The following is a 576,716-nucleotide window of genomic DNA, read 5'->3' as shown; positions in this document are numbered from 1 at the left end:
CGGAGCACTGCCGTTGGACGACTCTCTGATGCAGGACTAGAAAGTCGCCAGATCGTGTCAGTGACAGGCCACCGATGCGAGGCGAGTTTGCGGTCGGGCCCTGTCTTTGTCAGAGAGGAGGGCATGGAGTGACATACTGACATCTAGAACCTCAACAAGCAAAGCCAAACATGATTTCACCTCCAAGCCTAAACCTGAAATAACCCTACCCTTTTCCATGTCTTACTTCACGATAAATGGAAATGTGGAGTTTAACATCAGTTAGTATAATGATGAGTAAAACAATCCCCTATCGAAATTTCCAACTGTTTGATTTTTTTGTTTTCATTTAATTTAATGCATTTCAATAAATGTAATGTGTCTTTATATAGTAATCGTGGTTAGAGACGCCGGTTTTATTTCACACTCTACATAATTCATTTAAATAAATGACATGATTAGTTCAAATAAAGATTGCCTTGTCACTGTCAGTGTTGCCTGTCATTCATAAATAACTGTAATAAATCCATTAAAGAATCATTAAGTTAGCTATATGCTTAAGCAACGAGGGGACTGTAGACTTTAAAGAAGAGACGCACACAGGTAACTCGCGCACACATCTCTCTCTCTCTCTCTCTCTCTCTGTTCCTTCTCTTTCAGTTCTCTGTCTCTCTCTTTTAACAATGAATTTAAATAAATGTGATAATTCATTCAACTAAAAGCAATCCGATGGCTCTACTTTATTTAAAGCGGACGGAGTGCTAGAACTAACGAGCCGTAACTTAAGAAAAGTAGGTCTGTTAAAAAATTAGTGTTTAAATCATTTTAAAGACCTCCGCTTCGCGTCGGGTGGTTCTTCGCCTCTACGGCGTGCATTAAAATCCTTTAATGCATGGCTAGCCGTGGATTATCCCTTACATATAACAGTTCTATAAGCAATAACTTTCTAACATGCCTTTCAGACCAAATCTGATTAGTTAGTATGTATATTATTTCCACGACCACTGATGAAAGAAACCACTGAGATCAATCCTGGAGTGAGAGAAAACACATTAAAAACAGCTGGTGTTTCTGCTTCACTCCGCATCGCTCTCATACTGTGATCTGAAACACTGACAATAAAACATCCCGGTGCCATAATCAATATCAGCTCTAACTCTTATTTCATATCAAATACATTATTACATATCAGTGGTGGCTGGTGATGATTATTTTTGGGGGGGTTTTGTGTGTGTGTGTGTGTGTGTGTGTGTGTGTGTGTGTGTGTGTGTGTGTGTGTGTGTGTGTGTGTGTGTGTGTGTGTGTGTGTGTGTGTGTGTAAAAAACAGCATTTTATGTAAAATTCACTTTAAAAAAGACCCATATTTCTAACGTTCATTCATGGGGATAACATGGATAATTTTACATGGTTTAGTGTAAACTTTTTGCCCATATTTTGTAAAATGTCGTTTTAAAAGTAAAAAATGATCATTTTAGCTACTAGATGGCTATAAAGCTCCACTATATGCTATTTGACTAACTGAAAGATATCTTTTCACAAGATTTTCCAGTTGGATTCATATCTAAATATGTCCTATCTCACAATTCTAACAATGAAAATGTTTTTTTTTTTTGTACTGAAATTTTGTTTTTTCAAATAATGTTACATTATGATTAGAATTAAACCTGAAAAAGATAAAAGTTGAAATTTTTGAGTTATCATGTATTTCAATCATCTTTTTTTCATATAACTGTACAAATGTGATCTACACTTCAGTTACTAGCTGTAACAGAACAGATATGTACAGTTAGATTATATATTGAGTACAAATACATGACATGAACATCAAAATGCAATGAATTGAACAGCATAACAAATGAGCAAATAAAGCCAGCCACCTCCGTTTCTCATAACAAGCGCGGGTGAAGCTCCGGGTGTAGCTTCGTCCTCTGTCACTGGCCTGCTGCTGGATCTGGAAATCGGGTTGGTCCTGTCCGAGATCCTTTATCCTTTTTTTTTCTTCCAGCGAACGCCTTGTGAAAGGTTTTTTTTTTTTTTTTAAATCAATGACAGAATTTGGTTTAACTTCTGCCATTCTCTCTACGAAAATGATCAGCCTAGCAAGGGTTTGACGGAGTCGGAGTGACGGTGTCGCCCGCGCACTCGCAGTAGTGGCACAGAGCATTGAGTTGAATGGCAGGTGACGAGAACCAATCAGATTGGATAAAATAACATGTATCCAATTCTGATTCGCCAGGGACGCAGCGACCTGCATCCGGAGGAGAATCTTTAAGAAACCAATTAGAGACCAGCTTCAGGTCACATGCTGCCCGAAAATTTAAGGACTCAGATAGACATCCATTTGTCCGGCGTCCCTCTCACATGAAACCGCATGAAACTTATTGAAAAACATAATAAAGAAAATAATTAACCGATTAAAGCCAGTGTTTATTAAATGCTGAGGCCCTTACTTCTTACATTGTATGAGTAAACTATTTTATTTTTTATTTTTATTTCATTTTTATATCATTTATATCATATACATGTATATTTCTGGAATTTTGATGGGGCGGCCCCAGCGCCCTCTATTGACAAGCCGCTACTGCTACATATAAATGTATATTTATTTTTAAAGTCTTTAGAAACTTTGCTAAACATTGTCATTGTGTTGTTTGTCCCCGTCTTCATACCAGCGCGACTCCGATCTTCAACCCGATGGAACTGGATAATATTCAGAATATTCTGATCCAATCTGACCTCTGACCTGTAATGCTGCCTGAATCATAATCATAATCATACACTGTTGGTTCGTTAGCCAGAACTGAGCGACTGAGTCTGGTTTCTCCCAAGGTTAGTGGCCTATGGTGATGTGGGGCTATTTTAACCACCAAGCTGGACTTGGACGATATTTTCTTCTAGATCTGCTGTACAGCAGAAATAAACTTTGTTGCATTATTTTCCTGTTATCACTGTAAAGCTGCTTTGAAACTATCTTTATTGTATAAATAAAGGTGACTTGACTTTGTGATCCTCCATCAGCAGCTGCAGTTTCTCTCAGCTGTATCAGTGCAGTCACTGTGACGTCTGACTGACAGAGGTTTTTGTACGACTCTTTATCACTGTGTGAACACATCACCACTGCTGTGATAACTCTGACAGTAATAATCTCCTGTATCTTCAGTCTGGACTCCACTGATGGTCAGAGTAAAATCTCGTCCAGTATTTACTGTTCCACTGCCACTGAATCTAGATGGAGTTCCAGTATAACGGTTGTTTATCAAGTAAATCAGGAGTTTAGGAGCTTCTCCAGGTTTCTGCTGATACCAGGCTAAGTAGCCGCCGTATATTCCTACATCTATATTACACTCTATTGTTGCTGTTTGACTCTGTTGGACAGTTTTAACTTCAGGTTGAGTCAGAGTCACTCCTCTGGATTCTGAAGAAGAGAAAATAAAAGAAAATATGAAAAGAAAGTCAATTAGTTTATTAATCACCTTTTAAGAAATCAATGTTTGTATATTAAAATGATCAAAACAACATAATATATTTATATTAAAAAGTAACAACCTTGAATAAGCAGTGCAATGGTCCAGATGAAGATGTTGATTGTGTTCATTGCTGTAGTTTAGTCTTGTGTGATGATGAAGAGTGTGTTCTGCTCTCAGTCATGAAGTGTTAAACTCACAGCACTATAAACACTCTCAGAGCACTGAAGCATGTGCTGACAATGCAAAGAAGTGGGCAGGATTTACAACAGCTTGTGCTGATAACAAACTCATAAACTCTACATAGAAGATTTTACTTTCAGAATAATGTTATTGAACCATTTAGTGATTAATTGTACATATTTATTAATTGTGAAATATTTGTGTTTATGTTTGTCAGGCTGATAAGACACTAGGTTTTGTCTGGAAAATCATGAATGTAGATCATTTTAAACATATGTCATACGCAGCAGTTTCTCTGAGTTCAGTTCTGTGCTACACCTTTAAAAGCATGTTAACAATGAGAAATCAAGAACTAAATAAATCAGAGTCATAATAAAAAAGTCCATTATGTTGCTCTCTGGGAAATATTTTCATGATGTCTATTTATTCCCACATTTTCCACATGTATGAAGTTCATCAGGACTCATAATCAAGTCAAGTCAAGTCAAGTCAAGTATATTTGTATAGCGCTTTTCACAATACAGATTGTATCAAAGTAGCTTCACAGTATTAAATTAAAATAATACAACAAGGTTTGTTTCTAGTGGAATTTATTGATTGATAAAATCAAATTAAATATCCCCAGAATATCCCCAACTGAGCAAGCCAAAGGCAACAGTGGCAAGGAACCGAAAAACTCCATCAAGTGACCTAATGGTGTCCTAAAACTCCATCAGGTGACCCAATGGAGAAAAAAAAAACCTTGGGAGAACCCAGGCTCAGTCGGGGGCCAGTTCTCCTCTGGCGTTTATTAACTAGAGGCCGGATTGTAATTTGAACTGTAAGATTAAAAATATTATATGAATGCCTGGCTGAAGAGATGCGACTTTAATCTAGTTTTAAACTGGGAGAGCGAGTCTGAGCAACGAACACTATCAGGAAGACTATTCCAGAGTTTTGGAGCTAAATGTGAAAATGCTCTCCCTCCTTTGGTGGATCTGGATATCCTAGGTATGACCAAAAGCCTTGAATTTAGTGATCTTAAAGAGCGCGATGGATTATAGGGCGATAGAAGATCGGTTAAATAGACTGGAGCTAAGCCGTTTAGGGCTTTATAAGTAAGTAGCAATACCTTGTAATTAATACGGAACTTTATAGGTAACCAATGCAGTGATGATAAAATCAGTGTTATATGATCATATTTTCTTGATCTAGTAAGAACTCTAGCGGCGGCATTTTGGACTAACTGTAGCTTGTTTATTGAGGATGCAGGACAACCGGCTAATAAAGCATTACAGTAATCTAGTCTCGAGGTCATGAACGCATGAACTAACTTTTCTGCATCAGAAACTGATAGCATATTACGTAGCTTAGCAATGTTTCTAAGGTGGAAAAAGGCAGTTTTTGTAACATATGAAATATGATTTTTGAAAGACAGGTTGCAGTCGAGTATAACACCCAGGTCTTTTACTGTAGAGGATAAAGTAACAGGACATCCTACGATGTTAAAGTTGTATTGCGAGAGGTTTTGTGGGCGGTTTTTTGAGCCGATGATTAGTACCTCTGTCTTGTCTGGATTTAATAAAAGAAAATTACGCGTCATCCAATCTTTTATATCTTTAACACACTCTGTCAATTTGGATAATTTAGCGTTTTCATCCGGCCGTGATGAAATATATATTTGAGTGTCATCAGCATAACAATGGAAACTAATTCCATGTTTCCTTATAATATTTCCAAGTGGCATCATATATATTGAGAATAACAGAGGGCCTAACACAGATCCCTGCGGCACTCCATAGTTTACTGGAGTTATGATCGATTTTTCTCCATTTAAATAGACAAAATGGTAGCGGTCAGATAAGTATGATCTAAACCAGCTTAATGCTTGTCCTTGAACACCAGTATAATTTTGTAGTCGATCTAAGAGTATTGTGTGATCTATAGTATCGAACGCAGCACTAAGATCAAGTAAAACTAGTATTGAGATACAGCCTTGGTCAGAAGCTAAGAGTAAATCATTTGTGATTTTAACGAGCGCAGTTTCAGTGCTATGGTGCGGCCTGAATCCAGACTGAAACTTTTCATAGATATCATTTTCTTGCAAGAAAGAACACAATTGAGCAGACACCACTTTTTCTAATATTTTAGACATAAATGGAAGATTTGAAATGGGTCTATAATTTGCCAGGTTATTATGATGTAATTGTGGTTTCTTAATGAGAGGTTTTATAACTGCCAGTTTAAATGTTCTTGGAACATGACCTAAAGATAAAGACGAGTTAATAATATTGAGGAGAGGCTCTTCCACTACAGGTAACACTTCTTTCAGTAGTTTAGTTGGTATAGGATCTAATAAACATGTTGTTGTTTTAGATGAAGTGATAAGTTTATTTAACTCTTTTTGTTCTATAGTTGTAAAGCACTGTAATTGTTCTTGCGGGGTGATAATTGAGGCTGAATTATAAGGCGCAATTGAAGATTGAACGTTTACAATTGTGGTTCTGATGCTTTCTATTTTCTCAGTGCATGAAATCATTACTACTGAACTGTAACGGGATATTTTGTTCGGGTGACGTCTGTTTATTTGTTAGTCTAGCCACGGTGTTAAATAAAAACCTTGGATTATTTTGGTTATTTTCTATTAGTTTGAAAGAAACCACTGAGATCAATCCTGGAGTGAGAAAACACATTAAAAACAGCTGGTGTTTCTGCTTCACTCCGCATCGCTCTCATACTGTGATCTGAAACACTGACAATAAAACATCCCAGTGCCATAATCAATATCAGCACTAACTCTTATTTCATATTACCACTGATAAATGTATATTTTTAAAGTCTTTAGAAACTTTGCTAAACATTGATATTGTGTAGTTTGTGATCCTCCATCAGCAGCTGCAGTTTCTCTCAGCTGTATCAGTGCAGTCACTGTGACGTCTGACTGACAGAGGTTTTTGTACGACTCTTTATCACTGTGTGAACACATACTGACTGTTGATCCAGTGTCTACTCTTACAGTAATAATCTCCTGTATCTTCAGTCTGGACTCCACTGATGGTCAGAGTAAAATCTCGTCCAGTACTTGCTGTTCCACTGCCACTGAATCTAGATGGAGTTCCTGTATAACGGCTGCTTATGTAATAAATCAGGAGTTTAGGAGCTTCTCCAGGCTTCTGCTGATACCAGTGTAACTCGTTGCTGTATATTCCTACATCTATATTACACTCTATTGTTGCTGTTTGACTCTGTTGGACAGTTTTAGCTTCAGGTTGAGTCAGAGTCACTCCTCTGGATTCTGAAAAAGAGAAAAGAAAAACTATTAGTGTTTAAAACTATTATCATCATACAGTTTTACAAAAACACCAAAACCAGAGTCAGTTTTTACATCTTACCTTGAATAAGCAGTGCAATGGTCCAGATGAAGATGTTGATTGTGTTCATTGCTGTAGTTTAGTCTTGTGTGATGATGAAGATTGTGTTCTGCTCTCAGTCATGAAGTGTTAAACTCACAGCACTATAAACACTCTCAGAGCACTGAAGCATGTGCTGACAATGCAAAGAAGTGGGCAGGATTTACAACAGCTTGTGCTGATAACAAACTCATAAACTCTACATAGAAGATTTTACTTTCAGAATAATGTTATTGAACCATTTAGTGATTAATTGTACATATTTATTAGTTATGAAGTATTTTTGTTATGTTTGTCAGGCTGATAAGACACTAGGTTTTGTCTGGAGAATCATGAATGTAGATCATTTTAAACATATGTCATACGCAGCAGTTTCTCTGAGTTCAGTTCTGTGCTACACCTTTACAAGCATGTTAACAATGAGAAATCAAGAACTAAATAAATCAGTTTTACTATATTTAGAGGAATAAAGTTGAATCAATGTTGACATGTTGCTCTCTGGGAAATATTATCATGATGTCTATTTTTCCCACATTTTCCACATGCATGAAGTTCATCAGGACTCATAATCAGGTCATTATATATTAAACAATGTGCATCTGAAATGTTCAGAATTATTGATTCATTTATTTGAAGCTGCAGGTTTTTCTGTGAATCATGATGATTGATCTGCATATGAAGAACAGAAGCATCATTATGAGAAACTCCACAACATCATCCATGATCAAAGAGGTCAAAGGTCACCTCAGAGGTCACAGCTCATCAAATATATTTCTTTAAACAGTGTTATATCAGAAAGCATTTAGTCAAATCTGAATGAGGGAGTGTTGAGAAGAGCTGAGGATCTTCTAATATCAGTGTGTTGAAGTGTTGTTTCTCTCTCTCTGCTGGAGTGTGTGTTCACTCGAGTGGAATAGAGGTTTTTGTACGAGCGTTTCATTAGATTGTATCACTGTGGTGGACATTCGGTGGAGGAACTAAACTGGTGATCGGTAAGTCTGTCTATTTAATCACCTAATAAAAAAATACAATTTAGATTTCAGAAAGTGTTTTACAGTGGAAACAAGAACAACATTTATTAATAATAATGATTATTAGATATTGTGGTGACACTTTACTTAAAGCCTTTATGTATAATGCATTATAAAGGTATCAATAGCGTATGTTATAATGTCATATATGTTTTCATAAATAACTGTAACCAAAGTTAAAATGTTTTATAATATTTGCAAATTCCTTGTTACATCTAGAATTGGTTGTTTGTCATGAGTTTTAGTGTATTATAATTTTTTGGAGGTGTAACAATGAATAGATAATATTATAATGTGTTAAAACTGTGGTTACAATTATTTATGAGATCATACATGCATTATAATGTGTAAAACAATATATAATTAATGCATTAAAAATACTTGTATTATGCAATATGTATAAAGGCTTTAAATAAAGTGTTACTGATATTTTTGTATTTAATCTAAAACAATGATATTATTATAAGAATAGCATTATTCCTTTCAACAACAAAAAAATAATACAATTCTAAACATATTTCCACACTGTGTCTCACTATGAGTTTAATCAGTTTATTACAGGTTTATTTTTCCTTCATTTATTTCTACACTGAGTTCATATTTAGTTCATCTTTTATTGTAGAAATCATACATGGAAAAAGAGATTTGACATCAGAATGTAAATGTTGCTGCTTTCTGTAGTTCAGTCAATGATACTGAATCTCTTTTGCTCATGTTGTGCTTATAATTCAGTGTTTTGTTCATTCTGTATGATTCAATTGTGTTTTAACTCTGTTTGAAATTGAGTTACATTTTCAGTTCAGGTGAATATCTCAAAATTTAAGATATTTATGTTCAGAGTGAATAATTGCTGGAATTAAAGCAGTCAGATCGGCCTGATAATAGATAATATGTGTTATAACTGCTGTTACACTTATTGATTAGATCATACATGCATTTTAATGTATATAGCAGTGCATAATTAATGCATTAAAAATGTGTGTGTGTGTGTGTGTGTGTGTGTGTGTGTGTGTGTGTGTGTGTGTGTGTGTGAATGTGTTGTGTTTGTCTCCTGCAGCTGGTCCCACAGTGAAGCCCTCAGTGTCTCTGCTGCCGCCCTCTTCTCTGCAGATCTCTGGAGACTCAGCCGCACTGCTCTGCCTGCTCAGCTCTTACGCTCCACAGGGGGCGCTGGTGAGCTGGACACTGGACGGGTCAGAGGTCACCGAGGGGGTTCTGACCAGCGCAGAGAGCCAGCAGGGCGGCCGCTACAGCCGCAGTAGCGTCCTGACCCTCAGCAAAGCACGCTGGGAAGAGGGAGAGCTGTACGTCTGCAGAGTAACACATGATGGAGCTCCTCATGAGGTCTCGTTCCACAAGAGCTCTGAGTGCTGATGTTTCTCTCCTGAAGATGAGCCGTATCTGAGTGTCCTGTGTCAGGCAGGATTCACATGAGTCTAGTGCTGCAGCTGGAGTGATTTACAACTCAATACTGAAAGAGTGTGTGAGTGTGTGTGTGTATGTGATCTTTCAATCTGCTGTGTTTGCTGCAACATTCAATAAAGCTTCTCAACAAGTTCACTTTGTGTCTGACAACATCATTCAACTAACAGATGAAGATGCAGGTGCTTTTCAGAAGGTTGATGTAGCAGTAAATGTCAAATAAAGCTCTTGGGGTTTGAACATGGTCTCTGGAGACAGAGCTGCTCTATTCTGAGAGGATCACAATCACTCCACCCTGACAATGCAAATGGGGTTTCAGTCTCACTCTCTGATTGGTTACATGATCTGGACTGGAACACTTTCACTTCTGCAAAAGCAGGTGATGGTATTTTAAATATAAAAATATAGGCAAGGCAAGGCAAGGCAAGTTTATTTATATAGCACTTTTCATACACAGTGGCAATTCAAAGTGCTTTACATAGAAGAAATTAAAATAATAAAAAGAAATAAGAATAATTAAAACAGTTTAGAAAAATAAAAAATAAAATACAGTACAGTACAAACAGTCGGACGAACATTGGCACAGTGCTCATTCATTAAATGCATAGCTAAACAGATGTGTTTTGAGTCTGGATTTGAAAGTCACTACTGTAGGAGCACATCTGATCTCTTCTGGAAGCTGGTTCCAGCTGCGGCTGGCATAATAGCTAAAAGCGGACTCGCCATGCTTAGAGTGAACCCTTGGTATTTCTAGCTGATATGATCCTAGTGATCTGAGTGATCTGTTGGGTTTATATTCAGTGAGCATATCTGCAATGTATTGAGGTCCTAGGCCATTAAATGATTTATATACCAGTAATAATACTTTAAAATCAATCCTAAATTTAACTGGGAGCCAGTGTAAAGACCTGAGGACTGGTGTGATATGTTCATATTTTCTGGTTCTGCTCAGAATCCTGGCGGCAGCGTTCTGTATGAGCTGCAACTGTCTTATGGTCTTTTTGGGAAGGCCAGTGAGGAGTCCATTACAATAATCCACCCTGCTGGTGATGAAAGCATGAACAAGTTTCTCTAAGTCTTGTCTGGAAACAAAGCATCTAATTCTTGCAATATTTTTTAGATGATAGTATGCTGATTTAGTTATTGCTTTGACATGACTACTGAAACTAAGGTCTGACTCTAGTGTCACACCAAGATTCCTGACTTGATGTTTAGTTGTTTGACCCCTAGAGTGAAGGTATGCGTTCACCTTGAGAACTTCATCTTTGTTTCCAAATGCAATGACTTCAGTTTTGTCTTTGTTTAACTGAAGAAAGTTTTGACACATCCAACTGTTGACTTCATCGATGCATTGGCACAGGGAGTCAATGGGGCTGTAATCGTTAGGCGATAGGGCTAAGTAGAGCTGTGTGTCGTCTGCATAGCTGTGGTAAGCAATTTGGTTCTTTCTCATTATTTGGCTCATTGGGAGCATATACAGGTTGAACAGGAGTGGCGCAAGAATTGAGCCTTGAGGGACTCCGCATGTCATGGATGTCCACTCAGACTTATGATCTCCTATACTCACATAATAACCTCTCCCATCTAAGTATGACCTGAACCATTTTAGGACTTTCCCAGAAAGCCCCACCCAGTTTTCCAGCCTGTCAAGAAGTATGTTATGATCGACAGTGTCAAATGCAGCACTGAGGTCGAGTAGTACCAGCACTGATAATTTGCCTGAATCAGTATTTAAGCGAATATCGTTTATTATCTTTATGAGCGCTGTCTCTGTGCTGTGGTGCGGTCGGAAACCAGATTGAAAATTGTCAAAGTATCCATTCGAGCATAAGAATTTGTTCAGCTGATTGAAGACAACTTTTTCAATGATCTTGCCTATGAAAGGAAGATTTGAGATCGGCCTATAGTTGCTTAATATGGTCTTATCCATATTGTTCTTTTTCAGGAGGGGCTTGACAACTGCAGTTTTCAGGGAGTTTGGAAAACTCCCAGAGAGAAGTGAGGCATTTACCACTTCTAGAAGATCTGCTTCTAAACTATTTAACACACTTTTGAAAAATGATGTGGGAAGTGTGTCAAGAGCACAGGTTGATGTTTTAAGGTGCTGTACGGTTTCTTCCAAAATTTTGCCATCAATTTCTTTGAAGTCAGACATAGTAACTACTTTCTCAGGTGGTTTGATGGTCTGTCTAACCCCAGGGTAACTCAAAGATGTGCTGATCGCCTTTCTGGTATTATTGATTTTCTCAGAGAAGAAAGAGGCAAACTCACTGCACTTGTTGTCTGAGAGCATTTCACTGGGAATCTGGCTTGGGGGGTTTGTCAGTCTCTCTACAGTAGCAAAAAGAGTGCGTGTGTTGTTTAAATTACTGTTTATAATATTTGAGAAGAAAGTCTGTCTAGCTTTGCCTAGTTCCATATTAAAAGCATGGATGCAGTCTTTGTAGATGTTATAATGGACTACAAGTTTTGTCTTCCGCCATATGCGCTCTACTTTTCTGCATTGTCTTTTCATATTTTGCACTGCTGTTGAGTTTCTCCAAGGTGCTTTTTGTCTGCCACTCTTCTTCCTGACTTTAACAGGAGCAATATCATCAATTACACTTTTAACTTTTGAGTTAAAGGAATCAAGGAGAAAATCAACAGAGTCTGCAGATATGCTTGGTGTTAAGGATATAGCCTTCATAAATAGTACACTAGTGTTCTCATTTAAGCATCTCTTCTTGACAGACACAGATCTAGCTTCAGTGGCAGGAGAGATCAATATATCAAAGAAAATACAGAAATGATCAGACAGTGCTACATCCTTAATAACAATCGATGAAATGTTTAGACCCTTACTGATAAGTAAATCTAGAGTGTGTCCACGATTGTGTGTGGGTCCATGAACATGCTGAGTCAGATCAAAAGTTTTTAAAACAGTATTGATTTCTTTTGCCATATTGGTTTCTGCATTATCTATGTGGATGTTTAAATCTCCAGCAATGGCAAAACAGTCAAACTCTGATGTAATTGTTGATAACAGTTCTGTAAAGTCCTCAGCAAAGGCTGGAGAGTATTTTGGAGGCCTGTAAATAATGATAAGTAAAATGCGTGGAGCACCTTTTAACACAATGCCCAGATATTCGAAAGACAAGTAATTCCCAAATGATTTTTGCTTACATTGATAGATATCTTTAAAAAGAGCAGCTAGACCCCCACCTCTCTTAACAGCTCTGCAGACACTCATAAAAGTAAAGTTCGGGGGGGCTGCTTCATTGAGGATTGTTGCACTGCAGCTGTCTTCTAGCCAGGTTTCATTTAGAAGCATAAAATCCAGATTGTTTGTGGTTATTAAGTCGTTGACTAGAAGTGATTTATTTTTAAGTGAGCGAATGTTAAGGAGTGCTAACTTAACAGACTTACTTTTCCCCACAGCAATATTAGTTTGACGTGTAAGAGGCACCAGATTAGTTAGGTTTGCTGTACGGCTATTGAAGGCCTTAGACTTTCTATCTTGTAATAGAACAGCAATAGAGGAAGATACAGGCACACTGGGTTCCCGTTTGTTCTGTAAACATTTGAGAAAGTTACTGTTATCAAAACGGGGACCCAACACATATCACTGAGAGCTGGTATCAGTTGTTTTTGGTTCACCTCGAGCAGATGGAGGAGGGTGTGGGCCCTGGCGTTGTGGCAGAGGCCGAAGAGCTCTCACAGGAGGGGGAGGGCGAGCTGGGCCCGCAGGCTTTGGTGGTAATGGTGCCTGTCTTTTTTTGGTTGGTATTTGGGGGCTTGCAGCAAAAGAGTGGGATAGTCTGGTTCCAGCATACACCAGTTCTTCCATTTTCTGTGAGAAGCACAGGAGTGGAGTTGCTGGGGAGAGGGAGAAAGTGTCTGGTGAAAGGGGCTGTTGCTCTGGTGTTATCGGAGGTTGTGATATGCTGTCCTGGATTCTCTGGCTGTTTTCCAGGAAGTCGTCCTTGGGTGGTGAATCTTGGAGCAGTTCTGATATGTCTGTCTGTGGTGAGCTGTGTGGACAGGGCTCAGCTGATATTGTGTCCGTGAGCAGAGGTTGTTGTGGCGGAGTGGTGTTATCATGTCCATTTTGCTGTTGAAGTGAAGTCCCGTGGTCATTCATACTGTGTCCAGATGTGTGTGTGCCATTCAGATTGAGTGGATTGGCACACACTGCAGAAGGATGATTGAGGGAGAAGTAGATATTGTCCTTTAACACTCTTGAACCAAGTTTGTTTGGGTGATGGCCATCCCGATGAAAAAGTTGTCTCTGACTCCAGAAAAGATTGAAATTGTCAATAAAGTTCACTCCTTTTATATTGCAGGTTTTTTGCAGCCACGTATTAAGCCCAAGCAACCGTGAAAACCGGTTTGTTCCTCTTGCTGGGAGTGGTCCACTGATGAATGTTTGCACTTTCAGTCTTTTAAGTGTTTCAAAAAGTTCATTGAAATCCTTTTTAAGGAGTTCTGACTGCTCTTTATGAATATCATTCTTCCCCACATGAATGATGAGTCGATTTGCAGTCTTATGTTTCATCAGAATGTTATGAAGTTCCCTGTTTACATCAGAAGTTGTTGCTTGTGGAAGGCAGCACGTAGTTGTATCCCTGCCGCTAATGTTTCTGATTATGGAGTCCCCCACTATCAGAGTCCTGGGCTCGGCTGCGCTCTGAGCTGAGTGCCGCTGTCTGCTCGACCTTGAGCGCCAGTTAGCATCAGTGTTAGCCACTGGCCCATTCAGTCTGTGTTCGATCACATTCATCACATTTGGGGATTCCTCATTTACATTCATTAGCACTTCAAATCTGTTCTCAAGATGTATAGGCGGTGGTAGTAGACCAGTGTTTGCAATCCTTGTCAGAGCTGTATCTGGGGTAGAGGATGCTACTGCGGCAATATGTGATGCTCGTGACACTCTGATGTCTCGAGTGCCTTTGGGTCTCCCTCCCTGTTTGTGCCATCGATTAGTAAGTCGATCGGCTTGTTTCTCTACCTGTCGAGGAGCACTAGTTTCATGGGACTCACCGGTATGCTGAGGGTGTCCATGATGAAGCTCTGTTGTGTGCTCCGTCTGGTTTGGTGGTCCCGTAAGTAACTTTGTTTCAAGAACTGCAATCCTTTGTAAAAGTCTGTGGCAGTTGGTGCAGCAAGTAGATTTCAGAAGAGGCATTTTCTCTTATCCTTGTAGGCAGTTGTGTTTTCCTTTCCCGGAATGTAAGCTGGTCGGGTAAAAGAATTCTCAGTTTTTGTAGTAATCCAAACTTTGTCGTCTGAGCACTGTGCTGATTTGCTGAAGTTAAAATTAGGTGATAAAAGGAAATAAAATAAAGGAAATAAAATATTAGAAAATAGGAGATAAAATGTAAAAGCGATAGAGCAAAGCGCGGAGCAGTAAGCGAGAGCGTCCGAACAGTAGCTGAGCAGGAAGTGAAAAAGTATATTTATATAATAAAAAATAATTTTTAAAACATGATCACAAATCATCCGTTGTGACAGTAATTGTGTAAGAATGTAAAAGTTTGTGTGTCTCAGATGGAAAGCATCACGTCCAGACAGCAGAAGTGACTGAATGCAGTCTGTTCAGTTTGATTGACAGGATCATATATTACACCTAAAACATGATGATCATATTGAAACACTGACTCATTCTCTTCATAAACACAAGAGTGATGTTGATTGTAATGATATAGTGTTATTAGTGTTTGAAAATACAATCATAAATCATTATTCAAACCTGAACTAAACACTGCCAGAGTCAAGAGGAAGATGATGCTGAAAGTCATGTTTGTTGGTTGATGAAGAAGAGCTCTTGATCATGTCATGTTCAGTTCATAGAGCTATAAACACATGCAGAGTGAAGCATGTGCTGATCATATAAAACACCCTCTGAATGTGTGACACTCACAAAATAATTTTTTTGTTGAGATTACTTTTTGTTTCTTTTCCTTCTATTGCAATCGTATTTTATTTTATTCTGAATTTTAGAATTGAATACTAATGAGAGATAACAAAGAAGCACACAACGACGTGCTGTTTCATAAAATGGACACAGGGTGGCAGCACCCTTCAGCAGCGTCACTCTGGGACCCTTAGCAATGCGCAGAGCAAGGTGAGCTCATAATCCGAATGAATGGAGAATGAGCAACTGTTGTCCTGCGTCGCTGATTTCTGTGTAATATTTCCAATATTTCCAGGTTAGTTACACACCTTTTATGTGACTACAGATGTTTATAAGCTAATGAATCCCCGGTGATGTGTGGTCTGTAAGATAAAAGTATGTCAAGTGTGTAAACAGTTAAGTCTGCCGGTATGTAGTTGAGAAAATGGCAGCCGACATCCGCATCAATTGTTTCTTTTGTTTGTTCCTTGCGGCTCCGGGGCATTTGTGGGCTGTGTGTGTATTACAATGTTCAAAGAGTAGTAAGTTAAATGCTAAAGTACTCTTGCCTCCTCATCTCTCTCTCCTCGGCCTGGCTCTCTTCAGCTCCCGACTGCAGTAATGCCGACCCTTGCCTCATCCTCATCTCTCTCTCCTCGACCTGGCTCTCTTCAGCTCCGGACTGCAGGAATGCCAACTCTTGCCTCCTCCTCATCTCTCTCTACTCGGCCTGGCTCTCTTCAGCTCCCGACTGCAATAATGCCGACCCTTGCCTCCTCATCTCTCTCTCCTCGGCCTGGCTCTCTTCAGCTCCGGACTGCAGGAATGCCAACTCTTGCCTCCTCCTCATCTCTCTCTCCTCGGCCTGGCTCTCTTCAGCTCCCGACTGCAGTAATGCCGACCTTTGACTCCTCATCTCTCTCTCCTTGGCCTGGCTCTCTTCAGCTCCCGACTGCAGGAATGCCGACTCTTGCCTCATCTCTCTCTCCTCCGCCTGGCTCTCTTCAGCTCCCGACTGCAGTAATGCCGACCCTTGACTCCTCATCTCTCTCTCCTCCGCCTGGCTCTCTTCAGCTCCCGACTGCAGTAATGCCGACCTTTGACTCCTCATCTCTCTCTCCTCCGCCTGGCTCTCTTCAGCTCCCGACTGCAGTAATGCCGACCCTTGACTCCTCATCTCTCTCTCCTTGGCCTGGCTCTCTTCAGCTCCCGACTGCAGTAATGCCGACCCTTGCCTCCTCCTCCTCATCTCTCTCTCCTCGGCCTGGCTCTCTTCAGCTCCCGACTGCAGCAATGCCGACCCTTGCCTCCTCATCTCTCTCTCCTCGGCCTGGCTCTCTTCAGCTCCTGACTGCAGTAATGCCGACCCTTGCCTCCTCATCTCTCTCTCCTTGGCCTGGCTCTCTTCAGCTCCCGACTGCAGTAATGCCGACCCTTGCCTCCTCCTCCTCATCTCTCTCTCCTCGGCCTGGCTCTCTTCAGCTCCCGACTGCAGCAATGCCGACCCTTGCCTCCTCATCTCTCTCTCCTCGGCCTGGCTCTCTTCAGCTCCTGACTGCAGTAATGCCGACCCTTGCCTCCTCATCTCTCTCTCCTCGGCCTGGCTCTCTTCAGCTCCCGACTGCAGGAATGCCAACCCTTGCCTCCTCATCTCTCTCTCCTCGGCCTGGCTCTCTTCAGCTCCCGACTGCAGGAATGCCAACTCTTGACTCCTCATCTCTCTCTCCCCGGCCTGGCTCTCTTCAGCTCCCGACTGCAGGAATGCCGACCCTTGCCTCCTCATCTCTCTCTCCTCAGCCTGGCTCTCTTCAGCTCCCGACTGCAGGAATGACAACTCTTGCCTCCTCATCTCTCTCTCTCCTCGGCCTGGCTCTCTTCAGCTCCCGACTGCAGGAATGCCGACCCTTGCCTCCTCCTCATCTCTCTCTCCTCGGCCTGGCTCTCTTCATCTCCCGACTGCAGGAATGCCAACCCTTGCCTCCTCATCTCTCTCTCCTCGGCCTGGCTCTCTTCAGCTCCCGACTGCAAGAATGCCAACTCTTGCCTCCACATCTTTCTCTCCTCGGCCTGGCTCTCTTCAGCTCCCGACTGCAGGAATGCCAACCCTTGCCTTCTCATCTCTCTCTCCTTGGCCTGGCTCTCTTCAGCTCCCGACTGCAGGAATGCCGACCCTTGCCTCCTCATCTCTCTCTCCTCGGCCTGGCTTTCGAGTTACAGCTGCATATATTTGTCACGCTGTTCTTGTCCATGTTGCAGGGTGGCCCGGTTAGCATCTTCCATGTCCCTCAGCGCATCAAGGAAGTCACAATCCTTTTTACTCTTCCCTAAGTTAGGAAACACATGACAATTAACACACAAACCCACCCTGAAAAAATAAAACTGTTTTCACTGCAAAATCTTCATTTTAAACTATTTGTGTTGAGCCATCATGCTCCATATTTTTTATCATGGGCCATTTAAGTTTGCAATAAAAAAAATTAACACAATGACCCAAAACCAGTAAGATTACAAATAGGTCAGTTTGAAGTATAATTTTTGTCAACAGACAAAGTCAAAATTAATTGACTGTTATCAATTAAAAAATGAACCAAAATCATGTTGCTCTAGTGATGGGAGATACAAAGCTTTTAGAAACCATTGAACTGACTGCTTTGCAAAATGATTCACTGTTTCGAAGCTCTGGAAACGCCACACGCTGGTGACCAGTGCTGGGGTGTGTTTCCCATACAATGACGTAACTCTCTGCTTAACTACCATAGTACGATGCATCGTTGAAGAAATCAAGTAGCTATTGCTGGACAGAATAGTGAAAACTCAGCATAAAAACACCTTTTACACACCAAATGCAAATGTTTTATTCAAAGTGTAATCTATTAAATGCAATTATCAAATCATCTAATACCATTAAATATGAAATATCTTTATAATATGTGTTAGTTTATTAAATTGTAGGGCTTTTTTTGTTTGTTTTATGGAGAGCTTGGTAATCAGACCAATTAGACACTTAGCTACAACTCCCTTTTTATTATAAAATTGTGTCAATACATACAGTATATATATATATATATATATATATATATTTGTTTTTTGTTTTTAACTGATCCGAGATCAGGTAAAAAAAAAAAAAAAAAAAAATCAAATAGACAGTGGTTCATGGGTTCACGGAGATGGCACTCGCCATTGGGCTGGATGGTAATGAACGGAGGAAAATAGCATTGCTGCTAACAGTGGCAGGACGCAGTGCACTGGATGTGTATAATACATTTGTTTTCAAGGAAGACGAAAAAGATAAGTATGAGGCTGTGATTGAGAAATTTGAGCAATACTGCACACCGAGGAAAAATGAGACCTATGAAAGGTATGTCTTCAGAAATAGACTGCAGAAAGAGTCAGAATCCATTGAACAGTATGTTACGGATTTGAGACTGAAAAGCCAGTCGTGTAATTTTGGAACGCTTTGTGACTCCATGATTCGAGATCAAATAGTAATTGGTGTCCAAGATAAAAGAGTGAAGATGCAATTGTTAAAAGAGACTGACCTCACATTAGAAAGGGTAATACAAATTTGCCAAGCGTCAGAATGGCACAGCTAAAGACTTTAAGTGATGAGAAGGAGACAGCAGAAGTGGATGCAGTTCGAAGTGCTACTGAAAGAGCTATGTCAAAGACGAAAAAGAACAAGCCAAGCCAAGAGAGCAGGGGCTGTGGAAAGTGTGGCAACAAACATGCACCGAGAAAATGCCCAGCTTTCGGAAAGTTGACAAAGCAATCCAGCGAGAGCACTATAGACTTCCAACAAAATCAGATATACAGTAACTAGTTCAATGAGTGGAGCATGTTACTTTTCTAAATTGGATGCCTCATCCGGGTTTTATCAGATAGTGCTAGACGAGGAATGCGCAAAGCTATGCACCTTTAACACGCCATTTGGAAGGCATTGTTTCCTAAGAGCGACCAGACCCTGAGGCCCCGTCCACACTACTGCATTTTCGTTTAAAAACGGAGACCTTTTGCTACGTTTGCACCTCCCGTCCACACTAAAACGCCAAAAACGGAGACCCAAAACGGAGAAGTTTAGAAACGCTGCCGACCCGTTTTTCGTTTTGAATCTCCGGAGGGCGTTTTAGTGTGGACGGGTCAAAACGGAGGACTTTAGAAACGATGACGTAGTAGAGGCTCACGCTCGGATCTATGATTGGGTGTCATCAGTCATGGCGTAGGCTATATCTTTTCTAGCAGCTGTTGTGCAAGTAAATTCTGCATTTTACAATGCTAACTGCCTACATGCGCCGGAGGCAAGCTATTATTCGAGCGATCTGTGACAATTCCCGGTAAAATAGTGACAATGTGACAATTCCCGTGTGCAACTGACAATTCCCAATAAAATAGTTTACGTTTGACAATTCCCGGTATCGACCGTGTACATGGAGCGTCGGTTTTGGGTTAACCCGGGAAGAACCAGCGCATGGTGGGATAATTTTATCAATGAAGTTGTGATTACACCGGCTCGCGCATGCCCAGTGTGGTAAATTTGGTAAATGGTCACGTGATCCGCGTTTTCAGTCGTTTTAATGTGGACGGAGATCAATTCTAATACGCAGCTAAAACGCTGGTGTGGACGGAGATCGTATTTGTTTTAATTCTCCGTTTCTAAACGAAAACGCAGTAGTGTGGACGGGGCCTGAGAGGACAAAGGACCTCCCTGGAAATTAACATTTGAACTCCTCCGTGTGCACTATCGAGACGAAAGTCTCATCTCCGACTCATCCTAATCTACATCTCTTTCCCTCTTCCCTCACCCCCTCTCTCTCATACTCAGATCACCTGAATTCACCCAAGAAAATGTATAGTTTAATGTAGGGTGACCATACGTCCTGTTTAACCAGGACATATCTGGCCAGGATTTCGAGATCGCCCAAAATGCCCGGGATTCGTCTTTTGCTTTCTACAGTCACCATTCATTATGTTTACATTATTACGTTATTTGACACTGACACGTACGTGCCAGCATTGCAGGTCATGCATTCTGATTCACACGGATCCCGATCGAGACGAAAACACAGGAATTTTCTTAGCAATGCTTACACGCACATCAACCGATCACTTGTTTAGCGTTCATGTAAACACTACATTCAGATTAACCAATCGGAATTAATTCAGTACTACTGAATCAAAAGGTGTACATGTAAACAAAATGAATGGCGACGAGAAAGCAAAAGCCGAATCACGGATATTTTGGGCGATCTCGAAATCCCGGCCGGACATGACCTGGAATATGGTCACCCTAGTTTAATGTGAACATTATCACAGAGTATTTTTCATGTTTGGTATCATTTAAAATGTCACAGTGTGACTGGTACAAATGTCTCATTTCCAAATAAGTAAAACAAAAGGTAATAAGGTTTTTAAGAGTTTAGGGATAACTGACACACAAAGGAAGGTGGTTTCTAGAAAAATGGTCTCCCTACTCCCAAAAGGTGTAACCTCTGAATGCAAATTTCCATTGTTAAAAGATTTTTCCAAGTGAAAGAGGTCCTGACTATATAATGAAATGCAGCAGGGGATTTGGGGCCTTTTCTGTACCTTAGATTAGCCCGTGAGGCTGAGAGTAAGACCTCTCAGCCTCATGTATTTCTTAATGTTGGGTTTGCATGAGTTGAGTCTCTCTATTCCAGAGCATTCGATGTTTTGTATCGATTATCTTTGAATTGATTATGAAATTGGCATGATACATTTACCTGACATCATAAATTGTTACATTTTATTATTCTAACTGACTTTGACATTATTTTCATTAAAGAATAGTCAAACATTCACTCACATTTAATGATGCACAGATATCATTATAAACTTTTTCATTTATGGAGTCAGATGAAATAATGAGAGAATACATATTCAAATGTATTCCATTTCATCAAAACATACTTTGCCTCGAGAAAAGACAGTAACATGTTAAGACCTTCCGCTGGTCGGATGCTGGCTTTGGGCCGATCGAGTGCAAGCTTACAAAAGTGGTGACCTGGTGACATGATCTCGCAACACAGGCGAGCAACGTCCTTTCCAGCAAAGTATTTGGATTTTAAAATCAACAAGAGGTTTGAACATCTCTTTCTTCTGGCATTGTGGCAAGTCAATTCTTTTTGCCTTTTAAGAAGTGCTGAGACAAAATCAGCCATTGTTGTATCGGCTTTGTTGAAACACTAGCAACACGTGATGAGAATGAGCAAACAACAGAAAGAAAATTCTAAGTTTGTAAACGATCGGAAAACATGTAATTGGATAAACGAAAAGATAAGTCGATGCATTTGTTTATGAAAAGCAAGGTTGAGAAAAATAGGATGATGTTATGCATAGGTTCATGTTGTCAATGATTCTGTTTGGATTTTCAAATTTGTAGTTTTGCTTAACACATTGTGCTCATAGAACACACTTTATAGTTGTTTGTGCTACTACATGTGCACATAGGCTAATTAAGTTTATTCTTTAAAACACAAGATTGCTTTACTGTAAGTGTTGTATGAAACGCTTAGGTAAAAGGTTGTAGATGCCATGCATGCTAGGCCACGTGTCTTGTGTAAACTGGATTTGTAAACTGGAAGTGTGTTTATGTTGAATTTGTTTGTCTCCTTGGTGGAAAACTCTGCTATTTTTGATATAGCTGCAGTAAAACCATAACAGTAGCATATGATTGCCATGTGGCTTTGTAAATTGAGTTGTGATGGACAGTGGGGACCGCTGGCCAAAGTGGTAAAAGAGACTACACCCAGGTCATACGAAGTGTTGACCAGAGGTGTAAAATACTGGAGTAATTTTACTTGATTACTGTACTTAAGTATTATTTTGGGGGATTTTTACTTTACTTGAGTACAATTAAAAATCAATACTTTTACTTTTAACTCCTTACAATTTTATTTATAGTCAAAAAGTACTTCTTTTTTGGAGAACACTTCATTTTATTTTCCCTTGCTATTACCAAACCAATTGAATTGCGCTGATGCTCAGTTTAATTTAAATGTTATTTATTCTGCCAATGAGATTCATTTTCACATTCCATGAAATTGGTCAGACATGTTCATTGGTCCTTTGGAAGTGACGTCATGTCGCATCTATTACCACAATGCACAGCATCTTGACCTGGAAATTAGAGAAATTATAACAGTCAATCAGTGGAAGAAAATGGAGGAAGAACGTGATTCAGCTGCGAACACAGTCCAAAATCAGCCACAGGATCAAGAGCACCCGTGGCCGTACCTTAGCGAATTCTTTTCTTTTAGTGGTAAGCATGTTTAGTGGATTGTTTAAAGCATGTTGCATACTGGCATTAGATAGTAGTCTTTTGAGCATTTTTGAGTACTTTTTACACCTCTGTTGTTGACAGAACATGGAAAGATAATGAGGCGGAACAGAAGACACCTGCTGAAAGTGCCTCAGAGAGACATAAGAATCAAGGAAAGTGACTCTCATGACCTGGAAATCTCAAAGTAATGTGAACAATCAAAATCGCAAGGCAAGTTATCAGAGACTGATAAAGAGAAAGACGTTGAGACTCAGACAGAACGACCAAAAAGACAAATTAAAAGACCACAAAGACTGATAGAAGAAATATGAAGATGTGTTCAGATAACAGATAAAGTGTAAACGCCCCGCCTAAAGAGCGCTGTGCGCGCGCATGACATCGTTGACTGACAGGACTGTTTGTTTGGCGCTGCTCCGGTGAAGCTAATTTTAGCTTTTAAAATATGGAGAAAAATAAACCTCCACTCGCAGTCGGGAAGAGAAAGCTTCTTACTGACTTTTTTGAGGGGTAATTGTCTCTCGCTATATATCTTTCTACTTTATATCTATCCACTCCATGTCGGGGCTTTTATATTCCTAGCATAAATTGGAAACATTTAGGCTTAAATTACAATTTTTTTCATAATTAATAGTCCTGGTTCTACAGGAGTTCTAGAGATCTCGATGAAGATGGATAACAGCTTTTTAGTAATTATAAATCCATTCAGAATTTGTATTTATTTGTATATAACTTGTTTTTCATGCTGCTAGGAGGACCAATGGCTGTATAAACACGGCAACGTTTTGGGAATTACATGCATTTATGCGGGATTCACTCTTGAAATAGCAATGATTTATTTTGATTGCCATAGTATTGTTTGTTTATGAATAAAGCAGCCTTTTTCACTGAAATGGTTGAATAGTCTGCTGACTCACTCACTCATGACAGTGCTTTACCGCCACCTACTGGACGTAACTATGTAAAAATCGTATGTGCTGAAATAGTTGAAAAATCCCCACCAACACACAGGCTGACAGCCTGTTTTGTCACAATTTATAATAAATAAGTTTCATGTATTTAATCAAGTCTTTTGGAACAAACATTATCACAGTGTCACATCAATCATCCAGTTGTTTTTAGGGTAAATACTACATTGGTAAATCAAGCTAGAATCATTCTGTTGGATGTACACTACTGTTCAAAAGTTCAAGAGTCTCTTCTGTTCACCAAGCCTGCATTGATTTGATCCAAAATACAGTAAAAACAGTAATATTATGAAATATTATTACAATGTAAAATAATAATACAATAAAATATAATTTATTTCTGTGATCAAAGCTAAATTTTCACCATCGTTACTCCAGTGTTCATCACATGATCCTTCAGAAATCCTTCTAATATGATGATTTGATGCTCAACAAACATTTATGATTAATATCAATGTTGAAAACAGTTATTTACAATATTTTTTATTTTTTTCAGTTTGATGAATAGAAAGTTTATCTGAAATATAAACTTTTGTAGCATTATACACTACCATTCAAAAGCTTGCGGTTAGTAAGAATTTATAAAAAAATGTTGGGAAAGGAATGAATACTTTTATTCAGTACGCTTGCATTAAATTGATCAAAAGTGACAGTAAAGACATGTATAATGTAACAGAAGATTCTGTTTCAAATAAATGCTGTTCTTTTGAACTTTCTATTCATCAAAAAATCCTGAAAAATAAAATGTATGACGGTTTCCACACAAATATGAACTGTTTCCAACATTAATAATCATAACTGTTTGTTGATCATCAAATCATCATATTAGAATGCTTTCTGAAGGATCATGTGACACTGAAGACTGGAGTAATGATGCTGAAAATTCAGCTTTGATCACAGGAATAAATTGCATTTTACTATATATTCACATAGAAAACATTTCACAATATTACTTTTTTTTATCAATTCAATGCAGCTTTGAGCAGAAGAGACTTCTTTTAAAAACATTTTAAAAATCTTATCGATCTCAACTTCTGAACGGTAGTGTATATTTCATTTCATTTATTTAAAAAAAATATTGAAACCAAAACATGGCATTAGTGTGCAGGTAAAGAGGACCTCCACTAAGGCAAGCACAGTCCATTCCAGTTTAGCAAAGGGCAGTGGCAGGAGCTCAGCAGAGGGCAATGGCAGGAGCTCAGTAGAGGGCAGTGGCAGGAGCTCCACAGAGGGCAGTGGCAGGAGCTCCACAGAGGGCAGTGGCAGGAGCTCCGCAGAGGGCAGTGGCAGGAGCTCAGCAGAGGGCAGTGGCAGGAGCTCAGTAGAGGGCAGTGGCAGGAGCTCCACAGAGGGCAGTGGCAGGAGCTCCACAGAGGGCAGTGGCAGGAGCTCAGCAGAGGGCAGTGGCAGGAGCTCAGCAGAGGGCAGTGGCAGGAGCTCAGTAGAGGGCAGTGGCAGGAGCTCCACAGAGGGCAGTGGCAGGAGCTCAGCAGAGGGCAGTGGCAGGAGCTCAGTAGAGGGCAGTGGCAGGAGCTCCACAGAGGGCAGTGGCAGGAGCTCAGCAGAGGGCAGTGGCAGGAGCTCAGTAGAGGGCAGTGGCAGGAGCTCCACAGAGGGCAGTGGCAGGAGCTCAGCAGAGGGCAGTGGCAGGAGCTCAGTAGAGGGCAGTGGCAGGAGCTCCACAGAGGAGCATCAGTCATGACAGGAAGAGAGAGTGGACTGATTGCAAAGTTGAGAAAAGACTTCCCTTCATTGAAGAGCATTAATTGTCTTGCACACAAGCTAGAGTTGGCAGTGCATGATGTATGCAAGTCTGTAACTGGATGTAACCACTTTGAAATCTTTATTTCAAAGTTGTATACGTTTTACCACCAATCTACAAAAAATGCCAGACTGCTCTATGATGCTACCACTCATGTTAACATCTCACTGCTGAGGATTGGGCAGATTTTCTCCATTCGCTGGGTTGCCAGCAGTTTCAGCACTGTCAGAGCTGTTTGGCAGGACTTTCCTGCACTTGCCACACAAATGCAGAAAGCTTCTGTGGATGTTTCCCGCACTGATTTGGATCGACGAAAATGCAGTGGACTATTGAGGAAACTCGGCAGCACAGGTTTTGTTAAAGACCTTGCACTGATGAAAGATGTGCTGCGTGAGTTACAGAGCCTCTCTCTGAAACTGCAGAATCGAAACACATCTCTCACTGATGCCAGTCGGTGGACTCTTTTGACTAGGGAGGTCCTGGAGGCCATGAAAACAACACCAGGAAAGTCACTCGCAAAGACAGAAGGGAGGATAACAGCATGCATGTTCAAAGGCATCACACTAGAAGCCTCCAAAGAGAATATCAACAAGGGGCTGTTCCTACAGGCTGTCATTGATAATCTCTCTGTACATCTCCCTGACTCAGAGCTTACTGAGCTTCTGACTCCACTTGAACCATCCTGTTGGCCCAAAGATCGTAATTCCCTTGTCCTGTATGGTGAAAATGAAATTCATGACCTTGCTAAGCATCTAGGAGTAAACACCAGAGCTGCTGTTGAAGAGTATAGGTTGTGGAAACTTGAAGGTGACAGTCCTGGGAAGACGATCAAGAGGCTGATAACAGCTAGCAAAACCTACCTGGCCACCTCAGCTGAATGTGAACGTGGATTTTCAGCCATGAGTGATACCGCTAACAAGAGGAGAAATTCCCTGAGGGCCAAAAGCCTTTCTTCTGTCCTGTTTCTAGACGTCAATGGCCCTCCAGTGGAGCAGTTTGACCCAAAATCATTTGTGCTCTCTTGGTTGAAAGACGGCCATCGGCTGTCAACTGCAACCAAGACAGGAAGGCAAGCACAGACAAAACCAGACAGACCACTGTGGTCGGTTCTAGGTGGAAAAGTTGTAGATTAACATTTATTCTTTCACCGACATTGCCTGTCACATGTGAACTCAGGACTTTGCTCTGCCATCTACCTTGTTTGCTTGCTTGCTTGCACTTCCCAGAGCATTAAAGAGCCACTCCTGATGCTTGTTAGTAAAGCATTTGGTGTACTTTAAAAAATACTGCCGTGGCAATCAGTCTTTGTCTGGCTTGAATGTTGTAAATACTTACTCTCTGAGCACTCATGGAAGGACATTTCGTCTTGTGTTTTCCTGGATGTTATTTGTGTCTCAGATGACTTCACCCAGATAGCAACATTGTTTCAGCCCAGATCTGGCACTTGTGGAATGCGGATCTGGCCCACATGCAGCATGGAATGACGACACTTGGGTGGCCCACTCCTGTTTGCCAGATCTGGGCCACAAGCAGGCCATAGCAATGCCACATGTCAGCCAAGAGTAAATAAATAAACCAGAACTGGACCTTATCTGAGCCACAAAATCTGTGTATATTAAATATGGAGTCATCTCAGCCTTAATAAGCCTGTTAACAAGCAGAATCACTGAAGGAAAGAAGAGAACAGAAAAAGAGACGAGCAGAAACACAAGAACTACAACTGACTTCAGTCACAGCCTCAGATGAAATCAACTGAAGAGAAAAGAAGACATTAAATCTCTGAAGATCTCAGCAGAGGAGGATTAAAACAGCAAACAGCATTACCAGCTTCACTTAATACTAACCAGACTGACTTTATTTCTGTCACATGTCTACAGAAGTTTTTATTGATAATTAACAGAGGTTTAACTGTAATGTGTTTCATGTGAAGTCACCATAACAGTGATTAGTGTTCCCATTAGTTGGGCTCTTAACTCTTATTATATCTTTTGTCTTTTTTAGCTGCTGTGACAGTGTGTTTGTCAAGCAGCAAAGAAAGCTAAAGTGAAACAAGATCAGGTGATGATGGTTACCTATTGATGGATTTATAATCATCATGAAATAGCCTGTTTCACTGATGTCTTTGGAATCTAACAATTGTTTTTCCATTAATATTTACACATCACAAACCCTGTGTTACTGCGGCATGAGATCTAGCAATATTATATTGTTGAGATTCATATGCTGATTGTTGATGTCTGTGTGTGTCATATTTAACTGACTTTTTCGTACTCATGTTTGTTAAAGTCTTCTAACTGATTGTTATACTATTGCTAGATCTCATGCTGCAGTAACAGGGTTTGTGATGTGAAAATATTAATGGAAAAACACAATTGTTCGATTCCAAAGACATCAGTGAAACAGGTTATCTCATGATGATTATAAAGCCATCAACAGGTAACCATCATCACCTGATCTCATTTCACTTAGTTTTTTTGACAAACACACTGACACAGCAGCCAAAAAAAGACAAAAGATATAATAAGAGTTAAGAGCCCAACTAATGGAAACACTAATCACTGTTATGGTGACTTCACATGAAACACATTACAGTTAAACCTCTGTTAATTATCAATAAAAACTTCTGTAGATGTGTGACAGAAATAAAGTCAGTCTGGTTAGTAATAAGTGAAGCTGGTAATGCTGTTTGCTGTTTTAATCCTCCTCTGCTGAGATCTTCAGAGATTTAATGTCTTCTTTTCTCTTCAGTTGATTTCATCTAAGGCTGTGTCTGAAGTCAGTTGTAGTTCTTGTGTTTCTGCTCGTCTCTTTTTCTGTTCTCTTCTTTCCTTCAGTGATTCTGCTTGTTAACAGGCTTATTAAGGCTGAGATGACTCCATATTTAATATACACAGATTTTGTGGCTCAGATAAGGTCCAGTTCTGGTTTATTTATTTACTCTTGGCTGACATGTGGCATTGCTATGGCCTGCTTGTGGCCCAGATCTGGCAAACAGGAGTGGGCCACCCAAGTGCCAGATGTGGGCCGGATCTGGGCTGAAACAATGTTGCTATCTGAGCAGATACGTTTTCTACATTTCTGTGTAACACATTATATATAGTTATGTTCAGTTCTCTATTTCAGTTGTGGGAAAAGAGACTGAGTTTATATATATATATATATATATATATATATATATATATATATATATATATATATATATATATATGTATGTATATATATATATATACACTAAGTATGCATTTTTGTTTGAGAGGTAATTTCTCATTTGAGATTTTCGTTATCCCTGTTTCTGAAGAAATTTGTCTTTGAAGAAAGTTTATGTCTTCACCCACTGGTTGCTGAAATTATTTTGATGTCTGTTATGGATGAATGCTGAGTTGACTTTTGAGAATCTCCTGGACATCCCTATGTTAAACTTATAAACTATTCCAAAGACTGTATCCTGTTTGCCCAGTTGTCCTGCACTATTTGCCATAGCTGCCCTTTTGGGTATTACTCTAGTAAGTAATTTAAAAGAAGAAATATATATATATATATATATATATATATATATATATATATATATATATAAATATATGAAGTCAAGCATATATTGCATATATTGCGAGACTAACCAACCCCCCGCCCAAAAAAACTTGGGGACCCCCCATAAGACTTGACTCAATTCGAGCACTTTAAATAAGTTAACCACTATGGCAATAAGCTAAGTTAACTAGTACAGGGCTATTCCTTTATGTTCCTGGGGTGCGTTCCAGTCCACTGTTAGACACACACTTGCGAACTTCCCTAAGCACTTCCCCTTGGGGGAATCCCTGCCGCCATTTTGAAGTGCGTTCCACTTCGTGAAGTGGACGAGGGAAGTTTATATGGACAGACCCTCGTTCCCTCGATTTTGACCGAGGGAGCGAGTCTGCTTCAAATGTACACTTCAGGCACCTATATGTCCCACAATGCAGTACGATTGTGACGTCACTACATAGCTCGTCTAATCACCACCACACAGACAACTCTATGATATATTAATTATAATTTTTTATTTATTTAAAACAACCCAAACACACCTATAAACATTTGGATGCTGCATTAAACAAATTATTAAAGGGAAAAAAATGTAAGTAATACATCAACTCCACAGCTGATTCCAAGTGATCAAGGGCTTAGGACGTTCCAGTTCAGACCATTGCAGTTTCCGCCAGTAGTGGGCACTTGCAATGACGTACATCCGAGTGAACGAGACGGAGGGAAGTTAGCAAGTGAAGGGCATGACAATTTTGGACTGGAACGCAGCCCTGGAGTTCAACAACCCTAATAAAACACACCTGCCTGTAATAATCAATGTAATAATCCTGAAGAGCTTGATTAGACGGTTCTGATTTGTTTGATTAAGTTGAACTGAACTCTGCTGGTCATGGCCCTCTAGGAACGAAATTGAATAGTCCTAAACTAATAGTTTGGTCTTAGTAAATGACCTATTAGCATGTGAGTATGAATAAATGTAGAGCCATACATGCATTGTAACACTTTTTGCTAATGTATGTACGAAATCTACTAAAGATTTTTAGGTTTGCTTCTAATATATTTGACATCTCAGCTGTCAATTCACTTTAATCGATTTCTATAACTGGGAAATTCTATATCTATAAAAGTTTTGTAATGTGATTCGGCAGTAAATGTAAAACCTCTGTGCAACATCAATTTATATATCTCATCCTTAAGTTATTACAGTTTTTCTCGATTGTTTACACACATTTTCTGAAAGCATGCCTCATATTCTCAAAACTCTACACACAAATCCAAAAACACACACACAATGGGCAAAACCCCTCAATGCTCCTGCAAAATGAAACTTTACATTCAAAACAATGTTTTTTCTTCTCAAAATGGTATTTTGTTTTCAAATGACACACACAAACCATCATATGAATAGACATTTATAAGAACCATTTGAACACTGATGTGCTCAATGTAAAACACTATGATGAATGGAAAACACTTCTTCTCCATTCATCATAATGATTTAGGCCTTTTTTTGTTCAGTGTTACACTTACTACAGACAGTACATACTTACAGTAAGTGTGTTGTAAAATATCTGAGAATATTGTTTTTATACTCCGAACACACAAATACACGGGAACGAATATATTTTATTTTTCCCACAAAAACAATGTACACAGTGTACATCCCAACCAACACAAAGTAGGACATACAGTGGTCTACATAGAAAACAACAGAAGAATTTACTGTATACAGTTACAGTAATAAAAATAAAAAAACACTATGCTGCATCCTCTCTTCTGTTGCGGTCTGGCCACAGCACCTCATCCACATCACAAGCAATGTTTTCCCTGGCCAAGCAGCGGGGGAAATATCGCCTAGCATGGCGATTCCAGCCATGAAAAGCATCAGCTGCTATATCTCCACATGCGTCCTCCATAGCTTGGAGAAGAGGTATACGCGTTTGTGGATTTCGGTCATACACTTTCCATCTCCAGGCAGAAAAAAATTCCTCAATAGGATTGTAGGTTGTAGGGGCCAAGGGTAGCATGGTGATGGATGACGCCGTGATGGGTAATCGCTGCACACATTGTGATGTTCCCTCCGCGCTGGCCAGGGACTTCAACAATGGCACGCTGGCCGATTATATTCCTTCCCCTCTTTCGTCTTTTTGTGAGGTTGAACCCAACCTCATCAATGAAGATGAACTGGTGCTCCACTGCAGCCACCTCTAGCTCAAGGACTCTCTGAAACACACATGACAATATCAGAAATAGACATGGAGTGGTCACTATTGTGAAGCACAATCATTATGATTACAATATTGAAATATGTATAATTTACTGTATACAGTGTTGGGAGTATGCATCAATTGTGGGACTCACTTGCACATAGTTATGTCGCAATTCTTTGACTCTTTCTGAATTGCGTTCAAATGGCACCCTGTAGACCTGCTTCATCCTGAGATGATTTCTGCGCAAGACACGGTCCAGTGTTGATAAGCTTACCCTATCAATATTTTGAAATATGTCATTGTTTTCTATTATCTTTCTTTGTATTTGCCGTAATGTTATGGCGTTGTTTTCTAGGACCATGTTAATGATTTGAGTTTCCTGTTCAGGAGACAGAACACGTTCCCGACCGCATTGTGTTGGTAATCTTTCAGTTCTGCCAAACAAATAGTAAAACACTGTAAATACAAAGTAGGTATACATTTCCTATATACATGAAGCATACTTTACAGTATTTTTACAGTCCTACAGAACAGTCCACAGGCAATACTGTACTACTGTACTCATTGAGTACTGTTTTGAGATGTAGTACTGCAATTTTCTAGTGAGAGTAGATTTCTTACCTATTCTCATTTCGGAAAGTCCGGATGATGAATGCCACAGTGTACCTGCTCAAATTTGGCTGTACTCTTTGCCCAGCCTCCCTCATTGTTAGACCATGGTTGACCACATGATCAACCAAAGTGGCTCGGATCTCATCAGAGATTACGGTCCTCCTCCTCCTCCTCCTCCTCCTCCTCCTCCTCCTCCTCCTCCTCCTCCTCCTCCTCCTCTCACTCCTCTGGCTCTGCCTCTGTTTCCAATGTTGGCATCCATTGCTCCATTGAAGAGCTCACCTGTTGCCCTTTTATGCTAAAGCTCTGATTGCTAATTGTAAAACTGTGTGACGGGTGTTTGCCCATGTGAAGAGTCAGTGTGCATATTTGAATGGCAGTGTGTTCCTTGTGAAAACAAGAAATTTTCCGCATGAAAATTGTGCCTAAAGCAGAGAATTGTGTGTAGTGTTTTGAAAAAAGTGTGTTTTAGAACTGCAGTTTGAGTGTAAAGCAGGAATTGTGCTTGTAGTTTAGCAGAATTGGCTCAGGGGGTTGGTGAATGAGTTACATGTTGTGGTCATTGTGTCTCAAGTACCAGAAAATGTGTGTAAACAATCGAGAAAAACTGTAATAACAGTTGTGGAACATATGGGCTGGTATGTGTTCTATGCCAGTGTTTCTCATGCCATGTAGCACTGCACATTTTTCTTTTATGGCACATCTATTTCAGTTTTTAGAGTACTATGTCAGGTGTGTTAAATATGGGAGACATCCAAAACAACAAACACACCTTACATAATGCTTCCTGATAAGCTCACTAGTACTCTAAAATGGATGTGGCATACAAGGGAAACATGTGCAGTGCTACAGTCAAGGACCAAGCATGAGAAGCACTGGCATAGAACATATGCCAGCCCATATTTTCCATAAGTGATATAAAGTAAGGGTGAGAGAAACATTTTAAGTTGCTGTTGCACAGAGGTTTTACATTTACCATCATATTACTTTACAGAACTGTTATAGATGCAACATTGGCCTGCTACATAACTTGATTAAACTGAATTGAATATGTCTGGCTTTGAAATGACATACGATTTTACTCGACTAATTCTTGTTCTTTCTGGTGTAGGTCAGCAGTGATAGTCTCTATTTGACTGATGATTCAAACGTTGCAATCTTTCCCAATGCTGAAGGGTCTTTCAGCTCGTTGGACTTGACGTTAAGGGCTCATTATGAAGTCCATGGTGACCCAATTGAGATGCCGCAAAACACCCCATCAACTTCAGCATTTGCTTCAACACCAGCTCAGCGACATTTCTCTTTCACAAGACCAGCATCATCTGGATCTGTTCTCACAACAACGCCCCGTGCAAGCCGAAGTTGGACAAGGTTTGAAAACCTTCTTTTTATTTATTAGTTTATATTATTGCACTTAACTGTGTGTTTTTTTTTTAACAGGGTTTATATGTAAACTAAATACTACTAGAGAGTTCATCAAATGTTAAATCTGTTTCCAAATTTCAGAGCAATAAATATTGCAGAAGTGCTAGATGGCAAACCAGTTCTCAAAAGTGTTGTGGTGGTAAGGTTTACTGAAGCTGAGGCCAGTGTTACAGGCATTGTTCAGAAACTTCAAGCTGACCTAAGGACTACAGAATCTCCTGTGTTGCTGGATTCAAACTGGAACGAAATAATGGGTTCAGAAGGAACACAAGGTAACAAAACTCTCACGATTTGTATTATATTGTATTGTCATTTCTTTAGTTATTCTGTTACTGACGTAGTGTCCTTTGTGTGTGCTGTATGTGTTAAGGTTCCCAGTATTGGAGACAAACCTCTAGAAAATTAACGCGATGCTCATTAGCCATTTTTCCAGGCTTCAACACAGACGAAAAAGGATGAGGTGATTGATATTATTTTATTGGATCTATTAAGTTTATTTTAATTTTGTTTGTTATTAATCCAGGTAAATGTTATTGGAATGTATAATTATTGATCAAATTACAAACAAGCATATCTATCTATCTATCTAAAATGAGCTGATAACCTTAAAGTAACACTAAGTAACTTTTCAACCTTCATAATATATTTCCAAAACCCTTGTGATGGTACATCGACTTAAAATAGTTTGAATGACACGTCTGCCATAGCCTGACGGGGTTTGTATAGTTTTTAATCGTACTTTTAAACTTCGGGGTTCGGGTAGTAACCCCCGCGCACAAAAAGAACTACAAAATTCGACTGCTTTACGGCATAGGCTACCTCACTTCCCCCAACACGTCCTCACATGCTGTTGGACTTGTAAGTATATTGCTTATATTGTATATCACTCGGACAAGCACCTGGCGTTCTTGTTGATGGATTAGTAGACATCTTCGGAGGCTAGCTGTGCTTGTTCGATGTCCGACGATTTGTAGCGCGTTGTGTTTATTCCCCAATCGAACTCGTGTAACTGTCTGTCACACGTTCTACCGTCCACAGCATTACTTGATAGACAAAAATAGGACAAGAATGAGCGTCAAACAGAAACAACCCGCTTACGGGGTGTTCGAGGCGCACATACAATACAGACTGCCGAAAGTTAAACAGGGCGCGCGCAGCTCTTAAAGGGGCCACACCTTATTTCCACTCGTTACAGCTTCTATCCGACTGAACGGGGACCGGTATACAGGGGGGAGGGAATCAGGCCGTGAGTGAAGAGACTGCTCTGCGTGAGTGGTATTTACGACAGTAACGTTAAATACAAGTAGTCCACAGCGACTCTAGGGGTCGTTGTTTGACCAAAACGGAAATCCTACATAGTGGGGCTTTAATCAGGTGTGTTTGAGGAGACATGCAAAATGTGCAGTGTTGGTGGGCCTCCAGGATTGTGGTTGGGAACCACTGATATATATTATGTGTGTGTAGGGAAGAAGATTCTGGATTGCAGGACATTTTGGAAAAGATTGAGGAGGTGTTGGAGGCATCTCAAGGTCTGGAGAGTGTTTCTGTCAGACTCCGGGAGCTCAACACACTGGCCACAAGGGAAAGAAACCAAGTCAACATGCAGCAGGCATCACAGCTCAAGGAGGCCTTCACCTGCCTTGTTTGTAGAGGTATGAGACACCGAGGGTCTGATGTATTAACTTCACAATTTACCACACACTTAAAGGGATAGTTCACCCAAAAATGAAAATTATCCCAAGCTTTATTCACCCGCAAGCCATCCTTGGTGTATATGACTATCTTTTAGATGAACAGAGATGTATTTAAAAATATCCTTAAGTCCTTCAAGGTTTATAATAGTTATGAATGACAGCCCAAATGTTTTAAAGGAGGATCTTTGTCTTACACAAATGCATTGATTCACTTCAGAAGGCCTTTATTATCCCCCTGGAGTCGTATGGATTAATTTTTTTATGGATGTATGCATTTTTTTTTTTTTTTTGTCTTCAAAATTTGGGCTGCGATTCACAAACATTATAAACCTTGGAGGACTAAGGATATTTTTAAATGTATGTCTGATTGCTCCACCACATCGTGCCAGAATTGTCACAGCTCGACTTCAGGAAGTCGGAGTGCCTCATATGGTATGGCCAGCAATGTCCCCTGACCTGAACCCCATAGAGCACGTTTGGGACCAGCTGAAGCAGAGACTGGATGATCGTACCCCACTCCCATGTGACCTGGCAGAACTGCGTGCAGCACTTGTGGAAGAGTGGAACGCATTGCTTCAGGACAAGTGTCGGGTCACCTTGCACAGAAATGATGGTCGTCAGTGTTGCTGGAGAAGGCGAGGTGAGTGAGACGTCGCTGTCAAGCTGTCATTGCGGCAAATGGTGGAAACACCCGCTACTGACATTGTCAATTTTTGTTATTTGGGGCTACCCTTGTTATTGTCTACATTTTTGGGGTAATAAATATTACACTAATGAAAATGGTGTTTCTTCTCATTCATTATGTAACGGTCACCAGCTGGAGTGCCCTTGAGAGCCACCAGAGGGCACTCCACATAAGACTATGATCACCCACAAACTACATTTCCCATAACTCACTGCCCGGACTCATCATCACTTATCACTGATCACATTCACCTGTTACCTCATTCACTGATTGCATTCACCTGTCTCATCCTGTTAGTCTCAGTCTATTTATACCATGTTCATTCATTCACTCACCGCGAAGTCTTGTTAAGTGTTACACTGCTATTCTGAGCGTTTCGTGATCAGTCTTTGGAGCATATTTCCCACATTACTTCTTTTATGATTTTTTGTTTATTCATTTAATTTAGATGCCTATTTCTATTTTCTCCCCTTTTTAATTATTTAATTTATAAATTAATTTTAACAAAAATGGTTCAGTGTAGTGGTTCAGTGGTTCATGTAGGTTGTCTACAAACCGTAAGGTTGGTGGTTCAATACCCGGTTCCACCTGACCAAGTGTCGAGGTGTCCATGAGCAAGACACCTAACCCCAGCTGCTCCCGACGAGATGGATGGCGCCTTGCATGGCTGACACCGCCGTCGGTGTGTGAATGGGTGAATGTGAGGCTATATGTAAAGCGCTTTGCCGGCCATAGGTCTGTGAAAGCGCTATATGCAGTCCATTTACCATTTACAATAGGTTGAATGACGCGTCTGTTTATGTAAAAAAAAAAAAGAAAAAAAGTTGAGAATGGACTGAGTTGAGAATATGAACGCAACGCGTTGAAATAACGAATGTCGAAATAACTAATTATGTCTAGATAACTACTTATTATGTCAAAATAAGATATTCTTTCTGCACACACAATATGATGTAACACTCTGCGCGTATGTTTTAATAAACATCATTTAACATAATAACTAACAATACAAATTTGCGTTGCATGTACAATCCTGTGAAAACATAGATATATATAACAAGATAGTTTTTTTGTTTTATTCACCGTGAGGTTCAGGGCTTCCATAGAATACAGCGTGGATATAATTGCTTGCAGAAATATCTATTTTTTTTGTGGTCTTATCAGGGTGTTTTGGTCTTTCTTGTGGGTGCTTATAGCACCTGCTAGACCCTCCCTATAGCCGCCCATGCTCCTATAAGGAGCTTACGAGTGAGAGACAGGTGGAGCAATTAACTGAACCAATAATCACCAAACACCAGAGGTTATATGAACGTTGTTTTTGTGGCCGACTTCATTTTGTGAAAATGTGTTTGGTAAGATGGGCAAGTAGACAATTAGGCTAGTCCAGTCATTTTAAGCCAAAATGGGGGTCAACCTTGAACAAATTGCAACAGAAGCAAACTCAACTGATTTTGTATCTTCAATATGTCCTGGGTAAGGGAGAAGAAGAAAAAAGCCCAGAAGAATCCCATTAGGGAAAAGTTTCGAAAAAGACCCAAATATAGCCTATTCATACACCTATTCATTATTTTGCCTCATTTGATTAGAGTAAAAATTTGATTCTTTTTAGAAATCACCATAAAAATTACAGAGATGATTACTTGCATAAAGATAAACAAAAAAAAATGTATTACAAGTTTTTTTTAAATTGTTTGTTAACATGGGCAAACGGAGCTGCTAATTTGCATTAATAGGGTAACATTGGGTATAGCATTGGTGAAAATGTCTTGTTGAATCTTGTTACCATATAACAGTAAAATACTTAATGTTAAGGTCTGAATGTAACCCATTTTGGCTACCCATCAGCATAGAGGCAGAAATACGTACTTTAAACCAGCCTTTATTAATAATTATTGCAGAGATGGGGTTTGGGGTTTGGGGTTTGGGGTTTGGGGTTTGGGGCTGGGGCTGTGAGACTGTTTCTGGGGTTTCACTTTTTATTTTACCCATAACTTTTGTCTTCTGCATTCTCCTTACCCTTGTTCTTCCCTCAGACTCATCCCCTAAAAACAGTCCCACGGACCCATCCCCAAATGCCATCTCTGCAATAAAAATACTGGTTTAATACACTCAATAATCAATACTGTTTTAAAGTACTTCTTCCTGCCTCTATGTATTTATGCTTATGGGTAGCCTAAATGGGTTCCATTCAGACCTTAACAATACATTAAGTCTTTTACTGTTATATGGTAAGATTCAACAAGACATTTCCACTTGGTTATATCCAATGTTTAGATTGTGCTATTTTTGCAAATTAGCACACAAGTAATTATAGATTATGCTCTTTTTGCCCATGTTAACAAACTATTTAAAAAACTTGTAATACATTTTTTGTTTGTCTTGATGCAAGTAATCAACTCATTCATTTTCATGGTGATATCTAAAGATTAATTTTGACCTTATTCACATGAAAAAATAATGAATAGACGTATGAATATAGGCTATATTGTGGTCTTTTTCTAAACTTTCCCTAATGGAATTCTTCTGGGCTTTTTTCCCTTACTCAGGACATGTATGATACAAAATCAATTGAGTTTGCTTCTGTTGCAATTTGTTCAACCTTTTTTCAAAAATGACTGGACTAAATAGACAGAGAGCACATGGCTTGTCATGTGTTTCCTGGTGCCATGTGTTCACAACAAACATGACTAAAATAAGCATATGGCTTGTGATTGTTCTTACACAAAACAAGACATGAACAGAACTATGAGAAAACTCATAGTTTGCATAACGCATGCAGCCAGCGAAAAAAATCCAGCTGCATACTACATTGTACTAGATAAAAACACACCATTAAAAAAAATGCTTGCTACACAAAACACAACATTTTGACCTCTTGGCCTGGCCAAAAAAAAAATAACCAAGTGCTCACAAAACACACAAGAACATTTTGGGTTAAATTTGGACCAACCCAACCATTGGTTTAAAATGTAATTTACAATTGTAACTCAACTGTTGGGTTTGTCCATATTTTACACCAGCATTTCTTTTTAGTTTAGCCTTGAGGTCACAGCTGATTTATGCCTTAGATATGCATAATGGTGACAGGGTGAGCGTAACCTGTTGCCACTTTTTTAGTATTATTGCAGATGTTGAATGACCATCACCTTTAATATGCTACAGACCATTGCCACACCTGCTACAAATCTTTTCAAATTTTAGGCCGTGGGTTATAAAGGTGCCACATAGTGTTTCAGTTTTATTAAGTCAGCCACTAAATTGCATGTGCAATTGTTGTAGTCATGGCAAAAACGAAAAGGGGGAAAGGGGCTGCCAGAAAGGACTTGTGGACGGCAGCTGGCGGAAAAGAGGTAATGGTTAGGTTTTTCAAGACAGCAAACATAAATCAACAAGACACAAAACAAAATGCACCCATCTGGCATACACTTTCAACAAACATATTTGGACAAAACACTCAAAACAATAGACAGTGGCTTTATGTTGTGTGGAGATACAACAGGAGGAACATTAGAGAAGGTGTTCAAAAGGATGATTATTCTACGCCCTGTCATACAAGAGCAGATAAACCAGTGAAACCTATGGTGTGTGAAGCTGAAGATGATGTGCCTCTTCCCAGTGAGCTAAGTGTACGAAGTGAAACTGATGATGATGATGATGATGATGATGTGCCTCTTCCCAGTGAGCTGAGTGTACGAAGTGAAACTGATGATGATGATGATGATGTGCCTCTTCCCAGTGAGCTGAGTGTACGAAGTGAAACTGATGATGATGTGCCTCTTCCCAGTGGAGCTGATGTGCAATCCCCATTCGAGTTTCAGAGTGGTGAAAATAAAGGTACAAAGGTTGACTTTCGGAAAATATCAACCCCCCCACCAAAAACCTTTAAATTGGTCATAGAACCAAAAATTTGGAAAAGAATATCACCTTTGAAAGGGATGAATAAACTTAGACAGCCATGGACTCACTACATGTATCAAAAGTTTCGTAAAATCACTCCTTGTTGCCCACTCAAATTTACCTACCAACACGTTCGTGTGACAGGAAGCCGAAAAAGGAACTGTCCGTACATAACTGTGCGGGCCAAATGCACCTTCCCTTCATGTTGTGCTAATTACAAGTTCATCATCACACACAAACCCTTGCAACACCAGTTCGTTCCAGTGACCGTGTACCGTTCTGGTGAAATACTTCATCGAAAATCCCATAAGCGCTTCCGACAAGCAAGTAACATCAGGCGGGGGGCTATAGCCAGAAGTGTCATTCAAGGCGTCAGCAAAGAGTACTATAACCGATTGAAAAACACCCCAGTGGAGGAGCTTGTGGCAGGAAACATAACCCATAGCCTCAATAAAAACATCCTGAAGGGAATCTCATACGAAATAAAAAAAAACCTGAAACTTCATGACAACATTTTACTGGAGACACAGCTGACACAGTCCATCATTAGGGCAACGGATACAGAATTCTACCACACACCAGGATATGTTCACAATTTTCAAGCTGACCCATTTGGGGCCCACCTTTATACTGAAACTGGGATGACTATTTTAGCAAATTGCTTAAAAAAAAAATCAGAAGTAACTCTCTATTTAGATGCAACAGGGAATGTAATCTCCAGTCTCCCAAAACAAAAGAAGAAAATCCTGTACTATGCTCTGGCTTTACCAGGAAGAGGAAGAGGTGCCCCACCTTTGCCAGTGAGTGAGATGATTTCTTCAGAGCATTCTGTCCCGCCAATAACATTCTGGCTCATGCAATTTTTGCTGAAATTATCTGCTTTTACTACTGTAAAAGTACACCGTGTAGAGACGGACTACAGCTGGTCACTAATGCAAGCGGTTCTTCTATCTTTTAACAAGGAATCAGTGCTCGCATACCTCAAAAGTGTGCATGAGATCTGCCAAAAGCAGAAAAAATGGTCAGAAATCAAATCTAAGACCATTTTGCATCTCTGTGCAGCACATGTAATTAAAGCAGTCTCTTCTGCTTTTCACAAAAAGACCAGCGATAAAGACTTGGCAATATTTGCTACATTTGTCTTTGCGAGGTTGCAAAACACGGTGTGTGTTGATGATGGGCTGCACATTTTTAAAAACCTGTGCGTTGTGCTGCTTTCAAGGCATGTCACCGAAAGTGTGTCAAGCAGTGTAGGATTCTTGCAGGAGGTGATAAATCAAGAAGTAGGCCTACCCATGCTAGAAACAATCGAAGAGTCCCCAAACTGGGAAGTTGATGAAAAAACATCAAGAACTATCACTGGTGGTTCTCCATACAGTAGACTCTTCCGAAGCATCGTCGAAGGGGTACTGGACACTTTGATGGTTGAAAAACACGAGCAGTGTGAACCAAATCCTAGTTACTGCCCAGGTATGGTCACATTTCTTTTAGAGAATTACATGCCAATATTCCCACTTTGGAGCGGCATACTGTTGGGTGACCTAAAAAGGTATTCTGTGGATTTTTCTGTGACTCTGCCACCTCCTGAAGACCTATGCCAAACAAGAGACACCAACTGTCATGCAGAAAATTGGTTTGGGATTGTGAAAAATTCCATTCTCTGCAGAAAGCATAACCTCAGACCAGCAGAGTTCATTACCTCCATGTACACCTCACTGAAGGGACGATACAGGGAATACATCTTAAATAATAGTCTTCCCCAAGATGTACTTACCCGATCTAGGAAGTCATCTAAAGATGAATCGTTTGCTGAAGAGAGGTGGTCTAAAAGATCCAGGAAAAGAGGCAGACAAACCTCTCGCTATTTCAGTGTCCCATATGAAATGGCAAAGTCAAAATGGACCTCAAGGAAACCTTCACCTCAACCCCATAAAGATGCTGCTGAAAAAGTAATTTCAGTTATCCAAATATATTAGAATGCACAAAAAATGTTGTGTTTTAACTTGTATTGTTTTTTTTTTAATCTTATTTATTTTATTTTTTTACAGGCCGCAACAGTCCAACTGCCTGCTACCAAATTACCACCCAAGCACATCGATCCATCGAAAGATGCAAATAAAACTGCTGCTCAAGAGGCAATGATAATAATAATAATAATAATAATAATACAGAATTATTTTATTCTGGGAATTAATTTAAGTTCCAACATTTTTTTCCAGATCGAAGCTGCCAAGGTTAAACTTAAGCATAAACAGAAAAAAACACAGACACCAGTGGAGTACACAGACCCAGCCACTGCGGGAGAAATGGAAGGACAAATTGCAGATGAGGTATAATAACTGTCATTTATAATAACTCTGACTGCAAATTGTGCTTAATTTAGTGTCCTGCATTATTATATAGCCACACACACACACACACACACACACACACACACACACGTGTATGTGTGCATTTTACAAAACAAAGAGTACTGTAAATGGCTGTACTGCATCGTATAGGAAATAAGAAAAAAATGTGAAAAGTAAATCCAATAATATTTACATTTTGTACAGCAAGTAGGTTTTCATTATGTAAAAAAAATAAAAAATAATTAAGCCTATGGTTCAATAATGCCAAATAATACATCTACAGGTTGAAGCCCTCTGGCGATGCAAAGCAAGCGAACAAGTTGTTGCTAAGGTAAAAGCTGTGCCTTACAAACTGACTATTGTTTTAAGGCACGCAGACCTAGTTACCCTGCGACCACACGAACTTTTAAATGGTGAAGTAAGTGCATATTTATTATTCTATGGCTTTCAGAAAGAGTAGCTTGCAGATGTATATAATTATGTTATTAATATTCTGTAGGTTATGGAGAGTTACATTCGGGCAGTCCTCAACGAACACGATAAGACTGGGAGACTGTACCAGCTTAACCACTACACCACCGGTGTCATTCTGTATGGACCGAGACACCAGGTCGCTAGACAAGGGTTGAAAAGCGTAAGTAAATTATGGAAACAGACGTGTAATGTAAGCTATACATTTAATATAGTCCTAAGTATAATATATATATATAAATATATTTTTATATAAAAAAAATCATGCTCCTGTCACATTATGCAGGTTAATTTTGAAAGCTTTGATGGTGCGATTTCGTTTGTAAATGTACGAAACAACCACTGGATGTTTGTGGTAAGTGAATAAATCTTGTTTTGTATCTGTATATTTAGGCCCTTTCTAAATTGAATAAAATGTAGGTTTTATGTTACCCAAAAGCAAAAACATTCGGCTATGGAAGGCGCACCTGTGGTGATCGCTGGGTTTCTGTCCATGGTGCTGAATTGTGCAATGCCAATATGTTGCTAAAATTCTATTTTGCCCATGGACCCAAATCATTATGTCATTATAACATGATCACACATTATAATTAAGAGATTTGTTTTGCAGTGTAGACAGCATAATTTATTGTAAAGGAAATGTATGATTAAATTCAATTTAAATTTATTTAGTGCTTTTCACAATACATATTTTTTCAAAACAGCTTTACAGAAAATGCATTTCAGAAATGTACATAGAAAACAAGTTAGTTAATTATGTTAATTTAGGGCATAACATCGCCAGCGTTGAGAATAATCTGTATGAGTGTCAGCTTTTTGAAGGGACCGCTCTTTGGCAACTTTTAGGCAATATGTAATTGAAAAATGGAATAAAATAAGCTCTATGAAATATTAATAATCAATAACGGGTTACAATTGATTGTGAATATTTAGATCAGTTAATATTTAACTTAATGTTGTAAATTAATCAATTAAAACAACTAACCTGGGCCAGGTTTCCAGATAACAATGTATCTTCTTAGCTCTTTTAAGAGCGCTCTCTACATGCAAGGTTACGAACGCTCACAGCAATTCTACGCTTTCTCAAAACATGAACGCGCGAGAACGCTTTCTACGAAGAGAAGAGTCGCTGTCCATTCGTGACGTGCTGAAATTTAAACTTATATGGAATCGTATTCTGGACGTTTAACCTAATATGTTGTGGGTTAGCAATCAAGACAAGTCTATAAAGCACTTATCAATGGCGGGGGCACTAAAATGGCTAAAAACAGCAAAAAAGATCCCTTCAAAAAGAGATCAAGAAGAAATTTATAGAGAGCGAAATCTGTTATTTTTAACAGATTTAAAGGACACCAAATAAGGAAAAACAAAACATATGGGACTGTTTGCAGTTAGTTTGGTATTTCTGCAAACAGGGGTGTTCAAAGATCAGGGAAGGAGGTCAGCAAGAAATGCCCAATACATGTTTTCGAGCACGTCAGTCAGCAAGTCAGTGACATATATGTGTATTTATATATTTTTTTCTTTCCTTTTTTAATTTCATTTATACATTCATCTAACGAGTAGTAGGTAGGCTACAATAAAGTACAATCAAAACCTTATATTATAGCTACTCACGTTCCAGTGTAGTGTTATCTAGATAAAAGTGTAATCTGCCGGTTGTCAGGTGTTAAGGGTTGTCTCATAAATCTGTCTTCTTACGATGCACTTGGGAATTTACGATTACTCCAAAGCACTCGTAGTTCTACAAATATTTTGAAAGCCTACTTAAGTTATACCGCTTTTGGGAAACAGACCATAATACTAAAATATCGTTTTTACGAATTTTGGGAAACGCAGCCCTGTTTGTCCCGATTACACTTATTAATTGTTTTTTTTTTTTAATTTATTACATTTCCGGCGCATAGGACATGTCTTTCATACTTTACAGTACTACTAAGAGCAAGTAGTCAAATATTATTTAGGACTCCAGATATGAGCTTGAGACACGGACAACTTAGAAACTTCTAGTTCAGCATCATCTTCACATCAGGATTCCATGGACTAGAGAGCTAAGAGGAATGATCTTGTGATCAGTGATTTTTAAAGCGTGAAGGTGTCACACCCTCTGGAGGGTTGTGAGCCAAAAAGAAGGTGTTTAAGAAAAGAATTCAAGATTCAAAGTTGAATTTATAATTTAATCGATTCACTTAAATCACTTAAACTCTCTCATTAACTCACTCGTGTATAAAACATGAATATGACCTTACAATATATAAAATGTTATTCTTAACTATTCTTTTTTTTAGTATCTTCATGTTCCTTCAAATTCAGTTTTTATTGTGGATCCTGCGAATGATGAACCCGATATGAAGCTCCTTACAGCTGCATCTCAAAAATTCAGGTAAAACCTTTTATTTTCAGGATTTCTGACACTCAAGTGAACACACACACATTAATATGAAATGCTTTGCACTAATTTAAATTTTCTTTTGGACACTTTAAAAACTGTGGTAATTGTTTTCACACATAGGCAGTATTTCAGGATGCGCCTGAACCAGCTGGGAAAGGAGGGATGGGTCAACATCCAATGGAATCTTGGACACATTTCCCACACGGTCCAAAATGATTCGACAAGCTGTGGAGTGTTTGTCTTGCAGGTATCGGTTTAATGAAAAGGTTAAGGTTTCAAAATTGCAATTAAATAATTTGGGTCACTTTGGATAATTGACTTCTAAAAAGTGTTAAGACCGTGTTCTGTCTCTTTTCTTTTTTATGCTGATTGTTATAATAATAATAATATATCTTTTAAAGATGGCTAAAGAAACAATAAAACAGTTTCCTGATCTCCCAAAAAGATTCGAAATTGATCCATCAACAGACAATATAGAAAACCTAAGAAAGAAAATGGCGGTGAAAATTTTCCTTGCATCAGGTTAGTTGCTCCAAACTGTGAAACAATTTTTGTGTAATGGAAAAAAGTGTAAATTTCAGTTAACTGTTAAATTATTTCCAACTATCCATTTTAGAATCAAAAGAGGACTACTGTTCGATCTGTGCTTTGAAAGACCTCCCTCAAAGGACAAGCACAGACATCATAGACTGGGTAATTGTGGATGGCACGGGTGTGAGGGCCTTTTAATTACTGCTTGCAACTTTAATATTCCTGTATATTTCTGCTTACTAATTGTTGATATCTTATTCGTTAAATTAGAATAGGCCTAAACCATGACCCAAATGCATCAGCATGTGGGATAATCCTTTTAAACGGAATAATTTACATTTTCTTTGCTTATATATGTACTTTATTAACAACTAAAAAGAGCACAGAGTTTTTCTGTCCATCAGAGGTGAAAGAGATATACATGTCTGCTAAAACTGTTCCTATTGTGCTGTAAAGAAGAGTCATTTGGTTATAAATGGACAATGGTGAATAATTTGGACAATTTGTGATTTTGGGGTTAAGTGGTATCCTAAAATGCTTATCGCACATTGTAACTTATCATAACTTGTATTATATTTTCACCAACTTTCATTCTCCTGCAGGTTCAGTGTGAAAAATGTGCACGATGGTTTCATAGTCCATGTGTTGGTTTCAATGCTACACAGACCTCGGGAATGGATTCACCATGGTTCTGTAAATTGTGCACCATTTAAAAGGTAATTGTGAAAGTCAATTCAGTCTCTCTCTCATATAAATTCATGCTGCTACATCATGTATAGATTGTATAGCCCATCTTACTGCATTTTCACATTGATTGAAATGTATAATGTCTTGTGGTTTAACATTTCCTCTTTTTTTTTTAATAGATAAGCTGAAGGTGTGTGATCTGACATCAATTATATTTTGTGCTCCGAGAAGATTTTATTTCATTCATATTTCTAAGTTGTTGGGCTGTCTGTGAGAAAACAGAATTTGATTTATAGTTATTATTATTATTATTATTATTTTATTTTTTTAATAAAAAAATTGCTACTGTTTGAAAAATGATGCTGTTTGTTCATTTTGAACTGAATTTATATTGAAAGTTTTTCAACATCTGCAGAGATTAGTAAAATCTGCATTTCCTTAACTGTTATTGCACTTTCCAATTTGCTGGGTTCTACTCATTATTAAAATACATTAAATTCTCCATGCATTTGCTATCATTAACATAATTGTGTTTTTATATATAAATATATATTATTAGAACATACTAGAGAAAACCAAGTTTGAGACAAACTTTAAGTAGGCTTGAGAAAGACAAACTTTAAGTCGGCTTGAGAAAGCCGGACCAGAGAGTTTAAGTAGTTTAAAGTTGCTAGGGTGTTCTGGGTATGTTTTTTTGAGTAGTTACTAGAGCATTTCTAGACATTGCTAGGGTGTTCAGCGTGGATTGCTAAGGTATATTTAGTGGTTGCTATGGTGTTACTAGGTAGTTGTCACAGATTGTTACTATGGAGTTTCTTAAAATCTTTAATAAAGAGTGCATTTAGTACAGTTAGCTACCTATGACCGAATCACAGCAGTGCTGATATACAGTGCTATGCATAAGTTTAGACACCCATGCTAAAGTTGACTAAAAAGAGGAATAAAAAAATCATCTTTTGGAAATTGAACTTAATGCCTTAATTTAAAAAATTAGGAAAAATCCAACCTTTAAGGACACCAATTTTCTTTGTGAATGAATAATGTATCATAAATAAATAAATGTTCTTCCTTAAAATACAGGGTGCATAAGTCTGGACATCCCTATGTTAAATTCCCATAGAGGCAGGCAGATTTTTATTTTTGAAGGCCAGTTACTTCATGGATCCAGGATACTATGCATCCTGATAAAGTTCCCTTGGCCTTTGGAATTAAAATAGCCCCACATCATCACATAGCATTCACCACACCTAGAGATTGGCATGGGGTACTTTCCATAAGATCATCTCTCAATGCAAATCAAACTAGCTATTAGGCTAACTGAAATAAAGCCATGCCAATCTTTAGGTATGGTGAAGGCTATGTGATGATGTGGGGCTATTTTAATCCCAAAGGCCAAGGGAACTTTATCAGGATGCATAGTATCCTGGATCCATGAAGTAACTGGCCTTCAAAAATAAAAATCTGCCTGCCTCTATGGGAATTTAACATAGGGGTGTCCAGACTTATGCACCCTGTATTTTAAGGAAGAACATTTATTTATTTACGATACATTATTCATTCACAAAGAAAATTGGTGTCCTTAAAGGTTGGATTTTTCCTAATTTTTTAAATTAAGGCATTAAGTTCAGTTTCCAAAAGATGATTTTTTATTCCTCTTTTTAGTCAACTTTAGTATGGGTGTCTAAACTTATGCATAGCACTGTATTTGTCCAAGCCAAATGTTCTATTTTTCTACAAATCATTTTGCCTATAATGTAATGTTTAATACTTGCATTTGTATGGAAATGGGTATTTCATGTTGCTTGAATTATAGAATGAAAAAATGTCCTTATTCAGCAACACAGATCCACATCATTCAACCTCTTTTCACAGTCAAACACGCAACATTTAAAATAGGAAGAGGGGTATTATGTTATAAAAAAGTGAATGACTCCTAAGGTGTTTATATATTGTTGTGTTATAATGCAGTTTATTCTATGCTAATTGTGCCTTCTGATATAGGCTATACTTATGTTGTATTTTACCACAATTATAACTTTGTTGAGAAAGTTTTGTATAATGTAAGACACTTATAATGGTAATCATTTATTGAAGAAAATGTTTTATGAAGGAAAACACTGTAATTGTTGTTGTAAAATCATTTAAAGATGATACAGAAAAATAATAAAATACCCCACTGATGTTGTAAGCATTTATTAAGCAAAATAGTAGAGAGAAATTGACTATGTACTGTATTAAAGCATTTACTGAATATTAAGAAAAGGATGCCAGTATTGCAGACTGATGTGTTGCAGATGAGATGCAGGAGAAAGCCTAGAATCCGAGCCAGCAGAAAAAGGAAGAAAATATTAAGAGTTTTAAATTCTAAGGGTTTAAGGGTCTTTCCAGAACTAATGACAGTTCAAGACTTCGGATTGGACAGATTGTCTGTAAAGGACTGAATGTGTGTCGAGGGAATGTCCAAATGTCAAAAATTATGATGGACTATAAAAGAACTGTATAAAGGAATGTCAAAATTAGACCCAGCCGCATCGGTGTTAGATGTATTTGCTGTTGTGAACTCTGCAGTCGAAGTTTGTAAACTGTTTATTTTTTTATTTAATGCTTTATATATATATATATATATATATATAGTGTTTCCAACAGAATTGTGTATACTTTACCTAACCTGAGAATAATTAAAATAAGGTAAAAGGTGTTTTATAATTAAGTATAGATGTTTAAATTACATTAACTTTATTTTAAAGGTGCAAAGAGCAAGTCTCTGAGTTTTTGCAGAACTATGCCCCCCTCTGGCGACAAATGAAACTGCAACACTGCAACTGAACGCGCATGACGTCACGCCCAGCCTCAGATTCCGACCCGAATCCCTCTTATTTATTTTACTGTACAGGATTATAGAGGCAATCGCAGTGATCAGAGAAGGGCTCATTCAGCCCATCAGGCAATTGTTTAAGCATGTATGGGTTAGAAAAACAGGTATTTTTAACATGAAAAGTTGCTTAATGCACCTTTAAGGTGTCTATTTTAATGTTGTTACAGTTTATATATTTAAGTATAATTAACAGCATACTTCTTATCATAGGGTTAGGGTATGGATTAGGGTTTGGTTAAGGGTTAGTTGCATGTAATTATGCATAAATTACTGTTATTACTATGGTAACTACATGTAACATGTGTAACAAGGACACTGTAAAATAAACTGTTACAAAAAAAATCTGTAATTACAACTGTTAAGGCTTCTGAGTTGTGTATGATGGACAGGAAATGCGTGTGAACAAAGTACAATAGCCGTGATGTCATCGGGTCACATGACCAGGAAGTGTAATAGCTTTGAACGGGGGAAAAAATTCTTAAAAATACAACGATTGTTCTTTTGACCATATGAGTCGTGTGTGATGGACAGGAAATGCGTGTGAACAAAGTACAATAGCCGTGATGTCATTGGGTCACATGACCAGGAAGTGTAATAGCTTTGAACGGGGGAAAAAATTCTTAAAAATACAACGATTGTTCTTTTGACCATATGAGTCGTGTATGATGGACAGGAAATGCGTGTGAACAAAGTACAATAGCCGTGATGTCATCGGGTCACATGACCAGGAAGTGTAATAGCTTTGAACGGGGGAAAAAATTCTTAAAAATACAACGATTGTTCTTTTGACCATATGAGTCGTGTATGATGGACAGGAAATGCGTGTGAACAAAGTACAATAGCCGTGATGTCATCGGGTCACATGACCAGGAAGTGTAATAGCTTTGAATGGTGGAATTTATGTGACAAAATGTTGTGATATAGCTCAAACAGTAGAGCAATGGTGCTTGCACCTTCTAGGTCATGGGTTCGAAACCCAGACAAAGCAAGAACTAATTAGAATGTACATGTGCACCCTGAAATGCAATGTAGAAAAGTCCCTATTGAAAAAATGGTCTGTTAAATAAAAATATATATGTTTAAACAAGTTGAGTAGTGGTAGCGTGTTTGCCTTTAATCGGGACACATCACAAGGACCCGAGTTCAAATCCAGCTATTAGGTCAATGTAGAATTAAAGTCCTTGCTCTTACTCTATTTCCTGTTTACAATGTCCTATAAAATAAATATTGCAAATAAAAATATATTTTTTATAAACAAAGCTATCTAAGGTTTGTAACATGTGTGTGTATCTGTGCAATGTATTTCTGTTGTTCTTGCTTAAGATACATAAAAAAAATAAAATAAAAATAAGCTTATGAGGCTTTTGTACCAAAACGCTTTTCATTCATGATTCAGACTATATTTGCATTTAACTTGTTTTATGGTGTGTAATTTTAAACACCTTTTAGCTTATTTATTTTTTTATTCTCAGGTTAGGTAAAGTCAAATCTGTCCTAAATAATAGGCATATGATTTTCCACACTTATACAATATTTAGATCACAGAAAACTTCACCATGTTTAGTTCAGCTCAATTTTTATCAAATACAGTTAACAAGTTTACATGAAAGGTACAAAGGTACAATTTTTATTATAAAATAATAATAATAATTTACAAGCTTTAAAATTCATTAGCCACAATCCAAGGCATCTTAACACAGCTCTCGGTGAATCAGTGTCTGCCTGGACGTCATTCCAACTCTGTTTTAAAGTCCATCAACTTTTTGACATCTTCAGAAATGCCCTCCTGGACTTGTTGATTAGAGCCTTTGCCTCTTCGTCCTCCTTCTTCTGGACCCTTTCTTCGTCACACATTCTGAATCTCGTCCGCAACACAGGCGGTAGGCGCTTGCATTTTTCTTCTTTCTTTGGCAAAGCTCTTTCTAATACATTTTCAATTTCTTTCTACTCTGCAATATGCCTAAAAATGCTTAGCCTATAACATTCAGTGTGGTAAGTTTTTCTTTATAAACCATTTTCTCGATAAATTATTTTACAACAATAGCAGTGTTTTTCTTTATAAAACATCTTATCAATAAATGACTTAACAACTTTTGGTGTCTTGCTGTATAAAAACACTTTCATTAGGCTATAACGTTGTTGACTCCAATACATAATTGCTTCATACACAAAAAGGAATATTGATCATAAAAAATAAATGTGCATGTACCCAAAACACATAGCCTACATGTTTTATAGCTGCAGATACTAAATACTTTTACTTGTATATTTTTTTGCTGTTTTTATCAGTTTCACACTTTAGAAACGCTCCCTAAGTTTTCAAGCCGAATGTCAAACGAATGTCCAATATAAAACCAACTTTACCGCGGTCGATACGTGGGGGTGCTAAGAAAACAATTGATTTTCATTACTTAAAGATGAACTGAACTGGAATTTTGAGTAAAGGTGATATAACAGATGTATTTTATTTATTCTCATTGGTACAATTTTTAAAGTGGCAGAATTTGTTAAAAGGGATAAAATGGTATGTTGAAAATGTTGTTGTTGCTACACGGGCGCCGCCATGTTGGATTTCAACATTCGGCAACGTCACTGGAATGGTAAGCTACTCCGTTGCTAACCAACACTAGCAGAGCAGCCATTGCATGCAGCCCCTGGATTTCGAGTCCGTAGTGAGCATTTTTTAGCGACAGACTATTTAGAGAGTTGTACTTTCAATACAACCGGTTCACTGGTGAGGGTTAGGCTAAACCTGAGGCCATTCCGTCAATGTTAAACTTTTCAGGCTGTAGTACAGGGCAGACCGATAGACCATGGCAAGTACTAACACCACCGATGCTATCTATGTTACCGCAGAGACAGGGCGCTGAAACGCGCACGTCAAGGCAGAGGACAGAGAAGTATGTTAACTGTTATCATGATAGCAAGCTAAGCAAAGGGCTGGATGTAACGTTGTCACATACACAAAACATATTGTGTTCAATATAGCCTTACAGCGTTCAACAAAACTGAGACACTCATTCATTGAAATTGAGCAACAAAATCAAGCTATATACCAAACGATCCAACCTAGGGAAAGAGCTAGCAGCTAACGTAAACACGTTGGAAGCACTTTTGTCAAACTCCACAAGCTAGCCACCACTCCGACCATATAAACCGTATAAATCATGACTCGTCTCGATAATAATGCGTTTACTAGCTGCTAATAAAACCACAGCAGGTCTGTAAACAGATTCCAATGTCCTACCCACCCTGAAGCTAGCTGATGTCCATCGTCTCAGGGCACATTGTTGATACAGAGGGAGTTCAGTTTTTTTTTTTTTTTTTTACGTTTCTTCATTCGGATCCATTTGCGATCCATTCCATTCTGAATAAACAAACAACGCAGTTTACATGCTTCATCCTTGTTGCATTATTCACTAAGATAATAATTAATAAGTGCACGCACAATTATCCGTTAACTTGATAGATGTTGCTGTCCGATATGTTTTATGCACAAACAAATGCCTTTCAACGTGCACAATTCAGAAGTAAATGAATATGCAGCAATTTGTACAAATAGAGAGTCTGTAAGCCTACTATACGTGTTGTAGCCATTAAATAAGCTCATTTAGTTTAATTAAAATATATATATTTTTTATTATTATTATTTTTTTCATCTATGTTGAATATAAAAAGTTAACAGCATGAGTAAGATAGGATGCGCAATATATTGAGAGATATGGAGCGGGTCAGACATGATTTTGACCACTTAATTAAGATTTGCATTGTAGAAAGCCTTTCTTTAAAGTGAATTTCGTTTTGTATAAATTGTATCTTAATTTTAATATTTTTTTCATCAACCATTTGCCTGTATTTAATAAGCAAATATAGCAGACATTATAATCATGGAGGCGTCCGCGCGGTCACTTGCATTGCACGTGAACTGGAGCGCATCTCATCCTAACTTAACCGAAACTCAGTGTATGCCTTACAGACATGAGAAATATAGAAAGCTTGAAATGTCTTTAAACGAAACAATTCAAAACGAAAAGAAATAGGCTACTCTCTGATTATGTAATGATGTGCATTTCTATAGGCGCGTTCACTACAGAGATTGCGATCGTCAGCTTAATCTTTGCAGCTGACACTGTTTATTAATAAAAATAAATGCATGCCCGTCACCGGATTTACAAATGCACATCTTGCTTGTTGCACGCACACATATTATGTAGGCTACATATTACGAAATAACAAGATATTATGTTGAAATAATTAGGCTAATTATTAATTATCATTATTAATAATAAATCTATAAGAATATTTGATTGAATGCTGAATGTTGCTTGTTCAATTGAATAAAATTAATAGCCTACTTTAATTGTGATAATTAAAATAATTGATTATTAAATATTAAGTGCTGTTTGCTCATTTATTAATACTATTTGTATATAATATATCTAGCACCCCCTCAGCACCTGCGTTAAAACATTCTCTGGCGCCGCCCCTGATTATAACGGCCCACGTATTAAAAAAATGGTAGGTTTAAATCGGGCTTGGGTTCATAATTACAGTTAATGTGTCGGGCCGGTCGTGTGGTGGTAGTCAGATACCTATGCCATTAAAATGACTCATTTTCGTCTGTGTATAGGACCTGCAGCTGCCTATATAGGCTACCTTCGCAGGTTCTACCATGCCGGTGACGTCATCGGAATTGCCAGCGTTCTAATACTAACAAATGCAATTTTTGTGTTGCCTAAAAAAAGAGCTATATTGATATTTTTAATTCAAATTTTTTGTGTAATTTACTTTTAATTGTCATAAACAACACATTTTCAACGTTGATTATTTCAGTTCAGTTCATCTTTAAGTTACTCTATAATATAGAGGTTCTCGTTTTTTCAATAAAAGCAGCTATGATACACAGCACTTTAACTGGATTTGGCCAAAGAATAGTCAACAAAATAACTAAGCCTAAAATTAAAAACGTTAAATAAAAAAATAAAAAACGTTATCCAATCACTGCTTAACTGCTTAAAAAATATTGACTAATATAGCCTACTGTTATATTAACTGTGCGTATACATAATATAGATTTTAATAGCTTGATGCTCTTTAAATATTTTGTTACATTATTAAAAGTTTCGGTGCATAGGACAGACCTATCCGCGATCGCTCTCCATGGTTCTGACCAAAGAAGAGAGCTTTGGAATCTCCATTACGCATCATACCTGGGCTGCATTTTCCGACAACATTGTCTCTTAGCGCGCTACGAAGACTCTTAAGGTATAGCTTAACTAAAGGTATACTACCACTAAAGGTATATCATTGCTAGGCGTCTTCAGGGCTATCATCCACTCGTGAGGCAGAGGCGCTGAGAGGCAGAGGCGAGGCGCCCTCCTAGCAACGGCGCTGTTTTTGGTAAAACATGATTTTGACCACTTCATTACGTTTTGATTTATAGAAAACTCTTTTTAAAAGATTTTCGTTTTGTATAAATTGTATCTTAATTTTGATCAATGTTTTATCAATCAATTGCCCGTATTTAATGAATAAGAATCAAATATATAGCAGACAATGTAATAAGGAGCCGGCACGATCACTTGCATTGCACGTGAACTGGAGGGCGCCGAAACTCAGCTTGTGCCTCACAGATTTGAGAAATATAGGCTATATATTACAGAAAGTTTGAAATGTCTACTTTTAAACGAAAATATTCAAACCCAAATAAATAGGCTACTCTCTGATTATGTAATCCAAATGAAATGTGCATTTCTCTCTGCCGTTCATGGCGAGTCCGCAATCTCCGCATTGTCAACTTCATCTTTGCAGCGACACAGAAAACACCAGTTTATTACTAAACAATTAAATGTCTCCTTGCTAATTTAGACACATTCATAATCATTACTTTAACCGGTTCTTTGTGGCAAGTTTTATGCGTGCGGCTTATTATCCTGTAGGCTAGCCTATTTAATTAAATTAATATAAAGGGGCGATTTGTCCACGAATGGCTTAAATGAACAACTACTAGTCGACTAGAAAAAAGAACTAGTCGGAGGTAGCCCTTATTCCACATATTTTCGAACCAACAGGCCATTCTGTGTTGGGGGAGCGACCGTGAGAGGAGCGGAATATTCAGAAATGCGCTCTCCGCTCACGAGCTCTGATCGGAACAAACCCGAACCTCACTGTGTGCTGAACTTGCGCAGAAACATCAAAATAGACATAGCCAGCTTTTTAAAATAGTTGTTAAAACTAAAAATTTAGACTATTTTAGTACAAATTATGAGCTTATTGACGATTTTTTATAATTCTTGACAAAATTAGAATTCTTTTTTTTTCCAACGACGCAACAATGAGCATTTACTAGCCTACTTTTAAAAAATGCGGGTCGGGTACAATATTTTCTTTCTTTTTTTGCGGTCCGAGTTGCTTTTATATAAGTTAACCTTGTTTATGTTACTTTACGACCTGCAACATATCATGACTGCACACATATAACGTTACTTTACTGTAAATCAAAGATTTGACGATGGATTATGAAGCCTTAGTAGGCCTACCTCTGACCGTGGCGATTATATTAAAAAACTTACTCTCAGCAATGGTGAGATCTTGCCGGATCCCTATACAATAATACCTGACGATGTTTGGATTGTGGATGACAAGAAGTGGCCAGCAATTGTATGGCCTGATATATATAATTATCTAATTCAGACACCAAGTGTGTATACAAGAGAAATGATTAGAGCGTACAAATCCCTTGATGCATACAACTACGTGCTATGTGGTCATGTGGTCATGTACAGCTCGTCAAATACTTTGATGCTGCACCGGATTTTTGCGTGTTGAGGTCAGATGTACTCCAGTACGAACTAAGAGCGCGGGTCTTTTGCCCCCTGGTTGCGTGGGCTTAACTGGGGCTACACAGATTTTTGACGGGGCTTTAGCGCCCCCTAGCCCTGGTGTAGCGCCGTGCTTGGGACTCACGGACACACAGACGCACGGACACACACGAAGCCACAGCTAGCTGAGTGATTATCATCGGTTGGAGATTAATGTGCCACTGAAGGAAGTGTTGCCAAGTCTCCTGGTGTGGCAGAATTTAAGGAAAGATGGCCTGCCCTCCTCAAACCATTCCAGTTAAGTGACTTATCATTCAGTTTTTCCTGACACTACTCACTTCTGAGAACTTTTTGGGAAATTGTGACTTGGACATGAGGTAGTAGATTCACTTTTTTGCTTTGCATAAAGTTCAAATGTTGCTAATCTTTAAACCCCCTTAAATAACAGTCAAACATTTGCTGTCTTACACTGTAAAAATAAAAGGTGCCTGGAGGAACCTTTTGGGGTTCTTCACTTTGCCACACCGGCGGAACCGTCTGTAGATCCTCTAGGCACCCTTTAAAAAGGGGCGGTTCTCTGAAGAACCACACAGGTTTCCTGAGGAACTCTTATATTAGGCACTGTGTGGAACCACTGTGGGTGCCTCCAGGAACCAAATTTCATTTTTTTTTAATATTTAATTTCATGTTGTTACTATGGTTACCTTTGACTTCTATTATAATAAACAAATTGAACCAAATACAAAATAAGAATTGTTTATTACATATTTGATATTCATTTTTATACATACACTTCCATGCACATGGGAAAAAAAGCTAACTATAGATTAATATCAATGAATACACAAAAAATAATATAATACATAAGCAACATGAATAATCAACCATGTATATACAATAGGCTATACAAGAAAAGACATCTTAACAAAATGCATGGAAACGCATATGTTCCACGAAATAAATCAATGTAAAAAAAATTACATTTTGATTAATTAAAAATGTCCATCTTTACTTAACTTTAAAACATTTGTGTTTCAGTCCGATGGTAAGTCTGACATCACTGTTTCCAAGTACAAAAGCTCTATCAGATGCCAAAAACAAACAAACAGTGCTAATATACACTCATTGTGCTGTGGCTTTTGAAAAGCTTAAATGTGTGACTTGAATCAACAGTGTTCATAAATGGTTGTTGAGTATTCTCATGAAACAAGATAGAGGAAGTAGAATTAGAGGCTTCAACCCGGAAACAGTATTCCTTATGTCACAACAAGCAGAAAACATTTTCCATTATAACAGAGTTAAGGTGCAGTAAAATCATCTGTTGTTCTGTGAATGTTCACTGGTGAATTCCAGTCATTTCAATAAGAATTTACATGGTCAGCAATTTCGTTTGTGGTCAAAAATGTCACTATGGGACCAAGTTGGTGTGAGGTACTTAAAGAGTTAGAAAAGTGAAGAGGTGCCGCAGCTTCGATTTCTGTTTGTTTTTCCTCTGTTCTGGTGGATGGTCCAGGCACTTCAGTGATTTTCAGGTCTACAGGAGGATTTTTATTCTTGTTCAAACTTGTATTTCAGCTTACCGAGATCCCTGCAAAGTACAACATTTACTGTTAGTAAGGTTATTAAACTGATAGTTGTGAAACTTAAATAATTTTCTCAGCCTTGTGACGTTCCAAACCTGTTTGACTTTCTGTCTGTGGAACCCAAAAGCAGATCTCAGGCATAATGCAACCCCAGTCACCATTCAATTTCACTGCATGAAACACAAGCAGAAAAAATTTGTGTAAATCATTCAGGAAACCATTCTTATGTACACTTGTCTAGTTCAATTCAATGCAACAATTTATGTAAAAATGGTTAAGCTCCAAAAATGTCCCAGAAAAGATCCTAAAAATAATCAATGAGTTCACAACTCATGTGTTATGGGTTGTGTTGTAAGTCTTCTGAAGCCATAATAGCTTTTTCCTTTTTTTTTTTTTTGTCGAAAAAGACTAAACTTGAAGTTATATTTCAGAATTAAAATGGGTAACACTTTATTTTGATAGTCCGTTTGTTGAGACTTTACTAGTTATTAGTAGCCATTCAGTAGCTTGTCAACAGTGCATCAGTTGACATTCAACAACACTGTTTTAACAGACAAGTAACTTACGCTCAACTGACTGCCTATAGACTATAAGGTACAATTCAAGTGTTAATCTACAGATTTTACAAAAAAGTGCCTGTTGACTGTCAGTGTTATTTTGCAACAGGTTATTAACCAATTGTCAACTAACTTTCAATTGTCAACTAACTTTCTGTAGATTGAGTACCAACAACTCAAGATCAATCTGTCAGTTAAAAGTCAACAGTCATGTCAGCATATGAAGTATATGATACTGTATATCCTACTCAAGGGGTCTCATGTGCATCAAATTAATCATTATTTTAGCTGATTTAAAACTGTTTTTAAAAAATTGTTAACCATTTGTAGGTAATCTGTTGATAGTCAACTAAAGATTAGATCTGTTGCTTGTCAACAAATAAATTGTTTATGATCAGTAGACTATTAATAGACATTCTCAACTAAGCGTTAGGCTAGTAGATATATTTTAGGACTATCTAATTAAAGTGAAAAACAGTTTATATCAGTAGAAAGTCTATAACCTATCAACAGATTAATATATTGTTTATGATCAGTTGACTATTAATAGACATTATCCACTAAGTGTTAGTAGATAAATTTTAGGACTATCTAATTAAAGTGAAAAACAGTTTATATCAGTAGAAAGTCTATAACCTATCAACAGATTGTAAACATACTTTTTTTGTACGTTTGGATAGATGCTGAAACGTATGATACAGACATGTCTGCAACGTAGAATTATTACGAATTCACAGCTACAAAACGTTTACGAATCATAAAGATATCTGTATCATTTCCCTTATACTGTTTTATAGATAAATGTAAGTTCCCTTAACCCTACTCCCAAACCTTAATATACATTACTAATTTTATACAGAATATAAAAAGAATAAAACACTTTATGGACAGAGATGTGTAGGGAAATGCCAGTTTTATTAATAGCATTAAAATATATTTCGAGCCACTAACATTAATCCTACTCCTGCCCCTAAACCTACCCATAACCATTTCTTAAAACTATGCAGGCTAAAATTATGAAGAAAAACAACAGATGTGTAATCATAATAATTTATTGCGAAAATGTAAATCGGTACCAAAAGTCGCTCAAATGACGATGTGTTGCAGTCCTCTCTGGCAGTATATATAATAGTTTTGTATAAGGGACAGATCAGAATTTAAGTTATTAATCCGTGAAAATGTTAAGCCAGCTTCCCTCTGTCTGCGTGAAGACGGCGCGCGCGCACGCGCTTCTGCATTTCAATGTTGTTTCAACTGAAACACGGCATGCTGCAATCTGTGACGAAGCAGGCGAGAGCCAATGAACGTTTGATATCACTGCCGTAAAACATGTCGTAACGCTTCTTGAGGGCGCAATTTTTGAATTTAAATTCATCACGAGCGCGGGATTTGACATGTACGGTCGCTGCTGAGAATGGAGATGGAGATCGCTGGATGTGGATGAAGGGCTGAATTTGGATCTGTTTCTTGCTTGCGTATGGATTATAAAGATTTGGATTACATCTAACGTTACGTTAGCTAATAAAAAAATATGTATTTTGTTCATTTATATTGTGTTTTGGTGTATTATGGTTCTATAGGAGAAAACGCCTTTTGTGTCTCACGTAACGTTAAATAAACTAAGTGTTACAAAATGGTTAAACGATTAAAGAAGGTATTGTTAAGGGTTTAAACTATAGTCCTGTCTGTTAATCCTCCGAAGCGAGTTTGCAGCAGGAACAGAGATTATTTCTTAAATGAGTAACTGTTATTATAACGTTAAACTGCATTTAATAAATGCGATTTTCTGTAAAACTTACTGTCATGAAAGGCTAAATGTATTAATTAATAATTATTGTTATTTGTTGTTTATAACTTTTGATCTTGGCCTCGGGCATTTGAAATGATGTAGACTATTGAGAGTTTTCTCATTTGGAATGCTCAATATAATTTTTTTCACATAATCAGATGGTTCAGATGTGATCGTGATATCCTAGTAAATAATGGGTTGTATTATTTTTTTTTATTTAATAAAAGTTTTTTTTTTTTCTTTCTCTGATGTGCTGGCCATAGTGTTTGTTCTACTTCAGTCAGGTTAGGTATGCAATCTGTTGATAGGTTATAGACTTTCTACTGATATAAACTGTTTTTCACTTTAATTAGATAGTCCTAAAAGATATCTACTAACACTTAGTGGATAATGTCTATTAATAGTCAACTGATCATAAACAATATATTAATCTGTTGATAGGTTATAGACTTTCTACTGATATAAACTCATTTTCACTTTAATTAGATAGTCCTAAAATATATCTACTAACACTTAGTTGAGAATGTCTATTAATAGTCTACTGATCATAAACAATTTCTTTGTTGACAAGCAACAAATAAGCAACTACATGTAATCTTTAGTTGACTATCAACAGATTTTAAATCAGCTAAAATAATTATTAATTTGATGCATATGAAACCCCTTGAGTAGGATATACAGTATCATATACTTCATATGCTGACATGACTGTTGACTTTTAACTGACAGATTGATCTTGAGTTGTTGGTACTCAATCTACAGAAAGTTAGTTGACAATTGAAAGTTAGTCGCCAATTGGTTAATAACCTGTTGCAAAATAACATTGACAGTCAACAGGCACTTTTTCATAAAATCTGTAGATTAACACTTGAATTGTACCTTATAGTCTATAGGCAGTCAGTTGAACGTATGTTACTTGTCTGTTAAAACAGTGTTGTTGAATGTCAACTGATGCACTGTTGACAAGCTACTGAATGGCTACTAATAACTAGTAAAGTCTCAACAAACGGACTATCAAAATAAAGTGTTACCTTAAAATGTCTTATATTCAAATGCAAATGATAAAGATCTAAGAAAAAAATGCATAGCATTATTTGTGAACCAAACCTAATATTATTTTTCTGAGTAACATGAATGAGATTTGAGAGCATGAGGGAAGTTTTTCAGAGAATAACTGATTAAAAAACACAAGTACACAGTCAAACAATACAATTTCACACAGAGAAAGTTCATAGTAATAAAGTACTTGCATGTGGTGCAGGTAATTTACTGTAATTCAATGTTGCCACTGAAATGTTCAGATTATTTTAGAAATGTAATGGCTGTTCTGGGGATACAAAAGAAAAAAAGCTGATTATTCACAACATAATATTTATTGACCAGTAAATGGCTTTAAAATAGTAACGTATTTGAGAGAATGAGGACACATGTAACTTAGTAAGTAAAGTTAGGCTAAACAATAACAGACCAAACTATATTAACCTGCTTTTGTTATTCATAACAAACGCCAATGACAGCAGGAATCAGCTAAATTATAGGCTATATCAGACTAAATCAATCTAAGACAATAAGTCAATAATTTCCATTTGTTCATTACATTAGATCAACGTAACGTTAGTTAGTAGGGGTGTAACAATATATCGTGTCACAATATATCGCAATACAAAAATGCAACAATATGTATCGTGGATAGTGACAATATGTATCGTGGATAGTTCACCCAAAATAAAAATTAACCTGTGAGAAAAAATTTAAGTTTTCAGAGTCAGTACTACATTAAACTACAATATATTATGTTGAAAATAATGTATAATAATGGGGGAATATTAGTGGGTCCTGATAATGCTTATGTTATTAGTCTTATGTTACCAGTAAAAAGTGGCCTACATTATTTTAAACATATCTAGCCAGTGGCAGAGTGCAAGCATATTCGTCTAAAATAATTCTGAATTTTCAGGTTCAGAATCATGAATATATTTATTCTGGTGTCACCATTGTCCAAGCCTATTCATTTACACCCACAATGTTATATCAAATTTAGCATTTAATCAACAGTACATTTTTTCTTAACCTTGGAGTTTTGGAGTATCGCAATAATATCGTATCGTGAGTTCAGTATCGTGATATGTATCGAATCGTGAAATTAGGGTATCGTTACACCCCTATTAGTTAGCATCGCGGCTAAAACCTTCATACCAGATACTGTGCAATAAACGAGTGGTAAACACTGTAAAAACGTAGTAATGTATAATAAATTTCATATATATGTGTGTTTGAATATATAGTGAGTAGACTCTGTATTTATATTTATTTGCGAGTTTACAAACCTTGTAACGGAGAGCCGAACAAACGGTGGAAGCTTTGATGAGAGGAGCCGTTACTTTCAAACCCGATGACGTCAGTGGATACTATTGTTGTTGCGCGCGAGCAGCGCGAGCATCACTGAAGTGACGACAGCTGAGGAATAGCAGCAGTTTCGTGACAGAATACTATGGAACGCCTTTGGGGACAATACCTATTATATGCAACGCGTGAAATTTGGACGCATTAACACGCACAGTTTGTACGCGTCTTTTTGGTCCGTGTAAACGCGAACGTTTTGTACGTCTAAACGCGAAGTTTTTTGTCATGTTATTTAAAGACACGATCGTTTGTATCGCCTTAACGCAACATTTTTGGCCGTGTATTTTTTTGTTACGTGTTTCTAGACGAACGTTTTCGTCGTGTAAACATGAAATTTTTGAACGTGTAATATTTTGAGTCTTATTTGATGTGCGACATACACATTTTTCTGTTTTAGTTAAACTGGTGATAATTAGAGTCGATGATTAAATAGCCTACATTCAATGACTGCATGAATTAACATTATATTCTTTTGTAACGTTAAAGGAATTTATCCTGTGTAAAGTGAGTGGTCTCTGTGATCCAACGACCATATTTCCCCTCTGGTTAATACATTCGAGGTGTTTATTTGGACCACTGAAAATAGCCTACTTGTTGGCAGAACTAATTACACTAGGCCAGTCTACCCTATATGTGGAAAAAGTCGCCTCTTTAGTCAGCGGTTTCTGTGGCGTAACGTGTAAAGGGAGACCGAGGTTTTATTCCCACTGACAGAGCTTTTTTTTTAATAACTGTACAGTTATTAAACGCATTTGTTTTCAATAAAAATGATTTGACTTAAAATTCATTTTAATTCATAAAAGTTACATTTAGGGTAAGGTTATGGGTAGCTCTAGGTCTTTAATATCCCAATAAGTTGCCACTGCAAAATTAATAACATTATCTGTCACTATTTATAAGTAAATAGCATCTAAATGTCTACTGTATCCACAACTGTTGCTATTTACACTTGGACTTGGACTGGCTGCCCCACAGTTTACGTGGTCCGCCTGCTGTAGTGATTCTGTAATGTTTATGTGTCGTATGATTGTGTCTGTGTTTAAATGTTGAATAAAGATTTGTAAATTGTCATAGGCTACTGGTGCTTTGTTTTCTGCTTTTGTATTTTCCTTATTGTTATATAATTGTTAAATTTGTGATTGTTACAATATATTGTTGTTATTAGATTATTATCTGACATATAGGCCTATATACATACAGTAGGATATGTGTATTATTTCCAGTCAAACTGACATCCCGACTTCAAGGAGCATTCCAGAGTCTCTCATACCAGATTGATGCTGGCCCACTCGGAGATTACTCCAGTCATTTTGAAAAAACAATAGCCACAGTATTTAGTATTTAGCCTTTGTCAACTTTATGATTCATTGTATTTATTAAAGTTGAATGATTTATGGCATTTATTGGCACTATTATTGACACCCCACCGTGGACCTCACTAATTATTAAACCCTGGCTATGGCCGTATCCAGTGTTGTATACGTTAACATATGTTATAGGCTACATATGTGTATATAGCCTGTTACATCACTTATGTCTTATATAAGTTTTAACATGGATTTTTAGATAAAATGTTTTCAACTATACACATTTTTTACAGATCTTTAATAAAAAGGGTTTTAACTTTTCATGCTTGTTCAATGAAACCATTATAATATGCACATATGTGGACAAGGCTGTGTATAAGGGAACAATTAAAGTCATGGTTATGGACCCTTCTACTTAGGCTACTTAGAAAGCAGATGAACAGCCCATAAACATCGTTCACCCTCATTAGCTTCAAAACTTATAGCTTGCTTTGAAGAGAATATTAAAAACAAGAATAAATGTGTGGGGTTTATTATTTATTTTTGCATGATATGGTGGTCAAAACTTTACAAACACCTTGCAGAATCTTAAAAAATGTTCACACAAATAAGTGTAATTTTGAAGATTTGTTTTAATTTAGTACTGCCATGAACAAATAATTTCATATTACAGGGCAAATTGCATTTTTTTTCCAATTGCAAAAAAAGATGAGGTTTAAAGTAGACGTAAGCCATAGATGGTGCTGTATAATTATTAACTGAACATTTTTTACAAAATATTTCAACAGATTATAACACCTAGTCCTATTTAGCGAATCTGTGCTGTCTGCTTGGAAAGAGAGGGTTATGTCGTAACAGTAACAGTAGCCACTAGGTGTAGCTAGATACAAATGACTAAGTGCATTCAAAAGGTGTCATTATCGATAGCGATATCAGTGAAGCCGTCATGTCGATGATGAGACGACTTGAAGCATTAAATACAAGGTTTAATGCACTGATACAAAATCGCTTAAGAAATAACACAGAAGAGGATAACAACTTTTCGCAAGGCGACGCCATTGAGAGGTTTGTTTCACGGGCCTTTAGTGTACCGGTAATTCATATTTTTGGCGCCAAATTTAAACACACGTTTTGATTAAGTCACGGTTTAATTAAGCTAAATTAAATTTTACGTTTCAGTATGAAGATCAATCCGAAGACCAGTTTGAATTCTTGAAAGGGTTTTGCTAGACTATTAACGTTATAGGCCTACTCACTTTATGTGTAGGCCTAAACACTTTATGTGGCATACATTTGGAGATAAAATGAAATGTGCTGGAACTGGCCAAGATGCATGGGGGGACTACTAGTTGTAAATATTATTCATATTTTTTGAACAATATAGATGCTGAAAATCACACTTTATTTGAAACCTTTGAAGGCTGTCTCATTTATAAAACCTTCCACTTGGGTTCTGAGAGATATGTTAAATCAACCAATGTTAAACTAACATTTTCTACAAAATTGTACAGGTCAACTTATAAATCATTATTTTAAGCTTGTTGTTGTATACCAGGGGAGGTTAGGCAGATATTAATGTATTGTTACTTGCCCACTAAGTGAATTTTGATTTATTTTACCCAAATAAGTTATAGAGTGAAGCCATAATGAGTTACTGAAAGTTGCTCTTAGATTCTTTATAAAAGTCTCCTCTTAAAAAGTCCTACTTGTAACTATAATTTTTTTACACTCAAAACTTAAGACTAGTTGTAGGAGCATTTATGAGAAGTTTTAAACATACAGACCCAGGTTATATTTTGAAGATAAAAGTCAAATTCTAAATAGATTAATCTGACTAAAGTGACTACAGTAGGAGCACATCTGATCTCTTCTGGAAGCTGGTTCCAGCATAATAGCTAAAAGCGGACTCGCCATGCTTAGAGTGAACCCTTGGTATTTCTAGCTGATATGATCCTAATGATCTGAGTGATCTCTGTTGGGTTTATATTCTGTGAGCATATTTGCAATGTATTGAGGTCCTAGGCCATTGAATGATTTATATACCAGTAATAATACTTTAAAATCAATCCTAAATTTAATTTAATAGAATCTACAACACACCTCCTTGTTTATGCTGTTATTATTATGTTATTGAGCAATTGTCTGTTTGAACTGTTTCATTAAAGACTGAGAATGTTCCGCAGCAACATCCCCAATGATACCTCAGCCACAAGTAGGCGGCAAGCTGCAAGACAGTGCATCATTAGGCTATCTTTTATTGAAAACAGCAGTGAGCATCTGCTCACAACACAGCGTAAGTGCTTAAGTGTAAAATCTTTGACATTTGTGACATTTGTATTTTTAAAGGTTAAAAAACTGTTTATCTTTAACAGGTACAGCAGTTCAAAAATAATTGTTCCCCTTTCAATGAATGAGAGGGCATTCCATCTGAAAATTAGAGAAACCTTTCCAACAATGGAGGAGGGGGAGATTGAAATCTGCAGAGTGGACAAGAGGCGAAGGATCTTACCAGTTCAGTTGAGCTCAGTTTGCCCTGCATCAATTAAAGCATGCCCAGAGTTTGGCAGGTCAGCAGTATATGTACGGTCAAAAGTAAGTATATGGAGTTACTGCATATGTTCAACATTTTGCCAATGGCGTTGTGCAGAACAGGACATGTCTGTACTGTACTGTCTGTTTTGACAGGACACATCAAGACTGACGGATATACAGCATGAGAACAATGAGGTAAACTGTAAGAGGCATACTAAAGTATCAAAATGTTTCTTTATGCATGGTTACTTATAACAATAATTTCAACATTAAACTTAAAAACACAAGCATCTCTCACAAAAGCAATATTGTTTTCTAAAAAGCAAATTATTGAAACAAATGTCAAAATATGTAAAGCTTAATTATCTGTATACTAATTCACTGTATGTTTCTTGATAGAATTCTTTCAGTGGAACCGCAGAAACAATGCCAGGCATTCCAGGAACAAGTGACAGGGTAAGCAAGAATTATTCTCCTCATCATTAAATGTATTAAGGACAATCAAAATGTTTTAGACCAATTAAATAAACAAAACTTCTAACTAAGGTTTTACTAAAAACTGCTATAAAGGGATAGTTTATAATTTTCATGAACAGAAAGATATTTAGAAGAATGTTTATAACCAGAGAGTTCTTGGACCTCATTGACTATCAAATTGCATTATACGTTTCTTTGTTCTGTTGAACACAAAAGAAGATATTTTGAAGAATGTAGGAAAGCAATTTTCCTACTATGTTAGTCAATAGGGGGCAAGAACTGTTTAGTTACAAGCATTCTTTCACATATCTTTTTCTGTGGCCAATTTATACAGATTTGGAACAACTAGAGTAATTTATGACAGAATTTACATTCCTTGGTGATTTCTTTGTATTAACCAAAAATCCTACAAAAATGGGCATGGCCCACACATATCTCATCATCATAAAGTCAGTCAGAGGTGATGTAACAAAGGTTACAAAAAAATCAACCAACAGAGATTTTTACTGTATAAAAATGGTAAATGATGAACTCCAAGATACCTGGAACAACATCTAATGCATATCATGTGCTTGTAAAGGCCCCCTCTGGAATGCTGAGACAATCCTTGATCACTGGACTAACTGGGCTAAATTTCATTATTAATATTCTTTGTTTTGGCTTATCGTTACATTCTTAAAAGTTATATTCTTTGCAGAACAATCAGTTGCTTAATACTGAATAAAACCAAGTTTAAATGTAAAAAACCTCTAAATATGTTCATTATGTTTACAGGAAAATCGGCGGCGCCAGATGGAAACCTTGGAACAAAGGCGAAGACAGGTTTTTATTAAATTTTTTTCTATTTTTACCACATTTTTTGTTACACTGACATATGTTTGTTTATTTTTAAGAAAATTACTGAAAGGATGGTGCATATAAATAATATTAGTGAGCCAGAGCAAGGCATATTACTACAGTTTCAATACCCTGATGGTTCCAGGAAAACAAGGAGATTTTTGGAGTCTCAACCAATTTAGGTATTTGATGTTGAATTATTTATGGTAAATAATGGACTTTTTCATTATCACCATATATATGGTATATATAATGAACTATATATCCGTTTGTAATGGTTGTGTAATTTTGTTTGTTGTAAAGGATCTGTTCGCATTTGCTGGTTCAGACAACATAGCCAGTGAAGTGTTCTCTGTACAGCTAGCCTGGTCATCAAACACAATACTCAGTACTGTTGATGGCAGTCTTTCCGATCATGGAATCAGTAGCCCGTCAACATTGTACGTGCTTTGGATGTCAGGTGCTCAAATAGAGGTCAGTTTCACTTTTAAAAATATTTTTTAAAAGATAAACAAAAGATCTCACCTCTGTAATTTTAATTGTAATTTAGGGATTAACTGCATCCAGTGGTGCATCTTCATATAGCCAGTCGACTGCTCCTCAAAACTTAGGAACCACCCAAGTTTCTGTCCAGTCTACAGAACAGAATATTGCCTCCTCTCCTAGCCCAGCTCCTGTTCTTCCAGTAGAAATGGTCCTTTCTTCTCCATTTCATCAAGAGCAACAGGAAACTATTGGTTCAGGGTCAACACCATCACCACCGTCGACACCATCACCACCGTCGACACCATCACCACCGCCGACACCGCCACCACCATCACCACTGCCACCACCATCACCACCGCCACCACCATCACCACCGCCACCACCATCACCACCATCACCACCATCACCACTGGCACCACCATCACCACTGCCACCACTGCCAAGGTCTCTAATGTTATCACAATCTATTTTTAATCCCTGTTCTGTTTAGTCTGAGTTAGGATATTGTTATGTTTTTTTAAGGATTGGATAGTATTGGCTAAGATTATTATATAGAATTATTGTGTTCAATGTAGATTTTGCACTTACAATAATTATTCAATTTGGTTCCCATCTAGTGAAGTTATTTCTTCAGATTCCGAGGATGAGGCCATTGTGGATATGTTAACCTCACCTTTTAATTCTGACAATGAAAGCAGTGTGAGTATACAAGAACAGTCAAGAAAGAAATGAGAGAAAAGATACTTTCCTTTGCTACTAATTTGGTTTTGCTTTCTGTAATCAATTAGGATGAAGTCAGTGCAGCAGATATCCTTAGGACATTTCAGAAGGAAAATCTTGATTTGGATGAAAGAATGGTTGTGGTGGCAAGAAGAAGAAAGATTCTGCACAGTGCATGTATTGCATTAAAAAGCAGCTACTTTGCATGGCACAAATTCCCACAAATTGAGTTTGTTGGTGAAAGTGCTGATGACTACGGGGGACCCCGAAGAGAATTTTTTAGGTAAGGTTTATATAATAAAAATACTTGTTAGCCTGTTTTTGTTTGTTTCCTAAAAATACTGTTGTTGCTACATTCATTTTGTTAATTATTGTTTTTATTTCTTCTCTTTTTCGTGTGTTAGGCTTTTAATGCAGGAAGTTCAATCTTCATTTGGAGTATTTGAGGGGAAAACAGGGCAAGTGTTTTTTACTTATGACCAGCCATCTGTGGAGGCAAGACGATACTACACTGCAGGAAAGCTGATCGCTTGGTCCCTGATGCATGGAGGACCAGGAATCAAAGCTCTGGATGCCACATTATTCCAATTAATGTGTGGCCAAAACGTCAAGGTGGAGAACTTTGACTGGCATAATCTCTCAGATGGTGATACTCAGGATAAAGTGCGGCAGGTACCCACCTTACCACAGTTTAAAGGGATAGTTCACCCAAAAAAAAATTCTGTCATCGTTTACTCACTTTTGAGTTGTTTTAAATCTGTATAAATGTCTTTGTTCTGATGAACACAGAGAAAAATATTTGGAATAATGCTTGTCACCAAATAGTTCTTGGACCCCATTGACTATTATACAGGAAAAAACAATTTTTTAAATGTCCTTATTTTGTTGAACAGAAAAGAAGATAGGACAGGAAAGAATTCCTTGGCACTTTTGACTACCATTGTCCTTTTTCCTATTAGTCAGTTGTAGCCAATAACTGTTTGGTTCACCATTTATTCTTATACCTTTCTCTGTGTTCAACCACACAAAGATTTATACAGATTTGGAACATTGAGAGAGTCAATAATGATAGAATTTTCTTTTTTGGGTGAACTATACCTTTAAGGCACTAATGTTTTCTAAGGCTAATGCCTAGAAATGTATTTTTTTTTTTAAGGTTTTTCTTTGTAAGACACAAGAAGAACTTAATGAAATCAAGGCGAACCTTGGTGACTGGATTGCTGATTGTGGAGTCCCTGGAGTTTACAGTGCAACACTTGATGACACAAGACGCATATATGGGCAGATGATAAAACATCACATTTATTTCAGGTATTGAACTAAAACTATTTTTAACAATGTTACTTAATTACAACATTTTTTATGTTTTCTAATGGCATACAATAAAATAATTTGTGGAATTTTCTCCTAAAATAGAACAGCAGACATGATTAATCAGTTCAAAGATGGCATGAACTCATGTGGGAACTTATGGAAGATTGTGGAAAAAAGCTGGAAGGTCTTCCTTCCAGTGTTTACCAATCAGCAGAGAGGACTTACTAGAGAGGATTTTAGATCCCTGTTCACAGTTTGCTGGAGTGAGGCGGGTAGCAACCTTCGAGAAAAGGAGGAAGACACAATCTTCTGCTGGGAGCTCTTTCTGAACAAAATTCAGGGTAAACAGACTAGACTTTCAGTGTCATTAAAGGGATAGTTTAACCCAAAATAAAATTTCTGTCATAATTATCTCCCTGTTGAGTTTTTTCAAATCTGTATAAATATCTTTGTTCTGGTGAACACAGAGAAAGATATTTTGAAGAATGTAGGACAGCAAACAGTCCTGGGGCACTTCTGACTATCATTGCCAATTTTTCTACTATGCTAGTCAATGGGGTCTGAAAACCCCATTGATTACAAATACTCGTCAAAATATTTTTCGTAGTGTTCATCAGTACAATGAAAATTATACAGATTTGGAACAACTAGAGAGAGTAAAGGATGACAGAATTTTTATATTTGAGTGAACTGTCCTTTTAATGTGGTAGCTTTTAGGATGACTAACAGATGATTACATACTACAGCCTTGTAGTTGTTTTGAAGATTGCAGCTGCACACAACACATAAAAACAAAAATGTATATGTACCTACACTGTACATATTAGGACCATTTTAAAAGACAGCTTGGTTACATTTTTTGATTATTATTACTGACTGTGCACTAATAGACTTACCTGCTTCTAGTCTGGGAAAAGCAGTGTTGCAAAAAATACCTAACACTCTTTGAACTGTAATTGCTGTGTGGCCAGGTGCAACAGACTAGTTGTTATCAAAATGTTTACAGGTTCTTTCTAATTTTACAGAAAAACAGTCACCAATCACCTTTGAGGAGATATTGGTGTTCATTACTGGAGCAGACAGTGTTCCTCCATTGGGCTTCCAAGGACAACCATCCATAGACTTTTACACACCTGAAAATCGGAGGCTGCCATTTGCGTCTACATGTGGGATGGTCCTGTGTCTACCTCGAGGCATCCAAGAAGAGGAGGAATTAACCGACATGCTTAACACAGCACTCAAGGGGTACAGTGGTTTTGGAAAAATCTGAATAATTTGATAATCTGTTACTTATTGTAATTAACTTTTAGTTATAGTTGATTGATTATAGTTGAACATTTTAATAGAATATTAAATGAGTTCAGCAAAGTGAATTTGTTTGCAAACCTTATTACTTATATGTTATTGTGAAACTGCAACAGAATATACAATATACATTAATTGTACTTGAAAAATGTTAACTTTAATTAGCATAGAGTTGTATTGCTGGAAAGTAACTTGGCAATTGTGCATACAGTATTAATAGACCTTAAATAAACATTCATTTAAAAAACAATCTCATTCTTACATTTTTCTAACAAATTTGAAGAAATTAAAGGTATTCAAGTTAACCTTTTACAAAAATATACAATCCTTGTGTGGTTTGGTTATGATTTTGATTTGTTTTAATATCCATTACAAAGAGCTTAATGAAATGCTGTGTAATACTGAGAACCTAAGGTTGTCAGGTTTAAAGAGTTTAATTGTATTATAGCCAATTACTCTCCCTCATTGTCAATATTTTGAAGGAAGTTAATAACTTGCTCTAGAAGATCAGTTCCTAAATCATCCCGCCTCCCACCAAGAGGGTTGACAAGCTGTACAAGTTGTTCCATGTGTCTTTGTTGGATGTTGAATTGGTTGGCAGGAATTTCAACAGCCTCTGGCCAGTGGAATACAGCATGAGAACCAGGAGGTGGAACAACTGCAGCTGGGGGGGGGTGTCAATTTCTTCAACTGGTTCTTCATCTGCGCCAAGAATTCCCTGTATACCAGTGTGGTTTCGATGTAGCTGTGAGAGACATCCTCTGATAAAGAGCTGGTGGGGAGACATGTAACGTGCAGTTCTTAGCTTGTGGTGGTTCCACTGATTAACGAACAGTTGAAGATCTCTGTTGATTCTGGGTATATACACATAATGTAATGCCCAGAGATGCATTTCACTAGAGCTGTCAATTTTACCCTCACTCTCCAAAAGCAGGAACAAGGTGTAGTAAGTATTAGTGATGCCCCGCCAAACATCACCCCACAGTCTCTCAATTCTCTGATTGTGCGTGCTCCTTCCTCTCAGAGCACTTCCTCTGTTTGTGCCCCGGAAAACGTTCATAAAAAGACACACTGCATTGTTCTCACCTCCATTATCACAACGAACTCTAGAAGGTAGTCCGTGTTTTCCAATGGCCTCTACAAAACTATCAAAAACAGTGTTGCTCCGATTATTGTCAGAAGCCTTCAAGAAAACAACAAGTCTGCTGTAACCATCAATTCCACCGTGTATGACAATTCGCCACCTTAAAAAAAGGACATGAGGACAGGATTATTTGAAAAAACATACAGTAGCATATATACAATTATAACATTATGTGACATACTGGCTGTCATCTGTACTACATTTACATTTATTAATTTAGCCGACACTTTTAGGAGCTACCATGTTACTAGGAGAATTAAAGCTGTACTAGATTTGTTTGTATTTGAACATATCTGTGATATCACAGGAATATACTTCAAAAAGACTCTAACATATCTTAATAAATAATAAAAGCCAAAAATACGTAAAATGTATTTTAGGTTTTAACACATGCTATTTTATCTCTGTAACCTATGAGAAAAAATTAATAATACCTGATTAACTTGTGGTTGCCATCCAAATGCCATAATGAGTTTGGGCCTGCAACTCGATAAATTCTTCGGTGTAGTCTGCGCGTGGTGACCCTCTGGGCTGCTCCTATTGGATTGGTCCTGATCAAACTTTGTCGCACTCTGTGTCGCTGCACTACAATCCCCTGACCTGCCAGACGAGCTCTCACTGCTTCTGCCCCAAGCTCATCGTTGCCTCCAACTACTTCTCTGACCAGGTTATCAAGATCTGAGTCTGATAGATTGCTGTATCTGTCTCTAAGTGAAATGTTGTACTTTCTGTTAACAGAAAAAAGCACATTAGAGACACAATGGAATTTTTTTTGTTGTTAAATATCAAGTGAATAATGTACCCAATCCAACTCAAATACAAGGGTAGCATCTTTTACATCTGAGAAAAGTAACCTCACCTTAAACGTCGCTTTACAGTTTTTTTCGATACTAACAAGATTTCGCCCATCTGTTTTGTTGAAAAATTATATTCCAGCAGAAAACGCAACTGCTCCTGTGTAATGGAATATTGTGGTCGACCAGAGAAACCCCTCACCAATGGAGCACTGTAAGCCTGGGGAACTAAAGTTAACAGAAGAATAAAATGAATTATAACACAAAACATTATATTAAAATTACAGTCAATCTGACTATTTAGAGCATACCTTGCGGTTGAGGCAATGTTTCCAGAATATCCATGAATTCAGACAGACTATTCAGGATACTATTTGCCGTTTCTGGATCAAGTAGTCGCACTCTAGACCATGCCACACTTCTGGCCATTGTCTGCATTCTGTAATTCATAAACATAACTAGATGTAGTAAAACTTGCAATCTTTATGTTGGCTTGAGAAAGAGAGAGAGGAAGACATAGACCACAACCAGGAAATAACCATGCAATAAAATATGTGTTTTAAACATGGTTTCTGAAGCTAAACGTTACCATCCAGCATGCAAATATAACGTTAATACAGTTTTTAAACGTGGCTTCTTGTCCCCAGTTTATGGTAACACAGAACGTTTAACATAATTTTGACATAAAAAACACTATTGTTGTAAGGCATGGCATTTATCTTCTATTATTTCATTTAGCATTTCAAGTTGCTGGAAGTCAGCCATCTTGTAACGTTAAATGTAATATGTTTTGGACATACCTGGTTATGATGATATTCAAATCATCCCTCGTGTTATAAGAGGATGCCAACTGAACGCAGTCTGTAAAGGTTCTTTGGCAGTTTAATAAAAAATTTCTAAGAGCCATCGTTACCGGAGACAAAAAGCCTGCATGAGTGCAAACGGGATGAGATGCCACAGCATGACACAGCACTGACATCACAACCAACGTATAAATGCATCATTGACTCTAAAGTTTTACGCTTGCCTATGTACATGCCAACGTAAAATTACGATCTCATTCACGAACAAATGTTACGTGTGACGTTTGCATAGGTATTTGCTTACCTAACAGCACATCATCCCTCACGGAAAGAAATGTCGTCTGATGTTTATACATGTATACAGCAACGTGCCATCGCATCACAAATGCAAATGAGAAATAGAGCAACGCTATTGGCTGTTGTGCGGTCTGACGCGACACCCGAACATATACTTCGTATTTACGCGTACAAACTGTGCGTGTTAATGCGTCCAAATTTCACGCGTTGCATATAATAAGTATTGTCCCCAAAGGCGTTCCATAGAATACAACTTTTCTCCTCCTGGTTCTTCTTCTTCATAATATTATTATTATTTAGTTTTGTTTTTTAAGGTTTAAATTACTTAATAAAATAGCCTAGGCCTATACTAAATATATGTAACCCAAGTGAAAAAGACGTAGGCTACTGTTAAATGTATTAAAATGCATTAAAGTATATTTGTATTGTAGTAGGTCTACTAAAAACACACTCAAGTACATTTTTAATACATTTAATAGTACGTCTTTTTCACCTGGGTATGTATACTGAATCAAACTTAAGTAGCCTATAATAATAATAATAATTAAAGCTGCAAGCAGCATTTATCGGGGTTCAAGCAGTTAAGGCCTTTAAGGCATTTAAGCACAAAAGCATCAAAAGTCATTAAGATTTATTTAGCAAGCATGTAACCACTGACATAATAGATGGAAAAGACCATTTACAGCCAATACAGGCAAATTGCCATGGGATATATATGGTTTTAAAGCTTTTTAACAGTTATAGCGCCACCTATGGTCCGATCTCCATAAAATTGTTTATTGTGACCTCAAATTGAACCCATACACATGTGTACTGATTTTGGTGAAGATATCTCATTTACTTCTTGAGTTATAGCCATTTGAGTAAAATAGGCTCCTCCCACAACGATTTGCCACATTCAAGAATTATTTAATATGATTCTAGCATGATTTACTATCATATACCATGTTCCAGAATGATTTATTAGGATTCTAGCATGATTTACCTTGATACACCTCATTTCAGTATTATTTACTATGATTTACAATGTTTCTAGCATGATTAACCACATTACTAGCAATTATGTGAAGTGTCAGTGCAAATGAGGTGATGAACACTGACAAAATATTATTGTGTTATAATAGTTAGTTATATACGTGATTTTTAGTGTGTGTCCAAGTATGAATGCAAAAGCACATGTAAAATATTTCATTATTAAGTAGAATGGCCAGCAGAGGGCACTAGAAGACCACTTATTGGCTCACTTTCACTTTAAACCAGTTTTCTGCACTAAAGCAAACCAGTTTTTCCATGTTAATTCAATGCATGCTTACACACACACACACACACACACACACACACACACACACACACACACACACACACACACTTACCATAGTTTATCATGATTTACCATGGCTGATACCAATACCAATATGACAAAATGACTATTTTAAACAGCAGGGGGCAGTAAAATACCACTTATTGGCTTAACATGCCATTAATTCATATCATTTTCACCTTTTTAACTGTTATAGAGGCAAATTTTGTCAGATCTGTCTGAAAATTTTCATGCATGTTCAGAGAGATATTTCACATGTTCTGACTTGTTTTTAAGAAGGTTTGAACATTCATTAAAGAGATATAGGCTTTTGGGGACACTTGGTAATGGCCACATATTGAAGTGACACTATTATAGCCATCCAAATGAAGAAGTCATACTTTTTCTGATAATTATTGATCTAGAGAGTCCAGAGAATTGCACTGCACTGGTTTTGAACATTATTATATGAACATTAAGACCATTCACAGGCAATACAGGCAATTTACCATAGGAAATATATGGTTTTAAAGCTTTTTAACAGTTATAGCGCCACCTTTGGTCCGATCTCCATAAAAATTTCCATGCTTCTTTAGCATGGTACGACACATATGCTGACCAATTATCGTGATGTTCTGAGTTTTTGTTTAGAATTTATAGGCTTTTGATTGCATTTTGCCACGTCCATTTTCTTTATGACACAATTATACCCATGCGAAAAATGCAAAAGTTCAACTTTTTTTGATAATTATTGATCTAGAGAGTCCAGAGAATTGTCCTAGACTCGTTTGGTTCCGATCGGGCAAAAAACCAGGGACTAGTTCGCAAAAGTAGGTTTTGGACAAAATTCGACATAGCAGAAATGTTTCCCTGCCTACATCCAAATCGGAGATAGCCATTTTGTCCGCCTCGAGCCAAGGATTCCAACGATATAAGACACTTGATCCTGGGACAAACGGTCTAAGAGTTATGAGCGATTTTGAACTTTTGGTTGCTGTAGCGCCACCTATGGGCCAATCGGGGTCATACTCTGATAGGTTGTCCCCACATTGAGGCCTACCATCTGGCCAGGTTTCAAGTCCCTAGGCCTTACGGTTTGTCCTGCACGATGCGTTTTACGAATCCTTACAATTACAATAGGGTTTCAGCATTTCATGCTTGAACCCCTAATAAGAATGAAGGCTTTTTGCCAGTTATAGCGCCACCTATGGTCCGATCTCCATGAAACTCTGCATGCTTCCTCACCGTGTTCTGACACATATGCTCATCAATTTTGGTCAAGTTCTGAGTTTTCCTTTGGGATTTATAGGCTTTTGAGTGTATTTTGCCACGCCCCTTTTCTAAATGACCCCGTTACAGCCACCCAAATGCCAAAGTTCAACTTTTTTTTGATAATTATTGATCTAGAGAGTCCAGAGAATTGTCCTAGACTGGTTTGGTTCCGATCGGGCGAAAAACCAGGGACTAGTTCGCAAAAGTAGGTTTTGGACAAAATTCGACATAGCAGAAATGTTTCCCTGCCTACATCCAAATCGGAGATAGCCATTTTGTCCGCCTCGAGCCAAGGATTCCAACGATATAAGACACTTGATCCTGGGACAAACGGTCTAAGAGTTATGAGCGATTTTGAACTTTTGGTTGCTGTAGCGCCACCTATGGGCCAATCGGGGTCATACTCTGATAGGTTGTCCCCACATTGAGGCCTACCATCTGGCCAGGTTTCAAGTCTCTAGGCCTTACGGTTTGTCCTGCACGATGCGTTTTACGAATCCTTACAATTACAATAGGGTTTCAGCATTTCATGCTTGAACCCCTAATAAGAATGAAGGCTTTTTGCCAGTTATAGCGCCACCTATGGTCCGATCTCCATGAAACTCTGCATGCTTCCTCACCGTGTTCTGACACATATGCTCATCAATTTTGGTCAAGTTCTGAGTTTTCCTTTGGGATTTATAGGCTTTTGAGTGTATTTTGCCACGCCCCTTTTCTAAATGACCCCGTTACAGCCACCCAAATGCCAAAGTTCAACTTTTTTTTGATAATTATTGATCTAGAGAGTCCAGAGAATTGTCCTAGACTGGTTTGGTTCCGATCGGGCGAAAAACCAGGGACTAGTTCGCAAAAGTAGGTTTTGGACAAAATTCGACATAGCAGAAATGTTTCCCTGCCTACATCCAAATCGGAGATAGCCATTTTGTCCGCCTCGAGCCAAGGATTCCAACGATATAAGACACTTGATCCTGGGACAAACGGTCTAAGAGTTATGAGCGATTTTGAACTTTTGGTTGCTGTAGCGCCACCTATGGGCCAATCGGGGTCATACTCTGATAGGTTGTCCCCACATTGAGGCCTACCATCTGGCCAGGTTTCAAGTCTCTAGGCCTTACGGTTTGTCCTGCACGATGCGTTTTACGAATCCTTACAATTACAATAGGGTTTCAGCATTTCATGCTTGAACCCCTAATAAGAATGAAGGCTTTTTGCCAGTTATAGCGCCACCTATGGTCCGATCTCCATGAAACTCTGCATGCTTCCTCACCGTGTTCTGACACATATGCTCATCAATTTTGGTCAAGTTCTGAGTTTTCCTTTGGGATTTATAGGCTTTTGAGTGTATTTTGCCACGCCCCTTTTCTAAATGACCCCGTTACAGCCACCCAAATGCCAAAGTTCAACTTTTTTTTGATAATTATTGATCTAGAGAGTCCAGAGAATTGTCCTAGACTGGTTTGGTTCCGATCGGGCGAAAAACCAGGGACTAGTTCGCAAAAGTAGGTTTTGGACAAAATTCGACATAGCAGAAATGTTTCCCTGCCTACATCCAAATCGGAGATAGCCATTTTGTCCGCCTCGAGCCAAGGATTCCAACGATATAAGACACTTGATCCTGGGACAAACGGTCTAAGAGTTATGAGCGATTTTGAACTTTTGGTTGCTGTAGCGCCACCTATGGGCCAATCGGGGTCATACTCTGATAGGTTGTCCCCACATTGAGGCCTACCATCTGGCCAGGTTTCAAGTCCCTAGGCCTTACGGTTTGTCCTGCACGATGCGTTTTACGAATCCTTACAATTACAATAGGGTTTCAGCATTTCATGCTTGAACCCCTAATAAGAATGAAGGCTTTTTGCCAGTTATAGCGCCACCTATGGTCCGATCTCCATGAAACTCTGCATGCTTCCTCACCGTGTTCTGACACATATGCTCATCAATTTTGGTCAAGTTCTGAGTTTTCCTTTGGGATTTATAGGCTTTTGAGTGTATTTTGCCACGCCCCTTTTCTAAATGACCCCGTTACAGCCACCCAAATGCCAAAGTTCAACTTTTTTTTGATAATTATTGATCTAGAGAGTCCAGAGAATTGTCCTAGACTGGTTTGGTTCCGATCGGGCGAAAAACCAGGGACTAGTTCGCAAAAGTAGGTTTTGGACAAAATTCGACATAGCAGAAATGTTTCCCTGCCTACATCCAAATCGGAGATAGCCATTTTGTCCGCCTCGAGCCAAGGATTCCAACGATATAAGACACTTGATCCTGGGACAAACGGTCTAAGAGTTATGAGCGATTTTGAACTTTTGGTTGCTGTAGCGCCACCTATGGGCCAATCGGGGTCATACTCTGATAGGTTGTCCCCACATTGAGGCCTACCATCTGGCCAGGTTTCAAGTCTCTAGGCCTTACGGTTTGTCCTGCACGATGCGTTTTACGAATCCTTACAATTACAATAGGGTTTCAGCATTTCATGCTTGAACCCCTAATAAGAATGAAGGCTTTTTGCCAGTTATAGCGCCACCTATGGTCCGATCTCCATGAAACTCTGCATGCTTCCTCACCGTGTTCTGACACATATGCTCATCAATTTTGGTCAAGTTCTGAGTTTTCCTTTGGGATTTATAGGCTTTTGAGTGTATTTTGCCACGCCCCTTTTCTAAATGACCCCGTTACAGCCACCCAAATGCCAAAGTTCAACTTTTTTTTGATAATTATTGATCTAGAGAGTCCAGAGAATTGTCCTAGACTGGTTTGGTTCCGATCGGGCGAAAAACCAGGGACTAGTTCGCAAAAGTAGGTTTTGGACAAAATTCGACATAGCAGAAATGTTTCCCTGCCTACATCCAAATCGGAGATAGCCATTTTGTCCGCCTCGAGCCAAGGATTCCAACGATATAAGACACTTGATCCTGGGACAAACGGTCTAAGAGTTATGAGCGATTTTGAACTTTTGGTTGCTGTAGCGCCACCTATGGGCCAATCGGGGTCATACTCTGATAGGTTGTCCCCACATTGAGGCCTACCATCTGGCCAGGTTTCAAGTCCCTAGGCCTTACGGTTTGTCCTGCACGATGCGTTTTACGAATCCTTACAATTACAATAGGGTTTCAGCATTTCATGCTTGAACCCCTAATAAGAATGAAGGCTTTTTGCCAGTTATAGCGCCACCTATGGTCCGATCTCCATGAAACTCTGCATGCTTCCTCACCGTGTTCTGACACATATGCTCATCAATTTTGGTCAAGTTCTGAGTTTTCCTTTGGGATTTATAGGCTTTTGAGTGTATTTTGCCACGCCCCTTTTCTAAATGACCCCGTTACAGCCACCCAAATGCCAAAGTTCAACTTTTTTTTGATAATTATTGATCTAGAGAGTCCAGAGAATTGTCCTAGACTGGTTTGGTTCCGATCGGGCGAAAAACCAGGGACTAGTTCGCAAAAGTAGGTTTTGGACAAAATTCGACATAGCAGAAATGTTTCCCTGCCTACATCCAAATCGGAGATAGCCATTTTGTCCGCCTCGAGCCAAGGATTCCAACGATATAAGACACTTGATCCTGGGACAAACGGTCTAAGAGTTATGAGCGATTTTGAACTTTTGGTTGCTGTAGCGCCACCTATGGGCCAATCGGGGTCATACTCTGATAGGTTGTCCCCACATTGAGGCCTACCATCTGGCCAGGTTTCAAGTCCCTAGGCCTTACGGTTTGTCCTGCACGATGCGTTTTACGAATCCTTACAATTACAATAGGGTTTCAGCATTTCATGCTTGAACCCCTAATAATAATAATAATAGGATAATAATAATCTTATTCTGGCCTCACTGAACCATTGGGTTCCTCCAGATGCTGGCTTTAACATAAGAGATCTTCCAGGAACCACTTAAATGTTAAAAGATCTTCCAATAACCCTTTTATCGCATTCAAGTTCCTCTATTTTCCCCCAAAGCACTTCGAGGTCTCGTGGTAATGAAAAGGTGACTCCAGAACCTCTGAACTAAATACAAAGTGCTTAAAGGATCCCATAAGTTCCAGCAAGAACCTCAAAGATTGTCAATGCTCCTCCAGTAACCCTACTATAGGAGAAAGATCTTAGAGGCACCTAAATTACATTTTGAAGTTCCTTGAGTATCCGACAGGATATTTGAGGCTCCTTTAGTTTTTACAGTGTACAGGTGAACGAGGAGTTCTGGAGATGTACTGCGGTTCCCCTGGAAGCAGCGTTTCTGTCACAGCTGGACAAGCACAGCCCAAAGCTCCTCGAGCTCTCGAGTGCCAAGAGGAGCAACTGGTCAACGCATCGATAACTCGTTGATGGAACTGGAATAAAAATGAAGATTGAAAAAGAATGAAGCTTTAATGATTTTAATGTAATGGATTATGAGGTAATACCCAGGTGGATTCAGAATCAGATGTAGTGCTTTTATTAACGTTAAAGTACATGCAGCATCAAGTTTGAGAGTTAGGGAAAATTCTGCCAACACTGGTTTGAAAAAATAATATATTTTCCCTGCTTGTGCTTGCAGGTTCATTCTGAGAATCAGCCATGATGGCACCAAACACCAAAGGCACAGATCAGATGGAAATCTGGAAAGGTCCAAAGAAAAGCCTCAGCCTGAACCCCTCAGTGTTTCCCATCAGAGAGCTTGTCAACTTTTACTGGCAAAATTACTGAAATGTAACAACACAAACTGACTTTGACTGTATTTTATTATTTTAAGGCCTGTTTTGCTTTTCAGTGTGTATGTGTTTCCCATGCTACAGATACAGATAGTCCCCAGGAGACTTCTATGGACTTTGGTGATGTTGCCTTTTTTTTCTTCAGCTAGTGGCTCCTAAAGGTCAAGATTTGTAATTTGTACTTATAAAACAAAATGTTCAACAATTAAAAAGAATATTATAAAGACAAATGTTCATGAGTTATTGTGATTTTTTGGGGGTGGGGTAAACATACATTAAAAAAAAAAATGATAGAAAAAATAAATAAACTCAATACTACTACTGTAAATGAAAATACGATATTAATACTGTAAATGCAAGTACAGTAAATGGTACAGTATACTGTAAGTGAAAATACAGTAATAATACTGTAAGATTTACAGCAGCCTCTTTACAGTGTAGTTAGTGCCCGATACAGACCACATAAGTATAATATATGCTTATAATATTATTGCTGTACATATACTATGTGGAACAGTGGGATTGGAATCAACTACTTCTCTTCCCTCATCTATTCTTCTCCCTCCATCAATTATTCCTCTCCTATTCCTCTTTACGTAAAAATAAATTACTGTATATAAATGTATATTTTACTCAATTAATTCATTTATTTTTTAAAGTCATTAGAAACTTTGTTAAACATTGATATTGTGTAGTTTGTGATCCTCCATCAGCAGCTGCAGTTTCTCTCAGCTGTATCAGTGCAGTCACTGTGACGTCTGACTGACAGAGGTTTTTGTACGACTCTTTATCACTGTGTGAACAGCCTAGTGCTGCCCGGCCAGTGTAAACTCTGACAGTAATAATCTCCTGTATCTTCAGTCTGGACTCCACTGATGGTCAGAGTAAAATCACTGTTAGATCCACTGCCACTGAATCTAGATGGAGTTCCAGTATTACGGGTTGTTGCTTTATATATGAGGAGTTTAGGAGCTTCTCCAGGTTTCTGTGAGTACCAGGCTAAACGATGTAACTGATCACTCCACACTTGCACATTACTGCTGGTTTTACAGTTTATTCTGACTTCTTCTCCTGGTTGAACTGCTGGTATTGATGGACTTTGAGTTACAGTGATCTGTCCTCTACACTCTGAAAGAAAACACAAACATTGTCAAACAAAATTATATGATGATATACAGTATATGATACAAATATACATTTCACATTTTAAGAGAACTAATAATTATTGTAAAACCTGTATTACACAAACCTTGAATAAACAGTGCAATGGTCCAGATGAAGATGTTGATTGTGTTCATTGCTGTAGTTTAGTCTTGTGTGATGATGAAGAGTGTGTTCTGTTCTGCTCTCAGTCATGAAGTGTTAAACTCACAGCACTATAAACACTCTCAGAGCACTGAAGCATGTGCTGACAATGCAAAGAAGTGGGCAGGATTTACAACAGCTTGTGCTGATAACAAACTCATATACACTAGAGTTACAGAATCATGACTTTATTTTGTATTTTTATTGTGACTCCTGAGCAGGGCCGGATTAACAATTTCCTGTGTCCTGGGCAACAAGACTCAAGGCCCCGTGGTAGTTAGGGGGGTTGGGGGGCATGCTCCCCCGAGAAAATTTGGATTTCTCTGATCAACATACATATGCACATGCAATTTAGGACTTTTGAAGGCCAAAAAATTATAAGAAATAGGCTATCTTTAAAACCTTGTTATTAGATTATTTGTCAATACCTGCTCTCTCCTCATCTTCATATCGCTTTTTCTCTCAGTCTTCTTATCCTGGCCTATTTCTTCCCCTCCTAAAGCTGAACTTTGACTGATAGTCTTTTCATTTTCGTCTGTGTCAGTGACGAAAGTAAACATAGGCTCAACTGATATTTATACGTTTTATGAATCATTTTCTTAGACAAGTTAATTCACTCAAGGCTACCAGGAAAGCTGTAGCCTGAGTCAGCATTGCCATTAGGAACCTTCTGCAAGCTTTGGAATTTGAAACCGTCTGTTTTTAAATGTTAAAAATCATTTTAAATAATACAAATTATAGACTACGTTTAACGCAGTTGGTGGAATTGGCAGACGTTCCCTTAAGCATCTTGCGCTGTGGAAACGCATCACATTTACATTTACATTTAGTCATTTGGCAGACGCTTTTATCCAAAGCGACTTACAAAGCAGGACTAGATTAAGCGAATCATCATGAAGAGGCAAAAACCAAAGCTACGCAAGGAGTGCTCAAGATACAAAGTTCAGGCATTATTCAGAGTAGCATAAGCCCGATAAGTGAGGTTTTTAGAGGGAAAGGGGAGGTTTTTTTTTTTTTTTTTTTTTTTTTTTTTTTTTTTATCAAAGCATTCTCAGGTATAATATGCAGCATTAATGCACAAATGATTTTGAATGAATATTTTCATCATGTCGATATACAATGGTCACATAATGTTAAAACTAATCTTGCTATTGATATCTTTGTTAGACTACCGACCCTATAGAACAAATGTGACCCTGGATCACAAAACCAGTCTTATGTTGCACGGGTATATTTGTGGCAATAGCCAACAAAACATTGTATGGGTCAAAATTATAGATTTTTCTTTTATGCCAAAATCATGAGAAGGGTCTGACTGCAGAGCCGCAGAACCACAGTTTCACCCCAGCAGTTTCACCCCGCGCATGCGCAGTTTTGGTTTTAATATTTAAATATATTTAAAAAGACCTATATTTTTGTGAATTGGTGAATATTGCGGTGAATATTGTTTTGTGGCCACAAATTAATAATTCCTTAGCAGGTTATACTAATTTGTTCCCTCGCTCGTTTTACTATATTGTGGCCATGTTGTACAGTAAAACGTGCTGAGGTATTATTAATTCGTGGCCACGAAACAATTCACCTGAATATTCACCAATTCACAAAAAAGGAATAAAAAGCTGTACGAGAACATAGGCCTTTACTGAAGAGCTATCTTCACAGGTAAGAAAAACAGTTTAATATTTATTATTAATTCGTGGCCACGAAATAATTCACCTGAAATATTCACCAATTCACAAAAATAAAGGTCTTTCGCATTCACTAATTAATAACTGTTTTTGTCCACGTTGTAATTCATTAAATCAAAATGAGGGAGGGAATTAGTTCAACGTGACCCAATTTATTAAAACGAGGGAACAAATAAGTCGTCGTAACAACTAATAATTTAGATCAGTGGACAGGGCACATAAGAACAAACAGAGAGAAAGAGAGAGAGAGAGCGTGCACCGGCCGCGCGCGTGCACTCTTACCGCCTTCAAACAACACGAGCGCTGTAGGCTATTGCTCTCTCTCCCTCGTAAAAGGGAGTCTGTGGGTAAAACTGTTGTGATGAAACTGCGCATGCACGGGGTCAAACTGCTGGGGTGAAACTGCTGGGGTAAAACTGTGGCTCTGCGGCTCTGCAGACAGATATTATTGAAAATCATTAGGATATTTAGTAAAGATCATGTTCCATGAAGATATTTTGTAAATTTCCCACCTTAAATATATAAAACATTTATTTTTGTGAATGGATGCAGCACTATCGCCAATAGAAATGGAAAACTTAACCCTCTGGGGTCTAAGGTGTTTTTGGGGCCCTTGGGATGTTTTGACATGCCCTGACATTTGTGCTTTTTTCAGTTATTTATAAACATGATAATGGCAAAGGTGTAAATTCACTCTATATAGCACAAACAGGGCTACCATAATATGCAAGAAGCATGTATGTAGATGTTTGTATTTTTAAGAGAATAATGTTTATGCGTGGTTATTGAAAAAAATAAAAATGAAAGTTGCTGAAATAAGACCACAAAACACATACTAAATATGTGTCAATAAGACTTTTGACTAATGGATGTTGTCGCTTCGAGTTCTGGCTTCAAAATTATGTGAAAATAGTCTTGCTTTATCATTCACAAAAAACAATACATTGATTTAAACTGTGTAAGACAGGTTTTGCTTGGAAAGCCAATATGCGAGGGGGGCGTGAACGAGGAGTGGTTTACACCTGAGAATACAATGTCCCACCCACTCTGCATAATGAGCCATTCATTCAGGTGTGACACTGACTGAGCCACAATGCAAGGACAAAAGATATATTTAGAAGAAGACTTATATTGACCATTTAAGATTTTGCTTACATCTATCTTGTAAATATGTTTTGCTATTTTATTAAAAAGGTTACAATTACAACAATAATTACAATTTCAACAATATTTCAAGTGTACTCTTTCTTTGTAATAAAATGATTATAGGCCTACATTTTATCTATGTATTCATTAGTTTGAATATAGCCAACATTGGAACAGCTAACATCTTAGTTGATGACTTTATTTTTGACAAAAATAGTATTTTTGACAAAAATAGTAATAGTCAACAAAATGTTGTCTTTCATATTTCGCCTGACTGTAACGTTGTTTTTATGAAATATTAGGGCATATAAATGTTAATTTGCAGTTTAATACGTTGCTTATACAAATAGCCTACATTTTATTTCAACATATTTCAGGTTCAGGTGAATATCTCAAAATTTAAGATATTTATGTTCAGAGTGAATAATTGCTGGAATTAAAGCAGTCAGATCGGCCTGATAATAGGTAATATGTGTTATAACTGCTGTTACACTTATTGATTAGATCATACATGCATTTTAATCTATATAGCAGTGCATAATTAATGCATTAAAAATACTTTTATAATGCAATATGTATGAAAGCTTTAAATAAAGTGTTACTGATATTGTTTTATAATGATTTAATCTAAAACTAGAGCAGCATTACTCCTATGCTGTGAATGTGCAGTGCAGTGCAGTGTGTTGTGTGTGTGTGTGTGTGTGTGTGTGAATGTGTTGTGTTTGTCTCCTGCAGCTGGTCCCACAGTGAAGCCCTCAGTGTCTCTGCTGCCGCCCTCTTCTCTGCAGATCTCTGGAGACTCAGCCGCACTGCTCTGCCTGCTCAGCTCTTACTCTCCACAGGGGGCGCTGGTGAGCTGGACACTGGACGGGTCAGAGGTCACCGAGGGGGTTCTGACCAGCGCAGAGAGCCAGCAGGACGGCCGCTACAGCCGCAGTAGCGTCCTGACCCTCAGCAAAGCACGCTGGGAAGAGGGAGAGCTGTACGTCTGCAGAGTAACACATGATGGAGCTCCTCATGAGGTCTCGTTCCACAAGAGCTCTGAGTGCTGATGTTTCTCTCCTGAAGATGAGCCGTATCTGAGTGTCCTGTGTCAGGCAGGATTCACATGAGTCGTGTGTAAATACTGTAAAATCTACTTTGTGTTACAGAACATTGACATCTGGGTGACCAGCAGTTACATTTCAGTGACCTGGTTACCACCGCTCTCTGCAAACCCATTGGACCATTTTTCTGTATGTTTTTTTTCTGTGTATATACTTTTTTGTGTCTTTAAAGATTTATAACACTTTGTGTGTGGATACATTATTCTTTAAAGGTGGACATTTGCAACAAAGATGTCATTTTACTTCCATCTTGGAAACCAGGCCTTTTAACTTGGGAATAAGGCCATTGGACGATTGCTGTAAGTTAATATTTCAAATGAGACCATATTTATGCTTTTAGTGCAAAGGGTTCATGAACTATATCTGTTTTAGTCCCGGTATGCCATTTCTTGGGATTTCTCAAAAGTGGGGGTGCAGGCTAACAGGTTAAATTATAATTTAAAGTCATATTTTTATGTGAACAAAAGTTTTTTTTAAATATATTTTTAACCAATTTTTTCAATCCATTTAAAGTTGTCTTATTGAAAAGTTTGTTGCACAATAATAGGTAAAAGTGTTCTCGCACACACTGCCTTGCTAGCACTGGTATTTCCTTAAATAACAATATTTTTGCTCATCTTTATTCATTGTTCATATACCTCTGTCTTTTTTTTCTTTTTTTAATTGATAGAGAGCTTGCCCAAAAAATTGGGACACCAGGACTATGGTCGGAGACTGTCCTAAATGACATTACGGTGGGATTTTTTTTTTTTTTTTTTTTTTTTGATGTCCCACATGACTATGATCACAGCTTCTGCTGTAATGTATAAAGTTCTTAATTTACAAGTTGTTGTGTGTTTATCATATCAATTAATAATTTATGGTGTGTTTGATTTCATTACTAGGACAATGCAAGACAAAGGCTGTCAAATAACTGTGGAGTGTTTGTCTTGATGGCAAGTACATAATATGTAAATGAGGAACATCGAGGTGTAATCAATTGCTGTTACCCATTTAACTTTTTTTGTGTTTCTTTGCATATTATAGTATGCACTGTATGTTGTTCTGGGACAGAAGTTTGACTTCACTGAAGTAAGTATTTATTTTTTGTAGCTATATGCATTTTAATATAATTTAAATTTGTACTAATTCATTACTTTATGTACACAGCTAAACATGAAGAACATAAGAAAATGGTGGTGTGCCATCTTGCTTGAAAATTTCTCTTTAGAGCAAGTGTGAAAAAATTAGCTGTACTTTTAACACGTGGTGTTTTTAAGAAACCCTTAAAGAAGTGAAGAAATCTTGTTCACTCTGTAAACTGTTTTGGGAAGTCATGGAATGGAATGATTTAGTGACTCGCTCATAACACTATTTCAGTAAAAATATATTCTGCAGACCCTTTGAGTGAAAAGGAGTAGCAAAGTGTTTCAGTGATGATAAAAATCAGCAGGTGTAAACACTACTTGCTCTATCAAACTCCTTTAATATCTGTGCTTAATACTATTAGGGGTTGGCAATAGAGCTGTAATCGGGCCTTAAAAGTTCGGCCCGAAAAGGCCCGAGCCCGACAGAGTTTGGCCCGAGCCCGACAAGTACATTTTGATTGACAGCTTTTTAAAAGCCCGAACCCGTTTACAGCCCGACTGTCCAAAAGGCCGTCTATCAGCAGTGATAAGAGTGTCGGAGAATAGCGCGGACACGCGCTTCACACCGCGAGCCGGCACACGCACCACTCGGCGGAAAAGGGAGAGAAAGAAAAAAAAGAGACGCACGCACACAGCACCTTTGTCTTTCGTAAATGTGGCCGTTCAAACGTTATGTCAGGAAATAAGACACAGCCATAACATCTAAAGAAAACGGGTTCTTTTATTCCTGACTGAGCCTCAAATGAGACACAGCGTTAATGTATATTTTTGTTCAAGAGAAAAGCATTTTAGAAACCATTCCAATTAATGGAAATTTAAGTGAAATTGGCATAACAAAATAAACTATCAAACTGACTCCAATGAGTGCAGAAAACAAAGTAATAAGAGTCTTACAAAACAAAACAAATAAAAAGGTGGTTTTCACATTGATAATCTCAGAAACAAATAAAATGAGTGCCAAAAACAACGGTAGTGGCCTGTATGTGCCTAATGAAAGAAATGAAACAGCATACATGAGAAATCTGCACATTTCACCACATTAATACATTACAATACACAGTTTGACCCCTTCTGTTCAAGTCAAACAGTAACTACACAAGAAAAATAGTATACACTTAAAGGTACAAATATTCTTTATAACTTATACATAAACACTTTAGGAGAATAAAATGATCAAAACTCACTCTTATTGAGACTTTGAAGCACACAGAAAAAGCTCACGTGGCAGCTGGTGCACGTGCAATATCACGTGTGGCTGTTCTCCCCTCTAACACGGCATAAAGAACAATAATTACTCAAAGTTGCATTAATATATGAAATAAACCGTGTTATTTAACCTTTCAACAACTTTTTATAACATATTACAGAGTAACTCACACTCAATCTTGCCCAACGTCTCTGTATTTCCTTTCCCCACGGAAGATCTCTCACGTGCAGGAACACCACACTCGTATGAGCAGCGAAATCAACCATATACTCGACAATATCACACGGCTGTTATCACCACAGATTCACAAGTCAATATCAAACTGGAAATGTTCTCTCTTTAACAGTTTAATCGACTATTTCTCCCTCTGTGTGACTCTGTCTCAAACTGCGCTCTCTTTTAGTCTGACGCGCTCTCTCTCATCTGCGCATGCACACACTCTTAAAGGGGACAGCGCAAAGCAAAACATAAGGGCAAATCACCAAGGGAATTAATCAAATATCAGGCTATTCCTGCCCCGGTTACACTCTCCCCTGCCTACAGTCAACGTCCTCGATGACTTCAAACATGCTTTAATCATCCACTACTCCTTGTAGTTTTCCAGATGTATACAAAACTATTCCAGCTAACACTTGGGAAAGAACATCGGGACTGAAAGACACAGAATTGCAAGCCGATTTAGGCAGCCTGTTTGGATTGCTATGAACCCCAGCAGTAGACCGTTGGGTCCTGCGTGGTGAAGGACAGGGTACATCCACCTGGGCACTCTCTGCCCTGGGCTTTCGGGGAACAGGAACTGGCCTAGTCACCACCACATCCAATGATGAATCCTTTCTTTCTGTTTTGGGCTGAGGGAGCTGTCTTACTATACTCGCCTCATCATCTACTTGCACTCCATCATTGCCCTCCAATTCTCTTATTTCAGCATCATCCTCTGGCTGCACCACTGGGTGCTGCAACCTCCCAAGCACTTTGTCCACTGGATCCTCCTTAGTCCATCTGGTTTCCTCCACCAGCACACATTCTGCATCCAGTGTAGGCATCCCTTCTACCAACTCCGAGGTAGGAACTTTTACAGGTGTCACTCTTTTCCTAGGCATCGGCACTGGGACTGGTCTTGGACAGGGCCTGATGTCTGACCTATGCACTCTTTTTGCAGGACCACCTCCCACCGGTTCCACGGTGTAGGTTGTTCCATGCACCTCAACTACCATATACACCGTGGGAGCCCAGGCATCCTGGATCTTGTTCCTTCCTGGAGGACGATATCGTAAATACACCTGCTGACCCACTGCTACCTCTGGACAATACACCACATTCTCACGCTTGGCAACACGGTCCGCTGCCTTTCTTTCAGCATACTCTCGTGCTCTAGAGTGTGCATCCTGAAGCCGTTCCTTATGGACAGACAACCAGGTAGGCTCTATCTCCCCTCCTGTCTCCTGACCCAGCAAGGCATCTACTGGTAAGTGTGGCTGCATTCCAAACAGCATGTAGTATGGAGAGTAACCGGTGGAAGAATGGGGAGTCACATTGTAGGCGTACACCAGCTCAGGTAAGTACTCTGGCCATCTCCGTTTCTTCTCAGGTGGTAATGAACGCAAGAGATCATGCAGAGTGCGGTTAAATCTCTCACACTGCGCATTTCCCTGGGGGTGATGTGGCGTAGTGCGGGATTTCTTTACCCCGTACAGCTTACAGAGTTCTGCAATAACGGCACTCTCAAAGTTCCTCCCCTGGTCTGAGTGAAGACGCTGTGGCACACCATACTTAAGGAACCATTCCTTCAGAAGGACCTTAGCTGTAGTGTCTGCCTTCTGATTGCGGGTGGGGAACGCCTGGCTGAACTTAGTAAATACATCGGTTACAACTAAGACATTCTCCCGCCCATCCGATGCAGGCTCTAGTGTGGTGAAATCCATCGCAACCACCTCTAATGGATGTGACGCCAAGAACGGGGCCCAAGGTGCTTGTATCTTCGGCTGCGGCATTTTGGCTAACACGCATCGCTGGCACTCCTTCACCCACTTATCCACAGCATCACTCATCCCAACCCAATAACAACGCTGCTTGAGCAGGCTCAGCGTCCTCTCAATGCCCTGATGCCCCATCTGGTCATGGACACTTTGCAACACCAGCTTGACCAGACATGCAGGGAGCAGCAACTGTCGGCATTCCCCATTGAACACATCGTCAATGACTCTAAACAACAGCCCCTCTCTCTCTTGAATTCTCCCCCACTGCTTAAGCAACAAGAGCACAGATCGAGACAAGCCTTTTCTCTCATGATTTGTGGGTTTCCTCTTCCTATCCCAGAAACACTTCAGCGTGCTGATGGTCGGATCTTCCTCGTGGAACTGACGGAGCTCATCTTTCGTGTATCCAGGTAGCGTTGGGGTATTCTCCAGGATTTGTCCCTCTTCATTCCCTTGATCAACCATGGCTGATTGTAGCTGTATTGTCCCTCCATTTCTGGGCCCTTCCATTAGCCCTGACAGATCAGCCTCCACTGCCGTCCCGGTGCGGAGCCCGCTGCAAATAGCCACACAACCGTCGTATTCTGAATCTTCAGTTACCACCTCCATTCCCTCTAGCCCTGGTCTTCTAGAGAGAGCATCGGCTGCAGTGTTACACCGACCAGGACGGTACTGCACGTCAAAATCGAAGACTGCAAGCTGTGCAACCCACCTCTGTTCAATTGCACCCAGCTTGGCCGTGTTGAGATGGCACAGAGGGTTGTTATCTGTTAAGACAGTAAACTTCGATCCCAGCAGGTAACTCCTGAACTTCTCCCCCACTGCCCACTTGAGTGCCAGGAGCTCCAGCTTCATACTGCTGTAGTTCCTGTCATTTCGCTCTGCACCCCTCAACCTCCGACTTGCATAGGCTATCACGGTTTTCCTTCCCCCTTGCTGCTGGTATAGCACAGCGCCTAATCCCAGGTTACTGGCGTCAGTCTCCAGCACAAACGGTAGGGTGAAGTCCGCATAGCCCAACGTTGGCGCACAGGTAAGCTTCTCCTTGAGGTGCTCAAAGGCCTGTTGGCATTCTGTTGTCCAGGAGCCCTTGAACAACTTATTGGCCTGAACCACACTCCCCTGGCGAACACAAGTGTTAACCACATCATGAAGCGGACCCGCCACTCTAGAGAAACCCTCAATGAATCTTCGATAGTAACTGCAGAACCCTAAAAAGGATCGCAGCTCCTTTAGAGTGTTAGGGATTGGCCACTGCTTCACTGCACTCACTTTGTCTGGGTCTGTAGACACCCCCTGCGCTGATACAACATGCCCCAGGAACTTTACCTCGGACTGCAGAAAATGGCACTTTTCCACCTTTACCTTTAGACCAGCCTCCCTCAACCTTTTTAGCACAGTCTCGAGCCTCACTAAGTGTCCTTCAAATGTACTTGAATAGATAAGCAAATCATCCAAGTATACAAGTACCATTTGAAAGACCAGATCACTCATTATGCTTTGCATGAGGCGCTGGAATGTCGCAGGCGCATTACAGAGTCCAAACGGCATCCGCTGGTACTCATACAGCCCAAATGGTGTAATGAAGGCTGTTTTGTTCTGGTCCTTCTCATGAACTGCCACCTGATGATAGCCACTCGCAAGATCAATAGATGAGAACACCTTGGCCTTGCTCAAAGCATCCAGACTCTCGTCAATTCGTGGCAATGGGAATGCGTCACGTCTAGTTTTAGAGTTCAGCTTCCTGTAATCCACGCATAGTCGGAGACTCCCATCAGACTTACGAACTAACACCACCGGAGAAGCGTACGAACTGGAGCTTTCTCGGATGACACCCTTCTTGAGTAATCCGGAGATATGGTCCTTTACCTCCTCAAATTGGTTTGGGGGTATTCGTCGGTATGGCTGTGAGACAGGGAGGTCATCTTTCAGGGGAATCTCATGTTTTACCAGGTCAGCATAACCAAGGTCTTCGTCACAGGTGGCGAACACATCCAAGTACTTCATCAGGAGTGCCTTCAGCTCTGCCTGCTGTGTAGGGGTACCACCTATCCGCACCTTCTCCAATGGACACTGCAGGTCACTCCCAACCCCTGTCATTGATCTCTGGTGGACAGTAACTTCTTCATGATCTGCGGAGATACGATGGAATGTAACCTCGCAGGAGCTACCCTCAAAGCGACGACCCTGGGTAAGTATCCCGAGTTTCAACTTAGGCGGCAACCACACATCCTCTGATGACAAGTTTACTACCTGCACTGGGAACACTCGACTACCAGGTGACACCAAGGTAGGAACCAGGACCAGGCCACCTGGCAATGATGTATTACCTGGTTCAAACAATCCTAAGCCCCTATTTCCAATCAGTTCCTTGTGTGTTTTAGCTTGAATTGTAGCAACTGAGCCTGCAGGTACATACAGCTTATGTGTGCCTATTGTCCGAACCATAGAGGTCGCCTCCACTGGGATAGCCTCTTGCACCTTGTTAAAGGCGGCTCTCCAGTCAGCATCCAACGTCCCTTCCAAAGCATTGTCAAACTCGGCCAGAATCAACTGTTTACAGCGCTGCGCTATGTTCATGCCAAGTATGCCTGGGGGCGCTGAGTCGGTTGCCCCTTCCTCTTGGTCACGAATCACCAGGAACCCACACCCAGGTATAGTCAAACCCATTACCTGGATATCAAGTTCGACATACCCAAGGTAGGGAAGCGGCAACCTATTGGCAGCGGTGATCTTCAGCCACTTGGTCGTACAATGCATGTCTTTATCTTCTCCATGAAGATGCTCTTTAAAGAAGTTCTCTGTCAAAGTACTCACATTGCTGCCAGTGTCCAATAGGCACCTGACAGCTACCCCCCCAATGTAAATTTCGACTTCTGGGCACTTGCCCACTGCACGCTCCAGGAATCGCTCTTTGGTAAGGGTGCCACTGTTTGAGCCATCAGTGCCACCTCTCATTGCTCGGCTCTTCACAATGGAGGCGCACAGTTTCCCTGAAGACTCTGAGACTCTGGCGTAGCTGGCACAGGGTTTTCACGGAAGCGTGGCACCGTGCATTGTCGGGCTATGTGTCCAACACCCTCGCATCTCAAACAAATGGGTTGGCCATCACGGGTATATTTTGGCTTAAACCTGGCCTTACTAGGTTTCTCCCCACTTGGGTCAGACCTCTGGATCGTGAGGTCACGGACAGCATTGGTAAGTTCCCCGATTGCTTTCCCTTGTTGTGTAATTACCTTAATTACTTCCTGCAGGGCTACACTCAAGTCACTTGGTACGGTCGCAGACATTCTCGCATGCTCTACATTTTCCCCCACACCCACTAGATTTCGGTTTCTAGCAAGATTAGCTGCACGGGGTCTCTCTTCCAAACACCACATAAGGGCCTCCTCACGGACTTCAAATAATGTAGCGTGAGGACCACCAAGGTCTAACCACCTTACGCAGTTCCCTACGGAGAATTGAATCCCTCACCCCCTCTATAAACTGATCTCGCAATGCCAGCTGCATGTTCGGAACAATATGGGGTGACTGCTGGAGTGCAGCATTGAGCAGCAAGGACAGGGCGTGTGAATAATCACGGAAATCTTCACCATCCAATTGTTTCCGTGCATAAAATGCATGTAACAACTGGGGGGTGCTTCGCTTTTCCCTGAAGGCTGCCCTCAAGTAGGAGAACATGTCTTGAGGTAACTTATCCTCCCCTCCCATACACAACGTGACTTCATCTAGAGCGGAACCCCTTAAGTGGGAGAGGATAAAATCCACCTGATCCTCTGTATTTAAACCCCTCACTCTGATTACTCTCTCAAGTTCCTCAATGAACTCATCCACATTTTGGCAATCTTTACCCGGATCCCCACTGAAAGGTACAATTTGTCTCTCTCTTGGGATATACACATAAGATCTAGTAGGTACATTAGTCATGTTAGAAAGCGTTGACATTACTTGATCATGTCTACGTCCCAACTCCAGTATCTGTGACTGTAGCTGCGAGATGGGGTTACCTCCCTCAATGTCCATTTCCGGAGCTGCAGCACCTGCACCCTGAATGTCCTCACCCTGGGAGGATGCATCGTCCATGTCTTCAGCGTCCATGACTCACAGTTGCAGAAAGTCTCAGTTCTCAAACAGTCAGTTCAATAAGCACCGTCCTTCACAATCTCCTCCGACGCAGCAGTCCAGGTTTGCTGGCCCTTGGTCCTCCTGCAGCTCCTTTCAGGATGGCACACAATATTCTGCAGGTCCTTATAGCACTCAGCCGCTCTTAACCACTACCGTTGTTTGCACCCTACTATTTTAGCACTCTTATCACAAAAATAAACCAATCCCCAAACAAAAAAACGGAAACCCCACTCCTGGTACCAAATTAGATGTGGCCGTTCAAACGTTATGTCAGGAAATAAGACACAGCCATAACATCTAAAGAAAACGGGTTCTTTTATTCCTGACTGAGCCTCAAATGAGACACAGCGTTAATGTATATTTTTGTTCAAGAGAAAAGCATTTTAGAAACCATTCCAATTAATGGAAATTTAAGTGAAATTGGCATAACAAAATAAACTATCAAACTGACTCCAATGAGTGCAGAAAACAAAGTAATAAGAGTCTTACAAAACAAAACAAATAAAAAGGTGGTTTTCACATTGATAATCTCAGAAACAAATAAAATGAGTGCCAAAAACAACGGTAGTGGCCTGTATGTGCCTAATGAAAGAAATGAAACAGCATACATGAGAAATCTGCACATTTCACCACATTAATACATTACAATACACAGTTTGACCCCTTCTGTTCAAGTCAAACAGTAACTACACAAGAAAAATAGTATACACTTAAAGGTACAAATATTCTTTATAACTTATACATAAACACTTTAGGAGAATAAAATGATCAAAACTCACTCTTATTGAGACTTTGAAGCACACAGAAAAAGCTCACGTGGCAGCTGGTGCACGTGCAATATCACGTGTGGCTGTTCTCCCCTCTAACACGGCATAAAGAACAATAATTACTCAAAGTTGCATTAATATATGAAATAAACCGTGTTATTTAACCTTTCAACAACTTTTTATAACATATTACAGAGTAACTCACGCTCAATCTTGCCCAACGTCTCTGTATTTCCTTTCCCCACGGAAGATCTCTCACGTGCAGGAACACCACACTCGTATGAGCAGCGAAATCAACCATATACTCGACAATATCACACGGCTGTTATCACCACAGATTCACAAGTCAATATCAAACTGGAAATGTTCTCTCTTTAACAGTTTAATCGACTATTTCTCCCTCTGTGTGACTCTGTCTCAAACTGCGCTCTCTTTTAGTCTGACGCGCTCTCTCTCATCTGCGCATGCACACACTCTTAAAGGGGACAGCGCAAAGCAAAACATAAGGGCAAATCACCAAGGGAATTAATCAAATATCAGGCTATTCCTGCCCCGGTTACATAAAAAAAAGGATTTATACATTTTTTAACATCATTTATTCATGACTAACGGAGGCTAGAGGCCACTTGGAAGTTGGAACAAAGAAATAAAACAAGTCCTCCAGAGACCAGCCTCCATTTCACCTCCTCAAGATCCATTTTCACGCTAATCTAAACACATCACCTGACCGCTCATTTACCACGCAACCCGAAGCGCGAGCCCGAGCCCGGCCCGAGCCCGTGTAAAATAATAGAAATTAAGACCGAACCCGACCAAACCCGTCGGGTCCCGTCGGGTCCCGTCGGGTTCGGGCAAAGATCTTCAGCTCTAGTTGGCAAGATTTTGAAATGTTGTTGTATTCATTGGTGAATAATTTAAAATTGGACCATTAATTAGATTTTTTTTATATATTTACAAAAGTCTTTACTGTAATTTGTGATCAGTGTAATGCATCATTGCATTCAATTAATTTTGATATTGTACTTGTTCTATTTCTTACTTTATTTGTTTTTGTTGCATGACAATCAAATTGTGGAAGACATGGGAGAAAGAGAAAACGAGCTGTTGTAGCTGGTATTGTCAGCTTTTTATATTTTGCTGATATTTTTTTTGTCAAATTAAAAATTAATGGATAATTTTATCACTTCTTTTTTTTTTTTTTCTAATCCTCTTTCAGAAGAAGAAGAATGCTCTGCACTCCCTGAAACCTATGGGAAGAAAAAAACTGAACTTGCATATGAAAGTAAGAACTTTGATATGAAACAAAATACATATACTATGCTGGGTTTCAAATTATGTAACTATAATATTGGTCAGCTAATTTTAAATTACTTCATTTTAGCAGACCAAACCCCAGTTGTGCCCTCTGTTTTTAGCAAGGTATGCATAATCAATTGTAATGATGATTTAAAATGTGTATCATAGAACAATTTTAATCCACTTATATTTTTCTTTAAGGATGAGCTGTTAAAAGACGATGACCCTCCATCATGCTTCATCTTCAAGGTAGTTGAATGTTATATAATGTGCTTTTTAACATTTTTTTTAACGGCCTGTGCTAACTGTTGCTATCTTTTCAGTTATCAGGAGCGTTGCTGAAGAACATACTTCTTGAAGTTGTTCTTCAAGAAGGAGATGCTGCCTACATGCCCCTGTCATTGGCTTGCTCAAGGTTCAGGGACATAGTTGGGGATGACAGTTTCAAGAATCAGGCACACTTCTTATGGCTAGAAAGTAAATATTGACATTAAAAAATAAAACGCATAACAAGAACATCATTGATAATGTTAAATGTTATGTTCATTTTTTTTTTCACCTCAGGTGTTGCATGCTGGAAAAATAAGTCGTCTCACTACAAACAGCTCTTCTGGAAGATGTACTCAATCTCCACTTGTTTGGAGTGTGGGTTTGAGTACAAATGCTGCACACCTGGTACGTTTTGTGTAAATTGGAAATGAATAAACTAGTTGTTAGTCTAAAGGAAAACGTCTCGGTTACGTATGGTAACCCTCGTTCCCTGAGTCCAGGGAACGGAGACGCCTCGTCGGGGGAGTTCCCCGGACGAATTGGGATCACGCTAGGGAGACCAATTGCCTTCGAGTGAATTAAAACGAGCCAATGAACATTGGCATGCAACATTTGCATTCCGCAGCCCGCCTACTAGTGCGGATATAAAGGCGGAAGCAAGCGCATACACAAATGCTTTTCGCTGAGGAGCCAGACGGTGTCCAGTCCTCCGCGAAGGTACAGCAGCATGGCGACAGGTACTCTCTTTATTGTGCTGAAGCACACAGGGATCCAACGCGGCAACACAGCGGGGAAACTGCAAGCCCGCTGTGCGCACTCAACCGTTTACCAGCTGTGAAAACAGCTTTTGAATTAACAGTGTAGACGCAGCCGGCAGACAGGAATTGCGTGGTCGCTGAAGCGCCGTCTCACCAACACAGAGAGTTCCCCTCCTGAAACAGCAGACTCGTAGAGCGTAAGAAAGATACAGTCTTAAGCTCATTCACTCAGAGAGGACACAACCGGTCGGCTCCGAAGCAAAAAGCATTTGTGTATGCGCTTGCTTCCGCCTTTATACCCGCACTAGTAGGCGGGCTGCGGAATGCAAATGTTGCATGCCAATGTTCATTGGCTCGTTTTAATTCACTCGAAGGCAATTGGTCTCCCTAGCGTGATCCCAATTCGTCAGGGGAACTCCCCCGACGAGGCGTCGGAGTTCCCTGATGACGAAAGGGAACTAAAAATCTAATTTACTTATGTCATCCCTTGGAGTTTAAAAGTTCTGGACACCATTCACTTGCATGGCACGGACCTACAGAGCTGAGAAATTATTCTTAATGTTTGTAAATGTTCAATGTCAACTATAAACCCTAGTTCTTATTGTGCTTCTTGTGTATCCACCAGGTTATGCTGGGAAGGGAAAGCGAGGCGAGCTCCAGGGCATTTATTCAGAAACCTTTCTCCCTGGATTTTGCCGTTTTCACTGCATGCAGATCAGTTCTAATGAGCTGATATAGTGTCTTTACAAATAATAAAAAAAGACAAAAAAAAATTAAATAAAATAAACACTTTTGCAATCAATTCTGAGTGACTTGTACATGATTTTATTCATTGAAAAAAATAATTTATCCACCCTGAGATTTAAATGTAATATATGTGTAACACGTTCAGAAGAACATTAGTCTGCTATTTTAAAAAATTATGCAGTAAAGATGGATGGTAACTTTTTTTTTTCTTTTTTTTTACATTAGCCAAATGTTTTTCATGTATTTACACATTCACTTCACTGAGTCCAGTTGCATCACATTTTAATGTTCATTTACTTGATACTGTAGAATTGTAGAATATGTAGCTAATATTCAGAAATGTGCTTGAATAAGGCCTACAGCCTGATGAATTTAAAACACTATAACTTTAAGTATGGTAAAAGGTGTAAATACGTGACTTCATCATTGACAGTGAGTGGTATTGGACACACACAATAATAACAAAGCTGTAAGAAAACAGACCATGATGAGGAACGTAATATTTGATCGTTTATTTTCATTACTGTCGCTACTTCCTGCTATATTTCCGCATAAGCTCCTCCCATTTGCGGCGTAAACTCCTCCTACTTGCACATTTCTGAAATCCCTCCTACTTGCGGCATAAGCTCCTCCCACTTGCGGCGTAAGCTCCTCCCACCTGCAGGTCTCCGGGCTGCAGCGATACATACATGGATCAGGGCGGGTCTGTTAGAACGGCAGTGTCTGTCAACACTCGTGGGCGGGGCCTGTGCTGTAGTGACGTCACTAAAACAGCATTCTGAAAACAGGTCGTTGGGAGACACTGCTGATGATTTATGGGGATTATTAAAAAAGGAGTGAGTGGATTTTTATCACTATTGGCTGGTTGTGTACACACACTGCCAACAAACATTTATGTCCAAACAGCATGCAAAAGTGAATTTTGCATAATACGGGACCTTTAAAAGCATGTCAGTGGGCAGTAGCATAAATTATTTGTCAAGCAGATAACAGATTCTTAAACATGAGAATGAGGATAAATGTTGAAATGAATGATCCACAGTACAAAATGGAAATGCAGAACGTTTCTGCTTATTGTTGACAATACACAATCACATATTCCAAACAGGAATGGCCTTAAATGAGAAATCTTTTAAGGATTATTTTGCATATGATGTTACATTTCAATCAAACACCAGTGCAATCTTTTGTTTGTTTATTTTATAAATATATACTTATACTTATATTTAGGGGCCAAGCCCCGAAGGGGCTATGGCACCTATTGTATCTGTTAGTTTTCTTATTATTATTATTATTATTATTCTTCTTCCTCCTCTTGAAGTCTATGGCAGCCCTATGAACCATACATAGGAAAATGATGAAATTTGGCACACTTGTAGTGATGGTAATGAAAAGTAATTGTAGCAATTTTTGAGTCTCTAGGTCCAACTCTATAGCGCCACCAGCAGTTCAAAAATTCAACATTGAAATGGTTATAACTTTTGAACCCTTTGATCTAGAAAAATGAAACTTAGTACACCTGATTCATCTCATCATGCTGATTAGAACCAATATCTTACATTAAGACTCCGCCCATTACAGTAGTGGCCATTTTGAAAAGTACAGTATGCAGTTTTTTTGCTACTCCTCCTTCAAAATTGGTCTAATTTTGTCCAAACATGTACTCAAATGATCTTCGGACTGAGCCGCATAAAAGTACTGTCCCCGATTTTTTTTATTCTTCTCTGATCAAAAGTTATGACGTCGCAAACTTAACGAGGTCGACCCAAAATTGGTTCAGAAGCTATAGCTCGGCCAAACTTTGATCAATCGAAACGAAAATTGGTACACTTCATCGGAAGCATGATCTGAGGTTCCATGCCAAAGTTGGGAACAGCGCCACCTACGGGTCATGAGATATGGAAAATGCATATTTTGGCCAATAACTTATGAACAGTTTGTCAGAAAATTATAAACTTGGTGTCTATCGATTCCTTGGGTCATGACAAATCCGTGGATATCGATTTTGCCATAATGGGATGTACCACGTGTCCGCCATTTTGAATGATGTCATAATTTGCAATATCTTTTAAACTATTTGAAATTTCTTCACCAAATTTGGTATGGATCATCATTAGCATGGCCCGAAGGTACATGAGAAGTTTGATCACAGCGCCACCTAGTGTTCCAGAGATATCATTGTTTTTTGAAAAAACACTTATAACTTTTGCCAACATTGCTTGAAATTTGATTTCTTTATGTCAATATATTCCTTGGCTTATGCCGATTTCAACGATATCTCATATGTTATTTTTCAACAATGTGACTGGCCGCCATATTGGAGCGAATGTAAAACAGTTTTTTCGCTACTCCTCCTTCAAAATTGGTCTAATTTTGTCCAAATATGTACTCAAATGATCTTCGGACTGAGCCGCATAAAAGTACTGTCCCCGATTTTTTTGCTCTACTGGAAAAAAAAAGTTATGATGTCGCAAACTTAACGAGGTCGACCCATAATTGGTTCAGAGGCTGTAACTTGTGAACAGTTTGTCACAAAATCATAAAATTGGTCTCTATCGATTCCTTGCGTCATGTCGAATCCGAGGATATCTTTTTTGCCAGCATTGGATGTACCACATCATAAGCTATATTAGCATTAAGTTAGCTTAGCATGCTAATCTCGTTAACATGATTTTGTGTGCTCATTCACACACTGAAGCCTCTCCTCTGCAGCTTTGTAAAACATGTCCTCTGGGTGGCGCAAGTGGTTCAACCATGCGTCATGAATCCCGAACCATTGTGGTCGTGGGTTCGAGACCAGTGTGGGGCGACTTTGAAATTGTGTATAAAATAATAATTTAAATTCCTTCCGGCTCTGCACTGCTGTTGGTGCTTAAATGCTAGCTGTGCTGCTGTAATTGATGTGCTTACTGTGCTTGATGTACATTAAATTTCTGATGTTTTGCTCTTCTGGCTCCGCATTGCGCTACAGCGGCTGTTGCTTGCTCTGCCTTGCAGGGCTTGGCCCCGTATTGCTGCTTGCAGCTATATTTTGCTTATAGTTTCTGTAATTAGCAAAGAACATCTGTGTTAAATAGGAATACATTGTAATAATGTTAATCAAGCTGACTAAATCACACGACTGTGCAGCAGTTCCAACACACTCACAATAAAAATACAATATAATTTAAAACAAAGACAAGCTTATTATACAAAGGAAATAATATTACAGATCTAGACAAATTGGGTTGCTTATAGTTAAAAGAATGTCAAGAACGATCATTTAGGCTAGATGTATTTTTCACATTTTTGGTCACAAAATATTTTTTTTTATGACACGAGTCAAGTTTTGATGGCTTTGCAATATTGATAAAATGTTAGAATATTAATAATGAAAAATGACGCAGTTTTAATCTCCCTTTTGGTTATTTCAATACTTAATTGACGACAGAACACGACGTACATGCTCGTTTCTTTTGCGTGATACAGGGCGCGCTGCATTTGCGCTTGATATTGAAGAGTGCGCGCCGCGAGCACACGGCTGATACGACAGGAAAGATTTACTGACATATAGCCTGACAACATCTGGTCTGACAGAGGACTGTGTGGCGGTGCTGACTGCGTTATTTATTCTTTTTTTTAATTGCTGCGAGATTGTTTGCTGTTGCGCAAATCCTGGAGATATTCTAGGATAGGCTGAAATCACTCACGTGGTGCGTCTGCAGAGACAGACTTCAACAATCACTAGTCAGAGACAGCAGCAAAGCCAAAGCACAATGAAATAAGGCAACTTATGATTTCGGGGTTTACATAGGCTATTGTCCAGTTTCATTTTTGTCAGTCAACTTTTCAAAAAACATTCGGGGCTGAAGCCCCGGCAAAATCGTTAATGCATGTGCTGAGGGGGTGCTAGATCATTGACAGGGGAGCTGCGCAATTATATATAGGCCTATATATATATATATATACACACTATTAATAAATGAGCAAAACTTGTCCACTAAATATTTAATATTCAATTATTTTAATGATCACAATTAAAGTTTTAATTTTATTAAATTGAACAAGCACAACATTCAGCATTCAATCAAATATTCTAAAAGATGTATTAATTAATAATAAAGTTACATAATATGTGTGCGTGCAACAAGCAAGATGTGCGTTTGTGAAACTCACCGAGTGGTCAGGGGTGTTCACTGATATGCTCACACAAAAATTGCTGCAAAAGACGCTTTCCAACAGGTTTTATCGTAGTTTTTGTCAAACACACACAAAAAAAAAACTTGGACAAAAACTACGATAAAACCTGTTGGAAAGCGTCTTTTGCAGCAATTTTTGTGTGAGCATATCAGTGAACACCCCTGACCACTCGATGAGTTTCACGTCTTTGTAAACGAAAGTTTAATGCGTTTTTAGGAAGGATTGTTCCAGTGCCCATAGGCTGCCATTCTGTAGGTGGGGGGGAGAAGCGAAAGAAACCTAAAATTCTTGGGACAGCAGCATGTGTCCAAATTTTAAAGGGGGGGGTGAAATGCTATTTCATGCATACTGAGTTTTTTACACTGTTAAAGAGTTGGATTCCCATGCTAAACATGGACAAAGTTTCAAAAATTAAGTTGTACGTTTGATGGAGTATTTCTGTTCCAAAAATACTCCTTCCGGTTTGTCACAAGTTTCGGAAAGTTTTTTTCGAGTATGGGCATGTGTGACGTCAGATGGGGCGGAATTTCCTTATACGCTCCTAAGGGCTCTTCTCCTGGAAGGGCGCGCGCGCACCCGTAGACCACCAAAGCGAGTAAGCGAAAGCAGTACCTCAGCGCTGTGCTCGCTGCAGTCACAGGACTTTGTTTGTTCCCTGCATTTCGACGATGATTGTTTAATAAACAAGGCCCAGTTCGACGCCGGATTTAGCAGTCCCAACGATAAAGGTTCACAGTCGTGCGTTGGAACCGCAGGCGGTGAGTAAAACTCATAGACAAACTGCTTCAAATGTCTGTGTGTTGTTAGCTATCAGCGCGTTAGCACCGCCCACACAGCACGCCTCCAGCCACTCGTTTTTTTCCGGAAAGACTCGGTACAGCCTATCTTTCTTTTATAAATATAATAAAACTAAAGACTTTTTGGAGATACAAAGGATGCAATAATACTCTGTAGGTACTCAAGATTAACATGAGATTGACTGAAACTGAGTGTTTCACCCCCCCTTTAATCTTAACCGTTCTATTTCATCAGAAACGATCTGTAAACAGGGCTTTAAGTGTAAAATACCGAACTTGTCCGGTGGGGGTGGGGGGGGGGGGGTTTCACAAATTTTTTGAAAAAATTTTGTTTTTCAAAATTTAAAAACAAATATTTATGAGTAATATTAACTGTGTTTATATGCCAGTAATATTTACTTTTTTTTATTTCCTCTAAACCTTTGTAAAAATATTCCATACAACCACCGGTATAACTACATGACATTGGCCTTTATTGTCGATGAGTAGCCTAACGTTACAACAATACAGCATATTTTACACTGTTTTAACACGTATACAATATTGCCTACATTTAAACTCATGTAACAAACATTTTCGAAGTAAAAATTAAACATTTAGGCCTAAACATTCAAGTAATTCAAGTGTAATCAACCGGTCTGTTATCCAATATCCACCGGATCAGCGCTGGTTCCCGTGCCGGAGACGGACTCGCCTCTGCGGGGGAACCTCTAACTTTACACCGCCGTCCTGCGTCACTCACAGCCGAAATATGCTGCGACGCGACTGACACCATAACCTGCCAATAAACAAACAGTGCACAGTTCTGAGGACATTTTATCATCCAAATTAGTTATATTCATTATCTTTAGGAATATAGTCGTGTGTTTTTTATGCAAGGCGTTACAATCACGGGAAAAGGCATGCGCGAGTCGACACTCGTTTAACAAGTTTAAGGTGAGTAACATTGCATCTCTGTATGTTCTTTCGCATTAAATAAAATGATTTAAAGCACATTAATGATTATACAGATAAAGTAAAACATACACACACCTGAATTTCACAGAGGAAATGCACCAATTCTGCGCCGCTGAGGAGAGAAGAGGAGAACTGTTCTGGACTGAAGAGAGTTCAAACAGCGCGCGCTCACTCAACCGCTGAGTTGTCGTCACGTCAGAGGGTGGGGGAGGGGTGTGTTGTTTTAATTGAGTAAACTTAATCAATTTCTTATGGGTGTTAAATATTAATAATATTGATTTTATTTAAGAAATATTTGTGGTTTTTGAAACAGAACAGTTTAATTACAAAAAAAAAACAATTCACAAAACAATCATAGAAACTACAAATACAAAAAATGAGTACAAGTAATTAGAAATAAATAACATTGAGAATACATGAATAAATAATTTATAAAGAAACCATAATTTCTTTGAGCAACAAAGAAGTTTTAGCAGCTTTCTTATTAGCTGATAAACAAAGAGAGTCATAAAATAATTTTAAATCAACACAAAAAAGTCTAAAATTGGGCTTCGAAACAGTTACTTTACACTTATGAAGATAAAACTATATCCATTCTCAAATATCGTGATGGAAATTTCACAAATATATTAGCTCAGTGTATTTTAAATAAATAATTGGTTATTCAAATACTAAATTATTTTAGTGAAAAACTTCAAACTTAAATATAACTGTAAATTTCAGACAAAATTAATTGTTGGAGTTTTAGTCAGTTATTTAGGTATGTTCAACTCAAACTATCAAGTAAATGATATTCAGAGATTTTATTAAGTTAATAAAGTTAATTATTACTGTGATATTATTTTTTAGAGTGATACGCATAAGAATCACTTCGACATTTAGGAAAGTTTTATGTTTGTAGGTTAAGAACAGAACTGTTGTATACCATAGTTGTACTGTGATAAAGTTTAGAGAAATCGTCACAAATGAAAATGAAATCTGGTGATGCAGGATTTAAAATGAAAACTATTGATATGTGAAATATGCAACTGTATCTTGCAGAATACACTGTAATAAATAATTTTGCAATTAAAATGTGTGCTTGTGTGTGTAGTTTAAATGTTGTGTTTCATCTAGGTTGATTATACAGTATATAACCATGATTGACTACAGGCATATAGGGCTCGACTCAGGACAAGATAAGAACAAGCATGAGTGAAGTACAGCCTTATACTGACTGGTAAACTGCACTGTGTTTTATACACATCCATGCTGGACATTCATATTAAATTAGCATTATTTTCCTATGTTTTTACATCATGAAAATCTATATGGCTTAAGTTGTATGTAGGACATATATGACATATATGATTAAAAATACATTAATATTATGCAATTTATATATGTGGTTTTTGCAGCATATATGTCCCTTACAATATTCTGTTGGAACATATAAGAATCACAGATGTTTTTAGCAAACCTTTTCCATATGGGAAGCCACAAGTGAAGGAACACTTCAGTAAGCTGATGCAGTGTGTTTCAGCTGGATACGGCAGTGGACCGGCTTGGCAAAACAAAAACTTTCTTGACTGACTACCGCGGTAAAGGCTTTGCTTCAGCTCCAGCTTTAGCAAGAGAGATGTGTGAAGAAATGAAAGTGGATGCTGTTCTCAAAGAGAAGACAGTTCTCATATGAATGTCCAGATGAGCCCATCAGTGATGCACTGAAGAGGATGGAGAACATGTGTAATGTAGTGGTGGATGTGGCCATTGTGTCACTGGAGGAGAGGTTCAAGACCTTGGCAGAGGTCAAGGAGAAGTTTGGTGTTCTTGTCAACTTCCTTAAGATGAAAAATGAAGAACTGATGCAGCAGTGTGTGAGACACTAAGCGGCACTTTAAGTAATGGTGGACAATCAGACATATAGATGAAAACAACTCGCCCTAGAAATGAGAAGTTTCCCTGACCTACCATCAGCCAACATGACCACCATGAAGATTCCTGAGTTTAATCATGAAAAGCGACTGCAAGAAATCTGCTCAAACATGTGTGTGCACTGAGAGTATCAGTGACTGTAGCGGCTGCGGAGAGGAGCTTTTCAGAGATCAAGCTGATTAAAACACACATGAGGTCTACCATGAGCCGAGAGCGTCTAAGTGGACCTGCAGAGATCAGCATCAGTCATCATGGGGCTCACAACTTGGCTTTTGATTCAGTCATTGATGACTTTGAGACTAAGAGCTCTAGTGTGCTGGGGCTCGTTCTTCGTACGTTGCTTATTACATCCGAGATCAAATGACACATCCAAGATGATATCATCGTGCTAATCATGATCCGGCTAATTGGGTTCTTCGAACACACCTGTTGTTTATGATTAGTATCGCTGGATTGAGTTATCTGAGATAACTGCGCGTTCATGCGCTGGCTTAAAAGGGGATGTATCGATAGTAGAAACATTGATCAGCAACGCTGCTATTGGCTGCTCAGCGTGGCCAAAGAGCGCGCTCAGTTTTTCTCCTCAGCAGAGCAAGATAGTCGAAGTTTATTCGGAATTTTAATGTTTAATCAAAACGCCAGGGAACACCTCAAAGTCTGCGAAAGCCAGGAGAGAGGGCTGGCAAAAAGTAGCAGACAATTTAAATCCGTTAGAAGTGGCCATGTTAGATGTTTTTATCACTTATTAGCCTTATTTGTATTTTAATAATTGCATAATTACTCTGTTCATTGTAATGTCAGAGTCACCACACTAGAACATGGGAACAAATAAAAGTGAAGAACAAAAATATTCTACATAATGGTAATTTTTAGTTATATTATAGTCTCTTTTATAAAAGACACTGTTAAATAAATGGTGTTTGTTTATAAAAGCAACCAAGAAAAAGGCTGAGAAAAAAAGAAAGAAAAGATCTCAGTAGCCTACACTGTAAAATAATTTTTGCTGCATTAAATTAAGGCCGTATAGTCATTTCAGCTGTTAAATCTTGAGTAATGATGAATTGCTTTGACTTGTGAAAGTGAAAACTGATAAACTTGTTAATGTAAAAATATTTTGCCATGAGTTATTGATCACATTTTTCCCCAGTGTAGTCATTGTAATGTCATTGTGTTTTCCTCTTTTGTGCAATTTTACATAATACACCAACACTTGTATCTGTTCCCAAGAAAGTGGCTGAAATATGTGCAGTAAGTGGACATTTTCTAACTTTACAAAGGAAAGAAAGTATAAGACTCTGTAATGTCCATTTGTTTCCATTGCACTGGACAGTGAATAAACCCTCTCAGATAACTGTCATATGGAGGAACTAGCCTACCTGCAAGTGCATAAATAACTTTACTTCATTTATACTTGTATGCTTTATGGCTGCAATATAGCATGATTCCACATCTACAGAAAGGCCTACAGAAGAGTCTGCACACACAGAGGAGACATAGGCCTACAGGTGGGCAGTGTATAGCCAACTTTTCCTTTTTATTTGTTGCATGAGGCATGTGTCTAAAATATCTCTTGTTGCAGGCACTTGACCACTGGCTTTTCTTTACAAAGAAAAATTGAAATAAACTCAAGGAACTAAGCATATTTGTCTTTTATTAAACATTTAATGAAAAGTGTTTTGTTTGTTTTTTTGTGGCAGTGTTGTGTAATATGGCACATGCAGCAATGTCACAGGCACTGTCAGGTGTGCAACCCTCAGACTTTTCAGACACTGAAATCTTACCTTAGTTAGCCAAAGTTCATTTCATTGTGTGCCCTTGTCCTGGCTAGAGCTGCATTGTAACTGGTTTGGGTCAGGGAATGGGGTCATAAAACACCTGTCTGCAGGAACATGTCATAATCACCTATTCTGTGAGGATCAGCATAAGTGTATGTAATACAGTGAGCTTGATATTTAAAGGTGCATTGCGCAAGAGTCTGAGTTTTCGCAGAACTACGCCCCCTCTGGCGGCAAGCGAAACTGCAACCAGAGGTGTGCACGCTCACGGACCACACGCACACGCACACGCACGCTTGCACGAGCACGAGCTGGTCATAACCCAAGGAGCATCAGCCGCACAAATCTTTTGTTTACATTCATAATGTCTTCAGAGGTAATAAAGTTTTAAATCTGCAAGTAATTTAAAATATGTGAAAGGAAAGGCAATTGAGTAAATAACACACTTATGTGTGAGGGAAAAAATGGGGGTAGTAGAAAACTTCGTTTTTTTATTCCCATCTATCTCCATGTTGAACTGTGTTATGTGTTTACTGTATCCACTTATGACTATTATTATTATGGAAACACGTTCATGAACAATATAAGTTATTACTTTGTAAAAGCTCAAAATAGTAATCATGATACCATACCATACACAGTCGGTCAACAAAGTACACCCAAATGTCTCAAGGTAATAAACAATCAAGTGGCACTATGACGTTACCATAAAAGCCAAACAGGCTAATCCGCCGAAGATTTGCGGGGGTTTAGCCTGTTTTATTGATCAGCTAAGTAGCATATTCCAATAGCAATACATCGTAATTAAGCAGTAATTTGCTCAAAATTTGTGTCTAAGTATCTAACTTATATATCAGCATTTTATATCACAATCATTCTGAACCTGATCACTGACAATGGTAAGTTAGTAAAACCTATTCCGATTGTACATTTATCTAGCTTACGCTAAAGCATTACACATTTTATGGATCGTCATTTATTGTCATTATTGGCCGTATCAGACATTAGAGAATGGGATATATCTTACCTTTTTATCAAGAAAAAAGCCAACTGAGGATCCCGTTTGAGCCCTAGAGCAGACCGGAGATCTCTCCATTTGTTGAAAGTCTTCCCCTATGTTTACTCTCGTCTTACCCCGACGCCTGTCTGACTCCAATTTGGACCTTTTGGTTGCACTAGACAAAAGTTCTCTTTTTTTTTTATCTTACGTGGAGTTTGCGTTGGTGTTTGAAATGAACTACAAGCCGGTCTCTACGGAGAATGGCGGCGTCGGCGCATACACAAACCTGCCAGACATATGAGCGTGCCGTGAACGCGCATGACGTCACGCCCAGTCTCAGATTCCGACCCGAATCCCTCTTATTTATTTTACTGTACAGGATTATAGAGGCAATCGCAGTGATCAGAGAAGGGCTCATTCAGCCCATCAGGCAATTGTTTAAGCATGTATGGGTTAGAAAACGGGTATTTTTAACATGAAAAGTTGCGCAATGCACCTTTAATTGTGGAACTTTCCTTACCACTTTCAAATAATGTGCATAAATGTGAATCTCTGAAAATGCTTAAGTCATGCACAGATCCTGGCCATTTTGCTTTCACATTTGTGATATGGAAGATTTTAGTCAACTGCCTTTTTTTTTTTTTTTGATATATTATTAATCTGGAATATTAAGAATCACAATAGTAACTGGGCTGCACATTTACATTGTGAACCCCCATTCTGTTCACATAATCCCCTTCATTGAGGCCTTGATGGCAGTCTATGGTCTAGCCTATAAGCCTGAGTGACATATATACTGTAATCAGCATGGTCATGATTGCATGATCTTCATAAAAAATTATGATAGTTAAAAAATTAAAAAAATAAAACTGCTTAAAAAAAACATTGGGTCTTACAACACTGCTTTACAACATTGGGTCTTAAGTGGCTTGGAAATGCCACAAAAAACCCCACCTAAAACTGTTTTTTAAACCTAAATCGCCAGGTAAACTCCGAATGACACGACAGACAGCACTTTCCATAAAGTTCTCCACATCTCCAATAGTGTAAAGGAAAGAGCCACTCGCAAGTAATCTTAGGGCAATGCAAACAGTTTGTGCTGTAGTTAAAGCCCGACTCCGACAAGTCGAAAATAAATGTGCGTTTCCAACAAATTAATAATGTAAACGACAATCTCACGAGTCACGAGAAAAAAATAAATAAATCTCTCAGAAAGTGCACTATCGCGCTTCCCGTATCAGCTCTGCTTATAAAGCCGGGATCTAATCTTGTTAACATAAAATAAGCTGCTCCCGAGCAGGTTTAAGCTTGCGCACCTGTTGCTATGACAGCAAGTCCAGGATGAGCTTCGAAGAACCAAACAATCCAAGATCAAGCCAAATCGCCAACAATCAAATCCAGCTAACTGAGTTAGCGACGTACGAAGAACGGGCCCCTGGACTGTATCATGTAATAGAGTTTTAGCACTTTTTTGTCGATTTGTAGTTTAATTCTTGTGTGATTCTTTTTTTTTTTTTTTTGATTTTTTATAAATTATTTATTTCAAAATTTATTTATTTAATATTTATGTTAACATTTATCAGTATTCATGTTATATTATAGTAAGTTGTAATTCATATGAATGATCTATCTAAAATCTCTCCTAGGGAACCAGCGGAGCCTGAGCCGGCCCTGCATTTGAGGGAGAGACACACATGAGTGACAAACTAATATTAGTCAATGAACAATAAACTGGGTTAATGTATTTTAGCATAAAGAAAATAATATTTACCTTTACGGTCTGTAGAAAATTTGAACTAAACATTGATATTGTGTAGTTTGTGATCCTCCATCAGCAGCTGCAGTTTCTCTCAGCTGTATCAGTGCAGTCACTGTGACGTCTGACTGACAGAGGTTTTTGTACGACTCTTTATCACTGTGTGAACACTGGACCACTGTGAAAACTCTGACAGTAATAATCTCCTGTATCTTCAGTCTGGACTCCACTGATGGTCAGAGTAAAATCACTGCCAGATCCACTGCCACTGAATCTAGATGGAGTTCCAGTATTACAGCTTGTTGCTCTATATATGAGGAGTTTAGGAGCTTCTCCAGGTTTCTGTGAGTACCAGGCTAAGTAATGACCTAATGAACTATGATAATAAACATTACTGCTGGTTTTACAGTTTATTCTGACTTCTTCTCCTGGTTGAACTGCTGGTATTGATGGACTCTGAGTTACAGTGATCTGTCCTCTACACTCTGAAAGAAAACACAAACACAAATGATTAATATATATTCCACATTTTAAGATAATTAATAATTATTGTAAAAACTGTATTACACAAACCTTGAATAAACAGTGCAATGGTCCAGATGAAGATGTTGATTGTGTTCATTGCTGTAGTTTAGTCTTGTGTGATGATGAAGAGTGTGTTCTGTTCTGCTCTCAGTCATGAAGTGTTAAACTCACAGCACTATAAACACTCTCAGAGCACTGAAGCATGTGCTGACAATGCAAAGAAGTGGGCAGGATTTACAACAGCTTGTGCTGAGAACAAACTAATAAACTCTACATAGAAGATTTTACTTTCAGAATAATGTTATTGAACCATTTAGTGATTAATTGCACATATTTATTAATTGTGAAATATTTCTGTTTATGTTTGTCAGGCTGATAAGACACTGGGTTTTGTCTGGAGAATCATGAATGTAGATCATTTTAAACATATGTCATACGCAGCAGTTTCTCTGAGTTCAGTTCTGTGCTACACCTTTACAAGCATGTTAACAATGAGAAATCAAGAACTAAATAAATCAGTTTTACTATATTTAGAGTAATAATACAAAAAGTCCATTATGGTCTTTGAAATCAATGTTGACATGTTGCTCTCTGGGAAATATTTTCATGATATCTATTTTTTCCCACATTTTCCACATGCATGAAGTTCATCAGGACTCATAATCAGGTCATTATATATATTAAACAATGTGCATCTGAAATGTTCAGAATTATTGATTCATTTATTTGAAGCTGCAGGTTTTTCTGTGAATCATGATGATTGATCTGCATATGAAGAACAGAAGCATCATTATGAGAAACTCCACAACATCATCCATGATCAAAGAGGTCAAAGGTCACCTCAGAGGTCACAGCTCATCAAATATATTTCTTTAAACAGTGTTATATCAGAAAGCATTTAGTCAAATCTGAATGAGTGAGTGTTGAGAAGAGCTGAGGATCTTCTAATATCAGTGTGTTGAAGTGTTGTTTCTCTCTCTCTGCTGGAGTGTGTGTTCACTCGAGTGGAATAGAGGTTTTTGTACGAGCGTTTCATTAGATTGTATCACTGTGGTGGACTTTCGGTGGAGGAACTAAACTGGTGATCGGTAAGTCTGTCTATTTAATCACCTAATAAAAAAATAATATTTAGATTTCAGAAAGTGTTTTACAGTGGAAACAAGAACAACATTTATTAATAATAATGATTAGATATTGTGGTGAAACTTTAATTGAAGCCTTTATGTATAATGCATTATAAAGGTTTCAATAATGTAGATAATAACGCTTTATATATTTTTCATAAATTATTGTAACCAAAGTTAAAATGCATTATAATATTTACAAATCCTTGTTACATCTGAAATTGGTTGCTTGTCATGAGTTTTAGTGTATTATAATTTCTAAAGGTGTAACAATGAATAGATAATATTACAATGTATTCATTAGATCATACATGCATAGACTTTTATAATGCAATATGTATGAAGGCTTTTAATAAAGTGTTACTGATATTGTTGTATACTAATTTAATCTAAAACAATGATATTATTATAAGAATAACATTATTCCTTTCAACAAAAAAAATAAAAATGAAATAAATTTCTAAACATATTTCCACACTGTGTCTCACTATGAGTTTTTTCAGTTTATTACAGGTTTGTCTTTCCTTCATTTATTTCTACACTGAGTTCATATTTAGTTAATCTTTTATTGTAGAAATCATACATGGAAAAAAGAGATTTGACATCAGAATGTAAATGTTGCTGCTTTCTGTAGTTCAGTCAATGATACTGAATCTCTTTTGCTCATGTTGTGCTTATAATTCAGTGTTTTGTTCATTCTGTGTGATTCAATTGTGTTTTAACTCTGTTTGAAATTGAGTTACATTTTCAGTTCAGGTGAATATCTCAAAATTTAAGATATTTATGTTCAGAGTGAATAATTGCTGGAATTAAAGCAGTCAGATCGGCCTGATAATAGATATTATGTGTTATAACTGCTATTGATTAGATCATACATGCATTTTAATGTATATAGCAGTGCATAATTAATGCATTAAAAATACTTTTATAATGCAATATGTATTAAAGCTTTAAATAAAGTGTTACTGATATTGTTTTATAATGATTTAATCTAAAACTAGAGCAGCATTATTCCTCTACTGTGAATGTGCAGTGCAGTGTGTTGTGTTGTGTGTGTGTGTGAATGTGTTGTGTTTGTCTCCTGCAGCTGGTCCCACAGTGAAGCCCTCAGTGTCTCTGCTGCCGCCCTCTTCTCTGCAGATCTCTGGAGACTCAGCCGCACTGCTCTGCCTGCTCAGCTCTTACTCTCCACAGGGGGCGCTGGTGAGCTGGACACTGGACGGGTCAGAGGTCACCGAGGGGGTTCTGACCAGCGCAGAGAGCCAGCAGGACGGCCGCTACAGCCGCAGTAGCGTCCTGACCCTCAGCAAAGCACGCTGGGAAGAGGGAGAGCTGTACGTCTGCAGAGTAACACATGATGGAGCTCCTCATGAGGTCTCGTTCCACAAGAGCTCTGAGTGCTGATGTTTCTCTCCTGAAGATGAGCCGTATCTGAGTGTCCTGTGTCAGGCAGGATTCACATGAGTCTAGTGCTGCAGCTGTAGTGATTTACAACTCAATACTGAAACTGAGTGTGTGTGTGTGTGTGTGTGTGTGATCTTTCAATCTGCTGTGTTTGCTGCAACATTCAATAAAGCTTCTCAACAAGTTCACTTTGTGTCTGACAACATCATTCAACTAACAGATGAAGATGCAGGTGCTTTTCAGAAGGTTGATGTAGCAGTAAATGTCAAATAAAGCTCTTGGGGTTTGAACATGGTCTCTGGAGACAGAGCTGCTCTATTCTGAGAGGATCACAATCACTCCACCCTGACAATGCAAATGGGGTTTTCAGTCTCACTCTTTGATTGGTTACATGATCTGGACTGGAACACTTTCACTTCTGCTTTAGTGAAGCAGTGCAGACAAACTGATCATTTCATTTATAGGAGATTAAAAACTTTATTATATAAAAATATCATAAAAAAAGTAATCAGCCGTTCTGACACTAATTGTTACATAATCATTACATTTATAGGTGATGGTGTAAATATACTGTATATGAAAATGTTTTTAAAAATATAATCCACGATCACAAATCAAGAATCAGCCGTTGTGACAGTAATTGTGTAAGAATGTAAAAGTTTCTGTGTCTCAAATGGAAAGCATCACGTCCAGACAGCAGAAGTGACTGAATGCAGTCTGTTCAGTTTGATTGACAGGATCATATATTACACCTAAAACATGATGATCATATTGAAACACTGACTCATTCTCTTCATAAACACAAGAGTGATGATTGGAATGATATAGTGTTATTAGTGTGTGTGTGATTGTGTTGTATGAGCAGCTGCAGTTTCTCTGACAGAGGTTTTTGTACGACTCTTTATCACTGTGTGAACACTCCACCACTGTGATAACTCTGACAGTAATAATCTCCTGTATCTTCAGTCTGGACTCCACTGATGGTCAGAGTAAAATCAGTTCCATAATCGGCTCCATTTCCACTGAATCTAGATGGAGTTTCAGCAGCAAGGGTTCTGATGCTGCGCACTAAACGTTTAGGAGCTTCTCCAGGTTTCTGAAGGATCCAGGACACACAAGACTTACAGTCACCGTCTGACCGACGTCCAATGGAGCTGCTGGTTTTACAGGTCAGAGAGACTGTGTGTCCGTTCTGAACATGTGTCACTGCGGGAGTCTGAGTTACTGTCGCCTGTCCTGTAGAATCTATTGAACAGTGAAAAGACATTGAAACTAATTAATTTTTCGATTTTAAGGTCTTACCCTGAAAATACATTCCTAAGATCAAGAAGAAGATGATGAATGTCATTTTAGTCTGTTAATATGATAAACAGTGTCAGTCATGAAGTGTTAAACTCACAGCACTATACACACTCTTATAAGCACTGAAGCATGTGCTGACAATGCAAAGTGACTCTCTCTATTTAAATCATTCAGCTGCAGTAGATCAGTCATAAACACATTTCACAACAACTTACTCATGATGTGAATCATGCCAATCTACACTCTTAAAAAAAAGGGTTCCTCGAAGTTCTATATAGAACCCTGAGCTTCCATACTTGGCCAATAGAACCTTTTACCAAAGAAATGGTTCTATGTAGAACCCTTGCATAGCAAAGAACCTTTTTTATTAAAATGGTTCTATAATTCATATGACTGAAGTGCAAACTAAAGATTACACAATAATTATAGGCCTACACAACACATTCACAAAGCTTTTTGAGTCGAGACCCCTGAGAATGACTGCTGTAGTCAAAAACAAGAGTCAACAAATATTAATATCTAGTCAATGTATGAGTTGAGCTTTCTTTATGCACGTTTGTACATTAGCATGAAACTTATATTTCCTAATACATTATAGTTTGCGTTTTTGACAAATAATTTTGTGAAAAAAAAATAAACTAACCAGGTGTTTTCTTTATTTTGTATAGCATATTGTGATGGTTTTAATCGATCGAAGGGAACATTAAAAACAAATAATCGTAAAAATGCCCTCTGGTGGCGTAAATGCGTTGCATCATCCTTGAATTCCTATTGGTGGATTGGCAAAGTTGAATCTCGAGACAAGTGAGTTAATTTTTCAAACTGAGGAGTCCGCCATTTCTGCCCGTTCATTCCCTCGGGTAAGTTAAGTTTTTACATTTTTGAAATAATTTTACTGAAATATTTAGTATTGCAGTTAATATTTCTATTGGTTAGAGTAGGCCTTGTGTTAAATACTGACACTAGAAGCAGAACTTACCTCAGTAAAAGCACTGGTGTGAAGCACTAACGGGCTTCGTCAGCCGTCGGTTCAGAAAGCTGTTAAATTGATTTTGCTCCGGTTTTAAAATGAATTAAGTTACAGTCTCCCTTTATTTCCTTGTTAATGTTAATGAAATTGTCAATAACAATAAGACAGCTGTGTTATAAGGAGACAAGCTTCGAGATAGAAGCGTGAATTTAATTTCAATGAAGCGCGCGCTCGCTGTTCGTTAACGGTAAGTTAACCCAGATCAGAGGAATATCTTGATTAAGTGAGCTTGTTCAGGTGTGTTTTATCAGGGTTGGAGTGAAACTCAGCAGGAAAGTGGACACTGCTACAGTCGAGAACTTCCCGCCGGTCTGCATTAAAACTGTGCAGCGCTCGTCTATGTTTACTGTGACGCATGCGCTGGGTTAAAGTGATGATAGCACATGGGTAAATTTAGCATTCAAATGTTCTAAAGCCAAAAATGTTTAGGTGTGTTTAATGCATATGTGGCAGGTGTGATACAACTAACAGGGCTTAGGCCAAGAAAATTCACTCAAGTTCACTCGAGTTCGTTAATGGATTATCCAGAGACAGTGGTCCAGTACAAAAATGGAATTTTATTTTTCTTTTAAATCAAGGAACACACACACACACACACACACACACACACACACACACACACACACACACACACACACAGTAATTCACTCTAAAAAACTGTTTGGAGTTCACAGCAAACATATAAGGGAATTTTCTTACAACAAATAAAATGCACTGCACACCAAACCTAACAACAAGGCACACACCATCACAACACTATTCACAACACACACACAGGAAAGGAGAATCGTGCTGAAACTTACCAGTGGGAGACTAGCTCAAGCAATGAGCATCCACGGGAAGCACCCCAATCACACGTGCCGAGTACACACACACACACACACACACACACACACACACACACACACACACACACACACACCTCAAAAGAAATGACCACGCTTGGTGAACACACAGCCACTGCACTCAAAGGACCCGCCACCGCAAGGGCTCTGCTCCCACTGGCAGCTCTCAGCACCTATACAGAAGAGAGACAGGTAGAAGTGAAGCACAAAGTTGCACACACACACGTTACAATAATCAGGGGGGAAGTAAACCACCCCGATATAATACTAGAACAAACAATATGAATAAAGACTAACCATCACACAATAAGCAAACATGGACAACCAAACAAACAAAACAATAACCCATACACAATAATAAACAAAGAAACAAAAATGCCACGCTGAGGATCAACAACTTCCCAGGTCTTCAGTCAGTGTGGACAAATCAAGAAAAGGAAAAGAATCAAACAAAATCATCACTCACAACAAGCAGGCCAATCCCCTTGGGTATCAACAGCGGGGGAAAGGCCTACAGACAAAAGTTTAAAGAAATAAACACACACAACAAGCAACCATCAGACACTCTCTACACTCAAACACATATTCATGACAAGGGAAGGTATAAAAAATAAATCCAACCGAGTCGAGCAGGCAACTGTGTAATGAGCCAGCCTACTAACCTGAGCTAGCCGCGGGTCCAATAATCCTCAGTCCCGTGGGAAAGAGCAGCCGGGTACGACGAAGAAACCCGTAGGCAAAACGTAACATGAAAAAATGTGTAAGCAAAGCAGCAGATGTTCAGCGCCGATGTAGCCAACTGGCGGCCGCACCCCTGGTTAAATGGCACTCCCTAAAATGCACAGGATGTCCATTTACAAATCCCACATTAACCATTCAACTAATACTCAGTATAGCAACATACCTATGATTAGCAGCGTTGCGTCACAGGCCCTGAGCTCTGATGGCTGATAGCAGGGCGCACACTCAGCTGGTGAAAGGGCTGCTGCCGCACCGGGGATTCTACAGCACGAAACATTCCCTATAAGCCCAAGTTATGCAGTCAACGAGTGGAAAGAGAACCGAAGCTAATCATACCTGTGGCGCTACGGTAGACAGATAACCAGGCAGACGTCAGGTCGCTGGACAGGTAAACAAGACAACAAGTCGCGTACTGGTGACATCACTTGTCAAAAGAAAAGTCCCGATTTATAAAGGGGTTTAGCCCTCGCGATTGGCTCAGAGTTACAGCCCAGAACCACTCACAGAACAGCAAATTAAGTGTCACTTAGGGAGGCATGAGCCAGACAGCTGCATCCTGCTACAGAAGCTGTGTCCCAATGTGAAGCCTGCATCCCCTGAAGGCCGTATTTGAAGGCCGATTGCGGCGCGATGAAGGCTGTCCCAATTCAATTCTGCATCCTTGGAAGGCCGTATACGCACAACCGGCGTAGCGTCATAGAACGTCTCTGAAAAGGTTCACGCCCACTTTTAGGGGAAAACAAACCGGTGTCGTGCCAAGGTACTTACCCCTGAAAGGAAGTGTATTCCCGGTCGCGGGAGCGCGCACGCATTCAGCAATGAAGGTGGCCGTGGATTGTTTGACCAAAGAAAATTAAACTATAACACGTAAATTATTTAAGTTATCGTTTTACTATTGTTGTTTTATCGACGAGGTTTAGCAAAGACAGCTATCACGTGGCACATCTATCTAAATAAATGCTTTTATTCTATAGGCTAACGATCGAACTTCATATTGCACTGAATTGACAATGTCATAAGTTACTGAAAAGCAAAGACGACCATACCGTTTCACTCATAAAGCAAACAGCCTTTGGATATTAAATTGTTCTGAATCCCCCCTCCCCCTTCCACGGTGAATTATTATCAAAACCGTTTAATAATGCCCGCGCACATAAATAAATGGGTCATAGCCTACACAAAAAGCGAGTGTAGCTACAGATCGATGGTCTATCATCAAGTGTTTTATTTTGTGAATAATTCACATCATGTCTAATAACAGCAGTGAATATGGACACGTTTCTTGTTTCCTGACAAATGTTATAGTGGGATACAGATTTTTTAAACATGTTATAACAAGTATCCCCTCTCCATAATGCACAGATGATGGCCTATCAATGTCTCGACTTCCTGTGGCGCCTGAAGAAGAAAGCAAGGAAAAGCTCCTGCAAAATGAACATCAAACACTTCCACACACCAGAACACTTAACTTGTGGCCTTAACTTGAAGTGAGTCTCCAGTACACTTTCAGTTTTAATGTATAATAGGATACACAGAGTAGATCCTGTATCCACTTTCTTCATCGCTTGAATGTACAAAATATACAGTAAGACAATATTTTACTGTATTTTACTGGTCCTCCAGAACAGAAAGCTAAGGAGTACAAGCAGTAACAGGAAGGCCTCCTCTGTTGGTGGGCCTTGAACACACATATGGTGGAACCACCGCAAACAAATGTCACACTGAATCTGGAAAACAAATTATTTGGATTTTTGGGTAAGAGGCTGCAAATTTTCATTCTTGTGTAATTGACATATTTTTTAGCATACAGTAATTCACGTGGAGATAAAATAATAATAAAATGTTTGACTCTAACCCTAACCCTAACCCTAACCCTAACCCCAGACTGTGATACAGCATCATCAAATTTGGATTTGCAGGAAGCTTCCATCATGTCTTCCTTTGCTGACAAGGCTGATAAGCAATACAAACCAAATCATATTAACATTACAAAGAAAAACGCCTGTTCTTAATTTATGTTGCTTTGAACTTTTTTCGTTTTGTACCGTTTTAATTTTTTAATTTAGCTGCAATTTCTTTGACAATAGACATTTAAAATGTTGCAAGAATAAAATTATGTGTTTCTTATTTTGCATCACAAAGGGAATAAACTCTATTGATGCAACCCTGTTTAAATAAATAAACTGTCCCGACACTTTATTTATACCTTGAAATGTGCGATGGGTTTTCAAACTTAATTAATTTTCTTTTTCTTTTACATTTTCATTGTTTATTTTTTAATTGAAAGCAATACTGTATTGAAAGTATTTTTCTGATTTGTTCGATCTGTTTTGAAAAATGTCTTCCGTTGCTATGGCCAGGTATTACTGTCAGTCATCTCAATCTCGTGAATGATTCACACACACAAAAAAAAATAATTAAGCAGATTAAAGACGAGCTTCATCATCTTCATTTTCTGGTGCAATCGGCTGACAGTCTTCCTTCATCAGATGTGTCGTCTTTGCAGCGGCTCAACTGGAATGTAGCAAATTTATGTTGTAATGTACAATTGATAATTAAACAAGATGATTGACTTTAATAAACAGATGCATATTTAAGCATCAAGAACGGAAAAACATAAACACTGTGTCGGCTACACTGAGATTCAATCTCAGATCGTTTGAAGCTCCGAGAGGCTATTGTTAATGCATTGACCACAGAGATATCGTCTGAATAGCCTAGATCTACTATTTTCTCTGTTTTAAAAGTTTGTTATATTCTTTTTTATTTGTTTATTTTTTTTAACATTGGCAATTTACTGTCTCGAAATTATGTGTCGAAACATTTTTAAAAAAGTGTTTTTACAAGACCTTGTGCTGTTTATTATTATTATTATTATTATTATTATTAGCCTATTATTATTATTATTATGCAGATGTTATTTCAGCCATTCTGTTGGATAAAAATTGTCCCTAATGTAAAATGGAAATGAATGGTAATTTTATTTTATAAATATAAAATATTTAATATAGGCTATAGGAGAAAAAAACAATATGGTGTAGCAATATTTTAGAACTATCAAATCTCTCTGCATTAATAATAAAAAAGTAGCCCATGTTTGTTCGGGATTTGAACCCGTGTCATCTGAATTATTGAAACGTAAGTTATAGCCTACCACTCGGCCACGAATTTGTTTTGTTTTATTTTGTTTGAAATGTATTTTTACATATTTTGCTTTCGTTAATGTTAACCAATTCTGTTGTAGCATAATAGGCCTATATTTTTTCCCTAAAAGTTTGTTTTATTCTCTACTTTGTTTGTTAATATTTTTACATATTCAATCTGTCTCATTTTTGTTCAAATAATGAAAAAAGTTTTTTTTTTTACAAGATCTTGCGCCATGTTTTTTTTTTTGTTTGTTTGTTTTTTAAATAAACAGATAGGAAACTTACCTTTTAAAATGCCGCAGTTGCTGCTGTTTTGCCCTGTCACTTGCGCCACCCGGTATAGCCTTGTCATTTCGCGAACGACTTTGAAATTCGACTGGTTTATTTTTGCTGCGGCCGTAATAGGCATTGTGGTTGATTATTTATTAAAGAATTCAATTGATAATCATAACAACATGTAAGCCTATTTAATTCTGAATATAACAAAGAATGCTTAAACTGACTAACATCGGTTAGTAACTGCAAGTCCTGAAAATGTTTTAATTTTACGGGAAATTATTTTAATTTATTTCACTGTTATGTTTCAGTTAATAAATCTACAAACACATTAAAATAACACAAAGTAAATGACAAGTAACCTATTGACATAGCCTTTCTAAATTATAGAAAAACTGGACACACAATGTTAACGTGTGTCTACTTTGTTTAAATTTAATGAATTTGAATTCGTTTAACCACAATATTTATCTTGAATTTATCTGTGACCTCAGCTCAGATTACTGCCGCGGCAGATTACGTCATAAAGAGAATAAACTGACACTTTTCAAAGTCTGTGATTACAGCGCCACTCAGCGGTAAAAGGCAGCAAATACACATCCCAATTTTGCCGCCGCGGGAACGGCGGCGGTAAAAGTCTCATTCTGGTTGTCCACCATCTGTACAATGGCAGGAAACCAAATGAGAAAAGAAATGATTACATACGTCAAAAAATGAGAGAGATGGCAAGACTCTTGATAACTGCAGGAGCTACAACACCTTTGAAGAGCACTGAAGACCTTGTTATGCCCAGTAATTTCACCCACGTGATACAAGCAGTGAGATCTGTTGCTGGTTATGACTTGGATAGCAACTAAAATAAAATCCCATCATTGGCTTTAAAATTGGGTCACAGTTTGGCTAAGGTTGCAGGCACTGTGCAATGCAATGCCATCATTGCAAATCGCAATGCCGTCGCAGAGTCTGTCAAGCAATTCGCCACTCTGTGTGAGAAAAGATGGGCGGAATCCATTTCAGGTGCTGCACTGGGTACACTTCAACAAGCCACATGGAATAAACCACATGTTTTGCCCTTTACACAGGATGTGTACCTGCTGCACAAGTTTCTTGCTACTGAGCGTGCTAAGTGCATGAAGGACCTTGAGGAAGAACCCAACATCAAAAGCTTTGGGAATCTTGCACAAGTGGTGGTACTATTTAACAGAAGAAGGCAAGGGGAAGTTTCAAAAATGGAACTCCAGGCTTTCACATCCAGAAATCGTACAGAGTTGAATCCTGACATTATGATGGGCCTTACTGAGTTTGAGAGGAAGGTTGCAAAGTACTTTGACAGAATTGAGATTCGAGGTAAAAGGTCACGAATGGTGCCCGTGCTTCTCACACCTGACATGATCACTGCAATGGACCTCCTCATTAAAAACAGGAATGAGTGTCAAGTCCACACAGAGAATGTGTACTTGTTTGCACGCCCATGTGTGCTTTCCCATTACAGAGGCTCTGACTGCTTCCGCAAGTATTCAAAACGATGTGGTGAAAAAAACCCAAAGTCACTCACCTCAACAAGATTGAGGAAACAAGTTGCCACTTTGTCAACAGTACTAAACTTAAAAGAAAATTAAATGGATCAATTTGCTACCTTTCTAGGACATGATATACGGCTCCACAGGGAATTCTATCGGCTTCCAGAGAGTGCCCTGCAGCTTGCAAAAGTGAGCATACTGTTGATAGCAATGGACAAAGGAAGACTGTCTGACCTGCAAGGGAAAGGGCTGGATGACATTGAGATCAATCCTGAAGGTGAAATTCAGTTTTAAATGTAGTTTTTAAGTACTTCTCATATCACATTTATAATTGTATTTAGTCTTTGATTTAAATACTTGGTCCAAACTGTTTTTTACCCAACTAGATGAAGTAGGCAAGAGTGATGATAATTCCAGTGAAAAAAACATTGCTGACCTACATCAACATGAAGGTATGAATGTCAAGTCAAGTTAAGTCAAGTATATTTGTATAGCGCTTTTCACAATACAGATTGTATCAAAGCAGCTTCACAGTATTAAATTAAAATAATACAACAAGGTTTGTTTCTAGTGGAATTTATTGATTGATAAAATTAAATTAAATATCCCCAAAATATCCCCAACTGAGCAAGCCAAAGGCAACAGTGGCAAGTGACCTAATGGTGTCCTGAAACTCCATCAGGTGACCTAATGGAGAAAAAAAAAAACCTTGGGAGAACCCAGGCTCAGTCGGGGGCCAGTTCTCCTCTGGTGTTTATGAACTAGAGACCGGAGTGTAGTTTGAACTGTAAGATTAAAAATATTATATGAATGCCTGGCTGAAGAGATGCGTCTTTAATCTAGTTTTAAACTGGGAGAGCGAGTCTGAGCAACGAACAGTATCAGGAAGACTATTCCAGAGTTTTGGAGCTAAATGTGAAAATGCTCTCCCTCCTTTGGTGGATCTGGATATCCTAGGTATGACCAAAAGCCTCGAATTTAGTGATCTTAAAGAGCGCGATGGATTATAGGGCGATAGAAGATCCGTTAAATAGACTGGAGCTAAGCCGTTTAGGGCTTTATAGGTCAGTAGCAATACCTTGTAATTAATACGGAACTTTATAGGTAACCAATGTAGTGATGATAAAATCGGTGTTATATGATCATATTTTCTTGATCTAGTAAGAACTCTAGCGGCTGCATTTTGGACTAACTGTAGCTTGTTTATTGAGGATGCAGGACAACCGGCTAATAAAGCATTACAGTAATCTAGTCTCGAGGTCATGAATGCATGAACTAACTTTTCTGCGTCAGAAACTGATAGCATATTACATAGCTTAGCAATGTTTCTAAGGTGGAAAAAGGCTGTTTTTGTAACATATGAAATATGATTTTCAAAAGACAGGTTGCAATCTAGTATAACACCCAGGTCTTTTACTGTAGAGGATAAAGTAACAGGACATCTTACTATGTTAAAGTTGTATTGTGAGAGGTTTTGTGGGCGGTTTTTTGAACCGATGATTAGTACCTCTGTCTTGTCTGGATTTAATAAAAGAAAATTACGCATCATCCAATCTTTTATATCTTTAACACACTCTGTCAATTTGGATAATTTAGCGTTTTCATCTGGCCGTGATGAAATATATATTTGAGTGTCATCAGCATAACAATGGAAACTAATTCCATGTTTCCTTATAATATTTCCAAGTGGCAGCATATATATTGAGAATAGCAGAGGGCCTAACACAGATCCCTGCGGCACTCCATAGTTTACTGAAGTTATGATCGATTTTTCTCCATTTAAATAGACAAAATGGTAGCGGTCAGATAGGTATGATTTGAACCAGCTTAATGCTTGTCCTTGAACACCAGTATAATTTTGTAGTCGATCTAAGAGTATTGTGTGATCTATAGTATCGAACGCAGCACTAAGATCAAGTAAAACTAGTATTGAGATACAGCCTTGGTCAGAAGCTAAAAGTAAATCATTTGTGATTTTAACGAGCGCAGTTTCAGTGCTATGGTGTGGCCTGAATCCTGACTGAAACTTTTCATAGATGTCATTTTCTTGCAAGAAAGAGCCCAGTTGAGCGGACACCACTTTTTCTAATATTTTAGACATAAATGGAAGATTTGAAATGGGTCTATAATTTGCTAGGTTATTATGATCTAATTGTGGTTTCTTAATGAGTGGTTTTATAACTGCCAATTTAAATGTTCTTGGAACATGACCTAAAGATAATGTGCATGAATGTGCCGCATAATCAAGGATTTTTGCCCGCAACAATCACAAAAAAACTCCGCATTTTTCTGGAAGGACTGATTATAGTAAATTAAACCAAAAACTGATGAGGGTGTTGTTTCTATCAAACAAAACTTATGTTTGTTGGAGTAAACCAGGGTTTGTGTAAAATGTAAAACAGCCTTTATAACCTGAGACTTAAAAACGACCTTTTTCATCATATTATATATAAGTGGATTTACAGCCACCACATCAGCAGCACCGCCGGTCAGGAAACGCAGCTTTTTGAAATAAAGTTTTTCTTGTTCCCGAATACAAATATTTTTAAAGTATTTGTTCGAAATAAGTATTCGTAAAAAACACATTATTTGTGCCTTTCCGAATACCGTATTCGGGTTCGGCTCCACCCCTAATATATATATATATATATATATATATATATATATATTTTTTTTTTTATATATATATATATATATATATATATATATATATATATATATAATGAATTTGAATAGACTGCAAATGCAAAGAATGATTAAAAAATTAAATTTTTGCAGGTATTCATAAATCTACCTATGTCTTTCTCATGAGACACACCCAATTCAAGTCTTGCAATCTGTACTAATGAGCTGATAAGTTGAATCAGGTGTGTTAAGTGAGGGAGACTTGTGCAGTGGTGAGGGGTCACCAGGACAGGGTTGAGAAACACGGAAGCACAGAAAGTAACATGTTAAAGAAGCAGTGGTATGTATTTAGTTTAACTTTTTATGTAACATAACCAATGTAAATAATGTAACATTTTACATTGTAGTGTATAACATAACAATATGTGAACAGGAAGGAAACACACTTTAAATACTAATAGTGGAAAAGTAGAATAAAACATTTGACTAAACTTTAACACAGGAAAAATATAACAACATATTTATAATGCATTACATTAAAACAGGTATGTGTGTATATGTGTGATATATGTGTCATGTATATTGTGGTGGAGTGTTTAACTTTCCACAAACATCTGTGCAATGTCTTCTAGAGCGGGTTCGTTGTCAACGGTCATAGTAAGGACTCTTCGGGTTTCAGTCGGTTTTTTTTATCTTTTGTGGTGTTGGACACTTGTTGTCAGCAGGACGTTTTTGTGGAGTTGTGGGTCAGGAGGAAATGCAGGTGGGTCAGAGGTTGAAGGTTGGTCGTTCCAGGATGTTGTTGACTTGTTAGATTGGTCACTGGTTGTAGTGGACTGGGTTACGTTAGGTTGGACACTGGTTGTAGTTGACTGGGTTACGTTAGGTTGGTCACTGGCTGTTGCAGGTTGGCTTTGTGGCAATGTAGGGGTTGATTTGGAGGAGAGGTCTTGTTTGGTTTCGGTGAGGTCTGTAATATGTTTTTCAGCAGTATATGTAACTGTCAGAGGCCCGGCAGTCAGTAAATATTCTTAAACGTCAACTGCATCCATTGCATTTATGTCCTTTAGGTTTTTAAAAAACTGTCTCAGGACAGAGGTGGTTATGGTTAGCTCTACTGCTTCGGTGGGTGTGTTAAAGTCAGTAGTCCGCTGCATGTGCTGATGTAGGTGGTTGCTTTTCGGTTTACTTTGCATAATTTGCAGCGGTGGAAAGTTTGTTTCAAGGTTACCTGTTGAGGAGTTGAAGTTGCATTTTGGGCATTTGTTTGATTGGTTTATCACAGCCCCTTCAATCTCTCCTGTGATCTGTAGTAGTGGAGGTTGTTCTTGTTGACTGGTGTGTGGAGAAATGGATGCAATTGGGGTTTGTATGGTGAGTTATGAGTTATGGTGGTTTGTGAGGTTGTTGTCAAGTTTAGGGTACTGTTGAAGATACGGGTTGAAAGGTTTGTGAAATTGTATGAGCGGTTTACTTCAACTAGATGAATGTGTTTGTCCCACAAGGAAATATTTCGTTTGTTGTCTGCTATGGTGCATGTTTTGAGTTCGCATTCATCTCCAAAAGCAGTTATGGGTTTGCTGGCAGCGTCTATTCTGTGGACTGCTGCAGACAGGTTTTAAATCTGTAATAAATAAAGTAAATTAGAATCAAGATGGGAGAACAGGTGAAATATGAATTTACAGCTTATACATATGATGTTGTTCAACCTTCGGTAATCAATACACGGTCGCAGAGAACCATCCTTCTTCCCCACAAACCAGTGTCAGTGTCAAATCAGTGTCACATGATCAAGAGTGCAGTTATACTGAATATCAGCACGCCTGTGATTCTACCATATTACTTTATATAACAGTTCTGTAAGCAATAACTTTCTAACTTTCCTTTCAGACAAAATCTGATTAGTTAGTATGTATATTATTTCCATGACCACTGATGAAAGAAACCACTTAGATCAATCCTGGAGTGAGAGAAAACACATTAAAAACAACTGGTGTTTCTGCTTCACTCCGCATCGCTCTCATACTGTGATCTGAAACACTGACAATAAAACATCCCAGTGCCATAATCAATATCAGCACTAACTCTTATTTCATATCAAATACATTACTACAGATACATTTATATATATTTTTTTTAAGTTTTTAGAAACTTTGCTAAACATTCATTGTGTAGTTTGTGATCCTCCATCAGCAGCTGCAGTTTCTCTCAGCTGTATCAGTGCAGTCACTGTGACGTCTGACTGACAGAGGTTTTTGTACGACTCCTTATCACTGTGTGAACACCCAGCTACCACTGATCTTGTGTAAACTCTGACAGTAATAATCTCCTGTATCTTCAGTCTGGACTCCACTGATGGTCAGAGTAAAATCACTGCCATAGTCAGATCCACTGCCACTGAATCTAGATGGAGTTCCAGTATAACGGCTGTTTATGTCATGAATCAGGAGTTTAGGAGCTTCTCCAGGTTTCTGCTGATACCAGGCTAAGTCCTACAGTCCTACAGTCGCTGTATAGTCCTACATCCATATGACACTCTATTGTTGCTGTTTGACTCTGTTGGACAGTTTTAAATTCAGGTTGAGTCAGAGTCACTCCTCTGGATTCTGAAGAAGAGAAAAGAAAAACTATTAGTGTTTAAAACTATTATCATCATATACTTCTACATCACCAACACCAAACACCAAAACACCAAAACCATACAACATCATACAACACAAAAACCAGAGTCAGTTTTTACATCTTACCTTGAATAAACAGTGCAATGGTCCAGATGAAGATGTTGATTTTGTTCATTGCTGTAGTTTTGTCTTGTGTTATGATGAAGATTGTGTTCTGCTCTCAGTCATGAAGTGTTAAACTCACAGCACTATAAACACTCTCAGAGCACTGAAGCATGTGCTGACAATGCAAAGTGACTCTCTCTATTTAAATCATTATCCTGAAGACTGTAGATCAGTCACAAACACATTATCAAACAACTTCCTTATGTTGTGAAATGCCAAGCTATTATACACACATTTCTGAAGAGTCTATTGACAGAATCATACATATTATTGATTCAGTCATTATTAACCCTCTGGGGTCTAAGTTGTTTTTGGGGTCTTTGAGATGTTCTGACATGCCCTGACATTTGTGCTTTTTTCAGTTGCTTATAAACATATTAATGGCAAAGGTGTAATTACACTCTATTTAGCACAAACAGGGCTACCATAACATGTGAGCAACATGTATGTACATGCTTGTATTTTTGAGAGAATAATGTTTATGCATGGTTATTGAAAAAACTAAAAACTAAAGTTTCTGAAATAAGGCCACAAAACACATACAAAATATGTGTCAATAAGACTTTTGACTAATGGATGTCGCCTAGAGTTTTTTCTTCAAAATGATGTGAAAATCCTCCTGTCTAATCATTCACATAAAACAATACATTGATTTAAATTTTGTAAGACACTTTCTGTTTGGAAAGGCAATATGCAGGGGCGTCAACGATCCAACACCATCATGAATATTGAGTGGTTCACACCTGAGGAGACAATGGGGCCCGCATACATAATGAGCCATTCATTCAGGTGCGTCACTGAGCCACAAGAAAGAATGCAAGAGCAATATATATATATATATATATATATATATATATATATATATATTCTACAAAATTGGTTCACAGTTGGAAGCATCTCAATTTATTTTATTTTTTTTTCCACAAATTGTGCTTGCAAATTGTATAAAATCCAAGGAAAACATGTCTGGTAATTGTGCAGTTAATTCTCATACTGTATTTTCCGTTTTGGAATATGTATCCTCTCCCCAAATTTGTCACTAATAAAATCATTCATTCACACACAGAAACGCGATTCAAATTTAAACCGTCTTTTTGCGAGTTGTGGTAAACAGCGCGCATCTCTGCCGTTCATTCATTCACACACAGAAACGCGATTCACTTGAGAATGAAAAAAACTCAGCTCAGCTGAATCTGTTGCTCCTCGAAATACCAGCACTTCTGAGGTACATTTTCCATTATTATTATTACGATAGTATTATTCCTCACAACGCTGCGAGAAAGTTCATTCATAAAAACATACCTTTCATTTCCAAGGTGTTTGATTTTCACTTTACCATGTTCATGTACAGAGACTCATGTGAATGTTTGAAGTCAGCAGGACTCAGTGGCATCTGGGCCCTGTAAAAAAAAAAAAAAAAAAACACCAACTGTGAACATACTGATATCAAGAGAAAGGGCTGCACGATTTTGGGAATAGATTTTAGATTTTTCTGGTTAAAATTGCTTTTTAATCCTCTGAGGTCGACAAACGCGCGGGCGCGTTTTGCTGGATTTTCTCCACATTGTAGCACTATAAACTTAAATTACTCCGTCATTTATGGTCATACAGAAAAAAAGAAATATAAAAAAAGAATCTGTGATATTTCTACTTTTGTATGTGTCCACTTACAATCAAATCAAAACATTGTGCTTTTGTAAAATAAAGAAAATAAACAGGGTGTGCGTTCTGCCTCTCCGTCGCGGTGAACTTTTTTTTCTTGAGCACGTCTATAAACTGAAACAAAACTCAGCAAATACTTGTCACACATTTATGAGCTATATACCTTTATAAACATGTAAGTGTGTACTTTTAAATGATCGGATTCAAACTGAAAACAAATATTCTCTGTTTAAGTACTTTGTATAAAACCAACAAGATGTCCAGCTTCTCAAACGCTTGCTCATTATTTTTTTAATTTACCACGCCCACTCGCGCAAAAGATATTCACATGCAAATATGAACCCAGAGGGTTAACTGAATACAAACATCTGATAAACGTTTGTTTAAAAAAAAGTGCGGATTCACTCGTAACCAAATGCAACATAGACGTTTCCTAAATGTGTGTTTAATATTTGACAGGGGACATTTGACAGGGGACATTTGACAGACGTACAGTATGGCAGATGAAACTCTTAAAAATACATCTTCCAGATGAAAACACATCAGATAGCCGTGTGTGTGTTGAATGTGTGCTATAATGTCATCCATTTGGCCTAAGCTTTTGTCAACACTTTACATTACACACATAAATGCTTATTTTACTAATTTACATAAAGATTTACATAACTGAAGATAATTTTTTTGATTTTATTTGTCTATGATTTAGTAGCCTTTTGATCACATAAATGACAGATCTAACATTAAATCTTGTTTGGATGTTAAAGGGACCGATGAACACACGCACAATCAAAGGTTTTGAGTAAGTATATTATAGAAAATAATTATTTAAAAAACACCTTAAACCAAAATATAAAGTATTATGATTTTGTCACTACTAATGCAACAGTTAATGACTATGTAAATCGAGTGATTAAAATGAGTGATGTATCGTGAGCACTGAGGATGAGGAGCACAGCAGAGTCCTGGAAGTGGACGAGACCCTCCATCACTCCACCGGCCCTTATTGCCTCATCCGGCCCGATGTTGCTGTGGGCTCTTCATCCTCAGTGAGACCAGAGCCAGCGAGAGAAAGAAGACACAAGTTTGAGGACCTGATCCAGGAGAGAGCGAGAAGCAACAGAGAGGGAGGAGAGACGATGGCGGGAAATGGAGGAGGAGGAACGTAGAGAAAGAGAAAGACAAGAGCGAGAGGACAGACGGGAACGAGAAGACCGAAAGATAGAAGAAAGAAGACATCAAGAAGCAATTGAGAGAGGGAGACCAAGGAAAGGGATGAATGATTTATTTGCCTTCTTGAGTTTATTGTCAAAACATAAAATATTTATTATATAACATTTGTTTTGATGGAAAGCATCCTCAAATCAATCACACATTTACATTTCTGTAAGCAACAACCATCAATACTCCAAACCGCTTCTCTTTTTATACGTACAAGTCATGGTTTGCTTTGGTTTTTGGTTCATGTTTCATGTCACTGTCTTGTCATGTGATTCCCTGTTCTAGACTTGTGATCCTGTCATGTGTCTTGTCATTGGTTAATTGTCTTGATTATGTTCACAGGTGTCCCTTGTCTTGTCATTTAGCCTTGTGTATTTAAGCCCTCATGTTTGCCTTGTTCCTTGTCAAGTATTGTCCATGAACCACTGTTGGTGAGGTTATGGTCTTTTGCCGTGCCGAGCCCAGCCCCCGTGCCAATGTAAGCTTGCCTGCAGTGGATCCTTGACCTAAAGAATACTTGGCCTTCTCCTATGAACCCAGCAGTGGCCCTCCTGCATCTACGCCAGGGGGATCGTCCTGTGGAGACGTACGTGGAGGAACTCTGTGAACTGTGGACTTTAATGATGCTGCTCTCACAGGTATTTTTCGGTTTGGTCTAAATGACCATTTGAATTATTTAATACCCAAAAGCAATATTCTATGGATTATTGTGCAACATCTTAACTATGCCCTGTTACTGAGTGGCTCATCATATACTGTGGGTTTTGCAGATGATGAACCCCGCAATCCCACAGTATACACAGAGTCTCCCAGCCGGCATTTCAACGTTGATTCACCGGTGAACGCTGAATTATGTTTCGATTTTGCAAATTGAATCAACGTTGATATCGTGACGTTAATTGTTTCACTGTCTTACCTTTCATCATGGAAGAATATAATTGTACATTCAATTACAAACTAGTTTGCAGTTGGAACATGAGTCATGGCAATGCTGACTGAATGTGTGATTAACTGCACATACTGTACACTAAAAAATTGTTAACTGTCAAATGACTGGCAGCAATGGCTTAATTACAAACACATTTAATAAAGAGTTAACACATGCTCAAGATTGTAAAACAAGTTTTATTTTGGAAAACAAAACTAAAGAAAGTCTAAAAATACTTTCTAAAACAGATGAAAAACATCTCAAACTTTAACTTGCAGCGAAAATGATGTTTTCGATGTAATGTTAAAAACCTGTAGAAGTAGAAATATAAATGGAGTATTTAAAGACAGTTTTTGTTCAATTACAGTAAACCTTAAATTAAATACAACATTTAATATTTAAAATGAACAGTAAAGAAGTTTTTAAATTCTCAAAAAAATACTCCGACAAAGTCCCAGCCTTCCTCTCGCTCCCTCTTCACTTCTCCTCCGCTGTCTGCACTATCCTGTATAAATAAAAGCAAAACCCCTGAAAACTGAATACAAAATAAGTAATCTACAATATTTTCACTTTACAGTTCAATTACAGTCGGGTAGAAAACAAAGTATACAACACTATCCACTCTAAAACACATATTTGATGTATTCAGATGTAAATTTACAATATCAACCATTTATTCACAAGCAGTTCTTCAGATCCCCGAGGTGGAACTCAGTTATTTTTAATATTACTCCATGTGTCAGTTAGGTTACTATAATCATAAGGTCATGATTTCATCTTTAAAACAGACGAAGAAATCAACAAATTGTGGTGTTGAGCTGAGAGGGTTGTGGTCTGTTGTTCTTTAGCTTATATCTTTCAATGCAGGTTTATATTGTTTCAACAGTTTTCGCCTGACCCCTGGGGGCTCCGTATATATCTGATAATATTTGTGGAGAAACATTGCACCGTTTTAATTCAGAGTCCTAACTATACATTGTACTAATTAAATAAAATAAAGTACATTTTTATTAAATTAAGTCAAATCAAAACATATCACAAAAGGTCAATGAATTCATACCAGAAGTGATAGATAATGCAATTAAGTGCAATAAGATAGTAGCAGCGAAAGAAAAACCCTCCACCAAACTGCCAGTAATCAGCCGGATTATTGGAGAATCTGGAGGGGGAACAAAGAAATTATTCACTGAAAAGTCCTTAAAGCAGGTGTAGCGTTTATACGCCCACGTATAAATATTATTAATTATTATTCATAAAGAATTATGATCAATAATTAATAATTTAATTATTTTCAATTATTTACTGTAACAGAATCAATAATATGATAATTTATCAGTTCATCCAATGAACAGAAAGCATAAACAATTATTAACTCTAGGAAATATAATATCTTCCTGGCCAAGAAAGAATAACCCCCTAACAGTAAATTAAGAAATAGGGTAAAAGCATAGGTAACTTTTGATCGAAGTTCAAGACAATAAAATTTGATAAGCACATACACAAGCAATCTCTTTTCAAATACAAACAATACTTTATTGATTATATACTAACACGTACAGCTAATGTCTAACACAAACACACACACACGCACACACACACACACACACACACATTCATACGAGTTGCAGAAAGGAAGAGAGTGAGGAAAGAGTGGGTTTAAGAGTGAAAGGATGAAATCTCACGATTCCATAATGCACTTAGACATGACCTGAACGAACCATCAAACATTAATTTAACCCTTCTATCGTTTTAGGCAGGTTATTAAAGTTATATAAATACACCAGTTTAGCTTTCAGTCTGGAGGTTACTTGCTTGTCTTCTCGTTCCTTTTTGGGAATTCCCTTCGTTGCGTAACAGAGGGTTCCCCCGGGTTCGTTCGTCGGCTGTGGTCTCCTTGTGCATGGATAGATGGGGCGAGAACCAGTCACGTGTGGCTGGCGGTTGCTGATGGTTGAATGAGTCTTTGAAGTTGAAAGCGTGCGTTGCAGCCGCGAATCGTGGAACGAAACTTTGCAGCAAAACTTAACTTAAAACCGAGACTTTCAATCGGAAAATAAAGGAAGACTTAGAAAAGAAAAGAAGACTTAGACGAGAGTAGTAAGACGGCTTGAATGAAACTGTTTAACCCATGTTCTACAGATCTTGATTTGGGTTATTTCTGCTCGTTTGTTACATGGTACTAGTCTGCCGGAACTTAGAGAGCTTAGAGCTTTTAGAGCAGCGAGAGAGAGAGCTTAGTTTTTGGGTCTAAGGTTTTAACTAAAAGTTTGTCCCCCCTCCTGAAGAGAGCGGACCAATTAGACACTGGCTTTGTCTCATCGTAAATCTGGAGTGTTGGTGTGTTCTCTAACTTTTAAGCAGAGAGGACAGAGGCCACAGTTTAGACATGATTTCTAATTAAAAGAAGATCAAAACATATTACACCGATATCATTCAAGCCATCTTGCTAGTTGTGTTCGTAAGATAGCATTGATATGAAACAGTACACACTGTCATTCACACACCTAATAATTATAACAATTACATGAATTATATGGGATTAAAGCATATCTTATTAGAATATGCATATAAGTGGTGGAAACACACAGGATTATGTAGTTGCGTGATTGTTTGATTGTAAGTCCATTGAGAATTGTTCTTAAATGATTTTATGTAGTTTATTGGTAAGAATCAGTTCTCTGGTTTGAAGAGACAGAACACTGTTTGTTCTGTTCAGAGGTCTTAAGGAGGAGGGGTCAGGAATGCTGTGGTGTCATTTCTGAACCAATTTGTCTTTTAAAAACCCCCTCATATTGACAAGTTCTTCCTTTAGCTGGGCTCATAAAAGTTCTTAGTTGGGGGTTTTCGTTGGTTTGGTCATTAGAAGGGTCTTTTGCAGACTCTGTGGCGCCAGGATGGGTGACTTATGGCTCTGGACTGTGAGGACACTGTCTTTATCTTAACCAGTCCGTAGTTGGCCACAAAGCTAGCCATTGACCAGTTATTTAGTTAGTGTTGGGGGAGGCTCTTTTAAATAGCCAGAGTGATGAGGATCATTTGACGTTCTGAACCAATCTTCTGTTTTGTTCGGCAGGAAGTAGAGAGTTTGAATTAATTTTCTGGAAGAAAATTAGTCTGTGGTTGATTTCTTCTCATTGTCGTTACACAGGATTTTTTTTTTTTTTTACCATTCCTTTAAACAATCTTAAATTGATTGAAATTTTACAAACGACTGAAATTTTACAATCGACCCCCCCCCCCCCCCCCCCCCCCCCACACACACACACCTTTCGACACGCCCATTACTCCAAGCTGCAGCTACCCCTGTCTCGTTGCAGTAGGCCTATGACTGTTACCCGTGTCCTTAAACGTTAGACTGTTAAGGACTGAAAAATGTTTTCTTACCTGATATCGCCAGTATTTTTACAGACCACGTACGACCCCTTCCTCTGTTCACATTCCAGCTTTTGTTCTTCATTGACATTTCAACTCAAATTCACTAAGAATAAGAATTTAACAGGCAGATATAAAATAATCCAGGTCTGAAAGAGTAAGCAATGCAAGCGGCAGCTGCTCCCACCGACCAACAGAAACGTATGAAGGTATTTTTGGTGCAAATCAACAGTAAACTCCATCCACTGGCCCACAAACGGAATCCAATGTTGTGGTCGAAGGTATTCAGCGCTTCAGGTATTCAGTCTTTTCTGGCGCTTCTGGAAAAATCACTTTAATTTATTAGACAGTTGATTTCTAATTTTAATTCTGACTCCAAATTTAAATGACTCTTTATTTTTTACTGATTTTCTATCTTAACAGCTTAGAGAACAGATTATGATTTAACAGATCATAAGATTAATTTTGATTTGATTTAGATCGTTAGTTATTCTGAGGATCTCATACTTTCAGTTATTAATTCATTATGGACCGAATGCCGCATAGAGATCACGTCGGCCGGATCGTGTTTCTCACGGACACAAACTTGTCAGTTCTGACTTTAGTCAGTGGATGCAGGGTTGGCTAATACCTCTTAAGTCGGTTGTCTACCGCTCACTCAAAAGTGTAGTTTATTTTAGCCACTTCCATACAACTTACTAAATCAGTGATAAACCGAAATCAAAAGGTCTTCAGATGACATGCTACTGCTCCGTTCATACATGCGCCTTTAGTTTGACCTACCCTAACTAAGATTTGCAGTAGCATCAGCCTCCTTATAATCTACTAAAATAATGATTTCAGAATAAATCAAGATGTAACATTTATTTTGCCTAGCAGAGTTAAATATCAATTAAAAGGATTAAAAAGAATACACAATACATAACTGATCAGCATAAAATACAAACATAATTCAAAATGCAATATCAAAAATAGTTTAAAAGAGTTGGCATTAGGGTCCAAAATTAACTTTTTGGCTCACCTGCCACGGGGAGATGAAAAAATCCACCAGCCAAGCATATTTTTTACTGGCCAAAATTATGAACAGCCTTTTTTTTTGTCACATATACATTAATTTCAGTACATTTAATTGAGATAATAAGGTATTATGTTGAATACAAACATAAAAAATTGTCCAGAGCAAAATTTGAAATGTATAATAATAAAAAAAAAATCTATATATTGATCAAAATGTAATCAACTTTATTTGTAAAGCACTTATAGAAACTGTAGTTGACCAAAAGTGCTGTACAGAGTGCAAAAAGGCCAAACAAGTAGACACAATGAAAACAACTGATACATGTCAGATACAATGAATAAGAGTACATAGAAGTCAAAACAGAGCAACAAATGGTAAGACATGGAAGATGTGAGCGTGGAACTAGTGCTCATAACAGTACATTTGAAGGTTTTGTAATACTATCAGATGCTTAATCTAATGAACTTAAACCTCATCCGACTCCTCACTCTCTACCGCAATTACCCCTTTTGCATGGTCCATGAACTCTGGCCTCCTACTCCTGACAGAGTCTTGGTGCCACAGCATCACAGCTTTGCTTGGATCATACTCCCTGATCTCTGGAGAGGACAGCTGGACCATAAGGAGATCTGACAGTGTATCAGACTTTAGGTTGGAGCGCCAATCGGTTTTCGCCTGTTTCATGGTACTAAAACCTCTTTCACATTCAGCTGTGGAGGCAGGGAAGGACAGGACTAGGTCAACCAATGCCAGCAAATCAGGGCAGGAATGCTGATGGCTCCTGTTGACATGTAACCAGGAGATCTTCTCCAGGGACTGGGGCTCTTGGTATATCAGCACCTTCAGGGCTGTCCACTGGCCAGGGATTCTTTCAACATGGATGCCAGAGGCCTGCAGGACAGGCTTGAAGTGGTCCACCAAGGTTTCCAGTTCAGTGTCACCAAAATCTAGAATAATGTTATACAACAGTACAACAAGCATCATGCAGTTTTACTTCTCAAACTATAAAAATATGATGATCAACCTGAACCTAACCTGACTGCCCTGTAATACAAAACATAAAGAAACCTGCTGCTGCATCTCCTGACTCTGGCCAGTTGGTGAAGCTGACCAGCTTGGTTGCACACAGGACCCCTACACTGGCATCCGGGAACTGGTCAGTCATACTCTCCACTAGACTGCCAAGCATTTTGTCCTGTGAGACGACGAGGCCGAGGGTCTTGCAGTCACCTCTGGTCAGCGAAATTCCCTCATAGCTGTTGGCCATTGTGGCCTTCATCATGGGCCCTTTTCTGATGATAAAAGCCTCATACTCTTTCACATTCTCCCTCTCTTATTGATGCAATCATTTCTCTTAATTCTCTTTAAGTATTTCTTATTGCAGCTTAAATGAACATACTTGGTTTTGTACTTCTGAAGTACTGCCTGTGTTGAGCACAAGGAGCTGTGGGCTTCTGCTATGGTGATTGTGGACCTCTGCAGACAGGCAGACAGATGCTCAGGTGGGTTTAGTGTGTCATGCAGGAAGCCACAGAAGCGGATAACAACAGCCTCCCTCACAGTACTATAGTGTTTCCTGGCCTTGGCTTGCTGGACAACTCTGACATTTTGGGCATCAGCAGATTGAGTCTAAAATGCATAAAGAACAGAGACATACATATAGACAATTACTTGCTGTTAAAAAAGAATGATGACATGTTTTATTAGTGTATAAAGCATTGACCAATTGTAATATTACTTCTTGTTATTTACTTGACATTATTTCCGATGACAAATGAGTTGTTTCTGTTTTTATCTTTAGCATTCTGGCGACACACAGAACAACTCATCACGACAGCGTCAGAATCATATTGTAGCCAGCCTCTTGAAACTCTGTTATCTCCAAACCTCCATTTCTCACAAAACTTTCTGGTAACACTTTAGAATACTGTTCCTTCATTAATGAATAATTACACAAGAACAAACGAGTAACGCATTATTAACATTCTAGTAACTACTATTAACTAACAAGAAACTCTGATTAACAAATTAGTAAGTAATAGCGCTCGGATGAATGTAGTAGTTCATTATTAGCTAATCAATAACTACTATTTTTTCATACCTCCCAGAGAACTACTATCTACAGGTTCATAATTAACTACCTAATATTGACTGAAGTCATTGTAAGCTTTTTAGATTTTTGTAAGATTTTGAATAGCAATTCCTTCTGATGGATTTGGTAACACTTTAGTCATTACTAGTGTGTTCCCATGATCTTCACTTTAGAATACTGATCCAAATAATTAGTAGTTCCTTTAGAAAGATGTAGTAACACTTGAGTCATTACTAATGAGTTACCATCACCTTATTATATATTATGCATTATTAATATTAATTATGAACCTGTATATAGTAGTTCTTAGTAGTCTTCAGTGAGGTATGAAAAATAGTAGTTACTGATTAGCTAATAGTGAACTACCACATTCGACTGAACGCTATGACTTACTAATTCGTTACTCAGAGTTTCTTGTTAGTTAATAGTAGTCACTACAATGTTAGGCTAAGACAGAGCTGCGAGACTTGGAGCGCTAGAGACGTTCTGTGTCTAGCTAACCTCGTCCCCAGATTAGTGACTGGCAAGCACAACAACTCCGAGCCATCATGCCAGATATTTTATAACATTACAAAATGCAATTGTAATAAACATTTTATTACATTACTATTTTGGTATGAACATTCACCCACCCGTGTGGCGAATAGCCTTTTGAGATTTATGCTTTCTGTACACCTAAAGACTTTGAAAAGATTTAGAAAAGACTTTATAAGATTATCAGCTCACATCTAAAGACTTGGGTTCACAGTTTTTAGTCTCAGACTAAAGATTTTACAAACAGTGAATCTTGTAGTGACACTATTTACAAGACTACAACTAGATTATTTTAGCTTTTTATTCCCACCAAATTCCTCCCATCATGCTCAGCTGTGATTTAACAAAAATGGAGGAGAAGCAGCTACAGTTAGCTACTGTGGCTTTTATATTCTGCGATAGATAGGCCTACAGTGCCAAAAAGAAGAGAAGAGGACAAAAGTGGATAAAGACAGAGGTAAAGTGATGTAATGAATGAACAGTTTATATTATTGCACAGTAGTAAGATACTATAATTTAATGGTAGTTATTTTTACCTTAAACTAGGTATATGCTTATGCTAGCAGTTGTTCCTGTTTCTGGTTTTCTGAGAAAGAATTTATTGGTTGTTGATTGTTTTACGTCACTATGACTACGCTACGACTTGCGATAATATCAAACATGTTTGATATGAAAGACTAGAGAGAAAGACTGGCATAAATCGGGTCGCCGACTGCAGATTATCACCTCACATTTAACGATCGAGACGACAGGAGCGCGCTGAGACTCCAGTAAGATTACTAAAGACTGCCGGTCTTTAGTCTGGGACTGTGAAAATCCTTTGGTGTACGCCCGGCATTACTCGCCAAACGGAAAATCTACCCGCATTTGACGCTTGGCAGGTGTTAATTTCGGACCCTGACTACAACATTTTAGATTTATTTATTTTTTCACATTGCAGTGCCGGTTCAGGGCTTCCACTGAACTCAGTAATGTAAAAGACATGTGACCCTCTAATGGTGAAGTATGGAAGGGTAATTAAAGGATTGACTTTCCTACAGTAATAATATAGATAATATTGTAGTGGAAAGTTTTACAGCGACAAGCACCATTCACATTTACTCCACATTTTAGTCCAGTTTAGTAAGAGATGTTAGATTGTGTAACATTGTATATGTAGATATGTTTACTTGCATCATAATAAATGAATAAAGTCAGTGAAAGGTTTGATATTGTGTAGTTTGTGATCCTCCATCAGCAGCTGCAGTTTCTCTCAGCTGTATCAGTGCAGTCACTGTGACGTCTGACTGACAGAGGTTTTTGTACGACTCTTTATCACTGTGTGAACAGCATAGTGCTGCCCGGCCAGTGAAAACTCTGACAGTAATAATCTCCTGTGTCTTCAGTCTGGACTCCACTGATGGTCAGAGTAAAATCTCGTCCAGTATTTGCTGTTCCACTGCCACTGAATCTAGATGGAGTTCCAGTATTACGGCTGTTTATGTTATAAATCAGGAGTTTAGGAGCTTCTCCAGGTTTCTGCTGATACCAGTGTAAGTAGCTGCTGTATATTCCTACATCTATATTACACTCTATTGTTGCTGTTTGACTCTGTTGGACAGTTTTAACTTCAGGTTGAGTCAGAGTCACTCCTCTGGATTCTGAAGAAGAGAAAAGAAAAACTATTAGTGTTTAAAACTATTATCATCATATACTTTTACAAAAACACCAAAACCAGAGTCAGTTTTTACATCTTACCTTGAATAAACAGTGCAATGGTCCAGATGAAGATGTTGATTGTGTTCATTGCTGTAGTTTAGTCTTGTGTGATGATGAAGAGTGTGTTCTGTTCTGCTCTCAGTCATGAAGTGTTAAACTCACAGCACTATAAACACTCTCAGAGCACTGAAGCATGTGCTGACAATGCAAAGAAGTGGGCAGGATTTACAACAGCTTGTGCTGAGAACAAACTCATAAACTCTACATAGAAGATTTTACTTTCAGAATAATGTTATTGAACCATTTAGTGATTAATTGCACATATTTATTAGTTGTGAAATATTTTTCTTTATGTTTGTCAGGCTGATTAGACACTAGGTTTTGTCTGGAGAATCATGAATGTAGATCATTTTAAACATATGTCATACGCAGCAGTTTCTCTGAGTTCAGTTCTGTGCTACACCTTTACAAGCATGTTAACAATGAGAAATCAAGAACTAAATAAATCAGTTTTACTATATTTAGAGTCATAATAAAAAATGTCCATTATGGTCTTTGGAATCAATGTTGACATGTTGCTCTCTGGGAAATATTTTCATGATGTCTATTTTTCCCACATTTTCCACATGCATGAAGTTCATCAGGACTCATAATCAGGTCATTATATATTAAACAATGTGCATCTGAAATGTTCAGAATTATTGATTCATTTATTTGAAGCTGCAGGTTTTTCTGTGAATCATGATGATTGATCTGCATATGAAGAACAGAAGCATCATTATGAGAAACTCCACAACATCATCCATGATCAAAGAGGTCAAAGGTCACCTCAGAGGTCACAGCTCATCAAATATATTTCTTTAAACAGTGTTATATCAGAAAGCATTTAGTCAAATCTGAATGAGTGAGTGTTGAGAAGAGCTGAGGATCTTCTAATATCAGTGTGTTGAAGTGTTGTTTCTCTCTCTCTGCTGGAGTGTGTGTTCACTCGAGTGGAATAGAGGTTTTTGTACGAGCGTTTCATTAGATTGTATCACTGTGGTGGACTTTCGGTGGAGGAACTAAACTGGTGATCGGTAAGTCTGTCTATTTAATCACCTAATAAAAAAAATACAATTTTAATTTCAGAAAGTGTTTTACAGCTGAAACAAGAACAACATTTATTAATAATAATGATTATTAGATATTGTGGCAAAACTTTACTTGAAGTCTTTATGTATAATGCATTATAAAGGTTTCAATAATGTAGATAATAATGCTTTATATATTTTTCATAAATTATTGTAACCAAAGTTAAAATGCATTATAATATTTACAAATCCTTGTTACATCTAGAATTGGTTGTTTGTCATGAATTTTAATGTATTATAATTTCTAAAGGTGTAACAATGAATAGATAATATTACAAAGTGTTAATTAGTGTTCAGTAAGTCTGTTTATTTAATTCAACAATGTATTCATTAGATCATATTAGCATTATAATGTAATTAATGTAACAATTAACAATTAATGTATTAAAAAGACTTTTATAATGCAATATGTATGAAGGCTTTTAATAAAGTGTTACTGATATTTTTGTACACTTATTTCATCTAAAACAATGATATTAATATAAGAATAACATAATTCCTTATTAAATAAAATTCTAAACATATTTCCACACTGTGTCTCACTATGAGTTTAATCAGTTTATTACAGGTTTGTTTTTCCTTCATTTATTTCTACACTGAGTTCATATTTAGTTCATCTTTTATTGTAGAAATCATACATGGAAAAAGTGATTTGACATCAGAATGTAAATGTTGCTACTTTCTGTAGTTCAGTCAATGATACTGAATCTCTTTTGCTCATGTTGTGCTTATAATTCAGTGTTTTGTTCATTCTGTATGAATCAATTGTGTTTTAACTCTGTTTGAAATTGAGTTACATTTTCAGTTCAGGTGAATATCTCAAAATTTAAGATATTTATGTTCAGAGTGAATAATTGCTGGAATTAAAGCAGTCAGATCGGCCTGATAATAGATAATATGTGTTATAACTGCTGTTACACTTATTGATTAGATCATACATGCATTTTAATGTATATAGCAGTGCATAATTAATGCATTAAAAATACTTTTATAATGCAATTTGTATAAAAGCTTTAAATAAAGTGTTACTGATATTGTTTTTATAATGATTTATGTGTGTGTGTGTGTGTGTGAATGTGTTGTGTTTGTCTCCTGCAGCTGGTCCCACAGTGAAGCCCTCAGTGTCTCTGCTGCCGCCCTCTTCTCTGCAGATCTCTGGAGACTCAGCCGCACTGCTCTGCCTGCTCAGCTCTTACTCTCCACAGGGGGCGCTGGTGAGCTGGACACTGGACGGGTCAGAGGTCACCGAGGGGGTTCTGACCAGCGCAGAGAGCCAGCAGGACGGCCGCTACAGCCGCAGTAGCGTCCTGACCCTCAGCAAAGCACGCTGGGAAGAGGGAGAGCTGTACGTCTGCAGAGTAACACATGATGGAGCTCCTCATGAGGTCTCGTTCCACAAGAGCTCTGAGTGCTGATGTTTCTCTCCTGAAGATGAGCCGTATCTGAGTGTCCTGTGTCAGGCAGGATTCACATGAGTCTAGTGCTGCAGCTGTAGTGATTTACAACTCAATACTGAAACTGAGTGTGTGTGTGTGTGTGTGTGTGTGTGTGTGTGTGTGTGTGTGTGTGTGTGTGTGTGTGTGTGTGTGTGTGATCTTTCAATCTGCTGTGTTTGCTGCAACATTCAATAAAGCTTCTCAACAAGTTCACTTTGTGTCTGACAACATCATTCAACTAACAGATGAAGATGCAGGTGCTTTTCAGAAGGTTGATGTAGCAGTAAATGTCAAATAAAGCTCTTGGGGTTTGAACATGGTCTCTGGAGACAGAGCTGCTCTATTCTGAGAGGATCACAATCACTCCACCCTGACAATGCAAATGGGCTTTTCAGTCTCACTCTTTGATTGGTTACATGATCTGGACTGGAACACTTTCACTTCTGCTTTAGTGAAGCAGCGCAGACAAACTGATCATTTATAGGAGATTAAAAAGTTTAGAATATAAAAATATTATAAAAAAAAAAGGTCAAGAATCAGCCGTTCTGACACTAATTGTTACATAATCATTACATTTATAGATAATGGTGTAAATATATATAAAAATGTTATAAAATCATAACTAATACATGATCGCAAATGAAGAATCAGTGTGTTGTTAATAAATGTTAATATCATAGTGTATTTGTTCATTGTTCATACATGTTTATATTAAAGTGTATTTGTTAATTTTATAATAAAAACCCTTGGTTGAATGTGTGTTTCACTGCCAGTTTCTGCCCAGCCGACTCTCAGCCAGATCTGTCTTACAGTGCCTGGGCCAGACCTGGGCCATATCAGTAAATAAGAGTCGTTTTACGGGGTGTGGGCCACATCTGGGCCAGAGGAAGCTCTGTGTGTCCATGTTCAGTGTGTTGGGCCAGTTTTGGGCCGGGGACCCAGCCAGAAGTGGAGGTGGACCAGGCAAAGTTTGCTCTCTGGCCTGCTGTTATCAACTCAAGAGTGAACCAGAATCATGTTGCTCTAGTGATGGAGAAACAAAGCTTTTAGAAACCATTGAACCGATTGATTTGCATAATGATTCACTGTATTGAAGCTCTGGAAACGCCACACGCTGGTCAGAACAGCGGAAACTCAGCATAAAAACACCTTTTACACACCAAATGCAAATGTTTTTATTTAAAGTCTAATCTATTCAATGCAATTACCAAATCATCTAATACCAGTAAATATGAAATGTCTTTATAATATGTGTTAGTTTATTAAATTGAAGGGCTTGTTTTGTTTGTTTTATGGAGAGCTTGGTAATCAGACCAATTAGACACTTTTAACTACAACTCCTTTTTTTATTATAAAAATGTGTCAATAAACATTAATATTTAAAAACTGATCTGAGATCAGGTAAAATGAAATAGACAGTGGTTCATGGGTTCACAGAGATCATCGCCCCCTAGTGACGAACCAGTGACATTTGGAAACAGTGATGACATGAAGCCAGTGCTGCCAGATTTGGGGAGTAACCCCAGAGTGCAGTCTGGACGATTGGGGCGGGGCGACACATTAAGGCGGGGCTACACGTGTCACTCCTCCCACCCCCAATTTCATTGGTTTATAATACAGGCATAAGCATGCGCATTCCTTTATGTACGAGTTTATGAATGATCTAATACGCTGTTTGGCTGTACTACAGAAATATTAAGTGATAACCATGGCGATTTCAATAATCAATTAGATAATGTTTTGGTTAACTTAATACGAGTTAAACAGTTAATACGACTTAATAAGTTAGATGAAGTTACTATACAACAAACAATGCCTTCAGGCAGACCGCCGTGTAATGTAGCCTACATGCTGCTAAATCTGGGGAACGAATTCTTCAATTCTTCAATATCGTGGCCACAATATATACAGTCGTGGCCAAAAGTTTTGAGAATTACATAAATATTGGAAATTGGAAAAGTTGCTGCTTAAGTTTTTATAATAGCAATTTGCATATACTCCAGAATGTTATGAACAGTGATCAGATGAATTGCATAGTCCTTCTTTGCCATGAAAATTCCACGATAAACTTCTAGGAAAGAGGTTCAATTCTTGTTAAGAAGGCTTCAGGGCGTCCAAGAAAGTCCAGCAAGCGCCAGGATCGTCTCCTAAAGAGGATTCAGCTGCGGGATCGGAGTGCCACCAGTGCAGAGCTTGCTCAGGAATGGCAGCAGGCAGGTGTGAGCGCATCTGCACGCACAGTGAGGCGAAGACTTTTGGAAGATGGCCTGGTGTCAAGAAGGGCAGCAAAGAAGCCACTTCTCTCCAAAAAAAACATCAGGGACAGATTGATCTTCTGCAGAAAGTATGGTGAATGAACTGCTGAGGACTGGGGCAAAGTCATATTCTCCGATGAAGCCTGTTTCCGATTGTTTGGGGCATCTGGAAAAAGGCTTGTCCGGAGAAGAAAAGGTGAGCGCTACCATCAGTCCTGTGTCATGCCAACAGTAAAGCATCCTGAGACCATTGGTTGCTTCTCATCCAAGGGAGTGGGCTCACTTACAATTTTGCCCAAAAACACAGCCATGAATAAAGAATGGTACCAAAACACCCTCCAACAGCAACTTCTTCCAACAATCCAACAACAGTTTGGTGAAGAACAATGCATCTTCCAGCACGATGGAGCACCGTGCCATAAGGCAAACGTGATAACTAAGTGGCTCGAGGACCAAAACGTTGAAATTTTGGGTCCATGGCCTGGAAACTCCCCAGATCTTAATCCCATTGAGAACTTGTGGTCAATCCTCAAGAGGCGGGTGGACAAACAAAACCCACTAATTCTGACAAACTCCAAGAAGTGATTATGAAAGAATGGGTTGCTATCAGTCAGGATTTGGCCCAGAAGTTGATTGAGAGCATGCCCAGTCGAATTGCAGAGGTCCTGAAAAAGAAGGGCCAACACTGCAAATACTGACTCTTTGCATAAATGTCATGTAATTGTCAATAAAAGCCTTTGAAACGTATAAAGTGCTTGTAATTATATTTCAGTACATCACAGAAACAACTGAAAAAAACATCTAAAAGTAGTTTAGCAGCAAACTTTGTGAAAACTAATATTTGTGTCATTCTCAAAACTTTTGGCCACGACTGTAGGCTATATAGCCCATATTTACCTAGGTCTATATCAAGTGTCAAAATTATTTGTATAGCGCTCAATTCACATAGTTTTAAAGCAGCATTACCAAAAGTCATATAGGCCTATATAAGCTTAATATAATATAATATAATATAATATAATATAATATAATATAAGCTTAATATTGTTGTGCTCGGGTCTCAGGTGCCGAAGGCTGTTGTGAACGAGAGGCTGAGGCAGTTGGATCCATGTGCAAAGCTTTATTGTAACACACCAGAAGACACTATAGAGCTGACATGCAACACAAGCAGACAAACCGAAGGGCAATCCAAACTCGTAGTCAGAAGAGAGCAGAGGTCAGGGCAGGCAGAGAAACGTTCGTAAATGTCCAGGAAAACAGGCTAAAATCCAAACCAGGGAAACGGGAATCTTAGAGATAATGCTCGGAACTGTCTGCAGGAATAACACTGGCAAAACAAGACTTCGCAACTAAACAATGGGAAGAACAGTCCAGATATAGGTGAGCTGAAGATGTCCAGGTGATGGTAATCACAGATGATAAGGTGACTGGAATGATGGGAAGTGCAGTTTCTAGAATTCGGGAGATAGTGATCTGATGATTCCAGAGGGAGGCAGCACGGAGCGCTCCGTGACAGAGCCCCCCCCCTGTGAGCGGCTCCGGAAGCGAGGACCTGGACGGCGGCGGGGTCTCCCACGGGGCCTCGGGGCTGGACGATCCGGGTGTTCTTGATGGAAGGAAGCCACCAAAGAGGGATCCAGAATGTCTTGGGACCTGACCCAGGAGCGTTCCTCCGGGCTGTACCCCTCCCAGTCGATGAGGTACTGGAGAACCCCGCCGCGACGCCGGGAATCCAAGACCTCTCGCACCCGGTACGCCTGCTCGCCGCTGACATCAATGGGGGGAGCCTGCACTGGAGCGACCTCCTCCTGGGCCTCCTCTCTCCTGGGAGCTGCCGCGGGCCTGAGGAGAGACACATGGAAAGTGGGTGAGATACGATAAGTAGAGGGAAGTGCAAGACGATAAGACACAGGTGTGATCTGACGGAGGATCTGGAAGGGACCAATGAATCGGGGAGATAGCTTTTTGCATGGGAGTTTTAAACGGAAGTCCCGGGTGGATAACCACACCCACTGTCCCGGGCGGTAACGGGGACCCCCGCGCCTCCTTCGGTCAGCCTGGTGTTGGAACTGGCGGACGGCTCGTTGGAGGTGGACATGCGCAGAGTTCCATGTTTCCTCGCTACGTTGAAGCCAAGAATCAACAGCCGCGAGATTCGTGGGCTCGCCGGCCCATGGGAACAGCGGGGGTTGGAACCCTAGCACACACTGGAATGGAGTTAGTCCGGTGGCAGGCTTACGGAGGGAATTCTGGGCATACTCCGCCCAAACCAGGTATCGGCTCCAGTCCTGTTGGTTTTGATGACAGTAGGTACGGAGGTAGCGTGTGAGGTCCTGATTAAGACACTCGACCTGTCCGTTGGCCTGAGGGTGGTACCCCGAAGTTAGGCTTACATTTATATTTAACTTGGAACAGAGCTCTCTCCAGACTCGAGAAGTGAATTGAGGACCACGGTCCGAGACAATGTCCTCCGGAAGACCATAAAGACGGAATACTTGATGCATGAGTACCTCCGCCGTCTGTAGGGCGGTGGGCAGACCAGCCAGGGGGATGAAACGACAGGCCTTGGAGAACCGATCAACCACAGAAAGGACAGCAGTGTATCCCTGGGAGGAAGGAAGATCAGAGACAAAATCCACAGCTATGTGGGACCATGGACGTCGAGGAACTGGTAGGGGCTGAAGGAGTCCGGCTGGTTTCAAATGTGAGGATTTGACAGTATTGCAGACGGTGCATTGGTGGATGAACTTGATGACGTCAGCTTTTAACGAGGACCACCAGAAACGGTTCGTGACAAGATGCTGGGTAGCTGAAATCCCGGGGTGACCTGCACTGGGGGTGCAATGAACCCACTGGAGAACTCGAGAGCGGAGTTCAGGAGGCACAAAGAGTCGATCAGGGGGACACTCGGAAGGGACAGGATGGTTCCTCAAGGTTTCCGTAATCTCCGAGATGATATCCCATTGAACTGGCGCAACAATGAGTGTGGATGGCAGAATTGATGTGGGTTCAAACTGTTCACTGGAACCATCGAACTGGCGAGAGAGCGCATCAGCCTTTCCATTCTTAGATCCTGGACGATAGGTAATTTTAAAATTAAATCTGGAGAAGAACAGGGACCATCTGGCCTGTCGGGCATTCAAACGTTTGGCTGATCTAATGTACTCCAGGTTGCGATGGTCAGTGAGAACGGTGAATGGATGGCGAGATCCCTCAAGCCAATGTCTCCACTCCTCGAAGGCGGCTTTCATAGCCAGAAGTTCTCTGTCTCCCACTTCGTAATTCCGTTCTGCAGGATTGAGCTTGCGTGAATAAAAGGCACAGGGAAACATCTTAGCCGGGTTACCGTGGCGTTGGGACAGAATAGCGCCGATGCCGGTATTAGAGGCGTCCACCTCCACAATGAACTCCCGTTCGGGATCCGGATGGTGGAGAATGGGAGCTGAGGTGAACCTTTCCTTTAGAAGATTGAACGCCAAAGTGCACTCAGACGACCACTTGAAATGTTTCCCCCCCCCCCTGAAGGAGGGATGTTAGCGGGGCCACAGTGATGCTGAAGTTTCGGATAAACCTTCGATAGAAATTCGCAAACCCCAGGAAACGTTGAAGCTCCTTCACAGTGGTGGGTCGAGGCCAGTTCACAACGGCTGTAACCTTGCTGTCATCCATGGTAACACCCTCTGCGCTGATGACATAGCCAAGGAAGGATATGCGGGTTTGATGAAATTCACACTTCTGAACCTTTGCATACAGCTGGTTGTCGATGAGGCGTTGGAGGACAGCTCGCACATCCCGTACATGGTCTTCAAAGGAATTTGAATAAATAAGAATGTCATCAATATAAACTATGACTCTCTGGCTCAGCATGTCGCGGAATACTTCATTTACAAAAGCTTGGAACACAGAGGGACAGTTCGAAAGGCCAAACGGCATTACCCGGTATTCATAGTGCCCCGTGGTCGTCGAGAAAGCCGTCTTCCACTCATCACCCCTCCGAATCCGAATAAGATTATAGGCATTCCGTAAGTCCAGCTTTGTAAAAAACTTAGCGGTGCGAAGCATCTCCAGGGCTGCGGGAACCAGAGGCAGAGGGTAGCGATATTTCACCGTAACTTCGTTCAGACTACGATAGTCGATACAAGGACGAAGGCCTCCGTCTTTTTTTTTCACAAAAAAGAACCCCGCTGAAACAGGAGAAGTAGAGGGTGTAATGAAGCCCTTAGCGAGTTGTTCATCTATGTAAGCCTTCATTGCGTCAGTCTCAGGCTGGGATAATGGATATACTCTCCCGCGTGGAGGTAACGCTCCAGGCAACAGTTCGATTGCGCAGTCTCCTGCACGATGGGGTGGTAGCCGAGAAGCCTCCTGCTCACTGAAAGCCTGGGCGAGGTCGTGATAAACAGCTGGAACACCTTGGAGATCTGGATTTTTGATACAATTCTGGGCTGCTTCAGGACCATGAACAGCGGGTTGACAGTGGGAAATACAGTGAGGGGACCACTGAATAATCCTCCTTTCAGACCACGAAATATGAGGATTGTGCTTCTCCAGCCAGGGAAATCCTAGGATTAACGGATGAAGAGGAGAGTGGATAGTGAACAGATGAATTAATTCAGTATGTTTAGTTCCAATGTTAAGGGTGAGCTGTTTAGTGGTGTACTGGACCTGACCCGACCCCAGGGGGCGCCCGTCTAGTGCTGCCACAGCCACACGGGATCCACATGGAATTAGAGATAAATTATGAGCTTTAGCAAAGGCCAGATCAATGAAGTTTCCAGCTGCCCCAGAGTCAATTAAAGCTGTAACTTTCAGAGATTCATTAGTAATACACAGAGAAACCTCCAAATTGAGAGAATTAGAATAACGAGTATTGGGACTCACCGCAGAAAAATCGCCGTGAGTGGGTCTCACGGGACAGGACGCCCTCAGGTGGCCGGTTTGAGCGCAGTATAAACAGAGATTGTTTCTCCGCCTCCTCTCTCGCTCCTCTGTGGAAAGGCGCGTGAAGCCGATTTGCATGGGTTCGGGCCCGGAGCTGGCGGAGGGATACTCGTTGAAGTGTGTTCTGAGCGAGGTGCGGCGGGCTCGCGAGAGGTTATCCAGACGGACAGCGAGCTCCATGAGTTGACTCAAAGTTTTGTCGTCGTCGCGGCAGGCTAATTCTCCCTGAAGATCCGCGTGCAGGCCCTTTCGATAGAGGAGTTTAAGTGGATCGTCGGTCCAGCCCGTCTGAGCCACGAGGGTGCGAAATGAGAGAGTATAATCTGCCGCCGTGGAATTTCCTTGACGTAAGGATAATAATTGCTCACCGGGATCCTTCCCTCCCGCGGCATGTTCAAAAACCTCTCGAAACTGAGCAATGAAGTCGTCATAACTCGGGAATGAAAGCTCTCCTCCTGCCCAGAGTGCGGTGGCCCATTCCAGTGCCCGTCCCGTGAGAAGAGAACAGATAAAAGCTACACGAGCATTATCAGAGGGAAACAACTGTGGCTGTTGGCTGATGTAAAGCGTACACTGCAGAAGAAATCCCTTGCAAGCAGCAGGTGAGCCATTAAATTTCTCAGGTAGAGATAAACGAGGATTATTAGATGCGGTACTCACGCTGGGTGATGGTGGAACAGGTGGACTGGCGTTTTGAGCTTGATTAGTGGCTGTCGCTTGAGCAGTAAGGGCTTGCATGGTTTTCACTAACTCGTCAGTAATGGAGGTTAGTTTTACCAGTTGTTGTTGATGTACGGTGAGAACTGAGGCTTGACTCGAGAGCTCCGTAGAGAGATGATGTAAAGCTGCTGGATCCGGGGGTGGCGAAGTCTTCTGTTGTGCTCGGGTCTCAGGTGCCGAAGGCTGTTGTGAACGAGAGGCTGAGGCAGTTGGATCCATGTGCAAAGCTTTATTGTAACACACCAGAAGACACTATAGAGCTGACATGCAACACAAGCAGACAAACCGAAGGGCAATCCAAACTCGTAGTCAGAAGAGAGCAGAGGTCAGGGCAGGCAGAGAAACGTTCGTAAATGTCCAGGAAAACAGGCTAAAATCCAAACCAGGGAAACGGGAATCTTAGAGATAATGCTCGGAACTGTCTGCAGGAATAACACTGGCAAAACAAGACTTCGCAACTAAACAATGGGAAGAACAGTCCAGATATAGGTGAGCTGAAGATGTCCAGGTGATGGTAATCACAGATGATAAGGTGACTGGAATGATGGGAAGTGCAGTTTCTAGAATTCGGGAGATAGTGATCTGATGATTCCAGAGGGAGGCAGCACGGAGCGCTCCGTGACAAATATAAGCATAAAGAAATATGTTGCTTATATAAATAATACAATGTTTGAGATTTAGCTATATTATATTTATCAATTTACCCATCAGATAAGTCAGTGCCACGTTAAGTGAGCATGACTGTATTAAATTACTAGCATTGCAAGGAGAGGAAGATAGTAGATAGTTAGGCTGATAGTAGACAATATTTTCCGAATGTCATGCAGGGCTCCATAGTTTTACATCATTCATTTATGCTTCTTCCTTTTTTAATACCTGATGTCAAAGTCACAGATAGTCGTAGAAGGCCTACATGTTAACCTGTTGACAGCCTGTTCGAAAACAGGAACCTTTAAAAACTATAACATAGGCCTATATACAGAAACAATATAGGCCCTGGCCATCATATTTTATTAACAGGTAAACAACAAGGAACATGAGTTTGCCATTAAACATTTTATATGCACTTTGTGCCAAAAAATGCAAGCATTGGAGAACAAATCTCGTTTAAAAAAATCAACAACAAAAAACGGTCGTGCTTCAAAATTTAAAATCAGCTGCTTGCGTTCGGGTTTGTCCGATGTCTTCCTTTAATAAATTGAATTATCATAATTTGCGTAAAATTCAAAGTTTGAGCTGATCCACTGATCCTGATGGAAATATGAAGAAGCCAAGTGAGTGGCGCGCTAATGTAAAACAGCTCTATTAGCCTGAAGTGCTGTCACCAAGTGTTCGTTTTTAAACAATATCTTAATCTATTCTGTGTCTTTAAGTACAATACAACGTTAGCCAATAGATCTTAACTAAAATTACCATGGTAAACCGATAACAAGATACGATTAGAGTTAGCATTTAATAGTTCTTTAATACGGCAAAATCATTCACAAAATAGTACATAAAGGAATGCGCATGCTCAGGCTTGAATCGTCTAGGCCAATAAGATTGCTGTAAAATAAACCAATTAAATTGGGGTGGGCGGGGTGACACATGTCGCCCCGCCCCATCGTCCACACTGCACTCTGGGGTACTACGATTTGGGCAGTTTTGAGTTTGATTGTGCTGGTAAAAATTGGTTTGCCGGTTTTTGTAGCATGTAGTCCATAAAATCAGTCATCATGATGTGTAAATACACCGGCCCACTGCAGATCTGATTCAGCCAATCAGAGATCAGCAATCAGACGTGATCATTCATGACTGACGGGTTTTTAGTGAGATCATTTCTACAGTAAAGAGTGGGAGAGTGACCCAACTCTCTAAACGTGGATTACACCTGGTGGGACTCGAAGGCTCTTTATGAATATAACTGTAACTCTGAGAGCACAGTTGAATGACTTCATTGAAATGGAGTATGGGACTATGACTCCTGTCCATCATCATGTGCACACTGGCCTGATCAGGACATCTGCAACTTCTAAACCGTCCAGACTGCGCTCTACTCGTCCCGACCGCTGCTGGAAGAGGCTTCAATCATTCATCAGTTTTGGCTCTGCTAATTTCTGTTATGATCTACAATGTGCACTTCAAGAAAGACGTACTCGTTCTGTTTAAAGTTAAAGCGCAACACAAAGCTAAGCTCATTATTATTATTGTAGTTATTTTTCTGAACACGAATGACACATTTTTGGCTTTTAATGTGTGTGAGGCTTTTAAAGTCTGTTAATTTCTAGAAATGAAGTTCAGCCGCAGGGGAACCGCCTAACTCATCTGCAAACTCGACCGGAAGAAACAAGCGTCTTTTAGAGGAAATGTTCTCTTTTATTGAGATATTATCTTGCTAGAGAATATTCTCCTTTGGAAATAAAGGAAGTGTTGAAGTGCCCAGAGAAACTCTCTTGCTGACAGATAGGGAAATCAGTAATATTAAAGATCTGTCCTCTAGTGGTGAAGGATGGAAGTGCAGTTAAAGAGATTGACTTTCCTACAGTTCGATTACATTGTAGTGGCAAGTTTTACAGGAACAAGCATCACTCACATTTTCTCCACATTTGTGTCCAGTTTAGTAAGTGATATAAGATTGTGTTACATATTTACTTACATCATAATAAATTAATAAAGTCAGTAAAAGGTTTGATATTGTGTAGTTTGTGATCCTCCATCAGCAGCTGCAGTTTCTCTCAGCTGTATCAGTGCAGTCACTGTGACGTCTGACTGACAGAGGTTTTTGTACGACTCTTTATCACTGTGTGAACACATCTTTACTGTTTGGATAGTGAAAACTCTGACAGTAATAATCTCCTGTATCTTCAGTCTGGACTCCACTGATGGTCAGAGTAAAATCACTGCCAGATCCACTGCCACTGAATCTAGATGGAGTTCCAGTATTACGGGTTGATGCTCTATATATGAGGAGTTTAGGAGCTTCTCCAGGTTTCTGTGAGTACCAGTGTAAGTAATGACCTAATGAACTATGATAATACACATTACTGCTGGTTTTACAGTTTATTCTGACTTCTTCTCCTGGTTGAACTGCTGTTATTGATGGACTCTGAGTTACAGTGATCTGTCCTCTACACTCTGAAAGAAAACACAAACAAAAATGATTAATATATATTTCACATTTTAAGATAATAAATAATCATTATAAAAACTGTATTACACAAACCTTGAATAAACAGTGCAATGGTCCAGATGAAGATGTTGATTGTGTTCATTGCTGTAGTTTAGTCTTGTGTGATGATGAAGAGTGTGTTCTGTTCTGCTCTCAGTCATGAAGTGTTAAACTCACAGCACTATAAACACTCTCAGAGCACTGAAGCATGTGCTGACAATGCAAAGAAGTGGGCAGGATTTACAACAGCTTGTGCTGAGAACAAACTAATATACACTAGAGTTACAGATGTCAGGGTTTTGGACTTATGTTTGGTCACTAGAGGCCCCCATTGCGTCTCTTGTTGGTTTTCAGTCTCTGTCATCATGTCCTCTTGTTGTCACCTGTGCTTTGTTCCCTGTTTGTGTATTTAAGTCACCCTTCTCCTGAGTACTTTGCTCAGAATGAGAACCTCCCCTATATCAGCGCTTCAGGTGGAAGTAGGTGAAATGCCATTTGAGTTGAGGCGACTGCAAATGTCATTGTCATATTATGTTCATTTAAAGGGGCATATGGAAGATCATCCAACTAAAAGTGTCCTCATTTCAACATGGGAACAGGCAAAAAGTAAAAGAGAGTCGTTTAATGCAAGTATACATGAAAAGGTAAAGCAAGCGGCTGTAGAAAATTTCGCATTTAGTCCATCTGTAGTCTTCCACCGCACCCACCGTGGCTGCTACTGGTTCCAGACGCTGATATAACTTTGCATGAAAAGATTAAAAATTATAAGGGGGATAGTGGACAAATGGCTATGAGGTATGTGGATAACTATTATGGGTACGTGCAAATCTTTACTGATGGGTCAAAGCAACCAAATACAGGGAAAGTGGCAATCACATATGTGATACCAGAGTTTGATATTAAGTTTTCTGCAAGAGTTTCGGATCATTTATCAGTGTACTCAGCAGAGCTGATAGCAATTGTGATGGAGTTGCAGTGGGTAGAGCAAATTAAACCACTAAGAGTAGTTGTATGTTCAGATTCGTTGTCAGCCTTAGAAAATTTTAAATTAGGTAACTCAAGTGAAAGGTATGATATTGTGTGTGAGATATTGACTTTTCTTCATAGTATTCAAAATGGGGGGACGCATGTAAAGTTTGTTTGGGTTCTGGCTCATGTAGGTATGGCTGGTAATGAGTTGGCAGACAAGTTTGCTAAACAGGCTTTGAAAATGACAAATGTGACTCTAATAAAATATCAAAATCAGAGGCTAAGTCTATGATTAAAAAACATGTTAAAAAGTTGTGGCAAGATAAATGGGATAGGGGAGATAAAGGGAGGGGGTTTTATTTTTATGGGCCACAATTAAGCCATAGCAATGCCGCATGTCAGCCATAAACAAAATAAATGAAGCCGAATTGGCCCACATCTGGCCCACACTTGACTGTGGCCCATATCCGGCAAACAGGAGCGGACCGCCCAAGTGCCATCATTCCACACGGTATGTGGGCCAGATGAAAGTGTCAAGTGTGGGCCGGATCTGGGCCACAGCAACTTTGGTGTCTGGGCCAGATATGGGCCAGTTCTGCTTCATTTGTTTTGTTTATGGCTGAACTTTGCAAATACTTTTCCATTATACTGGATTGCACTCCTGATATAAGCCACACAGAGCAGCTCTCAGTTGTCATTAGGACTGTGTCAGTGGAGGACAAGCCACAAGTGAAGGAACACTTCAGTAAGCTGATGCAGTGTGTTTCAGCTGGAGACGGCAGTGGACCGGCTTGGCAAAACTAAAACTTTCTTGACTGACGACCGCGGTAAAGGCTTTGCTTCAGCTCCAGCTTTAGCAAGAGAGTTGTGTGAAGAAATGAAAGTGGATGCTGTTCTCAAAGAGAAGAGGCTGTGATCAACACGTAGACAGTTCTCATATGAATGTCCAGATGAGCCCATCAGTGATGCACTGAAGAGGATGGAGAACATGTGTAATGTAGTGGTGGATGTGGCCATTGTGTCACTGGAGGAGAGGTTCAAGACCTTGGCAGAGGTCAAGGAGAAGTTTGGAGTTCTTGTCAACTTCCCTAAGATGAAAAATGAAGAACTGATGCAGCAGTGTGTGAGACACTAAGCGGCACTTTAAGTAATGGTGGACAATCAGACATAGATGAAAACAACTCGCCCTAGAAATGAGAAGTTTCCCTGACCTACCATCAGCCAACATGACCACCATGGAGATTCCTGAGTTTCATCATGAAAAGCGACTGCAGGAAATCTGCTCAAACGTGTGTGTGCACTGAGAGTATCAGTGACTGTAGCGGCTGCGGAGAGGAGCTTTTCAGAGATCAAGCTGATTAAAACACACATGAGGTCTACCATGAGCCGAGAGCGTCTGAGTGGACCTGCAGAGATCAGCATCAGTCATCATGGGGCTCAAAACTTGGCTTTTGATTCAGTCATTGATGACTTTGAGACTAAGAGCTCTAGTGTGCTGGACTGTATCATGTAATAGAGTTTTTGCACTTTTTGTAGATTTCTAGTTTAATTCTTGTGTGATTCTTTTTTTTCCAGATTTTTTATAAATTATTTATTTCAACATTTATTTATTTAATATTTATGTTAACATTTATCAGTATTCATGTTATATTATAGTAAGTTGTAATTGATATGAATGATCTATCTAAAATCTCTCCTAGGGAACCAGCGGAGCCTGAGCCGGCCCTGCAGAGTAGCATCTGCCTGCAGAATCGGAGGCTGCATTTTCAGGACCCCACTTTTAGGACCGCATTTCTAGGACCCTAGGTTTTTAGTGACAACGCCACCTACCGAATTAGAGGACCAGCGAAGATGGATGACAATCAGAGTGTGAGTATCAAATGCGAATACATTTTTATTTGTTTAACTTTAAAAACATTTGTGATGCATTTCATTGGAAAGTTAACGTAGCCAACGTGATGGGGATTTGCTAAATAAATAGTCTTTAATGCATAGCCATCATATTAGCCTCTAATGCTGTAAAATGAATTGTTAGCACATTCATTTAACGGAACTGTTGCGTGCTAAGCCTGTGTTGACTTATTGACAGCTCATTAAACTGTAGCATGTTCGTTCTGAAAGCTTGTTAATACTCATTGTTTTTCCATTTTAATTCAGTTAAAATAATCGTAATGTTTTCACTGTCACTTGCTCTCAGTCAGTCTGTTTAACGTTACCCACAATACATGTTATGAGTACGTCTCTTCATTTTGTTTTATAAAGTTGGTTGAGACATATGACATTTTAATAGTCAGACATAACAGAGAGGCCATAATAACTGACTGTTAAAATAACCACGTGTTAGATTGTGTCATTTGTGTACTGTATATGAAGTGCTTTCAAGGACACTGCTCAGGGTAGGCAATAGTAGGCTATGACAAAAGATAAATAAATAAATTGGTTAAGTACTAGGCTTAGGCCTAATTTATGTCTATTTATTTATATGAAATTTACTTAAAAATGTTTTTCAAGAAACATATATCATATGTATATTATGTTATTTCTATTCAGATTTCTTGCATCTCTCTCTATTATTTTTTTTCTCAGTTCAGATGGGCTTTATTGACATGAGTGTTTCTAGAACCTTTGTTCCCACAACATCAAAATCTTTTTCTTTTAAATCTTTGAACAGTATGCAATAATAGTATTATGAACATTAATTGTTATGAAGATTGATATCATTATTTTTGTGTCGTGTGTGCACTCTGTGGTAACTAAGATTTTTTAAATATAACATTTAAAATTAGAGAGTAGATGTTTCAACTAAATGTTCCTTATTTAATTCACTTCTCTTTCTCTCTCTTAGGAGTCAGTGATGATGCTGTCCATGAAGTTCTGTCTATGTGGTTCACGTCATGAACAAATTTGTTTTTGTGTGTGTTGAAGTTCAGTTGTTATATATTATTTTGTAAAATAAAAAAATCTTAAATCTTAAATCTACCCCCAGAGTCATCCTTGTCTTCCCTCTGTACTTGAAAATGTGGTCGATCTGACTGAAAAGACTATAACATGATCCCTTGTTTATTTTACTTGAGTAGTATTTGTGTGTAATAAAACTTTTAAAAAACTGTAAAACTCTAAATGTAGTTAAAACTGGGTGGAAATACTGCCTTGGTGGAACTCTTTTTTCGGTCCTCCAAAACTAGGGTCCTAGAAATGCGTTCCTGAGACTGCGGTTCTCAGAGTCGGTAGGTGGCGCTGTCACAAAAAAACTAGGGTCCTAGAAATGCGTTCCTGAGACTGCGGTTCTCAGAGTCGGTAGGTGGCGCTGTCACAAAAAAACTAGGGTCCTGGAAATGCGTTCCTGAGACTGCGGTTCTCAGAGTCGGTAGGTGGCGCTGTCACAAAAAAACTAGGGTCCTGGAAATGCGTTCCTGAGACTGCGGTTCTCAGAGTCGGTAGGTGGCGCTGTCACAAAAAAACTAGGGTCCTAGAAATGTGGTCCTAGAAGTGCGGTCCTGAAAATGCAGCCTCCGGGACTGCAGACAGATAATATTGGCCCTGCATTTGAGGGAGAGACACACATGAGTGACAAACTAGTATTAGTCAATTAACAATGAACTGGGTTAATGTATTTTAGCATAAAGAAAATCTTATATCATATTTACCTTTAAGGTCTTTAGAAACTTTGAACTAAACATTGATATTGTGTAGTTTGTGATCCTCCATCAGCAGCTGCAGTTTCTCTCAGCTGTATCAGTGCAGTCACTGTGACGTCTGACTGACAGAGGTTTTTGTACGACTCTTTATCACTGTGTGAACACACAGCTACTAGGACAGTGTAAACTCTGACAGTAATAATCTCCTGTATCTTCAGTCTGGACTCCACTGATGGTCAGAGTAAAATCACTGCCAGATCCACTGCCACTGAATCTAGATGGAGTTCCAGTATTACGGGTTGTTGCATAATATATGAGGAGTTTAGGAGCTTCTCCAGGTTTCTGTGAGTACCAGGCTAATAAATGATAACCACTATACACATCCACATCACTGCTGGTTTTACAGTTTATTCTGACTTCTTCTCCTGGTTGAACTGCTGGTATTGATGGACTCTGAGTTACAGTGATCTGTCCTCTACACTCTGAAAGAAAACACAAAGAAAAATGTAAATGATATATAGGATAATATACAGTATATGATAAATATATACATTTAACATTTTAAAAAAACTAATAATTATTGTAAATAAATACTGTATTACACAAACCTTGAATAAACAGTGCAATGGTCCAGATGAAGATGTTGATTGTGTTCATTGCTGTAGTTTAGTCTTGTGTGATGATGAAGAGTGTGTTCTGTTCTGCTCTCAGTCATGAAGTGTTAAACTCACAGCACTATAAACACTCTCAGAGCACTGAAGCATGTGCTGACAATGCAAAGTGACTCTCTCTATTTAAATCATTATCCTGAAGACTGTAGATCAGTCACAAACACATTATCAAACAACTTCCTCATGTTGAGAAATGCCAAGCTATTATACACACATTTCTGAAGAGTCTATTGACAGAATCATACATATTATTGATTCAGTCATTATTAATATTTAAATTGCACTTATTTAACAACTGAAGAGGAAATTATATTAAGTTGCTGTCAGATTTTTAATTTTCATATAGCTACCAGTCGTGCTTCATTAAGCACACACACTTCTCAAGATTTGTTAAACATCGTTTTCTTGACAGCATTGCTTTAACTGTGTACAAACATCTGATAAACGTTTGTTTAAAAAAAGTGCAGCTTCACTCGTAACCAAATGCAACATAGACGTTTCCTAAATGTGTGTTTAATATTTGACGGGACATTTGACAGACGTACAGTATGGCAGATGAAACTCTTAAAAATACATCTTCCAGATGAAAACACATCAGATAGCCGTGTGTGTGTTGAATGTGTGCTATAATGTCATCCATTTGGCCTAAGCTTTTGTCAACACTTTACATTACACACATAAATGCTTATTTTACTAATTTACATAAAGATTTACATAACTGAAGATCATTTTTAGATTTTATTTGTCTCTGATTTAGTAGCCTTTTGATCACATAAATGACAGATCTAACATTAAATCTTGTTTGGATGTTACAGGGACCGATGAACACACGCACAGTCAAAGGTTTTGAGGAACACTTTTATACTATAGAAAATAATTATAAAAAAATATATGTATTGTCTTCCAGTTAATTTTCTTGTTTTTCTTGTTTTTGATTCTTGATTTCTGATCACTTGTTGCAGAGCTTTTGTGGTGGAGAAGAGCCTGCAAGGCAAAGTAAAATAAATTTGTAATTTGTAAAAACCTTAAACCGAAATATAAAGTATAATGATTTTGTTACTAATGCAACAGATTATGACTATGTAAATGGAGTGATTAAAATGAGTGATGTATTGTGAGCACTGAGGATGAGGAGCACAGCAGAGTCCTGGAAGTGGACGAGACCCTCCATCACTCCACCGGCCCTTATTGCCTCATCCGGCCCGATGTTGCTGTGGGCTCTTCATCCTCAGCGAGACCAGAGCCAGCGAGAGAAAGAAGACACAAGTTTGAGGACCTGATCCGGGAGAGAGCGAGAAGCAACAGAGAGGGAGGAGAGACGATGGCGGGAAATGGAGGAGGAGGAACGTAGAGAAAGAGAAAGACAAGAGCGAGAGGACAGACGGGAACGAGAAGACCGAAAGATAGAAGAAAGAAGACATCAAGAAGCAATTGAGAGAGAATAAAGGAGAGAGAGGGAGACCAAGGAAAGGGATGAATGATTTCTTTGCCTTCTTGAGTTTATTGTCAAAACATAAAATATTTATTTTATAAAATGTGTTTTGATGGAAAGCATCCTCAAATCAATCACACATTTACATTTCTGTAAGCAACAAGCATCAATACTCCAAACCACTTATCTTTTTATACGTATAAGTCATGGTTTGATTTGGTTTTTGGTTCATGTTTCATGTCACTGTCTTGTCATGTGATTCCCTGTTCTAGACGTGTGATCCTGTCATGTGTCTTGTCATTGGTTAATTGTCTTGATTATGTTCACAGGTGTCCCTTGTCTTGTCATTTAGCCTTGTGTATTTAAGCCCTCGTGTTTGCCTTGTTCCTTGTCAAGTATTGTCCATGTCCCACTGTTGGTGAGGTTATGGTCTTTTGCCGTGTCAAGCCCCCCGTGTCATTGTATTTAGTTTATGTTAATTAAACTGCACTTGGGTTCTACAGGCTTGCCTGCAGTGGATCCTTAAAGAATACTTGACCTTCTCCTATGAACCCAGCAGTGGCCCTCCTGCATCTACGCCAGGGGGATCGTCCCGTGGAGACGTATGTGGAGGAACTCTGTGAACTGTGGACTTTAATGATGCTGCTCTCATAGGTATTTTTCAGTTTGGTCTAAATGACCATTTGAATTATTTAATACCCAAAAGCAATATTCTATGGATTATTGTGCAACATCTTAACTATGCCCTGTTACTGAGTGGCTCATCATATACTGTGGTTTTTGCGGATGATGAACCCCGCAATCCCACAGTATACAGCAAGCCTCCCAGCCGGCATTTCAACGTTGATTCACCGGTTAATCAACGTCAGGGACCAAGGTTTAATCAATGTTGAATTATGTTTCGGTTTTGCAAATCGAATCAATGTTGATATCGTGACGTTGTTTCACCGTCTCTTCTTCAATATGGGTGAATAAAGGTTGTATGACGACGTTGAAACAATGTTGAATTATGCTTCGGTTTTGCAAATTGAATCAACATTGATATCGTGACGTTAATTGTTTCACTGTCTTACCTTTCATCATGGAAGAATACAATTTTACATTCAATTACAAACTAGTTTTCAGTTGGAACATGAGTCATGGCAATGCTGACTGAATGTGTGATTAACTGTACATACTGTACAGTAAAAAATGGTTAACTGTCAAATGACTGGCAGCAATGGCTTAATTACAAACACATTTAATAAAGAGTTAACACATGCTCAAGATTGTAAAACAAGTTTTATTTTGGAAAACAAAACAAAAAAAGTCTAAAAATACTTTCTAAAACAGATGAAAAACATCTCAAACTTTTACTTGCAGTGAAAATGATGTTTTCAATGTAATGTTAAAAACCTGTAGAAGTAGAAATCTAAGTGGAATATTTAAAGACAGTTTTTGTTCAATTACAGTAAACCTTAAATTAAATACAACATTTAATATTTAAAATGAACAGTAAAAAAAGTTTTTAAATTCTCAATAAAATGCAAAGCCTTGTGCAGCGCTCGACAGAGTCCCAGCCTTCCTCTCGCTCCCTCTTCACTTCTCATCCGCTGTCTGCACTTATCCTGTATAAATAAAAGCAAAAAACCCTGAAAACTGAATACAAAATAAGTCATGTACAAGATTTTCACTTTACAGTTCAATTACAGTCGGGTAGAAAAAAGTATACAACACTATCCACTCTAAAACACATATTTGATGTATTCAGCCATTTATTCACAAGCAGTTCTTCAGAGCCCCAAGGTGGAACTGAGTTTTTTTATATATATATTACTCCATGTGTCAGTTACCGTTACTATCATAATAAGGTCATGATTTCATCTTTAAAACGGACGAAGAAATCAACAAATGGTGGTGTTGAGCTGAGAGGGTTGTGGTCTGTTGTTCTTTAGCTTATATCTTTCAATGCAGGTTTATATTTTCAACAATTTTCGCCTGACCCCTGGGGGCTCCGTATATATCTGATAATATTTGTGGAGAAACATTGCACTGTTTTAATTCAGAAACCTAACTATACATTGTACTTACATACAACTATACATAGCCAGCAACCATATCACCCTGTAGCCCAACACTGATTGCCCACTGAAGCTAAGCAGGGCTGAGCCTGGTCAGTACCTGGATGGGAGACCTCCTGAGAAAACCAGGTTGCTGCTGGAAGAGGTGTTAGTGAGGCCAGCAGGGGGCGCTCACCCTGTGTTCTGTGTGGGTCCTAACACCCCAGTGTAGTGACGGGGACACTATACTGCCAAAGAGCACCGTCCTTCGGATGAGACGTTAAACCGAGGTCCTGACTCTCTGTGGTCATTAAAAATCCCAGGATGCCCTTCGAAAAAGAGTAGGGGTGTAACCCCGGCATACTGGCCAAATTTGCCCATTGGCCTCTGTCCATCATGGCCTCCTAATCATCCCCATATACTGATTGGCTTCATCACTGTCTCCTCTCCACCAGTAAGCTGGTGTGTGGTGGGCGTTCTGGCGCAATATGGCTGCCGTCGCATCATCCAGGTGGATGCTGCACATTGGTGGAGGTTGAGGAGATTCCCCCCTTCTATGTAAAGCGCTTTGAGGTCTCAGAAAAAGTGCTATATAAATGTAACGAATTATTATTATTATTATTATTATTACTTATTCAATAAAATGAAGTAAATTTTTATTAAATTAAGTCAAATCAAAACATATCACAAAAGGTCAATGAATCCGTACCAGAAGTGATAGTGCAATGTAGCAGTTAAAGAATAATCCTCCACCAAACTGCCAGTAATCAGCCGGATCCTTGGAGAATCTGGAGGGGGAACGAAGAAATGATTCACTAAAAAGTCCTTAAAGCAGGATTTTTTTTTTTTTTTCACCATTCCTTTAAACAATCTTAAAATTGATTTAAATTTCACAAACGATTGCCGTTATAACACATTCACACAACATGAACAGAGTAATGTCATTTGAGACTGTTAGTTATATGATTAAAAATGTGAACATACACTTAAAGCATGGCAATCCCATCAGAAAAATGTGTATCATAGCAAGGGAAGCACAAAAAAGCCAATTGGTACACCAGAAACAAGCCATCATATAATTGTACCTGCAGCCGCATTTATCCTGTATGACACGTCTGAGGGTCTTTCCCTTCATGTTTTCCAGTGAATTAAAGAAAGGACTGATGAAGGTGACATGAATCCCCTTTCAGTGCAAAACTTCAGAAGAAAGACCAAAGGACAAAAAGTTACTCAGACTTTCTATCAGTAATTGTCTTAATTAGATGATGAGAATCATACTCAATACTATATATTAATCCCAGTGTAGGTTTTCGAAACAGTGGGTAAAATTGACTAATAAAAAAACTTAGTTGGTGGATGTGTCTCTCTGTTGGGTGTTCTCCACCGATAAAAATCTTATTCCAATGCTTGATCTAAAAAAATGTAAACAAATATCTTTTCATTGGCAGTTATCAGTGTTTGAAGAGGTTATGTAAACATACTTCTAACGAATAAATGACGGTTTCATCACTTTACTCATTCCCACGCTACAATCATGATGATGCAGTCGCAACAATCTTGAGAAACGCTTGACTTTCGAAGATAAGACCTTCAAGGACCTCAGCATCCTTGATCAGAGTAAATGGCCATCAAACCCCAGCATCCGCCATGGTGAAAAACAAGTTAAGCGACTGTGCAAGCGATTTAACTTGTGCACAGACCAAGCACTGAATGCGGGACCTACTGAGAGAGCCCAACAGATGACCTAAACCGCTCATTAACTGTATGACAACATTCCCTGTCAGCACAGCAGAGTGTGAGAGGAACTTTAGCCTTATGAACAATATAAGCACAGACAAAAGGGCTGTCCTACTGGTCTCAAACATATCAAACTTAATGATTAACATCAACGGACCCCCTACTTCAAAGTTTGATCCTAGAAAGTATACAAGGACCTGGTTGAAGAGCCCCCGTGCTGCCTCTCTGTGAAAACCCCTGCAGAGAGCAAGTGTGTCTGCAATATACTGGAGTACAGGGGTAGACAGGCTTACAAACCTGCACTGACTATAAATTCAAAATCAGTTATTTATTATTTCATATTTATGAATTTGTGCTACTTACCTACTGAAGTCCCTTGAGCCAAAAATATAAGCACTTATTTAGAAACCCTGCATGAGTATATCATTGTGGTTTTCATGAAAATGTTGTAAAATGTATATATTTTTGTTATATGTATTGTTATGTTTTAACATTGTTTTGAATATATTGTTGAATTCTTTGAATGATGATGATATTTTAATGTTAAATATGATATATTCAAGATGAGGTAAGCATGGTGTTTCAGTCAGAGATTAGTTTATTTTTACTGGCCCACAGACTATAGGAATTGAGACAACTCAATAATTATGCATTTTGAGTGAACTATCTCTTAGATCAGCTGATTTGCAACAGATAGTGTAAACTTATAATGGTGGCACACTCTGGCCTACACTATCTGTTGCAAATCAGCTGATCTAAGAGATAGTTCACAAAATAAACTACTGGCGCAGACTATTTGCAAGGTGAGAGACTAGTTGTCCAATTTTCATGTGTGGATGGCAGAGCCGGACAGTAACGGAGTACATTTACTTGAGTACAGTACTTGAGTACAATTTTGAGGGATCTGTACTTTACTCGAGTATCATTTTTGGGGAGTACTCATGACTTTACTCAAGTACATTTGAGAGGCAAATATTGTACTCTTTACTCCACTACATTTCTATCCATAACTGTGAGTACCCGTTACTTCTTCTAAAAAAAAAAAGGAAAAAAGAAACATCTCGGAAACCCTCAATTTGTTGTTTCCCTCTCAAATGTGATTGGATTGTGCAGGCGCCACTGATTGGGACAGCCTATCAACACTAACTTTCCTTTCAGACCAAATCTGATTAGTTAGTATGTATATTATTTCCACGACCACTGATGAAAGAAACCACTGAGATCAATCCTGGAGTGAGAGAAAACACATTAAAAACAGCTGGTGTTTCTGCTTCACTCCGCATCGCTCTCATACTGTGATCTGAAACACTGACAATAAAACATCCCAGTGCCATAATCAATATCAGCTCTAACTCTTATTTCATATCAAATATATTACTACAGATAAATGTATATATACTCAATGAATTCATTATTTTTTTAAGTCTTTAGAAACTTTGGTAAACATTGATATTGTGTAGTTTGTGATCCTCCATCAGCAGCTGCAGTTTCTCTCAGCTGTATCAGTGCAGTCACTGTGACGTCTGACTGACAGAGGTTTTTGTACGACTCTTTATCACTGTGTGAACACATACTGACTGTTTGTACGCACACACAAGCCGCCTGTAAAGAGCTTGCGCATTCAACACTGAGTATGTTTTCCTCAAACGGTCAAATACACACACAATTATGTCAAAATGTCCGTCTTGTTGAGTATTCACATAAACGCAGTCGGTTATGTCTTGCGTGAATGTAAATGGTGTAGTGTGCGTCATTGCATGTAGTGTATATCGGATCTGTGACAGCAGCCTAACACATGCTCCTGTCTGTCACTACATCATTTTTCTAACTTTAATTGTAAGGATTTTCCCGTTTAATGTATTAACAGTGAAGACTATCCAGTGTTTTTACATTTGATTACTTTTATTCTGTTAGACCTGCCTAAACTTAAGTGGAAATATTATGAGATAGAGACATCTTTGGTTCTAGCGTGTAAAACGCACGCTGTAACATTGTGTATTTTAAACGATATGATCATATGTATGTGCGTTGATCAGTGTTAGAAGAAAATAAATGTCTTAATCAGATCGTTTGAATGATGAACTCACCTGTCGATCTCTTAATGTCTTGTACAAGTCCGGATAGGCAAGTGACAGATGCTTGGCAAGGTTTAATGGTTCTGTATCAGTTTTATAAGCAAAGTATTTCCAGATTTTACTTCTACTGCCCTGTGTATTAAATAGTTTTGGGCATGTTGAGTGAGATTCAACTGCCTTATACATTTTGTTCTATGTTGTCACATTTGCCGGGTTCGGGTCAGTTTGGGAAGCACACTTCAGAACAGCAGCATAAGTACCGAAATGAGCAAAATCATGACATTGCACCGTTTCAAATAATATATATAAATACTGGTATTTTCCCAGTACCGGTACACAGAGCAACCCAATACTTCATTTATTTTTCTAGATTGCCTTTAACCCCTTTTAATCCTTTAAATGTTTCATTCCTTTAAATAAAAAGACCAATAGTCTAACCCAAAAACTGCATTATGAAAACTGCATTACTAGTGTTTCAGTTCTACCTGCAGACAATATGAAATAGTGATCCTCTGTTCTGACGTACGACCCAGAAGCGCTGCGCTGTTACACTCGTGAACTCACTCAGAGAAACACAGAAGAAAATGAAGAGTTGACAAAAGTTGTTATTTTTGTTGTTTTTTGCGCACGAAAAGTATTCTCATCGCTTGATAAACTTAAGGTTGAGCCACTGTAGTCACTTGGACTATTTTAACGATGTCTTTACTAGGGCTGGGTAAAAAATATCGATTTCTCGATTTTAATCGATTCTCATTTTTACGAAACAATATCGATTCTTAAATCCCAAGAATCGATTAGTCATCCTGTTTTCAGTTGATGAATGAATGGAACATTGTTGCGCGCATCCCATCCAATAAATCGCAATAATCTTTGTGCTTTGTTATTATTGATATGAAACAAAATATCAGATTTCAAACTACGTCCATTTTCTTACGAAATTCAAAAACATAATTACCGTTTTGGCGCTGTGGCGTGAGATCGCTCTGGCGCAGCTCAGCTCTAGAGAAGCAGCAGCGCAGAGTGCACATGACTTTCTCTTCCGCCTTAATAACACCAGTTACAGCGCGAAATAAACATGAATGAGCATCTGAAAGTGTGTTAAAAGATAGAGTACAACTTATCGAAGTCCGTATCATGTCACATGGAATCGCTCAATCAGTGTTTCAACCGTGGAAAGACGTTAGTAAACAATGTCATGTAACGTCATTTAGGCTACCTCAGAAAAACCATATCCAGTGACCATAAACTCGTTAGTCAGATAGAAAAATTAACTCTAGAGAGGAGCATTTTGTTAAATATATACACCATATTACATATTCATTATAATTTTTAATGTTCTTCAATATTTAATGCATGTTTGAATAAATCTGGAAAGTTTTATTATGACAGCCACCATTTAAATTTGTATATAATTCCATATAACTTTATTATTATAAAAATAAATAAAAGTGTATTTTAAGTGTTTGTATACAAATCAGTTAATTTTTACCTTCAATATTATAGTAGGCTAATGAAGCCTATAGGCTACAACTGACTCCCATAGTTTACAATAATAGTTAAGAGATTTGTTTTCCTTGAGAAAATTTGCCATGTATTGTTCCTGATATCCAAAATAATCGATATTGAATCGAATCGAATCGTAATCGAAATCGAATCGAATTGCAAGCTTGTGAATCGAAATCGAATCTAATTGTGAAATTTGTGTCAATACCCAGCCCTAGTCTTTACTAACTTTCTGGGCAGATGCAATTACCTTGAAGCTTATGAAGGAGTGATCCAGCTCTCAGATTTAATCAAAAATATCTTGATTTGTGTTCCGAAGATGAACGAAAGTCTTACGGGGTTGAACAACATGAGGGAGAGTGATTACTGACAGAAATTCCATTTTTGAGTGAACTAAAAGTGCTAAGCTGATTTTTTTTTTTTTTTTTTGCCATTTAGTGACAAATGCGCATTTAACCCCATTGCATGAGTATTCTTATGCTTGGCTTGACTTGATTGCATGTAAATGGTTGTAGGTCTACAGTATGTGGGTCATATCAATAAAAAAATACAAAAAAGGGTCGCTCTTAAAAAAGTTTGAAACCCACTGGTGTAATGACGTATGACGTGCTGAACGAGCTGTTCTTCCTGTTGAATAAAGTCTCATATAAATGAGTGTCCCGTCATCCTAAAATCCTCCTTTCACTGCGTCACCCAGGTGAAAAGGAAATATATTTAAATTATACTATACTAAGTGCATATGAAATGTATTATTGTGAAACAACTTCAAGAATATTAAGTGTATTTCAAGTTATGCTTAAGATCAATTTTAAGCTATACACAATATATTTTAATATATTAAATTGTGCATTTAGTGCAATTTAAGTGTATTTCTGTACAGTTCATTTAAAATATACTTTCATATTTCTTAAACTACATTTAGAATATATTTGAAGCTTCATTTTAATGTGCTTCAAGAACATTTCAATAGCATTTAAGTTCATTGAAAATACATTAGCATTACACTACTAGCTTATTATAAAGCTGTTTTTTTTCCAGTATTCAAAATGGTATATTAAAAGTGCAAAAATAATTAATATAAATGTTACACACTTTGAAATAAAAAACAGTTTAATATACTTGTTGTGTACATTGCAAAATACATACCTAGAGTACGTTAAACAAGAACAGAAGCATGTATAATCTTTTGAACAAAATACATGATTGTGAACAACATGAACAAATACATGAAATACATCATTATAATACATGAAAAAGATCAGTGAAATGCTATGGCAGAGCTATATTTATACATTTCTGTAGAACATTTCTGTTATACTTGTATTACCGAAATGTACACTATGAATATTACATTACTAAATAAATAAGCATCACAAAAGTTACAGAAAAGCAATGTGCAGAAGTGAATAATGCATGATTTACAAACTCAGGCCTACAAACGGAGAAACAGAAGAGTTTGAATATGAGTTAGACTGAACATGAGATTAGAAGAAGCCCAACACAACTTACAGTGAGCAGAGTTCAATCAAAAACTCACTGATATTAGCCTGACTTCGTCATACTCATATTCTAGGCAGAATGTGAGTCTGATACTGCTCCATAGGGCTGTGATTATGAGGCGTGTCTTAACCGAACCAGGGAAAAAAAACTCTGCACTCAATTGGATAGACCTACAACCAATCAGAGCAACGCAGTAAGTGACGTATGTTGAGCGAGGCATAGTTGTCAACAGAGCTCAACTGCACACACGCAGGAAGAAGTAGTAAAGTAATGAGTAAAGTAATAATAAAGCACTCCATGAGTGCGACCAAAGGAGAAACCACAATGACCACAGGGTTTTCATTGCGTCCCATCTTCTTAGCGACCATCGGAGTCAGCTGATAAATTAAACCTTTGCCGAATCCCGTAGGAAGGATCAGAGGCGTCGTCAGCCGATTTTGCCGGGGCTTCAGCCCCGAATGTTTTGAGTGTAGCCCCGAATGTTTTTTGAAAAGTTGACTGACAAATATGAAACTGGACAATAGCCTATGTAAACCCCCGAAATCATAAGTTGCCTTATTTCATTGTGCTGTCTCTGACTAGTGATTGTTGAAATCTGTCTCTGCAGACGCACCACGTGAGTGATTAGATCCTAGAATATCTCCAGGATAACAGCAAACAATCTCACAGCAATTTAAAAAAAAAGAATAAATAACGCAGTCAGCACCGCCGCACAGTCCTCTGTCAGACCAGATGTTGTCAGGCTATATGTCAGTAAAACTCAGAAAAACGAACTTTCCTGTCGTATCAGCCGTGTGCTCGCGGCGCGCACTCTTCAATATCAAGCGCAAATGCAGCGCGCCCTGTATCACGCAAAAGAAACTACGAGCATATAACGTTGTGTTCTGTCGTCAATTAAGTATTGAAATAACCAAAAGGGAGATTAAAGCTGCGTCATTTTTCATTATTAATATTCTAACATTTTATCAATATTGCAAAGTCATCAAAACTGACTTGTGTCATAAAAAAAAATTAGTGACCAAAAATGTGAAAAATACATCTAGCCTAAATGATCGTTCTTGACATTCTTTTAACTATAAGCAACCCAATTTGTCTAGATCTGTAATATTATTTCCTTTGTATAATGAGCTTGTCTTTGTTTTAAATTATATTGTATTTTTATTGTGAGTGTGTTGGAACTGCTGCACAGTCATGTGATTTAGTCAGCTTGATTAACATTATTACAATGTATTCCTATTTAACACAGATGTTCTTCGCTAATTACAGAAACTAAAAGCAAAATATAAGTATAAATATTTATAAAATAAACAAACAAAAGATTGCACTGGTGTTTGATTGAAATGTAGCATCTATGCAAAATAATCCTTGAAAGATTTCTCATTTAAGGCCATTCCTGTTTGGAATATGTGATTGTGTATTGTCAACAATAAGCAGAAACATTCTGCATTTCCATTTTGTACTGTGGATCATTCATTTCAACATTTATCCTCATTCTCATGTTTAAGAATCTGTTATCTGCTTGACAAATAATTTATGCTACTGCCCACTGACATGCTTTTAAAGCTATTGTTATCCAATTTTTTTTGGCCTTCAAACACCTTAAAATGCACATATGTAGGGCCAAGAAATCCAAATTTTCTCGGGGGAGCAGGCCCCCGAACCCCCCTAACTACCTCACATTTGAATGCATGTGTCTGTGGGGTAATGTGGGCTGGTGTGGCTGCCCCCTGCATATAGACCTACAATATATATTATTCTCTTTATCGAATCATGTTATCTTGTAACCCACCCCCAGCCCCTGATGTTTCGGGCTCAGCCCCTGATGTTTTTAAAACCTAGAAACGCCCCTGGGAAGGATGGCAAACACATCTTTCCGATCGACAAATGCCTTGATTGTGGTTCTCTGTTCGTCTTTTAAAATTAACCCTCTGGGGTCTGGGCTGTTTTTGGGGCCCTTGAGAAGTTCTGACATGCCCTGACATTTGTGCTTTTTTCAGTTGCTTATAAACATATTAATGGCAAAGGTGTAAATTCACTCTATAAAGCACAAACAGGGCTACAATAATATGTGAGCCACATGTATGTACATGTTTTCATTTTTGAGAGAATAATGTTTATGCATGGATATTGAAAAAACTAAAAACTAACATTTCTGAAATAAGGCCACAAAACACATAGTAAATATGTGGCAATAAGACTTTTGACTAATGGATGTCCTCGCCTAGAGTTTTTTCTTCAAAATTATGTGAAAATAGTCTTGCTTTATCATTCACATAAAACCATACATTGATTTAAATTGATGTAAAACAGGTTTTGCTTGGAAAGCCAATATGCGAGGGGGGCGTGAACGAGGAGTAGTTTACACCTTAGATTACAATGTCCCACCCACTCTGCATAATGATGAGCCATTCATTCAGGTGTGAAACTGACTGAGCCACAATGCAAGGACAAAAGATATATTTAGAAGAAGACTTATATTGACCATTTAAGATTTTGCTTACATCTATCTTGTAAATATGTTTAGCTATTTTATTAAAAAGGTTACAATTACAACAATAATTACAATTTCAACAATATTTCAAGTGTACTCTTTCTTTGTAAAAAAAAAATGATTATAGGCCTACATTTTATCTATGTATTCATTAGTTTGAATTTAGTCAACATTGGAACAGCTAACATCTTAGTTGATGACTTATTTTTGACAAAAATAGTAATTTATATATAGAAATTGCTAAACAAAAGCTTATTTGATGTGGCAGTATATTCTACAGTAAAAACTGTACCCAAATCTAGTCAACAAGATGTTGTCTTTCATATTTCGCCTGACTGTAATGTTGTTTTCATGAAATATTAGGGCATATTGTTAATTTGCCGTTTAATACGTTGCTTATACAAATAGCCTACATTTTATTTCAACATATTTCAGTCGATTTTTACTCATCTCAGTATAGCAATACAGTTTGCTAAAACATCATCATTCATTCACACACGCGATTTAAATTTAACTTCTGGCAAAGATGAAGTTGACAATAGGCTTTTGACTCGCGATCTTCGCAGTAGGCTAGTGAACGAAATCCAGGAAATTTGTTAATGAAAAAATTATTCAAATTAAGATACAATTGATACAAAACGAAATTCGTTTTAAAGAAAGGATTTGTACTTTCTGTTTTGAGGTCTCTGTGAAAGTTTGAAAGTCTTGTAGTGCTTTTTTTGGAGCACTCGCGTCCATAATGGAGAACTATCACGTAATATTGTTTTTTGCCAGCTGTGGTAAACAGCGCGCATCTATGCCGTTCATTCATTCATAAACAGAAACCAGAGAAAGAAAAACGTACTAGTATTCCTCAGCTCGTATTCCTCGTATTCCTCATTATTCCTCACAGCGCTGCGAGAAGGTGTAAACAAGTAATGTTCTGAATAAACTTGTGTTTTGGTTTTCTCGAGCTGATGGGGGCGTTCACAGGATTGCGCGGATTACCTCAGCCATTTGCGTTTGAATAGCGCGCGCTCTCCGTGGGCGGAGTCACATTACATTTGAATTAGCTCTAATGAGGTCGACTGGAATCGCTCTCTTTTAATACAGATTTCACAAGATGAGAATATTTGTTTTTTATATAAATTACTTCATTTAAAAGAAGAGAATTCAAGCTTCATGCCTGTGTGTCTGTATGCCTGTTTGACTGAGTATTCGCTGAGTTACAGTTCATTTTCGGGCGCGTTTCAGAATGGACTTCACTGACAGAGAGAAGGCAGAACTCGCTTCGTGTTTATTTTTCTTTATTTGGCAAAAAGCACAACACTTTGTTTTTATTGTGAGTATACACAAAAATAATACACATTTAACAGAATCGATTGATGTATGAAACTTGTTTTGTAAAATCAAAGTCAAAAGAGTATTTGGGGTCTCAATTCAACTCATAAGGAAAAAAGCGAGCAGATCACGCCGGCGTGATTGTCGACCTCTGAGGGTTAATGCGCTGTCAATTTCTTTTATAACAGAGGCGATAGCGGAATCTAAACATCTCAATTCTCCAGCGGCAGTCGTCTTTGTTGAAAACCAATTCAACCCAAGCGCTCTTTGGTGACGTGGGTGATTACGTAAGATCATCTGTCCATCATCGATTAAAGGAGCTGTATGTAGTTTTCAGCAGCCTCTAGCGGTGATGTTTAAGATTGCAACCAATAAGTTTACAAGCGCGTGCTCTTACGCGTGCTCGAATTTATGAGCGAGCACTGTGGGTACCGGTCAGACTGAGACGCAACACACAAAGCATCCCACAACATGCTGGAAACTCAGGTAAACTCCCACTGCAACGTTACAATAATAGGCTACTTTTATCAGCTTGACGTTGAACTAATGCTCCATGCTCGTAATGTTACCATGATAAGTATGGAACTAGGCCTGTCGCGATAGTCAATAAATCAATTAATTGCACAATAAAAAAAAATGAGCTCTATAATTTTTCCGGCAGCGGTAATTCCATTTGCATGCTTGTTTGTTTTCCTCATCTCTCTCTCTCTCTCTCTCTCTCTCTCTCTCTACCAAAGCGGCTGTTTACACCTGGCCACTTCATGCGTTTTCTCAGATCAGATAGCTATCCGATCGTGAAAAGACCAGGTGTAAATGCCCTCCGAAACGCATTCAAGACGGATTTGAATCTGATCGCTCAAGCCACTTCAGGAGGTGGTCTGGGCCCCATTCCTGACGAAACTGGACAAGTGTAAATGCACCTGGTTGTTGAAACCACATATGTAAAGTGTACTTCTCCCAAAAATGCTAAAAAAATAAACGTGTGAGAGCGTGTTATAGTCTATATGTTATAGCCAGATATGACGACGCTACTGGAACACGCATTATTCATGCCAACATGCAAACTATCGCAAATCAAAGTGAAAGTAAGTCGCAGACGCTTAACACACAAACATCATCATTAAAAGTAAATTCTTAAGAAACGAAATGATCTTACCAGGGATGTTACTGCTCTCTCTTATTGCGGTCTTTGATTTAGAAATTTTAGCTGATGATCAATAAAATGCAGCTCATATCTGTTGCTTTCGGTGACGTGCACTCCATTAAATCTGCATATAGCGCGGGAATTGAAGATCGGATTTAAATCCGTTTCGCAAAAACACATTTATGTGACCAGGTGTAAATGAAATCGTTTTGATAAATCAGATAGCTATCCGATCTGAGAAAACGCATCAAGTGGGCAGGTGTAAACAGCCCCGCGTGTAATAGTATTTTCAGTGCGTAGCATATACACGCAATAAAGTGCGTCTCCGTCTTCCCGACAGTAGCTACACAATCACTCGGGTGTTTAGTCGACAAAGTAACAGGAGGACAGTGCAAAATGGTGTGATATGGCCTGTTGAGGCTTTTTTTTTATTTGTTTACAAAGGTCCTAACTGGCAGTTTTGCCTGTTATGGAATGTATCACTATTTATGTCTGAGCCTAATGTTTAATATTTTTGAAGTACAATTTTGTTTACATCCATTTTATTTATTGTTTTTGGTATTTATTCAAGTGAATTTTGTTGTTAACAGACACAGAGTCCATTGCTTTTATTGTTTTTGGTTGTTTTGTTCATTTTTTGTGGATATTTAAAATGTTTTCCGTTTTCAATGTTTAATATTCTTAAAAAATAAAAGTTTATAGATCTTTGAAAAGGTGTACCTGCATTATTATGCCATTATCATTATATTAGATGAAAATGGTCTCAGAATGACAATATTATCGTTTATCGCAATAATTTCTTGGACAATTTATCGTCCAGCAAAATTTGTTATCGTGACAGGTCTATATGGAACCCTATCAACCATGCCGAATTTTGCCACTGCAAGCACTACTTCACATTTTCTTCAGGAAATGTACATTCTAGGTTTGTAGATAAGGTTTCTCCATGATTCAAATGCCCTGCCGATGTTGATCCGTGTTTTTTACCTGAAGTTCATCCGATTCACGTCTGGCCTTACGAGCTTCAGCAGAAAAAAACTTTTTCTATACCAGCCCTGCGAGTGTCCTATGCCAGGACACTCGCAGGGCTGGACTGGGACAAAAAAAATCGGCCCTGGCATTTTGGCCCAGACCGGCCCACTACATATGATCATAAACACCATCCATCTTTGCACGCCCTTGAATATATATATACCAACTCCTATTCTAGTAGGAACGAGCGAGAGTTAACAGATGAAATAACAAAAAAAAACCCTGTCATTTATTAAAACAGTTGAACTATACTCCACAGTGATGAATCCTAAAACAAGCTATAAGCGGCTCTGGCAGAGCAGTGCCAGTGTTTCTCACAGGATTTCTAGTAAAACTGTGGTGGGTGACCTCGGGTCCTCCAGGGGGTTCGGGGGCATGCCCTCCTCCGGTAGAAAATGTTGTGCATTTTAATGTTAAATTCATCAATCTGGTGCACTTTGAGAGTTCAAAATGAAGAGCTCCAACCCATATTCAGTGTGCAAACTGAACAAAGAAAAATTCAAACCGCTTTCAGTTATAGTCTGGATCTACTGAAGGGTGAGTGTTTTTTTGGGGAACTAATTAATAGAAAACTACACAGTAGATCCTCAACAACACGACATAATGGACGGCACTTCGTGGAGGTGGAAAAAAGTTATTTATGACCCACAATATTTCTTGTATAAAGATTTAAATGCAAAAGAAAAGGTATGAGAGACGGCTGTTTTTGTCATTTGTATGTTTTAATTTAAAATGTTTGCGATATTAACATAAGTACATGTTTAAATGATTTGCCACTTGCTTGAGCAACTTAATATATAAATCTATATAGAAGTAGGATAATGCATTAAATAATACTTTTTTTTTGTATGTATTCGTTTACACGTGAATAGGCTCTACGTCTGTGAAATAGTGTAGACCTATATAGGCTACTGTGTACAAACAGAATCGCAATGCTGGCAAAACTTTTTAGGCGTAATCCATATGAATCGTGTGATTTCCTCCACGATCGCTCTATATAATCTAACGGTTTAAATGTTTACTTCTAAATCTAATCACACTCCAGTAACATACGCAGAGATGACGCACGCACACACATCTGATAAACAGAAGCTCTGAGGTGCGAGCTCATTATCATAACAACCAATCACAGCCATTCAACGGCTCAGGAACCAATCAGCTTTAGTTGTGTGTTACACGTGTTGTTTGAATTTAAACAAGTAAAAACTTTTTTAAGCATCTGTGGAAAATGTATTAATGATGCATTTCAAATAATATGATGTTGGAAACCATGTGGGAATTTCAGTAGTACAAACGTATAATGGACAACAGCCTTTTAGATAGCCTTTTACAAGTACAAACAAGGAAAAGTGAACATCATATTAATTTTAAGTATGCACAATAAACGCGCACATTAACCCGATCACTTGTTTAGCGTTCATGTAAACACTATGTCACGGGGTGATGGACAAAGAGGAACTATTATTCCGGGAAATGTTTCCGGGTGGGAGCAGTTTTAGTGGGATACTAGCCGGTTTTAGCCGGTTCCGGGGTTTCCCCCATGTATTGCGTCCGGGCCATTCTGGCGTGAAGAGCGGTGTATACGGAGCGGGAAGGATTAACGCGGCGTGAAGGTGGAACTCAGCGTCTCAGGGAACTGGAAGAATGGATCTATGAAGTGAAAGCTATAAGGATTGAAGAGTGGCTGAGCATCCACATCATCTATGCAGCAGTTAAGTGCCTCTTTGGTATTCTTCTGTGAAGCCCTTTATCTTCAATATTCGTTTGGGTGTATCAGTCAGTAGACAGTGGCTCTAAATTAGTCAAGATATTGACTGAAATCTTTTTGTAGTTTACTCCTCACAGCGTTGGATATTCAGATCTATCAATGGGAGAGGACGCCGGCCGGGACCGCGAGTGGGAGCCTTATTCACTGAGTTTGTTGTGGACTGCAGTGCTTAGTGTGAAGTGAACACGTGTGACTCTTTGAAGTGATTTACTGCATGCACAAGTGTGGGTGTATAATTCTGCTTCCACCCGTTGGCCCCAGTGGGCAGATCTGTGAGGCTCGAGCTGAAGAGAGCTCTCTAACCGTTGTTATCCAGTGTGTGTTGTATAGGAACTGCTGTAAAGACTTCTTGACCATCGTCTATCCTGTCTCTTACCATCGTCTGTCCCATTACCGGCCGCTGCCTGCTCTGAAGAGAAGCCGCTGGGTGAAGATCCTTTTACCACTGTCTGCACGATCACCTGCCGTGTTCGAAGGGGAACCGTTGTGTGCTCGACCCTTACTATCGCCTGTACGGATGCGTATCATTCACTGCCCTGGAGAGGAACCGCTGTGAGAATCCCTTGCCATTGTCTATGTAAGGAATAATTGACGACAGGCCGTTGAATTATTAGAAAAATAATGCACACCCGAGGTGGTAATGCGGTCACGACGCGAAGCGGAGTGGCCGTTCACCTCGGGTGTGCATTATTTTTCTAATAATTCAACGGCCTGAAGTCAATTATTCCGCTTATACTACAGTTACCACACCTCGAAACATTGTTCAGATTATGTATTTCAAGACGTTTGTAAAGTTTTTGTCATTAAAACGCTCTTGTATGTAGGACTAATTTCTTACGCATCTAGTCCAATGCCTCCGTTGCTAATTCCAAAACGTCATTTTAGAGTTAGTAACGGAGGTTTGAGCCACTGATAGCAGACTAAAGCTGGGGACACACGACTAGCTGACACATTCTCTGACTGTTTTCATCGACTGCAGCAGATTTTAAACACCGACTTTGAACACAGACTGAACGCGCTGAACGCGCGTTTGGGCATTATCAGTCATAAGTATCAAATTGCATTCATAACCGGCCTTAAAGTGTGTCCCCGGCTTTATGCAGTTATTAATGCAGTTATTAGAGAGAGATGTTGCAATAATGAGACAGAAAAGCATGTGCGTCAGTATTATTAGCCTATTTATTTATTAATTTAATTCGTTTTAATTAATTCGTTCATTCTTTTTTTTTTTTTTTCATTGACAGATGACAGTAGACTATAGCCAAATAAATGAAACACAAAGCCCTTTTAACAAGTGGGCCTATAAATAATTATTTATTTATTATTATCTGCAATAAAAATCCGTACTGCAGGACTATCCATTTATTTAGCCTATATTCAGTTTAATTTTCTATTGATTATAATATAGACAGGACTATATACTTTATTTATTAAAATTAAACTGCATGTTTCCATTGATTGTGAAGCTAGACATTGAAAATTGCAGATCAAGCGCATGGGGCTAAATGCTTTTTCTTGTTATGAATTGTATCCTATTTTCCGTTATTACCGTTAACTACGCGAAGTGATTTGGAGCTGTAATGCGGTCAAGACCTGCCTGGAACTACTTTAGCCGTGCGTTTCCCTGAAAATAATGCACACCTTAGAACGTTCGTCAACCAATCAGATTCAAGCATTCAACGGCCCTGTAGTATAAGCAGGTATTGACCATCGGCTGTCCTGAAGAGGAATTACTATACCCACCATCGACTGTTCCGGAAACGAACTGCTGAGTGGAGATCTCGTAGCACTATCTGTCCGATCCCTTACCGTGTCGTCGAGGAAGACCTACTGAGGGATCCAATCATCAATCGGAATGAATTTAGTCCGATTGAAACACAAGTTGTTCATGTAATGTAATCTAATGTAGAAAATAAATAACTTAAGGTCATTAATGTATATTCTGGGATGAATATATTCTAATCCTGCTTTTTTGTCATTAAGGGAAATCATCTCAGTTACAAATTTGACTGGTAAATGATAAAGAATGATATTTAGACATGGTAATTTATGACTGGATGTAACTTTTGATACCTTGTGGTAAAAGTGTCTCTCCTGTTGACTTCGTCCCATCAGTGTGGCTGTCATGAAAAAATAGTGAAGACCACTGACTTACTGATCTATTATATATGTTCTATAAGCAATAACTTTCTAACTTTCCTTTCAGACAAAATCTGATTAGTTAGTATGTATATTATCTCCACGACCACTGATGAAAGAAACCACTGAGATCAATCCTGAGAGAAAACACATTAAAAACAACTGGTGTTTCTGCTTCACTCTGCATCGCTCTCATACTGTGATCTGAAACACTGACAATAAAACATCCCAGTGCCATAATCAATATCAGCTCTAACTCTTATTTCATATCAAATATATTACTACTGATAAATGTATATTTACTCAATGAATTCATTATTTTTTTTTAAGTCTTTAGAAACTTTGAACTAAACATTGATATTGTGTAGTTTGTGATCCTCCATCAGCAGCTGCAGTTTCTCTCAGCTGTATCAGTGCAGTCACTGTGACGTCTGACTGACAGAGGTTTTTGTACGACTCTTTATCACTGTGTGAACACATTGCTACTACTGATAACATGTAAACTCTGACAGTAATAATCTCCTGTATCTTCAGTCTGGACTCCACTGATGGTCAGAGTAAAATCACTGTCAGATCCACTGCCACTGAATCTAGATGGAGTTCCAGTATAACGGTTGTTTATCCAGTAAATCAGGAGTTTAGGAGCTTCTCCAGGTTTCTGCAGATACCAGTATAAGTGGGTGCTGTATATTCCTACATCTATATTACACTCTATTGTTGCTGTTTGACTCTGTTGGACAGTTTTAACTTCAGGTTGAGTCAGAGTCACTCCTCTGGATTCTGAAGAAGAGAAAAGAAAAACTATTAGTGTTTAAAACTATTATCATCATTTACTTTTACAAAAACACCAAAACCAGAGTCAGTTTTTACATCTTACCTTGAATAAACAGTGCAATGGTCCAGATGAAGATGTTGATTGTGTTCATTGCTGTAGTTTAGTCTTGTGTGATGATGAAGAGTGTGTTCTGTTCTGCTCTCAGTCATGAAGTGTTAAACTCACAGCACTATAAACACTCTCAGAGCACTGAAGCATGTGCTGACAATGCAAAGAAGTGGGCAGGATTTACAACAGCTTGTGCTGATAACAAACTCATATACACTAGAGTTACAGAATCATGACTTTATTTAGTATTTTTATTGTGACTCCTGAGACACTGAGGATGTGCAGATGAACGTCCATCTCTGTGTCCATATTCAGTCATGTGACCATCATCACTGCTACACTTCCACTAGATGAACCGCCATCACTAAAGTAAGATCATGAATCATGAGTCTGTTCAGAAAGTATCAGGACTGATTGTGAATCTCTAATCAGAGTTCATGGTGTCACTCCATCTATCATGAAGCCTCATGTGTGTCTGAAATCATCAAATGGAGAAGAAACAGGCTGTTAAAGATGGAGACATATTAGAGCTTGTTCACGTTTCATGATCTTGTGTGGAGATTCATAACCAGTCCAGATACTTTTAGAACAGACCTTGAATATGAAAATATGCAAAATACCTTTTATATTTTCATTGTTGACACTTTCTATTGACTTTGGCTCTAATATTCAATAAACTCATTATTTGAAGAGATTTTCACTGAAGATTGAAGTCTGAAGCTGCAGGTTTTTCTGTGAATCATGATGATTGATCTGCATATGAAGAACAGAAGCATCATTATGAGAAACTCCACAACATCATCCATGATCAAAGAGGTCAAAGGTCACCTCAGAGGTCACAGCTCATCAAATATATTTCTTTAAACAGTGTTATATCAGAAAGCATTTAGTCAAATCTGAATGAGTGAGTGTTGAGAAGAGCTGAGGATCTTCTAATATCAGTGTGTTGAAGTGTTGTTTCTCTCTCTCTGCTGGAGTGTGTGTTCACTCGAGTGGAATAGAGGTTTTTGTACGAGCGTTTCATTAGATTGTATCACTGTGGTACACATTCGGTGGAGGAACTAAACTGGTGATCGGTAAGTCTGTCTATTTAATCACCTAATAAAAAAAATACAATTTCGATTTCAGAAAGTGTTTTACAGTGGAAACAAGAAGAACATTTATTAATAATAATGATTATTAGATATTGTGGTGACACTTTACTTGAAGCCTTTATGTATAATGCATTATAAAGCTATCAATAGCGTATGTTATAATGTCATATATGTTTTTATAAATAACTGTAACCAAAGTTAAAATGTTTTATAATATTTGCAAATTCCTTGTTACATCTAGAATTGGATGTTTGTCATGAGTTTTAGTGTATTATAATTTTTTGAAGGTGTAACAATGAATAGATAATATTATAATGTGTTAAAACTGTGGTTACAATTACTGATGAGATTATACATGCATCATAATGTGTAAAACAATATATAATTAATGCATTAAAAATACGTTTTATAATGCAATATGTATGAAGGCTTTTAATAAAGTGTTACTGATATTGTTGTATACTAATTTAATCTAAAACAATGATATTATTATTAGAATTGCATTATTCCTTTATTACAGGTTTGTTTTTCCTTCATTTATTTCTACACTGAGTTCATATTTAGTTCATCTTTTATTGTAGAAATCATACATGGAAAAAAGAGATTTGACATCAGAATGTAAATGTTGCTCCTTTCTGTAGTTCAGTCAATGATACTGAATCTCTTTTGCTCATGTTGTGCTTATAATTCAGTGTTTTGTTCATTCTGTGTGATTCAATTGTGTTTTAACTCTGTTTGAAATTGAGTTACATTTTCAGTTCAGGTGAATATCTCAAAATTTAAGATATTAATGTTCAGAGTGAATAATTGCTGGAATTAAAGCAGTCAGATCGGCCTGATAATAGATAATATGTGTTATAACTGCTGTTACACTTATTGATGAGATCATACATGCACTTTAATGTATATAGCAGTGTATAATTAATGTATTAAAATACTTTTATAATGCAATGTGTATGAAAGCTTTAAATAAAGTGTTTCTGATATTGTTTTATAATGATTTAATCTAAAACTAGAGCAGCATTATTCCTATGCTGTGAATGTGCAGTGCAGTGTGTTGTGTGTGTGTGTGTGTGTGAATGTGTTGTGTTTGTCTCCTGCAGCTGGTCCCACAGTGAAGCCCTCAGTGTCTCTGCTGCCGCCCTCTTCTCTGCAGATCTCTGGAGACTCAGCCGCACTGCTCTGCCTGCTCAGCTCTTACTCTCCACAGGGGGCGCTGGTGAGCTGGACACTGGACGGGTCAGAGGTCACTGAGGGGGTTCTGACCAGCGCAGAGAGCCAGCAGGACGGCCGCTACAGCCGCAGTAGCGTCCTGACCCTCAGCAAAGCACGCTGGGAAGAGGGAGAGCTGTACGTCTGCAGAGTAACACATGATGGAGCTCCTCATGAGGTCTCGTTCCACAAGAGCTCTGAGTGCTGATGTTTCTCTCCTGAAGATGAGCCGTATCTGAGTGTCCTGTGTCAGGCAGGATTCACATGAGTCTAGTGCTGCAGCTGGAGTGATTTACAACTATTAATACTGAAACTGTGTGTGTGTGTGTGTGTGTGTGTGTGATCTTTCAATCTGCTGTGTTTGCTGCAACATTCAATAAAGCTTCTCAACAAGTTCACTTTGTGTCTGACAACATCATTCAACTAACAGATGAAGATGCAGGTGCTTTTCAGAAGGTTGATGTAGCAGTAAATGTCAAATAAAGCTCTTGGGGTTTGAACATGGTCTCTGGAGACAGAGCTGCTCTATTCTGAGAGGATCACAATCACTCCACCCTGACAATGCAAATGGGGTTTTCAGTCTCACTCTTTGATTGGTTACATGATCTGGACTGGAACACTTTCACTTCTGCTTTAGTGAAGCAGCGCAGACAAACTGATCATTTCATTTTTAGGAGATTAAAAAGTTTAGAATATTAAAAATATCATAAAAATATCAAAAAATAAATAAATAATCAAGAATCAGCCACTCTGACACTAATTGTTACATAATCATTACATCAATAGATGATGGTGTAAATATATATGAAAATGTTATAAAGATAATTACTAATACATGATCACAAATGAAGAATCAGTGTGTTGTTAATAAATGTTAACATCATAGTGTATTTGTTCATTGTTCATACATGTTTATATTAAAGTGTATTTGTTAGTTTTATAATTAAAACCCTTGGTTGAATGTGTGTTTCACTGCCAGTTTCTGCCCAGCCGACTCTCAGCCAGATCTGTCTTACAGTGCCTGGGCCAGACCTGGGCCATATCAGTCAATAAGAGTCACTTTACAGGGTGTGGGCCACATCTGGGCCAGAGGAAGCTCTGTGTGTCCATGTTCAGTGTGTTGGGCCAGTTTTGGGCCGGGGACCCAGCCAGAAGTGGAGGTGGGCCAGGCAAAGTTTGCTCTCTGGCCTGCTGTTATCAACTCAAGAGTGAACCAGAATCATGTTGCTCTAGTGATGGAGAAACAAAGCTTTTAGAAACCATTGAACCGATTGATTTGCATAATGATTCACTGTATTGAAGCTCTGGAAACGCCACACGCTGGTCAGAACAGCAGAAACTCAGCATAAAAACACCTTTTACACACCAAATGCAAATGTTTTTATTTAAAGTCTAATCTATTCAATGCAATTACCACATCATCTAATACCAGTAAATATGAAATGTCTTTATAATATGAGTTAGTTTATTAAATTGAAGGGCTTGTTTTGTTTGTTTTATGGAGAGCTTGGTAATCAGACCAATTAGACACTTTTAACTACAACTCCTTTTTTATTATAAAAATGTGTCAATAAACATTAATATTTAAAAAACTGATCTGAGATCAGGTAAAATGAAATTCGCTCCGTGCACAAATGGCGACCGTTGACGTTTCGAACTTGAGTGTGTGGGCCAGTACTTCCGGTGAAAACTTCCGGTGATCTGACAGCCAGAGCGGGAGGCAGCGAGAGCGAGAGACAACAGCGACCTAGGTCCATTACCACAGCGATGTTTTTCACATTGAGTGTTTTTAGGATTCAAGAGCGGTGACTTGCCTTTCAGAGGGTGACAGCCTCAGCACTTCATCGCTGTGTGCCGTTATGTACCATGTCGTCACGTTATAACAGAGAAGTCAGCTTTCATGCATTCCCCGTTGACGCTGCGGAACGGGCATGAGTGGATACAGAAGATCCGGAGGGATGACTTCAACCCGACCAAATTTTTAAATGCATATCATTTTCAGTGTATTTCACCTGTGCGTTTCTATGCTTTCTATTACTGCATTTATTTTGTGTAAGTGAGATGAGTAAAGACCATCTGTTTAATAAATCATTATCTGTCTGGTGTTTATATGCAGCACATACAGTATTTTACTATACAGCAGTTTTACTATAGCCTACTCATACAGCACTATGAGTAAAATATACACAAACTTACCCATATTAAATTGTTTGTCGTACCATACAGTTAAAAATGTAAAATATGTGATAATAATATTGATCGAGCAATTGATGTAAGTAAAAACAGTAGTCAGATTAATGAATGAAATACAACTGTTCACGAACAGAAGATTGTATTTGACTCATGCTGCATACGCAATAACAATTATGCCTACTGTAAATGGGTCAATGACGTGACGGGTCATTTTTTTTGTCCAAGGCCTTAATAATAATAAAAAACAAATATAAGTATGTAAGGTAGTACAACTTGATCTCTTTTACTGAATCCAAAAGGTTTTAATTATATTATACTACATGTATTTTAAAGATTTTGAAGTGTCAAAAAGTCATTCGGTAAAACCGATATAGTAAATATTTAAATGGAATAATATTGCTTTTAATAACTAAAGGAACTACAATAATACAAATACAAGGCTCTTTTTTTTTTACATTTCCCCTTTTCTCCTTTCCCTGTGCAATGTTTTACTTGAATATGTTGGAGTGTTTAGAGTAGTCCAATAAATGATTACATTTATGAGATCAGTGATAATTTGTTTTAATTTCTTCTGTGGTACACACTATATACTATCTCAACATCAATGTCAAATCCGTTTTTAACTTTCAAATCAGTGGTTAAACCGAATGACTTTTTTGGTGACATTTTTTCCATCTTGTAAAAAATGACAAAAAACTGTGTTAATTGATTGTACAAACCACAAAATCTTAAACTAAAAAACTAAGTAAACTAAAAAATGGTTTCAAATATAGTTTTATCTCCATTCTATTTTTTTTTACACTTTTAAAAACCTTATTCGTCAATGACCCAATAGAGTTATAACTACGATTAGAGTTGTTTGCATAAAATGCACCGTGAACATTCACATATTTGCCCTGTGATAGGCTGCCTACAATTTATCTCCATATACTATTTTCTAAATTCTGCGCATATTTTTACTTACATCAATTGCTCGATCAATATTATTATCACATATTTTACATTTTTAACTGTACGTACCACAAAAAAATTTATGGTCAAGTTTGTGTATATTTTACACGTAGTAAAATACTGTATGTGCTGCATATAAACACCAGACAGATAATGATTTATTAAACAGATTGTAGGGCTGGGCGATTTAAATCGCGATATTGTTATGCGCATCTCGTCAGTAAAGCCGGTTCCTTGATTAGTAGTAAATCGCCATCACCTGCTTTCAGATGGAGCAGAATTTACTACAAAGAGCCGTAGTTAACTGACAAGCTGAGCCATATCGCATTAATATCGCGGACGTATCGCCAGCGATATTTAATGCGATATGGCTCAGCTTGTCAGTTAACTATGGCTCTTTGTACACAGCAAAAACTCCAGTGTTAAATTAACACTCCTGGGAGTGTATGAGTCCACACTCAAGAGTGTTTAAGTTAATGAGATAATTAAGTGATTAATTTAGTGATGATTGAACATTATTGAAGACACCTGATATTAACAAGCAGAATCACTGAATGAGAAAATCTCAAATTGTAAGCCACCGTTATGACGATCAATGGTTGCTTTAGTTGGACTCTTGACCCATATATTATTAACTTTAGATTTTGTTTGGCTGTTGTATCTGGCTTATAATCGCCAGTTGAACAAAGAAAAAAGTGATCTGATGGTGTTGGTTATATTATGACAATCATCATTTGAACTTGATCACTGAACTCATTAAAATCCTTCTTTCTGACTTCGATTTATGTTGTTGGTTACAGCATAACTGTGAATCTGCATAACTGTGAATCTGCATAAATGCCCAGAATTTTTTATTAATATAAAGGATTTCTTAAAAGTAGTTTAAAAAAAAAATCATTCTTTTAGGTACACACAGATGTCAAGATTCAGTCTATGCATCTCAACAATGGTGAGGAGCAGAATATTCAATTAGGAAAAGTAAATTACATAGACAATTCAGATCATAATTTATTCATACCGCAATGCATGATGGGAGCCATTAATGAGTTGTGATTGGTGGCAGCCACTGCAACATGCTGGGTAACACTTTATTTTGATAGTCCGTTTGTTGAGATTTTACTAGTTATTAGTAGCCATTCAGTAGCTTGTCAACAGTGCATCAGTTGACATTCAACAACACTGTTTTAACAGACAAGTAACATATGTTCAACTGACTGCCTATAGACTATAAGGTACAATTCAAGTGTTAATCTACAGATTTTATGAAAAAGTGCCTGTTGACTGTCAATATTATTTTGCAACAGGTTATTAACCAATTGGCGACTAACTTTCAATTGTCAACTAACTTTCTGTAGATTGAGTACCAACAACTCAAGATCAATCTGTCAGTTAAATGTCAACAGTCATGTCAGCATATGAAGTATATGATACTGTATATCCTACTCAAGGGGTCTCATATGCATCAAATTAATGATTATTTTATCTGATTTAAAATCTGTTGATAGTCAACTAAAGATTACATGTAGTTGCTTATTTGTTGCTTGTCAACAAAGAAATTGTTTATGATCAGTAGACTATTAATAGACATTCTCAACTAAGTGTTAGTAGATATATTTTAGGACTATCTAATTAAAGTGAAAAACAGTTTATATCAGTAGAAAGTCTATAACCTATCAACAGATTAATATACTGTTTATGATCAGTTGACTATTAATAGACATTATCCACTAAGTGTTAGTAGATATCTTTTAGGACTATCTAATTAAAGTGAAAAACAGTTTATATCAGTAGAAAGTCTATAACCTATCAACAGATTGCATACCTAACCTGACTGAAGTAGAACAAACACTATGGCCAGCACATCAGAGAAAGAAAAAAAAAAACACTTTTATTAAATAAAAAAAATAATACAACCCATTATTTACTAGGATATCACGATCACATCTTAACCATCTGATTATGTGAAAAACATTATATTGAGCATTCCAAATGGGAAAACTCTCAATAGTCTACATCATTTCAAATGCCCGAGGCCAAGATCAAAAGTTATAAACAACAAATAACAATAATTATTAATTAATACATTTAGCCTTTCATGACAGTAAGTTTTACAGAAAATCGCATTTATTAAATGCAGTTTAACGTTATAATAACAGTTACTCATTTAAGAAATAATCCCTGTTCCTGCTGCAAACTCGCTTCGGAGGATTAACAGACAAGACTATAGTTTAAACCCTTAACAATACCTTCTTTAATCGTTTAACCATTTTGTAACATTTAGTTTATTTAACGTTACGGTGAGACACAAAAGGCGTTTTCTCCTATAGAACCATAATACAGCAAAACACAATATAAATTAACAAAATACATATTTTATTATTAGCTAATGTAAAGTTAGATGTAATCCAAATCTTTATAATCCATACGCAAGCAAGAAACAGATCCAAATTCAGCCCTTCATCCACATCCAGCGATCTCCATCTCCATTCTCAGCAGCGACCGTACATGTCAAATCCCGCGCTCGTGATGAATTTAAATTAAAAAATTGCGCCCTCAAGAAGCGTTACGACATGTTTTACGGCAGTGATATCAAACGCTCATTGGCTCTCGCCTGCTTCGTCACAGATTGCAGCATGCCGTGTTTCAGTTGAAACAACATTGAATTGCAGAAAGGGCAATTCTGCCCGTCTTCACGCAGACAGAGGGAAGCTGGGTTAACATTTTCATGGATTAATAACTTAAATTCTGCTCTGTCAAAACTATTATATACTGCCAGAGAGGACTGCAACACATCGTCATTTGAGCGACTTTTGGTACCGATTTACATTTTCGCAATAAATTATTATGATTACACATCTGTTGTTTTTCTTCATGATTTTAGCCTGCATAGTTTTAAGAAATGGTTATGGGTAGGTTTAGGGGCAGGAGTAGGATTAATGTTAGTGGCTCGAAATATATTTTAATGCTATTAATAAAACTGGCATTTCCCTACACATCTCTGTCCATAAAGTGTTTTATTCTATAATGTATATTAAGGTTTGGGAGTAGGGTTAAGGGAACTTACATTTATCTATAAAACAGTATAAGGGAAATGATACAGATATCTTTATGATTCGTAAACGTTTTGTAGCTGTGAATTCGTAATAATTCTACGTTGCAGACATGTCTGTATCATACGTTTCAGCATCTATCCAAACGTACAAAAAAAGTATGTTTTCAATCTGTTGATAGGTTATAGACTTTCTACTGATATAAACTGTTTTTCACTTTAATTAGATAGTCCTAAAATATATCTACTAACACTTAGTGGATAATGTCTATTAATAGTCTACTGATCATAAACAATTTATTTGTTTAAAAGCAACAGATCTAATCTTTAGTTGACTATCAACAGATTATCTACAAATGGTTAACAATTTCCGTTCATGTTATGGATGTGCCTTGGAAACTACAAGATCTTGCTATGTCCGTATGCTCGGGAAAGTAACGGTATGTGAGGTAGTGGGTGTGTGATATGCGAACTGGCAGACCTCTGTTTTGTTTTTTTGGACATGGACAGATCAGGTCAAATTACCGGCTATGCATTTCATAAATCATTTAGAGGCTGATTTTTGAGTTTTTTTTTTTTTTTTATAGCCGGGGCATATAAGGCCAACATTTTTTTTTTTTTGTATAGAAATCCTTATGTTCTCCTTAATCTAATACCTGAACACAATTTTGTATATGATACTCAGGACGGTGGGTCTCCGGGCTGCCCTTGTTCCTTAAGTCATGGACCTAAGAGATTCACCTTTTTGTTTTATTTCAACAATGTTCCTTGTTCTATTGTTCTTTGTGTCAGACTGGTTAGCAGTCTGTTGGTTAGTGATATCGTAACTGGTTGATATTAAGGTTTTTTTTCTTTTCTTTTTTCTTTCTTGTTAATGTGTATAATTTATGTTGCACCATGGATCTTATCTTATAATAGTATGGCCACCTATCCTATTCTAAAATATATTAAGATTGCTCATGACAAGTAGTGGGAGGACATTATATTATTCAACTTGGAATGTGAATGGCCTAGGGTGTCCAATTAAAAGGAAGAAAATATTGGGACATCTGAAAACTAAAAAACAAGACGTAGTATTCTTGCAGGAAACACATTGTTGTCCACAAGAATCAGTTAAATTATGTAGGGACTGGGTAGGACATGTTTCCTTTAGTGCTGGGTCATCGAAAAGTCGAGGAGTAGCTATATTAATTAACAAAAGCCTACAGTTCAGGCTCAGGAGGGAGGTTAAAGATGAGGAAGGCAGAATAATTATAATACTAGCAGAGATACAAGGACAGGCTCTGATACTCGCCAATATATATGCACACAATGTTGATCACCCTAATTTTTTCATAGACTTAGAAAGTAAGTTGCATGATATTGGACAGTACCCCATAATTCTGGGAGGAGACTTCAATTTTGTCTTAGATCAATTCCTTGATAGAAGTAAACCAACATTAAGTAGAATGCCTGACTCTGTCTTACTGGTTAAGAGAATGTGTTCATCTATGGGCCTAATAGATGTGTGGAGGTTGAACCACCCAACGGACAGAGACTATACTTTTTTATTCAGGAGCCCACAAAGTTTATTCAAGAATAGATTTTTTTCTAATTTCCAGCTCCTTGCTACCTGTGACATTATCCTGTTTAATTGATAGCATTCTGCTGACAGACCATGCCATGGTCAGACTACAAATGACCCTATATCAGGAAACAGAAAGATCACAGATGTGGTGTTTTAATTCATCTTTATTACAAGATGTAGGATTTAAGGAAGATCTTCGAGCCCAGATTAGGTTATATTTGGAGACAAATGTGCCCACAGCGCCTTCTGCCATAGTGGCTTGGGAGGCCATGAAGGCCTTTATAAGGGGATTTATTATTCAATACTCTACTTATAAGAAAAAGGTCAATGCTGCTAAACTTACAGATCTAGAAAGGAGAATTAAGAACACTGAAGCTAAATTTAAAAGGAATATATCTGAACCTATTTTGAAAGAATTGACTCACCTTAAATATGAATATACTATTATAATATCCAAAAAAACGGAATATCTTCTGTTCAGGGCCAGGCAGACTATTTTTGAATCTGGGGATAAAGCAGGGACATTTTTGGCTAGGTACATTAAACAAAAAAAAATGCAAATCTTTGGTAGCAGCAGTGATGGCTGAGGATGGAAGCCTGGTAACCAAATCTAGGGAAATAAATGATGTATTTAAGAAATTTTATATAAATCTTTACACATCTGAAAACAATACCACAGACAAAGAGATACTGTCATTTCTTAATAAATTAAACCTTCCTAAGTTGAGTGTATCACAACAGGAGGACTTAGATTTACCTATTAGTTCACAGGAGATACTTGATGCAATTAAGGCCCTACCATCAGGTAAATCCCCAGGCCAAGACGGGTTTACAGCAGAATGTTTTAAATGCTATGCAGAAGACCTATTACCATTATTTGAAAATATGCTTGCAGAAGCATTTGAATCTGGCAAATTTCCTTCCTCCTTAAACCAAGCAATTATCTCTCTTATACTTAAAAAAGAAAAGGACCCGACTGACTGTAAAAGCTATCGTCCAATAAGCTTAATATCTGTGGATTGTAGACTTTTATCTAAAATACTTGCAAATAGATTGGATAAGACACTTTGGTCACTTATCCACCCTGATCAAGTGGGCTTTATTAGACGGAGAAATTCTTCTGATAATGTGAGACGCCTTATAAATATTATGTGGTCGGTGCGGGACTCCAACGTTCCAACAGCAGCTATCTCACTCGACGCTGAGAAAGCGTTTGATAGGCTAGAATGGAGGTATATGTTTCATACGCTTAAAACATTCGGTTTTGGTCAAACTTTTCTCAGATGGATAGATATTCTTTACAAAGACCCACAGGCCGCAGTAAGAACAAATGGTTTGATTTCCTCTTATTTCACACTTCATAGAGGCACCAGGGCTCTGCATTATCGCCAGGGCTTTTCTGTCTAGCTCTTGAGCCTCTTGCGGCAGCTATCCGCAAGAATCAGAATATTCAGGGAGTTAAAATTAATGAGTCTACACATAAGCTTCTGCTTTACGCGGACGACATCTTGTGGCTTGCGTCGGACCCAGCCAAATCAGTCCCAGCATTATTGGACGTTATTGAATCGTTCTCCAAGATATCAGGGTATAAAGTCAACTGGTCCAAGTCAGAGGCCCTTCCATTGACTTTATACTGTCCAAGAACTTTATTTCAGGCGGGGCTGTTTCAGTGGCCTAGTGAAGGCATAAAATATCTTGGTATTCTCTTCCCTCACCAAATTGATAAAATAATCGAAAAGAATTTGAATCCACTCTTTAATAAAATTTCATTAGATACAGATAGATGGTCACCACTAGTTTTATCATTACGGGGAAAGGTCAAAGTCCTGAAGATGAATTGTATCCCGAGGTTGAATTATTTGTTGCAATGCCTGCCTATTACAATACCCCAAAAATACTTTAAAAGATTCAACCAAATTTGCAAAAAGTTCTTATGGAATGGTAAACGCGCAAGGATAAAATTAGAAAGGCTACAGGTGCCAATCAATAAGGGTGGCATGGGCCTCCCCAAACTAGCCCTGTATCATTATGCCTTCTGCTTGAGACATATAGCTCAGTGGACACTGCCACCTGAGAGAGCTCCTCCCTGGTTTGAGATTGAACAGAGATTATTCTCACCACTTTCCCCTATAAATGCTTTGTCTAGCAATATACCCTCCAAATTAAAATCTCACCCCATCATATCCAACCTCTGTAATGTGTGGAAGAAGTTTTCTAAAGCTTTTAATATTAATGTTTATCTTAATTCTGAATCCTGTATTTGGAATAATCCAACCTTACGTATTAATAAACATTCTCTTCTATGGAAAGATTGGGTAGAAAAAGGAATTATTACACTTGCAAACCTGTATGAGAGGGATAATATAAAATCATTTGAAAGGTTAGCAGGTGAATACAATTTGCCCAGAAATAATTTCTGGAAGTATCTTCAAATGCGTCACCTGCTAATTGCTGTCATAGGGAAAGGAGTAGAACCTCAGCAGTCCAACCTTCTTTCTCAGACTACGAAAATAATGGGTTTGGGGCATGAAGCTGCTATCTATTATGCAATGTTATTTCAACAGACAGTTACCATATCTTATGCAACAATGTTAACTTGGTCAGCAGATTTGAACATTGATGTTACACATACAGAATGGGATCGTATCTGTGAAAACATTAAAAGGGTTTCAAGAGACATTAAGATCAGACTAATCCAGTTTAAGATTCTTAATCGATTTTACTGGACTCCGACTCGGCTGTTTAGGCTGAAGCTGAGAGATAATGCAGACTGCTGGAAATGCTGTAGTTCAGAAGGGTCTCTTTTTCATTTGCTCTGGGAATGTCCCATGATTCAGAATTTTTGGCTAAAGATTCATGACCGCATTGAAAATATTACCCGGACTGGTCTGGAGTTCTGTCCGAGGTTGTATGTTTTAAATGATCCACAGATGACACTGAACTGTGGAGCAGCGGACTTTATTCAGACTAGTATAATGGTAGGAAAACAAATAATAATGAGAAACTGGAAGAACCCAGGGGAGCCCTCTTTCCAGGAGTGGAGTACGGAATTGGCAAAAGTGGCATCTTACGAAAAAATTTCTTTCAATATTAATGACAGGACAGAAAAATATGTGGCGAAATGGGGAAAATATGTGCAATATATTGCTACTAAATGAGAATGTGGTGCTTATTGAAAAATGTATATTTGATTTGTTCGTTTTTTTTTTTTTTTTGTAGTTTTATATGATTTGTATTATTTCTTTTTGTTTATTCTTTTTATTTATTTGTGTACATTTAAAATGTATCATCACTATGGGATACATGTTAAAATGTCAATTGTGAAGTTGACTACAATGTTGATTGTATTGTAATAGTGATGTTTAAAAACTTAATAAAATACTAATTATATATATATATAAAAAATAATTATATTGAATAGATTGCAAACAGGTTGATGTTCCTGAATTGAAATTTGGCGGTATGGCTCTGTTCAGGGAGTCCTCTGACCTTTCATGAGCACCATGAAATAGCAGAGAGTCAGAGGACAGCAGCAGCAGCATTAGGGAACGCTCACACAGTTTAGGACTGTGAGAGCTAAAATATCCCCCCTGTGAACAGAGCTGGCAACATGACATAAGCAAATGCCACGTTAGCATAAGGAGGAGCTAGGGAGGTGGTGGGCAGCAGAAGCGAGCAGCAAGCATGTATGAGCAACTGAATATGCTTTAAATAGGGCGCCTTCTTTGAGCTTTGGCCATTGAGCAGCGAGGGGAGTTAACGAGCTAATGCAGCTCAGCTGGAGCAGATCAGCTGACGGGACAGTGTTGTTAGCAAACAGCATTAGCAGCGTCTTGACTACCTGGCCTGCCAGAACTGACGCTGACGCTCAATTTCTGTCAGGTCCATTAAGTCAAGAACACAGACAATAAAAATATTTAAGAATTATACTGAATAGATTGCAAACAGGTTGATGTTCCTGAATTGAAATTTGGCGGTATGGCTCTGTTCAGGGAGTCCTCTGACCTTTCATGAGCACCATGAAATAGCAGAGAGTCAGAGGACAGCAGCATTAGGGGACACTCACACAGTTTAGGACTGTGAGAGCTAAAATATCCCCCCAAACAAAACCACACCTGGCAATCCTCTGAGATACAGAGGATGATTTTATTCTAACAATTTATATGCTTAGTAATCTACAAATATACACGGATAATTTGCAATATGTTATAATCAGATGAGTCCTGACCACCCATGAGTTAGCAGAGTCAGGGGACAGCAGCAGCAGTATGTTCTGATCAGATGAGTCCCCTGACCATTCATGAATTAGCAGAGTCAGGGGACAGCACAGTATGAGGAGATAGCAGCCGCATATAGGGACAGCATTATCAGCATGAGGGGATGCAGCAGCAGCATAAGGGCTCTCACATTATTTTGACTAGATGAGCTATCCCCCCCAAAACAGAAATTGAGTGTCTCGAATGGTGTCGTCTGAGCCACCCTAATTTAGCAATTATATTATGGTAAAAATTATTAATTAATTACTGAAATGACTATTCAAGACCACAATAGCTAAAACATGCTGTTACCTAGAATTATCTGTCTTTGAACTGTTTTGACAGTCTACAGTGTAAGCGCTATGATGACTAAGCCACCTTCTGAGAAACAAGCTAGATGAAGGAATTAAACAGCTTTTTACCAGCGTACAGATCAGCAGAAGCGAGCAGCAAGCATTTATGAGCAAACTGAATGTGCTTTAAAGGGACACTTCACCCATTTGCATTAAGCTTTGCATTGTTAGAAACCCAGTCATACTATTGAATGGTCATGCAACATTTTTTCATTTTCCCCCGAGACGAGAGAAATCTGTATTTACCTCTTTACACTTCCTCCTACAATGACGCAAAAATCGTCATTTTGCGTCATTGTAGGAGGAAGTGTAAGAGGGGGGGATTTCTGTTAAGACTACAAGCACTAGATCCACCCTTTCAAACCCGCCCATAGGGGGTTGGACCTAATGCGCTAACAGACCTATCACAGATCAGTGCGAGTGCGTTTGATTTCACCGGCAGAAACCTGCAGAAAACATGGACGAAGAAAGCTGAGTAGTAGGGGTTACCATACTCTATTTCCTGGACATGTCCGGCCGTCGAGATCGACAAAAATGTCCGGGATTCAGCGGGAGAAAGACGCGAGGCCGGTGGCGTGATCGGTTGAAAGACGCGAGGCCGGTGGCGTGATCGGTTGATGTGTGTTTTACCATTGCTAAGAAAATACCTGCTCCTCCGTGCGAGATACGAGAACAGTGCCTCACAGGTGTCGGTCGTCAGTAATCACGCCACCGGCCTCGCGCCGTTCTCCCGCGCCCCTCAGCCTCGTCCTGCTCGCCACAGTAAACATGATGAATGGCAACTGTAGAAAGCAAAAGCCGAATCCCGGACATTTTGGGCAAACTCGTCACGGAGACTCACTCGTAGCCTAGCCTTGCCTTGATGTTTTTGTTTTCAACTGCGCTGTCTTACCGGTAGGCGTGGCTTGGAAGTGGCCTTGTAGGGCAGCGAAGCAAGTGCATTCTGGGAGTTGTTGTCTTTCATCCACATAAGCCAAAAATACATTTTCTGGCTTTTCTCAGTCTAGAAAGCTCCAAATTCAAAAATAATTTCACATTTCTTCTACATAAATGACCCACTTTCAATACACATTCATGTCTCCACGGGTGAAATGACCCTTTAAATAGGCCGCCTTGTTTGAGCTTTGGCCATTGAGCAGCGAGGGGAGTTAACGAGCTAATGCAGCTCAGCTAGAGCAGATCAGCTGACGGGACAGTGTTGTTAGCAAACAGCATTAGCAGCGTCTTGACTACCTGGGGCCTGTTGCACAAAACTAGGATAAGGGATTAAGCCAGGGTATCTTGGTGATCCTGGCTCAATTGATCCGTAATCCGGTTGCACTAAAGCTGGATAGGGGGCAGGAGGATATGTTATGGTATAAATTACCATGGAGATTTATTCTGTGGAGCTAGCCTGCTCCAGACCAGGCTAAATTCCAGGATCTATTTAATCTCATCCCTAATGTCAGTCAGCAGTCACCACAAATGGAAACCAATAGTTATTTCACTGCTCACTATACATTGTTATCACATATAACTAGACCCACTGTCATTATTTAAACGTTTGTGATCATTAATTTCAATCATTTTGGATAAATAATGATTTTTAGATGATGTTGCCATCATTAGATAATTTACAGTTTCCCATAGACTATAAGGCTATATATAAAATGATAGAATATTAGGGCCACAGAGGGAAAAAAAAGACAAGTCATAATATTGTAACCAGTTGTTTTAAAGGAGGACAGTTGTTAAAATGACAGATGTGGGGCATTTCGTGAAATTGTACTTCAGTATGGTTTCATAAACAAAGACATGCTGATGTGCCAGAATATTAAGTATCACATTGTCATAAGTATCAAAACTGTAAAAAGAATATGTAGCTTTTCTGCAGAAAGAACCAGCCTCATAAATTTATGACTATCCTTTTTCCTCAGTGTGGCCCTAGTACTCTGTCATATAAACAAATACACAAATACACATTCCATATGAATATAAAAACACAATGTGTAACATTATGTTCCTTTATTGAATAAGGACAAAACAAAGCAGGTAAACCATCAGCTCCTTTCGAAACTGAAGTCACAGTGACTCTACAAGATGGAAAGCACAGAATCAAAGCATATTATACAAAATGATACATACACATTCAAAGGTCTGTATATAACACACCCTGCATGTCTGCACACTAAAATAAATGCAGGACAAATCCATACACATCAACTGAACAGACAAATGAATGGATGCAGTAGCCTCCCTGCAGCCTTGTATTACACACAGTATACCGCACAAACATCATAAGAGGCCAAATTCGTAAAAAAACGAACCCAAAAAATTCCTCTGCCACCGCAGGACATATTTAACCAAAATTGAAAGCACACATACTAACTAAAATAATTCAACACATATTGGTCCCTCAGCAGCCGACCACTGTCGTCATCAGGGAAGATTGCCGGATTGTCCCAGTCCATGGCTGGTGGCACTCTGGGGGCCCTCTCCTTCCTCAGGCAGGCCACATTGTGGAGGACAGCACAAGCCACAGTAATATCACATGCCCTAACAGGGCTGACCCTTAATTTGTGAAGGCAGTGAAAGCGTGCCTTCAGGAGGCCAAAGGTCATTTCAACTCTGGCCCTGGTCCTGGCATGGGCATGGTTGTAGGCCTGCTGTGCTTCCTGGGGGTCTGTGAAAGGTGTCAGGAGAAAAGGCTGGCAGCCATACCCCCTGTCTCCCAGCAACACACCAGAGAATTCACCTGTCAACACAAAATCTCATCATTACTACCTCATAAACACAGTGATATTCTTGACACAGCCATGATGGTTATAAATAGGGGTTGTGTGGCTTACCTTGTGATAGGCACTGATAGATTTCAGAGGCACGAAAGATTCTGGAGTCATGGACTGAGCCAGGCCATTTTGCCACAACATTGCTGATCACACAGTCAGCATTGCAGACCATCTGAAATCATAAGATGAGGAATATTACACCAATCAATGCACATCACTGGCAATGCAGAGTGTTCGTCAATGGACAATATCAAAAAGTTATGTTCACCTGAACATTAATGCTGTGAAAGGATTTCCTATCCTTATGGGGCTTTTATCCTTATGTGTGTGCAGTCCACTGCACCAATGACATTGGGGAAACCTGTCACACAAAGTAATGAGTATCCTACTATGTGTTAACAGTTGTCCTGTAATTTGTAGATCCTCTTACCTGCAATCCTATAGAACTCCTCTTTGATGTCACAGAGTCTTCTGTGGCCAGGGAAGGAGATGAAGACATCTGCTAATGCTTTGATAGCCAGACACACACTCCTTATTGTGCGGCAAATTGTGGCCTTGTTCAGCTGTTCTGCATCCCCCACTGAGTACAGGAAGGCTCCACTAGCAAAAAAGCGCAAGGCCACACAAACCATTTGCTCCACACTCAGTGCATGGCTCCGTGCAGTGCGGTGCTTAATCCTGGGACCCAGTAGTCTGCATAGATACCTGATGCCATCTGCAGAAAACCTGTATCTTTCATATAGATGGTCATCAGGGAAGGCCAGTGGGTCCAACCGGTCCCTGAAGACCCTTTCTCAACCTGAAGGCTCTCCTCAGCACAAGTGCTTCATCCACCACATCTCGCAAGAATGGGCATGCCATTGTCAGAGCAGAAAGGAACACACAATTTTGGGCCTTCATATAGGCTAGTGGCCACACCTGGTGCTGGGGGGGTGGGCAAAAGAGGCCGGTGCCTTATAACGATGACTTGGTTGTACTGATTGCTGGGAAAATAAAAAAAACCTTAGAAAGATGCCACCGTCCTGTGTGCTCACAATAAGAGCTCATATGTCATGGCTCACTTGACTTTACGAGAATAAACCTAATTTTTATTTTGAGCTGTGTCATCTTCTTGGAGCTGGGGGAGGAAAGAAAAATAATGATTAATACATTTGTGTTACAGTTAGCATACAGTGTACATTGAAGGCATATCTCACCTCCCTCTCAAGTTTTTTTATTTCAAGGTCCAGTTTCCTAATTGTCCTCTTTTTTATTTCGGACTCCAGTGCAAGATTTTCCATCTTTTTCTTCTTGTACTGAATGTCTATGTCTGCCAGTTCTATTTGGCGCCGGAGGTGGTTGCCATACAACTTTCTGATAGCTTGTGAGCTCTGTGAACACAATACAATTAGCGCAGCTGGAATTTGGCAGGATGTGGTGTCCTTTTATTAATACGCACTATGTTGCCAGGCTGGTTTTCCCACTGTATAGCATCTGGGTCCTGTAAAAGAAATTAGATTTTTTGATTTTGATGAGGACTCCTCACCATTGTAGAGTAAATAGTACTTTCACAGTCTTAACATGATACCTCATGCCTTCTGGAATCCAGAGAGATGGTCTCCTCCTCATCATCGTCTCCATCATGTGCTGTTGCTGCTGCACTGGGGCTTTCACCCTATCACATTTAATCGGATTCATATTGAAGCTAGTAGACAAGACATGCCAGGCCTACAGTATGCCTTTGATGGAGTACTCACTGGATCAGCATCGTCTGGTGCTTGTGCTGGTGGCTCTAACAGGAACACAGTGCTGCCAGACACTGCAAGGCAATAGGTAAACCAAAGTCAGACAGTCCAAATTGATTCAATATGAATGTGGTTGTATCCCATGTAGAGATGGAAGGACATACCTTGAATGAAGCGGGTGGCATCTTGGGAGGAACCTATGCTCGTCTCTTTCCCCCCAGGGATCCCCTCTAAGACGGGCCTGCCTTTATTTAGCTCCAAGGCCATGTCCTCTGCTGGGGTAAGGTCAGCCTTTGGTGACCCACCACCCGTGCCTTGTCTGTGGGTATTCTTTTTCACTGCTAAAACAGTACAGACAATGTGTGAGCAGGCACCTTCTGGGTACAATATATGCTTGTGCTTTGTTAAATATTAGTCAGGGACCATACCATTCTGCAGAATGTTCTTGTATTTGATTTTGACCTGCTGCCATGTCCGTTTTGGCCCGTTCATGTTTAATCTACATCACACGCACACACACACACACACACACACACACACACACACACACACACACACACACACACACACATTCTTTATCACAAGAACATTTAATGGAGTCACACTGCAAAAAATGACTTGGTATTTTTGTCTTGTTTTCAGTAAAAATATCAACAACAAAAAAATCTTAAATAAAGATGTATTTTCTTGATTTGCTAAATGACCTAGCAAAATAAGTATAGTTTAGACAAAAAATATAAACTTTAAGTAAATGTGTGCTTAAAACAAGCAAAAAAATAAAAAATCTGTCAATATAATAAGAACAATTCTCTTGAAATAAGTTTACTTTTTCCATAAACACTTAATTTTAAAAAAGTTCTCTTGTTTCACTGGCAGATTTTTTTGCTTATTTTCCAAGGTAATTTTGCTCAAGAAAATATTTAAGATTTTTTTTAGATATTTTTTTTTTACTGAAAACAAGACAAAAATACTTAGTAAGAAAGACATTTTTGCAGTGCAGTGAGCAACCGACCTTGGGTCCTTTGAAAGGCGCTATATAAATTAAAGTGATTATTATTATAGCTCATCTATTTATTCAGTTAAATTTTATTTATATAGCACTTTTCACAATTGTTTCATTCTGTCAAAGCAGCTTTACATTAATAAAAGCAGGAGAAACACACAAAAAAAAAAAACGGTGGACAACATAAGAAGCAGAGTACAACGGCTAAGATTAAACCGTACTGAGCGTAGTAACGTTAAATAATAATGTAAGGCTTTAATAATAATTTATCATAGCTTTATACAGTGTGATGGAGTTACTTTACACAATTTCACTCATATCTGCAGTGCATTTCAATTAAAAATTTAACCGTTTCATAATTACAGTACAACTGCGTTTTTGGAGATGTGAATTAAATATTTGAATTGTAATTGTGATGTTTCAGCGGAGCGGTGAGTGTGTAATTCAGGGTTCCCACGGGTCCTTGAAATCCTTGAAAGTTTGTGAATCTGAAAAAATGTTTTCAAGGCCCTGGAAAGTTTTTGAAAATAAACATACATAGAGACAGGTGCTTGAAAGTGCTTGAATTTATTTTGTGCAAGAAGTTTTCTGGAAATAATTCCATATTCACTCCAGTCCCCTAATGTGTTATTTCGCCAACACTTCATGGCCTTTGCATACTAGCTTGCTTGATTTGCACTAGTTAAGCGCATTTACGCGTTACGTTACCAGGGTTTTTCCTGCATAGAGAATTATGAGGCGGCCGCCTCCGTCTCTCGACAATAAAAAATAACTAGGGAATCACCGAAAACATGAGGATGATTCTGTTTTATTTCATTTAAAGTAAGTGGTGATTGATAGCCTATGGTTGATAATAATATAGTCCTACCTAATGTACTGACGGTAACAATGTAGCGCTGTTGAGGCTCGCGCAGTTATTTAGGCTATAACATATTATAGTTAAGAAACAATATATAGCCTAGGCTACACGCGACCAGAGAGCTGTTTGAAACCGAGACTGATTTCATAACAGTTCAATAAACAAATAGTTAAAATTAAGTCACTTACATTTTAGACGCAATGACTGTTTTTGTTCTGTTTCAGCAGCGAAAATAGTTCCAAACAAAGATCACCGCAGAACCATCGCGCATGGCATGCAACACTTGTTGCATTACTGAATGATTCAGCGTTTTGAAAGAATCGGTTGAGTCAAAGATTCAATTACCCATTCATAAACTGCCTCATTCTGAATAAATCAGCCTTTTGAACGAATCGTTTGAATGAATGACTCAATGACTCGCTCATTAAGACGGTCGCCTGCCGCCTCCTACTGGCGGTTTAGTTTCATAAAGTATCATTCTTTTCAACATTCCTTATTTGTATATTCAAAAATATTTAAAAGAATCTAATTTAATACAGTTATTATTTTTCAATGTAAATTATTTAATTGAATTGGTAACAGCCTAGTGTCTTATTATTTTAATTTAATATATTGATCAAATTTAAGAATTTGAAATGAAAGATGGAGCATACATTTAATAAAATTAGGGGAAAAATGCCCTTTATAAAAGGTACAAAAAAGTAGTGTATTCAAACAGTAATGTAATGAAAGATTGAAACAACAATGAAATTAAACAATTTAAGTTTGAAGGGAGTAAAGCCTCTGTTTAGCCTATTAAGGAATTATGTAAATTTGCCAAAAGAAGAACTTTTATTTTAAATAAATGTTCATTTTAAATCAGCCTACTTCAGTGTGATATGTTACCATACTATCATGCTTAACAGTGAGAATCTGAATAATTGTAATGTGATGATCAGATGCAGATATCTAAATCAGAGAATATGGGCGGTTTGCGGGTGGATTATCTATTTTTAACAGTGGATTCGGGTGACTCAAAGTGCACCAGATTAATGAATTTATCTTTAAAATGTACAAAATTTTCTTACGGGGGGGCATGCCCCCGTACCCCACTAGGGGTACCAAGCTCTACCCACAAAAACAATGTGGGAAACACAATAGGCTATGTGATGATCTACAAAAAAATTACATTTTTATTATCTTATTATTAAAATACATTAATAGGATTTTACCACCTCCGCCTCATTTTGAGCCAGGAAAAACCCTGAGTTATGTTAAGTGTTTCCCGCATGAGGTACTTGCCATGAAGTTCACGTGCGCATGAAACTACGATGGTACCTCATCGTTTGTTGTTGGACACAACAAATGTGTCCCCGCATTAAGTCCTTGAATTTGAGGGTATTGGACCTGGAAAGTCCTTGAAAGGTCCTTGAATTTGAAGTCAACCAAGGTGTGGGAACCCTGGTAATTGTGCACTACTTACGCATTCAGGCGGTCTGCAATACTTTGCCACGCTTTTTCTCTTTGCTTTATCACTGTGGCGGTGTTGCCTTTCTTCTTAATTATATCTTTTACCTCCTCGTATGCCTCCATGAGGATTTGTGCTTCCGACGGGGAAAAGTACGCGGCTCTAGTTGCCATGGTAAATCAGTTAATCTGTGATCTGTGGCGGGGTCTATTTGAGTGAGCCGTGAGCGCGCACCTATCCAGGATTGGTTTCACCTGGCTTAATGAATCCGTGTCTGCTCATCCTGGCTTGGTCTTTGTGCAACCAATTAAGCCTGGACGCACATGTTTTGGCTTCATTGAGCTCAGCTGAGTCATTTATCCCGGATGTCTTAATTCTACTTTTGTGCAACAGGCCTCTGTTTTCCCGTAATCCTCCGGTATGTTTGTTTTTGAAGTTGTTGTTTTGTTTTATATTATGTTTTTCCCCCTTGTGGGTTTTTGTTTTACTTTATGTTTCTTTTATTAAATAAATCTTTATTCTTTACGCATTTGAGTCCTCACACAGTTTTCTTTAGTTATAACGTAACAGAACGATCCGACCATGTCGAGGACTCAGCGAAGGAATTCACGTTACCCACCAGCCCCCCCTGTCTCGTGCCCCCACTATGAACGTATTCTTCGTTTTCAGTCGCTAAATTCCCTCCGCCAACAAGGGGCTGATATGAGGAAGTTCGCGGCTGAATTCCTTAGAGCGGCGGAGGGATTAAAGTTGAATGAAGGGCCTCTTAAGGACCTTTTTTTTATGCTCTCGACGAGCCCATGGACTGGTTGCTCAGGAGGGCGTATGATGGGAGTACTTTTGAGGCGATGGTGGAGGGTCTCGCTCGCTTGCAGGAGCGAGAGGCCAGGAAGAGGTTCCCAGTTCCGGTGGTCCCGAGTCCAGTGGTCCCAGTTCTGGTGGTCCCGAGTCCGGTGGTCCCGAGTCCAGTGGTTCCATTTCCGGTGGCCCCAGTTCCAGTGGTCTCGAAACGGAGGAGGAGAAGGAAGATTCCCTCCGTGACTGTTCCGGTGGCCTCAGTTCCGGTGGTCCCGAGTCCAATGGTCCCAGTTCCTGTGGTCCCCGTTCCGGTGGTCCCGAGTCCAATGGTCCCTGTTCCGGTGGTCCCTGTTTCGGTGGTCCCTGTTTCGGTGGTTCCTGTTCCGGTGGTCCCTATTCCAGTGATCCGAGTCTGGTGGCTCCTAACACGGAGACCATCCCGGAGGTGACTGCCGTCCCTGAAGCGCCGCCCAGGCATCTTGCTCTGCCCGCACCGCCCAGGCGTCATGCTCTACTGGCCCCGCCCGAGCTGTTCGCACTGCCTGCACCACCCCAGCGATCCGTCAGGTCTGCCCAGCCAGAGACTGTTCACGTCACATCTGCCGGGCCTGTGTCTTCGGACAAGATGGCCGCCACAGAGACTGTTCACGTCACGTCTGCCGAGCCAGTGTCTTCGGACAAGATGGCCGCTACCGAGCCTGTGTCCCTGGACAAGATGGCCGCCGCCGAGCCTGTGTCTCCGGACAAGATGGCCGCCGCCGAGCCGGTGGTGTCTGTTCCTGAGCCTGAGCCGGTGGTGTCTGTTCCTGTTCCTGAGCCGGTGGTGTCTGTTCCGGTGGTGTCTGTTCCTGTTCCTGAGCCGGTGGTGTCTGTTCCGGTGGTGTCTGTTCCTGTTCCTGAGCCGGTGGTGTCTGTTCCGGTGGTGTCTGTTCCTGTTCCTGAGCCGGTGGTGTCTGTTCCTGAGCCGGTGGTGTCTGTTCCTGTTCCTGAGTCGGTGGTGTCTGTTCCAGTCTCTGAGCCGGTGGTGTCTGTTCCTGAGCCGGTGATGTCTGTTCCAGTTCCTGAGCCGGAGCCAGTGTCTGTTCCTGAGCCGGAGCCAGAGTCTCCGGACAAGATGGCCGCCGCCGAGCCGGTGGTGTCTGTTCCTGAGCCTGAGCCGGTGGTGTCTGTTCCTGTTCCTGAGCCGGTGGTGTCTGTTCCTGTTCCTGAGTCGGTGGTGTCTGTTCCAGTCTCTGAGCCGGTGGTGTCTGTTCCTGAGCCGGTGATGTCTGTTCCAGTTCCTGAGCCGGAGCCAGTGTCTGTTCCTGAGCCGGAGCCAGTGTCTGTTCCTGAGCCGGAGCCAGTGTCTGTTCCTGAGCCGGAGCCAGTGTCTGTGCCCGAGCCGTTGGTGCCAGTTCCAGTGCCCGAGCCGGTGGTGCCAGTTCCAGTGCCCGAGCCGGTGGTGCCAGTTCCAGTGCCAGCTCCAGTGCCCGAGCCGGTGGTGCCAGTTCCAGTGCCCGAGCCGGTGGTGCCAGTTCCAGTGCCCGAGCCGGTGGTGCCAGTTCCAGTGCCAGCTCCAGTGCCCGAGCCGGGGGTGCCAGTTCCAGTGCCCGAGCCGGGGGTGCCAGTTCCAGTGCCCGAGTTGGTGGTGCCAGTTCCAGTGCCAGTTCCAGTGCCTGAGCCGTTGGTGCCAGTTCCAGTGCCTGAGCCGGTGGTGCCAGTTCCAGTTCCAGTGCCTGAGCCGGTGGTGCCAGTGCTGGTGCCAGTTCCAGTGCCTGAGCCGTTGGTGCCAGTTCCAGTGCCTGAGCCGGTGGTGCCAGTTCCAGTGCCAGTGCCGGTGGTGCCAGTTCCAGTGCCCGAGCCGGGGGTGCCAATTCCAGTGCCCGAGCCGGTGGTGCCAGTTCCAGTTCCTGAACCCTGGTCGCCCGAGGGGTCGTCTCCGCCCTGGCCGCCCGAGGGAAAATCTCCGCCATGGCCGCCCGAGGGGTCGTCTCCGCCATGGCCGCCCGAGGGGTCGTCTCCGCCATGGCCGCCCGAGAGGTCGTCTCCGCCATGGCCGCCCGAGGGGTCGTCTCCGCCATGGCCGCCTGAGGGGTCGTCTCCACCATGGCCTCCTGAGGGGTCGTCTCCACCATGGCCGCCCGACGGGTCGTCTCAGCCCTGGCTGCCTGCACGATCTTCTCCGCCCTGGCCGCCAAATGGACTGACATTTCCGCCCTGGCCTCCCGAACTCTGTGGTCCGCCCTGGCCTCCCGAACTGTCCATTTCCCCTGCCCCACCCTGGTCTGTCCTTCCTGTTCCCCCTGTTCCACCCTGGTCTATCCCTCCCGTCCCGCCCTGGTCCGTCCCTCCTGTCCCTCCCTGGTCTGTCCCTCCCGTCCCTAGTGGAGCGTCTGGTAGCCGCTCCTTAAGGAGGGGGTAATGTCACATGCCTGTCCTGTCTCATGTAGCACATGTGGTGTTTGTGTTCCTGTCTCTGTCTTGACCCCACCCTCCTTGTTATCTCATTATTGGTTTCATTTGTCCCACCTGTTGTTCCCCCATTATCTGCCTGGTTTGTCCCTTTATAAGCTCCTTTGTGTTTGCAGTCTTTGTCGGATCGTTGTCTTGTATACGTCTCCTGTTTTCCCGTAATCCTCCGGTATGTTTGTTTTTGAAGTTGTTGTTTTGTTTTATATTATGTTTTTCCCCCTTGTGGGTTTTTGTTTTACTTTATGTTTCTTTTATTAAATAAATCTTTATTCTTTACGCATTTGAGTTCTCACACAGTTTTCTTTAGTTATAACGTAACACAAGGAACTTAATTTTAGCTTAACCCTCTGGGGACCACAAACGCGCCCGCGCGTTTTGCTCGTTTTTTTTTTTTAGCAATGAAAATAAACACTAAATGCTCTGTTAATTTTGATCTTTCATTTTCGTGTAATACATCAATCGATCCTGTTCAGTTTCTATTTTTTTTCTGTATACTCACAATAAAAATAAAGTGTTTTGCTTTTTGACAAATAAAGAAAAATTAACATGATGCGATTTCTGCCTTCTCTCTGTCAGTAAACTCCCATTTGAAACGCGTTCGAAAATGATCTATAACTCCGCGAAAATTCAGTCAAACAGGCAAACAGACCCACGGGCATAAAGCTTGAGATTGCATCTTTTAAATGAAGTCATTTATATAAAAAACAAATATTCTCAGCTTCTGTAATCTGTATAAAATGAGAGCGACTCCTGTCGAGCTCATTACGAGCTAATTCACAGTAATGTGACCACTCCCCGGAGAGCGCGTGCTATTCAAACGCAAATTCTGAGAACTATTTCAGAGCTGTGAAACGCCCACATTAGCTGTAAACAAAGCGCGTCGCGACTCCTCGCGAGTGAGACATTATAGCCTACCTTATGGAGAAAAGATTCCTCAGAACAGTGCTGATGAGGAGCAATATCTCCTGAAATGAGGAGCAGATTCCGCTGAGGAGTGAGGTAGGCTGTTTTCTTTTCTCACGTGTGGAATAACGTTATGGAATAACGTTAGTGTAGGCCTATGCAAACCGCAAAAAGATGAATCGCATTTCTATAATATGACTCGCCTTTCTGTGAGATGAATGAAGGGGACATATTTGTAAAGACTGTTTAGCCTAAATATGAATCGCGCGTCTGTGTGTGAAAGAATAAACTGCTTTGCTATAGCCTACTGAGATGAGTAAAAATCGACTGGAATATGTTGAAAAAAATGTATTTGTATAAGCAACGTATTAAACTGCAAAAAAAATACTATTTTTGTCAAAAATAAATTCATAGACTAAGATGTTAGATGTTCCAATGTTGGCTATATTCAAACATAAATGTAAAATATAATCTTTTTTTTTTTTTTTTACAAAGAGAGAGTACACTTGAAATATTGTTGAAATTGTAATTATTGTTGTAATTGTAACATTTTTAATAAAATAGCAAAACATATTTACAAGAGAAATGTAAGCGAAATCTTAAATGGTCAATATAAGTCTTCTTCTAAATACATCTTTTGTCCTTGCATTGTGGCTCAGTCAGTGTCACACCTGAATGAATGGCTCATTATGCAGAGTGGGTGGGGAGATTATGCAGAGATTATGCAATCTAAGGTGTAAACTACTCCTCCCCCTCGCATATTGGCTTTCCAAGCAAAACCTGTTTTACACCATTTAAATCAATGTATTTTTTTTTTTTGTGAACGATAAAGCAAGACTATTTTTACATCATTTTGAAGCTAGAACTCAAAGGGACAACATCCATTAGTCAAAAGTCTTGTGGACACATATTTAATATGTGTTTTGTGGTCTTAATTCAGCAACTTTCATTTTAATTTTTTCCAATAACCACGCATAAACATTATTCTCTTAAAAACACAAACATCTACATACACGTTGCTCGCATATTATGGTAGCCCTGTTTGTGCTATATAGAGTGAATTTACACCTTTGCCATTAACATGTTTATAAATAACTGAAAAAAGCACAAATGTCAAGGCATGTCAGAACATCTCAAGGACCCCAAAAACAGCTTGGTCCCCAGAGGGTTAAAAAGCATGTTCTTTCTTCATTTTTTGCAGGGAATCCTGCTGAGTTGGTGCTGTTGCTGATGCTCCTGGTGGAAAATAGAAAAAAACACTGTTGCACTTTAACACTCTATCTATCTAAATAGCTATATTATATCTATATTAGTAAATTAAACATTCACTAGCCAATGGCGATGCTATTGCCAAGGTGTGAGATAATGCATGATGCATAATTAATTCATGTCAAGATCATGGTAATACAGTAATGACTCAACTATTACCAAATCGTTTAGAAGGAATTACTAGGAAATGTATTTTGTTTAATAACACAGAAAACCCCCCCAAAAAAGGTCAAATTTAAAGATTGTGAACGCTTTGATTAAGGAGATCCCATTAATGCAGTAACAATACATAATAGGGGTGTGACGAGAACTCGCGATATTAAAATATGACATTAAAACGTGATATTTCTCATTGAGGTGAAAAGATGTCCCATCAAACCCCTAATATTTCATGATTAATATCATATGTTTAAATATGATGGTTTCATTATAAATATGGTGATTATCTCGATGATGGACAATTATATTATATACTATACTTATATATTATATACTTCAATTATATTAAACATCTGAATCTTGTCATGCGAACAAATGGAAACTAATTTTTAATTACCTTTAACAAAATATGAACAAGCCTTTGACTCAAAATATCACATTTTCACCTGCATCGTGAAACACGGATGTTTAGGAAAGAGCAGCAGAATGGTTTTGTGGTTTAGGAATATCAGCACTAACTCTTATTTCATATCAAATAAATTACTATCGATAAATGTATATTTTTAAAGTCTTTAGAAACTTTTACCTAAACATTGATATTGTGTAGTTTGTGATCCTCCATCAGCAGCTGCAGTTTCTCTCAGCTGTATCAGTGCAGTCACTGTGACGTCTGACTGACAGAGGTTTTTGTACGACTCTTTATCACTGTGTGAACACACGTTCACTGTTTGGAAAGTGAAAACTCTGACAGTAATAATCTCCTGTATCTTCAGTCTGGACTCCACTGATGGTCAGAGTAAAATCACTGCCAGATCCACTGCCACTGAATCTAGATGGAGTTCCAGTATTACGGGTTGATGCATAATATATGAGGAGTTTAGGAGCTTCTCCAGGTTTCTGTGAGTACCAGGCTAAACAATGACCAATTGAACTATGATAATACACATTACTGCTGGTTTTACAGTTTATTCTGACTTCTTCTCCTGGTTGAACTGCAGGTATTGATGGACTCTGAGTTACAGTGATCTGTCCTCTACAGTCTGGAAGAAAACATAAATTATAAATACATTTCACATTTTAGGAGAACTAATAATCACTGTAAAAACTGTATTGCACAAACCTTGAATAAACAGTGCAATGGTCCAGATGAAGATGTTGATTGTGTTCATTGCTGTAGTTTAGTCTTGTGTGATGATGAAGAGTGTGTTCTGCTCTCAGTCATGAAGTGTTAAACTCACAGCACTATAAACACTCTCAGAGCACTGAAGCATGTGCTGACAATGCAAAGAAGTGGGCAGGATTTACAACAGCTTGTGCTGATAACAAACTCATAAACTCTACATAGAAGATTTTACTTTTAAAATAATGTTATTGAACCATTTAGTGATTAATTGCACATATTTATTAATTGTGAAATATTTGTGTTTATGTTTGTCAGGCTGATAAGACACTAGGTTTTGTCTGGAGAATCATGAATGTAGATCATTTTAAACATATGTCATACGCAGCAGTTTCTCTGAGTTCAGTTCTGTGCTACACCTTTACAAGCATGTTAACAATGAGAAATCAAGAACTAAATAAATCAGTTTTACTATATTTAGAGTCATAATAAAAAAAAAAGTCCATTATGGTCTTTGGAATCAATGTTGACATGTTGCTCTCTGGGAAATATTATCATGATGTCTATTTTTTCCCACATTTTCCACATGCATGAAGTTCATCAGGACTCATAATCAGGTCATTATATATTAAACAATGTGCATCTGAAATGTTCAGAATTATTGATTCATTTATTTGAAGCTGCAGGTTTTTCTGTGAATCATGATGATTGATCTGCATATGAAGAACAGAAGCATCATTATGAGAAACTCCACAACATCATCCATGATCAAAGAGGTCAAAGGTCACCTCAGAGGTCACAGCTCATCAAATATATTTCTTTAAAGACCCACTCCGATGAAAATCATGTTTTTCTAGGTGTTAACATGTTCTTGTGGCATTTTTCTTATGTTAGAGGACATATCTTGAGAAAAATAAGTTCAAAGTTGTATTTCTGAGTATTTCTGCATTCAAATGGCTGTGAATCAGTAGCAGACGCTAAAATGCCAGCTAAAATAGACTGGAGTTGTGACGTAGTAACTCCACTGGGCGGTGCCACAAGCTCATACTCCCCTCCGCCCGCGCCCGCGCGGCTCAGGTTCTGAGGAGTAGAGAAGACGATGGCGGATCAACACCTATGTGCGGTAGCGGGTTGCAATGCTAACTGTACGTTCACACCGCCGCCGACTTGAGCGGCAAATAAGCTCTGGCCGCCCTGTCAAGGACGCTTGTCAAAAAGTACGAGGAAGCTTGTTGACGCTTTGGCCGCTCTGACGTAGCAGCATTCTTTGTTCGATCATGGGAGAAGAGAAGTGTCACACCATGAAAAGTAAACAAAATAAACAAGCAATACATTGACACTAGAAACCTTTTATAATGACAGCATTTGTATAACCGTTTTGGTCACATTATTATTTATTATTATTAATAGTGAGTGCGCGCGCGCGGCCGAGGCTCTCTCTCTCTCTCTCTCTGCTATCTCTCTGCGTTCTTATATGCCCTGTCAAGCGCGCCCTGTTAAACTGGCAGGACTTAAAAACACATGCAAATGATAAACTTTCACTCTGATGGTTAAACTGCAATTAATCCGATAATGATAGGAAACCCAGCAACGGCGATGATCAGCTTCTCCTCCGTTTTCTCGGAAGCTCAAGTCGGCGGCGGTGTGAACGACGGGGAGGGTCGTCTCCGTGCCAACGGCTCCGCCCACAACGCAGAGGCGAATTGCTAATGAGCTACTGCCGCTCTGCTGAAGCAAAGTCCCAGAAAACGGCACAGGTTTTGTGATTTTGGCTAAAAACGGCATAATCATCATTTAAAGACCACTGAGAATGTTTAAAAATAGCTCAAAATATGATCGGAGTGGGACTTTAAACAGTGTTATATCAGAAAGCATTTAGTCAAATCTGAATGAGTGAGTGTTGAGAAGAGCTGAGGATCTTCTAATATCAGTGTGTTGAAGTGTTGTTTCTCTCTCTCTGCTGGAGTGTGTGTTCACTCGAGTGGAATAGAGGTTTTTGTACGAGCGTTTCATTAGATTGTATCACTGTGGTACACATTCGGTGGAGGAACTAAACTGGTGATCGGTAAGTCTGTCTATTTAATCACCTAATAAAAAAATACAATTTAGATTTCAGAAAGTGTTTTACAGTGGAAACAAGAACAACATTTATTAATAATAATGATTATTAGATATGGTGGTGATACTTTACTTAAAGCCTTTATGTTTAATGCATTATAAAGGTTCCAATAACGTATGTTATAATGTCATATATGTTTTCATAAATAGTTGCAACCAAAGTTAAAATGTATTATAATACTTAAAAATGACTTGTTTGTTATGAGTTTTAGTGTATTATAATTTCTTAAGGCGTAACAATGAATATATAATATTATAATGTGTTAAAACCATGGTTACAATTATTGATGAGATCATACATGCATTATAATGTGTAAAACAATATATAATAAATGCATTAAAAATAATTTTTATAATGCAATATGTAAAAAAAGGCTTAATTAAAGTGTTACTGATATTTTTGTACAATTATTTATTCTAAAACGATATTATTATAAGAATAGCATTATTCCTTTCAACAAAAACTAATATATAAAAGAATGAAATAAAATTCTAAACATATTTCCACACTGTGTCTCACTATGAGTTTAATCAGTTTATTACAGGTTTGTTTTTCCTTCATTTATTTCTACACTGAGTTCATATTTAGTTCATCTTTTATTGTAGAAATCATACATGGAAAAAAGAGATTTGACATCAGAATGTAAATGTTGCTGCTTTCTGTAGTTCAGTCAATGATACTGAATCTCTTTTGCTCATGTTGTGCTTATAATTCAGTGTTTTGTTCATTCTGTGTGATTCAATTGTGTTTTAACTCTGTTTGAAATTGAGTTACATTTTCAGTTCAGGTGAATATCTCAAAATTTAAGATATTTATGTTCAGAGTGAATAATTGCTGGAATTAAAGCAGTCAGATCGGCCTGATAATAGATAATATGTGTTATAACTGCTGTTACACTTATTGATTAGATCATACATGCATTTTAATGTATATAGCAGTGCATAATTAATGCATTAAAATACTTTTATAATGCAATATGTATGAAAGCTATAAATAAAGTGTTACTGATATTGTTGTATAATGATTTAATCTAAAACTAGAGCAGCATTACTCCTCTGCTGTGAATGTGCAGTTCAGTGTGTTGTGTTGTGTGTGTGTGTTTTTTTGTGAATGTGTTGTGTTTGTCTCCTGCAGCTGGTCCCACAGTGAAGCCCTCAGTGTCTCTGCTGCCGCCCTCTTCTCTGCAGATCTCTGGAGACTCAGCCGCACTGCTCTGCCTGCTCAGCTCTTACTCTCCACAGGGGGCGCTGGTGAGCTGGACACTGGACGGGTCAGAGGTCACCGAGGGGGTTCTGACCAGCGCAGAGAGCCAGCAGGACGGCCGCTACAGCCGCAGTAGCGTCCTGACCCTCAGCAAAGCACGCTGGGAAGAGGGAGAGCTGTACGTCTGCAGAGTAACACATGATGGAGCTCCTCATGAGGTCTCGTTCCACAAGAGCTCTGAGTGCTGATGTTTCTCTCCTGAAGATGAGCCGTATCTGAGTGTCCTGTGTCAGGCAGGATTCACATGAGTCTAGTGCTGCAGCTGGAGTGATTTACAACTCAATACTGAAACTGAGTGTGTGTGTGTGTGTGTGTGTGTGTGTGTGTGTGATCTTTCAATCTGCTGTGTTTGCTGCAACATTCAATAAAGCTTCTCAACAAGTTCACTTTGTGTCTGACAACATCATTCAACTAACAGATGAAGATGCAGGTGCTTTTCAGAAGGTTGATGTAGCAGTAAATGTCAAATAAAGCTCTTGGGGTTTGAACATGGTCTCTGGAGACAGAGCTGCTCTATTCTGAGAGGATCACAATCACTCCACCCTGACAATGCAAATGGGGTTTCAGTCTCACTCTCTGATTGGTTACATGATCTGGACTGGAACACTTTCACTTCTGCTTTAGTGAAGCAGCGCAGACAAACTGATCATTTATAGGAGATTAAAAACTTTATTATATAAATATAATAAAAAAGATCGATATCAAGAATCAGCCGTTCTGACACTAATTGTTACATACAGGGTTCGAAATGACTTAGGACTCTTGGGGGGTCCCCTACAATTTAATTATTAAATATTAAAAATTCTGAAGACTACCTTGCTACACTATATACTGTAGGCAAAATTATATGGACCAATGTTGAAGGTGGGATAATGGTCTTGGGATGTTTTTCATGGTTTGGGCTAGGCCCAGTATTGTAGTGGTGTCTGGAGAAGTGGCTATAATCTAACAGGTAAACCTCTAACTCTGGAGCAACAAAGTTACAAGTTATTTTTCCTCTTTTTCTCTCCATGATGCAGGATTCTAAATTAAGAAAAATTATATTAGCTTCCTAGATAGCTTACCAAGCTCTCATGTATATACTCATTCATGCTCAAATCACATTCACTTTAATCAACTCACAGACTTGAATTAAGTCCTGGTTATCTTTCGTAATCACTGACTGGACAAGTAGGTTGTTAAGATAGCTTTGAATAACTAGTCTAGCTGCTAGGTCTTCTATGGAAGCTTGTTTTCGCCAATTAAACATTTTAAAAGATAACTGCGACTTTTATCTCACAATTGCTAGTTTACATCTCACAATTCTGACTTTATTTCTCAGAATTGCGTGAAATAAAGTCGCAATTGCGTCTTATAAAGTCAGAATTCTGACTTTTTTTCCTCGCAATTCTGACTTTATATCACGCAATTCTGACTTTATAACACATAATTGCAAGTTTATATCTCGCAAATCTGACATCTTTTATATAATTTAATATAAAGTCCAATTCTAAGGGAAATATATATATATATATATATATATATATATATATATATATATATATATATATATTTTTTTTTTTTTTTACTCAGAATAGTTAATATCTCGCAATTCTGACATCTTTTCTCATAAAGTCCAATTCTAAGGGGAAAATATATATATTTTTTTACCTCAGAATAGTTTATATCTCGCAATTCTGACTTTATAACACGCAATTGCGACTTTATATCATGCAATTCTGACTTTATATCTCCCAATTGCGTATTATAAAGTCAGAATTGCGAGATATAAACATGCAATTCTGAGAAAAAAAGTCAGAATTTCAAGTATATTTCTCGCAATTGCGAGTTTATATCTCGTAATTTTGACCTAATAACACACAATTGTGACTTTATAACCTGCAATTGCGACTTTATATCACGTATTTCTGAGATAAAGTCAGAATTGTGAGATTATAAAGTCTCACTTTTTTATTTTTCACTCTGTGGCGGAAACAAGCTTCTGCTGTTAGCTGGCAGATGATTTGGCTTCATATAAGTTAACGTTACAGCTAGCAAGAAACGTTGACAAACGCACTCTTCTAATCATTACACTGGGTATCTAGTTAATGCAACTTTTGATATAGGAACTAGAACTCCTAATATTTTACTATAAGCAATTATGGAGATATAAACATAATCGAAGCACTTACAGGATTTTCACTCAGGATTTCACTCTTTGTGAGGTTTCGTTTTGCCGCGTTCAGCTACAGTGCGTGTCTGCGGGAGCACCACAACAACAATCTGTGACGCTCTAGCAACTCACACGGCTATCACAATCATTTTTAATGTTATATATATTTGTAGGGGACCCCCCAAAATCCAAAAATAAATTCTTATGGGGGGTCCCTAATGACTTATGGAGGGTCCGGGACCCCCCCAGACCCCCCTCATTTCGAACCCTGGTTACATAATCATTACATTTATAGGCGATGGTGTAAATATACTGTATATGAAAATGTTATTTAAAATATACTACATGATCACAACTCAAGAATCAGCCGTTGTGACAGTAATTGTGTAAGAATGTAAAAGTTTCTGTGTCTCAAATGGAAAGCATCACGTCCAGACAGCAGAAGTGACTGAATGCAGTCTGTTCAGTTTGATTGACAGGATCATGGGCCCTATTTTAACGATCTGAAACACAAGTGTCAAAGCGCAAAGCGCAAGTGACTTTGTGGGCGGGTCTTGGCGCTGTTGCTATTTTCCCGGCGGGATAAATGACTCTTGCGCCAGGCGCAAATCTAAAATGGGTTGGTCTGAAGAGCTTCATTATTCATAGGTGTGGTTTGGGCGTAACGTGAAATAAACCAATCAGAGCGTCATCTCACATTCCCTTTAAGAGCAGGCGCGCTTGTTCTAAAGCGGATTCCTAAACTTGCATAACGGCGGATTTGCCAGGCGCGCGCCAGGAGCGGTTCACAGCCGAGGAGAGCAACGCTCTCATCAGGGACCTTGGGGATGGAGAAACCCACCCAAATTGACTTCGGTTAAAAAGGCGTATGATAATTTGGGTAAATGTGTAAGCTAGATGTATGCTTTTATAATAAATTATCTATCAATCAATCAATCAATCTATCTATCTATCTATCTATCTATCTATCTATCTATCTATCTATCTATCTATCTATCTATCTATCTATCTATCTATCTATCTATCTATCTATCTATCGTTCGTAATAATGTATGATTTGCAAAAATGAAAACTGCTTCTGTGAAGATGAGAGAATCAAAGTGTATGCTCGTTGTGCACACGCTACATTGATTATGGCCAAGCATGCGCCCTTAAAATAGCATATGAATAACATGCGCAACGCGCCACTGACTTTAAACTATTTTTTCCTGGTTAGTGGCGCAAATGTTTTATAAATCTGCAAAATAGCATGAAGGAATGTTTGCGCCGGAACACGCCTCCTTTTTTGTGCTGAACCGCCCAGGGAGCGCAAGTTCATTCCCTAGTTTAGCGACGTGCTTCTGTGGAGGGAAAAGCGCGCTTTGCGCGGGTGCAAAATAGGAATGATACATGCGTCGGTGTACAAAGTCAATTGCGCTGGGTGCAAGATAGGGCCCCATATATTACACCTAAAACATGATGATCATATTAAAACACTGACTCATTCTCTTCATAAACACAAGAAGTGTTGTTTCTCTCTCTCTGAACTGATGATGATGGAGAGCACTGTTGCACATCCAAAGTCTGCTGTAGGTGTTTGGTGCCTCATTTTTAGCTGTATAGAATTCACTTCAGTCTACTGTGTATATGGACAAGCTCAGTATGTGCACACACACACACACACACACACACACACACACACATCAAGATACATGGCTGTAACAATTCACGTCCTATGCTGGTTTCTGTTACAGTTTTTCTCGATTGGTTTGGCTCATTTCTTGAAACCGAGATGACATTCTCAAAACCATAAGGTCATTTGGCCAAACAGTCTTACAGTTCTGCTCAACATTATAGCTCACTAGCAAAATCAAATATCTTTCCCCAAACTCTTCGTCCATGCTTCAAAAGCAGATTCCTTTCCCATATAAAAGGTCAGTACAGTCAAAATAGCACAGATCCTTCTCAATTGCCTTGGCACATGTGCATTCATTTAGTGCTTTTGTCAAAATAACCTGGATGGTTTAGCACAACACCATGGATCCCCTGCAAAAGCTCATATCTCTCCCAAAACAGTTTATCCATGTGTCAAAACTAAATATCCTTCTCATATAAATAGTCAATGCCCCCAAAATGCATTATACCTTTGGCATTGTTTAAGCACTGCAAGTCAAAATGCTTAGACGTTTTGTCACTGAGGCACAGGTCTAGCAACAGAATACCACTATGAATAAAACTAAAAGATTTTACAGTAAAATCAGCCTCCAATAAACCACTCATACTCAAGGAAACTGTAAACATTTTTATTCGTACAAAGAAATGTTAACATTAGAGAACATACTGTGAAAAGAAAACATATACAGGATTCTGTAAATGTGAACAGTTATAAACACAAACAAAAAACAAAAAAAACTCTAGCCTACCATACTGTAAATAAAGTTTCAGAACTATAGTACAGTAATATTTTCAGTGGTCGCCATTGTCACCCTCTCTTTCCTGGCCACCATCCTCATCCTCCTGGCCATCGACGCGCTGCTCTCTGTTAGGCCATAAATTCTCATCCACATCGCAACGGATATTTTCTCTTGCGATGCAGCGAGGGAAGAAACGGCGTGAATGTCTCAACCATCCCCTACATTGATCCCCTGTGATGTCCTCACATGCAGCATCCATTGCATGCAGCAGGGCCCTCTGGTCTTGAGCCTGATGCTCATATACCCTCCACCTCCAAGCTGAAAAAAACTCCTCAATTGGATTTAGGAAAGGAGAGTAAGGTGGAAGAAACTCCATTAGCATCCGGGGATGGGTGGTGAACCAGGTTCTGATGCGTGGGCCACGGTGGAAGTTCACATTATCCCACACAATGACATAATGTGGTAGCTGAGGTCCTTCTTCACCTCTCACATTTTCCGGGATCAGATCAGTATAAAGGTGGTCCAAAAAATTGAGGAGCTTTTGTGTATTGTAGGGCCCTAAACTGGGAATGTGTGTGGCCACGCCTCTTTCTGATATAGCGGCACACATTGTTATATTTGCTCCTCGCTGGCCTGGGACATCCACAGTGGCTCGGTGGCCAATGATGTTACGGCCACGCCTTCGACCTTTGGCCAGGTTGAAGCAAGCTTCATCAACGAACACTAGGATGTGAGAGGTTTCGTTGCCTTCTAATGCCATTATTCTCTACAATAGAATAAAAATAAATCTAATCAGTCAAGTAGAGACAGATACTGCAGGGAGGATCTAAAGTACTGTAAAAAGAGGGAGTGAAAAACTGAAGACAATTTCTAGGCAAAATGCTCTAGTCACACAAAGCTGGATTCTGAAGGTAAAAAGGATAAAGCAAAACAAAAAAAAGTGGTAACCATGTCTTACTGTAATAGTGTTACAATGATAGACAACCAGTAGTTGACTTACATGCACATACTGGTACCGCAGCTCTTTCACTCTGTCAGAGTTTCTCTCAAATGGTACCCTGTAAATCTGTTTCATGGTCATCTGATGTTTCTTCAATACCCGGTCTATTGTGGAGATGCTGATAGAGTTTATATTTTGGAACATTACATTGTCTAGAAGGATTGCATTACGAATCTGTCTCAGTGTGATGGCATTATTTGCAATGACCATGTTGCATATTTCTCGTTCTTGTTGTTCATTTAGAAGTTTTCTTCTGCCACCCACTTGAGGCTGTCGTCCAATCCTAGACATACAAGTCAAAGGTCAACACTGTAAATTTGTTACAAAATGAGTTACCAATGTAATTGTACTGCTGTTTTATGGTACTAAAAGTGTGATGCACTGCACAGTGACTGGAATACTATTCACAGTATTTTCTCCATTTTTTTTTCTTTGTCATTTTTATAGTATCATATAACATCACATGAAGATATTACAGTACTCTAGGCCTACACACACACCAACACTGAATAGTTCAATAGAATAGTTCTGTACCTGTTTTCCCTGCGAAAGGTTTGGATGATGGAGGAGACTGTAGACCGAGGCACATTAGGCTGCACTCGGCGACCTGCCTCTGCCATTGTGAGGCGATGGTTTATAACGTGGTCAATAAGGGTGGCCCGGATTTCATCTGGGACATCATGGTGCCTCCGTGCTCCTCGGCCTCTTCCCCCTATTCCTCCACGCATTCTCACTCCTCCTCTTCCTCTTCTTCTTCCTCCTCTTCCTCGAGCAGGAAGTTGCTGTTGTACTTGGCGAGGTGCTTCCATGTTCACACTGCAAATGAAACTGGCCCCGGGCCAAGCTCTGTCTATATACTTTTGGCAGCAGTCATAATCATAGACAACACCTGTCAGGTAACTAAACAAACTGTTTGATTGGTCATCTGAGATGTGGGAAACTGCTCCTTCGTTAGTTCTAATTTCACCTGATTGATTGTCAAGTACTGTCATAAATTTATCAAATGTTCCAAGAAATTCTTTCATGGTATTATATCTTTGACTAATTTTGACAGTTGAACAGACAATTGTGCATATGATGACTTACACAATGAAACCATGCTGATATGTTTTGGAGAGAGTAACCATTTCACTGAAAAGTCAACTAATCAGTTTAGATCAGCAAGATCTATTTATTTGGAAAATGTGCTAAATGTGGGCTCATTGTGCTAACTGTAGCTACTTGTACATAATCATTTGAAAAAAAGCACAGAGTCACTTGAGACATGTACTAAAGCATTTGCAATTTGATAAAACCAATGAAAAATGACATTCTGTTGTGAACAATTGCAAGGTGGTTTGGAGATTTGTCCATGTTATTTTGAGAATGTCATCTCGGTTTCAAGAAATGAGCCAAACCAATCGAGAAAAACTGTAATACATGATAATCAACTCAAAATATGATGTAACTTCGCAAGCTTTCATATTCTGTGAGGAGTGTGGATTTCTGTCATCATAATCAGTTTCTTATTTCTCAGTTTGTTTATATGTGTTTATACATTTATAAATTAGGCCCCTGATGATCATACAAACCCCTATTCCAGTGAAGTTCCTATATTCAATGAATATACAACGAAGACAAGATGTTTAATGTTCAAACTAAAAAACGTTATTATTTGTTTGCAAAGATTCACTCATTTTGAATGTCATGGAGCATGAGTACGCCATAGACACTAACACACCCCCATGGCTTTTGAACTTAGCGCTGATAACAATTTGGGAGGTCCTTTTCCTCTTTATCCCGAGGAACATGACGTCCATGATTTCCAAAAACTATTTTAAATGTGGACAGCACTCTTAGCACTTGTAGTAGCGGCAAACTGTGTTAACTGACAATTGTTTTCGAAGGTGTTCCTGAGCCCACGTTAATATCCTTTACAGTAGTGATTCCCACCGTCACATAGCATCCCCAGAAGCCTCAGTCATTCACAACCAAGGATGACTTGCCTGTGAATGAATTCCGGAGATGCCCCTTTAATGCCCAATCACGACACTCACGTGTTTCCAATGAACCTGTTCACCTGTGAATGTTCCAAACATTCCCAGTCTTGATCCTGTCCCAGGTTTTTAGGAGTATGTTGCAGGCTTCAAATTCAAAATGAGTTAATAAGTCATTGTATTATGTTTTTATTTTCGTTTTACAGTTGACCCAGCGTCATTGGAATTGGGGTTTGTAAAACCCATTGAATCAGATTTACAGAATCTTCATACTTAGTAAATGATTCTGTGAGACCCTGTGCCCTGTGAACTGAAGCATTATCAGTCTGGAAGACACATCTCCCATCAATATTGAGATTATAGGATAAAGGTAATATGTGTAGGAGGAACTACATTCATTGTTTTCCCCTCATCTTCCAGGCTTTTCCTTCAATTGATCACCTGTTTGTACATCTTGTAGTCTATAACCCTTGGTAGAGTGATTTCTGGAAGAAGTGACCATACAGCATATGGTTTAACAATTTCCATGTATTTCGATGAGTGCCCTGCAAAAGATCACAATCTATATCTTTCCAATTGTAATGTGACATTATATATTTGTTATTGGAATAAAAGTATTTAGACCAGTATTCATTGTAATAACAGCTCTTCACAGATACATTTCCTTAACCTCAACAGATATGTCTGCAAACAATAGAAAGAAGCAGAAGAATTCTGCAGCCTCAGACATGTCTACAAGGAAGAAACTGAGGGGGAAAAATCACCCAAAGGTTATTAAGCTTTCCTAGATTTACATTTCACCATTTCAAATCAGACTTCAAATACAGAGATTCTTTTGCCTTAGCCAGATATACTTAAGTCATAAATATATAATGTGTTATCTGTCAAAATCATTTTTTAATACATTGATGAAGATGTATGAGGTCAAACTCATGTACTTTTTTTGCTCTTTCAGAATGTAACCATGGGATCCTAGAAGGGGAACCTCCCAGTGGAGAGAGTGATCGGCTGCAAAATGCAGAAGGTTAGCTTTACAATAATTAAAAGTCTTAGATGTACTCAGTGGAATTGCAGCACCCCAACTGGAAACCCCTTACCCCCCAACTTTGATGTTCTTACAGGGGATCCAAATGAAGTTGGTGGAATGGGAGCCCTGTTCACTCTGGTATGTACAATTTATCATAGTTTTGATTGGAATAGCCTAATTCTTAGCACTTCAAAACTTAAAGTAATAGCCTTGGCTTGTATTTGTGGGCGGCTGTGGCTCAGTGTGTCGAAGTGTCCTTGGGCAAGACACTGAACCCACACTTTCCCCCCAGTGTGTCATTGGGTGTGTGAATACGTGGGAATCCAATCTCCAAAGCCTGTCTGCAAACAGTGCTGTATGAATGTGTGTGTAAAAGGGTGGTAGTGATGAACATTGTAAAAGTGCTTTGAGTGGTCCAGGAAAGTATAAAAGCGCTATATAAGTGCAAGTCCATTTAACATCCATAATTGCTTCAGCCACTTAACTGAACGGGTTGTATTTGGGATAGCCATCTATATGTGGCTTGCCTTTAATTTATTTTGTGCAAAGCTCTTGCTCAAATCTAAATGAATTATAATTTGGTGCATGTGGGTACCATAAGATTAACTGGATGGATTAATTGTTTAGAATCAAAACTAAATAATGATATGTCGCATGCTGCCTAAAGTTTAAACATACACGCTAAGCAGCGCAAGGGAACGGAGATCTACTATGCAAAGCAACTAACTGAGACTGAGTTTCATTTATCAAATGTGCTATCACATCAGGCCCGTAAGAGGGCGGACAATTTTTGGCACTGAGCTTTTAGTTCAAGTTTTACAGTGTTTGTGTTTTTTATCAGTTATGTGGTGCTTAAGGCAGATACACCTGACTGCCATAATGGAGAGACATACGTTGGACATCACCAATATATTCAAAGGTATTTGATTTCAAATAAATGGCTACACCATATGTAATGCATATTCAAACCTTAACCAAAATATTACCATAGGCAGGTAATTTACTGTTATCAGGTTACTGTAAGTTTATAAACCTACTGAATAAAGGGGTGGCTTGCTGTTCCTCATTGGAACGGATGTCATATCGTAAAAAAAAAATTAAAAAAAAATCACCATAACTCTACAATACAAATCGTAAAAATTTTGCATCGCGATAGATCGTACCACGATATATCTTTACACCCCTACTATCCATTCTAAAACACATATTTGATGTATTCAGATGTAAATTTTCAATATCAACCATTTATTCACAAGCAGATCTTCAGAGCCCCAAGATGGAATTGATTTTTTTTTTTATATATTACTCCATGTGTCAGTTATGGTTACTATCATCATATGGTAATGATTTCATCTTCAAAACAGACGAAGAAATCAACAAATGGTGGTGTTGAGCTGAGAGGGTTGTGGTCTGTTGTTCTTTAGCTTATATCTTTCAATGCAGGTTTATATTGTTTCAACAATTTTCGCCTGACCCCCATTGCACTGTTTTAATTCAGAATCTTAACTATGCATTGTACTTATTAAATAAAATTAAGGTTTTTTTTTATTAAATTAAGTCAAATCAAAACATATCACCAAAGGTCAATGAATCCGTACCAGAAGTGATAGTGCAGTGTAGCAGCGAAAGAAAAACCCTCCACCAAACTGCCAGTAATCAGCCGGATCCTTGGAGAATCTGGAGGGGGAACGAAGAAATGATTCACTGAAAGTCCTTTTTTTTTGCATTCCTTTAAATAATCTTTACATAATAATAATAATCAAACGTTTGCCATTATAACACATTCACACAACATGAACAGAGTAATGTCATTTGAGACTGTTAGTTATATGATTAAAAATGTGAACATACACTTAAAGCATGGCAATCCCATCAGAAAAAATGTGTATCATAGCAAGGGAAGCACAAAAAAAACCAATTGGTACACCAGAATCAAGCCATCATATAATTGTACCTGCAGCCGCATTTATCCTGTATGACACGACTGAGGGTCTTTCCCTTCATGTTTTCCAGTGAATTAAAGAAAGGACTGATGAAGGTGACATGAATCCCCTTTCAGTGCAAAACTTCAGAAGAAAGACCAAAGGACAAAAAGTTACTCAGACTTTCTATCAGTAAATGTCTTAATTAGATGATGAGAATCATACTCAATACTATATATTAATCCCAGTGTAGGTTTTCGAAACAGTGGGTAAAATTGACTAATAAAAAAACTCATCATAGTTGGTGGATTTGTCTCTCTGTTGGGTGTTCTCCACCGATAAAAATCTTATTCCAATGCTTGATCTAAAAAAATGTAAACAAATATCTTTTCATTGGCAGTTATCAGTGTTTGAAGAGGTTATGTAAACATACTTCTAACGTATAAATGACGGTTTCATCACTTTACTCATTCCCACGCTACAATCATGATGATGCAGTCGCAACAATCTTCAGCAACGCTTGTCTTTCGAAGATGAGACCATCAAGGACCTCAGCATCCTTGATCAGAGTAAATGGCCATCAAACCCCAGCATCCGCCATGGTGAAGAACAAGTTAAGCGACTGTGCAAGCGATTTAACTTGTGCACAGACCAAGCACTGGATGGGATGCGGGACCTACTGAGAGAGCCCAACAGTGAGCCCAATGACCTGAAGCCGCTCATTAACTGTATGAAAACATTCCCTGTCAGCACAGCAGAGTGTGAGAGGAACTTTAGCCTTATGAACAATATAAGCACAGACAAAAGGGCTGTCCTACTGGTCTCAAACATATCAAACTTAATGATTAACATCAACGGACCCCCTACTTCAAAGCAGGGGTTAAAGTGAAAAAAAATCCTGAGCCTGAATTTTTTTTGTGTGTGTGTGTGTGGGGGGGGGGGGGGGGGGGGGTGGTTTCATTGACACCATTTCTTTTCAAGCATGTTAATGGCATATTTTTATGAATGAAGACCAGTATCACTGATATAGCTACTTATGTCTCGATGAAAATTTATTTTTCCAAAATTTTAAACATTTATTAGGCTTAAAAAATATAACAACTTTTAATTTAAGTGAACTTGATCACTTAAATCCTCACTTTTTTGTAAACAAAACCTTTGTAAACAATCCTCACTTAAACCCATAATAAATGTCATATTTACCTGTACCTTATGTCTAACCGATGTGAATTATATAGCAATTGAATATGTTTATAAAACAGTCCGTACTGCATAAATTATAAATGAAAAATAGATTAATCCTTAAGCGTTGAGCAGTTAGTAATTTTCTCTGTTCCCATTGTTCTTTGGTTAACTTTACTAACAGAGAGAATTGCTGTCACTTTAATACCCGCCGCTGCTGACAGGATCTCATTCTCTACTTCCATTTAAGATTGTATTTAACTCATTTGACTGTTCTTGTGAAGATACTCGACAAAACTGACATTTTGGCATAAATGTGTGTGTTAGTTCGTTTAAGCGAGAAAGAGAACTCGATGGCGCGCTGTCGACTGCGATACTGGCGCGCGTCTTTCTGTGTGTGTGTGTGTGTGTGTGTTTCAGGAGGACATTCACTGACAGCGCGTTCTCTTTTGTCTTCTCCCGCATTGATAGTTTAAAACATTTGCGTGAAGGAGAGCATGATCATATAACCCAAAGGATGACAGAAAGAACGGGACGCTGCGATAAATAATTTAACATGTTAAGCTGGACAAAAATTAATCGCATGCGTTTACGTTGACAGCACTAACGTTAGGCTACTTGTCATACATTGCTGACAGAAAATGCTGCGGTTTAAAGTGGACTCGTTTTCATGGTAGGCCTACACAGAATGTTTTTTTTTTTTTGTAAGCTACACAGAATATTTAATTAAATATTAAAATTAAATATTTAGCTAAGTCTGAAGTTACCAAGCAGCAGTGTATGTTAACGTATATACTTCAATGTATTTTTGTAATATATTTCAATGTATTTTTTTTTCTGTAGGGGTCCCCAAAAGTGTCAAAAATTTATGTGGCATATATTCCAAATACATTGAAATATATTCTGAAATATAACAAAAATATATGAAATATAAGTATGAAATATATTTATTGGGCCAATTTCAAATATTTGCATATATTCCAAAATATATCCTGAAAATATATTTCAAATATATTTATTTTGTGTAATATTAATACTTCAGTAGGTAAGTAGCGCAATTTCATAAATATGAAATAGCATATATATGTTATTTCATATTTATGAAATTGCGCTACTTACCTACTGAAGTCCCTTGAGCCAAAAATATAAGCACTTATATAGAAACCCTGCATGAGTATATCATTGTGGTTTTCATTAAAATGTGGTAAAATGTATATATTTTTGTTATATATATTGTTATGTTTTAACATTGTTTTGAATATATTGTTGAATTCTTTGAATGATAATGATGATGATATTTTAATGTTAAAATAAACTAATCTAATATGATATATTCAAGATGAGGTAAGCATGGTGTTTCAGTCAGAGATTAGTTTATTTTTACTGGCCCACAGACTATAGGAATTGAGACAACTAAAATAATTATGAATTTTGAGTGAACTATCTCTTAGATCAGCTGATTTGCAACAGATAGTGTAAATGTATAATGGCAACACACTCTGGCCTACACTATCTGTTGCAAATCAGCTGATCTAAGAGATAGTTCACAAAATAAACTACTGGCACAGACTATTTGCGAGCTGAGAGACTAGTTGTCCAGTTTTCATGTGTGGATGGACTAAGGAATAGTCACTCAAAATACATAATTATCTAGTTGTCTCTTTCTGTAATCTGTGGGCCAGTATTAATTGCAAAAACTGCACCTCTTCTGTGGCTAATATCCCATACACAAAATAAATGTATTTGAAATATATTTTCATAATATATGCAAATATTTGAAATTGGCCCAATAAATATATTTTAGTTAAATATATGTAAATATATTTTGAAGTTTAAAAAGTCAACATTTTCACAAACAAACAGCACATTTTCATTTTATTTTTTAGATAGTCCACTTCAGCTGTGGATGTGGGCATGGGACAGCAGTGCTCTACTTCACCCACCCACATTTTTCCTACTGGTCGGGAATCAAACCGGCAACCCTTTGGTTACAAGCCCAAAGCCCTAACCAGTAGGCCACGGCTGAATTTATTGGCCTAGAATGACAATTTTATGTAGGAAATAACACACAGAATGCAGAGGTTTTTTCCCCTATTTTTACAGAATTGAATACAGATATTTAATAGTGTGTGTATGCAGTGTTAGACACTGAGTTCTATCTATTGTTTAAGTGCACTTCACTGTTGGAGTATCACTGTTATACTTGCATCATAAATATGGTGCATATTTTCAATATTTAAATGACTTCAGGAAAGATGTCAATAAAACACAACAATAAATCTAATAATTGCACTTAGTGTTAGGTACGTGCCACCTAATATGGCCTAATAGTCCTAGGAAAGCAACTATCTGTCATTTTACATTGCAGTCATTTAAATGTAAGTACAGTATTTATTATAGCTGTGTGTCATAATACAGTAGTGGAATATGGTAGCCTACTGTTGTGTATAGGGGAAAAGGTAGAGGAATTACTATGATCAAAATACATTTTCGACCCTTCTTTAGCAAGCTAAACATTTTATGACCATATATTTTGTCATATATTTTACATTACATGTTATAAATGTAAATATATTTCACACTTAACATCATATATTTTTGTTATATTTCAGAATATATTTCAAAATGATAAATATAAGTGGATAACGTCAATGTATTTGGAATATATGCCACATATATTTTTCACACTTTAAAATATATTTACATATATTTATTTTGTGTATGCGATTAATTGCATAATGATCCTTTCTCCGTGAAGTCAAGCTGCAAAAGTTAAGTGATAATGTGCAAATACTACTGGCCCATTTTGGGGTGAACTAATATGCCAGACTAGTCTTAATGTCACTGTTTATAACACAGAGCGTTCATCCTTTGCTGAGATGCTTAAATATATTGGGGGCATAAATTAAGAGTATACCCACTTCTCCAGGCACCACTACATCACTGCGAACTGGGTTAATGTATTTTAGCATAAAGACAATCTTATATCATATTTACCTTTAAGGTCTTTAGAAACTTTGAACTAAACATTGATATTGTGTAGTTTGTGATCCTCCATCAGCAGCTGCAGTTTCTCTCAGCTGTATCAGTGCAGTCACTGTGACGTCTGACTGACAGAGGTTTTTGTACGACTCTTTATCACTGTGTGAACACCCAGCTACCACTGATCTTGTGTTCACTCAGACAGTAATAATCTCCTGTATCTTCAGTCTGGACTCCACTGATGGTCAGAGTAAAATCTCGTCCAGTATTTGCTGTTCCACTGCCACTGAATCTAGATGGAGTTCCTGACTGGAGGATTTTTATGCCATAAATCAGGAGTTTAGGAGCTTCTCCAGGTTTCTGCTGATACCAGGCTAAGTAGTCGCTGTATATTCCTACATCTATATGACACTCTATTGTTGCTGTTTGACTCTGTTGGACAGTTTTAACTTCAGGTTGAGTCAGAGTCACTCCTCTGGATTCTGAAGAAGAGAAAATAAAGTCAGTTTGTTAAGCACCTTTTTAAAAAACAACATTTGTATATTAAAATGATCAAAACAACAATGGCATATTATATTTATATTAAAAAGTAACAACCTTGAATAAACAGTGCAATGGTCCAGATGAAGATGTTGATTGTGTTCATTGCTGTAGTTTAGTCTTGTGTGATGATGAAGAGTGTGTTCTGTTCTGCTCTCAGTCATGAAGTGTTAAACTCACAGCACTATAAACACTCTCAGAGCACTGAAGCATGTGCTGACAATGCAAAGTGACTCTCTCTATTTAAATCATTATCCTGAAGACTGTAGATCAGTCACAAACACATTAACAAACAACTTCCTCATGTTGAGAAATGCTAAGCTATTATACACACATTTTTGAAGAGTCTATTGACAGAATCATACATATTATTGATTCAGTCATTATTAATATTTACATTGCACTTATTTAACAACTGATGAGGAAACTATTGATTTGAAGACATTCATATATATTAACCCTCTGCAAAACATTTTGATGGAACATGATAAAAATTATTCCACATCATTTCTTGGCTCATTTGGGAACATTTGATTGATTTATTGATCATGAAGCAGTTCTTCTCTGCTGTGAAACACAGGTGTACGTTACACTTTTTGCACATCACTTTGGGTGATTTTCTTGTCACACATTATTTGTCATTGTGAGGTATTGTCCAAGACATCCTTGAAAAGTACTCCTTATCGCACAACGTTGCCCTGAGGCAACAAAAAGAAAAAAATGAATTTAAGAAAAAAATGAAATTAATGAACATGCAAAATAAAAATAAAAACTTCATAAATCCTGCCAAAAGGCTTCTCTACACCTTCATACACACACATATTTTTTATGTACAGTTCATGTCGTTTTATATCAGACTATTAAAGCAAATAATCTTGCCTTCTTCTCACAGCATGTGCTCCTGTGACCATGTGTCAGAAAAGGACTGTGCTTGATAGCGACTCCCAAACCTTATTGGCCTGTTCTTTGATACTCTTTTAACCTTCTAACTGGTTGCAATCATTTAAAGAAACATGTACTGAACATGATGTACTGAGGGCTTAAGAAAACTTTATGTAGCGCTAAGGATGTAAAACGGGACAAATAACATGGTATAAAGAGTAATGTGTCTAGTGTTATGTACCTGCTTAGACATTTGCACTATCAGACATGTGATTGTTTATGATAATCTGTTAAGGTATCACACAATAAGAGCGTAGAAGTAGTATTCACCACGAGATGAAGCGTGGTGAAAGTGAAGAGATATGTGCTCCTTGTTTGACCCCCGTGTTTGTGTTTTATACAGAGAAATAAATGTGTTGCCCCAGGAAGTGACATCGCATCATTCCTAAAAGTGTAACATTTATATAAAATATTAGGGCTGGGGGAATTAACGCGTTAATTTTTGCGATTAATTTGAAATGTTTAACTAGGGGTGGGAGATATTGACCAAAATGAATATCTCAATATTTTTTTCCAATATCTCGATATCGATATTCAGAAGATATTTTTGCCATCCTTCAAAGAAACTTGTGCAAACTGGCAAAGAAGGTCCAGTTGGTATTTTGACTTGCTGCATTTGACCTATTATTGTAGGCTATAGAAAAAAAACAATAAAGGAGCTAACTAAACAGAATCTGAGGTAGCCCCTACTTTTTCCACTTACAAAAAAATAAATAAAAAAACGTAACTAGGCACCTCTTGGTACAGTGTTGAAACAACAATATTGTTGATGATAAATTCAAAGTAAAAAAAATTCTTTTCAAAACGCTATAAATCCATCCATTTTTCCCCAAAACGCTATAAATCCATAATTTTTCCCAAAAATTTATGGTTTGTCTTTTTAAAAAAGTCTTTTGTCTTTTATTTTTCGTGTTTGCATTTATGAGGAAAAAAACACGTGACACGTGACAGTTCTCCATTATGGAAGCGATGGCTCTGAAAGCGGCAGTAAAAGACTTTCAAACTTTCACAGAGACCTCAAAACAGAAAGCACAAAGCCTTTCTTTAAAACGAATTTCGTTTTGTATTAATTGTATCTTAATTTGAATAATTTTTTCATTAACCAATTTCCTGGATTTCATACATAAATATATATATAGTCTAGCTATCACAACAAAGGTGCTTGAACTGGAGATTATATCATCATGAACCGAACCGTAGCCTACTCGCCTCACAGACCTAAAAAATGTGAAATATATTTACAGAAAGCTGGTTCTAAACAAAACCAACCAAAACAAAATAAAACTATAATAAATGTGCATTTCTCCGGTGCGTTCACTAGCCTACTGCGAAGATCGCGAGTCTATCGTCGACTTCATCTTTGCAGCCGACACAGAAATTAATAAACAATTAAAATATCTTATTGCAATATTTTACATATTCATAATCATTACTTTTGCTGGTTCTTTGAGGCAGCTTTTTAGGTTTATGGCGTTTTGGAAAAGAGCTCTTCACGTACAAACACCGTTTCACCAAGGCACAGCGGCCCTTCAGCACAGAACAAAAAGAGAAAAAGCACGGACTTACTAATTACGAAACTTTGATGTGGTTGAACAGGTGAAACAGTCACAAATTCCTCTGCAGCTCAAACCTTCTCAGTACGAGTTATGAAGGAAGAGAACAGCATTACAGTGTTCAGCGCGTCCTCCTCTGATTGCTGATTCTTAAATCATTTTACAAAACGGTTTTGCGCATGTGCTTCTGCGCGCACTATTTCGAATTTACTTATGAATGTGCGTTTTTGACGACACGGGACCATGGACTGGGCCACTCGGAGGGTGCTTCCGGGAATAGTACTGCCCTACAGTATTAAAAATCGCTACATATAATTGTTTAGAATGTTATAGTGTGCGTTATTTGTTTTCTCTTTAACTTCTTTCAGCTCTTTTCATGTTTGGGGGGTCGGATTGTACAAATTATGAAATATTCGATATCCCAATTTTGCATATCGTCCAGACAACAATTTGGATATTATCGTCTAAACGATATATCGCCCACCTCTATGTTTAACGCGTTAAAAAAAATAACGCATTTGACGCAGCACTTTTTTTTTTTTGCCTCATTTTAATGATTTCCTGTTGCGGCTGCTCCATGTTCGGCGGTCAGGTTTCATTCTCGCGCAGCTTTCATGAGCGGGTCTTTTCCGCTCCGTGTGTGCGCGCCGCGGTCTCCGTTCCGTGTATGTGTGTGTGTGTCGGCGGCTCTGTCGTTAACGGCCCAAACGCTCCAATCATGTACAAAGCACTGGAAAAGTAAAGTCCACTCAAATAACGTGAAATTTCTCTGTAGACTTTTTTGCTGAGCTGGTATAGTCATGCTGGGCAACAATGGTAAAAGCTCTGATCACATGCTCTGGTAATAATAGCTTGTAGGACTATATTTTATTTTGATAATTAGTAGAAAAAATAATAATAATTGTGGTGTATTGGGTGGTGTAATCTGTTAAATTGATTATTGAAAAATAATAATATATATTGATATAGGTGTTTAATATTACTTTAATATAGGTTTATTTTCTGTTCCTTTTTTTCCTGTGTTGTTTAATTTAATTAGGTGATTCTAAGTTTAAATATTGATGATTACAAGCTTGGTGGAAATGCAATTAATTGCAATTAATTACAGCAAATTGTGCAATTAATTAGTTAATTTTTTTAATCGATTCCCAGCCCTATAAAATATATATTGTATGAAACATGTTGAACTCTAAAACTGGTAGAAATCCAAAGCCATAAATCTAAACAAGTTGTTTTCCAAATTTGAGGTTGATATCACAAAAATCTGCTTTCAGTGAGAGTTAGTTTGGGTGCAGTCCTGGATTTGTGATTTACAGTAGAGTTTTTCTCTCTCAAATATTACAAGCACACACACACACATTTTATTACACGCATACAAACCTCACTCTGACATCCATACCAACACACCCACACAATTATTGCTGCATAATTTATCCAATTGGCTCAATAATAACAGGAATAAAGTGATGTAACCGGCAGAGTAGTCAATGTCTGGGTGAAGTTTGTCCCTCTGCAGCTACGGTAGCCCCCTGACATCACGGTGCCCAGCTGGCCGCTGAGTGCCTAACAATTCATTGGCAGCTAGTCCAGTTTCTATAAAACAGTTTTTACTGTCGGGCTAAGAGAGATTCCCTGGTGTCCAGATAAGTCTACAGTCTTGTTACTTTTTGAATACGTGGTTCCCCTGTGCAAGCAAGGTGTCAGATTGATTGCCAGACGCTTCCGGGTACGCGTGCTGTGTACTACCGAAGGTCTTGGGCAAGGCACTCGCCGGGAAGCTGTACCGCAATTAAGACGCAACATCTAAAAGGATTGTGAAGACTGGCGCAAGGGCTGTTTTTCCACTGTTTTCTCTCCCTTTAGGCCAATCCTTTTCGTTTGCACCTACTGTGCCTCTATCATGATGGTGTGGCTCTTTTAATTATAATATTGACTAATAAAGTACTGTTATTTTTCTACTGAAAGCACGTCTCTGTCTAGTTCATCTTTGGTGTATTTCTATGAACCTGCTTACCTTAGATTAGGTATTTAGCAGTTGATGTGCAAAGTATATCTTGGTGTGAGAGGCACCAGGTGGCGTAGTCAAGAACCTTTAAGCCTAGATCTGGTCAAAGTTTCATATGGTCACAGGTGAGTATTTGCTTTATAGGCCAAAACTTAAAAAAATGGCACCATCTGGTAAAAAAGTCTTTGGTTTGAAGCCTCGCCAACAGAATGAAAGCCTGTTAACAAACTTTGCATAATTTTATAGTTAAATGGCCCTGGGATTACATTTTTTGCAATCCGGACATTTGTGTCCAAGTCGTTCAGTGTTATTGTCCATATGACTTAATTTTAAAAACTATATTTATTCTAATAAATTAATTTATTTTTCTTTCTTTCTTTATATATATATATATATATATATATATATATATATATATATATATATTAGTTTTTAATAAGTAAAAAGTGTGAATATTTTTGTAACTTAATATTTTCTATAATAAAATTAATTTCATTGGACTTCACCATAAATTGATTTTACAAAGCTTATTTTAAAAGTTTATATCAGACGTGTCAGACGTGTTAATCTTGAGTGTCCATCCAAGCTTTCCAAAACATTTGAGGTGTTTCAAAGACTTTTCTGGGACTTGACACACTGCGCCCAAAACCAAGCCCAAGTTCATGACTCTGAAACACAAGCTCCTGGCCAAGGCACTCAGACATGACTGTCACTCTGCACTTGTGAACAGCTCATTTTGAATATGGCTTGTGAATTGTTACAAAAGTGCCTGTTGACATCATTTAAAAAAGTTGTAAGATTATGTATGTACACGGTGAAAAACTGTACTGAAGGTGTTCCACTAACCTGTACTTTATTAGCTGAGGGCATGCTTTCTTTAATGCATGAATACAGTTGTTATTGATTGTTTATACTGTCCAGCTCATTGCTACTGTTTGGATATGGCAATGATTTAATAAATGTTGGAAATTGACATAATAGCAACTAATTATTTGAAGCCGTTTACACTTCCAAAACAAAGAAAGGGCAAATTGGTCAAAATGAATAAATCAGAGGACGTTAACTATTTGTTCATTTTAATGTTACCTATTTTAAGTTACTATTACTATTAACTAATGTTACTAATTTTAATTAAGTCTAATGTACATAATATGCTGATATTTTTGACATTGATTGTACTTAATTTATTGGCTTTTTCTGAAAATGCTACTTAATCTTTTCGCATACATTGAAATGCATATTATTAAGTTGTCCTTACTCAAAATATCAGTTAGTTCACTAAACTTGCAAAAAGTAGTTGGAAAATGTCGTCTTAATTTTATTGAGTTAGATCCAAGAAACAGTTTTAACACTAGTGCAAAATAGATATTTTTAAAGGAAATGGGGGTGAAATTGTAAAATTCCAATACAAATACACACCTGTGCCAACATGTATGCAGTTGGCATTAACACAGACAAAATTATCACACACACACACACACACACACACACACACACACACACAAAAAACTGTTAAAAAACAAAAATGTCCATAAGATGCACAAGGGTTAAACATCGTTTTCTTGACAGCATTGCTTTAACTGTGTTCAAACATCTGAAAAAAAAGTGCAGATTCACTCGTAACCAAATGCAACAGAGACGTTTCCTAAATGTGTGTTTAATATTTGACGGGGGACATTTGACGTACAGTATGGCAGATGAAACTCTTAAAAATACATCTTCCAGATGAAAACACATCAGACAGCCGTGTGTGTGTTGAATGTGTGCTATAATGTCATCCATTTGGCCTAAGCTTTTGTCATCGCTTTACATTACACACATAAATGCTTATTTTACTAATTTACATAAAGATTTACAAACTGAAGATAATTTTTAGATTTTATTTGTCTATGATGTAGAAGCCTTTTGATCACATAAATGACAGATCTAACATTAAATCTTGTTTGGATGTTACAGGGACCGATGAACACACGCAGCCTTAGATGCAGCAATCAAAGGTAAGTAAGTATACTATAGAAAGTAATTATAAAAATAAATAAAAAACATATATTTGTTGTCATAATGATGTCATTTTAACCACTGATCACTTGTTGCAGAGCTTTTGTGGTGGAGCAGAGCCTCAAAAACACAACAACCTTAAATAGAAGTATAAAGTATAATGATTTTGTTACTACTGATGCAATTAGTAATGACTATGACAATAAATAGTTAATGACTATGTAAATGGTGTAATTAAAATGAGTGATGTATTCTGTTTGAACATTTCTGTAGGGTCTGAAATATCCGCAGACAGGAGTGAGCTAGGCTGTAGACCCACCAAACATTTGCTTAACACCGGCGCTTTATAAATACAATGATTATCCTGTTTTTTACTCTCAGTGTCACTTTCATTAAAAAAGAAGTCATGAAAAACCTAAAAAAGGGGGTGTGTGAGAAAGACGTGAGTTTAACTTTAGCAATGGGTTTTTTTCTATTTTTATGCAGATTTAATTATTTTGCCCTTTTCCCATAAAGAGACTTAAGAATATTAAAGTATATAATATTTACATCAAACTGAACAATTACAAGAAGACAACAGTGTCAGTGAAGAGGCTCGAGATGAAATATGAGACATCTGATGAGTGAAGAAAATAAAGAAAAGTCAAAGTAAATATCAGAATATGTATGTGCCATTTACAGTTAAACTGTGTGGAAAAGTATGAAAATATAATTTATTTGTGTGTGTTTAGGATGCATGAAATACAGCTGAAAATAGCCTTGGCAAGACTAAGGATTTGGCATTTATTCTAAAAATATATATATAAAAAAAAAAATTCAATGACAGAATGCTATTAAACAAAATAAAACATTTGAGATGTGATGGAAATGACACTGTGGGGATGACACTGATTTGCTTCATCAGCAAAATTACATTATTGTTAATGTTGTATGAAAAGGAGATGAATGTCAGTAATTCTGTAGTCTTCTACAGAAACATTAGACTTTATTTGATGGTTTGTAACCCCAGTATATCTCCAGAAACTAGAGAAGTAGTGTATTCCAGTAACATGAAGCTCCTGTGAGGACACTGAACATCTGCTGATGGAGCTGCTCTATTCTGAGAGGAACACAATCACCCTGATGATGCAAATATGAGTTTCACTGTCCGACACTTTATTCTCTGAAATGAGTCAGAAGAGCTGGACTAATGGAGAGATGAGGTTTGTTCATATTCATCAGTTTATAATGAAACACTGTCAGGGTCTGAACCTCTGGACTGCTGAGATCGTCTTTGACTCGGTTAGAGAGTAAGAGCTCGAAGAGTTCAATCCACAAAACGATTAATGATACGCTGGATTCATAAAACAGGTCACGTCTGTGAGCAGTTGTGTTTGTATGAATGTATGAGTCTGAAACTATGACAAATTATTCAAATTAGACATAAATATGAACAATCCTTCTGTTAAAGCAAAATTCAAAAGTGCAAAATTCACTTTTATAAGGTGTTCGAACACAGTGTGTGTAAAAAAAAACAGCCTATAATGGTAAAAATTCACTCAAGCTGTTTCAGATTTCCTCCTATACTCCTACGTAAGAGTCTGGAAACTGGCCCACGACTGATGACGATCTGCACTAGATCTCCTGAGTGAGAAGCGGTCCCACATTATAACCGTAAACTAAACCATTCCTGCTCTCTCTCCATGCAGAATATATGTTCTGCCTCTGTGGGCATCCTAATTCAGTTCACACACAAGCACCTATACAGCAGTTTATAGATTAACATGACGGCACAGGCTAGTCGATGAGATGAATAAACGTAACTCCACAACAACTAAGTTACATAAATGTATCCACTAACCATTCAGAAACGTCCATGTACAGTCTAAGGCTCAATCCCAATTCACCCCTTGCCCCTACCCCTTGTTTTCGAGTGTACCCCTTGGCCCTTAAAACAGAGTTACAATGGCCAAGGGGTTGAAATATTCCCCTACGAAATGGAACAACCCTTCATTAACCCGATACGTCATCAGTCATCGACGATGGCTCTGACGTTACGGAAGCGATGAGTTTTTACAGGATTTCTCCATGACAACGACTGACAACGACACCAATATGCCGTCCTCCGTTGTGACAGTCTCTGTCGTATGGGCAGTATGCATCTTTCTGCACTTGTCTGCCGCAACTTGGTCAAGAAAACGGAGACGTCTTCAACGCCTGCGAATGCTGATGGATACGTCTGTGGTATGTAGGATGGACAGCAAACATATTAACATATTTTGTTGCAGTTAGCCTAGATTGTGTGATATGTGTGCTGGACTGATAAGATGGAATACCATGAACAGAGATAGGCATAAATACATAAAATACAAATAAATTTATTTAAAATACTGTGTGAAAAAAATGTATTTAAATACAAATACAGTATTTTGTATTTTGAAAATACACTAAATACATGTGAAATTGGCCATCCAGTGCAGGTCACAGTGAATGAAGAAACTACATAGGCCTATTGCTGGCCATTACAAATAAACTTGTGCAAAATAGCAGCCATTTATATACTTATAACCAACTTGGTAACCAACTAGAAGTCCTGATCTACGTTTACTGGCTGGCTCATGGACTGTCCTACTCAGTTGTATCCCGGGTTTTCAATGTGCCCAAGTCTACAGTCCATTGCATCATCCACAGAGTTGCACGAAATATAATGACCAACCTGAAGCGAGCCATTTCTTTCCCACTGGCAGGAGAGCTTCATGCAGTTGGTCAAGGATTTGTCCAGCTATCAGGAAGCCCTGCATTCAGCAATGTTGTGGAAGCAATAGATGGCAGCCATGTCCGAATTAAACCTCCTCAACAGTACAGATTAGACTACCTGAATTACAAAGGATTCTATTCACTTAACATGCAAGCAATATGTGATTCTAATGGCAGGTTTCTAGATATCTTTGTCGGTTACCAAGGATCAGTTCATGACACACACATCATGAAGAACAGCAGCTTTTAAAGGGCAAGACAGTATCCTCCCACAGGTTACATTCTTCTGGGTGATGGTGGCTATCCCTGTTTGGACACACCTGTCTGCCTAATCACACCTTACAAGGAGCCAGTTAATGGGCAAATACAAGGGCGCTTCAACTATTATCATGCCAGGGCCCGCAGCATAATCGAAAGAGCTTTTGGGATGATGAAAACCAGATGGAGGTCTACCCTTTTCAGAGCCTTAGAGGTTAAACCCACATTTGCACCTCTGGTTATTGCGTCCTGTGCATTTCTACACAATGTGTGTCTAGATAATGAGGACTTGCTGGAGCCAGATGAAGATGCAGATTTGGACATCCTTGAACCCCAACCACCCTGTGAGCCCCTAGCGGTTAACGAGAGCTCTGGGAATGCTATAAGGCAGGGGTTTTCAAATTGGGTGAATGTGAGCCTCCCCTTAGAGTAGGTAAGGACAGCCGAGCCCCCCCTTCCCCAAAATCCCGTCCGCCTGCCCTAACCCACACACGCCTCTGCAGTTAATTACATCTTTTGTGTGTTCCAGGCAATGATGAGTTTCAATAACAACTGATAAAATGTAAATATTATTTTATTTCCACAACTTTCTTAAAAGTGCATTCATAAATGATTCTATGCAACAGCAAATAATTTCCAACTTCATGCATGCCTAACTGAGGCTACTTTTAAAATCACTGAACATCAGTAGGCCTAACCACAAGTCAACAAAACATGCTTAACATGTGCAATCGGCGCCAGAGCTACCGCCGACGACACCTGACGGCTGAAATCGGCACTTGTGTCTGGGCTTTAAGCTCACATTTGTAGGAGATTCACATAATCTTGAACAAAACCAGCAGTGGTGGAAAGAGTACTGAAAAAACATACTCAAGTAATAGTACCATTACATTCCAAAAAACATAGAGTGAGTAGAGTAAAAAGTACTTGTCCCAAAAACTACTTGAGTAAGAGTAAAAAAGTAGCTTATTTAAAAGTACTCATGAGTAGTGAGTAGTGAGTACTGAGCTGTGGATTCTACCCCCTTATAATAAACACTGTGCACTACAATTAATAAATTAAAAAAATTGCACTTACTGTAATTCACACTATATTTTGTTCTTTGTCAGAAAGATTGAAGAATATCTATCATCCATCTTTTTAAAATGCATCAAATCAGTACACATCACCATTTAAATCATATTACAGTATTTAAAAAAAAAAACGATAAAAAATTAGGCGAAAGGCCACTGAGCCTGAGCATGCTATTGTTGCACATAAAATATCAATATTCATAACTGTGATATGCAAATAATTAAAAAAACCTTTAGAAACTCGTATGATAGTTCAGCATCACACACCATGAGATGGGTTAAATAGAGAGATTAAAAAATACCCAATTTCTCTCCAAAATGGTACCAATTTTTGTGTTTTGATAAATGAGAATCACTAATATTATATAATAATATTATCACTTTACCTCACCTAATGCACTGAAAAAGTTTAAGATATGAGCTAACACTAATTACACTGTAATTCCATGCTATTAAATATGTTACAATTTAAATGTAAATGCACATTGTTCTATAAGGGTGGCATCATTCCCTTACATTTTACACGGCTACATTTACTCACATTGTAATGCTGATCATATAATTTGTAAGGAAAATTGTGCATTAAATAGGGAAGTTATAACCGGGAAACTTTTACAAAAGAAAGAAACAAACAAACAAACAAACACACACACACACACACACACACTGACACACACAAATGCATGTCTCTTTGTAGTCTCTGCAAAGCTGTTTTATCAGCAGCATCCACACAAAAAAAAAAACAGTTGAACATGAAAAACGTTTTTGCGCAAGTACACTTGCCAAATGAAGACGGATTGTATGAAATGGATCAATAAAAAAAAAAACGAGCTGTTGTTTATTAACGAGCTGTAGTCACGCACTGACAGAAATGCAGTTCAAGTTAACGCCATGGTTCATAAGGTGCACTGATACTGAATCTGGCGACATGGCGAGCGCGAGACGCGGCAGTGCACTATGGCAAGCCAAAGTATTCATAAACGCCTGGTCAGGCGTCTGATTGCACAATGACACGTCAAAAGCGTGCGTTTTGACAGACAAACGCGCGTCCCTGACGCGCGATTTGCCATAAAAGCGCGCGTTCTTAACGTGCGCTTTGAGGTCACTGAAAACGCGCGTCAGAAACGCGCGGTTTTTGCATCAAAACGCGCGTCCTCGACGTGTGATCTGCTATTTAAAACGCACGTTTGCAACGTGCGCTTTGGGGTAACCGAAAACGCGCGTTTTTGACGCGCGTTTATAATAACAAAAATGGGCGTTGAAAACGTGTGTTTTGACTAGGACAAAACGCACGCTTTTGACGTGTAAACAGTTAACCCAAACAGGCAGTACAAACGTGTGTGAAGTTTCCAACCAGGCGAAAAGGACGCGTGAAATACGAGTTAAAATCAGTTTGAACGGGTCAGTGTCATTGGCTGCTGAAGGCTTGGGTCTAACCATTTCTGTGGGCTTAGGGGGGTTTAGCTACTGTTCATAGACTAGACTACCACCATTTAACATGCCATAGATCAGGTTATTCAGCCTATCTATTTTGTCCTTTTTTGTAGAACTTATAGAAATAATATATTTAAATTGCAGTTTTATCAAAATTTAGATAAAAATAAAATTGCCTTGTTTTTCTTCGCTCATGCCTTTGTCCCTATGTGGTTTAGGTCTCTTGTATTATCATTAAACCCAAGCAAAACAGCATGGAATTATCGATGGTAAATTTTACAGAGGAGGGGATTATAATTGGTGAATTTATAATACAATAGTTATCATTTAAGTAAAAAAAAAGAAAGAGAGAAAAAACACCGTTTTTTTATTTTCCAATTGTAATTTTGGTAACATTTTACAAAAAGGTTTCATACATTATTAGTTCACATGAATTAATAATGAACTGCACTTCTACATGTTAATTTAAAATGTAATTTCAACCTTTACTAATATTTATTAAAATCAAAAGTTGTTGTTAACATTACTTAATGCACTGCGAACTAACAGGGTACTAAAAGGGCACACTTCTCAGATTAGTAAAGTAAAACAAAGTTGTTAAAGTAGTTTAAGTTTATGAACATTTTAAATGTATACAATACATAATGTTGTTTATATATATATATATATATATATATATATATATATATTTATTTATTTATTTATTTATTTTTTTTTATTTTTTTTTTACAAAACATTTTCAACCCTAAATCTTCAAGAAAATCAATGTTAAATATCTGGACAAGTTCTGGGCCAGATTTTAGGTTGATGTCCCAATAAATTAGCTTTAGGAAAGATTGTATTGTGCACAGTACCAAAATTTTCCACTAGATGACATCCAGACTCCACAGATGAGATCTTCGACTTCCATGTATGGTTTTTAGTGATCTGAACCTTATATTTCCATACTATTCCAAATATGTATGAAGTAGACATCCTATTCAGAAATAGTTAGGGCAGTAATCTTAATATTTGATTTGAATTCAATCTCTAAAATAATTAGATAATTATTAATTAAAATAAAAAATATAAATAATTCTTCTTTTGATAATTACTTGTTTGGGGTGCTCCATTTTTAATTTAATTAAATTTTTCATTCTGTAATGGTAATGTATGTACAGTATTTTAATGTACAGTATGTCATATTACACCTCTTTAGATGCTATCTTCAGCCTAAAAATGTATTTAATCAAGTTAGAATATTCAAATATACAGAAATACAATCCAGATATCAAAATAACTTGAAGGTTGCAAAAAGTAATGCAATAATGATTTAATGTAATTTCAGAACCGTTCTGAGATAGTATTTTTCATGTCGTGTATGTTGACATTTAGTAGGCTACACTATGATTGCCCAAAGAATTCACATTTAACTTTTTAATGTTAACAAATGTATAGGTAATGCAGAGGAGTACTGTGTGCTTTGCAGCATGCTGCAGACGAACCCAACAAATTGAAATGGTATACAACTTACAATACACACACCCAAAAATCATTAGTTTAACTTTATGTGCCATGTTTTTAGGGCCCAAGCCCTGAAAGGGCGAAGGCCCTATTGTTTTCGGATTGATTATTTTTAGGGCCCAAGCCCTGAAAGGGCGAAGGCCCTATTGTTTTCCTTAGTATTATTTATTATTATTATTATTAGGGGTTCAAGCACGAAGTGCTGAAACCCTATTGTAATCGTCCTGATTTTTATTATTATTATTTTTCCGCCATAAAACGCATCGTGCAGCCCAAACCGTAAGACCTAGAGACTTGAAACTTTGCCAGATGGTAGTACTATTGCTCGCTACTCAGATACACGGACTCAGCCCAATCGGCCCATAGGTGGCGCTATAGCAATCAAAAGCGCAAAACTGCTCAGAACTCCCAGACCGTAAGGCGTAGCTTCAAGTGTCTTATATCATTGAAATCCAGAGCTTCTGAAGAAAAAAACGTATATCTCCGATTTCATTTCCGCCATGATAGATTTTTCGCCATTTTGAATTTTGTCAAAAACCTACTTTTGCGAACTAGTCCCTGGTTTTTCGCCCGATCGGAACCAAACCAGTGCGGAATTGTTCTCTGGAGTCTGAAGATCAATAATTATCGAAAAAAAGTTGAAATTTCGATTAATGGTCGCTAGGGGGTGCAAAATTAACGTTGTGGGAGGAGCCTATTTTACTAAAATGGCTATAACTCAAGAAGTAATTAAGTAAACTTCACCAAACTTGGTACACATGTGTAAGAGGTCAATCTGAGGTCACAGTAAAAAAATTGCGTCGATTGGCCACATGGTGGCGCTATAAAACAAATAAAAACATATAGACAACTGACCGTTTTTCCGAATGACTTGAAATTTGGTATGCAGTGTCTTGGCCCAAGGGGCCATGTATGTCTAAAAGGATATTGGCGTATCTCAAAAAACATGGCCGCCATTGGCCAATGAGGTTTGAGCACCGTTAACGACGTCCGATCGGAGCGAAACTCGATGGGCATGTTCGGCTCAAGCCCCTAGAGGTCTGTAAGAATTTTGAAAGAAATCGGCCACTAGTTGGCGCTAACGAGTTTTAAGGCTCTGTAATCACGTGGTGTTACACTTATCATCACAAAATGCATATCATCTGATAGATCTGCTCATGCTGAACAACTTTGCCTCAAGAACCATCACTGTCAATCAAACTGTTCATTAAATATTCATGAATATGTTAAAAACCTACTTTTGCGAACTAGTCCCTGGTTTTTCGCCCGATCAGAACCAGACCAGTCTAGGACAATTCTCTGGACTCTCTAGATCAATAATTATCGAAAAAAAGTTGAACTTTTGCATTTTTCGCATGGGTATAATTGGGTCATAAAGAAAATGGGCGTGGCAAAATGCACTCAGAAGCCTATAAATCCTAAACGAAAACTCAGAACTTCACGAAAATGGGTGAGCATATGTGCCATAACATTCTAAACAAGCATGCAAAATTTCATGTAGATCGGACCATAGGTGGCGCTATAACTGGCAAAAAGTTTTAAAACTACATATTTCCTATGGTAAATTGCCTATATTGGCTGTAAATGGATTTTTCCATCTATAATTTCAGTGGTTAAAAGCTTGTTAAATAAAACGTAATGTCTTAAATGCTTATGTGCTTAAAGGCCTTAAATGCTTGAACCCCGATAAATGCTGCTTGCAGCTTTAATTATTATTATTTTTCTTACGACTATTCAGGCACTTTTGGGGCCCTTAACATGCTCGAAAACTCTTGAAACTTTGCACACGGGTCAGAACCCGCGGCCATCAGGGCCGGGCTGAAGCTGGTACCCGGGCGCGGCAGGGGGGCTCGACAGCGCCCCCTGGAACGGGGTCCGAAAACTTGGTCCATAAATCAAACATGCTTGCATGTAATCATATGAAACTCAGTACACATACAGATCTCATCAGGACAAGTTACGCACTTTTAGCATTTAACTATTAGCTCCGCCCAACAGGAAGTCGGCTATTTAGGGTTGTTTGGAAAACACATACAGTGGAATATGAAAGACTCCTCCTAGGGAACCTATCTATCGATCTAGATGTAGATGACTATCCATCTATCTAGAGATGTAGAGATGGATTATCCATGTTAATGGGTTGACTGGTTTTATTTGGTGCTAATTGAGGTGAAGACTTCATAACATAAGCCTTATAACATAGACAGTATTTATTTATATTTGAAACCTGGTAAGATGCATCACATTTGTAGAAAATAAATTGGATAAAAAATATAATTGATTGATCCCAGGATGTAAATTAGTTCTGTTACCATTGCTCACATTTAAGAAAAGAAATAAAAAAGCATATGTTAAATCTTAAAAATTAGGATGACTTGTGCATGTTTGAAATAACATGAGGGTGAATAAATGTAGACAGAATGTTTTGAATTTTGAGTGAACTATCGGATGTTTCTGTAATTTGGTCCCTGTAAAGGATCTTGATGGCACCCTGCTCGCAATAGTGATACATTTTATAATCATTATATATATATATATATATATATATATATATATATATATATATATATATATATATATATATATATATTAAAAGGTTATGTTGCTTAACAAATTTTCATTACAACTGCATCGATCAAGAACCACATCTGTAGACTTTTCCCCAATCAAATGTTAACTTTTAAAGTTTGAAAACTTGAGGTATAGATATACAGCTAGAAGATATACATCTTTGGCCTACACAAGAAAAAGAAAATGGAAAAAATATTGGGACAAATTAATTAAGTTCTTATATATGTCCTGCCCTGAGCACAAGCTCTCATTCTAATTCTGTAAATCTTAAATACTTCTATAAAGTATAAAATACCCTATTTAAACACTAAGTCTTAAAAAAATTAAATGGATAATATCATCTGTGTAGGCTACTTAATTACTGTTTGTCTGTGTTGAGCGCACAATATTTGAACAAAAAGGTTTCAATATGCGCCACCTGCTTGTGATACCTTCAAATGTAAGCACAACAAAAGTCCACGTTGTTCTCTAAAGACAGATATTGATTAACCTGCACTGATTGCTTACCTCCACCATAACTGATTTTCCCACACAAATGTTAATGATTTCATGTTAGAGCTAGAATGACCACTAATGTGTTTATTTACAAAAAGGCACAAGCGAAGAAAAACAAGGCAATTTTATTTTTATCAAAATTTTGATAAAACTGCCATTTAAATATATTATTTCTATAAGTTCTACAAAAAAGGACAAAATAGATAGGCTGAATAACCTGATCTATGGCATGTTAAATGGTGGTAGTCTAGTCTATGAACAGTAGCTAAACCCCCCTAAGCCCACAGAAATGGTTAGACCCAAGCCTTCAGCAGCCAATGACACTGACCCGTTCAAACTGATTTTAACTCGTATTTCACGCGTCCTTTTCGCCTGGTTGGAAACTTCACACACGTTTGTACTGCCTGTTTGGGTTAACTGTTTACACGTCAAAAGCGTGCGTTTTGTCCTAGTCAAAACACACGTTTTCAACGCCCATTTTTGTTATTATAAACGCGCGTCAAAAACGCGCGTTTTCGGTGACCCCAAAGCGCACGTTGCAAACGTGCGTTTTAAATAGCAGATCACACGTCGAGGACGCGCGTTTTGATGCAAAAACCGCGCGTTTCTGACGCGCGTTTTCCGTGACCACAAAGCGCGCGTTAAGAACGTGCGTTTTTATGGCAAATCGCGCGTCAGGGACGCGCGTTTGGCGGTCGAAACGCACGCTTTTGACGTGTCAGTGTGCAATCAGACGCCCGACCAGGCGTTTGTGAACACTATGGCTTGCCATAGTGCACAGATCGTGACGCGCGTCTCTCTATAATGTGATTGTGAAGTAAATGGGAGCGGGAATTCACCGCATTATGAACTCGTCACGCAATACTACGTGGGAACGGATTGCGAAAGCGTGGGCACGGTTTATGAATTTGTGGGTACAGATTTCAAAAACTGAAGGCACGGTTAACAAGTCTGAAAGCATGGATTAGAAAGTGCGGTTTATTAATCCGTGGGCACGATTTGTTAAACCGAGGGAACAGTTTGAAAATTCGTGAGTACTGTTTATAAACTGAGTGGACGGTTGCAAAACCGTCGCCACGGATCGTTTTTTTTACTCACACAGGTGACTTCCCGGGCCCGTATTCTCCCTTAATGCTGACTTCTGTTGACTAGGGACAATGAAACGACGCATTTTAAAGCTAATACTCGCACATACAATTACAGTTATTTTTTCTTCGTGTGTGGCGCCCCCCTATTGAAAACCGCTGCTATAAGGGACAGACTGGCTGCCCTGGGCTCAGGCCATGTGCAAGACCCTTAAGGATGTCTGTACTGTGTATATAGTTTGTTAGAGCTATGTGAAAAATGGCTATTTGCCATTGTATTTTTTGTTGCTGATGCTGCTTATAGCATCTCATGGATGTGAATATGTGATTTTACAAATTATTTTTATACTAATAGAACAGATAGTTTGCATGTTATTTGTTCACACAATCTTTTTATTGACAATATTGCATTTTCTTACAATATATATATATATATGTAGCACTCTATAGGCTATGTTCCAATAACGTTATATAGAGTGCTCTGGGTTCGTTACTGTGGTAGGCCTATATATATTATATTGAGAGGAAAGTGAATGAAAGCTTTTAAAATCACAGAATATAAATGTAATAAGAAACCATGAATAAATACTCAATTTGAAATACTCAATTGTTTCCCGTTTACTTGAAGATTAACTAAAGTTGTGAAATATTATCAAAACAGTTATCAAACACAGTAAATAACTTTACATTACTCACAATGAAATGGATGGAGTAGAGTATATTCAACACTTTCACATCACTTCACATTTCTTTTCAGACAGTTATTCAATTTTCACTGGGCCCAGACTTTTGAAAAAAAATATAAAACTGACAAAAATAGTCCGAATAAAGTAAACAAATAAGAAGAGTTGCAGGCCTGAACGATGCTTTGTATATTTTTGTAATTTTATGTTTTGATTAAACTCGCACTTGTTTAAGGATTTGTGACTGACTTCTGTGACGAGTGAGAACAATTTTTCCTGCTAATACCAGTGAAGTGAACCTAGGGCTTTGCATTACATTAAACTTATATCACACATCAAATTATTTAACAACTCACCAATTAAAAATTAAAAACATAGCTTCATTAACGTTACCAGGTAACTAACATTAGTAGCGCTGGCTACCGAGACAACATGCAAGCGGCTAAATTAACGATCTCTTTTTTTATGATTGTTTTGAAGAAAATCACCATATTAGACTACGTTGTAGCCGAAGGTCTCCTACCCCTTCGCCCCTCTATCGCAACAAGAATTGGGACACCCTACCCCTAGAAAACGGAGGGGTAGGGCCAAGGGGTGAATTGGGATTGAGTCTAACAGTTGCAGCCTCTTCCTGATCTCTCCATCTGTGTCTGACTCCGGCTCAAACATGCGAGTCTGCTCTCGCTACTGGGTGTTATTGACATTTAGCCTGAGAGAAATTCAGCTGTTGTGTTGATCCAGTCTCTGAAGCTCGTGTGAAGGATCGGCCTCTTCTAGTATTTTGAGCTGAAACTTCACAGACACATTCTGAGGACATCAGAGATTTATATTACATCATGTGAAAATGGGCATTATAGTTCACCTTTAAATTGTCAATATTAAACATTTCCCATCCTAAACATAAATTAATAATAAACAGTCAACGATCATGTGAAATTCACTGGCACTTCCACAAATATCATGTAGTGTATCAAAATAAATAACCGCAGAGTCGACTGGCGTTGGTAATGATGTCACCGATGAGCAGCACTTTTATCCAATCAGAGATCAGCAATCAGACGTGATCATTCATGACTGACAGGTTTTTAGTGAGATCATTTGTAGCTGTATATTCGAGTGATCAGTGTGTCAAAGTGTCATAAATATACAGTTGTATCTACAGTAAAGAGTGGGAGAGTGACCCAACTCTCTAAACGTGGATTACACCTGGTGGGACTCGAAGGCTCTTTATGAATATAACTGTAACTCTGAGAGCACAGTTGAATGACTTCATTGAAATGGAGTATGGGACTATGACTCCTGTCCATCATATTATGATATGATAAGTGATTATTATGAGAAAGTTTCTTGTTATCATTAGATGTTAAGTCATAATTATGAGAAAGTTTATCATTATTACAATAACGTTTTTACATTATATTAACACTTATTATATTTTTCTTAATTTGTATCATATTCACTGCATTTATGGTTTTAGAACATTGTTAAGGGTTTCTGTCATAAATGTGCATCAGTGTGATTTTCCTTAAAAATGGTGCTTTTAATCATTTTAATTTTAGCGTCTCATTCGTACGTGTGTCTTTCTATGCAGGGATGAGAGAGTAGGCCTTCTGATGTGAAGTGAGAAATGTCTCTTTCTAGATGAAGTGCAGGAAAACTCTCGCTGACAGAGGGAACTCAGAAATATAAAGATGTGAAGGATGGAAGTGCAGTTATTACAATTGAGTCGCTTTACAAGAACAAGAAGTTTTACAAGAACAAGCTCCACTCACATTTTCTCCACATTTGTGTCCAGTTAAGGGATATGAGATTAAATGTTACATGTTTACTTACATCATAATAATGAATAAAGTCAGTGAAAGGTTTGATATTGTGTAGTTTGTGATCCTCCATCAGCAGCTGCAGTTTCTCTCAGCTGTATCAGTGCAGTCACTGTGACGTCTGACTGACAGAGGTTTTTGTACGACTCTTTATCACTGTGTGAACACATCTTTACTGTTGATATAGTGTGCACTCTGACAGTAATAATCTCCTGTATCTTCAGTCTGGACTCCACTGATGGTCAGAGTAAAATCACTGTCAGATCCACTGCCACTGAATCTAGATGGAGTTCCAGTATAACGGGTTGTTGCTTCATATATGAGGAGTTTAGGAGCTTCTCCGGGTTTCTGTGAGTACCAGTGTAAGTAACTGCCACCAAGCACTCTACTGCTGGTTTTACAGTTTATTCTGACTTCTTCTCCTGGTTGAACTGCTGTTATTGATGGACTCTGAGTTACAGTGATCTGTCCTCTACACTCTGAAAGAAAACACAAACAAAAATGATAAATGTATATATGATGATATACAGTATATGATAAATATATACACTTCACATTTTATGAGAACTAATAATCATTGTAAAAACTGTATTACACAGACCTTGAATAAACAGTGCAATGGTCCAGATGAAGATGTTGATTGTGTTCATTGCTGTAGTTTAGTCTTGTGTGATGATGAAGAGTGTGTTCTGCTCTCAGTCATGAAGTGTTAAACTCACAGCACTATAAACACTCTCAGAGCACTGAAGCATGTGCTGACAATGCAAAGAAGTGGGCAGGATTTACAACAGCTTGTGCTGAGAACAAACTCATAAACTCTACATAGAAGATTTTACTTTCAGAATAATGTTATTGAACCATTTAGTGATTAATTGTACATATTTATTAATTGTGAAATATTTTTGTTTATGTTTGTCAGGCTGATAAGACACTAGGTTTTGTCTGGAGAATCATGAATGTAGATCATTTTAAACATATGTCATACGCAGCAGTTTCTCTGAGTTCAGTTCTGTGCTACACCTTTACAAGCATGTTAACAATGAGAAATCAAGAACTAAATAAATCAGTTTTACTATATTTAGAGTCATAATAAAAAAAAAAGTCCATTATGGTCTTTGGAATCAATGTTGACATGTTGCTCTCTGGGAAATATTATCATGACTTTTTCCCCACATTTTCCACATGCATGAAGTTCATCAGGACTCATAATCAGGTCATTATATATTAAACAATGTGCATCTGAAATGTTCAGAATTATTGATTCATTTATTTGAAGCTGCAGGTTTTTCTGTGAATCATGATGATTGATCTGCATATGAAGAACAGAAGCATCATTATGAGAAACTCCACAACATCATCCATGATCAAAGAGGTCAAAGGTCACCTCAGAGGTCACAGCTCATCAAATATATTTCTTTAAACAGTGTTATATCAGAAAGCATTTAGTCAAATCTGAATGAGTGAGTGTTGAGAAGAGCTGAGGATCTTCTAATATCAGTGTGTTGAAGTGTTGTTTCTCTCTCTCTGCTGGAGTGTGTGTTCACTCGAGTGGAATAGAGGTTTTTGTACGAGCGTTTCATTAGATTGTATCACTGTGGTGGACTTTCGGTGGAGGAACTAAACTGGTGATCGGTAAGTCTGTCGATTTAATCACCTAATAAAAAAATACAATTTAGATTTCAGAAAGTGTTTTACAGTGGAAACAAGAACAACATTTATTAATAATAATGATTATTAGATATTGTGGTAAAACTTTACTTGAAGCCTTTATGTTTAATGCATAATAAAGGTTTCAATAATGCAGATAATTGCAGAATGCTTTATATATTTTTTCATAAATTATTGTAACCAAATTGTTTTGGTTTTGAGTGGTTGGTGAAACCATTTGTTTTTGTGTGCAGATCTCAGAGCCTAGGCTGCTGTAACTAAGTCCACTGAAGCAAGCGTATGTTGAACCCAAATGCAGTTTAATGAAAATCAGAATCAGACATAGAAACAAAAAACATGGCAAGGCATGGTGAACACTCAGGAACATGAACTTACTAAGTGGTTACATCAGCAATACAAGACACCGACACACGGCAAACATGAAGGCTAAATACACACAAGACTAATGACTAGACAAGGGACACCTGTGAACAATGATCAAACAATCAGACAATAAACTCATGACAAGACACATGGCAGGATCACATGACTTCAAGGGATCACATGACAGACAAGGAAGCAAACATGACAAGAACAAAACCAGACAAAAACCGTGACAGCTGCCTACAGAGACGCGTTTTTTTGACAGCATGCTTATGGGGCGGGCAGTTAGCGGATCGTTAGGAAAGATTAGATGATAAAAATAGATAAAAATATTTTTGGGCCTGAAATCACTGATACCACCTTTAACCCATAGGTAAACCCATGACACCTGTTTACCTATGTCTCCTGGCTAAACTTCAATAGGTAAAACACTCCTTTCTTCCCTTTCCTTTCTGAGTTCATCATTGTTTCTATTTTGGTTTTGCTCTATTTGTTACTCTCGTAGTATAACATGTGAAAAGAACCATCAGTTTTTGAGTAATAGTTTTATGACATGTAAAAGCTCAGTCATCAGTCAATAAATATGAAATGTCTTTATAATATGTGTTAGTTTATTAAATTGAAGGGCTTGTTTTGTTTGTTTTATGGAGAGCTTGGTAATCAGACCAATTAGACACTTTTAACTACAACTCCTTTTTTATTATAAAAATGTGCCAATAAACATTAATATTTAAAAAACTGATCTGAGATCAGGTAAAGTGAAATAGACAGTGGTTCATGGGTTCACAGAGATCATCGCCCCCTAGTGACGAACCAGTGGCATTTGGAAACAGTGATGACATGAAGCCAGTGCTGCCAGATTTGGGCAGTTTTGAGTTTGATTGTGCTGGTAAAAATTGGTTTGGCGGTTTTCAAACATTTTATAGACTAATTGGTTAATAAACAAAACTCTTTTTTTTAGTGAGATAATTTGTAGCTGTATATTCGAGTGGCATAAATATACAGTTGTATCTACAGTAAAGAGTGGGAGAGTGACCCAACTCTCTAAACGTGGATTACACCTGGTGGGACTCGAAGGCTCTTTATGAATATAACTGTAACTCTGAGAGCACAGTTGAATGACTTCATTGAAATGGAGTATGGGACTATGACTCCTGTCCATCATCATGTGCACACTGGCCTGATCAGGACATCTGCAACTTCTAAACCGTCCAGACTGCGCTCTACACTCTTAGAAAAAAGGGTTCATTGGGGTTCTATATAGAACCATAGGGTTCTTTACTCAACTCCAAAGAACCTTTTATGCTAAAAAGGTTCTATAATGACAAGAAAGAACCCTTTTAGCACAAAGGTTCTTTAGGCTACTATTCATTCATATATTACATTACATATATTACATTATTCTGCAACATTTTGTAGTTGTAATTAAATTATTGTTTATTAAACTGTTGTAGTAACTTACTATCACATTTCAATCATGCTGATTTTTGGAGGAGAAAAACTGAAATGGCACTCTTCGTGTGATATTGATTAACTACATAAAATGATATAAATATATACATTTTCTAACCCCCATATCTTGAATTTTGTGATCATTCACATGCATTCATAAATACATTTGAATACACTGAATAATGCAGTGAAAGACCGCACTCAAAATGCACACGCGCACTAGTATAACTAGACTTCATCATGTAACTTTACATTAGCCTAGATGCGTGCACTCTGTAGGCACGATTTGTTTAGTTTTTGAAATATACTTGATAATGTTAAAGCGCACATCGTTAAAACAAAAAATACGATATTATCGCAGACGATTTAGCTATATCGCACACCCCTATATTGACCTTATCGTCATCATCATCATCATCATCATCATTATTATCATCATAACAAGAAATTACTCAGTACAAAAACAAACATAAGGGCTCATTCTAAGCCATTTATAGCTGAATAGGCTTTCGTCTTGTCTTACTTAGCCTTGTTTGCTGCTCTTTCATTTCATTCTTTGTCATTTATGTGAAATTATTGTACCACAACTAAACAATTTTGCATTATGGATTTAAATTTTTTATCTGTTGAACAGCAAACACAAACAAAAAGAAGTAATAAACTCATTATTTTCATTAATTTTACAAAGTAAACAATTTGTTTGCATTTGCGCGAGCATATTCACGCAGCGCCGTCTCGCGACTCGAGTGCAGTGCACGTTTTTGAATTCCATCGGTCGAGAAGAGACTGATCCCCGTCTGCTGATTTAAATTGATCCCCGTCTGCTGATTTAAATTGATGGTCTGACGGAAATATTGTTGTGGTAAGTCAGAGAAATACATTGATTTTTTTAAGTAATTTACTTGTTATAAGCTTTAAACCCATTAGTAATGAAGTTGTCAATGTTTCTCATTCATGAACCTGAACCGCGACAGTGTCACAAGTTGCCTTACATCGGTAAGTTTTGTTGTGCTTGTTGCAAACTGTTAAATTTTGTGTTTTCTGATCCTAAGCTTAGTTTTTAACTGCAGATAGTGCTCTAAGCTAGTTTTTGACCACACACTCAAATGGTCATGAAGAACAGCCCTACAGAACAGAACAGAGCGCTTGTGCGTTCAGCTTAGGGGCGGTTCTAGACCCTTTTTAGGTGGGCTTCAACCCCCATATTTTTCGTCTCAGCCCCCCTAAAACTATAATCAGCTATCTGAATGATCAGGCCAGCGCTGCTTCTTCAGTAAAGTTTATCATTCTCTCTTGTTTACTGATTGACCTAGCCTGGTTAAAACCAGACCCTTCTCAGTTGAAACTGAGTGTAGGGTCTGGCGAAGCTATGTAGACAAATCATTTCCAAAGGGGTGTCACCAACCGACGTAGCTCAAATTCCTCTGGGCGCAATTGGATAGTCTTAAAACCAATCAGATCGATGAAGGAGATGACGTATGCAGAGCGACGGAGAAACATCTGTTGTTCTTTGCTCCGGTTTTAACGAAAACGGTAAGTTTAAATCACTCAAAACAGACGCGATAACTGATTCGAACGAGTGATGTTTTAGGCGGCATCCATCTTTGTAATTAAATCTCCTTGAGCGTCGCTGCGCTGTCGTCATCATGTTAATCCCTCCCCCAACGTTTCTGATTGGTGCCGCGATTTCGGCGGCACAGTAATGAGTTTGAATGGGCTCTTCTCCAGACTATCCTGGAGAGAGAATTAAAATTCGCCGGAAGTAGTCTGGGTTTTCCCAGGCTATGATTGACCCCCCCTAAAGGTGAAATCCTAGAACCGCCCCTGCAGCTAGTGGTTAAATGTACTCGCACTTCGGTTCAGAATGCTTTTATGATGCTGGATAATTGTAAACAGCCCAATGTGAACACTCTTGTGATTCACTTCAACCTTTTCAAACTTCATGAATGATTATTTTATGTTCAAGTCAAGTGGTGTCTAAGGAACTGGAAGCAGGCCAGGGTACGGCTGTTTCTAAAGCACACACAGCTTAAAGGAATAGTTCACTTTAAAATGAAAATTCTGTCATCCTTTACTCACCCTCAAGTTGTATGAATTTCTTTCTTCTGCTGAACACAAGGGAAGATATTTTCAAGAATGTCAGTAACCAGTTAACTGGAACCATTGACTTCCATATTAGGAAAAAAAAAAATACTATGGAAGTCAATGGTTCCAGTTAACTGTTTGACAGAAAAGTCATGCAAATTTTGATGATTTTGTCATGATAATTTTTTATGGAATTTTAACTTTTAGGACTACTGTATTCTAAGTTATTTCACAAATAATTGATATGTTTTTCCAACTTGCAGGAATCACTAAAGCCAACTCCGACTATAGTTTTTCATGAAGCTTCAAACCCCCTCCATGCAAAAAGAGCCAGCATCAATATGGAGGGTGTCAACATTGTGAGCGCAGAAATGGATGTGATGGAGGCAATGGAGAGCCTCTTTGCTACTTATTTCGTATTCAGTGTGGAATACCCCAAGCACATCACTCACACGATGAATTTTGTCTGTCCCAGTACTCAAAATGTATAATCACTTATCATAATACTTTGATATGTCATGAATAGTGCTAATGTAAATTTGTAAATATGAGGCGATTGATGTTATTCTGAAATGCAGAAATTATTCTGATTGATGAAATCTGAATTTGAATCTGTTATTACAATTCTTTATGAGTGATATTAATGTAAATTTGTAGATTTGAAGTACTTGATGTTCTGAAATGCTGATCTGAATTTTAATCTATGTATTCACATTCTTTATGAGTGATATTAATATGAATTTGTAGATTTGAAGTACTTCTATATCTGTATATTTCCATTGTGAGTTATATTAATATGGATTTGTAGTTTTGAGGGACTTGATGTTGTTCTAACACTGATGGGAATTTAGATGAATCTGTATATGTGCATTATTCAACTAGTGATAGATTAATTTAATTTTGTATATTTTATGGACTTATTTTGTAATATGTAGATGTAGGTGAAACTCTATTTTCATTATTTATGAGATATTTTTTAAATGGTTGATGTTTTAATGTTGATTTGTACATTTAAAGCCTTGAATACTTGAAATTACAGTAGCATTCTTTCAGTAATAGTAATTATTTTTGTTAATATAAATACATTACTAGTTCTATGCACTTTGGGTGTGCTTTTTTCAGTATTCATGGGTGACATTTTTTATGTGAATTACATTTTTACATTTTAGGGTCTTGATGTTTGTAAATAATATGAAATATTTAATCCGGAAAGGACAAAACAAATGATAATGAATGAACCCCTAAAAGGTTCCATATAGAACCTTTTTCCTGGTTACAAAGAACCCTAAAGGGTTCTTTTGATTGAACCCTTAAAGGGTTCTGTGAACCTTTGGCAGCAAGGATCAGGCAACATCTTAACATAGCGCCTATAATGATCGAGGGCAGACCCCAACATCTTTCACTGTATGCGGACGATGTTCTACTGTACATTTCTAAACCTGAAATGTCTATCCCACCATTACTTGAGCTTATTGAAAAATTCAGCCGTTTCTCTGGATTCATGATAAATTGGGAAAAAAGCGAATTAATGCCAGTCTCTGACGATCTAGATACAAATTTTTTAGCCAGCACCAAATTTAAAATTGCAAACAACTCCTTTAAATATTTGGGTCTGATGATCACTAAAAATCCTGAAATGTTATTGAAATTGAATTGGAAAAAGAAAATTGATCAGCTTAAAGATAATATAATATTTTGGAAGACTCTCCCCATGTCCATGGTAGGCAGGATAAATGCTATAAAAATGGTTGTACTTCCAAGATTTTTGTATGTATTTCAATGTATTCCTTTCTTGATCACCCTTTATTATTTTAAACAGCTAGAATCTATTATAACCAGCTTCATTAGGGCCAATAAGACAGCTAGGATCAACAAGAAACATCTAAACAAACTTAAGGATCAAGGAGGGTTCGGGCTTCCCAATTTTAAATATTATTATTGGGCAGCTAATTTAAATACTTTAGCTTGGTGGAGGAAATCTTGGCGGAGTTAGGTGACAAGCCAGAATGGTTAGCAATTGAAGAAGCCTGTTGTAATAAGACTTCATTACCGGCTCTTCTTAATAGTCCCATTAAAATTGAAGTCAAGAGTATCAACGGAAACATAGTTATTTCTAATCTAATCAAGGTGTGGAAACAAATTAAAGTATATTTGAAAATTCCAGATATATATCTGGACACTCCTACTGTATTTGTAATAATCATGCTTTTCCTCCGGGATTACACGATAAGCTGTTTTTTCAATGGAAACACATGGGCATAGTAACTATTCAAGGTCTTTATAGGGAAGGTACATTCAGCTCTTTTGAACAGTTAAAACAAAACTATGCTATTGTTTCTGCACATTTTTTCCGTTACTTGCAAGTTAGAGATTTTGTTAGAAAGCACATTCCAAACTTTGAAATTGTGAATTTGAATCCCACTTTAGAGAGAATTGTTAATGTTAACCCTGGTATGAGTGGTAGTGTGTCAAACTTTTACAAATTATTGCTAGAAAATGTGGACAATAACACAGAGAAAATAAAACAAGACTGGGAGGAGGAAATTGGTCTAAACATTCATGAAAACATGTGGGATGAGTGCTTGAGAAGCATGCATGCATGTTCTTTGAATGATAGACACAATCTGATTCAGTTCAAGATAATTCATAGGCTTCATTATTCAAAATCAAAACTTCATAAAATTTATCCCACGATTTCTCCACTCTGTAATAAGTGTAAAATGTCAGAAGGCACACCGTTTCATTCTTTATGGTCATGTAGTAAAATTCAGCCATTTTGGAAATGTATATTTAAATTTCTTTCTGAAGCAAACTCTATTGATTTGGAGCCTGAGCCTTGCACTGGACTTTTAGGAGCAGAGAATGCTTCTTGCAATAAATATCAGACACAGGCCATTTCGCTGTGTATGATGCTTGCAAAAAGACTTATTTTGCAGTTGTGGAAGAGAGATTCTGTACCCACTTTTGAGATGTGGGCTAGGGAGTTGGGAAATATGTTGCACTTGGAAGAACTGAGATTTATATTAAAAGACAAACTATCCATTTTCATTAAGATTTGGAAACCAATAAGAAAATTCTTAAAGGTGGACTGAACAAGCTTTATGTGTATTGTTATTATTATTTTGTTTTTATAATTTTTGTTTTACAATACTTAAATTTAAAAAAGCTGTCTGATTATACATTATTTTAATTTCTGTTGTTGTCGCTCACCAAGATAAAAGATTGTATATGTTCACTCTTTGCTCATGTACAAAAGACTTTTGTTTGTAGAGTATTTGAAGAAACCTTCTATCATTGCAATATGGGGAGGGGGGTGTTTTAATTCAAGCACTTAGCTCTTTGTAGCATGTACAAGGTACTGCTTAGGAAGTATATTTAGATTTTACATGTATAGTATTTTTTTTTTTGGTGTCATTGTACATGTTTGTTGTCTTTAAGAAAATGAAAATAAAGGGATAAAAAAAAAAAGGGTTCTGTATAGAACATTTTAGGGGTTCCAAATACGTAGCTCCTGATAGAACCTTTTCTTCTAAGAGTGTACTCGCCCCGACCGCTGCTGGAAGAGGTTTCAGTCATTCATCAGTTTTGGCTGTGCTAATTTCTGTTATGATCTACAATGTGCACTTCAAGAAAGACGTACTTGTTCTGTTTAAAGTTAAAGCACAACACAAAGGTAACCGCATTATTATTATTGTAGTTATTTTTATGAACACGAATGACACATTTTCGGCTTTTAATGTGTGTGAGGCTTTTAAAGTCTGTTAATTTCTAGAAATGAAGTTCACCCGCAGGGGAACCGCCTAACTCATCTGCAAACTCGACCGGAAGAAACAAGCGTCTTTTAGAGGAAATGTTCTCTTTTATAGAGATATTATCTTGCTAGAGAATATTCTCCTTTGGAAATAAAGGAAGTGTTGAAGTGCCCAGAGAAACTCTCTTGCTGACAGATAGGGAACGTCTCGGGTTACGACTGTAACCCTCGTTCCCTGAGAAGGGAACGAGACGCTGCGTCGAGAATCGACACATTGGGGAACGCCTTCAGTGTGACGCGTCTGAAGCCTGTATGGAACTAGTCCAATCTTGATTGGTGTTGCGTGATGACGTCACTCGTGACGTCGCATGTGACGGCGAAGCGGAAGCTATAAAAAGGACACCGGAACATAACAGCGCTAGCTTTTGATTGGTCGAAGCAAGTCGTTCTCAGGAGCGCGAAAAGTGTGGCCGAGGGACGCAGCGTCTCGTTCCCCGAGTCGTAACCCGAGACGTTCCCTTTCGAGGGAACTCGCGCTGCGTCGAGAATCGACACATTGGGGAACGAAATGCCCACTGCGCCACACTGAGAGAATACGCCCTGGTATGAAGCAATCTGGCATACTCAAACCAAGAGAACCCGTGAACCCGGTGTAGAGGGCAGATCCAAACTGTAGTGTTTTATAAAAGTGTGAGGGGAAGCCCAGCCTGCAGCATCACAGACCTCTTGGAGGGAAACTCCTGCTAGCAGAGCTTTAGAGGAAGCCACCACTCTAGTGGAGTGGGCTTTTAACGCTAGAGGTGAAGGCAACCCACACACCTCGTAAGCTGAAGAAATTGTTTCCACTATCCATCTGCTAATAGTTTGTTTTGAAGCAGGTGAACCCTTCCTTGGGGACCCAAAGCACACAAGTAGTTGATCCGATTTCCTCCAGCCCGAAGTTCTTTGCACATAGATTTCCAGGGCCCGGATCGGGCATAGTAGATGTAATTTAGCTTGCTCATCCGACACATGCGGTGGAGGATGAAAGGCCTGGAGAATTATGGACCGTGCCACATTAGACGGCACCTTAGGCACATAGCCAGGTCTAGGGTGGAGAATAGCCTTTACTTTGCCGGGAGCGAACTCGAGGCAGGAAGGAGCGACAGATAGAGCCTGCAGGTCCCCTACTCTTTTTAGGGACGTGATGGCGAGCAGGAACGCTACTTTAGCAGACATAAATTTCTCAGTCACCTCATCCAAAGGTTCAAAGGGTGCCACAGATAACCCCTCAAGAACCACTGTCAGGTCCCACGAGGGGACCCTAGACTGGATGACAGGCCTCATCCTCCTAACTCCACGAAGGAAACGTACTATAAGTGGGTGTCTCCCTAAAGTGCCCACCCCTAAAGGCGTGTGGAAGGCAGCTAAGGCCGCCACATAGACCTTAAGCGTGGACGGGGAGAGCCCGTCCGAGAAACGACTCTGAAGGAACTCCAGCACTGAAGCCACCGGGCAGTTAACTGGGTCCACTTGATGTTCTCTGCACCATAAAGTGAATACATTCCATTTTAACGCATACAGTTTCCTCGTGGAGGGGGCTCTAGAGTTTAAAATGGTCTCGACAACCTCGGTTGAGAGACCGACATTTAAGAGTTGGTCCCCCTCAGGGGCCAAACCCACAGCTTCCATAGCTCTGGTCGAGGGTGGAAAAGTGTGCCCTCGGCCTGAGACAGAAGGTCTCTCCTGATCGGAATTTGCCACGGAGGACCTGCTAGGAGAACCATAATGTCCGAAAACCACACTCGGGCCGGCCAGTACGGGGCTACTAGGAGCAGGCTGATCCTGTACCGCCGGACCCTCTCTAGAACCCCTGGGAGCAGAGCAACCGGGGGAAATGCGTACAGACGAAGCCTCGGCCACATCTGCACCATGGCATCCAGTCCGAGAGGAGCTGGAAGCGTGAGGGAGTACCAAAGCGGACAATGGGTGTTCTCTTGAGAGGCGAACAGGTCCACTTCCGCCTGACCAAATTCCCTCCATATCAACTCCACCACCTCGGGGTGGAGTCTCCATTCCCCGGGCCTCAGCCCCTGCCTCGACAGGATGTCTGCTCCCACATTGCTGTCCCCAGGGATAAACATTGCCCTGAGTGAAAGAAGTTTCCCCTGGGCCCATAGAAGAACCTGTTGCGCCAGTCTGCACAGAGGGCGCGATCTCTGGCCCACTTGTCGATTTATATATGACACCACCGACATATTGTCTGTTCGCACTAGAACATGATGGCCTCTGAGATCCGGAAGGAAATGTCTGAGGGCCAGACACACTGCCATCATCTCCAAGCAATTGATGTGCCAAGAAAGATGATGGTCCTTCCAGGTACCCCTGGTGTAGCGGCCTTATATAACCGCACCCCAGCCTGTGAGGGAGGCATCCGTGGTTAGAATCTTTCTCTGACACGGTGCCCCCAACACAGGACCTAGGGACAGGAACCCTGGTTTCTTCCACATGACCAAAGAACGAAGGCATCTGCGCGTTACTTTGATCGTGCGAAAAGGGTTGCCCCTCGGGGAAAACCCTCTGGTCCTGAGCCACCACTGCAGGGCCCTCATGTACAGCAGGCCAAAAGGAATCACATTGGACGCTGCTGCCATAAGGCCCAACACCCTCTGAAAGTGTTTGACAGTGATGGCCTGGCCTAGCTTGAGACTCGTTACTGTGTTCAAGATAGTATCTACCCGAGCAGGAGACAACTGTGCCCGCATCGTGATAGAATCCCACACTACCCCCAGGAAAGTGGTTCTCTGTAGAGGAATTAAGGAACTTTTCTTGGCATTGAGTCTTAAACCTAAGCACCTTAGATGGTTCAGAACAACATCTCGATGTTGAACCGCCATCTCTACCGACTGTGCCAAAATGAGCCAGTCGTCGATATAATTGAGGATGCGAATGCCTTGAAGTCTCAGAGGAGCAAGGGCCGCATCCATGCATTTCGTGAAGGTGCGAGGAGACAGTGCTAGGCCGAATGGAAGAACTCTGTACTGATACGCTTTTCCCCCGAAAGCGAATCTCAGGAACTTCCTGTGTTGGGGAAGGATGGAAATATGGAAGTAAGCATCTTTCAGATCTATCGTGACAAACCAGTCCTTGGACCTGATCTGACTCACGATAAGAGGTATAGTCAACATCTTGAACCTGTATCTCCTCAGAGACCGGTTCAATACCCTTAGATCTATTATAGGTCGTAACCCCCCATCCTTTTTGGGAACTATAAAATACCGACTGTAGAACCCGGCTTCCCTTTACTGAAGAGGAACTTGCTCTATGGCCTCCTTTGCTAAGAGGGACTGAACCTCTTGCTCCATAACCTGACCCTGCTCTGGGCTGACCAGTGTGTGAACCACCCCACTGAATCTTGGTGGACGATACTCGAACTGAATTCTGTACCCCTTTTCCACTGTACGCAGGACCCACTGAGATATATTTCGAAGACCCTTCCAGGTGTCTAGATAATCTACTAGGGGGATCAGTCTCTCGGGACTGACCTCGGGTGTTGTAATTGAAATATCGGTGGCCTGAAGCATTCGTTTGGCAGGAACTAACCGACATAATTTTATTGCAGGCCTCGTGAGAGGGAACGCAATCGACAGAGCCGCATCGTTTTCGGGCGGACACTGCGATTTGCGTTCGCTGAAAACCGATGTGTCCCGAAGCGCACGTAGCGGCGGGGAGCACAAATCGATTTCCTGAGGGCTCCGTGAAGGAGCTTGATGTTGTTGCTCTATCACGGGGGGGACCACCCTCAGAGGCCTGCGCAACGCGTCAGGACCTCTTCGCCGAAGCCTTCCTCGCCTGAATGACAGTCCTCAGATCTGTCCTAGGCCCAGAAGACTTCGGCTGAGAGTGTTGCCCTCGGACCCAGACCTTCCTCGGGGGGGCACGAGAAGCAGCACTCTCCTTCTGCTGCTGCAGGTGTGAGGAGCTGGCGGCTGCCTCCTGGGACTGCCCCCTGGCAGCAGACCCATGAGACTTGGGACGACGGCGGGGAATGAGGTGTTTCAGAGCGGCCGATTGTCGTTTCGTCTCCTGAAACCGATCGACGACAGTGTTGACTGCGTCGCCAGAAGACGAAATCGGGGCATCGAGGAGGAAAGCCCTGTCCTTCTCCCCGATGCCCGATAGATTTAGCCATAGGTGTCTCTCCGTGGCTACCAGTGCTGCCATAGAGCGGCCAATGGCGCGGGCCGTCTCTTTGGTAGCATGGAGAGACAAATCGGCCGCTCGACGCATTTCTCGAATATCATCGAACGAAACCTCCCCGCTCTCGTCCACCTCTTTTAGGAGGTCGGCCTGGTACGCCTGTAAAAGCCCCATAGTGTGCAGGCATGCACCAGCCCGACCTGCCGCCATATATGCTTTCCCAACAAGCGCCGAAGTGGTACGGCAGGGCTTGGAGGGAAGCGCCGGAGCTCTCAGGGACGATGCAGCATCGGGCGAGAGATGAGATGCAAAATTCTCTTCAACCCGGGGCATCGTCCCATAGCCCTTCTCTTTCGACCCCACAATACTAGAATATATATGTACATTGGGGCTGGAGAGACGAGAAGAGAAGGGCTTATTCCACGATCTCGACACCTCGGTGTGGAGATCGGGAAAAAACGGGAGAGACCGGCGTGAAGGTTGTGGCCGGGCTTGCAGGAAGCGCTCATCAAGCATACTTTTTTTCGTCGCTTCCTGCTTATCTGGGGGCCATTCAATATTTAATTTACCCACAGCCCGGGTTACAACCTCCAGCAACTCCTCAAAGGCAGGGGAATGTGATGATGGAGCTTCACTTTCACCTGCCTCGATGTTCAAACTATCTGACCCCTCAGAGCCAGATAATTCGAACATCGGGTCCTCCTCGCGGGCGGAAGAAGCCGCTGGGCGGGCTTCCACCTCGCGAGCAGGACCGTGGGAACTGGCCGATGAATGTTGGGAAAGGGCCGCGGTCGTCTCAACATTATCAGCCAGATCCCTTTGCGATCCCCATGAATGCAAGCGCCGCGCTGCCTCGACAGCCGCGGGACCTGATCCATGGGGAGCGCGTGCCTGGCCTGATTCATCGAACAGACCGAGGCGGGAGCGGAGCGTTCTCAGGGGCATTAGTTCACAGTTTGCACAGACAGCGCCCTCGAGCGCTGCCCGTGCATGCTCCACTCCGAGACAAACAACACAGAGCACGTGTGTGTCACCCTCGCTTAAATAACGCGGACAAGGGGACGCACACTGTCTGAAATGCTTCTCTTTCTCCATCAATACCTTTACCGAACAAACAACACCAAATAAGACACACAGTTTCACATATAACGCTTGCTGAAGACCAGAAAGCTAGCGCTGTTATGTTCCGGTGTCCTTTTTATAGCTTCCGCTTCACCGTCACATGCGACGTCACGAGTGACGTCATCACGCAACACCAATCAAGATTGGACTAGTTCCATACAGGCTTCAGACGCGTCACGCTGAAGGCGTTCCCCAATGTGTCGATTCTCGACGCAGCGCGAGTTCCCTCGAAAGGGAACTCAGTAATATTAAAGATCCGTCCTCTAGTGGTGAAGGATGGAAGTGCAATTAAAGAGATTGACTTTCCTACAGTTCGATTACATTGTAGTGGCAAGTTTTACAGGAACAAGCACCACTCACATTTCTCCACATTTGTGTCCAGTTTAGTAAGGGATATAAAATTGTGTTTCATGTTTACTTACATCATAATAAATAAATAAAGTCTGTGAAAGGTTTGATATTGTGTAGTTTGTGATCCTCCATCAGCAGCTGCAGTTTCTCTCAGCTGTATCAGTGCAGTCACTGTGACGTCTGACTGACAGAGGTTTTTGTACGACTCTTTATCACTGTGTGAACACCCAGCTACTACTGATATAGTGTACACTCTGACAGTAATAATCTCCTGTATCTTCAGTCTGGACTCCACTGATGGTCAGAGTAAAATCACTGCCAGATCCACTGCCACTGAATCTAGATGGAGTTCCAGTATAACGGCTGTTTATGTAATAAATCAGGAGTTTAGGAGCTTCTCCAGGTTTCTGCTGATACCAAGACACACAGTTGCCACAGTCAGAAAGCGGCTGACTGGTTTTACAGCTGATCGTAACAGTTTCTCCTTGTTTGACGGGTTTTATTGCTGGATTCTGAGTCACTGTCACTTGTCCCCAGATCTCTGAAATTAGTCATTAATATTATTGTAAATGAGATGTGATTGTTAATTTTGCAATATATTTATACAAGATATTTACCCTGAATGCAGAGAGTCAGAGTCCAGATGAAGATGTTGATTGTGTTCATTGCTGTAGTTTAGTCTTGTGTGATGATGAAGAGTGTGTTCTGTTCTGCTCTCAGTCATGAAGTGTTAAACTCACAGCACTATAAACACTCTCAGAGCACTGAAGCATGTGCTGACAATGCAAAGTGACTCTCTCTATTTAAATCATTATCCTGAAGACTGTAGATCAGTCACAAACACATTATCAAACAACTTCCTCATGTTGAGAAATGCTAAGCTATTATACACACATTTCTGAAGAGCCTATTGACAGAATCATACATATTATTGATTCAGTCATTATTAATATTTACATTGCACTTATTTAACAACTGACGAGAAAACTATTGATTTGAACACATTCATATATTAACCCTCTGCAAACATTTTGATGGCACATGATAAAAACTATTCCACATCATTTCTTGGCTCATTTGGGAATTGGCTCATTGATCGATTTATTGATCATGAAGCAGTTCTTCTCTGCTGTGAAACATAGGTGTACGTTACACTTTTTGCACATCACTTTGGGTGTTCCTGTGCACCCAGAACTCTGAATCTTCCCTTCTTGTCACACATTATTTGTCATTGTGAGGTATTGTCCAAGACATCCTTGAAAAGTACTCCTTATCGCACAACGTTGCCCTGAGGCAACAAAAAGAAAAAATTAATTTAAGAAAAAAATTAAATGAATGAAAGAAAAACTTCATAAATCCTGCCAAAAGGCTTCTCTACACCTTCATACACACATATTTCTTTATGTACAGGTCATGTCATTTTATAAAAGACTACTAAAGCAAATAATCTTGCCTTCTTCTCACACCATGTGCTCCTGTGACCATGTGTCAGAAAAGGACTGTGCTTGATAGCGACTCCCAAACCTTATTGGCCTGTTCTTTGATACTCTTTTAACCCTTCTAATTGGTTGCAATCATTTAAAGAAACATGTACTGAACATGATGTACTGAGGGCTTAAGAAAACTTTATATAAAATATATATTTTATGAAACATGTTGAACTCTAAAACTGGTAGAAATTCAAAGCCATAAATTTAAACAAGTTGTTTTCCAGATGTGAGGTTGATATCTCAAAAATCTGCTTTCAGTGAGAGTTAGTTTGGGTGCAGTCCTGGATCTGTGATTTGCAGTAGAGTTTTCCTCCCTCAAATATTACAAGCACACACACACACACACACACACACACACACACACACACACACACACACAATTATCGCTGCATAATTTATCCAGTTGGCTCAATAATATGTTGAAGCAGAAAACAGGAATAAAGTGAGTATTTGCTTTATAGGCCAAACCTGAGAAAATGGCACCATCTGGTAAAAAAGCCTTTGGTTTGAAGCCTCGCCAACAGAATGAAAGCCTGTTAACAAACTTTGCATAATTGTACAGTTAAATGGCCCTGGGATTAAATTTTTTGCAATCCAGACATTTTTGTCCAAATCGTTCAGTGCTATTGTCCATATGACTTAATTTTAAAAACTATATTTATTCTAATAAATTTATTTATTTTTCTTTCTTTATATATATATATATATATATAGTTATTAATAAGTAAAAAGTGTGAATATTTTTGTAACTTAATATTTTCTATAATAAAATTAATTTAATTGGACTTCACCATAAATTTTCACCAAAGATTTTACAAAGCTCATTTTAAAAGTTTATATCAGACATGTCAATCTTGAGTGTCCATCCAAGCTTTCCAAAACATTTGAGGTGTTTCAAAGACTTTTCGTGGGACTTGACACACTGCGCCCAAAACCAAGCCCAAGTTCATGACTCTGAAACACAAGCTCCTGGCCAAGGCACTCAGACATGACTGTCACTCTGCACTTGTGAACAGCTCATTTTGAATATGGCTTGTGAATTGTTACAAAAGTGCCTGTTGACTTAATTTTAAAATGTTGTAAGTTTATGTATGTACACAGAGAAAAACTGTACCGTGAAGGTGTTCCACTAACCTGTACTTTATTAGCTGAGGGCGTGCATTCTTTAATGCATGAATACAGTTGTTATTGATTGTTTATACTGTCCAGCTCATTGCTACTGTTTGGATATGGCAATGATTTAATAAATGTTGGAAATTGACATAATAGCAACTAATTATTTGAAGCCATTTACACTTCCAAAACAAAGAAAGGGCAAATTGGTCAAAATTAATAAATCAGAGGACGTTAACTATTTTTTCATTTTAATGTTACCTATTTTAAGTTACTATTACTATTAACTAATGTTACTAATTTTAATTAAGTCTAATGTGTATAATATGCTGATATTTTTGACATTGATTGTACTTAATTTATTTGGCTTTTTCTGAAAATACTACTTAATCTTTTCGCATACATTGAAATGCATATTATTAAGTTGTCCTTACTCAAAATATCAGTTAGTTCACTAAACTTGCAAAAAGTAGTTGGAAAATGTCGTCTTAATTGTATTAATTTAGATCTAAGTAACAGTTTTAACACTAGTGCAAAATAGATATTTTTAAAGGAAATGGGGGTGAAATAGTAAAATTCCAATACAAATACACACCTGTGCCAACAGGTATGCAGTTGGCATTAACACAGACAAAATTATCACACACACACAAAAAAAAACTGTTAAAAAACAAAAATGTCTATAAGATGCACAAGGGTTAAACATCGTTTTCTTGACAGCATTGCTTTAACTGTGTACAAACATCTGATAAACGTTTGTTTAAAAAAAGTGCGGATTCACTCGTAACCAAATGCAACAGAGACGTTTCCTAAATGTGTGTTTAATATTTGACAGGGGACATTTGACAGACGTACAGTACGGCAGATGAAACTCTTAAAAATACATCTTCCAGATGAAAACACATCAGACAGCCGTGTGTGTGTTGAATGTGTGCTATAATGTCATCCATTTGGCCTTAGCTTTTGTCAACACTTTACATTACACACATAAATGCTTATTTGACTAATTTACATAAAGATTTACATAACTGAAGATCATTTTTAGATTTTATTTCTCTATGATGTAGAAGCCTTTTGATCACATAAATGACAGATCTAACATTAAATCTTGTTTGGATGTTACAGGGACCGATGAACACACACAGCCTTAGATGCAGCAATCAAAGGTAAGTAAGTATACTATAGAAAGTAATTATAAAAAATAAATAAAAAACATATATTTGTTGTCATAATGATGTCATTTTAACCACTGATCACTTGTTGCAGAGCTTTTGTGGTGGAGCAGAGCCTCAAAAAAAACAACAACCTTAAATAGAAGTATAAAGTATAATGATTTTGTTACTACTGATGCAATTAGTAATGACTATGACAATAAATTTACATAAAACTATGTAAATGGTGTAATTAAAATGAGTGATGTATTCTGTTTGAACATTTCTGTAGGATCTGAAGTGTCCGCAGACAGGAGTGAGCTAGGCTGTAGACCCACCAAACATTTGCTTAACACCGGCGCTTTATAAATACAATGATTATCCTGTTTTTTACTCTCAGTGTCACTTTCATTAAAAAAGAAGTCATGAAAAACCTAAAAAAGGGGGTGTGTGAGAAAGACGTGAGTTTAACTTTAGCAATGGGTTTTTTTCTTTTTAAATTATTTTTATGCAGATTTAATTATTTTGCCCTAAAGAGACTTTAGAATATTAAAGTATATAATTTTCCATCAAACTGAACAATTACAAGAAGACAACAGTGTCAGTGAAGAGGCTCGAGATGAAATATGAGACATCTGATGAGTGAAGAAAATAAAGAAAAGTCAAAGTAAATATCAGAATATGTATGTGCCATTTACAATTAAGCTGTGTGGAAAAGTATGAAAATATTATTTATTTGTGTGTGTTTAGGATGCATGAAATACTAGCTAAAAATAGCCTTGGCAAGACTAAGGATTTGGCATTTATTCCAAAAATATAAAAAAAAATCATTTCCATGACAGAATGCTATTAAACAAAATAAAACATTTGAGATGTGATGGAAATGACACTGTGGTGATGACACTGATTTGCTTCATCAGCAAAATGACATTAGTGTTAATGTTGTATGAAAAGGAGATGAATGTCAGTAATTCTGTAGTCTTCTACAGAAACATTAGACTTTATTTGATGGTTTGTAACCCCAGTATATCTCCAGAAACTAGAGAAGTAGTGTATTCCAGTAACATGAAGCTCCTGTGAGGACGCTGAACATCTGCTGATGGAGCTGCTCTATTCTGAGAGGAACACAATCACCCTGATGATGCAAATATGAGTTTCACTGTCCGACACTTTATTCTCTGAAATGAGTCAGAAGAGCTGGACTAATGGAGAGATGAGGTTTGTTCATATTCATCAGTTTATAATGAAACACTGTCAGGGTCTGAACCTCTGGACTGCTGAGATCGTCTTTGACTCGGTTAGAGAGTAAGAGCTCGAAGAGTTCAATCCACAAAACGATTAATGATACGCTGGATTCATAAAACAGGTCACGTCTGTGAGCAGTTGTGTTTGTATGAATGTATGAGTCTGAAACTATGACAAATTATTCAAATTAGACATAAATATGAACAATCCTTCTGTTAAAGCAAAATTCAAAAGTGCAAAATTCACTTTTATAAGGTGTTCGAACACAGTGTGTGTAAAAAAAAACAGCCTATAATGGTAAAAATTCACTCAAGCTGTTTCAGATTTCCTCCTATACTCCTACGTAAGAGTCTGGAAACTGGCCCACGACTGATGACGATCTGCACTAGATCTCCTGAGTGAGAAGCGGTCCCACATTATAACCGTAAACTAAACCATTCCTGCTCTCTCTCCATGCAGAATATATGTTCTGCCTCTGTGGGCATCCTAATTCAGTGCACACACAAGCACCTATACAGCAGTTTATAGATTAACATGACGGCACAGGCTAGTCGATGAGATGAATAAACGTAACTCCACAACAAGTTACATAAATGTATCCACTAACCTTTCAGAAACGTCCATGTACAGTCTAAGGCTCAATCCCAATTCACCCCTTGCCCCTACCCCTTGTTTTCGAGTGTACCCCTTGGCCCTTAAAACAGAGTTACAATGGCCAAGGGGTTGAAATATTCCCCTACGAAATGGAACAACCCTTCATTAACCCGATACGTCATCAGTCATCGACGATGGCTCTGACGTTACGGAAGCGATGAGTTTTTACAGGATTTCTCCATGACAACGACTGACAACGACACCAATATGCTGTCCTCCGTTGTGACAGTCTCTGTCGTATGGGCAGTATGCATCTTTCTGCACTTGTCTGCCGCAACTTGGTCAAGAAAACGGAGACGTCTTCAACGCCTGCGAATGCTGATGGATACGTCTGTGGTATGTAGGATGGACAGCAAACATATTAACATATTTTGTTGCAGTTAGCCTAGCTAGATTGTGTGATATGTGTGCTGGACTGATAAGATGGAATACCATGAACAGAGATAGGCATAAATACATGGACATAAAATACAAATACATTTATTTAAAATACTGTGTGGAAAAATGTATTTACATACAAATACAAAATACTGTGTGAAAAAATGTATTTAAATACAAATACAGTATTTTGTATTTTGAAAATACACTAAATACATGTGAAATTAGCCATCCAGTGCAGGTCACAGTGAATGAAGAAACTACATAGGCCTATTGCTGGCCATTACAAATAAACTTGTGCAAAATAGCAGCCATTTATATACTTATAACCAACTTGGTAACCAACTAGAAGTCCTGATCTACGTTTACTGGCTGGCTCATGGACTGTCCTACTCAGTTGTATCCCGGGTTTTCAATGTGCCCAAGTCTACAGTCCATCGCATCATCCACAGAGTTGCACGAAATATAATGACCAACCTGAAGCGAGCCATTTCTTTCCCACTGGCAGGAGAGCTTCATGCAGTCAGCTATCAGGAAGCCCTGCATTCAGCAGTGTTGTGGGAGCAATAGATGGCAGCCATGTCAGAATTAAACCTCCTCAACAGTACAGATTAGACTACCTGAATTACAAAGGATTCTATTCACTTAATATGCAAGCAATATGTGATTCTAATGGCAGGTTTCTAGATATCTTTGTTGGTTACCAAGGATCAGTTCATGACACATGCATCATGAAGAACAGCAGCTTTTAAAGGGCAAGACAGTATCCTCCCACAGGTTACATTCTTCTGGGTGATGGTGGCTATCCCTGTGAGGACACACCTGTCTGCCTAATCACACCTTACAAGGAGCCAGTTAATGGGCAAATACAAGGGCGCTTCAACTATTATCATGCCAGGGCCCGCAGAATAATCGAAAGAGCTTTTGGGATGATGAAAACCAGATGGAGGTCTACGCTTTTCAGAGCCTTAGAGGTTAAACCCACATTTGCACCTCTGGTTATTGCGTCCTGTGCATTTCTACACAATGTGTGTCTAGATAATGAGGACTTGCTGGAGCCAGATGAAGATGCAGATTTGGACATCCTTGAACCCCAACCACCCCGTGAGCCCCTAGCGGTTAACGAGAGCTCTGGGAATGCTATAAGGGACAGACTGGCTGCCCTGGGCTCAGGCCATGTGCAAGACCCTTAAGGATGTCTGTACTGTGTATATAGTTTGTTAGCTATGTGAAAAATGGCTATTTGCCATTGTATTTTTTGTTGCTGATGCTGCTTATAGCATCTCATGGATGTGAATATGTGATTTTACAATGATTTTACAAATTATTTTTATATTAATAGAACAGATAGTTTGCATGTTATTTGTTCACACAATCTTTTTATTGACAATATTGAATTTTCTTACAATATATATATATATATATATATATATATATATATATATATATATACAACAGGTATATATAAAATAAGTACTTTGTATACTTTGACAATGTATATATATAAAAGTGATTTCATTTAAATGTGTCTATTGTTAACTAACAGAAAAGAACTATACAACACAGGATGGGGGAAAACATTTCAAAACAACAATTGATGATAGTGCAATCACATTGTAAACATTATCATCACAGTAACAGGAACTTGAGTGATGAAAGGAGAAATCTATTTCAAAACCAGCGCAGAATTATATTACATTTTAATTTATATTATATTCTAATTATATTTTATCTATGAGTTTTTCAAATAGGCCTAATAACCTATCCATTTTTGCCTCACTCTCCTCATGCCGCTTTTGCTGCTTAGCACTTTCCTCTATTAGAAACTCCACAATAGACTTCCTCCTCTTCTTTTTTGGTGAGGGGTTTGGGGTTGCAACAGGAGAGGCTACAGAGGTATTGGCTGTGTCTGAGGCGGTGTCTGGACTGCTGGGCTCGACAATCTCCTAAGAGAACCAAAAAAAAAAAAATTATAGGAAACACTTTATAATAATTCCTGCAAGGAATAACATTAGTTCAGCATTACCCTTATTATAGAGTGCTACCAAAGAAATAAGGTAATGGTGTATCATTAATAACACTTTAATAATTTAGCGTTGTTAATTACAAATGCAGTTTCAGCTAACCTTTAAACCTTACCTTGAGAATTGTTATCGGATCAGCATCAGGACCAAAAGATGCAACCACAACAGGAGGGTCCATTGAAGGCCTGGCACCAACACCTCGTGCATGTCCTCAAAAAACTGCCACGTGGCAGCGGTTACCTCGCCAGCATCCGTTCCAGATCCTGTTTTGGGGGATTTCTGGTCCTTAAGTGAATATAAACAAACAATGTCTACATTATATTTACAAGATTACATTGAACGTTTATGGATTTCCTTGACCGTTTGGAATCCCTCCATATAAACCAAGCTAGAACCACACTGGTCTCTGCTTACCTTATTTCTTTTTTTTTTCAGATTTCCCCACTTCTTGGAGACCTGTTGAGAAGTGACATGTCCCTCCAGGCCAAGTTCTTTGATCAATGTCCTGTATCATAACAAATAACATATTATTGTCATTTACCACACATACCACAGTAGTACAGGTAAAATGAAATAGCACTTCCCTGGAATCATTAGACAGAAGGGAAATGAATAAATATTAAAAACACACTGCAACACACAAACACCAGGTCAATGTACAGACGGTGGGACCTGGTGTGTTTAATATTGTAGCATGATATGAATGAGTAATTTTAACAGGAATAAAAACAATAATATATATATATATTTTTTATACAGTCAAGCATACTGATCAAATGACTTACTCCCAAAGTTGTTTTGCAGAACTTTTGGACTTCAGAAAGCGGTTCTCATTTTCTGCTCAGAAACGGATGATCTGTCTGGTTTCCTGTGGAGTCCCTGGAATGATGTGAAGTAGACATTACTGAGAATAATGGTTACCAGTGCTAGCCTTTTCTCCATACTGTGACAATAATGGTTACTGTAAGAGCCAAATTAATATTTCAATAATTTGTATTTTAGTATTGTTTGTTTGGAGTGTTGATTTGAACTGATTTTAAGCACTAACTGAAGGTATCATATTTGTATCTTTCTTTGAATTCTGATATTTCCTGTGTTTTCTGATGTATAATTTCTGTTCTGTTTCTTTAATGGTTACACCCACTGGGGGGCGGAATACTGAACTTGAAAAAGTTTGTGTACAGTAAAAAGGAAAAACAGTTTTCTTACCATTTGGTCTATCATTTAAAGGGGGGGTGAAATGCTATTTCATGCATAGGCCTACTGAGTTTTTTACACTGTTAAAGAGTTGGATTCCCATGCTAAACATGGACAAAGTTTCAAAAATTAAATTGTACGTTTGAAGGAGTATTTCTGTGCCAAAAATTGTCCTTCCGGTTTGTCACAAGTTTCGGAAAGTTTTTTTCGAGTATGGGTCTGTGTGACGTCAGCTGGGGCAGAATTTCCTTATATGGGTCCTAAGGGCACTTTTCCGGTAAGATCGCGGCCGCGCGCGCACTCGTAGACCAGAGCAAGAGAGTGAAAGCAGTTCGCCATCAAAGCGCCCTGCCCAGCTTTTGGGAAGCCAATGTCACCAAAGAAGTGTGTTTTTGGTTGCCAGGGCAAGACAACCCTGCACAGATTCCCAAAGAACCCGGCGTTAAGGAACCAGTGGATGGAGTATAAACGGAGTTGTGTAAGACTGTTTGTTCCCTGCATTTCGACGATGATTGTTTTATAAACAAAGCCCAGATCGACGGATTGGCAGATCGTCTAATGCTTAAGGATCGAGCAGTCGCAATGATAAAGTTTCGGTGAGTAAAACTGCTTCAAATGTCTCTGTGTGTTGTTACTAGCTCGGCGCGTTAGCACAGCTTTAGCTTCGCCCACACGGCCTGCCTCAAGCCGCTAGTTTTTTTCCGGAAAGACTCTGTACAGCCTATCTTTCTTTTATAAATATAATAAAACTAAAGACTTTTTGGAGATATGAAGGATGCAATACTACTCTATAGGTACTCAAGATTAACAGGAGTTTGAGTGAAAATGAGCATTTCACCCCCCCTTTAAGGATAAAACTCGTGTTTAAATGTTTAAGGCAACACAAGTTAAAGGTTTAACAAATGAAATCATAGGATAGGCTACAGGAGCCAACAGGATTTTGTATATTTTTGTAATTTTATGTTTTGATTAAACTCGCACTTGTTTACGGATTTTTGACTTCATTAACGTTACCAGGTAACTAACATTACTAGCGCTGGCTACCGAGACAACATGCAATCGGCTAAATTAATGATCTCTTTTTTTATGATTGTTTTGAAGAAAATCACCATATTAGACTACGTTGTAGCCGAAGGTCTCCTACCCCTTCGCCCTACCCCTCTATCGCAACAAGAATTGGGACACCCTACCCCTAGAAAATGGAGGGGTAGGGCCAAGGGGTGAATTGGGATTGAGTCTAACAGTTGCAGTCTCTTCCTGATCTCTCCATCTGTGTCTGACTCCGGCTCAAACATGTGAGTCTGCTCTCGCTACTGGGTGTTATTGACATTTAGCCTGAGAGAAATTCAGCTGTTGTGTTGATCCAGTCTCTGAAGCTCGTGTGAAGGACCGGCCTCTTCTGAACGGAGGCGGAGCAGAAGCTCATTTGCATTTAAAGGGACACACACAAACAGAGCGTTTTCCCTCACACCCAAAAAGGAGCAACTTTGACAAGCTATAATAAATGATCTGGATGGTATTTTGAGCTGAAACTTCACAGACACATTCTGAGGACATCAGAGATTTATATTACATGTGAAAATGGGCATTATAATTCACCTTTAAATTGTTACCGATATTAAACATTTCCCATCCTAAACATAAATTAATAATAAACAATCAATGATCATGTGAAATTCACTGGCACTTCCACAAATATCATGTAGTGTATCAAAATAAATAACCGCAGAGTCGACTGGTGTTGGTGATGATGTCACAGATGAGCAGCACTTTTATCCAATCAGAGATCAGCAATCAGACGTGATCATTCATGACTGACGGGTTTTTAGTGAGATCATTTGTAGCTGTATATTCGAGTGATCAGTGTGTCAAAGTGGCATAAATATACAGTTGTATCTACAGTAAAGAGTGGGAGAGTGACCCAACTCTCTAAACGTGGATTACACCTGGTGGGACTCGAAGGCTCTTTATGAATATAACTGTAACTCTTGAGAGCACAGTTGACTGACTTCATTGAAATGGAGTAGGGGATTATGACTCCTGTCCATTATATTATGATATGTTAAGTCATTATTATGAGAAAGTTTCTTGTTATCATCATAATTACGAGAAAGTTTATCATTATTACAATAACGTTTTTACATTATATTAACACTCATTATATTTTTCTTAATTTGTATCATATTCACTGCATTTATGGTTTTAGAACATTGTTAAGGGTTTCTGTCATAAATGTGCATCAGTGTGATTTTCCTTAAAAATGGTGCTTTTAATCATTTTAATTTTAGCGTCTCATTTGTACGTGTGTCTTTCTATGCAGGGATGAGAGAGTAGGCCTTCTGATGTGAAGTGAGAAATGTCTCTTTCTAGATGCTCGTTGAAGTGCAGGAAAACTCTCTCGCTGACAGATTGAACTCAGTAATATAAAGATGTGTCCTCTAGTGGTGAAGGATGGAAGTGCAATTATTACAATGTTGTGGCTTTACAAGAACAATAAGTTTTACAAGAACAAGCTCCACTCATATTTTCTCCACATTTGTGTCCAGTTAAGGGATATGAGATTAAATGTTACATGTTTACTTGGTACATCATAATAATGAATAAAGTCTGTGAAAGGTTTGATATTGTGTAGTTTGTGATCCTCCATCAGCAGCTGCAGTTTCTCTCAGCTGTATCAGTGCAGTCACTGTGACGTCTGACTGACAGAGGTTTTTGTACGACTCTTTATCACTGTGTGAACACCCATTTACTGCTGATATAGTGTTGACCATGGGCGAGGCTAGCCCCTTTTTAGGGGTGCTTCAGCACCCCTAAAAAGGAGCTCAGCACCCCTAAAACTTGGAGTAAGAAATGTTGTTATTCTAAAAAAATATATATATATTTTTTTTGTCTTTGACAAGGTTAAATAATGTTCTTCATCTTCAATCCGCAGCAGCGCCAAGCAGAGCGCAGGTCAGAAACAGAGGCGCGTGTGTGTGTGTGTGTGTGTGTTTGTTCATCTGAGCCTCATTGGTCTTTCACTTCTCGTCAATGTCAGAATATTTGAGATGACCAATCAAATCAAAGTAGGCGGGCTTTATGTTCACAGAAGCTGCTGAGCGCGAATTTTAGCAGCACGACTGACGCTTCAGTTTACGGTCAAGTGCGAGTTAAGAAGATGTAAGTAGCTAAACTAAACATTTTATATTTGACAGTTTTTTAGGTCATAAATGTTAAACGAATGACAAAAATAATTAGAAAACTAATAAACCTTTGTCTAATTTCGCCATTTTGAGCTGAAAATAGGCCTATAACGTGTAATTATGTCATTGTGAGGGGACAAGAAACATTAACAAAGCCGTTTTCATAGGCACAAGATTAATAATGCATGTGTACATGTTGAGAATTAATATAATACAATTTGTAGCCTTCAGTAAATTAAAAAAGTTCAGCTTTAGAGGGGAAGAGACAGGGCAAGATCAGGAGACTGAGAGAAAAAGACAGAGTAATGGAGATGAGGAGAGAGCAGGTTTTAAATCTATTTCTTATCCTTTTTTGGCCTTCAAACGTCCTGAAATGCACATATCAGAGAAATAAAAATGTTTAACCCCATAACAACCTCAAATTTATGACCTCTTTGATTATAAAGCCCTGTCTACAGCCATGTATTAGGCCTAGATCAATAATGAATGTGTACATATTGTGAATGAATTTAATAAACTTAGTTACCTAGCTTTCCTGGTAGCTTTGTCTGAGAAAATGATTCATGAATCAACCTATCAGTTGACCCTATGTTTACTTTCTTCACTGACAGACAAAAATGAAAAGCCTATATCAGTCAAAGCTCAGCTTTAGGAGGGGAAAAGACAGAGCAAGATAAAAACAAAGAGAAAAAGAGTGTGATGCTGATGAGGTGTGAAAAATAAACAGCTGCCCGCACATGGTTTTAAAGCTGTTGTTATTCAATTTTTTTGGCCTTCAAAACATCTTAAAATGCACATATGTAGATCAGAGAAATCAAAATTTTCTCGGGGGAGCATGCCCCCGAACCCCCCTAAATACCTCGCATTCGGTACCTCAGTGATTATAAAACCCTGCCATATCCATGTTAATGGATGAATGAATGAAACTAGTTAATAATGCGCATTAAAACAAAAAAAAACTTCTTTTTTTTTTTCAATCATACCCTCATTGGGGGCTGAGCACCCCTAAAATGAAAATCCTAGAATCGCCCCTGGTGTTGACTCTTACAGTAATAATCTCCTGTATCTTCAGTCTGGACTCCACTGATGGTCAGAGTAAAATCACTGCCAGATCCACTGCCACTGAATCTAGATGGAGTTCCAGTATTACGGGTTGATGCATAATATATGAGGAGTTTAGGAGCTTCTCCAGGTTTCTGTGAGTACCAGGCTAAATAATGACCATTTGAACTATAATAATACACATTACTGCTGGTTTTACAGTTTATTCTGACTTCTTCTCCTGGTTGAACTGCTGTTATTGATGGACTCTGAGTTACAGTATATTGTCCTCTACACTCTGAAAGAAAACAGAAATAAAAATGATTAATATATATTTCACATTTTAGGAGAATTAATAATCATTGTAAAAGCTGTATTACACAAACCTTGAATAAACAGTGCAATGGTCCAGATGAAGATGTTGATTGTGTTCATTGCTGTAGTTTAGTCTTGTGTGATGATGAAGATTGTGTTGTGTTCTGCTCTCAGTCATGAAGTGTTAAACTCACAGCACTATAAACACTCTCAGAGCACTGAAGCATGTGCTGACAATGCAAAGAAGTGGGCAGGATTTACAACAGCTTGTGCTGATAACAAACTAATATACACTAGAGTTACAGAATCATGACTTTATTTAGTATTTTTATTGTGACTCCTGAGACACTGAGGATGTGCAGATGAACGTCCATCTCTGTGTCCATATTCAGTCATGTGACCATCATCACTGCTACACTTCCACTAGATGAACCGCCATCACTAAAGTAAGATCATGAATCATGAGTCTGTTCAGAAAGTATCAGGACTGATTGTGAATCTCTAATCAGAGTTCATGGTGTCACTCCATCTATCATGAAGCCTCATGTGTGTCTGAAATCATCAAATGGAGAAGAAACAGGCTGTTAAAGATGGAGACATATTAGAGCTTGTTCACGTTTCATGATCTTGTGTGGAGATTCATAACCAGTCCAGATACTTTTAGAACAGACCTTGAATATGAAAACATGCTTGACTGTGTAGAACATGCAAAATACCTTTTATATTTTCATTGTTGACACTTTCTATTGACTTTGGCTCTAATATTCAATAAACTCATTATTTGAAGAGATTTTCACTGAAGATTGAAGTCTGAAGCTGCAGGTTTTTCTGTGAATCATGATGATTGATCTGCATATGAAGAACAGAAGCATCATTATGAGAAACTCCACAACATCATCCATGATCAAAGAGGTCAAAGGTCACCTCAGAGGTCACAGCTCATCAAATATATTTCTTTAAACAGTGTTATATCAGAAAGCATTTAGTCAAATCTGAATGAGTGAGTGTTGAGAAGAGCTGAGGATCTTCTAATATCAGTGTGTTGAAGTGTTGTTTCTCTCTCTCTGCTGGAGTGTGTGTTCACTCGAGTGGAATAGAGGTTTTTGTACGAGCGTTTCATTAGATTGTATCACTGTGGTACACATTCGGTGGAGGAACTAAACTGGTGATCAAATGTAAGTCTATTTAATTATATATTAAATAAAAATATAATTTTAATTTCAGAAAGTGTTTTACAGTTGAAAAAAGAACAACATTTATTAATAATAATAATAATTAGATATTGTGGTGATACTTTACTTGAAGCCTTTATGTATAATGCATTATAAAGCTATCAATAGCGTATGTTATAATGTCATATATGTTTTCATAAATAACTGTAACCAAAGTTAAAATGTCTTATAATATTTACAAATTCCTTGTTACATCTAGAATTGGTTGTTTGTCATGAGTTTTAGTGTATTATAATTTTTTGGAGGTGTAACAATGAATAGATAATATTATAATGTGTTAAAACCTTGGTTACAATTATTGATGAGATTATACTTGCATCATAATGTGTAAAACAATATATAATTAATGCATTAAAAATACGTTTTATAATGCAATATGTATAAAGGCTTTAAATAAAGTGTTACTGATATTTTTGTATAATTATTGAATCTAAAACTATGATATTATTATAAGAATAGCATTATTCCTTTCAACAACAAAAAATATATATATATAAAAAAAGAAATAAAACTCTAAACATATTTCCACACTGTGTCTCACTATGAGTTTAATCAGTTTATTACAGGTTTGTTTTTCCTTCATTTATTTCTACACTGAGTTCATATTTAGTTCATCTTTTATTGTAGAAATCATACATGGAAAAAGAGATTTGACATCAGAATGTAAATGTTGCTGCTTTCTGTAGTTCAGTCAATGATACTGAATCTCTTTTGCTCATGTTGTGCTTATAATTCAGTGTTTTGTTCATTCTGTATGATTCAATTGTGTTTTAACTCTGTTTGAAATTGAGTTACATTTTCAGTTCAGGTGAATATCTCAAAATGTAAGATATTTATGTTCAGAGTGAATAATTGCTGGAATTAAAGCAGTCAGATCGGCCTGATAATAGATAATATGTGTTATAACTGCTGTTACACTTATTGATGAGATCATACATGCATTTTAATGTATATAGCAGTGCATAATTAATGCATTAAACTACTTTTATAATGCAATATGTATGAAAGCTTTAAACAAAGTGTGTTGTGTGTGTGTGTGAATGTGTTGTGTTTGTCTCCTGCAGCTGGTCCCACAGTGAAGCCCTCAGTGTCTCTGCTGCCGCCCTCTTCTCTGCAGATCTCTGGAGACTCAGCCGCACTGCTCTGCCTGCTCAGCTCTTACTCTCCACAGGGGGCGCTGGTGAGCTGGACACTGGACGGGTCAGAGGTCACCGAGGGGGTTCTGACCAGCGCAGAGAGCCAGCAGGACGGCCGCTACAGCCGCAGTAGCGTCCTGACCCTCAGCAAAGCACGCTGGGAAGAGGGAGAGCTGTACGTCTGCAGAGTAACACATGATGGAGCTCCTCATGAGGTCTCGTTCCACAAGAGCTCTGAGTGCTGATGTTTCTCTCCTGAAGATGAGCCGTATCTGAGTGTCCTGTGTCAGGCAGGATTCACATGAGTCTAGTGCTGCAGCTGTAGTGATTTACAACTCAATACTGAAAGAGAGTGTGAGTGTGTGTGTGTGTGTGTGTGATCTTTCAATCTGCTGTGTTTGCTGCAACATTCAATAAAGCTTCTCAACAAGTTCACTTTGTGTCTGACAACATCATTCAACTAACAGATGAAGATGCAGGTGCTTTTCAGAAGGTTGATGTAGCAGTAAATGTCAAATAAAGCTCTTGGGGTTTGAACATGGTCTCTGGAGACAGAGCTGCTCTATTCTGAGAGGATCACAATCACTCCACCCTGACAATGCAAATGGGGTTTCAGTCTCACTCTCTGATTGGTTACATGATCTGGACTGGAACACTTTCACTTCTGCTTTAGTGAAGCAGCGCAGACAAACTGATCATTTATAGGAGATTAAAAAGTTTAGAATATAAAAACATAAAAAAAAGATCAAGATCAATAATCAGCCGTTCTGACACTAATTGTTTCATAATCATTACATTTATAGACAATGGTGTAAATATATATGAACATGTTATGAAAATCATAACTAATACATGATCACAAATGAAGAATCAGTGTGTTGTTAATAAATGTTAATATCATAGTGTATTTGTTCATTGTTCATACATGTTTATATTAAAGTGTATTTGTTAATTTTATAATAAAAACTCTTGGTTGAATGTGTGTTTCACTGCCAGTTTCTGCCCAGCCGACTCTCAGCCAGATCTGTCTTACAGTGCCTGGGCCAGACCTGGGCCATATCAGTCAATAAGAGTCGCTTTACAGGGTGTGGGCCACATCTGGGCCAGAGGAAGCTCTGTGTGTCCATGTTCAGTGTGTTGGGCCAGTTTTGGGCCGGGGACCCAGCCAGAAGTGGAGGTGGGCCAGGCAAAGTTTGCTCTCTGGCCTGCTGTTATCAACTCAAGAGTGAACCAGAATCATGTTGCTCTAGTGATGGAGAAACAAAGCTTTTAGAAACCATTGAACCGATTGATTTGCATAATGATTCACTGTATTGAAGCTCTGGAAACGCCACACGCTGGTCAGAACAGCGGAAACTCAGCATAAAAACACCTTTTACACACCAAATGCAAATGTTTTTATTTAAAGTCTAATCTATTCAATGCAATGACCAAATCATCTAATACCAGTAAATATGAAATGTCTTTATAATATGTGTTAGTTTATTAAATTGAAGGGCTTGTTTTGTTTGTTTTATGGAGAGCTTGGTAATCAGACCAATTAGACACTTTTAACTACAACTCCTTTTTTATTATAAAAATGTGTCAATAAACATTAAAGGGATAGTTCACCCAAAAATGAAAATTCTGTCATCATTTCCTCACCCTCAAGTTGTTCCAAACCTGTATGAGTTTCTTTGTTCTGTTGAACACAAAGGAAGATGTTTGGAAGAATGTTTGTAATCAACAGATCTCGGTCCCCATTGACTTCCATAGTAGGAAAAAAAAATTCTTTTTTTAGTCAATGGGGACTGAGATCTGTTTGGTTACAAACATTCTTCCAAATATCTTCCTTTGTGTTCAGCAGAACAAAGAAACTCATACAGGTTTGGAACAACTTGAGGGTGAGTGAACGATGATAGAATTTTCATTTTTGGGTGAACTATCCCTTTAATATTTAAAAACTGATCTGAGATCAGGTAAAATGAAATAGACAGTGGTTCATGGGTTCACCAGGGTTCTCAAGTTTTATCAAAAGCTTGGAGTGAGATCACATGCGGTTAGGGGAGGAGCCCTAATGGAGCCCCGCCCCCGCCCGTCCGTCCCCGCCCCCCAATTTTACCCATTGTTCATAATTAACCAGCACAAATTGAAATTATAACAATTGGTAAATCTGATAAATGACAGAGCAATTAATCACATCAAATATACTCTTAAATGTTATATTTCAAAATGACAAATATACAAAAATATAACAAATTGCTCCAAACAGTTTGGAAAAACAAATCTTTTTGCATTTTGAATGTGTCTAGCCGTAATGGTATAATGATTTATTGTGTGGTGGGACATTGTGAACAAATGACATAGTATTAAGGTGTGTGTGTAAGTATGGCCTGGTAAACCTTACATTATGGGGACAAAATGTCCCCACAAGGATGGCAATATCCGAAATCCTTGTTCGTGTGGGGAAATGTTTTGGTCCCCATGAGGAAAACGGCTTATAAATCAAAAAAGTTATGTTTTTTTGAAAATGTGAAATTGCAGTAAGTTTTCTGTGATGGGTAGGTTTAGGGGTAGGGTTAGTGTAAGGGAATAGAATATACAGTTTGTACAGTATAAAAATCATTATGTCTATGGAAAGTCCCCATAAAAAATTAAAACACTACGTGTGTGTGTGTGTGTGTGTGTGTGTGTGTGTGTGTACACAAGAGTACACACTGCAGCTTATGAAATGTGTTTTGTGTTGTAAGTGTTTGTTGCACATTTTGACGCCTTGATAACATTTATATATTTAATGTTCTGGCCTAAAAATTTTAGACGAGCTTTCTTAATTCCAACTTACCTTCTCCATCACGACGTGTGTTCGTGTGATGTTGTTGGTTACTTAGTAACGAACGTACGGCGGCCGAGAATTTTCCGTCAACTTCCGTGTGTTCGCGCCTATGGTTCGCGCATCTATGTAACGAACGCAATCTGGCCGAGATACGTGCTGGCGGCAGGAAACTTCACTTTGTGTGCCTGCGCTCGTATACAACGTTATATATAAAGCTTGCAGGACAACTTGGTTGGCATTGCCTTTTCAGCGTGAGAAATACACGGTGTGGCGTGTGAGCGTGTGAACTGGTTGAATTGCGTGTGTCTCACGGCCAATGCGTGAGACTTGAGAACCCTGGGTTCACAGAGATCATCGCCCCCTAGTGACGAACCAGTGACATTTGGAAACAGTAACGACATGAAGCCAGTGCTGCCAGATTTGGGCAGTTTTGAGTTTGATTGTGCTGGTAAAAATTGGTTTGGCGGTTTTCAAACACCTACATTTTATAGACTAATTGGTTAATAAACAAAACTCAAGTGTGCATGTAGTCCATAAAATCAGTCATCATGATGTGTAAATACACCGGCCCACTGCAGATCTGATTCAGCCAATCGGAGATCAGCAATCAGACGTGATCATTCATGACTGACGGGTTTTTTAGTGAGATAATTTGTAGCTGTATATTCGAGTGATCAGTGTGTCAAAGTGGCATAAATATACAGTTGTATCTACAGTAAAGAGTGGGAGAGTGACCCAACTCTCTAAACGTGGATTACACCTGGTGGGACTCGAAGGCTCTTTATGAATATAACTGTAACTCTGAGAGCACAGTTGAATGACTTCATTGAAATGGAGTATGGGACTATGACTCCTGTCCATCATCATGTGCACACTGGCCTGATCAGGACATCTGCAACTTCTAAACCGTCCAGACTGCGCTCTACTCGTCCCGACCGCTGCTGGAAGAGGTTTCAATCATTCATCAGTTTTGGCTGTGCTAATTTCTGTTATGATCTACAATGTGCACTTCAAGAAAGATGTACTCGTTCTGTTTAAAGTTATGGCTCGTTTCCACTGAGCGGTACGCAGAGCCGTCGCAATGGGGTAGGCAAGGTAGTCAGCTGCCTTGGGCCCCCAGCTGAAGGGGGCCCCCGATGGCCGCACGGTCGTTTAGGTTGTGTATCTGCCCTCGTCAAACAGTATCAACCATTGTAAACAAACCACCACAGTGAGACAGCGCTATCACTTTCCAGTACTGCTCCGTGAGAGGGGCCCCCCAAACTAGAGGGATTCCCCCATGTAACGACAAACACTATGAGTGCCCTAATCACTGTAATGTTGAAGTGACATCCACCGTCGCACACCCACCATCAGGTCCCCCACTAGCTGTCAGTGGAAGAGAAACTGTCGTTCCCACACTCAGCGCGCTACGCGGGCATTTACATTTAAAAATGGCATCATGAAGCGCTCATACCCTTCAGGATTTTCCAAAAGACAGAGAAAGAAAGAAGAAGAGGAAAAACGCCAAAGAGACAGTGGCAAGTAAACCATTATTATCTCCAAATACAACTGTCTGACGTATTTTCACATCTATGCGAACATATAAAGGCAAAAGCTAGAGAAGTGTTGTCACGGCTGTCTGCCCGCTGTCACAGTAAAAACTTTGTCAATTCCAAACAAAATGAGCTGGTCCTATGACTCCCATGCAGTTAGGTCCAAACAAAATAATCCATCAAGTCCGGTTACATTTTAGGTGTAAGCAGGCTATCAATTTCTGTTGGTGGTGTTTCTATTCCATCTGGAGAAAAATGCCCCTTTCCTTCACGTTTGTCCTTCTATTCTTCTCCATCAACACTTACCGTACGCAACAGGTAGGCCCTTGCACACTGAGTCCGAAATTCGCATCCGAAATTTTCGCACGTTAAAAAATAAATACGACCTCACGTTATGTCAATCACGCTTGCACACTGCCTCCGAAACTTTCGTCCGTCAAAAAAAAAAAGGTCTGCGTTTTTCGCGTCCGTAGCAAGCATTTTGAATGGTGTTTTGACAATTTAGAGCCACCGAATCACGAATATTCATGAATACGAAAAAACGCATGCGAAAATTTCGGACACAGTGTGCAAGGACCTGTAGTTTTGCTTATGACGTTGCTGTTTGTGGCATTATGGGAAGTGAAGTTCTTTTCCTGTAAAGTAAATATCGAATCCTCCACACTTCACTTTCATGATATGAGAATAACAATAAACGTATGGCTATTCACCAAATGTTTTTTTTTTTTTTTGCTTTATTAGGTGCTTTGCTTAAATTTCTGTCTGTGCCAATTGATAATTCATGACTCTTAAAATGCACCAGAATACAAGAAATCCCATCTGAATTGTAAAAAATTTCCTGAGGGAGGACTTGGGACCTCACTTCACTCTTTTGCCTAGGGCCCCCAAATATCTTGAAACGGCCCTGGCGGTACGTTACGGTACAGTACACAATTATTTCTGTTTCCACTGTCAAAAGTTGTGAATGGTACCAAAATGTACCGTACCGTACCATTTTTTCGGTACCCTTCCTTTGGGGTACCAGTACACAGTGGTACGGTACTAAAGGGTGGAGCTAGACTCACTGCAGGACATTGATTGGTTGACAGAGTATCGTCAACAAGGGGAAGGACAACATAAGAAGCGCCATTGTTTTTTTATATACAGTTGAAATATAATACCCACTGTAAAAAATAATTCCGTAAAAAAACGGATAATGTACTGGTAGAAAATTACCAGGACATTAGACATTAAACAAACAAGAGACAGAATTTAAAAAAGAAAACATGAGAAGGTACTTGCACAATATTGGTGTTGCACCAAATAGCTCACAAAATTCTTTGAAAAAAACTTCATAAACTGTGAAAGTCAAGATTCAAAACATTTTCAAATGCAATACAATACAAATACAATACAGAAAGAAGCAAACAAAAACAAATGGAATACGAATACAGGTCTGCTGCTTTTATCATTAAAAATAGCTTTAGACAGTCAATAGTAGAGTGAAATGTTAGTGTTGATGCCATTTTTCTGTAAGAGAACACCATATTCCTTAAAGGGTTAGTTCACCCAAAATTTTTAATTGTCATTAATTACTCACGCTCATGTTGTTCCACACCCCACAAGACTTCCATTCGTCTTCAGAACATAAATGAAGATCTTTTTGTGGAAATCTGAGAGATTTCTGTCCCTCCATTGACATCTTACGCAACTACCAATTTCAAGGTTCAGAAAGGTATACAGACATAAATGTAATCCATGTGACTCCAGTGGTTTAACCTCAAATCTATGAAGTAATTTCCACCTTTCTGGAGCTTGAAAGTGGTAGTTGCGTAAGCTGTCAACAGAGGAAGAGAAAGCTCTCAGATTTCATTAAAAAGATCTTCATTTTTGTTCTGAAGATGAACTAAAGTCTTGCAGGTTTGGATCATCAGGAGGGTGAGTAATTAATGACATTATTTTCATTTTGGAGTGAACAACTTGCGTGAAAAACTTTCCTTCTTCTGTATGTTCAGTTAAAGGTCCATTAAGAGATTTGACAAAAGCTTAAACTTTACATGGGTTTTCAGTTGTTCATACAGGAACTTCAGCAGTCTTGGAGGAATGTGTAGACGTTTGGTTTCCTTCATCTCAGCCTTTTCGACCTTCGTTCAGGATTTCTGCACAGGAAAGTTGGATATGAAGAAAAAATATATATGTTTTTAGCTACACAAGAAATTAAATAAAGGAAATTGAACTACAAAGTATCATGCAGACCAGGCTGAGGTTGAAAAACAATCGTACAGTATTTTACGTTCGTTAAATTATCACCTGCCATCCCTAATTCTTTCACATTCAAACACTGAATAAAATGCTAAGACTTCTGTTTCCAGTGGACTCCAGTTGCATGTCATGTTAGCTTGTCTGCTCAACTATACCTTATAATATGTTTCATTATTTTCAATTATATAAACAGTAACACAACAACATGCTCTATAAAAAGTTGTCATATGAACTCCAGGATAAGTGCCATTTTCTTCGGGTATTTTGTAGCTCACTGCCTCAATGGGGTGGGAGATGTGGTCAATAATAACTTCTTAAATGACTGCAAGAATGCCCATCACCTTAAACAAATAAGATATTACAAAATGAAAAACATTACACGATCACTTCAGAAAACCGCTCCAAAAATAGTTGTTTAAATCTTCCCTATACAATGTTTTTCTACTGACCATATAAGCATAAAATCTTTGAAGGGGGATGTTCAGCAACCAACTTTTTCTATAAAATGTTTTCCTCAGACTTTAAATTTAAATGTGTTTTGCCAATATTGAATACTCATAATGATAAAAAAAATATATACTAATAAAACAAAATAAACCCATAAGGAGCATGCAGGGTGGTGCTCGGGATGCACAGTACATCAGCAAAGTCCTGTCAACAGATAAGAAAACAACAGAAACACTATGAAACAAACTAATGAGGAGGGAGCTGGTAAAGAATGACAAACGTTACAGGCAGAAGTATAACAGCAGTCATGTTAAATGTAAATTAATCTTTCAAGGTCATTATTTGGGGTTTAAAGTCAAATAATATGTGTAGTGTGTGTATAATGTCTGTGTGTTGTCTAAAACAAAGACAAGACAATAAAAAGTCTAACGTAAACATAACATTAACGTACCTCATTTGACAGAAAATGTGGTGTTATCCTTGATCCAGCTGTACTGCATCTTCACACACAGTCTCTTCACAGTGTATCTTCATGCCTTTTAAATCAAGCAAGTCTTAAATGGCCTTTCCTTTTCTTGACGATTCATCTAGTAGCTTTTGTTTGAAGCCATTAAACTGCTCCAAAAACACGAGTAACGTTACTGCACTTTATACTGGTTAACGGATGCGCTCGGCAGAAATAAACCGCATCACCGACAAACTAAAAGCCAATAAACCAGATAAAACGAGGACACTATAACACATACAATCAGGGGAACTTCCACGAGTGTGAACTAAATCTTTCAATGTGTGACGATATGCATAAAACGATAAACGCGACGGCTCCGTCATTGCCTAACAAGCCGGGTGACAACTAAATAACGTTACGTAAACAGCTTATTTGACATTTAGCTAAATATAATTTTCGGTTTTTACCACAGAAGTGTCAGAATGGCTTCCACACATCCGAAATCCGACTTTAAAAAGCAACTTTGGCCGCGTCATCTGTGTGTGTAATGGCGCTTGCGTCTCAAACTTTTCGGCGCCGATCAGTTTTTAGTTCCCACAATGCAACGCGTGATTCAAAATACGGGTAAAAGTCCTGTAAAAGATAAATATGGAAAATTCCTTCAAATTAATATGGTACATTGTACCGGATTTTTACGGATTTTTTTACAGTGTCACGAAATGTAGTTTTAAGAGTTTTTCAGGCGAGAAAATTTGATCCAGGTTGTGAGCTCGGCGTTCATGTCCCCCGCCTGGAACAGCCTTTCCTCCGCTAGTCGTTCTGACGTTTGCCGCTGACTCTGACGTCTCTGTAGTGGTTAAACATGAGATATAATTTGTCTTGACTCTTGTGTATATCTAACGAGCGATATTTGGTCTTGTGAATCTATCATTTGTTCCCTGGCCAATCGTTTTGGCTGAGGGCTGAGTGAAGTTTCATAACTTTATATATTTAAGCTATTTAACTTTCCGTTGTAAGGTTAGACTAGAGCGCTGACTTTGTATGTTTGACTGAATTGTTTGCTTTATTTCTTATTGTATAGCTTCTTGTACCTTTTACTTCTACTTTTATAATGGCTAATATTGATAAAACTGAAATTTAACAAAAAGAGACTAGGTTGAGTTTTGTCATTTTTTATTTTATTACAGTGAATATGATCACTGTAATGTTGTTTACTGCAACATCTGTTGTTTAGTACAAATGCACATATTGCCTGGACCATATTAAAATGTTTAAAGCAACACCATGGAGTTTTTCAACCATCATAATATATTTCCAAGACCCTTGTGATGGTACATCGACATACAATAGGTTGAATGACACGTCTGCCATAGCCTGACGGGGTCTGTATCGCTTTTACTGGCACTACAGAGCTTCGGGGTTCGGGTAGTAACCCGAGCACAAAAAGAACTACACAATTCGACTGCTTTACGGCATACCTCACTTCCCCTAGGAGAAGTCACACTTATTTAAAAATAAAAATAAAGCGAAGGTAGGCTAACTATTCCCTCTTTTTCCCTTAGTCATCAATGCGCCACTTGTTTGAAAAGTACCTTCTCTTTTTCTTTTCTTTGCCCTCAACAGTTTGTACATCGCTACTGCTGACTCCACAGCGAGCCTCTTAACATGGGTATATTTCGGCCCATTTTTTTTAACCGATCATTTTCATTTTGTCTGTACCTCAGCTCAGCTATATTTGTCATGATCCATTCAATCTGATTAATTTGATTATGCAGGTGTATTGTTAATCAAAAGGTGGGGATAAGTAATTAATAAATCATGTTATGTACTAGGGCTGTGCAATATGGGGGAGATATCTAATTTGCAATTTTTGACTAAAGACTAAATAGACTAAAAATATATATTTATTGTTTAGATTTTGCATCCCTGTTGTACTGAATTGTGACTTCAAAACTGAGTTTTGTATTGGATTGTTAGTTTTGTGTATTGTCACATCAATAATTAATATACATCTTGAATGTGAAAGTATGAAACATAGAGAAGCTGAAGGTGTGTATTAAAATTTAAGGTCCAATTGTTTGGCTTATGATTAAAAGTAGCAGATAAATGCTGTTTGATTTAATACTTGTATAAACCATTGACATGGTAATGACGCAGTAGACTCAGTTGTGTTTAGGGCTTGACAAGGGAATATTTATTAAATTAGTTGTGACTGATTGGTAGTGATAACTGCTATGATAGTCTCATGCATCAAATTATTGCATTGTTCCTTAATTATGTATGTGAATGGCTGCCATTTACCAAGTATTACAAGTAAGTGAATGTAGTCCCTAAAAATGTAGTATAGTAAAAGTGTGGTAGAGGAACAAATGTATAGAATAATGTAATTATGAATATTGTACAAAAGTTTAAAGGCACAACATTTTTTAAACAAATGTGTATATAAAATAATTTCAATTGTATAAATTGATATGATATATTTGTAAATAATAATTACAACATAGTAATCATTTTAAAAGTTTGTTTGAATTGTTAAGGGAAGGGAGATTGTTTTAATTAATATGTACTATGTGTTTTATAAATGAAATATATTTAATGTTATTTTTAATTAATATATTAGATATAATTGGTACTTGTATCTGGTTTTATTTATTTATTTTATTGTATCAGTCAATAATTGTTATTGTGAAGGATTGAGATTTTGTTCAATACAAAGTGAAATTAGGTGTAATGTGAAATATTTGTTCATGTAGAAATGTAATATATTGCTTGTTGCTTATTATTAGGAGACATGGACATTATGGTGAATTCATCTTCATCAATAAGGTGTGTTCGACAGCTGGACTTTGTGTTCGATGAGACGCTGCATGAAGTTGTTGAAGATGTGAAAGTTGATTACATTTTGAAGGATCCCCGCGAGTATCAAAGGGTAAGATATTTATGTTTGTACATGGTTTGGATAAGGAAAATAATGTTAAAGGTGCTGGCAAAAGTTAGGTTTGTACTTATTTGTTTACTTTTGAGGGAGAAAAATAAAATAAAAATTGTGAGTGTATGTAGCCTACCTAATGTGTAGTAAGACAATTGTACTGTAGTTCTATGTTATTAGGCGTTTTAGTTATTGCATAATGTAATTAATGGCAAAAGTAGTGTATTTTAAATTGTAGAACTGCAAAGATGCTTCAATATTATTGTTAACACTAATTTTGCTAATTTGTCAATTTATGTGAAAAATATGAGGGTTGTAGTGGTGGGCGATATAGTTTTAAAATTATATCACGACATCTCAAGAGTATTTGCAAAAATATGAAGAAGTTAAATAGACACCAACATCATTAAAAAATAACTGACTAAATAAACATGAAAAATCTTTGACAAAAGACAACTGACCTGGGGACCGTAAATTGGCCGTACGTTATTGCTGTCATGTTTTTCATGGACTTTAGTTTGTTTTCTTCTGTTCTGTTTCTTGTCTGTGATGTGCCTGTCATCATTAGTTTAGTTCATCATCATTAGTTCAGTTCATTCACCTGTGTTCAGTTAATCATCATCATCACTGTCAGCTGTTGCTCCTCATCATCTCATGTGTATTTAGTTTCTTCTCTGTCTGTTTTCGTGGTCGGTTATTGTTTGTGTAGATGCACTCTGTCTGTGCACACACACACTGTCTCGTATCTTTTTGGAAAGTCTACCTATTTAAAATAAAGTGAGTATTTTTGCAATCCGTGGATCCTCTTCCTTCTCTCATCACATTACAATTGCGTTGTTAATGTTGCAATACCACTTATACAGGTTTTTTCATAGTGCATTTGATTTTGATTTTTTTTTTTTTAAGGTTGACAAACGAACTGCATTATATCGAAGCATTTATGTATTAACCCTCAGACGGTCTTCGTTTCGGAGTCACATCCTGGGCCTTCCCGGTCAGAAGTGACCGGAGGCCTAAAAAATGAAACTTCCTCCATCCCAGTAAAACCAATGCAATTTATTTTTGTTCTATAATATTTATTCTTTTTAATTTTGTATTTTGAGATCATTTTATTGAATTTATTAATATTTATGCAATATTTATGGTCTATTTTTGCCATTGAAATTAATAAAAAAAATTATATAAATATATGTATTTGTTTTATTTTTTATTTGTGCAGTATTTTAGTTTAATATAGAGTCTAGGCCTTCAAAAAAAAATGTTTGGAGCAGATTAGCACCATCTGGTGAGAGTATGGAGAGAAAGCGTAGAAGCATGGTGTAACCACTAGATGGCATCTACAGTTCTCTATGGAGAGGCATGTGAATTCCCCAGCTGTTTATGGACACATTTACTTTTTTTTTGTACAGAATTTGTAACAAAAAATGCAATTCATTCAATTAAAACACTTTTTGTAAAATAATATAATTTTTTTTTATTTTTTAACATTTTTTTTTTCAATTTCCCATTCATTTTCTATGGGGGTCATTTTTGACCGAAGACCACAAGTGTGACTATTTTTTTTACGACCACTTAGCATGCTCGAATCATGACCTCAATTTTTTTGTGTGTGCACATACCTAATGCCATACAAGTCACCAAGTTTCGGAACGTTCCAATGAAGCTGTGATTTTTAAAAATTCAAAACAGATTTTTTGTAATCAAAATTTATTGGTGTTTATGTGTATAAAAGTGTGTGTGTGGGTGGGTGTGTCTTTTTTGTACTCTTGATGTTGTAGAGTGTCACCCCTTTACAGCGGTGTACTTTTTTTTTAGGATTGAGGCCGATTTGTAGATTGTACACACAAAAGTTCGGAGAAATTTTTTTTTTTTGTCAATTTCCCATTCATTTCCTATGGGTCGGTCATTTTTGACCGAAGACCAAAATCGTCACTATTTTTTTTACAACCACTTAGCATGCTCGGATCATGACCTCAATTTTTTTTTGTATTCACATACCTAATGCCATAAAAGTCACCAAGTTTCATAACATTCCGATGAAGCTGTGATTTTTAGAAATTCAAAACAGAAAATGTTTCGGTCAGAAATGACAGAGGACCGTCTGAGGGTTAAAGGGATTTTTCACTCAGAATTGAAAATTAGCCCATAATTTACTCTCCCTCGTGTCATCCTATGTGTATATGAGTATCTTGTTTTAGATGAATTGTTACGGGCAGTCGGACACCACCCTTAACATAAAGGAGAGACGCACACAGATCAGCTCGTATCATAAATTAGGGGTATGTTTATTTAACAGAATGGGTATCAAATAATAGGTTGGTTAACAATAAAGAAACAACCACAAAGGCGGAACGTTTTCTACTGCCGGGTGGACGACTAGACGACAATCACTCAAAAGACAGAAAGCACGGCTGTGCATCGACTCTGTTCTCGGTCTCTGTGTGCGTGCTCAGGAGCGTAATGAGAAGCCTTAGGTAGGCTTCGCTCAGGTGTGGCTCGTCATCTGTAATTAAGACAAGGGGAAGAGACATTGCACTCATACATGTGTAGGAACAAACACCAGGGCTGAGGGACGTAACATGAATACAATGAGATTTATTTAAAAAATGTCCTGACTTTTCCAAGCTTGATAATGGTAGTGAATGGCTAGTTTCTGTTTTGAAGTCTATAAGTGCATCTGTCCATCATAAAAGTGCTGCATACGGATCTGGGGGGTTAATACAGAATTCTGAAGTAATGAGTTTTTGTATGTTAAATATCCATATTTAAAACTTTATAATGTAAAACATATGGATTCCACTTAAAGTGTGTATGTCAGGTTAAATTTTTTTTTTTAGATAAACACAAAATAGTTAGGGGAAATACACGTTTGACAAGTTGATGTATTGTTTTTTATGTTTTTCGATACCTAAAGGCAGAATATAAGATGAAAAAGTTCGTTATTTTCAGTACTCGCTTAAAACTGCTCCTCCCCCCAAACGAATCGCTTGATGTCATAAGAGGGAGACGTCTCCCCAGTTCAGAGTTGAGGAGAAGTTTGTGAGCTGTGTTGATAATTGTACGAGTGATAGAGCGAGAGAATTAGTGATTAGGACATTTATTTAGCTAGTTAGTTATTTAAGTTAGTTAGTTAGTTATTTAAGTTAGTTAGTTAGGTATACGCAGGCGTATTTTCACGATGGTGAATTACTGCGTTTGTGCTGGGTGCAAAAACACCGTTAAAACCGGTCACAGAGTCCACTTTTTCCCAAAAAGCAGGTCTGTGTTCCGTGCCTGGGTCAAGTTTGTTCGGACCAAACGCGCTGATTTCAGTGCTGCTTCCGTATCCAAGACTTCGGTCATTTGTAATGAAAATGACGGAGAATGTTTTTATGTTTCCACTGTTCGATCGCGTCCGCGCCTATCTCTTTCTCTCTCTCACACTCACACACACACACACACACACACACACCAACTAACCAACCAACCAACCAACATATTCCAGCATTGCAATCTTGACATCGCAGCCTGTTCATTATAGCCACGGAGCTTCAGAGCTGAGGCGGAGCTACAGATTTGGCGTCCCTAAATAACCCGCGTGACTAACAGTAGTTCCGCATTAATTCATTTGCACACGAGTTTTATTTATTTTTATACCGTGTATTCTCAGTGTATATTCATGCACCGTACCGTTTCGGTTCAATGCTTTTACATGTACCGTTCCACCTCTAAGTTATGCCTATACTTACCAAGACACCTGACCAACTCTCCACTGGTTCTCTTCACACCAGATGTTTATGGTTCTTCGATAGGAAGTAGTTAAATTTCTGTTTGGCTCCTCATCCGTCTCACGCCTGGGAGGCTCAAAATTGTATGGCTGTGGGCCATCGTAGGTTCGAGGGGGATTTTGGATCTCCTCAGACTCAAAACTCTTCATACTTGAATAGAACTTTTTTGGCACGTCTCCCTCTTATGACGTCACAGCTCAGCGGCGTTTTAAAAATATGATCTTGACAGAAATGGCTATAAAGCTTACTGTAGGGCAATTACAGTAATAATTTTAATGATAATTACATTTTCACTCAGACATCTAAACATTATTTAATATATCAAAAAAAAAAAATTAACCTGACATACACACTTTAAGTCTTAGTGCAACTCATGCGTGTAATGTACTGCTGATATTTACACTACGCCATGACGCACTATTCTTCTTTTGACATCGGGGTGTGTAATATCACGATTTTTGATCGTGGATAATTAAAATGTCTCTATGATCTACTTTTGAATAAATATCGTATCGTGTTACTGTGCATTATATCAGTTCAGTGCTGTTGCCCCTTAACATACTGTACAACGTGATGAACATGCACAGCATACGTTAATGCAGAAGTACAGAACGCTGCAATTCACAAAAGTTTATTATTTGCATGTGCTTTAAGCCTTGCTGGAAATGCATTTCATTTGTGGGTTGATGTGCTGTTCTAACGTGCGCTTTGGGCAGTAAATAACAGCCTTTCAGACAGTTTTTATCTACTGTACTACGTTATGTTTAGAGTCTCATTGCGCTAATACTGTCAAATACACACAAGGTTTACATAAACAGTTGGTTATGTCTAACGTAAAACAAACATTTGAGAGAAAATCTTTTGCTTGTGTCATATGCATGTAATGTTGCCATATTACCATATTTGTATTTTATTTGAGTGTTTGCTAAGAATATCTTGCTTATTTTAAATGTGGATGAAAAATTAAAAGATTAATAGCTGATGTTGGGAATTTATTAATTGTATAAGTAAAGATTTGACTGATTAGATCAGAAAAATATAGATCATTTGAAAAAATAATCAATATGGTATTTTGACTAGTTTTTGATTTATGGACAATAAATTATTGTTAAATGTAGACTGTATATATTAAATGGATGCATGTAGTTCTTGTTTTTCTTGAAAAGGTTATTGTTATGTATTAAGAAATATGTAGTTCCTTACCCTTACTGACTGTTAATAATTTGTGATATGTAAACAAAAAAATTAAGAATGACATGGTTTACAAACAGCCAGTAATTAAGTAAATATAATTATATATATCATAAAGTAGGCCATCTATGTCCTATACAAATTAATGACTCGTTTGTCACAAAATGAGTTATGGTATTTTGCTTTTGCTTGGTAGTAAAATTGTATTAATGTGTAAGTGTGTTGTTGTCATATGGGACTAAGTACTTTGTTGTTTGTTTGGGAATTTTTAGGTTAATGTCTCGGTGAAGATTCTTCAACTGACTGAAGACCAAGTGTGTGTCACAAGATCCCATCAGAAGATGCAGAAAAGATCTTATGATGTGGCAGACAAAACACACGGTATCGCTTTGTGTGTTTGTGTGTATGGGGCGGCGAAATTTAGCACAATGGAAAATGCTATTACTTGACAAATGTGTCCGTGAGGCAGTTCGGTGGAGAAACGTCCATTTCCACTACAGCACAGTCTAAAGTAACTCTGCTAGATGTTGATATGGAGGTACATGGCATTGTAAACAACGTGAAGGTCTTTGAAGGGCAGCTTGTCACCGCAGAGGTGAAAGTGGAGTACATGTGTCCAAAGCGACATGTTTTGCCAAATGTTAACCTTGACACTGCAATAATAAGATGTCAACAGTGTGGGGTGTTGTTGCAGTTTTGTGTGCAAAAGTGACTATCGAAGATTTTACTGGGAAAATGACTGAATTTCTCATTAATGATTACGTGCTGCGCCAACTTCTAAATGTAGGATCTGAAAGGATCTTTGACACGGATGTTCTGGTGTCCAAGCTGCTTGTGGAGGACAGAATCCAGTTAAAGGGCAGAGGAAACCGCATTACTGCAGCAGCATTTTACTAACGAGATGGATCGGGCAACAGATTCAGGCCCGACTGCAAGCTGCAGCACCCCTCAGGAGTTTGTTGATGATCTCATGCTTGAGGAGTGTTTCAGGAGTCAAACTGGTGAAGAGTTGGATAGTGTGAATGAAAAGGAGACTGAGAAGGTTGAAGTGGATGAAAAGGGCAACATGACTGATTGTAAGAGAAGTGAAGAGTCTGTTGAAGGAACTGTGGAAAAAGAGGTGGGAGCACGTCCAAAGCATGCCAAATGTGACCGAAGTTTGAGAAATCCAGGGAAGACTGGGAAGAAAAAGTGATAAATGGTGTAAAAATCACAATCACAAAAAAAGAAAGAAAAAAAAGTTGTTATTATTGCAAGTTATTTGTTTTTTTTAAAGTTTGGAATGCTAGTAAATATTTAGGAAAATTGAGATTAAGTAAAATGTGTCGTTCAGTGAGATTAGTGTTATAATGTGTTAAAATAGTTGGTTAAGTTTGTTAAAGATAGGCCATAGTTTAGGGATAAAAATAGTATAAAAGTTTAATATGTAGGAATTTGTGGAAGTTTAATATAATGATAATGTGACGTTAATTTAAGTTTTTATAATTAATCGTAGTAGATTATAATTATTGCAGTTAATTGTGAAATTGCATTTGTAGTTTTTAGTTTTAATGTTTAAATGGATGTTCATTTATGATTGGTACATTTTATAAAGGAAGGTCAATAGTTAGATTTGATATTTAAATATATTATATACATATAAATATAAATACTTTTTTGTTTGTTTTGTATTTATTTTAAACTTGCAAATAATTGTTCATTGTTGTTTTTGAAAATAAAAGTTTCAACCTTTGTTCTGTTTCATGTTTTGTCCAAATACCCGTGTGTATGTTAAGCTAGTAATTGTAGTATTTGTATATTAAACAATAATGCAACATTAAAGATTAAGTGGATAGTAGAAGGGAATGTTTGGCCAATATTACATTTATTTAAAGAGTTTCACAATAAGATATTTCTGCAGGCATTTATCTTTTTTATTTTGTGTAATTTTCTGTCAGTGGTGTTTAAGTGGTAATTTTATTAAAAATATTAGAATTTTAGAGTAATTGAAATAATGAATTAATTAATTGATGACCAAAATTACTATAGGATTTAATTTAAAATGTATGAATTTGTAGTTTGCATATATCAAGTTATAATCATCATATTTGACTTACTGTACACCTTTGCACAGCAGCAATTCTGCATGTTAAAAATACTATACAAATTATTAATTCAATGTAAAATAATTAATTTTTCATAAGTGTATAAATTAAATGTATCAGTATTTATTGGTATAGGGCTTTGTTGTTGGATTATTAATGGCTTAAACAAATATGGCATAAGTATGAAGTTTATATGTAATTGTAGGTTCAGCTTTCTAAATGGCAATGGCCTATTAACTATGTGGTTGACAAAACAAAATGTATTATGAAATCACATTTTAGTCTTTTTTTAAATGTAATATAATTATCTAAATGTTTTTCAAATAATGTTATACAGGAATATGTATTTTGACATTTTATTTATATTAAATTAGCATTTAAGATGCAACAGTGCTGATATGTAGTTGGTGTGAAGTTGTCAAAGTCCACTATAGTATACTATTAAACAGAGGCACTATTTTGGGACACAGGCATTTGTAATGGTGTCCAAAAGTACACTGGATGTTATCAAGTCTACTCATTTGATCTAAGTATGAACTAAAATAATGAGTGTAGAATTGATGCATGTTGCATTTTGGCCCAGACCGGCCCACTACATATGATCATAAACACCAACCATCTTTTGCACGCCCTTGAATATACCAACTCCTATCTTAGTAGGAACGAGTGAGAGTTAACAGAGGAAATAACAACAACAACAAAAATAGTCATTTATTAAAACAATTGAAGTATACTCCACTGTGATGAGTCCTAACACAAGCTGTAAGCGGCTCTGGCCGAGCAGTACCAGTGTTTCTCACAGGAGTTTTAGTAAAACTGTGGTGGGTGACCTCGGGTCCTCCAGGGGGTTCGGGGGCATGCCCTCCTCCTGAAGAAAATGTTGTGCATTTTAATGTTAAATTCATAAATCTGGTGCACTTTAAGTGTTCAAAATGAAGAGCTCAAACCCATATTTAGTGTGCAAACTGAACAAAGAAAAACTCAAACCGCTTTCAGTTATAGTCTGGATCTACTGAAGGGAGAGTGTTTTTTGGGAAAACTAATTAATAGAAAACTACACAGTAGATCCTCAACAACACGACATAATGGACGGCACTTCGTGGAGGAGGAAACACAATAGTGTGTGCTGCTCCTGCGACGCATACACACTGCAAATGGAGAAGCCTGTGTGAAACAGGCGTAATCATATGATCGTGTGGTTTCTCCAAGTCCTCTAAAGAGACACGATCCTCTATATAATCGAACGGTTTAAATGTTTACTTCTAAATCTAATTACACTCAAGTTACATTTTTTTAAAAACCATAACCACGTTATCTGTGACGTCCGAATCTTCGTTTTCACACACAACCACGTGACTGCTTCATATTCTGATTCAGAAATAGCACAAACCCCTTGTGCAGCTCCAGTGTCATTCACTTCTTTGATAAGAATAAATCATAATACAAATATTTACATGTAGTTTTGTGCATGTTCAATTTCAGTATTAATCCCCAGTTCACAAGCACTTCAACTGACCGTTCCTCAATAACCTTCATTTATTTTGATCATATTCCTACACGATCCTTGACTATGAACTCATCAGACTGCTTGTGTTGATCGAAGCGTATCCCTATAAACTGCAACAGTCCCTCACTGTACAACACAACAGTGCAGAACACAATTAGCTTATTCATTTGTACATTTATTATTTTTTCATACATATATTCACAGACTCATACATTTATTCACATTCATTAATAGATCATGTAAGTAATGACGGGAAACACTATTATTAGATTAAATATTTGTATTGCCTTATATGGTGTTTGTAACAAACTGAAATATTATTTGAAACAATCATAAATGTGTGTGTCGTCTGCAGATTTTCCAGCTTTTGAGCACGAGATGTTGTTAGTGTGCAGTGTGTTGAAAAGCTTGGAGTAATGAACCATTCTACGATACAGTTGAGGGAAAAGCCTCAGTGCTTCACAAAGCTTCATTTCTCCATCACTAGCACCTGATCTTTGCTGATCGCAGAATTTGCTTCAGTGAGAAATTGTGATTTGGGGTTATTAAACACATGAAGTTGCAGCAAAGTGAAAATCACAGTTGACAGCGCTACTCTTCAGCACAATGGTAACCACAGAGTTCAATAACAGAAACTCTTCTAAATGTCCAACCAGGAGCGGACTGAACATCTGGCAGACATGGCATTTCTCCGCTGGGCTGATGTGCTTTTGGGCCGAAACACACCCAAATTAACTTCGGTTAAACAGGCGTATGATAATTTGGGTAAATGTGTAAGCTAGATGTATGCTTTTATAATAAATTGTCTATCTATCTATCTATCATCTATCATCTATCTATCTATCTATTGTAATAATGTATGATTTGCAAAAATGAAAACTGCTGCTTAGATGAGAGAATCAAAGTATGTGCGTTGTGCACATGCTACACTGATTATGGCCAATGCGCCCTTAAAATAGCATATGAATAACATGCGCAACGCGCCACTGACTTTAGACTAGGTTTTTTCTGGCCAGTGGCGCAATTGTTTTATGGAACAGTAAAATAACACCAGGGATTGTTTGCGCCGGAACACGCCTCCTTTTTTGCGCTGAACCGCCCAGGGAGCGCAAGTTCATTCCCTAGTTTAGCGACGTGCTTCTGTGGAGGGAAAAGCGCGCTTTGCGCGGGTGCAAAATAGGAATGAAACATGCGTCGGTGTACAAAGTCAATTGCGCTGGGTGCAAGATAGGGCCCTTAGAGTTGTTTCTGTTATTGAATGTTGTGTTTGTGCTGAAGAGTAGCGCTTGTGCTCAGACTGTGGACTCTCAGTGTTTTATACTCACTGACATCTGACTTTATATAGTGATTCATTATATACAGTGTGCATAATGATGAACAACACTGTTAATCCAACTAAACTCAGTTATTTTCAATAAACTCCATTAACTTGTATAGATAATATTGTAGTGGCAAGTTTTACAGGGACAAGCAACACTCCACATTTTAGTCCAGTTTAGTTAGATATATTAAATTATATTATTATGTTACATGTTTATTTACATCATAATAAATGAATAAAGTGTGTGAAAGGTTTGATATTGTGTAGTTTGTGATCCTCCATCAGCAGCTGCAGTTTCTCTCAGCTGTATCAGTGCAGTCACTGTGACGTCTGACTGACAGAGGTTTTTGTACGACTCTTTATCACTGTGTGAACACATAGCCACTGTGATAACTCTGACAGTAATAATCTCCTGTATCTTCAGTCTGGACTCCACTGATGGTCAGAGTAAAATCTCGTCCAGTATTTACTGTTCCACTGCCACTGAATCTAGATGGAGTTCCAGTATAACGGCTTCTTATGTCATAAATCAGGAGTTTAGGAGCTTCTCCAGGTTTCTGCTGATACCAGAATAAGTTGTCACCGTATATTCCTACATCTATATTACACTCTATTGTTGCTGTTTGACTCTGTTGGACAGTTTTAACTTCAGGTTGAGTCAGAGTCACTCCTCTGGATTCTGAAGAAGAGAAAAGAAAAACTATTAGTGTTTAAAACTATTATCATCATATACTTTTACAAAAACACCAAAACCAGAGTCAGTTTTTACATCTTACCTTGAATAAACAGTGCAATGGTCCAGATGAAGATGTTGATTGTGTTCATTGCTGTAGTTTAGTCTTGTGTGATGATGAAGAGTGTGTTCTGTTCTGCTCTCAGTCATGAAGTGTTAAACTCACAGCACTATAAACACTCTCAGAGCACTGAAGCATGTGCTGACAATGCAAAGAAGTGGGCAGGATTTACAACAGCTTGTGCTGAGAACAAACTAATATACACTAGAGTTACAGATTCATGACTTTATTTTGTATTTTTATTGTGACTCCTGAGACACTGAGGATGTGCAGATGAACGTCCATCTCTGTGTCCATATTCACACTGTAACAAATTTCTGTAGTTTTCACAGCATTATTACTGTAAAATGAGCAATTGCTTACTGTAGAACCTGTATACAGCATGTTACTGTAGATCTGCAAAGCATCATGGTCAATTTTCAATGGCGGGTAAATTCTACAGTAAAAATATTTTTTCTGTGAATCACAATACAGCAATTTCTTTTTTAGTTAGTTAAACTTTATTGTCCTTAAAGGCAATTCTTTGTGTAGACAGCAATAGGAACAGTAGTATACACATACACATATTAACAACACAACACAACACATCAATTACCTTGAATTACAAAAAATCATTTAAAAACTTAATTGCCGCCGGTATGAAAGAATTTCTATATCTATTTGATTTACACAAGGGGAGTCTAAATCTCCGCCCTGAAGGAAGGAGTTGAAATTCAGCACACAATGGATGAGTAACATCAGAAAGCACTACCTGGCCCTTCCTAATTGTCCTGCACTCATAAATCTGTGAGATAGTCCTTAAATCGGTCCTCACTATCTTACTGCACATTGTCACAATGCTTGTCAGCTTCCTCCTGTTCTTTAAATTAAGGTTACCATACCAGCAGACGATGGAAAAACTTAAAATGGCTTCAATGAAGCATGTATAAAACATTTTCATAAAAGAAACATCCATGTTAAAAAGTCGAAGTTTCCTTAAAAAATGCATACGCTGAAGAGCTTTTCCTCTAATTATATCAGTGTTTTCCTCAAATTGTAATTTATCGTCAATTATAGTCCCTAAATATTTATATTGTTTGACTACTCCTACCTGCTGTCCCTTTATGATAGAAGGCAACACAGGTGCAGAGCTCTTCTTACGGAAGTCAATAAGCATCTCTTTTGTTTTTGAAGCATTAATATTTAAAAATGAATCATCACACCATTGAATAAAATTATCGATCACTGGCCCAACATCTGGCTCAGACTCAGTGAGAAAAGACACAATCACAGAGTCGTCCGCAAATTTAACAATGTGTCTCCCATTAAAAACACTACGACAATCATCGGTGTATAAAGAAAACAAAAGGGGAGACAAAACGCAACCTTGTGGCGTACCCGTGGAGGACATCAAAATATTCGACACCACTCCATTAACCCGTACTCTTTGGGATCTATTAGTTAAAAAATCCACCAACCAGCACACAGTATTTAGATCTAGTTTAAAAGTATCAATCAATTTCTTTGCCAAAATGTAAGGCTGAACACAATTGAAAGCAGAAGAAAAATCTATAAAAAGCAAACGTGCATGACTTTTCTTGCCTTCTAAATGTCCTAAAACCATATTCAACAAAGTACAAGTGGCATCATCAACTCCTCTACCAGATCTATATGCAAACTGCATAGGATCAAGTGCTGGCTGTGTCAAGGTTAAAATCTCCTTCCTTACTATTTTTTCAAAAGATTTCATAATCAAGGAGGTTAATGCAACAGGCCTAAAGTCTTTAAGAGAAGAAGAATTTCTTTTTTTCGCAATTGGTACCATAATGGCATCTTTCCATAAACGAGGGACCTTAGAAAATTTTAATGATTCATTAAAAATAAATGAATAAATCCCTGAAAGCTGCTCTGCACAGTTTTTCAACAACCTACCACCAATGTGGTCAGGGCCTGGACTCTTTCTAACCTTGACCTGACTAAAACAGCTACGTACATCAGCCTCATTAATTTGAATTTTAACAGGAGTGTTCTGAGTCACAGAATTTCCCCTATATTCAGACAATTCTCTTGAAAAATCATGATTGTCAAAACGTACATAAAACTAATTAAAAGCATCTGCTAATTCATAATCAGATTTCCCTCCAAAACTAATACATTTTCTCTTCTGTTTAGTTCCGATAATAGACTTCACTCCGTCCCAAGCTACATGAGACTTTCCATTTGTAAACATAGTTTCTATCTTTTCCTTGTACCGCAATTTTGCTAATTTCACCTCATTTCTAACTTGTTTATTGGCCTCTTTGTACCGAATACTATCGCCTTGTTTAAAATAAATATTCCTTAAGTTAATAGAATTTTTAACTTGTTTAGTGATCCAAGGCTTATTGTTTGGAAAAACTATACATGCTTTTTTATGAATTACCAAGTCTTCACAAAATTCAATATAGCTAGTCACAGTTTCAGTAAGATCGTCTAAGTCAGTACATTCGGATTTGAACAAGTCCCAATCAGTACATTCAAAGCATCCCATCAACTCTTGAATTGAGTCTTCAGACCAAACAGGAACTAATTTCTTCTCTGTTTTTTCCCTTTTTAAAACAGGTTTATAAGTAGGGGCTAGATAAACAACATGATGGTCAGACTTGCCCAAAGGGGCTCTTAATGACGACTTATATGCCCCCTTAATAGACCCATAACAAAGATCCAAACATTTTCCATATCTGGTAGGACAGTCCACATATTGTTCAAAATGTGTGAGTGATGTCTTCATTTTACAGTGATTAAAATCTCCCATCACAATATTAGGTGCATCAGGGGAGATGCTTTGAAGCCGGTGTACCACTTTACATAAAATATCCGAGGCATTTTCCACATTAGCCTTTGGGTGGATGTATACAACAGAAATAAATATTTGTGGAAACTCCCGGGGCAAGTAGAAGGGGCGGAGTGAAATCGACAACAGTTCAATATCGGGAGTACACACAGATTCTCTCAAAATCACAGACCTGCACCAACGCTGGTTAACGTAGATGCATACCCCTCCACCCAAGGATTTTCCCGTTACAGCGACATCCCTGTCCAACCGCACTGGAACACCGAAGCCATCGATTTCTAAATCAGAGTCTAAGTCATGTTCTTTAAGCCAAGTCTCAGTCAGGGAAATAACACATGCATTTCTATAATCAGAAAGAAACCGGACATTTGCTTGTAATTCGTCCAGTTTATTCCTGAGAGACTGGCAGTTGGCCAGGATTATTGAAGGGAGTGGAATGCGATTCAATCGCTGTTTACGTAATCTCTGCCGCAATCCCCCTTTCTTCCCCCGTTTCCTCACCTTCTGGCCAGCAGTCTTTTCTGTACGCACACTGGGAAACTCACTCCTTAAGATTTCTGCAGGCCAGTCGAGGATTTGATCCAACACGCCGTAGTCAGAAGCACGGAACTGCACAAGGAAGTCATGACTGTATTGAAGCCGCTCTCTGTTCCCACGCTGTCCTCTCGCAAAATAGCCGAGGAATAGGCAAATAATCAGCAAGTTCACAAACGTGCGATATATCATCATGATAGTTCAGTATACACAATCCAATCCAAAAAGGACGAACAAGCAAACAAACAAACAAACGTGTTACTACTTTGACGCTACTGCTTCCACAGGTCGCCACAGTGCAGCGCCCCCAGTGGTCTTAGTGGTCTTAGACCTGGTCTTAGCCATGGTAAGCTGAAAAGCTACGAGATTCCACACTTTTATCGGAATTTTAACTTCAGAAAGGTAACTTTGCTGATTTATTGCCACAGTTTACTCTTGTAAAATTACCTATTTGTTCAACTTTAAGAGTGCACCAAGTAAACGAGCGGCACACTTCCTAGTAAACTCGTAACTTGTGTGCATTTTATAAAACATAAAAAAATAAATATATCTATATATATTTGCACATAATTTCGATAGATTTTCTAATCTGGCAACATTCGATAACGTCATAATGAATAAAAATTTAATTGGAATTGTGTATGTGTATGTGATGTATTTGTTGGTGCGCTCATGCACTAGCCTGAAATTTGATCCCCATACACTTGGATTTTTCTCTTGCCTGCTGAAGTCAACTGTCAGCGCCGACGACACCGCGTGCGCGTGAAGCAGTGAAGCCAGCCGACTCGACAGAAAACGCAGCTAGAGGTAAGACTTAAAGTCCGCGTGAACCGGAAGATGCAAACGACTTTTCTCCAGTGTTGTGATGTATTTCCCAGTGAAAGGGAATATTGAACAGAGGGCAGGATTTTACTCTAGCGCTCCTCCTCTCCATCTCTCGCTCATTACAGACTAACGATTTGAGGGGAGTGGTTAAGCGTTTCCCAAACCAATGCCTCAAACCTACGTCATCAGGGAAGGTCCTCCAATGCAGAGGGGAGGGGCATTTTCAGATTTTGAATAAAGATTACGAAGCCAAAAATTTTTTTTGTGTGGATTGACTTGCATGGATGAATTGTTCACCACAAAACGATCGATTTAGGCAAACAAAGTTAATATGGTCAATTTTGATTTCATGTGGACTTTAACACATTTTTCATAGGAAAATTCGCAGGTCAAACTGCAGAAACGAGATTGTTGATAGCCTAATTTGATGTGCCATTCCTTCAAATGTCCTTCACATGTGGGATCATAGGCCTATACTGTATTAAGATTTGTCTTATCTGGCAACATTAACTTACATTTATAACGTCTTCGATTTGATTAAAGAGTAACGTGTAGCATTGTTGAATAAAATTAATTTGTAATTGTGTATTTGATGTATGTGTTGGCGCGGTAGCCGTTTGAATAATCTCACTCGTTTTTTGGGGGTTTTTTTTCATGCTTGCTAATGCTAACGTCGCCGCCTGAAGAATCAGACATTTAAGCGGGCCGATTCGAAAGTTTTATTCATTACTCGTGGAAGCATAATAATATACTGGCATTGTATTAAGATTTTTCGAGGTCTTACTAGTTAATTTATTTACCATTTATTGTACTTGTGATTTTTAAAAGGTTTTTTTTCTGTTTATTTTGTGTTACAGGAATCTTCCACCCAAGCAGACGTTGAGGCACAGATTTCCCTGCCAAGCACTCCTAGGCTCATCATGCTCGGTAAGATCCCAGCACTAGACATACACAGATCCCAATTTTAAGTGTATAAGTATATTAAGTGTTAAGTATATTTGTATCGATTCACTGTGTGTGAACAAAGTTTTACGTCATCTTGCACTTAGATTCCAAAGTGTTAAAGTGGCGTAATATCCAGAATGGACGCGTATAAGAGACTGAACGCACTGAAAAGCCTTTGCACTGAGATATGCTGAGAGAGAGATTAGACAATAGAGCTGCACGATTCATCTTCAAAGACTGTGATCTCGGTCATCGAGACCTTTCAATTCGTCTGTCTATTAAACTTTGACAAAATCATATCGCAACATTCAAATCTGTGTTGTCGCTGCCGTTGACCCAGAGAGAGAAACATTAGTCATGAAACAGCTTCACAAACAGTCTTTTGATTGATCTGCATATGAAGAACAGAAGCATCATTATGAGAAACTCCACAACATCATCCATGATCAAAGAGGTCAAAGGTCACCTCAGAGGTCACAGCTCATCAAATATATTTCTTTAAACAGTGTTATATCAGAAAGCATTTAGTCAAATCTGAATGAGTGAGTGTTGAGAAGAGCTGAGGATCTTCTAATATCAGTGTGTTGAAGTGTTGTTTCTCTCTCTCTGCTGGAGTGTGTGTTCACTCGAGTGGAATAGAGGTTTTTGTACGAGCGTTTCATTAGATTGTATCACTGTGGTGGACTTTCGGTGGAGGAACTAAACTGGTGATTGGTAAGTCTGTCTATTTAATCACCTAATAAAAAAAATACAATTTAGATTTCAGAAAGTGTTTTACAGTGGAAACAAGAACAACATTTATTAATAATAATGATTATTAGATATTGTGGTGATACTTTACTTAAAGCCTTTATGTATAATGCATTATAAAGGTATCAATAGCGTATGTTATAATGTCATATATGTTTTCATAAATAACTGTAACCAAAGTTAAAATGTTTTATAATATTTGCAAATTCCTTGTTACATCTAGAATTGGTTGTTTGTCATGAGTTTTAGTGTATTATAATTTTTTGGAGGTGTAACAATGAATAGATAATATTATAATGTGTTAAAACCTTGGTTACAATTATTGAAGAGATTATACATGCATCATAATGTCTAAAACAATATATAATTAATGCATTAAAAATACTTTTATAATGCAATATGTATAAAGGCTTTTAATAAAGTGTAACTGATATTTTTGTATAATTATTGAATCTAAAACTATGATATTATTACAGTTTTTGCCTATTGCTTACACACGTTTTGCTAAATTTGGCTCATTGTGTCAAAACTCTACACACAAGCAAATAAGACACAACACTAGGAAATAAACCATTCACATCTATGTCAAATTGAAACTCTGCTATCAAAACCTAACAATCCTTTGTCAAAATGTCACTCTGATGACAAAATGATATCCACTTGCATCATATGAATACACTTTCAGATCAGCAGCAACACACTAGTCTACTTTATATAAAAAACTGCAGTCTTTTGTTTTCAATGTTTTTATTCAGTTCCACAGGGGGCATGTTTTCACAACAACCAAAAAATGAAATACTGTTTTCAAAATCATTACATTAGTATATTTTACAGTACAGTAAATTCAGTTAAATCAAAAATAAAAACAAACAATACACTACTGTAAACACAGAAAAACACAATTGTGCGCAAGTGGGCTTATGGATCCTGCCGTCTGTTGGGGTCTGGCCACAGGATCTCATCAACATCACAAGCAATGTCTTCTCTCGCTAAGCATCGGGGAAAATATCCCCTTGTGTGTCGAATCCATCCCTGGATTGACCTCACCTCAATGTCTCCGCAGGCCTGTTCCATTGCCTGCAGAAGAGGCATACGGGCATGTGGTTGGCGGTCATATACGCACCATCTCCAAGCAGAAAAAAATTCCTCTATAGGATTTAGAAATGGCGAGTAAGGGGGCAAGTACAGAACTTCAAATTGATCATGGTTGGTGAACCAGTTCTGGACCAGAGCAGCCCGAAGGAAACTAACATTATCCCAGACAACAACAAACCTGGGCTGCTCTGGTCCATCCTGTACAACTGTATCATGAAGTGCATCTAGAAATGTGATTATGTGTTGCGCATTATAGGGACCCAGTTTGGCATGATGGTGCAGTAGCCCTCGAAGACTTATGGCAGCACACAGTGTGATGTTTCCCCCGCGCTGCCCCAGGACGTGCAAAATTGCCCTTTGGCCAATTATATTACGTCCCCGTCGTCTGTTTTTGCTAAGATTGAATCCAGCCTCGTCAATGTAAATACATTCATGCGGCTGTTCAGCTCCATCCATGTCCAAGATTCTCTGTAACAAAAAATACATATTGTGGATGGCTTTACTCAAAGCACACACCTACACTACTACAGAACCGACCCACGCCACCAGACAGGTACCTGTGTAGCTTTCTGAATGTATCTATGTGGTACTAATCCAGTGGTACATATTCATCTGTTACTGGACTGCACCCATTCTTTATTGTAAATGTAAAGGACTGAAACACTTACTTGTACATATTCATGTCGAAGTTCTTTGACCCTGACACTGTTCCTCTCAAATGGGACCCTGTACAGTTGCTTCATGGTCATGTTGTGCTTTACCAAGATCCGTCTGATAGTTGTGATGCTTACTCGATTTATGTTGTTGAATACTTCCCTATCTGCAAGTATTTGTTGCTGTAGCTGGTGGAGACGAATTGCATTGTTTGCTCTGACTAGGTTCACTATGGCAAGTTCCTGCTTTTGGGTGAACAGGCGTTGGCGTCCCCCCCCCAGTAGGTCTTCTAGCCATTCTGTAGAAAAATGCAACCACAAATTGTTCTCGTCTGCTTCTTTTTTACAGTACTGTGTATACTGAACTTTACTGTATTTACCATACATAGTACTGAAACATCTCAACACGTTATCACGGTATGTTTCACAAAACTACCACTTTTGTTAAAAAAGGAGCATTAGCCACCCTGGAATACAATACATGTGATACAGTAATGTGATTTGGTACAGTACTGTAAATACTCTAGATACAGTCTGAGTAGAGTAGAGAGTTAAAGACATACCTGTTTTCCAGTCGGAATGTCCTTATTATGGATGCAACTGTGAAGCGGCTTAAATTAGGATGGACTCTCTGCCCAGCTTCCCTCATAGTCAGGCCATGGTTTATGACATGGTCCACCAAAGTTGCCCTTATGTCATCCGAAATAATGGTCCTTGCGTGGCCTCTTTGACCACGTCCTCCTCTCTCTCTCTGTCCTCCTCTCTCTCTCTGTCCTCCTCTTCCTCTTCCTCTGCCTCTTCCTCTGCCTCTAGCTCTCCTTGCCTCCATGCTTGCAAAGTTCTCAAATGGCTTAACTGAGGCCTTTTTGTAGCTGGCTGATTGGTGTTCAGTTTTGTAAGTAAGTGTTTTCAGGTGTGTGTCTATGTCTTTTCAATTAACCATTGTGTGTTGTATTTTGAATAGATGTGTTTTCCCAATGGTACCCGGAGATTTCATTTTTGAACTAAGTGTCTTATGTATGAAATAGTGTGTAGTGTCTAGGAGCAAGTGTGTTGCAGAAAGGAGCAAGTGTGTTACAGAATTGCAACTAAAGTGCAAAGCAGCGCTTTTGTTTAAGGTATGGTTACACTTTGTTTAAGGTATAGTAACAACAACTTCAAGTTATGTTACTTTGGTTTAAGCATGTGTCTATAGTGTTCAAGCAATGGGCAAAAACTGTATAAGAATAGCATTATTCCTTTCAACAACAAAAAAATATATATATATAAAAAAAAGAAATAAAACTCTAAACATATTTCCACACTGTGTCTCACTATGAGTTTAATCAGTTTATTACAGGTTTATTTTTCCTTCATTTATTTCTACACTGAGTTCATATTTAGTTCATCTTTTATTTTTAGAAATCATACATGGAAAAAGAGATTTGACATCAGAATGTAAATGTTGCTCCTTTCTGTAGTTCAGTCAATGATACTGAATCTCTTTTGCTCATGTTGTGCTTATAATTCAGTGTTTTGTTCATTCTGTATGATTCAATTGTGTTTTAACTCTGTTTGAAATTGAGTTACATTTTCAGTTCAGGCGAATATCTCAAAATGTAAGATATTTATGTTCAGAGTGAATAATTGCTGGAATTAAAGCAGTCAGATCGGCCTGATAATAGATAATATGTGTTATAACTGCTGTTACACTTATTGATTAGATCATACATGCATTTCTTTGGATATAGCAGTGCATAATTAATACATTAAAATACTTTTATAATGCAATATGTATGAAGGCTTTAAATAAAGTGTTACTGATATTGTTTTATAATGATTTATAATGCAGTGTGTGTGTGTGTGTGTGTTGTGTTTGTCTCCTGCAGCTGGTCCCACAGTGAAGCCCTCAGTGTCTCTGCTGCCGCCCTCTTCTCTGCAGATCTCTGGAGACTCAGCCGCACTGCTCTGCCTGCTCAGCTCTTACTCTCCACAGGGGGCGCTGGTGAGCTGGACACTGGACGGGTCAGAGGTCACCGAGGGGGTTCTGACCAGCGCAGAGAGCCAGCAGGACGGCCGCTACAGCCGCAGTAGCGTCCTGACCCTCAGCAAAGCACGCTGGGAAGCGGGAGAGCTGTACGTCTGCAGAGTAACACATGATGGAGCTCCTCATGAGGTCTCGTTCCACAAGAGCTCTGAGTGCTGATGTTTCTCTCCTGAAGATGAGCCGTATCTGAGTGTCCTGTGTCAGGCAGGATTCACATGAGTCTAGTGCTGCAGCTGTAGTGATTTACAACTCAATACTGAAACTGAGTGTGTGTGTGTGTGTGTGTGTGTGTGTGTGCGTGCGTGTGTGTGTGTGTGTGTGTGTGTGTGTGTGATCTTTCAATCTGCTGTGTTTGCTGCAACATTCAATAAAGCTTCTCAACAAGTTCACTTTGTGTCTGACAACATCATTCAACTAACAGATGAAGATGCAGGTGCTTTTCAGAAGGTTGATGTAGCAGTAAATGTCAAATAAAGCTCTTGGGGTTTGAACATGGTCTCTGGAGACAGAGCTGCTCTATTCTGAGAGGATCACAATCACTCCACCCTGACAATGCAAATGGGGTTTCAGTCTCACTCTCTGATTGGTTACATGATCTGGACTGGAACACTTTCACTTCTGCTTTAGTGAAGCAGCGCAGACAAACTGATCATTATATTCATAGGGGATTAAAAACTTTATTATATAAAAATATCCTAAAAAAGATCAAGATCAAGAATCAGTTGTTCTGACACTAATTGTTACATAATCATTACATTTATAGGCAATGGTGTAAATGTATATGAAAATGTTATGAAAATCAAAATTAATACATAATTAATTTATAAAAGGTCCTGTGTCTCAAATGGAAAGCATCACGTCCAGACAGCAGAAGTGACTGAATGCAGTCTGTTCAGTTTGATTGACAGGAATCATATATTACAACTAAAACATGATGATCATATTGAAACACTGACTCATTCTCTTCATAAACAGATTTTTGTACAACTTTTTATCACTGTGTGAACACATATTTACTGTTGATGTAGTGTAAACTCTGACAGTAATAATCTCCTGTATCTTCAGTCTGGACTCCACTGATGTTGGGAAATACAATCATAAATCATTATTCAAACCTGAACTAAACTCTGCCAGAGTCAAGAGGAAGATGATGCTGAAAGTCATGTGTCACAGGTCGGGGTGGGCCAAGCCAGACTGCGCCCACCCCTAAACCACTGTCACCCAGAGGAGCGTATCAAGGAGGAGGCAAGAAGCAGGAGTAAAAGGAATGGCAACTTTATTTTCTATTAAAAAGCAATTAAGAAGTCCTAGTCTAAAATTCCTTGTCTTCTTCCCAGGAACCCGGAACAGCACCGCCGCGGGTATGGACCGGCGAGAATCTCAGGTGAGTATCACAGGTGAGTAAGGATATCGAGGCTCACTTCCTTCACGGACTGGTGTCAGACTCCCAGTGGAAAAGCGTTGGACAGGTGCGTATCACAAGTGAGTAGAGAGAACAGGGATCACTTCCTTCACAGGTGAGTGTCAGACTTACAGTGGAAGGGCGTTCGACAGGTAAGTGTCACAGGTGAGTAGAGGGATCACGGCTCACTTCCTCACAAACTGGTGCCAGACTCACAGTGGGAGAGCGTTAGACAGGTGGATATCACAGGTGAGTAGAGAAATCACGGCTCACTTCCTCCACAGACTGGTGCCAGACTCGCAGTGGGAGAGCAGTAGACAGGTGAGTATCACAGGTGAGTAGAAGGATCAAAGTACACTTCCTTTCCAGACTGGTGCCAGACTCGCAGTGGGAGAGCAGTAGACAGGTGAGTATCACAGGTGAGTAGAGGGATCACGGCTCACTTCCTCACAAACTGGTGCCAGACTCACAGTGGGAGAGCGTTAGACAGGTGAGTGTCACAGGTGACAGAATCGGCTTCAACAGCAATACACAGTTCTCACATGGGTTGCAAGAGACGAATAACTTCACACCATGCAGGTAGGCTTCAGGGCTGCAGCAGACTCAAGGTCACAGACAGAGCGGGGTTTCTCTAGAACAGACAGAATCAACTTCAACAGCAATACACAGCTCTCACGTGGGTTGCAGGGGACAGATAACTTCACACCGTGCAGTTGGGCTTCAGGGCTGCAGCAGACTCAAAGTCACAGACAGAGCAGAGCTTTCTCTAAGGCAGACGAAATTAAGACTTCACACAGCAGTATACAGTTCTCATGTGTATTGCAGGGGACAGATAACTTCACACCATGCAGTTGGACTTCAGGGCTGCAGCAGACTCCAAGTCACAGACAGAGCAGAGCTTTCTCTAAGGCAGACGAAATTAAGACTTCACACAGCAGTATACAGTTCTCACGTGTGTTGCAGGGGACAGATAACTTCACACCATGCAGTTGGACTTCAGGGCTGCAGCAGACTCCAAGTCACAGACAGAGCAGAGCTTTCTCTAGAACAGACAGAATCAACTTCAACAGCAATACACAGCTCTCACGTGGTTTGCAGGGGACAGATAACTTCACACCGTGCAGTTGGGCTTAGGACTGCAACAGACTCAAAGTCGCAGGCTGAGCGGGGCTTGTCTTGGACAGACAGAATCAACTTCAACAGCAATACACAGTTCTCAAATGGGGTGATGTTGTCTCGCAGAGGTTCTTCTTTCTAGACACCGCACGTAGATGTAAGCAATCTCACTCAGCTCTCACGGTAGATAGGAGACCCCCAGGACGCATGGGCGGTTGCACAGCAATAAAGATATTCTTCCACACACACACACTGCAATCCAACTCTAAGCATGCAATCGTGAGGGGAAACGTCAATTTAAACACTGCAACTTCACTCTTCTAGTGCGCATAAGGCCAGCACTCACCCGCAAGTCCTGGTCTACCGCACTGATGATCGCCAGGGGCGGACAGAACACTCGAGAGATTTTTCCTCGCGGTCACAGACGGACTTCACTTCGCTGAACTCCAATCGGGGAGAGGAGGTGAGAGATCGACAAAGAATCAGTATTTCACTCGGTGAAGGGTGTACACATGCTCCAAACACTTCAATCCAATACCCAATTTAGTGGAGAACACAATGCAATTATGAGATTCAGTTTGTTAACTACTCATCTCTCTCTTCTCCAGCTCAGTCAGCGCGTTTCATTCCTCTGGGCCGTCCTCGCGTCCTCTCAAACAACGCTCCTCTTCCTTCAAGACAACCCCTCAACTGCAGTGCCCATAACTAATTCCCCACGAGAGAAAAACCACCAACGATCGGGGGGGAGGACGATCCAGATCAACAGGGCAGAAGAACAACACAGCACCACAGCATGGCACAGCGCACCCAGCCTTCTCCTCCTCGTGTGTTTTATCCTCTCTAAAAGCAGGAGTGGCCTCAATCAGACGCTCAGAGTAAAGTACCCACACCTGTCGCCAATCTGCCGTTTAGTTGTCATGACGACAAACACTCATACAGATCTGGAGCTGTTTGTCACCCCGTGACATCATGTTTGTTGGTTGATGAAGAAGAGCTCTTGATCATGTCATGTTCAGTTCATAGAGCTATAAACACATGCAGAGTGAAGCATGTGCTGATCATATAAAACGTCTCGGTTACGAGTGTAACCTTAGTTCCCCGAGAAGGGAACGAGACGATGTGTCGATGCTTTGGGAACACGCGGATGGGCTATTATTTCATCCGCAACCGCATCACAAAAATCATCATCCGTCCGCCATCCAGCCGCACCAACGTTTTTGACCAATTTTCAAAACCGCACCCGCCCGCCATACGTTGATTTGTGTATACATATATTTTTCATTTGATTGGTTCAACCGCCCGCCACCCGCCTGAATTTAATTAAAATAATATTTTTTTCGTCACGTTTTTTTGGCTGTAACCGCCAACCGCGCATCTCTAGTCTGAAGCATTTATGTCAACTAGTCCAATGGCGGGCGTGAGCGTCACAGGCAGGTGACGTCATGACCAGGAAAGAATAAAAGCACATCCAGTGCAACCGGCACTAGCTTCGAAACTAGCTTTTATCCCTTCCTGGTCATGATGTCACCTGCCTGTGACGCTCACGCCTGCCATTGGACTAGTTGACATAGATGCTTCAGACGCAATCATGCAGGAGGCGTTCCCAAAGCGTCATCGACGCATCGTCTCGTTCCCTTCTCGGGGAACTAAGGTTACAGTCGTAACCGAGACGTTCCCCATCGAGGAACTCGCGATGCATCGATGACGCTTTGGGAACGAGAATACCCAAATCGCCATAATTTCAAGAACCTGAGTGTCAGCCTGAACAGAACTAATACATCAAGCATTAAGAACCTGAGACCCTGGAGTAGCGTCCAGATCTAGGCTATAAAATCTGACGAATGTGAGCGGTGAGGATCAGCCTGCCGCATCACAGACGTCTTGAAAAGAGGCCCTACATAACAAGGCTTTAGAGGTCGCCATACTCCTAGTAGAATGAGCTCTAACCTCCAAAGGACACGGAAGGTCAGATGACTCATAGGCAAGAGAGATAGCCTCAACTATCCATTTGCTCATAATCTGCTTAGAAGCAGGAAGACCTAACCTAGGTGATCCGAAACAGACAAATAATTGGTCGGACTTCCTCCAGGAAGAAGTCCGATGAACATAAGTATCCAATGCTCGCACTGGACACAAAAAGTTCAACTTTTCCTGGTCCAAAGATGTAAATGGAAGAGGACAGAAAGCCTGTAGCACAATAGGCCTCGGAATATTGGTCGGTACCTTAGGGACGTATCCCTGCTTAGGGAAGAGAAAAGCTTTGACCATCCCAGGTGCAAATTCAAGGCAGGTGGGAGAAACCGAGAGGGCCTGAAGGTCTCCGACTCTTTAAAAGGAATGAAATAGCAAGAAGAAATATAGTCTTAAATGTGAGAAACTTCTCTGAGACTGAGTCTAGGGGTTCAAATGGAGCCCTAGATAGGCCTTCTAATACTATTGCAAGGTCCCAGGCCAGCACCCTAGTGCGTGTTGCAGGTCTCAACGTCAACGTGCCATGAAGAAAATGAGTAATGAGTGGGTCTCTATCCAGGGATGTAACCCCCACTGGGGCGTGGAAAGCCGCAATAGCCGCCACGTAAACCTTTAAGGTGGAAGGACATAGACCTGATGAGAAGCGGTCCTGTAAAAACAAGTACTGACCCAACAGAACAGTGGACTGGGTCACACTGCTGCTGGGGACACCAAGTAAATACATTCCATTTGAGTAAATAAAGTTTCCTCGTAGCTGGAGCTCTGGAGCTAAGAATGGTCTCCACAACCTCGGATGAGAGACCACTCTCTAAGAGTTGTGCCCCCTCAGGGGCCACACCCACAACTTCCAAATCTCTGGCCGGGGGTGAAATATAGTGCCCCCGGCCTGAGACAGAAGGTCTCTCCTGATCGAGATCTCTAAGGGAGGGCCATCGAGGAGATGAATCAGGTCCGCAAACCAGAATCGACTCGGCCAGCGTGGTGCTACTAGCAGTAGGCTTACTCCATCCTGGCGGATTCTCTCCAGAACTCCTGGTAGCAGAGCAACAGGGGGAAAAGCGTACAGACGTAGCCTTGGGGGGCTGGATGTGTAAGGGAAAACCAAAGTGGACAGTGCGTTGTTTGCTGAGACGCAAACAGATCCACCTTTTCCTGGCCGTAAAACTCCCAAATGATCTCCACCGCCTCGGGATGGAGTCTCCATTCCCATAGCCTCAGCCCCTGCCTCGACAGGGTGTCTGCTCCTATATTCTGAATCCCTGGTATATATACTGCCCTCAGAGAGCATAATTTCCCCAGAGACCACAGAAGGATCTGGTGCGCCAGTTTGTATAGTGGACGCGAACGCAGACCCCCCTGACGGTTGATGTAAGAGACCACCGATGTATTGTCTGAACGGACAAGCACATGATGGCCCCTTAGGTCTGGGAGGAAGTGCCTCCACGCATTGAAGACAACCATCATCTCCAGGCAATTTATATGCCAAGAGAGATGATGACTTTCCCATAGACCCTGAGCTGAGCGGCCTTCCATTACCGCTCCCCAGCCGGTAAGGGAAGCATCTGTCGAGATAGCAACTCGATGGCAAAGAGCTCCCAGTACCGGACCCTGGGACAGGAACCAGTGCTCCCTCCATATAGTCAAGGAGCGGAGACACCGCCGCGTGATCTTGAATGTATGAAGTGGGTTTCCCCTCGGGGAGAACCCTCTGGTCCTGAGCCACCACTGCAAAGGTCTCATGTACAGCAGGCCAAAGGGTATCACATTGGACGCCGCTGCCATGAGGCCCAACAGTCTCTTGAACTGTTTCACAGTGCGTGACTGGCCTAACTTTAGCTCTTTCGTGGCTGTGAGGATAGCGGCTACACGAGCGGGCGAAAGAGCGGCTCGCATTGTGACCGAATCCCAGACCACTCCAAGAAAAGCGGTCCTCTGTACTGGAGATAGCACACTCTTCTTGGCATTGAGCCTCAACCCCAATTTCTGCATATAGGCGAGGACGACATCTCGATGCCGAACCGCCAACTGTTCTGATTCCGCTAAAATCAGCCAGTCATCTATATAATTCAGAATGCTTATGCCCTGCAGCCTGAGCGGGGCCAGAGCTGCATCTATGCACTTTGTGAATGTGCGGGGTGATAGAGCTAGACCGAAAGGAAGCACCTGATACTGGTATTATTTGCCCCCAAAAGAAAACCTTAGGAACTTCCTGTGCTGAGGGAGGATGGAGACATGGAAGTAAGCGTCTTTTAGATCTATCGTGACAAACCAGTCCTCGGACCTGATTTGAGTCACGATCTGTTTGAGTGTCAGCATTTTGAACTTGAGTTTCTGAATTGTACGATTCAAACGACGAAGATCTATTATGGGCCGCAACCCTCCATCCTTTTTTGGAACAATGAAATAACGGCTGTAAAAACCCGATTCTCTGTCGGGTGAGTACACCTGCTCTATAGCCTCCTTCGCTAACAGAGCCTCTACTTCTTGCTCCATTACCAGAGCCTGCTCGGGCTGTACTACTGTGAGTAACACCCCGTTGTAGCATGGTGGACGAGAACCAAATTGGATTTTGTAACCCTTTTCTACTAACTGCAGGACCCATAGAGATATATTCGGCAGATTCTTCCATTCTGCCAGAAATTCTACTAAGGGAATGAGCCTCTCGAGGCTGGCCTCTGGTGTAATTAGAACCCCCTCAGAGGGTGCGAGCCTGACGCAGCGTCGAGGTGACACTGCGCCAGAGACCCGCTGGAGACCGCTGCACCCCAAAGCACCAAGGGTGGCGGGGTTGGCAGAACGACCTCGTGAGAGTACCGAGATGGAATGGACCCCGTGTACTGAGGTGTACAATGTTCCATCTCGATTGGGGCTGCTCTCATAGGTCCGACACAAATGGCGTCAGGACCTCTTTTGAGCCAAAGCTTTCTTCGCAAGAACAGTCCTCGGATCGACCTTCTGCTTAGATTGCTTCGGCTGAGACTGTCGCCCCGGCCCCCATGATTTCTGTGGGGGGGTGCGGGACGCGACACTCTCCTTTTGTTGCGCACGATATGAGAATCATGCTGGCTGGGGCTGCTCACTCCCAGCAGCCCCAGGGGGATTAGATCTGCGAGGGAGAAATTTTTTGAATGCCTCTGAATGTTTTTTAGTCTCCTGAAATCTTTCAACCACTTCATTCACTGCTTCACCAAACAGACAATCGGGGTTTAACGGAGCATCCAAAAGAAAAGATCTATCTTTGTCTTTGATCTCAGAAAGATTTAACCAAAGATACCTTTCAGTAGCCACCAGCGCCGCCATAGACCGCCCAATTGCTCTGGCGGTCTCTTTGGTAGCTCTGAGTGACAAATCAGTAGCGCGACGAAGTTCTCGAATATCGTCACTATTAACTCCCTCACTCCTATCTAAATCCCCCAGCAGGTCAGCCTGATATGCCTGAAGCAGTGCCATAGTGTGAAGTCACGCTCCAGCCTGACCTGCTGCCGTATAAGCTTTACCCAATAACGTGGAAGTTGTTTTTAATGGTTTAGTGGGCAAAACTGGAGCCTTCATAGATGATGCTGAACCAGGCGACAGATAGCTCACGAGCGTCTGTTCAGCCCGGGGCATTGATCTATAACCATACTCGTTCATACCCTTTGTATATTTAAATATACGTGAACTTGAGGGCTGAATAAACGTGAAGAGTATGGTTTGTTCCACGATCTAGACAGCTCACTGTGCAGATCGGGAACGAAAGGCAGGCTCCGTGATGGAGGTGAAATATTAGATGGCAGGAAAGGCTCGTCTAATTTACTTTTGGGACGAGCGCCCTGTTTCTCTAGTGGCCATGATATGTGTAACTTTTCAACAGCTCTAGATAACACATCCATCAACTCCTCATGTGCTAGGGAAAGAGATGGCGATTCCTCTTCCCCCTGTTTGTGTCACCTTCAATAGTGAGCACATCCACCTCCTCGGAGGAAGAGTACTGCAGCATTGGGCTCTCTCTCCGGGCGGAAGAAGCCGCAGGGCGGGCTTCCGACACCGGAGATTGAGCGATGGATCTCCCAGGTAAGGGAGGAGAAAGGGTCCTCGGATCCGTCTCCAACCCCGCTGAGAGATCTATTTGCGATCCCCAGGAATGCCTTCTCCGCTCTGCCTCAGCAGAAGCGGGTCCAGCACCCTGAGGCTCGTGAGCCTCACCACGTTCCTCGAAAAGTGACAGACGGGAGCGGAGCGTGCAAAGCGGCAGCTTCTCACAATGCTGGCAATCAGCCCCCTCAAAAGCTGATACCGCATGCTCCACTCCCAAACAAATCACACAAAGCTCGTGTGTATCCCCACCCGTTAAATAACGCGGGCAGGGAGGAACACAGGACTTGAAGATTTGTTTCGCCATAATATAAACTTTGTACGACAGACAACAGTAAATATGACAGACAGGTTTGACACAGATCGCTTGCTGAGGCAACAGAAGCTAGTGCCGGTTGCACCGGATGTGCTTTTATCCTTTCCTGGTCATGACGTCACCTGCCTGTGAAGCTCATGCCCGCCATTGGACTAGCTGACATAGATGCTTCAGACGCAATCACGCAGGAGGCGTTCCCAAAGCGTCATCGACGCATCGCGAGTTCCTCGATGGGGAACACCCTCTGAATGCAAAAGCTGCTGTAGACTGTGAGCTCACGACGAGACCGAAGAGAGATCAGGACGAGATACAGACTCACCTCAGACTCATCAGAGTCAAACAGCTTTACTGACAGGGTTAAAAGAACGGCTTTGAATGGCTGAGGCACAGTAACATTAAAGATACTGACATACACATTTACACTTAAATACACACAGTTAAAAATATATATATATTGAGTTCAGTCATGAAACTCTAGATCAATGGTTCCCTTACAATGTCTCTAATCTGGCACAAACATTTCAGGTCTTGAGTCTCTACTGATGATCCGATGAGTTGAATCCGGTGTGTTTGATTCCTTGCTCAACGTTTAAATAGTCTGGTTCAGAGTTTGCTGTAGTCTAGTTCCTCTGAAATTAGGCTGGCCACACACTTGAAAATTAGATTTGCACCCCCAAGCGGTCGAGGTTGTGTCCCAATTCACTTCTTGTCGCAAATAATTTTTTGTCCAAAAACTCCTCAATTGTGTGTCATTATGGTTATTTTACTGCCTGTTCGCGTCAGAGCCCACTCAATCCCAAATCATACATATCAAATGTTTAATATTTCCTTCTCTTGTTAGGGCTGCCTCTGATGTGTCACCCATGATAGCCAATGAAAGCGAGCAAGCTTCTCCAACCGGATGATATGTGCTTCTGTAGCTGAAACTTGGCAGACACGAAAGTGGAATATTGAGAAAGAAGATCACCCATAATCTTTGTTTCTCCTTTGTTTTTTCTCCCCTAAAACAAAACTCACGCCAGAAGAACCAGCTGACGAAGTCGATTGTCCCCCATTTGCAGAGATGGCAAAAGTACTCACTTCCCGTACTCAAGTAGAAGTACAGATACTTGTTAAAAAATACTTTGGTAAAAGTAGAAGTACTAATTTAACTTCTCTACTCAAGTAAAAGTAACAAAGTACAGGCTTGGAAATTTACTTAAAGTATAAAAGTAAAAGTAGCCTTGCGAATGACAACCATTTTTTATGCAGCTACCTGGACCACCAGAGGTGTCAAGTAACGAAGTACAAATACTTTGTTACCTTACTTAAGTAGAAATTTGGGGTATCTATACTTTAATAATAATAATAATAATAAGTTTTATTTATATAGCGCCTTTCCAGAGCTCAAGGACACTTTACAATAAACAAACAACAATAAAGGCAGTTGACAAAGACAGCAAACAGAACAACAGTAGGCAGTTGAGAGTGCAAGTACAGTAAGTGAAAATTGGGTAGATGGGGCGGCAACCAGCAGAATACAAACAGATATAACTTTGAATAAAAAATAAAAAAATAAAAAAATAAATAAATTAAATGGAAAATTAAGAATGATAACATTCAGAAAATAGGTGAGTTTTGAGCATGGATTTGAATTCAGAGATAGTGTTAACAGAACAGAGTGATCGGGGGAGAGAGTTCCACAATGTGGGCGCAACAACACTGAATGATCTGCCCCCCATTGAAGCAAGGCGATGCCGAGGGACGACGAGAAGGCTGGAATTTGCGGCTCGTAAAGAGCGAGTAGGGGTGTAGGGGAGAAGCAGGTTACAGAGATAGGGGGGAGCCAGGCCGTGCAGAGACTTAAAAGTGAGAAGGAGAATTTTGAATTTGATGCGGTAAGCCACCGGAAGCCAGTGAAGATCATGCAGAATTGGGGAAATATGTGCAGAACGCTTGGTGTGGGTGACTAGTCTGGCAGCAGAGTTTTGAATGTATTGTAATTTGGAAATGGAGCTAGCTGATAGGCCGATGAAAAGTGCATTGCAGTAATCAAGACGTGAGGTGACAAATGCATGGACGACAGTTTCAGCATCTGAGATACTGATAAAGGGACGGAGCTGAGCGATACGACGTAGATGAAAGAATGCCAATTTAGTGATAGAATTAATGTGGAAAGATAGAGAAGAATCAAAAATTACACCAAGATTTTTAATAGTACTAGATGGTTTGATAAGAGAGCCAGCGATCTCACAGGTGAAGTTGGTAGGAATTTTATTATTGAGTGATGAGGGTCCAGTGAAAATAATCTCAGTTTTGTCCATGTTAAGTTTTAGAAAATTTGAATGAAGCCAATCTTTTATTTCATGTACAGTATTACTACTAAGAGTAGCTTGAGGGCGCTATTGCCTGGAGGTAATAGGATATATAAGCTTGGCCAAACCAGTTTCTTCCAGCTGAGGCTTTTGGCTAAGATCAAGCAATATCTGCTACGCGAAGACTTTGAAAGAGTCATACATGCATTTATTACGTCCCGTTTAGACTACTGTAACTCTTTGGATTGGATCAGTCATCCCTTCGTCGGTTACAGTTAGTCCAGAATGCAGCAGCTCGACTTTTAACCAGGACCAAAAAGCGCGACCATATTACATCTGTTTTTGCCACGCTTCACTGGCTTCCTGTTTGCATCAGGATCGAATCTAAAATTGTATTAATTGTTTTAAAATTTTTAAATGGGTTGTCGCCGTCTTATTTATCGGAGCTCTTACATGTCCACACACCTGTCAAAGCACTGAGGTCTTCCGATCAGATGCTCCTCGATGTGCCCAGATCCAGGTTAAAAAACAAAAGTGACCAAGCCTTTGCAGTGGCTGCTCCAAACCTCTGGAATAGTCTACCTATTCATGTAAAGAAAGCTCAGACCATTGAAACAATCAAGTCCTTGCTTAAGACCCATTACTATGCCTTGGCTTTCAATTCAAGTTGAGCTTTGATATCTTGACCTACTGGTGGTTATTTTTGTAATGTATATTGTGTATTGTTTGTGTATATGTGACCCCGCCTGTGAAACCCCGGCTAAAGTCGCAGAATCGAATTATGAGTTAACGAGCGTCAAAGTAGTCATAGCCATAAAAATGACAAAAATAGTCCATGTGCGTTTATTGCTGTAAATGATAGATTATACCAATAGTTTTGAGATGCAATACTTACATTTTCATTTATAACATGATAAATACTGAAATTAATGATTTTATTGACACTACGTTGTACTTTTGCGCAAAAAAAAAAAAAAAACGGACGTGGGCTTCCTAAACATTGATTTCAATCGTCTCTGGGTTTATTTCGCGCAACAACACTGCTGATTCGTATGTCATTCGGTTCAGGAACTTGTTTTCTGTGTCTTTTCTATTAGAAAGAGTTAAAGACAGACTTTAATATCAATCCGCGAGCACCGGTAATCAGGTCAACACAATGAAAAAAAAAGAGAGATGTCAGCCGCGTTTAGATGTCTGTGGTGATTTTTTTCTTGTCATAGCCAATATTTTAAGAACTGCTTATTTGTTTTGTAGCTTGGTATTCTGCCAATAATATTAAACTTATTTGAAAGACATTTTTGGCCTGCTACGTGTTATTTGCTGGATGGTAACGTTAATGCGTTGTTTTGACATCTGACATGGCCATGGCTTCGCCGGCGACACCGAAGTATGAGCACAGCATGAACGGAAAAATAGCTGCTTGCTTAAACAGCTTGCTTGATATTAATCTCGGTGGAATTGCCCCAAATTATGATTTAACCGGTTTTATTGCGGATTATTTTCTGGAGGATGATTGTGATGATGAACAGGACACATTCTTTGACGAAACTGACGAGGAATTTGACGGTAAGTTTTTTTTTTTATGCTAAATATGTAAATGTATACTGTCAGTGTCCAGCGAATGTAATGCTAACACATATCTGTGATGCAAAAATAGTGGATTTAAATGTTTATTACATTTGTTGATGGGGATTGAGTCAGTTTAAATTAATTACGTTTATGGCATGATGTTTATTTGTCTCATTAGGCTACACTCTGAATTGAAGTCTGCTTACCACCCTCCCCTCAATTAATCAGATCCAGTCTGACTAAACTGAAAAAATATTTTCTGATATTTTCATATAAAATGCTTCATTATCCATTTTAAATGTGTAATTAAACCCACTTCCAATTCTTGCATGTTACACAATCATGTTTTTAGGTATCTTGCTTTGAATTGAAAAAAATGATCTTTGCTTTTTCAGGCAGTGACCAAGATGATGAGGAGGACAAGCCAGTTTTGGTGATTGAACCCCAAGCTATTTGTCTGGCGAACATGAATAGGGAACACCAGCAAGAAGAATTTGCTTCGAATGCTGGAAGTCCAGATGTGAAACTGAAAATCAGTTTCTCTTGCAACTGCAAGTATTTCAATTAAATGGGGAAAAGTGTTCTTTATTTTTCAAGGAGGGAGAGTTGCTGTCACTCAGGATTTTATTTTGCATCTAGACAATTTTAGAATGTGTACAAAGTTTGAGACTGACCTGTTAAAGGGATAGTTCACCCCAAAATGATTTACTCATACTCACCCTCATGTTATTCTGATCCTGTATAAGTTTCTTGCTTCTGTTAATAATAAGATATTTTAAAGAATGTTGATAACCAGACAGTTGGCGGCACCTATGGAAGTCAATGGGTGCCGTCAACTGTCTCATTACCAACATTCTTTAAAATATCGTATTATTAACAGAAGCAAGAAACTTACTGTATACAGGATCAGAATAACATGAGGGTGAGTATGAGTAAATCATTTTTGGGTGAACTATCCCCTGAAAAATTTTTTTTTTTATTATTTTTTTTTTACTCAGTTACACCGTGGGCCAGTAAGAGAATGATAATTTCAGAGAATGAGAAATGTTATGTTATTTAATTTATATATTATTGACATTTCACTTATATTACATTTTACTAATAAAGTTATACAAATCATTCCACTGAATTGACATGGTAATTGTTGCTACGATCAAGCTCTTGTGGTACCCCCATTCGTTTCAATGTGTTTATGCTTTTTGGACATGCACATCATAATAAATAGACCTGTTTTACAAAACTTTAAGAATTTTTCCACTGATGTGTCATATATCACTAAAAAGAGGAGAATCTCAGCTTTAATGTGTTATAAGGCACATATGCAGGATAACTATGGATCAATTGTGTTGCAGTTTTAACAAATAACTTTTTTTTAAATTGGAATTTCTCAAAAATATGATTTTCTGAGCCCGAACTTTAGCAAATCTTTGACATGGCCTTACTCAGTCAATATTAAAGATATCAAGGTTATATTTTCACAGAATGTTCTTTACATTATGTAGGATGATTTTATGTAGAAAACATTGAATCACAAAAAAATGACTTTAGCTGGGTTTTCACAGGCAGGGTCACATATTATCTCTTTGATCTTTGAATTTGGTTAAGCACTTTGGTCAATTATGGTTGTTCTTAAACGTGCTATATAAATAAAATTGAAATGAACTGAACTGCGCCAGGTTTCCCGATAACGATGTATCTTAGCTCTTAAGAGCGCTCTCTACGTGCAAGGTTACGAACGCTCGCAGCAATTCCACAAGTGTTTCCCATAAAAGCACTTAACGAGAACGCGCTCTACGTGCTACTTAAGAGTCGCTGTCCATTTGCGAAGTGCTGAAATATAACCTTATATGAAATTGTATTCTGAGCGTTTAGCCTTAATTATTAGGTTTAACCTAATAATCGTCATCTGTGGATTAGCAATCAAGACAAGTCTAAAGTCTACATTCAGGCGGAGATAGCCTACTGACAAAATGTATGAAGAAAAAAACAAACAAGAAAAGATACCTTTCAAAAAAGATGAAATTAATGTAGGCCTAATTTTAGAGGAGATAGAGCGAAACAAAGATGTTATTTTTAACAGATTTAAAGGACACCATACAAATAAAACAAAACATCTCGGTGGACATTGCATACTAACTGCAACCGGGGGTGTTCAAAGATCAAGGAAGGTGGTCTGCAAGAAATTGTCACATGCCTGTCCTGTCTTGTGCTGCACATGGGTGTTTTGTTATTTTGGGCCATGTGCTCATGTCATTGTCTGGTCCCTCCCCCTTGTTATCTGATTATTGTTTGAGTTCTCCCACCTGTTCCCCCTTGATTAGTTTCCCTTTATTAGTCCCCTCTTGTTTGCAGTCTGTGTCGGTTTGTTGTCTAATGTTTCCCGTACCCTGTGATTCCCTTGTAAGTTTTTATTCTGTTTGGTTTGTATTTTACTAGTTGTTTTCCCCCCTGTGGGTTTTGTTTTTGTACTTGTTTTTCTTTAATAAATATTATCATTCTCCCGCACTTGAGTCCTCGCACCTTTTGTATTTCGTCATCCCGTGACAGAACGAACCGACCACATGAGGACTCAGCGGAGAAGAGGGGCGCAACCAGTCTCCTGTCCGCTATGGGAGCGGATTCTCCAATTCAAGGAGCTAGTCTCCCTCCGTCAGCAGGGGACGGAGGTAAGAGAGTTCAGCCGGAGGTTCAGCAGCGCAGCTGAGGGGCTGAATCTGGACCAGGAGGCTCTTAAGGACTTGTTCAATCATGCGCTCGACGAACCGATGGACTGGCTGATCCGATCAGCGTTTGATCGGGTCAGTCTGGAGACGATGGTGGAGGGTCTTGTGCGTCATCGGGAGAGAGTTGCCAGGTCGGTGGTCCCAGTTCCGGTGGTCCCAGTTCCGGTGGTCCCAGTTCCGGTGGTCCCAGTGCCGGTGGTCCCAGTGCCGGTGGTCCAGAGTCCGGTGGCTCCAAAACACAGGAGGAGAAAGGCTCCCTCTGTAACTGTTCCGGTGGTCCCAGTGCCGGTGGTCCCAGTGCCAGTGGTCCAGAGTCCGGTGGCTCCAAAACACAGGAGGAGGAGAAAGGCTCCCTCTGTAACTGTTCCGGTGGTCCCAGTGCCGGTGGTCCCTGTTCCGGTGGTCCCTGTTCCGGTGGTCCCGAGTCTGGTGGCTCCTAACACGGAGACCATCCCGGAGGTGACTGCCGTCCCTGACGCACCGCCCAGGCGTCTTGCTCTGCCCGCACCGCCCAGGCGTCTTGCTCTACTGGCCCCGCCCGAGCTGCTCGCACTGCCTGCACCACCCCAGCGATCCGTCACGTCTGCCCAGCCAGAGATTGTTCACGTCACGTCTGCCCAGCCAGAGACTGTTCACATCACGTCTGCCCAGCCAGAGACTGTTCACATCACGTCTGCCGGGCCTGTGTCTTTGGACAAGATGGCCGCCACAGAGACTGTTAGGGTCACGTCTGCCGAGCCAGTGTCTCCGGACAAGATGGCCGCCACTGAGCCTGTGTCTCCGGACAAGATGGCTGCCGCCGAGCCGGTGTCTCCAGACAAGATGGCCGCCGCCGAGCCAGTGTCTCCGGACAAGATGGTCACCGCTGAGCCTGTGTCTACGGACAAGATGGCTGCCGCCGAGCCAGTGTCTCCGGACAGGATGGCCGCCGCTGAGCCAGTGTCTCCGGACAAGATGGTGCCAGTTCCAGTGCCTGAGCCGGTGGTGTTTGAGCCGGTGGCGTCTGTTCCTGGGCCGCTGGTATCTGTTCCTGAGGCGGTGGTGCCTGTTCCTGAGCCTGAGCCGGTGACATCTGTTCCTGAACCAGTGGTGTTTGAGCCGGTGGTGCCTGTTCCTGAGCCGGTGGCATCTGTTCCTGAACCAGTGGTGTCTGAGCCGGTGGCGTCTGTTCCTGGGCCGCTGATATCTGTTCCTGAACCGGTGGTGTCTCTTCCTGAGCCGGTGGTATCTGTTCCAAAGCCGGAGGTGTCTGTTCCTGTTCCTGAGCCGGTGGTGTCTGTTCCAGTTCCTGAGCCGGTGGGGTCTGTTCCAGTTCCTGAGCCGGTGGGGTCTGTTCCAGTTCCTGAGCCGGTGGGGTCTGTTCCAGTTCCTGAGCCGGTGGTGTCTGTTCCAGTTCCTGAGCCGGTGGTGTCTGTTCCAGTTCCTGAGCCGGTGGTGTCTGTTCCAGTTCCTGAGCCGGTGGTGTCTGTTCCAGTACCGGTTGTCTCCGCCGTGGCCGCCCGAGGTGCCGTGGCCGCCCGAGGGATCGTCTCCGCCCGAGGGGTCGTCTCCGCCCTGGCCGCCCGAGGGGTCGTCTCCGCCCTGGCCGCCCGAGGGGTCGTCTCCGCCCTGGCCACCCGATGGACTGTCTGCTCCGCCCTGGACGCCTGATGGACTGTCTGCTCCGCCCTGGACGCCTGATGGACTGTCTGCTCCGCCCTGGACGCCTGATGGACTGTCTCTGCCCTGGTCTGTCCCTCCCGTCCCGCCCTGGTCTGTCCCTCCCGTCCCGCCCTGGTCTGTCCCTCCCGTCCCGCCCTGGTCTGTCCCTCCCGTCCCGCTCTGGTCTGATGGAGCGTCTGGTAGCCGCTCCGTAGGGAGGGGGTAATGTCACATGCCTGTCCTGTCTTGTGCTGCACATGGGTGTTTTGTTATTCTGGGCCATGTGCTCATGTCATTGTCTGGTCCCTCCCCCTTGTTATCTGATTATTGTTTGAGTTCTCCCACCTGTTCCTCCTTGATCAGTTTCCCTTTATTAGTCCCCTCTTGTTTGCAGTCTGTGTCGGTTCGTTGTCTAATGTTTCCCGTACCCTGTGATTCCCTTGTAAGTTTTTATTCTGTTTGGTTTGTATTTTACTAGTTGTTTCCCCCCCCCGTGGGTTTTGTTTTTGTACTTGTTTTTCTTTAATAAATATTATCATTCTCCCGCACTTGAGTCCTCGCACCTTTTGTATTTCGTCATCCCGTGACAGAAATTCCCAATACATGGCTGGTTTTCATGCACGTCAGCAAGTCATTGACAGATTTTTTTTATTCATCCAGTCTTTGAAGCATATTTCCCACATTACTTCGTTCTTTTATGATATTTTTTGTTCATTCATTTAATTTAGATGTGTATTTTTTCTTCCCTTTTTTATTATTTAATTTATACATTCATTTAATCAAAAAACAAGTACAATAAAGTGTACAATAAAAAAGTACAATCAAAACCTTATATTTGTACTCACTTTGCAGTATAATCTGTTAAATCTAGATAAAAGTGCCGGTTGTCCTGCAGGTGTCCTCATAAATCTGTCTTCTTACGATGCACTTGGGGATTTACGATTACTCCAGAGCACTCGTAGTTCTACGAAGATTTTCAAGTTCTACTTAAGTTACGATGCTTTTGGGAAACAGACCATAATATTAAGATCAGTCGTACGATCGTTTTTACGAACTTCTTAGGCTTACGATGCTTTTGGGAAACGCAGCCCTGAACTGAACTTGGCCACCATAGAGTAAGTGAGTTTTGCACTAACTTATTGGATCCGACTGAAAGGAAGTGGGAAAGAGAACCCTACTAAGGAGACCATATACAGGTGCTGGTCATAAAATTAGAATATCATCAAAAAGTTGATTTATTTCAAGAATTCAACTTAACAGGTGAAACTAATATATTATATAGACTCATTACATGCAAAGTGAGATATTTAAAGCCTTTATTTGTTATAATTTTGATGATTATGGTTTACAGCTTATGAAACCCACGAAATCAAAATCCCAGAATTAGAATATTACATGAAATCACACAGTAATTACACAGTGATACCATGGTCATTGAACCAGGTTTTGGTTATTTTGGCAGTGTGGGCAGGTGCAAATCCTGCTGGATAATGAAGGAAGCTTCTCCATAAAGCTTGTCTGCTGAAGGAAGCATGAAGTGCTCTGGAAATGTCCTGGTAGACGGCTGCGTTGAGTGGACAGCACAGTGGACCAACACCAGCCGAACACAGACTGTGGAAACTTCACACTGGACTTCAAGCATCTTGGATTGTGTGCCTCTCCATTCTTCCTCCAGACTCTGGGACCTTGGTTTCCAAATGAGATGCAAAATTTGCTCTCATCAGAAAAGAGGACTTTGGTCCACTGTGCTTTATTAAATCCAGAGTCAACGCAGCCGTCTAACAGGACATTTCCAGAGCACTTCATGCTTCCTTCATTATCCAGCAGAATTTCCACCTGCCCACACTGCCAAAAGAACCAAAACCTGGTTCAGTGACCATGGTATCACTGTGTAATTACTATGTGATTTCATGTAATATTCTAATTTTCTGGGATTTTGATTTTGTGGGTTTCACTTTAACTATGTTGTAGTGTGTGTGTTTGTGAGGGCTTGTGTGTGATGTCTGAGGGCAAGGTTTGGTTTTTCAGCAAGAGTGAATGGTTTTGAGTGTAGAGCTTCATTTTGACCTGAAAATTTAATGTTAGGGAACTGGGTGAGACGTTGTGGATTTGTGTTTACAGTTTTGAGAATATGAGGCATAGTTTCAAGAAATGTGTTTAAGCAACCAAGAAAAACTGTAAGAACATTAGTAAATAAGGAAGGGCACAACTCAATGTAGTTTGTATGACTGTTCATTAGTTACTTCATAGTTATTTTTCTTGAACCTTAATTAGTAGATAATTAATAGTAGTTCTTCAGGAGGAATGACAGAATTCATTAGTTATTGATTAACTAACTGATACTTAACACAATCATAAAATTATATTACATAATGATTAGTTAACACATCTTCCTTAGTAGTTAACAGTAGTGAAGAAGTAGTTAATGAAGAATTACCCATTAGTTCTTCAGTAATTCCTTATTAGTTATGCAGTAAGAAACAGTATTCTAAAGTGTTATCACATTTTCTACACATTTTAGTCCAGTTAAGTAAGAGATATTAGATTGTATGTTCCATGTTTACTTACATCATAATAATTAATTCATATCATATTAAATAAAGTGTGTGAAAGGTTTGATATTGTGTAGTTTGTGATCCTCCATCAGCAGCTGCAGTTTCTCTCAGCTGTATCAGTGCAGTCACTGTGACGTCTGACTGACAGAGGTTTTTGTACGACTCTTTATCACTGTGTGAACACATAGCTACTACTGATAACGTGGAAACTCTGACAGTAATAATCTCCTGTATCTTCAGTCTGGACTCCACTGATGGTCAGAGTAAAATCACTGCCATAGTAAGATCCACTGCCACTGAATCTAGATGGAGTTCCAGTATAACGGAATGATGTCTGATATATGAGGAGTTTAGGAGCTTCTCCAGGTTTCTGCTGATACCAGGACACACAGTCATTACAGCCAGAAATCGGCTGACTGGTTTTACAGCTGATCGTAACAGTTTCTCCATGTTTGACGGGTTTTATTGCTGGATTCTGAGTCACTGTCACTTGTCCCCAGATCTCTGAAATTAGACAGTTTAGTCATTAATATGATTGTAAATGAGATGTGATTGTTTATTTTGCAAGATCTGTATACAAGATATTTACCCTGAATACAGAGAGTCAGAGTCCAGATGAAGATGTTGATTGTGTTCATTGCTGTAGTTTAGTCTTGTGTGATGATGAAGATTGTGTTCTGCTCTCAGTCATGAAGTGTTAAACTCACAGCACTATAAACACTCTCAGAGCACTGAAGCATGTGCTGACAATGCAAAGAAGTGGGCAGGATTTACAACAGCTTGTGCTGATAACAAACTAATATACACTAGAGTTACAGATTCATAACCAGTCCAGATACTTTTAGAACAGACCTTGAATATGAAAACATGCTTGACTGTGTAGAACATGCAAAATACCTTTTATATTTTCATTGTTGACACTTTCTATTGACTTTGGCTCTAATATTCAATAAACTCATTATTGGAAGAGATTTTCACTGAAGATTAAAGTCTGAAGCTGCAGGTTTTTCTGTGAATCATGATGATTGATCTGCATATGAAGAACAGAAGCATCATTATGAGAAACTCCACAACATCATCCATGATCAAAGAGGTCAAAGGTCACCTCAGAGGTCACAGCTCATCAAATATATTTCTTTAAACAGTGTTATATCAGAAAGCATTTAGTCAAATCTGAATGAGTGAGTGTTGAGAAGAGCTGAGGATCTTCTAATATCAGTGTGTTGAAGTGTTGTTTCTCTCTCTCTGCTGGAGTGTGTGTTCACTCGAGTGGAATAGAGGTTTTTGTACGAGCGTTTCATTAGATTGTATCACTGTGGTACACATTCGGTGGAGGAACTAAACTGGTGATCGGTAAGTCTGTCTATTTAATCACCTAATAAAAAAATACAATTTAGATTTCAGAAAGTGTTTTACAGTGGAAACAAGAACAACATTTATTCATAATAATGATTATTAGATATTGTGGCAAACTTTACTTAAAGCCTTTATGTATAATGCATTATAAAGGTATCAATAGCGTATGTTATAATATCATATATGTTTTCATAAATAACTGTAACCAAAGTTAAAATGTTTATAATATTTACAAATTCCTTGTTACATCTAGAATTGGTTGTTTGTCATGAGTTTTAGTGTATTATAATTTTTTGGAGGTGTAACAATGAATAGATAATATTATAATGTGTTAAAACTTTGGGTCCAATTATTGATGAGATCATACATGCATCATAATGTGTAAAACAATATATAATTAATGCATTAAAAATACTTTTTATAATGCAATATGTATAAAGGCTTTAAATAAAGTGTTACTGATATTGTTGTATACTTATTTAATCTAAAACAATGACATTATTATAAGAATAACATTATTCCTTTCAACAAAAAAGGAATTCTAAACATATTTCCACACTGTGTCTCATGAGTTTAATCAGTTTATTACAGGTTTGTTTTTCCTTCATTTATTTCTACACTGAGTTCATATTTAGTTCATCTTTTATTGTAGAAATCATACATGGAAAAAGAGATTTGACATCAGAATGTAAATGTTGCTTCTTTCTGTAGTTCAGTCAATGATACTGAATCTCTTTTGCTCATGTTGTGCTTATAATTCAGTGTTTTGTTCATTCTGTATGATTCAATTGTGTTTTAACTCTGTTTGAAATTGAGTTACATTTTCAGTTCAGGAGAATATCTCAAAATTTAAGATATTAATGTTCAGAGTGAATAATTGCTGGAATTAAAGCAGTCAGATCGGCCTGATAATAGATAATATGTGTTATAACTGCTGTTACACTTATTGATTAGATCATACATGCATTTTAATGTATATAGCAGTGCATAATTAATGCATTAAACTACTTTTATAATGCAATATGTATGAAAGCTTTAAACAAAGTGTGTGTGTGTGTGTGTGTGTGAATGTGTTGTGTTTGTCTCCTGCAGCTGGTCCCACAGTGAAACCCTCAGTGTCTCTGCTGCCGCCCTCTTCTCTGCAGATCTCTGGAGACTCAGCCGCACTGCTCTGCCTGCTCAGCTCTTACTCTCCACAGGGGGCGCTGGTGAGCTGGACACTGGACGGGTCAGAGGTCACCGAGGGGGTTCTGACCAGCGCAGAGAGCCAGCAGGACGGCCGCTACAGCCGCAGTAGCGTCCTGACCCTCAGCAAAGCACGCTGGGAAGCGGGAGAGCTGTACGTCTGCAGAGTAACACATGATGGAGCTCCTCATGAGGTCTCGTTCCACAAGAGCTCTGAGTGCTGATGTTTCTCTCCTGAAGATGAGCCGTATCTGAGTGTCCTGTGTCAGGCAGGATTCACATGAGTCTAGTGCTGCAGCTGTAGTGATTTACAACTCTATACTGAAAGAGTGTGTGTGTGTGTGTGTGTGTGTGTGTGTGTGTGTGTGTGTGTGTGTGTGTGTGTGTGTGTGTGATCTTTCAATCTGCTGTGTTTGCTGCAACATTCAATAAAGCTTCTCAACAAGTTCACTTTGTGTCTGACAACATCATTCAACTAACAGATGAAGATGCAGGTGCTTTTCAGAAGGTTGATGTAGCAGTAAATGTCAAATAAAGCTCTTGGGGTTTGAACATGGTCTCTGGAGACAGAGCTGCTCTATTCTGAGAGGATCACAATCACTCCACCCTGACAATGCAAATGGGGTTTCAGTCTCACTCTCTGATTGGTTACATGATCTGGACTGGAACACTTTCACTTCTGCTTTAGTGAAGCAGCGCAGACAAACTGATCATTTATAGGAGATTAAAAACTTTATTATATAAAAATATCATAAAAAAGATCAAGATCAAGAATCAGTCGTTCTGACACTAATTGTTACATAATCCTTACATTTATAGGCAATGGTGTAAATATGAAAATGTTATGAAAATCATAATTAATACATAATTAATTTATAAAAGTTTCTGTGTCTCAAATGGAAAGCATCACGTCCAGACAGCAGAAGTGACTGAATGCAGTCTGTTCAGTTTGATTGACAGGAATCATATATTACAACTAAAACATGATGATCATATTGAAACACTGACTCATTCTCTTCATAAACAGATTTTTGTACAACTTTTTATCACTGTGTGAACACATATTTACTGTTGATGTAGTGTAAACTCTGTGTATAATACGCTACTTGCACACCTACTTCCGCGTTCTTTTCAATAGGGCTCAGTCAGTTCCGGTTTAGCAATGGCTACGTTCTACTCCCGCTGTCTCCAAGATCTCCCACGGATTAACGTTACTGACGTGCATCGTATTTGCAAAACAACCAAAGCTCCATCCAGCAAGCTGGAGAAAGGCTTTAAATTATACGCAGCCTCGTATATACACGGTTACGAAGGTAAGCAACATTTAATGTTAATCAGCTTTCAGTGCTAACTGTTAGCTAACTGTAAACAAACAGGAATGCCTTAATTGTTTGCATAATATGTGCTTGTGTTATTGCTTTCAGTATCAAATAAAGACAGGCTGTCAGGGGAAGTCTGCGTTAGAGCCTTGTGTTACAGGTCAATGAGGAAGAATGAGGCACCACACAATTTAATAGTATGCTAGAGACATAGGGTTCACCGTTCTCCAAAACCAGTTCAGGTGTTCAAGTGTGTTCAGATGCCTTAATGTGTGTGTTCTAAATTGTTCATGTGTGTTCCGATGTGTTCATTTTCTTGTTCAGGTGTTCAAGTGTGTTCAAATGCCTTAATGTGAGTTCTGAATTGTTCATGTGTGTTCCGATGTGTTCATTTTCTTGAAGTATTACAAATAACAAGGAGGTTTTGCAGAAGAATCAGAATGTTGTCAGTCTGAATTTGAAATCCATATTTCTTTAGATACCTGTGTGGTTCCAGTATGAAGTATTGCATAAATCCAGAGTAGCCACAGTGTATTCTGCTCCTACAAAGCCCACCTTGGTTATTGTTCTACTAAATTTAACATGCTACTAACTTAGACTTTATTAGCAAGAAGTACAAGTTAATAATTATACTTTTTTTTTTTTAGGTTGGACTCAGGGATGTTTCACCTGTGGTGCTAACACACAGCAAGTGTTCATGTGTGGCAGGCACTGCTTTGTGCAATCACACGGTTGCCTTGCTGTTTCAGGCTGCCCATTATTCCCAGCTTAATTTATCTGTTGTACCTCCTGTGCTTAGCTGCACTGAAAGAGAACAATCCTGGCATAAACCACGAACAATGGTAATTTAACATCAGAAATTTAGCCTTATTTATAAGAAAGTATAATCACAATATGTGGCATTGCTTGTGAAATTTAGACTAAAATCTCAGTGTAATTTTGACATCAGGAGCATCAAAGTTCAAAGACCATTTATGTCACCATGATTTCAATATTTGACATGATCTTATTTAGTTCATATTAAAGATATCAAGGTTACATTTTCACAGTATGTTCTTTACATTATGCAGGGTAATTTTATGTAGAAACTGAATTCTTTTAAAAGTGCATTTTAAGTTTATAGTTTCAGCTTTGTTCTTCCCTCTAAGATTATTTACACTTGTCTGTCAGGGCGTGAAACCAGGCCCCATCAATGCCATGGTCATCACAAAACCTGTAGCAAATCGTTCTGCACAAGGTGGAGTGAGGTAAGTTCAGCAACCACATTTTTTTCTTTTTTTTTGTTACAAGGATGCTGATAACAAAGATACTTTGCTGCATTTCATTGCAAGGCTTTATGCTATTAAAGTGTTTAAGCATTTAAAATAATACATAAAAATTGTAAAAAACTATAGAAATAGTAATTAAAGCAATAACAAATGTAATGTTATCAACAATAATACAGCTAAACATGTTCCTACAGAAGTGGACTCTACAGAGGGATGGTGGGCCCTTTACCAGATTCATGCATGTTTAGAGTTGAGGAGGCATACGCAGAATACAGCCCTGAGGACAAGCCACTTGTTACCACCATGAACATGTCACCTGACAAGCCACTTGTTGAAAGTGCATTCGGGTTGGTCCAGGAAGGAAGCGTATTGTCTTACCAGCAGCCTGTCTTAACATCACGGTACATCACACTACACGATGCCCCATCAACTCCACCTTTGCCTCTCGAAGGATATTATCTTGCTCCATCTAAATGCATGTTTGTTTGCACTGAGGAGGAGCTCTTACACCTTCAAAGTCTAAACACACCATTAGATACGGCTCAGAAAATTGAAGAGGCAACACGCGAGCAAAGCTCTTGTCCTGACTGGCATCAGCTTCGCAGATCAAGAGTAACCGCTTCCAGGTTTCGGGAGATATGCCATGTCAGAGGCCTAAGCTCTGCAGAGTCCCTTGCAGAGCGAATCATCAGAGGAACCCGACAGACAGCAGAGATGAGAAGAGGTGCTGAAATGGAGTCAGAGGTAACAGTGGAATACAGCAAGTTGAAAAATGTGAACTACTCACCCTGTGGTTTAATCATCCATCCTAATGCTCCCTGGCTTGGTGCATCCCCTGATGGCGTAGTTTTCGATCCCACTGACAATCCTCAGTTTGGACTTGTTGAAATTAAATGTCCTAATGTCAAAAACATTGTTGACTGCAAATATTTGCAAATGGACCATGGATTTCTCACCCTGAAAAAGAGCCATGCCTACTATTACCAAGTGCAGGGACAACTACTGGTCTCAGGAATGCAGTGGTGTGATTTCATGGTGTGGGCCCAGGAGGATTATTTTGTTCAGCGTATCTACAGTGACACTTCAGTGCACAAAGTTATCAGAGAGAAGGTGGATTATTTTTACTTTTACACATACATGCCAAAATACCTGTCAATGAAATAACTGGATTATTTTGTCCAGCGCATCTACAGTAAATACTTACTGTATGAAATAGTCAATGTAATAACTGAAATTTTAAAGAAGTCAGAGAAATTAGATAAATCTGTAAAACAGCACTCAAACATGTTATTAAATGTTAAATGTTTTATTTGTACAATGTCTGTTTCTTATGCTCAATTCCATTTTCTGATATGTACAATGTCAGTTTAATTTACAGTAAATTCTATTTATCTTGCTTGTCATAACAATTTGTTCTTAAAATAAACATAGATTGAGTTAACATTTATTGAGTTAACATTTGAGAATGGCAATGAAACATTAACAGTTAGAGTAAGTCATAAATATGGAAAGGCATTCCAGTAGTTAAAATAAAAAGTAATCTAAGATTTGATTTCATTTGATCCATGTCTTAACTAATGCCTTGTTTTGATAATTTGACAACAGACATGCAACCGTAAAAAGTTGATTAATGTTAACGCTGTGGGAAAGTGTGATGACACCATCAAAAAGTTTGTTTTGTTTGATCCTCCTGATGACCCGTTCCACGTGCACACGCAGTCTCGCTATTGCCTGCGTTTCTTTCACCTGATGTGCAGGCATCTGCTTTCCCCTGGACAGAAATGGTGGACAGTACACTTTGCAATTGACACAGTCACTAATCAGAAAGCCTTTATCAACCATAACTGCCATGTCTTCTGTCAGTCTTTTTGTTATCCCACACTGTTTAAAGATCTCCCTGTCACTCACTGACCCAGCATAAAGCTGAGAGACGAATGTCACTGGACCATGAGGAGCTATTCCAATGAGGCCTTTCATTGTGCAGTGAGACTTGTAATTTGAGTACATTTCACTTTGGAGAAGTGGTGAGGATGGTGTTTGACATCTGATCTCAGTGCAGTCAATGATGACCTGTGTGTCTGGGAAATCAGAGAAGTCTTCAGGGAGGTTAGCTTTTACATCAGCTGCTGAAAGCCACACACACACTGATCCCAGCAGCGTATAGAGGTAGTTTGTCCATGTCGCAATTATTCTGCTCACTGTGGAAGGATGCATATGGAAAAGGTGTGCCAGGACTCTCTCCTTTAATCCAACTGACAGGTAGACAAGGAAAAGAAAAAACTCATCGATTGGTTGCAGCAGCTGTCTCTGGAAAGGTAAAAAAAAAAAAAATGCATGAAAGTTAAGTTTGTATAAGAACATATTAAAGTCAAAGTCAGCTTTATTGTTAATTCTGCCACATGTACAGGACATACAGAAAATTGAAATTGCGTTACTCTCAGACCCTTGGTGGATAACGGATAACATTAAATACATAAGGTAGAATTTTAAAAATACAAAGAAAAATATGAATAAATACAATTATACATATAATATAAAAAAACAAATGCAATATACAAGCAAGGGCACATGGCAGAGAGTGCAAACCAGACAGAGTAATGCAAATGCAGACATACTGTATAGTGAAAATAGAGCTTGTAAGTATGATAAAGTGATAGAGAGCAGCCCTGTAACAGACAAGAGTCTTATGAGGTAGACTAAGAGTAGTATATGAAGAGTTCAGATGCAAAAACCTCTAAATACCATCTGAAATTTCCTCCTAGAATGATAATTTTTATGAAGCTTGTGTATTTAAGTTCAGTAATTTCACTTAAATGGCAATGAAAATTACCTATTAATTGCCATTTAAGTGAAATTATTGAACTTATATATACGAGCTTGATAAAAATTATCATTCTAGAAGAAAATTTCAGATGCCATTTAGAGGTTTTTGCATCTGAACTCTTCATATATAGATAACACATTGTAAATACTACCCTGTACTGTGTTCTGTAAATGTAGTCAGGCTTACTGTGTGAATATAACCTACCTCTGATGGTGGCAGTACACGTATGATGTCTTCCTGCTTTCTAGCAGCAGATTTAGCCCTGGACACACGGATGATTTTGTGTATAGATGGCTCGATTAGCCACCAGAATGACATCAGGTGACGGTAGCTGGGGAACCTATAAGCAGAAGTGTTACTGAATACATTTACAAATTGTTGACATGTTTCCGTGTTAGTAATGCAGGTACATGCATCTAAAACTGAGTATATGTAATCACATCTAATCGTAAAATTCTACCAATCTTTAGACCTACCTTGTGTAAAATCTGATGTCCTCATCTGAGCCGGCAAACCGTTCCAATCCAAAATCACGCTGAACGTGTAGCTCTTGTAGCTGTTTGTTCAGCTCCTCCACTTCATTAGAAAGTTCTTCTATTTTAGCACATGCCTGGTCTAAAAATGAAGGCTCAGGAGTGCTACAGTAGTCATGATCCATCGTTACATCCATGGGTATTGGTTCGACGGATACCACTTCAGCAGGCCTCTCTCTCCTCTCCCACACACTGGACCGCGATGCTTTAACGGCGTAATCATTCCAGGCAAAAAGCACTGGCACAGCGCCAGTTACTAACTTTTTTCGTGCCTCTGGTGTTTGCGGTTCAATAATCTGATCACTGCTAAAATGTTTACTGCAAACCTTAGAATTGCTGGTAGGACAAAAATCGTCTCGGCGTATGTTCACAAGCCACCGTTTTCTAAGGTCCACATCTGAAGGAAAACTGTGAAAACTTAAAGTTCCGTTGAACTTTGCAGAAGATGTACACAGCGGAACACAACAGTGTACGTTGTATACCTTCTGCTGTCTCTGAAATCTATAAACACACTTTTTTCTGAACATTTTCCTCCTAACTCCAAAACAATGGCCGACAAACGACAAATGGCCGACAAACCGGAACTCAGCGAGCCCTATTACTTCAAAGCGGAACTACGTAACGAGTCTGCGTGCAAGTAGCGTATTATTACACTCTAGTGTAATAATCTCCTGTATCTTCAGTCTGGACTCCACTGATGGTGGGAAATACAATCATAAATCATTATTCAAACCTGAACTAAAGGCTGCCAGAGTCAAGAGGAAGATGATGCTGAAAGTCATGTTTGTTGGTTGATGAAGAAGAGCTCTTGATCATGTCATGTTCAATTCATAGAGCTATAAACACATGCAGAGTGAAGCATGTGCTTATCATATAAAACGTCTCGGTTACGTTCCCCATCGAGGAACTCGCGATGCATCTATGACGCTTTGGGAACGAGAATACCCAAATCGCCATAATTTCAAGAACCTGAGTGTCAGCCTGAACAGAACTAATACATCAAGCATTAAGAACCTGAGACCCTGGAGTAGCGTCCAGATCTAGGCTATAAAGGGGGCTGGATGTGTAAGGGAAAACCAAAGTGGACAGTGCGTCGTTTGCTGAGACGCAAACAGATCCACCTCTGCCTGGCCGTAAAACTCCCAAATGATCTCCACCGCCTCGGGATGGAGTCTCCATTCCCATGGCCTCAGCCCCTGCCTCGACAGGGTGTCTGCTCCTATATTCTGAATCCCTGGTATATATACTGCCCTCAGAGAGCGTAATTTCCCCAGAGACCACAGAAGGATCTGGTGCACCAATTTGTATAGTGGACACGAACGCAGACCCCCCTGACGGTTGATGTAAGAGACCACCGATGTATTGTCTGAACGGACAAGCACATGATGGCCCCTTAGGTCTGGGAGGAAGTGCCTCAACGCATTGAAGACAGCCATCATCTCCAGGCAATTTATATGCCAAGAGAGATGATGACTTTCCCATAGACCCTGAGCTGAGCGGCCTTCCATTACCGCTCCCCAGCCGGTAAGGGAAGCATCTGTCGAGATAGCAACTTGATGGCAAAGAGCTCCCAGTACCGGACCCTGGGACAGGAACCAGTGCTCCCTCCATATAGTCATGGAGCGGAGACACCACCGCGTGATCTTGAATGTATGAAGTGGGTTTCCCCTCGGGGAGAACCCTCTGGTCCTGAGCCACCACTGCAAAGGTCTCATGTACAGCAGGCCAAAGGGTATCACATTGGACGCCACTGCCATGAGGCCCAACAGTCTCTCGAACTGTTTCACAGTGCGTGACTGGCCTAACTTTAGCTCTTTCGTGGCTGTGAGGATAGCGGCTACACGAGCGGGCGAAAGAGCGGCTCGCATCGTGACCGAATCCCAGACCACTCCAAGAAAAGCGGTCCTCTGTACTGGAGATAGCACACTCTTCTTGGCATTGAGCCTCAACCCCAATTTCTGCATATGGGCGAGGACGACATCTCGATGCTGAACCGCCAACTGTTCTGATTCCGCTAAAATCAGCCAGTCATCTATATAATTCAGAATGCTTATGCCCTGCAGCCTTAGCGGGGCCAGAGCTGCATCTATGCACTTTGTGAATGTGCGTGGTGATAGAGCTAGACCGAAAGGAAGCACCCGATACTGGTATTCTTTGCCCCCGAAAGAAAACCTTAGGAACTTCCTGTGCTGAGGGAGGATGGAGACATGGAAGTAAGCGTCTTTTAGATCTATCGTGACAAACCAGTCCTCGGACCTGATTTGAGTCACGATCTGTTTGAGTGTCAGCATTTTGAACTTGAGTTTCTGAGCTGTACGATTCAAACGACGAAGATCTAGTATGGGCCGCAACCCTCCATCCTTTTTTGGAACAATGAAATAACGTCTGTAAAAACCCGATTCTCTGTCGGGTGAGTACACCTGCTCTATAGCCTCCTTCGCTAACAGAGCCTCTACTTCTTGCTCCATTACCAGAGCCTGCTCGGGCTGTACTACTGTGAGTAACACCCCGTTGTAGCATGGTGGACGAGAACCAAATTGGATTCTGTAACCCTTTTCTACTAACTGCAGGACCCATAGAGATATATTCGGCAGATTCTTCACTGTGCAAATCGGGAAAGAAAGGCAGGCTCCGTGATGGAGGTGAAATATTAGACGGCAGGAAAGGCTCGTCTACTTTACTTTTGGGACGAGCGCCCTGTTTCTCTAGTGGCCATGATATGTGTAACTTTTCAACAGCTCTAGATAACACATCCATCTCAACTCCTCATGTGCTGGGGAAAGAGATGGCGATTCCTCTTCCCCCCTGTTTGTGTCACCTTCAATAGTGAGCACATCCACCTCCTCGGAGGAAGAGTACTGCAGCATTGGGCTCTCTCTCCGGGCGGAAGAAGCCGCAGGGCGGGCTTCCGACACCGGAGATTGAGCGATGGATCTCCCAGGTAAGGGAGGAGAAAGGGTCCTCGGATCCGTCTCCAACCCCGCTGAGAGATCCATTTGCGATCCCCAGGAATGCCTTCTCCGCTCTGCCTCAGCAGAAGCGGGTCCAGCACCCTGAGGCTTGCGAGCCTCACCACGTTCCTCGAAAAGTGACAGACGGGAGCGGAGCGTGCGAAGCGGCAGCTTCTCGCAATGCTGGCAATCAGCCCCTTTAAAAGCTGATACCGCATGCTCCACTCCCAAACAAGCTCGTGTGTATCCCCACCCGTTAAATAACGCGGGCAGGGAGGAACACAGGACTTGAAGATTTGTTTCGCCATAATATAAACTTTGTATGACAGACAACAGTAAATATGACAGACAGGTTTGACACAGATCGCTTGCTGAGGCAACAGAAGCTAGTGCCGGTTGCACCGGATGTGCTTTTATCCTTTCCTGGTCATGACATCACCTGCCTGTGAAGCTCACGCCCGCCATTGGACTAGCTGACATAGATGCTTCAGACGCAATCACGCAGGAGGCGTTCCCAAAGCGTCATCGACGCATCGCGAGTTCCTCGATGGGGAACACCCTCTGAATGCAAAAGCTGCTGTAGACTGTGAGCTCACGACGAGACCGAAGAGAGATCAGGACGAGATACAGACTCACCTCAGACTCATCAGAGTCAAACAGCTTTACTGACAGGGTTAAAAGAACGGCTTTGAATGGCTGAAGCACAGTAACATTAAATATACTGACATACACATTTACACTTAAATACACACAGTTAAAAATATATATATATTGAGTTCAGTCATGAAACTCTAGATCAATGGTTCCCCTACAATGTCTCTAATCTGGCACAAACATTTCAGGTCTTGAGTCTCTACTGATGATCTGATGAGTTGAATCCGGTGTGTTTGATTCCTTGCTCAACGTTTAAATAGTCTGGTTCAGAGTTTGCTGTAGTCTAGTTCCTCTGAAATTAGGCTGGCCACACACTTGAAAATTAGATTTGCACCCCCAAGCGGTCGAGGTTGTGTCCCAATTCACTTCTTGTCGCAAATAATTTTTTGTCCAAAAACTCCTCAATTGTGTGTCATTACGGTTATTTTACTGCCTGATCACGTCAGAGCCCACTCAATCCCAAATCATACATATCAAATGTTTAATATTTCCTTCTCTTGTTAGGGCTGCCTCTGATGTGTCACCCATGATAGCCAACGAAAGCGAGCAAGCTTCTCCAACCGGATGATATGTGCTTCTGTAGCTGAAACTTGGCAGACACGAAAGTGGAATATTGAGAAAGAAGATCACCCATAATCTTTGTTTCTCCTTTGTTTTTCTCCCCTAAAACAAAACTCACGCCAGAAGAACCAGCTGACGAAGTCGATTGTCCCCCATTTGCAGAGATGGCAAAAGTACTCACTTCCCGTACTCAAGTAGAAGTACAGATACTTGTTAAAAAATACTTTGGTAAAAGTAGAAGTACTGATTTAACTTCTTTACTCAAGTAAAAGTAACAAAGTGCAGGCTTGGAAATTTACTTAAAGTATTAAAGTAAAAGTAGCCTTGCGAATGACAACCATTTTTTATGCAAAGCTACCTGGACCACACAAATGTTACTAGAGTGCAAGCTGAGAAACTGTGAAAGTGGATTTGGAAAAAAGGCTCTTTATATGCCATTGCCTACATTTTAAATGGATGTCTGCCAATAGGCCTAAAACATCACATATATGATTATTGTGACAGAGACTGACTCCAGGTTAATACGATTCTGACTGAGTAGCAAGATATGAATTCAATTGTGATTCTGTGGGAATTCACAGATCCAGTTTCTCTTATTTAATCTTCCCCTTAACATTTAAAGGAATCTACATGTATGTGTGTGTGCTCAAATATGGCTTCTGGAAAGAAAATAAAGGATCAAATATTAATTACTAAACAGACATTAATTAAAAAGTTCCCCATACTTTTAGAGTTACAACTAACAACCACTAGATTTGTTAACGGTCTTAGCTTGTGCTCCCCACATCCCTTAACCTTAAAACACGTAAATTGGTCTTGATTATAATAATAATAAAAAAAAAACTTGAGATAAAAAACATGAGTCCTCTAACTTACGTCTGAGAGGTTTGAGACATTAACATTAGCCCAAAATAAAGTAGATAGGATTTGAGACAAGACCAAGTAACATTAACGTTAACGTAAGTGATCTCGAAAAAAAGAACGGCCTTGAGTAACGTTACTACAGCACTGTTACACTAAATCAAGTTACTGAATTGGTTTTTAATATTAAGCTATACATGCAGATATTGTATCAGCTGTATTAGATTATTTTCAAATAAACTGAACGCTCGCTAACCTTAATGTTACTTGGGTTACTTAACTAAATGCTAGCAAACCAAGGCATCATCATTGCTAGCAGGAGAACAAATGTAACTGACCATTAACGTAAACTTAACAAAGTTACTGAAACAAACAACAAATAGCTTTTGATAACAACAAAAAGATGATTTTAATTCTATGTGTTTTTTTTTCAAATTCGATGGTGAATTCTTGAAAGCCAGCAGTTCGTGGTGTTTCGGTTGGCACAATTTGCAGCACATTCACCAGGAGTCATACTTGATGCCTACTATCTCAAACATCTCTCTCAGATAAGGCCGAGGATGACTGGGAATGTCTTGCTGCTTGTGTGCCACATCTCTGGGATCTCCGTTTTCTTCATTCTCAGTAATGTCGCCGCCCATACTACTATGTGCTAACGTTACCGCCATCAAGCCGCAATGATTTTGCCGCGAATGAATGCCACCGAATCTGTCGAGTCGTCTTGTAGTGGTGCGTCAAGTGCAACGTATATTCCCATCCAATTAGATTGAATTCGGTATTGATGACGCGAAAAATAATAGCGGTAACTCCACTGAAATGATTTGAAACTAAAGTAACAAGCCAATTTTGTAAAATCTAAGGAGTAGAAAGTACCGATATTCATGTTAAAAATGTAAGGAGTAAAAGGAAAAAGTCGGCACAAAAATAAATAGTAAAGTAAAGTAAAAAATACCTGACAAATCTACTTGAGTACAGTAACAAAGTATTTGTACTTCCCATCTCTGCCCATTTGTTGTTCTTCTCAAGTCACGTTGGATCTCGTGAGTCTCTGTGAGATCTTGGGCCCTATTTTAACGATCTGAAACGCAAGTGTCAAAGCGCAAAGCGCAAGTAACTTTGCCGGCGGGTCTCGACGCTGTTGCTATTTTCCCGGCGGGATAAATGACTCTTGCGCCCGGCGCAAATCTAAAAGGGGTTGGTCTGAAGTAGCTTCATTATTCATAGGTGTGGTTTGGGCGTAACGTGAAATAAACCAATCAGAGCGTCATCTCACATTCCCTTTAAGAGCAGACGCGCTTTTTCCTTGGCGGATTGCTATTGTAACGGCGGATTTGCCAGGCGCGCGCCAGGAGCGGTTCACAGCCGTGGAGAGCAACGCTCTCGTCACGGCCGTAAAAGACAGAGAAGTGACATTGGGGATGGAGAAACACACCCAAATTAGCTTCGGTTAAACAGGCATATAATAATTTGGGTAAATGTGTAAGCTAGATGTATGCTTTTATAATAAATTGTCTATCTATCTATCTATCTATCGTTTGTAATAATGTATGATTTGCAAAAATGAAAACTGCTGCTTCTGTGTAGATGAGAGAAGCAAAGTGTATGTGCGTTGTGCACATGCTACACTGATTATGGCCAATGCGCCCTTAAAATAGCATATGAATAACATGCGCAACGCGCCACTGACTTTAGACTAGGTTTTTTTCTGGCCAGTGGCGCAATTGTTTTATGGAACAGTAAAATAGCACCAGGGATTGTTTGCGCCGGAACACGCCTCCTTTTTTGCGCTGAACCGCCCAGGGAGCGCAAGTTCATTCCCTAGTTTAGCGACGTGCTTCTGTGGAGGGAAAAGCGCGCTTTGCGCAGGTGCAAAATAGTAATGAAACATGCGTCGGTGTACAAAGTCAATTGCGCTGGGTGCAAGATAGGGCCCCTTGTCTCACTGTGAAAATGTTGAACAGGTGTGTGTGGTCTCGCTTGTACCTTATTGCTTACATAAAAGCGCTCCCTTATAAGCACTAAGCTGTCACTCATCTTAATTCATCGCGATCTCACAAAGTTCTGCTAATCGATTAAGTTGACTGTACAATGAATATCTTTTTTAGCCTACATAATGTCTACACTTTTTTGTTACAAGTTAAACTATAACGAGAGGATTTGAGTGTGCAGATCTCAGCACTGGACAAAAACTCTGGCGTTTTTTATTCTAACTTAAACACGTCTGATTGGCCATTGCGTTTAAGAAATCAGATATGTTTGTGATTGGCTACATTGCTCAACGCAGCAAAAATACGTTGTAAATAGAAAAACCTATTTATATTAGTTTCGACGCTCTTAAGAGCATGATCACCAAACCTGTTTATGGGTTTATGATGAGAGTATTCGCGAGTGTTATGATTTATGTCTGTGTTCCTCTGTCCTGTCCCATGTTTTGGAGTTCCCCGTTATGTTGATTAGTCTTCCCAGGTGTTTTCTATTAACCACGCCCCCTTGTTATCTTGTTTAGCTTGTCTGTCTGTGTATTTAAGCCCTGTCTTGTTTCAGTCTTTGTGAGTTGTTAATGTTGTATGTGGGCTGTTCTTTTGTCCTGAGTAACTGTTATTTTGTTATCTTTTGAGTTTGTTTAATAAACCTGCTGCACTTGGATCCTGCATCTGCTTCAGCCGTGATTGTAACAGCGAGAGAGCAGAATTCAGCCAGAATGTAGAGTTCAGCTCGCGCACTGAACACAACTCTGGTGTTACCCAAGAGCATTAGGTTAATTAGAAACGAAACTCTGTACGTCCCACCACACAGGGTTTCACAGCATTGCACACTATAACCAATCACACATGATCTGTTGAGATGCAATGGCCAATCAGAGGCATCAAGATTAGTAAGGCTCCTATATCACAATCTTACCACCCTGTGCACAGGTCTCACCACAACACATGCACATCAATAATTAAATGTTTTTCATTAGTTTTTTTGTAACTTTTTATGTTTCAAGTGTTCTTGTTGTAATTTCTTTGGTTTATTTGGAGATCATTTTGTTAATCTGGTCTTTCGTTGCAGGAGCCGAGGCTTCAGGGCAGGCCGCTGGTAGGCCCTCGCGTGCGGTGGTGGGATTTGGTCATGGAGTGCTGTGTGTTCATGCTTGACCTTATTGATGTGTGTGTGTTGTGGTGAGACCTGTGCACAGGGTGGTAAGATTGTGATATAGGATTCTTGTGCTCATTAAACTAGTTTCCCTGCCATTGGTAAGCCTCTGCCTTTTTTATTAGCGTCTTCAATGTTTGTTTATGTTAACCTGGTCCTACAGTCTTTTAATGATATAACAGTCTTTTTGTCTTATAACAAAACTCTGGTGTTTCAGCGATTACTAATCTTGATGCCTCTGATTGGCCATTGCATCTCAACAGATCGTGTGTGATTGGTTATAGTGTGCAATGCTGTGAAACCCTGTGTGGTGGGACGTACAGAGTTTCGTTTCTAATTAACCTAATGCCCTCGGGTAATTTAGTGTCCAATCGTATACTGTGAGGGAGCGTATAAAAGGGGATTCGGGGACCGCCCATTCTCTTTGTTTTCATCCCTTCCGCTTTGAGGTATGTGTTGTTTGGCTAACTAGTTAGCACATAGATGCATGATTTTATGTAACAGTTATTTTGGTTTATAGCTTTATTGCGGTGGGTTATTGGCGGCTGCCATTTTCCCTCCACATGTTCCTCCCGCAGTCCCGTGCTTTGTTGACATGGTGACACCCTTCTGTGTGTGTGTGTGTGTGTGTGAGACCTGGATTTGCGACTGGCTATGAAATGAAGGTACATGGAACTACCGCTATTGTGCAGCGCTCATTTATAGTTATGTTGTATGTAATTTTATGTTTAAATTTTAGGAGGAATAGTCTGTGTTCTGGGATACCGTGCGTTCAGTGAAGTCTGCGGGGCAACACTATTTGATGCTGCTGCTTTGTCTATCCTGAGTGCAAATGAAGACCAGCTGACACCAATTACAATCATCTCCTGGTTGTGACCGATTGGCTCTTGGTTGAGAAGGCTTGTGGATAAAACTGGAGAGGAAAACCCAGTTTGCTGAGCTCCTTTTTGACTCCAGGCTGCCAAGACTGTCTTCTCCTGCCTCACGGTTTTAGCATGTGTGCTAAAGTTCTCATTGTTGATTCTAACTTGTTGGTTACTTGTTGTTGTTGACCTAAGCAGACTTGGACTGCAGTTGAGCTAAGTTTCCGTAACTTCATTTGACTACTGAAAGAGCCTTGAGTTTAAAACATTTATAACTTTTGATTTTAATTTTATAAAATTTTGATCTAGATCATTTGGGAAGCCGTAGGGAGGTGGATGCCATTTTTGTTCATGTCCATGTTTTCTCCTGTGTTTGGTTAGAGAGGGAGTAAGGTAAGAACTTTGTCATTTATTTTGAATCTTGCTTCGAAAGGTTAAGAAAGTATACCCCCTACAAAAAAGGTTAGAACTTTGTTTGTTGTTTTGGCCTTGTCCCCCTCCTGAAGCCTATTGATGCTTTCCCCTCTTTTTTGTACTTTGGACTGAATAAAGTCATTCTTGAGTGTTACAAAAATCCGTGTGATTTTTCTTTGTAGAGTGGTGGGACAGGAGATGAGAGTTCTTGGTTGCCAACTCTTTAGTAATTTCCATGTTACTGCCTCCCTGACCCCCTAGACTGGGGAGGCACGTAACAGTCCTGGTTTCTCCCGTGACAAACTCGCTCGTCAGGTTCATGTGTTTTGTGTGACACCTGCTCTCCCGCATGCAGTTCGGTAACACTTTATAATAACTGTACGCTATTAATCATTAATTAAGCATTAGTAAACAGTTAATTCATAATTTATAAAGCATTTATAGACATTAATAAGCAGTTTATAAATACGGCTATAAATGCTTTATTCTTGATTTATAAGCATATCTATAATGTGTTTAACAATTGTATTTTCATAATTTATTAATGATCAATTTATCATTTTTAAACTAGTTTCCCTGCCATTGGTAAGCCTCTGCCTTTTTTATTAGCGTCTTCAATGTTTGTATATGTTAACCTGGTCCTACAGTCTTTTAATGTTTTTAAGATTATTGCTTGATTGAAATAAAGCTTTTGTATCTTTAGTATCCACGTCTCAGGCCCTCCTTTCGAGAACCACGCTCCTGTGTGTCCTTTGTTACATTTACATTTACATTTAGTCATTTAGCAGACTTTAACCCCTTCTTTTAACCCCTCCCATGCTTCATTCTGTCTTTCTAGTTAGGAGATATGGCCACTTCCGGTTTCAAATTCGAGTGTCAATATCTAATGAACCAAACATACCACCGACATGGGAGTACACTTATTGTAAAGCTGAGAACTAACCCTTTAGAATGGTATAACAGCCCTCCCCATTTATCCGGACTTGGGACCGGCACTGACAGTACACTGATTTGTGTAATGTCAGAGGTTGGGTTACTGTTATTTTTTTTTATTTTTTTATTTATTTTTTTTACAAAAATAGAACACAAAACACACCTAACACTCACTGGCTTGTATAAAAAAAATGACATAAGCCTAACCCTAATCATCAACACCACCCTCTAACCCTAACCTAACAAATTAATACTAATTAATAACCCTAACATACCCTAACCCTATTATAATACTAACCCTACACCCTACCACTAAACCTATATAAATAACCCACCCTAACCGTTCAACACTGTATTGCGTTTCCTGCAAAACGCGTTGTAACTGCGCACAGGAACATTCCTGGACTGACACTCAACGATGTACTTTCCATAAGCCTGTTTATGAGGCACTTCCGGATTCATTTCAATAAGTGCCACTTCCATACTACTCCATCTGAGGGAGCAGTTCACAGGCAGAAAGCGTGTAGCAAGCTTTCTCACATTTTCCACCTCTGTTGCACACTCATGCTCAATCACTTGCTCTTCCACTGGCTCAGACACGGTATTTCCTGCCACAGAAACCCTTGCTGCATCAGGAGCAGCAGCTCTGACCCTGAGCTTGTGAGTTATGGTCTCGTGTAAGGCCCACAGCTTCAAACCATACACCCTGGGCAACAGAAAACGTGACAGGACCTGCAGAGTCCTCAAACGAGCCTGTGTCAGAGGAAGCTCCTCAAGGAGAACTCTAAGTTTTTCAAAACAAATGAAGTCCCCGTTCTGTAGCATGGCAATCGAGCTGACAAAACTCATAACTCTGACAAGCTCCTGGTGGTCAGTCAGACTTTTCGGCAGCCTCTCCAACACATCCTTTACCCAAGGCATACCGTTTTCCATGTACTTTGCAGTGTTTCTGAAAAAGCAGAGCCCCCTCTGCTCCATCTCCAGACACACGTCACCGACCAGGCTCACAGCTCGTGCCTCCACTGACGGTTCGTTAGCAGTGTCATGGATCTCCCAGTAATCTTTATAGTTCCAGCTAACTTTCCTGTTGTTCTGGACACTGTAGAATTTCAAAGCTGGGAAAAAACGCAGCTTGTGTCCGCGTACTCCATACTTTAAGGACGCTTTGACATCATGGCCTGCTTGGGACATCATGTCTTTTGCCCTGCAAAAGCTGTGTGGATACACAAAGGAACCTTCACCTTCCAGGGTCTCACAGAGACCCTGGACCGACATGAAACCCTTCAATGTACCCGGGCAGGTGCGATTCTGCAGGGACGACATTGGTATACGATCATTGCGATCAAACAAATCACAAAGAAGGAGCATCACCAGCTCAGCCCCCGCAACACCCATTCCCCCACTCACAGATTCTGAAAATCTAAAGAGCCGGATAATTCTGCTCTGCTGGGTCTCATTAGAAGTCCAGTGCTCTAGTGGAGGTGGAGCAAGTCCAGCACTCGCACTGCTGGCAGGGGCAAAACCAGCAAACCCACGCTGACATGTCAGGCTTTTGGGTTGGTCAGAGCTGGTGCCCAGACTCACACTATATTTGAAATCCCGATTAGAGAACGGGTGGCCAAAAAACAGTTCTTCTAGGCCTAGCTCACACTGGTATGCTGCCCATGTCTGTTCATAGCCACCCTTTCCTGTATGGTTTTCAAAGAGTGACCTGAGTTTCCCCACCATGTGCTGGGCCACGTTCTGCACTACAAACATGGCCCCAGCATCCCTACTGACATCGGTGAAAGGAACAAGCAAAGGCTTGTTCACAATCAAATCCAACAACCTCTCCTCATCAAAGGTCGACTCGCTATCCATGGCATGGATGATGTCCTCCTCGAAAAGAGCAACCTGCTCAATTCTAGCCCTAACCGTTGGGCCAAACTTTAAACAGAGATCAGACATATAAGTAAGATATGTGTCTGCCCTCGACCACATCGCTTTCAGGTGAAACGACCCACAATTAACCAAGCACCCACTGACTGGGTGCATACTGACCTTGGCTAACCTATTGTGAGGTGTAGTAGTGAAGACTAAAATTTCATCTTTTAATATTATTTTATATTATGTATCTGTACTATTATTCTTTATTAATATTCATAATCAGTTGTATTATCTTATAGAGTTATGAGTTTATGTGTGTATGACAGTTTGAGTGTATGAGAGACTATAGATAGCATGGATGCATGTAAAGATCATATGTCAGAGACAGAGGGAGACAGAAGGGTGTGTACTGTAACATGTTTCCAACTGATGCAGATGTAAGCAACAAAGATAGTTTCTTAATATGGAAGTGAATTGTGCCATGTGTCGCATGACATATACGTTCCATTTTTAAAGCTAAGTAACATAGTTTGTTACCATAAAAGGAATCCGCTCAGTGATGTATATAAGCTCTATCTTACTGTAACACCTCAGAGAAACTAAGAGATGTGAGGGAAGAGAAACACGAGAACGCATAGACCTGGCATGAATGTAACATCTTTTGGAAGTTTCTCTCCTGACATATAAGAATAAAATTCTTCTTGGCAAGATAACTGGTGTCCGGCCCTGTGAATTTAATAATAAGGGGAAAGACTAAATTCCAAGTCTACAAGTAGCATACATCTGCACAAAGGTTAGAGTGTAGCCAAGATCCATCTCCTTGAACACCCCCCGCAGTGCCCGGGAGATGTCAAGACCTCTGTGATCCAGGTTTGAGGAGAAGTTGGCCACCTCATTCATACTGAGAGCAGAAAACAAACTGCCCCTGTTGCCCACCACATCCTGGATCCCATATCGTGACCACATTACATGGATCTGCGGGTCTTTCGCATGAATGTTACATGCTGTATGCAGAGACACAGACACGATATAGTTTGTATCCACAAATCCACTATAATCAATAATTTCCTCGCTTTTCTGGCCAAACATACTCAATGTCAGCATGACATCAATATTCAGCCCTTTGGTCACCTCAGCAATGCTCCTTTGCAGTAGCATGAAAACATAGCCTTGATCACCGTCAAGAACATTGAATCGTGACAAATCGTGAAAATTTGCCTTGAGCATGGATGGCCGATCCATGTTACGTAGGGCCATTGTACGCAGCGCACACTTGAAATGAGCAACAACTGCATTTAACATGTCTGAGGTTTTAACCTTGGCAGTAAGCTTATCAATGAACATGTCATCAATTCTGCCATTTTTTTTGGGGAACAACTGATACATTGAGGAAATAACCCCCTTCAACATGTCCCAGTGTCCAGCCATAGCAGTTACGCAGAGCACGTATGTGGTTTTGAGACAATGTGTTCAGATTGACATGCTTCCTCAGAATATCAAAATGCTCACTCAACATGTGTGCATGAAATTCAGGAAGAAAGAGATAGTGTACACGCCCAACCACCCCACACAACTCCTTCACCTGCACAACCACCCCATCAACATCATATGTAAAGTACATACTGTCACGGTCAACAATTGTACAATGGATGGGGATTTTAACATTTTCATCCGATAAAAAATCCTCCATCTCAGGAAAACCTGCAACAGCAGACAAAATATTGTCTGTGTTCACCCTCCCTGCCTCATAAAGCGCAGACTTGGCCATAATGCACTGTAATTTCTCCAATTTTCTCTGAATATCACCACACAACCTCCCTATTCAGTCTCCTCACACCAACAAAGCAGCTGCAGTCTGTGACCCTGCTAAACCAGACGTTGTTTGTAAACAAATAAAAAAAAAAACTGCCATTCCCACAGTATTCAAACTCAGTTCAGTTTAACCAAAAAATATGCATTTTATTAATTTTTAATAGGTTTTAATGGTCATACAATGAATTTTAATGTTCCAAAAAATCATAATTACCCATATAATAATAAATTTGGGGTAAACATGAGTTGTTAATGTATGATCACTGAATAATTACAACTTTAAATCAAAAAATGCTCTTTAAAAATCACAGAACATACCAATTCGGATTTTGACTACTGATCTAGATGTGGAGTAACAGTGGTCATATGACCCCAGCAGAATTTGCACAAAAATTTCGATTGTTTACCAGACTTACAAATTAGGACTAAATTAAGCGAGTCATCATGAAGAGGCAAACACAACAACAACGCAAGAAGTGCTCAAAATACGAAGTTCAGGCATTATTCAGAGTAGCATAAGCCTGATAAGTGATGTTTCAAAGGGAAAGGAATTATTTTTTTTATTTTTTTTATGAGGTTAAGTGCTCACAGAAAAGATTTTCAGCTGTCTTTTGAATGTTGTCAGGGATTCTGCATTCCGGATGAGGGTGGGGAGAGTGTTCCACCAGCATGGAACTGTGAATGAGAATGTTCTGGAAATTGATTTTGTGGCTTTCTGTGATGGAACCACGAGACGTCGCTCGTTGATCGATCGTAGGTGTCTGGTAGGGATGTAGACTCGTAGGAGTGAGTGAAAGTAGGAGGGAGCTGAGCCTGTGATAGATCTGTAAGCAAGCGTCAATGCCTTGAACTTGATGCGAGCAGCCAGAGGTAGCCAGTGCAGAGAGATGAACAGAGGAGTGACGTGGGCCCTCTTGGACTCGTTGAAGACAAGACGAGCTGCAGCATTCTGGATCATCTGTAGGGGTTTGGTTGCACATGCTGGAAGTCCGGCCAGAAGAGCATTGCAGTAGTCAAGCCTAGAAATGACCAGGGCCTGGACGAGGAGTTGTGTTGCATGCTCAGTTAGGAAAGATGATCTTCCTGATGTTGTGCAGTGCAAACCTGCATGATCTAGCTGTCTTTGAAATGTGATCTGTGAAGGTCAGCTGGTCATCAAACGTTACTCCAAGATTTCTGACCGACCTTGATGGGGTGATTGATGATGACTCTAGCTGGATGGTGAAGTCGTGCTGTAGAGACGGATTGGCAGGGAGGATGAGAAGCTCAGTCTTTGCCAGGTTGAGGTGCAGGTGATGTTCCTTCATCCATGTGGAGATGTCCGCCAGACAGCTTGAGATCCGTGCAGCTACTGTGGGATCATCTGGTTGAAATGAGAGGAAGAGCTGTGTGTCATCAGCATAGCAGTGGTAGGAGAAGCCGTGTGCCTGTATGATGTGACCCAGTGATGTGGTGTAGATATGTGCTCTGGATACCTCGCCTCTCCATGCAACCTTGAAGGACCTACCTGTGAGATAGGACTCAAACCAATGGAGTGAAGTTCCTGTGATGCCCAGTGATGAGAGGCTGGACATAAGGATCTGATGGTTCACAGTGTCGAAGGCAGCAGACAGATCCAGGAGAATGAGGACTGAAGATTTGGAAGCAGCCTTTGCGATCCGTAGGGCTTCTGTGACCGACAGTAATGCAGTCTCAGTTGAATGCCCTTTCTTGAAGCCAGATTGGTTGACATCCAGCTGGTTGTTTAGAGACAAAAAGGATGTTACTTGGTTGAAAACAGCTCTTTCAAGTGTCTTCGCAATGAATGGTAGGAGAGAGATAGGTCTGTAATTCTCTACAAAGGATGTGTTTAGCGTTGGTTTTTTAAGCAGTGGAGTAACCCGAGCCTGCTTGAATGCTGTGGGGAAAGTATTTTAACATTTGTGACTTTTTCTGCAGCCTCAAATTCAGAATACAGGTTTGTGACTATTGCCTGCGAATGCAAATCTCAACATTCAACAGGTTTTCAAGAACAAATATTTATTGTACAAGTTCTCAAATTCACATCTACATGCTCTCGAGTTTTGCTACTCTTTTACCTTCATTTAATCTTTTCCAATCTTCAAGCAGGAGCTGAATAAAATACTCTGAATGATATCAGTCCACAGTCTGACTTGTGAAGCGGCCTGGAGTCCTAACACACACCATGTTCGTTGTTTGGCCAGAGGAGAACTGACCCAGACGGAGCCTGTTTTTCTTTCTTCATTCTGTCTCTGGTGGAGTTTGGGTTCTTGCCACTGTCGCCTCTGGCTTGCTTAGTTGAGGACACTTCTTCTTAATATTCATGATCTCCTGCATTGACTCCATTATATGAGAACTGAACTGAGCTGGACGATGACATCACGGTTTTCTGCAGAGCTGCTTAATAATGAAAATGAACTATTTTTATAATTGATATACTTTATACAGTTATTGAACAGAACTGAATCAACACTGAACTGAATTCAGATGAACAATGACACTTTTCTTTTTAGAGCAGCTTTACAGCCAAATTGAACTCTGTTTGCATCATTGATAACGTACTCGGTTACTAACGTAACCTCGGTTCTCTCTAGAGAGAGGAACGAGTACTGCGTAGAATACGCTAGGGGAAAATCCTTTTCCACGAAAATACTGAAGCCAAAAAATTATCCTTTAATTTTGTATTAATGTAAAACGCGTTGCGGCAGCATACAGACATAGGCGAGGCAGCTCGCGCGCCTATTGGCTGGTCTGCTGGCAACTGCTTAAGCCTATCGAGCGAGACCTAGAGTGACGTCAGACCCAATGAGGGCGCTTCGCGGGCGCTTCGTGGCTTAGGTCTGTAAATACCGCTCGCAGGCATTATTTCTCTGGTTTTTCATAGTCGAAGCAACCAGAGCGCGTGCAGGCACGGCAGGATATGCAGTACTCGTTCCTCTCTCTAGAGAGAACCGAGGTTACGTTAGTAACCGAGTACGTTCTCTTACGAGAGATACTCTCGTACTGCGTATAATATGCTAGGGGAACCTACTGTAAAACGCCGTGCGTGCTGGGATCTGATACCATAGACTCAAGGGCGACAGCCCGGAGTTCATACAGTACATAATCACCCAGGGGACAGGGAATCCTGGAAGAGAGGGGGGTTAGCCACTATCTTCCTTATAGCAGCATAGAGCAAGGATTGCAATACTCAATAGCTGCATAACTGACAGCGCCAGTTATGAGATTTTGGCCATACTAGACCGACAGTAGTCTGGCCTGTAGTGCGGGAACCTCTAGGTTGTAAAACCTTATAAATGTAGACGGAGAGGCCCAGCCTGCCGCCATACAAATATCTTGCAAGGCAATCCCACTTGACCATGCCCACGATGAAGCCATGCTTCTCGTGGAGTGCGCTTTGACACCCAGCGGGCACTGCATGCCCTTGGTTGTGTAAGCTAGCGCTATTGCGTCCACTACCCATCTGGATAGGGTCTGTTTTGAAGCGGCTAGTCCCTTAGAACGCCCGCTGAACGAAACAAAGAGCTGCTCCGTCTGTCTGAAAACAGACGAGCGAGACACATAAGCTCTTAACGCCCTGACTGGGCAAAGGGAGCTTTCGTCCATATTTCCTTCAGTGACCGGCAGGGCAGACAGGGAAATGACCTGTGCTCTGAACGGTGTATTGAGGGATTTAGGAACATAACCGTGCTTAGGTTTGAGTATAACTCTAGAGTCATTCGGCCCAAATTCCATGCACGTCGCGCTTACTGAGAGCGCGTGTAAGTCCCCTATGCGCTTCACTGAAGCGAGAGCCAGAAGAAACGCCGTCTTGAAAGACAGGTGTTTAAGATCAATCTCCTGCAAGGGCTCAAATGGATGACCTTTCATGGCTTCCAGTACCGTAGAAAGGTCCCATATAGGGACTGTGGGAGGTCTGGGAGGATTCAGTCTCTTAGCTCCTCGAAGGAAGCGAATGACTAAATCGTTCCTTCCAATAGACTGGCCGAGCGTGGTCGAAGAGAACACTGCTATGGCCGCTACATAGACTTTGAGCGTGGAAGGGGACCTGCCCTTATCCAACAGCTCCTGTAGGAAGGAGAGAACCTCCGTCACACTGCAATGCAGGGGTGACACACCACGAGCTGTGCACCTGCTAGAGAACACTGACCATTTTGAGGCATAGAGACGTCGCGTAGACGGAGCTCTGGCCTGTGTGATAGTGTTTAACACTCCCTGTGGGAGGTCAGCGGGTACCCGTTGATGGCCCACACATGGAGGGACCACAGCTCTGGGTGAGGATGCCAAATCGAGCCGTTGGCTTGAGAGAGGAGATCCCTCCTCAGAGGCACTGGCCACGGGGCGGTGCTTGCTAACTGCATCACAATTGGGAACCAAGGTTGGCTCATCCAAAGTGGGGCTACAAGCAGCACTGAGCATCCTTCTTCCCTGACCCGTTCTACCACCTGAGTCAGGAGGGAGACGGGGGGAAAAGCGTAGAGAGGACGGCGAGGCCACTCGTGGGTCAGCGCGTCCTTGCTCTTCGAGAAAAATTCTGGACAGTGAGCGTTTTCTTGAGACGCGAACAGGTCTACTTCCGCTCTGCCGAATTTCTTCCACAGCAGCTGGACTGTCTGTGGGTGCAAAGACCATTCTCCTGTCGGAACCTGGTTCCTGGACAGTCTGTCTGGTCCTATATTTAGGAGCCCTGGCACGTGCGCTGCTCTCAGCGAGGGCAGGTTGCTGCGGGCCCATATCAGGAGGCGCCTGGTTAGCCTGTACAGAGTCAGGGACCTGAGGCCGCCCTGGCGATTTATGTAGGACACCACTGAGACGTTGTCTGAACGTATTAGCACGTGGTGTCCCTTTATGAGGGGACAAAAGCGCGTGAGCGCTTTGCTCACTGCCAACATTTCGAGGCAGTTGATATGTAAGAGCTTCTCCTGCTTTGACCATTGGCCAAAAAGCGGTCTGCCCTCGAGCAGCGCTCCCCATCCCGAGGTGGGTGCGTCCGTGGACACCACCATCACTCTCGAGGAAGTCCCCAGGCTTACACCTGATTGGTACCAGTCTTTTGCCTCCCAAGGTTTCAAAGCTGCAATGCATGCTTGATTGACCTTGACGCGAAGCCGGCCGGAGGCCCACGCTGTGCGTGGTACTCTCTTTCTGAGCCAGAACTGCAGTGGGCGCATGCGCAGAAGGCCCAACTGGAGAACTGAACTGCTGAGGCCATCAGACCGAGCATCCTTTGAAAGGCTTTGAGAGGGACTATCGCGCCGCAGCGGAACGAGCCGGCTGCGCGCCGAATGTCCAGTGTGCGCTGAGATGACAGGCGTGCTGTCATTAGCAGCGAGTTCAGCTCTATTCCCAGAAAAGATATAATCTGTCTGGGGAAAAGCGAGCTCTTTTCCCAGTTCACTGCGAGACCGAGATTCTCGAGGTGATCGAGTAAAATGGTCCTGTGCTCTACGAGCTCTGAGTGAGATTGGGCTAGAATCAGCCAGTCGTCCAGATAGTTCAGCACTCGTATGCCCCGTAATCTGAGGGGTGCGAGCGCTGCGTCCATGCACTTCGTAAATGTACGGGGTGCCAGGGACAAGCCGAAAGGCAGGACTGTGTACTGATATGCCTGGCCCTCGAAGGCGAATCTCAAAAATCGCCTGTGACGTGACGCTATCTGTATTTGAAAATACGCGTCCTTTAGATCTATTGACACAAACCAGTCCCCCTGGCGGACGTGCGCGAGGATTTTTCTGGTTGTGAGCATCCTGAACTTGGGCCTCAATTAGCGCTCTGTTCAGCTGCCGCAGATTTAGTATGGGTTTGAGACCCCCGTCATTTTTGGGCACTAGTATCTGCTGTAAAGACCCCCTTCGCTTTGAGCTTGAGATAGGGGTTCTATAGCCCCTTTGCTCAACAGTTTCAAAATCTCGGCTCGAAGTAAATGAGCTACTTTCGGTTCTACCGTGGTCTCGACGCGCGCCATGAAGCGGCGAGGGCGTCGGCGAAACTGCAGCGAATAGCCTTCTTTTATGATGTTCAGCACCCATCTCGAAACCCCGGGAAGCTTTTCCCACGCAGGTGCGCGAGTAGCTAGGGGCTGGATGCGAAGCACGCTCTGATCGGCTCGCGATACAGCGGCTTTTGTGTGCTGAGACATAAGCGTCGCGCTCATGACATCTGAGGCAGGGGGTGCGCTGATAACAGCGGGCAGAATGCCCGCGCTCGACTCCTCCGCAGTGTTTAGCTGAGAGGAGGAGGGCTGGGCTAGTTTCATGTCTGTGTGTGGGCGTGGGCGCAGAGCAGCGGGCACATACACCACCTTTACAGCATTGCTCGCGTGAGCAGAGCATATGCATACTAGTCCTGTATTTACAGGGACCGTGAGACATGTGGGAAGTAGCGTTTGTGGGCACTGGGTAGTGGGCACTTTTGCTACATTTGAAGCGCAATCGATCTGAGTCGATTTTATGTGCGCGGGCCCTGTGTGAAGGGCTGTGCTTGTGTGTAGGAATGGGCACTGAGTAGTGGGCATTTTTTCTACACATGAAACACCGTCGGCCGTGGCCGGGACACCAGAAAATACACTCTTTAAGGGATTTATCTGGGTAGCCGTAAAAACGGCTTTTGTGTGCAGGCAAGCGGGTAATGGAACCGGCTTGTTGGCAGCTAAATACGCTGGACCAGTCACATTTCCTGGAACTGGACAAGCGGCAAGCTTTGGTGGAAGTCCGGCCGCAGCGGGACTTGGACACCGTCGCTTTCCTAGGCGTGCTAGGACGATTTCAGGGCCTCTGGCTTCAACGCAATCTTCTGCCGCGGGCCACGCGGGGCGGGGCGGCGGCCGGATGAGCGAGAGCGCGGTCTCGAGCTCTGGGTTTGGCGGCGTTGAGAAGAGGAGGCGGCGGGCGGAGGCTTAGGCTGTGAGCTCTGAGCAGACGGTTTCGCACGGCCTGCTGCAGAACCGGAGCGCTTCGGGAGGAAGTGCTTCATGGCCTGGGTCGCTTTCTGCACCTCAGCGAACCTATCGGCGAAATCTTTGACCGAGGTTCCGAAGAGGCCGGCAGGGGAAAGCGGCGCGTCGAGGAACGCGGTGCGTTCTGACTCAGTCATGTCAGAGAGCGTAAGCCACAGATGTCTCTCAGACACGGTGAGCGAGGCCATGCTCCGTCCAATGGCCTGTGCTGCTGACTTGGTGGCGCGAAGAGCGAAGTCTGTAGCGCTCCTCAAGTCCGGCACGCTGATTGCGTCAGGTCCTCTCTCGTCCAGCTGGCGGAGGAGATCGGCCTGGTATATCTGGAGCGTGGCCATGGTGTTCAACGCTGACGCGGCCTGCCCGGCGGCGGAGAAAGCGCGGCGGAGCAGGGCTGACGTCGTGCGGCAGGCTTTTGAGGGCAGCGCCATCTTAGCACGCCGTCCAGCAGAGGGCGGGCATAAGTGCGCTGCAATAGCCTCTTTGACCGGCGGTAGGGAGTGGTAGCCTCTGTTCTTTGCGTCGTTGACAGCGGAGAACGCCAAAGAGACAGAGGATCGTGTCCTGGCCGAAAAAGGGGAGCCCCAAGACTTAGCGACTTCTTCATGAAGCTCAGGAAGAAAAGGCGCTGGCTTGGATGCAGGTGAAACGCGCTCCCCAGGCAGGAAGTAGCCGTCCAGCCGGTTGTGAGCAGGCTGCTCAGGCGTAATCCACTCGAGGCCGAGGCTCGCCGTGGCCTGAGTGAGCACGCGCATGAGCTCCGCCTCAATGCTCGCTCTCTTTCCCGTAGAAGCACGGGCAGGGGGGGCGGGATCCTCAGAGCTCGCCCAATCCTCACTGCCTGATGCTATGAGAGAGCAGGAATCCCCCTCTCGTAGCAGCGCGTCGATCTCATCAGCGTCATCGACAGAAGCGGCGGCAGACCGCGGCCGCTGTCCGTCCGGAAGAGAAGCTGATGAAACCGGAGAAGCAGGCGGGCGCACCGGCGAGCTTTGACGGCTGAGAGAGGGCTCCGGGATTCGCTGAGCGCGGCGCTTTTTACGGCGCGGCACAACAGCAGGTGTGGGCGCAGTCTCGTTGAACAGTGCCAAGCGAGTCCTCAGAGTCGCTAATGGCAACAGCTCGCAGTAATGCCTGCGAGCGGTATTTACAGACCTAAGCCACGAAGCGCCCGCGAAGCGCCCTCATTGGGTCTGACGTCACTCTAGGTCTCGCTCGATAGGCTTAAGCAGTTGCCAGCAGACCAGCCAATAGGCGCGCGAGCTGCCTCGCCTATGTCTGTATGCTGCCGCAACGCGTTTTACATTAATACAAAATTAAAGGATAATTTTTTGGCTTCAGTATTCTCGTGGAAAAGGATTTTCCCCTAGCGTATTCTACGCAGTACGAGAGTATCTCTCGTAAGAGAACTTTCCTGTTTCTAAAACAAAGCTTTCAGAAACCATTGAACAAATTGCTTTGCAAAATGATTCACTGTTTCGAGGCTCTCACACGCTGGTCAGAACAGAGAAAACTCAGCATGAAAACAGTTTTTATTGAAAGGTCAAATTTTTATTTTATCAGTTTTTATTCAATGCAATTACCAAATCATCTAATACCAGTAAATATGAAATGTCTTTATAATATGTGTTAGTTTATTCAATTGAAGGGCTTGTTTTGTTTGTTTTATGGAGAGCTTGGTAATCAGACCAATTAGACACTTTTAACTACAACTCATTTTTTATTATAAAAATGTGTCAATAAACTTTAATATTTAAAAAACTGATCTGAAATCAGGTCAAATGAAATAGACAGTGGTTCATGGGTTCACAGAGATCATCGCCCCCTAGTGACGTAATGAAGCCAGTGCTGCCAGATTTGGCAAGTTTCTGAATATTGAATTTGATTGTTCTGGTAATAATTGGTTTGGCGGTTTTCAAACACCTACATTTTATAGATTAACTGGTTAATAAACAAAACTCAAATGTGCATGTAGTCCATAAAATCAGTCATCATGATGTGTAAACACACCGGCCCACCGCAGAGTCGACTGGTGTTGGTGATGACATCGCCGACGAGAACACACTTTTAGCCAATCAGAGATCAGCAGACAGACGTGATCATTCATGACTGACGGGTTTTTAGTGAGATCATTTGTAGCTGTATATTCGAGTGATCGCTATGTTAAAGTGTCATAAATATACAGTAAGTTGTATCTACAGTGAAGTATTGAAGCACGTTTCCGCCATGGTTGAGTAAAAAAATATGATTCTTTAAGTCATAATAATGAGACATTTTCTCATAATAATTACTTAACATCTCATAAATGCAATTAAAGTGATTGACTTTCCTACAGTTAGATTACATTGAAGTGGAAAGTTTTACAGGGACAAACACCACTCACATTTTCTGCAAATTTTTGGTCCATTTTAGTAAGGGATATAAGATTATATGTTACATGTTCACTTGCATCATAATAAAGTCTGTGAAAGGTTTTTAAATGTGCTGTAGAAATAATTCTTTGATTGATTTGATTGCTAAAGTCTGTGAAAGGTTTGATATTGTGTAGTTTGTGATCCTCCATCAGCAGCTGCAGTTTCTCTCAGCTGTATCAGTGCAGTCACTGTGACGTCTGACTGACAGAGGTTTTTGTACGACTCTTTATCACTGTGTGAACACACCACTACCACTGCTGTGATAACTCTGACAGTAATAATCTCCTGTATCTTCAGTCTGGACTCCACTGATGGTCAGAGTAAAATCACTGCCAGATCCACTGCCACTGAATCTAGATGGAGTTCCAGTATAACTGCTTGTTGCATAATATATCTAATCTATATATGAGGAGTTTAGGAGCTTCTCCAGGTTTCTGTGAGTACCAGGCTAAGAAATCATTATTATACACATTACTGCTGGTTTTACAGTTTATTCTGACTTCTTCTCCTGGTTGAACTGCTGGTATTGATGGACTCTGAGTTACAGTGATCTGTCCTCTACACTCTGAAAGAAAACACAAACAAAAATGATTAATATACATTTCACATTTTAAGAGAATTAATAATTATTGTAAAAACTATATTACACAAACCTTGAATAAACAGTGCAATGGTCCAGATGAAGATGTTGATTGTGTTCATTGCTGTAGTTTAGTCTTGTGTGATGATGAAGATTGTGTTCTGCTCTCAGTCATGAAGTGTTAAACTCACAGCACTATAAACACTCTCAGAGCACTGAAGCATGTGCTGACAATGCAAAGAAGTGGGCAGGATTTACAACAGCTTGTGCTGAGAACAAACTAATATACACTAGAGTTACAGAATCATGACTTTATTTAGTATTTTTATTGTGACTCCTGAGACACTGAGGATGTGCAGATGAACGTCCATCTCTGTGTCCATATTCAGTCATGTGACCATCATCACTGCTACACTTCCACTAGATGAAGCGCCATCACTAAAGTAAGATCATGAATCATGAGTCTGTTCAGAAAGTATCAGGACTGATTGTGAATCTCTAATCAGAGTTCATGGTGTCACTCCATCTATCATGAAGCCTCATGTGTGTCTGAAATCATCAAATGGAGAAGAAACAGGCTGTTAAAGATGGAGACATATTAGAGCTTGTTCACGTTTCATGATCTTGTGTGGAGATTCATAACCAGTCCAGATACTTTCAGATCAGACCTTGAATATGAAAACATGCTTGACTGTGTAGAACATGCAAAATACCTTTTATATTTTCATTGTTGACACTTTCTATTGACTTTGGCTCTAATATTCAATAAACTCATTATTTGAAGAGATTTTCACTGAAGATTGAAGTCTGAAGCTGCAGGTTTTTCTGTGAATCATGATGATTGATCTGCATATGAAGAACAGAAGCATCATTATGAGAAACTCCACAACATCATCCATGATCAAAGAGGTCAAAGGTCACCTCAGAGGTCACAGCTCATCAAATATATTTCTTTAAACAGTGTTATATCAGAAAGCATTTAGTCAAATCTGAATGAGTGAGTGTTGAGAAGAGCTGAGGATCTTCTAATATCAGTGTGTTGAAGTGTTGTTTCTCTCTCTCTGCTGGAGTGTGTGTTCACTCGAGTGGAATAGAGGTTTTTGTACGAGCGTTTCATTAGATTGTATCACTGTGGTGGACTTTCGGTGGAGGAACTAAACTGGTGATCGGTAAGTCTGTCTATTTAATCACCTAATAAAAAAATACAATTTAGATTTCAGAAAGTGTTTTACAGTTGAAACAGGAACAACATTTATTAATAATAATGATTATTAGATATTATACCACGGGCTGTTTAAATACTCGATTCTGATTGGCTGGAAGGTGTGCAGTAAAACCGTTTAATGCACAGGTAGTTCCAGTCAGTTTGATAACATTAATCCGCTACTATAAACATTGGTAACCATAGTAACACAGTTACACTTGCAAACAGAGTGAGAGACACATATGAAAACGTTTATTTAGGTAGGCTAAATGGATGATTTTTGCATATCGTTTAATTTGTATGGTGAATATGGCAATTTTGAGAAATGGGCCCAAGCACAAGACGAAATAGAAGACTTGGAGAAGACGTTGAATGACAAAAAGCGGCACAAAGAATTAACACCGGCAGAGCTAGATAAGATCGAAGACGACAAAGATGAGGTCAATATACGAAAAAGACAACTAAATGGGCAGTTAACACTTTCAGTGACTTTTTGTGCCAAAGACAGAACAATTGTGATGTCGAGACCTACTCTCCTTCTCAGTCTAGACTTCAGTCTACCGCTGGACGCGAATACAGTGTTGCAAGTTTGATGTGTCTCAGAGCAGGTATAAACCGTCACATTACAAAATACAACATCATAAGTGATAAAGACTTCAAGTCAAGCAATGCCGTCTTTAAATCAGTTTTAAAGCGCTACAGGAAAAATGGAAAAGACACCAGCGTTCATCATCCGCGTATTACTGAGTCTGACTTGGAGAAAATTAGAAATGCACCTGCACTCTCCCCTTTCACACCCACAGGACTTGTAAGAAAAGTTGGTAACACTTTAGAATACTGTTCCTTCATTAATGAATAACTACACAGGAACAAATGAGTAATGCACTATTAACATTGTAGTAACTACTATTAACTAACAAGAAACTCTGATTAATGAATTAGTAAGTCAAAGTGTTCAGTCGGATGTGGTAGTTCACTATTAGCTAATCAGTAACTACTATTTTTCATACCTCACTGAAGACTCTAAGAACTACTATATACTGGTTTATAATTAATATTAATAATGCATAATATATAATAAGGTAATGGTAACTCATTAGTAATTAATCAAGTGTTATTACATCCTTCTAAAGGAGCTACTAATAATTTGGATCAGTATCTAAAGTGAAAAACATGATAAATACCTAATATTGACTGAAGTCATTGTAAGTTTTAAGGCTTTTGTAAGGTTTTGGATAGTAATGACTCAAGTGTTACTACATCTTTATAAAGGAACTACTAATGATTTGGATCAGTATCTAAAGTGAAGATCATGGGAACACTAATGACTAAAGTGTCACCAAATCCATTGGAAGGAATTACTATTCAGAATCTTACAAAAATCTCAAAAGCTTACAATGACTTCAGTCAATATTAGGTAGTTATCATGTTTTTCACTTTAGATACTGATCCAAATTATTAGTAGTTCCTTTAGAATGATGTAGTAATACTTGAGTCATTACTAGTGGGTTACCATTACCTTTTATTATAAATTATGCATTATTCATGTTAATTATGAACCTGTAGATAGTAGTTCTCTGGGAGGTATGAAAAAAATAGTAGTTATTGATTAGCTAATAATGAACTACTACATTCATCTGAGCGCTATTACTTACTAATTTGTTAATCAGAGTTTCTTGTTAGTTAAATAGTAGTTACTAGAATGTTAATAATGCGTTACTCGTTTGTTCCTGTGTAATTATTCATTAATGAAGGAACAGTATTCTAAAGTGTTACCGAAAAGTTTGGTTTGACATACAGCTGTGTTTTGCACGGAGGGGAAGAGAAGGAAACCGTAACCTATCAAAAGAGTCTTTCGTTCTCCGGCAAGACGAGAATGGGAAAGAGTACCTGACCCTGGCGCATAACCCAGAGACAAAAAACCACAAGGATCCCACTGCATCGGATAGGGAAAATTTACGAGGATTCATGTTTGCGAGCCCCGGCGACCCACTTTGTCCCGTGGACAGCTTTAAAAAATATCTGTCAAAGTCAGTGGCGGATTTAGCAAATCGGGGGCCCAAGGCGAAGGTAGGTAGGCTATGGGCCCCTCCCCATCCAATCTTTAAAAGAGAACGAAAAAAATATGTACCGACTGTATGGTGGATAGGCAGGTAAAGCTAATCTACGGGGAAGTAAAGGTTAGAGAGGAGAAAAAAGCGTCCCCTTTAAACCCTGCATACACTTCTTTACTCCTAAACAGAAACATGTTACAATGTTTACATGGTACAATTTCTGGTAAGCTATGTTTTTTTGTTTTTTTTTGCTTGACAAATTTCACCATTTCGATTCAATTCTTGTGATTTGATTCAATATTGACTCATTTGGATAAATATTAGGTAACGTTTCACAAGATAGGCGTTACTTTTTCTCAAGAAAAAAAAATTAGCTGGTATAATTTAAGGTTAAAATAAGTAATATAGTACACATATTTAGCCAAATACTCTCTCTAGCTCTTTTTTTCTAGCCAATTAAATGGCTTTCGGTAAATGTTATGTGACGATTGTTCTCCAGCTGTTTTACCTCTTTCTGCGGTTGAAAAACACTTATTGATCGATATTATGAATGAGGAATATACATTTCGGTAAGTTATACTGTATCTTTCAACATTGTTAATTCGTGTTTATTTACTATTAGCTAGAGATGATCAGTTCACGTGCTGCTATATGAATCTGTCACGTCATATTAAAACGGCAAAATGGTATTTATTGTTTGAATTTCGTAACAGAATTGACAGAATCTGAGAGCTGAGATTTTTTTAAATATCATGATTCATAAGTAAACTGCTCAGTTTTGTCTGTCGATCTCCGTGTCCTCTTTGCTTCACGATTTTTCTGTGCGTTGGACGTTGTTGTTCCTGATCTGTATCCCCAACAGTAGCCGTAAAAAAGTTTGTCATCTTTGGCAGCGTTCCCAAATACTTATCAGCGTCTTTTCACTTTTTTCTTTTATTTGAGCCGCTTGGGTAACTTCGAAACTTGAAATTTTCGCGTTTAGACTCGTCTTGCTCTGTTTGTGTATTTCCCAGTCCTCCTGTTACTGCGTGTTGTTTATCTTTCGCGCCGCGCACATTTACAGACTTTTTGCTTTCCTCCCACTTCCTCATTTTTTCAGCACCGCTTGGGTAGCTAGCTTCACTTCATTTTTACTCTCTACTACTCTGTACACTCTGTCTGACAATCACTTCTTTTTCTCCGTCAGTTTTTTGGCACAGTCTTGTCACTTTCGCAGATGCGCAGTAAGTGAGATAATGGAATAGTCCAATGTAGTGAGGCGGGGGGCCCCCTCCTGTCTGCGACACTAATGATTTGATGCCATTTTTCGCAAATGGAGTTTTAGAAATATATAATAAAAAAAAATAAAAAAAATAAAAACTTAAGCATAAGTTAATAGGGCATTTTGGGGGCCCCTAGGTAGCTCGGGGCCCAAGGCAATTGCCTACCTTTGCCTAATGGTAAAGTCCGCCCCTGGTCAAAGTGTCCAGAAAATGCCGGAGCGTTGTATTTGCATCCGAGACGCATCCCTCTGTGCAAACTCGAGAGCACCGAAGTGTGGTTCACCAGGGAGCCGATGGGGCTCAACTACCTTGGCAATATGCTAAAAAGTATTTGTGAAGAGGTTGGTAATAGATATTTCGTTTTTGCCCATGAATTTAAACTGTGTTTATATTATTTTCCAAATCTAAATTGTATACTTTAAATTCTTGTTGTTCAGGTGGAAGGTATCTCACAAAAGTACACAAACCATAGTTTGCGGAGCACTGCCGTTGGACGACTCTCTGATGCAGGACTAGAAAGTCGCCAGATCGTGTCAGTGACAGGCCACCGATGCGAGGCGAGTTTGCGGTCGGGCCCCGTCTTTGTCAGAGAGGAGGGCATGGAGTGACATACTGACATCTAGAACCTCAACAAGCAAAGCCAAACATGATTTCACCTCCAAGCCTAAACCTGAAATAACCCTACCCTTTTCCATGTCTTACTTCACGATAAATGGAAATGTGGAGTTTAACATCAGTTAGTATAATGATGAGTAAAACAATCCCCTATCGAAATTTCCAACTGTTTGATTTTTTTGTTTTCATTTAATTTAATGCATTTCAATAAATGTAATGTGTCTTTATATAGTAATCGTGGTTAGAGACGCCGGTTTTATTTCACACTCTACATAATTCATTTAAATAAATGACATGATTAGTTCAAATAAAGATTGCCTTGTCACTGTCAGTGTTGCCTGTCATTCATAAATAACTGTAATAAATCCATTAAAGAATCATTAAGTTAGCTATATGCTTAAGCAACGAGGGGACTGTAGACTTTAAAGAAGAGACGCACACAGGTAACTCGCGCACACATCTCTCTCTCTCTCTCTCTCTCTCTCTCTGTTCCTTCTCTTTCAGTTCTCTGTCTCTCTCTTTTAACAATGAATTTAAATAAATGTGATAATTCATTCAACTAAAAGCAATCCGATGGCTCTACTTTATTTAAAGCGGACGGAGTGCTAGAACTAACGAGCCGTAACTTAAGAAAAGTAGGTCTGTTAAAAAATTAGTGTTTAAATCATTTTAAAGACCTCCGCTTCGCGTCGGGTGGTTCTTCGCCTCTACGGCGTGCATTAAAATCCTTTAATGCATGGCTAGCCGTGGATTATCCCTTACATATAACAGTTCTATAAGCAATAACTTTCTAACATGCCTTTCAGACCAAATCTGATTAGTTAGTATGTATATTATTTCCACGACCACTGATGAAAGAAACCACTGAGATCAATCCTGGAGTGAGAAAACACAGTAAAAACAGCTGGTGTTTCTGCTTCACTCCGCATCGCTCTCATACTGTGATCTGAAACACTGACAATAAAACATCCCAGTGCCATAATCAATATCAGCTCTAACTCTTATTTCATATCAAATACATTACTACATATCAGTGGCGGCTGGTGATGATTATTTTTGGGGGGGTTTTGTGTGTGTGTGTGTGTGTGTGTGTGTGTGTGTGTGTGTGTGTGTAAAAAACAGCATTTTATGTAAAATTCACTTTAAAAAAGACCCATATTTCTAACGTTCATTCATGGGGATAACATGGATAATTTTACATGGTTTAGTGTAAACTTTTTGCCCATATTTTTTAAAATGTCGTTTTAAAAGTAAAAAATTATAATTTTAGCTACTAGATGGCTATAAAGCTCCACTATATGCTATTTGACTAACTGAAAGATATCTTTTCACAAGATTTTCCAGTTGGATTCATATCTAAATATGTCCTATCTCACAATTCTAACAATAAAAATGTTTTTTTTTTTGTACTGAAATTTTGTTTTTTCAAATAATGTTACATTATGATTAGAATTAAACCTGAAAAAGATAAAAGTTGACATTTTTGAGTTATCATTTATTTCAATCATCTTTTTTCATATAATTGTACAAATGTGATCTACACTTCAGTTACTAGCTGTAACAGAACAGATATGAACAGTTAGATTATATATTGAGTACAAATACATGACATGAACATCAAAATGCAATGAATTGAACAGCATAACAAATGAGCAAATAAAGCCAGCCACCTCCGTTTCTCATAACAAGCGCGGGTGAAGCTCCGGGTGTAGCTTCGTCCTCTGTCACTGGCCTGCTGCTGGATCTGGAAATCGGGTTGGTCCTGTCCGAGATCCTTTATCCTTTTTTTTTCTTCCAGCGAACGCCTTGTGAAAGGTTTTTTTTTTTTTTTTTTTTTTTTAAATCAATGACAGAATTTGGTTTAACTTCTGCCATTCTCTCTACGAAAATGATCAGCCTAGCAAGGGTTTGACGGAGTCGGAGTGACGGTGTCGCCCGCGCACTCGCAGTAGTGGCACAGAGCATTGAGTTGAATGGCAGGTGACGAGAACCAATCAGATTGGATAAAATAACATGTATCCAATTCTGATTCGCCAGGGACGCAGCGACCTGCGTCCGGAGGAGAATCTTTAAGAAACCAATTAGAGACCAGCTTCAGGTCACATGCTGCCCGAAAATTTAAGGACTCAGATAGACATCCATTTGTCCGGCGTCCCTCTCACATGAAACCGCATGAAACTTATTGAAAAACATAATAAAGAAAATAATTAACCGATTAAAGCCAGTGTTTATTAAATGCTGAGGCCCTTACTTCTTACATTGTATGAGTAAACTATTTTATTTTTTATTTTTATTTCATTTTTATATCATTTATATCATATACATGTATATTTCTGGAATTTTGATGGGGCGGCCCCAGCGCCCTCTATTGACAAGCCGCTACTGCTACATATAAATGTATATTTATTTTTAAAGTCTTTAGAAACTTTGCTAAACATTGTCATTGTGTTGTTTGTCCCCGTCTTCATACCAGCGCGACTCCGATCTTCAACCCGATGGAACTGGATAATATTCAGAATATTCTGATCCAATCTGACCTCTGACCTGTAATGCTGCCTGAATCATAATCATAATCATACACTGTTGGTTCGTTAGCCAGAACTGAGCGACTGAGTCTGGTTTCTCCCAAGGTTAGTGGCCTATGGTGATGTGGGGCTATTTTAACCACCAAGCTGGACTTGGACGATATTTTCTTCTAGATCTGCTGTACAGCAGAAATAAACTTTGTTGCATTATTTTCCTGTTATCACTGTAAAGCTGCTTTGAAACTATCTTTATTGTATAAATAAAGGTGACTTGACTTTGTGATCCTCCATCAGCAGCTGCAGTTTCTCTCAGCTGTATCAGTGCAGTCACTGTGACGTCTGACTGACAGAGGTTTTTGTACGACTCTTTATCACTGTGTGAACACATCACCACTGCTGTGATAACTCTGACAGTAATAATCTCCTGTATCTTCAGTCTGGACTCCACTGATGGTCAGAGTAAAATCTCGTCCAGTATTTACTGTTCCACTGCCACTGAATCTAGATGGAGTTCCAGTATAACGGTTGTTTATCAAGTAAATCAGGAGTTTAGGAGCTTCTCCAGGTTTCTGCTGATACCAGGCTAAGTAGTTGCCGTATATTCCTACATCTATATTACACTCTATTGTTGCTGTTTGACTCTGTTGGACAGTTTTAACTTCAGGTTGAGTCAGAGTCACTCCTCTGGATTCTGAAGAAGAGAAAATAAAAGAAAATATGAAAAGAAAGTCAATTAGTTTATTAATCACCTTTTAAGAAATCAATGTTTGTATATTAAAATGATCAAAACAACATAATATATTTATATTAAAAAGTAACAACCTTGAATAAGCAGTGCAATGGTCCAGATGAAGATGTTGATTGTGTTCATTGCTGTAGTTTAGTCTTGTGTGATGATGAAGAGTGTGTTCTGTTCTGCTCTCAGTCATGAAGTGTTAAACTCACAGCACTATAAACACTCTCAGAGCACTGAAGCATGTGCTGACAATGCAAAGAAGTGGGCAGGATTTACAACAGCTTGTGCTGATAACAAACTCATAATCTCTACATAGAAGATTTTACTTTCAGAATAATGTTATTGAACCATTTAGTGATTAATTGTACATATTTATTAATTGTGAAATATTTGTGTTTATGTTTGTCTGGCTGATAAGACACTAGGTTTTGTCTGGAAAATCATGAATGTAGATCATTTTAAACATATGTCATACGCAGCAGTTTCTCTGAGTTCAGTTCTGTGCTACACCTTTACAAGCATGTTAACAATGAGAAATCAAGAACTAAATAAATCAGAGTCATAATAAAAAAGTCCATTATGGTCTTTGGAATCAATGTTGACATGTTGCTCTCTGGGAAATATTTTCATGATGTCTATTTATTCCCACATTTTCCACATGTATGAAGTTCATCAGGACTCATAATCAAGTCAAGTCAAGTCAAGTCAAGTCAAGTATATTTGTATAGCACTTTTCACAATACAGATTGTATCAAAGTAGCTTCACAGTATTAAATTAAAATAATACAACAAGGTTTGTTTCTAGTGGAATTTATTGATTGATAAAATCAAATTAAATATCCCCAGAATATCCCCAACTGAGCAAGCCAAAGGCAACAGTGGCAAGGAACCGAAAAACTCCATCAAGTGACCTAATGGTGTCCTAAAACTCCATCAGGTGACCCAATGGAGAAAAAAAAAACCTTGGGAGAACCCAGGCTCAGTCGGGGGCCAGTTCTCCTCTGGCGTTTATTAACTAGAGGCCGGATTGTAATTTGAACTGTAAGATTAAAAATATTATATGAATGCCTGGCTGAAGAGATGCGACTTTAATCTAGTTTTAAACTGGGAGAGCGAGTCCGAGCAACGAACACTATCAGGAAGGCTATTCCAGAGTTTTGGAGCTAAATGTGAAAATGCTCTCCCTCCTTTGGTGGATCTGGATATCCTAGGTATGACCAAAAGCCTTGAATTTAGTGATCTTAAAGAGCGCGATGGATTATAGGGCGATAGAAGATCGGTTAAATAGACTGGAGTTAAGCCGTTTAGGGCTTTATAAGTAAGTAGCAATACCTTGTAATTAATACGGAACTTTATAGGTAACCAATGCAGTGATGATAAAATCAGTGTTATATGATCATATTTTCTTGATCTAGTAAGAACTCTAGCGGCGGCATTTTGGACTAACTGTAGCTTGTTTATTGAGGATGCAGGACAACCGGCTAATAAAGCATTACAGTAATCTAGTCTCGAGGTCATGAACGCATGAACTAACTTTTCTGCATCAGAAACTGATAGCATATTACGTAGCTTAGCAATGTTTCTAAGGTGGAAAAAGGCAGTTTTTGTAACATATGAAATATGATTTTTGAAAGACAGGTTGCAGTCGAGTATAACACCCAGGTCTTTTACTGTAGAGGATAAAGTAACAGGACATCCTACGATGTTAAAGTTGTATTGCGAGAGGTTTTGTGGGCGGTTTTTTGAGCCGATGATTAGTACCTCTGTCTTGTCTGGATTTAATAAAAGAAAATTACGCGTCATCCAATCTTTTATATCTTTAACACACTCTGTCAATTTGGATAATTTAGCGTTTTCATCCGGCCGTGATGAAATATATATTTGAGTGTCATCAGCATAACAATGGAAACTAATTCCATGTTTCCTTATAATATTTCCAAGTGGCATCATATATACTGAGAATAATAGAGGGCCCAACACAGATCCCTGCGGCACTCCATAGTTTACTGGAGTTATGATCGATTTTTCTCCATTTAAATAGACAAAATGGTAGCGGTCAGATAAGTATGATCTAAACCAGCTTAATGCTTGTCCTTGAACACCAGTATAATTTTGTAGTCGATCTAAGAGTATTGTGTGATCTATAGTATCGAACGCAGCACTAAGATCAAGTAAAACTAGTATTGAGATGCAGCCTTGGTCAGAAGCTAAGAGTAAATCATTTGTGATTTTAACGAGCGCAGTTTCAGTGCTATGATGCGGCCTGAATCCAGACTGAAACTTTTCATAGATGTCATTTTCTTGCAAGAAAGAACACAATTGAGCAGACACCACTTTTTCTAATATTTTAGACATAAATGGAAGATTTGAAATGGGTCTATAATTTGCCAGGTTATTATGATCTAATTGTGGTTTCTTAATGAGAGGTTTTATAACTGCCAGTTTAAATGTTCTAGGAACATGACCTAAAGATAAAGACGAGTTAATAATATTGAGGAGAGGCTCTTCCACTACAGGTAACACTTCCTTCAGTAGTTTAGTTGGTATAGGATCTAATAAACATGTTGTTGTTTTAGATGAAGTGATAAGTTTATTTAACTCTTTTTGTTCTATAGTTGTAAAGCACTGTAATTGTTCTTGCGGGGTGATAATTGAGGCTGAATTATAAGGCGCAATTGAAGATTGAACGTTTACAATTGTGGTTCTGATGCTTTCTATTTTCTCAGTGCATGAAATCATTACTACTGAACTGTAACGGGATATTTTGTTCGGGTGACGTCTGTTTATTTGTTAGTCTAGCCACGGTGTTAAATAAAAACCTTGGATTATTTTGGTTATTTTCTATTATTTTGAAAGAAACCACTGAGATCAATCCTGGAGTGAGAAAACACATTAAAAACAGCTGGTGTTTCTGCTTCACTCCGCATCGCTCTCATACTGTGATCTGAAACACTGACAATAAAACATCCCAGTGCCATAATCAATATCAGCACTAACTCTTATTTCATATTACCACTGATAAATGTATATTTTTAAAGTCTTTAGAAACTTTGCTAAACATTGATATTGTGTAGTTTGTGATCCTCCATCAGCAGCTGCAGTTTCTCTCAGCTGTATCAGTGCAGTCACTGTGACGTCTGACTGACAGAGGTTTTTGTACGACTCTTTATCACTGTGTGAACACATACTGACTGTTGATCCAGTGTCTACTCTTACAGTAATAATCTCCTGTATCTTCAGTCTGGACTCCACTGATGGTCAGAGTAAAATCTCGTCCAGTATTTGCTGTTCCACTGCCACTGAATCTAGATGGAGTTCCTGTATAACGGCTGCTTATGTAATAAATCAGGAGTTTAGGAGCTTCTCCAGGCTTCTGCTGATACCAGTGTAACTCGTTGCTGTATATTCCTACATCTATATTACACTCTATTGTTGCTGTTTGACTCTGTTGGACAGTTTTAGCTTCAGGTTGAGTCAGAGTCACTCCTCTGGATTCTGAAAAAGAGAAAAGAAAAACTATTAGTGTTTAAAACTATTATCATCATACAGTTTTACAAAAACACCAAAACCAGAGTCAGTTTTTACATCTTACCTTGAATAAGCAGTGCAATGGTCCAGATGAAGATGTTGATTGTGTTCATTGCTGTAGTTTAGTCTTGTGTGATGATGAAGATTGTGTTCTGCTCTCAGTCATGAAGTGTTAAACTCACAGCACTATAAACACTCTCAGAGCACTGAAGCATGTGCTGACAATGCAAAGAAGTGGGCAGGATTTACAACAGCTTGTGCTGATAACAAACTCATAAACTCTACATAGAAGATTTTACTTTCAGAATAATGTTATTGAACCATTTAGTGATTAATTGTACATATTTATTAGTTATGAAGTATTTTTGTTATGTTTGTCAGGCTGATAAGACACTAGGTTTTGTCTGGAGAATCATGAATGTAGATCATTTTAAACATATGTCATACGCAGCAGTTTCTCTGAGTTCAGTTCTGTGCTACACCTTTACAAGCATGTTAACAATGAGAAATCAAGAACTAAATAAATCAGTTTTACTATATTTAGAGGAATAAAGTTGAATCAATGTTGACATGTTGCTCTCTGGGAAATATTATCATGATGTCTATTTTTCCCACATTTTCCACATGCATGAAGTTCATCAGGACTCATAATCAGGTCATTATATATTAAACAATGTGCATCTGAAATGTTCAGAATTATTGATTCATTTATTTGAAGCTGCAGGTTTTTCTGTGAATCATGATGATTGATCTGCATATGAAGAACAGAAGCATCATTATGAGAAACTCCACAACATCATCCATGATCAAAGAGGTCAAAGGTCACCTCAGAGGTCACAGCTCATCAAATATATTTCTTTAAACAGTGTTATATCAGAAAGCATTTAGTCAAATCTGAATGAGGGAGTGTTGAGAAGAGCTGAGGATCTTCTAATATCAGTGTGTTGAAGTGTTGTTTCTCTCTCTCTGCTGGAGTGTGTGTTCACTCGAGTGGAATAGAGGTTTTTGTACGAGCGTTTCATTAGATTGTATCACTGTGGTGGACTTTCGGTGGAGGAACTAAACTGGTGATCGGTAAGTCTGTCTATTTAATCACCTAATAAAAAATACAATTTAGATTTCAGAAAGTGTTTTACAGTGGAAACAAGAACAACATTTATTAATAATAATGATTATTAGATATTGTGGTGACACTTTACTTAAAGCCTTTATGTATAATGCATTATAAAGGTATCAATAGCGTATGTTATAATGTCATATATGTTTTCATAAATAACTGTAACCAAAGTTAAAATGTTTTATAATATTTGCAAATTCCTTGTTACATCTAGAATTGGTTGTTTGTCATGAGTTTTAGTGTATTATAATTTTTTGGAGGTGTAACAATGAATAGATAATATTATAATGTGTTAAAACTGTGGTTACAATTATTTATGAGATCATACATGCATTATAATGTGTAAAACAATATATAATTAATGCATTAAAAATACTTGTATTATGCAATATGTATAAAGGCTTTAAATAAAGTGTTACTGATATTTTTGTATTTAATCTAAAACAATGATATTATTATAAGAATAGCATTATTCCTTTCAACAACAAAAAAATAATACAATTCTAAACATATTTCCACACTGTGTCTCACTATGAGTTTAATCAGTTTATTACAGGTTTGTTTTTCCTTCATTTATTTCTACACTGAGTTCATATTTAGTTCATCTTTTATTGTAGAAATCATACATGGAAAAAGAGATTTGACATCAGAATGTAAATGTTGCTGCTTTCTGTAGTTCAGTCAATGATACTGAATCTCTTTTGCTCATGTTGTGCTTATAATTCAGTGTTTTGTTCATTCTGTATGATTCAATTGTGTTTTAACTCTGTTTGAAATTGAGTTACATTTTCAGTTCAGGTGAATATCTCAAAATGTAAGATATTAATGTTCAGAGTGAATAATTGCTGGAATTAAAGCAGTCAGATCGGCCTGATAATAGATAATATGTGTTATAACTGCTGTTACACTTATTGATTAGATCATACATGCATTTTAATGTATATAGCAGTGCATAATTAATGCATTAAAAATGTGTGTGTGTGTGTGTGTGTGTGTGTGTGTGTGTGTGTGTGTGTGTGTGTGTGTGTGTGTGTGTGTGTGAATGTGTTGTGTTTGTCTCCTGCAGCTGGTCCCACAGTGAAGCCCTCAGTGTCTCTGCTGCCGCCCTCTTCTCTGCAGATCTCTGGAGACTCAGCCGCACTGCTCTGCCTGCTCAGCTCTTACTCTCCACAGGGGGCGCTGGTGAGCTGGACACTGGACGGGTCAGAGGTCACCGAGGGGGTTCTGACCAGCGCAGAGAGCCAGCAGGGCGGCCGCTACAGCCGCAGTAGCGTCCTGACCCTCAGCAAAGCACGCTGGGAAGAGGGAGAGCTGTACGTCTGCAGAGTAACACATGATGGAGCTCCTCATGAGGTCTCGTTCCACAAGAGCTCTGAGTGCTGATGTTTCTCTCCTGAAGATGAGCCGTATCTGAGTGTCCTGTGTCAGGCAGGATTCACATGAGTCTAGTGCTGCAGCTGGAGTGATTTACAACTCAATACTGAAAGAGTGTGTGAGTGTGTGTGTGTATGTGATCTTTCAATCTGCTGTGTTTGCTGCAACATTCAATAAAGCTTCTCAACAAGTTCACTTTGTGTCTGACAACATCATTCAACTAACAGATGAAGATGCAGGTGCTTTTCAGAAGGTTGATGTAGCAGTAAATGTCAAATAAAGCTCTTGGGGTTTGAACATGGTCTCTGGAGACAGAGCTGCTCTATTCTGAGAGGATCACAATCACTCCACCCTGACAATGCAAATGGGGTTTCAGTCTCACTCTCTGATTGGTTACATGATCTGGACTGGAACACTTTCACTTCTGCTTTAGTGAAGCAGGTGATGGCATTTTAAATATAAAAATATAATAACAATAATTTAAAACACATGATCACAACTCACGAATCACAGTATTTGTGCAAGAATGTAAAAGTTTCTGTGTCTCAGATGGAAAGCATCACGTCCAGACAGCAGAAGTGACTGAATGCAGTCTGTTCAGTTTGATTGACAGGATCATATATTACACCTAAAATATGATGATCATATTGAAACGCTGACTCATTCTCTTCATAAACACAAGATTGATGTTGATTGTAATGATATAGTGTTATTAGTGTTTGAAAATACAATCATAAATCATTATTCAAACCTGAACTAAACACTGCCAGAGTCAAGAGGAAGATGATGCTGAAAGTCATGTTTGTTGGTTGATGAAGAAGAGCTCTTGATCATGTCATGTTCAGTTCATAGAGCTATAAACACATGCAGAGTGAAGCATGTGCTGATCATATAAAACACCCTCTGAATGTGTGACACTCACAAAATAATTTTTTTGTTGAGATTACTTTTTGTTTCTTTTCCTTCTATTGCAATCGTATTTTATTTTATTCTGAATTTTAGAATTGAATACTAATGAGAGATAACAAAGAAGCACACAACGACGTGCTGTTTCATAAAATGGACACAGGGTGGCAGCACCCTTCAGCAGCGTCACTCTGGGACCCTTAGCAATGCGCAGAGCAAGGTGAGCTCATAATCCGAATGAATGGAGAATGAGCAACTGTTGTCCTGCGTCGCTGATTTCTGTGTAATATTTCCAATATTTCCAGGTTAGTTACACACCTTTTATGTGACTACAGATGTTTATAAGCTAATGAATCCCCGGTGATGTGTGGTCTGTAAGATAAAAGTATGTCAAGTGTGTAAACAGTTAAGTCTGCCGGTATGTAGTTGAGAAAATGGCAGCCGACATCCGCATCAATTGTTTCTTTTGTTTGTTCCTTGCGGCTCCGGGGCATTTGTGGGCTGTGTGTGTATTACAATGTTCAAAGAGTAGTAAGTTAAATGCTAAAGTACTCTTGCCTCCTCATCTCTCTCTCCTCGGCCTGGCTCTCTTCAGCTCCCGACTGCAGTAATGCCGACCCTTGCCTCATCCTCATCTCTCTCTCCTCGACCTGGCTCTCTTCAGCTCCGGACTGCAGGAATGCCAACTCTTGCCTCCTCCTCATCTCTCTCTACTCGGCCTGGCTCTCTTCAGCTCCCGACTGCAATAATGCCGACCCTTGCCTCCTCATCTCTCTCTCCTCGGCCTGGCTCTCTTCAGCTCCGGACTGCAGGAATGCCAACTCTTGCCTCCTCCTCATCTCTCTCTCCTCGGCCTGGCTCTCTTCAGCTCCCGACTGCAGTAATGCCGACCTTTGACTCCTCATCTCTCTCTCCTTGGCCTGGCTCTCTTCAGCTCCCGACTGCAGGAATGCCGACTCTTGCCTCATCTCTCTCTCCTCCGCCTGGCTCTCTTCAGCTCCCGACTGCAGTAATGCCGACCCTTGACTCCTCATCTCTCTCTCCTCCGCCTGGCTCTCTTCAGCTCCCGACTGCAGTAATGCCGACCTTTGACTCCTCATCTCTCTCTCCTCCGCCTGGCTCTCTTCAGCTCCCGACTGCAGTAATGCCGACCCTTGACTCCTCATCTCTCTCTCCTTGGCCTGGCTCTCTTCAGCTCCCGACTGCAGTAATGCCGACCCTTGCCTCCTCCTCCTCATCTCTCTCTCCTCGGCCTGGCTCTCTTCAGCTCCCGACTGCAGCAATGCCGACCCTTGCCTCCTCATCTCTCTCTCCTCGGCCTGGCTCTCTTCAGCTCCTGACTGCAGTAATGCCGACCCTTGCCTCCTCATCTCTCTCTCCTTGGCCTGGCTCTCTTCAGCTCCCGACTGCAGTAATGCCGACCCTTGCCTCCTCCTCCTCATCTCTCTCTCCTCGGCCTGGCTCTCTTCAGCTCCCGACTGCAGCAATGCCGACCCTTGCCTCCTCATCTCTCTCTCCTCGGCCTGGCTCTCTTCAGCTCCTGACTGCAGTAATGCCGACCCTTGCCTCCTCATCTCTCTCTCCTCGGCCTGGCTCTCTTCAGCTCCCGACTGCAGGAATGCCGACCCTTGCCTCCTCATCTCTCTCTCCTCGGCCTGGCTCTCTTCAGCTCCCGACTGCAGGAATGCCAACTCTTGACTCCTCATCTCTCTCTCCCCGGCCTAGCTCTCTTCAGCTCCCGACTGCAGGAATGCCGACCCTTGCCTCCTCATCTCTCTCTCCTCAGCCTGGCTCTCTTCAGCTCCCGACTGCAGGAATGACAACTCTTGCCTCCTCATCTCTCTCTCTCCTCGGCCTGGCTCTCTTCAGCTCCCGACTGCAGGAATGCCGACCCTTGCCTCCTCCTCATCTCTCTCTCCTCGGCCTGGCTCTCTTCAGCTCCCGACTGCAGGAATGCCAACCCTTGCCTCCTCATCTCTCTCTCCTCGGCCTGGCTCTCTTCAGCTCCCGACTGCAAGAATGCCAACTCTTGCCTCCACATCTTTCTCTCCTCGGCCTGGCTCTCTTCAGCTCCCGACTGCAGGAATGCCAACCCTTGCCTTCTCATCTCTCTCTCCTTGGCCTGGCTCTCTTCAGCTCCCGACTGCAGGAATGCCGACCCTTGCCTCCTCATCTCTCTCTCCTCGGCCTGGCTTTCGAGTTACAGCTGCATATATTTGTCACGCTGTTCTTGTCCATGTTGCAGGGTGGCCCGGTTAGCATCTTCCATGTCCCTCAGCGCATCAAGGAAGTCACAATCCTTTTTACTCTTCCCTAAGTTAGGAAACACATGACAATTAACACACAAACCCACCCTGAAAAAATAAAACTGTTTTCACTGCAAAATCTTCATTTTAAACTATTTGTGTTGAGCCATCATGCTCCATATTTTTTATCATGGGCCATTTAAGTTTGCAATAAAAAAAATTAACACAATGACCCAAAACCAGTAAGATTACAAATAGGTCAGTTTGAAGTATAATTTTTGTCAACAGACAAAGTCAAAATTAATTGACTGTTATCAATTAAAAAATGAACCAAAATCATGTTGCTCTAGTGATGGGAGATACAAAGCTTTTAGAAACCATTGAACTGACTGCTTTGCAAAATGATTCACTGTTTCGAAGCTCTGGAAACGCCACACGCTGGTGACCAGTGCTGGGGTGTGTTTCCCATACAATGACGTAACTCTCTGCTTAACTACCATAGTACGATGCATCGTTGAAGAAATCAAGTAGCTATTGCTGGACAGAATAGTGAAAACTCAGCATAAAAACACCTTTTACACACCAAATGCAAATGTTTTATTCAAAGTGTAATCTATTAAATGCAATTATCAAATCATCTAATACCATTAAATATGAAATATCTTTATAATATGTGTTAGTTTATTAAATTGTAGGGCTTTTTTTGTTTGTTTTATGGAGAGCTTGGTAATCAGACCAATTAGACACTTAGCTACAACTCCCTTTTTATTATAAAATTGTGTCAATACATACAGTATATATATATATATATATATATATATATATATATATATATATATATATATATATATATATATATATATATATTTGTTTTTTGTTTTTAACTGATCCGAGATCAGGTAAAAAAAAAAAAAAAAAAAAATCAAATAGACAGTGGTTCATGGGTTCACGGAGATGGCACTCGCCATTGGGCTGGATGGTAATGAACGGAGGAAAATAGCATTGCTGCTAACAGTGGCAGGACGCAGTGCACTGGATGTGTATAATACATTTGTTTTCAAGGAAGACGAAAAAGATAAGTATGAGGCTGTGATTGAGAAATTTGAGCAATACTGCACACCGAGGAAAAATGAGACCTATGAAAGGTATGTCTTCAGAAATAGACTGCAGAAAGAGTCAGAATCCATTGAACAGTATGTTACGGATTTGAGACTGAAAAGCCAGTCGTGTAATTTTGGAACGCTTTGTGACTCCATGATTCGAGATCAAATAGTAATTGGTGTCCAAGATAAAAGAGTGAAGATGCAATTGTTAAAAGAGACTGACCTCACATTAGAAAGGGTAATACAAATTTGCCAAGCGTCAGAATGGCACAGCTAAAGACTTTAAGTGATGAGAAGGAGACAGCAGAAGTGGATGCAGTTCGAAGTGCTACTGAAAGAGCTATGTCAAAGACGAAAAAGAACAAGCCAAGCCAAGAGAGCAGGGGCTGTGGAAAGTGTGGCAACAAACATGCACCGAGAAAATGCCCAGCTTTCGGAAAGTTGACAAAGCAATCCAGCGAGAGCACTATAGACTTCCAACAAAATCAGATATACAGTAACTAGTTCAATGAGTGGAGCATGTTACTTTTCTAAATTGGATGCCTCATCCGGGTTTTATCAGATAGTGCTAGACGAGGAATGCGCAAAGCTATGCACCTTTAACACGCCATTTGGAAGGCATTGTTTCCTAAGAGCGACCAGACCCTGAGGCCCCGTCCACACTACTGCATTTTCGTTTAAAAACGGAGACCTTTTGCTACGTTTGCACCTCCCGTCCACACTAAAACGCCAAAAACGGAGACCCAAAACGGAGAAGTTTAGAAACGCTGCCGACCCGTTTTTCGTTTTGAATCTCCGGAGGGCGTTTTAGTGTGGACGGGTCAAAACGGAGGACTTTAGAAACGATGACGTAGTAGAGGCTCACGCTCGGATCTATGATTGGGTGTCATCAGTCATGGCGTAGGCTATATCTTTTCTAGCAGCTGTTGTGCAAGTAAATTCTGCATTTTACAATGCTAACTGCCTACATGCGCCGGAGGCAAGCTATTATTCGAGCGATCTGTGACAATTCCCGGTAAAATAGTGACAATGTGACAATTCCCGTGTGCAACTGACAATTCCCAATAAAATAGTTTACGTTTGACAATTCCCGGTATCGACCGTGTACATGGAGCGTCGGTTTTGGGTTAACCCGGGAAGAACCAGCGCATGGTGGGATAATTTTATCAATGAAGTTGTGATTACACCGGCTCGCGCATGCCCAGTGTGGTAAATTTGGTAAATGGTCACGTGATCCGCGTTTTCAGTCGTTTTAATGTGGACGGAGATCAATTCTAATACGCAGCTAAAACGCTGGTGTGGACGGAGATCGTATTTGTTTTAATTCTCCGTTTCTAAACGAAAACGCAGTAGTGTGGACGGGGCCTGAGAGGACAAAGGACCTCCCTGGAAATTAACATTTGAACTCCTCCGTGTGCACTATCGAGACGAAAGTCTCATCTCCGACTCATCCTAATCTACATCTCTTTCCCTCTTCCCTCACCCCCTCTCTCTCATACTCAGATCACCTGAATTCACCCAAGAAAATGTATAGTTTAATGTAGGGTGACCATACGTCCTGTTTAACCAGGACATATCTGGCCAGGATTTCGAGATCGCCCAAAATGCCCGGGATTCGTCTTTTGCTTTCTACAGTCACCATTCATTATGTTTACATTATTACGTTATTTGACACTGACACGTACGTGCCAGCATTGCAGGTCATGCATTCTGATTCACACGGATCCCGATCGAGACGAAAACACAGGAATTTTCTTAGCAATGCTTACACGCACATCAACCGATCACTTGTTTAGCGTTCATGTAAACACTACATTCAGATTAACCAATCGGAATTAATTCAGTACTACTGAATCAAAAGGTGTACATGTAAACAAAATGAATGGCGACGAGAAAGCAAAAGCCGAATCACGGATATTTTGGGCGATCTCGAAATCCCGGCCGGACATGACCTGGAATATGGTCACCCTAGTTTAATGTGAACATTATCACAGAGTATTTTTCATGTTTGGTATCATTTAAAATGTCACAGTGTGACTGGTACAAATGTCTCATTTCCAAATAAGTAAAACAAAAGGTAATAAGGTTTTTAAGAGTTTAGGGATAACTGACACACAAAGGAAGGTGGTTTCTAGAAAAATGGTCTCCCTACTCCCAAAAGGTGTAACCTCTGAATGCAAATTTCCATTGTTAAAAGATTTTTCCAAGTGAAAGAGGTCCTGACTATATAATGAAATGCAGCAGGGGATTTGGGGCCTTTTCTGTACCTTAGATTAGCCCGTGAGGCTGAGAGTAAGACCTCTCAGCCTCATGTATTTCTTAATGTTGGGTTTGCATGAGTTGAGTCTCTCTATTCCAGAGCATTTGATGTTTTGTATCGATTATCTTTGAATTGATTATGAAATTGGCATGATACATTTACCTGACATCATAAATTGTTACATTTTATTATTCTAACTGACTTTGACATTATTTTCATTAAAGAATAGTCAAACATTCACTCACATTTAATGATGCACAGATATCATTATAAACTTTTTCATTTATGGAGTCAGATGAAATAATGAGAGAATACATATTCAAATGTATTCCATTTCATCAAAACATACTTTGCCTCGAGAAAAGACAGTAACATGTTAAGACCTTCCGCTGGTCGGATGCTGGCTTTGGGCCGATCGAGTGCAAGCTTACAAAAGTGGTGACCTGGTGACATGATCTCGCAACACAGGCGAGCAACGTCCTTTCCAGCAAAGTATTTGGATTTTAAAATCAACAAGAGGTTTGAACATCTCTTTCTTCTGGCATTGTGGCAAGTCAATTCTTTTTGCCTTTTAAGAAGTGCTGAGACAAAATCAGCCATTGTTGTATCGGCTTTGTTGAAACACTAGCAACACGTGATGAGAATGAGCAAACAACAGAAAGAAAATTCTAAGTTTGTAAACGATCGGAAAACATGTAATTGGATAAACGAAAAGATAAGTCGATGCATTTGTTTATGAAAAGCAAGGTTGAGAAAAATAGGATGATGTTATGCATAGGTTCATGTTGTCAATGATTCTGTTTGGATTTTCAAATTTGTAGTTTTGCTTAACACATTGTGCTCATAGAACACACTTTATAGTTGTTTGTGCTACTACATGTGCACATAGGCTAATTAAGTTTATTCTTTAAAACACAAGATTGCTTTACTGTAAGTGTTGTATGAAACGCTTAGGTAAAAGGTTGTAGATGCCATGCATGCTAGGCCACGTGTCTTGTGTAAACTGGATTTGTAAACTGGAAGTGTGTTTATGTTGAATTTGTTTGTCTCCTTGGTGGAAAACTCTGCTATTTTTGATATAGCTGCAGTAAAACCATAACAGTAGCATATGATTGCCATGTGGCTTTGTAAATTGAGTTGTGATGGACAGTGGGGACCGCTGGCCAAAGTGGTAAAAGAGACTACACCCAGGTCATACGAAGTGTTGACCAGAGGTGTAAAATACTGGAGTAATTGTACTTGATTACTGTACTTAAGTATTATTTTGGGGGATTTTTACTTTACTTGAGTACAATTAAAAATCAATACTTTTACTTTTAACTCCTTACAATTTTATTTATAGTCAAAAAGTACTTCTTTTTTGGAGAACACTTCATTTTATTTTCCCTTGCTATTACCAAACCAATTGAATTGCGCTGATGCCCAGTTTAATTTAAATGTTATTTATTCTGCCAATGAGATTCATTTTCACATTCCATGAAATTGGTCAGACATGTTCATTGGTCCTTTGGAAGTGACGTCATGTCGCATCTATTACCACAATGCACAGCATCTTGACCTGGAAATTAGAGAAATTATAACAGTCAATCAGTGGAAGAAAATGGAGGAAGAACGTGATTCAGCTGCGAACACAGTCCAAAATCAGCCACAGGATCAAGAGCACCCGTGGCCGTACCTTAGCGAATTCTTTTCTTTTAGTGGTAAGCATGTTTAGTGGATTGTTTAAAGCATGTTGCATACTGGCATTAGATAGTAGTCTTTTGAGCATTTTTGAGTACTTTTTACACCTCTGTTGTTGACAGAACATGGAAAGATAATGAGGCGGAACAGAAGACACCTGCTGAAAGTGCCTCAGAGAGACATAAGAATCAAGGAAAGTGACTCACATGACCTGGAAATCTCAAAGTAATGTGAACAATCAAAATCGCAAGGCAAGTTATCAGAGACTGATAAAGAGAAAGACGTTGAGACTCAGACAGAACGACCAAAAAGACAAATTAAAAGACCACAAAGACTGATAGAAGAAATATGAAGATGTGTTCAGATAACAGATAAAGTGTAAACGCCCCGCCTAAAGAGCGCTGTGCGCGCGCATGACATCGTTGACTGACAGGACTGTTTGTTTGGCGCTGCTCCGGTGAAGCTAATTTTAGCTTTTAAAATATGGAGAAAAATAAACCTCCACTCGCAGTCGGGAAGAGAAAGCTTCTTACTGACTTTTTTGAGGGGTAATTGTCTCTCGCTATATATCTTTCTACTTTATATCTATCCACTCCATGTCGGGGCTTTTATATTCCTAGCATAAATTGGAAACATTTAGGCTTAAATTACAATTTTTTTCATAATTAATAGTCCTGGTTCTACAGGAGTTCTAGAGATCTCGATGAAGATGGATAACAGCTTTTTAGTAATTATAAATCCATTCAGAATTTGTATTTATTTGTATATAACTTGTTTTTCATGCTGCTAGGAGGACCAATGGCTGTATAAACACGGCAACGTTTTGGGAATTACATGCATTTATGCGGGATTCACTCTTGAAATAGCAATGATTTATTTTGATTGCCATAGTATTGTTTGTTTATGAATAAAGCAGCCTTTTTCACTGAAATGGTTGAATAGTCTGCTGACTCACTCACTCATGACAGTGCTTTACCGCCACCTACTGGACGTAACTATGTAAAAATCGTATGTGCTGAAATAGTTGAAAAATCCCCACCAACACACAGGCTGACAGCCTGTTTTGTCACAATTTATAATAAATAAGTTTCATGTATTTAATCAAGTCTTTTGGAACAAACATTATCACAGTGTCACATCAATCATCCAGTTGTTTTTAGGGTAAATACTACATTGGTAAATCAAGCTAGAATCATTCTGTTGGATGTACACTACTGTTCAAAAGTTCAAGAGTCTCTTCTGTTCACCAAGCCTGCATTGATTTGATCCAAAATACAGTAAAAACAGTAATATTATGAAATATTATTACAATGTAAAATAATAATACAATAAAATATAATTTATTTCTGTGATCAAAGCTAAATTTTCACCATCGTTACTCCAGTGTTCATCACATGATCCTTCAGAAATCCTTCTAATATGATGATTTGATGCTCAACAAACATTTATGATTAATATCAATGTTGAAAACAGTTATTTACAATATTTTTTATTTTTTTCAGTTTGATGAATAGAAAGTTTATCTGAAATATAAACTTTTGTAGCATTATACACTACCATTCAAAAGCTTGCGGTTAGTAAGAATTTATAAAAAAATGTTGGGAAAGGAATGAATACTTTTATTCAGTACGCTTGCATTAAATTGATCAAAAGTGACAGTAAAGACATGTATAATGTAACAGAAGATTCTGTTTCAAATAAATGCTGTTCTTTTGAACTTTCTATTCATCAAAAAATCCTGAAAAATAAAATGTATGACGGTTTCCACACAAATATGAACTGTTTCCAACATTAATAATCATAACTGTTTGTTGATCATCAAATCATCATATTAGAATGCTTTCTGAAGGATCATGTGACACTGAAGACTGGAGTAATGATGCTGAAAATTCAGCTTTGATCACAGGAATAAATTGCATTTTACTATATATTCACATAGAAAACATTTCACAATATTACTTTTTTTTATCAATTCAATGCAGCTTTGAGCAGAAGAGACTTCTTTTAAAAACATTTTAAAAATCTTATCGATCTCAACTTCTGAACGGTAGTGTATATTTCATTTCATTTATTTAAAAAAAATATTGAAACCAAAACATGGCATTAGTGTGCAGGTAAAGAGGACCTCCACTAAGGCAAGCACAGTCCATTCCAGTTTAGCAAAGGGCAGTGGCAGGAGCTCAGCAGAGGGCAATGGCAGGAGCTCAGTAGAGGGCAGTGGCAGGAGCTCCACAGAGGGCAGTGGCAGGAGCTCAGCAGAGGGCAGTGGCAGGAGCTCAGTAGAGGGCAGTGGCAGGAGCTCCACAGAGGGCAGTGGCAGGAGCTCAGCAGAGGGCAGTGGCAGGAGCTCAGTAGAGGGCAGTGGCAGGAGCTCCACAGAGGGCAGTGGCAGGAGCTCAGCAGAGGGCAGTGGCAGGAGCTCCACAGAGGGCAGTGGCAGGAGCTCCACAGAGGGCAGTGGCAGGAGCTCCACAGAGGGCAGTGGCAGGAGCTCAGCAGAGGGCAGTGGCAGGAGCTCAGCAGAGGGCAGTGGCAGGAGCTCAGCAGAGGGCAGTGGCAGGAGCTCAGTAGAGGGCAGTGGCAGGAGCTCCACAGAGGGCAGTGGCAGGAGCTCAGCAGAGGGCAGTGGCAGGAGCTCAGTAGAGGGCAGTGGCAGGAGCTCCACAGAGGGCAGTGGCAGGAGCTCAGCAGAGGGCAGTGGCAGGAGCTCAGTAGAGGGCAGTGGCAGGAGCTCCACAGAGGAGCATCAGTCATGACAGGAAGAGAGAGTGGACTGATTGCAAAGTTGAGAAAAGACTTCCCTTCATTGAAGAGCATTAATTGTCTTGCACACAAGCTAGAGTTGGCAGTGCATGATGTATGCAAGTCTGTAACTGGATGTAACCACTTTGAAATCTTTATTTCAAAGTTGTATACGTTTTACCACCAATCTCCAAAAAATGCCAGACTGCTCTATGATGCTACCACTCATGTTAACATCTCACTGCTGAGGATTGGGCAGATTTTCTCCATTCGCTGGGTTGCCAGCAGTTTCAGCACTGTCAGAGCTGTTTGGCAGGACTTTCCTGCACTTGCCACACAAATGCAGAAAGCTTCTGTGGATGTTTCCCGCACTGATTTGGATCGACGAAAATGCAGTGGACTATTGAGGAAACTCGGCAGCACAGGTTTTGTATAAGACCTTGCACTGATGAAAGATGTGCTGCGTGAGTTACAGAGCCTCTCTCTGAAACTGCAGAATCGAAACACATCTCTCACTGATGCCAGTCGGTGGACTCTTTTGACTAGGGAGGTCCTGGAGGCCATGAAAACAACACCAGGAAAGTCACTCGCAAAGACAGAAGGGAGGATAACAGCATGCATGTTCAAAGGCATCACACTAGAAGCCTCCAAAGAGAATATCAACAAGGGGCTGTTCCTACAGGCTGTCATTGATAATCTCTCTGTACATCTCCCTGACTCAGAGCTTACTGAGCTTCTGACTCCACTTGAACCATCCTGTTGGCCCAAAGATCGTAATTCCCTTGTCCTGTATGGTGAAAATGAAATTCATGACCTTGCTAAGCATCTAGGAGTAAACACCAGAGCTGCTGTTGAAGAGTATAGGTTGTGGAAACTTGAAGGTGACAGTCCTGGGAAGACGATCAAGAGGCTGATAACAGCTAGCAAAACCTACCTGGCCACCTCAGCTGAATGTGAACGTGGATTTTCAGCCATGAGTGATACCGCTAACAAGAGGAGAAATTCCCTGAGGGCCAAAAGCCTTTCTTCTGTCCTGTTTCTAGACGTCAATGGCCCTCCAGTGGAGCAGTTTGACCCAAAATCATTTGTGCTCTCTTGGTTGAAAGACGGCCATCGGCTGTCAACTGCAACCAAGACAGGAAGGCAAGCACAGACAAAACCAGACAGACCACTGTGGTCGGTTCTAGGTGGAAAAGTTGTAGATTAACATTTATTCTTTCACCGACATTGCCTGTCACATGTGAACTCAGGACTTTGCTCTGCCATCTACCTTGTTTGCTTGCTTGCTTGCACTTCCCAGAGCATTAAAGAGCCACTCCTGATGCTTGTTAGTAAAGCATTTGGTGTACTTTAAAAAATACTGCCGTGGCAATCAGTCTTTGTCTGGCTTGAATGTTGTAAATACTTACTCTCTGAGCACTCATGGAAGGACATTTCGTCTTGTGTTTTCCTGGATGTTATTTGTGTCTCAGATGACTTCACCCAGATAGCAACATTGTTTCAGCCCAGATCTGGCACTTGTGGAATGCGGATCTGGCCCACATGCAGCATGGAATGACGACACTTGGGTGGCCCACTCCTGTTTGCCAGATCTGGGCCACAAGCAGGCCATAGCAATGCCACATGTCAGCCAAGAGTAAATAAATAAACCAGAACTGGACCTTATCTGAGCCACAAAATCTGTGTATATTAAATATGGAGTCATCTCAGCCTTAATAAGCCTGTTAACAAGCAGAATCACTGAAGGAAAGAAGAGAACAGAAAAAGAGACGAGCAGAAACACAAGAACTACAACTGACTTCAGTCACAGCCTCAGATGAAATCAACTGAAGAGAAAAGAAGACATTAAATCTCTGAAGATCTCAGCAGAGGAGGATTAAAACAGCAAACAGCATTACCAGCTTCACTTAATACTAACCAGACTGACTTTATTTCTGTCACATGTCTACAGAAGTTTTTATTGATAATTAACAGAGGTTTAACTGTAATGTGTTTCATGTGAAGTCACCATAACAGTGATTAGTGTTTCCATTAGTTGGGCTCTTAACTCTTATTATATCTTTTGTCTTTTTTAGCTGCTGTGACAGTGTGTTTGTCAAGCAGCAAAGAAAGCTAAAGTGAAACAAGATCAGGTGATGATGGTTACCTATTGATGGATTTATAATCATCATGAAATAGCCTGTTTCACTGATGTCTTTGGAATCTAACAATTGTTTTTCCATTAATATTTACACATCACAAACCCTGTGTTACTGCGGCATGAGATCTAGCAATATTATATTGTTGAGATTCATATGCTGATTGTTGATGTCTGTGTGTGTCATATTTAACTGACTTTTTCGTACTCATGTTTGTTAAAGTCTTCTAACTGATTGTTATACTATTGCTAGATCTCATGCTGCAGTAACAGGGTTTGTGATGTGAAAATATTAATGGAAAAACACAATTGTTCGATTCCAAAGACATCAGTGAAACAGGTTATCTCATGATGATTATAAAGCCATCAACAGGTAACCATCATCACCTGATCTCATTTCACTTAGTTTTTTTGACAAACACACTGACACAGCAGCCAAAAAAAGACAAAAGATATAATAAGAGTTAAGAGCCCAACTAATGGAAACACTAATCACTGTTATGGTGACTTCACATGAAACACATTACAGTTAAACCTCTGTTAATTATCAATAAAAACTTCTGTAGATGTGTGACAGAAATAAAGTCAGTCTGGTTAGTAATAAGTGAAGCTGGTAATGCTGTTTGCTGTTTTAATCCTCCTCTGCTGAGATCTTCAGAGATTTAATGTCTTCTTTTCTCTTCAGTTGATTTCATCTGAGGCTGTGTCTGAAGTCAGTTGTAGTTCTTGTGTTTCTGCTCGTCTCTTTTTCTGTTCTCTTCTTTCCTTCAGTGATTCTGCTTGTTAACAGGCTTATTAAGGCTGAGATGACTCCATATTTAATATACACAGATTTTGTGGCTCAGATAAGGTCCAGTTCTGGTTTATTTATTTACTCTTGGCTGACATGTGGCATTGCTATGGCCTGCTTGTGGCCCAGATCTGGCAAACAGGAGTGGGCCACCCAAGTGCCAGATGTGGGCCGGATCTGGGCTGAAACAATGTTGCTATCTGAGCAGATACGTTTTCTACATTTCTGTGTAACACATTATATATAGTTATGTTCAGTTCTCTATTTCAGTTGTGGGAAAAGAGACTGAGTTTATATATATATATATATATATATATATATATATATATATATATATATATATATATATATATATATATATATATATATATATATATATATGTATGTATATATATATATATACACTAAGTATGCATTTTTGTTTGAGAGGTAATTTCTCATTTGAGATTTTCGTTATCCCTGTTTCTGAAGAAATTTGTCTTTGAAGAAAGTTTATGTCTTCACCCACTGGTTGCTGAAATTATTTTGATGTCTGTTATGGATGAATGCTGAGTTGACTTTTGAGAATCTCCTGGACATCCCTATGTTAAACTTATAAACTATTCCAAAGACTGTATCCTGTTTGCCCAGTTGTCCTGCACTATTTGCCATAGCTGCCCTTTTGGGTATTACTCTAGTAAGTAATTTAAAAGAAGAAATATATATATATATATATATATATATATATATATATATATATATATATATATATATATATATATATAAATATATGAAGTCAAGCATATATTGCATATATTGCGAGACTAACCAACCCCCCGCCCAAAAAAACTTGGGGACCCCCCATAAGACTTGACTCAATTCGAGCACTTTAAATAAGTTAACCACTATGGCAATAAGCTAAGTTAACTAGTACAGGGCTATTCCTTTATGTTCCTGGGGTGCGTTCCAGTCCACTGTTAGACACACACTTGCGAACTTCCCTAAGCACTTCCCCTTGGGGGAATCCCTGCCGCCATTTTGAAGTGCGTTCCACTTCGTGAAGTGGACGAGGGAAGTTTATATGGACAGACCCTCGTTCCCTCGATTTTGACCGAGGGAGCGAGTCTGCTTCAAATGTACACTTCAGGCACCTATATGTCCCACAATGCAGTACGATTGTGACGTCACTACATAGCTCGTCTAATCACCACCACACAGACAACTCTATGATATATTAATTATAATTTTTTATTTATTTAAAACAACCCAAACACACCTATAAACATTTGGATGCTGCATTAAACAAATTATTAAAGGGAAAAAAATGTAAGTAATACATCAACTCCACAGCTGATTCCAAGTGATCAAGGGCTTAGGACGTTCCAGTTCAGACCATTGCAGTTTCCGCCAGTAGTGGGCACTTGCAATGACGTACATCCGAGTGAACGAGACGGAGGGAAGTTAGCAAGTGAAGGGCATGACAATTTTGGACTGGAACGCAGCCCTGGAGTTCAACAACCCTAATAAAACACACCTGCCTGTAATAATCAATGTAATAATCCTGAAGAGCTTGATTAGACGGTTCTGATTTGTTTGATTAAGTTGAACTGAACTCTGCTGGTCATGGCCCTCCAGGAACGAAATTGAATAGTCCTAAACTAATAGTTTGGTCTTAGTAAATGACCTATTAGCATGTGATTATGAATAAATGTAGAGCCATACATGCATTGTAACACTTTTTGCTAATGTATGTACGAAATCTACTAAAGATTTTTAGGTTTGCTTCTAATATATTTGACATCTCAGCTGTCAATTCACTTTAATCGATTTCTATAACTGGGAAATTCTATATCTATAAAAGTTTTGTAATGTGATTCGGCAGTAAATGTAAAACCTCTGTGCAACATCAATTTATATATCTCATCCTTAAGTTATTAATAACAGTTGTGGAACATATGGGCTGGTATGTGTTCTATGCCAGTGTTTCTCATGCCATGTAGCACTGCACATTTTTCTTTTATGGCACATCTATTTCAGTTTTTAGAGTACTATGTCAGGTGTGTTAAATATGGGAGACATCCAAAACAACAAACACACCTTACATAATGCTTCCTGATAAGCTCACTAGTATTCTAAAATGGATGTGGCATACAAGGGAAACATGTGCAGTGCTACAGTCAAGGACCAAGCATGAGAAGCACTGGCATAGAACATATGCCAGCCCATATTTTCCATAAGTGATATAAAGTAAGGGTGAGAGAAACATTTTAAGTTGCTGTTGCACAGAGGTTTTACATTTACCATCATATTACTTTACAGAACTGTTATAGATGCAACATTGGCCTGCTACATAACTTGATTAAACTGAATTGAATATGTCTGGCTTTGAAATGACATACGATTTTACTCGGCTAATTCTTGTTCTTTCTGGTGTAGGTCAGCAGTGACAGTCTCTATTTGACTGATGATTCAAACGTTGCAATCTTTCCCAATGCTGAAGGGTCTTTCAGCTCGTTGGACTTGACGTTAAGGGCTCATTATGAAGTCCATGGTGACCCAATTGAGATGCCGCAAAACACCCCATCAACTTCAGCATTTGCTTCATCACCAGTTCAGCGACATTTCTCTTTCACAAGACCAGCATCATCTGGATCTGTTCTCACAACAACGCCCCGTGCAAGCCGAAGTTGGACAAGGTTTGAAAACCTTCTTTTTATTTATTAGTTTATATTATTGCACTTAACTGTGTTTTTTTTTTTAACAGGGTTTATATGTAAACTAAATACTACTAGAGAGTTCATCAAATGTTAAATCTGTTTCCAAATTTCAGAGCAATAAATATTGCAGAAGTGCTAGATGGCAAACCAGTTCTCAAAAGTGTTGTGGTGGTAAGGTTTACTGAAGCTGAGGCCAGTGTTACAGGCATTGTTCAGAAACTTCAAGCTGACCTAAGGACTACAGAATCTCCTGTGTTGCTGGATTCAAACTGGAACGAAATAATGGGTTCAGAAGGAACACAAGGTAACAAAACTCTCACGATTTGTATTATATTGTATTGTCATTTCTTTAGTTATTCTGTTACTGACGTAGTGTCCTTTGTGTGTGCTGTATGTGTTAAGGTTCCCAGTATTGGAGACAAACCTCTAGAAAATTAACGCGATGCTCATTAGCCATTTTTCCAGGCTTCAACACAGACGAAAAAGGATGAGGTGATTGATATTATTTTATTGGATCTATTAAGTTTATTTTAATTTTGTTTGTTATTAATCCAGGTAAATGTTATTGGAATGTATAATTATTGATCAAATTACAAACAAGCATATCTATCTATCTATCTAAAATGAGCTGATAACCTTAATCAGGTGTGTTTGAGGAGACATGCAAAATGTGCAGTGTTGGTGGGCCTCCAGGATTGTGGTTGGGAACCACTGATATATATTATGTGTGTGTAGGGAAGAAGATTCTGGATTGCAGGACATTTTGGAAAAGATTGAGGAGGTGTTGGAGGCATCTCAAGGTCTGGAGAGTGTTTCTGTCAGACTCCGGGAGCTCAACACACTGGCCACAAGGGAAAGAAACCAAGTCAACATGCAGCAGGCATCACAGCTCAAGGAGGCCTTCACCTGCCTTGTTTGTAGAGGTATGAGACACTGAGGGTCTGATGTATTAACTTCACAATTTACCACACACTTAAAGGGATAGTTCACCCAAAAATGAAAATGATCCCAAGCTTTATTCACCCGCAAGCCATCCTTGGTGTATATGACTATCTTTTAGATGAACAGAGATGTATTTAAAAATATCCTTAAGTCCTTCAAGGTTTATAATAGTTATGATTGACAGCCCAAATGTTTTAAAGGAGGATCTTTGTCTTGATACACAAATGCATTGATTCGCTTCAGAAGGCCTTTATTATCCCCCTGGAGTCGTATGGATTAATTTTTTTATGGATGGATGCATTTTTTTTTTTTTTTTTTGTCTTCAAAATTTGGGCTGCGATTCACAAACATTATAAACCTTGGAGGACTAAGGATATTTTTAAATGTATGTCTGATTGTGTTCGTCTGAAAGAAGATAGTCATATACAACTAGGATGGCTTGACGGTGAGTAAATCATGAATGAATTGGGTGAACTATCCCTTTAAGGGTTTATAGTTAAAATACACTACTCACAATAAGTTAGGGATATTGTTATTTACATGAGTGCTATTCCTATTTGGTCTGAATTTTAATGAAATAAAAGTATCCTTTGATATTACTAATAATGAATGAGAAGAAACACCATTTTCATTAGTGTAATATTTATTACCCCAAAAATGTAGACAATAACAAGGGTAGCCCCAAATAACAAAAATTGACAATGTCAGTAGCGGGTGTTTCCACCATTTGCCGCAATGACAGCTTGACAGCGACGTCTCACTCACCTCGCTTTCTCCAGCAACACTGACGACCATCATTTCTGTGCAAGGTGACCCGACACTCGTCAGTGTTGCTGGAGAAGGCGAGGTGAGCGATACGCCGAGGTCAACATGGTCCCCAGGGTTAGCTTTGGTGGAGGAGGTGTAACAGTCTGGGCAAAACTGATTTGGTTATTGTAGATGGCTCAGTCACTGCACGTTCTTACCTCAGAGACATCATAGAACCCATCATCATCCCCCAATTCCGCCAGCACACCCCCAACTTTCTGTTCATGGATGATAATGCTCCACCACATCGTGCCAGAATTGTCACAGCTCGACTTCAGGAAGTCGGAGTGCCTCATATGGTATGGCCAGCAATGTCCCCTGTAGAGCCCGACCGATTTATCGGCCGGCCGATATTATCGGCCGATATTAGGCATTTTCCAAACTATCGGTATCGGCATTTGTAATGGCCGATAAATGAAATTTTCAAAAATAAAATAAAAACGGACGAAACACCCTTCAACCATGTCATGAGTGTTGGCGTTGTATAGTTTGTCCACCAGAGGGCACTCTACACCGTCCCTGTTGGCAACACTCGTGTATAAACGCGCCACACATCCTGCAACCTGCTGATCCAGAGAGAGTCGGGCTCGGGCAGAGAGAACCAGTTATCCGCGAGTGAGATCATCGGTGAGGTGTGTTCATGGTAGGGGTGTACGATATGACGATTTTTGATCGTGGATGATTAAAATGTCTCCACGATCTGCTTTTGAAGAAATATCGTAGTATCGCGCATTCTGTCAGTTGCTATTCTGGCGCCCATCATACTGAACAATGCGACGTATATTCACATAAAATGTTAACGCAGCGGAAAGGGACACTGCAGTTCATAAAAGTTCATAATTTGCATGTGCTTTGATGCCTTGTCGGTTAAACATTTCATTCGCGTGCTGATGCGCTGTTCTAACATGTGTTTCTCAGCGCGTACATCATGTGAAGCTCACATGCACTAAAAGCCTGTCTACCAGCGCTGGACTAAGTTATCTTTCGAGTCTTATTGTGCTAATACTGTCAAATACACACAAGGTTTACATAAACAAAGTCGGTGTTGTCTAAAGTGAAAGCAAACTTGAGAAAATTGAGAGAAAATCTGCTTGTCAAATGCGTGTATATTAGACGCGTTGCGCGCAGCTCTTAAAGAGACAGTAGTAATAGTAAACACGTTGCAGACTGTCGTTCAGCCGCAGCATTAACGAGTCACATAATGGATTTAGATCGCTAAATAGTAGGTTTTAGAAGGCAGGCAGCAAATGATGATTGAAAATGATTCTCTAATTTTCAATTCATTGACATGGTTTTGTGGAATATTGAATTTGTTTGGTATAGCTCTTTTACTTTAACTTTAGTAATTATAATTTATTTACAGTACACAGACTGTTAAAACCAGCTTCAACTGGAAGTAAGTAAAAGTGTTAAATGTTTAAAACCAGACTGTTTTTTGATCATTAAAAAATATATACTTTTGATGTGCAATTGTTTAGTCATTGAGACTGTAATCTAAGGCTTTTTTTTAAACATAATCCCTTCTGGAAAATGGTTTATACAGCCCACATACACAGAACAGGCAGATATTTTGCTATTGAATGTTGTGTAAGTGCAGTTTATAGGAAATGGGTCTAATATCCAGTTTATTTTCAAAATCAAAATATCGGCTTATAAATCGGCTCTTTTCGAGTTAATATCGGCATCGGCATCAGCCCCCAAAAATCCATATCGGTCGGGCTCTAGTCCCCTGACCTGAACCCCATAGAGCACGTTTGGGACCAGCTGAAGCAGAGACTGGATGATCATACCCCACCCCCACGTGACCTGGCAGAACTGCGTGCAGCACTTGTGGAAGAGTGGAACGCATTGCTTCAGGACAAGTGTCGGGTCACCTTGCACAGAAATGATGGTCGTCAGTGTTGCTGGAGAAAGCGAGGTGAGTGAGACGTCGCTGTCAAGCTGTCATTGCGGCAAATGGTGGAAACACCCGCTACTGACATTGTCAATTTTTGTTATTTGGGGCTACCCTTGTTATTGTCTACATTTTTGGGGTAATAAATATTACACTAATGAAAATGGTGTTTCTTCTCATTCATTATTAGTAATATCAATGGATACTTTTACTTATTTCATTAAAATTCAGACCAAATAGGAATAGCACTCATGTAAATAACAATATCCCTAACTTATTGTGAGTAGTGTAACTTGCCGTATGTGTGTGCAGCATTCACACACCCTGGACTCCACTACACCTTTTCTTTTTATGGATGTGTGCGTGAATTTGACTCCAAATGGCTAAGCAATGAACTGAACAAAACTGAACAACTTTTCCTTTACCAGCTTTTCTATTACTTAGTTTTACTAAAGAATGAATAGTGCTTCTTAAATATTTTTAATTTGCAACTCATTTTGCAATCAGTATATACTCCAGTATACCTCAACATGCTAAAATGTAGGCAACAAAAAATGTTGATGACATAGTTTTAATGCATATCCTCCATGCTTTTACAGACATCGTCAGTGAGCCAATGCTGTCCGAATGTTGCCGGAGCATCATTGGGTGTAGAGCTTGCATTGAAGAATGGGCATTAACATCAAACCAATGCTTAAAGTGCAGGTCTGAGTTCTCTGTGCTAAACATAATCAGGGTGGCTGGTCTGTCAACTGTTCTAGATGTTGTGAAAGAGTTAGTTTGAAATGTGTTGTACAATGCTTGGTGTTCTAGGATGTGAAATTGCACACAAATGTAAAATCCTTACCTACAATTTATTTTATTTTATTTTCTGATATGGAGCATGTAAAATTGTTCCTGTAAAAGTGTTCCAGAGTGTGAAATTGCGCACAATTTTTTTTTTTTTTTTTTTTTTTTCTGCAGTGGAGTGTATAAAATACTTCAGTACAACAGTGTTCCAGGTTGTAAAATTTCACGTTAAACGTATCATTCCAACTTATAGATACTGTAGTTGTTCTAGAATTGGTAAGGTGTTTGTTTTCCAGGGAAGAAGTTCCAGGTTGTGAAATCCCACACATTCACAGAGCTGTGCATACATTCCAGGGCAAAGAATTAAGGAGCGTTAACCTTTTAAGATGTTTTATTTGTCTTCCCTCATTGGTATAAAAAATGTATTTAACATTGTTCAATGAATGTGTTTTAATAAATGTTTTGCTCAAACAAGTACTTGCTTGATAAACTTTAATTTGCTCAATTACAGCTACTGGTTGTACAAATCTTAACAAAAAATAGAAATGTTCATTAAGAAGACTTAATTCACTAAATTTGGTTCACAAAATGAGACCCACAATTTTATTTAAAAATATAATCAAATTTAATTCCACTATCTTCACGAAGAGTGCATGTAGATACACCGCCTTTAAGGATTTGAATATCGGTGAGTAATGTTAATAAGGCACATAACTGCTTCCTGAAAATTTCTGTAATTGTTGTTAATTACACTGTTGTAGAGGACAGACAGGTCAGGAAACTGATCACTAAAGGACTGCTCTGCATATGCACAGTCCTCTTCTGTTAAGAAAGGGTAGATGCCAAATGTTGTTGGTGTGGTCAGAGAGGATCCCATCTCTTGTAAGTACATGTTTGCAGCGACTATGGAATTGGGTAGCAGGTCTTCACTTAACTTTTTGAAGCAACCGCCTTCTTCCAAGGCATTTGGGACACCTCTCCCTGCAAAAAATTAAGTGTTTTTAGTTTGTTTCTCAAAAAAAATAAAACTGGTTGCTAATAAGAATACCTGGTATTCTGTGGGCATTCCACGAGTCCACTACTCTTCCTACACCAATACGGCCTATCTGGCATATGAGATCAGACACACAGTGGTGGGGTCCTCCATGTCAATCATTTCCTGGTCAGTCAGCTGAATCAAAGCCTCCTTAATAGGGTACTTGACCCGGTTGTTTATCTCCGGCCACATTCGCTCAATCCTGTGGTTCTGATTTAAAACTTAAAATTACAATCTTGCAGTCCACCACTTTTATGCGTACTGAATATATGAATCAAAAACATTAACTTATAGAGGGCCTACCACAGGTTTCAAACAATTGATTTTTTTTTTTTACTACTCACCTTTGTTGAAGGTGTCTGCTTGTAAGGCTCCCTTACTGTGTTATATCTGTATGCAGCTAGGATCTCTTGCATAAAGAGACAAATAAAATTCTTTCCCACAGTCTACACGTACTTGGTCCCAGATTCCATTGGTCAGAACAGCTGGTCTGAAATACAATAAGGAAAGCGTTCATAAAAATGGCTCAAATCCTAAAAGCATACAGTTGATATTAAAACACATATCTATTAGTTGAGCTGAATGACTCAAACAACACACATTTAACACCAGAACTCAACTAGTATTTCATTTTACTAATGATTTCTTATTACAGAGGTTTTTCCAACTAACCTGTACACCTCCTCATAGATAGTAAGGTTGTTCTTGACAGGCATGGTTGCATGCCCAACGACTCTGTAGCTGTACCCATCAACTGCGATCACATGCGTAACTCCGAACATTACGAGTTTCTCGTTTTGGTCAATATGTAATTTGTGACCAAAATACTCAGCATTGTAAGGAACTGGGTTTAAGTTTCGTGCTCCCTGGGAATTTAAATGGTAATAAATGTATGAGTTTACTAGTTCATTAAGGTTAATAATGTAACATACACAATGTGTTGTCTATTCAGTTTAATTGTGCAGTCTTTGATTAGTATTGTATTAATTCCTCATACCTCAATTTTACTATACACAAACTAATCAAACACTGCATACATTATTACACAATTAAACTGAAAAGACAGACAACACTGTGAAATAGGCACCTGTAAACGAGCTTGGTGGTAAGGTTGATGGACAAGCCTCAGTGCTGATCCAACGCAGCGTTCTGAAACGCGGAGTCCCTTTGAGGCAAGGTAACCCGTCATCATTTTTCGGCCAAAAGATGGTCCAGTCTGTACGAAATAATATTAAACGGATATGTCAAATTGCAGGCGGACAGTACACATCCCTTAGTAGTAGTAGCAGCAGCAGCAGCAGGATTATAAAAAATAAACTCACCTCTCGAATAGCACTAGCCACTGCCACCTCCAAATGATCATCCGACAAACGCCCTCTCTTTAACAGGTTGCGGTCGCCAAGGAACTTCTTTATGCTGGCCACAGAATGGCCTCTTTCAATTCCAATGGAAACATCAGAATACGTTGCTCCATTATTTATCATATTAACTATGTTTTCAGCGTGATTTTCCAGGACTGACCCCATCTTGATTGATGAACGCCACCTTGTTTGTCGCAAGCATAGGTCGCAAGCGCCAGTAACCAGGGATACAGTAAACTTCCGGTGAACTAATACGCGCTTTGTGCATTAAAAACCGGTTTTGGTTTTATTGTATTTTCATTTGATGCATTAGAACAACGTGTGATGAAAACAAAATAAAAAATATAAATAAAAGAAACTGAAACTCGTTTTTTATGTCCACGAGAAGGTTTGAATATGCAATAAACTAACGGTTTCTTCGTTTTTCCGCTTTTTAAACAAAAACGAAAAAACAAATTATCCGAAGGTACACGGACCCAAGTCATTCTCGAGTCACACAGTTCAAGTCAAGTCAAGTCTCGAGTCATTGGATCTCAAGTCAAAGTCAAGTCAAGTCATTTTCTTAATTTAGTCAAGCAAGTCTCAAGTCCTTAAATTTGCGACTTGAGTCTGACTCGAGTCAAGTCATGTGACTTGAGTCCCCCATCTCTGCTAATTACTAGCGTGTTGTGCTAATAATAACGGAAGCTAGCGAGTTCAGGTTAATCTGAGATGTTGGGTAAGCTGTATTTAGTAGTATAAACAACTAGAAATGATAGTAAATGATGGTTCAAAACAGAAATAAATACGAGGCTAAGACGGAGCTTACAGCACTGAAGCAAACAAACTCAAAGCAGGCAGCGAGGCAGACAGGAGCAATCGATCAGCGATCCAAGCCACAAGTATTGTCCATGTACCACTGTTGGTGAGGTTATGGTCTTTGTGCCGTGTCAAGCCCACACGTGTCAAGCCCACACCTGTCATTGTATTTAGTTTATTAATTAAGCTGCACTTGGGTTCTACAAGCTTGCCTGCAGTGGATCCTTAAAGAATACTTGACCTTCTCCTATGAACCCAGCAGTGGCCCTCCTGCATCTACGCCAGGGGAATCGTCCCGTGGAGACGTATGTGGAGGAACTCTGTGAACTGTGCTGCCAGGTGGACTTTAATGATGCTGCTCTCAGAGGTATTTTTCAGTTTGGTCTAAATGACCATTTGAATTATGTAATACCCAAGAGCAATATTCTATGGATTATTGTGCAACATCTTAACTATGCCCTGTTACTGAGTGGCTCATCATATACTGTGGGTTTTGCGGATGATGAGCCCCGCATTCCCACAGTATACACCAAGCCTCCCAGCCGGCATTTCAACGTTGATTCACCGGTGAATCAACGTTAGGGACCAAGGTTGAATCAACGTTATATTATGTTTCGATTTTGCAAATCGAATCAACGTTGATATTGTGACGTTGTTTCACCGTCTCTTCTTCAATATGGGTGAATAAAGGTTGTATGTCGATGTTGAACCAACGTTGAATTATGCTTCGGTTAAATTGAATCAACGTTGACATTGTGACGTTAATTGTTTCACTTTCTTACCTCTCATCATGGAAGAATACAATTGTACATTCAATTACAAACTAGTTTGCAGTTGAAACATGAGTCATGGCAATGCTGACTGCATTTGTGATTATCTGTACATTCTGTACACTAAAAGACTGTTAACTGTCAAATGACTGGCAGCAATGACTTAATTACAAACACATTTAATAAAGAGTTAACACTAGGGGTGTCCCCGACTATGAATTTTCATAGTCGAATCAGAATTGTCGAATCTTTCTATAGTCGACTGATAGTCGAATCATCTATGTGTGTGTGAATGGGTTGGGAGGGGCACGACACTAGGTAGTCAGCAGGAGGGTAAAACAATTTTTATTTTATTTTACACACTGCAGACAGCAACAACTTTTAATAAAGCGACCAAAACTGCCTGCCAACTGACAGACGAACTTATTTAGGTTTAAATAAAAGGTGGTGGATAAACATTCATAAAACGTTTTCTTTAGCCGCGATCGAAATACAGAACATCACACAAATAAAAGAACATTTTGATAAATAAACCTAAAAAAAACCTGCCTAGGATTTGCATTTCACATTTTGCGAAATTAAATTAAATCGGCAAAATTGCTTGTGCCAGCATGCTTTCAGTGCAGCGTAACATCGACACAACGAAAAACAATAAAAAAAAACATTAATTTACAGAATTAAATTAGAACAGATTATACATTTCTAATAATAAAAAATAAATAAAAACGAAATAAAGTCAGAATCAAGTCACAGGGAGCATAATAAATGTGTGCAAAATGCCAAAGTGCAGGGGAACATATATAAAAAAAAAAAGAAAAGAAAAAAAAACACAAGCCACAGTTAAATTAGGTAACCCTGAGTGATCAATAAATAAAATAAAAATAAATAAATTATTAAAACAACGAAAGTTTCGCCAGAATTGTGAACTTTCTCTTTTTAACTGCCGAAACAACAATAAACGCAAACTGGTTGTTCACAGCCAATTAAAATTAGAAACGGCTGAAATGTCTGAAAACACTTGTACCCTACCCGATAGAAAAAAATCCAGTTCACTCTGCTTGTGTGCGTTTGAGTCTTTTCAAATTGTGTGCGAGGAAAACCAACTTGTCAACGTTGGCCGGCAGCAGTGCGCTCCTGGTTTTACTGATAATAAATCCAGCCTTGGAGAAAATTCTTTCTGATGGTGTGGAAGTAGATGGGATGCTGTGGAATCTCTTTGCGTCCCTGGACAGCTTTGGGTATCTCTCCTCGTTCTTTTGCCACCATTCCAGTGGTCCTGTACTGCTTTTTGTAGTGTCCTTTAAATAAGCCTTCATCTCACTGTCCCCTGGCTGTTGCTCCTCTTCATCACTGGACAACAGCATCGACATCACTTGGTCTTTCTCTTTTTCTTGTCTTGAAGGGCCTGCAGTATCACGCTCCTCCACCAATTCACTGTCATCACCTACCTCCTGTACAGGCCTGGCAGCTAAACTCTCAGCCAGATTTTCCACCACAGTATACGCCTCATTCCTTTGCTCATCATCAGTGAAAAAAGAAAGCTTCTTAAAATGTGGGTCAAGAATAGCAGCCTTGATATAAATACTGCTCTCCAAAAGACGGCCTCTAAGCTCCCATTGTCTGTCAATCTCCTCGGTCAGGGTAATCTTGAGGGTCTTGGTAACAGCGCTGTCGTCTTCATGTACCACCAAGTGTCGTTTCTTAATGTTCATAAGCATCGGAACAGTGGCAGACAGAGATGTGTTCATATCTTGTGACAAAAGCTCTGTCAGTTTGATCATTGGCTTGAGAACATTGACTATGTCCTCTGCCATTCTCCACTGGGATGTTGTGAGCTCTAGATCACGGTCGGACCGTTTGCTGACACTTGAATCCGTCAGCACAGCTGAAACTGCACCCCTTTGTTCTAACAGGCGATCGAGCATAAGATAGACAGAATTCCATCGAGTGGCAACATCTTGTACAAGTTTATGCTCTGCAACATTCAGTTCTCTTTGTTTTTCTGCAAGTGCTGTGGTGGCCTTTGCGCTTTTTTTGAAGTGTGAAACAAGGCGCCTTGCAGCAGCAACAGTGCGACACACGGGGTCTTTCTTTAATGCGCTGTTAATGCACAATTGCAGTGTATGCCCCGCACAACGGACTCCCTGTACAGTTCCCCACGATGGGTCTTGGGCCAGTTGATTGGTGCATGCAACCATATTCGTTGCATTGTCATGGACAACAGAAACGATCTTAGTACCTGGAATGTCCCAATCAGAAATTACTTCTTTCAGTGTTTGTGAAATATGTTCTGCTGTATGGCTTTCCTCCATTTTTTTTGTTGCTAACACAAAATTTTCCAGTCGCCAGGCTTCAGTAATAAAGTGGTCTGTAACTGTAAGATATGCCTCCATTTGTAGCGAGGTCCAAATATCTGTGGTGAGGCTGACTGCTTTGCAATTGTTTATTAATATGTAAACCTCCGCGCGTATGGACGCGTATTTCGCATCCACCGCATGCATAACCGTCTCTCTTTTGGGAACTGTGTATCCTGGCTCAAGTGTGCGCATTAATTCTTTAAAACCTTCACTGTCCACAACATTAACTGGCCTCATGTCTCAGCAATTTTGAACTCAGCAATTTTGTCCGTGATTTCTCTTTTCCTTTTCTCGGACAATGGCGGCGTCAAATCTAGCTTTCTTTGAGTTAGTTTTGGCACAGCTCCGGTACTACTACTAGATGAACTGCCGTCGTCAGTCTGATACTGTGGGTGGATCTAGAAAAAAGACGAACATATTTTAAGTCCCAACATATGATATTGCTATTCGTAAATGAAAAGCGCCATTATATATGAAAGAGTGAACCGTCTTTATTAGTAAGAAACTTACCCGTTTTAAGTGGAAAGCCATGTTTGTTGTTGATGAGTGGTAGGACATGAGCTGTTGGCACAACTTGCATTTAACTTTTTTTGGATCATCTTTTACGATTTCAAAGTGCATCCACACTTTAGATTTTCTTAATCCAGACATTAAGTAATCCCTGCCGTCACGATGCTCCTCGTCTGTCACGGATCAGGGAAAGTGAAACTTAAATCTGTCACAGGGGTGGTTGGATTTATTCACAAACACGATAAAAATATTTTTTGAACGCTTCTTTCTTTTCACATTTGTTTTTACAGCATTATCATAATTAAAGGCTGTATATAACTTAATATAACCATACAAAACCAGTAGTTCTGTGTGCAATTAGACATTGAGCACCCCCCATATTGCCAAAATGGTATGATGCTCGTTTCACCCGCGAAGATTCGACTGTGAGATCGGTGGTCGAATCAGGCTCCGCATATCGATGCATCGAATCTTCGACTATTCGGGGTCACCCCTAGTTAACACATGCTCAAGATTGTAAAACAAGTTTTATTTTGGAAAACAAAACAAACAAAAAAGTCTCAAATACTTTCTAAAACAGATGAAAAACATCTCAAACTTTAACTTTATCGTTAAAGTTTAGATGTAAATTTACAATATCAACCATTTATTCACAAGCAGATCTTCAGAGCCCCAAGGTGGAACTGAGTTTTTTTTAAATATTACTCCATGTGTCAGTTACGGTTACTATCATCATAAGGTCATGATTTCATCTTTAAAACAGACGAAGGAATCAACAAATGGTGGTGTTGAGCTGAGAGGGTTGTGGTCTGTTGTTCTTTAGCTTTTATCTTTCAATGCAGGTTTATATTGTTTCAACAGTTTTCTCCTGACGCCTGGGGCCTCCGTATATATCTGATAATATTTGTGGAGAAACATTACACTGTTTTAATTCAGAAACCTAACTATACATTGTACTTATTAAATAAAATTAAGTACATTTTTATTAAATTAAGTCAAATCAAAACATATCACCAAAGGTCAATGAATCCATACCAGAAGTGATAGTGCAATGTAGCAGTTAAAGAATAATCCTCCACCAAACTGCCAGTAATCAGCTGGATCCTTGGAGAATCTGGAGGGGGAACGAAGAAATGATTTATTGTAAAGTCCTTAAAGCAGGATTTTTTTTTTTTTTTTTTTTTTTTTTTTTTTACCATTCCTTTAAACAATCTTAAACTTGATTTAAATTTTACAAACGTTTGCCATTATAACACATTCACACAACATGAACAGAGTAATGTCATTTGAGACAGTAATGTCATGAGTTATATGATTAAAATGTGAACATACACTTAAAGCATGGCAATCCCATCAGAAAAAATGTCTATCATAGCAAGGGAAGCACAAAAAAAGCCAATTGGTACACCAAAATCAAGCCATCATATAATTGTACCTGCAGCCGCATTTATCCTGTTATGACACGTCTGAGGGTCTTTCCCTTCATGTTTTCCAGTGAATTAAAGAAAGGACTGATGAAGGTGACATGAATCCCCTTTCAGTGCACCACTTCAGAAGAAAGACATAAGGACAAAAAGTTACTCAGACTTTCTATCAGTAAATGTCTTAATTAGATGAGAATCATACTTAATACTATATATTAATCCCAGTGTAGGTTTTCGAAACAGTGGGTAAAAATCACTAATAAAAAACATACTGTAGTTGGTGGATTTGTCTCTCTGTTGGGTGTTCTCCACCGATAAAAATCTTATTCCAATGCTTGATCTAAAAAAAATTTAAACAAATATATTTTCATTGGCAGTTATCAGTGTTTGAAGAGGTTATGCAAACATACTTCTAACGAATAAATGACGGTTTCATCACTTTACTCATTCCCACGCTACAATCATGATGATGCAGTCGCAACAATCTTGAGCAACGCTTGTCTTTCGAAGATGAGACCATCAAGGACCTCAGCATCCTTGATCAGAGTAAATGGCCATCAAACCCCAGCATCTGCCATGGTGAAGAACAAGTTAAGCGACTGTGCAAGCAATTTAACTTGTGTACAGACCAAGCACTGAATGGGATGCGGGACCTACTGGAAGAGCCCAACAGTGAGCCCAATGACCTGACACCGCTCATTAACTGTATGAAAACATTCTCTGTCAGCATAGCAGAGTGTGAGAGGAACTTTAGCCTTATGAACAATATAAGCACAGACAAAAGGGCTGTCCTACTGGTCTCAAACATATCAAACTTAATGATGATTAACATCAACGGACCCCCTACTTCAAAGTTTGATCCTAGAAAGTATACAAGGACCTGGTTGAAGACCCACCGTGCTGCCTCTCTGTGAAAACCCCTGCAGAGAGCAAGTGTGTCTGGAATATACTGGAGTACAGGGGTAGACGGGCTTTTGACAGGCTTAAAAACCTGCACTGACTATAAATTCAAAATCAGTTATAAGTTATTTCATATTTATGAATTTGTGCTACTTACCTACTGAAGTTAAGTCCCTTGAGCCAAAAATATAAGCACTTATTTAGAAACCCTGCATGAGTATATCATTGTGGTTCTCTTACGAGAGGTTCTCTCGTACTGCGTAAATCTTACGCTAGGGGAAAATCTCTTTTCCGCGAGATACTGAAGCCAAAAAATTATCCTTAATTTTGAAATAATGTAAAACGCGTTGCGGCAGCATGCAGACATAGGCGAGACAGCTCGCGCGCCTATCGGCTGCTCTGCGGCAACTGCAGCAGCCTATCGATGAGGCCCTAGCGTGACGTCAGCTCCAATGCGTCACGTCCCGCCGAGACAGGCGTGGCCTAGGGCTATAAATACAGCTCGAGAGGCTAGCTTCACTGATTTTTCATCTCTTCAGCGAAGCTCACGCATCGCTCACGCATCGCTGGATCCTGAAGCCGCGCCGTCAAAGAAGCCTATCAGCAGGACGAGCCTTTGCATCTGGAGTCGCTGGCCGCGCCGCCTTCAGTCGCCGTTCCCTGCTGTGCTATCCGGCGTTATATCCTTTCTCTGCTACCGTGTTTTGTGTGTGTGAGTGTGTGTTCGCCGCCGCGACACACACTCTCATTGTACTAAAAGAGCCAAGCGTCTTTTTCAAGATGCCCCTTTTCCTGGTAGGGATCACGCAGCTCTCGCGCTCGCTGACGGCGGCTGCCCTCAGCGAGCTAATGCCAATGGTGACTCTGAGGACTCGCCTGGTATCCTTCTCCGAGACTGCACCTCCGCCCGCCGCGGTACCGCACCGTAAAAAGCGCCGTGCTCAACAGGTCCCGGAACCTCCCCCAACCTGCAAAGCTCGCCGGCTCGCCCGCCTGCTTCACCTGCTTCGCTAGAGTCTCTTCCTGATGGACAGTGGCCGCCGTCTGCCGCCGCTTCCGTCGTGGATATCGACCAAGAACCCACGTCTGTGGGGGAAGATACCTTCTCTCCCTCTGTTTGAGCCGCGCAAACTGCGCCGTTCACAGGGGATGTCAGGAGTGGACGGTCACAGGGTTAGTTTTTTCTTTACGTTACAAGAAAGCTACCACTGCCCATTCACGCGTCACTCACCGGCGAAAGGGAAAAGAGGGTTTTAGTCCCGAGACCCGTCACAAGACACGTTGACGCTCTCTTATATGCTCGCACTAACTGAAAGCTTATGTATTCCCCCCTGTGGCTCAGTGGCGGAATTTTAGGCTCTCGCGCCAGAGACCCGTGTTCGAATCCCGTGTCTGCTGGCAGATAAAATTATGCCGTCTATGCTTTCGTTCTGTCAGTTCCCTTAAAAGGCGACTGCAGATGTATTTTGCAGCTAACGAGCGCGTTGTACAACCCGCTCGCCTGCACCCAGACACTGTTTCTATGGCAACTCAAGCTCTTCCTAGCCAGTCTAGGGAAACGACGGTGTTCAAGTCCCGCTGCGGCCGGACTTCCACCAAAACTTCTCGCTCATTCAGTTCCAGAAAATGTGACTGTTCCAGTGTATTCAGCAGAAAACAAGCCGGTTTCACAGCCCGTTTGCCTGCACACAAACCCAGATAAATCCCATAAGAGTGTATTTTCTGGTATTCCGGCCACGGCCGATGGTGTTATGAGTGTAGTAAAAATGCCCACAACCCAGTGTTCATTCCTACACACAAGCACAGCCCGCCAACAGGGCTCGCACACATAAAATTGACTCATGTCAATTGTGCATTTAACGTAGTGTATGTGCCCACGACCCAGTGCCCACAAACACTACACACTGCATGTCCCACGTTTTCTGTAAAAACGAAACCAACACACATACTGTCAGCTCATGCTGACGGTGTTTTTCAGTGCAGTAAATGTGCCCGCTGTCCCGTGCCCACATTCACTCACGGACATGACAAACCCCACGGGGTTCCCCCCGCTCGCTCTCCCTCGGCAACCCGCCGTAGGAGAGTCAAGCGCGGGCAGGCTGCCCGCTGTGATCAGCGCGCCCCCCGCCTCGAACGTTACAAGCGCGATGTTTGTGTTTCAGCACACCGGAGCGCTCCAGCTGCCACCATGTCGCGGCCAGAGCCCAGATCTCATTCAACCCCTAGCTATCCATGCAAATGCATGGGCAAAGCTTCCCGGGGTATCAGAATGGGTGCTGAACATTATAAAAAGAGGCTATTCGCTACAGTTGCGCGGCGCGAATCGAAACCACAGTAGAAAAGGAAGAATGCACATCTACTTCGTGCCGAAATTGCGAAACTGTTGAGCAAAGGGGCCATAGAGCCTTTATCTCAAGCTCAGAGCGAAGGGGGGCTATACAGCAGATATACGAGATGTCGTTCTCGCTCACATCAAGAAATTGGGGTTGAGGCTCAACGCCAAGAAGAGTGTGCTTTCTCCAGTATAGAGATCCACTTTTCTCGGGTGGTGTGGGATTCGACGACGATGCAGGCACAACTTTCCCCTGCTCGTATTGCTTCGATTCTCGCTGCAGTAAATCAGATCAAGCTAGGCCAGTCACTCACTGCAAAACAGTTCCAGAGACTGTTGGGTCTCATGGCAGCAGCGTCCAACGTTATTCCTTTTGGCCTATTACACATGAGACCGCTTCAGTGGTGGCTCAGAACCAAGGGATTCTCCCCGAGGGGAAATCCGCTCCGCACGATCATGTGTTCGCGACGGTGTCTTCGCGCCCTGGTCATGTGGAAAGATCCTCGGTTCTTGTCCCAAGGTCCCTTGCTGGGAGCTCCTTGTCGTCGTGTGACGCTAACGACGGATGCTTCCCTCACGGGCTGGGGGGCGATCATGAGTGGTCGCCCAGCTCAGGGTCTGTGGCAGGACCATCATTTCTCGTGGCACATAAACTGCTTAGAAATGTTGGCGGTGTTTCAGGCTCTGAAACACTTCCTCCCAGACCTGAGGGGCCACCATGTGCTTGTCCGCTCAGACAACACATCGGTGGTCTCTTACATAAACCATCAGGGGGGTCTGTGGTCGCGTCCATTATGCAAGCTAGCCAGTCAGATCCTTCTATGGTCCCAGGGGAAACTTCTGTCTTTGAGAGCGATTTATCTCCCGGGATATCTGAATCGAGGGGCAGACATCCTGTCGAGGCAGGGGCCGAGGCCCGGGGAATGGAGACTTCACCCCGAGGTGGTGGAGCTCCTTTGGGAACATTTCGGTCCTGCCAAGGTAGACCTTTTTGCTTCCAGAGAGACATCGCATTGTCCACTGTGGTTCTCTCTCAGCCATCCAGCCCCGCTGGGGTTGGACGCTATGCTTTTCCCCCGATCGCTCTGCTCCCAGGAGTTCTGGAAAGGGTTCGCCGGGACGGAGTCAGCCTACTCCTGATAGCCCCGTTCTGGCCGGCCCGAGTATGGTTCTCGGACCTTGTGTCCCTCCTCGACGGCTCTCCCCTAGAGATTCCGATCAGGAGGGACCTACTCTCTCAGGCGTGTGGGTCGATCCTTCACCCCCGCCCAGAGCTATGGAGACTATGGGCTTGGCCTCTGAGGGGGCTCAGCTCATAGAATTCGGTCTCTCGACTGAGGTCGTTGAGACCATTCTCCAATCCAGAGCTCCCGCTACGAGGAGGTTATATGCCGCGAGGTGGAAACTTTTCACCTCTTGGTGTGGAGAGCGCCAACAGGACCCAGTTAACTGCCCGGTTGGTACAGTGCTGGAGTTCCTGCAGGCCCGTCTCTCCACGGGGTTATCCCACTCCACACTGAAGGTGTACGTGGCGGCCCTGGCTGCTTACCACGCCCCTTTGAGTGGAGTTTCTCTTGGGAGACACCCACTTATATCTCGCTTCCTTCGTGGCACTTTGAGGCTGAGGCCAGCAGTACGCACGAGGGTGCCATCCTGGGACCTGGCCATCGTCCTAGAGGGTCTCTCCCTAGCCCCTTTCGAGCCCCTCGATGAGGTTTCCGAGAAGTTCCTTACTCTAAAAACGATTTTCCTGCTTGCTATCTCGTCTCTAAAGAGAATTGGAGACATTCAAGCACTTTCGGTTGCTCCCTCGTGCCTGGAATTTTCACCTGGCATGGCCAAGGCTTTCCTTTATCCTAGGCCAGGTTATGTTCCTAAGGTTCCAACTACTGTAGTTAGACCGGTTATACTGCAGGCTTTCTGTCCTCCTCCGTTTGTGACGTCGGACCAGGAGAAACTTAATTTGCTCTGCCCGGCTCGGGCGCTAGATGCGTATGTCCACAGAGCTGCCCTGTGGAGGAAGTCTGAACAGCTGTTCGTTTGTTTTGGGCCACCCAACAAGGGGTGCCCGGCATCTTAGCAAAGGATGAGCAAGTGGGTGGTCGAGGCCATCTCACTTGCTTACGAGTCGGCCGGTCAGCCTTCACCTTTGGCTGTACGGGCTCACTCCACCCGGAGTATGGCTCTGCCCTACAAAGGCAAAAGACCTTAAGTCTAGAGTGTGGAACTGAGAAAAATGACTTTAAAGATTTTTAGTTGTCCTGCCAAATTAATTATAGGTAGGACACTGGAAATCTGGCAAATAGATGTTTTAGTAATGGAAATTATATACATAAAAAAATCTTGAGCTCAAACTTGACTTTTGACCACTATTTTAAAGTTACTGTACTCTGCCTTTGTATTGTCAGCAAAAAGTGAGAAGTCATGCCAAGGCAAAAGGCAGTAACTTCCACATTATTAATATTTAGTTGCTGATCACCATTAACAAAATCATTATAGCAGCCTACACACCTGTATAAAATATAGTGATCATGTCTTTTTTTTTTTTTTATGATTTACAATTATTTATAGCCATCTACTTATTGCTATCCTGTGCTTTGGTTGCATTCTGATGGCATTATTAATACATTTGATATGACAAAATACCTCCATTGACATAATAGTCCAGCGTTGACTTGACCGCGTTTAGGGCGGGGCTGAAGGCGAAGTTTTGGCACTCTGCCAGCTAGTTTGCCAAGCTTTAATTCTTGGTTGTATTCATCTGATACGGCAATGTGTAACGTTTTTCTGTCAACTCTGCATAATCCTTCGCGATCGATATCGCACGTTTGTCGATGGAGCGGGTTCAGACCATACTAAATGTTCTGACCGCTCTGAGGACATCAGAAGTTAGAGCGACTGATGGCAGCTGTACAAAGTACACAGGCTACACCGTAATTTTAATTTTAATGGACATTAAAACAAAGGCAGATAACCGTACAATCTGGTAGGTAGCATTATTTGATTGAACACCGGCACAGTAACTTCATATTGACGCGCGGCTAAACAAAGGCAGAGCACCGTAACTCAATTTGAGCGTTCCAAAACAAAGCCAAAGAGCGGTAACTGATGTTACGGTGTTCTGCCTTGGTTTCTCATGGGCTTTTGGAAGTTACTGTTAAGACAAATCATTATTTTCTCGAAAAAAAAAACAGAATTGATTCAAGATACTTATCCACATGATAAAGAAGGTCTTGAATGTGCCAAAAATATAAATAACAAATTTTCGACCAAAAACGAAGTTACGGTCTTTTGCCTTTGCACGGCAGGGCTGCTTCTAATGCTCTCCTTTCAGGAGCTTCTCTTCAGGACGTTTGTGATGCGGCAGGCTGGTCCTCACCGCACACATTCGTCAGGTTCTATAGTCTCGATTTTAGCTCCACTCCTGGGGCGCAAGTTCTTTCGTCAGCCTGTGCGCCTTGATTTCACACGACGGGGTCTTGCTCGCATGGGGACGTGGGTATTGCGTTCCCACTGCGATTTCACGCAGCGGTAGTCCCTGAAGGGGAACGTCCCGGGTTACTTATGTAACCCTAGTTCGCCGAAGGGACGGACGCTGCGCCTCCTGCCATGCTCCCGGCATCCCCATGGATCGCTTGCTTCAGTAACATCGTAAGCTGTTTCGCTTGTGTTTTCAGGGGTGCTTTATAGTTTCCTGGTCGGTGACGTCACCCGCCTACTACATTCCGTCTCGCCATTGACTGATTTCATTCATGCTTCAGACGCACTACGCTGGAGGCGTTCCCACTGCGATTTTACGCAGCGTCCGTCCCTTCGGGGAACTAGGGTTACATACGTAACCCGGGACGTTTCTTGTTAGTTAATAGTATTTACTAGAGTGTTACTAGTGCATTACTCATTTGTTCCTGTGTAGTTATTCATTAATGAAGGAGCAGTATTCTAAAGTGTTACCTGCAATAGATGTAATATATTGGGGTGGACGACGACGACACACATGCATTATATTGCATTGCATAAAATGTGTGCTGGTCAACTAGTCTAAAATTAAGAAACCCCTATAAAACTAAAAAAAAAAAAAAAAAAAAAAATTTTTTTTTACAAGTTAGGCTACTTAATTTACTATCCCAATATCCAAATATGATACTAAATACCACAGGGAAAAGGGCTTCTATTTGTGACGTGCTGCCTTTGCCTTTGAACATTGCGCATTTTAAACAGGGCACGCATTAGCTGAATAAATGTTACCAATACAAACATATTTATAGAAAACATTTGACAATGATTAGACAGGAGTCCAATAATAGCATAACGAATCACTTATTCTAAAAAGAATATCAAGTATACCGGTAACGTTAGACGAATCCGACATATAAGGGCTGTTAACAGTAAAACGTTCGTCATTTAACGAATTTTAAAAACAAGGATGGATAATACAAAATGCTTTCTGGCATTTTGACAGAAAAAAAAACAAAAAACAAAAACAAGCAAGAACAAAATTTAAACTTAGCCCGTCAAATTTAATTTTACAATTAGGCTATTCTCTCTCTTTGTGCGCGCATCCGTGTTTGTGAGAGAGCTCGCGCAGCACTGATACAACGGTAGCCTACTTTTTAATCCATAACTAACGCGCTAGTTTTCATACATAATAAATATGTAACATAATTAGGTACTTTAGTTATTATTAACATAATAACGTAACACATAAAGGTTTCTTAGCACTGAGAATTAATTAATAAACGCCTGTTTCTCCAGACTCGCGCTTATCTGTAATATCACATCACTTTCATAATCACTAAGCCATAGCGATTTCAAGTTTATTAAGATTTATTGTTCAGCATTTCTTGAGCATTTTATTATTTGCATGGCTGAATGATGTCTTCCTCTTTTCTGAGTGACCATGAAGAACGGAGTATTTTAAGATAATCCATGCAATCCGTGTGATCATCGAATCCATAGGATTACGTTAACTCAGTACAATATTTAAACTTTCCATATCGAGCCCAGCCCAGCCCGTTTACCTTCAGGAGTCAGATGTAGGCTACAGTGACTGCTGTACTGTCCTCGCTTATGACATCAGACGGCGGGCCGCGGGAGTGGAAGGCGGATCGAGCGGGAATCTTTATTGGTGTCGATTTTCAGTCTCTTTTTAAAGATACGCCTTACGCATCTGTCAATCATCCCGCTTGCTATTTGGGGAATGAATCCAGCGCTATGATTGGTCGAACTCTTCTTCTTTTGCTGTTGCTTGATTTGAGGACTGCGCGTGCAGAGGCGTCACCAGGTTTTTGCGTAGTTTAGACTAACAAATCGTACCAGCGTACTTTGAAGTCAAAATGCGTATCCGCTACGCAAAATGCATTCAGGTTGGCAGGTCTGCAATGATATGCCACAAGGCCTCGAAGACCCACACAGAGACAAGGCCTGCTGGGCCACAAGGCCGCTAATGCCACACAGAGACAAAACACTCACAGAAGAGGCAGCTAGGCCACTGTAGGATTGAAAATAATCCAAGATATTTAAAATGAACCTAGACATTTGCTTTACTGTTTTCCACCCTCTCTTTCTACCACAAGGACCATTTAGAGTTCCTAAAGGCACAGATAGTGATCAAGGCCTGTAGGCCAAGATGTGTGTACTTTGGGGGTCGATGAATTGTCACAGCTTTAGTATGGTGGGGGAAATTGTAATTATCTTATTGGTCAGCTTGAATGTCTCACATTTGGGTTTTAGTCACATGGTCAGGAAAGGATAAAAGAAGACTGTAACTGTGGCTCTAGCTCTCTTTGGTGCTCTGAGTCCCTTTTTGGGGATCTCTCTCTCTCTCTCTCAACATTTTACATACAGTGGGGAGAACAAGTATTTGATACACTGCCTAATTTGCAGGTTTTCCCACTTACAAAGCATGTAGAAGTCTGTAATTTTTAGCATAGGTACACTTCAACTGTGAGAGACGGAATCTAAAACAAAAATCCAGAAAATAACATTGTATGATTTTTAAATAATTAATTTGCATTTTATTGCATGACATAAGTATTTGATCACCTACCAACCCGAAAGAATTCCGGCTCTCACAGACCTGTTAGTTTTTCTTTAAGAAGCCCTCCTGTTCTCCGCATTAATTACCTGTATTAACTGCACCTGTTTGAACTCGTTACCTGTATAAAATACACAGGTCCACATACTCAATCAAACAGACTCCAACCTCTCCACAATGGCCAAGACCAGAGAGCTGTGTAAGGACATCAGGGATAAAATTGTAGACCTGCACAAGGCTGGGATGGGCTACAGGACAATAGGCAAGCAGCTTGGTGAGAAGGCAACAACTGTTGGCTCAATAATTAGAAAATGGAAGAAGATCAAGATGATGGTCAATCTCCCTCGGTCTGGGGCACCATGCAAAAAAATCTCACCTTGTGGGGCATCAAAGATCATGAGGAAGGTGAGGGATCAGCCCAGAACTACACGGCATGACCTGGTCAATGACCTGAAGAGAGCTGGGACCACAGTCTCAAAGAAAACCATTAGTAACACACTACGCCGTCATGGATTAAAATCCTGCAGCGCACGCAAGGTCCCCCTGCTCAAGCCAGCGCATGTCCAGGCTCGTCTGAAGTTTGCCAATGACCATCTGGATGATCCAGAGGAGGAATAGGAGAAGGTCATGTGGTCTGATGAGACAAAAATAGAGCTTTTTGGTCTAAACTCCACTCGCCATGTTTGGAGGAAGAAGAAGGATGAGTACAACCCCAAGAACACCATCCCAACCGTGAAGCATTGACTCCTGGATGACACGCCACATTGGAACAATGCCCCCACTGAATAACATTGGACCACAATCCCTCCGGCACAAACAAACGATTCGGTGGGCAACCGGGCGGAGGCGTTACCCCTTCTAAGGCCGCCTTGACCTTCGACTCGATCTCCCATGTGAGTGTGGAAACAAATAGGGTCTCCGGTAAAATGCACTCGGGAGTGGACGGGTGTTCGGATTGATCAAAAATGTGTGATAAAGAATCGGGCTTGATGTTCTTGGAGCCTGGGCGGTACGAGAGAGTAAAGTCAAAAAAACCGAAAAAAAGTGCCCACCGAGCCTGCCTGGAGTTGAGTCTTTTAGCAGATTGGCTATATTCTTGGTTCTTGTGATCGGTCCAAACGATAAAAGGTACCCCGACCCTTCTAACCAATGACGCCATTCCTCCTACGCTAACTTGACTGCCAACTACTCTCTGTTACCAATGTCATAATTACGTTCGGCCGGCGATAAACGATGAGAAAAAAACGTGCAAGGGTGCATCTTGTCGTCTGTGGAAGAGTGTTCCACAGACGACTGCACCTACCCCCACCTCTGACGCGTCGACCTCCACCACAAACTGACGTGATGGATCAGGGGCTATCAGGATGGCAGCCGAAACAAAGTGGTCTTTCAGTTTTGCAAATACAGCTTCAGCTGTATCGGACCAACTGAACATCATCTTGGGTGAGGTCAAGGCAGTCAGAGGCGCGGCTAGCTGACTGAAATTGCGAATGAAACGCCGATAGAAATTGGCGAATTGACGAGATGATGTACCCTAAGAAAGGAATAGACTGTGCATAAAACTCGCATTTCTCCGCCTTGACAAAAAGCCCATTCTCTAGCAGCCTCTGAAGTGTTCCTGGAGAGAAGATGAAAAAATCAATATGTCATCCAGGTAGACATATATGAACTGATCGACCATATCTCTCAACACATCATGTTGAGATGCATAAAATGCATAAAATGAGTTTTATATTATTAGTGACGTTCACAGTGCCGTCATTAACATTTTTATAAAGCCTATTAGCAATTTAAAACATGTTAACATCACTGCAAAAAGACATCTAATATAAAATCAATATTTATTCACCTAGTATAATAATAGTAAGTTCTCTCCCTGGTGTCCCGCATTGTCCCGCAAAATCAGGTCTGCTGACCTGCAACAGAGCAATAGCCAGGTGGTCACTCTATACGTAAGTCCAACTTTGTGAAGACCGATGCTCCCTTCAACCGCTCGAAGAGAGCTGAAGATATCAATGGCAAAGGGTAAGTATTATTTACCGTAATGTTGTTCAACCCTCGGTAATCAATACACGGTCGCAGAGAACCATCCTTCTTCCCAACAAAAAAGAACCCCGCCCCCGCTGGAGAAGAGGAAGGGTGGATGAAGCTAGCCGCTAGAGAATCAGAAATATATTTCTCCATGGCCTCCCTTTCAGGAACAGAAAGCGAGTTTAATTTGCTCTTAGGCGGAGACTTACCTGGCAGTAAATCTATGGCACAGTCATAGGGTCGATGCGGAGGAAGAGAAGCAGCACAGGACTTACTAAACACTTCCTTTAGGTCGAGGTACTCAATGGGCACGTTAGACAAATCCACTGCCTCCTCCTGAAACACAGAACCAGACACAGACGAACAGGCAGACACAAGACAAGACTCATGACAATGATCACTTCATGCTAAAATGGAGTTCTGTCCCCAGTCCACTTTGGGGTTGTGCTTGGTTAACCAGGGATGACCCAGAACTATGGGTGCAAGGGGGAGTCCATGAGAAAAATGTAGTTATTTCAGTGTGATTGCCAGAGGTGATGAGTGTGATGGGACCAGTAGTGAAAGAAATGTTGGGAAGTCTTTGTCCATTGAGTGCGTTGACAGAAATCTGGTCCTTAATTGGCATGATGGGAACGTGGAATTTGTGAGCAAAGTGTTGGTCCATAAAATTACTTTCTGCTCCTGAGTCCACCAAGGCGTGAGAGTGATGGGTACGGGTTGCCCATCACAGTCTTACTGGGCGGAGGTTAGATGAGGTCATCTCAGCAGAGATCCCACCCGACAGGCCAACTCTTTGGCCAAGATTCATGTTGGTAATGCAGACTGTATGAAGAGTTTTGAAAATGTGTTTCAGTATTAAAGCTCCAATATGTAACAATTTTGTAATAAAATTTCCGAAAATAACTTGCACAGTGTGATATATTTCCTCCAGTTGTGTACTTACAATATCTCAAAAGTCTCCAAAGATTTTTTATTTCAGAGAAATTCCGATTTTAAATAACTGTCCGTCCCGGAAAAGAAATGTCGCCTCTCAGTGACGCAATGTCCGCACTATCCTTTTTTTCCGGTGTGGACCATGTGATATTCCACCACACCGGAACATAACATGGTCAAATGCGGAAGTGGTGGTTATAGCGTTATTGCCATAGACTGTATGGTTATAGCTGTTATGGATCACGATTACTCTTTGGCGAGTATTGAAGTGCTAACAAAACGAAAGTGTCCATATTCGGATACACGCAGACTGTGTGACAAACGGAGGAATAAAACCCGGATAAATATCGGCCAGGCGGTTTCGAGATGGAGAGAGCTGCGCGACAATCTTGGATTTGACAGAGACTCTGCTCTCGCGAGTGTATTGATAGACAGGTAAGCAAATACAATTTTTTTTTTATTGTACAAGTAACGTAATAGTTACAGTAAAAATGATTTTAATAGATATGAATTAATGACAAATAGCTGTAAGTTGTAACGGGATAATATAGCATAACATTTCACGTTCCTTGCAGTTCATTAATTATGATGACATAAAATAATACGATCAGACATACAGGTAATACAAAAACGAATAAATTACCTCATCCGTGATCATGATTCATTAATTCCATTTAGATACATCGCTAGATGGTGAAAACGCATTAAAAACGACATCTCCCATCGTCACCTCCTTCATAGCATCATCAAGCTTCGCCTTTGTTATTGTTGAAAACTGTGCCCTCTTGTGGTCAAAAATGTTTACATATTGGAGCTTTAAACAATGCTTGGTAGCAATTTTTTATTTTTTTTATTTTTTAGCAAATAGCCTCTCCCATATTTCTATTAGGGTTAACCCCCTGGGGTCTGCGGTATCGCCGGCGATACCAGCTCGCTTTTTTTTTTATCAGTTCAAAAGAGATTAATTTTGCTCTGTTGACTTTGATATTACAAACACGTTTCATACATCAATCGATTCTGTTAAATGTGTATTATTTTTGTGTATACTCACAATAAAAACAGAGTGTTGTGCTTTTTGCCAAATAAAGAAAAATAAACATGATGTGAGTTCTGCTTTCTCTCTGTCAGTGTAGTCCATTCTGAAACGCGTCCGAAAATGAACAATAACTCAGCGAATACTCAGTCAAACAGACATACAGACACACAGGCATGAAGATTGAATTCTCTTCTTTTAAATGAAGAAATTTATATAAAAAACAAATATTCTCAGTTCATGTAATCTGTAAGAAAAGAGCGAGATGTCAGTCGTTCTCATCTCATCTAATTATTTTTAATGTGACTCCTCCCACGGAGAGCGCGCGCTATTCAAACGCAAATGACTGAGGCAATCCATGCAAACCTGTGAACGCCCCCATATCAGCTCGAGAAAACACAAGTTTAATCAGATCATGGTACTTGTTTACACCGTCTCGCGGCGCTGTGAGGAATAATAATAATGGAAAATGTAACTCAGAAGTGCGGGTATTTCGAGGAGCAACGGATGGAATACTGTAGTAAGTTTTTTTTATTCTCAAGTAAATCGCGTTTCTGTGTGTGAATGAATGAACGGCAGAGATGCGCTGTTTACCACAACTCGCAAAAAGACGGTTTAAATTTGAATTGCGTTTCAAATTTGTGAATGTGTGTTTCAAATTTTCAAGTGTGTGAATGAATGTTTCGCTTTTAGCAAACTATTTTGCTATACTGAGTAAAAATCGACTGAAATATGTTTAAATAAAATGTATTTGTATAAGCAACGTATTAAAGCCCCACTATGTAGGATTTCCGTTTTGGTCAAACAACGACCCCTAGAGTCGCTGTGGACTACTTGTATTTAACGTTACTGTCGTAAATACCACTCACGCAGAGCAGTCTCTTCACTCACGGCCTGATTCCCTCCCCCCTGTATACCGGTCCCCGTTCAGTCGGATAGAAGCTGTAACGAGTGGAAATAAGGTGTGGCCCCTTTAAGAGCTGCGCGCGCCCTGTTTAACTTTCGGCAGTCTGTATTGTATGTGCGCCTCGAACACCCCGTAAGCGGGTTGTTTCTGTTTGACGCTCATTCTTGTCCTATTTTTGTCTATCAAGTAATGCTGTGGACGGTAGAACGTGTGACAGACAGTTACACGAGTTCGATTGGGGAATAAACACAACGCGCTACAAATCGTCGGACATCGAACAAGCACAGCTAGCCTCCGAAGATGTCTACTAATCCATCAACAAGAACGCCAGGTGCTTGTCCGAGTGATATACAATATAAGCAATATACTTACAAGTCCAACAGCATGTGAGGACGTGTTGGGGGAAGTGAGGTAGCCTATGCCGTAAAGCAGTCGAATTTTGTAGTTCTTTTTGTGTGCGGGTGTTACTACCCGAACCCCGAAGTTTAAAAGTACGATTAAAAACTATACAAACCCTGTCAGGCTATGGCAGACGTGTCATTCAACCTATTTTAAGTCGATGTACCATCACAAGGATTTTGGAAATATATTATGAAGGTTGAAAAGTTACTTAGTGTTACTTTAAACTGCAAATTAACATTTATATTCCTTATAATAAAAACGAAAGACCTATGTTACAGACATATGAAAGACAACATTTCGTTGACTAGTTTTGGATAGATTACACATTTTTACTGTAAAATATCTGCCACCTCAAATAAGCTTTTGTTTGCCAATTTTTGCTAATATGTTAAATATAGTATGTTTTGTCAATGTAGGCTATATTCGAAGTAATGAATCCTTAACTTTGAAATATGTATGATAAAATGTATACTTTAGTTTTTACAAAGAAAGATTACACTTTAATTGTTATTGTAATTGTAACCTTTTTAATAAAAAAATATATTTACAAGGTAGATGTAAACAAATTTTAAAAGGTAAATATAAGCCTTTTCTTTAAATAATTTTTATTGTGTTTTATTATTGACAAATTTGGGGAGAGGATACATATTCCAAAACTGAAAATACAGTATGAGAATTAACTGCACAATTACTAGACATGTTTTCCTTGGATATTATACAATTTGCAAGCACAATTTGTGGAAAAAAATAAATAAATTTGAGATGCTTCCAACTGTGAACCAATTTGGTAGAATATACATATATATATTGCTCTTGCATTCATTCTTGTGGCTATAGGTGACACACCTGAATGAATGGCTCATTAAGTATGCGGACCCCATTGTCTCCTCAGGTGTGAATCACTAAATATGGTGTTCGATCGTTGACGCCCCTTGCGCATATTTCCTTTACAAACAAAAAGTGTTTTACAAGATTTAAATTAATGTATAGTGTTATGTGAATGATTAGGCAGGATGATTTTCACATCATTTTGAAGAAAAAACGACATCCATTAGTCAAAAGTCTTATTGACACATATTTAGTATGTGTTTTGTGGCCTTATTTCAGAAACTTTAGTTTTTTGTTTTTTTTCAAAAACCATGCATAAACATTATTCTCTCAAAAATACAAACATGTACATGCAAGTTGTTCACATATTATGGTAGCCCTGTTTGTGCTAAATAGAGTGTAATTACACCTTTGCCATTAATATGTTTATAAGCAACTGAAAAAAGCACAAATGTCAGGGCATGTCAGAACATCTCAAGGACCCCAAAAACCCCTCAGACCCCAGAGGGTTAAATGCCCTTGCCTTTAAAGTTGTCTTTAAATGTGTGAAGGTGTTGTGCTGTTTTTTCTTTCCTCCTGCCACATTTAAGCAGTGTCACATGATCAAGAGTGCAGTTATACTGAATATCAGCACGCCTGTGATTCTACCATAGACATGAAGAGCAGCACGATTGTGAATGTGATATTACTTTATATAACAGTTCTATAAGCAAGAACTTTCTAACTTTACTCTCAGACCAAATCTGATTAGTTAGTATGTATATTATTTCCACGACCACTGATGAAAGAAACCACTGAGATCAATCCCAGCAAGCAATTTTGCGTCTAATAGACGTCTAATAGACGTCTAAACATAGCCTAGACGTCTAGGCTAAAATCAGGCTAATTTTGGGCTGTCAGTGAAAATCTAATAGACGTCTAACCATAGCCCAAGAATAGATGTCAAACCATAGCCCAAGAATAGACGTCTAACCATAGCCCAAGAATAGACGTCTAACCATAGCCCAAGAATAGACGTCTAACCATAGCCCAAGAATAGACGTCTAACCATAGCCCAAGAATAGACGTCTAACCATAGCCCAAGAATAGACGTCTAACCATAGCCCAAGAACTAGTCATTAATTAGACGGCTATTAAACGACTACATATATACGTCTAATAGACAGTCAATATGGGTCTAGGCTAAAACAAGGCTGAATTTGGGCTGTCAGTGAAAATCTAATAGACGTCTAACCATAGCCCAAGAATAGACGTCTAACCATAGCCCAAGAACTAGTCATTAATTAGACGGCTATTAAACGACTACATATATACGTCTAATAGACAGGCAATATGGGTCTAGGCTAAACCAAGGCTGAATTTGGGCTGTCAGTGAAAATCTAATAGACGTCTAACCATAGCCCAAGAATAGACATCAATTACACTACATATACATGTAATAGACAACAAAATGAGGCATAAGGATTTTCACTCAAATATAACAGGTTCTCATAAAGGAAAATCCATCCAAACTAATTGAATATAAAGGATTTATTTAGAACAATTATATTAACAACTTAGACAACATTCAAACATAAAAATTAACATAAAATATTGGAAAATTTGTAAAACGACTTAAGATACTAAAATTTTTAAGAATTAATTGTTAGCTTTATATTCATAACCACTGCTCTCCCTGGTGCTTGTTTAAAATGACCAGAAATAAAAAAATTTATTTCCCATTCAGTCGCCGAAGGAAAGTTGGTCATCACTGCGTCTGTCAAATAAGAAAAAGAAAAATATTATTGCTCAAGAAAAGCATTGTTGACAATCATTTTTAACTAATTACAGTCATTCACTTTTGCTAGGATGCACACTAGAGCTGGCCAATATAGAGTTAACGGAATATAGATTGAGACTATATAATTTATATCAATATTATTAATAAATTAATATCAATAATTGAATTTTTTTGCCTGCATAATGGTGATGCACTAATTATATATATATATATATATATATATTTATTTTAGAGGTGTAACGATACACGTATTGAACGATTCTGTACGAGGCTTTTGGTTCGATTTCAGTATGGATTTTTAAACAGAACGGTTCATTAGACAATTTTTCCTGCTAACCAAAATTTTTTAATTACAAATGTAGGCACGTCAAAAAGCCTGCTCTTAATGTAAGAGAAATCATAACAAATCGTGACAACAATCGTGCTCTTTCAGGTAGTGACCATATAGACCTGCATTATATGACTGACTGACTGACTGACTGACAAGAACAGTTTGACCTAAAATATCAAAATTAAAACTACTGCGGAAACAAAGACACCTACATCTTGGATGCCCTTAAGGTAAGCTAAAACATACCAAAATTTAATTTCAAAGCAAACTATCCCTATAAATCATTCTTTATCACTTACTCATATAACTCTAATGAACATAAAAAGATACTTATAGGGGTAGTTCACTTAAAAAAAAAAAAATCATGTAATCATTTACTCACTTTCACTTGGTTCCAAACCTGTATGGCTTTCTTCTGTTGAACACACACAAAAAATATATATATTATGAAGAATGTTGGTAACAAGACATTTAATGATAGTCAGTGACAAGTGTTCTGTATATTCAATTGCTGTACTTTGTTGACTGATTGCTGGATAATTTGCGATAGTGTCTTTAAAGTGGATTACATCACTCCAGTTCTGATGTTTTTACACTGGCTATCTGTCTGTCAAAGAATTCATATCAAAATACTACAGTTAGTTATTAAATTAACATTTTAAGGCCAAAGTAAATTTCTAATCTTCTGATGCATTATGAACCATCCAGAGCAGACCTCTCAGGTCATCTGGGACAGTAGCCACTAGCCAGCTACTTTTATATCCCCAAAGTCAAAACAAAACATGGAGAAGCAGCATTCAGTTTTTATGCACCATATATCTGAAACAAATTCACTGAAAACTGAATGTATGCTGCATATTTGAATTATTTTAAATCAAGTTTAAAGACTTTACTGTTTGCCACTACCTTTTATTAATTGGAAAGGAACAAATATTTTTTTATAATTTCTTTTCATGAATGCATATGTTGCTGTTAAGTTTTATGTAAAGTACTTTGAAAATTTGCATTAAATCAAAAACTATTATTACTTACTCTAATCTAATATAAAAACAAAAATATATTAGTATCTTTAATAATAAAATGATAAGTTTCATAGTTTCATGAAACTTCTCATTTAAAAAAAAAAAAAAGTTTCATAGTTTCATGCTTACCACCTTGAATTTAGATACATTTTAGATTAAGGGCACAGTTGCAATAACACGTGCAGGTAACGTTAACTTGTTGGAGAAAAATAGTAGGCTTACTCTGCAATGGTAATGTTAAAATGTCACGGTCTACACATTATAACAACTAACTACTTTAAACAATAAACATAACAAAAATAACACGCATACTTACAAGATCGAAGTAGAAATTTGAAGGTTTTCAGAGTGTTGCTCGCCCGTTGCTCTCTGACAGCTGCCTCGTGTAAAATAAAATTGAAAATGGAGGAAATGTGTATCGCGAGATCTGGCTAAAGTGATCTAGTCACGCAATGCCAGTAGTCCCAGTAGTGGTGTCTCAGTAGTGTTTCGATTGTGCCATCTAGCGGTTGAGAAATGCCATTGCATTTGATTTAATTTGAAATGATAGACAGCCATATCGTAGATTATGTATAAATGTTATGTTTATGTGTGACAGCAAACATTAAGCTGTGTGAGCGAAAACATTTTTAAGACTAATATTCTTATACTATATCGCTGGTCTGAATCAGGGCTATAGCCAAGCCGTACGTAGACTAGATTGCCTTCATTTCGCCAGGTGGGCTAAAGCAGACCGCATATAGCCCGTCCAATTCAGAGCTAAATCGTGACTACAGATCGACCATGTCTTGAAATGACACATTGAACCTTGTAGATATCATTACCAATGCGAACATGATGCAATATCAACCATCTCATGCACTGCCTGGCAAAAAACTACAATTAATCAGTTTTGACTAAAAGTGGGCTACAATAGCCGGGTCTGAATATGAGCTAAATCGTGGCTACGCATAGCCTACACATATAACATGTAAAATAAAGCAAACCAAACAACTTGTAATCACAGTAGACTTTGCTTACATGATGGAATATCATACATCTCACAAGTTATTTTGGAAAAAAATACATTTATCCAGATTAAATGTTATTTGGGCTAAAAGTGGGTTACACATAGCCGGACTATATCGGGTCTATATTTAACCCAGACGTTGAAAAGACGGCTATTGCTTGCTGGGATCCTGGAGTGAGAGAAAACACATTAAAAACAGCTGGTGTTTCTGCTTCACTCCGCATCGCTCTCATACTGTGATCTGAAACACTGACAATAAAACATCCCAGTGCCATAATCAATATCAGCTCTAACTCTTATTTCATATCAAATACATTACTACAGATACATTTATATATATATATATATATATATATATATATTTATTTTTTTTTTTTTAAACTTTGCTAAACATTCATTGTGTAGTTTGTGATCCTCCATCAGCAGCTGCAGTTTCTCTCAGCTGTATCAGTGCAGTCACTGTGACGTCTGACTGACAGAGGTTTTTGTACGACTCTTTATCACTGTGTGAACACCCAGTTACTACTGATATAGTGTTCACTCTGACAGTAATAATCTCCTGTATCTTCAGTCTGGACTCCACTGATGGTCAGAGTAAAATCACTGCCATAGTCAGATCCACTGCCACTGAATCTAGATGGAGTTCCAGTATAACGGCTGTTTATCAAGTAAATCAGGAGTTTAGGAGCTTCTCCAGGTTTCTGCTGATACCAGGCTAAGTCATTGCTGTATAGTCCTACATCCATATGACACTCTATTGTTGCTGTTTGACTCAGTTGGACAGTTTTAACTTCAGGTTGAGTCAGAGTCACTCCTCTGGATTCTGAAGAAGAGAAAGGAAAAACTATTAGTGTTTAAAACTATTATCATCATGTACTTCTACATCACCAACACCAAACACCAAAACACCAAAACCATGCAACATCATACAACACAAAAACCAGAGTCAGTTTTTACATCTTACATTGCAATATATGTCACATTTTAAGATAATTAATAATCATTATACAAACTGTATTACACAAACCTTGAATAAACAGTGCAATGGTCCAGATGAAGATGTTGATTGTGTTCATTGCTGTAGTTTAGTCTTGTGTGATGATGAAGATTGTGTTCTGCTCTCAGTCATGAAGTGTTAAACTCACAGCACTATAAACACTCTCAGAGCACTGAAGCATGTGCTGACAATGCAAAGAAGTGGGCAGGATTTACAACAGCTTGTGCTGATAACAAACTAATATACACTAGAGTTACAGAATCATGACTTTATTTAGTATTTTTATTGTGACTCCTGAGACACTGAGGATGTGCAGATGAACGTCCATCTCTGTGTCCATATTCAGTCATGTGACCATCATCACTGCTACACTTCCACTAGATGAACCGCCATCACTAAAGTAAGATCATGAATCATGAGTCTGTTCAGAAAGTATCAGGACTGATTGTGAATCTCTAATCAGAGTTCATGGTGTCACTCCATCTATCATGAAGCCTCATGTGTGTCTGAAATCATCAAATGGAGAAGAAACAGGCTGTTAAAGACGGAGACATATTAGAGCTTGTTCACGTTTCATGATCTTGTGTGGAGATTCATAACCAGTCCAGATACTTTTACAACAGACCTTGAATATGAAAACATGCTTGACTGTGTAGAACATGCAAAATACCTTTTATATTTTCATTGTTGACACTTTCTATTGACTTTGGCTCTAATATTCAATAAACTCATTATTTGAAGAGATTTTCACTGAAGATTGAAGTCTGAAGCTGCAGGTTTTTCTGTGAATCATGATGATTGATCTGCATATGAAGAACAGAAGCATCATTATGAGAAACTCCACAACATCATCCATGATCAAAGAGGTCAAAGGTCACCTCAGAGGTCACAGCTCATCAAATATATTTCTTTAAACAGTGTTATATCAGAAAGCATTTAGTCAAATCTGAATGAGTGAGTGTTGAGAAGAGCTGAGGATCTTCTAATATCAGTGTGTTGAAGTGTTGTTTCTCTCTCTCTGCTGGAGTGTGTGTTCACTCGAGTGGAATAGAGGTTTTTGTACGAGCGTTTCATTAGATTGTATCACTGTGGTGGACTTTCGGTGGAGGAACTAAACTGGTGATCGGTAAGTCTGTCTATTTAATCACCTAATAAAAAAAATACAATTTTAATTTCAGAAAGTGTTTTACAGCTGAAACAAGAACAACATTTATTAATAATAATGATTATTAGATATTGTGGCAAAACTTTACTTGAAGTCTTTATGTATAATGCATTATAAAGGTTTCAATAATGTAGATAATAATGCTTTATATATTTTTCATAAATTATTGTAACCAAAGTTAAAATGCATTATAATATTTACAAATCCTTGTTACATCTAGAATTGGTTGTTTGTCATGAATTTTAATGTATTATAATTTCTAAAGGTGTAACAATGAATAGATAATATTACAAAGTGTTAATTAGTGTTCAGTAAGTCTGTTTATTTAATTCAACAATGTATTCATTAGATCATATTAGCATTATAATGTAATTAATGTAACAATTAACAATTAATGTATTAAAAAGACTTTTATAATGCAATATGTATGAAGGCTTTTAATAAAGTGTTACTGATATTTTTGTACACTTATTTCATCTAAAACAATGATATTAATATAAGAATAACATAATTCCTTATTAAATAAAATTCTAAACATATTTCCACACTGTGTCTCACTATGAGTTTAATCAGTTTATTACAGGTTTGTTTTTCCTTCATTTATTTCTACACTGAGTTCATATTTAGTTCATCTTTTATTGTAGAAATCATACATGGAAAAAGTGATTTGACATCAGAATGTAAATGTTGCTGCTTTCTGTAGTTCAGTCAATGATACTGAATCTCTTTTGCTCATGTTGTGCTTATAATTCAGTGTTTTGTTCATTCTGTATGAATCAATTGTGTTTTAACTCTGTTTGAAATTGAGTTACATTTTCAGTTCAGGTGAATATCTCAAAATTTAAGATATTTATGTTCAGAGTGAATAATTGCTGGAATTAAAGCAGTCAGATCGGCCTGATAATAGATAATATGTGTTATAACTGCTGTTACACTTATTGATTAGATCATACATGCATTTTAATGTATATAGCAGTGCATAATTAATGCATTAAAAATACTTTTATAATGCAATTTGTATAAAAGCTTTAAATAAAGTGTTACTGATATTGTTTTTATAATGATTTATGTGTGTGTGTGTGTGTGTGAATGTGTTGTGTTTGTCTCCTGCAGCTGGTCCCACAGTGAAGCCCTCAGTGTCTCTGCTGCCGCCCTCTTCTCTGCAGATCTCTGGAGACTCAGCCGCACTGCTCTGCCTGCTCAGCTCTTACTCTCCACAGGGGGCGCTGGTGAGCTGGACACTGGACGGGTCAGAGGTCACCGAGGGGGTTCTGACCAGCGCAGAGAGCCAGCAGGACGGCCGCTACAGCCGCAGTAGCGTCCTGACCCTCAGCAAAGCACGCTGGGAAGAGGGAGAGCTGTACGTCTGCAGAGTAACACATGATGGAGCTCCTCATGAGGTCTCGTTCCACAAGAGCTCTGAGTGCTGATGTTTCTCTCCTGAAGATGAGCCGTATCTGAGTGTCCTGTGTCAGGCAGGATTCACATGAGTCTAGTGCTGCAGCTGTAGTGATTTACAACTCAATACTGAAACTGAGTGTGTGTGTGTGTGTGTGTGTGTGTGTGTGTGTGTGTGTGTGTGTGTGTGTGTGTGTGTGTGTGTGATCTTTCAATCTGCTGTGTTTGCTGCAACATTCAATAAAGCTTCTCAACAAGTTCACTTTGTGTCTGACAACATCATTCAACTAACAGATGAAGATGCAGGTGCTTTTCAGAAGGTTGATGTAGCAAACTGAAATGCAGTGTAATGCACTGCAACTGGTCAGATTTAAATTGATTTCTCCAAACCAAAATATGTTAGGCTACAATTAAATACGATAACACAAACTGGAATACGGCAGTGGCTGAGGTAACTTAGGCCTAAGTTACAAGAAAAATAAAAGCACTTTAACAAAGCCACAACCCACGTTTAATCATGCCATGCGGAACCAGAAATATGCATTTAACCATAAAGTTATACTGTATAATCACAGAATATAGATTCAACTCATTAACAGATTTATCATATAAACATGCCATCAGTAATTTCCCCCATAAACCATAAAACGTACATACCCAATCCTTTACCGTCCGATCACCACGAGGTTCACTCGTCACACATGCGCTCCAAATAAATCTATAAGCAAAAATGTACACATCAAATGTTCTTTTAACTTCGCTTCACAACTTATTTGTGCATATTAAAGATATTGGAGTAATATTTACCAAGAAAGAAGAACATATTGAATCCGATCGATGCACGCACCGTCATGGAGCTCTCCTGAACAATGAAAAATGGCTGCCGTTCTCTGGTCGCGCGCACGCGTCCAGCACAAGTGAATAGTATCGCGAGAAGAGAGGGATTTCTTAAAGGGGCCACAAACATTTTTAATGAAAAATAGAAACGAGGTACATTTTATGTAAACAACTCTAATCGTAGTTGTAACTCTATATGTACAGTAGGCATAATTCTTGTCATTGCGTATGTGTATGCAGCATGAGTCAAATACAATCTTCTGTTCGTGTTGTAGTATTATGCACAGTGGTTGGGCTCTAAGAGATTGTGATGCTGTTTGCATGGAATGCACATTTTACCTTTGTGGCAAAGCCTGATTGAAATTAATTGTTGAAATAAATGGTTTTGTGTCTTTTTTACATAACATTGGCTATTGCTAATGACACATAGTAACTAATCTAGCTACTTTCATTAAATATATCAATTTAAGCTAAAATGTAAGAGGGTGAAAATGAAAATGTCCATTTTTCTGTCCCTAGCCTTTACAGAAATATTACACTTAAAAAACACTTTAGGGTTACAATTTCTTTACATTTTAAAATAAAACAATATGTTATTTGAACAATTACACCCTCTTGAGCCATCAATGTGGCAATATTTGATTTTTATGAATTATATAGAATTTCAAGCACCACAGAAGTGCTCGTCCCCACAGTCATGTACAGAGGGAAAATGCTTTATTTTGAGGACAATACCAGATTTTTACACCATTTAAAATACAATAATGTATACATAACTATCAAATATATTATGTAAATGATATATATAAAAAAAATGCAGAATACATATTCTAAAATTTATAATGAAAGTAGTGGTCCCCTGGAGTTGTGTCACTGGTGTTACCGTTAAACAAAAATCTCTTATTTTGAAATAAAAATCACACTGCTATAGCTTATGTTTATATGCAGGCCTACGGAATTTATATTCACAATACTTAATAACTAATATTATTTTATTGCATTTATATTAGTTGTTTGAAGAGTTACAAAAAAGCGGTCGGTCTTAACACAAGTTTCAGCCGGCAAGTCGGTCGGCCTAAAAGGGGGAAAAAATAAATAATTGGGTCGGTAGGCTACTAAATTGACAGGGTCGGTCGGGTTACGGCAAACAAGAATATTTTTAAGGATGGCCTTAGACTATTGTAACTCACTTTATTTTGGGCTATCTCAGGCCTCTCTCTCTCGTCTACAGCTAGTTCAAAACACAGCAGCTAGACTTCTCACCGGGACACGCAAATATGAGTCGATCACCCCTATTTTATTCAAACTCCACTGGCTACCTGTCACATTCAGGATTGATTTTAAAATTTTACTATTTGTGTATAAAGCTCTTAACAAACCGGCCCCCCAATATCTGACCAATCTCCTCTGCCCGTACACTCCATCTCGTACTTTGAGATCCAGTGATCACTGTCTTCTCATCGTGCCCAGATCCAGACTTAAAAAACGAGGCGACTGCACTTTTGCGACTGCAGGCCCAAAACTTTGGAACAGTCTACCCCTCTATATCAGACTAGCTCCCTCAATTTCCATCTTCAAAACATCCTTGAAAACTTTTAATACCCCTTGACACAACTATTGTTTTGTTTTTTAATTGTCCTGTTTCTGCCCTGCATTTTATCTATTGCCCTGTACAGCACTTTGGTCAGCCTTGGCTGTTTTTAATTTTGCGTTATAAATAAATATTGTATTTTTTTTAGAATTAAGTTAATACCTTTGAGTCACCTGGGATAAAACTCCCCCTGCTACCCTCATTTGCATTTGTAAAGCTCACAGCAATCTCATTTACATGTTAAAGCATTAGAGGGAGGGGGGTCACGGGGCAAGCAAGTCCCACGTCAATTTCCGACAATTTCCGACAGTTTGCAGTGTTGCCTGTAAATTGCCGTTTGCAGTCGTAAACCTGAACTTCCACGACAATCTACAGCGCCGGTAACTGTCGAAAATCCCACTTTTCATGCAGTGTCTCTCTGCTCACGCATGTAAACGGGTTATTCCTAATGTTTCAGAAACCCAAATAGTGACCTTAACCTGACCATAACCCGAATTTTAACAGCTTGTAAACGTAGTCACTGTAGTGGCAAGTTTTACAGGAACAAGCTCCACTCACATTTTCTCCACATTATAGTCTGGTTTAGTAAGGGATATAAGATTGTGTTACATGTTTACTTACATCATAATCAATGAATAAAGTCAGTGAAAGGTTTGATATTGTGTAGTTTGTGATCCTCCATCAGCAGCTGCAGTTTCTCTCAGCTGTATCAGTGCAGTCACTGTGACGTCTGACTGACAGAGGTTTTTGTACGACTCTTTATCACTGTGTGAACACATAACCACTGTGATAACTCTGACAGTAATAATCTCCTGTATCTTCAGTCTGGACTCCACTGATGGTCAGAGTAAAATCACTGCCAGATCCACTGCCACTGAATCTAGATGGAGTTCCAGTATAACGGGTTGATGTCTGATATATCAGGAGTTTAGGAGCTTCTCCAGGTTTCTGTAAGTACCAGGACAGACAGGGTGGAGTACAGCCTGTTAAAGGAGTGCTGGCGCTGCATCTCATCACAACATTCTCTCCTGATGAAACTGTATGAACTACAGGAGTTTGAGTTACTGTGATCTGTCCACTGGAGCCTGGAAGAGAAATGCATAAAGACAATATAAAAATAAGAAATATAAATAGATGTTAATTATTTATAAAATATGAACCAACTTTATTAATGTAGTTATAAGCATGTCAGTGTCTTATTGTATACCTGATATACAGAGCAATATCCAGATGAAGATGTTGATTGTGTTCATTGCTGTAGTTTAGTCTTGTGTGATGATGAAGAGTGTGTTCTGCTCTCAGTCATGAAGTGTTAAACTCACAGCACTATAAACACTCTCAGAGCACTGAAGCATGTGCTGACAATGCAAAGTGACTCTCTCTATTTAAATCATTATCCTGAAGACTGTAGATCAGTCACAAACACATTATCAAACAACTTCCTCATGTTGAGAAATGCTAAGCTATTATACACACATTTCTGAAGAGTCTGTTGACAGAATCATACATATTATTGATTCAGTCATTATTAATATTTACTTATTTCACTTATTTAACAACTGACGAGGAAACTATTTATTTGAAGACATTAATAAATATTAAATATTGATATATTAATTATATTAAGTTGCTGTAAAACGTTGAATTTTCATATAGCTACCAGTCGTGCTTCATTAAGCACATATACTTCTCAAGATTTATTAAACATCGTTTTCTTGACAGCATTGCTTTAACTGTGTACAAACATCTGATAAACGTTTGTTTAAAAAAAAGTGCAGATTCACTTGTAACCAAATGCAACATAGACGTTATTAGTTACGTAGAGGCCTTTTCATAATTGCACAGATTCTCTTCCCAGAATCTGGGGGCGGCTGTTAAAAAGGCCATTACTAGTTAGAATAATATGCCTTCTGACTTAACTCTTTTTCTTTTGCCAAGATTGATCGACACACAGCATCCAGCACAGCAGCCAATCAGCTTTAGCGGATCTACGTGCAAGTGAACATCCTGCCCACAGCGCTCAGTGTGAAGTTGAAAGTTGATTCTGTCGGAGTGCCGATGCTAACTCTGAACTTGGCTGTTGTAAATAACATATAGTTTGATCATTTCATGGGTGTTGTGCGTCAATGCAAAGTAAAGCCCAATTTATACTTCTGCGTCGAACTTACGCCGTTGCTACGTCGTAGGTTGTGTGTAGCGCGCGTACCCTTCGGCGTACCCTGACGTGCACCTCTCCAAAAATGTAACAACGCGTCAACTCTACGCGGACGCAAGCGCTGTGATTGGTCTGCTAGGACCGCTCCCTCGGGTTTCACCTGCTCCCTCTGCAAGTAGTGTAATTGCGCGTCAACGCGGACAACGACGCAGAAGTATAAATGAAAACCAACGCGTTGCCTACAGCGTAGAGGCTCCAGCGTAGGTCCGACGCAGAAGTATAAATCAGCCTTAAGTGTATTATATTAAATCTCTAGCAATCATGTGCAATACTAGACCTGTTTAATATTTCGTTTGCTGTTATAACGTGCATTAGCTCGTTACGGTTAATTATAGGAGTTATCACGTCTTTGGAACGATGTTGCGCTGTATATAGAATGTTATCTTTATGCTTAGTTGTTTATATGGATGTCATTTATGCATATTTCATCTGTATTTGGTGCATTTCAATTGTCAAAGTCTACGGTATTACGTTCAGGTATTCTGAAGTTGTAAACAACGTAATGCGCGTGCGTGGAACAAGCCCAGACAGAGCACCGCTGTCAAACTATGTGATGCAGATAAAACTGTTTACAGTTTAATTTAATTTATGACAGAGCAAGTTTGTTTTGCTTTCATTATTAATTTAATTTCTGTATTTTGTTCATATTCATTATGTACCTGTTTTAAAATACTTAATGTTATTATAATGTATGTTTATACTTGTCTACATTTTCTGTTTTTATAGAAAAACCACATCCACTTATACATCCTAATTAAGGACAACTGCTTTATTATCTGAGTTGATGTGGTGACAAATAAACGGGTTATTCCCAAATATCGGACATCTACTGACCAGTCTCTTACCAGGCACCCTGTGGAGGGTTTTCAACTTAACTGGCAATATAAATAAATGTGATTGTGCTATTAACAGCCAACTCATTTCTTCAGTAGCTGTTTTGTGTGATCGGACGAGGCAGGCGAGCCTTTTCTCCCCATGTGCATGTGTGGGTCATGGACGCCCAAGACTCACACATGCACATGGAGAGCAAAGGCTCGCCTGCCTCGTCCTGCCTGTTCACCAGTTGTCCTTCCTTGCACCTCTTTTGGTAGGTACTAACCACTACAGACCATAATCATCACCAGTGATGATTATATTCATAATATTTTAACATTTAAAATAGTCATTCTTTAATAGACAATTAAAATAAATAAACAGCTCAAAAATTTTAAAGTCAATTTTGCAGTTGAAATCAAGGTATGCGCTCTGTACGGAACACCGTTGGCAGCCTGTACGGAACACCGTTAACGTCTGTGAGCATCCGAACCCAGGCGGAGGAGGGACTTTACCCCACTTTTCTCAAATACTATTGGTCCAAAAGACATCAATTAAAGAATATATCCTCCAATAGGAATTTCCCCAGAGAATGAGCACTCACACAAGCATGTCTGTCTCTCAGCAACAGAGGAGTGGCTGTTGACGTGCGGTGAAAGGTGAAAAGTGTACGGAACATGGTTAGTCTACGTTATATGTTTGATCATCATTCAGACAGCAGACTTGTAGGCTATTAATAAATAATGGATACATACAAGCAGATAACAAATACGTTATAATAACCGTAATTAAACTACTAAACTATACCTGTTTCATCTCTATACAGCACTCTGACTCTGTAGGCATTATTGTCCGACTCCGGGTCGTAATGAACACCGTTACTGAGAGTTTCTGATATTATCATCACTCCGTGAGATGAAATTGTCCTGACAGACTGAGCCCGAGCTCATGAAGCTCCGCCCCCTGGGTCGTCCAGCAGCTGCTCATTTGCATTTAAAGGGCACACACTAAAACAGAGCGTTTTTCTGAGCCCCAAAACATGACAATTTAAACATGCTGTAAAAAATTATCTGTGGGGTATTTTGAGCTGAAACTTCACATACACACTCTGGGGACATCAGAGACTTATTTTACATCTTGTGAAAAGGGGCATAATACGGGACCTTTAAGTATCTCAACATTGAAACCATGGGTGTGGGACATGAGCAAAAATGGTGTTTGGACCTATAAATGCTTCATAATTTATTCATTATGTTTTATGTCAAGGTGTGTATTGACACTACATTTATATTTATGAAGCATCAAATAACAAATTAAAACCATGTTTTTTAAAAACTGTTTATGTAGGCTATAGGGAACCCCCAAAGAAATGCCCAAATGTTCGTTTCTCCAGTGTGTGTTCGCTCATTAGCGAGAAACGCTCTTCATTCGTCTCATTCCTCAATAGAACAGTAAAAATAATCAGCTTCATTGCACATAATTTATTTTTGTTTGTTATTTTTGTTATTAGTTTGTTTTTGTTTGTTTTGTTGTTATGGCACTGCTCCCCCGGGGAATAGGCTTATGTCGCCCACCGACGTCTAGGCTACAATATGAAATATAGGCTATATTGTTCTCGTCTCTATTTTTAACTTTTGATTCTATTTTTCTGTCCTAAAAAATGTTCTATTCTGTTTACCATAGTTGTAGTATTTCATCCTTACTGTTAATTGACATTAACGCCACTTACATTTCAAAATGCGCCAATTTTAAAAATACTGTTTTTATGCTTAAAATACTTAAAATACAGTAAAAATACTGCACAATATGCTTTTGCGCCACCTGGCGGTTATTTCGCGAATGACTTTGAAATGCAACTGGTTTATTTTTTCCGCGGCGGCAATAGGCATTCTGGTTGACTACCCGTAACCGTATTACAGTAAACATTGTCATCGTATAGTGTTTTTCCATAACCTATTCTTAATTGAATTGACACCTATGGACCAGTAAGGTGGGAATAAACCACTGAGAGGGGGAAACCTATGAGGAAGTCTTCACCACATGGTTGGCCCCTGAGACTTTGACGAAGTTGCACTTCGGTTCTTCCCTGGGCTCCTCATTGGTCTGTGTGTCCTATTCTGTCCCTGTAGGTGATTTGCAAACTTTACTGTGCAACATCTCCATCTTCCAATGAAAACATCAGTCATAGCAGACATCATAGCCCATAGAGGATTGATGAGTGAATGGCTTGTGCTGTAGTATTACATTTAAGGCTGTGAGTGGCAATGCTTTTCTATGTTCTGATAAAACACCATCAAACCATGTGCAAACTAGGGATGCAACGATACCATTTTTTCAGAACCGATCCGATCCGATACCAAAAATTATGAGTATCGGCCGATACCGATCCGTACCGATACCAGCGCAGTTTTTTTTTTAATCAAGTAGAATTTCTATAAATGTTGAACTGATAATAAGAACTGAAAAAAGAAAAACAACAACAAAAAATATATGATCATAATCTGACATAAATGCTATTATAAACTAGATTAGTGGATAATTCAGCAGTAAAATTTAGTCTAGAAAAATTACGAGTGCACAATAATTGTATAAAATTTGAACATTTTGTGAAAAAAAATGTTTAGTGGGGAACAAATTAGAGACAATAAGTGTAACACTAAATCTGGTAAAACTTTACACATTGCTCTTTGTATTGTTGTAAAATACATTCATGAAAAACAACAACAAAAATCAAAAATATAAATTATTTTATATAGCCTACAATAAAATTGAGACATTTTTTAAATGTATAGCACAGCTGTTTAATGAGGTAGCAACATAATAGATAGGACAGAACAAGAACGGCTATTGATATTGTTTCATTGCGTCACTGTATTATGATATGAAAGGCTCCAATACAGAGCGGCACAAAGCGCTTATGCGCATCCCGAGCGCAGAATGATGCGCTTGAAGCAACATGAGTCACAGCGCGCAGCGCGTCGAGTCCGCATTGAAAAGTTTATAGCACAAAGAAAATACATATTGATGCGTAGTGTATTATACAGTATCTATCTATGCAATAGTCTATTCAGCATTTTCTTTTAACAGATTTAAATTTCAGTTACTGTGCGCGTGAAGAACAAATAGTGCTCTGACTTTACTCCAGTGTTGAGATCTAACAGACACCCGGTAGAAAGTAACATGATTAAGGTACAGCAATAAAGTCCAGCAAGATAGAGTTGTTTTATGCGAAACCATAGACCTTTATCTACAGATCAAGTATAATAATAGTAACACTGAATCATCTTGGAGAGAGTTTCATTGTGTTAACTGTTGTAACCGAACGCGACGCGCTGTTTGAATTAAGAATGACTGACAGCGCAGCTGAGGGAAACGTTTACGTGATCTTGAATTTAACGACTTAAATATTAATTTATATCTCACATTATACTATATAATGGCTTCAGAACACTTATAATATTGTGCACGAAAACATATGGTGCTTTATAATGTTTGTGTGCCTTTTTGTGGGGCTTAACAATAACACTGAATAGTATACACACAATATCGGATTTGGATCGGCCTTGTCTGACCGATACCCGATCCGCCAAAAATGGCAGTATCGGAGCCGATACCGATACTGAGTATCGGATCGGTGCATCCTAAGCCCTTGATCACTTGGAATCAGCTGTGGAGTTGATTTATTATTTAAATTTTTTTTTCCTTTAAGAATTTGTTTAATGCAGCATCCAAATGTTTATGTGTGTTTGGGTTGTTTTAAACAAAAAATATATATAATTAATATATCATAGAGTTGTCTGTTGTGGTGGTGATTAGATGAGATATGTGGTGACGTCACAATCGTACTGCATTGTGGGACATATAGGTGCCTGAAGTGTACATTTGAAGCAGACTCGCTCCCTCGGTCAAAATCGAGGGAACGAGGGTCTGTCCATATAAACTTCCCTCGTCCACTTCACGAAGTGGAACGCACTTAAAAATGGCGGCAGGGATTCCCCCAAGGGGAAGTGCTTAGGGAAGTTCGCAAGTGCGTGTCTACAAGTGGACTGGAACGCAGCACAGGACAGGGTTGAGAAACACTGAAGCACAGAAAGGAACATGTTAAAGAAGCAGTGGTATGTATTTAGTTTAACTTTTTATGTAACATAACCAATGTAAATAATGTAACATTTTACATTGTAGTGTATAACATAACAATATGTGAACAGGAAGGAAACACACTTTAAATACTAATAGTGGAAAAGTAGAATAAAACAGTTGACTAAACTTTAACACAGGAAAAATATAACAACATATTTATAATGCATTACATTAAAACAGGTATGTGTGTATATGTGTGATATATGTGTCATGTATATTGTGGTGGAGTGTTTAATTTTCCACAAACATCTGTGCGATGTCTTCTAGAACGGGTTCGTTGTCATCGGTCATAGTAAGGACTCTTCGGGTTTCAGTCGTTTTTTTATCTTTTGTGGTGTTGGACACTTGTTGTTAGCAGGACGTTTTTGTAGAGTTGTGGGTTCTGGGTCAGGAGGAAATGCAGGTGGGTCAGAGGTTGAAGGTTGGTCATTCCAGGATGTTGTTGACTTGTTAGGTTGGTCACTGGTTGTAGTGGACTGGGTGAAGTTAGGTTGGTCACTGGTTGTTGCAGATTGGCTTTGTGGCAATGTAGGGCTTGGTTTGGAGGAGAGGTCTTGTTTGGTTTCGGTGAGGTCTGTAATATGTTTTTCAGCAGTATATGTAACTGTCAGAGGCCCGGCAGTCAGTAAATATTCTTCAACGTCAACTGCATCCATTGCATTTATGTCCTTTAGGTTTTTAAAAAACTGTCTCAGGACAGAGTTGGTTATGGTCAGCTCTACTGCTTCGGTGGGTGTGTTAAAGTCAGTAGTCCGCTGCATGTGCTGATGTAGGTGGTTGCTTTTCGGTTTACTTTGCATACTTTGCAGCGGTGGAAAGTTTGTTTCAAGATTACCTGTTGAGGAGTATTGCATTTTGGGCATTTGTTTGATTGGTTTATCACAGCCCCTTCAATCTCTATTGTGATCTGTAGTAGTGGAGGTTGCTGACTGGTGTGTAGAGAAATGGATGCAATCGTGGTTTGTAACAGAGTTATGGTGGTTTGTGAAGTTGTTGTCAAGTTTAGGGTACTGTTGAAGATACGGGTTGAAAGGTTTGTGAAATTGTATGAGCGGTTTACTTCAACTAGATGAATGTGTTTGTCCCACAAGGAAATTTCAATATTTCCTGTGTTGTCTGCTATGGTGCATGTTTTGAGTTCGCATTCATCTCCAAAAGCAGTTATGGGTTTGCTGGCAGCGTCTATTCTGTGGACTGCTGCAGATAGGTTTGAAATCTGTAATAAACAAGGTAAATTAGAATCAAGATGGGAGAACAGGTGAAATATGAATTTACAGCTTATAAATATGATGCTGGATATAACCCTCGGTAATCAATACACGGTCCCAGAGAACCATCCTTCTTCCCCACAAAAAAATAACCCCATCCCCACTGGAGAAGAGGAAGGGCGGATGAAGCTAGCCGCTAGAGAATCAGAAATATATTTCTCCATGGCCTCCCTTTCAGGAAAGAAAGTGAGTATAATTTGCTCTTAGGCGGAGACTTACCTGGCAGTAAATCTATGGCACAGTCATAGGGTCGATGCGGAGGAAGAGAAGCAGCACAGGACTTACTAAACACCTCCTTCAGGTCGAGGTACTCAACGGGCACGTTAGACAAATCCACTGCCTCCTCCTGAAACACAGAACCAGACACAGACGAACAGGCAGACACAAGACAAGACTCATGACAATGATCACTCCAGGCTAAAATGGAGTTCTGTCCCCAGTCCACTCTGGGGTTGTGCTTGGTTAACCAGGGATGACCCAGAACTATGGGTGCAAGAGGGAGTCCATGAGAAAAAATGTAGTTATTTCAGTGTGATTGCCAGAGGTGATGAGTGTGATGGGACCAGTAGTGAAAGAAATGTTGGGAAGTCTTTGTCCATTGAGTGCGTTGATGGAAATCTGGTCCTTAAGTGGCGTGATGGGAACGTGGAATTTGTGAGCAAAGTGTTGGTCCATAAAATTACCTTCTGCTCCTGAGTCCACCAAGGCGTGAGAGTGATGGGTACGGGTTGCCCATCTCAGTCTTACTGGGAGGAGGTTAGATGAGGTCGTCTCAATCTTTGGCCAAGATTCATGTTGGTAATGCAGACTGAATGAAGAGTTTTGAAAATGAGGCTTTAGTATTAAACAATGCTTGTTAGCAATTGAAAAAAAAAAAAACTGTGATCAAATAAACACTACCATATTTATATTAGGGTTAAATGCCCTTGCTGAAGTTGTCTTTAAATGTGTGAAGGTGTTGTGCTGTTTTATCTTTCCTCCTGCCACATTTAAGCAGTGTCACATGATCAAGAGTGCCGTTATACTGAATATCAGCACGCCTGTGATTCTACCATAGACACGAAGAGCAGCACGACTGTGAATGTGATATTACTTTATATAACAGTTCTATAAGCAAGAACTTTCTAACTTTCCTTTCAGACCAAATCTGATTAGTTAGTATGTATATTATTTCCACGACCACTGATGAAAGAAACCACTGAGATCAATCCTGGAGTGAGAAAACACATTAAGAACAGCCGGTGTTTCTGCTTCACTCCGCATCGCTCTCATACTGTGATCTGAAACACTAACAATAAAACATCCCAGTGCCATAATCAATATCAGCTCTAACTCTTATTTAATATCAAATATATTACTACAGATAAATGTATATTTACTCAATGAATTCATTAGTCTTTCGAAACTTTGAACTAAACATTGATATTGTGTAGTTTGTGATCCTCCATCAGCAGCTGCAGTTTCTCTCAGCTGTATCAGTGCAGTCACTGTGACGTCTGACTGACAGAGGTTTTTGTACGACTCTTTATCACTGTGTGAACACATAGCCACCACTGATAACATGTAAACTCTTACAGTAATAATCTCCTGTATCTTCAGTCTGGACTCCACTGATGGTCAGAGTAAAATCTCGTCCAGTATTTGCTGTTCCACTGAATCTAGATGGAGTTCCAGTATAACGGGTTGATGTATAATATATGAGGAGTTTAGGAGCTTCTCCAGGTTTCTGTGAGTACCAGGCTAAGTAATATTGATTACCACTATATACAACCACATCACTGCTGGTTTTACAGTTTATTCTGACTTCTTCTCCTGGTTGAACTGCTGGTATTGATGGACTCTGAGTTACAGTGATCTGTCCTCTACACTCTGGAGGAAAACACAAACAAAAATGTAAATGATATATATGATGATATACAGTATATTATAAATATATACATTTCACATGTTAAGAGAACTAATAATTATTGTAAACACTGTATTACACAAACCTTGAATGAACAGTGCAATGGTCCAGATGAAGATGTTGATTGTGTTCATTGCTGTAGTTTAGTCTTGTGTGATGATGAAGAGTGTGTTCTGTTCTCAGTCATGAAGTGTTAAACTCACAGCACTATAAACACTCTCAGAGCACTGAAGCATGTGCTGACAATGCAAAGAAGTGGGCAGGATTTACAACAGCTTGTGCTGATAACAAACTCATAAACTCTCTAGAAGATTTTACTGTCAGAATAATGTTATTGAACCATTTAGTGATTAATTGTGAAATATTTTATATGTGGCTGATAAGACACTAGGGTTCTTTATATTGACGTCTGTCAGTGTGAATGAAACATTTTCAGTTTTCAGAGCCGCTGTAGAAATAATCTTTTCACTGTCATGCAGTTTCATTTACATCAAGTAATTGTTTCTGATAATTTGCTACCAAGATAAAGTGAGCAGAAATCAGTCATGTGATCTCAACAGCATAAAGAGGGATCAACGGAGATATTTCTAGGCCACTGGAGAAACATGAGTGTAGATAATTTTAAACATACAGTATGTGTCAAACGCCATAATTATTTATTTATGAGTACAGTTCTGTGCTGCACCTTTAAAAGCATGTTAACAATGAGAACTAATTAAATCAAGTTTTACTATATTTAGAGTAAACCAGAAAAAAAAGTTTAAAAAAAAGTCCATTATGGTCTTTGGAATCAATGTTGACATGTTGCTCTCTGGGAAATATTATCATGATGTCTATTTTTTCCCACATTTTCCACATGCATGAAGTTCATCAGGACTCATAATCAGGTCATTATATATTAAACAATGTGCATCTGAAATGTTCAGAATTATTGATTCATTTATTTGAAGCTGCAGGTTTTTCTGTGAATCATGATGATTGATCTGCATATGAAGAACAGAAGCATCATTATGAGAAACTCCACAACATCATCCATGATCAAAGAGGTCAAAGGTCACCTCAGAGGTCACAGCTCATCAAATATATTTCTTTAAACAGTGTTATATCAGAAAGCATTTAGTCAAATCTGAATGAGTGAGTGTTGAGAAGAGCTGAGGATCTTCTAATATCAGTGTGTTGAAGTGTTGTTTCTCTCTCTCTGCTGGAGTGTGTGTTCACTCGAGTGGAATAGAGGTTTTTGTACGAGCGTTTCATTAGATTGTATCACTGTGGTGGACTTTCGGTGGAGGAACTAAACTGGTGATCGGTAAGTCTGTCTATTTAATCACCTAATAAAAAAATACAATTTATATTTCAGAAAGTGTTTTACAGTGGAAACAAGAACAACATTTATTAATAATAATGATTATTAGATATTGTGGCAAACTTTACTTAAAGCCTTTATGTATAATGCATTATAAAGGTTTCAATAGCGTATGTTATAATGTCATATATGTTTTCATAAATAACTGTAACCAAAGTTAAAATGTCTTGTAATATTTACAAATTCCTTGTTACATCTAAAATTGTTTGTTTGTCATGAGTTTTAGTGTATTATAAAAAAATTTTTGGAGGTGTAACAATGAATAGATAATATTATAATGTGTTAAAACCTTGGTTACAATTATTGATGAGATCATACATGCATCATAATGTGTAAAACAATATATAATTAATGCATTAAAAATACTTTTTTATAATGCAATATGTATAAAGGCTTTAAATAAAGTGTTACTGATATTGTTGTATAATTATTTAATCTAAAACAATGATATTATTATAAGAATAACATTATTCCTTTCAACAAAAAAGGAATTCTAAACATATTTCCACACTGTGTCTCACTATGAGTTTAATCAGTTTATTACAGGTTTGTTTTTCCTTCATTTATTTCTACACTGAGTTCATATTTAGTTCATCTTTTATTGTAGAAATCATACATGGAAAAAAGAGATTTGACATCAGAATGTAAATGTTGCTGCTTTCTGTAGTTCAGTCAATGATACTGAATCTCTTTTGCTCATGTTGTGCTTATAATTCAGTGTTTTGTTCATTCTGTATGATTCAATTGTGTTTTAACTCTGTTTGAAATTGAGTTACATTTTCAGTTCAGGTGAATATCTCAAAATGTAAGATATTTATGTTCAGAGTGAATAATTGCTGGAATTAAAGCAGTCAGATCGGCCTGATAATAGATAATATGTGTTATAACTGCTGTTACACTTATTGATGAGATCATACATGCATTTTAATGTATATAGCAGTGCATAATTAATGCATCAAAATTATTTTATAATGCAATATGTATGAAAGCTTTAAACAAAGTGTGTGTGTGTGTGTGTGTGTGTGTGTGTGTGTGTGTGTGTGTGTGTGTGTGTGTGTGTGTGTGTGTGAATGTGTTGTGTTTGTCTCCTGCAGCTGGTCCCACAGTGAAGCCCTCAGTGTCTCTGCTGCCGCCCTCTTCTCTGCAGATCTCTGGAGACTCAGCCGCACTGCTCTGCCTGCTCAGCTCTTACTCTCCACAGGGGGCGCTGGTGAGCTGGACACTGGACGGGTCAGAGGTCACCGAGGGGGTTCTGACCAGCGCAGAGAGCCAGCAGGACGGCCGCTACAGCCGCAGTAGCGTCCTGACCCTCAGCAAAGCACGCTGGGAAGCGGGAGAGCTGTACGTCTGCAGAGTAACACATGATGGAGCTCCTCATGAGGTCTCGTTCCACAAGAGCTCTGAGTGCTGATGTTTCTCTCCTGAAGATGAGCCGTATCTGAGTGTCCTGTGTCAGGCAGGATTCACATGAGTCTAGTGCTGCAGCTGTAGTGATTTACAACTCAATACTGAAAGAGTGTGTGAGTGTGTGTGTGTGTGATCTTTCAATCTGCTGTGTTTGCTGCAACACTCAATAAAGCTTCTCAACAAGTTCACTTTGTGTCTGACAACATCATTCAACTAACAGATGAAGATGCAGGTGCTTTTCAGAAGGTTGATGTAGCAGTAAATGTCAAATAAAGCTCTTGGGGTTTGAACATGGTCTCTGGAGACAGAGCTGCTCTATTCTGAGAGGATCACAATCACTCCACCCTGACAATGCAAATGGGGTTTCAGTCTCACTCTTTGATTGGTTACATGATCTGGACTGGAACACTTTCACTTCTGCTTTAGTGAAGCAGCGCAGACAAACTGATCATTTATAGGAGATTAAAAAGTTTAGAATATAAAAATATCATAAAAAAAAAATAATAATAATAATAATCAAGAATCAGCAGTTCTGACACTAATTATTACATAATTATTACATTTATAGACAATGGTGTTAATATATATGAAAATGTTATTAAAATCATAACTAATACATGATCACAAATCAAGAATCAGTGTGTTGTTAATAAATGTTAATATCATAGTGTATTTGTTCATTGTTCATACATGTTTATATTAAAGTGTATTTGTTAATTTTATAATAAAAACTCTTGGTTGAGTTTGTGTTTCACTGCCAGTTTCTGCCCAGCCGACTCTCAGCCAGATCTGTCTTACAGTGCCTGGGCCAGACCTGGGCCATATCAGTCAATAAGAGTCGCTTTACAGGGTGTGGGCCACATCTGGGCCAGAGGAAGCTCTGTGTGTCCATGTTCAGTGTGTTGGGCCAGTTTTGGGCCGGGGACCCAGCCAGAAGTGGAGGTGGGCCAGGCAAAGTTTGCTATCTGGCCTGCTGTTATCAACTCAAGAGTGAACCAGAATCATGTTGCTCTAGTGATGGAGAAACAAAGCTTTTAGAAACCATTGAACCGATTGATTTGCATAATGATTCACTGTATTGAAGCTCTGGAAACGCCACACGCTGGTCAGAACAGCGGAAACTCAGCATAAAAACACCTTTTACACACCAAATGCAAATGTTTTAATTTAAAGTCTAATCTATTAAATGCAATTACCAAATCATCTAATACCAGTAAATATGAAATGTCTTTATAATATGTGTTAGTTTATTAATTTGAAGGGCTTGTTTTGTTTGTTTTATGGAGAGCTTGGTAATCAGACCAATTAGACACTTTTAACTACAACTCCTTTTTTATTATAAAAATATGTCAATAAACGAATATTTAAAAAACTGATCTGAGATCAGGTAAAATGAAATAGACAGTGGTTCATGGGTTCACAGAGATCATCGCCCCCTAGTGACGAACCAGTGACATTTGGAAACAGTAAGGACATGAAGCCAGTGCTGCCAGATTTGGGCAGTTTTGAGTTTGATTGTTCTGGTAAAAATTGGTTTGGCGGTTTTCAAACACCTGCATTTTATAGACTAATTGGTTAATAAACAAAACTCAAGTGTGCATGTAGTCCATAAAATCAGTCATCATGATGTGTAAATACACCGGCCCACTGCAGATCTGATTCAGCCAATCAGAGATCAGCAATCAGACGTGATCATTCATGACTGACGGGTTTTTAGTGAGATCATTTGTAGCTGTATATTCGAGTGATCAGTATGTCAAAGTGTCATAAATATACAGTTGTATCTACAGTAAAGAGTGGGAGAGTGACCCAACTCTCTAAACGTGGATTACACCTGGTGGGACTCGAAGGCTCTTTATGAATATAACTGTAACTCTGAGAGCACAGTTGAATGACTTCATTGAAATGGAGTATGGGACTATGACTCCTGTCCATCATCATGTGCACACTGGCCTGATCAGGACATCTGCAACTTCTAAACCGTCCAGACTGCGCTCTACTCGTCCCTACCGCGGCTGTGCTAATTTCTGTTATGATCTACAATGTGCACTTCAAGAAAAAGTACTCGTTCTGTTTAAAGTTATGGCTCGTTTCCACTGAGCGGTACGGTACGGTACGGTACAGTACGCAATTATTTCCGTTTCCACTGTCAAAAGTTGTGAATGGTACCAAAATGCTGAACCGTACCGTACCACTTTTTCAGTTCCCTTCCGTTGGGGTTCCTAGCACAGTGTTACGGTACTAAAGGGTGGAGCTAGACTCACTGCAGAACATTAATTGGTTGACAGAGTATCGTCAACAAGGGGAAGGACAACATTAAGAAGTGCCATTTTTTATATACAGTTGAAATATAATACTACTGTTACTGTGTCACGAAATGTAGTTTTAAGAGTTTTTCAGGTGAGAATGTAGTTGTTTAAAGCTCAAATCTGTGGTTTATTTATAAAGATTTATGAAAATTTGATCCAGGTTGTGAGATCCAGGTGATCACCGGGCGCTCGGCGCTCATGTACCCCGCCTGCAACAGCCTTTCCTCGGCTAGTCGTTCTGACGTTTGCAGCTGACTCTGACGTCTCTGTAGTGGTTAAACATGAGATATAATTTGTCTTGTGTATATCTAACGGGCGATATTTGGTCTCGTGAATCTATAATTTGTTCCCTGGCCAATCGTTTTGGCTGAGGGCTGAGTGAAGTTTCATAACTTTATATATTTAAGCTATTTAACTTTCCGTTGTAAGGTTAGACTAGAGCGCTGACTTTGTATGTTTGACTGAATTGTTTGCTTTATTTCTTATTGTATAGCTTCTTGTACCTTTTACTTCTACTTTTATAATGGCTAATATTGATAAAACTGAAATTGAACAAAATTGACTGGGTTGAGTTTTGTCATTTTTTATTTTATTACAGTGAAGATGATCACTGTAATGTTGTTTACTGCAACATCTGTTGTTTAGTACAAATGCACATATTGCCTGGACCATATTAAAATGTTTCATATTTTTTATATTATATTTAAACGAAAAGAGGCAGGGTTGTGTTTTATATTTCATTTTGTTATAAGTAGGCTAACGTTACATGCAGTGAATATAATCAATATGCGTAGCCCTGAACCACATTTGTGTGGCTATAATGTTTAAGATTTCTTTAAATGAAAACGAAAAGAGGCAGAGTGGTGTTTTATAACATATTTCGTTTTATTGTTGCCTAAAATATACATACAGAGATAACCGGAGTCGCAGAGCGAGCTGAGTGACGCGCTGTTCCATTAGCAAGTCCAAACTTTGCGTACTTGGTATTGAGAAACGCCTAATGTCGGCGCTTGGCTTCTTGTGACAAACTTGCCGAGAACCAAAAACAAGATCTGCTGTATGTCATCCATTGTTGTTCATGACGCTTTCTTCTTCGCGCGAAAATGACGTCGATCGCTTCTTTCTGGCATAGGCTACACCACGCCTATCAAGTGTTGGCAGCGGAAACGCTAGCCGATTCATGGTTTAGCGACCCGAACCGTACTGTACTGTACCGTACCGCTCAGTGGAAATGAGCCATTAGAGCACAACACAAAGGTAAGCTCATTATTATTATTGTAGTTATTTTTCTGAACACAAATGACACATTTTCGGCTTTTAATAATAGGGACACCATAGGAAGATACATTGTAAAGGTAGTTTTTCTCTCAATTTGTATCATAATCACTGCATTTATGGTTTTAAAACATTGTTAAGGGTTTCTGTCATAATGTGCATCAGTGTGATTAGTAGATTTTCCTTAAAAACTGTACTTTTAACCATTTTAAATTTAGTGTCTCATTCGTACGTGTCTTTCTATGTGTGAAATTGTAATGTAGTGGCTTTACAAGAACAAGAAGTTTTACAACAACAATCACCACTCACATTTTCTACACATTTTAGTCCAGTTTAGTAAGGGATATAAAATTATATATTTACTTAGTACATAGGGTTGTAACGGTATGAGATTTTCACGGTATGATAATCGTCTAAGAAAATATCACGGTTTCATGATATACGGTATTAAACAATCATTATTATTATTTTAATCATCTGCTACAATGGCCCTTAAATGAATGAAAACATAGGGTTTTTTGGTTGAACATATGGTTTATTAAAACAAACTTTTTTGTATGAGTCCAAATTCCCATTTGAACAAACATGTCTAATCAATTGAATTCATAAAACCTTAACTTATTTTTATTCTTAATTTATTAATTATTATTTCAGATAATTATAAGATAGTAGAGTCTTATGAAATGTATTTCCTCAGAAATTCTGGGTAACTTGTCTAATATAATTTGTCTGGATTCTATGATTTAATACAAATATATTATTGAAAATGCAATCAGATGAAATGTAACAAATTTTGTTTGTCTGGATAGGTTTACTAAATTAAAAGACAAAAAACTATATTTCTTAATGTTTAAATAAACTTTATTATTGTTGTTGTTATAACTAAGCTATATTCTATTGTACAATAGTAACATTTCTTTAAGCTAAATCGAACTTTTATTTTGACAGGTTGTACTAAACACCTATGAGTTTCAGTCAGAGTGTATTTGATGATGATTCTTTTAAATAAAAGCAGAGCAGCTCTGGATATGTTCATGTGTTCACGTCCTCATATGAGTGAGACAGCAGACACTTTAAACACCATGAGCGTCACACATACTTGAGTATGTACTAGGCGAAATGGCGCGGCTCATTCACACAGAACAAGCAGAATATAGTTTTACAATATAGCATTTTTTTCCGCTGTATATTAATAGACACACTCATAGTGATTTGGATTAATTTACCATTTATAAATTTATCTGCAGGGAGGGATGGTGTTCGCGAATATGGGAGAACATGTTCGACATATTTCCTCCTTTTGCAGCCACTCTTCGTCCATATTTCTGGACACAACTGACCTGTTGACATTTCCGAATGCCTTCCTACAGTTGCTTAATAAAAGCGGGCTTTCCACACAAACAAACGTACATGTTAATTAGTATGAGTAAAAAAAATTTGATTTTAACTGTCGGTCTCGGGTCGGGCTCGGACATATCTTTATGCCTGTCGGACTCGGGTCGGGTTCGGTTACTGCTCTTTCGGACGCGGGCCGGGCTCAGACAGAAAAATTCCCGATCAGCACTCTAAACGTATCCATCTTCGAGGAAAATCCCGCGTTCGTTTTTCAGATGACAAAAGTATACTTGTTTTCGGCGGGGGAAAACAAGATTAGAATTCGCAGCCTCTGTCTGCTGCACATGTATTGGGTGGAGTCTATGCAGTCAAGTGAAAAGAAGTTGCATATGCGCAGATGAGATCTGGTTTATTTTATTTATTTTTTTCAAAACCGTGGATTAGCAAATGTTTACGATATGATAATCGTACATGCCAATATCGTGATAAATCGCCATACCGGTATACCGTTACAACCCTATTAGTACATCATAATAAATAAATAAAGTCTGTGAAAGGTTTGATATTGAGTTCTGGGTAAATATTTCCCCCTCAGAAAGTCCCTGCTGGTGAGGTAGTACTTTTTTAAAGTTCTGGAACTTTCGGGGGTGGGACTTGTGCGCTGAACATGCTGATTGGTTGAGTTCATGCCGCATTGTGATTGGTTGACTCCACACAGCATTTTATTTTAGACTGCCATTTTTTTAAATTGCGGTTCTTTGCTTCATGCAGTAAGAGTTGTCTGTTGTCATCGTGCAGTAAGAGTTGTCAACATGGAATTTAATAAAAAATACGATCACTGGACCAAAACGTATTTGCGGAAGAGGAAATCCAGCGGGAACTGGAAACGGCAATCCGCAATGAAAAGGTATACCTAAAAATATCGAGTCGGTTATGCGAGCTGGGCATTGTTCACACTGGAAAACAGTGCAGAGAGAAGTTCAAAAAATTAAAACAAGAAGTTAAAGGATCACAACAATCGACGATCGACGTACCAACAATTGGTTTGACCGCCTGGACGCGTTGCTGGGACACAGGCTGGCCTTTTCTGGAGCAGCGGTGACAAAAGACTTGGCAATTGCGTTGTTGGAATCACTTCAGTAATCTGAGGACCAGTCGGTTGAAGGTAAATATCACATCTAACAGTTATATGATATCATCTTAAACTCGTTGCAGTGATAAAACAAACTAACTTTTTTCAATGTGTTTTTACAGATGAAATGAATGGCCCCAATGATTTGCAGCCAACGGAGACCAGCGTGTTTTCCCCTGCAATCACCAGTAGCCCACGTCCCATGTCTCCCGCTGAAACGCACACACGCCAAGGTGGGTTGGGCCGCCCTGCAGCCTGGACAAGAACAACGTGACAAATACATGCAGCTGTTACTTGAGAGCCAGGCTGAGGAAAGAGAGATGAGGAGGCAGGAGTTGGCATTGCAGTCGGAAGCTGAAGAAAGCAGACGGCAGCAGAGGCACTTTCAGGCTGGGTTTCTGTCTGTTCTTGGAAAGTTTGCCCAGTCATTCAAAAAGTAGCCACATTGCCCAGCCACCTGATTTACCAGTAGTTTGCACTTTCTCTTGAGTTTGCACTTGAAATTGCACATTTGTTTTTTCTTTGCACAATTATTAGCATTTATAATTTGTATATATTGTTTGCATTCCTGCAAAGGGACTTTTAGGCTGGGTTTCTGTTCTTGGAGTTTGTCCAGTTGTTCAAAATACATTTGTATTTGTTTTTCTTTGCACATTATTTTACTGTTTATTATACTATTTATAATTTTGTAAGTAGTACTTACCTTGTGTCAAATAAAGTTTGTAAAATGTAACTTTCTTGAGATCAAGTGCCTTTTAATTCCCATGTTAATTTTAGCTCTTACAGTAAGGTGCTGGTTAGATGTTAAAACATTTCAGGTGAAAGTGCACAGGTTAAAATAAGCAAAGTGTAGGTAATTTAACAACCTCATAAGTCACTTATGAAATGACATTTTATATTTATGACAGAGCCAAATATACTACAAATATAAAGGTATATTTGGCTCTGTCATAAATATAAAATGTAATTTCATAAGTGACTTATCAGGTTGTTAAACAAATTAGAATATCATGCAAAAGTTAATTTAATTAAGTAATTCAACTTAAAATGTGAAACTTATATATTATATAGACTCATTACATGCAAAGTGAGATATTTCATAATATATTTTGAGATATTATGACTTTCAGCTTATGAAACCCAAATTCAAAATTAGAATATTGTGAAAAGGTTTTCATAGCTGTAAGCCATAATCATCAAAATTATAACAAATAAAGGTTTGAAATATCTCACTTTGCATGTAATGAGTCTATATAATATATTAGTTTCACATTTTAAGTTGAATTACTGAATTAAATAAACTTTTGCACAATATTCAAAGTTTCACCTGTAAACAGAAGGTGATAACAGAATAAATGAAAACCAAAGCATGATTCAGAAGTAATCATTTTTATTTACAAAAAGAAAGTGTTGCACAGCAAAAACAATGTACAAGTGTATAAAGCATAAAAAAAGCTCATTACAGCCTCTGAAGGTTATTTTTCCCTAACACAAAAAAACAGTTTCTGGTCTGTAACCAGTGATACTGCAGTTTACTACATTGTAGTCAAGAACTTCATTAGGCCTGTACGTGCATCTAGACCCTCGGCCTCTACAGTGGCAGTGACAGTGCCCCGTCAGGCTGGTTGAATGTACCCGTAGCCCATTCTTCTCTGAACTCATCACCATTCATTTCACAGAGGTAATGCAGAACACAACATGCTATTACCAGGGATTAGACCTTTTGTGTATTGCAGTCATTTCGTTTTAGCAAACACCTCCATCTGCCCTTTAGCCTGCCAAAAGCATTCTCAACCACCACCCTGGCTCTGCTTGTTTTCTGGTTGTACACAAGTTGTTGGGGTGTCAGTCGTCCATTGTCGGTGAAAGGTTTCATCAGCCAGCTCTTCAATGGATAGGCTGCACCACCAAGGACATAGTACCCCACATCATGTCCACAAATGTTCTTTGTTACATCAGGTAGTAACAAACCCCTATCCACTAGGTCCCACAATCCTGACAAACGCAGCACTCTGGCATCATGCAGGCTCCCTGGCGCTCCTAAAAAAACATTCCAAAAGAGACCCCTTCCATCCACAACAGCCTGTAGGATGATCGAATGCCGGCCCTTTCAGCTGAAGTACTCTGTGTGGTACTGCTCTGGTCCAACAATGGGGATGTGTGATCAATTGCACCTACATACTATGGCAAACACCACCTGCGCTCAAAATACACCGCCATTTCTTTTAATTTTTCACTTTTTGTTAACTGGATAACTTCTTGCATGAGTAAATAAATAAATTTAAATAAACAAATAAATGAGAGATGCTTCTATACTCTGAGTTTGACTCCTCCTGGTCAAGGATCCAGGCCCCTTCTTGAGATGCCAGCCCGCCAAACTCGGCACTCATTTGGGGGGGTCTTTAGTCCGGCGGCTGTCCTCTGCTCTTTAGCCTTTTGGGGGGAGTACTCTGGGTTCGGGCCGAACTCCGAGCTCGGAGCCCTCCCCTCGGACAGCACGCCAAATACGCATTAAACTTTACCCCCTCTAATTTATTAACAAAGTTCGGGAGGACCACGGTCAGATAATTAACACAAGTGGAGAGCACTCAGCAATCAATGCTAAGAGGTATATATACATTCAGCAGTCTCACCTCAATCCATTGACAGTTTAGCAGCATCCCTCCACCACCCCTTCTCCACGCTTCTAGTCCTAAACACTTACATACGGGGGAGAGTACTCTGGGTTCGGGCCGAACTCTGAGCTCGGCGCCCTCCCCCCGGACAGCACACCAAATATGCATTAAACTTTACCCCCTCTAATTGTATGTAAGTGTCAACTCATGAATTTTATCAGTAGGAAATCGCGCTGAAGAAGTCTCTTTCCGAACACATCGCGATATTTTGGCGTCAGTTCACGAGTGCCAGATGTTGGTAAGTAGCCGTAAATACGCCTTCCTAATAATGTTTGTTATAATGTCTTTTCTGTTTGTCGATATTAATCAGATTAGCTCCCTCATGTTCAGTCACTGCATTATATCTGTCATCTCCACGGAGGCTTTGCATTTCATTGCTTTCTTTCAACACCTTACTAAACTACGGTGATTAAACAATGCCTGTCATGTGACGTGCTATAGGCCTTCAATCAGTTAATCATATTCATATCAGGTTTAAAGTAGTACAGTTAGTTCCAAAGTGGTATTTGCAGTAGAAGCACAGTAAAAACAACACTTACCATGTGTAGCGTTGGGGTGCGAGAGTAAGAGAATTGAGAAAGGTTTACCACACTTTTAACAGAAATGGCAATATATGATCGACTACACCACCCCGGAAAACCAGGGAAACCAGGGAAATTTCCAGATGTGCTCGATTAGGGTTGGAGATTTAACCCTCTGGGGTCTGAGGGTTTTTTGGGGTCCTTGAGATGTTCTGACATGCCCTGACATTTGTGCTTTTTTCAGTTGCTTATAAACATATTAATGGCAAAGGTATAATTACACTCTATTTAGCACAAACAGGGCTACCATAATATGTGAGCAACATGCATGTACATGTTTGTATTTTTGAGAAAATAATGTTTATGCATGGTTATTGAAAAAACTAAAAACTAAAGTTTCTGAAATAAGGCCACAAAACACATACTAAATATGTGTTAATAAGACTTTTGACTAATGGATGTTGTCGCCTAGAGTTTTTTCTTCAAAATGATGTGAAAATCATCCTGCCTTATCATTCACATAACACAATACATTGATTTAAATCTTGTAAAACACTTTTTGTTTGGAAAGGCAATATGCGCAAGGGGCATCAACGATTCAACACCATCATGCATATTTAGTGATTCACACCTGAGGAGACAATGGGGCCCGCATACTTAATGAGCCATTCATTCAGGTGTGTCATCTATAGCCACAAGAAAGAATGCAAGAGCAATATATATATATATATATATTCTACCAAATTGGTTCACAGTTGGAAGCATGTCAATTTATTTTTATTTATTTTTTTCACAAATTGTGCTTGCAAATTGTATAATATCCAAGTCAACTACATGTCTAGTAATTGTGCAGTTAATTCTCATACTGTCACATTCACCGTCTGTCTTCGTCCTGTTCACTACACTTCCCAGAATCCTCCTTGTCTCCACACCTGAACGCACTCCCTCAATTACCCACCTGTTCATCATTATCATCATCTGCATCACCTGTCTTGTGTTCATCTGTGTGTGTGTATATAAGTTCCTGGTCTTCACTTGTCTTTTGTCGGTTATTGTTTGTGCACCAGCACACTGTTTCTTGTTTGTTTTTAGTTACCTCTTGTTAATAAACCTTTGTTATTTTTGTACTTCGCTTGGCTTGTCTCCTTCCTCAACCTGGACCTGACAGATACTGTATTTTCAGTTTTGGAATATGTATCCTCTCCCCAAATATGTCAATAATAAATCACAATAAAAATTATTTAAAGAAAAGGCTTATATTTACCTTTTAAAATCTACCTTGTAAATATATATTTTTTATTAAAAAGGTTACAATTACAACAACAATTGAAGTGTAATCTTTCTTTGTAAAAACTAAAGTATACATTTTATCATACATATTTCAAAGTTAAGGATTCATTACTTCGAATATACTAAACATACTATATTTAACATATTAGCAAAAATGGGCAAACAAAAGCTTATTTGAGGTGGCAGATATTTTACAGTAAAAATGTGTAATCTATCCAAAACTAGTCAATGAAATGTTGTCTTTCATTTGTCTGTAACATAGGTCTTTCGTTTTTATTATAAGGAATATAAATGTTAATTTGCTGTTTAATACGTTGCTTATACAAATACATTTTATTTCAACATATTTCAGTCGATTTTTACTCAGTATAGCAAAATAGTTTGCTAAAAGCAGATCATTCATTCACACACAGAAACACACAGGACCGGCGCTACGCACGCGCACATCACGCACTGCGCGTAGGGCACCAAGTGCTTGGGGGGGCACCAAAAAATCTGGGTCGTGAAAAAAATATGTGACCCGTCACGGAAACCAGGGACACAAGTCGGCAGCACAACTGTCGAGCAAAATGAAACTTTCGTTTTTTTGCAGAATCTGTCAGTTGAGATCACGAAGAAGCCTCTGCATGTTTGAGATAGCAGTATTGGTATATTTAAAAGCGTACATTTTGATGTTGAAATCGGCTTGTTTTTCGGAGATTCTAGCACGCAGTAGGGGCGTGTCATTGTTGGTGTGTATTTCCATACTGAATAAGCCGGCGTGGCTACTTATTATGCAGCGCTCTGGCCGGCTCTATCTGATTTCAAAATTCAATGAAGATGGACGCCAATAACATTACGATGTCCAGCAATCGATATAAATAGTAGGTTACATGGGGTTTCATTTGTCGTTTAATGAGATGTAGCCTAATACATGTTGTCAGTGCCAATATATAGTCCGCCAACTAAGCTAATGTGAATCTTAATGGTCCAGTGGTAGAGCTTTTGCCAGTCGTGGCAGAGGGTCTGAGTTCAAATCCGCCCTTGTATAGGTTTTTTTTTCTCTCACCACCAAGCATTTGTGCTTAGGGCACCCAAATGGCTAGCGCCGGCCCTGGAAACACAATTCAAATTTAAACCGTCTTTTTGCGAGTTGTGGTAAACAGCGCATCTCTGCCGTTCATTCATTCACACAGAAACGCGATTTACTTGAGAATGAAAAAAAACGTACTACAGTATTCCATCCGTTGCTCCTCGAAATACCAGCACTTCTGAGGTACATTTTCCATTATTATTATTCCTCACAGCGCTGCGAGACAGTGTAAACAAGTACAATGATCTGAATAAACTTGATGTGTTTTCTCAGGCTGATATGGGGGCGTTCACAGTTTGCAGGATTGCCTCAGTCATTTGCGTTTGAATAGCGCGCGCTCTCCGTGGGCGGGGCAGATTAAAACGTAATGAGCTGAGATGAGAACGACTGACATCTCTCTCTTTTCATAAAGATTACATAAACAGAGAATATTTTTTTTGAATATAAATTACTTCATTTAAAAGAAGAGAATTCAAGCTTCATGCCCATGTGTCTGTATGCCTGTTTGACTGAGTATTCGCTGAGTAATTTTCGGACGCGTTTCAGAATGGACTACACTGACAGAGAGAAAGCAGAACTCACATCATGTTTATTTTTCTTTATTTGGCGAAAAGCACAACACTTTGTTTATATTGTGAGTATACACAAAAATAATACACACTTAACAGGATCGATTGATGTATGAAACTTGTTTGTAATATCAAAGTCAACAGAGCAAAATGAATCTCTTTTGAACTGATAAAAAAAAAAAAAAGCGAGCTGGTATCGCAGCGAGGTAAACTCTCCACCTCAAAAAGGAGAACGCAAAGGGCCAGAGTTGCCCGTTCCTAATTTAAATTTACAAAGCAGCAGTCAGTACATTATATAATATACACATTGAAGTATTATCTATATAATATTGCAGCACATAATATAAGCTAAGTTCTGAACAAAAACTGTTTTACCCAAATCAACGGCAACCTATTTTAAAAGATATTTAAGAAAGGCATGGTCTCTTTTGAGCCTTTGTCAGTGATGCTTGATTTCTTTCCAGACAACATACTCTTCTGTCACTTGTTTCAAGAGCTTCACATGGTCAAAAACCAAGTGATAACCTGTACAATGTAAAATTGTCAACATCAAATTATGGACTACATATTACATATTACAGCATTGTTTCAATTCAAGACACACCAATGGACTCGCGAGGCTTTCTGTCTTCTTTGGGCACCAGATGTTCCTTCCTCACCCGAAACAAAGGACTTATTCGATTAGCTTGCGTTGATATAAGGACTGGTCTTCCTTTTCTGCTGTAAAACAAGAAAGTGTCGACTTACTCTATGTGTAATTACTATTCTTTTTGAAACATATAAATTAAGACGGTTATAATTAAGGTAATTTACCATACGATTACGAATTCGTCCATAGAGTGACGCCGGGGCGCTTGACCATGCTTCAGTTTTTGACGCCTTGGGAGTGAGAATGGGTTGAATATCAGCACTAACTCTTATTTCATATCAAATAAATTACTATCGATAAATGAATATTTTTACAGTCTTGAGAAACTTTGAATTAAACATTGATATTGTGTAGTTTGTGATCCTCCATCAGCAGCTGCAGTTTCTCTCAGCTGTATCAGTGCAGTCACTGTGACGTCTGACTGACAGAGGTTTTTGTACGACTCTTTATCACTGTGTGAACACCCAGCTACTGTGATAACTCTGACAGTAATAATCTCCTGTATCTTCAGTCTGGACTCCACTGATGGTCAGAGTAAAATCTCGTCCAGTACTTGCTGTTCCACTGCCACTGAATCTAGATGGAGTTCCAGACTGGAGACTGTTTATATTTTTAATCAGGAGTTTAGGAGCTTCTCCAGGTTTCTGCTGATACCAGAATAATAAGCTGCTTTGTATTCCTACATCTATATTACACTCTATTGTTGCTGTTTGACTCTGTTGGACAGTTTTAACTTCAGGTTGAGTCAGAGTCACTCCTCTGGATTCTGAAGAAGAGAAAAGAAAAACTATTAGTGTTTAAAACTATTATCATCATATACTTTTACAAAAACACCAAAACCAGATTCAGTTTTTACATCTTACCTTGAATAAACATTGCAATGGTCCAGATGAAGATGTTGATTGTGTTCATTGCTGTAGTTTAGTCTTGTGTGATGATGAAGATTGTGTTCTGCTCTCAGTCATGAAGTGTTAAACTCACAGCACTATAAACACTCTCAGAGCACTGAAGCATGTGCTGACAATGCAAAGAAGTGGGCAGGATTTACAACAGCTTGTGCTGATAACAAACTCATAAACTCTACATAGAAGATTTTACTTTCAGAATAATGTTATTGAACCATTTAGTGATTAATTGCACATATTTATTAATAGTGAAATATTTTTGTTTATGTTTGTCAGGCTGATAAGACACTAGGTTTTGTCTGGAGAATCATGAATGTAGATCATTTTAAACATATGTCATACGCAGCAGTTTCTCTGAGTACAGTTCTGTGCTACACCTTTACAAGCATGTTAACAATGAGAAATCAAGAACTAAATAAATCAGTTTTACTATATTTAGAGGAATAAAGTTGAATCAATGTTGACATGTTGCTCTCTGGGAAATATTTTCATGATGTCTATTTTTCCCACATTTTCCACATGCATGAAGTTCATCAGGACTCATAATCAGGTCATTATATATTAAACAATGTGCATCTGAAATGTTCAGAATTATTGATTCATTTATTTGAAGCTGCAGGTTTTTCTGTGAATCATGATGATTGATCTGCATATGAAGAACAGAAGCATCATTATGAGAAACTCCACAACATCATCCATGATCAAAGAGGTCAAAGGTCACCTCAGAGGTCACAGCTCATCAAATATATTTCTTTAAACAGTGTTATATCAGAAAGCATTTAGTCAAATCTGAATGAGTGAGTGTTGAGAAGAGCTGAGGATCTTCTAATATCAGTGTGTTGAAGTGTTGTTTCTCTCTCTCTGCTGGAGTGTGTGTTCACTCGAGTGGAATAGAGGTTTTTGTACGAGCGTTTCATTAGATTGTATCACTGTGGTACACATTCGGTGGAGGAACTAAACTGGTGATCGGTAAGTCTGTCTATTTAATCACCTAATAAAAAAATACAATTTAGATTTCAAAAAGTGTTTTACAGTTGAAAAAAGAACAACATTTATTAATAATAATGATTATTAGATATTGTGGTGACACTTTACTTGAAGCCTTTATGTATAATGCTTTATTAAGCTATAAATAATGTAGATAATAATGCTTTATATATTTTTCATAAATTATTGTTACCAAAGTTAAAATGCATTATAATATTTACAAATCCTTGTTACATCTAGAATTAGTTGTTTGTCATGAGTTTTAATGTATTATAATTTCTAAAGGTGTAACTATATAGACTTAGAAATAGACTTTTATAATGCAATATGTATGAAGGCTTTTAATAAAGTGTTACTGATATTGTTGTAAGATGTATATGATATTAGCATTATTCCTTTCAACAAAAAAAGCAACTCTAAACATATTTCCACACTTTGTCTCACTATGAGTTTAATCAGTTTATTACAGGTTTGTTTTTCCTTCATTTATTTCTACACTGAGTTCATATTTAGTTCATCTTTTATTGTAGAAATCATACATGGAAAAAGAGATTTGACATCAGAATGTAAATGTTGCTGCTTTCTGTAGTTCAGTCAATGATACTGAATCTCTTTTGCTCATGTTGTGCTTATAATTCAGTGTTTTGTTCATTCTGTATGATTCAATTGTGTTTTAACTCTGTTTGAAATTGAGTTACATTTTCAGTTCAGGTGAATATCTCAAAATGTAAGATATTTATGTTCAGAGTGAATAATTGCTGGAATTAAAGCAGTCAGATCGGCCTGATAATAGATAATATGTGTTATAACTGCTGTTACACTTATTGATGAGATCATACATGCATTTTAATGTATATAGCAGTGCATAATGAATGCATTAAACTACTTTTATAATGCAATATGTATGAAAGCTTTAAACAAAGTGTGTTGTGTGTGTGTGAATGTGTTGTGTTTGTCTCCTGCAGCTGGTCCCACAGTGAAGCCCTCAGTGTCTCTGCTGCCGCCCTCTTCTCTGCAGATCTCTGGAGACTCAGCCGCACTGCTCTGCCTGCTCAGCTCTTACTCTCCACAGGGGGCACTGGTGAGCTGGACACTGGACGGGTCAGAGGTCACCGAGGGGGTTCTGACCAGCGCAGAGAGCCAGCAGGACGGCCGCTACAGCCGCAGTAGCGTCCTGACCCTCAGCAAAGCACGCTGGGAAGCGGGAGAGCTGTACGTCTGCAGAGTAACACATGATGGAGCTCCTCATGAGGTCTCGTTCCACAAGAGCTCTGAGTGCTGATGTTTCTCTCCTGAAGATGAGCCGTATCTGAGTGTCCTGTGTCAGGCAGGATTCACATGAGTCTAGTGCTGCAGCTGTAGTGATTTACAACTCAATACTGAAACTGAGTGTGTGTGTGTGTGTGTGTGTGTGTGTGATCTTTCAATCTGCTGTGTTTGCTGCAACATTCAATAAAGCTTCTCAACAAGTTCACTTTGTGTCTGACAACATCATTCAACTAACAGATGAAGATGCAGGTGCTTTTCAGAAGGTTGATGTAGCAGTAAATGTCAAATAAAGCTCTTGGGGTTTGAACATGGTCTCTGGAGACAGAGCTGCTCTATTCTGAGAGGATCACAATCACTCCACCCTGACAATGCAAATGGGGTTTCAGTCTCACTCTCTGATTGGTCACATGATCTGGACTGGAACACTTTCACTTCTGCTTTAGTGAAGCAGCACAGACAAACTGATCATTTATAGGAGATTAAAAACTTTATTATATAAAAATATCATGAAAAAGATCAAGATCAATAATCAGCCGTTCTGACACTAATTGTTACATAATCATTACATTTATAGGCGATGGTGTAAATATACTGTATATGAAAATGTTATTAAAAATATAATCCATGATCACAAATCAAGAATCAGCCGTTGTGACAGTAATTGTGTAAGAATGTAAAAGTTTCTGTGTCTCAAATGGAAAGCATCACGTCCAGACAGCAGAAGTGACTGAATGCAGTCTGTTCAGTTTGATTGACAGGATCATATATTACTCCTAAAACATGATGATCATATTGAAACACTGACTCATTCTCTTCATAAACACAAGAGTGATGTTGATTGTAATGATATAGTGTTATTAGTGTTTGGATCAGTGGCAGAGGTTTGACAGTTGATGCTGGAAGGCCAAGAGAGCATTACAATAGTCCAGTCTGGAGAGAACAAGAGTTGTGTAGCTCTGATAGGAAGGGCCTGATCCTCCTAATGTTGTATAAGGCAGATCTGCAGGACCGGGCAGCTCTAGAAATGTGCTCTGTGAAGTTTAACTGGTAACACTTTACAATACGGGTGCACTAATATGCATTAATTCATGCTTAACCTAACTGATGTGCATTTTAGCATTGCTAAGAAAATTCCCACTCCTCCGTCACTCATCAGTAATCACGCCACCGGCCTCGCGTCGTTCTCCCGCGGCCGTCAGCCTCGTCCTGCTCACCACAGTAAACATAATGAATGGCGACTGTAGAACGCAAAAGCCGAATCCCGGACATTTTGGCCGATCTCGAAATCCCGGGCAGATTCGTCACAGAGACTCACTAGTAGCTTAGCCTTGTTGTTTAACTGCTGCGCTCTCTTACCGGTAGGCATGGCTTGGGAGTGGCCTCGTAAAGCAGCGAAGCAAGTGCATTCTGGGAGTTGTTGTCTTTCATCCACATGAGACAAAAATACATTTTCTGGATTTTCTCAGTCTAGAAAGTCTTCAAAAATAATTTTACATTTCTACTACATAAATGACCCATTTTAAATACACATTCATCTTTCCAGAGGTGAAGTATCCCTTTAAGAACAGGATAAAAGGTTTACGATTTGGATGTTCTGGGTTCATTCTGACGCCGGTGAACCCAAGGTGCTTCGTGTACCTTGCCACTGCTATGCTGTAATAAACTTCATTTTTGAGACCGTCGACATCCACATATTTTTTTCTTACAATGGTTTACATTTTCATTGTGATCCATGACAGCAAGTTGAGTACGAGCTGTCATCGAGGAGTGGTGAAAATGCAGGTTCTTTCTACAGTATTTCAGAAGAACTGAATGGTAAACCTCAAGATTGCCTGTGAAAAAAAACGGAAACATTTTATAGTGTTTCCCTTTCCATGTGAAACTGAATACATTTTTGTTTAGCAGTGACTTGCCTGTGTGCTTGAAGAGGGCCATTTGCCTCATGTCCTTCAAGAGATTTGGATGTAAAGCAAGAGATGATAGTGTGTGAAAGGCTGGAGACTCCTTTCCTTCTTTGCTGGTCAGGAGTGAGGTCATCGTGGATGTGATGGAGAAGGGATTTCCACTTTTCTATCAACACCTGCTTAAAATAATTTACAATGTAATTTTTAATAATAGCGAACATTTATCTAGGTTAGTGTTAGAGTGAGCAGCCATGCCAGACGGATAAGTCCTCTTCATGTTTAACAAATCAAAATCGGTTGCATTGTCTTTTTGAAAGGGCGGCTGAAACACTTAGCCTATACAGATAAACGCCCAACGCTGGTGTTTTTCTTTAAATAAATTCGTTTAGGCTTTAAAATAAATATTGTTTGTGGGCTAATTAATGCCATAATAATTTGTTTATTTTATTGGCTACTTATATTTTTCATTTTTGTTTTGCATTGAATACCATTTAAAGGATTTGCTGTGCACCACATTGCCATCCTCCCATAGAAAGACATGTTAAGAGCCACCTTTATTTTCTTTATAATAAAGGGTTTCTATGGGGGGAAAACACTTAACGTGTAAATAAATGTGTTGCGTTCATATTGGGCTCACCTGCTTTTCTGTAGGATAGTATGGTTTATTAATAAGGTGTGTACAGCATTTGATCTTTATCACTGAAGTAGCATATTAAGCCACATTAAAGGGGTCATATAATGCCATTTTTGTACAAGCTAATATGATTCTTTAGGGTCTAAATTAAAAGTTTGTAATATACTTTAATAAAAAATTTTCATTAGTATTGTAAGAAAACACTAATTTTACCTGGTCAAAAACAGCTCTGTTTTCAGCACGCCGTTTCAGTGCATGTGTCTTTAAATGATAATGAGCTTTGCTCACCCCGCCCCTCTGTACACGTTTCTAACACAATAACGCGTTGTACATTATAAAGGTGGGATTATGAATTATATTGAGAACGTTGTACATAGAAAACATGCGGTAATGTACCCTGAGTGTAAACAGCTGCATTCATCGTGAAGCGTGCAGCAAGCGATTTGCAAAGATTAATATAAAGGTTAATAAAACGTTACACTCACTTCTTCTGGAGGTGCAGCAGGAACACGAATAGTTGGTACCGATCCTTTTTTTATCATTTTATAATGGTTGTGTACAGGCACTGCCAACACACATTTCAGTACAACCAACTTGTAAACGTGCATGTACCATTATATGACCCCTTTAAGCTTTTTCTTTATTATAAGGGTTTTCTATGGGAGGATAACGCTTAGCCTAATGTGCAATTAAACGCAATGTTCGTATTCTGGGCTCATCTGCTAATCTGTAGGCTACACATTATTAATAAGGTGTGTACAGAATTTGATCTTTTAACATGAATGTCCATTAGGGCTGCTATTGCTTCAGCTTTTTGAACGAAGAAGTATGATAAAGACATGATTGGCTATCAATTTTATGTGGATAAAGATATTTTGTACATGACTACACATGTCCTTATAAGGCCAAGAAAATCTGTTGTTTTAACGACATAGCATCTCGTTATTACGAGAAAAAGATGTTCTTTTAACGACATAAGATCTCGTTATTATGAGAAAAAGATGTTCTTTTAACGACATAAGATCTCGTTATTACAAGAAAAAGATGTTGTTTTAACGACATAAGATCTTATTATTACGAGAAAAAATGGCGTTTTAACGACATAAGATCTCGTTTTTATGACATAATTGAGTGGAAAAAATAATATGTTTGTGGCAGCAATGCGTCACCGTAGTGGGGTAAGCCAAGTGCATATAAACAGTAGTTATATTTTATGTTATTGTCATACCGTAGTTTATGCAAAGCAGCTTTTCTGCTGTAGAGATTATGAAAAAAATAAATAAAATCAATACATGTAAGCAAAAATGTTAATTAGTAAGGCAAGATGTACTAATACCCTTTACTACATGCCAGATGTCAAACTCGTGATGAATTTGTGGATAATCAACCCTAATAATCTTTCTTATAGATGGGGATCTGTCCGTAGTCATCACTTCAATGTCAATTCACATTTCCAAAAGAGAGTTTAGACTAGAGCCCGGCGCGGGACTGTTTTCTTCATCCCGCGCCCGCCGAATTTCTGACCATTACCGCCCGCTCCCGCAACGTATGTGTTACACTCCCGCCCGCTCCCGCAATATGTATGTCCACTCCCGCCCGCACCCGCAAAACTCTGAGAATTTATTCCCGCACAATAATAGAGATGCATTGTTTTTGTGTCTTCTGCCGTCCCGCAGGAAAAAACACATATTTGTATTGCTATTATTAAAGATTCATGGGGTTGTTTGTTTCGTTTCCCTGGCCGGCATGTATTCTGGACACATACACACAGGACAATGGAGGAAATCGAGTGTGTGCTGTTTTTGGATGGTTTTGTTTTCGTTTTTGCTGTTTTTTATTCAGGATACTCCATCTGGCGCGTGCAATGATGACGCAGTGAATAGAGATGATTCTCTCTGACCAATCAGCAGTCTGCCGTGTTTTCACGTCACATTTTAGTATCGCCTCAGCTCGCTCAGAACCTCGCCGGAGGTGGTACGAAAAAAAGTACCTGGAAGCAGATACAGTTACAACTTTTACAGTGGAAAACCAAACAAAGGCGAGTCGAGTCAAGCCGAGCCGAGCCAAGGCGAGCTGGTACTGTGTAGTGGAAAAGCGGCATTATTGACATCTCCATCATGTCGCAAGGCTATCTCCTGATCCTGCAGTGTTTTTTTTTAGCCGCCCATTCCCGCCCGCAGCAAAGTTCAAACCGCCCGCTCCCGCGAGATTTGCGTTGGGTCCCGAGGGACCCGGCGGGACTCAATCCCAATGCAGCCCTCTAGTTTAGACCTCTCTTAAAGCCTAGGGGCTCCATGCCAACAGAGCTTGCTGCTTCTGTAACCTTTATTCATTTATTTTTAATTTATATAATGATATCATCAATTGTTGTTACTACATTAGATTTAAAAGCTTCTAATCAAAATAAATTATATATATATATATATATATATATATACAGGTATATATATATATATATATATACATATATATATATATATATATATATAATACTACACACACATTTTAAGTGAACAAATATTTAAAAACATGTTAAATACCCATATCGATAAAAATATCTGCATGTACACTGGCCTGCACCAACTTGTATTGGACTACAAGATTGGTTGAATCCTCCATTAAACTGTATGTAAAATACTTTCCGATGTGTTTCACTTATACACACAGTTTAGATTTACACTTACCTGTCAGATCTCCCGTCCCCTGACAAATGCACACCTTTTTGCAGTATGTTTTGTGTCCGCAAGTCTTCCAACATTTCCTCCTGTTGTTCTTTGTACATAACATCTACAACAGGGATTAGATAGGAGGACTGGATAGCGTAGAAGGGTGCTTTCTTTGGTAGTTGGAGGTTGAGCAATGTAGCCCAATCATCAATGTCCACATATGTTGCCCAGTGAACAGTGTACACGCTGCCACAAGAAGGTTGTTAGCTGGCATTCCTCGAATTTCATCACACGAGTTCATTGATGACCATTGGAACATTCCCACTGAACACTTATGAGGCTGCCACAAGACTGATGCTCCACAATGATGGCATCTGCTAAACAGCTCCATCAAACTGGACACAATGACAATCCATTTTCCATCTTTGTATCTACTATTGTCTTCATCTTCCTCTGTAGTTGGAGTTGATGTTGAGGTCGAACTTAGAGGAACAAAACTTAGGTCCTTCTTTTCTGTTGGAGGATTCAGGGAAAGCATGCTGACATCAAGACTAAGATCTTCAGACAGGTTCTCACTTTCAGCATTTTTTTTTTTTTTTTTTTTTTATATAGCGCTTTTAACAACGTAGATTGTCTCAAAGCAGCTTCACAGAGATAAGCGTATAATTTAAGGTAACAGAGATTGTTTTGGCTTTATAGCAGAGTTAAGTTATTTTCCATCTAAAGTTAGTTTTGATTGATTTGCTTCCGTCGCAACGATCATTTGTTATTAAATTAGGGGCCGCTAAGACAACACCATTCCCTCTACACAGACTTTAAACGCGAACCTGTGAGAAACGCTGATGGCGTTCACATGCGCATTAAGAATGGGTTCTATAGTTATGTGCATTTGAAAATACGCAGGTTTGGAATTCCCTACAAGCCAAGCCTAAACAAAGTACTTGTCTTTCCTTATAAATTTTGATAAAGAATTTTATTTTATTTTGTTGCTTTGGGGTAGGAACGCGAAACGGATTTTCCCGACAACGCCTTATCTGTATAGTGGTAGAGGGATCCTCCATAGGGAGAGACTAGTTGGCACTTCAGCACTGCGTTGTCATCGGTCCAGGCGAAGGTCCTTCATCAGATCTGGATACGGCCTGGATCCGGCAGGCTGCGGGAAAACCTCGGGATAAACACAGACACTAAAATTAGCGTAGATGCCATTCTTCTCATGATGTAACGAGTACATCAGGATTTATGGGAAGTGTTCCCGGTTCCGGCTGACCTAATCTATGCAGCCTAACATTAAATTATAGAAGTCTATAATGTATTATGTGAATGCTAGGTCAAAGAGATGTGTCTTTAGTCTAGCTTTGAACTGACAGAGTGTGTCTGCTTCCCGGACAATGGTAGGAAGACTGTTCCAGAGTTTTGGTGCTAAATAGGAAAAGGATCTACCGCCAGCAGTCGATTTTGATATTCTAGGTATTAGTAACTGGCCGGAATTTTGAGATCGTAATAGACGTGACGGACTATAATGCGTTAAGAGCTCATACTAGAACTCATACTTTTGTTCATACTAAATGAAGAAAAGTATTGATTACATTTGAGTTTGACAAATTACAAAGAACAAAAACAACACAGAATAGTAAATAACAAAGACATGACATTGTATATTTTAAAAGTTCTGATTTGATTAATAAAAACCACAGAATAAGGACATTTGAATTAAAAGGTGAACTTACTGATTGATAGGACTTTATTGCAGGTGAGGCGTAGTACGTCTCTGATGTTGATGGACTTGAACACTGTCCAGCTGTTCCTGGACTTGATAACACCAACAGAAGTTTTGACGGAAATGAATAGTCAGGTTCTAGCGTAGAACTATGGATTCTGTATTGCTTAACTGGGGTAAATATGCTGAAAATAATTCCTCTGTAACTGTGTTTTCACTTTTATCAGTTATTTGTGGGAGAAGACTGGTAAGGAGTGGACCTGCTGACTGGGGTCCTGACTGAGCTGTGATGGATCCTTTGTCTCCTAAAACATTTCAAGTCACTGTTTTAACTCGGATGTAATTCACTGTATCATGTGCAATGCAGTTTTTTATATATAGCCATATAGAAATAAAGTCATATAACTAAATTACTGTATCGTAACTTTAACAAAACACCACATGCCTCTTCCACTTATACCTTGTTGTTCTGTATAAGTTTGGCACAGCTGTTGATTTCAGTAATCGTCGTGTGTTTTGTTGAACTGGTTTGAAGTCGCCTGGTGAAAAAAGTTCACTGCACAACTTCATGCAGCAGCCGTAGCTTCAGTCGCTCACGGTCATCTGGGAAAGTGGGAAAGGTAAGCTGTTCATTTTGCTGTTCATTTTGCGGCATTGGTAAGGCACTTTTACGTTTTCTCGTTGGTTTCTCACGATTCGGACATCTAGGAAATGCACACTTTTTAACCATTGTAAACACTACATCGAAACCTAAAGCACAATCAGTGTCGAATTCAATAGCTTACATATAGCACTATTGAGTAGCGTACAAGCAGTCTTGTTATTGAGTAGCGTACAGTCTTCCTCTGCATGTAAACAGACAGTGTTGCGCTTCCGGCTCTGTCAGGACGTCATCTTGTACAGTAGGGGGCGGTAATACTCCTAAGGAGTGAGTGGCCAGTAACAAGAAGAAGTAGAAGGACGTCATCTTCTCAGTTCTCGCGCATGCGTCTCGTGAACTCACTCAGAGAAACACACTGAAGAAAATGTTTATTTTTGTTTGTTTTTCAAATTATTCTCGTCGCTTGATAAACTTATGGTTGAGCCACTGTAGTCACTTGGAATGTTTTAAACATTTTCTTTACTAACTTTCTGGGCTGGCAAGTTTCAATCCCTTAGAAGCCTATGGAGGAGTGAGACAGCTCTCATATTTCATCAAAAACATCTTATTTTGTGTTCCGAAGATGAACGAAAGTCTTACGGGGTTGGAACAACATGATGGTGAGTAATTACCCATATGGAAAAGGTTTGATAAAAACACCTGTGATTCTTATATGTTCCAACAGAATATTGTAAGGACATATATGCTGCAAAAACCACATATATAAATTGCATAATATTAATGTATTTTTAATCATATTATGTCATATATGTCCTACATACAACTAAAGCCATATAGATTTTCATGATGTAAAAACATAGGAAAATAATGCTAATTTAATATGAATGTCCAGCATGGATGTGTATAAAACACAGTGCAGTTTACCAATCAGTGTAAGGCTGTACTTCACTCATGCTTGTTCTTATCTTGTCCTGAGTCGAGCCCTATGCCTGTAGTCAATCATGGTTATATACTGTATAATCAGCCTTAGATGAAACACAACATTTAAACCACACACACAAGCACACATTTTAATTACAAAATTATTTATTAGAGTGTGTTCTACAAGATACAGGTGCATATTTCACATATCAATAGTTTTCTTTTTAAATCCTGCATCACCAGATTTCATTTTCATTTGTGACAATTTCTGTAAACTTTATCACAGTACTACTATGGTACAACAGTTCTATTCTTTTTTTTTAATCGTAATTTTTTTTATTTTCATTTTTTGACAGTAAACATGCCAAAAAGAAACACAACAAACAACAACACATCTAACAATCCCTCCCACCCCACCCCGTGGTCCCTTTATAATGGGGTACAAAATGGACAGAGAAGTCTACAGAAAAACAGTCACAGGAATGATAAAAACATTTATAAAAACAATAAAAAAAATAAAAAAAAGGGATAAAGTGTCGAAGTGTTCAAACTGAGTCCTGAACATTGCTTTGCGCACTATATGTGGAGACCTTATCAGCAGCTGTTGTCCTCCACAATTTTAAGTACTTCACAGTTCCCAGTCTTTGTAATATGTTTTAGTAATACATTTCTAACATTTATAATGTGTTTAGAATATTTTTTTAGAATTGCCTTTACAGGGACTTTAATGAATTTGATTTGAGAGGACCTACAGTATGATACAATTTGGAAGCGCTAATCCTCCATTATGTTTTGCACGCTGCAGTGTTTCAAATTTCAATCTGGGTTGCTTCCCATTCCAGATGAATTTACGAATTTTAGAATTGAGTTTGTGCCAAAACATTTTAGGCGCAGGTAACGGAATCATGGAGCTAAGAAAATTGATTTGTGGCAAAACATTCATTTTAACACTTGCTATTCTGGCATGTAATGATAATGGCAACGAGGTCCATTTTTGGAGATCTTGATTAACCTTAGTTAGAATTTGTAGATAATTGGCATCAGGTATGCCATGGAGGGCAGAGTGAACAACAATGTAACTTAGTGAAGATAGTATGGAGATATTACAGGGTAGTCTAACTTTCTTAGCCATGCTATTAAGTGGAAGCAAAGAGGATTTATCCCAATTAATTCTGTACCCAGAGAGCCCACTGAACTTTTCAAATACCTTCAGTATCTGGGGAAATGAAACTTGAAGATCCGAGATAAAAAGTAAAATATCATTGGCACAGAGTGATATATGTTGTTTATGAAAGTTACACTGAGATTGAACAGACATTTTCCTGTCTTATCAGTTGGGCTAGGGGCTCGAGTGACATTGCAAATAGCATAGGGGATAATGGGCACCCTTGTCTTGTCCGTGGGATTTCTATATAAAACTCTTATCATGTTTATGAAGCCTTTGCCCAGACCGAACACCTTCAAAACAGACCAGAGGTAGTCCCACTCCAGCCTGTCAAACGCCTTCTCTGCATCCAACGAAAGAACCGCAGCTGGAGAGGGACAACCCTGGGATTCATGAATGACGTGTAATAGTCTCTGAAAGTTGTCCGCCGCTAATCTATTAGGCATGAAGCCAGACTGTTCAGGATGGACAAAAAAATTCACATATCGCTGTAGCAACAATGGGTTGTACATTAATATTAATATTAGCTCAAATGATCTATAGGGAATTTTAATAATCATGAATATGATTAATATTTTGCATATTACAGTTATATTAATTTATCGCAGCTGAACTAGATTGATATATGAATGATTACCATAACGGGTTATGGTTCGTCATCAATACATCAATAGCCTAGTCTTATTTCAGCTCGAAGTTATGGGATAACTTTAATGGAATTAAATTAATCAAACAATCTGTTTGTCCAGCAAACATTACATGTAGGATTAACTTAACTCTCAAGGAAAATTATCCTTCTTACAAACACAAGAAAGAGTATCTTTTCCAGGCCTTGAAAAAACAACTCTCTGTGTTTGTAAAATTAGGTTACTTAAATCGTACCAAGATAAAGCATATAGCTAAGATCGACATTTCAGTGACTTCGTTACAAGGGCAATTAAAACAGAGTCAGTCAAGGACATATGGAATTTAATAATTGGACTAATACATCGAACTAAGGAATATATCAAACTACACGTTACACACGGATTATATGTCTATGTACATAAAATACAGTTAAACAATACAAGACAACGAATAACAGTGAGAGAGAGAATAAAATGATCAGAATTAGAGAAAGATATGAATGACAGAAAAGGATGAGAGAGAGAGAGAGAGAGAGAGGGATAAGAGATGAGATCGGAAGTGAAAGCAGAAATCTGCGATCAGAGATCGCCGTAGGCTATGGAAAAAATCACAGACAGTGACCCTTAAGAGACAACAAAGAAATCACATTTAGAAGTTCAATTCAATAATCGATACTTGCATATGGTTCTCTTTGTATGAGGAAGGAAGGCAGAGTCCTGCGTGTGTCTTTAAGAGCAGCGTGAGTCGTCTGAAGGGAGGCGTGCGCGTGCTGTGTCTTCCTGGCGAGCGCGAGCGCGGGAGGTTCAAAGAGTCTCTTTCTTTGAGGTGAAGTTGCCAGGAATGATTCAGGCTAAGTTCATTCAGCTCGTGAATGAACAGAGGCGAATAGGAAAACTAAACTAGACTATAAAAAGAAATAAAAGAGAAGAAAAGAGAAGCAGGCCGAAGCCGGTCCGGACTTGGGTTTCCAAAGTTTTGGAGGAGGGAGAAGAGGAGGAGGTCAGAGCGATCGATGAAAGAAGAGAAGGAAGGATGAAGGTTTGGACTTTTTATCAGTGTCCTGTGTACGCCTCCTTTTTCGTGAAGGACGAATCAGCAGCAGGAAGATTGTCTTGGTGTGTTAATGCTGCCCGACCCTCGAGTGGAATCACGATGGGGCAAAATATGATATTATGCTTGGGGAATTAAAACGCATGGAACCATAACGTTTATCACAGTCTCTTGTCAGAAATCTCCTTCGTCGTGCAAAGGGGATTAAAACAATACTAAGGACGAATATTGACAAAGGTAGCAACATAGAGATACATTATTTTGGTTGAACAAAGGCACTTTAAAATTACCTTACTGTAATCCAAAAACACACCTATTCTAATATCACACTGGTGAACATGCAAATCACCCGGAACCCTCTTTATACAGTTGTAATAGTTGGTAAAATGAAATTTTACTAGTGGAAGTCCAAATATGGCAATGTGCGTGTGTGTGTGTGTTAGAATGTCGCGTTGGAATGTTGCGCTTCCGTTGTCTCTCTTGCATAGGGCTGGATGAGCTTGGTGGTAAAATTTTATGACCAATGGTCAATGAGATCGGATTACGGGATGCGATTCTACTGGGAGAACATTCTTCAAAAATACATGTAAGAGCCAAACACTCACACTATATGATCAAAACAACATTAATCACACATACATACAGGAAGTTCAGATACAAGTCTGAGTCACATACATTGAAAGGATATTAAGTTAAACACAAAGGATGTTTGTGTGTGTGTGTGTGTGTGTGTGTATGTGTGTGTGTCATTCAGAATTCAGGCTGCTCTTGTGAACTCTTGTCCTTTCCCCCACCCTTTCGGGGGAGGGTCGGGATGTGAGTCCCGTGAGTTGGCGAGATTTGAGTCAAGGGACTAGGTCGACCCTTTTGCTCAACGCTCGGCTTGTTATAAATGTGTCATGTGCCAGGGAGGCCCTAGCCCGAGCGGCGCCCCCGCTGGTCAACATGCCCCAAGGGGATCGTAAACAGAAAGTTCTTTGTTTACTCAAGAGGAAACGAGCTGTATTTTGCAAATCAGGAGTCGCCAATTCAGAACATCTGGCCGGATGCCAAGTCAGTGTTGCTACATCGCTGTAGTCGCAAGGCGAGAATTCTGGCATACATTTTTATATCGGTGTTTAGCAAACTAATGGGTCTGTAGTTTGCACCATCCGTATGATCTTTCCCTTTTTTGGGTATCAGCGATATAAGTGCCATATTCATCTGCAGGTGAAAGGCGCCCACCTCTACGGCCGCGTGGATGGCAGTCAGGAAGACAGGTCCGAGAAGATCAAAATATTTAAGAAATAATTCTGCAGGGATCCCGTCTAAGCCTGGCGCCTTGCCTTTCTTAGCACCTTGTAACGCCCCTTTAAGTTCCTCCAAAGTAACTGGCTGTCCTAAAGATTCAGCTTCCTCATGACTAAGTCGAGGTAGAGTAAGAGACTGCAAAAAGGCAGTACAACTTGAACTTGAGGGATTAAGTTCAGACGTATAGAGTTTGGAAAAGAAATCGGAAAATGAAGAATTAATTTCTTTGCTATTCCCAACCAGTCCTTTAGAAGGGTGCTTCATTTTTTCAATGTAGGCTTTTGCCTGATTTTGCTTCAGTCTTAAGGCTAAAAGTTTGCTCGGTCTGGCACCACTAAAGTAATAGGACTGTCTGGTTCTGTGAATCACAAATTCTGCTTTCCTTCTCAAAAGATAATTAAATTCCGCTTTAAGGGTCTGAAGCGTCTTATAATTTGAATTAGAGAAAGAAGATTTTAGTGACAAATCAAGTTTTTGGCATTCTTTTTCTAAATGGTCAATTCTCTGATTATGTGCCTTTTTAGCGCAATTTTCCACCGGACAAAATTGCGATTGTTAACTCATGATTTCTGTTCTGTCTGTGCGCACCAATCTTGCACTTCTATCTACTCCTCAACCAGACCACCTAGAGACTTCGGGTTTTCGGCATTATGTTAAGGAAGGTCTAATCTCGGGAACGCACAAAAAAAATCCAGGAAAAGATTTACTATCTCTTAGTGTTGTGATCAAGCGTGCCGCACGCACAAGCCCTAAAAGTGAAGCCAAAACATCTCGATCGCCCCCCGGTGGCTGGTCCTAGTATAGGTCATAAGCCCCGCCTCCCCATGTTATTCAACGGGACGTGAGACCAACTAAACAATTAAATTACACTTCAAATATCTTTTTTCCAAAGGTGGTTTCTTTCATTTGCTGTCGTTTTTATCACGCTGATGTAAGTTCAAGTGTCTGTTTCAAAAATAAGTTGTTTTTTAGTTAGTTATGTGATGTGGTGGTGTAACGTCATGATTGACAGCTGTGATTGACAGGTTCTCGAGCGAAGTAGTCACTGAAGCACCAACGGACATTTTTTTCGGGATCTTCGGAGGACTGAGGAGATTGTATTTACTTTATCTTAACAAGCCTCTTGTCGTACTGCAATCAACTTTTTAAAAAGTGTGCAGAATCCACTCTCCCTCCAATCTGCGAGAGTGAGGGCGGAGCGCTGATTTTCGCGGCTTTACTTCCTGCTCACTACTGCGCATGTCTGGTCCCGAGATCGCTACTGCGCAGACTCAAGTTCCAATATGTCAGCGCCATATCGGGACTCTGGCGGCTTCAGTTCTCATCAATGGTGAGTTTCATAAACAAGTTTTGCATCATTGGAAGATGGTATTTACCCATAACTTTACCCCTCATTGTGCCACCTTGTGGAATAATAGAGTAATTGTATCAAACAAAAAGTCTTTGTTCAACCAGCTTTGGTTTGACCAAGGCATTATCTTTGTACATGACATTTTAGATATAAATGGTGAAATCTTACAGTTACAAGATTTAAAAAACAAATTTAATAATATTCAATGTTCTCTTAAAGAATATAAGAAAATCTGTAAATCTATCCCAGTGAATTTGATACAGCTGATAAAAAACACAATTTGTTTTCCTAATGTCCAAATCAAACTTCCAAACTTAACGATAGGAGAATAAACATTACGGACAAAAAATGTGACAACAAATATTTAAATAAAGCTTTCAAAGGATATATATATATATATCATGATTATGATAGGAAGATAAAACTTAAAATATTAGATAATCCAACAATTGCAGTAAAACATTGGACATTTATAAAATGGCCAATTGCACCCAAAGTAAAAGAAATGCAATTTAAAATTCTTAACAACTACTATCCATCTGCGGAGACACTGAGGAGTAGATTTGGTTTTGAAGTTGATCCTTGCGACTTTTGTCATGAAAACCCAGAACGAACAGAACATTTATTCTTCCTTTGCTCAGTTAGTAGGAAGTTCTGGAAAGATGTTCATAGCTGGTTAAATAATAAAATTAGTGAACTTGAACAATTTACAATAGAAGATATTCTTATTTATAATTCTAAACTGACGAGGGATCTTTCCCTTTTGATTAACCTGATCATCATTATGGGTAAATACCACATTCACAAAAATAAATGGAAAAAACAATTGCCAAATGTAAACTGTTTTAAAATTGAATTTCGTATGTTATTATCCTCTTTGAACCTTGTAAAAAAAAAAAATCGAATCAAACTGTAGAAACTATTTGTTATGCTAAAATAAATAAATTGTTATGCCAATATTAAATGAAATAAAATATATATCTCTCGCTAGAAATGTAATCAAAACTTATTTTTATGCAGAATTTTTTTTTAATGATTTTTTCACTAAAAATGATAGAAATGTCCACCATGTTTTTTGTTCTCACGGCCAGAATCTTGAAAGTCACGTGACTTGGATGCAAAACAATAGGAAAAGAATAGGTAAAAAAATAAAGTAACAGTCATACAATTCAAGGGCCATTATTGTAACCCCTCTACACTTTGCACTTTGGACCAACATAGTCAGGGTACGTTTCTATATGAGACTGGGTATATGTAAAGATATAGAAAAAAACAAATTGCTGCATTTCTCATTCATTCTTTATACTGTAATAAAATGAAAAGATCCTATTCTTATCATATAATGAATATTAATGTGAAAAAAATAATCATTCAAACTTTAAAGATGAAAGTTCATCATTTGTGTAATGCTCCTGTTGTTAGTGTTTTTTTAGTTCAGTGTGTTATTAATGACGTATGTTTTCTGAATGAGAATTGTTGCCAGTGTTATGGATGAATGAGCTTATTTTGAGACATATATGAAGTGTTTTGTTGGTCTGAGTGAGATTAACTCTTTGGCCAAGATTCATGTTGGTAATGCAGACTGTATGAAGAGTTTTGAAAATGCTTCAGTATTCAGTATTAAACAATACTGAATTGAGTATAAGAGTTTTGAAAATGTGGCTTCAGTATTAAAAAATGCTTGTTAGCAATTAAAAAAATAAATAAAAAAAATAAAATAAAATAAACACTACCATGTTTTTATTAGGGTTACATGTCCTTGCCGAAGTTGTCTTTAAATGTTTGAAGGTGTTGTGCTGGTTTTTTTGTTGTTGTTTTTTTCTTAGTTTCCATAAGATCATCTCTCAATGCAAATCAACCCAGGCTAACTGAAATAAAGCCATGCCAATCTCTAGGTATGGTGAAGGCTATGTGATGATGTGGGGCTATTTTAATGCCAAAGGCCAAGGGAACTTTATCAGGACACATATTATCCTGGATCCATGAAGTAACTGGCCTTTAAAAATAAAAATCTTCCTCTCTCTATGGGAATTTAACATAGGGGTGTCCTGACTTATGCACCCTGTATATTTTAAGGAAGAACACTTATCATGTACGATACATTATTCATTCACAAAGAAAATTGGTCTCCTTAAAGGTTGGAGTTGTCCTAATTTTTTTAATCAAGGCATTAAGATCAATTTCCAAAAGATGATTTTTTAGTCCTCTTTTTAGTCACCTTTAGCTTGGGTGTGTTCACTTATGCTAAGCACTGTATATAAATGAACTACATTAATAAAGTTTTTACAACAAAAGTTAACCACCACTGAACTTACTTCAGCTGGACTTGGACGATGTTTTCTTCTAGATCTGCTGAACAGCAGAAACAAACTTTGTTGCATTATTTTCTTGTTATCACTGTAAAGCTGCTTTGAAACTATCTTTATTGTAAAAAGCGCTATATAAATAAAGGAGACTTGACTTTGTGATCCTCCATCAGCAGCTGCAGTTTCTCTCAGCTGTATCAGTGCAGTCACTGTGACGTCTGACTGACAGAGGTTTTTGTACGACTCTTTATCACTGTGTGAACACTTCTTTACTGTTTGGATAGTGAAAACTCTGACAGTAATAATCTCCTGTATCTTCAGTCTGGACTCCACTGATGGTCAGAGTAAAATCACTGCCAGATCCACTGCCACTGAATCTAGATGGAGTTCCTGACTGGAGGGTCTTTGTCCTATATATGAGGAGTTTAGGAGCTTCTCCAGGTTTCTGTAAGTACCAGGACAGACAGGGTGGAGTACAGCCTATTAAAGGAGTGCTGGCGCTGCATCTCATCACAACATTCTCTCCTGATGAAACTGTATGAACTACAGGAGTTTGAGTTACTGTGATCTGTCCCCTGGAGCCTGGAAGAGAAATGCATAAAGACAATATAAAAACAAAAATAGAAATAGATGTTCATTATTTATACAATATGAACCAACTTTATTTATGTAGTTATAAGCATGTCAGTGTCTTATTGTATACCTGATATACAGAGCAATATCCAGATGAAGATGTTGATTGTGTTCATTGCTGTAGTTTAGTCTTGTGTGATGATGAAGATTGTGTTCTGCTCTCAGTCATGAAGTGTTAAACTCACAGCACTATAAACATTCTCAGAGCACTGAAGCATGTGCTGACAATGCAAAGAAGTGGGCAGGATTTACAACAGCTTGTGCTGATAACAAACTAATATACACTAGAGTTACAGAATCATGACTTTATTTAGTATTTTTATTGTGACTCCTGAGACACTGAGGATGTGCAGATGAACGTCCATCTCTGTGTCCATATTCAGTCATGTGACCATCATCACTGCTACACTTCCACTAGATGAACCGCCATCACTAAAGTAAGATCATGAATCATGAGTCTGTTCAGAAAGTATCAGGACTGATTGTGAATCTCTAATCAGAGTTCATGGTGTCACTCCATCTATCATGAAGCCTCATGTGTGTCTGAAATCATCAAATGGAGAAGAAACAGGCTGTTAAAGATGGAGACATATTAGAGCTTGTTCACGTTTCATGATCTTGTGTGGAGATTCATAACCAGTCCAGATACTTTTAGAACAGACCTTGAATATGAAAACATGCTTGACTGTGTAGAACATGCAAAATACCTTTTATATTTTCATTGTTGACACTTTCTATTGACTTTGGCTCTAATATTCAATAAACTCATTATTTGAAGAGATTTTCACTGAAGATTGAAGTCTGAAGCTGCAGGTTTTTCTGTGAATCATGATGATTGATCTGCATATGAAGAACAGAAGCATCATTATGAGAAACTCCACAACATCATCCATGATCAAAGAGGTCAAAGGTCACCTCAGAGGTCACAGCTCATCAAATATATTTCTTTAAACAGTGTTATATCAGAAAGCATTTAGTCAAATCTGAATGAGTGAGTGTTGAGAAGAGCTGAGGATCTTCTAATATCAGTGTGTTGAAGTGTTGTTTCTCTCTCTCTGCTGGAGTGTGTGTTCACTCGAGTGGAATAGAGGTTTTTGTACGAGCGTTTCATTAGATTGTATCACTGTGGTACACATTCGGTGGAGGAACTAAACTGGTGATCGGTAAGTCTGTCTATTTAATCACCTAATAAAAAAATACAATTTAGATTTCAGAAAGTGTTTTACAGTGGAAACAAGAACAACATTTATTAATAATAATGATTATTAGATATTGTGGTGATACTTTACTTGAAGCCTTTATGTATAATGCATTATAAAGGTATCAATAGCGTATGTTATAATGTCATATATGTTTTCATAAATAACTGTAACCAAAGTTAAAATGTTTTATAATATTTGCTAATTCCTTGTTACATCTAGAATTGGTTGTTTGTCATGAGTTTTAGTGTATTATAATTTTTTGGAGGTGTAACAATGAATAGATAATATTATAATGTGTTAAAACCTTTGTTACAGTTATTGATGAGATCATACATGCATCATAATGTGTAAAACAATATATAATTAATGCATTAAAAATACTTTTATAATGCAATATGTATAAAGGCTTTTAATAAAGTGTTACTGATATTTTTGTATTTAATCTAAAACAATGATATTATTATAAGAATTGCATTATTCCTTTCAACAACAAAAAATAATAAAATTCTAAACATATTTCCACACTGTGTCTCACTATGAGTTTATTCAGTTTATTACAGGTTTGTTTTTCCTTCATTTATTTCTACACTGAGTTCATATTTAGTTCATCTTTTATTGTAGAAATCATACATGGAAAAAAGAGATTTGACATCAGAATGTAAATGTTGCTGCTTTCTGTAGTTCAGTCAATGATACTGAATCTCTTTTGCTCATGTTGTGCTTATAATTCAGTGTTTTGTTCATTCTGTATGATTCAATTGTGTTTTAACTCTGTTTGAAATTGAGTTACATTTTCAGTTCAGGTGAATATCTCAAAATGTAAGATATTTATGTTCAGAGTGAATAATTGCTGGAATTAAAGCAGTCAGATCGGCCTGATAATAGATAATATGTGTTATAACTGCTGTTACACTTATTGATTAGATCAGGGGTGGGCAAACTTTTTGGCTCAAGGGCCACACTGGGTTTTAAAATTTGACAGAGGGCCGGCCCAGTATTAGATTATGAAACACGATCTCATGAAAGTGCGTATCTATACCACGAATTTTATTTCTCGTGCCATTTATACGCCAAAAAATATTTTTTTTGCGTGCATATGCTGCGCACTGTAAACCCCTTGGTTAGGATTAGGGGTGCTGAGTGCGTGCCTATTACACGCCATTAAAGGGATAGTTTGGCCAAAAATGAAAATTCTGTCATCATTTACTCACCCTCAAGTTGTTTCAAACCTGTATGAATTTCTTTTTTCTGCTGAACACAAAAGAAGATATTTTGTAAACTGTCGGTAGCCTAACCAAACAGTTGATGGACCCCATTGACTTCCATTGTAGGAAAAAAAAAATACTATGGAAGTCAATGGGGTCCATCAACTGTTTGGTTACCGACATTTTTCAAAATATATTCTTTTGTGTTCAGCAGAAAAAAGAAATTCATACAGGTTTGAAACAACTTGAGGGTGAGTAAATGATGACCGAATTTTAATTTTTGGGTGAACTATCCCTTTAAGTGCGTATCATGCACGCGAAAACTGCGTTTCATAAGAACGTCTCGGTTACGTATGTAACCCTCGTTCCCTGAGTAGGGAACGGAGACGTTACGTCGGATGACGACGAATGGGGTTTCGCTTAGAAAGCCTATCATCTTCGAGTATATCTGCGGAATTTGCATAGCGTATCTCCACCCCACCCTGGGGGTATATAAGGAAGTCGCTGGCAACATGCAGATATGTCTTCGCTGAGGAGCCGAGACTGAACTCAGGCGTTCCAGCGGTACAGCGGAAGTGGCAGGGAGACGTAACGTCTCCGTTCCCTACTCAGGGAACGAGGGTTACATACGTAACCGAGACGTTCCCTTTCGTTGTCACTCCGAGTTACGTCGGATGACGACGAATGGGGTTCCCAGTGTAATCACGCCACCTCTCGACTGTCTTCCAGTGCCCTGCGTAAGTCTGAGCTCCCTGTCGTGAGACTGGCACGGACGAAGGACTCCTACTTAACACAGGAATACCAAGGTACACTGGGAAGCATATCTCAGTGGAAATATGCAATCATGCCCAACGCGAAGGGGGGGACTTGGAATACACATATGACCCCGAAGGGCTGCATACGGAGTAACACTGGGGTGTCCAGCCGCAGGTGGAATATTTCAACCCCAGGGGTGGCAAGGTGGCTTGCCGAGGGAAAGACACATGCTCAGAGAGGCTTACAGTGGAAATACACATGTGGGGGTCGCCCAGAGGGGGAACCATGCACATGGAGGCACCTAGCCAAGCGCGAGAGCTGCCGGTGGCATAACTCTGGCGTTGACGTCAACAGTGCTGGAGGAGACTCAGGGCTTATTAGGCTCACCTGAGGAGAATATCGCACGTATCCCGTCCGTGGAGAGGAATGGCGAGCAAGCGAAGACACCTGAGCAGAATCTAGTACCGGCTAGCTGAAGCGAGTACATGAGAAGAAACTGGCTCTACTCGGAGATTATAGAATCTCGCAAATGTGTTTGGTGTCGCCCAGCCTGCAGCTCTGCAGCTCTGCAGATGTCTGTTAGCGAGGCGCCATGCGCTAGAGCCCAAGAGGAGGCCACACTCCGATTGGAGTGAGCCTTCACACCAAGGGGGCACGGTCAACCTTGCTGCTGGTATGCCAAAGCAATGGCGTCCACTATCCAGTGAGACAACCTTTGCTTGGAGAGAGCCTTTCCCTTCAGCTTCCCACCATAACAGACAAAGAGCTGGTCTGAGGTCCTGAAACACTGCATTCTGTCTACGTAAGCACGGAGGGCGCGTACTGGACAGAGCAGTGCCAAGGCTGGGTCTGCCTCCTCCGAGGGCAGCGCTTGCAGGTTCACTACCTGGTCTCGAAAGGGAGTGGTAGGAACCTTGGGCACATATCCAGGCCGGGGTCTCAGGACCACGTGAGAGTTAGCCGGCCCGAATTCCAGGCACGCTTCGTCAACCGAAAAAGCCTGCAGGTCCCCTACCCTCTTGATAGAGGCCAATGCAACCAGGAGCGCTGTCTTCATTGACAGGAACTTAAGCTCCACTGATTGCAGAGGCTCAAAGGGAGCACTCTGCAGGGCAGTTAAAACCACTGAGAGGTCCCAAGAGGGAACGAGAGGAGGGCGAGGAGGATTTAGTCTCCTCGCTCCTCTCAGGAACCTGATGATCAGGTCGTGCTTCCCCAGAGACTTACCTTCAACTGCATCGTGATGTGCGGCAATGGCGGCAACATACACTTTCAGGGTGGAGGGAGACAGCCTTCGCTCCAACCCTTCTTGCAGGAAGGAAAGCACGACACTGATGGGGCATTTCGTGGGTTCTTGCTGTTTAGAAGAACACCAGTTGACGAAGAGGTTCCACTTCAACGCATAGACATGTCTGGTGGACGATGCTCTAGCGGAAGTGATGGTAGCCACCACCGCTGGTGGTAGGGTACTCAAACCTACCTCGTCCCATCCAGGAGCCACACGTGGAGGTTCCAAAGATCGGGACGAGGGTGCCAGAGGGTGCCCCGTCCCTGAGAAAGCAGGTCCTTCCTCAGAGGAATTGGCCAGGGAGGTGCTGTCGCGAGGAGAACTAGTTCTGGGAACCAGGTGCGGTTGTGCCAATACGGGGCAACCAATATTACCTGCTCCTCGTCCTCCCTGATCTTGCGCAAAGTCTGCGCAAGGAGGCTCACTGGGGGAAACGCATACTTGCGTAGGCCCCGCGGCCAGCTGTGCGCCAGTGCATCCGTGCCGAGCGTGCCCTCGGACAGGGAATAAAACAGGTCGCAGTGGGACGAGTCGTAGGAGGCAAACAGATCTACCTGTGCGTCCCCGAACTGATCCCAAATCAGCTGGACCGACTGGGGATGGAGTCGCCATTCTCCAGCGAGAGGCCGAACTTGAGACAGCTCGTCGGCCGCCTGGTTCAGGTGTCCCGGGATATAAATGGCTCGAAGCGACCTCAGATGCTTCTGACTCCATAAGAGGAGGTGGCGGGCGAGTTGCGACATACGGCGGGAGCGTAGACCACCTTGACGGTTGATGTACGCTACTGTGGCGGTATTGTCTGATCGGACTAGTACGTGTTGACCCTTGAGCAACGCTCAAAAGCGGTGCAGGGCAAGGCGTACGGCCAGCAACTCGAGGCAATTGACATGCCAAAGGTGCTGAGGACCTGTCCAGGAACCTGCAGCAGCATGTCCATTGCACATGGCACCCCAGCCCATGGTGGAGGCATCTGTGGAGACAACAACATGCCTGGAAGCTCGTTCTAAGGGTACTCCAGCCCGTAGAAAATTGAGGTTCGACCACGGGGTGAAGGTCTGATGGCAGGTCGGAGTCACTGGGACTCGGAGCGTGCCGTGTTGCCATGCCCACCTCGGGACTCGATCGTGAAGCCAAAGCTGAAGCGGTCTCATATGAAGCAATCCGAGCGGCGTTACTGCGGCTGCGGATGCCATATGCCCCAGGAGCCTCTGAAATAGTTTCAGTGGGGCCGCACTCTTGCCCTCGAATTGGCGAAGACAAGTCAGCAGTGACTGCGCGCGCTCGCTCATAAGCTGCGCGCACATGGCGACCGAGTCGATCTCCATACCGAGAAAAGAGATCCTCTGCACGGGGCAGAGTTTGCTCTCCTCCCAGTTGACCCGAAGGCCCAGACGAGCTAGGTGCCGGAGCACAAGGTCCCTGTGTTCGCAAACCTGGTCTCGAGAGTGAGCTAGGATCAGCCAGTCGTCGATATAAATCAGGATGCGAACCCCGTGTTCACGTAGGGGAACAAGGGCTGCCTCGACGACCTTCGTGAAGACGTGAAGAGACAGGGCTAGCCCGAAAGGGAGAACCGCATACTGTATGCCTGTCCCTCGAAAGCAAACCATAGAAACGGTCTGTGACGAGGAAAAATGGAGACATGGGAGTAGGCGTCCTTCAGGTCGATCGCTGCAAACCAATCCTGCGGCCGCACGCATTCGAAAATGCGTTTGGCTGTGAGCATCTTTGAACGGCATCCTCTTTTTTGAAGGGAGCGGTTCAGGACGCGCAGGTCCAGGATTGGTCGAAACCCACCGGATTTCTTCGGTACAATAAAGTAGAGGCTGTAAAACCCAGACTTCATTTCGGCTGGAGGGACAGTCTCGATCGCACCCTTCGCCAGTAGGGTAGCGACCTCCGCTCTCATGACAGGGGCATTGTCACCGGCCATAGTGAGCGGATTCCCCTGAGGCGGGGAGGAGACCGCGCGAACTGAATCACGGAGCCGAGCCTGATGGTTCTCGCGACCCGGCGGGACAGTCCGGAAAGCTCTAGCCAGGCCTCCAGAAACTGCGCCAGCGGGGTTATTCGAACCACAGACGTACCGTCGGGGGTGCAGCGAGGCGGAATGACCAGCCCAGGCGAGGGTGGCATAGCGGCCCTGTGCGGGGGCACGGTCATAACCGCGTCCTGCCAGAGGAGGCAGGGGGAGGACCAACGTCCCACGGGGGCGTGCTCTGGCAGGGGTCTGGCGACAGAGGGGGATGAGAGGAGCGTGGCCCGTGGGCGGCACGTGCTGTCATCCATAGCCTCTTGGGGCTCAGAGAAAGAGCATCAGTTCTTTTGTAGAGATTCTGCCCCGACCCTCCAGCGGGGGAAGGAGTGGTCCTGCTACCAGCACTGCATGAAAATTGGGATTTCCGACCCCGTAAACGGCCGCAAATCTCCCTAATTTTCGGCAGTTAACGACAATTTACAGCCTGTGAACGTCGCGTTCGTCTGTGCCGAATATTGTCGGAAACGAACCATGACGTATGCAGAGCGCTCGCGCCGGAGGTGTGAATGGCTCTAATTACCATATGAATAGCAGCTCCCGCCAGAGAAAGGCTTGAATTTCCTCACTCACTATTGGTTGAACCCACGTGGTTTAAACAAGAAAAATCACTCGTGATTGGTTGGCAGATCTGTTACTATTGGTCACCCTCGCTCATTAAAAATTCAAAAAATTATAATATTCATATAAATCATAATATATAAATTATTTTTTATATTCATAATATGCTATTCTGTGGTATATTCATGTCATTGTTAACCTATGGACTACACTATTATTATCATAAAGGACATGCATTTATAAAGGAATGGAAAATTTGCCAGGGACATGCTGTTTATTCAAAGAAAGAGCTTTATTAGCACAGACACAAAACAATATACACCTATGTACAAAGCATAGATCATCTGCACACACAACAAATTGGAAGCTCAGTGTCTGTTTTCATCTTCGGAGCTGTAGGTGACTAGCGGCGTTCTCTCTGAATTCGATCCACTTTGAAAACGTCTGTGGTGCGTTGCCCTGTATTTAGGAGTCGCCTCTAATCTCGACTGCAGCGTAGCACAGAGCTCTGTGAGCTCCTGGCTGGTGGTTGAACTTCATCGGACATCAGATCTATGGTGGCGCACTTCCAAATGCCCACGTCATCCTCACCTAGCACACCGTCTCGCTTCTAGCAGCTGTAAAAACAACCAATACAGACAATCAGTATTGTGATGCACTGTGTATGGACACAAAACATCTATTAATGCACGTGAAAAATAGTCACATTGACTAAAAATATTACCCTCTTTCTTCTCGCTCGACTCCGAGCTGAACTCGTCACAGCTTCGGCCTGCAATGTCAGATCTGGTTGTTTGTACCTGAAGCTCCTGCGTACTGTCTCGTAGTATGTCTTACAGGCAGCTGGAAAACAATTAAATGAGAGTGATATGAATAAAAACAACGCAAGTCACAGTAAAATGAAATAAGGAGAAAATAGTAAAAGTTACTTACAATGTCGTCATGATCAGCGTCATGAAAATCTGGACTTGCAGACATAGCTCTGAGTAAATGTGAGGTTACGCCCTCGTTATGAGGCGAGGTTACTCTATGGAAACAAAATGTATGATTAAGATCGTAAACTATAACGGATCTATTTTCTTATACAAGAGAATGAAAGCATATTCTTTGAATCTTACCTTTAAAATGTTTGTACGTTTTTATGAAAGTAAAAAAATAAAAGAATGTAAGATTCTTTTTTTTTTTACCTTGATCCAGTTCGTAGCGCCCACAATTTGTCTCAGAGTTGTGAAGATGGCATACTGCTTCCTGTAAATTACAGGATTATTTACAATTATTAAACAAATAATAGCCATCAATCCCATGACCTCTTGCTTTATGATGAAATCATGAAAAACAGAATATTCTTACATTTCACAAGGCCTGACAAAATACAGCTGCAGGTAACTAGCGGCATTCTGTCTGAATTCGGTCCATTTTGCAGACGTCTGTGGTGCGTTGCTCTGTACTTTGGAGTCGCCTCTAATCTCGACTGCAGCGTAGTACAGAGCTCGGTGAGCTCCTGGCTGCGAAAGGACGGAGGTCGCACAATCCATCCAGACACCCCGCCGACGATGCCGTCTTCCTCATCAGACATCAGGGGTCTCATTTATAAAACTGTGCGTAGGAACCTTACTAAAAGTGTACGTACGCACAAAAGCCAAAAATGGCGTACGCAAAAAAATATTCAGACTTATAAAACCGTGCGTACGCCAGAACCTGCGCAGAATTCACTTTATAAATCCCAGTCAGCGGAAGATTGTGCGTACATGCGTCTCCACCCCGAAATAACCATATATGGAGCTTACAACGCCTAGTTTTACTATGCAGATCCTCATCTACATATCATTTGCATATGATTATTCATCCACGTGATAACTTAAACGTTATCACGTGGATGAATAATCATATGCAAATGATATAAACGGTACAAGAAACATTACATTAATACAAATCAAGTAGTTATCCTTGCCTTGTTTTTGAATAGCCTATAAATCAAATAGTGTAAAATACATTTCAGAGAAAGTTTTTCTCAATCTTTTCCACTTGCCGAATTGTATTTTTAATTGATTTATATTTTTAATGGAAACAGACAGGCCTTGGGCATTATTTGCACGAAACTATTTTCTCAGACAATCTGGTATTATCATGATAAGCAATTATCTCTGTGGTTAAAACATTAAAGCACGCCACAGGAAAAGTGTTCAAAAACAATCGCATCCACAACAAATATTTCTATTGATTGAATTGAATATAAAAAAATGTTGTAACTTTTCAGTATGATTTCATGTTTAAGTGTTTAACTCCATAATTTGAATGGCATATTTAATCTAAATGTTTATATCAGAAGTAAAACATAGTTTAAATCATTATTTTATTTATTTAAACTGCGTCAGTTTCACTAAACGGCCCAACGCGCTCGCTGGCGCGGACATAAGAAGGAATGGATATTTGCTTCAAGTGACAGGCTTGGTGAGTGAAATTATATTTGTATTGGTCTGTCTGTATTATGTTTAATTTTAATTCTAAATTCTAAAAGTGACCAAAAAGACATTTAACTCCAACTCACCATCGGTGTCGCCAAACTGCTCCGTCTCCAAAATGTGCGTACGCATGGGTCAGAGTTTGCGTGTAGGTGCGCATATTTTCACGTCAAGTTTTTCTTTATAAATCCCACCTTTTGCGCAGGAACTGGCGTACGCATGTTTTCAGCCCCGTTTTGTGCGTACGCAAGCTTTATAAATGAGGCCCCAGGTCTATGGTAGCACACTTCTGAAGGCCCACCTCATCCTCAGCTAGCACACTCTGTCTCGCTTTTAGCAGCTGTTAAAACCAATAAAGACAATCAATACTGCGCAATGCACTGCGTATGGACAACACACATCTATTAATGCACCTGAAAAATAGTCACATTGACCAAAAACGAATCTAATCTAATAAATCTTACCGTCTTTCTTCTCGCTCGACTCCGAGCTGAATTCACCACAGCTTCCGCCTGCAATGCAAGATCTGGTTGTTTGTACCTGAAGCTCCTGCGCACTGTCGTGTAATATGTCTTAAAGGCAGCTGGAAAACAATTAATTGAGAGTGATATTAATAAGAACAACATAAGTCACAGTAAAATTAATAACAACATAAGTCACAGTAAAATTAAACAAAGGAGAAAAAATGCAACCAGGTGAAATTGCAGAAATACACACCGGAAGCAAACTATGCTTTTTGAAATTGGGGTTTTATTCTGACTGCTGTTTAAAATAAGTGACAGCGGTCAATGGAAGCACAATTAAACAGATAAAAGTCTGATTAAGAAAAAAGTTTGCCTTGGTCGAAGAGATTTCACAAGAAAAAAAAAAGATTTCACTAGTTAAACAAAAAAAAAAAAAAAAAAAAAATTGTAGAAACAGTTTACAGTAAATTTGAAGATGACAATCAAATGTCACAAAAAGCTTAACCAGTGGATCAATGCCCAAATCCACAGAATACTTAACTCAATTCAAACTGAAATGCAGTGTAATGCACTGCAACTGGTCAGATTTAAATTGATTTCTCCAAACCAAAATATGTTAGGCTACAATTAAATACGATAACACAAACTGGAATACGGCAGTGGCTGAGGTAACTTAGGCCTAAGTTACAAGAAAAATAAAAGCACTTTAACAAAGCCACAACCCACGTTTAATCATGCCATGCGGAACCAGAAATATGCATTTAACCATAAAGTTATACTGTATAATCACAGAATATAGATTCAACTCATTAACAGATTTATCATATAAACATGCCATCAGTAATTTCCCCCATAAACCATAAAACGTACATACCCAATCCTTTACCGTCCGATCACCACGAGGTTCACTCGTCACACATGCGCTCCAAATAAATCTATAAGCAAAAATGTACACATCAAATGTTCTTTTAACTTCGCTTCACAACTTATTTGTGCATATTAAAGATATTGGAGTAATATTTACCAAGAAAGAAGAACATATTGAATCCGATCGATGCACGCACCGTCATGGAGCTCTCCTGAACAATGAAAAATGGCTGCCGTTCTCTGGTCGCGCGCACGCGTCCAGCACAAGTGAATAGTATCGCGAGAAGAGAGGGATTTCTTAAAGGGGCCACAAACATTTTTAATGAAAAATAGAAACGAGGTACATTTTATGTAAACAACTCTAATCGTAGTTGTAACTCTATATGTACAGTAGGCATAATTCTTGTCATTGCGTATGTGTATGCAGCATGAGTCAAATACAATCTTCTGTTCGTGTTGTAGTATTATGCACAGTGGTTGGGCTCTAAGAGATTGTGATGCTGTTTGCATGGAATGCACATTTTACCTTTGTGGCAAAGCCTGATTGAAATTAATTGTTGAAATAAATGGTTTTGTGTCTTTTTTACATAACATTGGCTATTGCTAATGACACATAGTAACTAATCTAGCTACTTTCATTAAATATATCAATTTAAGCTAAAATGTAAGAGGGTGAAAATGAAAATGTCCATTTTTCTGTCCCTAGCCTTTACAGAAATATTACACTTAAAAAACACTTTAGGGTTACAATTTCTTTACATTTTAAAATAAAACAATATGTTATTTGAACAATTACACCCTCTTGAGCCATCAATGTGGCAATATTTGATTTTTATGAATTATATAGAATTTCAAGCACCACAGAAGTGCTCGTCCCCACAGTCATGTACAGAGGGAAAATGCTTTATTTTGAGGACAATACCAGATTTTTACACCATTTAAAATACAATAATGTATACATAACTATCAAATATATTATGTAAATGATATATATAAAAAAAATGCAGAATACATATTCTAAAATTTATAATGAAAGTAGTGGTCCCCTGGAGTTGTGTCACTGGTGTTACCGTTAAACAAAAATCTCTTATTTTGAAATAAAAATCACACTGCTATAGCTTATGTTTATATGCAGGCCTACGGAATTTATATTCACAATACTTAATAACTAATATTATTTTATTGCATTTATATTAGTTGTTTGAAGAGTTACAAAAAAGCGGTCGGTCTTAACACAAGTTTCAGCCGGCAAGTCGGTCGGCCTAAAAGGGGGAAAAAATAAATAATTGGGTCGGTAGGCTACTAAATTGACAGGGTCGGTCGGGTTACGGCAAACAAGAATATTTTTAAGGATGGCCTTAGACTATTGTAACTCACTTTATTTTGGGCTATCTCAGGCCTCTCTCTCTCGTCTACAGCTAGTTCAAAACACAGCAGCTAGACTTCTCACCGGGACACGCAAATATGAGTCGATCACCCCTATTTTATTCAAACTCCACTGGCTACCTGTCACATTCAGGATTGATTTTAAAATTTTACTATTTGTGTATAAAGCTCTTAACAAACCGGCCCCCCAATATCTGACCAATCTCCTCTGCCCGTACACTCCATCTCGTACTTTGAGATCCAGTGATCACTGTCTTCTCATCGTGCCCAGATCCAGACTTAAAAAACGAGGCGACTGCACTTTTGCGACTGCAGGCCCAAAACTTTGGAACAGTCTACCCCTCTATATCAGACTAGCTCCCTCAATTTCCATCTTCAAAACATCCTTGAAAACTTTTAATACCCCTTGACACAACTATTGTTTTGTTTTTTAATTGTCCTGTTTCTGCCCTGCATTTTATCTATTGCCCTGTACAGCACTTTGGTCAGCCTTGGCTGTTTTTAATTTTGCGTTATAAATAAATATTGTATTTTTTTTAGAATTAAGTTAATACCTTTGAGTCACCTGGGATAAAACTCCCCCTGCTACCCTCATTTGCATTTGTAAAGCTCACAGCAATCTCATTTACATGTTAAAGCATTAGAGGGAGGGGGGTCACGGGGCAAGCAAGTCCCACGTCAATTTCCGACAATTTCCGACAGTTTGCAGTGTTGCCTGTAAATTGCCGTTTGCAGTCGTAAACCTGAACTTCCACGACAATCTACAGCGCCGGTAACTGTCGAAAATCCCACTTTTCATGCAGTGTCTCTCTGCTCACGCATGTAAACGGGTTATTCCTAATGTTTCAGAAACCCAAATAGTGACCTTAACCTGACCATAACCCGAATTTTAACAGCTTGTAAACGTAGTCACTGTAGTGGCAAGTTTTACAGGAACAAGCTCCACTCACATTTTCTCCACATTATAGTCTGGTTTAGTAAGGGATATAAGATTGTGTTACATGTTTACTTACATCATAATCAATGAATAAAGTCAGTGAAAGGTTTGATATTGTGTAGTTTGTGATCCTCCATCAGCAGCTGCAGTTTCTCTCAGCTGTATCAGTGCAGTCACTGTGACGTCTGACTGACAGAGGTTTTTGTACGACTCTTTATCACTGTGTGAACACATAACCACTGTGATAACTCTGACAGTAATAATCTCCTGTATCTTCAGTCTGGACTCCACTGATGGTCAGAGTAAAATCACTGCCAGATCCACTGCCACTGAATCTAGATGGAGTTCCAGTATAACGGGTTGATGTCTGATATATCAGGAGTTTAGGAGCTTCTCCAGGTTTCTGTAAGTACCAGGACAGACAGGGTGGAGTACAGCCTGTTAAAGGAGTGCTGGCGCTGCATCTCATCACAACATTCTCTCCTGATGAAACTGTATGAACTACAGGAGTTTGAGTTACTGTGATCTGTCCACTGGAGCCTGGAAGAGAAATGCATAAAGACAATATAAAAATAAGAAATATAAATAGATGTTAATTATTTATAAAATATGAACCAACTTTATTAATGTAGTTATAAGCATGTCAGTGTCTTATTGTATACCTGATATACAGAGCAATATCCAGATGAAGATGTTGATTGTGTTCATTGCTGTAGTTTAGTCTTGTGTGATGATGAAGAGTGTGTTCTGCTCTCAGTCATGAAGTGTTAAACTCACAGCACTATAAACACTCTCAGAGCACTGAAGCATGTGCTGACAATGCAAAGTGACTCTCTCTATTTAAATCATTATCCTGAAGACTGTAGATCAGTCACAAACACATTATCAAACAACTTCCTCATGTTGAGAAATGCTAAGCTATTATACACACATTTCTGAAGAGTCTGTTGACAGAATCATACATATTATTGATTCAGTCATTATTAATATTTACTTATTTCACTTATTTAACAACTGACGAGGAAACTATTTATTTGAAGACATTAATAAATATTAAATATTGATATATTAATTATATTAAGTTGCTGTAAAACGTTGAATTTTCATATAGCTACCAGTCGTGCTTCATTAAGCACATATACTTCTCAAGATTTATTAAACATCGTTTTCTTGACAGCATTGCTTTAACTGTGTACAAACATCTGATAAACGTTTGTTTAAAAAAAAGTGCAGATTCACTTGTAACCAAATGCAACATAGACGTTATTAGTTACGTAGAGGCCTTTTCATAATTGCACAGATTCTCTTCCCAGAATCTGGGGGCGGCTGTTAAAAAGGCCATTACTAGTTAGAATAATATGCCTTCTGACTTAACTCTTTTTCTTTTGCCAAGATTGATCGACACACAGCATCCAGCACAGCAGCCAATCAGCTTTAGCGGATCTACGTGCAAGTGAACATCCTGCCCACAGCGCTCAGTGTGAAGTTGAAAGTTGATTCTGTCGGAGTGCCGATGCTAACTCTGAACTTGGCTGTTGTAAATAACATATAGTTTGATCATTTCATGGGTGTTGTGCGTCAATGCAAAGTAAAGCCCAATTTATACTTCTGCGTCGAACTTACGCCGTTGCTACGTCGTAGGTTGTGTGTAGCGCGCGTACCCTTCGGCGTACCCTGACGTGCACCTCTCCAAAAATGTAACAACGCGTCAACTCTACGCGGACGCAAGCGCTGTGATTGGTCTGCTAGGACCGCTCCCTCGGGTTTCACCTGCTCCCTCTGCAAGTAGTGTAATTGCGCGTCAACGCGGACAACGACGCAGAAGTATAAATGAAAACCAACGCGTTGCCTACAGCGTAGAGGCTCCAGCGTAGGTCCGACGCAGAAGTATAAATCAGCCTTAAGTGTATTATATTAAATCTCTAGCAATCATGTGCAATACTAGACCTGTTTAATATTTCGTTTGCTGTTATAACGTGCATTAGCTCGTTACGGTTAATTATAGGAGTTATCACGTCTTTGGAACGATGTTGCGCTGTATATAGAATGTTATCTTTATGCTTAGTTGTTTATATGGATGTCATTTATGCATATTTCATCTGTATTTGGTGCATTTCAATTGTCAAAGTCTACGGTATTACGTTCAGGTATTCTGAAGTTGTAAACAACGTAATGCGCGTGCGTGGAACAAGCCCAGACAGAGCACCGCTGTCAAACTATGTGATGCAGATAAAACTGTTTACAGTTTAATTTAATTTATGACAGAGCAAGTTTGTTTTGCTTTCATTATTAATTTAATTTCTGTATTTTGTTCATATTCATTATGTACCTGTTTTAAAATACTTAATGTTATTATAATGTATGTTTATACTTGTCTACATTTTCTGTTTTTATAGAAAAACCACATCCACTTATACATCCTAATTAAGGACAACTGCTTTATTATCTGAGTTGATGTGGTGACAAATAAACGGGTTATTCCCAAATATCGGACATCTACTGACCAGTCTCTTACCAGGCACCCTGTGGAGGGTTTTCAACTTAACTGGCAATATAAATAAATGTGATTGTGCTATTAACAGCCAACTCATTTCTTCAGTAGCTGTTTTGTGTGATCGGACGAGGCAGGCGAGCCTTTTCTCCCCATGTGCATGTGTGGGTCATGGACGCCCAAGACTCACACATGCACATGGAGAGCAAAGGCTCGCCTGCCTCGTCCTGCCTGTTCACCAGTTGTCCTTCCTTGCACCTCTTTTGGTAGGTACTAACCACTACAGACCATAATCATCACCAGTGATGATTATATTCATAATATTTTAACATTTAAAATAGTCATTCTTTAATAGACAATTAAAATAAATAAACAGCTCAAAAATTTTAAAGTCAATTTTGCAGTTGAAATCAAGGTATGCGCTCTGTACGGAACACCGTTGGCAGCCTGTACGGAACACCGTTAACGTCTGTGAGCATCCGAACCCAGGCGGAGGAGGGACTTTACCCCACTTTTCTCAAATACTATTGGTCCAAAAGACATCAATTAAAGAATATATCCTCCAATAGGAATTTCCCCAGAGAATGAGCACTCACACAAGCATGTCTGTCTCTCAGCAACAGAGGAGTGGCTGTTGACGTGCGGTGAAAGGTGAAAAGTGTACGGAACATGGTTAGTCTACGTTATATGTTTGATCATCATTCAGACAGCAGACTTGTAGGCTATTAATAAATAATGGATACATACAAGCAGATAACAAATACGTTATAATAACCGTAATTAAACTACTAAACTATACCTGTTTCATCTCTATACAGCACTCTGACTCTGTAGGCATTATTGTCCGACTCCGGGTCGTAATGAACACCGTTACTGAGAGTTTCTGATATTATCATCACTCCGTGAGATGAAATTGTCCTGACAGACTGAGCCCGAGCTCATGAAGCTCCGCCCCCTGGGTCGTCCAGCAGCTGCTCATTTGCATTTAAAGGGCACACACTAAAACAGAGCGTTTTTCTGAGCCCCAAAACATGACAATTTAAACATGCTGTAAAAAATTATCTGTGGGGTATTTTGAGCTGAAACTTCACATACACACTCTGGGGACATCAGAGACTTATTTTACATCTTGTGAAAAGGGGCATAATACGGGACCTTTAAGTATCTCAACATTGAAACCATGGGTGTGGGACATGAGCAAAAATGGTGTTTGGACCTATAAATGCTTCATAATTTATTCATTATGTTTTATGTCAAGGTGTGTATTGACACTACATTTATATTTATGAAGCATCAAATAACAAATTAAAACCATGTTTTTTAAAAACTGTTTATGTAGGCTATAGGGAACCCCCAAAGAAATGCCCAAATGTTCGTTTCTCCAGTGTGTGTTCGCTCATTAGCGAGAAACGCTCTTCATTCGTCTCATTCCTCAATAGAACAGTAAAAATAATCAGCTTCATTGCACATAATTTATTTTTGTTTGTTATTTTTGTTATTAGTTTGTTTTTGTTTGTTTTGTTGTTATGGCACTGCTCCCCCGGGGAATAGGCTTATGTCGCCCACCGACGTCTAGGCTACAATATGAAATATAGGCTATATTGTTCTCGTCTCTATTTTTAACTTTTGATTCTATTTTTCTGTCCTAAAAAATGTTCTATTCTGTTTACCATAGTTGTAGTATTTCATCCTTACTGTTAATTGACATTAACGCCACTTACATTTCAAAATGCGCCAATTTTAAAAATACTGTTTTTATGCTTAAAATACTTAAAATACAGTAAAAATACTGCACAATATGCTTTTGCGCCACCTGGCGGTTATTTCGCGAATGACTTTGAAATGCAACTGGTTTATTTTTTCCGCGGCGGCAATAGGCATTCTGGTTGACTACCCGTAACCGTATTACAGTAAACATTGTCATCGTATAGTGTTTTTCCATAACCTATTCTTAATTGAATTGACACCTATGGACCAGTAAGGTGGGAATAAACCACTGAGAGGGGGAAACCTATGAGGAAGTCTTCACCACATGGTTGGCCCCTGAGACTTTGACGAAGTTGCACTTCGGTTCTTCCCTGGGCTCCTCATTGGTCTGTGTGTCCTATTCTGTCCCTGTAGGTGATTTGCAAACTTTACTGTGCAACATCTCCATCTTCCAATGAAAACATCAGTCATAGCAGACATCATAGCCCATAGAGGATTGATGAGTGAATGGCTTGTGCTGTAGTATTACATTTAAGGCTGTGAGTGGCAATGCTTTTCTATGTTCTGATAAAACACCATCAAACCATGTGCAAACTAGGGATGCAACGATACCATTTTTTCAGAACCGATCCGATCCGATACCAAAAATTATGAGTATCGGCCGATACCGATCCGTACCGATACCAGCGCAGTTTTTTTTTTAATCAAGTAGAATTTCTATAAATGTTGAACTGATAATAAGAACTGAAAAAAGAAAAACAACAACAAAAAATATATGATCATAATCTGACATAAATGCTATTATAAACTAGATTAGTGGATAATTCAGCAGTAAAATTTAGTCTAGAAAAATTACGAGTGCACAATAATTGTATAAAATTTGAACATTTTGTGAAAAAAAATGTTTAGTGGGGAACAAATTAGAGACAATAAGTGTAACACTAAATCTGGTAAAACTTTACACATTGCTCTTTGTATTGTTGTAAAATACATTCATGAAAAACAACAACAAAAATCAAAAATATAAATTATTTTATATAGCCTACAATAAAATTGAGACATTTTTTAAATGTATAGCACAGCTGTTTAATGAGGTAGCAACATAATAGATAGGACAGAACAAGAACGGCTATTGATATTGTTTCATTGCGTCACTGTATTATGATATGAAAGGCTCCAATACAGAGCGGCACAAAGCGCTTATGCGCATCCCGAGCGCAGAATGATGCGCTTGAAGCAACATGAGTCACAGCGCGCAGCGCGTCGAGTCCGCATTGAAAAGTTTATAGCACAAAGAAAATACATATTGATGCGTAGTGTATTATACAGTATCTATCTATGCAATAGTCTATTCAGCATTTTCTTTTAACAGATTTAAATTTCAGTTACTGTGCGCGTGAAGAACAAATAGTGCTCTGACTTTACTCCAGTGTTGAGATCTAACAGACACCCGGTAGAAAGTAACATGATTAAGGTACAGCAATAAAGTCCAGCAAGATAGAGTTGTTTTATGCGAAACCATAGACCTTTATCTACAGATCAAGTATAATAATAGTAACACTGAATCATCTTGGAGAGAGTTTCATTGTGTTAACTGTTGTAACCGAACGCGACGCGCTGTTTGAATTAAGAATGACTGACAGCGCAGCTGAGGGAAACGTTTACGTGATCTTGAATTTAACGACTTAAATATTAATTTATATCTCACATTATACTATATAATGGCTTCAGAACACTTATAATATTGTGCACGAAAACATATGGTGCTTTATAATGTTTGTGTGCCTTTTTGTGGGGCTTAACAATAACACTGAATAGTATACACACAATATCGGATTTGGATCGGCCTTGTCTGACCGATACCCGATCCGCCAAAAATGGCAGTATCGGAGCCGATACCGATACTGAGTATCGGATCGGTGCATCCTAAGCCCTTGATCACTTGGAATCAGCTGTGGAGTTGATTTATTATTTAAATTTTTTTTTCCTTTAAGAATTTGTTTAATGCAGCATCCAAATGTTTATGTGTGTTTGGGTTGTTTTAAACAAAAAATATATATAATTAATATATCATAGAGTTGTCTGTTGTGGTGGTGATTAGATGAGATATGTGGTGACGTCACAATCGTACTGCATTGTGGGACATATAGGTGCCTGAAGTGTACATTTGAAGCAGACTCGCTCCCTCGGTCAAAATCGAGGGAACGAGGGTCTGTCCATATAAACTTCCCTCGTCCACTTCACGAAGTGGAACGCACTTAAAAATGGCGGCAGGGATTCCCCCAAGGGGAAGTGCTTAGGGAAGTTCGCAAGTGCGTGTCTACAAGTGGACTGGAACGCAGCACAGGACAGGGTTGAGAAACACTGAAGCACAGAAAGGAACATGTTAAAGAAGCAGTGGTATGTATTTAGTTTAACTTTTTATGTAACATAACCAATGTAAATAATGTAACATTTTACATTGTAGTGTATAACATAACAATATGTGAACAGGAAGGAAACACACTTTAAATACTAATAGTGGAAAAGTAGAATAAAACAGTTGACTAAACTTTAACACAGGAAAAATATAACAACATATTTATAATGCATTACATTAAAACAGGTATGTGTGTATATGTGTGATATATGTGTCATGTATATTGTGGTGGAGTGTTTAATTTTCCACAAACATCTGTGCGATGTCTTCTAGAACGGGTTCGTTGTCATCGGTCATAGTAAGGACTCTTCGGGTTTCAGTCGTTTTTTTATCTTTTGTGGTGTTGGACACTTGTTGTTAGCAGGACGTTTTTGTGGAGTTGTGGGTTTTGGGTCAGGAGGAAATGCAGGTGGGTCAGAGGTTGAAGGTTGGTCATTCCAGGATGTTGTTGACTTGTTAGGTTGGTCACTGGTTGTAGTGGACTGGGTGAAGTTAGGTTGGTCACTGGTTGTTGCAGATTGGCTTTGTGGCAATGTAGGGCTTGGTTTGGAGGAGAGGTCTTGTTTGGTTTCGGTGAGGTCTGTAATATGTTTTTCAGCAGTATATGTAACTGTCAGAGGCCCGGCAGTCAGTAAATATTCTTCAACGTCAACTGCATCCATTGCATTTATGTCCTTTAGGTTTTTAAAAAACTGTCTCAGGACAGAGTTGGTTATGGTCAGCTCTACTGCTTCGGTGGGTGTGTTAAAGTCAGTAGTCCGCTGCATGTGCTGATGTAGGTGGTTGCTTTTCGGTTTACTTTGCATACTTTGCAGCGGTGGAAAGTTTGTTTCAAGATTACCTGTTGAGGAGTATTGCATTTTGGGCATTTGTTTGATTGGTTTATCACAGCCCCTTCAATCTCTATTGTGATCTGTAGTAGTGGAGGTTGCTGACTGGTGTGTAGAGAAATGGATGCAATCGTGGTTTGTAACAGAGTTATGGTGGTTTGTGAAGTTGTTGTCAAGTTTAGGGTACTGTTGAAGATACGGGTTGAAAGGTTTGTGAAATTGTATGAGCGGTTTACTTCAACTAGATGAATGTGTTTGTCCCACAAGGAAATTTCAATATTTCCTGTGTTGTCTGCTATGGTGCATGTTTTGAGTTCGCATTCATCTCCAAAAGCAGTTATGGGTTTGCTGGCAGCGTCTATTCTGTGGACTGCTGCAGATAGGTTTGAAATCTGTAATAAACAAGGTAAATTAGAATCAAGATGGGAGAACAGGTGAAATATGAATTTACAGCTTATAAATATGATGCTGGATATAACCCTCGGTAATCAATACACGGTCCCAGAGAACCATCCTTCTTCCCCACAAAAAAATAACCCCATCCCCACTGGAGAAGAGGAAGGGCGGATGAAGCTAGCCGCTAGAGAATCAGAAATATATTTCTCCATGGCCTCCCTTTCAGGAAAGAAAGTGAGTATAATTTGCTCTTAGGCGGAGACTTACCTGGCAGTAAATCTATGGCACAGTCATAGGGTCGATGCGGAGGAAGAGAAGCAGCACAGGACTTACTAAACACCTCCTTCAGGTCGAGGTACTCAACGGGCACGTTAGACAAATCCACTGCCTCCTCCTGAAACACAGAACCAGACACAGACGAACAGGCAGACACAAGACAAGACTCATGACAATGATCACTCCAGGCTAAAATGGAGTTCTGTCCCCAGTCCACTCTGGGGTTGTGCTTGGTTAACCAGGGATGACCCAGAACTATGGGTGCAAGAGGGAGTCCATGAGAAAAAATGTAGTTATTTCAGTGTGATTGCCAGAGGTGATGAGTGTGATGGGACCAGTAGTGAAAGAAATGTTGGGAAGTCTTTGTCCATTGAGTGCGTTGATGGAAATCTGGTCCTTAAGTGGCGTGATGGGAACGTGGAATTTGTGAGCAAAGTGTTGGTCCATAAAATTACCTTCTGCTCCTGAGTCCACCAAGGCGTGAGAGTGATGGGTACGGGTTGCCCATCTCAGTCTTACTGGGAGGAGGTTAGATGAGGTCGTCTCAATCTTTGGCCAAGATTCATGTTGGTAATGCAGACTGAATGAAGAGTTTTGAAAATGAGGCTTTAGTATTAAACAATGCTTGTTAGCAATTGAAAAAAAAAAAAACTGTGATCAAATAAACACTACCATATTTATATTAGGGTTAAATGCCCTTGCTGAAGTTGTCTTTAAATGTGTGAAGGTGTTGTGCTGTTTTATCTTTCCTCCTGCCACATTTAAGCAGTGTCACATGATCAAGAGTGCCGTTATACTGAATATCAGCACGCCTGTGATTCTACCATAGACACGAAGAGCAGCACGACTGTGAATGTGATATTACTTTATATAACAGTTCTATAAGCAAGAACTTTCTAACTTTCCTTTCAGACCAAATCTGATTAGTTAGTATGTATATTATTTCCACGACCACTGATGAAAGAAACCACTGAGATCAATCCTGGAGTGAGAAAACACATTAAGAACAGCCGGTGTTTCTGCTTCACTCCGCATCGCTCTCATACTGTGATCTGAAACACTAACAATAAAACATCCCAGTGCCATAATCAATATCAGCTCTAACTCTTATTTAATATCAAATATATTACTACAGATAAATGTATATTTACTCAATGAATTCATTAGTCTTTCGAAACTTTGAACTAAACATTGATATTGTGTAGTTTGTGATCCTCCATCAGCAGCTGCAGTTTCTCTCAGCTGTATCAGTGCAGTCACTGTGACGTCTGACTGACAGAGGTTTTTGTACGACTCTTTATCACTGTGTGAACACATAGCCACCACTGATAACATGTAAACTCTTACAGTAATAATCTCCTGTATCTTCAGTCTGGACTCCACTGATGGTCAGAGTAAAATCTCGTCCAGTATTTGCTGTTCCACTGAATCTAGATGGAGTTCCAGTATAACGGGTTGATGTATAATATATGAGGAGTTTAGGAGCTTCTCCAGGTTTCTGTGAGTACCAGGCTAAGTAATATTGATTACCACTATATACAACCACATCACTGCTGGTTTTACAGTTTATTCTGACTTCTTCTCCTGGTTGAACTGCTGGTATTGATGGACTCTGAGTTACAGTGATCTGTCCTCTACACTCTGGAGGAAAACACAAACAAAAATGTAAATGATATATATGATGATATACAGTATATTATAAATATATACATTTCACATGTTAAGAGAACTAATAATTATTGTAAACACTGTATTACACAAACCTTGAATGAACAGTGCAATGGTCCAGATGAAGATGTTGATTGTGTTCATTGCTGTAGTTTAGTCTTGTGTGATGATGAAGAGTGTGTTCTGTTCTCAGTCATGAAGTGTTAAACTCACAGCACTATAAACACTCTCAGAGCACTGAAGCATGTGCTGACAATGCAAAGAAGTGGGCAGGATTTACAACAGCTTGTGCTGATAACAAACTCATAAACTCTCTAGAAGATTTTACTGTCAGAATAATGTTATTGAACCATTTAGTGATTAATTGTGAAATATTTTATATGTGGCTGATAAGACACTAGGGTTCTTTATATTGACGTCTGTCAGTGTGAATGAAACATTTTCAGTTTTCAGAGCCGCTGTAGAAATAATCTTTTCACTGTCATGCAGTTTCATTTACATCAAGTAATTGTTTCTGATAATTTGCTACCAAGATAAAGTGAGCAGAAATCAGTCATGTGATCTCAACAGCATAAAGAGGGATCAACGGAGATATTTCTAGGCCACTGGAGAAACATGAGTGTAGATAATTTTAAACATACAGTATGTGTCAAACGCCATAATTATTTATTTATGAGTACAGTTCTGTGCTGCACCTTTAAAAGCATGTTAACAATGAGAACTAATTAAATCAAGTTTTACTATATTTAGAGTAAACCAGAAAAAAAAGTTTAAAAAAAAGTCCATTATGGTCTTTGGAATCAATGTTGACATGTTGCTCTCTGGGAAATATTATCATGATGTCTATTTTTTCCCACATTTTCCACATGCATGAAGTTCATCAGGACTCATAATCAGGTCATTATATATTAAACAATGTGCATCTGAAATGTTCAGAATTATTGATTCATTTATTTGAAGCTGCAGGTTTTTCTGTGAATCATGATGATTGATCTGCATATGAAGAACAGAAGCATCATTATGAGAAACTCCACAACATCATCCATGATCAAAGAGGTCAAAGGTCACCTCAGAGGTCACAGCTCATCAAATATATTTCTTTAAACAGTGTTATATCAGAAAGCATTTAGTCAAATCTGAATGAGTGAGTGTTGAGAAGAGCTGAGGATCTTCTAATATCAGTGTGTTGAAGTGTTGTTTCTCTCTCTCTGCTGGAGTGTGTGTTCACTCGAGTGGAATAGAGGTTTTTGTACGAGCGTTTCATTAGATTGTATCACTGTGGAGGACTTTCGGTGGAGGAACTAAACTGGTGATCGGTAAGTCTATTTAATTATATATTAAATAAAAATATTATTTTAATTTCAGAAAGTGTTTTACAGTTGAAAAAAGAACAACATTTATTAATAATAATAATAATAATTAGATATTGTGGTGATACTTTACTTAAAGCCTTTATGTATAATGCATTATAAAGCTATCAATAGCGTATGTTATAATGTCATATATGTTTTCATAAATAACTGTAACCAAAGTTAAAATGTTTTATAATATTTGCACATTCCTTGTTACATCTAGAATTGGTTGTTTGTCATGAGTTTTAGTGTATTATAATTTTTTTGGAGGTGTAACAATGAATAGATAATATTATAATGTGTTAAAACCTTGGTTACAATTATTGAAGAGATTATACATGCATCATAATGTGTAAAACAATATATAATTATTGCATTATAAAAATGCAATATGTATAAAGGCTTTAAATAAAGTGTTACTGATATTTTTGTATAATTATTGAATCTAAAACTATGATATTATTATAAGAATAGCATTATTCCTTTCAACAAAAAAATATATATATATATATATAAAAAAATGAAATAAAACTCTAAACATATTTCCACACTGTGTCTCACTATGAGTTTAATCAGTTTATTACAGGTTTGTTTTTCCTTCATTTATTTCTACACTGAGTTCATATTTAGTTCATCTTTTATTGTAGAAATCATACATGGAAAAAGAGATTTGACATCAGAATGTAAATGTTGCTACTTTCTGTAGTTCAGTCAATGATACTGAATCTCTTTTGCTCATGTTGTGCTTATAATTCAGTGTTTTGTTCATTCTGTGTGATTCAATTGTGTTTTAACTCTGTTTGAAATTGAGTTACATTTTCAGTTCAGGTGAATATCTCAGAATGTAAGATATTTATGTTCAGAGTGAATAATTGCTGGAATTAAAGCAGTCAGATCGGCCTGATAATAGATAATATGTGTTATAACTGCTGTTACACTTATTGATGAGATCATACATGCATTTTAATGTATAAAGCAGTGCATAATTAATGCATTAAACTACTTTTATAATGCAATATGTATGAAAGCTTTAAACAAAGTGTTGTGTGTGTGTGAATGTGTTGTGTTTGTCTCCTGCAGCTGGTCCCACAGTGAAGCCCTCAGTGTCTCTGCTGCCGCCCTCTTCTCTGCAGATCTCTGGAGACTCAGCCGCACTGCTCTGCCTGCTCAGCTCTTACTCTCCACAGGGGGCGCTGGTGAGCTGGACACTGGACGGGTCAGAGGTCACAGAGGGGGTTCTGACCAGCGCAGAGAGCCAGCAGGACGGCCGCTACAGCCGCAGTAGCGTCCTGACCCTCAGCAAAGCACGCTGGGAAGCGGGAGAGCTGTACGTCTGCAGAGTAACACATGATGGAGCTCCTCATGAGGTCTCGTTCCACAAGAGCTCTGAGTGCTGATGTTTCTCTCCTGAAGATGAGCCGTATCTGAGTGTCCTGTGTCAGGCAGGATTCACATGAGTCTAGTGCTGCAGCTGTAGTGATTTACAACTCAATACTGAAACTGAGTGTGTGTGTGTGTGTGTGTGATCTTTCAATCTGCTGTGTTTGCTGCAACATTCAATAAAGCTTCTCAACAAGTTCACTTTGTGTCTGACAACATCATTCAACTAACAGATGAAGATGCAGGTGCTTTTCAGAAGGTTGATGTAGCAGTAAATGTCAAATAAAGCTCTTGGGGTTTGAACATGGTCTCTGGAGACAGAGCTGCTCTATTCTGAGAGGATCACAATCACTCCACCCTGACAATGCAAATGGGGTTTCAGTCTCACTCTCTGATTGGTTACATGATCTGGACTGGAACACTTTCACTTCTGCTTTAGTGAAGCAGCGCAGACAAACTGATCATTATATTCATAGGGGATTAAAAACTTTATTATATAACAATATCCTAAAAAAGATCAGGATCAAGAATCAGTTGTTCTGACACTAATTGTTACATAATCATTACATTTATAGGCAATGGTGTAAATATATGAAAATGTTATGAAAATCATAATTAATATATAATTAATTTATAAAAGGTCCTGTGTCTCAAATGGAAAGCATCACGTCCAGACAGCAGAAGTGACTGAATGCAGTCTGTTCAGTTTGATTGACAGGGATCATATATTACAACTAAAACATGATGATCATATTGAAACACTGACTCATTCTCTTCATAAACAGATTTTTGTACAACTTTTTATCACTGTGTGAACACATATTTACTGTTGATGTAGTGTAAACTCTGACAGTAATAATCTCCTGTATCTTCAGTCTGGACTCCACTGATGGTGGGAAATACAATCATAAATCATTATTCAAACCTGAACTAAACGCTGCCAGAGTCAAGAGGAAGATGATGCTGAAAGTCATGTTTGTTGGTTGATGAAGAAGAGCTCTTGATCATGTCATGTTCAGTTCATAGAGCTATAAACACATGCAGAGTGAAGCATGTGCTTATCATATAAAACGTCTCGGTTACGAGTGTAACAGTTCCCCGAGAAGGGAACGAGATGCAGGAGGCGTTCCCAAAGCGTCATCGACGCATTGTCTCGTTCCCTTCTCTGGGAACTAAGGTTACAGTCGTAACCGAGACGTTCCCCATCGAGGAACTCGCGATGCGTCGATGACGCTTTGGGAACGAGAATACCCAAATCGCCATAATTTCAAGAACCTGAGTGTCAGCCTGAACAGAACTAATACATCAAGCATTAAGAACCTGAGACCCTGGAGTAGCGTCCAGATCTAGGCTATAAAATCTGACGAATGTGAGCGGTGAGGATCAGCCTGCCGCATCACAGACGTCTTGAAAAGAGGCCCCAGATAACAAGGCTTTAGAGGCTGCCATACTCCTAGTAGAATGAGCTCTAACCTCTAAAGGACACGGAAGGTCAGATGACTCATAGGCAAGAGAGATAGCCTCAACTATCCATTTGCTCATAGTCTGCTTAGAAGCAGGAAGACCTAACCTAGGTGATCCGAAACAGACAAATAATTGGTCGGACTTCCTCCAGGAAGAAGTCCGATGAACATAAGTATCCAATGCTCGCACTGGACACAAAAAGTTCAACTTTTCCTGGTCCAAAGATGTAAATGGAAGAGGACAGAAAGCCTGTAGCACAATAGGCCTCGGAATATTGGTCGGTACCTTAGGGACGTATCCCTGCTTAGGGAAGAGAAAAGCTTTGACCATCCCAGGTGCAAATTCAAGGCAGGTGGGAGAAACCGAGAGGGCCTGAAGGTCTCCGACTCTTTAAAAGGAATGAAATAGCAAGAAGAAATATACTCTTAAATGTGATAAACTTCTCTGAGACTGAGTCTAGGGGTTCAAATGGAGCCCTAGAAAGGCCTTCTAATACTATTGCAAGGTCCCAGGCCAGCACCCTAGTGCGTGTTGCAGGTCTCAACCTCAACGTGCCACGAAGAAAATGAGTAATGAGTGGGTCTCTACCCAGGGATGTAACCCCCACCGGGGCGTGGAAACCTTTAAGGTGGAAGGACATAGACCTGATGAGAAGCGGTCCTGTAAAAACAAGTACTGACCCAACAGAACAGTGGACTGGGTCACACTGCTGCTGGGGACACCAAGTAAATACATTCCATTTGAGTAAATAAAGTTTCCTCGTAGCTGGAGCTCTGGAGCTAAGAATGGTCTCCACAACCTCGGATGAGAGACCACTCTCTAAGAGTTGTGCCCCCTCAGGGGCCACACCCACAACTTCCAAATCTCTGGCCGGGGGTTAAATATAGTGCCCCCGGCCTGAGACAGAAGGTCTCTCCTGATCGAGATCTCTAAGGGAGGGCCGTCGAGGAGATGAATCAGGTCCGCAAACCAGAACCCCCTGACAGTTGATGTAAGAGACCACCGATGTATTGTCTGAACGGACAAGATCATGATGGCCCCTTAGGTCTGGGAGGAAGTGCCTCAACGCATTGAAGACAGCCATCATCTCCAGGCAATTTATATGCCAAGAGAGATGATGACTTTCCCATAGACCCTGAGCTGAGCGGCCTTCCATTACCGCTCCCCAGCCGGTAAGGGAAGCATCTGTCGAGATAGCAACTCGATGGCAAAGAGCTCCCAGTACCGGACCCTGGGACAGGAACCAGTGCTCCCTCCATATAGTCAAGGAGCGGAGACACCGCCGCGTGATCTTGAATGTATGAAGTGGGTTTCCCTACACCCCGTTGTAGCATGGTGGACGAGAACCAAATTGGATTCTGTAACCCTTTGGTACTAACTGCAGGACCCATAGAGATATATTCGGCAGATTCTTCCGCCAGAAATTCTGCCAGAAATTCTACTAAGGGAATGAGCCTCTCGAGGCTGGCCTCTGGTGTAATTAGAACCCCCCTCAGAGGGTGCGAGCCTGACGCAGCGTCGAGGTGACACTGCGCCAGAGACCCGCTGGAGACCGCTGCGCCCCAAAGCACCAAGGGTGGCGGGGTTGGCAGAACGACCTCGTGAGAGTACCGAGATGGAATGGACCCCGTGTACTGAGGTGTACAACGTTCCATCTCGATTGGGGCTGCTCTCATAGGTCCGACACAAATGGCGTCAGGACCTCTTTTGAGCCGAAGCTTTCTTCGCAAGAGCAGTCCTCAGATCGACCTTCTGCTTAGATTGCTTCGGCTGAGACTGTCGCCCCGGCCCCCATGATTTCTGTGGGGGGGTGCAGGACGCGACACTCTCCTTTTGTTGCGCACGATATGAGGATCATGTTGGCTGGGGCTGCTCACTCCCAGCAGCCCCAGGGGGATTAGATCTGCAAGGGAGAAATTTTTTGAATGCCTCCTAATGTTTTTTAGTCTCCTGAAATCTTTCAACCACTTCATTCACTGCTTCACCAAACAGACAATCGGGGTTTAACGGAGCATCCAAAAGAAAAGATCTATCTTTGTCTTTGATCTCAGAAAGATTTAACCAAAGATACCTTTCAGTAGCCACCAGCGCCGCCATAGACCGCCCAATTGCTCTGGCGGTCTCTTTGGTAGCTCTGAGTGACAAATCAGTAGCGCGACGAAGTTCTCGAATATCGTCACTATTAACTCCCTCACTCCTATCTAAATCCCCCAGCAGGTCAGCCTGATATGCCTGAAGCAGTGCCATAGTGTGAAGTCACGCTCCAGCCTGACCTGCTGCCGTATAAGCTTTACCCAATAACGTGGAAGTTGTTTTTAATGGTTTAGTGGGTAAAACTGGAGCCTTCATAGATGATGCTGAATAGCTCGCGACAGATAGCTTGCGAGCGTCTGTTCAGCCCGGGGCATTGATCTATAACCATACTCGTTCATACCCTTTGTATATTTAAATATACGTGAACTTGAGGGCTGAACAAACGTGAAGAGTATGGTTTGTTCCACGATCTAGACAGCTCACTGTGCAGATCGGGAAAGAAAGGTAGGCTCCGTGATGGAGGTGAAATATTAGACAGCAGGAAAGGCTCGTCTAATTTACTTTTGGGACGAGCGCCCTGTTTCTCTAGTGGCCATGATATGTGTAACTTTTCAACAGCTCTAGATAACACATCCATCAACTCCTCATGTGCTGGGGAAAGAGATGGCGATTCCTCTTCCCCCCTGTTTGTGTCACCTTCAATAGTGAGCACATCCACCTCCTCGGAGGAAGAGTACTGCAGCATTGGGCTCTCTCTCCGGGCGGAAGAAGCCGCAGGGCGGGCTTCCGACACCGGAGATTGAGCGATGGATCTCCCAGGTAAGGGAGGAGAAAGGGTCCTCGGATCCGTCTCCAACCCCGCTGAGAGATCCATTTGCGATCCCCAGGAATGCCTTTTCCGCTCTGCCTCAGCAGAAGCGGGTCCAGCACCCTGAGGCTCGCGAGCCTCACCATGTTCCTCGAAAAGTGACAGACGGGAGCGGAGCGTGCGAAGCGGCAGCTTCTCACAATGCTGGCAATCAGCCCCCTCAAAAGCTGATACCGCATGCTCCACTCCCAAACAAATCACACAAAGCTCGTGTGTATCCCCACCCGTTAAATAACGCGGGCAGAGAGGAACACAGGATTTCAAGATTTGTTTCGCCATAATATAAACTTTGTACGACAGACAACAGTAAATATGACAGACAGGTTTGACACAGATCGCTTGCTGAGGCAACAGAAGCTAGAGCCGGTTGCACCGGATGTGCTTTTATCCTTTCCTGGTCATGACATCACCTGCCTGTGACGCTCACGCCCGCCATTGGACTAGCTGACATAGATGCTTCAGATGCAATCACGCAGGAGGCGTTCCCAAAGCGTCATCGACGCATCGCGAGTTCCTCGATGGGGAACACCCTCTGAATGCAAAAGCTGCTGTAGACTGTGAGCTCACGACGAGACCGAAGAGAGATCAGGACGAGATACAGACTCACCTCAGACTCATCAGAGTCAAACAGCTTTACTGACAGGGTTAAAAGAACGGCTTTGAATGGCTGAAGCACAGTAACATTAAATATACTGACATACACATTTACACTTAAATACACACAGTTAAAAATATATATATATTGAGTTCAGTCATGAAACTCTAGATCAATGGTTCCCCTACAATGTCTCTAATCTGGCACAAACATTTCAGGTCTTGAGTCTCTACTGATGATCTGATGAGTTGAATCCGGTGTGTTTGATTCCTTGCTCAACGTTTAAATAGTCTGGTTCAGAGTTTGCTGTAGTCTAGTTCCTCTGAAATTAGGCTGGCCACACACTTGAAAATTAGATTTGCACCCCCAAGCGGTCGAGGTTGTGTCCCAATTCACTTCTTGTCGCAAATAATTTTTTGTCCAAAAACTCCTCAATTGTGTGTCATTACGGTTATTTTACTGCCTGATCGCGTCAGAGCCCACTCAATCCCAAATCATACATATCAAATGTTTAATATTTCCTTCTCTTGTTAGGGCTGCCTCTGATGTGTCACCCATGATAGCCAATGAAAGCGAGCAAGCTTCTCCAACCGGATGATATGTGCTTCTGTAGCTGAAACTTGGCAGACACGAAAGTGGAATATTGAGAAAGAAGATCACCCATAATCTTTGTTTCTCCTTTGTTTTTTCTCCCCTAAAACAAAACTCACGCCAGAAGAACCAGCTGACGAAGTCGATTGTCCCCCATTTGCAGAGATGGCAAAAGTACTCACTTCCCGTACTCAAGTAGAAGTACAGATACTTGTTAAAAAATACTTTGGTAAAAGTAGAAGTACTAATTTAACTTCTTTACTCAAGTAAAAATAACAAAGTACAGGCTTGGAAATGTACTTAAAGTATAAAAGTAAAAGTAGCCTTGCGAATGACAACCATTTTTTATGCAAAGCTACCTGGACCACACAAATGTTACTAGAGTGCAAGCTGAGAAACTGAAGTGGATTTGGAAAAAAAGGCTCTTTATATGCCATTGCCTACATTTTAAATGGATGCCTGCCAATAGGCCTAAAACATCACATATATGATTATTGTGACAGAGACTGACTCCAGGTTAATACGATTCTGACTGAGTAGCAAGATATGAATTCAATTGTGATTCTGTGGGAATTCACAGATCCAGTTTCTCTTATTTAATCTTCCCCTTAACATTTAAAGGAATCTACATGTATGTGTGTGTGCTCAAATATGGCTTCTGGAAAGAAAATAAAGGATCAAATATCAATTACTAAACAGACATTAATTAAAAAGTTCCCCATACTTTTAGTTACAACTAACAACCACTAGATTTGTTAACGGTCTTAGCTTGTGCTCCCCACATCCCTTAACCTTAAAAAACGTAAAGTGGTCTTGATTATAATAATAATAAAAAAAAACTTGAGATAAAAAACATGAGTCCTCTAACTTACGTCTGAGAGGTTTGAGACATTAACATTAGCCCAAAATAAAGTAGATAGGATTTGAGACAAGACCAAGTAACATTAACGTCAAAGTAAATGATCTCGAAAAAAAGAACGGCCTTGAGTAACGTTACTACAGCACTGTTACACTAAATCAAGTTACTGAATTGGTTTTTAATATTAAGCTATACATGCAGATATTGTATCAGCTGTATTAGATTATTTTCAAATAAACTGAACGCTCGCTAACCTTAATGTTACTTGGGTTACTTAACTAAATGCTAGCGAACCAAGGCATCATCATTGCTAGCAGGAGAACAAATGTAACTGACCATTAACGTAAACTTAACAAAGTTACTGAAACAAACAACAAATTGCTTTTGATAACAACAAAAAGATGATTTTAATTCTATGTGTTTTTTTCAAATTCGATGGTGAATTCTTGAAAGCCAGCAGTTCGTGGTGTTTCGGTTGGCACAATTTGCAGCACATTCACCAGGAGTCATACTTGATGCCTACTATCTCAAACATCTCTCTCAGATAAGGCCGAGGATGACTGGGAATGTCTTGCTGCTTGTGTGCCACATCTCTGGGATCTCCGTTTTCTTCATTCTCAGTAATGTCGCCGCCCATACTACTATGTGCTAACGTTACCGCCATCAAGCCGCAATGATTTTGCCGCGAATGAATGCCACCGAATCTGTCGAGTCGTCTTGTAGTGGTGCGTCAAGTGCAATGTATATTCCCATCCAATTAGATTGAATTCGGTATTGATGACGCGAAAAATAATAGCGGTAACTCCACTGAAATGATTTGAAACTAAAGTAATGAGGCAATTTTGTAAAATCTAAGGAGTAGAAAGTACCGATATTCATGTTAAAAATGAAAGGAGTAAAAGGAAAAAGTCGGCACAAAAATAAATAGAAGGGTAAAAAATACCTGCCAAATCTACTTGAGTACAGTAACAAAGTATTTGTACTTCCCATCTCTGCCCATTTGTTTTTCTTCTCAAGTCACGTTGGATCTCGTGAGTCTCTGTGAGATCTTGGGCCCTATTTTAACGATCTGAAACGCAAGTGTCAAAGCGCAAAGCGCAAGTAACTTTGTGGGCGGGTCTCTGCGCTGTTGCTATTTTCCCGGCGGGATAAATGACTCTTGCGCCCGGCGCAAATCTAAAAGGGGTTGGTCTGAAGTAGCTTCATTATTCATAGGTGTGGTTTGGGCATAACGTGAAATAAACCAATCAGAGCGACATCTCACATTCCCTTTAAGAGCAGACGCGCTTTTTCCTTGGCGGATTGCTATTGTAACGGCGGATTTGCCAGGCGCGCGCCAGGAGCGGTTCACTGCCGTGGAGAGCAACGCTCTCGTCACGGCCGTAAAAGACAGAGAAGTGACATTGGGGATGGAGAAACGCACCCAAATTAGCTTCGGTTAACCCTCTGGGGTCTGAGGTGTTTTTGGGGTCCTTGAGATGTTCTGACATGCCCTGACATTTGTGCTTTTTTCAGTTGCTTATAAACATATTAATGGCAAAAAAAAATTACACACTATTTAGCACAAACAGGGCTACCATAATATGTGAGCAACAAGAATGTACATGTCTGCATTTTTGAGAGAATAATGTTTATGCGTGGTTATTGAAAAAACTAAAAACTAAAGTTTCTGAAATAAGGCCATAAAACACATACTAAATATGTGCCAATAAGACTTTTGTCTAATAGATGTCATTGCCTAGTGTTTTTTCTTCAAAATGATGTGAAAATCACCCTGCCTAATCATTCACATAACACAATACATTGATTTGAATTTTGCAAAGCACTTTCTGTTTGGAAAGGCAATATGCGGAGTGGGCGTCACAGATCATGCATATTTAGTGGTTCACACCTGAGGAGACAATGGGGCCTGCATACTTAATTAGCCATTCATTCAGGTGAGTCACTGAGCCACAAGAATGCAAGAGCAACAGTTGGAAGCATCTCAATTCTTTTTTATTTTTCCACATATTGTGCTTGCAATTTGGCCTATAATATCCAAGGAAAACATGTCTAGTAATTGTGCAGTTAATTCTCATACTGTATTTTCAGTTTTGGAATATTTATCCTCTCCCCAAATTTGTCACTAATAAAACACAATAAAAATTATTTAAAGAAAAGGCTTATATTTACCTTTTAAAAGTTTGTTTACATCTACCTTGTAAATATATTTTTTTATTAAAAAGGTTACAATTACAACAACAATTCAAGTGTAATCTTTCTTTGTAAAAACTAAAGTATACATTTTATCATACATATTTCAAAGTTAAGGATTTGATTGATTATTTGATTACTTTATTTTTGACAAAACATGCTATATTTAACATGAGAAAATATTGGCAAACAAAAGCTTATTTGAGTTGGCAGATATTTTATGTCTTATATGTCTGTAACATAGGTCTTTCATTTTTATTATAAGAAATATAAATGTTAATTTGCAGTTTAATACGTTGCTTATACAAATACATTTTATTTCAACATATTTCAGTCGATTTTTACTCAGTATAGCAATACAGTTTGCTAAAACCGAAACATTCATTCACAAACAGAAACGCCTGACTGTAACGTTGTTTTTATGAAATATTAGGGCATATAAATGTTCATTTTCAGTTTAATACGTTGCTTATACAAATAGCCTACATTTTATTTCAACATATTTCTGTCGATTTTTACTCAGCTCAGTATAGCAATACAGTTTGCTAAAACATCATTCATTCACACAGAGACACAATTTAAATTTAAACTGTCTTTTTGCGAGCTGTGATAAACAGCGCGCATCTCTGCGGCTGCCATTCATTCATTCACAGAAACGCGATTAACTTGAGAAGGAAAAAAAACTTACTACATATTCGGATCCTCTCTCCTGCAATACCCGCACTCTGAGGTAGATTTTCCGTTATTATTATTCCTCACAGCGCTGCCAGATGGTGTAAACACGTAGGCTACAATGATCTGAATAAACTTGTGTTTTCTCGAGCTGATATGGGGGGCGTTCACAGGTTTGCCTCAGTAATTTGCCATCGCGCATCTCACAGCAACGAACACTTGTAGCATTACCAAATTATTCGGTGTTTTGAACGAATCGGTCGAGTCAAAGATTCAATTACCCATTCATAAACTGCCTCATTCTGAATAAATCAGCCATTTGAACGAATCGTTTGAATAAATGACTCAATGACTCGCTCATTAAGACGGTCGTCTGCTGCCTCCTACTGGCGGTTTAGTTTCATAAAGTATATTCTTTCAACATTCCTTATTTGTACATTAAAAAATATTTGAAATAATCTAATTTAATTGCACCAGATTAATGAATTCATCTTTAAAATGTACAAAATTTTATTTGCCGCTCCCTAGAGGTACCAAGCTCCACCCACAAAAATAATGTGGGAAACACATTAGGCTATATGATGATCTACAAAAAATACAAATTTAAATATCTCATTATTAAAATACATTATTAGGATTTTACCACCTCCGCCTCATTTTGAGCCAGGAAAAACCCTGAGTAACATAACATGACAGGAGCTATTTTGCTGAATATTCTCACAATTGCAAATGTTACATTGATTTTAGTTCAATAAACAAGTTATGAATATTAAATTATTTCAATTACTTAGGTTAAATATTACATATACGCATGTAATATAATGTGTATTTCCATCACAGGTTTGGTCTTAAATATTACATGTACGCATGTAATATAATGTGTATTTCCATCACAGGTTTGGTCTTAAATATTACATATACGCATGTAATATAATGTGTATTTCCATCAAAGGTTTGGTCTTAAATTTCATTCAAAGTGACATTAAAAAGGTCTTAAAAAGTCTTAAATTTAACTTGTTTATATCTGTAGACACCCTGTTAATGACAGAATTTTCATTTTTGGGTGAACTATCCCTTAAGGTTAAGTTGCACCTTTTGAAATGTACATGAGCTTACATGCATGTGAATTAATTTAAATTTAATGTTTATTCATCTTCACTAGATGTCCGATGATCGCAGCTCTAATCTTGATGTGCCAGTGGGGATTGTACTAGTGGAAGATGGGATGACTCTTCAGCCCCTCAACTCTCTGCAATTGTCTCCCTTGTCCATTGGTATAGTAATTGAGGGAAAAGTGGTGATGGACAATCTGCATGACCTTCCTGAAGCAATGTGCCTTCTGTTCGGGCTAATTTATAGTTTACACCTGAATTACCCAAAGTCTCTAAAGTACACATTTGAATTTATTCAACGCATCCTCCTTTCCATGGGGCAGAAAGACCTGCAGCCTAAAATACAATCTTTGGCTAACCATCTGTTTGGTTAAAATGGAGAAAACGTGATCAGCACATGCATTCAACAAAAAATAAAATATGATGCAGCGGCCAGTAAGACTTTTACCAGCAGAATGCAACGGCTTTTTCTAGGGGGCGATGTCATTTTCTCGATGACAGAACACTGAAATTTGTTGCACGATTTTGTGGAACGACTATAGACCTCCCTTACAAAACACCAGAGGTGGGACAAAGTTATTGTTATGCAAGTCACAAGTAAGTCTCAAGTCTTTGCCCTCGAGTCCCAAGTCAAGTCGAGTCAAAGATGAGGCAAGTCCCGAGTCGAGTCAAAAGTCAAAGCCAACAAGTCTCAAGTCGAGTCCAAAGTCCTACCATTTTAGTTTCGAGTCATTTCAAGTCCTCTTACCACAGAAATAAAATGTATACAAATCATGTATGTCTGTAAGATTTGTATTTATTTAAACCTCTTTTTATACAATGACATTAATCAAATACAGTAAAAAACAGAAAATTTAATTTTCACAAAAAAATTCACATGAATTTATTTCTTCTGCTGAACAGGAAGGAAGGGGGGGCGGGAGATGGGTGCAACTGTGATGCAATTATTAATAATTGTAATTTTTGCATCACAATAAGTGTATTGTGATTGTCAAAACATTTTAGTAACTAAACTGAATTTTATTAGGTTTAGTGACAACATGTTACAATGTTTACATGGTTCAATTTCTGGTAAGCTACGCTTTTTTATTATTTCAGTTCAATTCACTTATTATGATTTGATTTAATATTGACTCATTTGGATAAATATTAGGTAGGCTACACAAGATAGGCATTAATTTTTCTCAAGAAAAAAACAACTCACCTAATGCTGTAAACATACAGAGAGCCCTATCAGCTGGCAGTATTATTTAAGGTTAAAAATAACTCAAATTAAATATAATGCGTTTTTTTTTATTATAATAACAACTTTATTTAATGATATAAGTAAAAATATAATAAACATGCAATAGTACGTACTCGGTTACTAACGTAACCTCGGTTCTCTCTAGAAGAGGGAACGAGTACTGCGTAAGATATCTTACGCTAGGGGAAAATCCTTTTCCGCGAGATATTGAAGCCAAAAATTATCCTTAATTTTGTAATAATGCAAAACGCGTTGCAGCAGCAATGCAGACATAGGCGAGACAGCTCGCGCGCCTATTGGCTGCTCTGCGGCAACTGCAGCAGCCTATCGAGCGAGGCCTGGCGTGACGTCAGACCCAATCAGGGCACTTCGCGCCCGCTGCGTCACGTCCCGCCGAAATGGGCGTGGTCTAGGCCTATAAATATCGCTCGCAGGCAGCTATTATCTGGTTTTTCATCATCGAAGCAACCAGAGCGTGTGCATGCACGGCAAGATACGCAGTACTCGTTCCCTCTTCTAGAGAGAACCGAGGTTACGTTAGTAACCGAGTACGTTCTCTTACGAGAGGTCTCTCGTACTGCGTAAGATATCTTACGCTAGGGGACCCAATGTAAAACGCCGTGCATGCTGAGATCTGACACCAAAGACCCAAGGGCGAAAGCCCGGGGTACATATAGTGCACAATCACTCAGTGAACTCACAGGGAGTCCGGGAAGAAGGAGGGGTGCAGCCTCACTTTTCCACATAAAGTAGCGTCGATGGGACGCGAATTTCATCATACAGACAGGGCGGGGTACGGCCTGAACTGATGGGGAAAAATGTGGGTCTTACATAGTTTGCCCAGCTTTATACTGTCGAACGCTGAGCTTGTGCTCAGCAAACGCAGCATTCTGAGCTGAACGCATCAGGTCAGATAATACTGGTAGTTTAGACCGACAGCAGCCTGGCCTGCAGGGCGGGAACCTCTAGGTTATAAAACCTTATAAATGTAGACGGGGAGGCCCAGCCTGCCGCCATACAAATATCTTGCAAGGCAATCCCACTTGACCAGGCCCACGAAGAGGCCATGCCTCTCGTGGAGTGCGCTCTGACACCCAAAGGGCACTGCATGCCCTTGGAGGCGTATGCCAGCGCTATAGCATCAACTATCCATCTGGATAGGCTCTGTTTCGACGCGGCTAGTCCCTTAGAACGTCCGCTAAACGAAACAAAGAGCTGTTCCGTCTGTCTGAAAACAGACGAGCGAGACACATAAGCTCGTAATGCCCTGACTGGGCAAAGGAGGCTCGCGTCTCTTTCCTCATCAGGGACCGGCAGGGCTGACAGAGAGATAATCTGTGCCCTAAACGGTGTGTTGAGGGATTTTGGAACATAACCGTGCTTAGGTTTGAGTATAACTTTTGAGTCATTGGGCCCAAACTCCATGCACGCCGCGCTCACAGAGAGCGCGTGCAGATCCCCTATGCGCTTCACTGAAGCGAGAGCCAGCAAAAACACAGTTTTGAAAGACAGGTGTTTCAAATCGATTGACTGTAAAGGCTCAAATGGCGCACCTTTCATGGCTTCCAGAACCGTAGAAAGGTCCCATACGGGGACTGAGGGAGGTCTGGGAGGATTCAGTCTCTTAGCTCCTCTAAGGAAGCGGATGACTAAATCGTTCCTTCCTATTGACTGACCAAGCGTTGTTTCTGAGAACGCTGCTATAGCCGCCACATAAACTTTGAGCGTGGAGGGGGCCCTGCCCCCATCCAACAGCTCTTGTAGGAAGGAAAGCACCTCCGTCACATCACAGTTTGTGGGTGACACACCACGGGCTGTGCACCAGCCCGAAAACACTGACCATTTCGAAGAATAGAGTCGTCTTGTAGACGGAGCTCTAGCCTGCGTGATCGTGTTTAATACTCCTTTAGGGAGTCCAACATGTACCCGTTGATGGCCCAGACATGAAGGGACCATAGTTCCGGGTGAGGATGCCAGATCGAGCCGCGGGCCTGTGAGAGGAGATCTCTCCTCACTGGTACTGGCCACGGGGCAGTACTTGCTAACTGCATCACGGCTGGAAACCAAGGTTGGTTTTTCCAGAACGGTGCTACCAGCAGTACTGAGCATCCTTCTTCCCTGATCCGTTCTATCACCTGAGGCAGGAGAGAGACGGGGGGAAAAGCATAGAGCGGGCGGCGGGGCCACACATGGGCCAGCGCGCTCCTGCTCTTGGAGAAAAATTCTTGACAGTGAGCGTTTTCTTGAGACGCAAACAGGTCCACTTCCGCTCTGCCGAATTTCTTCCACAGCAGTTGGACTGTCTGTGGGTGTAGAGACCATTCGCCTGCCGGAACATTGTTCCTGGACAGTCTGTCCGGTCCTAAATTCAAGATCCCTGGCACGTGCGCTGCTCTGAGCGAGCGCAGGTTGCACTGAGCCCATACCAGGAGGCGTTCTGCCAGCCTGTACAGTTTCTCGGATCTGATGCCGCCCTGGCGATTTATGTAGGACACCACAGACATGTTGTCCGAACGGACCAAGACGTGGTGACCTTTTATTTGGGGACAAAAACGCGTCAGCGCGTTGTCTACTGCCAGCATTTCGAGGCAGTTTATGTGCAGGAGCTTCTCCCGTTCTGACCACTGGCCGAAGAACGGTCTGCCCTCGAGCAGCGCTCCCCATCCCGAGGTGGACGCGTCCGTGGACACCACTTTCACCCTCGAGGAAGTCCCCAGGCTTACACCTGATTGGTACCAGTCGTTCGCTTTCCAGGGTTTCAGAGCTGTAACGCATTTCTGATTGACCCTGAGGCGAAGCAAACCGGGTGCCCACGCTTCGCGTGGGACTCGCGCTTTCAGCCAAAACTGCAGCGGGCGCATGCGGAGCAGACCCAGCTGGAGCACTGACGATGCTGAGGCCATGAGACCTAGCATCTTCTGAAATTTCTTGAGCGGGACAAACGCGCCGCAGCGAAAAGAGTTCGCTGTGCGTCGAATGTCTACCGCGCGCTGTTGTGATAGTCGCGCTATCATGGATAGTGAGTCCAGTTCTGTGCCCAGGAAAGATATTTTCTGACTGGGTGACAGGGAGCTCTTTGCCCAATTGACACTCAGACCCAAATCCTCGAGGTGATCGAGTAAAATGGTCGTGTGTTCTATGAGCACTGCGCGAGATTGCGCTAGAATCAGCCAATCGTCCAAATAGTTCAGCACTCGCATGCCTCTCATTCTGAGGGGTGCGAGCGCCGCATCCATGCACTTCGTAAATGTACGGGGTGCTAGGGACAAACTGAACGGCAGGACTGTGTACTGATATGCCTGGCCCTCGAAGGCGAATCTCAAATATCGCCTGTGACGTGACGCTATCTGTATTTGAAAATACGCGTCTTTCAGATCTATTGACACAAACCAATCTCCTTGGCGAATCTGCACAAGGATTTGCCTGGTCGTGAGCATCCTGAACTGTCGCTTCACAAGCACTTTGTTCAGTTGCCTTAGATCTAGTATGGGTCTGAGACCCCCGTCTTTTTTCGGTACCAGGAAGTATCTGCTGTATAGCCCTCCCTCGCTCTGATCTTGAGAGAGAGGTTCTATGGCCCCTTTGCTCAATAGTTTCGTCACTTCGGCTCGAAGTAGATGTGCTACTTCTGTTTTTACCGTGGTCTCGACGCGCGCCACATAGCGGCGAGGGCGTCGGCGAAACTGCAGCGAATAGCCTCTTTCTATAATGTTCAGCACCCACTTCGAGACCCCGGGTAGCTTTGCCCATGCGTCTGCATGGATAGCTAGGGGTCGAATACGAAGCGCGCTCCGCTCGCTCAGCGATGGAGAAGCTTCGGTGTGCTGTAACACAAGCGTGTCGCTCGTGACATTTGAGGCATGGGGCGCGCTGATGACAGCGGGCAGATTGCCTGCGCTCGACTCCTCTGCGGTGGTTAACCGCGAGGGGGAGGGCTGGGCGGTTCCCGTGGGAACTGTCATGTCTATGTGTGGATGTGGGCGCGGGACAGCGGGCACATTTATCACACCGAAAGCATCGTTCGCTTGCGTGAAGCGAGTGCACGTTGGTTTCGTTTTTACAGAAACCGTGAGACATGCATAACGTGGTGTTAGTGGGCACTGGGTAGTGGGCACTTTCACCATGTTTGAAGCGCAACCGATCTGAGTCGGTTTTATGTGTGCGAGCCCTGTGTGACAGGCTGTGCTTATGTGTAGGGATGGGCACTGGGCAGTGGGCATTCTTACTACACACGAAACACCATCGGCCGTGGCCGGGACACCAGAAAATACACTCTTTTGGGGATTTATCTGGGTAGCCGTGAAAACGGCATTTGTGTGCAGGCAAGCGGGTGACAGAACCGACTTGTTGGCTGCAGAAAACACTGGAACAGTCACATTTTCTGAAACTGGACGAGCGAATAGCTTTGGTGTGAGTCCGGCCGCAGCGGGACTGGAACACCGTCGTTTTCCTAGCTGTGCTAGGACGACTTCGGGGCCTCGGGCTTCACCGTGATCCTAGGTCGCGAGCCGCGTCCTGCGGGGCGGCGACCGGATGAGCGGGAGCGCGGTCTCGCGCTTCTGGCCTGGCGGCGCTGTGAAGTGGAGGCAGTGGACGGTGGCTGTGGCTGTGAGCTTTGAGCAGACGGTTTCGCACGGCCTGCTGCAGAGCTGGAGCGCTTCGGGAGGAAGTGCTTCATAGCCTGAGACGCTTTCTGTACCTCTGCGAATCTCTCCGCGAAATCCTTGACGGAGGATCCAAAGAGGCCTGTAGCGGAAAGCGGGGCATCGAGGAACGCGGTGCGTTCAGACTCGGCCATTTCCGAGAGCGTCAGCCAGAGATGTCTCTCAGACACGGTGAGAGAAGCCATAGTCCGTCCAATGGCTTGCGGCAAGCTTTAGAGGGTAGGGCCGGCTTAGCGCGCCGTCCAGCGGAGGGCGGGCATAAGTGGGCCGCTATCGCCTCTTCAACCGGCGGCAGCGAGAGGTATCCTTTGTTCTTGGCATCGTCAACGGCGGAGAATGCCAAAGAAACAGCAGGACGCACTCTAGCAGAATAGGGGGCGCTCCAGGACTTGGCGACTTCTTCGTGTAACTCAGGAAGAAAAGGGCGCCGGTCTGGACACAGGCGAAGCGCGCTCCCCAGGCAGGAAAAATCCATCCAGCCGGTTGTGAGCGGGCTGCTCAGGCGAAGACCACTCGAGGCCGAGGCTCGCCGCGGCCTGTGCGAGTACTCGCATGAGTTCCGTCTCAATGGAAGCTCTCCTGCCTGACGATGTGCGGGCAGGGGGTGCGGGGTCCTCAGAGCCCGCCCAATCCTCACTGCCTGACGCCAGGATAGAGCAGGAATCATCCTCTCCCAGCAGGGCTTCCTTATCCGCGATATCAACGGAAGCGGCGGCAGACGGCGGCCGCTGTCCGTCAGGAAGCGAAACAGAAGAAGCCGGGGAAGCAAGCGGGCGAACCGGCGAGCTTTGGCGGCTGAGGGAGGGTTCCGGGGCCCGCTGGGCACGGCGCTTTTTACGGCGCGACGCCGCGGCGGGCGGGGGAGCAGTCTCGGTGAAGACGGCTAGGCGAGTCCTCAGAGTCGCCATTGCCATCAGCTCGCAGTGAGGGCATCCGCCGTCAGCGAGCGCGAGAGCTGCATGTTCCTCACCCAGGCAGGAAACGCAGATCACGTGGCGGTCCCCGTCGCTGAGTGTGGCTCTGCACGAGCCGCAGGAAGGCATCTTTAAAAAGACGCTAGCTCTTTTAGAAATGTGTGTCGCGGCGGCGACACACACACACAGAAATACAGTGTAATAAAAGAGAAGGATATAAGCGCCGGAAAGCGCAGCAGGAAGGCAGGAAGGCGGCGCGGCCAGCGACTTCAGTGACTCGTCCCGCTGAAGGTGCTCTCTCTCGACGGCGCGGCTTCTAATCCAGCTCCAGCGATGCGTGTGCTTCGCTTGAAGGATGAAAAATCAGATAATAGCTGCCTGCGAGCGATATTTATAGGCCTAGACCACGCCCATTTCGGCGGGACGTGACGCAGCGGGCGCGAAGTGCCCTGATTGGGTCTGACGTCACGCCAGGCCTCGCTCGATAGGCTGCTGCAGTTGCCGCAGAGCAGCCAATAGGCGCGCGAGCTGTCTCGCCTATGTCTGCATTGCTGCTGCAACGCGTTTTGCATTATTACAAAATTAAGGATAATTTTTGGCTTCAATATCTCGCGGAAAAGGATTTTCCCCTAGCGTAAGATATCTTACGCAGTACGAGAGACCTCTCGTAAGAGAACACATATTTAGCAAAATACTCTCTATAGCTCTTTTTTCTAGCCAACTAACGTGCCTATATTATGGTCATTAAATGGCTTTCCTGAGGTAAATGTGACATAATTGTTCTCCAACTGTTTTATTGACCCCTTTGATTGATGGGTCGATATTATGTATGAGGAATATACATTTCGGTAAGTTGTACTGTATCTTTCAACAGTGTTCATTCGTGTTTAACGTTATTTACTATTAGCTAGTAGAGATGATCGGTTCACGTGCCGCTAGGGATCTGTCGCGTCACATTTACAAGCGCCAAAACGGTATTTATTGTCTGAATTTCGTAATAAAAGTGACAGAATCTGAGAGCAGAGATTTTGTTATATCATAACTAACCTGCTCTGTCAAGTCTGTCGGTCTCCGTGTCCTCTTTGCTTCGCGATTTTTCTGTGCGTGAGAAAATGGATGTGTGGCTACATCCAATAAGGTGCTTATCATTCGTTCAAATTCGTAGCATGCGTTGTTGCTTGTCGCGCTTCATTGGTTGTCTTGCAATGTGCCTGCTTAGATGCTGTCGAATCAAAACAACGTGGGACTACAGTGATTGGAAGTCGTGCAGGCAGCGCGCGTGCTCTCTGCATGCATACAGGTGGTGCACATTTTTTCACAGATGCAGATAAACAGAGCGGCGTGTGAACGTTTTTCCCCCAGTTTTCATGGGAAGTAGCAAGTCTTCTCGAGTCAAAAGGCGCAAGTCCAAGTGAAGTCACGAGTCATTGATGTTAAAGTCCAAGTCGAGTTGCAAGTCTTTGTACATTTTGTCGAGTCGAGTCTGAAGTCATCAAATTCATGACTCGAGTCCAAGTCACATGACTCGAGTCCACACCTCTGCAAAACACTGGCAGTACAGTACTTATTTTTGGTAGATGTGTCAGTTCCTTGCAATGTGTTAAAAAAATTAGCTTACGATTTTGATGTTTGTGTGCTTTAAAAATGTGACTGTTAGAAATTAGCTTATTTTGTTTGTGTCTTTTAACAATGTCACTTAAAAATTAGCTTATGATTTTGATGTTTGTGTTAGAAAATTTTGTTGTTCATGTGTCTTTTAAAAATGCAACTGTTAAAAATGAGCTTATGATTTTGTTCATGTGTCTTTTAAAAATGTGACCTAAAAAATTGCTTATATGATGTTTGTGTTAAATGTGTTAGAAATTAGCTTATTTTGTTCACGTGTCTTTAAAAAAATGCAACTAAAAAATGTGCTTATGATTTTGTTTGTCTTTTAAAAATGTGAGCTTACTGTTAAAACGCTTTCAATTTTGATGTTCGTGTGTCTTAAAAATATGAGCATATTGTTATGAGAAATGTTTCTGTTAAATTAATGTAAATGCTGTATAAACCTAATAAAGTGGTTGATGTGAAAAACAATACTTGTTTTAATGATTTATAAATGATTTAATACAAGGAAACGATACACTGTATAAACAGGAAAGTTTGAGTTTAGTCTTTGCCTTTTTAAGTTATATGTACTTAATGTTTAACTACAGATAACTTAAATGTTTAAGTACAGATAACTTAAATGATTGAGTTACTTCAATGAAGCGACCATAATAGGCCAACTCAATTAAATTGAGTTATCAATTTCCCCATTACTCAATTGAACTGAGGGAATCACTTTCCTCAAATCATTTGAGTAGTCTCAACTTATTAGGGTTTACAGTGTACACACATTTCTGAAGAGTCTATTGACAGAATCATACATATTATTGATTCAGTCATTATTAATATTTACATTGCACTTATTTAACAACTGATGAGGAAACTATTGATTTGAAGACATTCATATATATTAACCCTCTGCAAAACATTTTGATGGCACATGATAACAATTATTCCACATAATTTTTTGGCTCATTTGGGAACATTTTATTGATTTATTGATCATTTTCCCTCCCCCGCCTGTTGGGAACTTTTTCCTTCTTCAAAGCAGACCAGGAGACGTTGGGATTGCGTTCAAACAGAAGTTCTTCTTTATTGAGCGTGGCTGCGGTTCGTCCAACAATCTCTAACTAATGTAACTTTACATGGTATCTTAAAGGCAATTCAGTGGGCTGTCCTTAAAAGTGCTGACCTTACACACAGCCTTAGGGAAGACTACCAAATCTTTTTCTAAAGACAATAGAGGCAATTACCCCCAACTGAGATAATGGTACCCCCCAAATTGTATAAACATCAAATGGTCACGAGAACTAAGACTATGTAACATTCACACATAGTTCAACTCTTAGTAGAAAGATCAAAGACTAACAAAACCCCTTCAAAGGAAACTGTTAAATCTCATCAGTAAATGGATGCCCTCGTGCTCACCTTGAATGCCCAATACAGTATAGTTCACCTTAGTTTTTTATGTGATGTTATGTAAGGAAGTAGGATCAGCAGATCTAAAACATATTCTTAAATTTGTAATCCTACAGCCCCAAAACATTTTTTTCGGCAACAATGGTACAGAATCATAGAGAAAATCATCATGATATAATACTCAGAGAGCAATAAAAAAAATCACAAATCTTTTTCAAAAATGTAAAGAAAACATTAAGTAAAAAGAGAAAAACACTTGAAACACATTAATATATTTGATTTGATACAGGCATAGGTTTGTATCATGACTGATATATTTGATTTGATACAGGCATAGGTTTGTATCATGACTGATATATTTGATTTGATACAGGCATAGGTTTGTATCATGTCGTATCATGAACTTGATGAGATGTCACTCCGAGTGAAGCAGTTCTTCTCTATGGAAGCAGATTAGTCTCAAATATAATTCACGCAAAAAACATGATTCACAAATGCGTAGACAATTTCACATGCATGAAACCTAATTCACGTGCACAAAAAAAAAATCCACGTGCGTGAAAAAAAAAATATATTCACAAAAAGCAATTCACATGCGCAAAATAAAATTATATACAAAACACAATTCGTAGATATACAACTGTGCACAAAAACCTTTGAATGTTTAAAATGTACGAGTGTATCCTTGCATTTGAAAGTGCAAATCGTCATTCACGTACGAATCGCCTTAGATGTGTGTGTGTGAGTTTTTGAGACTTTCCTGGCAGCATAACACTCGTAACACAGAGCAGTCGTACTCTTTAGCCAATCAGATTTAAGCTTATCAATCGACCAATCAGTATCACGTGAGGGCGGGCCTACCTACATGTTACGTCATCAGCTTTCGACCAGTTCATGGCTGAGCAGAGGTAAGTGCAGTTAATCGTTCATTTCTGTGTTAACTGAAGTTAAAGAAGTTTGAGATCAGTTGAAGCAATAGTTTATGAACTATTAACTGATGTAAGCAAGTGCTGTTGTAATCAGATGTCCCATATCGTGTCAAAAATGAAGAAGAATGATGCTTGTTTTGTTGTATTTTAGCTGAAGGTACAGACAGCTCTCACAGCTTCAATCACGCTAATGATTGCAAAACAATCATCTGTGGTCAATACCCATCGAGATTGTTCTTTATATAGTGAATAGACCTATTTTAATGAGCACCCAGTGTTTTTTTGCCATTTGTGTATGATGTTAAATTATTATTAACACTTGTTTCCCTGCATTTTTCAGGATTACTCACCTTTGGTGTGACATCTGGATAGCAGTCACGAACATCTTAATTCATGTTGTTTCTTTATTCTCTTTTATACTTTTTTTTTGTATTTATGTCTTAATTGGTAACACTTTATTAAAACGTTTCATTAGTTAACATGAACTAATAATGAACTGCACGTGAACAGCCTTTATTATTTTTTGTTAATGTTAACATTTACTAGGCTAATACTTCATTTAAATCTTGTTAACATTAGTAAATGCACTGTAAACTAACAATGAACAGCTGTATTTTTAACTAACGTTAATAAAGATTAACAAACACAGCAACAAATGTATTGCTCATGGTTATTTAATACATGAACTAATGTTAACTAAGTTATTGTACCTTATTGTAGAGTGTTAGCAATATATTTAACATGCATTTCCTTATGTTTTGTGCTGTATTGTAATGTCAAGGTTTTTAAATAAGGTTTTTTATTGTCATCTTAAGGTCTCAGGACAATATTGTGAAGCATTAATTTTACTTAGCCTAGTAAAATAGGCAAATCTGATTTTATGCTGATGAGACAAAGGTACTTATCATAGAGAGGCAATTAAGATTATGCGACTAAGATTACACAGTAAACTATTCAAATACCATCACTTAATCTCCCACGTCCTCTGTCTGCAACTCTTGTACTATAGGGTTTTAGTACTTTAAATATCAGGACAAAATCTTATATGTCCTAACAGAGAGGTCTACTGATGACCGGACTGAACACAATTCATTTTTTAACTTTTCACATGATGTATTGCACTTATATTTATATACTCTAAAAGCAAAGTACACTCTGACTGGATCTCACAAATCCTGAAGAGACGTATATTTCTCTGTACTGAATATTGTGCTTCACAGTTTAGACTGTCAGTTCATGATCTTCATATGTAACAGGAACATTAATCATGATCAAGTCGTTTTATATATTTTATTCCCAAAGGATTCAGAAACTTTCAAATGAATAAAACGTGTACATCAAATTGAACTATGTCTGAATCTTTTAATTCTTACAAGAACATTTAATAATGCATGCATAGCAAGGCTTTATTCCTAAAGCGTGTACATATAGTCCGCAGGAGACAAATTAATACAGTAACAATGCATCACTTCAACCACTTGTTGAAACAACTGTCAAAATGGATGGCTTGCAACATGACTGTTTTCAAAGAATTACAGTAGAAATGGTAAGATCACAGTACTGGTTGTCTGCAACTTCATACATCATCGTTCTTGGAAATCTGAAACAATAAAACTACATAATATATGCAGATCAAAACATGTCTCCTATATATGCACGTCATTACATACATTATCATAGGTTGAATGTGTGGTGGACAGGACATGAAAATCCATCAATACTAAAAATAAATGTTTATATTCACAGGTGGACTAAACAGCAGTTAATAAACTATTGCTTCAAATGATCTCTAACTTCTAAACAACACAGAAATGAACGATTAACTGCACTTACCTCTGCTCAGCCATGAACTGGTCGAAAGCTGATGACGTAACATGTAGGTAGGCCCGCCCTCACGTGATACTGATTGGTCGATTGATAAGCTTAAATCTGATTGGCTAAAGAGTACGACTGCTCTGTGTTACGAGTGTTATGCTGCCAGCAAAGTCTCAAAAACTCACACACACATATCTAAGGCGATTCGTACGTGAATGACGATTTGCACATTCAAATGCAAGGATACACTCGTACATTTTAAACATTCAAAGGTTTTTGTGCACAGTTGTATATCTACGAATTGTGTTTTGCATTTGTGAAATGTATTTTATGAGTATATAATTTTATTTTGCGCATGTGAATTGCTTTTTGTGAATATATTTTTTTTTCACGCACGTGGATTTTTTTTGTGTGCACGTGAATTAGGTTTCATGCATGTGAAATTGTCTACGCATTTGTGAATCATGTTTTTTGCGTGAATTATATTTGAGACTAATCTGCTTCCATACTTCTCTGCTGTGAAACACAGGTGTACGTTACACTTTTTGCGAGGCATTTTGCAACAAACGCCTTGAGCTCTTTTAGATGAAGTGTGTCGCGGGGCGAGCACACAAACACACAAAAAACACAGAGCAAGTAAAGGATATAATCGCCGGATAGCGAAGCAGGCAGGGATGGCTGAAGGCGGTGAAGACGGCCGGCTTCCTCAGGCTGAATCCTCGGCGTGCTGGTCGCTTGATTCGACGGCGGCGGCGGCGGCTTCCTCGGAGTCCAGCGATGCGGAGAGCTTCGCTGAAGAGACAGAAATCAGTGAAACACAGTGTTGCCAACTATTTTCAAAGGAAAGTAGCTAACGCCTCCCCTAAAAGTCGCTAAATGTCGCTAGATGACGTCATACATCAATTAGCATATTCATGACGTCATCGCGGCATACTTGCGTTAATTAAGTTAATTAATAACTTAATATTTTCTTTAATAAAATTAATTTAATTGGACTTCACCATAAATTGATTTTACAAAGCTCATTTTTAAAGGTGCATTGCGCAAGAGTCTGAGTTTTCGCAGAACTACGCCCCCTCTGGCGGCAAGCGAAACTGCAACCAGAGGTGTGCACGCTCACGGACCACACGCACACGCACACGCACGCTTGCACGAGCACGAGCTGGTCATAACCCAAGGAGCATCAGCCGCACAAATCTTTTGTTTACAATCATAATGTCTTCAGAGGTAATAAAGTTTTAAATCTGCAAGTAATTTAAAATATGTGAAAGGAAAGGCAATTGAGTAAATAACACACTTATGTGTGAGGGAAAAATGGGGGTAGTAGAAAACTTCGTTTTTTATTCCCATCTATCTCCATGTTGAACTGTGTTATGTGTTTACTGTATCCACTTATGACTATTATTATGGAAACACGTTCATGAACAATATAAGTTATTACTTTGTAAAAGCTCAAAATAGTAATCATGATACCATACCATACACAGTCGGTCAACAAAGTACACCCAAATGTTTCAAGGTAATAAACAATCAAGTGGCACTATGACGTTACCATAAAAGCCAAACAGGCTAATCCGCCGAAGATTTGCGGGGGTTTAGCCTGTTTTATTGATCAGCTAAGTAGCTTATTCCAATAGCAATACATCGTAATTAAGCAGTAATTTGCTCAAAATTTGTGTCTAAGTATCTAACTTATATATCAGCATTTTATATCACAATCATTCTGAACCTGATCACTGACAATGGTAAGTTAGTAAAACCTATTCCGAATTGTACATTTATCTAGTTTACGCTAAAGCATTACACATTTTATGGATCGTCATTTATTGTCATTATTGGCCGTATCAGACATTAGAGAATGGGATATATCTTACCATTTTATCAAGAAAAAAGCCAACTGAGGATCCCGTTTGAGCCCTAGAGCAGACCGGAGATCTCTCCGTTTGTTGAAAGCCTTCCCTATGTTTACTCTCGTCTTACCCCGACGCCTGTCTGACTCCAATTTGGACCTTTTGGTTGCACTAGACAAAAGTTCTCTTTTTTTTTATCTTACGTGGATTTTGCGTTGGTGTTTGAAATGAACTACAAGCCGGTCTCTTAGAATCCATTTTCTACGGAGAATGGCGGCGTCGGCGCATACACAAACCTGCCAGACATATGAGCGTACCGTGAACGCGCATGACGTCACGCCCAGTCTCAGATTCCGACCCGAATCCCTCTTATTTATTTTACTGTACAGGATTATAGAGGCAATCGCAGTGATCAGAGAAGGGCTCATTCAGTCCATCAGGCAATTGTTTAAGCATGTATGGGTTAGAAAACGGGTATTTTTAACATGAAAAGTTGCGCAATGCACCTTTAAAGTGTATATCAGACGTGTCAGACGTAAAAGACGTGACTCGCCCACCGCAGCAACGGAAGAACAAGCCCGGGCAAATCCTTCACTCTCGTCTGTTCCAGCTTCCAGAAGTTTATTCCAACAGGGTTTTCCACAGAGCCGGATAATTTATACTTCACGTACCTCATGTGAGTAACTCTTTGTATTGTTAAAAGTTAGATTTTACCCTAATTAACGTGTTTGTGTTGCACAATCTGCAAAAGTATCGCTCTGTTTCCTACAAACTTTTGCAACCGCCAACTTCGAATGTCCTCTATCTCAAACAGTTTGTTAACTTGAGCTCATACTGTATAAATCTGTGTGTGTGTGCGTTGAATAAGTAATGGTGTCTGTGTGTGATAGTTCAATGTTTCAGGTGTTTGTAACTTCTTCAAAAGCATTGTCTTGGCTTCGACATAGTTTGGCAGTGGACTCACGGACACACAGACGCACGGACACACAGACGCACGGACACACACGAAGCCACAGCTAGCTGAGTGATTATCGCCGGTTGGAGATTAATGTGCCACTAAAGGAAGTGTTGCCAAGTCTCCTGGTGTGGCAGAATTTAAGGAAAGATGGCCTTCGAACCATTCCAGTTAAGTGACTTATCATTCAGTTTTTCCTGACACTACTCACTTCTGAGAACTTTTTGGAAATTGTGTCTTGGACATGAGATAGTAGATTCACTTTTTTGCTTTGCATAAAGTTCAGATGTTGCTAATCTTTAAACCCCCTTAAAGGAGAACTTGGTAACTTTTTTAACTTAATAAAACTGTCTAGAAATCATTTGGATGGTTAAACAACCTGTTCTGGTGATATTGGTGACTTTCCCCGCTCCCCCCAGCGTTCCCAGGCGGAAAACCAACCTTGCAACTTGGGGACTACCGTCCCGGCAAGATAGAAATTGGAAGTCTCGTGAGAAGCGAGAACGAGAACGAGCGCGAAACACAAATTGCTTTACGGCAATTCGACATAAACACACACGCATGTATGATGTATTACCAGATTACCCACCTCGGTAGACATAGCTCCACGCGATACATTTGGCTTGCTCCGATCAAAACAAACGCACATGAGCAGCGGTAGAGAGGGGGAGGAGGCGCCGCAAGTGAGTTTTTTACGACCGTGTTGTGAAATATACGCCCCCCCACAGCTGTAGGGGGAGCTCGTGGGGAAAACATGCGACAACAAAAGGGAAAATCAGCGAAGAAGTGACTAGACTTCGCTAGAGTTACCGAGTTCTCCTTTAAATAGCAGTCAAACATTTGCTGTCCTACAGGTGAACGAGGAGTTCTGGAGATGTACTGCGGTTCCCCTGGACGTTTATGTCACAGCTGGACAAGCACAGCCCAAAGCTCCTAGAGCTCTCGAGTGCCAAGAGGAGACACTGGTCAACGCATCAATAACTTGTTGATGGAACTGATACAGATTGGGCTAAAGGGGTTACAAAGTTAAAAGGTACAATATTAATCAATTGAGTAGTTTGATTTTCAATTATCTTGATTATCTGGGTGTTTGTTTTTTGTTTGTTAATTAGACAATTTTTTTTTTCTAAATAGTCTCAATTGTTATTACTATTATTATATTATAATGAATAATAAAGATAAACTAATACAGACCTACAGTAATGATGGCATTACAGGGTTGGAGTGAATTTACCAACAAAAATAATGTATTGATTATTGTTGTATTAACTAGGACCCAAGTGCCAGTGCAGTGAAGAAGAGAGATGACCCTCTGAGACGAGACGCCTCTTTGAGTGTATGGGAGAGAGTGGACAGGAGCTCATCTCTGATTACTGGGTCGGTCTGGTGAACTGGTTTAAAAGAACCCCAAACCTTTGAACAATAGTGTACACACACACACACACACACGTGTGTGTTTTTTATTTTATTTTATTGAAATACAACATATCATGGCTATATGTTGTCTGTGTTGTTGGAAAAGCTTAGTTACAATAGTTGATGTGCAATACTATGTAAGGACAGATCACTAACAGACACTGCAATGGATTGTCGTTTTTATGCCTTCTACATAGTTTTAATTATATATTTTAAATTATATTAGAATACAGTTGTAAATGCAACTAAAACAAGACTAATGTGTTTGTCAAACTAGAAAAAATAGAGAGAGAAAACAAACAGACAAACAATCTTTCCACTTAAAAAAAAAACATCTTGTTGCCGACCTGACCGGCAGTCTCAACTGTACCTTTTGGACACAGGCCATCACACTTCTTACATTTCCAAACTCCACCCTCATCCACCTCATAGGTGCCAGGGCTGCATGTTCTCACACATGCCCCATGGTCTGTCGCGACATAGTTACCTGAGAAAAACATCAAACCATCAGTCATTCCAGAGTCGTTAACCACAACCAACCAGCAACACAATCCTAATGCGTCAAATCATTCTGTCATAGTTATCCTGCTTTCTGAGATGTTATTCAGAAACCAGAGTTTGAGTTGCAGGCTCACGATCCACACCAGAGTGATTCTCTTTACCTGGATTGTGTTGTTTAGATTTTAACCCTGAACACCTAAAACATTAATCTCCAGAATGCAAGAATTCAAGACCTAACAGCTTTGAATTTGCATGAAAGATATAATTAGAATCTGATTGTGTGTTTCAAGTGAAACAAAAATAATAAATAAATAGCAGGTTTTGAAGATTCGTGTCTCAGCCTGGCCTTACGTGGGCATTTCTTGACACAAGTTGCCCCAAAGCTGTACTTCCCGTCGGGGTTGAGAGCGAGCTGGTGGGTGTTAGGGTCGTAAAGCATGAGCCGTGGACATGCGTCCTTGCATGTCCCTTCATCCTGGAAGTCCTTACAGGCCTGCAGAAAACAAACAGCATTTCCCATGAGGCAACTAGTCCGAAATCATCTTCATTGCCCTTGAGGTTACATTTACTGCAGCTGTGCACTTCATTGGTAATGAATGTTTCACTGTAACAAATGTTTCCAGCCGCTAGATAACTTCTAAAAGGTTTCTTGTCAAACCTTTTTTTCAGAGGCTTATATGCTATATACAGTAGTACACTATAGTGCAAAAGTTTTTTAACAAAAAAAATGAATATTTTGATTATTCAGCAAGGATGCTTTTTATCAAAAGTGATAGTAACAAGATTTAAAATGTTACAAAAGATGTGGTTACACTATATTTTACAGTATGTGTACTATAGTGTACTGGCAGTGTACTTCCCCAAAAAAAGTACTGGTAATTTAAGGTAACTACATGGGTTAAGGTTAGGTTTAGGGGAAGGTTCAAGGTTAGAACCTATAGTTAAACCCAGTTATAGTTATTGCTATAAGAAGTACATAGTATGTACATGCGAAACAGGATTTCTATAGATTTCTATTTAAAAAAAAATGCTGCTCCTTTAAATATCTATTCATCAAAAATATCCCGGTTTCTAAAAAAAAATATATATAGCAGCAGTATAGCAACTGTTTTCAACATTGATCATAACAAGAAATGTTTCTTGAGCAGCAAATCATCATATTTGAATGACTTCTGAAGGATCATGTGACACTGAAGACTGAAGAAATGATGCCGAAAAGTCAGCTTTGATCACAGGAATAAACTGCATTTTAATATATATTCACATAGAAAACAGTTATTTTAGTTTTTATTAACACATTCAAGTGGCTGTGAATTTCTCACATGTTGAGTCATACTGCTATTGTTATTCACACTAGTTCAGTTCATAAATACCTAACCTAATTAACTAACTGTATTTACGCTCACATATAGCATACAGTATGTGATAAATGAGCAAACAATGAATGGTTGGGAAATGAATCTAACGTATCTGCACATGTGTTTCTCACCAGGCAGTCGGTTGGTTTGGGTCCAGTGCAGCCAGCAGCACAATGTTCATTGCAGCAGTCCATAGGTGTGTGTCCCTTACACCTGCCCGAGCACTGCTCCGCACAGATCACCTTAGTCACTAGATTCAGAGAGAGAAGAAACTTCAGAGATGCTAACAGACAAGTAGGGGTCAAGTAGTGTTCTTCGGCAGTCGTGAAATATAAGTCAAGGATCAACTAAACAAACTAAAGAGGAGCATTTAAAAAAAAAAAAAAAAAAACTACTCAAAAAAGCAGAAATCCTTACAGAAATCCCAAAACTGTCAATTCACTGTATTTTGTGCATTACTAACCAGTACAGCATGAAACAAGATAACCCAAGTTTAAGATAACCGATAACCATAACCTCTTATTACTGAAAACATCCATAAATGTATCAGTTTTAGCCATATTCTCACAATAATTACAATTACCAAAAAAAAAAAGAAAAAAGTTTCTGACATGAGCTGTAAGTGACCAATCACAACAGACTGGGCCATCTGACCAATCAGAGCAGAGTAGACCAATCACAAGTAGGGTGACCACCTGCTAATAAGCCCAAGGGGGGACAAGGGGTATGTTTCTGAGGGACAATGGGGGACACTGCCTGGCACGGCGGTGCCCCCACCCCACGGGCAGACTCACTGATAGTGGTTTACCCATTTCTAGCACATACCACCTTACATGGTATATTAATAATGCCCTATTCCCCTAAACATGTGTAATTGCTGATGTATGCTCATGAATAGGCCAACCAATGTGTATTTTTTTTCTAAATAAAGATTCATAATATTTTGAACATTCAATGAATTGACAGATGCACTTCCACTTACGATTTACTATTTAATTTTATTTATTTTTCATTACAATTTATTCACTTTAAATAAATTATAATATAAAATTATAGGATTAACAGGAATTGTAGTTAAACACCACAGGAACAGTTTAAAAAAAAAGTATTTAAAAAAAAATACGATTGACATCGTAGCCTATTCCCCTCCATGTCCGATTGAGAAGGACGTTTTGCAAAGGTCACAAAAAGCCCTCTCGGTATCCCCCTCAACACCTTTCAGCCACAAATATTCATTTTCCCAGTCTTTCTTGTACCCACACCTTCTCTTTATAATTGATGATGGCGATGCCTCTCAGACTCAGTCTCTTTCTCCATTTTTCGAATTGGAAAGCGCGCATCTAAAAGTTTCTTCCCATTGTGTCTGGTATGCGCGTGCGTGCGCTGTCATGACAACAACGAAAAAGTTGATGACAACCTAGTTAGCAGTTCAACTGAGGGGTTTGTGTGGCAACAGTAGCATGCTGAACTGTCAAGTAATGTTCGTTTGGCTGCCTGGGGCTCGAGGATATAGAGCGACCAACCTTTTTTTTAGCAAGCACAGATTATGCGTGACACGGTCTCAATCTGCGGGACGCATGAATTGGGTTTCAAACGCTGTGCGCGCACACGCTACGCGGGACGGGTGGTCACCCTAATCACAACAGACTGAGCTATCTGACCAATCAGAGGAGAGTAGACCAATCACAACAGACTGAGCTATCTGACCAGTCAGAGCAGAGTAGACCAATCACAGCAGACTGAGCTGTCTGGCCAATCAGAGCAGAGTAGACCAATCACAACAGACTGAGCTATCTGACCAATCAGAGGAGAGTAGACCAATCACAACAGACTGAGCTGTCTGGCCAATCAGAGCAGAGTAGACCAATCACAACAGACTGAGCTATCTGACCAATCAGAGGAGAGTAGACCAATCACAACAGACTGAGCTGTCTGGCCAATCAGAGCAGAGTAGACCAATCACAACAGACTGAGTCAACTGACCAATCAGAGCAGAGTAGGCTATCAGAAAGGCAGTGTTTATAGAGACTGAATCTTCAAATAAACTGTTTTCAGAGCCAAACTTTTGAATAGTAGTGTAAAGTATCTGTGTTCCCAGTCTCTAGCTTTAAAAAGGTTTCTGTGTTTTTGTTTTGTTGTTGTGTTTTTTTAAACACTTCTACATAGAATGTTTTCACAAATTTACTAAAAAGCCTGAAAGTAGGAAAAACATTCAGATTCAGTTACTCGAGTAGTTTTTAGGACCACTTACTTGTTTGGCAGTTTTGAGGGCCAGGGCCCCAACAGGAACCATTGGGACAGCTCAGGTCACACTTCTCACCTGCGGGAGGTAGAGTAGAACATTCTTAATCAACATGCAAAATTAATTAGTACCATTTAATATGCGTGTATATTTAAAAAAATAATAATAATCTTGAGAGACTTACAGGATCTAGCCAAGTTTGGTGCCGGCTCTATGATTGTAGGCTGGGTCTCCATGTTCAGAATATCAGTCCACTGGATGGTCTCCACATTACATAAATAACTGTTACTGGTAAATTGTATTCCACCCTTCAGTATTTCTAGGAGGGAAAATGACAGTGTTTGAACAATGCATTTATGTACTGTATGACGAACTTCACTTAGTGACAGTTGAAATTTAGGTCTATTATTGTTTTCCAAATATAACTTTCAGCACTAGGCATGGAGATTAATGAATGTTATTCCCTCTACAAAACAAATGTGCGAAAGACACACAGGTCAGTTAGAAGCGTTAAAGTTAAAGTGTTATTCTCATTTGGAAGAAAAAAAACACTAGGACAAAGAACACTTTTATATAACCACATACCAGTTAAGCTAGTCAGTAGTAACTGGTTCACGCCTTTTCCGATGCTGTGGTCGGAGTTTAGTAGGACGGTCAAGGCAAATCTGTCATCATAAAGGGAGTGGCCACGAATGATGCGCAGATTCTCAAGGGGAATGCTGGGAGCGGAGTTGATCCCAATAAGAACATACCCACCAACTTCTTGGATGCTCTAAAAATCAGAAACATTACACATAAAGCTCACTAACATCCATCACTAATACTATATAAAGAGTTGTTATACTGCATAATTTAAATATTGTTGAGGCATCTGTCATGAAATACAAAATATAATAAAACATTGGTATATAGATGACTTACAATAACCAAACAGTAAGATAACAGTAAAATAGCACTGAACGTAGTGTTTGTAAACAGATATATATATATATCATACCCTGAGAAAAGACAAGTCGTGTTTTTCAGTCAGATATGCGATTTCCAGGTTTTCCAGAACCACGGTGCAGTTGCTGTACATTTTTACCAGGATCTGATAATGTTCATCCACTGTTCCCAGAAGGGCCAGTTTGATGTTCGTTCCCCGACACACTTAAACACACAGAGAGAAAGAAAGAACAATTCAATCCACTGGGGCCTTCATGGAAAAAAGCATAATAAAACTCAAATTCCAGTAGAAGCAAAAATGCTTTTGGTTTCTTTGTGCAATTTGTTTAAAACCTCCCAACCAAATTATTTTTGAACATATTTTCAAACACATTGGAATCAGTTTTATTCATTCAATAATACAGTAAGACATGGGGTCAGTAAGATATTTTAAATTAAATTAAAATAATTTTATTGAGCAAAGATGCATTAAATTGATCATAAGTGACTTTTATTAGGCTATGTTACAAAATATTTATATTTCAAAATAAATGCTGTTTTTTTACTTTCTATTTATCAAAGAATTCTTTAAACACATCTATCGCAGTTTCCTCAAATATATAAAAGTTTTTAATGTTGTTTATATGTCTGTGACATTTTTAAACCATGTGCAAATTCATAAGTCAACACCATTGCTGACTATTTTCTCTTTAAAACTGCAGTAAACCAAAGACGGTCTCAAAAATGAGGTTTGAAATCTCCAGTTCTCTTACGAGAGATTCTCTCGTACTGCGTAGAATACGCTAGGGGAAAATCCTTTTCCACGAGAATACTGAAGCCAAAAAATTATCCTTAATTTTTCATTAATGTAAAACGCGTTGCGGCAGCATACAGGCATAGGCGAGACAGCTCGCGCGCCTATTGGCTGGTCTGCTGGCAACTGCTTGAGCCTATCGAGTGAGACCTAGAGTGACGTCATGCCCAATGAGGCCGCTTCGCGCCTTCTGCGTCACGTCCCGCCGAAACGGGCGTGGCTTAGGTCTATAAATACCGCTCACGGGCTCATAACTCTGATTTTGAATCCTTCAGCGAAGCAACTCACATCGCTGGATCCGAGAAGAAGCCGCGCCGTCTGAAGAAGCATCTCAGCGGGACGAGTCGAGAAGCTGCTGGCCGTGCCGCCTTCATCGCCTTCCTGCTGCGCTATCCGGTGCCCATATCCCTTACCTCTGCACTGCGTGTGTGTTCGCCAGCGCGACACACACTCTCTAAAAGAGCTCGCGTCTTTTTCAAGATGCCATCCTGCGGCTCGTGCAGAGCCCCACTCGGTGACGGGGACCGCCATCTCATCTGCGTTCCCTGCCTGGGTGAAGAACACGCAGCTCTCGCGCTCGCTGACGGCGGCTGCCCTCACTGCGAGCTGTTGCCATTAGCAACTCTGAGGACTCGCTTGGCCTTCTTCAAAGAGACTGCGCCCACACCTGCTGTAGTGCCGCGTCGTAAAAAGCGCAGCGCTCAGCGAATCCCGGAACCTTCTCCCAGCCGTCAAAGCTCGCCGGTGCGCCCGCCTGCTTCACCGGCTTCATCAGCTTCGCTTCCGGACGGTCAACGGCCGCAGTCTGCCGCCGCTTCCGTCGACGATGCGGATGAAATGGACGCTATGCTGCGAGAAGGGGATTCCTGCTCTCTCCTGGCATCGGGCAGTGAAGGCTGGGCGAGCTCTGAGGATCTCGCGCCCCCTGCCCGGGCCTCGACGGGAAAGAGAGCGAGCATTGAGGCAGAGCTTGTGCGCGTACTCACTCAGGCCACGGCGAGCCTCGGCCTCGATTGGGTTACGCCCGAGCAGCCCGCTCACAACCGGCTGGACGGCTATTTTCTGCCCGGGGAGCGCACTTCGCCTGCATCCAAGCCAGCGCCTTTTCTTCCGGAGCTTCACGAGGAAGTCGCTAAGTCTTGGGGCTCCCCTCTTTCGGCCAGGACGCGATCCTCTGTTTCTCTGGCGTTCTCCGCTGTCGACGACGCCAAGAACAGAGGATATCACTCCCTGCCGCCGGTCGAAGAGGCTATCGGAGAGCACTTATTTGATTTGATTTGATTTATTTAATTATATCAAGAAGCCTTAAACATAAAACAAAAAGGCATCAGATACAATCGAGGATAAAAACACAATAAAGTCCAGGACTTATTTCCATTGTGGTCCTCAACACATAACATCAGGACAAGACACTTACACAATAATCAATGACATAACATACTGTACAAACATTTTCCTTAAATAAGCAAAAATATAGACATTAACTGGCCCCTGGTCCTATTCCGCTACCCTCTCTAATAACCAGTCCTTGGTCCCTTTTTTAAAAGAGTTCGTGCTTGAAATCACTTTTATTTGCCGGTCTAACTTGTTCCACTGAACTGCCCCTATATAGGCAAATGTTTCTTTCCCTAACATTGTCTTGAATGCATAAGGACAGAGGTCTGATATACTGCCACGAGTGTAAATAGTGTGTGTGTCCTTCACCTTAGTAATAAGACACAACAAATAATTTGGGACATTACCATACAATATTTTATGGGTCATGGTCAGTCTTGACATAATAACACGCGACTCAACAGGAAGCCAGTTAAGCTCAACAAATTGTGACCTACCTATATGAGACCTATGGCCCATGTTTAGAATTACTCTTATTAATTTATTTTGTGCTGCTTGCAGCCTCCCTTTAAGTCATTTTGTTAGGCCTTCAAACCAGGTAGTGCATGAATATTCAAACTGGTTTAAAATTAAGGCGTTAGCTAAAATGATCATTGTTGACCTATCTAAAAATGTAAAAAACGGGCTAAAAACTTTGTAAGCCCAGTGACTTTACTCAGAACCTTATTGGCCATCTTCCTGCCATCCAAGTTGTTTTCTAGGATGCAACCCAGGTATTTTACTGACGTTTTTGTACTGACCTCAACATTATTCAAAATAACCCTAAATTTCGAGCATCTATTTAATTTATATTTTGAGCCAAACAAAATGGCCTCTGTCTTTTCAAAATGTAGAGACAGCATATTGTCAATCAGCCAGTTGTTTACAGAAGATAGCTCAGAGCTCAGGTTACTCTCTAGAGTGGATTGTTGTTTATGAGACATTAAAAGTGCAGAGTCATCCGCGTAAAGAAATAGTTCACATGAACAGGAGTCTGCCATATCATTAATATATGTTAAAAATAAGGACGGTCCGAGAATACTTCCTTGTGGAACTCCACATTCAACTATACAAGGGTCTGACAGTACTCCCCCTAAGACCACCAATTGTTCCCTCCCTGATAGGTAAAATCTAAACCATCTACAGGTGGAGCTGTCTGCCCCTAAGGCCTCAAGTTTGGCAATCTGTCTGTCATGGTTCACCGTATCAAATGCCTTTTGAAGATCCAATAACACCATTCCAGAGAAATCACCAGAGATTTCCATTATCTATTTCCCTGTGTATGATGTCAGATAAATAGAGTAGGCATGATTCGGTAGAATGTGACTTCCTGAATCCGGATTGGAATTTAAACATGAAGTTGTTTTTATTCATGTATTCATTAAATTGCTCATTGACCAACCTTTCAAATATTTTTGATACCGTGCATAAAATAGAGACTGGTCTGTAGTTACCGGGATCGTGGCTGTTTCCCTTTTTAAAAAGGGGGACTACCTTGGCCCTCTTGAGGTCATTAGGGAAAACACCAGTTTCAACAGACAGGTTAAAAATATGTGAGATGTATGGGGCTATTTGGGCAGCGGTATCTCGTAAAAACCGAGGAGATAACCCATCTAACCCAGGTCCCTTAGAGCAGTCTAACTGTAATAGCTTTTTTTCCATCTCCCCTACCTCAACCTTCCGTAAGGAAAATCAAATCAAATCAAATCAAATCAAGTATATTTGTATAGCGCTTTTCACAATACAGATTGTATCAAAGCAGCTTCACAGTATTAAATTAAAATAAAATAATACAACAAAGTTTGTTTCTAGTGGAATTTATTGATTGATAGAATAAAATTAAATATCCCCAAAATATCCCCAAATGAGCAAGCCAAGGGCAACAGTGGCAAGGAACCGAAAAAACTCCATCAAGTGACCTAATGGTGTCCTAAAACTCATCAGGTGACCTAATGGAGAAAAAAAAAAAAAAACCTTGGGAGAACCCAGGCTCAGTCGGGGGCCAGTTCTCCTCTGGCATTTATGAACTAGAGGCCGGATTGTAGTTTGAACTGTGAGATTAACAATATTATATGAATGTGAATGCCTGGCCGAAAAGATGCGTCTTTAATCTAGTTTTAAACTGGGAGAGCGAGTCCGAGCAACGAACAGTATCAGGAAGACTATTCCAGAGTTTCGGAGCCAAATGTGAAAATGCTCTCCCTCCTTTGGTTGATCTGGATATCCTAGGTATGACCAAAAGCCTCGAATTTATTGATCTTAAAGAGCGCGATGGATTATAGGGCGATAGAAGATCCGTTAAATAGACTGGAGCTAAGCCGTTTAGGGCTTTATAAGTCAGTAGCAATACCTTATAATTAATACGGAACTTTATAGGTAGCCAATGTAGTGATGATAAAATCGGTGTTATATGATCATATTTTCTTGATCTAGTAAGAACTCTAGCAGCTGCATTTTGTACTAACTGTAGCTTGTTTATTGAGGATGCAGGACAACCGGCTAATAAAGCATTACAGTAATCTAGTCTCGAGGTCATGAATGCATGAACTAACTTTTCTGCATCAGAAACTGATAGCATATTACGTAGCTTAGCAATGTTTCTAAGGTGGAAAAAGGCTGTTTTTGTAACATACGAAATATGATTTTCAAAAGACAGGTTACAATCGAGTATAACACCCAGGTCTTTTACTGTAGAGGATAAATTAACAGGACATCCTACGATGTCAAAGTTGTATTGTGAGAGGTTCTGTGGGCGGTTTTTTGAACCGATAAGTATTACCTCTGTCTTGTCTGGATTTAATAAAAGAAAATTACGCGTCATCCAATCTTTTATATCTTTAACACACTCTGTCAATTTGGATAATTTAGCGTTTTCATCCGGCCGTGATGAAATATATATTTGAGTGTCATCAGCATAACAATGGAAACTAATTCCATGTTTCCTTATAATATTTCCAAGTGGCATCATATATATTGAGAATAATAGAGGGCCTAACACAGATCCCTGCGGCACTCCATAGTTTACTGGAGTTATGATCGATTTTTCTCCATTTAAATAGACAAAATGGTAGCGGTCTGATAAGTATGATCTAAACCAGCTTAATGCTTGTCCTTGAACACCAGTATAATTTTGTAGTCGATCTAAGAGTATTGTGTGATCTATAGCAGTGGTTCCCAAAGTGGGTGCCGTGACAACTGGCTAGGGGTGCCGCAGAATCTCAGCTTTATTTTCCAATTTAAACAGCCTAAAATAACTATCGTACCATATAATAACCTTTTACAGCCAAGGTTATAATCGTTAACGAAAACGAACGAAAAAACGAAAACTAGGTGGGAAAAAACACAATTTAAAACACGCAGCGTGTTCGTTCAGCTGCATTTCCTTTCCCTGCTCTCTCTGTCACTCACACGTCTCTCACATGCGCACGCGCACAGTCGCACACACACACACTCACAAACACACAGCTCCTCCCCTCCGTGCACACCGCGTCTCCATGAGAACGAGTTTTGTTCGATGTTGAAAGCAAGTTCGCGAAAGGTTGGTCTCTCTATCTTGTGAACACCTTTACACAATCACACATTAAAAAGTGGTATAAAAATATTTTTAATTCTGAATATAATTTTGTCAGTGTGTTATTGTCGACCCGAGAAGCGATTGCGCCTTCTTTAGAAAGTTAACTAGTCGCAAGTTTGAGGAAAAATGCACTTTTTGGTTGTGGTTGTCGATGTCAAAACACTATATAAGATGTGATTCAAATATTAAATAATGTTATTAGTCCATGAGCCAGGGGGGTTGATCGGTATCAACGGGGGGGCAAATGCTATCATTGTTTTTTGGCAAGGTATACACCCCTAGTATTAGAAAAATCATGATAGCAGTGCAGTGGTGGTAGCGAAATCACTTTTTTCAGCTCATGAAGTTACTAACCCCCTAAAATAAATTCCGTTTTTGAAATCTGGTGTATATCTGGTTTAGGCTCATGCTAGGGATATTGTCAATATTCTATAATATGGTGCTTGGTATCGTTGGAAAGGGGACCTTTTAGGCTTTCATTTAAGCCCAGTACTGAATCTGTCTGACAAACACAGAGGTCACAAGACTTCTTTAAACCAGAAATAACACACATTTTTTCACAATTTCCGCCTAAACTGTATGCTTTCTTTTATCCCTGTGGCATGAAAGAACACCATGGACACAAAACTCAACAACTTCAATACTCAAGGCACTCTGATGACTCAGAAAATGTATAATATACCCATACTATTTATTTGTGAGAGCCTTAAATTAGACTTCTGCAGCCAGCACAAGTCTTCAAATTAGAATAGAGCCAATAGAATGGACAAATAGAATACCCTATTAGTCCAGGGCCAAATGGCCTATTTATTCATGTACAGTTGTAATAAAAAAGTAATTGTTTCAATAGTGTTGTCAGCATAACACTTGTAAGTGGTTTAACAAAATGTTTCTATCATGTATTTTGATATTCACCCACTTTCAGTTAGAATATCAGAAAGTAGCTCATGCACGGAATGTTGATGGATTTTGACAGTTTGACAAGGTTTTGCCAGTTTTGTGAAAAGATTGTTTGTTCAGTTGACTGGTTATAACAACACTACCAACTATGCCATCTTCAATCAACTTCCATTGAGTTCCAAGGGTATTAAATGTAAGTACAAAATACCTTTTCTCTTGTGCTTGTGAATTGGTGGGGAATAGTAGCAATGACTAATGTCAGCTTGGCGTTTTTAGCAGGCTAGCTATCTAGCAGGCTAGCTAGCTTGCAGGTTAAACTGGCTGTCATAGATTAATCATAGACTGGCATAGATTAATCTATGAAACAGTGTAACAGTAACTGCTACAGTGCAGTCAGGGCTCTCAAGTGTCACATGACAGTCACTCATTTCGGTCTTTTGTCACGCCCTTTTGCCACACATTGTATTTCTCATGCAGGAAAACTATTTATAATATATTTAATATGCCGCAGCGCCCAAAATGTCTCTGGCCGCGCCAGTCTCATTATGGAATCGGCAGGAATCAGTCGCTGTAAAAATCTATTATTGTCTATCCATTATAAAAGTGCATCTATCCATTATAAAAGTGCATCTATCCATAATAAAAGTGCATCTATCCATTATAAAAGTGCATCTATCCATAATAAAAGTGCATATATCCATTATAAAAGTGCATCTATCCATTATAAAAGAGCATCTATCCATTATAAAAGTCCATCTATCCATAATAAAAGTGCATCTATCCATTATAAAAGTGCATCTATCCATTATAAAAGTGCATCTATCCATAATAAAAGTGCATATATCCATTATAAAAGTGCATCTATCCATTATAAAAGAGCATCTATCCATTATAAAAGTGCATCTATCCATTATAAAAGTCCATCTCTCTATCATAAAAGTCCATCTATCCATTATAAAAGTCCATCTCTCCATCATAAAAGTCCATATCTCCATCATAAAAGTCCATCTATCAATTATAAAAGTGCATCTATCCATTATAAATGTGCATCTATCCATAATAAAAGTGCATCTGTCCATTATAAAAGTGCATCTATCCATTATAAAAGTGCATCTATCCATTATAAAAGTGCATCTATCCATTATAAAAGAGCATCTATCCATTATAAAAGAGCATCTATCCATAATAAAAGTGCATCTATCCATTATAAAAGTGCATCTATCCATTATAAAAGTGCATCTATCCATTATAAAGGTCCATCTATCCATTATAAAAGTCCATCTCTCCATCATAAAAGTCCATCTATCCATTATAAAAGTCCATCTCTCCATCATAAAAGTCCATATCTCCATCATAAAAGTCCATCTATCAATTATAAAAGTGCATCTATCCATTATAAAAGTGCATCTATCCATTATAAAAGTGCATCTATCCATTATAAAAGAGCATCTATCCATTATAAAAGAGCATCTATCCATTATAAAAGTGCATCTATCCATTATAAAAGAGCATCTATCCATTATAAAAGAGCATCTATCCATTATAAAAGTGCATCTATCCATTATAAAAGAGCATCTATCCATTATAAAAGTGCATCTATCCATTATAAAAGTGCATCTATCCATTATAAAAGAGCATCTATCCATTATAAAAGAGCATCTATCCATTATAAAAGTGCATCTATCCATTATAAAGGTCCATCTATCCATTATAAAGGTGCATCTATCCATTATAAAAGAGCATCTATCCATAATAAAAGTGCATCTATCCATTATAAAAGAGCATCTATCCATTATAAAAGTGCATCTATCCATTATAAAAGTCCATCTCTCCATCATTAAAGTCCATCTATCCATTATAAAAGTCCATCTCTCCATCATAAAAGTCCATATCTCCATCATAAAAGTCCATCTATCAATTATAAAAGTGCATCTATCCATTATAAAGGTCCATCTATCCATTATAAAGGTGCATCTATCCATTATAAAAGAGCATCTATCCATAATAAAAGTGCATCTATCCATTATAAAAGTGCATCTATCCATTATAAAAGAGCATCTATCCATTATAAAAGTGCATCTATCCATTATAAAAGTCCATCTCTCCATCATTAAAGTCCATCTATCCATTATAAAAGTCCATCTCTCCATCATAAAAGTCCATATCTCCATCATAAAAGTCCATCTATCAATTATAAAAGTGCATCTATCCATTATAAAGGTCCATCTATCCATTATAAAGGTGCATCTATCCATTATAAAAGAGCATCTATCCATAATAAAAGTGCATCTATCCATTATAAAAGTGCATCTATCCATTATAAAAGAGCATCTATCCATTATAAAAGTGCATCTATCCATTATAAAAGTCCATCTCTCCATCATAAAAGTCCATCTATCCATTATAAAAGTCCATCTCTCCATCATAAAAGTCCATATCTCCATCATAAAAGTCCATCTATCAATTATAAAAGTGCATCTATCCATTATAAAAGTGCATCTATCCATTATAAAAGTGCATCTATCCATTATAAAAGAGCATCTATCCATTATAGAAGTGCATCTATCCATTATAAAGGTCCATCTATCCATTATAAAAGTGCATCTATCCATCATAAAAGTGCATCTATCATTATAAAAGTGCATCTATACATCATAAAAGTGCATCTATCCATAAAAGTGCATCTCTCCATCATAAAAGTCCATCTATCCATTATAAAAGAGCATATATCCATTATAAAAGAGCATCTATCCATTATAAAAGTCCATCTATCCATTATAAAAGAGCATATATCCATTATAAGAGCATCTATCCATTATAAAAGTGCATCTATCCATTATAAAAGTGCATCTCTTCATCATAAAAGTGCATGTCTTCATGTTAATTTTATGAAGTATACTTAAGTAAAGTATATTTTTTAAGTATACTTTATGTAGTAAGTATACTAATACCAATGTGTACTTGTAGTAAACTTGTGTACTATTTCAATACTGATTGGGACTAAATTGGCCCACTTTTAGTATTTTTTGTATTTGTAAGAGTAGTAAACTAAGTACACAACTAGGTTTCTCATTTGTAATGCATCTGTACTACAAGTTACTTACAAGTATACTAGTAGTTTACTATTTTAATACAAGTAGTAAATTTTTTGTTTATGAAAGTATACACTGAAGTGTACTCTCAGTAAACTACTAGTTTTGTAGTTTATACTGCAAGTATACTTGTAAGTTTTCTTTAAGTGAACATAACATTATACTTACTATTTACTATTTATATTTACTATTTATATATTATTTTTGCACTTGAAAAATAACTTTAACTGTAATTTAATTTTAAAAATATTTTATTAGCTTCATGCATCCTTTTTTAATCAACACTTGAATGTCAGTAAGTTTCATAAAGAAAGGCAACATTTTAAACAAAAAAGTATAATTAGAGTAAATTGTTATACACTACCAGTGGACTAGCCTACACAAAAATTCAGATATGCAGAATTAGAAACATATCTGTTTTATATCAATATATAATATATACCCGTATTCATAAAGAATCTTAATGCAAAGAGTAGCTCCTAGTGACAAAATTCAAAGAAAATTCTTAGAAATGTGGGCGTTTACTCTTAAAATTAAAGAACAAATCCCAGTAAAGAAAAAAGTAATTCAGAAAGCATCTTAACCCTTAAAAGAGGTCTTAAGGTCAAAATTGTTAGGAGTACGGACGAGGACTTTTCAGAGGCTGAAGAGATTCTTTAGCAGAGGAGAACATGGCAGAAAGACGAAGAGGGAGAAGAAATGTGTTGCAGACAATGGGACTCAATGACAGTGAGTTAATAAGACGCTATAGATTAGATCGTGCAGGGATCATGTTTGTGACTGATCTTATTAGAGACGCGCTAACATCTCCGACACGCAGAAATGCCATAGCGCCAGAAATGAAAGTAATCACTACATTACGATATTTGGCAACTGGGAAAATGCAATAATGCAGCAGTGTGTAATGTACAAAGTCGCATGTAATTTCTAAGTGAAGGCTTAGAATAGTAGCCTGACTACGTCAGACTTCCTACTTCCGCTCAATTTCATTTCGCTTCTGTGGTCAGTCTGAGATAGCATCTTTAAGTTTTCCACCGGCCTTCAGACGGCCGGGCCAATCAACGAACAGAGGGCGGGCTGAGAGCCGTGATGTGGATGCTGATTGTACCGTGGATGCGTAGATTTACTTCACATAATCTGCAAAAGTCGCGCACAGCCATGTTCACTCCGGTATTTCGCTCTATGGTTTTGTTTTCGCATCATACATGTGTTTACAGTGGAAGTTAGATGCGGCTGAGCATGCGCATAACACACGCCATAACCAAACGTTATGTGATTGGCTTACGGGTAACCAATGATTTTAAACGTCAGACAAGCGCCCCCTAGTAAGAGAGAAAACACTTCTCTATTATGCCATTCCAGACTCTGTATACGAAGCAAAGTGAAGTAGCAGAGTCTGGTATAACCAGGCTATTAGAATAGACCCTATACTTAAAATCACTCTTTTTTTTTCCTTCTTGGACAACCAGCCAATCACAGTCTTCAAAAGATTGTGTCATACATAGCAACGGGGTCAGCCCCGCCTCCTCACTAAGATGAAAGTTTTTGTCTTTTCCTTGCTCAGAGTTGCTCTCAGATCGGCCCCGAATCGCTTTTAAGCTAAGACTCCTATGTAAAAGTTTTTAAGCTACATTAAGAGTTTTCTGAGAGGATTCTTAGAATCTTTATGAATACGGGCCCTGGACTTTTCTCTCAGTATAAATCAAGTACACTGAAGTGTAATTTTAATTATATTTCTGAGAAGTACATAACATGTAGACTGAAAGTATACTTTCTTATTTTAAGTTTAAAAGAAGTATACTAAGTGTGAAAAACACCAAGCTTACATTAGCTACTGCTACTATTCTGCTACTATTCCCCACCAATTCACAAGCACAAGAGAAAAGGTATTTTGTACTTACATTTAATACCCCTGGAACTCAATGGAAGTTGATTGAAGATGGCATAGTTGGTAGTGTTGTTATAACCAGTCAACTGAACAAACAATCTTTTCACAAAACTGGCAAAACCTTGTCAAACTGTCAAAATCCATCAACATTCCGTGCATGAGCTACTTTCTGATATTCTAACTGAAAGTGGGTGAATATCAAAATACATGATAGAAACATTTTGTTAAACCACTTACAAGTGTTATGCTGACAACACTATTGAAACAATTACTTTTTATTACAACTGTACATGAATAAATAGGCCATTTGGCCCTGGACTAATAGGGTATTCTATTTGTCCATTCTATTGGCTCTATTCTAATTTGAAGACTTGTGCTGGCTGCAGAAGTCTAATTTAAGGCTCTCACAAATAAATAGTATGGGTATATTATACATTTTCTGAGTCATCAGAGTGCCTTGAGTATTGAAGTTGTTGAGTTTTGTGTCCATGGTGTTCTTTCATGCCACAGGGATAAAAGAAAGCATACAGTTTAGGCGGAAATTGTGAAAAAATGTGTGTTATTTCTGGTTTAAAGAAGTCTTGTGACCTCTGTGTTTGTCAGACAGATTCAGTACTGGGCTTAAATGAAAGCCTAAAAGGTCCCCTTTCCAACGATACCAAGCACCATATTATAGAATATTGACAATATCCCTAGCATGAGCCTAAACCAGATATACACCAGATTTCAAAAACGGAATTTATCTTAGGGGGTTAGTAACTTCATGAGCTGAAAAAAGTGATTTCGCTACTACCCCTGCACTGCTATCGTGATTTTTCTAATACTAGTGGTGTATACCTTGCCAAAAAACAATGATAGCATTTGCCCCCCCCAGATGATACCGATGGACCAAATTTGGGGCCCTGGCTCATGGACTATATGTCATTATGTCTTTTTGAATCTTGCCCCTGACAAATAACCCAAATTACAAAAGAAAAAAACCTAAAACTAACACTAAAACTAATAAAAACTAAACGAAAACTAAGCATTTTCAAAAAATAAAAACTAAACTAAACTAGCAAACCCACTTTAAAAACTAATTAAAACTAAACTGAATTTGAAAACAAAAAGTCAAAATGAAATAAAAATAAAAACTAATGAAAAATGCAAAACTATAATAGGCTAAAACCCTGTTTACAGCATATTTTAAAATCATATCAAAACCCCAACATATGCAAAAATATTTGGAGTTGTTTATTATTATTTAAAGAGTTAAGTATCTTTAAATCTGTTTTATTCCAATGATTCTCACATACAGTAGCCTACCATAATTGGTTAAAATCAGTCTGTTGACGTGTGTCCAGTTATTGATGGACTGATGATTCATCTGAAGGGGTTGTTTCGCCTCATTGCTGTTTATGCTTCATTGGTTGTTTGCTCATCTGGATATAATTGTATATATGTATGTACATATGTTCGTTTAGTTTAATTGGGTTAGGGTGCCGTGGAAAAAAAACACTACAAAGGGGTGCCATGCTTTCAAAAAGTTTGGGATCCACTGATCTATAGTATCGAACGCAGCACTTAGATCGAGTAAAACTAGTATTGAGATACAGCCTTGGTCAGAAGCTAAGAGTAAATCATTTGTGATTTTAACGAGCGCAGTTTCAGTGCTATGATGCGGCCTGAATCCTGACTGAAACTTTTCATAGATATCATTTTCTTGCAAGAAAGAGCCCAGTTGAGCGGACACAACTTTTTCTAGTATTTTAGACATAAAAGGTAGATTTGAAATGGGTCTATAATTTGCTAGATTATTATGATCTAATTGTGGTTTCTTAATGAGAGGTTTTATAACTGCCAGTTTAAATGTTCTTGGAACATGACCTAAAGATAAAGACGAGTTAATAATATTGAGGAGAGGCTCTTCCACTACAGGTAACACTTCCTTCAGTAGTTTAGTTGGTATAGGATCTAATAAACATGTTGTTGTTTTAGATGAAGTGATAAGTTTATTTAACTCTTTTTGTTCTATAGTTGTAAAGCACTGTAATTGTTCTTGCGGGGGGATAATTGAGGCTGAATTATAAGGCGCGATTGAGGATTGAACGTTTACAATTGTGGTTCTGATGTTTTCTATTTTCTCAGTGAAGAAGTTCATGAAATCATTACTACTAAACTGTAACGGGATATTTTGTTCGGGTGATGTCTGTTTATTTGTTAGTCTAGCCACGGTGTTAAATAAAAACCTAGGATTGTTTTGGTTGTTTTCTATTAGTTTACGGAGGTGCTCAGCCCTGGCCGCTTTTAGGGCCTTTTTATAACGTGACATACTGTCTTTCCACGCGATTCTAAAGACCTCTAAATTAGTTTGTTTCCATTTACGCTCTAAATTACGGGTTTCTCTCTTTAGAACATGCGTAGTATTATTGTACCATGGTGCTTTAATTTTCTCTCTGACTTTTTTTAATTTAACGGGTGCAACAACATCCAATGTTCTAGAGAGAATGGTGCTCATAGTGCTAGTTAGTTCTTCTAGTTCATCTGTTTGTTTGGGTTCAGGCAGCAGCTGAGACAGATTAGATAAGCAATTTGAGAAATTATCTATGGTGGATGGAAGGATTGTTCTGCCTGGTCGATAACGCGGCGCCGCATGACATATTACAGCAGTACGTAATATGCAAGTTACCAAGTAATGGTCAGTGACATCATCACTTTGCGGAATGATATCTATATCGGTTGGATCGGTTCCATATGATATAATTAAATCGAGTGTGTGATTAAGACGATGAGTTGGTCTGGTGACGTTTTGCTTGACCCCAAAGGAATTTAATAAATCTATAAACGCAGCTCCTAACGCATCATTTGAATTATCTACGTGTATTAAAATCTCCAACAATTAATGCTTTATCTACATTGACCAATAGATCTGAGAGAAAATCTGCAAACTCTTTTAGGAAATCAGCGTATGGCCCAGGCGGTCTATATACAGTAGCCAAGGCTAGAGATAATATGGATTTTTTTCTAACATCTAAGAGCGTAACATTTAGTACAAGTACTTCAAACGAAATAAACTTATAACCCGTTTTCTGAGTAACATTGAGAATATCTCTATAGACCGCTGCAACACCGCCGCCACGACCAATCAGACGGGGTTCGTGCTTATAGGAGTATCCTGCTGGAGTAGACTCATTTAGACCGAAATAATCATTTGGTTTAAGCCAAGTTTCAGTAAGGCAACATACATCGAAGCTATTATCTGTGACTATTTCATTTACAATAACTGCCTTAGGTGTGAGTGATCTAATGTTTAGAAGACCTAGCTTTAAAAATTGTTTTTGTTTACTAATAGCAACATTTTCTGTTTTAATAACAATTAGATTTTTCCTAGATCCTGCAGTAGAATTATTATTTGATCTCACTAAACGAGGAATAGACACAGTTTCTATGCAATGTTCTACACTAGTATTTATATCATTTAAATTGGTGCAGGAGAGACTATGATTTGGACTTTTGGTTACTAGTCATTTAATGGTATTTAACATTTTGGAGATGTTATCCGACAGAAGATCCACTCCGAATCTGCTTGGGTGTAAGCCATCGGCACGGAAAAGCCTAGGACGCTCCCAAAACAGATTCCAATTATTTACAAAGAGCAGTTTCTGCTCATTGCACCATGACATTAACCATTCATTTAGCGCGAATAGTCTACTAAACTTTTCATGTCCTAGTCGGTACGTGGGAAGTGGTCCTGACACTATGATCGTTGTTTCAGGCGATGTGCTGCGTACCGTATCGATCAGATTCCTGAAGTCTTTCTTCAGAACCTCTGTCTGGCGCAGCCTGATGTCGGCCCCGCGTGCAAGACCACAGTTCCGACGCGCTCGTCATCGTTCAGAATCACGGGTACGCGAGCAGCAATTTCAGAAACACGAGCACCAGGAAAGCAGTGACTAAGCACCTTACTTTTACCTAACGTAGCGTGTACGTGCCGAACGATGGAATCGCCGATGATCACAGCATCGCGTTCGGTTTCGCGAAGTGGGGAGAAGCGGTTTTGTGTGGATAACTCGAAAACCGGGAGGGGCGGAGAGAGTCTTGGTCTAGACCTGACTCGCGTCTTCCGCTGCGGAACCATCCAGGCTTCGTGAGTTTGGAGTTTGGCAATGCTCCAAGTTTATTGTAGAATGATTTCACCCTATCAATATTAAAAAAAACGTAGGAAGGTTGAAGATTTGAGACCAGCTGTTCTGCTATAGAAGTGAAATAAATGTTAAAATAATTAGCAACCTCTTTCTTATTGAAATTTAGGACACCCTTAATTGTTAGTCCTGTGCTTCTTGGTTTCATAGTATTTGTCTTAGTCGCCCCCAATTCCTTTAAAGTCTTCCATAAATTTTTTGTGTTATCTTTATTATTTGATATATCATTCTTATAGTGGGTTGATTTAGCATCTCTAATAAGTTCCTGAGTCTTATTTCTTGCTTGTTTATATAAAATAAAATCAGCATGATTTTTAGTTCTATGAAAAATTTTAAGTGCTTTTTCCCTGGTTTTAATAGCATCATGTATACCTTTGTCAAACCATGCACTAGAACGCTGTTTGACTCTGATCTGTCTAAAAGGGGTCACTTTGTTGATGGTTTTTAAAAATATATCTTTAAATTGTGACCATGCTATGTTAACACATGAACAATTTACAACAGGGGACCAATCCACCTCATCAACCCGCATCCTGAAAGTTTTCTGGGAATAATGTTTAAATGATCTGGATAGTACAGTCTTGTGAGAGTAAAAGTTTTTTTTTAACAATTTTTCTTGTGCAAAAAATTATATTATGGTCACTTATACCATAAGTAATAGTACCACTTTGAGATATTTTAGTTTTGTCTGATACTAAGATCAGGTCTATAATACTCTCACAAGTCTTACTTATTCTCGTGGATTGTTTTACCAGCTGTTCAAGACCAAAACAGTGACACAGGTCCTCCAGTATTTTGCCGTAAGGATGGGCACAGCCTGACACATTTGTGTTCATATCCCCAATTAAAATCATCTCAGAGCTCTCTTTATTTGATAGTCTCAAGAGAACTTGTTCTAACTTATCATAAAAAATAGAATGGCCTGGCGGTCTGTAGCAAGCCCCCCAAAAAAAAGGATTAGTTTTTGGTAAACATATGTCCATAAGTGTCCAGCGCACTTATGCCCGCCCTCCGCTGGACGGCGTGCTAAGATGGCGCTGCCCTCAAAAGCCTGCCGCACGACGTCATCCCTGCTCCGCCGTGTTTTCTCCGCCGCCGGGCATGTCGTGTCTGCGTTGCAAACCATGGCCACGCTCCAGATTTTCCAGGCTGACCTCCTCCGCAAGCTGGACGAGAAGGGGCCTGATGCAATCTGTGTGCCGGACCTGAGGAGCGCGACGGACCTCGCTCTCCGCGCCACCAAGTCTGCGGCACAGGCCATTGGACGGAGCATGGCCTCGCTCACCGTGTCCGAGAGACATCTATGGTTAACGCTCTCGGACATGTCTGAGTCGGAGCGCACCGCGTTCTTCGACGCGCCGCTTTCCCCTGCCGGCCTTTTCGGATTCTCGGTCAAGGAGTTCACCGAGAGGTTCGCAGAGGTTCAGAAAGCAACCCAGGCCATGAAGCACTTCCTCCCGAAGCGCTCCAGTTCTGCAGCAGGCCGTGCGAAACCGTCTGCTCAGAGCTCACAGCCTAAGCCTCCGACCACCGCCTCCTCTTCTCAGCACCGCCAGACCCAGAGCTCGAGACCGCGCTCTCGCTCCTCCGGTCGCCGCCCTACCACGCGCGGCCCGCAGCCGAAGATTGCGCTGAAGCCAGAGGCCCTGAAGTCATCCTAGCACACCTAGGGAAGCGGCGGTGTTCAAGTCCCGCTGCGGCCGGACTTCCACCAAAGCTTGCCGCTCGTCCAGTCCCAGGAAATGTGACTGATCCAGCGTATTTAGCAGCCAACAAGCCAGTCCCATTGCCCGCTTGCCTGCACACAAAAGCAGTTTTTACGGCTACCCAGATAAATCCATTAAAGAGTGTATTTTCTGGTGTCCCGGCCACGGCCGATGGTGTTTCATGTGTAGAAAAAATGCCCACTATCCAGTGCCCATTCCTACACACAAGCACAGCCCCTCACACAGGGCTAGTGCACATAAAATCGACCCAGTTCGATTGCGCATTAAATGTAGCGAACGTGCCCACGGCCCAGTGCCCACAAACGCTACTTCCCTCATGCCACACGGTTTCTGTAAAAACGAAACCAGTTTGCAGGCGCTCTGCTCAGGCGAGCGATGCTATAAAAGTGGTAACCGTGCCCGCTTCCCTGCGCCCACGTCCACACACAGGCATGATACACACATAGTTCCAACAGAACTCGCCCAGCCCTCCCCTCTCGGTTGACTGCCGCAGAGGAGTCGAGCGCGGGCATTCTGCCCGCTATTACCAGCGCGGCCCCTGCCTTAGATGTTATGGGCGCGACGTTTGTGTCACAGCTCACAGAAGCCCCTGTATCGCGAGTCGATCAGGGCGTGCTTCGCACCCGGCCCCTAGCTGCCCGCGCAGACGCGTGGGCAAAGCTTCCTGGGGTTTCGAAGTGGGTGCTAAACATCATAAAAGAAGACTATTCACTTCAGTTTTGCCGACGCCCTCGCCGTCACGCGTCGAGACCACGGTGGAATCGAAAGTAGCACATCTACTTCGAGCTGAAATTCTGAAACTTTTGAGCAAAGGGGCTATAGAACCCCCATCTCAAATTCAAAGCGAAGGGGGGCTTTACAGCAGATACTTCCTGGTACCCAAGAAAGACGGGGGCCTCAGCCCCATACTAGATCTGCGGCAACTGAACAGAGCGCTTATGAAACGTCAGTTCAGGATGCTCACAACCAGAAAAATCCTCGCACATGTTCGTCGAGGGGACTGGTTTGTGTCGATAGATCTAAAAGACGCATATTTTCAAATACAGATTGCGTCACGTCACAGGCGATTTTTGAGGTTCGCCTTCGAGGGCCAGGCATATCAGTACACGGTCCTGCCTTTTGGCTTGTCCCTGGCACCCCGTACATTTACGAAGTGCATGGATGCAGCGCTCGTTCCCCTCAGGCTTCGGGGCATACGAGTGCTGAACTATCTGGACGACTGGCTCATTCTAGCTCAGTCTCATTCAGAGATCGTGGAACACAGAACCATTTTACTCAATCACCTCGAGAATCTCGGTCTCACAGTAAACTGGGTAAAGAGTTCGTTATTTCCCAGACAGATAATGTCTTTTCTGGGAATAGAACTGAACTCGCTGACTATGACAGCACGCCTGTCATCTCAGCGCGCTCTAGACCAGTGGTTCTCAACCTTTTTTGGGCCAGCGCCCCCTATCCAATATCCAAATCCCTGAACGCCTCCCACCCCCAAAATAATGAGTGACCTGGAACGAGTGAGAGTTAACAGATGAAATAAGTGCAAAATTGTCTTTTATTAATACAATTGAACTGTACTCCACAGTGATTAATCCAAAAAACAAGTTATAAACTGCATTGGCATAGCAATACCAGTGTTTCTCACAGGATTTTTGGTAAATCTGTGGTGGATGGACCTTGGGCCTTCTAGGGGGATCGGGGGCATGCCCCTCCTAAGAAAATTTTGTGCATTTTAATGTTAAATTCATCAATCTGGTGCACTTTGAGAGTTCAAAATTAAAAGTGCCAACCCATATTCAGTGTGCAAATTAAACAAAGAAAAATTCAAACCTCTTTTATGTGTCTGTCTACATTACACTACTACATAATAATAGTTATAATATTAATCCCACGACAGTAATAGCCATATGTTGTAAAACAAATGCACTGAAAAATAAAGGACGGTCATTAAAGCGCTAATGTTTGCACTTAGGTTTTATTACGCATTTAGGAGAGTATTGCAAGAAGCTGCTTACATTAACCTTACTTTCGAAAAATAAATAAATACAATCATGATTTTTCATGAAAAATTATGTTAGAATTGTAGGCCTAAAATACCTTGGTATCAGCTTGTTTTCATCAATGGTATAATTAATACAATTACAATTAATTTGGTTTGTTGTGATTAATTTGTGTTCATAATCGGAACGTGTTCGTGTTCATAAACAAGATTAAACACATATGAACAATTCAATTATTATTATATTATTAATTATTTTTATATCTTGAAACTACCAAAGCAGCGTTTCGTGCTCAGATGTGACGGCGGAATGAATACATTACCAAAATGTGATTGCAGAATATATTTAAATTATCCATTAAATTGTCATTTTCTCCTAACAGTCTTGCGAGTTAACAATAATGCCTGACCAGTAAATTACTTGGTGAACAAAGAAAACATTTTGGCGTTAGGGATTGGAATTAGTTAATGCCTAAAAATGTAAAAGTTTTACCTTATAAATAGAATAAAGTTTAATTAATTTTAAAATTCGTCGCCAGAGTGAATGGGAACATGATTTATTGAAAATATTTGAAAAAAATATAAGTGTTTCTTAAGTCAATACTTTTTAATGGCTTGTCAACTTTCCATTCCTCCGCTGCGTGATTCTCGGCACCACTAGATTGCTGTCAGCGCCAAACACATTTCTGAGTGCATGAATGTTGATTCTTGTCAGCGCTGGATTCTAGTCAGAGCTTGAGCGCTGGTCTATGACTGGAAAAATAATAGAGTCGTTGCAAAAGTAACGATAGGCTACATGTCGCATTTAACTGGAAGATTTTAGAATGTTAGGCATTCTAAACTTTTGAATAAGAAAAAATATCAATTCGTCAAAAAAATACAACTCGTCAAAACTCCGCGAATCACAAGCGCGCGTGCGGTGAGAACACTCACAGCACATACCCGAACTTGACTGCACATCATATTTTTGACATTATTGATACTGCTTTCAATCGTAATGCAATAGAAATGAATACAAAAAAACCTGCGTAGTGCCTACCGACAACACTGATGGTCGACTTGCGGTCAGGACTAGAGCGGGTGCGGACGGATGTTTTTTTTCAAGGTATTCTTTCACGCGCACCATAGATGCGCGTGCACACACAATATGATGGATATCACACTCTGCGCATATGTTTTACAACATAATTTAACAAAAACATAGTCCTAACACTTTTTAAAAAGCCCACTTAAAGTGTTTATTACAGCTAAATTACTAAATGCTTAAAATGAATAAAATTAAATGAACAAAAATTTTCGTTACATATTTAAACTCGTGAACGCCCCCCATTAACGCCTGAACGCCCCCCTTTCAAAAATCTTGCTTCCAACGCCCCCCGTTGTTCTCTGAACGCCCCCTGGGGGGCGGTACCACCCCCGTTGAGAACCACTACTCTAGACATTCAGCGCGCAGCCGGCTCCTTCCGCCGAGGCGCTGTAGTCCCTCTGATGTGGGATTTGCAGAAACGGCAGCTTCTCACATGAAGCCACACCCTACTGAGATGTCAAGAACGACAAGGAACGTTTATTTTTTCCAGCCTGGATTCCATGGTCTCTTTCCATCACAGTGGCTCACTCAATCATGGAAATACTATAAACTCCATGACGTGCAGGTTCAATGTTTCCAAACATAGACTTCCCGTGAGCTGGCAAACGTTGAGAATTAGCATGTGTGATAACATGCAGAGACGATAAGAAAGAAAGAAAGAAAGAAAGAAAGAAAGAAAGAAAGAAAGAAAGAAAGAAAGAAAGCCTGTCACAGGTAATCACAGCGTTTATCTCTAAATAGATTCTGGCCATTTCAAGCTCAGTCACTGTCATCGCAATCATCTCACAATCAAACTGTCAGAGCCGCCACACGACTGGGAACGACAAAGGAACTCAAAAACATGACACTTCTGTCACACAGCTCTTTCCTTTATAGCGGTCGTATGGAGAAACATTCAAAAACTGCTTGAAGAAACCCCTCATTGTTCTCTGCCAAAGAGAGAGAGTCACTCCAGCAAAATGAGGCACTGACTTCTTCGCCAGTTTTAGGAAACTGCTCAACAGTTTATCAAAGCAGGAGGTCTGCTTTTTTCCCGACAAACTCGATTGACTTTCTCCGCAGCTCTTGAAACTCCAACCGCTTCAGCAGATGTGATTCTGGGAAAAGCCAATCACCGGGGAGAGGCATCAAGACCCAGAAACAACCAGCCTTTACATGCCGAAGGCCCCTTAGTAACGGACAGTTTTTTACAATCGCCCTCCCGGGAACTCAATATGGAGCCGTGAGTGGGCTCTGGTAACTCTTGAAAGAGCATTCAGGACGGATGATGAAAACTTAGCAGTGGTGGAGGGGGAAGTATGCAGATATTAAAGACAGGAAATTGACGCTGGGCATTAGGTTTTGCTGAGAGAAATTACAGTCGGCCGTCTGCAAAACCGATCACTGGGTCATGCAAAGCGTGTGCAAACAGTGTGGGAGCTCGGAGACAGATGAGGACAATCGGACAGCAAATCAGGATGGTGAAGAGATTGTGAGGTTTCAAGGCATTCTGCAACTCATGTTATAGTCTAAACAATAATGCGGAAATAGAATAAACATTATTGAGAGGCACGTGGCCTATCAGTAGGTGGAGGCTTGTGTCAATGGATTTGCAAAAAATAGCATTTGTAGGCAGCAAGCAAAGCTCTTGCAAATGAATCGAGAAATCAGATTGTCGCTGAGAAAAAAAAACTGTCCATTTGACACTATATTTATGTAGAGATGTATAATCATTTAAAAAGTAAAAATTATCCCATGGAATCTGTTTTGTTTTTCTGTGATTTAAAAACCTTAAAGGGATAGTTCACCCAAAACTGAAAATTGTCATCATTTACTCACTCTCATGTCGTTCCAAACTTGACTTCCATCAATCTTCAGAACACAAATTAAGATATTTTTTAATGAAATCTGAGAGATTTCTGTCCCTCCATTGACATACTATCACTTTGACACTTCAAAAAGTTCATAAAGAGATCGAAAAACTAATCCACATGAAAAAGTGCTGTTGTCTAGCCGTCTGAGATTGTTAAACAATGGGACTAATTGTTGCTGAGTGCTCATGATGATGAAACCTGTAAAATGAAAAGTTTACACGTTTTCTCTTGTTCTTTTCTCAAAATTATGGAAAGCATTTTGAATTCGCCAAAACTACAGTTAACTCAACCTTTGGTGTCGCTAGCGCCACCAACCTGTTGAACTACAGAAAGGCCACAGGCTCAAAGCATTCCTTTGCAATGATTTTTTTATTTGCTGAGAAATTGTTAGAGTCAGAGAGAAGGAGCTGTTAAAGTCGCATGAGACCAACAATGCCAAACACTGTTCCCATGATGTCAATTAACGGGACCAAGATGTTCCAGCATGACAACGCGATGAAATGATGCCTGACGGGCGGTTTACGGTCCTCCATCTTGGAACGTCCTGAGGCGGGGGAGGAGGGTAATGGGAAAGAAGAGCAGTATCACATCTCAAATTCATCTCACAATTAGGGGAAAATACAGGGTTGATGTATTTCCCAAGATCACTGGCTAAACAATTCATGATCCCAACGGAGAACACTGATGGTCTCCAGCCATTAGTGGAAGAACTGAAAATGATGGCTTTTCAAGAAGGATGTCACTGCGATAGAGGACAATCGGATTATCATGCATTTTTTATCGGCTACATGACAAATCAAAAAGACCATTTATCATAATAAGCTGAATTGGCAGACCTGAGGAACATGGAGTTATGTACAATCTGTGTTATGAACATTAGGCGAGTCTATAATTATGCAAATGGTCTTTTTCTTTGTTAAATTTGATAAGATCTCAGCATTGGCAAGGATATCAGGGTGTTTTCCAGAGAAATCTGAATGGTTTGATGCCTGGGGCACAAGAGCGCAAAACAAATCCAGGTTTGACCTTCATGTTTAACAGTTCCAGGAGAAAAATCTGAATTTTCAGTAAATGAGAGAGACCTGAGATGAACAAACCTGGATAAACGTAAAATAATTGATGAAATCTTGGTGAAAAAACACATCTTTATCTCTCTGTTTTGAACTTTCATCCACATAGTTTTTGTCCACGAAGACGGAGCTCTCCCACGTGGATGCATTTACAAGCGACGTTTACGCGTTGCAGTGTTGACTGTGAAAACGGCGGTATTTGAAAACGATGACACGTTTAGTCATGTGACGCATATCGTACACAGATATATGGTTATACCGGCATTGTAATTGCTTGCTATATACTTTCATAGTGTTGCTAAAGAGAAATGCTCCTTTGTACAGTCTTCATATTGCATTCCTGCAAAGATGACGGAAAATTTACTCACAATTGCTGTCCTTCTGGCAAAACATGATGACAATTGTGTTTTAGACCATGTGATTTTAAGTGCAACCATGGACGTAACCGTGAGGGGTGGGATATTTTGCTAAAGTGATTGTGCCAGAAGAATAATGGGTAACACTTTACAATAAGTTTCATTTGTTAACATTAGTTAATGTATAAACATGAACTAGCCATGAGCAATACATTTGATACTGTATTTGTTAATCTTTTTTAATGTTAGATAATGTCTAGCCCAGAAATAGACGTAGAGGCTACATTTGTAGAAGTAGGCCTATACTATGAGTATAACTATATGATTTTAAACGATGCAATAGACAAAAAGCATAAATGTATCAATACAAGAATAATGTTTGAAAGGATTAATCATTGAAATAACCTTAAAGAATAATCATACGCATATTTTTTTTCTTTTTCTTATACACCACGTTTAAGAAGATTTGATTTTTAATATGAATGAGTATGAATGAATAATTTTTACTTTTTAGTTGCATTTGTTTGGTTCTTTGTTCATCCTCAAACAACTGTTTTATTTTTATTATTAAGAGGTTTTCACAAGAGTTAACTGTAAACTGCAAACATTAAACTTTGCTGAAATGAAATGTCTTTAACTGGAAGTGTTCTGTTAACTCTGCTAAACTATAATTACTAAAGCCAAAATGAAATATATAAAAACTAAATAGAAATGTGTTCACAAAATAAAAACTAAACTAAAACTAACAAAACCATTAATGAAACTAACTAAAACTAAACTGAAATTTATAGGAAATTTGAAAATGATGCTAAAAAATAAAAACTCAATTAAAAATGCAAAACTATAAACTTATTTTCTGATATTTTTAAGGCATTTTTGCATCTTGTTTGAATTTCGAAAACTCCTCATTCATTATGAGAGAATGGAAAGAATGACCTCCTGACGTCTACAAAAGAAAGAAAGTCATACAGGTTTGGAATGGCATGAGGATGAGTAGATGACGATAGACGTTTCATCTTTGAGTGAACTATCCCTTTAATGGACACTCTTGACGATCATGCTCTTATTCACTGATACTCTGGACAGTTCCTGAGCACGCCTTACGCAACATGCCAGCGACTGCATAAGGAAGGGTACAGCACACAAGGACTGTTTTGAAATATTTAGGAGATCTGTCTTTTGGCTCACAAACACAAGCAACTTGCAAATGATTAGATGAGGCCTGACTCAACAAGCTGACTCTTCGATGAAGACACACAATCGGACCGTCTACGTAATCGACGCACTAAAAGTGTCAATCAAAAGATGCATTGCATGTTTTTGTGATTATATACTGTAAAACATTTATCCTGCAGACTTTTTAAATTCTGAATGTTTTTACAAGGAACTGAAAAAAGGACAGATCACACGAAAAAGAAATGTAAATGAAGTCACTTTTATATAGCGCTTTATTCAAAGCACCTTCATATTTTTTACACATTTTCAAAGCTTCACAGCTTCATATTAATAAACAGGAAATTTGTGTTAAAGTTGTTCAAATTCAGCTATAAAGCAGCCGAAGAAAATGGTGTCATTATTCTGCTTAATATAGTTCAGTGTTGTTTCAATACAGTTCAATAACTGTCAGTGTTGCAAAGTTCATCAATTATGAAATTAGTTCAACTCAGCAATGACAGTGTCATTATTCAGCTCAAGTCTGTTCAAAGTTGATTCATATCGATTCAATAACAGTGCTGTGTTGTGTTCAGACTTTAGGAATCAGATTTTTTCTCGAGTCAGATCTGTTCAGGCAGAATGTCCACACTATAATTTGCAAGTGATCAAATAAGATTCATGGTCTTATTATAACCAGATATAACCAATCTACCGGTATCCGCATGGGTTGCTTTGGTCATGGCGTAGACATTCACACCTATGTGGCGAGGCTTTCAGAAAGAATACAGGAAAAATGGAGATGCATCATCTTGCTCCTCAAATCCTGTTGAGTTGTGGTGCAAAACTAAGACTAAAGCCCTATTCGGACGGGACTAGTTTCACAGGGGGACGTTAGAGAAATTTCTGTTTCACAGACGTACTTTGAGATTTTAATCCTGTCCGAATCTGCCATGTCTATATTTTTATCACAAGATCTCTGTAAAAATTCCAGAGTAAATTACCTACTGTTTTTCGTCAAACTCGGCGGTCCTCAGAGAAATCTAATCCCATCCGAATGCGAATGTCTGTGATTGCCGAAAATGTTTTTTTCCAAAACGCTTTTTCTTGTGTGTTTTGGTTAACGTGAACTACTGTACAATCTCTCGCTATCGCGCCGGTATTCAAGTTTCTGCTTTTTGCGCACCGATAATGTAGATGTGTTCGGTACACTGCGAAGAAATATATATTTTTTTAAATCAACAAGAAGAGCCAAAATTGGGGAAAATTGACACAGACACTATCTATCTATCTATCTATCTATCTATCTATCTATCTATCTATCTATCTATCTATCTATCTATCTATCTATCACATTAATTGGTTGTCTGGGAGGGTAATGCTTTGTAAAAGTTAACATAAAACACAAATGTTAAAAAAAAAAATTAACATAAGATAGCTCTTTAAAAAAATAAAATAAACATATTTAAATCTTTTTAAAATTGACTTTTGCAAATAACCTTTGTTAAATTTATATAAGTATTTGTTAATATTAATGGACCAGAGCTTAAATAGTTTTATTTTTTAACTAACAACTAAAAAAAAGATTTATAAATACTAACAAATATATTGCTCATTCATTGTTCGTTAATGTTAGGGCTTTTTTTGTGAGAAGTTTTTATTTCTATGATGCATTGGAGAGAATAATCCTGTCAGACGCAGCACTGCTGTGAACGCGCGTTCACGTTTAAACACAATTTAAACAATGTAGTATTCAATGCATTACTTCTATATAATTATATATTAAGTTGCTCAAGCAAGTGGTAAAATATTTAACCATGTATTTATATTAAAATCTTTTGCATTTCAATTTTAATACAATAAATCTTGCATGTCACAAAGAACTTGTTTCTCCACCTCCACGAATGTCATTATGTCGCCTTGTTGAGGTAAATTGTAGTTTTCCTTGCTTTACCCCGGTCTTAAAATGAAAAAAAGTAGTATTTAATTAAATAAATTTATGGTATAAATACATACATTTTATTTAATTAATCGCACTTATGGTGAAATGACTACATTTTCAGGTCAATCTGTGTTCATTTTGACCACGAAACATGCGCTGTCACTTTAATTTAGCATTTGCAGCACAGCAAAAATCATAGACAGTATATAAACGGCAAAAATAGACTCGGTGCGGAAACGATCGCTGCACTGCTGTATACGCACCGCAACTGGAACGGATCGATCATCGACGGACTGCATCCGCGTGCAGTGTGAAAGCTCTGTAAACATGGGTACGGTACGGAAAACAATACTCACCGCATACGCACTGCAAACGAAATATGTGTGAAACGGGCGTTAGACTTGGAGCAGGAGAGCTACTCCGGCTGCTACTCGCAGTAGAGTGAGTGTTGCCATCTTCAGTTCAGCGACATATTTCCCGCCGCGCGCTCTCTGTCCGCTAGTGCTCGTCTGTTTTTGACGCAAGTGTTTGTTTGTGTGTGAGTGTGCGCGCTTGCGCACTCACTGGGATAATCGTAAACGCGCAAACACAGACAGAAAAGACATGCCATCGTGGAAATAAGATAAATAACATATTACTTAATGGCTATTTAGTTTTTGTAATAAAAAAAAAAAAAATGATCTGGCGCTATAAAGAAAATCAAATCAAATTTACTTGCCCTTCAAGGGGGGCGGGGGGAGCCGTTAGGAGGGCGGGGCGCCCCCCTTATATAATGGTAGGGGAAACACTGTAGTTTTTTTATACTACAATTTTTATAAAATGTTTACAAAACACTAAATACGTTAGGACGTTTTACTTTATATTTCAAAGTGCTTAATTTTAAAAGTAGCCTATGACCATACGCAATCCACGCATTCTGAACACGTGATCTTCTGCAATGCCCACATGTAAAACACAGACACGCCTACCTCGGTAATAAACACGGAGATGTTAGTCCCGTCCGAATCCGTACATGAAATCACAGACGTAGGTTGATAAGAATTGTAACTCAAACGTCGTTTGGAAAACTAGTCCCGTCTGAATAGGGCTTAAGACTGAAATATACTCTGATGTAGTCACGGCTGAAATCTTTGGACATACTGTTTGAATAGCCTGGTAATACCAGACTCTGCTACTTCGCTTTGCTTTGTAGATAGAGTCTGGAATGGCATAATAGAGAAGTGTTTTCTCTCTTGCTAGGGGGCGCTTGTCTGAAGTTTAAAATCATTGGTTACCCGTAAGCCAATCACATAACGTTTGGTTATGGCGTGTGTTATGCGCATGCTCAGCCGCATCTAACTTCCACTGTAAACACATGTATGATGCGAAAACAAAACCATCGAGTGAAATACCGGAGTGAACATGGCTGTGCGCGACTTTTGCAGATTATTGTGAAGTAAATCTATGCATCCACGGTACATTTAGCGTCTACGTCGCGGCTCTCAGCCCGCCCTCTGTTCTTTGATTGGCCCGGCCGTCCGAAAGCCGGTGGCAAACTGAAAGATAAGCTGCTGTCTCAGACTGAGTACAGAAGCGAAATGAAATTGAGCGGAAGTAGGAAGTCTGACGTAGTCAGGCTACTGTTTGAATACCGTGTATGAATACCGTGTTCCTCACCAGTTTTGACTATATCATTGTGTGTATGTTAAGACTGATGCAAAAACTATTTAAAATCAGATTTTAGCAGCCAAAGCATTCAGACTCAGACGCATCTGTAAAAATTGCATTGGAATCAAATTTCAAACCACCTAAAAATTGTTTTCATTTGTTTTTTTGGTTTTTTTTGTTGTTGTTTTTTTTTGCTGTCCGGACCTTCAAACCCCATCTGGATCTGGATTTTTGCTGGCAGTCTGAACATAGCCTAAGCAATTTTGAAGAATGTTTCAACTGTTTTTGTCCGAACAATGAAAATCATTGGGGTCCAATGTTGTTTTGGACCCCACTGACTTTCACTGTATGGAATAAAACACATGTTTCACAATATCTTTCTTTGTGTTCCCACAGAAGAAATAAAATCATGCAGGTTTGGAACAACATAAGGGTGAATATGGTTTTCTGCAGCAGTTCTGCAGAATTAAAATGCTTTAAGAAACTATCTTATGGTGGAAAAAGAGGGTGAAATACTAATGTAACTTGTACCTTTGGACTGTTAAACAGAGAAGGATCACAAGAGGTTTAACCTTTACTTCGTGAGAAGAGCAGCATTTTACTAAAAAGTATAATAAGACTTTGACTTTTCCAGACATACTGTACAGTATAAACATGCAGACAAACCTCATTCCTACACCTTTACTACTAAGCCAGTCAAAGCTCCAGACCCGGCAAACACAAATAAAGCTCATCTCACACGTATTTGTATGCTTTAACTTTGAGTCACCTCTGAGCCGTCTGGATGTGTCTGAAGAAGACCTGTGAGAGCAACTCTCTCAGATGGACTAGATTAAATCTCAGTGCCTGTATACAAACCCAATTAAAATATACAATGAGGGCAAGTTATTAGGGACTTTCTCATTTTGGAATAAATTGGGTCCAATGAAATTGGAACAAAACCCAAAAAACTTGAGTTTAAAGAATACAAGCTTATCCACTTTGATGTGACAAGCTTTGCTTTATAGCCCATCCCTTTTTCAGAAGAAATTATGAGTTCTGTCTGTACTATTGGGGATGTATGCTTCAAAGCTACTTTAATTAGGTGGCAAAGTACAATAAAAAAAAAAATCCAGCATCTGTACCCACATATGGCTCTAACTGCACTGCATTGAGGTGACCACCTGAGAGACATTGTTCTAGGTCACAATGAGGCAGGAGGGCATCCAGAGGTCAATGCCAAACTAAATGAAAGAGACATTTGAAAGTCTATGTTGCATGTGGCTGGACTGATGACCAAATGTGGGACATTTTACTGAAAATTCAAATATAGCTCAACATGAGTGCACCTTGGGATCAGGGCCAGTAAACGCATTTTTATCTGGTATTCAGATAGATAATCTATGAAGACTAAACAGCTGTTTCGCTCTTAAATATAACAGATAGCTGCAGCATTTCTCTGACCTTGAGCGAGGCACAACAGGGAGCCCGAAGACATTATGGGACGTCACGACTGTCCTCATTGACACTATAATACCCGTCCTCTAAACCAATATGGGGTCTGGAAAACTGGCAATCAGTGCATTTCACAATGATAATGAGTGACCACGTAAACTTGTTCAATAGACTCCCACTATATAAATTGCAAATGTAGTACAAAGCAATTCAAACAAACCAAAATCTGCATGAAAAGGTAACGTCACTGATGACTGTCAAAACAGAACTTATAATAAAGGGAGGAGATTCCTCTCTTGGCACCGTGACTGTAAACCTGAATGAGTCCTAATGAGGAAGCAGACTGTAATAAAGTGATTTGTGTCCCATCTGTCAGTATTGGCAGAGCCATGTGTTTACACACAGGACACCCCTGAGACCGTCTAAATAATATGCAGAGTGACATATAAACACACTTTAAACAAATCGAATAAATGTGACAAACTCTAACACTAACATCATAGATTAAATAAATGGCTTTAGTTAATTGCATTCACATCAAAGAAAATGTGGTGGACCAGCACATTAGCACGCATTTTAGATAACCTAATGAAGCTTCATGTAATATGGAGTCAAATATAATGTTTATTATGACTGAACTTACCTGACTACATTTTGTTAAACCGACAAAAGTCATTTTCAGGGTCAACACACTAAAATTAAAAACTAAATTTCATTCAAAATTCATAACCTGCTGCTGTTCACTGGAGTTTTTCAGCCACTTTGAATAAAAAAAAAAGATGGAAAATAAATAATGTAGTAAATGTTGAGATCAACATTAACTAATATTAATAAATTAGTCACCTCCAGTTTTTATTCCGCGATCGCTGAATACAACGCAAAATCAACAAAATGTCCCATTTTTTTGCGATCCTGCATAATTCCTAATTTAACCGCAAAATAATTACAAAAATGAAAAAGACCTCACAAAACATTAAATTATAATCACCCAATTGAAATATCTCTAGTTTAATTAAAGTTTCAATGCATTTTACGTGGTTAAAGATCAGATGTTGCGCACGCATGATGTCTGTGAGCGGTCTGTCAGAAACATCCCAGCTAACACAAATACGTGACTGTTACGTAACTGCAACGTAATCTGGTGACCAAACTTTCGTCGTGGCGACGTAACTAGTTACGTCGTGGCAACCGGAAAAGTGAAATTCCTGGATTCGTTGCCACGACGTAACTTTGTAACGTTGTCAGTAAGTAACGGCGACGTCGTGGCAACGTTGTGGATCGACAGTCGTGTGTTGGTAACCAGTTGGTCATTTTAGTTTTTAATAATATGGGCGGACATGCAGTGGTCTAATTTAACTTGTCCTCATTGGCCCAAAACTATTTTAGAGACTTTTTCAACGACATATTAAAGATACAGACTCAAAATTCGGTTAATTCAGTTCATTTACTATAGAACAAAGCACAAACAGCAAAAACAGTATGCAAACAGGTTATACATTTACATGAACAAGGTTTTCCCCAAAAGCTTGAACATCTAACTACTCCTACACATCTTCATTTCAGTGGCCCTAATAACAAAGCAAGAATAAGAAAAGAAAAATGCAAGAAAAAAGAACAGTTGAGTGTTTTCCCATTTAACATTTAAATACACAAAGCAATTAGCACTGAAAGATAGAATCTGTATAAGCAGACAGTTTTGTTTAAAAATCACTCATATATTTTTCTAAACATAACAACACAAAGTTATGTTGTGGCAAGTGCATTATTTCCTTTTAAAATAATTTTATAACTTCATGACATGTATCACTATATTCTATAAAACCTTGGTTTGAAATCATTATTTTTTTTGTACATTTAATAATACATATTTTGTTTTTCTTCTTCTGAAGTCGTGATTACTATGTCCATTTTCTTTAAACTAGGCCTATTTATGATGATTCCTGAAGGCAGCATTAAACCCCAAAATGTCAGGTGGTGGTGCAACTGTCCGAACAAATGAACAGACTAAGAAAACAATTTAAAATGGTGTCTTAATAATAAAAATAAAAACTATGACATCATTTTAGGTTTGAAGCCTTTCATATAATTGTTTTTTATAAATATCAGTAGTTTTAAAGCTGTTGAGATAATTGAGAAACTTTTGTCCAGCAATTTGTATATTCTCAAATGTTATTATGAATTTACAAGGTAATAACAGTAAACATGATAATGCATCGTCCAGAGGAGCCTAACTGATCTCTTTGGCAAAGTGAAAAAGTTTGTAGAGCTCTCTCAAATACTGATAAAAACTGCTAATTTCAAGTATGGGTAGGTTGGTGGTACACTTTCCATGTCAGGTGGTACAACTACAATACATAATATTTTTGTTGTACCACCTGACATAAAAACTTAAATTAGTTTAAACACTTTAAAATATAATTTAACATCTGAAAATTGTTTAAACACATTGTCTTCAAGAGTGTTGATGTCATTGAAGCCTTCCCAAGTGAGGCTGGATCCGAACTGGAGCTGCTGTAATCTCTAGTAAAATATGCTGAGCATCCTGAGATAGAAACAAGGAGACAACAGGAGAAAGATTAGCATTGCTGCTGTTCATATTATTTCAGGCAAAAGATGATCATGTGCACTTTACTATTTCATCACATATAGTGCAAGATTATGAGATGTGTTCATTGAATTCTTGGCTAAAGAGATGTGTCTTTAAAGGGATACTCCACCGTTTTTTCATATTAAACTATGTTATTCCCTTAACTAAGACGAGTTGATATACCTCTCTCATCTCAGTGTGTGCACTTAATCGCTCTAGCGCGCGGTGACACTTTGAAAGCACTTACCCCAGTATATTCAATGGTATCTAGCAATGAATTTAGAAGTGACCAAACACATAAGCGTTTTCCATATTTAAAAACAGTTACATGAGTAGTTATACGACCAAGTATGGTGACACAAAATAAAGCGTGGCGCTTTTCTAAGTGGGTTAAAAAGGATAACTATAATGTATGGCGTAATAGCACTTTTGGAAGTACTTCGACTGGCGCAGTAAAAAGTCACGCCTGATCCTCTTCCTCTCACTTCTGTCAATAGTGGAAAGACTTGGTCGAATACTTGGTCATATAACTACTCGTGTAACTGTTTTTAAATAGGGAAAACGTTGATGTGTTTGTTCACTTCTAAATTCATTGCTGCTAGATACCACTGAATATACTGGGGTAAGCTTAGTGCTTTCAAAGCGTCACCGCGTGCTAGAGCGATTAAGTGCACACACTGAGATGAGAGAGGTATGTATCAACTCGTCTTAGATAAGGGAATAACATAGTTTAATATGAAAAAACGGTAGAGTATCCCTTTAATCTAGATTTAAATTAGAATAGTGTTTCTGGGCCCCAAACATTATCAGGAAGGTTATTCTAGAGTTATTCCCTTACATTCTATTGAATTAATAGGAAATCATCTGATTTTAAAAAGAAAACATGGCCTAACGAGTCAGCATTTTAATATTTGCAATGAAAAAAAAAATAATTTAAACTTACAATGCAAACGTCCTGAACATTTCTGAGTATTATCAATGTTGAAAACAGTTGTGCTGATTAATCTTTTTGTGTAAACCAATGTAAAAGTTTAATCCATTTTCTTTTTTCTCTCTCCAGGATTCGTTGTTAAATAGACCCAACGTATACACTACTGTTCAAAAGTTTGGGTTCAATAGATTAAAAATAAAAAAAAACATATTTTATTCAGCAAGGATGCATTAAATTGACCAGAAGAGAGAGTAAAGATTTATGTTTCAAATAAATGCTTTTTTTTTCCATTCATCCATCAAATAACCCTGAAAAACACAAACATATGAAGCAGCACAGCTGTTTTCAACACTGATAATAATCATAAATGTTTATCTATGTTTTTAGTTTTACTTGTTCACTTATTCATATTGCTCGTGTAACTTAAGTTTGGATGTCAAAACTTTCTTAAAATAAATTAAACAAATAAATGTAAATGTAAATATGAGAATTAAAAAAATAAGACAATAACAGATGCATGGTGATATACAGTAGGTGACAAAATACTGTGAGAAAATGGATATTAAGTTATTTAATGAGCTTCCTCACTTCACCTGTTTCCAACTTCTCTGGCAGCAGCTTTCTTCAGAAATGTTGAAGTCATGGAGCTTCCCCTCTGTTGTAGAAGGATTATTTTGTTGCTGCTGAAATCACAGAACTATTCTGATCAATTTGTGTTAACCATTGAGCTAGTTTCAGCCAATTTTCACACTCCATGTAAGTGACGTCATCGAGTACGTTTATGTTAAATACATACGTTTATGTTAAATAAATTAGCTCACTTCCAAACTAACTTATTTTTTTTTACAAAACTACCAAAACCTCTCATCTACCTATTAAGATGTGATTAAAAGCCTAAACGTTCATATCAAAAGCTCAAGCTATGAAGTTAGCATAACGTTACCTCTTCTGAAAACGGTTGAGATGCTAACGGACTTTTTCCGAAGACACTAAACCATTTCTATTAAGCAAATATTCAACAAAAGCGTGTCAATTACAAGTAAGAGAAGTGTCAAGAACAGTTGTGTGTATTATTTGTGTGATTTTAGAGACTAAACTCACCAGAAAGCAGTGAAAACAACAGCGAGAGATGGAGTTCAGCTGCTTTGTCAGTTGCCGTCAGTGAGGCAGGCGCGTGCGGTGCGGGTCGGTGCCGCGCCGTTTCCATGGCAACTCATCTCCGCTCCAGTGTTTGAGGGCGACTCGAAGGTTCACGCGCACGCCCATTAAAACGCCAAAAGCCACGCAACATTTACAAACATAAACATCTAGAATTATAACCTTACTTGAATAAAATTAACGTCTTTCAAACGTACGGAATACTAAACAAACAATTGACCCTTCGCTAAGCCACGCCCGAAAACCGCCACAGGCCAATCGTGGCTTAGCAACCGTAACTACGCGCGGGAGGTCTGGCAAGCTTTCGAGCGAGGGAAACATGCCGAAGCGTTGTGCGTATGGATTGTGCAAATCTGATACCCGGTATCCTAAAAGTTTGGACGGGGTGGTGGATTTTGTTCCCTTCCCGAAACCTAAAACCCAAGGGGAGAAATGCCGGGCGTCATCTTCATTTATATAGCGCTTTTAACAATGTAGATTGTTCCAAAGCAGCTTTACATTGATAATAGGAAATTAAAAGTAAAGTGTTTTGGCTTTATAGCAGCTCTAGAATAAAGTTATTGTCCAGCTCATGGATCAAGTATGTGATTAAAGGCAAGACGGAGGCTCACTGACATAACTTAACGTTACTTAAAAATATATTTCAGCATTTTGTTAATCGACGGCCAAACTAGTAACGTTACCCCAATCCGATCGCGACTCTCCCGTTAGTTCTAGTAAAAGTAAAAGGTAGTTAGTAAAAGGAGGGAACATCACGGGGCTTGCCGGAGATCTCCAAGGAAAAGGTTGGTATGCAAACTTAATCAGTTCATAACAGTAAGTTAGTCCGACGTGTGAGCAGTAACGTTAGCCTGGCGCGCTAAAAATACAAGCGGGAGAATGTTATCATTGCAAAGTGGTCAGGCTAATGTCTTGTATTTATTCCATAATACATATGGATAAGCTGTTTGATTTATAAATATTAGAATATTTTCAAATTTCAGTTACCCTGCTGGGCATGCACAGAGCTGTTCCTCAAATTTGTGTGTTTCCCATTTGAATGGTCAGCGTATGAGGCGGCTGCTGCTTGCGCTTGGACCTAACGTTATGCTTTAACTACAATTTTGATGAAATTATTCTCTAATCGTTTGCATATTATGTCGTGGATATAGCCCTCGAATGCATACTGCAGTATTGCACTCTCATATTTTCACCTGTTCGCCAAAAATGACTAATTATCTCCTTAGGAATGTCTGAAACCAGTGCATTCATACTGTAATAGACGTGCCAGGCGCAAAAGCTTGACAGGCGTAGCAACAGTAACTAAGGAGGGCGGGGCTTAGCGAAGGGTCAATTGAAACAAATAAAATATTTCATAGAAATGCAGTCTGATAAGATGGTAATGAAATTACCGGCCCGTGACGTTGCAGTTACGTTGCCAGTAAGTCATGAAATTACCAAGTTATTACGAATAGAGTACGTATCTGGAACGTTGTTGGTTATCTTATTACCTTAGGAGGACGTACTGACGACGTTGTGGGTTGATAATATGATGGTAATGAAATTACGGTCCCGTTACGTTGCAGTTCCGTTACCTACTAGTCATGAAATGACCAAGTTATTACGAATAGAGTACGTATCTGGAACGTTGTTGGTTATCTTATAACGTTAGGAGGACGTACTGACGACGTTGTGGTTTGGTAATATGATGGTAATGAAATTCCGAGCATAAGACGTTGTAGTTACGTTGTCAGTTAGTAAAGTCATGACGTGACCAAAAAGTACGAATACATTACGTAACTGTTACGTCGTGTGTTAGCTGGGATGGCTAAAGAAAATTTGTCTCACCTGCCCTCTCACATAAGCGCCAAGGACCGGGCTAAGCAATATCCTGATATATTGCACGAGAGCATGCACGAGAGTGGGGGTAAATTGTTTTGTGTTGACCAAGTGACTGCAGTGTGTGTGTGTGTGTGTGTGTGTGTGACTGACTGCGTGTCACCGCCTGTCAGCGTAAAGTATTGAATTCACTTTAGGCACTTGAACAAATACACATAGCTACAATTACTTCAAAATATTCATCTTGGCGAGTATTTATGTAAAACATTCAGTAATAACTGATTGGGACGTTTGTCATTACTGTAGTAGGTCTTAAAGTGACAGTAACCTAATTTACCTGCTGTTGTCAGTGTTGTTAAAGTTAATCAAGCAACAACAATACAGCACAATTTAAAAAGAAAAATGTAAATTATCCACCGTTTGTAACTGTATCCTTGTATTTATTTGTCCTGTTTTGTTTCTTTTTGTTATTTGTTCCTTTGTTCTTATTTCATTACTGAGAGTTTACTTGATTATTTAAATAATTACTTGGATGTTCCTGGTCTTGTGTTGTGCCCATAGGTTGTTTTAAAAGTTAATTTGATGAGAATTTGATTAGACCAAAATAAACAAGCTTTATGCATTTTGTTTGTGATTTGTGTCGTGTATGATATTGTGCATCTGACATACTATTATGGTAAATGTGAGGTCCTAATTATAAAATATAAAAATCGCACATTTTTTCCACAAATTTCTGGAAATTACCACCACAAAATCAGTCATTTTGATCGTGGAGGGACTGAATGTAGTTAACTAATGTTAACAACCGAAACCTTATTGTAAGCTTCACCATATGTCATAACCGTCACCTTATGTTAATTTTTTTCATAAAAGTAATATTTTGACTTGAATAAAACCTGTCAATTTGCCACATGAAGCACATTTTAGAGTATTATTACAGCTGTTTAATCTATAGTGAAGAAGTAGTTCAAGGCAATATCCTCTTCTCTTCGCCTCAACTACCGTATATAAATCACGCCAGTTCACTAATGAACGCAAAGAAATCACAACCTTATTAAAAGTATGGGGTGGGGTTATAGAGCCTTAAAATTTGGGCTGATCCCTGTGTGAACTATAGACTCAACCTCAGGTTCCTCCAGAAGGAGTATTATTGTCTGTAAATGTCACGTTCAATAAAAACGTAATTTAAAAGACTAATCGAGTCCAAGAGTAAGTTCTCTGTGGGACAGTGAACACAAACCTCCACTGTTCCCACGCTGACTGACTGAGGTTCCTCTAAGCGCACGCACATCTCTGAAGGTATGTGCGACGATCCCATCTAGATCTACCAGAGAGCATTCAAAGATGAAGGTTTAATCTTACACAACAAGCCGTTTCATAATACTGAGTGTCTCCTACCTTTCTTTTCCGGCGTCGCACAGAGGCTCCCTGAGAGCAGAAAGGTAAAAATCAATCCCAGCTCAGTTGGTCCTGCCATTTCTTATGTTTCAAACCTCTCAGACTTCACTCCAGTTTGAAGAGCTCTTCTTTCGGGGTGTTCTAAATGTCCAGAGATCTTGCCTTCTTGAGAAAACTCGCTCGACTTGGCTGTAAACTTTGACAGCTCCTCCTCCGCGCTCGCGAGCCTCGGCAGTGATAGAGTCGCGCGCTGCTGGACAGAGCCGCGCTCGCGCCCGTCAGCAGCGAGGAGGATCGTGCGCGTGCAGTTCAAACGGTGTGATTCAGGTTGAGAGGCTACAGTAGGCTATTATTTATCTGGGAGTTTGTGACATCAGCATTCATATTCCGAATAAAAAATCTTTAACCCGTTGTTAATTAATCAGGTCACAAATGAACACGGGAACACAAAGCCTACCTGTGTGTGTTGTAGTATCACTAAATGCCAAGTGCTGTTGAGCTCACTGCACTGAATTACTTGTAAAAGTGCTGTGCAATGATTAATCGCGATTAATAGCATCCAAAATAAAAGTTTGTGTTTCTATAATATTTGTGTGTGTGAACTGCATTTTTTCATAGGTGATTATGACATGTTCCTGCAGACAGGGGATTATGACCCCATTCCCTGACCCAAACCAGTTACAATCAGGGTTCGAAATGAGGGGGGTCTGGGGGGGTCCCGGACCCTCCATAAGTCATTAGGGACCCCCCATAAGAATTTATTTTTGGATTTTGGGGGGTCCCCGACAAATATATTTTAACATTAAAAATGATTGTGAAAATTATAGGTCTTTAGTGACGTTTTATATTTATAACAGTAATTATTTTATTTCCTAGCGCGAGGCAGCAATCAGGGCAGCTATTAGCCGAGTGAGTTCTAGCGTCACAGATTGTTGTTGTGGTGCTCCCGCAGACACGCACTGTAGCTGAACGCGGCAAAACGAAACCTCACAAAGAGTGAAATCCTGAATGAAAATCCTGTAAGTGCTTCGATTATGTTTATCTCCATAATTGCTTATAGTAAAATATTAGGAGTTCGAGTTCCTATATCAAAAGTTGCATTAACTAGATATCCAGTGTAATGATTAGAAGAGTACGTTTGTCAACGTTTCTTGTTAGCTGTAACGTTATCTGCCAGCTAACAGCAGACTATGGAAGCTTGTTTCCGCCACAATGTGAAAAATAAACAAGGTAACGTTAATTGCGACTTTTTAATCTCACAATTCTGACTTTTTATCTCAGAATTACGTGATATAAAGTCGCAATTGCAGGTTATAAAGTCAGAATTGCGTGATATAAAGTCGCAGTTGTGTGTTATTAAGTCAAAATTCCGTGTTATAACGTCAAAATTATGAGATATAAACTCGCAATTGCGAGGAATATAACTTGCTTGAAATTCTGACTTTTTTTTCTCAGAGTTGCATGTTTATATCTCGCAATTGCGACTTTATATCACGTAATTCTGAGATAAAAAGTCATAATTGCATGATATAAAGTCGCAATTGCGTGTTATAAAGTCAGAATTGCGAGATATAAACTATTCTGAGGTTAAACCAAAAAAAAAAAAAAAGTCTTTTTAATTAGATTTTAAAGAATTTTTAATAATTTAATAATTAAATTTTAGGGGACCCCCCAAGAGTCCTAAGTCATTTCGAACCCTGGTTACAATGCAGCTCTAGCCAGGACAAGGGCACACAATGAAATGAACTTTGGCTAAAGGGAAGATTTCAGTGTCTGAAAATCTGAGGGTTGCACACCTGACAGGGCCTGGGACATTGTTGCATGTGCCATATTACACAACATTGCCCAAAAAAAAAAAAAAAAAAAAAAAAAAAAAAAAAAACCCTTTCCTTAAATGTTTAATAAAAGACAAATATGCCTATGCTTAGTTCCTTGAGTTTTATTAAGTTGGTTAGGAAAAGCCAACTTACTGAAATCCTATTTAAACTTAATATTATTCTTCTTTTATTCTATTCTATATTCTATTCTATTCTATAATATTATTCTTCTATTAATATCTTTCTTTCTTACTAATCTATCTTTCTAACTTAGCTATCTTTCTTTCTTTCTTACTAATATTTTTTTTCTTTCTCTCTTACTAATCAGTCTTTCTTTCTTTCATTCTAACTAATCCATTTTCTTTCTTTCTTTCTACCTAATCTTTTTCTTTCTCTCTACCTAATCTTTTTCTTTCTTTCTACCTAATCTCTTTCTTTCTTTCTTTCTTTCTTTCTTTCTTTCTTTCTTTCTTTCTTTCTTTCTTTCTTTCTATTATTTTTTTCTTTCTTTCTTTTTTTCTTTCTTTCTAACTATTATGTCTTTCTAACTAATTTGTCAATCAGAATTTAAACTACTTTAAACTTCTAACTACTTTTAACTTCTTCAAACTCTCTGGTCAGGCTTTCTCAAGCCAACTTAAAGTTTGTCTCAACAAACTTTTTTTTCTAGTTATTATTCTTTTTCTTACCCAACATTTTTCAACTCTAACTCCTCCTAGAGCTTTAACTCTACAAACCCTAACCCTAACCTAGCCCTAGACTCAATTAAACTACCATTCTAAATCTATCTATCTATCTATCTATCTATCTATCTATCTATCTATCTATCTATCTATCTCTTTCTTTCTTTCTAACTAATCTATCTATTTATCATTCTATCTAATCCATCTTTCTTTCTAACTAATCAATCTTTTTTCTTTCTCTCTTACTAATCTATCTTTCTTTCTAACTAATCAGTCTTTCTTTCTTTCATTCTAACTAATCAGTCTTTCTTTCTTCTAACTAATCAGTCTTTCTTTCTTTCATTCTAACTAATCAGTCTTTTCTTTCATTCTAACTAATCAGTCTTTCTTTCTTTCATTCTAACTAATCAGTCTTTCTTTCTTTCATTCTAACTAATCAGTCTTTCTTTCTTTCTTTCA

At 39.4% G+C, this 576,716-nt stretch overlaps 8 protein-coding genes, 8 long non-coding RNA genes and 4 gene segments (V, D, J or C); 3 read left to right on the top strand and 17 right to left on the bottom strand.

Moving 5' to 3' along the window:
• Positions 1–4,115: 4,115 nt before the first annotated feature.
• LOC311071441 (Ig kappa chain V region K29-213-like) lies at positions 4,116–7,088 on the bottom strand. The segment is given in 2 exons: positions 6,999–7,088; positions 4,116–6,901 (listed from the first exon to the last, which is right to left on the bottom strand).
• A 49,808-nt stretch (positions 7,089–56,896) lies between these two features.
• LOC311071056 lies at positions 56,897–60,845 on the bottom strand. The gene is made up of 3 exons (XR_014603740.1): positions 60,741–60,845; positions 57,220–57,294; positions 56,897–57,129 (listed from the first exon to the last, which is right to left on the bottom strand). It is a non-coding gene; the product is annotated as an uncharacterized lncRNA (long non-coding RNA).
• Positions 60,846–72,037: 11,192 nt separating this feature from the next.
• LOC311071184 lies at positions 72,038–72,887 on the bottom strand. Its single transcript, XR_014603783.1, has 3 exons — positions 72,855–72,887; positions 72,430–72,723; positions 72,038–72,095 (listed from the first exon to the last, which is right to left on the bottom strand). It is a non-coding gene; the product is annotated as an uncharacterized lncRNA (long non-coding RNA).
• Positions 72,882–73,699, bottom strand: LOC311071183. The gene is made up of 3 exons (XR_014603782.1): positions 73,590–73,699; positions 73,101–73,228; positions 72,882–73,017 (listed from the first exon to the last, which is right to left on the bottom strand). It is a non-coding gene; the product is annotated as an uncharacterized lncRNA (long non-coding RNA).
• Positions 73,700–136,455: 62,756 nt separating this feature from the next.
• On the bottom strand, positions 136,456–264,452 carry LOC311071437 (zinc finger protein 862-like). The gene is made up of 5 exons (XM_084095854.1): positions 264,329–264,452; positions 263,783–264,252; positions 137,957–138,186; positions 137,626–137,849; positions 136,456–137,504 (listed from the first exon to the last, which is right to left on the bottom strand). Exons 4-5 carry the CDS (start codon positions 137,837–137,839, stop codon positions 137,023–137,025), a joined length of 696 nt encoding a protein of 231 aa, XP_083951980.1. The 5' UTR covers positions 137,840–137,849; positions 137,957–138,186; positions 263,783–264,252; positions 264,329–264,452; the 3' UTR covers positions 136,456–137,022.
• On the bottom strand, positions 163,407–164,601 carry LOC311071110. The gene is made up of 3 exons (XR_014603750.1): positions 164,346–164,601; positions 163,970–164,048; positions 163,407–163,848 (listed from the first exon to the last, which is right to left on the bottom strand). It is a non-coding gene; the product is annotated as an uncharacterized lncRNA (long non-coding RNA).
• Positions 197,496–199,121, bottom strand: LOC311071438 (putative nuclease HARBI1). 2 transcript variants are annotated; one of them, XM_084095855.1, is made up of 3 exons: positions 198,726–199,100; positions 198,356–198,467; positions 197,496–198,261 (listed from the first exon to the last, which is right to left on the bottom strand). In XM_084095855.1, exons 1-3 carry the CDS (start codon positions 198,792–198,794, stop codon positions 197,891–197,893), a joined length of 552 nt encoding a protein of 183 aa, XP_083951981.1. In that variant the 5' UTR covers positions 198,795–199,100; the 3' UTR covers positions 197,496–197,890. The 2 variants fall into 2 exon arrangements, 1 of the variants encoding a protein (XP_083951981.1); XR_014603838.1 differs by lacking the exons at positions 197,496–198,261; positions 198,356–198,467 and adding an exon at positions 198,602–198,656 and having other exon boundaries at positions 198,726–199,121.
• Positions 199,129–203,718, bottom strand: LOC311071435 (uncharacterized protein). Of its 2 annotated transcripts, XM_084095851.1 has the most exons (9): positions 203,344–203,718; positions 200,448–200,518; positions 200,184–200,360; positions 200,032–200,093; positions 199,863–199,949; positions 199,734–199,775; positions 199,492–199,665; positions 199,377–199,412; positions 199,129–199,278 (listed from the first exon to the last, which is right to left on the bottom strand). In XM_084095851.1, exons 1-8 carry the CDS (start codon positions 203,499–203,501, stop codon positions 199,377–199,379), a joined length of 807 nt encoding a protein of 268 aa, XP_083951977.1. In that variant the 5' UTR covers positions 203,502–203,718; the 3' UTR covers positions 199,129–199,278. The 2 variants fall into 2 exon arrangements, 1 of the variants encoding a protein (XP_083951977.1); XR_014603837.1 differs by having other exon boundaries at positions 199,377–199,665.
• Positions 217,311–220,376, bottom strand: LOC311071037 (uncharacterized protein). The gene is made up of 3 exons (XM_084095248.1): positions 219,490–220,376; positions 218,956–219,238; positions 217,311–218,721 (listed from the first exon to the last, which is right to left on the bottom strand). Exons 1-3 carry the CDS (start codon positions 219,978–219,980, stop codon positions 218,008–218,010), a joined length of 1,488 nt encoding a protein of 495 aa, XP_083951374.1. The 5' UTR covers positions 219,981–220,376; the 3' UTR covers positions 217,311–218,007.
• LOC311071453 lies at positions 222,066–406,884 on the top strand. Its single transcript, XR_014603851.1, has 3 exons — positions 222,066–222,096; positions 222,800–222,877; positions 406,869–406,884. It is a non-coding gene; the product is annotated as an uncharacterized lncRNA (long non-coding RNA).
• Positions 272,182–275,707, bottom strand: LOC311071398. Its single transcript, XR_014603822.1, has 3 exons — positions 275,551–275,707; positions 272,552–272,645; positions 272,182–272,271 (listed from the first exon to the last, which is right to left on the bottom strand). It is a non-coding gene; the product is annotated as an uncharacterized lncRNA (long non-coding RNA).
• Positions 334,494–336,646, top strand: LOC311071055 (uncharacterized protein). The gene is made up of 3 exons (XM_084095267.1): positions 334,494–334,948; positions 335,277–335,353; positions 335,569–336,646. Exons 1-3 carry the CDS (start codon positions 334,946–334,948, stop codon positions 336,536–336,538), a joined length of 1,050 nt encoding a protein of 349 aa, XP_083951393.1. The 5' UTR covers positions 334,494–334,945; the 3' UTR covers positions 336,539–336,646.
• LOC311071440 (Ig kappa chain V region K29-213-like) lies at positions 371,837–374,818 on the bottom strand. The segment is given in 2 exons: positions 374,719–374,818; positions 371,837–374,621 (listed from the first exon to the last, which is right to left on the bottom strand).
• On the top strand, positions 393,417–398,132 carry LOC311070378 (uncharacterized protein; the record flags this gene model as incomplete). Its single annotated transcript, XM_084094203.1, has 6 exons — positions 393,417–393,684; positions 393,819–394,009; positions 394,108–394,144; positions 394,183–394,197; positions 394,441–394,628; positions 397,948–398,132. The coding sequence occupies exons 1-6, from the start codon at positions 393,554–393,556 to the stop codon at positions 398,130–398,132; spliced, it is 747 nt and encodes a 248-aa protein (XP_083950329.1). The 5' UTR covers positions 393,417–393,553.
• Positions 402,561–405,448, bottom strand: LOC311071035 (E3 SUMO-protein ligase ZBED1-like). The gene is made up of 2 exons (XM_084095246.1): positions 404,970–405,448; positions 402,561–404,857 (listed from the first exon to the last, which is right to left on the bottom strand). Exon 2 carries the CDS (start codon positions 404,694–404,696, stop codon positions 403,152–403,154), a length of 1,545 nt encoding a protein of 514 aa, XP_083951372.1. The 5' UTR covers positions 404,697–404,857; positions 404,970–405,448; the 3' UTR covers positions 402,561–403,151.
• LOC311071447 lies at positions 405,688–407,361 on the bottom strand. The gene is made up of 3 exons (XR_014603844.1): positions 406,666–407,361; positions 406,405–406,517; positions 405,688–406,083 (listed from the first exon to the last, which is right to left on the bottom strand). It is a non-coding gene; the product is annotated as an uncharacterized lncRNA (long non-coding RNA).
• A 22,489-nt stretch (positions 407,362–429,850) lies between these two features.
• On the bottom strand, positions 429,851–433,227 carry LOC311070429 (immunoglobulin kappa variable 3-15-like). The segment is given in 2 exons: positions 433,131–433,227; positions 429,851–433,008 (listed from the first exon to the last, which is right to left on the bottom strand).
• A 24,000-nt stretch (positions 433,228–457,227) lies between these two features.
• LOC311071446 lies at positions 457,228–458,808 on the bottom strand. The gene is made up of 3 exons (XR_014603843.1): positions 458,726–458,808; positions 458,027–458,628; positions 457,228–457,933 (listed from the first exon to the last, which is right to left on the bottom strand). It is a non-coding gene; the product is annotated as an uncharacterized lncRNA (long non-coding RNA).
• Positions 458,809–485,208: 26,400 nt separating this feature from the next.
• On the bottom strand, positions 485,209–491,810 carry LOC311071442 (immunoglobulin kappa variable 3-15-like). The segment is given in 9 exons: positions 491,714–491,810; positions 488,886–491,591; positions 488,736–488,796; positions 487,862–487,980; positions 486,286–487,737; positions 486,123–486,183; positions 485,869–485,962; positions 485,660–485,778; positions 485,209–485,552 (listed from the first exon to the last, which is right to left on the bottom strand).
• Positions 491,811–525,155: 33,345 nt separating this feature from the next.
• Positions 525,156–573,993, bottom strand: LOC311071434 (epidermal growth factor receptor-like). 2 transcript variants are annotated; one of them, XM_084095850.1, is made up of 9 exons: positions 573,758–573,993; positions 535,855–536,006; positions 535,443–535,629; positions 535,042–535,176; positions 534,867–534,935; positions 532,747–532,865; positions 531,609–531,750; positions 531,127–531,243; positions 525,156–527,327 (listed from the first exon to the last, which is right to left on the bottom strand). In XM_084095850.1, the coding sequence occupies exons 1-9, from the start codon at positions 573,834–573,836 to the stop codon at positions 527,242–527,244; spliced, it is 1,086 nt and encodes a 361-aa protein (XP_083951976.1). In that variant the 5' UTR covers positions 573,837–573,993; the 3' UTR covers positions 525,156–527,241. The 2 variants fall into 2 exon arrangements, with proteins under 2 accessions (XP_083951976.1, XP_083951975.1); XM_084095849.1 differs by having other exon boundaries at positions 527,102–527,322; positions 573,758–573,914.
• Positions 573,994–576,716: the final 2,723 nt, after the last annotated feature.

This window comes from Abramis brama, assembly GCF_963993115.1.
Source record: "Abramis brama genome assembly, chromosome: 20".
Lineage (NCBI taxonomy): Eukaryota > Metazoa > Chordata > Actinopteri > Cypriniformes > Leuciscidae > Abramis > Abramis brama.
This window is presented reverse-complemented; position numbering and strand designations above follow the sequence as displayed.

Excerpts from the sequence above, each read along its gene's own strand:
- LOC311071037 (XM_084095248.1), bottom strand. The coding sequence starts at position 219,980 with ATGAAAGAATTTCTTGGAACATTTGATAAATTTATGACAGTACTTGAC. Across the intron at positions 219,239-219,489 it reads ACCTTTCGCAGGGAAAACAG|GATTGGACGACAGCCTCAAG; the intron begins GTACAGAACTAT and ends TTGTATGTCTAG. Across the intron at positions 218,722-218,955 it reads TGCGGTACCAGTATGTGCAT|AGAATAATGGCATTAGAAGG; the intron begins GTAAGTCAACTA and ends ATTCTATTGTAG.
- LOC311071035 (XM_084095246.1), bottom strand. The coding sequence starts at position 404,696 with ATGAGGCCAGTTAATGTTGTGGACAGTGAAGGTTTTAAAGAATTAATG.
- LOC311071435 (XM_084095851.1), bottom strand. The coding sequence starts at position 203,501 with ATGGCAACTAGAGCCGCGTACTTTTCCCCGTCGGAAGCACAAATCCTC. Across the intron at positions 200,361-200,447 it reads CAAGAACATTCTGCAGAATG|CAGTGAAAAAGAATACCCAC; the intron begins GTATGGTCCCTG and ends GTACTGTTTTAG. Across the intron at positions 199,413-199,491 it reads TAAAAAAACTTGAGAGGGAG|CTCCAAGAAGATGACACAGC; the intron begins GTGAGATATGCC and ends TTCCTCCCCCAG.
- LOC311071434 (XM_084095849.1), bottom strand. The coding sequence starts at position 573,836 with ATGGCAGGACCAACTGAGCTGGGATTGATTTTTACCTTTCTGCTCTCA. Across the intron at positions 535,630-535,854 it reads ACGACTTGTCTTTTCTCAGG|AGCATCCAAGAAGTTGGTGG; the intron begins GTATGATATATA and ends TCTGATTTTTAG. Across the intron at positions 531,244-531,608 it reads TTGTGTCAAGAAATGCCCAC|GTAACTATGTCGCGACAGAC; the intron begins GTAAGGCCAGGC and ends TGTTTTTCTCAG.
- LOC311071438 (XM_084095855.1), bottom strand. The coding sequence starts at position 198,794 with ATGTCTTCATCTCCTTCCCTGGCCACAGAAGACTCTGTGACATCAAAG. Across the intron at positions 198,468-198,725 it reads GGAGTTCTATAGGATTGCAG|ATGGTCTGCAATGCTGACTG; the intron begins GTAAGAGGATCT and ends TTATGATTTCAG. Across the intron at positions 198,262-198,355 it reads CTATCAGTGCCTATCACAAG|GTGAATTCTCTGGTGTGTTG; the intron begins GTAAGCCACACA and ends TTGTGTTGACAG.
- LOC311071055 (XM_084095267.1), top strand. Across the intron at positions 335,354-335,568 it reads TCTGCACAAGGTGGAGTGAG|AAGTGGACTCTACAGAGGGA; the intron begins GTAAGTTCAGCA and ends ATGTTCCTACAG.
- LOC311071437 (XM_084095854.1), bottom strand. The coding sequence starts at position 137,839 with ATGATGAAGGCCACAATGGCCAACAGCTATGAGGGAATTTCGCTGACC. Across the intron at positions 137,505-137,625 it reads GTCAGGAGATGCAGCAGCAG|ATTTTGGTGACACTGAACTG; the intron begins GTTTCTTTATGT and ends ACATTATTCTAG.